At 39.6% G+C, this 473431-nt stretch overlaps 1 protein-coding gene and 1 long non-coding RNA gene across 6 annotated transcripts; both read left to right on the top strand.

Annotated features, from left to right (window-relative positions):
- The first annotated feature begins 82286 nt into the window (after window positions 1–82286).
- On the top strand, window positions 82287–465101 carry cadm1a (cell adhesion molecule 1a). Of its 5 annotated transcripts, XM_051402030.1 has the most exons (12): window positions 82299–82432; window positions 342839–342856; window positions 371624–371770; window positions 387145–387297; window positions 388933–389070; window positions 397036–397194; window positions 404123–404219; window positions 411130–411302; window positions 422395–422484; window positions 431644–431676; window positions 456403–456531; window positions 460061–465101. In XM_051402030.1, exons 1-12 carry the CDS (start codon window positions 82360–82362, stop codon window positions 460177–460179), a joined length of 1329 nt encoding a protein of 442 aa, XP_051257990.1. In that variant the 5' UTR covers window positions 82299–82359; the 3' UTR covers window positions 460180–465101. The 5 variants fall into 5 exon arrangements, with proteins under 5 accessions (XP_051257992.1, XP_051257990.1, XP_051257994.1 ...); XM_051402032.1 differs by lacking the exon at window positions 342839–342856 and having other exon boundaries at window positions 82287–82432; XM_051402034.1 differs by lacking the exon at window positions 422395–422484.
- Window positions 165715–277968, top strand: LOC127364457 (uncharacterized). Its single transcript, XR_007885030.1, has 3 exons — window positions 165715–165929; window positions 207487–207592; window positions 277342–277968. It is a non-coding gene; the product is annotated as an uncharacterized LOC127364457 (long non-coding RNA).
- Window positions 465102–473431: the final 8330 nt, after the last annotated feature.

Below are 473431 nucleotides of genomic sequence, written 5' to 3'. Positions count from 1 at the left end.
AAACCAATTTTCTGTTCTGCAAACGGAAGAATAAAGGAAGAAGATACTTGAATAAAAAAATGGCTAAATGGTGGAGCAGAAGCAGTGAAATAGAAAGTTATTAAGTAAAATAATGTTTCAAGACTTATCATTTAAATATTAGCTGTGTTCATGCACAAGGAAAGAATACTCTACTGATTTAAACCACAACCTATCTTGAACGCTGGTGTATTTGTTTCTGCATGTTGTTGGATTCCACTGGCTTTGTTCAGTCATCAATGACTTTCTTATCATATGAAACTTTAATTAAGCTGTAGTCACTCTTTCAATGCATTCATGTGACTCAGCTCTGCATTACTGGCTGCTGTTTTGTAATATTTCCTCTAGGTGGCGGTGCAGGATAAGTAGCTGGTGGTCATGTTTTTTTGCATATCTTGGGTATTATCATTGTGACCCTTTTGAAGACTACGTGGTGGGATGATTAAATAGTAAGTCTGGCCCTATCTACAGCTAAAATTTGATTTATGTGGAGATAAACAGAGCAGACGTGGGATTTTTTTCACATGCTATGCTGAAATCAACTTTCCAACAGGGTGTTATAATTCTACATCTGTCGTCGTTATAACAGTGACACGCCGCTCAGAAAATGACTCTCTCTTTGGAAAAGGCAGGACTGGAATGTTCTATTCCACATTCTTGCTTTGCTGTCACAAAATGGGACCTTTTCAACTAAAAATTGCTGAACATGTCATTCCAAAACCATGGAAGTGGTGGAAGGTCTTTCACAAGATTTTGGAACCTGGCTGCAGAGATTTTCTCCCATTCAGCCATAAGAGCATTAGAGAAGTCGGCCACTGATGTTAGAGATAAGGGCTGACTTGTAGTCTGCGGTTCATCTTCTAAGTGTTAGATGGGGTTAAAGTCAAGGCTCTGGGCAGTTCTTCCAAACCAAACTGCGAAAATCATTTCCTAATGGACCCAGGGACATTGGCAGGTTGAAACACCACATGACAAACCTTCAAGGCAAATACAACACAAAACTTAGTCTCTGGCACCCTCTCAATTTCCCCCACAGGTGATAAATGAATTCACATAATTTTCATTCTAATAAAACCATTCAATGACCCCTGCTGTCCTGTGTGAAAGCATCTGCATTTGTCATATTTCCCCACTCATTCATTCAAGTTTTCCTTACGTGATTTGTCTGTAGCCTAAAGTTCATTTTTGACCTTGGAAACAGCAGTTTGACAAAAATATCTCAACTCAAGGTACACTTGCTTCTGCCGATTTCAACCCTATCATGCAGTCATCATCAGTGGATGGAATTTGCTCATTTGTCACTGAACTATGGAACAGAACTTTCCATTATTTTGAGCTTTTTTTTTTAGCACTTTTCTTGGCATTTTCTGAGGTTGTTCCGTCAAACTGCTGTTCCCAAGGTCAAGAATGAAGTTTCAAACTCAGCAAGGCTCACCAAAGATGAGAATTATTTAAAGTGCTCAGGAAAATCTCAGCAAACTTGCTGAGATTGTGCAAAACGGGTGAAAGCTTCAAAATAAGTCAAGTCCATTTTATTTCTATAGTCCAGTATCACTCTCAGGAGAAACAGAGAAGGGGTCCCCCTCCCATAGACCAACATAGTAAAATCAACCAGGACGACAGAATTACAGAAACATGCATGAAGAATATGGATTCAGAAGGATGTCAAGTAACTTCAGGTATTACCACAAAGATTGAACTCCTCTCCACAATGGAGCCCTGGAAAGAGGACAGGATAAACAAACACACAAGCCCACACTACTTACACAGCACGGAAACAAGCAGACCATGAGTTGACACTGTTTTGTTATTATTAATTTCCAGAGTATCGTTATTATATAATTCTGGCAAAGAGACAAGAAATGTACCTAAAAAATAAATAGCAATAACTTCAAAATCAAAAACTTCAACAAAAAAATGTAGCGTCTCCACATCTGATCACCCAATCTGGAGCTTGGACAGGATTGGAAGATATAAAAGTGTTATTACTAACTCATATTAAAACCTTTTGCATTCTCTCCTCATTTATTGGGGAGAACAACCTAGGCTGACAGATGGAAAAGGAAATATGCTGCACTATGTGTCACATTCATACCAAACTAAATGTAGAACTAAAATCGTGTCATTTGAAATTGTGCTGTGTCATGACTGCACCATTTTCTATATTTGCTTTCCCTAATAGTCACACATTATAATGTTGTTAACTCGGTGCAGTAGCCTAGACTTCACACTAGGGGGAGCTACAGTATAACCTCTGAGTCAGCTTCAAAGTCAGTGCCCTGACTGAATTAAACAGGAACATCAGCTGTGTCAGAATTGGTCTTTTAAAAACACTCTGAGAAGGGGTGGGTGGTGTGTGTTCTTGATCCTGAGGACTTAATTTTCCAGTTAATGAGTCAATTATGTTTGCAGCAGATAAAAATTGCATCAAAATATGTACAGTGCTGTATCTGTTGACATATCGTGGATTATGCAGAATGTGAAGCGGTGAATGCTGAAAGAGACACACACCGTTCAGCACAATTATGTTTCCAATTATATGTAAAATATCCATTATATGATGTACTTCACCTACGTTTCAGGGCTTTTATTTGCCAACAAACAAGTTTTTATTTACTGTGCTGAGCAAGTCTTGTAACCATAGAAGTCAAGATGGGGCATAAAAACAAAGCCAGACATTTGGAACGGTTGTACCCAAACCCTTGGGTTAGACAAATGGTAAAATGATTTCCCAAACTCTCTGTTGTAACCATCAATTGCAATGTAAAAACCAACTTCCTGGTTGAACTTTGACCAGCCAAAAGAGTCTTCTACCATTGGTTTCTCACTGAGACTTTGTTCTAGTAAGTAATGGCCAAAACCTTGAATCAGAAATACCTCATACCACACCAGCTCACACATTATAAACAGCATCTTGTGTTGGTAACGGAACGCTATGAGTGAGACATCAAAACATGTTCTGCCAGCTGGAGAGGGCACGAATGAAATTGTCCAAATGAGCGATGCTTGGCTACAAGATTAAGAGAGCAAAAGACGACAGTGCCCTCCTTCAAGACTCAGACTGGAAGCCAAGATAAAAAGTTTGTTTAAGATGAGTCAGACCTGCGCAGAATCAATCACTGCTGGTTTCTTCGTAACACACACACCGACTTCACTTGCTGTGGTGTCAAGCTGACATGAGCAACGACGACCTCATGACAGGAGGCAGCTGAAGTTTTCAGAGCCACATGCCCTAGTTGCTCTACCAACTGCACAAGTTCAGTGCTTGATGGGAAATGACTTGCTGATGACTGAGCGTAGGCACTCTGTGGCTGAGAACTCTGTCAAAGTTCTGATACTCTGTCATCTTCCAAACACAGCTTATTATAAAACAGTTTTTTCTATCCACCTGAGGTTGACAATGATGTTAGCACATGACAAGTATGTGAAAAACTCGATTTTAATGCTCCCTGACACTGCACTTAAAGGTGGAGTTGGAGAAGGATTGTTGACATTTGAACTCAACAGTAGAGCCCGACTGGGATTTTTGAGACAAATTATTTTTTTAGGGAAAATTTCGAACATTTGCTGATATGGTGGCGGATATAGTGGAATTTTGAGCTGGAATGAAAATAGACCTTTTTTGTGTGGATTGTGCACTGATTTTGCACCAACATGACTATGCAAAGTTATTCAGAAGGCTAATTTCTTACTTTCTGTGGATTTGGAAGACAATCCTGGTCCAATTTGCAACTTAGATTTATAATGTGACTGTGAATGTCTGTACAATATCTTTGGTCTAAATCTTGTTTATATCATTATTTCCTGATTCGCTTTCATTGAAATTGCTGTTGTTTTCACAGTTTATCAATTGCTTGCAGTAAAAAGCTCAAAGCCATTCTACTCCATGTAGACTATGTGTTTCGCTTGGTGCATTGTTAGGCAGTGGCAGACTCAGGCTCTCTGAGTGGCAGGGGTGTAAAAAATAAAAAAGGGCACCAGCTGCAGCGGCAGGGGCACCAGTGCACCGGGAGTGGTGTTACATTTATTGTGAAACATTTCCAAACCCTGGTTAAAAATAAACTGTTCACAACCCTGTCTCCAAGAAATTGCTTTTGTATGTTACTAATTGTTTTCATGATCTCATTGTGGTGATGATGTAATACCTGGCTGAATTATTGGCTTATTATGTGACTCAAATTTAAATTATAACTATACCTCTGTAATGAAAACACACAGAGAACTATTAATAACATAACCATTTAGAGGCCTGGCATGCAGGGCAGCATATGGAATTGCACCATGTTCTCTCCACCGGAAGGGCACCCTAGAGAGCACTTTATCAAGTTTTCTTGCACACTGTGCCTTTCTGGGGATGCATATCTGCATACCTAACAATGTTGACAGGATTATACATGTGACAAAGTGGATCAATATGTATAGTCCTTCTTTCTGTTTCCTGCTATGACTTTGCCATCAAAATAATCTGCTATGATTTTTCATCAGGGTCATATTTGATCATCAAACCCTGAGCCCCTCCGTCTGACAGCAAAGTGTTCATCACTCATGTGCCAAGCCCTCTGCGATCCAGGACTGTACATCTTCTCAAAGTTGTTCAAACTGTTAGAGGTGAAAGGCTTTAGAATCATGCCAGCTAGCAGGCTGGCCCTCACTGACATGCCATACCCATTCACTGTAACACAGCCCTGTAAATATAACTGAGTTGAACTGCTTCCTATTCTGTTTCTTCTGTTCGCGATTGTCACAGCGTGGCTTCACAATGGGAATGTGGCATCCATCAGCTGCACTGATAGTGTTAGAAAATCCCGCTGTTTGAAATCCTAACTGAGATACACACAGGGCTTGCCCTGTGGGACAGAAAATGTGATGTGAGAGATTGGTGTTTGCAAGAATAGAAACCATGCAGATGTGTTGGGAGAGTGAATTTAATGGTTTTAAATCTGTCTGCCACCCTCTACACTTAGTTGGAAAGAGTCCACAGATGGGACACTGTTCTCCAGTGGCACCGTAGTGTGATGCTAATTTCTATAAACAAGTCTAAGGGTCTTAAAGGACCAGTGTGGAGTAAGGCTGTCTCCAACTAATGATTTTCCTAGTCGACTAGTATGATTCTAGTATGACAATGATTCTGAATGTGTCAGAGCAACCAGCAAGGACACTGAACATTTAGTTAATTTAACACTGTTCAAACCACAAAATGAATCATCATCATCAAAAACAAATACTTGCAGACTTTTCAATATAATGGATGATGTATAACAATGTTAACATTTACTTACAAATTAACTCACAACAAGCTTGCTCCTTTTCCTCCATTTCATTCCTCTCCTGTCCCTGCCTGAACTCGCCATGTCAGAGTCCTGGTCAGAGCCGCTGGAAATCACCTGGCCTCCATCAGTCTCACTGGCTGTGAGCCATTGCATACTTGCCCCACTCCAGATCTGTCGCTCAATCTGGCCTTGCTCCCTGGCAGCATTTCCCGCTGGGTTCCCCAACTCCTACGCTGTTAGTGTTTACTGTGGAAACGTGGCAGTTCAACATGGCCGACTCCGTAGAAGACGACCTTCTGTAGACCTTACGCTTGTTCTAAAGTAAAGAAAACAAAACGATTCTTATTTTCAGGTAGTTATTTCCTCCTAAATGTTACAAACTGGACATTAAAATCCTAACCAGGAAGGATAACAAGGAGGAGGAGATTAATTTAAAAATGATTAATTGAAAACAAGTACATTATATGAATGTGTGAACTGTATGTCACTATGAGGGAATTTAATGTTAGTATCATCCATTTTAAAGGTGCAGCATGGCAGAAAGCAAGATGGAATAAAGAGGGAATTATGATCGATTATAGCATGAATTTTGCAATATTTAGAAAGACAGAGGATCGCCCAGTTCATGGTGATGAACTGCCTTCCTGTGAAGAATGTGACGCTTCTGCGAGCTGCAAGTGCTCCTGTGGAGTAAAATGAACCTATGTGAAGTAAAAGGCGAGTTCTTGCTCATTATGTACAATATTCTGTTGAGTTCCAGAAACTGCAATGTTGCCTCAAGTGGGTCAGTTGTAAATCTCAAAAGCTATTGGACAAGAGAGATAGCCCCAGACATCTGAAAGGGCAACAATCTAGTTCATAGAGCAGGCGAAGACAGAACGAGAATGGGATCAATACTTTGAGTCTGCAAAAAGAATTGTATATTGTACTGTAACTGTGAGTAAGATAGCTTTGTTTGCTCACTGTTTTCATCCAAACTGTTTTGGGAATTTGTATTTCTTGCATTAAAAATTGAAACATGAAAAGAACCGACTCCTGGATTTGATATGTAAGTGTAGTGCCTTTTAAAGAACATCAGGTGCAGTACATTGGGTTTCTCATTACGATGAATCTTTGAACTGAACAAAACAAAAGTGGTTTTAACCAGCAAAATCTGAACACTCCTGCCATCATTAACAATGCATTGTGTTTTATAATCATGCTTTTTTTTATGTATAAGTCATATGCAAGTAGTAGAGTAAAAAGTACAACATTTGTAGACAATAGTGTTGAGTTACACCACATGACTACAGTACTCAAGTAAGTGGACTTATTTACTTTCCACCACTGCAAATCTGACACAGTAGACTATAAAGGGACAGTTCACTCCAAAATAAAAAATGTATTACTTACCTGTAGTACCATTTATACATCTAGATTGTTTTGGTGTAAGTTGAGTTTTGGATCTATTGGCCATAAAGCCCTCTCTCTAAAATAATAGAACCAGTTGGCACTCAGCTTTTGATGGTCAAAGCAGCAAAAAGTACACTTAAAAAACTCAACAGCAACATCTCTTTCTAGAAATCATGACCCGTTCCTCAAGATAATCCACAGACCTTGTTGTGAGCAATTTTCTTTCTACAGAACTACACCCACGATGATGGACCCCGATGTTTTGTCATGTGATTACACCCGAAGCAGCTGAATTTCTTAGAGTAGACATTGTTAAGCACAGATTCCATTTAATATAAGTGGCAGTAAAATGATCTTGGTCTTTTAAGAATAAAATATAAATAGTAACTGTCCTTGAACTTTGCAGACTTGCAGAGGTCTTATGTTCCAGTGAATGCAGATTTCTGATGACATGAATCAACCTGTCAGCTTTTCATCTTACTTTGAACTTACATCCTTGTCCAACAGTTCATCTCTGCCTGTCTAGATGCCAATATTCACACAGTGCAAATTAAAATGTTTTACACAATGAAGGTGTTTTAAACAGATTTAATCGCAGAAATCAAACGCTTACACACACACACACACACACACACACACACACACACACACACACACACACGGCCTGTCTTTTCTTGACTTCCTCACCCTGCAGGCTGCCAGACCTGAGATCAGGGGCTGAGGCCCTTGCCTCCCGTCCTGCTCCCTTGAGGTTAATTATGTTCACTTTACCAGCCGTGACTCACTTTCTATCTGCCTGAAAAGCTCACAGACTACTACAAGCCCCGCCATGGCTGCTGTTATCGCTAACAACTAGCCCCTCCAAGCAGTCTCTGTTCACATGTGATATGTGATATATTGCAGACATGCCAAGGATGGCTAATTAAAATGACTGGCTGTGAACAGCTCTGGATGTGAAGCAGGTAGTAGGCCTGTTGCTATGCTGGTGTTTAAACTCAAACTGACACTCTCTCCTGCTATATGTTGTCTTTCTTTCGGTTTCCTGTTAGTGTGCTTGAAAATAGATGCTATAGCCTACTGCCCATCCCTTCCCCATGTCTATTAAGAAGTGATGATTTTAGAAGTGGGATTCAATGTTTTCTTTTGTTTCCCCTTCTTCCCTCATTCTTGTCAGAATTCCCTCTTCCTTCATGACTGAGACTGCGGAGGAGTAAATGTTATTCTAAATGAATTATACATCACATGCATGGGAAATTTAGTCTCATAACAGAAGCCATAGAGAGATAATCTTGTTTGTTCTTTATACATTCCTTCTTATTTGGACCTGCCTCCTGATTTTTACCATTATTATTATTGAATGTGTTCAAAAATTTATAATTACTTCATTGTAGTGCTTGACGTACTTTCAGTTTGCTTTAAAGCACTGCTGTCCAATACACACCCACAGGACAACACTCACTCACACTGCATTGAAACATGTCATGAATTTAAAATTGTCCATGAACCAAATATAGCTGATTTTGGGGGGGAAAAAAATCCTCATTTGCTTTCTTTCTGAGAGTGAGATGTACAGTAGGCTTGAGAGCTCCACACACTGCAACTTGAGGTTAAATATTTGTTAAGCTTTCCCAGAGCAGTCTGGGCCACGGATAGACACAAGAATGCATGCATCCCATCACAGCATGACACAAATGCAAACTTGGATGACAGAAACTCTTTTGGCTCATGCACTTGATAAGAAATGTTCCTTCAATTCAGTCTCACTCCCAAATACGGCCGCTTTGTCAGTGGACCTCCCCTTAAAAATATGACACTGTAGGTATCCCTCTAGTGCCATTTCTGGCCACGCCTGCTGTCGAAGTCATTTGATGGAGTATAAAGAGCGAGTAAGTCTGCATATGGAGGTGATGGGGTGGATGGATGGCTCAAACAAACACAAGACTTTAACCCATTAGAACAAAATAATACATTCTGTTTAAGTAATGTAGTAAAGCAGTTATGCAGTAAGTCAGTTTATACGCAGACTTGGGGTATAACAGCCCTGCTTATATGTAACGTACTTCAGTTATGTACGTCCAGTACGTTAGATAAGTTACATTTTTTACATTAGGTACAGGCCCGGCCCTAACCAATTTGGCGCCCTAGGAAAGATTTTATGTGGCGCCCCCCTTGCATCACAGTTAATTCCACTGCCAGTTATATACATACATACACTCACGCAAGAAACTGAATAGCTTTGTCTTTGACATTTTATTTTATTTTTAGAGAAACAAGTTGCTCAATCAAAATAGTTAAGAAAATAAATTAGAGGTGATGGCCAGTCAGCAGGGTCTATTGGTGCAGCCTTTATTCCTGATGCTGCATCACTGGGTTCTTCTGAGGTGGAGGCGACAGGAGGATCACTCGATGCTGTTGAAGCAGCGATGACTGTAGATAGCCCAGGATTTGCAGGAGGTGGATTTAGATATTTCAACAGCGCATCTGAAGAGAGAAGAGGAGTAAGTGACACAGTTGGGTGTTACAGCCTAATAATAAAAGAAATGATTCCAAGAATAAAATCAAATAATAAAATGGTAAAACCATGCATTACTTTCACTGTACTGTACATGATTGAAATACACTGCAATTTTTTCTGATACTCAGATTAGATTTAATCTTATTGTCATTACAGTGAAATGCTGATTAGCAGAATGCAAAGAAACAGTAAACTGCAGTTTAATATAACATATGGGAATGTATTAACATTAATGATGTGCACTTTAACATGGTAAGGGGGTTGGCGGGGGGCTTAATAAAGTCTTATTATTATTTAATAGGCTTTGCTATGCAGTTAAATTAATGTGGGCTTATTTTTTTCATACTAAGAAACAATAGCATCAACTTGTTTTAGTATAAAAATATTGAAAGTTGCACCTTTTGTTTCTTTTTCTTCCCCCCCTAGATGGACGGCGTCCTTAGCATTTGCCTATACTGCCTATGCCACGGGCCGGCACTGCTGAGTCAGGTACGTAATGTAACTTATCATCTCGTTAACCACACAAGCTTTATTTTGAAATTCTGACCGGGTGTTGCAGATGTATTATTGCTAACTTGACCATAGAGCCGTGTGTGTCCAGATATGACGCTAGAGGGATGCCTACAGCATCATATTTTGAAGAGGAGGGCCACAGCAGGATTTGACGAGTTGAGAATGAGAATGTGTTGTTTCGTTTGACTGAACAGCAGCCATCTTAGGGTTCTTTAATTAGTTATCATAATTCATATATTATTTTCTGATGAAGACTGTGACATGTGGTTGAAAATTATTTGATTCAAAGTAAATTTGTAAAATTTGGAATGGCAGAATCACCTCTGATAAGGCATTTTTCCACAGAAGTATTCCTTCACTTCACATTTCTTTGCCACCATTACTTGTCTGATGTCTGAATTTCACCCTCTGAAAACTTCATGAAACAATAAGGCTTTTTTTCTTTTTCCTTTTTGCAGAATGTTTTTGCAAATGCAGCAACACTGTTTTTGCAAGTACTGACGGTGCGACACTGGCTGGTGAGAATGATTGAGCCTGGGCTTGCTGACACCCCGAGATAGCTGTCCACAATGGTCCATTCAGCTGCTTCAGCAACACCATGGCTGCTGCTGGTAACCATGACAGTGACAGAGTGGCCCTAAAATTACTCTGACATCACATCAAACATCAGATACATTGGCCTGGCCACATATTCATATTCAATAGTATTGTTAATCTTGTTACATGGGTATGTTAACAACCGGCTTTCTTTTTTTAACACAATATTCAATACCCTTTTAATTTATTCACTTTCATTATAGTATTGTTTTTACGGAAGGGCTACATAAACAGTTAATACTGCTAGAAAAAGGGAAAGTATAATGGGTTTTTTTTGGGGAATAGATATCAGCCTTTAACGATAATGATCACCCAGTTTAATTTTCAACTACTAAAAAGTTTTCATTTTACCTGTATTTCTCACCTTTAGCTGCTTTAATTATAAGCAAAGTTGTAAAAACAGAAACCTCTTCCAATGATTCAACATCAAACTAAATTTCTTGAACTGAATCACCATTTTGGCCACCTACGTATCATTAATTATTACCATGAACCAGCACTTACTAATGAATGTAACTATGCTGGTTATTTAAGTGTCATGCTTTGATCGTGCCTCATCCTTCTCAAACCAGCCCGGAGAGGTGGAAATACTCCTGAGTACGGTGTACTCATCTCTGAGAAATTCATGTTGTGGTACCGTTATTATGAAGGCTTACAAATTATGTATGGAATAACTTTTTAAATATTAACCATCTTTTGGCCCCAAAATGCAGGATTTCTCCTATTTGACACCTGCCAGGCAGAGCACTGATGATGGACGATGCTGCGAAACCCACATGGATTATTTTCAATGATGATGTGGTACCACTTTTTTTTTCTCCCAGCTCTGTAATAACAAAAATAAAATAAATATAAAAGGGTAATATCTTCAGAGCCACAGGGTAGTACTGATCAATGAGACGAGAGTGAAAAAAAACATGAAAGAAACATGTTTTGTCCTGTAACTTACATTGTAAACCAATCTCAATTAGTTTCTTTGGAAATTCTTTGGAAAACACAATGCCTTCAAAAAACAAGAGTGATAGTTTCTTCTCCAACAGGGAGGTAAAAGCTTTGTGATGAATTATAGTGTAATACGAGAATAACAAGAGCTTAATGCAATGGAGCATCCTTCACAATTTTTAGTTTATCTGCAGTTTTCAAGTACTTAATCATTCTTGTTGAAATAATGAACAAGGAGCAATTTTCACTCTGACTATGTGCAGACTGCACTCTCCCACTGAGGAACCTGCATTTCTATTTTCAGTCCAATAAAACACATTGTTCTGGCTAAGAATAAATAAACAAAAGTGTCAGTTGCACTTCACCTCTAAGCATTATAGAGCCAACGTAGTTTCCACATAATGTCCATAGAAACTTCTGCAGAATACTCCACCGCTCTGCTCCCCCCTTTCTAGGCTCAGTGTGTTCCAAACACTCATATTTTTTCAAGCATAAATCTGCATTGTAAGCACAACCTTTTACTGTAAATGTTTTGTAGAAAATGTATTATCCTCATCTTGCAGGTGGCTTCCAAACAAGAGAAACACCAGCCGGGCGCTCCTATACAAAAATGATGTCCATTACAGTAAACTTAAAAATGTTGTATTCATTTTACAGAACCATCAAACTTGTCATCAGTATGTTTCAGTACGACTTCTCGTCTCAAGCCGATGAAATGCTTCCATGACAGTGTTGCATTCCCAGGTGCCTGCCAAGGACTTTATTTACATATACCGTACAGTAAGTTTGAGAATTATGTTTGTCAAACTTTATCTTTGGTGTCCTTGTGGCTTTGTCTGCTGAGACACATACTCTACCTCCTATCTGATTTATTGCATGAGTGTGGCTCATATCATTCACTGCATGTCATACCCATAACCATATTTCTCACATTTCATTCCGCTGTGTACAAATACAAATTCTGACTGATCTTCACAAACACAGCACAAAAAATGAAACTACCGGGTGAAATTCAGCTGTTAACTGACAGATAACTGAAGATGATCACAGACATAATTATTTTTGGCTTACAAGAGTAGCGCCACATGTTGGAAATCACCTTATTCGCTTTCTTTCCAAGAGTGAGATATGCTGCTTCTGTTTTCATGTAAATCTGCGTTGGGACTTTGGTGAAAGCTTTCCTTTGTTTGGCTTTGACCCCTTATTAAACTTTTCAGTGTAATGTACCACAATATGATTAAAGGTCACATATTTCCCACACATAAACAGATCTTTTAACCCATCTTGTGTCCCCAGTGTGAATCTGGGGCAAGGTTAAGTCTGCATAGAGTAGGCTTAACATTATTTTGTTACTACTGTATATGGTGTAATCTGAGAAGTACTGTGCTAAAAAACAACCTGTGAGTTCCATCAAGAGATTACTGATTCAAGCCAGGAGACTGTAGTATGTCGACTTCCAGAATCTGAAATATAACAAAACAACTGCTGCACTGCACTTGGGGTTTCTGTGTATATTAAAGCTTTACTTCTAACATTAAAAATATAAACACAAGTGCAATACGATGACTATTTACCCAGCAGTATATACACTAAGGAGCAAACAAGTGGTGTTATGGTACAGACACACTGGATCCATCGACTGATGTCAAAGTATGGTAGAAATTATACGAGAAATTTTGTCTGCAAAGTTGAAACAAAGGTGACCTATTAGAGTTTAATATTTCTTGTGCACAGTACAGTGGAAATTGGTTCAAAGTGGTCAAAAAACAAGGCTTCATTCTGTCAGAACCACTCAGAAAGACCAAAATAATTAGGAATCATCCTATGTTGTTCTGAACCAAAGTGTGCAAGCGCCAATCATACCTAGTTCTTAGGATGTGTTATCTGTCCACGTCAATTAAACCATCAAAAGTTGCTCTGAATGGCTCCACTTGAAGGCCGTGTGAAAAGGTGGCCTTCATAGAAGGGAAATGCGATATTGTTTGAATATTGGAATAACGAGGGGTTAAAGTGGGATTTGGCAGGTGAAGCAACTCTAAAGTTCAGTGTAGTCGTACAGTAGCGAGAAAATGACTCACCTTAACTAAGTGATGAGATGACCTTTTTAAAGCACCCATTTCTATACATATTTTTATTGACCCCAGAAGAGGGCCAACCAAAGAAATAAACATAATTGCTTGCACACCTTCTTTAGCTAGCCTAGACACTGACAAAATGTACCATGTACCTAAGGTGCCTGTTGCGGATCGTTCTGGCCCCGTTTAATCCCTGGGGATAACCATGCACATTTTCAGATGGTTTCTCCAGGAAGACATTCATAATTTAACACTTGGTTGGATGCACATAGTTGTCAAGAATGAAAAAATAGTGCTAGAGAGAAAAGACCTAAGCTGCATTCTTACCTCCCCATAATTCACCCATTACGTCAGATGCAGCCTCCCTCATCCAACGTCAGAGAGGGGTGACAGGACGGAGCTTCCGGAGCTATTTGACCATGCGACAAGCAATTCTGACCATGCATTCTGCCCCCTTAAGAGTACAAGTGTATCTTTCTGCTTAGGTTAAACACTACCCACAAGCTGAACTTTTATCAGTGACACAACAGAAACAGGCTAAATAACTTGTCAGCACATTTTCTTTTAAGCAGGGGTGTTTGCTGCTTGCTTCTCCCTCCTAATAGCACCTCCCAGACTCCACTTTGTTTGGCCAAATGGATTTTTCCCAAGGAGCCAAAGAACTGACAAAGATCATGGTGGCGAGTGTTGATGACAAAATCCCCTTGGACACTTTCTCTTTTGTGAATGGGCTCAGTCTGCCACTTAGTCAAAAATACCCACTTTTTGAACATGTAAAATAAACTAGATCCCAGGACACACCAGTGATAGCCAACTCTTCTGGGATCATTTAAATGACCAAGTTGATAACTAAAACAAGGGCTGATAAGTACACAGGTTGTAATGAAACTGATACAATCCAAATCTCTTGTTGCAGGAAAAATATGGTTTGGAGCAGGTTATTTTAAATTATGCCCATGATGCGTCTGACTGTCAGATCATAATATAATTTTATGTCTTCAGCCGTGAAGAATAACTCTGGTGGGACTATAAATTACTGGCCTATGTCTGCTTGCATTTGCTATTCCCTAGCATCCAATAACAGCTCTTTCTTGTGCCTACTCACTAATAAATCTTTATGACTTGTTAACCATCACATAGGGAGCCAGTTTGATACACAGAGCTCTCATTTGCTGCTAAGTGCATTTTACTTGAGCGGCACTACCTTTGGGGGGGTATATATGAGAAAACGTAGGATATTATCGAGCCCGGCTGTTGGTTAAGGTTTTAGGGTTAAGGCAATGGATGGATTGTTGACTGCTCTAAAATCCTACGTTATTCCTGAAATTCTCCTTATTGGCGAGAGTCCTTGTTTTGTGAGGCTGCCTCTTTAGTCACAACCTTAAACAATCTCAGAATTATTTTCAAATTTTCCTTCTCGCTGAAGCTTTTTTCAAATCAGTGTTGATTCCCTTCAGTAGCCTTCAGCAATGTCACTTGAGGTTTCTGCCCACGGATCTACTTTTCCTTTGCCCTCCAGACCCTGTTTGTCAGAGCTATTGTCTTTCTTCTCACTAACAGGAATTCTTACATGGTGCAAGCCGTGGTTTGCTTACTGCTTGTTGGACTTCATCCAACTGACCTGACTGACCTCTCAAGAAGTATTGATCAGTTCTCGTTCCTTGTATCCCTCTATCAAAAATCTCTTCTTAACCTGGTGTGTTTTTGAGCCTGAGGAGGTGACGCAACCAGAGGCAAGGTCAAGTGCTGCTCCAGAACCTTGACAGTGAAATTGACATGGTAGATTTACATTACTCAAAAGTGAATAGTGGCAGTGAGGGGAAACCATTAATCAGAATCCAAAATACTTAATTGAGCCCCAGGGGAGAAATTGGGTTACACTAAATGGTCATATTTAGGACCTTTGCACAATTATCCAGTTGTAGGTAAAGGGCAACTTTAAATCATTCATTTGTAAGACTTGGTTTTCATTTTTATTTAGAATATTTGTTTCTTCTGCTTGTTATTAATTACCCCATCATATCAGTAAGTGACACAGCAAAATACATTTTCACAAAAATAGGTGGTGCTGAAAGATTGCTTGTAGTCTCAAGGACAATATCTTAAAGGACCAGTGCGTATGATTTAGTGTAATCTAACAGTGATGTTGCAGATTGCAACCAACTGAATACTGCTCCCCTAACAAGCACATGGGATAAACTACGGTGGCCAAGACCCTTTGAAAGGCTCTATCTAGAGCCAGTGTTTCTCTATAGAAACATGGCGGTTCAACATGGCGGCGTCCGTGGAAGAAGACATGCTGCCCCCTTTAGATAAAAAACTATTCTATGGTAGCAAAAACACAGTGATTCTTATTTATGTATATTATATTCCATGTCTGCCAATACATTCTAAATCTTACACACTTGATGTAATACAGTTAATTTAAGAGAACATGTCATCAAATACCAACGCTGCCTGTGACCCAAAGTGACGGGATCTGACGAACTCGGAATGAGACTTGACATTGAACTTGATCTTACAATCTATGATTGGTTAAAAGGTCATGGGCTCAATTTTCTAAAGCCTGAAAATAGAGCCAAGAGGAGGTGCAGAAGTCTTGTTTTCTCTCCGCATTAATTACAATATTATGAAAGTTTATGGAATTTTTGCACAGTAATGCCAAAAATAAACTGCCTAGCATGGCTTTAAGGCTCAACCTTGGAGTTAATCACTTGATATTACTCTTTGATTCCTGAGTTTATAATATGTTTGTGGTATAAATATAGTGATCATCACTAGTTTAGCTCAAAGAATTCACACGATGAACATTTGTCATCTACCATTAAAAACTGTCTTGTGTTTAAAACATGTATGTGATGAAGTCATTAACAAAGGATAGTAAAAATAAATGTTCATGTCATAAACCATGATATATTTCTTACTCTTAAAATAGTATAGTAGCTACTATTAACAATGAAAAAAGATGGATGTTAATTTTGATCATTCTGGCCCTTGTTTTAATTGGTTTAAGATCAAAACCAAAATGTGTGGCCATCCCTAGTGTCAAGAAATCCTCTATTAATATATCTTTTTGTGTGGAGGTTTGTGTGACAAAAACATGGACGTTTTCCGTTGTAGAAGATGCTCTCTGTGTTCTGTGCACACATTTTTTCTGTGCAATGATGGGATTGTTTTGGGTCCAAATAAAGTGGTTTACATAGTCTGGCTAAATTGTTGGCTTGCTTACAACCTGTTTGATTGTCTGACTTCCCCATCTGCCTTGGTGGTAGCAACGTCTGCGTCAGAATTATTAATTATACAATTTGTCTAAGTTGAGTTAACGACAAAGGGTTAGTAACAGGCGTTTAAATCCTGTTGGTTTTAGCCTCTGTGTTTGCTGATATTTTCTCTGTCCAGTGGTGCAAGGTTCTAATAAATTATGTCAACAGAGGACTTTTTCATTTTTTCATTCGTCTTTGTTTTCTCAGCTGTGTGCTCAGCCAGCAAACCACTGTCTACAATTGTGTCACTGTGTTTCACGCTTTGAGAGGCTCCTTCATTCCTGTTGTATGTTACATTGTCAATACAATAGTGTCTATCAACATCACATTTAAATCAGGGATTTTTGTTATGACTATTGTCTGTTATAAGCACACTTCACTGTGTCATGTTCTAGTGTGAACTCACTACATATTCAGTGCACAGAATTAGAGTTAGCCTTACACACCTGTGTCCCGGCCATTCACCGGTCCTCCCTGCTGCATGTCTCACCAGGTGCACCTTATTACCTAATTTGTGCCTCTGCATATGTAGTCACGTTCTCCTCTTGCTTCATTCAGAACTGGCTGTCATGCAAATGAAACAAAATGCAGACACAGAGGGCCTTTATTCATTTGACTCTCTATAGTTTAGACACTGCTTTAGTATTTAAGTCCTAGAAGACAGCATATAAATTTGAAACAAGTGGAGATTGTCGTCAGATTTACAACCAGGTTTGTTCATTAAGATAATTATGAATGGCCAAATAATACATGAATATGAAGATGCTAATACTCATTAGGTTTTTTTTGGGCTATTGTTGTTTTTTTCTTGTTCCTGTAAACCACTTAGTGTAGCTGTACTTTCCTTTGTACTTTCCAAGAAAAGAGCTATATGAATTGATGATGATGATGATAATGATGTACTCTCCTTGAGCTACCCTTCATATGTATTGCATACGGAATCGTATGTAGTAGATGTTTGACCTTGCAAAAACAGAGAGCCAACAGTAGTAGATCAAAAAGAATTTCCTGCTTCCATTAACGTTATTTTTGTGTTTTAATCTTGTTGTTGCTGTTGAGGTAACCAGCAGCATGGAAACATCATGTGGACACCAGGGTGCAACTGGTTGCATCTGAAGCTTTTAAAAGCTGTACAAATCAATATTCTATGAGAAATAGGTCAGATAACTTTGTCTAATGTCAAAGTGGTCATTTGTCGTGATGAACCTGGCCAGTGAAGCTTCATTGCAAGGAAAAGGCGTTTTCTTGGGAAATGCCAGTTGAGCATCCTTCAAAAATAAAAATAAATTTGTCATTAGTTTGAAAAAGATCTATGACAATAAATTTAAGCAACACAATACAATATTTTAAGCAATTTATTTAGTAAATGTAATTAATAAGCAAACTTGGATTAGTCCTGTAATGCAAAACTTGGGTACAACACAGCCAGGACATATTCCTCTCAAGAGCTGGAGGGCTTAACAAGGATCAGCTTTGCTTTTGAGATTATACTCAACAGTGATGATGAGGATTTAAAGTGGATTAGGATCCAATTTTTAAATTCTTGCCTCTTCATATTCAATACATTGGCAAATCTTAAGAGGTGCCATATCAGTAATGTTTTAAAAGCCACATATGGGTCTTAATTGGATAAAATGTGTAACACTATCATTGAGTGGAGTAGCTCATTTCATTATTTGCTCGTGGTCATGTGAACAATCAATAAATCTGGGAAACAGAAATGTTGAGCCATCAACCAGAAAGATTCCATCAATGCCAGTTCATAATTTGAAAATTAAAGTCGGTGCAGGGGTCCAATCAGGGCACTGTAAATGGAGATTCAGGGTCTAATCAGCTATCTTTGGGTTTAACTTACTAAGGCTCACTTTTTACCAGTGTAGATCACCATGGTAACCTATATGGGACAGCTCAGTTTAGAAAAAGATGCAAACAGCCCACCTACTTCTGACTGACTGACCTATTTTAAGTGTATTCAGATCTCCACAATTCAATTGATAATTAGGATATCAATGAAAATAAGATCACATATAAACTGTAGTTTTGTTTTTTTAACTGAGCCAGTTGAAACCCAGTTCTATCTAGGATCACCAATGTTATACTGAAGCCCAAAGAGGGAGAGACTGTGTTGAACCTACTACTTTTTACAGGACCCCAGTATAGTCCTCTAGTAGGACAGGATGGACTGAAATAGTATCACAGCCAGAGAATGTGAAAAAGAGTTATAGAGGGGGATGCTTTAAGAACTCCATTAAATTGGCATCTTTATTTGGTCATTGAGATGTAGAGTATTTCCTGTTGAAACAGGTTAATGTGGAAGGTCATAAGAAAGAATCAGTAAAGCCAATAGAGTATCTGGTTGGGCACAAAGACAGAGGACCAGAATTAAACACTGAACATTTCTGATGGCTTTATTGTTGGTTTTTACGTAGGTGCAAGATGGTGTCACTATCTACTCTTTAGTTGCCCTTTTCCAGAACTCCTTGTTTCCCTATTTGAATAAGCTTGCCATCTTTTTCTAAGTTTGATTATCACCAAACTCAACATTTCTTTACTAGTATACTGCACATAATATATTTGGAACACTAGATTATGAAGCAACTTATTTTTAAAGAGCCACTTCCTGTTTTACTTGGTGTAGGGAGATCCCAGAACAAACAGCTGCAAGATGCAGCCCCCATCATATTCATTTCCACCGGGCTGGAAAAAGGAGGTAAGATCACAGCAAGCGAGAAAAAGGAAGTAAAATCACACCATTCTTAGTCTCTTATGAAGTAATTTTAGAAACCCTTGAGTGTATCAAATATAGAGTACATCTCTATCAGTGGAGGAAGGCATCACAGGAATGAAAGAGTGGAGAAGGTATCATGGACGAGAGGGAGGGATTCATCATGGGAGTGAGGAAGGCAGCCTGCCAGGCTGTTAAAACAAGCAATCCCAGAAAATCCCTTTCACAAAAATCCGAGAAAGCCAGCTAAGTTCCACATATTTGCAATGCTGCGTCTTTGCAGTAATGGGATGGAAGAGACTGTCAGCAATGGACAGAGCTGGTAAGGAATGTAAGTACATAATGAATGAAGGGACAAATAAAGAATGCAAGTCACGACTCCATTATTCATACATGAGTAAGCGACTAGACGGATTGGATTGTCACAATTTGACATGGAAACTAAAAGTGAGATATTAGGATATTTAATAAGAGACTGACAGTTTAATGTGTTTGCTGAGCTTCTCCAAATGCCATTGAAGAGGTGTGCACATACCACTGTACATATGGAGATTGAAATGAGAGGACTTGTGAACAGGCAACCCTATCGCCATGATAACAACGTCAATATGAGGATTTTGCAAAACCCCAGATTACATTCATTGGATGCATTTGTTTTTTTTATACTCACTTCTACAGTATCTGCACATGGCAACCAAAGAATGATAATGTTGAGGGAAAGAATGTGGCTATTGTTTATAAAGACGCTAACAGTATTTAAAGGTCTGTGACAGAACGCAAACTCCGGTCCCCTACGTACAGTAGGTGTCAGAAATGTTGCCACCCAACCAACCACCACAACAACCTCCAGACCTTTACTTTCCACCTCACTACACAAAGAGCTCATTACTTTCTCCATTGGCACTGAATGTTGGCAGTGAACATATATTTTGAGGCGTGGGATTGTCCAATATGGACGCAACTATAGGCTAGAGACCAGAAGGGCTGCCACTGAATGAATCAACAGGTAGTCTGTATTATGTGACCAAATGACATATAACCTGAAGTTGAGTGCATTAATCTTAATAATCTTCTGGGTTTTCTTTAAAAAAAATTGGCCATTCCACCTTTAGAATATATATCAGTATCCCATCATATACCATTAAAATGTTACGTTACTGGCATTGATTCACTGAGGAACAAAAGTTATTGAATTCATGAACTTTTTTTTTACACAGAAGAAAGAGTTTCTTTTTACATCTCTGTTTATTAATGTAACAAAATAATGATGAACATGCTCATTAATTTTGACCTGTTCTTGATTTTAAGGAATGGTACAGGTCAAGAAGGGGCTGTTGTGGGTTTTCTTCTTACTTCTCTTTCTCTGCACCTCTCTTTGTTCTGCCCAGGTGCTAACAAGGGTGATTGGTTTCCATCTCTGCAGTCTGGCCTTGCTGCTCATTGGTCCAACACAACTGAAGCTGGCCAATCAGCATGCCAAGCCCTCAATAAAAGAAGCTTGCCTGATATTTTGCACTCTCGGACTTTGATTTTGCTGTTACTGCATCTGAAATTTCTTTGGTTGTCGTCTTAAAAGAAAAAAAAAAAAAAAAAAGGGGATGTAGCACATTCGGGGGCTCGTCCGGAATCTGAACCTGGGACCTCTTGCAGAAATGAGGTGCGAGAGAACCATTGTTAAGTCATTATCTTCATTAATAAGATAACAGTAGGATAAGACTTTCCACTGTTGTGATACTCAGTGGTTAAAGGCAGTGGGTGGTGAGAATCCTGCCAATGATAGATGAGATGAATTGAATTGAATTGAATTGAATTTAAATATCTTTAATGTCCCCAAGGGGCAATTTGATTCACAACAGGTAGCCAACACATACACATTTGCACAAAAACACATAAAAACATGAAATGATGAATAGATAAAAGAATAATTACACATGTGCACAGTGACGTTTGGACCACAAGAAGATTCCCTTTGACTCCAGTGTCTTTAAGTCTAAATGAGTCAGTAAAAATGTTTCTGACAAATCATCAATGGAAAATGCTCTTGCCTTCAAATCAGATTGATTATTATCAGGTCAGTCATTAAGCTATGCTGGATCATCGCATATTAAACAACCTTGTCTCTTAGAAAATCTGTTTTTTACAACTAACTTGCAATAGCAAATAAGTATTAAGAGAAATGTAATGCCTCCAAAATGACGCGTGTTCAAAATGTTCATTGACGTCTCGTGTTTTTACTCATCTGCTCTTGCAGATACAATAAATGTGTGGAGCATCCAGTTTTTATTTTGTGATGCACATATTTCGACTTAAACATCTCACTTATAACTGGGTCAAGTTTGAACTGATGAGCAGCTGTTTCAAACTGCTGATCTCTAAACAGTGCTTCAGTGTGTATGCATGTGGTGAAATCCAACCTCGTTCAAAGAGAGCTGGGAACTTTTGAAAAGACCACCTTCTATAATCTGTCTAAATAGGAATAGAAATGTAACAACCAATGTATCTAATACACATTTACAAGTGATGCCTTTGTTGAAGTTGAACAGAGTTCCTTGTGCAGTTAGTGATCCTGCTGCGATGGATTGAGTTGGTGTAAACAAGTTGCAAAGACGGGTGTGCATCAGCGCGAGCAAAACAAGAAAGCTTTGACTCTTCACAAAAAGGAAGTTCAATTTTGTGTGGGAAGAGAAGCTTTTTTGTTGTTTCTTGTAGTGCTGGATTCACATTCAGACACTGTTGGTAAGTCTTGTTCTAAGTAATGTTGTAATGCTCATCATGTTTCATCCAACGGGTAGGTCATCTTCAGTGTTTTCAACTTCAGTTGACTGAAGTAGCTCATCTGTTTGATTGGACCACATGGACCAGCTTTCACCCCCTACATCGCCAGTTCACCACTTTTCCTTTCTTTGATCACTTTTGATAGGTACTGACCACTGCAGACCGGGAACACCCCACAAGAGCTGCAGTTTTGGAGATGCTCTGACCCAGTCATCTAGCCATCACAATTTGACCCTTGTCAAAGTCACTCAAATCCTCACACTGCCCATTTTTCCTGCTCCTAACACATCAACTTTGAGGACAAAATGTTCACTTGTTGCCTAATATATCCCACCCACTGACAGGTGCCATGATAACGAGATAATCAGTGTTATTGACCACTGAGGTCATAATGTTATGGCTGATCGGCATATACTGCTTCATATCCACTAATTCTCTGCCAGATTGTCTTTGTGCCATGTGCCTTATAGCCTGTATGGCCTTCTATCTGCCTGCTAGTTTTTGATGCTGATCCTGATTTTTTATTTTTTTTTAAATGTTCCGTCTATTAGTCAGATTCTGCCTCAGTTTAGCCCTTTTTGGACCTGGATGTTTGTGTTGCTGTATAATCCTACAAGACTCTTCAACTGTTACAATAGCCTCCTATTGTGTTTTTTGAACTCAACTGTACAACATACTTGCATGCCTATACATATGGTTATAATATTGGCAATTGTAATAGGTGGTGAACATCCATTCCCTGTACAATAAGAAATGATAACATTTTGATTGTGCTAAGAGATGTGCAACGCCAGCAAAGATACTTTTGCACTAACTACCGTATCTTTAAATAATTGATGCTGATTCTCTGTGTGTGCGAATAAAAGTGAACAACTGCCTGAGAGCAAGCCGAAGCTCCTCTCTTAGAGGTAGGAGGCAGATAATGAAGGAAACAGCAGTGTACTGCGGTGAAAACACTGCTGTGCTTTCCTGAGGAAAGCACCTCAATGAGATAATGAACTCTGGATGTGTGTGAGACTTTTTCGACTAAGAACTACTCGTCATTTCTTGGGCCTAGCCATGCTGAACATCTTTAATCCCTTACCACCATACAGTAAATCTGTTAGCGCTCGCATTAACATTTCAGCCTCCTTTTTTGGAACACTTTAGAGCATCAGTGAAGAGGGATGGATATAAACAGCTTGGACTAATCCCAATACCCAGGACAACAAAAAATAATTAATTGTGCCTAATTTGCTGCTGTCTAAACAGAGATTGGATTCCGTTTAATGCTAAACAGGCCAGTCCAGGAAATAAACACATTCCTAATTTAAAATGCTCCCAGAAGTGTTTCTTGCTTTTCTCTTTGGTCTCCACAAGAAATATATGCAAATGACAGCATTTAAGTTTCATTCCCTGCACTGAGAGGAAATGGTGGAAGATCCCCGAGAGGGTTTCAAGTCTTAAGCGAGCCTGCTTCATTCTTTCTTCAAAGCCCCATCCTTGAGCTACTGCACCCTCTGCCTCCGTGGTGAACTTGTTTGGAGGGCAGAGATGTTTGAGCGACTTATGAACTCCGTCACGGATCAGGCTGGACGGTGGCCTGAGCCCTGCATCAGGCTTTCTGATATTTTTTTTTCTGCCCGTGTTCAATCAAATAAGAAATTTGTGAGTAAAGCTGGGTGGATGCTGAGAAGCTCAACAGCTGCTGCTGCTGCTGCTGCTGCTTCCTGCAAGCGGAAGGGTAAAAAAAAACAAAAACGTTGAGTGCTTATCTTGAAACCTTCTGATCAGTGTAGAGTAAAGACAGATAGATGACTGACAGAAATAGAACATGGATATCTGACAGGGACCCAGTTTATTTGCATCATCTCTTGCATTTTCACAAAGGTATATGTGGTGATGTAATTTGATTGGCACTTTAAATGGACTATTTTCCATGCCCCATTATGATGAAATATCTCACCAAGAATGGTGTGAACATATGCTGCTATCAACCATCAGAATGCAAATTGCTATAAGAGCTATGTGTCACACATTTAAAGGGACACTCCACATGAAGTTCAGTTTAATTGTTACGATGAGTACCATTCAGCCAACTGTGAAAACAGTTGGATGATGTCTTCTGTGTTTCATCTTCACATTACATTTGTGTTTGATGATACACATTATACGATATGAACAATATTGTGGTTTGGTATATTGAAGACCTTTTGTGAACTTTTTTTTCTTGTTTCTTTGCGCAACATGCAGCACTAACAGGTCATCATATACATTTTCCTATTAATTAAGCTGCCAACACAGATGGTGCATGCAGCGCGTAGGGGCCACTCTTTACACAACAGAATCGTTCATCAGTGTTGATGCTTATATAACTTATATATATATATATAGCTCATCATAAGGGGGTCCAGCACACACAAGATTAAGAACCACTTTTCAACATTCTGAAAGAGACCACTGTTCATTGTGGGTACTTTTACTTTCCCTCCTTTAATTACAGTGACTGTGTGTTAAGAAAGAATTGCCTGCAAGAAAAATGGATAAAGCTTTAGAGACTGTGTGAGCATATGACAGGGTGTTACGTTTTTGCTGATGAATGCTTTCAGGAGCTCCAGTCTACAGTCTATTCGAAACCCACTTGAGTGTCACCTCTTGTTTGCAAATTGCTCTGCGGAACCATGAAATCGGTGACTGTGTGTGGCATGTGGCACACAAGCCACAGAATGACTCCAGGGCTAATTCAAAGTCACAAATGCTTCATCTAACTGGTTACCTTAACTGACAGTCCAACAGGTCCAGTTGTGGTCATGCCCATAACAAATTTATCAGCATTTATCTCAATACATCCAAACATTACAAATACACTCATTTCAGATAACGAAGGACCAGTTTATTAACGTCTGAGACTAGTACTAAAGCTAGTTCGCATTTCCATGGCATCAAATAGAATTAAATTAGAATTAGAATTAATATTCTCATACAGAAGCAGAAGATTGCCTGTATGAAATGCACCAGGCTTTCATTTAACACTAACATAACCCATCCTCGTCAGGAGCGTACATAGAACATATGGAGGAGAGGGGTGGATAGGTCAAACAAACACAAGACTTTTACCTAGGAGGCTGTCATGATCTTTTCCAAAACCTAATCAAGTAGCTTTGTTGCTTAAATCTAACCAAACTGCAACTGTTTTGCACTGGCTACCTTGCAAAAGGTACCTTGTGCTTCAGTATGAGATGGTGAGGGGCATGAAAAGCAAAGTCTGTATTTAACGACCTGGAATGAGAATGTGTTGAAAGCTCATACAGGGGGGGGAAGAGTGATAATTTGTTTCAGAAAGACAGGGATACTTCTACTGGATTTATACACTTTGTACAATAGACTAAATGTTCCTCTAAATTTAAGCATTTTTAAATTTGCCATTTCTGGGTTTCCTTTTCTTGATTATTTTGTCACTTATCATCAGAAATCTTCAAAGTCAGATCACAGAGAGGAAAAGGCAGCCATCTCCATCAAAATACATTCATATATACATTCATATACTAATTTGCTTTGCCAAATACCTGTGTATATATTTGAGAGGAAATGGTAAACTTTCTGAACATGAACATGTGATTGAACATAGTCCGAGCCAAAAATACTATCTTTATGGGATGAGGTTGTCGTTAATTGTTGATTATGTGGTCTTTTTACTGGATTACTTTCCCATTTATATGATGTATTTGTTTTTCTATCAAATGTGATAAAAAAAAAGCCCTCTTTATCGAAAACAATGGAGACAGTAGTCTGACATCACTGAGCCACAGATGGAGGAGATCGGGGTGCTTAGATGGGTCAGCAAAACATAAGACCACTGTTTGCTTGGTAGGAAAGGGATGAAACACAAAGCAGTTATTGTAGTAACCATGACAACAAAGCCCCCCTAACCTTAATGAAGTAGTTATTTTAACACAAATCATTATCTCTCTCTAACCCTAACAAGTCTCACCTTCTTTGTGTCTGAACTTACCAAACCTAGTTGGGTGTCAGATGATAGTTATATTTTTATAACTGTTTTGGAAGACACTAACAAATTATGTTACCCTGCCAATAGGGTTGTGAGATCAGAAAACACTTCTATATGATGTTCCTGTTACAGAAATATGATAATTTGACTCCGCATAATCAATCAGCAAGCCTGACAGAGCTAGACATAGCAAAATATGTTGATTTCAATTAACTGCATAAAGAAATGTTTCAGAAATGCTAAATAGCTGGACTTTTGGACTGTCTTTTGATTAGTTTGAGTTTTATTGATATCTGGCAGTCTGTGGGAGGTTTTTTTGGTCCTCTTTTCATGAATGTCTTCTCTATGCCCCCGGAGGTTTGTGAAGACTTGTTTGCTGTTGATGACATTTTAGCAATATGCTCTTTGAATAAAGAAGAGAAAGTAGAAACACTTGTCATCTAAGTGTGATTCTCTTCAAGCTCTGCACCAACTGACTGGGATTGAGGTGCTTCTTTATTTGAGAAGAAAATATGGCAATAATCTCATTGTTGGATGAGAGAGATGAAAAACTACTGCTCCCACTATCAGGGGGAAAGGGTTTAAAAGAGGGGAAAGGATTTGAGAAACTTTTAATGATTAAGAGTGATGAAACACCAAGAGCGTTTGGGGGAAGGAGTCAAGGGTGGCTAACAAAACAGTGTTGAGAGAAAATGAAGTTATGTTCCATGGGGATTAAGCTGACAGATAGCAAAGGTAAAGACTGCCTTCTTTTCCAATCTGCCCGCGATATCAGGTTTGATCAGGAATAAGGCAGCAGAAGCCAAGTGCAAAAAACAGGACAGAGTCAAATACCGGACTGCCACTCAAGATGGAAAAGATTTCCAGAGTTTGCAGTACAAAATAATACATTTTAGAATGGAAAAGGAGAGGCTGGAAGCAGTCTATCTTGTAGTTAACCTGTGTGAGAGCTGGCAATGCACCACCATCATTAAAATGCATTACATATGTCAGGAAAATGTCATAGTTGTTTGCATATGAATGCCACATTCATGTGAAAGCTGCAAAGAGGGAGACATGGTATCCAAGGGTGAGGGAGAGGAAAATGATAACATGGTAACATGAGGCTGGATTCTTATTCGACTGAGAAGCGGGACTGAACTGGGGAAAAGTGACAGTGGCAGTAATTAGGAGAGTTAGTCATGCAAAGGCTGTTAAAAGAGCCGACCGCTAATACTGGATATGGAGTAAAGGCGGCACAAAGATCAGGAAAGCGGATAAAGGTAAACCCATGAGTTTTAATACTGTGCCTCATGTCACTTTGGATTTTAATTTTATAGGATAACAAGCTAGGAAATTGTGCTTGTATTTAAGATCAAAAGCAGTGTCCAGCCAAACACACTGAGGCTCCGCACCTTCCTGTAATAACAGACCAATATTTTTTATTGAAGCAGAGGGTATAAAGGTAAATTGGACTGTTTGGTGGGGCTTCATGTGCTCGGGTAGTTCAGAACTGAGCTGGAATTAAATATTGACTGACAAGAAATTTTATGCAGTGTCCAAATGGTGGCAGTGATGTAACATTCTCAAAGAACTGCAGAGAGGCAGTAAGCCTGTGCTGGTTGCGTCCTGAGCTGTGTCACTGGTTTTAGTAATGTTCTGGCAGCGTCACCACATTATTCATATAAACAATGAATCCATGTGGCTGGTAAAGCTCCATTATTTAAGTGGATGAAGTATTTTCTTATGGCACATTCCGTACTGTTTTTACCAGCAGCAACAGTATGTACACATACAGTACATGCTGGACAGGAAAAATTGAAACAAATGAGCTGCAGGGTCCATATTAATCCCCCAGCACCTCTGTACACAGTGAAATATTATAAATATAGATGGCCTTGATTTCCTGTGTGGTCATTTGATTAAACGCAAATTGATTTTATAATACGCACCATGTGAGCACAGTATCAACTCAATTACTGATGCTCTTAAAACTAGATTTTGATACAGGGCCTCTCTTATGCTTGATTACCTGGTAATAAAAAAGGGACCATCCTGAGGCCCCTATCATGCAGGGTGATGTAGTGCTTTTTGCATATTCTAAGCTACAATTAGGGAAATTACCACGACCCAAGTACCACACAGTGAACCTGGGGCTTGCTCCAGCCTCGCTCACAAGGCCATGTTTATTTGTCATTTTCCTCCGTTTGGATGCTACTTATCTCACTCTGTTTCTGCTCTGACTCTATTCACTGCACTGGATGAGAGAGTGAGAAAGACAGATGTGTTTGCTCCCTAGAAAGTGTAATTTTTATATACGAAATTGGGTGATAGCGGAGACACATATTGCATGACGCGACCCAAATTATATGAAGCTTACCCTCAATCTTGACAAAGAGGAATAGTGGGCTCCATTAAGGCTGGAGTATTTTTTTGTTTCAGACATCTCACAACCTTAAAGGTCCAGTGTGTAACATTTCTGAGGATCTACTGGTAGAAATAAAATATAGATAAATATGTTTTCATTTGTGTTTAATCACCTGAAAATAAGAATCATTGTGTTTTTGTTACCTTAAAATGAGCCTTTTATATCTACAGACGCTGTGGTTCCGTGGAGTCCACCATGTTCAAACCTCTACAGTAACCCAGAATGGACAAACCAAACATTGAAAGTGGAGTTCACATTTTTTGTGCATCTTGTGGTTAGGGTGAAGCAAGGGAGTTGTAATCTGCAACTACACTTCTAGAGGCCATTAAATCTTATACACTGGTCCTTTAAGTCTTGCCTTAACACTTAACTATTTTTTTCCCTGAACTGTCAACCACGTCTCATGGTCTTCCTACGCCAGTGGAGTTTTGTTAATTAAATTATGTTGTCAAACTGCTGAGTCATGGTTAGGTTATGGTTCAGGTTTGATTTATCTGTAAAGATGCTGATTCACTCTTGACTTGATGATGATGATGATAAGGAGAATAACTCTTCTAGTTGAGAGCATAGGTTTGGTTTTAGAAGTGTGTGTGTGTGTGTGTGTGTGTGTGTGTGTGTGTGTGTGTGTGTGTGTGTGTATGATGGTAGTCTAACATTTACACGTTATGTAAATTGCTGCATTACTAATGCACCAGCCTTACTTAAAATCACATTTAGTTTCATTGATAACGACCTAATACTAAGTGAGAGATAAAAATAGGATTTTGAAAATCCCAGTGGAAACTACGTTCTTTACCTTTGTATTATATTGGTGGGCACTGATGCATACTTCTCGAAATACCCTGTAGGTGGTTAAATGAAGCTCTGATCACTGAAGCTCCCATAATTAACAATGAACTTGATTTTTCCCTCTTAAGTGGCAGAAACCTAAAAGACTACCCTTCATTAGAGAAGGGTTTTTTTTTCAATGGGGAGGCTGTCACTCCAGACATGCAGCTCTCTAGAGTTAGCTCTGGGTATAAAAATGCAATTCAAACAGACACGTTTGATAGCACACTAACTAAAAGAAACGACAAAATAAAAGCAGCCATTACATGCTCATATAGCCATGTGGTCTGCCTTATAAACCTGTCCCTGCAGCCTCCCATGTGTCCGCAAGAGCAACAGACGACTGTGGATAGAGGAAGAGAAATGAACACAGTCTCGTAAAAAGAGCTCACACACCAATGGTCAGACATTTGAAAGAAATCTATCATACGCCAAATGCAAGCAGTCACCATGCAGAGGACATAAAGAACACAGGGAACATAGAGCTGAATGGATTCAGCATCTAGCAACAGTTTACCCTACAGAGCTCCACTCAGCCTGCCTGTTATTGGCAAAAATACATTATTATTGCATGCATATATACTAGGGCTGGGTATTGTTTAAAAAATTCCGATACCAGTACCGATACCAGTACCCTTAACACGATAACGATACCAATTGAGTACTTCATTCGATCCTTTTTTTCGGTTGCGTAAATGTCACCACTCCTTCCCATTCAAAAGATTTTTACACATGTACAGTGCTCAAATATTTATTTAATAACTGTACAAACATGTACAATGAAGAAATATATATATATATATATATATATATATATATATATATATATATATATGGATGGGATGGATGGACGGCTAAAACAAAAAACAAGTTTGTTTGGTAAGTTATGTACGGGTACATACTGTAACGTACAATCTTTTCCTAAACCTAGCCAAGGCGTTTTTGGGCCTAAACCTTTAGAAATATGTTTGTGCAACCTAACCTATCTACCAAACAATTTCATAACATTAGCTTTATTTTGAAAGTCTAACTGGACAGTGGGTTACTAATTGTACAGTGTTGGCTCTGCTCCACAGTTTATAACTCAGAAATAAAGAAAAACAGTATATTTGAGAATTTAACTGAACTTGATGGTTAATTCTCAACCTCACTAGATCTACTTTTACCAGTGCTTTCAGCCACTTTCGTGGCCCTCATAAGCATCCAAGCTGATGAAAGCCTTTTGTGCTTATCCTCATGCTTGGATACACAAACTGCATGAATAAACTCCATCCACTGCTAATGGTTTAATTTTTAACCGTGTTGCGTTATACCCGTTAAAGACCCAGTGAAATGAATTCCAATCCCAATCCTGTATCCCTGCACTAATTGTTCTGTTATAAGGCATGTGCATGTCATAAAAGCATTTCCAGTTTGCATTGAAGTGTTTACATGTCATAATCCTTCTCTGTTCTCTTCCTGAAACATGTTTCTGATGACTTATCCTGCACCCAGAGGCATAACCAATCAAATCTGGTTTGGGGCGACAAGCTCACCCTCCCAATCAGATAAAACTGGAATGCACTCTTAGCTTGTGGGTATAGTAGTTACTAGAGCCAGGTGATTCCACTTGGTATAGATAACTGCGTGTTTGTCATGCACTGATGGACTGAAAATAAATCTCCTTCTCAAGAGAGACTGTACTTTTTTTCAGTTTATATTTGCATTTTGAGATAGAATTCTCATTTTAATAAAGTTGGCATTGTTATATCAATGAGGGTAAAGCTTGAGCTTGAGGATTTCACGTTTAATTTGATTAAGATTGACATTCAACGTCAGGTTTTATTCATCCCACTGTGATGCTGCATTGATTCCAAAGCATTTGGATTTGAAATAAAACGCTGCAGATACATGTTTGGGCAAGCGGGTCAGATAGAAACTCTTGTTTGCAGACCCTCAGTGATGGAGAGATTCCCTGATAGGTCAGTGCAGTTCAATAGCAAAGCAAGCGAAGCCGCTCTTCAAACATGCTCTGCCTGACTGGATGTGTTAAAATCACTGCGCTATAGTTATGTGGTCTGACAGATTGCTTTCTTTTTCACAGCGCAATTGATTTTCCTAAGTCTCTATCTGGTCTTCATTCCTGCTCCCCTTTTGAACTGAATGTGTTCACTCTTTCTCAGTTTAGAAACAGTCGTGTTGATGACTGCCACTATAAATACATTGAGCTAGCACTGGATGGATAATGTAGCAGGAAATGTTGCTGGAAAATAAAGGTAATTAAAGATGTAGAAAATAATATTAGAAGTATGCATTTTATCCTCGGGGCATCACCACCAACGGCTTATAAACAAAACTTTACAGTCAGTCTGAAGTTGGTAAATCTTTTCAGTGATTTTTTTTTCTTCAGTAATCTGCTCAAACAAATACCACAGAGAGGAAAAATATCAGCTGTATTATAAATTAGCATACACCCACACACACACACACACACACACACCCACCCCCCACACACACACACACACACTTAAATAAACTCAGCTTTAGTTTATTTGTAGTATCAGCCACAGAATTGCTGCACTTTTTTGCATATACAATACACACAATGAGCACAATGTAAGCTGTGCGTGGATAACATGGGCAGGATTTAGACAGAAATCATGAGTGGAAATTAGTGAATTAAATGAACAAAATGGAATGAAATTGCCTGGAATTATGAATGAATTACAGAACTGGCAACTGAAACCAGTCTCTAAAATTTTAAAATGACTGCTTTGCTAAGTATTTCTCTGCATCTCGCTCAGTTTTTGGAGCTGGCTCAGGTGCTAAAGATAGGTTGGGGTGAGCATTTGAGCAACCAACTGATGCTGATGTTTTTTTATGCTGAGAGTCTCACTAAAGCTAAAGACAACGAATGAAATGACAAAATATATTTTTTCATGCCTAGAATGACACATACAGTAGAGGCGTTTTCTGATCTGACGCCCATATTGGCAGGACATCATTTGATGTGTCTTCCAAAACCAAATCACTGTTGAAAAATAAATCAGCTTTATGATGTGACGCCATGGTTATAACTATAATATGTAACATTTCTACATCTATATGTCTACAAACATGTTACATATGTTGTCAGGTCGTGTACTTAAATGATCTCAAATGTTTCTAACAATGTTTAAACCCATTTTATTCAGGTTACACTGGTAGCCTTTCAATGGTGGTCAAAACCTCCTGAACCAGATTATGTGTTGCCCTGTGTCTCTTTATAGAGCTCTGTTTCATGCCTCTCCGGTAGCTCTTTGGCTGTGTGTGTGTGTGCACCTGGATGAAAGACACTGGGCCTGTGTGGGGCCTTTGTTTTGTATAATCTTTTGTAAAATATATAACAACACACCGCAGCAAAGCATGGCTGATCTATTCCCAGTTGTAATGAAAGATTATATTTCATTACATTACTTGTTTTAACCTCCGCTCTCAGCAGACGCTCCCTTGAAGTAATGAAGCAAAATACCAAGCATAGTAGGGTTTAGAAATGTAGCATAACCATCGTATTCCCAAGCTGTAGCACACATTATGTAATTTTTGATCTGCATTAAGAAAGTTAAGGATTAGGAAGAAGCAATAAATGTGGAAAAGCTAGACATGCTTAATGATGTGCAGAATGAAACTATCATTAATAATCAGGTGGGGTAGACATAGTTTCAACTGCACTGCAACAACTGTTTGAAAAGTCATTCAGAATGAAAATCCCATTCATTTTAGGCAACGTTTTATTTTCTTTCCCATTGCTCTTAACTAAGTATCCAACACACTGGATGGCAGACATGCAACTATGGAGTGCTCAGCTATTTGCAGGCAGCAGATAAACCAAGAGCCATAATTCAAACAGCGGTTTATTTAAATGGATATGAAAAGCCTTTGCAGCGAATGACAATGGTTTCACAGTCAAAGCAAGTTAAAGAAAGAAAAGAAAGTTAAATTAAACTGGGATTTCACACCATTTTTTTCTGTAGCACTTTTCCCTTCTGTATGTTCCCCCATGTTTTTGCCTCAGGCTTATATTTTCATGAATTAGCATTTGCCACTTGAGTGGTAAAGGCTTTAAGTAAACTGGAACGCAAGGGCATTAATTAAACATTAAAGCCTTGACTTGAACAATAACAAGAATTTCCTGGTAGTGAAGAGCAGATCCTCAGCTGCCATACCTGTATCGTGCATAACTGCACACACACTGGCTGCCACGTCAACTATTCTCCTAATTAACTTAATTGGTCAAGTGATTATCATCACCTCATGAACACTTTGGTTAATGTAATAATGGGTGTTTCAGCAGTGGCACATGACTCTAAATTATCTTCCATTGCTTTTGCTCAGTTATTAAGGCCTTGTTCATAATTAGCAAGTCAAAGCAATTTCTTGTTCTACCACTGATATTGCCATCATCGTCAAAGTGATGACAAATGGCTGTACTCTATCACTGAACAGTAAAATATGATCTGATACATTTACAAAAACCTTGAAGACGAGTTATACTTAAGCATTGAAATACGAAAAACCGCAGAGAAAGGAAGCTATATGCAGTGACCACAAAAAACTAACCGAAGACATGTTTGTGATTGGCAGCGGGCTGAAATCCAGAATTTGTGAACATGCAATCATTTAATCCATTAAAAAGTTTAAGTACAGGACAAAATGTCTCCCATACATCACTGAAAAGTTGAATGTGGCCTTGAGGGTACAGGTTTAAACATTACACTTGTGCAAGTTGCCTACGGGACCACGGTTGGCTTTCAAACTAGTTATGATGTCGCAAAGAAATCTGTATGTTAACGTCTTGAAGTCAGATTTAAGGTAAACACAGAGGAACTTTCCCCCTTCAGCAGAAAAATAATGTAAAAGCAGCCTTCCAGTCTAAAACTCTGCACACCACCAAGGGGTGGTCAAACAAGTGAAGTAACAATAAGTAAAACATATTTTTGAGTAGGGGAACTTTAAATCGTTTCAAAATGAACACCTTTTTAAGTATAGTAAAGTCATATTTGAAATAAAAATTGTAATTTCAAAGGAAAATCCCACAGGCATCTTCGTATTTCAAGCACAGGCATGAGCCTCTTGGATCAACTTCCACACATCCAACTGGCACTCCTCCAATTACATTATGTAAAACAATACTTGCTTGTGAATAATGTCTACTCTACTGACATTATGAGCATGCCTACACTTTCCCACACATCCCCATTTGTACTGTAAAAATTCTACATAATGTCCTCACAACTCAACTATTGTCAGGCAGAATGTTGGTATTAGACGACCCCAGGTTCGATCCAATGCCAGTGTTTTTAAAATGGGTGTAATGTTAAAATCTCAAATTAAATAAATTAATATTAAAACGGACCCTGGTACATTTGCCCAGTTAGTTTGATTCCTTTGGGCTGGTGTGAAAGCTGTCCTTTGAACTGTGGCGGACCAAACAGGACCGAGATTGCTTAAAAAGGGTGGTCTCACTCCACTTCCAAGTGGACTCCAGACTGATTTTAGCATGATTCCAATAGCTAAACTACTAATAAATCCATTTGCTGATCATGAAATCTGTCCAGGAAGCAATCTTATAATAAATCTGTATAAGCCATGTATACATATATGCAAATCATTTGGTCACCATGGACATCAGCGCAGGTCTTTTCCCTGATTAACAAGTCAAAAGCTGTTAAAACTGCTGTGCTTGTATCCTACTCTGTGTACTTTGTCAGTTCATTAAGTCAAAAAAATAGTGTGTGACGGCGATCCAACAGTAATTAGCCCTGAATCATTACTGTACAAGACACCTCCCTTTTTGTCCCGTCTCTACCTGTTAGTCATTATTCATACCATGTGGCCAATTTACGCTCTAATAAACTTCATAAACTTCAGTCAGAATTTGATTTCCCCACATGGGTCCTGATGATAAAGGATAACAATCACCAAAACTGTCCAATCAACAAGTTACCTGTCAGTCTGTGTAACTTCATGTTTACTCCTCTTGGTTGAACAAGAACTGGACCAGAACTAAAATGCAACAATGTAGAATTTTTTTCCCCTTGGTAAGAACCAAAAGAACTGAATTACAGCTAGGAATACACCTAAAAAAATCCAACTTTAATCCATGTCTGAGATGGGACACAGGCAGCTGTCTCCCACATGACATTGTACACACTAAAAAATCACTCAATGCCATAAATTTAAGCTAACTCAAAAGTGAATTAGTGAAGTAGTAACTCAGATGTTTTATTACATTTGTGAATTATTTTAAGTACTGGTGAAATAATTCCAGTTTGTTCCACTGACTTATTTTCTATAAATTGTCTTTACATCATTACACAAATGCAAGCGCCAAGTGGTATAATTCCTTGGATTTTTACATTTTTGTTTATAGCAGTAACAATTAGCTGATCCATAGAAATTTTGAGTAAATTTAACTCACAGGGTTAACATTTGTATGAAGAAGATACATTTAAAGTTAGTCTTACTTTATTATAGATAGATATAGATAAGTATAGATAGATACATATAGATAAATATAATAAGTTCAGTTTACCTGTTAAGCCCTAGCCATATTTTCAGAAAAAACGCCTAAAAAGACATACGCCATATACCCAAAGTAAATGAAGAATTGCTTCACAATTATAAGGTTTATATGCATTTCACATTTTGACGATAAAATGCTAAATTTTGCTGCGTCTTTGCTACGGGGCTGACATGAGCTTGTTAGGTCGGATTATGTTTTGCTTGGTATCAGCAGAAAGATGAGCTTCTCTAGTTTAATTTGACACCTAACATGACTGAGTCGAGCGAGCCGATATATGTGTACTGCTGCGTTTCATTTTGACTGTCCCTTATATTCACAGAGCTGTTATTTTTTTAGTTCATTATTTAAATTATTGCCAAAGAAACTGGGTTTGAGAAAAATGGACTGTTGTTTTGGTAGAGTTGAAGCCTTGTCTTTTGGAAACATTTGGGGAAAAAAAACGCCACAGCGTTTTATTAACTTTTTGTGCCCCTGTACCGGGTCTAACAGGTTAATTTAATAGAAATTGGAGCAATTAACTTAACCTTAACAAATACTTGAGTTACTTGTACTCAAATCATATATTTCATATGCTTAAATGATATGCTTTGAGTTAATTAACTTAAATGGTTTGATTCAATCGGTTTCCTCAGGAAGTTTGAGTTGAGCTAACGTTCACATCCCGTCCTTCACAAACTTACTTTCTGCATAAAGGACAAACCATTTTCAGCACTGGCGCTGAACGTAACTAAATTATCTGCAGAATCATTCAACATGAATGTAATTCCACTGGGCTGCACATCTATTTATGTCGAGAGCACATATCTATAAGCACTTAAAATGTGCAAGATGGATTGCTGATGGTCAGATCTGATTGTATACCATCCAGTTTGGCTTCAAAATATCAAAACACGCTCTCCATGTGCAGGACTGCCAATATACTTTTTCACTTCCTCCACTACCCACTTTCCCTTGGGAGAAAGCATGGGTGTTTTTCAAGCTTTGCCTTTGTTTAGCTGGTTCTTTGTTCAGGGCTGTCACATTATCTCCCTAAGTGACGACGTAGCATCCCTGTAGGCTCATAATGAGGAAGTATTGGTGGCACATGGCCTTGTTTCCCTACATTGAGGGTAACACCGCATGTTAGGGCATACCATTGTTCAAGTGCAGACTTATTTGGCAGTTGACAGATGTATTCTAAGCCTCTATGATAACAATCTGTATTTATTTGAAAAGGGAGAATATCTTTTTGCTGCAGAGGAACAGTGCCCAGATCAGCATCACTGGAACATGTACTTTCCAAAGCAGACTAAACCCAGTTATTGTGTATTATTGCCTGCCAAATTTTTACAATATCAATTAAATAATCTAAATTTGTGAACATCAACAGATCTCCCAAAGCAGACAAGGGAGAAATCAGAAATTGCTTATAATATCAAGACATAAACAATGCCATTCCCTGACAAATCTATTTGAGCTTTTACGTCCAAGTTAAGTGTGAAACAGGTGAAAATGAATGAATATACCTCCCAGTGAAATCATTCTTTATTGATGCTCTGTGTGTGAATACCCTCCACAGACAGTCTGTCGATTTGGATGATGTCATTGAGCTTTTACCTGCTAACCCACAGGTCTCACAATTTGATTTTCACCTTTCTGCAATCGTTTTTATGAACTGTAGGTATCAATAAGACTTACTCGTTTACACATTATATTGCACTCATGTCCCAATAACAGAAGTTTAAAAGCATTTGTTTGATCATCTCACATTTCCTATGCTTGTATGAAGACAGATTAGGCACCAGGCCCAATAAGACCCATTCATTTCTCACTGGAGATTATCAATTTTTATCAGGATGATTCACTTGCCTGTTTAGCAAAACCCAGAGAAATGTTGAGTCAGTTTCTCAATTGCTACAATGCAATAATTACACTTGCACTTAGGGTCATATCTGTCAGCAAATAGCTGCTTACAAGTGAACCAATTCTAGTTTTCACTGGAATCCTTGAAAGATCTCCTCCCTTCGATTTTTTTCTTTTAGGTCAATTCCTTTTGGAGAAGTGCCTAATACAGAAGTTCTGCACATAATAGTGAGAGTTACATAATCATTTTCTTTCACAGCTTATATTTTCCCAGAAATAGCTTTTGTGATGTTATAGAAGGATAACAGTTATATGTGCAAATAATACGACCCAGCATGCTTCTGGTATTTTTTTCAAAATAAAGCAAGGAATCTTATTATTATGATGCATCCAAACAATCATTCAGAATCATCACAATATCAAGCAAGTTCATTACACATTGCACATGTTGCACTGAATATTATTACCGCTATCATACTATTACAACAACCACTAACCCTCGCTTGCATGAAAAAGTCAGCAAAATGCTTCTTCTAAAAAAAGAGGAAATAGCAGAATTTATGGATTACGCTTTGTGTAAATCTATGGTTTATTAAACGTTGGATTTTATTTTTATAGCTTTGGCCATGAGTTCTATTGCTTATAATAATTATTGTATTCTCCAAAGTGAATTGCAGAGATCTCAGAACAAGGAAACACTAGCCTGAAAATAACACAGGATTCAATCAAACCCCAGATTTGTCAAACTTATTTGGAAGAGAAAACGAAAATGAATTCATCACTCAAACAGTCATCATTTCAGCTTCCCGGTTTAACTTCAGCCTGACTTGCCTCTAAACAAAGTGGTAGCTAATGTGGCTGAACGTCAGCTTGTTTACAACCTGTATGACAGTCAGACCGCCAGCATTTGTTGCTGTGTTTGACCTATGTGTGTGGTGAGTGCAATGTTATCAGAACCAACAGAACCGATGGGCAGAACTATGAAAATAAAGCTTTGTTGTAACTGAGGGTAGTTTTTCTTAGAGATAAATAGTAAAGTTTTTTTCCCTCCTAAAATCTAGTGTTCATTTCATTCCATGGTGCACAATTAGTGTGAAGAAAGAACAATACACTGACAATTAGGCCACTGGGTTTATCAGCTTGTGATTCTCATTCTCAGAAAATTTTCCTCGTCATTGCTGCTTATTTTTATGCATGTTCACCATTTTCAGATCCCATTCCTCCACTTTCTTCTTCACTTGCTACAAAACTCTTTTGTTGGTTGACAACAGTCCTGTTTCCTTTTGAAGCTCCAGAGACATTGCTACTGCTCTGCTTCCAGTCCCCGAGACCTGCAGGACGTTCCCATTGTACATCTATCACACAGTCCTTCTCTAATAGCTATACCCCATTAATTTTACTTTCATAGCATCCACTTCCCCTTGTTGTGTGTGAAACCTTGTTGACAGCATAGCAATAGACCATTCTATTCCCTATAATTAATGTTACGTCCCACCACTAGAAATGAGCTCTAATAATAACTGAGGTAATTGGTGGTGGACTCAGGTCCACTGACAAAACATACTGAAATGCAGGAGGTACATTTTAAATAAAAAAGTCAGATTACTGCATGTAATAATAATAATCTATTATTATATATTCATGTAAATCATTGACTTTATTTTAGAGTTAAGAGTTAAATACTCTTAATTTTTGATGGTTTGTTTTAAAGACTTTGAGTTGAAGCCATTGAGCTGCAGTCACACCGTTAATTTAAGTGAAAAACAGGGCAATCTGACTGAACTCTGACCGACCAATGTCAAGCTGATTTCATATGGAAGATTTTACAGAGCTGCTCCTGCAGTTCTGCAATTTCTCATCCCACTGTGCCCTTTGCTGGCCACTGAAATATGTGCACATTATCAGGTAGCACACTGTGTAGCACTGTGCTTACGTGTGTCAAGGGGGAAGAGAAAATTCTTGCTGTGTGATAATTTTCCAGAGTTGTACAATCCCACCTGAAACGAGTGGGCAATAAACCACTGTGCACCTCCTTGGCATCTGATAAGCCTTCAAAACTGGACTGGTTCATATTTTATCTTCACACCACTACTCTGTAGTAATGCACCCACACCAATGCAGCCACTTGCTGTGTTTTGCTGGAGGGTTGTTGTTGGTATGAGCATGACCTAATGATACTGTAGTTATATTGTCACTACTATTTTATTTTCTGCATGCCATTCTGACGTGGTTCTTTTAGTCTGATTAATTTTAGGACTAAATTTACAGTGGCCTTATGTATTAAAACACATTGCTTCACTAGTTTTGTTATGGGACTATAAACACAACACATATTTTAGCTGTTCCCAGTATCAGCCTGGGTAAATCAAATTAATGGTAGTGTCTAAACTGTGGCTTGACAGAAAACACAGAGTTTAATGGCCGAAATGTCTACTATTGCATGCCTGCTCATTTATTCTCAGATTTGTAACATTGTGCGTACACGACTAACACCAATGTTTCCTGTCAGGACGTAGACATTAAACTTGTACAGCTGTGGTTTCTATCAACTCCCAATTAGGCTTAAATGCTGTTAAAACAATATTTGCCTGGTCAGCTTATTCCTCAATTAAATATTAGCTGCTACATTTATTCAAATGTGGCACTGTAGCTACACCTACCATGGCCATATATGAGTGTAACCATATGTTAAGTCATGTGACATAGTTCAGTGGTTTGAGTCAATTCTGAATTTGCTCGTTCATGACTGTGTGCAAATGGATAACAGGCCATGGCTCAGACATACCTCTGATGTAACAATACTTTTATCCAATCCTTAGAAGCAGCTAATTAGCAAAGTTAACTGAAATGACTAATGACCTTCTCAGTTGGAGACAACCTTCCGTTCATTAACTGTACTTTCTTACTCGAGGTATGAAGAGGCCTGGAGCTCATCCCAGCATGCACTCAGTAAAAGGCAAGCAAGCTAGCATCATGAACAAGTTGCTAACCCTGGCTGCAAGTCCAACACATAAACACATTAACGCTCACATTCTCACGCTGAGGTCATAGGGTCTTCAGTTAATTAGTGTGTCTTTGGAATTAGGGAGGAAGGCGCATGTAAATGTCAAACAAGATTAGACCAATAACTAAATCTTGTGGGACACTGTAAGACAGAGATGCAAAAGAAGACATAGAGTCCCTTATAAAGACTGAGCAACTAATAAGTGGCCAACAAAATCTACATTTTGAGAGGTGCAATTAGACTCCACGACTTTAAAAAAAACTTCCTCACCATTGTGAATGTATTTACAAGTTTAGAAATGCAAATGATTTTTAGATGAGCCTGTAGTATATCTAGCAGGATGGATCAGAATTGTGTGGCCCATTCAAAATAAACCAAGGCAAAGCCAGAAAAAAAAAGTGATTGAATTTGGTCTGTGCATATTTGAGAGATTGTTGTAGTACTGAGGTATTTGAGGGAGATGAAACATGTTGAACCACTGGCCAAAGTGTAAACTCACTGAAGTGTGGAGCAAAAGTAATAGTTAACACTGCTCTATTATCTTTAACCTTATTAACAAAGAAAGTCAATTACCTTTTTAAAGTCAGTGGGTGTATACTCTAGGTGTGGTTTGATGGGATCAAATAGAACTGTTGGATTGCATATGAGGAAAAATGTAAGCAGATTATAACGCAAGTCACCTTTGAGGGACAAACGAAGTTAACGTCTGAATATTCTAAAGAAGTCATAGCCATAGGCTACTAGAGACGCGAAAGTACTCAAATGCAAACTTTCATCATATGGATTTAGAGAGAGGAAACACTGTTGGTTCCCTGCAAAAAGTAGCAAGCACCTCATCCAGAGACCCTGGAGGTACAATTGAGAGTGCCACCTGCTGGGTTCAGCTCATTGGGATGCCACATTCCTCCATCCACTGCCAAGTCTCGGTAAAAAGCATGAATTAACAATTACCAGCACCATCCTAAAGTCATGGACCGACTGCCATGCTCATTTACAGATGGGCCAGTGCATACAGGATTACTGGACCACCATAGGACCCTTGAAGCTTAACTGAAGCATGTGTAGCTCAAGCTAGTTTTTATTTTGTTTTTTTGGAAGTTAAGTTTAAAGATTCCATTGTAGTTGCATTGCATGATTTTGTTTAAAATTGGAAATATAGCATATATATATACCATATAGACTTCAGTAATGGAAATACAATGATTTATCTTTGTTTTCTATTAATTAACAAATTGTTTTAGATCATTTCAGTATGTTTCTCTGAGCTCTTCTACTGTTGAATTTACTGACAAATACCTGCACTATCTTCCATATTGCAAAAAGTGTTTCAGCACGTTGTTGTGATAACAAACAAAATAAACCCTGAGTTGAACTGATTTGTCTTGACTAGATGTTTTTCCATTTGTCCTTCCACCACAACATTAGAAGGCTGGACACAAATACTGTATGCTGGTACCAGCATCAGTGTGACCAACATACTTCTTGATCAAGGTGAGACACAGTCTTGAGACCCCCTTTTTCAACTAAATATTACTTGAATTCATATGTGAATTTTAATTATAATACACTCTGAGTGTCTGGAAGTTGTTTTTGACTCAGACATCCCAGAGTCAGCCAAACATCAGAATAATAGAACTGTCAGAGCAGTCACCAAACATAGTCAAGTCAGACTATGCTTACCAGTACATACGGTTCTTCTGCTCTTATAAGCTGAAATCTTTTCACTTGTCACACACAAAACCTCACAAACATATCAAACAGGTATGATATTAAAGGAAAAACTTCAATAGATGACTGGAAAAACTAACAAATGCAGATCCGTACAGGGTATGAGGGGTCACTAATGGTCTGAGTAGGAAAATATTATAAATCACAGTCTATGGCCTTCACAGTGTTAGATGGCACTCTCCACCACCATCTTCAAAACACCTTTGGAGGAATGGTGCTACTTTCTCCAGCAGAGTTCAACAGACTTAGAGAATCTATGCCAAGGCATTCAGACTGTTCTGGTGGCTTGTTGCTGCCCAACAGCTTACTCGCTCACTTTACTGTATGTTGGTGTTTTCTTTTGATTTATCATCTGTATACCTGTATGGTAACATGCATCAAGATCCATTAAACCACTAACATCGATCCAACCTAAACTACCAAAGGTTTGCCTGAGAAACTGCTGAGATAAACATTAACATTCTAGATTTCTCTTTTTAGCATTTTACAAATCATACTTATTTCAAACATATTTTTAACTCTCTTACAAATGTTCAGTTCCGTTCAATAACATTTTATTTGTACAGCACCAAACATAACAGAAGTTATCTCAGGGCACTTCTCTGTACGCCTGATAAAATTGCAATACAACTTGCAATGTAACCATAAATGTAACCATACTAAATTGCCTACCCACCCGTGGTACACCCAAGTTTGGTTGTTTTTTGACTGATTACTGGTCGGGTCAAAGGATGGTCCAGCCTCACTCCTCCACTTTTCATCAAGCAGTTGCTGGCTCCTCAGGTGAAACAAAAAGATTAGATGTAGTGTCTTCATGGTGACGAGAAGCACAAAAATTGCTTCTTTTTGTCTGTTACCATTGCTCCGTCTGATCTGTATTCAAATTCACAACTACAAGTCCAAGTGAGCAAGTAATGCAATCCCACAGTTTAATTTGTGGCAGTGACTTTGTTAAAGCATGCATAGTTTCACCTCTATCCCCAAACCCTCTCCCCACTCTGGGTGGGGAAGTTAGTACAGATGCTTCAGGGAGGAACCTCATCACCAAACTGCTCCTATAATTTACTGCCAGTTCATTTCTCCAGCTTATTTCTGACCCTCCTTCTTCTGTCTTTAAATCTTTTACTACATTGGGATGCTATTTGAGGAGAGCCAGAGCAACAATTAACCAAATTTGTTACCTGCTCCCCAACTGATTTATTTATCATCTGTCCACGGCGACTTGTTTGCAGAGCCATAGATTTGCTCTTGGCGATTTGGTGCTTCCTGCACAAGGACATCCGTTTCTTTCTGCTCCACACTGTAATTTGAATTTGGTGCGGCACTATTCAAAGAAGAGTGTAGAGATGTAGCACTGAAACATGCACATATAAGTATATTCAGTGAGAATGTGCACATCATGCACGTTAGTTCAGCATACACACAATTTTCTTCCACAGAGAGACATTTTAAAAAAAGAAAAAAGGTGAGAGACAGAATTTAACAGGCAACATTATTCTTCCTGGTTGTTAGCCAGGTTTACTGTGTCACTGTTTGCAGTTACACATATATAGCTAATGTATCTTTAATCAGACACATTTATAAGCATTATTTTAGAAATGCTTTTTGGGCTAAATATAGTATTATTTTTATCTTCTTTTGGTGTTTGTCAGTCCATGTCCTTGTGTTTATATGTTTAATTCGACTATTTTATGAACTCTGTTTTGATGTGTGTTGTTATGAGTGCTATGGACTAAATTATTATTGATTATTTACATTTACTGATTTAAATAAAAAATAATAATTTAGTCCATTTCAGTGATTTAATGATCACTGAAGTTTGATGACTGGGAGATCACAGCAGATGTTGGCTTTCAGGTGCATGCATGATGAACCAATTAAATAACTGTCACTTTGCTGGACACTGACATTCTGAAAGGCAGTTTCTTCTTATGGAGAGGAGGTTTAAAGACTGATCAAGTATACCTACCTGCAGCCTGCAGAATGTTTAACGTTTAATCCCTTCCACCGTGGATTAAGTGGTTTAACTTTCGAATTTGGGCTAGGGTAAAAATTGATTGTTACATAGTCTGTCACATAACATTTTATTAAAATCTTTTCATTGAAGTGGTGTCAAATTACCCCTTTTAGACATTTCATGGTTTGTCCACATCATTTGAAACATCCTGTTAGCTTTCTGAAATATAGAGTTGTAATATGTATTTATATACCAGTAGTTCATTTTAGAATGATAAGCAATGGAGCACATCACACACAAGCAGAATGTAATTTAGACCTTTAGATCTATACATGAGATGTGTTATTGAAACCAATTCACAGTAGCATACATTATATAGATTGTTATTCTGTTTAATAGCTAATTATTGGAAATCAAGCTCAAGTAACATCTGTTAGATAAACACACAATAGACTTTGTCATTTGGCAGACACGGGTGGGGCAGTCTCTCTGGAGAAACAGTTGAATGTTGAGCCTCATTTCCTGTTCGGCAAATGACACTTTAGGCCTTATTTCTTATTTCCCAGTTTGTACATCCTCTCATAACAAAACGAGATGTCTTTGCTTCAGACTCAGCAGCGGCACAGCTGCATCGTCTTTCCATTGTTTTCTTATTGACTACCACTGTATTTTATGGTCTCTGTGAGCGTTAACAGTGTCATAACAATTATTAAATATTTACTTTGAATTCAATTCACAACGTGGCATAATGTGACAAGAATTCATTTTTTTGTCCTGACTAATAAAGGTGCTCATTCACTATGAATCTGTTTACATTTCTACATTACATTTAAAAATGTCATTGTGTTCTGTACTTTCTGGGAATATATTACGTCAAACTCCCTTTAAGAAATGTGACATTTTACCATTTCCATAACAACATGTAACTGTAGAAACACAAGCTAAAGGCTTTTTGATGATTTGTTCACCTGAACTCACTGCAGCCTCCGTAGGAGAAGAGCGTGGAAATGAGAGGCAGATCGTTTCATAAATTATTATTTCTCACTAAATAAGTGCTGGTTGGTGGATTAAATACATGCTGAATAAAACACCAACTCATAACGCTGTTAATTTACTGGCTATTATGTGTGTGACAGAGTTTCTTTGGTCATTACCATAGTAACCTGTATCAAGGGGAAATGTCATTAAGGAATGTGGTTGGAACAATGCTTTATGAGGCGCTACACAAACGGTCAAGAGCAGAAAGTTTGATCGCGGATTCGATCACCTTCAATAACGAATACGTACTCCCGCCATGGTTTGTATAAAGTTGTTGTCACACACCTGTGTATCCTCGCTCATAGGTCCTCCGATAGGCCTCCTCTCTCCTTCAGTTGCTCTGTCCTCCAGAGCCAATTTAGGAATTGAGATGTCCTTCAAGATGGCATGCTGAGATTGATTTCCGGGTCACAGGCAGGCGGAAGGAGAAGAGAGGAGACGAGAAGGCACAGACTAGAGAAATGAGAAAGGCCCTGTGTGTTATGGTAAATGGGAGCAAGCCATGCAACACAACAGGTGGCGTTCGTCCTGGGTGATGACCTGAAAATGAGACTCAACTATCAACTCCCTTTCTCCAGAATGACTGACCACAGAGAATAAAGGCCAGTGCAGACATTGTTAAGTAGGTAACGTATACCAGTAGGTCTATTTTATTTTATGAACTAAACCAACACAGTAGTATCCAAGGTGGTGGTACATTTGGATACGGACAGATACCGTCCCCATCCCGGTTAAACCACGATGGATGGGATTAAACATTCAATGATATAAACATTCAGTCCAATACATTTTATTTATAAAGCGCCAATTCATAACAAAATTTATCTCGGGACACTTTTCAAGTAGAGAAGGTCTAGACTGTACTCCTTATAAAATTATTTACAGCAAGCACTTGGTGACAGAGGCAGAAACCTTGAGAAGAACCTGACTTTAGGTGGGCGGCCATCTACCTCAACCGGTTAGAGATAGAGAGAGAGAGGGAGGGAGAGTAGGGGGTAGGGGGTATAGGGGATTGGGGGGGGTGATAAACAGAGCAAGACAAAGACAGAGACAAAGATGCACAGCAACAACAATAGCAACAATAGCAACAATAGCAACTATACTAGTAGAAATGATTAATATCTGAACTGACTTCCTCTCTCATTAGATAGTCAAACATGCACATAGATCATGTCTATGTGCATGTATGACTATCTAATGAGAGTGGAAGTCTGGCTAATGCATGTGTGCACAGTTTTCACAGCAGGTAACACAAAGGGTGTTTCTACACATTTCTTCCTATGTGTGCACAGGGTTTTAATCTTGAACCTACAGACTTTTGTGCAGCTGGAGTTTGTGGCCATGAGAATATATATATATATACACAGTTAAATGCAGTGTAGATGCCAATGATGATGAGACAACAATCTCTTGTGTTTATTATAATTGGCCAGGTCATAAAATTAATGAGGGTATCATTTACAGAAGTAAAAGTATTGGACATGGGACCTTTACGATGAAAGGTATGCAGGGTAAAGATGCTACACATATATTTAGTTTTTACTTTTTCCAGTACTTCCTAGCCGGAACGCTTTGAGAGACTAATGTTAATACTTAACAAAAGCATGGTTGTCACTCAGTGATCAATAGGAATAACATGAGAGCCACTTGAAAGTTCTGCTTTCCTGCCTAAAATTGGAAACACCTGAGTCTTGGTTCTTTTCAGTGTACAGGCCTTTTTGGGATGAAGTCAGTGCAGAATGACAGAGAATTCTGCCATTCTCCGAAATAAATTTACCACACTTAGTGCTTCAGTTTAGTGATGTGGCAGTCAAACTCCAAAGGATACGCCACCTGTTCCAGGCTACAAGCACACCGCCTGGCTCTTTGGAAGCAGCTCAGCTGTCTGCAGGAGGAAAGAAATATTCCTGACGTTTTGCATGCATCCATTATCTTCCTTGTGGGAAAACAGCATGAGTCCTTTTGGGGAAATTGTTCCCTCAGTTCTAATCCTTGCGGAGGCATCAACACAAGACTGATGTAGCTCCCTCTGAAGTAGCAAATGGAGCTGTGCTGTCGTCTCTCTGCTACAACACAATGCAGCACAGAGAATTTGAAAAGACTGAAGAGAGACTTTAATGCTGCATTGAGAAATCAATGTGCCGTATGGCTAACATGGTAGATGGAGAGCAAAACATGTACTCAAACTGTCTTACCAGTAATTGCTTATCTACACAGAAATCACAAGGTGTATTCATTTTCTATATTTCTTTGTAGTAGCTGGTAATGATATGACTTCAGACAAATAAGCGTAAAACAGAAAGGCATGAATATCACTGACACTTATATTTATCTCTGTATTATTTCTCAAGCCCAAAAATTATTACAGCTAAAACAATTACAATGTCAACACAGGACAAAGGCTTGTGATATACTTGTTTTTATCACTACGTACATAGACAATAAGGTTGAGGGAGTATTCAGCTGAAACAAGTATAAAGTACGGATAATGGACCTTTTACGAGTTTTTTTTACTACAGTGATCAAAACAGTTCTGAAGCTGCAAGTTCTGCAACTTCGGATCAATTTCAGGCTTAAATGAACAACTTCCGGTTAGTCCCACCCTTGTCTGGTTGAAGCCCCGCCCATTCCGAGTAGTGATACAGATCAAGCTCAAGCTATCATGACGTCATCCCTCACTTTGACTTTGTCTGGTCGACAGTTTGTCAGAGCCAGTGGAGATGACGTACTGTGAGTTGAGCTGCTCTCATTGGCTCCACAGTTTCGACTCGTCTGAAGCAGGAAACAATGGCAGCTCGCCTAGTCACGTATTACAGCTATACAGTTCACTAAAATATGTTTTCTAATGGTTTTAGATGAGAAATAGAACACAGATAATCTTCGATCTGAGTTTGGTGTGTTGAGCTGGACAGACTCACTGACAATGAACTTGTCAATTACAAGTTAACCACATCCTAAAGCATACCCTGCTTGATTGTGTATTTTACACTAAACAGGACCATAATTTACTAAATGAACATCATGTTGTATGGAAGAAGACTTGAAACTTGAGACTGAGACCATAAGCTCATTAGGAAAACTGTTTACTGAGCTAATAAGTGAGAAGTCAGGTCATTTCTCCATAAGACTGTATGGTATCTGTGGGATATTGCAACCCGTGGAGCTGCCCCCTGCTGGTTATTACATAGCAGAACTGAACAGAATATCTTCCTGTTGTTTTGCTTCCGTATACAGACAAAATAAGCTCTGCTTTTTTCAGCTCCTCTGGGTTTCCAACTGCTGGCTGCTTGCAAAATGGTGTAATAATGATTCATCTGGCCCTAACTGTTTAGGCAACACAGAAAACTATTTTCAGTAGTAGTAGTTTTCTTATTGCCAGGCTCATGTTCTCGCTCGAAAAGCTGAATAATGAAGCTCTCCATAAAATCCAACCTTCACAGAAGTATTTCTCAAGAGACTTTTACTGCGGCTGGGTGTGGTTTGCAAAGAGACACGTGGATAGCTGCTGTGAAGATATTTTTAATTTCAGTTGTTGAACTGAGTGTCCATAAAATGAAATGAACAAGTCAGCCCCTCTTTGTTATGAGCACAGCAGACTATAACGCTGGTTTGATATGCATTAGTTTGATAAAATAAGCATTTATATTTATGAATGCTTCTCATTCAGTAGCCTCATATATAAGGAAATGACTTCAAAGTGCCTCTGAATGCACCGGCCGTTGTCCACATGCGCTGTGTAGTCAAAAAGCTACTGATGTAGTGGCAATGAAAAATGTTCATTTCTGCCATGCTATTTTCAGTCGCTGTGTTCATATTTTCAGCCGTCTCGGTAATAAATCATGAGGTCATCACGGCATGCAGGGCAGGGAGCTCACAGTAACAATAAAGCAGTTCTAGTCCACACTGGACACAAGATGGTTTTAATAAGATGGAATGTGGTGCTCTTTTCTTTTCCTTTAGGCCTCGTCTTTCTGATCTAGACACCTGGTTAACACACAGCAGCATGAATTTTACAAAGGTTAATAGTACATTTCATTGCTTTTGTCTACAGATAGAAACATATAAAGGAATGAATCAGCATTCTTTTTATTTATCTCATTTCTATATTTTTTTGATAAAATGACATATGGGGGGTTGAATAGATTTTTGGGGCCACTTGTGGACAGCTAAAAACACAATGGTGTGTTATCAACTAATAAAGCAGGGTTGGGTCGGTGTGTGGTTTTCCTCGTGCGGGTACAAGCTTAATCCAGTTTGATTTTATGCAAACCGACTGAGCCGGCATTTGTCATCATGAGACATTCTTGCTTCTTAAAAAGTGACAAGAAGCAGCTCTCAAGCCTTTAGTGTAGCACAGCGCATGACAGCTTTGATCCACTTCCATTTGCCCTGTTAAAATTATAGCATTACGCTATTAATACAAGCTCAAAACTTCCTGCTCTCCGCTCCGCTCCGGTATTACTTAATATCAAACTGGTTTGACATTTTTTACATCAACCCAATCCTATTATAAAGTCATCTGTAGACCAGATGAACATGTTAGCAAACAGTCTCCTACTCATGCCTCCAGCTGCATGGACGGACTAACCTGCTTGGGAGCCCAGCGGTATAAATGAGTTGCTATGCCCTTTTGAACTCCCCGTTCCTCCCACTCTCTGAGCATTATGTACAGTATTCCTATTCTGGGATATAATATAGCCTAGATTTTTGTACACAAACAAATCTGAGGCCCAAATTACTTGATGTATGCACCACACTATCACAAACACTGACTCTCTTCCAGACAAGGTTTCAAGATCGAGTATTAAAGCAAGACTCAGTTATAGCTATAGTGCGTAACATTTAGGGGGATTTATCTGTACAAATCGAAAATAAGATTCATAGGTACATTTTCAGTCAAGAGTTTCAATTGTTTTTGTCAGATTGAGCCCTTTATATCTACACGAGAGTGGGCCCTCTTCCACAGAGTCCACAGTAGCTCAGAATGGACAAACCAAACACTTGGTTATGTTACCTAAAGGCCACCGTAGGTTCTCCTACACACTTTGAAGGGGAAGGTAAGAAGAGGGGAATTCTGCAATCTACAACATCACCGCTAGATGCCACTAAATCCTACACTCTGGACCTTTAAGGATCTTGCCACATAGATGATGCATATTCCCATATTCCCAAACAAAGTCCCAATTAATGAATGCCACATAGTAAGCCTTGTGGGGTCCCTGTGGATCTGGGGCCCTGGGCCAGTTGGCCTTTTTGCCTATTATATAGTCCAGCTGACACAGAGCCACATTATCATTCATTTGGAGTCATGTTTCTTGCCAGTAGCTAAATATGTATCCAATATTCATTCTCCCCGTAGCTCTGGTTTGGTCTCCACCAACTCCTGAGGGAAATATCTGGCTCCTACATGGTGCTGGGCAAGTACTGGGTTTATCAGAACTTTTTTGGCCTCCTAAATCAAAAAACAAGGTTGGTGAGAGTGGAAAGGCTCTGTAGAGTCGTGGGGGAATGCAGCATGATAATTCTCTCTGGGTTTGGTGAGAGAGACGGGTAAGACATGCACAAAAGGTTGCCAGCGACGCTCGCAACCATGCAGCAGACACTGTAACCAGTTGACTATTTGAATAGTGTGCCTACATATAGTTTATTTGTAACATTTGCTTGTGATGTGCCCTCCTGTTCTCAGACCCTTGCTCTTCTTTGGTGCATTCTAAGCACTCGGTAGTAGCGCTGCTCCAGATGGAAGTCACATAGGAAGAGTGAGGAGAGTACTTTCATAAAGACAGCGCTGCTATCTTTTCAATTCATAGTCCTCATTTTCTAACCATCCTTTGGTGTATTTTCTTTTCAAAAATGTCACCTGTCAATAAGAACTGTGCTTTAGGGCTCATACCTTTGATGAGCAGTCAGTGCCTGCAGGCTACAAAATATATATTACCAGACCTGAAATGAATTTCATGTTTGCATTGAGTTCATGTTAAAATGTATGGATCGTCTCTTGATAGAGTTAAATGCATAGTATGTCATTTCTGCCACTAGGGGTCTCTCACATCAATACCATAACAAGAACGTTTTCAAGTAGCTGGGATCATGGGAGTTTGTCTTCGTTGTTAAACAACCACCAAATGCGTCTAACATGACTCAGGCAGAAATTGCTCATGGACGAGGTAATGTATTTTATTTTGTATTTTTTGTTACATTTAGTTACGTTGACCAACTCTCTGACATATCCCGTGTTTCCCAAGAGGTTATAGCAACTAGAGGGGGTAAAGTGGGTGTGACGCTATTGACAGGCAACCAAATAGAAATCACCTTGAATATAATTTTCTGGGTTGGAACATTATTGAAAAGATTTGAAATGATCTAACTACACCATTCAACAAAATATATAATGTAGGATTTTGGCCTTTTTTAAAGACCTTGTAATGTAGAAATGTTACATCTTATAACTTGAAATGAAAAAGATATCTGCACTGTGCAAGCCTCGGATGAACTTGTCTTTCGAAGTTTGATGTGTTTGACATCAAGTTCCATTTCCAACTTTATTGCAAGGCTGTTTTGTCTGCACAGACTTGTGATCTGGAGGAGCAGTGAAGATGAAATTCTTTGTTCTGAAAATAATTGGACCATCCCTTTGCGGCTGTTGTGTCGTGTGGTGATTGGCTCATTGTTTACAATAATTACCACGCTATCAAAATTAATTTAACAATATCACACTGGTGTGAAAATACTACGTTCAACACATTTATTTTGCCGAGAAATTAGTTTTAATGACATGAAAAAGCTAATAAAAGAAACATTATTGTTGCTGTTGCAGACAGGGGGCCCATTCTGCTTGCCTTTTCATTTTGGGCGCGCTGGGTGATTTCCATTCCCAGCAAAACCTTTGTCTTAGACTTAAATTCACTGGGCCAATTAAGTACTATGAATTATCTTAATTAATTCGACAATTTATTTACCTCTAGGTATCTTTTAATATTATTACAACTCCCTTGACTGCTCTTACATTGGTTTACATAAAGATTTATTTAATTGTGCTTTGTGTATTTATTTTTTACTGTAACACATTTCTGAATCTGCCTGGTTTACTTCTACAGCAGTTAGTGATGTCCTATATTTTCATAGATAGATAGATAGATAGATAGATAGATAGATAGATAGATAGATAGATAGATAGATAGATAGATAGATAGATAGATAGATAGAATTCCCACCACTTAATGGTACCTCTCCTTCACTCACAGAATGTGCTGTAAGGCAGTCCCAGGTGCTGACTGCGTGATGAGCTTCTGCCTTAATGCAAGCACTAATTACACGCAGATTGTGAACGCAAAATCATTGACAGGCACTGTGCAATCCTGCCTTGTGCTTTTACATATGGAAATCTATCCTCGTGTGTAATGGAGATAGCACAGTGTTGTGTTCTACCCACATGTCTTTCCCCCTGCAGGTTAACAGAACTGCAGTGCAGGGAAACAGTCATAACATTTTGGGAAAAAACTATAGGAGAGAATACATTTTAATGAACATATGGGCTGAATCTTTCAAGCAGGTTGCACCTCTGGACACTCCCCAAGTATGACTGACAGCATGGAAAACACCTGCTTTAAACACCTGATTGCATCTATTAGTAGCACAATGAGCATAGTAACACCGGGGCTTTCTCTATATAGAATATACACTGACTTCAAGCTGGCCTTTCAGGAGTTCAAACTGATTTTACACTTTTGACACACACTGTTTTATCTCCCAAAAGTATTATGTGCTACCAAAATATCAGTGCCACAGGTGAATTGCCAAAGGGCTTGCTGAGATAAGATTTGTTCTCACTGGGGATGTTACCATGGATGTTGTTACAGTATTGTCTTGTCTTCTGTCAGGTCACCACATCTCGGAAAACATCCACAATAGCGGGGCAAGAACATTTGGCTAAATGTTGATTTTTGTACAGTACTGGGGCCATGACTGAGGACTGAAGTCCACAAGAACAACGCATTTAGGCAAGTCCTGCTGCTCTTTTGGACCACAGCTGCCTTACAGTGGCTGGTGCATCATGCCAATGTTCGTGTTCTCTCCCTATTCAAGTTTAATCTAATTGACCCCATTTCAGTATCTCACTATACCGTGGTCTATTCTGACCCAGTCTGACTGTTCTGTGGTCCCTTTCAGATAGGGTCTTTCTGCTCTGAAACTTCATCTATGAATGTCCAGTTGGGGTTTTTCAGTCTGTTTCAGATGGACCTATGAAGTCCTCTAGTACACAGAAGCAAACATCTCTTGCCTCTTACCCCCAAATTCCACTAGGGAACGCCCCCGACGTGTTCCGGCTCCGCAGTGGTTGCTAGAGTGATTGCACCGATGCTTGAAATTCCACCAGAAGCCCCATGGCACGTCCCAAAAGTGTCTCGCCACTCTGCTCCGTGTAGAATACACATCTGGTGTATTTTTGACGGAAGCTGCAACCAACTCACGTCAAGCAGCACAGAGCAGATCGCACTGGCATGAACTCAAACAGAAATCCGATCAGTTTTCAAAACAAAATGCCGCGTGCAGACTATGGATTGAATTTCACACTAGATCAACAGTCAGTTAGTCAGTCAGTGAGAGGAGATTTGCAGCAGAGAAACCCACCGTTTTGTATCCTTTTTAACAACAAAATACACAAGTTAACAGCTGATGGCAGGCAACACGCTCTGAAGACACTGCGCTTTTGAATTGCTCTCGTGGGATTTGAAGAATAGCGGATGACGGAGCCAAACCGGGTCACAGACCCAACGTCATAAAGCCATGCTAGGTGGAATTTATGAGTTGTGGTGTTGGTTACCACCTCTGCATTTGTATTAGGCTTCAGATGACAATAGCTAGAATCCAGCCTCTTAAAATCTCTATCTCTGGATGGATTGAAATATACGTAATACTGAACACCAGTTGTTTCCGACCTCTTCTATAAAATGTACCCCCACAGCCCAGATGATGAACTCAAGTACGCCTTCATCAGCACCACCAGTTGTGTTCCAAATGTGTTAATTTGAATTAATTTCAAACTGGATGTTATTTAGCTATTAATCATATAAAAGCAGATATGATAGTGGATGCTACAATATATTCATACAATTGAACTGTCAATGCTTAGTTTGTCTAGTTTGCATTTCAACCATTTATGCATTTAGTGGTGTATTTTAACTGTTTATACTTTTAGTCAACTATTTCTATCTCATCTGTTCTCATGTTAACTGGTCTTCACACACTCTTAATTGCAATAACACCTTAATTAATTGTTATAGTTGACTCGATATATGAAGGAATTTATAAATCTCTACTCTACAATCTCTCCATGTAGCCCTTAGCAACAGCAGTGTAGTGCCCCCTGTGGTACAAGTACCCCCGGTTGGGAATCACTGCTGTCCACAATAAGATCAATGTCTTTTGGAGCAGTAGGAAACCCACACCAAGTGCAGAACATGGGAGCTCCACAGATAAATGCCCACTCGGCTCTAGTGGAATTCAAACCCAAAATGTCTTGCTGTGAAACAGCATTGCTAACCCCCGAGCCACCATGCTATAGAATACGGCAGGGGTGCCCCATATGATCCAGAGGTGCTTTATACTTGTACACTTGCATAGAGTCTTAAGACTTCTCAGGAATACTCCATAAAGTTTGTCTATCACTAATTTGTCACTGCCTTACCAATTTCAATTTCTCCTCACAGTACACTTTAGCCGCAGACTGTAGCTGTAAAGCTTCTGAATCTCACTGCTCTCTGAGGGTTGAAAAACCTTGGACACAAACCAACCGCTCTTACTTATCATTAATATTGAACATGAATATGTAAAATAAGTGGAAATGAGGGACCCCAGGATGGTGTGGCAGTGCAACAACTCTTCCATCACATACACAAATGACTGTATGACTGCCTATAAGACTAAAAAGTATTTTCTTCTTCATTCCCTGTATTTTAGACCATAATTGCACTGAATGTATTATTAGGGTCATTATTTAAAATCATTTGTGTATAAATTGTAACATGTCAAATCTGCCAAGTATTAAATGATCAGATATGCAAAGTCAGAGTAAATTGAGAGATTGTCTGTTCTTCAGGCAGTCCAGTAGCTCAATAAATCTAATATCAAACCTCTATTATTCTAATTTAATACCCTATTTGAATGGGACCTCAGGACATCCCATGATTTTTAATAACTGCAGAGATTGAGAGTGATTTTAATGCTCTTTGAATTTTCCATAACTGTGCAGCACCAAGTTGAAATTAAATGGGCACTTTACAAATGTTCAACCTGAATCCTTTTGTTCTAATAGGCTGAGGACATGAAACTCTAAATTACAGTGCATTTCCAACCATGGCCTGTATATTGAGAGCTCCCAACCATCACATCTCTCACATCAGAGATTTGTCTCACAGTAAACTGCAGCCTGTAATTCCTCGCTTCTGTTGCCCCCTCCCTTCCCCACAGTATGTGTTAAAATTACTGCAGCTGCTTTCCTCCTGTCACTTTATCATGAGACAGAGAAATATGCTAATTTCAGTGTAATTTCCTCTCAACGCAGGTAGGGGTTGGGCAAAAGGAGAGAAAATGAAATCACACTTAAGCTGAACATTCACATACATGATCGGAAAAGCAGAAAAAACAACTGTATTCAACATATGTTTTATATGAGTTCTCTAGTCTTAATATAGTGAAGAGACCATAAGAGCATTTGTGCAAGAAAGCATAAAATACTACCCATATACAGTTATTAACAAGTTATGTTATGTATGGTATTAGAGGCCCATGGGAACAGCACATACGTCTGTCACGATACTAAACAAATGAAAGCACATTATCCATCTGGAGACGTTTTTTAGATGTTTTTTGGTAGAGTACATCATTCCTCAAATGAATGCTGTGGGGAAACACAATGACTGACTTGTCCAAAGAACTGTAGCACAGTCACTTATTAAATACTGGTGAGAACTATTCCTGAAGAGATTAAGGAGTGAAATGAGTGAGAGAAAGGATTAAAATAAGGTATGAACTTGGAAAGGTAGCTGTGCCGGCAGGTACTGGATGTACGGAGCAAACCTGATTAAGAATCCCTTTTTCCCCAGTTTCCATGCCATGTTGGGTGAACAGTTAAAGCGCTATAATCCGTTTTGTTCTAGGTCCCTTCTGGCTTGAAACAAATTGGACAGACAGTAGACAAAGAGTTCAGCTTTGTAGTGAGAGGCTGTCTCCCGGAACTCATAACCATCACCAGACTCTTGAAGTCTCATTTCCAGGCTGTCTTTCCAGTGGTTTAGCATTTCAGTCTTCCACAATAAGAGCCTCCCTACAGAACATCTCCACTTGAAGAGTGCACATTGCTGGGCATATGGCAGCTGATGTAAATGGGATCTTTGTACAAGAGTAAGTTACTGCTCTAGCCTTACACGATAAAGATTCAAGGTTGCTTTGAAAAGTAATTTACCTGATATTGAAAACATTTCAAACAAATCAAATAATCAATCAAAAACCAACTAAAAATCAATACACTTTATTCTCATGTGGTATGGGCATTTCAGTTAGATGTAAATGAAAGTTTGGCTGTTTGTGTGTGAGGAAAAACTGTCAAAGTATTTTAAAATTCAACATCTGAACAAGGAACTTTACATTTTAAGTAAAGTAACAACATACAGTAGAAATGAATAGCAATTGCAGGGATATTTCTACAACATAATAAACAGCTTTTACTTTGAATATCTTATACTTTTAATTCTTAATCACAGGAATTTAACTTAAGTGAGATCACAAAAACTACGAACCGCGGGGCGCCTGACTCTCTTGTATTTTCTCCTGTAACTTTTTCAGTTTCAGTTTGGTTTATTTAAAGTCCCAACTTGACATTTGCTTTATCTGAGAATGGATCAGTTTACCAGAACTTTTAACAAACACCATATAAATTAGATTTTACTGTGAATCCAGATCAAAACAAATAAATCAAAATGCATTTAGAAAATTGTACTTAAGTGTTTTAGACTTCCAAATGAATGTCTGTCCATGTCTAACCTTTCCTAAGCAGGTTAAATGCAAGTGATACCTCTGAGACGCTGAGAATCTAGACTTTACTTTGTTCAATAGAATATTTTAACATTTTAGAGCAATTTTTATTTTTTTACTTGTGGGCAGAGGTCTAGGTCTTTGAGTCGAAATTCAAATTCAGGTTAGCATATTTAAAATTGTTCTCTTACAGTAAAATTGGGAAAATGGGAGGCTTTTATTCTCGCAGTAATAAAGTGTTCTCCAGGTCAGCTCTGCAGCATGTAATCTTTTTTACCACTGTGCATTCAGAGATGTTCAGATTTTACATGTGTAACTTGCAAATTAATTAAGCAAATGACTCCCCATGCAGTGTCTTTTCACAATATTTCAGTTTGATTTTCAGCAGGGTATGATTTGACAGCAGTTAGTCAGCTGGTTTGGTATCTTTGTGACTTGCTGTACGCCCCAGTGGGAGGAGAGGTGCGGTAGAGGGTGTGGTGATGCCAATCCAGCGTACTACAACCTTGGTGCCGAGAATGAGTGACTGAAGAAGATTTATCATTCCCATAACCAGGCTTGACTTGGGACACAGCTTGAGATTAGATTTTAAGTTTCTTTTGGATGGTTTTGTGTGGATTACATGACTGGAGCATTATTTCCAATGACAAACACCATGTGGAAAATGATTTCCTGTCATACACTACTGCCAACGTACTGGCAGCTTAAGTAAGATGGTAACAAGCGAAAGTCAGTCTCGAAGTTTCTATGTTTGAAAATGGAAAGCGAGGCCTCCTGAGGTCTAGTTGTGGCTTTAAAAAGTCCCAGTCTCTACTGTACAGTATAATGACCTTAGATAGGTTGGCCAGTGCAGCAAGCAGGGTCTAGCAAGCATGATGAAACCAGAGCAATGCCCTGCTTCCAGCATATGATCAATGACAAGAAAGTATCAGTATGTCAGCGAAGAACTGCACAGCATGCCAAAGGAGGACATATACTCCCAGAGGACATTGCACAGGCCTGTGAGATTCGGTCGAGGCAGAAGAGGTTAACATGCTTCGTTCCACATAAGGAGACAACTTGTGGTGTCATTTGTCAAATTCAGGTTCTCTTTCACTCCTCATGCGCTTAGCCCTCTTAGTAATCTAACAATCTGGATGTTATAGGGCTGTATCTCAATAGTGTGGGCGAGGGTGACGTGCCACTTGTGGTTTTGAGACCGTTTCAGATATTTAGTATCAAATAAATGTGTTTCATTGTTTATTTGATAGTGACAGGGCAATTAACGGGATTACATTCCACCTTTTAAAACAGAAAAGATGTGTTCCACACAGACTTTATAGCTGCAGCTAATTCAGAGCTCTTATCCATTGTTGGGCTTTTAAACTGATTACCCAATCTCACATTAAATTACACAATCTGAAATGTATCCTCAGTTATAAAGATACAAATAACTCTATACCATGGTGGTTGACCAGTGTCAAAATGGCAGTCACATTGTAACTTTAATACAAAATGTGTATAAGTTTGTTAGAATTACCCAAATTTAAGAATATCTGTGATCAAGTAATTTTTGGGGGGTTTAGAGGGTTTTATGTTGACTGTGATCTCATAGCTCTGATCTGACATTTTTAATTTTGGGTTTTATGAATCAATATCTCCACACATCTTGCCTTCTTCAGGTGAAAGAGTAAAGGGCAAGAAGTGTAATCCTTGCCTCTTCTAGATGGCAAGATGTGCGAAAATACTGATACATAAAAATAAAAACATTGCATCAGAGTTACGAATATGTGGCTTTACCCCGCTTACCTTGATATCTATGAGCCAGCACCTCGCTAAAGCCGGTGTGCATTCTCTTTTCAATTATAAGATATGACTATTCTCTGCACTGCATTTCATCATCACATTTAATTTTATTTTCTCTATTAGTTAGTGTTTTCATATTTATAGAAGGAAGAATTACAAAGGATTTTATTCTCGAACCAATCTTCAATTTAAAATGTAACTGTAACAAAAAATATATCCCGTCACCAATAAGCAAACACTACACCATTTGGAAGTACTATGTAGTTACAGGGGTTACACTACCCTCCTCAAAACTAATTGGAAAAAGGCCAAACCACATAAGGACACAACTAACCCTTTTTCTAAGAGTAAATCTAGAAATTATTCTCGGGTAAACAAATGAACTAATGAGCGGTAATTCCAAGGATGCTCTTTTAATAGTGGCACCAGGAGAGGCCAGAGCGAGCCCGCCTAATTGGCACCAGCGTTCAGAGTTGCACAAAAAAGGCGAGGCAAGGTAACATATGCAACAGTTAATAGGGTTTAGCGTGTGAAATAACGGCAGTGGTGAGCTCATGAGGGGGGCAATTATGACAAAGCTGTGCACATCCTAGATAACCGTCCGCCTGACTCAATCTGGCTAAGCCCCTGGGGAGGCAGCTCGCAGCAGCACCAGAGGGCCTGCAGAAACTAACGAGAGGAGGAGGGTGGAGAGGAGAGAACGCATACAACAAGCGTCTAACAAGCTCTGCGCGCACCAATATGGAGTATGTGTAATGTAAAGCCATCTGGATTACAGGGGAAATGCACATTACACAGAGGGATCGGCACGTGCTGGATTCACACACATACATACACGCAGGAAACGTGTAGAATCAGCAAAATGCCTCTTTTAATCCTCATCCTACCAACATATTTAACATAATCTAAGACACAACAAACATAGCAAAATGTTTATTAGTTATATAATTTATGTCATCTGAAAAAAAACTGATTATTATTTAAGGAAAGTTACAGTTACAAATTGTGTAAAACTAAAATGAATAGAGCACATGAGGAGGTCTGTGTCTGTCTCCTTCAAAATAACTGACAGAGTGGCCATACCCCTCTGATAGTGTGTGATATTTTAAATTAGGACCCATGGCACAAATTAACACAATAAATAGTTACATCTATTAAAACTGCATGGGCGGAATTGGGTGCTTTTAATGAGCGTCCCCTAAGACCCCCTCACATTGGTATTTTTAAAAAGCTATGACTAAAAAGGAAACAAAATGACAAAAAGCACCTGTGCGATATAACAAAAAGTATACCTCTGGGTTCTGCAGGAAGCCCAGTCTGTAGGATGGGGGTTTGTACACCAGTTTTGGACGCTTGAAAAGTTATATTTGTTGTAAATGTTGTAATATCTGCACAACCTTATTACAGTGTGATAGAATCCACATATCAATTATGGTGTACTGCTTATAAATGCTCAACAAACGGCTTTAAATCAAAGGTAACCACCAACAAAAAAGACAAAGCACTAAAATCACACATTATAGGTGAGAGATTCATTATATTGTGCATCATATGCTTTCCCACTAATATTTATTTATGAGAAAGATGTGCATTGTATTTGCTTCATGAATGCTTAAACATGAAAGAAACTCTGCTCATGGCACATTTCCATGTATGAGCAGTAAGGTGAATATTTGCCTATTATATTTTACGGATGCACAGTGTCATTAAAGCATAGCGCCACTCTTACATAGAGCCCCTGGTGCTGTTTTGTACGTGGTCATCTCCATCATAGCAGGAGTGTGCTGGACTGCTGGAATTTCTAATATTATCTGTTGAAAATGTAATGAAATTCTATTTTTATTCAAACACTTGAAAGCAATGTTGTATTGGATGTGGTCACCTGCTATGTTGGCAGCTACAGTATAAATAAGGATATGTTTAACATATTTCTGTTCACATAATAACTCCCTTTCTCTTACTGTTTCATCACAGCCAGTGCCGATACATGCAGCACACATACACACATTAAAACACAGAAGCTTTTTACACCGCACACCATCTCAGAAAATATCAGGCTCTCTATGTACCACCATTATGACCAACATAAAAATACATGTAGCATAGGCCGGCCCTATTCAGCTACAGACATTTATACGCGTGTGCGTTATTATGACTACATAAAAGGCAAAACTTTCTAATTACATGTCAATGAAGTATTTTACTTTTGATATTTTGTGGTATTTTGATAGTATTATATGTTTTACATTTTTTTTTTTTACATTTTATTTCAAAAAGCTCACCCAGTTACAATCCAATTCTAACTCACTGCATCAGCATTGCAGTAGAAACTTCAAAATATTACACTTGGGTTTGATTTTCATAGCCGTATTTCTCCAGTTTATAATATTATACTTACCTAAGTACATTTAATTGCTGCAATATAAAATGTGGCAACATCGCAAAACAAAACCCAAGCACTCGAACGATCACACAAGTTTTAAACCGACCCCAGATTACCCAAACTGTCTGTTGTAGACATCATGACAGTTTACAAACTGACTTAAAAGTTCTCAGTCAGTGAAATTTTCACAGAAATATACCGTAGGCTTTATTCATGCTGCTACTTTCTGCCACTGCTGAAAGAACAACAGTGATTCATCAACCAGTCAGTTCATGGAAACTGTTAAATGACAGCTTTTGCGTATGCATGCTTCTATGTAATAACAATAATTATCATTATTTGTGTTCTATACAATAAATGTCTGTCAGCTCCAGACAAAATCGTCTGGTAAACAGGCAGTGGCGCGATTTCTTTCTTGCTTGTGTTGAATGAACAGAAGAAGACCTGAGTAGTTAACCTGAGTGTTGTGATTGACAGATCGTGTCTGTAAAAGTAACTGCGGACATGTCGGTGAATTGAGTGCTTGTCAGCAACAACAGAGGAAGAAAGAGGTTACAAGGATCTTTCTACCTTAGGTGATGAACTTGAGATTCTAATTTGTAAACCAGATTTTTTTTTTTAAATCACTGAGCCAGAAGTGTCAAAATGACTCTAAATTTAGTGCCAACTGTGCCTCAAGAACCTTTCATTGCAACATCAGCACTGGGTAAATCTGCAGAAGATACTTCTATCTTTGGTTAATGGTATTAAACCACATTAGACAACTGTGTCCAGAGTCAGGGTGTGCTTGTTTCAATGACTTTACTGATGAAAACATGTTTTGCAAGAAGTAATTGAGCATCTTAACTGGAGAAAAATGAAAAATAAATGTTTGCCAACTTCTGGTGGTTTAACTTCTTACTTTGCTGCAGTGATGTAAAAATGTACTCCAAGGAGTGTCAGTATAATGTGACATCACTGTTGAATGTGGTTACAGATGCAACGGAGCACACCTTTGACCACAAGTCCTGAGTCAAAACAGGTAAGTCCTAAAACAGGCCCAAGTTGGAACTCTTCTGTCTGGAGTCTAAACAGATACCTAATGAAAGTTAGTATTCAATTTACAGAAATAATACAAGCTTTTTTCACCCTGTTTCTACAGTAACACAGAAGGGACAAAACCAATACTCAAAACCAATAGATGGGGCATTCCCATTTTTTGTGCATTTTGCAGCCACAACTGTTTCTCCTTTGAACTTGGAAGGTGAGGGTAAAGCGAGGGAGTTGCAATCTGCAACTATACCACTAGATGCCACTAAATCCTACTCAATGGCCCTTTAAAAGCAAATTGCTTTGGTGTGTTGCTGTGATGAGGGTGGGCGTTAGATAGAAATCCAATTCAAAATACTTTATTCATCCCTCAAGGGGAAGTTTTGACGATGTTAGAAGACAACACAAGGAGTTAGGAGACATACACATTGACTCTAAATCCAGTTTCCAGTCCTTTATTGAATCCATTTAGATTACAACAGTAAACAATAGCCTAATCAAATAATCATCCCATCAGGTGACTTCAGTACACACCCTTGGTAAGACTCAAACTAAACCAAGATTCTGGACTGTTGTTCTTATTGTTGGTGCGACAAGCCTCTCAAAACTGCTGGCTTCTTTCCTGATGAGCTAGGATTTCAATCCACACCCAACAGGGACAAAAAACAAGACCTCCTTGGCAGAGGTAATTTCAGTTCTCTTGGAAGTGTTATATCAGTCTGCTCATGAGCTCCAGTTGCTATCATGTAAGCCTTCAATTAGCTGTCAGGTACACTAAGGCATCTCATCCATTTTTATTATTCCACATAATTAGGCTTTTGGCCTCGGTCCTTTCAAATTTTGGCAATGATAACCTTTGTGTAAACCCACCACTGTGAGCAATAACCATCAGTCTCCAGACATACAAATGAGGAAGTATTACTGTGTTTTTTAAGGCAAACACAACAGGACTTATGATCATTTAAATATTTTATTAAAGCCAACAAAGATTGTTGCTCAGCTGGAAAAATGTAAAGCCACAACACACAATTAATGCTGAGAACTTGACAACTTTGTTGCTTGGTTTAGTAAGCATGCAGACTACTGAGTTTCATCCCTCCCATGTGACCAGAGACAAATGTAGACTTCTGACCATGGCTCGATGAACTCACTAGAGGTTTAAAATAGGATAGGACCCCTAATGACCCCCTGCTTTTACAAATTTGGCTGAACACAGATTTATGCATCATGTACATTTTGACAGAGGGCACTTCTATGAGTCAGGTAGGTCAGATAAAAATGCATGACCAACCTTTAGGTCCTTGTCCAGGAGTCTCAAACGTGGTGCCTGAGGGTAGCCTAAGAGTAGGAGGTGCCCACAGATTTCATGATCTGTAATATTAACCTTGTTTTTCCTTTCATACCATCGGAAAGGAGGAGTTTAAACCAGACCCCCGCCTTTGTCATTTTATCTGTAAAAATTGCAAATAAATGAGCAATTAATCAAATGACCTGATCTGGATCAATGAAATGGGGCCTTTGGGGCTCTTAATAGTCTGGGGCCTCAGAGCAGTTGCACACCTTGCCTGGTTGCTCTAGTCTAGCTGGAAGACAATGTTAACATGTTGACTCCTAAAGCAACTGACTATACCAGGACTCTGTTCATCAATGTGCAATGCATAGGGTACTAATGATCACACTGCCTCCTGCATTGAGCGTAGCCCCTTGCTCTCTAAAGTGCAGGGGGCTGTAGCAAAGATATTGATATGCAAATCAGCATTTGATGTCATTTGGCAACTTCTGGGGCCTTTTTGAGCAGCCAATATGTACTTTTGTGGGAAGAGGGGATGCAACACCAAGAGCATGCTAATGGAAAAATAGGCCGGCCAGCTTTGTGTCTCCATCTCCATCATTCTCTATGCTGATTCTGAAATGCTGCAACTAATACATTCACCTCTCTGTATCCTCCTTCTCCCCTGGCACACCTCATTTACTATCATTTTGATCAGAAAGTCAGCTCCAGCAATACATGTGGAAAAAGGGGCACATCCACTAGAACCCGCTCCAAAGGCAACAACTGCCTTTTTCAAAAGCACAGCTGCCAGCTGACAGGCTGCCATGTCTTCGTGTCACATTTTTTTCCACAACCATTAGACATGCTGAAACAGGGGATGCATGTGCTGTCATTGAAGAGGACATCAAACCAAAGTCTCGTTGGTGAATCTTTGCTTGCTAGGGATGTATCGTGACGGGGGATTTAATACGATAAACTTGAATGAACTGGCTGAACGTGGGAGTATTAGCATCTCTGTTTGATGTGTGGCTTTTTCCACTGTGTCCCATATGAAGTTGTCAAGCACATGGCTTTAATGCCCTGCTGGAAAAGGCAGAAGAACATAGGCAGGAGCTATATAGCACTTGAACACACTGCTTCATGGCACTCTGCTCTGCCCCCTTTTCTCTCTCTGCCTTGATTTCCTCACCTGAAAACAGCTTTGCCTAGTAGGAAGAGTAAAAGAAGCCACATGCTCAGTCAGGTTAGACTTTGGAATGATTTTAAGCAATTTGTTTTTATGTATGTTCATATATCATTTCTGCTCCAGGGGATAAGCCATTATGACCAGCTAGATGTGGCACACGGCTGATGAGAGGTATTGTATTACTCAGCTACAGCATTCAACTTCCCATAAAATAACAAATTGTTTTTAGAGTTTTAGCTCACTAATTTAGATGTCGTGCCTCGTTTGTTTAATACACCTTTTTCACCGCAGCCATTTAGACATGAAATAGTACTGGAAACACTGGTGTGACCAATGACTAATTATGACTCTGTTCCATTATGTGTAGCAGACCCTTTCCAGTAAGCCAACATACAGCAACCCTGACTGTTTGACCTAAATCGAACTGAACCTTAATTGGTATCATTGGTAACACCTGTGTTTACCCTATTTCATGTCAAAATGGCTGCTGTGAAATGCAATCTATTAGTTCACAAACATAAATGTAAAAACAACATATTTGTGGTTTTAGGGGGAATTGCATGCTGGAACTATTTCTTGATGAACAACAGTTTATCTATCCGCCAAACACTGGGCTTTGTTCAGTCCCAGTCTCCGGCTATAGATTGTGTTGCCAGATATGGTTGGTGAGCTTTTGGTATGAATCTTTGAGGTGCAATGGGACCAGCGGGGCAACCTCACTGTGATGACGGGACTCCACGATGCTCCAAACTGTCACTGTCATCATTTGTTCACTTTTGTCCAGGGTCCGATTTAGTTGCATCTAGCAGCACAGTTCCCTTCCAAGCACGAGGGAAAAACTACGGTGGCCGCGAAAGGAACACAAAATGGCCCGATCTACAGTCAGCGTTTGGTTTGTCCTTTCTGGGCTACTGTAGAAACATGGTGGTTCAAAATGGTGGACTCTATGGAAGACGACCTATGGCGTAAATGGCTCATTCAAAGGTAACAAAATCATAATAATTATGATACTGAGATGATTATACACTAATGAAAACATACCTATGAATATTATATTTCATTTCTGCCAATAGATCCTCTTTAAAAGAAAGCAAACAAGCATTTTTTCCAAAATGCTTAAAATATTCCTTTATGTACCAGTGTAAGTAAATACTTCCCTTCAGCTTTAATACTAACTCATTTTGATAATAACAAAGTGCATTGTTTGCTTGTGATCAAGCAGCATCATGCAAACACATAAAGTGAAAACTGGCACATAACAGAAGCAGCGTTAGCTCACTATATACATGAAACTGTACTCTTAAACATTTTTCCTGTCTGAATCGTGACCTTAAAAGATAACAAAGTAACTTTTCTCTACAGAAACAGCATCACTGTCAGTCTAATTTAAGCAAACTTTTTGTTTCTCCAGCAGCTCTCTGTGTGCTCGGACAAGGCTGGGAACTCAAAGGGCAAAAACAAACTAGTAAAACAAAGTTCTCAGTAAGGCAATAAATAGGAATAAAGTTGTCAGGGGAATAAAAAAAAAGACTTTTAAAAAATAGTGCAATGTTCTGGGATCAGGAGCTTTGCTTTATTCTTAAAATGTACTGTAATTGATGTTCACACACACACACACACACACACACTTGAATCACTTATTCATGTATGCATAAAAAAATAGGCAAAATCTGCAATCACATAACATTAAAAATGTTAAAAATATTAGAAATTCGTAGCTTGTATCTTCTTCAAACACACATACACACAGACTCACATCAGACACCTCTAATGCAGTCCTCCTTTCATGCTTCAATAAAACAACACAAGAAATTAGTTCATCTGATGCAAGGATTTAATACTAGCCTTTTGTCGACTGAAGATGAGCAAAATCTAATTCAGAGCATTAGTGATATCCATGTTGTCCTGGATTGCTCCCACACTGCAGATAAAAGCTTGGCCTTATTGATAAATCCTTCATATTTCAGCAAACTTGATTTCTATTTTAAGTTGTCTTATTAATTTTAATCTGTGCGGGGTAACACTCGGACATTCTAGAAAGTGCAATGGAAAGAAAAGAACACCAACGCTCTACACTAAAGGGAAAAATGTACATTGTTGTGTTTACTCCAAATCAAATAACCCCTGTTTTGCACACAACTGCAAAGTACCTGAGGCAAATCAATACGAAAGCTGAGAGATTTCATTAAGTGAAGAGCCCTTGTGGTGACTTTCTTGGAGAGCTGCGCTGATCCAACAACCTGTCAGGGCCTTGTAGTTGATTACAGCGGGGATTTCAGAACATTATTATGGGTTCAGAGGTCAAATTGTACACTGCTGATCCCATCTTTTGGGACTTGCTTTAATTTGGAAGCAGTTTTGAACTGATTGCATTCCTCCTCATTTATCTTGCACACCACATGAGACTCAAGAGCATGATCTATACAGAGCAACGAGTAGTGTCTTTTAATACCCAGAGCTATTTATCAGATACTTTTTACAAGGCATAAATGGCTGTTGTTCAACTTGATTCAATACATATTTTACAGACAGATTCAAGTCCATCAAATATAGGGATATAATAAAAGGAGTAATATGCGAAGGTTTGTAAATGCCAGTCAATTAATGCATCACTGCATATGCACCTATTTTAAAATGACATCTTATATACCCACACAGATAAATCACAAAAAAAAAAAAAAAAAGTAAATTTAAGTCGATCAGCAACAATCAACTGCTGCCAATTAAATTCGTCTGTCTATGTTAAGTTCCATAATTAAAGTGTTTTTTGCATGATTTAGCTCATTTTCCACATCCAATCATGTGTAATCTACATTTTTTTCAATTATTTTCCAAAGCACACTGTGATCGATCCACAAGAACAACTGCTTTTAAAAACAGCAAAAATAGACTGTGATGAATTGCCTAAATTAGGAAGGTTTAAAGTATCTGCATGATGTTAATGCTGAAATGGTGAAATTTGCTTTGAAAAATGTTTAGTAGTCATCAAATGTGTTATATACTTGATTATAATGGATTGACAAATAGTAACTGTGCAATGGCAGAAATCTCAGTTCTGCATAAACATTAGAATGAAATCAGCTGCCAGTCAAAGCAAATGGACCTCTATTGTGCTGATGGTCCGGCAACCCAACTCTGAGAGGAAATCAATGGATACAGACAGAGCCAACTTGGTCAAGACAGATAACAGTTCAATTATTACCCAGACCTGGTTGGTTTGGCCTTTAAATTCTGTCAAAATGGTGTTTGATTTTAAGAAAATCTATTTAGGCCTATGTAATATGTGAAGCAATTTACATGTATGAGTCTCTTTGTTTTTCCAATATGTTTTGTGAATGGATTGTTACGTACTTAACTTAAAAAATGAGACCTTCCCAAAACTGCTTTGGCAGCCTTTTAACTTAAGATTAAACCACGCCCACTTCCATACGACGAAACAGCATATGGGGGCTACAGTAGCTTGGAAAATTTTATAAAATTTATCAGACTGAAATTGCAACAACCCTCCGACCCTCACTGATTCCTGCACAAAAATAAAACTTTGTAACTTTTCTCACTGATTTTGGTGAAACAGGATCATGTCTTATGGAGAAATGATTTCCTGGTTCTCCCTCAGATGTCCTCCGGCTGCTCTGCCTCGACTCTCTGTGGTTTAGTTTCCTGATGGACAGACAGCTTTGCTTGTTACTGAAGTAACCGCTAACTCTTTCCATTAGCTGGTTAGCTCAGTTAGTCGTGCAGCTAGCCGCCCAATTATCTTAGCTGACTCTGCCTGCACTGGGAGCTCGGAGCACTGGGAGAGTGTTCGGGTTCACACCTCTAACACAGGAGCTTTGGACCGCTGGGAGGAGGAGGCTTTCAGGCCCAGGCTGAGGGGACCCAGTGGAGTATGCTGACGATGGAACAGAGCTCAGCAGCCTCCCAGTGAAGATGGCTGGTCCGGGACCGCGTACAGCCTCAGAGGGAATACAGTACTGAGGAGATTCTCTTGCCAGGTTTGGCTCTACTCAGAGGTGTGCGCTGACCGCCTCTCTCTTCTCGTGCTCCTCTCCCACTTCATGCCTCTCCTCTCCCCGCCTGAACTTGCCGTATCTTTGTCGTCTCTGGAGTCAGAGTCCTGGTTGGAGCCGAGATTAAATCACGCTACAGGGAAAAAATGCAACAGATTGCACATTACAGGGTTTTATATTAGCAGTATAGCTCCATTATCTGTTAGCTGTGAACCAAAGCCAAACACAGGTGACAGTGTGACACTGCATTAAGATATTTCCGGTGCAGCTACGGTTTGACTGTGGCAAACATCAAAGGCAGGGGTCATGCTTACGTGTCAGGCCCTCAGTATCAAAGAGTTATAACTTCCTTTTAGATTTCAAATTTTGCACTGACATTATCCGAGGATGGATTTTCCTTTTAAGTCTTTACGTTCAGTTGGCAGCAGGTTACAAAGTTTGGAAGGAAGCAATAAACATCAAAAAGACAAAAACAGGCACAAAATCATTTCATTGCACTTATTCACCCATCCTTAGCTGCTCCTGAGGTTTGACAGTTTAAAACAACTGACAAACATTTCAGTGGCACATCTTAAGCATGACTTATTTTCTCTTCAAATGTAAAGAAAAGCAATGTGCATTTAATGGTTCAATACATTCATTATTTAACATATTAATTGGAAGGTACTCTGAGCCCTCCATCACTCATATGAAATACTTAAAACTTAAAGCTGTCAGCTAACTGACTGAATTACTCTCTCTATACTGTATGTTGGCTTTGCTGTACACTTGCATGTCCTACTATTTATTTTGTTGTCCACGGGAAAAAATGAGAAAATTATTGATCAGCAAAGTCCTTCTATTGTTGACTTCATCAAAAAAGATGAGAGTATATTATTGTATGTCTCCATGTATAGCGCAACCTTTTATGGAACTCTGATAGAAATGGTTGAATACAATCGATTCGGTTCCTGCTGAAAAAGAAAAGAAAAATGGCCACCCATACTCCCTCTGCAATACAACATTTAGAACTGAGTCATTGAAAAGAAAATGCTATTGTATTGTTATTAGTGGCATTCATGGAAGCAGCCTCCAACTAACGATAAGCAGCTTACAGCATCTGTTGCCACCAGTTGTTTGAGCTAATTATGTGTTACCAAGGAGCTCCAGTCAACTAAACCAGAGTGCACTTTTACATATTTATGTTCTCCATAAACATACTGGGGGTGGTGCACTTTTCATTTTCTAAAACCCACTCACTTGGACCAGGGTCTCAGTTTTTTAACTCTAACCACCAATTAAAACATAAAAGATGAGTGGTGAGGCCCTTCCTAGAGAGAGCAGAACATCTTGACAGTGAGGAGGAGGAGGATAAAGAGAGGAAGGTGCAGCAGGTCCAACTGGTGTAAGGGGTCTATAATGACCAGGAAGGACACGGTTAAATAAATGGGGGACCGCCAGAAGGATCGTACTTCTCACATACAGTATCTGATAATCACAAAGCCACCTTGATACTGCTAACTATGGAAGGCCTGATGTACGGAAGCCCTGAGAGACAATAGAGAAAAATAAACCTTAATCTGAAAAAAGAAAGAACATTTGCCAATGTTTCTTTCAAGTTGTTTGAATTGTTTTTGAAACAGGTGGAAAAAACACTTTTGCCAAGTGAAATTTTTTATTATTATTTTTATTTAAAAAGTTTTCTTTCTTTCTCGTTCTTTATCTAAAGACGATTGATATGCTGATTCCAGGTGAGTTTTGATTTCTCAATGCACTCTTAACACAAGGTACATCTTGTGTGTTAGCAAGGGACAGCACTGTCATATCTTTCTTAACTGGTGCTAAGGGAAATTAAAACTCACCTGGAAGAAAAACACACTTTTCGACCTATTTAAAACATGGGTAGTGGTGCACTGATAATAATAATAATAATAATAATAATTAGAGCATAGATAAAAAAAAAGGGTAATCTTTCTGTTTTTATGTCATAAACACAGGACAGAAAACAATTTAGATTTCAATGTCCTTTCCGTAGATAATGGTACATCAGTGCAAACAAAAGACACAATGCTGTTCGGGCATTGAAGTACGGCATGAATGGATACGGTCCTCTTTAACTTCAATCAGCATACACAAACCCCTGTGTATGCTGCTATGATAATGCATTCTCAGGTTAATCCATTTTGATGTGTCATAATGAGTAATAACAAGTTAATTATCTCTATTGAGAAACTAATAACAGGTTCTTATTATCATAAATCAACAACAGCAAAAAAACAATCTCAAGATTTTTTTTCCTACCTGCAAGGCTGTTGCTCATTATATGCTCGGGCAGCAGAAGGGGCAATGAGCCAAAGCAAACTGATTCTCCCTGAAAGTTACTGACCCAGGTTTTAATTAGGGGTGTAGCATATCATAGCCCAAATATGTCATGTTACAAAAACACAATGAGCTGAAAACTTGCAATAATTAGTAAATATTATCAACTGGCAGACAGGTTGTGATCAGCAGGGAGCACGTTCCCAAAATGACAGTACAGACGTTAGCTGTGACTACAGGCGCTCACTGTGTCTGTGACAGCTCTAACAGACTGATTGCAAAACTTACCAGGCGCTCCACTTCTGCTTATTTCCTTCAAGAACTCTTCCTCTTCTCCTGTATTTCAAACTAAAGGTGTGCGCAAAAATGCTCTTTTATAATAACAGCAATCAAGACAAGAGACCAACAATGTCTTATTGGAATCAATAAAGCAATAACATAACTAAACCTACCTGTCACTGACTATAAAAAAGGGTGTTAAAATACAACTGAAATGGTCAATAAATAAGACCTAAAATAGACTCATCATTGGCTTTTTGCCCCAGCTGGTGATGAATCCTATCCACCTTAACACTTCCTGGCTAATTAGTTAATGAATGACTGGGAAGAGGTGCAAGTTAGTGCCTAAGAGCATGCAGTGGTTGGATAAATGATATGAAGTGGGAGGTAGGATGGGAGTTTGTTGGCTAAAAGAATAAAATGTACTTTAATTATTTTTTGATTTTACATATTGTCTCATTGAAAACAATCATTCTATGAGAATTATATACGTTTTGTCTGATATACACATTTGTATATATTTAATTTTGCCTCAACCTCCCAAAAAGATCGGCATAATAAATCTTAAATTTCTTATCATGTTCCCTGTCAATTCTTACGTCATGAGCCCTGAGTTGAGCTTTAGTGGTTTAATAACAGAATCGTTCTTTTAAAAGTACATAAAAGCTCAGTTTCAAAGGGGGTACTGCTAAACCTCTCTGGCAATTTTGGGGAAATAGTGCCCTTTTTACCCTGTTCCCAAGAGTGCATACATGCAATTACTTGAAATCCTGCGAAATCTCCATGAAAACACACACACACACACACACACACACACACACACACACACACACACACACACACACACACACCGCTGTAGATGAAACAAAGCCAAAGGATAAAATTGCACAAAACCTCAGTGAGCCTGAGGGATGCAACTCACATTTAGTTGACTAGTATGAATATTTATCATGTGGAGAATACGTAATTTGTGTATATTTGCTTTTTCATAATTTCCCCCAAACTAGTAACTTCATTAAACCTCAACAGTAGTAAATTGATATATACACTATGGCACACTGTGTCGACACATAAGGGAAACTAAATCACTTTTATCATGCTACATTAATATATTTTAAAAATGTTGTCTTGTATACAAAGACTATATTACTACTGAAGGTTTTCATTCATATGATTAGATAAACCGGCTACCCACATACAGTAGGGATGAAGGAGCTGAGTGGTGCTTTGAACATCATGAACCTCACACTCCCCCTGGCTCTTTTCAGGGGGAGGTGACTATTGCTTGGCTCGTCAGCCTCCAATCCTGCCAAGCTTTCGACAGACCAAAGGTATGGACGCTTCACAAACAGAATGTTTAAATCTGGCCTGCATCAAAGGCCTGAATAGGAAATCACAATCAACTGGAGAGAATGTCAATGAACTGCATAATCCACAGCTATTGGAGAAGACAACATTAGAAGGTTCAGGAAAAGCAAGGCTGTAGTTTGTGTTATTTTTACTTTGTCATCAAGAAAAGGATTTGTTAAAGGTATTGTCATGTCTGGAATTCTTGTTTTCATTCTTTTTGATGAGATTTGGCATTATTACGCTGTCGGCGCTGGGTGGTTTTGTCAGAACCAGGCTTAGAATTTCATCATATTAGGGGCCACTTGGCCTTTGATGTTGTCAGATTTTTGAGGGCACAAAAGTCAAATGCCCTGGTAGCAAGGCCATCAAATAAAGCAATGATTTCCAAATAATAAATTTAATTCAAGGGTTGAGGATGATTTCGGCCACAGGGTCAGTGAAGTCAACCTTTCAGTGATATACGAGTGATATATGAGCTGCTGGTAGATTTGTATCAAACTATCATCATGAAATAGCCCGGTTTTCCAATATCGAACCCCCAATGGAAGGGGGGAGTGAGTTTCACTGTATGTTGCTCAGTAAGAATTCAGAACAAAACAAAAGACATTGGCGTCTGAAACCTGTATTTAGAGGAACGAGGCAGAGGAGAAAATGACAAAATCAGCTGTGCCAGTGCAGGCGGGGCATCAGGGCCAACATGGCTGCAGGGCATAATTTTATGAGGGGGCACAAGGCCAAACTGTGGGAGCACGGTGGCCATGGCTGTCACAGCCCCCGTAAAATTTCTGCCCAGGTCAGAACCCTTTCTTCCAAAGACAGTCCATGATGTTTAGATAGGACAAAACTTTCTGAATCCTTTTTGGTTAACCAGGTTCTAAAACAGCTTTGCAACCAACAAGAGTCCAAGCACGGACGGACTGGGATCAAAAAAACAGCCCCAGATGCAAACCAAACAACCCAATTTCTGACAAACCACATCAAAATTGGAAGCAGAAGAGATGAGATACCCTGGGAAATCACACAACCAAGAATTAGTTTCAGGTATAAGGGTTGGCAAGGCAACTGTACCAAACATGTATTGTCCACCCTTGCCTTGAAAGATTATAAGAGGAATGGCACTCTTAATTACTGGGAAAAGATCGTCTCAGCATGCTTGAGGCCGGCACGGGGTGCACAGGCACAGGACTATAAAAGAACTGACAACACAATGCTGGTGAGCGCTGCTACAGATTGACATTCTGCTGTACACATTATAATCCATACACTCAGCAACATCCCATCTCAGCTTTAGAGCAACAATACAACCACTAGCTTGTAGCCACCAAATCTCAGGCTTACCTTAAACATGCATTATCAGAGACATGCATTCAGTCACTGAAATGATAAAAACTACAGGGCATATTTTCTCAAGAATTTCGCTCTAATGAGAACATAAATCAGTTTCAACAAATGAGAAAAAGTCCCGGTTTTATAGGCGTATAAATGTATAGCGGGGCTTTAACACAGCATCACTAGAAAGCCCATTTCCTCTCTACTTCTCTCCTTCAGCTGAATCGATCACTTACTTTGTCCTGCTGTTGTTGAACCTTGACAAAATGCAAATGTGCAATTCCAATCACTGAACTATATTCATTTAATATTGTTTTAATGTTCGGTTTGGATACAAGGTGATTTTATTCTAATTAACTCTTAAAAATCAAAAAATACATATATACAAAAATGACCTACAGTAAAATTGATTAATAAAACTTTTCACTGTATCTCTCACGCTTCTCTTTCTGTCAGCTGTCTCTCTCACTGCAGCGCCAAAGCCACAATTAGTTCTGCTGTACTATCATTCACATAAATGTACAGAATGTGCTGCTGCCTGTTAGATTAAACACAGACTACAGCCACAAATCACAGCTGCGACTGCATGAGTATGTGATTACACACCTTTCCTTAAAAGTGACAAACAGTGCTAACGCTATGTTTTCCTGCTGCAAACTGTGAATGAGATTGTGCCGCAGCTTGTAAAAATAGAATTTTTACATGCTGAAAAGCAGTGGTGCTGCGTAGCTACGCACATGGAGCAGCTTTTGTTGATCACAATAGCGACGCAGACCCACTCTTTCAGTGCTACAATCACTTTTGTGTCCACCTGGTTACTTCAGTATTAAATGGCTTTTTGTGGCATGCCAACACAGAGGTGTTTGACATTACCATCTGTGCAAACCAGACTTTGTGGTGTCAGTTTATCTGTCATCTGTCAGGTTTGGTTTCAACACATTATCATAGAAGTAAGTTCCAGAATTTAAGGGAAGAAAAAATTCAGTGGTTTCAACTTCAACTCTCCTGTCTTCTTTTATTTTATAAAGAAAATAATTAAAGGCATAAATAAGAATGTCTAATTCATGAATCTGCATGGTAGTGTTTATTAATTACTTAATTAAATACATAATTATTGCAAGTACTTCCGTATGTCAACCAACGCATCAATATCTATGTCTGTATTTTCACACTTAATCAGCTGGCGATCTTGTTTCCTAATTATAAACAAACATTATGGAATACTGTACACAGATTTTCTAAAAATCATCCCGTATGTCTCACTCTGACAACTCTTTCCTCCAAACCTCTTTTCTGCACCCTCATTCCTTCGTTCACTACAGGAACCACAGGGGGGATGACGAAGCTACGAAGCTTCATCGAGAAGTTGCCCCCAACCCGGGCTTCACACCTCAGGGTTCCTCTGTACAACACCTGCTGGCCTATGCCCATCATCGATTCCCATTCCAACCTCTGTTCATCCTCTCGTGCTTGACCCCCAGTTTCTCCCACCCCTGGACCCCTCTCATCCCACATTCACAGACTCTCATTCACTATCCCCGACCTTAACTGTCCTTGCCTTGTCCAGTAATTTACAAATTTGCATATATACACAGGTGGCATGGTCTTTGTTTGTTGTTATCTAAAATGCTGCTGTCAGAATATTCCAACAAATAAGAATGTTCTTATGGATTTAAATTCAACCCACATCTCCATTTAAAGTGTGCCGGTTAAATCATCATGGGCTTACACCACAATATTTATCCACTCTCATCATCCATCATGTAATCCCTCTTGGCCTCAGATCACGGGACAGTGGTTACTTTACTGTGCAGAGAATCAAAAAATCTGCAGGCGGCAGAGTGTTTTCCTTCTCTGGAATCAACACCCCTCCTGCGATAAAGGAAGCACTGACTGTGGAAACCTTGAAATTGAAACTCATAGGCTATCTATTCTCATTGTCATATGACCGACATCTAGTGGTCTAGCTCACTAGTGGCAGTCTCTACTCCTGCCCCAGCCTAGGCAGCTGTAAAACAGAAACAGGCCAGTGGGAACCCTGGTTGCTGCACCACCACACTCAGTCGCCCTGCTATCTGTGTGCATTTGGCTCACTGTGTCTGACTCTGAGCTGTGTGTGTGTGTGTGTGTGTGTGTGTGTGTGTGTGTGGCTGTTTATCTTCTGGTAGTGGATTGAGGTTATGCACTTACTTCTGGGGATGCTGATGCTGGCCAGCCATCCACTACTCATATGCTTATATTTTCCTGTCACTGTCCATTTCAATGTTTTGTTCCGGCACCTACTGAGCATCCACCCCTCTGAGTAGAGTTAGGGTTATTCTTCTTGGTCAAGGTCTCTTCGTTTCTTGCCTTCTGACCCGTGGGGCCAATATGTGGCAATGTTGGTAAATCGGTGGGTCACGTCATGATGTTGTTCAGTCCATCCGAGGTATCCGGTGAGACAGAGCAAGATATCTTGACCACCACTTGCGAGGTTGCCATGAGATATGGTGTATATGTTTCCACTGACACAGGACTTTGGTGAGGCTGATAGCAGTAAGTATGCTGAGAGTTTCTGTCAGAGAGGGTGAGCTGGTGCTGTGCGGACGGGTTTGTGCTGGGGGAGCAGCTTGTGCAAATCCAGCTTCACAGTCTGAGCCTAAATCGCACTCACTTTGGCTTGGCGGCGCCCCCTTCAGTCGGGAGAAGGACACCAGTCATCAGCCCACATCCAGTAGCCTGGATTGCCAAACAGCTAACCCAAAATGTCTTACTCAATGCAAACTTCTTCAGCCAGGCCTCACAGCAGTCAGGCTGCTGTTAAAGCGAGGGCAGGAACAGCGATCAATAAATCAAAGGCTCTGAAAAGAAATCTGGTATCTGTGACTGTTGCAGACCTGTAATAAGCCCAGCCAATCAATTCATTCGGCCTGAAGCCTACCAACCAACCAACCTACCTACCAACCCACCTACCTACCTACCTACCTACCTACCTACCTACCTACCTACCTACCTACCTACCAACCTACCAACCACCAACCAACCAACCAACCTACCTACCAACCTACCTACCTACCTACCTACCAACCTACCTACCTACCTACCTACCAACCTACCAACCTACCAACCTACCTACCTACCAACCAACCTACCTACCTACCTACCAACCTACCTACCTATCTACCTACCAACCTACCAACCTACCTACCTATCTACCTACCTACCAACCTACCTACCTATCTACCTACCTACCTACCTACCTACCTACCTACCTACCTACCTACCTACCTACCTACCTACCTACCCACCTACCTACCTACCTACCCACCTACCTACCTAACTGCACTCTGCCCATGAGACCTTTTTAACAGCAATTTTCTCCAAAGTTACCTACCCTAGCTTAAATAGCACCATCAATATACACAAATTACTGCCTCTTTATCTGAAGAAGCTGCTCTCTCGTTGGGCACCGAATTTGACAACCTTCCAGGATCACCTGGGGAAACTGATTGCTGAGGCTGAATGACAATGCTTTTAGTTCCTTTCCTTTCCGTTTCTTATGCCTGTAATTTGGTAGTTATTGAACAGTTACGGTTTCCTTTTTGTTTGTTTGTGCCTGTGCAATGTATGTGGTAATGTTTGTCAACAGCAGAGGTGTTTTCCTCTGAGTGTTGGAGCAACTGACTGAACACCTGATTGTTGGCGCCACACTGTTAACATGGCTAAAAATAAGGCAATACAAACCTTTAATTACCTTCAGGAGAAATATCCCTTTGCAACAAAAGTAATACCATACATGAAATGGGAAACACAAACATAAACAGAATGTAAAATAATGTATTATTATATAAACACACTGCAGCTCACATTTACACTGTACGAGGAGGTACAATTAATTATATACATACATAGCACAATTAATTATAGTATCTACTGGTCATTAGCTTAAATATATTTTGAAACTGTTACTAGACACAGTATGCTATGTATCCAACTAAGTACACATTTGTTAGAATAACATAATAAAGCATTATTAAGCCTAACAAATTCCTGTCAGCACAGTCAGATTTCTGTGATATCTTACATATGGTTAGGTCTGAACTATAGTATACAGCAATGAAATGAATCCTATCCCTTTACCTTAAAATCCGATTAGTCAGCATGGCTGGCCCAAGATTGATTCACACTTTAATTATTTTCATAATTTAAGTAATATCAAATTATTACTATTATATTTTTGGCAATTCTAAGATTCCAAAATATGCATAATCAGATCTCAACTCAGTGGATATTTTGCTGTGCAGGTTTTGGCACAGATCAGTGTAGTAACAGCTTTCTGACATACTGAGATGATTTGATTATTATGATGTGTAAAATATAAAATTATAAGTGTTTAAAATGTAACTAAACAGTATGTGACATTTTTGATCTGTTCTGTCTTCGTGTTCCGTTTTCACAGCAGACATTTTGATGTCATAGCAGAGAACACAGTAATAACTTTAACTATGGCTGCATACCTTTTACTTTTGCCATGTCCAAGGTCCTTGCATTGTGCATGCTGGCTCACCGGCATTAACCATGCGCAATCCAATCAGCATCCTGTGAGGAGCTACAAGCAGCTATGCAATGAGCTCCATGTGTAGTTTAATGCTGGGTGTGTGTGATGACGTGTGGGAGAAATGACTGTGTTGAAGTGGCTGCTGAAGAGGTTAGTAAGCATCAGCCATATCAGAAATGGATTCAAAGACGAACAAAGAACGGCACTGAAGGCTTTCCTCAATGTAAAAGATCTTTCCCCTTATCTTCCAACTGGTTTTGGTAAGACTTTGAATATAAGTTCGCTTGTGATAGACTTTGATGGACAGATGGTTCATTAAATCACCTGCCAAGTATTTTCTGAAAGTGCCTGCCCTTTTCCAAACACTTTCCAACGACAAGTTCCCAGATAGTTCTGTATTACAAGCCATCTGGTGAAGGTTACACTGGCATGGCTTACTGGCGGGTTTGGGAGGAGCGGCCTGGCTGATCTGATCCTGAGTGGTGTTTTGTTATCGGACTTCTGTGCTTGTCATGCATTGTCCCCAACACCATAGTCCAGCAAAAGGTGGTTCATAAGTTGTATACCTGGTATCAGGGCAAAGGTTGATGAGAGGCAGACCATAGGGGGGACCAGAGGGTGTGCTCCAAATATCAGGATAGCACACTCTTGAGGTCTTGCTAATGAGAGAGAATAAGATAGAACATAAGATCGACAGGTGGATTGATGCTGTGTGAGCACTAATGTGGACGCTGTAACACACTGCTGTGGTGAAGAGGGAGCTGAGCCTTGAACTGAAAGTCTTTATTTACCACTCGATCCCTGCAGCTCTTTACTTCCAGCTTTCACCTATTTTTGAAAAGACAAAAGATATGTAATTACATATAACATCTGTTTGTGATTTATATCAAATTAAATGTCAGTTTAAGAAAGTTCAATGTCCAAATTCTGCCTAAGGTATTCTTTAGTTAATATGCATTAATTTTGAAGGCACTCCATATAAAGTAGCTTATTATTTTACCTGGTTAGTTTTTGTCTTTTCCTTCTCTTTCTGTCTTTGTCCATTGTTGTTCTGTCTCAGCCTTTTACATTGATGACTTGAAGACCACTGCATCAATGCAGCATGTATTCTGAGTCTAAAAATACTGAACATTAAAAGAAAAACCAGTGACTTCATGTTTCGTTATGTTGACATTCCACATCGGAAAATTGCTTCTAGCCATTAGTGCTTTTGGAACAGCACTGACTTTCTGCATTTTTCACAACCAAGGCTCAAGAGCTCCAACTATGTATTTATAAGAAAAACTTTATGTGACACATTGAATTAGGTTCTAGGTATATGTGTTGATTTTCTGCAAGCTGCTGGATCTTGGCCAGCCTGATGTGTGTATCTAAGCTAAAGCAAAAGCTTATAGTGTATTAAATTAAATAATACGGAATCTTAATAACCATAACAAAACTGCAAATTGTAATTTCAGCCTTTCAATAACCTATGAAAAATGTCTCTGCACCGTACTTTAATCGTCTTCTACTTTTTGATGAGCAGCTGTAGTCATTTTAGCAACTGGAAAATGACCTACAGACATCCTGAAGTACTTCATCTTGAAGCAATCTGCGCACTTCTGGTCTCACGATATCAGCTTGGAAAAACTGTGTGTACCCAGAATTTGAACCCAATTTTATTTTTCTCATCATAAGTGAGAGGATGTCAAAGTCATAGTTACTGCTTGGGGACAAAGTTTTGCAAGGAATAAAAACAACAAATGCATTTTTCCACTGTGGGAAAGGAAGGGTCCTTTTGAGAACTTGTAACTTTTTGGAGGTTCTGCCTTGTGTTTTACCAACGAGAATATTTTGGATAAACATATTTTAAAAAGGCAGCACTGGGACAAACTAGTCATTACAATGCACTGTTTTGTAGGTGAGTACAGCTGTGGGCAACAAAGGAAGAAGTGATGCCAGTATTGATTTTCCTTCAAAGAGTGAATGAGACCAACACCAGACCCGCTCCCACCAGGCTGTCCAGCTCTCCAGGTCGGCTGCCTCGAAGGACCCACCAGTCCCTTTTTTTTCCTGCTCCATCAAACCAGCCCACCGCTTGATTCTTACGGAGCCAGAACAGTGACTTTAAGTTTTGGCATCAAAAATAAAAATCTGGCATCGAAAACAACTGAAAAAGGAAACATTGGCATTGAAACACTGGTATTGGAAAAAGTTGTATTGGCACTGAAACAAATATTGGCACTGAACTGTTCCACTGAAAAATAAAACACTGGCATTGTGCTCTTCACACTGCATAAGGCTAAAAACATTATTAAAATCACTGAACAATAATCAGTGTAGAAAATTAGTTCATTTCATTTCGGGTTTAAAGTTTTAACTTTCTGTCACCTCTTCGCTTCTGCCGGCTGATTTAGCCCTCCGCCAACTTGAATGCGGGTAAAATGGTTTAAAAAAAATAAAAATATCCACTGTTTTACAGCCACTTCTTCCACAATGTAAGCTAATGGGAAAAAGTATTTCTGAGCTGCTGTAATTCTGCGGTTTGGCCACTATGTCAAATTTGCTTCAAAGCTCTTCCTGGGACCTCGTTTCCAGAGGATTTGAAGGTTTCTCTATGCAGATTATATGTAATTCACACCGTCCTCCCCCCACCCCCTCAAACCCCTCCTTTCCACGCCAAAACAGCGACAGGAAGTTTAAACTAATAACCAATGACAGCGAAAGAAACTTACAGCATAAGAAAACAGTGAAAAAAGACAGACATATAGAACAAATCTGAAGATCGTTACACATCAGAATACAAAAAACATTAAAATAAAATCTAAATATTTTGAATGGCTGTGTTTTCATTTTCAGTGGAACTTTTTTAAGTGCCAATACACTTTTTTCCAATTCAAGCGTTTCAATGTTTCCTTTTTCAGTTCAGGTTTGGTTTTCAATGCCAAAATTTGAGGTCCCTGTTCTGACTGCACAGATTCTCTCCTAAATCAAAGGAGTGCAGGTGAAAAATGGGGGGAAACGGCCTTGGGGCCTCAAAAATACTATGACTGGCCCTGTTTATCTGAAATATTGCCTGCTACCGGTGGGCAAATGAATCACTGCAGTTTTTGAAATGCCAGAAATATATTTTTCTGAAAATCTATTCAGTCAAAAAATGTCTGAGCATGCAAGGACCCACACACACACACACACACACCTCCCATACTAACCACTCCTGCAGTACAAAACAGCCTTAAAAAGCACTGAGAAGCACTAAGAACTGTATTTCTTTTCTTTCCCACCTAAGAACATTGCAAGAGTTGTAGAATCTAAGACACGTTCATTACAAGTAACACGATTTATGAAAACAGAATGAAATGAATATGGTAAATAGTGCCCTCCCTCTCTCGCATCTCATTAAGTGAGTCCCGTTGTAGCTATAGGTGAAGCTGCCTCTCTCTGCCATACTGAAGCAGGTGTCCAACATGGCGAACACTGGCAGCGGCTCTCTCGCGACTATTCTCTTTTTATTCATGGTTCAAGCGGCTCTACACAAAGGTAGGACTTTTTCCTTTGATGCCTAAATGGAGTACACACTTCCCTGTCAGATTTCCCCCCGTGGATGTAGATGGAGGAGTGTTACATTTATATCAGCGGGGCAGTTTCTTTTATTTCACCGTGCGCGGCAGAGCGTTTGGATGTGTGTGATGTGGTTGAGTAAGAAAAACCCGAAACTGTCCGTAAAGTTGAAATCCAGAAAAGAAAGAGCGGATTTATGAGTGTCTGCCATGTAGAGCCCACAAACAGGCGTTACAGATACGCTGCCTTAAAGAATACATCACTTTGGTCAGCTCACCGTTAGAAATCGCGTTGCCGCTACATACACAGCTGCCAACTCTTACATGTAGTCAATTCTGTAGTGAAATAAACAAATAGTGTGCTCTTCTGTCGTTTGGGAGCCATAGTGAGATACATTTGACCTGCTTAAAGGGGTGTTTGCTCGGTCAGTCCGCTAGCTTGGTTACTTTTGTGGCATGTTGCTCCGAGCGGAGCCTGGACTGCTGTAAATCACAGAGAACAGCGGTGCGTTCAAGTGGAATATGCAGCAGCCCCTCAAACAACGTGCAGTTTGAGGATCCGCTACAGCAAACTCTATTCAAAAACTCTCTGCATTTAATTAAAACGTCGCCGCGTCAGAGATTCGTGTGCTTTACAGCCCAACTCGAGATGTATCAGCAATATTGTGCCTTTTTTGATACATTCGGCGCAAAGATAGCTCATGAATCAGCAGTTATTTTCCATTTAATCTCAGTTTTTGAGAATTCGTTCACAGTCGGCCACCCGGCTGGATTTAGGTGGGGAGACTGTTAAACCGACGGGCGAACCCTTTATAAAAGTTGACATTTCAATGAAACAAGTGCCACTCGGTGTTTTGGATGTGTGCCGATATGAAAAGCATCTCAGACTGCTCCACAATATGCCCTAAATCACACCGTAATACACGTGTACCCTTGCTGGTAAACAAGAGAACATTAATATGCCTAGTTTTCCAATTGCGTTCCGGGGCTGTGTTTTCGCAATACCGGGACTCGGTTTTGTTGGTAGCATCATGCATGGAAACATCAAAGGTTTGTCCGGGCGTAGTGATCTGAGTCAGATGCCTTAAAGAACAGCGGATAGCCCACATATAAAGCTGGTGAGGGTGAAAACTGCGACATGCTTTTTCACGCTTTGGGGGCTTTGAGGCGGATTGGTGATGTTGTGAGCGGTGTCGGTGAGTTGGCGGGCTGCGGAACAACAGGCACACACGCTTATTTAAGATGGGATAAAGTGTTGTGTTACATGTTGTCAGCGTGAAGTAAGCGTGTTACAGCTTTTCTGCGCCGTGTTTAGTCATTAACTACTGGGAGACACACACACACACACACACACACTCTCGGTTCGGGGTTATTTCGGCTGTCTTTGCGCATTACGATGCCCCCCCCACAGTAAACGCATGCTTGTTCCAAAGTGGAAACCCCCATTTAAATTGTATTTATAATTCTTTAAACATTAATTATTAATATCATATAGGTTACACATTAATAAAGCCTGACTGGTTAAACTGTGGCTTTGTTGTGGATGTCAGTAGAGTTGCTTTGCCGCTTTCAGCCTCCGGTTACAGGCAGTTCTGTCACGAATGCTCGCAAACATAAAGTTATTCGGCGCAAAGCGGCTCTTCATAAGAATTTAAACCTTTTTTTATGCTGAGTTACGAGCCTTTCCTGGTGAGAATGACAGGGCGGCAGATGTCGACGTTTGTCCCATTGTAGACCAAGTCTCTAGGTTGTCAGATACTTAAAACACAGTTTCTATTCATACACTGATGTAAGATGTGCTATGGGGACGTCGTGAATGTCCCAGAATAGAGTGATATTTAATCAAAAGTAACATCCCTATGAACATTAAAATCTGTCCTGAATATCCTATTACCATTATGTTTCTAGATGCATTTAAAAAACAGCTTATTTACCTGCTTAAAGGGCATAAAAAGCAACAAACGGTGAGTTAGAAATATTCTAGGAGTAAAGTTTAAGTGCCAAAATAGAAGTTCCCTGTTGATTAGTGTCTCATGGACTCAAAGTTTCAGTCATCTGCGTCTCTAACAAGACAGCATGGTGGAGCTTTCCAGGAAGACAGCATCAGCTGCATTCATGGTCATCTGCAAACATTTCAAAATATGAAAACAAGTTTAAGTCTGATGTTATCATCAAATATTTAGTCATTTTATAAAATAACAATACCCCCCCAACCTCTGCCTGTTTTCACACATATTGAATAAACAAGCTTAGTGGGGACAGTCATGGTTCCTTATGGGGACCAATGCTAGACCAATCTCTAGGTTGTCAGATACTTAACACAGGAATGAAAGCATCAGCCTGCATTAATATTATGTTTCTAGATGCATTTAAAAAAACTGCTTAGAAAGGGGATAAAAGCAACAAACAGTGGTTAGAAATATTCTAGGAGTAAAGTTTAAGTGCTAAACATGAATGTACCTGTTGATTAGTGTCCGCTCAAAGTTTAAAGTTATCAGCATCAGCTGCATTCATGGTCATCTGCAAACATTTCAAAATATGAAAAACAAGTTTAAGTCTGATGTTATCACTGCATAATATTTAGTTACACTAATGCATGTTCTTAATGACAAATTTCTAAAGTTAAATTCAAGCCAACAGGCACGAAACTTCAACGACAAAATCATCAAATTCAATATTCCCCTCCTCCTCCATCAACCTCTGCCTGTTTTCACACAAATTGAATAAACAAGCTTAGTGGGGACATATCACACACCATGTCGTGGTTCCTTATGGGGACCAATGCTAGACCAAGTCTCTAGGTTGTCAGATACTTAACACACAGCTTCTATTCATACACTGATGTAAGATGTGCTATGGGGACGTCGTGAATGTCCCAGAATAGAGTGATATTTAATCAAAAGTAACATCCCTATGAACATTAAAATCTGTCCTGAATATCCTATTACCATTATGTTTCTAGATGCATTTAAAAAAACAGCTTATTTACCTGCTTAAAGGGCATAAAAAGCAACAAACGGTGAGTTAGAAATATTCTAGGAGTAAAGTTTAAGTGCTAAACATGAATGTACCTGTTGATTAGTGTCTCATGGACTCATTTTGGTTCTAAGGTTGGGGTTTGTTAATTTTTTTAATTCCCTTTTATTGGTTACGGGCCGGGACCAAAGACCAATCCTAGGTTGTCAGATACTTAACACACAGTTTCTATTCATCCTAATAACTTTCCAAATAAGAATTACAAAGAAACCAACATCCCATCCATACTTTATTAATTTTCCTAAAAAAAAAAAAGGTTTAAATATTTTAAGAAGGTTTTTTAATAAAAAAAGCTTGATTAGTGTCTCATGGACCAGTCTCTAACAAGACAGCATGGTGGGAGCTTTCCACAGGAATGACAGCATCAGCTTTTTTTTTTTTTTTATTCTTTTTTAAAATTTTTTTTTTTATTTTTTTTTAAAAAATTTTATTTTTTATAATTCCTTACCTCACCTTCACCAAAACCCTAAACCTCCACCAATCCCCACACTCGGTCAGGGTTATTTCGGCTGTCTTTGCGCATTACGATGCCCCCCACACAGTAAACGCATGCTGTTCCAAAGTGGAAACCCCGCATATAGGTTACACATTAATAAAGCCTGACTGGTTAAACTGTGGCTTTGTTGTGGATGTCAGTAGAGTTGCTTTGCCGCTTTCAGCCTCCGGTTACAGGCAGTTCTGTCACGAATGCTCGCAAACATAAAGTTATTCGGCGCAAAGCGGCTCTTCATAAGAATTTAAACCTTTTTTTATGCTGAGTTCGAGCCTTTCCTGGTGAGAATGACAGGGCGGCAGATGTCGACGTTTGTCCCATTGTGGATTATCCTCCAGTCTTAATCCATCACATCGTTTTTACCCATTAAAAATGGACGCACGCTGATCAGGTTTTTTCACGTTAAAAACAGTCCTGTAAAGCCCAGCTGAAGCAGGCTCAGCTGGGCTTTGGGCAGTGCTGCTCTACCTTCATGGAAATGGCTCCACTGATTTCAAACAAAGCTCAGGGCACGCTTGCACAAAGCATATTAATTATTTACCTCCAGCGCATACTGTATGCTCACATCTTGCTAAGCATTGCAGCCCCCCCACTCCAATACAAATAGATGGAAGTTGTGATGGTGAGAATGGCACTGCAGCCAGGCTAAGAGAAGGCTGCATTAATTAATTTCACCCCAACTATAAGTTCCATTTTGGCACGCGGGCTAACCTCACATGGTCATCAAATCACACAAGCGCTCCAAATGAAATGGATTTATGAGAAAGCATTCACAGTTCGCTGCGTCCGACTGCCATCGCTCTTGTTTCAGAGCACTCAGAGGAGTGGATACAGTTGGACCTCCAGAGATAATGCTCATCCTCTGGAAACACGGCTGAGGATATGGAAGTCAACTGACTAACCAGGAAGGGCTCTAACTCTCTGTTTTCAGCCAATAAAGACATCTGAAACCACATTTTAGTGTGGTAATTAGAGGGAGCATACACTGTAAAACACATCGGTACAAAATCACCAACATAAGCACACACAGAGATGTTATAACAGTTACATATTTTTGTATCTTAATTAAGTCTACCCGCAATCATATAATAGTGTAATTGCCTTTTGAGTTTCTCTTCTACAAATAATTAGACTTTGAATTGGTTGTGGCATTGACATTTTGTGGTTAGATTCTGAGCTTAATTTCACTTTTATTTTAATGAATTCCATATTGGTACATTTTAATCACGTTTTATTTAATTTTCAAGTAGTGATGGCACTTTTGTGTTAAAAAAGTATTTTGTTCAAAAAGATGGAAGAATAATTAGAAGGAATCCAATACCGACAGAAACAACAGATGCAGGTGCGGCCGTATAGTGATTAAAAGTGTCACGCAGGGTGGTATGTTGTTAAAATGTCACTAAGTCATATTTATGTAATTCTCTCACAGTTTTGTGTACAGATAAGTCCAATTGCATTGCAGGTTATACACTCACAACACCAGGGGCACAGCCCTTCCAGATGTTACTAACAGTACTAACGCAGCACGCTCTGACCACAAGCTTGCTGAGACTTGAAAACTCAGGTTAGGCAATCCGTCAGTTATAGTGAGAGGCATCTCTGCTTTCATTTTTCTGAAGTTATGTAATGGTGTGATGATGCAGGCGGGAGCGGGAACTGTTTGTGTCAATGCAGGAAAAGTGTACACCAACATGACTTCATTGTGACACGTTTATAGACGTAGGCATGTAAGCGGCGAGATGAACCAATCATTACCTTATTCTTTTCTCAGGTTACATTGTTCCTGTTTGTTTGATCTTGAATCCTGATTATGTTTCTTATCCATGTTTCATGAGGTTGTCGTGGATAAGATCTGTTGTCTGTGTGGCGACGGTTTGAGCTTATTTCCTTTTGATGGACATTGTGCAGTTTTATTGCTTTCAGAGTGCAAATAATCGCGCTCTCTTTAGACAATGGACAGGAGCAGATCCCTTTGGAACTTATTACTTTGTAGTGGTATAACGTGTGTGGAGTTAATCCACCTGTTTTCTTCAAGCATTGCTGTCCCACCCATGTGGAGTGAGATACAGCATACAGTAGAGCAAAGAGCTTATGCCTGTTTTTAGTACAAAGCCTGAATGAATGCGTTACTGAAAGCATTACTGTTACATCACTGATGGTTACTAAAATAACCCTCACCCTGTACCAACATCAGGGATATCACGTGACAGAAATTCATCAAAGAAAAGTCTTTTGAGATGAAATGACATTTATGTCAGCAAGTTCCGGCTGCAGTTTGTATTTATTTACCTTAAATACACAATAGATCTCAGATGTGATGGTTTACATCCGCCCCTTTGTATGACAGCTCGTTTAAGATTCGATCTCCACGCCGCCTGCTTGTCCCTCGCCACCTGCGAGCCTGTTGTGCTCTTCAGCAGAGATTCATCGCTCCTCTTATGAAAACGATGTTAGGCGCCGTGCTCAGCGCGTTCTTTCAGGAAATGACTTCACGGGGTCTTAAAGGCGAGAAATGAGAAGGCAAAGTGTGATATTTAACTCCACTAACATCCGTTCTGTTTACCAGTGATTGAGCTGGTTAGTCTCGTGTATCAGTTGTGATCAACAGACCGGCGTGGTGCTCACTCAGAGGCAGAAGCTGAGACCTGGGGTCCAGCCAACGACTGCTTTACTAACTGACCTTAAGGAGAAGTGATGCAGTGATAAGTGTTGTGCAATAGTCCACGTACAGGCACATTTTTGGGCAAAACATATAGAAACACCATAGAAAAGATGAAATCTAAATCCAACAGTATTGTTATCGTGTGATGTGGCTTGTATAATGTCATACCTGTATAGTTGATTAATATTTCAGTCATATTTTCTGTCTGAAGCCCTGAAGCTGAAGTGATTCTAATTAGGGCTGAACGTAATGATGACAAAATTCATCTAAAACATTGTGAAGTCCTCTGAGAGTCCAAAGAGACATTGTCTCATTGCCTGTTTTGTTGGACTAAACATTCCAAAGTAGGTTTGCAACTAGCAATTATTTTCATTATTCATTAATCTGTCCATTATTTTCTCGATTAATCGATTGGCTGTTTGATACATAAAATGGTCAGAAATATTGATCGCTGTTTCCCTAAGACAAAGGTGACGTCCTCAAATGTCTTGTTTTGTCCACGACCCAAAGACACTGAGTTCACTGTCGTAGAGGATAAAAGAAACCAGAAAATGTCCACATTTTAGAAGCTGAAATCACAGAATTTGGACTTTCTTAATAAATGATTCAAAACAATAAATCAGTAAATCTATAATGTTCACATTTTTTGACAGATTTTTACGATGATTGTGGGAATGATTATTTAAGCATCACTTTCTTCACAATTTAATTTTCACTAGAACAATCACTAAAAACACGATGACGTGAAAGTTTGGGGGTCTGTGCCAAACAGACATCACAAAATTTCAGCTTCTGCAATTCGAATATATGGCCACAATGCAATTTCGGTAATATTTGGATCAATTGTGCAGCCCTAGAACAGAGTCAAGTAGCAAACCCTCACACTGGCTCAGGATCCAGGGCTTTCAGACCTGGTCTGGCAGACATTCTAAGAGTAATTCTAAATAGAGTACTAGAGAACGGCTCTTGGTAGTATTAAGTGTAATGAAACAATTACATGTACAGTATTACCCATTACTTTATTTGAATTATAAGTGCTATTACTTTAGTGCCATTGTCCTGTAGCCACTCCAGGGATGTCTGTACTGTAGCATTAGCTGCTGTGCCTTGTGAATGCTGCACACAAAGCAATCCTACCTCCTACTTCAACTATGAACATTCATAATCTTGAATCACATACATCCTGATCACAGTGCAAGGCATCGAAAGGTTTCCGTAACAAAGTTTCAAGATATACTCAGCATTAAATGAGACACGCTGCATTTTTCTCATCATATATATCCATGTTGCAAAAAAGTTTTCTGACAATCTAAGATAAACAGGTAAGCTCCTTTGTGAGTGCTGTATGGGTAGAACCAGCTGTATTGGTGCTGGTATGGCTGCAGGGTTTCACTGGAGTTTTAGTGTTCCGTAATGATCTAAATGCTGTGTTACAGACTTTTCTGCCCAAACAAAAATAATTAACTGAATAGTTTATTTCCTTTTCAGGCCTGATCTGAAAATTGCCCTTTTTTCTTATCATTGTGAACTGGCGCAAAACATTGCCCACGGGCAGCTTGAGTTACAAAGAAAAACCTGTATCAGTCCTCGTACAGAGTGGTTTGGCTCTGAGTCAAGCCGGTAGGAGTCCCGGTGATGGAAAACAGGTGTGGAAATGGACTTGTTCTCCCTCTGTACCCCCCAGCAGCCTCTCTGGCTGTAATGAAGAACAATGGCTTTATTCCTGAAGGGAGGGGACCTCAAGTGACCCCTCCTTCTCCCCCTCCTCCTCCTCCTCCTCCTGCCACCCCCCGGTCTACAGTGACTCTGGTGGCAAGCCAACAGATGACTGGGCTGGGTCGCAGCTGGCCTCTGTGCACTTAGTGTAATCAAAGAGAGAAAAAAGGTTTATGGCCTACTTGTTAGTGTGCCGCCGACTGACGGGATGTCAAGTAAGCACCCTCCGATTCCAAATCTCTGGAGGGATTGGGGAGGCGGTGTTGAGGGGGTGGGTGTGGGCTGCAATCTGCCATTCTGAAAGCAGCCTACTGGCCCTGGGTATCGAATCTTATTGTGCTCTACACTTCGACAATCTGGCTATACAAGTGAAATGAGTCAAATTCAGCTGATGTTTGAATATTTATGATCATATTTACATAATGTTGATCCACAAAAGGCGACTGAGGTGAATGCAAATATTTTACAAACATCACTTGTAGGAGTGTTGTCCGACTGAGGCCTCTAGCGAGTGTGTGTGGTAAAAACAGACTAGCTCAGGGAATCAGTAAATCACATTAAGAGTAAGAATGACAGAGAATGAGAGTCTTAAGGAGCTAAGGCATTTCGGGGCTGTGGCGCATTTATTCAAGGATTAAAGTAAACATGTCATGTACATGGTACTTTTTCCCTTTATATCCTGTCCAGTTTTACTTTTACATGCAAAAAAATCACTCCACAGCCAATTAGAATTTAAAGGGATGCTCCAGCGATTTTACACACCTTTTTTTTCCTCTCGTTATGGTTAGTGCTCCAGCTCAGGCTGTGAAAGACGCTGTGCAGTGTCTGCTGTGGCTCTGGAGGAGCTCTGTCAAGTCTGAGAAAATATTCCTAAACATGTCATCAGGGTTTTCTCAGCTTAGGCTTGAACACTACAGATTTCTAGCAAAAAGTCTGTGTTGTAAAGTGGTTACAATCTCAGCCTCCACCATTTCATTATTGAGCTTTTTTTTTTTTTAAATCAGTCTCCTAACCTTACGGAAGCTCAGTAATGAATAGGGCTGCAACTAACGATTATTGTCAACATCGATTCACCTGGTCGTTTTCTCGATTCATCGATTAGTTGTTTTGTCCTTAAAATGCCAGAAAAATGTTGATTGCTGTTTCCCAAAGCTAAAAGAGGTTTGTTTTATCCACCGCCCAAAGATACTCATTTTACTGTCCAAATGTTTTCTTAAAAAAGTGAAGCGATTATCACAATAGTTGCTGATTACTTTAATAGTTGAAAACTTGATTGACTCTACCAATTGTTGCATTTCTAAAACTAAATCACACTTTCATTGAGTTTTTGTCATTTGTGCTCAAATTAAGTCATTTCTAAAGCTAGATTTGGCTTTTCAGAGGGCTTGCATGAATACAACACTGTTGCACAGTGTCATACTGTGTGGAGCTGGCTGCACAGGGCTCACAGGTGGAAACCCCATGAGCATTTAAGTCTGAGTTTTTACTGATCTAGCTGATCAGTCAGTAAATGTATTAATACTATCCCACAGTGATACGTCGGTGACCAGGGTCCGCTCTACAGAAAAGCCCCTCCTGTGATTGTGTTGTGATAAAATGACAGATGAGTTCAGACGAGTGAGAACAGTCTCAGGTTGTAGTGTCAGTTGTGCTGAATGCACACAGGACTTTAGCTCTTCCTCCCTCTGACACTTCTCTCTTCCTCCCGTCACTCCTCTCATTCAGAGAGAAATGAGCCTGGTAATATTTTGAACCTTTCCTAAATAAAGTCAGTGCAGCTGTCATCTTTGAGCGGGATTGACTTTTCTTTCTTTGAACAAAATGTCTCTTAGTCATCTCTTGCTGCTTTTCTCTCCTGTGTTGCAGCACCGCCACGGCTCAACTGTCACTGTCAGAGACGCGCAGTGATTGGCTGTGCCGCGCCACATCACACGTGTTAAAAAAAGAAAAGCATGCGATTGGGCAAAACAGCAAAGCCAAGACAGCTTACGCTGTGTCGACTGAGCAGTTGTACAGACTCAGGTCGGACTGCTCCTGGCCTGTAATGCCTTTAGTCTGGTCTTCAGCAACTGACACACATTACTAGTTGGACTGAGGTCAGGGTTGAGGGCAGGTCTTAACTTGGCCAGTCAAGGACATTCCACTATTGCTCTGTTGCTTTGGCTGTATGTTCAGGATCACTGTCATGCTGTCTAAAAGGGCTTTTCGTGACCCCCATGATTCTTTGTTATCTAGGTAATCAACATATTTTTCCTCTTCCTCTGTGCTTCAGTCGCTCTGTAGAGCAGGCTGTTGAATGGTGTCAGTCATTATGCAGAAACAGGGGCCGCTCTACCCGCTGGGTTCCAATTCAGTTTCTCGCTGTCTGACAATGTCAAAACCACACTAAAGTGCTTCCTGGGCTCACTTTTCAAATCTTTAATATAATCTCATAAAGCATTCAAATTGGCAAACAGCGGCAACCTTCGGCCAGTCAACTTTTGAACCGATTCCATCAGCTGGCTGTCAACTGGAAACACACATTCTACAATCTAAGGCCCACCTTAAAAGAAACAATGAGAGTTTTTTTTATTCTCTGAGGAAAAACATGAAAAGACTAAAAACACAGAAACGGTGGCCTTTTTTGTGAAGCAAAAAGAGGAGCCCCGACAACATCAGAGAGCGGCCTCAGGCAGGTGGATCTGCCCCGAGCCTCTGACACATGGAAGCAATCCTGACCAAACACCGACAACTGGGACAACACACACACGCATGGATATGACCACAAGCCAAAAAAACCAACAACCAAAAGCAAAGTTACATAATAAAAGAAAAACAATTGACTACAGAACAAAAAGAACTATGTAAGTTTACATGGAATTTTGGATTGAAAGTAACCTTTTGATGAAGAAAGGACATTTTAATATAAATATGATTATGGCTGCTGCTCCATTATAATGCTTGAAGTCATAAAAGAAAGGTGGAAATGAATGTAGTCAGAAATTTTACCACATAGCTTGTCAAAAGAATAGTCCAAATATCAAATATCAAAAACACTGGTAATATAAGAGTGAAAAAAGGATGTCCTTTTAACGTGTGCACACATACAGTGTACAAATTGCTGTAAGGTGTGCAAAATGAATTAAGTTATTGTGCCGCTGGCAGGATACACGCTTGATTAAATTGTTGTGTACATGTTGTCAACACTTGCCTTGCCACAAATTCCGAACACTGGCCTTTATTTACACATTTACAACAGCAGATAGATTCTGGTTAATACGCATTTATTACAGACAGGCCTTCAGTGTTATATTTTCCTCATCCTCATCCTAATCTTCATGTTTACCCATTTTTTTGATATATTCAGTATAATGCACATTTTCACAGCACTAATGCAACAATTCAGCCATGTCAGACCCACACAGAAATACAGTTTTCCTTCACTAATTATTTCCACCTTTGCTGTTTTTGATTCACTGTTAGGCACCGTCAGTAAAGCTCTACTATTAGATGCTTCACATTAAAAGTCTTCCATTAGCTAAATGGGCATAATCCCTCCCTTTTTTGAGGGAGTTTAATTGATGGAAGCTTAACAGCAATAAAAATGGCTAAGTGGAAGACATTGGAAATAATAAGTGAATGAAAGCAGTATTTCTGCTAAAAAGAGAAACTTGTCGAGTGCGATATGACATCTGCTGTTGTACTGATGGAAATGTACATTATCCTTTCACCATTAATTAATTTCGTCATCATAATTTCTTGATTAATCAATTGCTTATTGCACTGAGAATATTTCATAATATATTCATTGCATAACAGTAACAGTGCAGATCAACTGATACACTGTAAAATGAACCCAAACAGTGAACACAATAACTGCCGTAGGTGTGTGTAAAATGAGAGATTTATACCAATTTTGAGCAGTTTATTTCCTGTGAATATTGAGTGTGTATAACAATCATACATACTCACTTTTCTGATACGCCTTAAAATCAAGAAGGCCTTGCAAACCCCCGTGAAGCTTTGGCGACCCCTGGTGGGGGTCTGGTCTAATGTGTAGTGTCTATTCTGATGACAGTTGCCTAACACAAGTTATTAGAGACCCAAGCGAATCTGACCAACAGTCCTAACACCTAGTGCAATTCAGTTTGCAATTTAATACACAGAAAAGCAGCAACTTACTTAACGTATTAAAGTGGATAAGGGACTCAAAGCAATGATAATAAATATATGTGTGTATCAACTCATTGACAAATTGACAAATCATCATGTGAGAAGCATAGGAGAAGAAAAGTGAGGAAATGTGGACGCCCTAATACATGCATGTGGTTGACTAATCTAATCTGTAGTCCCAAGCGAACCATTGTCAGTCACAGCGAGAAATGTTTTCCAATTCGGTTTTTGAATTTACAAAAGACAACAAGTGGCCTTTGATTGCTCTTTTCCTCCCAGTTTGAGGCCTTCATCATCTTGCTCTGCTGTGGAGTCACAGGGAGGCATCGCTCGCTGTAATTGGGCCCATTTTGCCTGCATTCATAGATACAATGCCGAGTTCAACAATGAATGAATAAGGAATCAATGCATATCATTTGTGCTTTCAACCAAATAAACAATACAGCTGGTGTTCGGCTGTAATCATCGGAGGGGAAATGAATGCCCTTCTGAACACAATACAGGTATGCATCAGCCATCACAGCACAGTAGGCTTGAGTGATCTGGGTTCTCCCATCTTTCAATTTACATAACACTCCAGCTTGTATTACATTTCAGTGAATTTGCTCCTGATGAGACCCTTCAGGCTGTTACACTGTCTCCCATGGAACTGGATCACTTCTCCCCACTGTGCTCAGTTCCCGTCCTTTGTCTCGTCTATTGTAACTCTGTCTTGACTGATATTTTCTGCACTAATGCCAGACAACTGCTGCACAATAACGCACCATCTCATTTTCTTTGTGTCCTAGTTGGATGATGCGGAGGAAAACTTACCTGCTAGAGAACAATGGGGCCCTCCCTTGTGCAGAAATTGTAGATTGTAAGGCTGCGAAGTAGCACTTAATTTCATTTAGTGTCACAATCTGATTCTCCTTTGTGTGAAAAAATAACTTGTAATAACACAAAAACAATACCCTCCTGAGTTATTTTGTTTTCCACTAGTCATTACTCAGACCAGATAACACAGTATGTTTCTTCATCAGGGACGAACACTGAGTATAGCATATTGGTTTTCTTTTGCTGCATTGTCATGTCATCTGACGTGAGTGTTGGCCAGAATCATTACGATCATATTCAGAACTTATCATCATATATTATTTATATATATATATATTGTATATCATATTCACGCCTGTGAAGTTCCCCATTGTGCTAGTGTCCCGCGGGTATAACAGTGGGTAATAAAAGGTTCCCATGCAAAGCAGAAAATAATTTAAAACACATTACATGAGTTGTGGTTCTCTTGCCTTTTGCTTTAATATTCCTCGGAGTCGGCTAGCTCCTGATCAAGTTGTCCGTTTCTGTTGCCCTACCAATCTGAAAAACAGAGTTAAAGCAAAAATGGCAAGTTGGCATGAGAAATGTAGCCTTTTGCCTGGTGAGTCTATTCAACATTTAGAACAGTAAGAATTGGCAGCAAACATCTCATTGATGAAAACTATAAAGAGGATGTTCAATGTGAACTCAGGGTTTTCCTGACTCACAAAGCACCTGCGGTGGAATGCTATGCATGCTTGTTATGCTTTCCGCTGCAAGCCCAGGCTCTCTGCAGTTTGGCCTTTTAAAGTCTAGTATTTCTATGGGGAGAACTACGAATAAGTAACATTTCTTATACTGTGAGTCTTAACTGGACATTGACTTCTATAAGTGATAATGTGCAGAATGCATGGATGCTTTACAGAAGTTGCATTTTCATCAAGTTTTACATAAAGCTATAAGTAAAGTCCATACACTTGCTTTGCATGGGGGTTAGCAAAGTCCTAATGCACTGCACTGATGCTAGCATGTGGTGCCTGATATTAGCAACCTAGCATTAGAAAACTCATCTTTGCCTAGAGGCAAGTCCAGTCGCAGCAGCCCAGGTCCGGTCAGGTGTATGTGAACCTTTCGCAGAAATCAAGTGTCCCCACTTTGTCGCTGTGCATCTCCCCAAGTAAAAGCCAAAGGACATTATTGAGCATAATACTAACTGGTATAAACAAACCAAAAAATTGCCTGTGTGAATCAATTTATTTTGATTAGAAAATGGTCGGAGGACCACCCAGTACCATTAATCTGGCCCAGGGGCCATCACTGGCATAGACCCTAGTTTAGATTATAAGGCCATTATATAACTCGAGTGTTTATTCATGTTTCGGGCATCTGTCTCTCCAAATGATTACTGGAAATAGGTGTACATTTGGTTTGTTTGTCTCCCAGAACACAATTATTCAGGCCCTCAAAACAACAATATTTCAGCAAGTAGGACAAACCGCCCCCTGCTCTCCATCAGCCTCTGATCTTACAGACTTTGAATTAAGTTCACTGTTTATGTCCTCTCATGCTCTTGCCTGAAAAAGGCATGCACTGACATGGAGCATACTCTGTAATCAACAGCTACGGAAAGACTCCTCACTGTATCTTACAATTAGATGCTGCATGTTTTCATTATCAATTAATCTGTCTATCATTGACAGAAAATGTTGATCACTTTCTCCCAAAGCCTAAGGTGATGTCCACAACCGAAAGGTATTCAGTTAACTTTCACAGAGGGCTAAAGAAACCAGAAAATATTTACATTTCTTCGTAACAATGAGCAAAATAGTTGCCAAATCTTTTAATAGTTGGCACCTAATCAGTTAATTGACTAATTGTTGGTCTACTAATAAAGGCCCAGAGAAAACCATTGATAGATGTAGTTATTCTAATTTTGTTATATTCTAAATGATAGCAGAATACTTGTTTTGTATCTGGTTTTGGTTTTACTTGGTTAGAGACAAAAAGCGAGTTCTCCTGTTGACCCACCCCCCAGCGCTCGCATACAACTAGCACTCAGGGAGAAATCACATCCAGCGGGAAGTACAGATACCACTTAGTCCAACAAAGAGAGCGAAAGCAAAGTGCCCGCACAACTTGCATGGACGGACAGTGCTTGGAAGCCAGGCCTCTTTTACCAGGTCACGGCTGTCTGCTGTTTGACCTCAGGACAAGCTGTTATGCTGAAATTGCTGTTCAGCCTTCCATCCATTACAAGTTCTTTGGGAGCACCACTTTGTGTGGCCATTCTAAGTTTACGTTATCCCAGCACTTAATAAGTAATGTTTCTACTTTTCTTCAAATCATCCACTAACAGTAGACTAAATGCAGTGCAGCCAAAAGACATTTTGCTCTGTGTAGGAGGTGAGAGACTTTCTGCAAAATGCAGGACATCACTAACTGAACTTGAAAATAAATGAGGCAGACTGAGACAAAGTGTCTACAGTTGCAATAGCAACTGAAAAATCATTAAATAATAAAAAAAGGGGAACATGACAGATTGATTGTGTCTCCTCAGTAAAAAAGAGGCCAGTGTTGTATTTATGTGTCGTGGGTCTTGAAAATGTACACAATGCTTAACAGTACCGGCTCCCCCAGCCCATAGTGGATCCAACTCTAAATGAGCTAAAATGTTCAGTTGGAACATCAGTAAGCAGTTCTTTATTTTAGGCTTTACTGAAAGTTGTTTGAAACACCATGGGAAGGGTATGTGTCTCCGACTGAAAATAGGAATGAAAGAAAATGTTTGAACCGGGCCGGTTTTCCAAAGCAGTTCCTGCTGCTTTGAAGTGTGTAGTATTTGTTGGGCTTCACTTGGCTGTCAGATTAATACCTTCTCGACTGAAAATGAAAATGGGTGAAGGAGCAGTTAATCCGCATAAGAATATTTTTTGAGGATGAGAAGCTGCGAGTCTAGCAAACTGTCTGCGTATTGATTGGTTGTCTGGCATTCCAGAGTTGACCTGACATGCCAGCATCATCTAATTCCCTCTACATTGCTGATTGCTGAACAGAATCTTGGCTTATCGTCACGTTTCCTGCAACATAGCAGTATTTGTAAAGTTGAATTGCATTCGGAATCTGTGCATTTCAGGGGCCGCTGACCTTTTGAAACTGTTTACTTGAGGTGGCATGGCTGTTTTCCATTAATAATTGATCAGTGATGAAATTCTGTTTACTTAGGAGGAGGTAAATGTTGTCAGCTTCACCTACGTGCCGTGCCTTATAAATATAGTTATTTTGAAGAAAACTGAGGTGAAAATACTTAACATATGTTACACAGCTATTAACAAACATCCATCCAGTCTCTCCTCAAACGCAGTCAAGGCTTTACACTCTACTAAAAGTGACAGACGTAGTAGTGTGAAGAATGAAAAAAAAAGGCGCTTGAGAGAAGTTCAGTTCCTCTGCACGCCTGAGTGGACATGACTGTCATATTTTTGGTTTTGGAAAAAATTAGAGAATGCACCCTCCCCCCAGTTCCCCTGTTAGAGGCTGGTAGACATCCTGACATGCACTTCATTTTTGAAGATTACTGAGGCCTTTATTAGAAAATATTTGTTCAACTTTTCAGTGCATGAACATGAAACAACTGCAGAAAAAGTGATGTTGGTTGGACAACTGAGCGGGTCATTTCGTTCAGATGAAGTTATCTATTAAGCCTTTTGGGCCAGCCACTACCCTTAGCAGATATTAAAGTTGTCAAAAGTATTGATACTTTAATGCTTTTTCGATACCACAGCACTACGAGTCTTAATTTGATAGTATCAAATGTACCGAAGCTCCAAAGAAACCCCATCTACAGTCAGATTTTCAACCCACGGCTGAGCAGATGAAACAATGCAGAGGAAAATCAACTGGTTGCAATACGAGTTCAGTGACATTTATCTGTACCAGCACTGTGTTAAATTATAACAGTTTTTACTATTTTATGTCTTTCAGTGGCTATGTTATCAGAAAGGTATCAAGTAGGGCTGAAAGATTTTAGGAAAAGATCTAATTGCGATTTTTCTGGCAGATATTGCGATTTCGATTTGATTCACGATTTCCTTCAAATCAAGCTTCAGTGCAATATTCAAAATGTACAGTAACATTAAAACATTAAATGCTATTACTCTAATGCAAGGATGAAAACTAAAGTAAAAAATTGCTTCCAAATGTATTTATTAACAAGAAACATGCGTGTACATTCTTTTAAGTCCTTGACCAACGGCAGTTATTACAAATGAACTAAAAGAGCCATCTTTGACTGTCTTAACTTAAAGTAGTGCAAAAAATCCTTAATTGTGTTAAGTTTGCAACTTTAGCGCGACACAACAACAGTACCTGTTTCTGGTGCACGTCTGCAGCCTCAAACCCGAAATACTCCCAAATGACCGACGTGCTGTTTTTCTCGGGGATTAAATTCCCTAACTCCGCTTCTGGTCCAGCTGAAGCCATTTCTGACTAATTACAATTAAGGAGTAGGTTAATACTGATTGGTTAGCGTGACCTGTCCACGAGTAGCATGCCGCTTCTGATTGGTGAGCTTGGCAGGATGGTAGGGAGACGGCATATATGTGTAAAATAGTTGACACAACAGATCCCGGGTCAGTCAGGAGCGCTGCAAAAACCGCAGCTTTGGAGATCACATGATCGCGTTGTCTGAAATCGCAATTTCGATCAGAAAACGATAAATCGTTCAGCCCTAGTATCAAGTATAGTTTTTTACACTAGTGTAACAAGTTTAAAACTCTGGTATTGTGACAACTTTAGCAGATACAGTGTAGATACATATAAGGCTGTGTCATGCTGCAGAGTATCTGCTGTTTTCTTGGGCGAGGATTGGATTCAAGGATGCTTTAAAGGTGCATGAGAGCAGTGACAGAGAACTAGACAATGAGCTGAAACCCACTATAAAGCCTCTTAATGCGGAGGGGCGATGGCGATGATTCTCTGGAGGCTCGTCACTACCAGCGACCCCTTTCACTCCGCAACACAAGTCAGTGGACGGAAGCGGTAGAATCACAACGCAGAATAGTATCCATTGTTGTGTTACCTCTCAAAGTTTGTTCATTTTGTAAACATGATTGACCACAAGCCGAATGAACGTCGTCAGTTTACATACAGTGACTTCAGCGGTTCATGATCCAAGCCTGTGGACTGTCACACTGAAATCGGAGACAGTTCGCTCACTTACCAACGCCTACATAGCCACTTAGCATGCTCCTGTCCCTGTACATCCTCCGTGTCAACTCTGACCCGCTGAGCAACGTTCAGCGGAGGACGGTGCTGTTCTCCATATACATTACATTACCTCCTACACCTGAATGATTGGCCAATAATTGTACCTTATGGCTCTATTAGCGATTCTTGAAAGCCATATAACAGCATTATACCTCACACAGGAGATCGTTTTTTTTCCATGTATCAGACATAAGCGCCCTTTAAGTGAGGCAAGAATGTGCTCTTGTGCCAAGTTTATACTTAAAGTCTTAAGGAGGACAAAGTCTGAAGACCTCTTGTGGATTACAATGCAGACTCCACTCATTCGGCCTTACGTCTCAATCCGACTGGTCCGCCATAAGTGGGTGAATAACTAAGCTAAATCTAAAGTTTAGCTTCTATATGTGTGTAATTTCTAGACACCATAACATCTATTGTACTTGTGCTACCATTCCACATCGTCTTTATCTACAAACTCAATACCTTTGTTGGCGAATCACAGTCAGAAATTTAGTACAAGCAAAGCCAAATCATTTATGAATCTCTTTGCCTGGTGTTAGTCTTTTTGAGGAACTTTTTGGGGCTCGAATGGATGGAGCCTTTTTGATGTTTTAGTAAATTTATGTTGTTGTCTTGCTTCCTTTTTTTCTTTTCCTGTAGTTATTGTAAAATTGCACCTATGAGTCACAGTTTCATCACCCTCCCTGTATATACAACCTACAAGTTACCTGTGATAGTGCAACACCACATCTCCTCTTCCACACACTTGAACACAGATGCAGCCCTGGTTACATGCAGCTGTGGGGGTCAGTACAAAAAACCCCGCAGTATCAGCTCATTCCAACAATTCACCTTGAAACAATCTGCTCAGTGAGTTTATTTTTATTTTTTATTTTTATGCATAAAATAGCATGATTTGAGGGTTTGAGGGCCACCACTTACAATTCTTTTTTTCATTTTTGAAAAAATAGATCATGTTTTCATTGACCGACATATGTAAAACATGACCATTTTTTTATTTGAGAATCTAGAAACATCAAATGTGTGATAAATGACGTTTATTATTAAACTACCATCAAAATGTGTATTTCATTCTGTTATTTTAAAAGGATTTATCTTCATCAGTTGACTGTTTAAGCCCTAAACATTTGAACCACTCATACCAGATTTCTGTATTGTATATCTGTATTAAAGTCTACCAGTGTGCACCTGTAAGAATAAGGACTGTTCATATCCGGTGTGGCAGACACGTGAACATTGTTACCACATAATTACAGTCAATTGACTCAAAGGGTTGAATCGGCAATCCATAGGTGAATATTTTGTTCAGTTTTTGTCTTTTAATTTGGTAAAATATTCTCTGGTCGGTCAATAGTAGTCTAAAAAAAAAAGGAACATAGTGTGAAAGAGCACATCAGACAGTAAAAATCAATTCATTGCGTCCTCTGTCATCCACAGATGGTGCCACTTCAATCTCCTTTCTATTTTGTCACGCTAATGTGCTGAAAGATGACAAGGGTGGGTCATTTCAGAGCAAAAATAGCAAAGGGCTCAGTGTGACGGCCATGTCAGTCTGCCTTCTATTTTGTCACAGTAACGTTTTGAAAAATGACAACTGTGGGTCATTTCGGAGGGAAAATGGTAAAGGTAGTAGACTGTGACTGTAGGTCTGCTGCTCAACTCTCAAGATCTGATCTCCTACTATTTCATTTCATGTAGGACTGTGACATATTGCCCATTAATCAATTGTCACATTAATAATTTAAAACTGTGAGCACTCTTCTTAAAAGCTAAAATGCTAGATACCATCTGGGCATCCGCACAACAAGAAGTGGATGAACATTTTGTAGAGTGAACTTTAAATATGATTCTTTCTTGCCGAACCAAATTGTACTTGAATTTACAGTTATTAACATTAACGTTAGTTTGATGCTATGAGTGCACATACAATTGTAATGAATCAGTGTGTGTGTGAGGATATAATACAGGAGAATGGATATCTGTAAAATGTGTTTATTGCAGATTTTTTAACATGTCATGTCTTCATGTCACTTACTGTGTCCTAGTGAGTTCTGTCAAAATTTTATCTAAAAGTTATTTAATGACATTGAGTCAAAGGACAGTGATTCATTAGTAAGCAGTAATGAAACAGGCTGAGAAATGTTGCCTTTGAGTGCATGGTTGTTTTAATTAAACATCAAAATGACCACAATTAATCAGCAGACAACAGGCTTATTGAGTTCTTGATTTGAAGCACTCACCTACTTTTACCCCTCACTTATTAGAAATGGCTGCAACAGTACATTCATTGAAATGAAGATTGAATAACAGAACCTGCGATAGACCTGTCCAGGATGTTTCGTTCGCCTTTGCCCAGTGCATGATGGGATAGGCTGTACCTAACCCTCGACTCCAGTTTGCTGTGTTTGGGACCATCTGTTTTATGTTTCCGCTGTTGATATTTTTAATGGGGCTGGGTACCGAACCCCAGCGGAATTTGCTTAGTATTGAAAACATCAAGTCATAAAACCTGGCATTTACTGTCCGGTCTGATACGTCTTCTTGATAGTTTCTAATTTAAATGAACATTTTGTCAATATTTGCAATCACTGCTTGTGTTAATACCCTGATACCAACATCTGCTCCTTGTCTTAAATTAAAAAAAAAGTTTTTAAGAGAAACATAGTTATATTTCTCTATTGAGTATTCTATTTTGGCACTGTAATATCGACTGAACCACTGGTTTCAAAGGACACCCAGCCCTTCAGTGAATATGGCATGTATCTGTCAAAAAGACTGAGTGTTGCCATTCTTAGCTGTATGGATGCTTTTTTGTTTCCACATCCTGCTTTATTCGACACATAGCTCTTTCCCAAAGCGGCTGGGCTCCAAAAACCCTTCTGTTGGCCCTGACCTCTGTATATGTAACTGCGCCCCATTTCCGCCAGAAACAGGAGCAGCACAACACATTGATGAATGCTGATAAATATATTTTATCACACAGTTGCGTATTCATTCAAAAAGCCGAACAATTGGATGGACCCCTGGCAGTTGTGTCTGTAATTAAAACCTCCTGAAAACACTTTATGAATCTATACACAAACAGATTCAGTCGGCCAAATACAGAAAGAAAAACTTTTGTTGCGTTGGTTTTGATTAGTTTATAAAGCTCACTGTTCACATTAGTCAAATGGAGACTCCTGCCATGCCACACAGATTGAAGCTGCTGGGGCAAGTACCAGCGATTTTTTTTTTTTTTTTTTTTCAGAAGCTGACACAGCCACTTCCTATATGAGTTTGAGTTTGTGCCAGCAAGTAATTTACCATGGCTTAGAGACTGACAATGTGTTCCCCACTGAAATTAATGAGCAGTTGGAACAATTGGACTTTGTTTAATGGAAGTTCAGCTTGCACAAAAAACTTGGAGAATTTAAGAGGGTAGTTTTGTCACCGGTATTTATGTAGGGAGAGAATGTTGAGCTTCAAGGTAAGGTTTGAACTTTTAAAGACATTTATTTAGATATATAGGTAGGTTCCAGGGCTGCAGTGATGAGTCGATCAAAAAATGTCCAAATTCTCTGATTTCAGCTTCTCAAATGTGAATATTATCCGGTTTCTTTCATCTTCTATGACAGTAAACGGTATATCTTTCGGTTTTTAACCATTTTCTGACCAAACAGATATTTGAGAAAGTGGCCCACAGATTAATCAATAATCATTAGTAGCAGCCCTTTTAGCTTCCCACTAGCTACTTAAAAGTCACTGTATCATAAGCTGTTAGTGAGTATTGGAGTTTGTGTGGGTTTGCCGATGCTGGGAGTCAGAGTGTTGGTTTTAAAAGGATTGTTTTTCAGAGATGTTTTTTTTATACTGTCAGTAACTGACTTTATAATATAAATAACACTTTTGTTTTAGCAAACCACTTCCAAACAACCGAGTTGTGTTAGTTATCAACAGGGTCGTAGCCACACAAAGGCCAGTGAGGTTATATTCTCTATTTTTATTGTTTGATTGAATTTATTAATTTGATTTGTTAATTTAGTTCTTTTTTTTAATTCATTCCTTTCTTATTGTGATTATTATTTTCTGTGAGCCTACAGGCTAATATTGGACCCATGACCTTCCCCAGTATTTGGGGTATATTGTCTTTATTTCAGTAGAAGATACAAAGATAACAAAAACCAAAAAAAAATAAAAGGAAAGCCATTTTTCAAACCTACAAGTTGTTTCAGAATTGTCTTTCTCCGTCTGATTCCATAGAAAAGGAATTAATTAAACAATTCTGTCAATCAAATAATTTAATTAATTTATCAAAAAATAAGGAATCTTCAAATTAAATAAAGATATATAGATAGATAAATCAGTACTGGAAATATGAATTACGAATGCCCCACCATTGTAAATAAAAACTACAGGAAGTGAACACTGATGTATTTAAATCTGTAAAATACATATACTGTTTTCGAAACAGGAAATATTTCAAATAAATGTTGTTTTTGAACATTTTGTTCAAGTTGGGGTTAAGTTTTCAATGGTTTTATCATTCCATGGCTATACATCATGCTTTCACTCTTACTACATAACAGCTGGCTTCCCTTGGCTGTAGTCAGTGCATCTTGAATCAGAAATGTAGATTCTCATCATTTGATATGTTTTCATGACGGCCATCTGTATTATAACAAGACAGACCCCTGGTAGATCATTCATGCTTTAATTCCTCCCAACCTAGCACACCCCCATGTTGCAGGCTTCCTCTGAAGTTTTGTTTTATTAAGGTTCCTGCATGTATGGCAGCACAATCAGCCCCCCACCCCAGAAACAAGGGGATTATGGTGCACCCAGGCTAGTCTTTGAGAATAATCAGTCAGGCCTGTGGAGAGGCAGCCGGGTAATTTTCCCTACTCGCACCGCCATCAGTGTACCATCACCATGTTCCTGCATGGAATAAATAGTGCATCAGTCAGCCTCAGCTCTTCATGCTGTTTTCACTACCTGCCTGTGCGTGCATGCCTATGCATAACCAGCAGCCATCAGCAACAGCAAAGTAGTCATAGTGACAAAAACTTTACAGGACAGTATATAAAACCTGGATCAAATTCAGATACCGCAGTTTCTTTTTTGGTGAATGTGTATTAAACCATAAAACCATAAAACCCTGACTTTTAGACTTTAAACTGATATTAACATTCAGTCAGATTCAGTTTATCATATAGCGCCAACTCACAATTATTTTCTTTATTAAGTTATCTGTCAATATTTTTCTCAATTAATTGAATAGTTGTTTAGGCCATTAAATGTCAGAAAACGGTGAAACATAGTTTCTCAAAGCCCAAGATAACATCCTCAAATGTCTTGTTTGTCAACCCATAATATTCAGTTTACTGTCATATAGGACTAAAGAAACCAAAAAATATTCACATTTGAGAAGCTGAAATCAGAGAATTTTGGACATTTTCCTTAAACAAATGACTCAAAACAATGAATCTATTATCAAAATATGAATTATTTTTTCATAGAGATCAGGTCTTGACTACACTCTTTATAATATTATGCAAAAGGGCTGCTAGTCTGCCAATCCCACTGAGAATCAACACTCTGGTCCACAGCGACTTGCAGGTTTTAGCAGGTTTCAGCTCTTTGTTTTTGTCAGTCCATATGCTTGAGTCCCACTGGCTGTAACTGAAAAACGGAAAACCAGCCATGTGCATTTACTGTAGAGTAAGGGTGCTTACTCAGTTGTGTTAACCTTTTCAGTATTCATAGTGAAATAAGTTAGTTATATAGCACTGCACATGCAGTTTGTATGTCAAAATTAGTTCATGCTTGAAACCAAAGCTTATACCTCAGCCAGTCTTAGTCACGCATTTGAAAATAAAGAGGCAACTTAAAATGCACATGAGGTTTCTGAGTTGCCCTACAGTCAGTTCATTTAAAGAAAGATGAGACGTAGACTTGGTGTGATCTGACCTCTTTGAATCTCCACAAGCAGCTGCAAGACCTCCTGACCTCAGCTGAAGTGCTTGTATTTATGCATTGTATTAATGTATTAATACATATATGGAAATATATTTCAGCCAAACATTCAGTAACCCACTGCTTCCATATTTAGATGCTTTGAACAGCTTTGGATAACATATCCTGGCTTGTGCATGACTAGGATTAGGCTGGCTTCTCTACTCCCCAGGTTGAAATTAATCTATCACTAATAAGCTCCATACTGTTGCCAACTGATAGACTATTTTAAGGTCTGTTGGATTGTGCAGTGTGTCACTGCAATAATACACTGCATCAGTTAAAATGTATAATTGTTCATTAAATATGCATTCATATCTTATTGGTTAATATTTTACAACCAAAAGCCAAAAAGAGAGTTTCTTGAAATGTTCATATTATTGGGTCAGCTCATGAAGTTTAAAGCTGCTTCATATACACTATACTAACTACATTACACTGTACATATTACAAACGGGTAATATCCATACGATTGTTGATGTGACATTTCAGCACCACAGGCAGATATGCTGCTTTAACAGCATCCATTCTTCTGGGAGGGCTTTCCACAATATTTTAAACCTGGCTGCAGGTTTGCTCCCATTCAGCCAAGAGCGTTAGAGAGCTCGCCCGCTGTTGTTGGCCGGCTTGCATTCAGTGTTCCAGTTCTTTCCTCTAGGTGTTGGTTAGGGCTGAAGCACTCTATTGTCTAAAATATCACTATATGCTGTGGCATTAAGATTTCCCTTCAGTGGAATATCTACCCCAGACCATGATAACAGCCTCACACATTACGACCTGTCCTCATAATGTTCACATTCACATAGTGTGGAAGACATTTGCTTCTGTTGTGACAAGGTTGCCCAACCTTTATTCTTTATGATCCAAACTGTACTTACATGTTTTATTTGTGTCTGTTTTTATTTGTGGTTTGGTTTGTTTGGCTCTACACTGCACCATTTGACAAAAATGATTTCTAATTGGTAACTTAATTCCACTCGCCATTGATTTTATCAAAGTGCAATGAGCTTTACTGCTATAACTCGGCTGATACAATTGCTCAACATTACCCTCCTAATAAAACCCTGCTCAATAAGACTTGAGATCAAATTAGCCTGCAGAATTTAAATAAACTATAGCAAAGACGCACCCATAAACAAAAGATGGAAAATACTCTGTGGTGACCTACACTGATCCCAAAACAAAGCTGACCTTTTCTCCTAGTCACATACAATTGCTCACACTTCCCCAAGCAGCAAACTAAACCTTATGGTTCCCTCCCTGCACTTAGCCTTCATCAAATATTAATCATTTCCAAGACATTGTGGCTTCATTCACACTAAACTTATCCCAGCTGACATAAATATGGCTTGAGATGTGATGCTTAGCACTTGCTAATTTATTTTTCTTCCTCTCGACCCAAATGGAGCGCTATGTACACATTCATTAGCATGATGCTGCTTGCTCTCTTCTCATCCAGCGTCTGCTTTCAGAATGCTACTTATGGGCCTATTAGAAGACATTAACTCAGTCTTGTCATTTAATGGAAGTAAGGTCTTTATGAGATCAGAGAATAGGTGAAGATGTGTTCCCCAAATGCCTGAAATGGTGGTAAGGTGGAAGAAAAAAGACGTAATCCTAATTGGGTTAAAATGTACCACATGTAGCTCAGTGACTTTGGGCATTCAAGCAGTGTTGTCAGAACACAGAATTAGCTTACTTCTCTGGCAAAAGCCAGTTTTGGAAAGGATGATTCCTTGTGAAAGAAAACAATTTTTTACTTCGTAGTTTGGCTTCAATTTGTAGTGGAACGCTAAGTCCTTCCAATGAAATCTGCATGATACTGGATGAAGATGGTCCATTCTCCATGTGTACAAAGCTATTTGATGGGAGCTCAGAGCAGCCTCCTAAACCGCTACCGAGGCAGGCCGTGTATTTGATATCGAACATGCTTCACATTACAGACTATCAAAGCAGCAGTTAATAGATTTCTCTGACATAGTTGTATTTCTGTGCTCAGCGCAAGGCCTCGGCTCAGGTAGGATACAGTGTCTCCAAAGAGCAGGCGGAGCACCACACCATTTCAAGAGATTAGAGGTTGGTCAGCTTGAGGAAACCAAATCGATACATCCTCTCAGCGAAAGGATTGACCATGCATTGATCCAGACCTAACGGGAGCTGGAGATGCACCCGACCACTGAAAGTAGAGGTCTGATGATAACAGTAAACCCACCTCACAGCTTGATTTCTGAATCACAGAAACCAGGGTGGCATTTCTGTGCTCATCAAAACAGTCATTAGGTGAGGTGCTGAGCAAAATGACTGCCTTGTAAAAGCAGAACAAAACGCAGCGATGTCCTGAGAGTTTGTACCCCCTGCTGGCTTCAGTCAATGTGGAAAATCAGTGGGCATGGATATCCAGATCCCTGTTAATACTGCACAAATGAGAAAGTCATAGTATCACAGCATCATGTAGAGTTTTTCAACAATAATACAACAATAAGAGTGGTCTGGTTACTTTAAGTAAGTAGGTAGGTCAGCCTTACAGGTGAGATACATTTAGTTCAGTTTGGCTGGGCAACTATGTATCATTGAAAATAAGACCACTGAAGTTTATGTTGCTCAGTTGTAGAATATAAAGAATCTAGAATGTTGGACTGATATTTGCAATTAGGATTAAATACGTATGTCTTAAATGAAAATAGTGTAATTTTTCTGGGGTGGAATTATACATGAAACTTGTTGATGTTTCACATTCACAAAAGCCTATTCGCACAGTAGTGACGTATTGTGCTCCTTAAGTAGTTTTTCTTGTTTTGAAAAACATGCAGAAAGTGCTCAGTTTTCTGGCAATGGATATAAAACCAATTTGAATTCATTATTGAGTGAAAACAGTATTTTCTGTTATGAAGAGAAACTCAGAAGAGCAGCAGAGTAATGAGTGTGACATAACTTAATTGTTTTACTGATGGAATTAGTGCTGTGGAAATGTATATCCTACATTTATCAAGATAACAGATAAATGTGGAGGAAGTTTTGAGTTTGCATTTATAACAAAAAAGCAGCACATACCAGCAGATCAGAAAAAAGAAGGCGTTTCATTAAAATCAGACATAATATAATAGTTTGACTATCTACAGGCCTGCGTAAAATGTCTTAATATCTAAAATATTTGTAATAAATAAAGGCCTCTATTTGAGAGTATGTAGCATGATGCCCCACAGTTCAGTTTTGGACTTTGCAACTCTTTCATACATTGACACAGAGTTCACTCCTCCGTAAGTCACTTCCATCTGTACGAATGAACTCCCCTCACCTTTGTGCACACGCCCGACAAATTGCCTCGCCTTCTCTAAGGTAGGGGACAAACAATAGAAGTGAAAAAGAGTATGTCGAAGGGAAAACTCATTCCCCATCCCCTGCTGTCCGCCTCCACCAAGGGGCCGAACTGTCTGATAGACGTAAATCCTATGGAATGAAAGGTGGCTGGGTGGTTGCTGCATACTGTACGCACAGTGGAATCTTATTTACTGCTGTTGATTATAAGTTAAAAAAGTGTGGGATGGAAACTCAGAGCAAAGAGCGAGCACATTCTTCATTTCAGTCTTTTCTATGTTAATTCAGTTTTTTTTTTAAAAGTCCGACTGTGCATAACTTTTTCAATCCAATCACGACTCCACTCAACCTTCCGCAGCCTTTTATTTCTGTACTTTGATCCCATTTCAGTTATCTCCTGCCTACTGGAAAGGGCCACAACCATCCTGAAAGCAAATGTCAAGCAGCATTTCGTAAATAGCCTGATATAGTAGTTGGGTAGGTCTGCTCTGTGAGAAGCAACAGTGTTTGTCTTTGTAGCAGAGACACGAAGCGTGTGGGATGTGAATGTGAAACGAGTAAGAACATCTCCAAATCTCCAAGGAAACAAAAACCAACAAAACTAAGATAAACACTGCTTGTGTGGATGTGGTTTAGTTATAAAAAAGTCAGACATGCCGGATACTGACATCTGATAGCTGTACTGAGTGATGTTTAACGCCAGCTAACAATTCACTTAAAGATGAAACATGCATGTAAGTGTGAATGTTTTTAAGCCTTTTTTTTTTTTTTTCAATTTTGTCCAAAAGCATATAGCATTTCCTTGTTTTGTCAGATAGTACACTGCTGAAACACTGCAAAAGACAGATATATTGCCACAGTGTTGTTTCCTCTTTGCTGTGAGATTCAGGCCGTATTACACATTACTGGCCTGGTTGTGTTTTTCTTACTTTCACTGACCTTAAAAGCTTGTTAAATGCTCATCAGCTACCATCTTTTTCTGTATTGTAATGTTATTTTATATTATGCATGACCAAGTAGTCACTTTGTCACTAAGCTTCTAGAGACATCTTTATTGCAGGGCTGTATAACATAGTAAAAACATCATATTGCAGTTATTTTGACATATATTGCTGTATGACTCACGATTAATATGGGAATCTTTTTCAAATCACAAATTTAATATTCACTGAAGAAACAATTACAATCATGATGATACATTTTTGAGGATCTTTACCAAATATCTCACTTCTGGAGAAGATTTGTAGGCCAGGACATCTCTGTAATATTTCGATTAAGACCTACTTTATTGCAAGGAAGTGCTTATTAATTTTGCAGCCTATATTTCTAGGATACTTCAGGATCTTATGATCCATTTTTAGAATGTTGGCAGTGAATGTTAAACATAATCATTGGACCTAATTTGGGGTTTCGCAGAATCATCCAATATCAATGTCCTTGTCTGGTTATAGGGATGTCATTTTGCTGTGTCACAATCGAGTGTGACTTGTTATTTAAAATTCTGGTGTTTATTACCCCAATACCCTATTGCCTTTAACTGGTCAACAATCTGACATAGTCATATAAGTTATAATCCTATTTTCTTTTTGGCCTTGTACTTCGAGTTGTTTCTGCGTCCGTGTGTTTGCTCTGCTCATTTTCAAGATGATTTAGTTTGTCAATGGCTGAAGTTGTGAGAGTAACTGTGCATTATATGCCTGCGCTAGTCACCGTAAAGAGCATCTCCTTTTAATGTCAAAGGTGACCCTGAGATTTGCGAGCATTCATAAATGCTGCGGTATATTGCTCATCAAACAGAACTCAGATTGCAGGCTGTATAGACTATACTGTGTACAGTTTCACAGCATCTTAGCAGCCATTCAAATGTGCACGACGTGTGTTGAATTGGATAAAAGTGACGTACGCTTTTGACATATATGTTCGTCTCTAAAATGAAATGCTTTCTTATACGAGTTTGTACGAGTTGCAGTTGGTGCAACGTTCTTGTTTTCTTACCACGTTGTCTTTTTCCTTTTCGGTTCTCAGAGGCAATAAACCTGCTCTTATTGGCTGTCTCTCTCAGGAGTGTAATCTCACCAAAGTTGAGCAGCATTTAATTGCTATTCGTATGCTCCTGTTATCTTCCATAGGAAGGAAGAATTTAAATGCCCGACAGACAAAATTAGGGTTCTGTTATGTGGTGATTTATCCTGTAGTATAGCTGCTGCCCTCATAATTAGCCCTGCCAATGACAACTGCGAGCTTATTGCAAAACAAACCCAAAGGCCTGATGCTGATGTGTGATGTGGATTGGATTGTTTTAGTCTGGCACCTAGCTATTCTCCTTGCCACCTGCATTATTACTGAGACTTTGAGCGCTGACCTTGTCCACTGGTTCAGACGCTAAAGACAGCGGTTCATTGAATTCAGCTCAATAGTTCTTCTATTGCCTGTCTCTGTCTGTTTAACAGAAGCAATTAAACTGTTAATTCTGGCTGCAGTTGTGATCTGGTGATAATGACTTGAGAAGAATGGAAAGCATGTGTCTCATTTTTTTTCGGGCGAGTCGCAGGTACAAGTCAAGGGCCTGGCTTTTTCCAGCTTTGAGGGCTTTCTCATTCAGTAAGGCAAATCAGGCCTCAGAGCTTTGACGGAACCCTTTCTCATCTACCCCCCCGGCTTTGTCAAGACTAGTTCATTTCGGTCTATTCAGGTGGACCACATTGTGTGCTCCCTCTCCGCCCATGCATTTCATTTGCCAGGCCTTTTGTTTTGAATTCTGCTGGAGATGAACCGGAGGCACTGAGTCAGAGCTAAGACAGGGATTAGGACCACTCGTTTCACGCTTTCTTGGAGGTGGGCTAACTTTGAAAATGTCAAGGAGGGTGAGGAGATACAACTCTATTTGAATGCATACTGTAGGCGATGATGTGCTTAGACTCTAGTCATTAAGTAGATATGTGACTGACTACATGCTTTATTCAGAGTGTCTGCGGCTCCTCTGAAAAGGTCTGCAATATACACTAAACGGCCAAAAGTCTGAGGACGCTCAAGCAGTTACACCCATAACTGATGGTTCAGTTCAGTTATGAAACCATGGACATTAATCCGCTGCTGTAACAGCCTCCACTTGCCTGGTTCCAGGCTTTCCACCAGATTTTGGAACTTGGCTGCAGGGATTTGCTCCCGTTCAGCCGCTAGAGCATCAGTGAGGTTGGCCGCTGATATCGGGGCAACAAGTCCTGGCTCGCAGTCCTTGTTCAAGTTGAACCCAAAGGTGTTGGATGGGGTTGAGTTCAGGGCTCTGTGCAGACCACACCAATATGGGATAAACATTCTATCACGGGCCTGGCCTTGTGCACAGGGGCTTTGCCGTGTTGAAACAAGACAGGGTCTTCTTGTTCAGATGAGGAAGCACACGACTGTTTCAAATATCATTGTATTATTATTATTTACAGACACAAGGGTGTCCAATGCAGTCATTTTAGAAATAGATTAAAATTAATAACATTATCATCAGTTTAAATTTATAGTCGATGTTTTTGTACTATACTATTCTACCTATTTTTGTACCTGTTACACGAACAGAGGTAAATGTATGTAAGCTATTAAGTTTGCACAACTCAACATACGACAGCCTCTCTGCAGCTTCCTCATTTTAGAAAATCCCAAAGTCTTACAATTCTGCATAATTCAACTAAAAATGTCTTCATTTTCTCATATATTTCCTTAAAAAAGGCAGAAATTCTCTCTGATATCTGCAGACACTGTCTGTTCCAAAAAGGCTCATCTGTTGTAGTTCTGAGTAAATATCCCATTCAATTTCACATTCACCCAGCATGTTGCATCTGCATCACCTTTTGTTTCCTTATTATCCCATTCTTTCCAGGAGAGAAAAAAGAAATCCAAACACCAAATCAAAATAAAAGCCGAAAACTCTCATTTGCTAATCAAACTTGGGACAAGAGGTAATTAATTCTTTGGAATCAGTCAATTAATTTGCATAATAAGAGGTACCATAATTATGACTTCTGCTACTCAAGCCCAAAATTGTAATTAGAGATTTAGTCTGCATTACAGCAGGAAAGCCTGTTTTTTGGGAGCTGGTTCAGAGAGGAGATTGAGCATCCGTAGCTCTGGGATGGAAACGCTGGCAGAGCTGCATCAGAATAAAAGCTTTTTCTCCACAGCTCCCCTTTTGCTCGGCCCTGAGGGGAAGTGCTGGGAGGACTGATCTTCTAATCTGTAAAGAACCAAGACCTCAGCTTTCAGCGGCCCCCAGTCTCTCTCAAGTCAACCAGGGCTTCTGTTCCTTGTCTTTTTCCTCCCCTGCCTATTTTTCCCATTTCCATTTGCAAGGAAATCCATAATTTTTACAGTCCGCGCCGCTGCCACGAGAAAGCAGGGGTGGGGCTGGAAGATGAAGGGTTGCATTAGTGTGGTGATATTAGCTTTCTGCTGCATGCTCACTCAGCTGTGGGGCTTTGACAGGGGGGGGGGGAGAGAAGAAAAGAAAGCAATGCAAAACGTGAAATAAAAATAAAAAAAAGGGAGGAAATGTCACCGGGTGTCGTGAGAGGCCTCAGATCGATGCCAGCTAATCATCCACTTTCCTTTGCTGCGTAAGGTCAATTAAAAGACTCCAGTCATTTGGCGGATATATGGTGCTGGGCCACAAACAAGAAGAACTTTCAGCACTGTGTGGTTACTTTCTTTAGCATTATGACACTCAGAGCCTCATTCATGCTCTGTGAGGCTCTGGTTGGGTTTTACATCTTTTGCATATGTGCAATAAACTCAGGTCTGTGCAGTAAATCAGGATTTTAGTATTGTACTGCTTGCTGCAGGGACACAGCCATTAAATGAATTTAGAATGAGGTGGTAATGTGATTGAATATCATAAAAACTTAACGTAAGGTGGCTCATTTTATATGTCTACTAACATATTATAGTACAACATTCTATCACCCTTACTTTTACTACTTTTTATCACCCAGAGAAACAATCAAGATATCTTAAGCAGGCTTATGTAGAGAGAGGCTGCACTAGATTCTGTTTCTCTGTCTCTCTCTATGCATTTCTCTTTTCCCCTGTACACTTTTCTCTTCTACTGTGACAATGTTGTGATGTGTCTTAATTAGATCAGTTACTAGCAGCAGCAGAGGTGGTCCCAAGCCACTGTTTTTGCAAGGCACAAGTACAAAAAGTCTCAAGAGTTGACACTCAAGTCCCAAGTCAAGACAGGAGATTCCCAACTGGGTTCTGACTCCAAACAACTCATAATGTCAACTCATAAACACCACTGTAACACTATTCACTGCTTAACTAGGCTGTATAAGACTAAGCCTTCCAGTTCTTTTTTGAATTTGTCTTTATCTGTGATTTCCCATTCATGTTCTGCATGTCGCATTTTGTTGTTTTAGTCTTCATGTGCAGCGGAAATCTGGTCGCATGTTTCCATCCCTGCTCCTCCGCATGAACCAAAGCCGCTCTTTCACCGGCTCTCTGTGTCTGAATTCTGATTGGCTGATGGGCTCGTCTTGCACTCTAAGCTCTCCATCCCCACTGGGTGCACACTGGACATGGTCAGTGTTTTCAGTTCAGCTTGACAGTTTGCCTGCTCTGTCTCTGAATGGGCAGCTGGGGATCAGCTGGGATTCTTTAATTCTTTATTCTTTAACAGGCTAAAGAGCCTGCGCACATGCATAAATCTGCAGTATCTCCACATATTCTCCAGCACACCCAAAAATCAATATGGCAAGTAGGTAAACAACTAAACAGACAGAAGCTAATAATTTTTGCCAGTTATTATAAAGTGCAAATTTGAGTCTACTACAAATCTTCCATTTCCTCATGAAACTAATGTTTTGCTCCCACATCTATTCAAATGTCATTCCATTTGAACTTTGTTCAGCTGTGCTTTGAACTCGACTGTGTCGCAATCATTTGTTCCTGTTTTCCCACACGTATGATGTTAACCCAATATGGCCAAGTCATAAATAGGGCAAATGCCTTTCCACCACCACAGGAATATTCATGAAGCGGACATGGCACTAAATTGAACGAAGGCTGTTGGTGACAGTAGCTTCGGGCCCAGGGCTGTCGCTCCCTGCCAGGGCGGAAGGCGTTGAATCTGAATGCGGCGCAGGCTTTCTCTGATAGAGTATTAACCGAGCGGTGGGAACAGCTGGAGTTACATAACAGTTGCTCTGCATTTAGTCCGCTCAGAGGGAGAAATCCTGTGGGTGAGAGCGAACGCAGAGATGCCATTTTTTTAACTGTGTGTCTGTGTGCATGCTATATGTCTAAATGTGTCCATTACAAAAAAAAAAACCCAGCGTGCTGCTTGGAGATGCTGTGATACTGTGCCAATGTTTGTGTGCTCGTGCGTGTGCGTCGCGCGGTGTGTTGTTCGGTCTGTAGCTGTGTATGTGTGGTAGCTCGCTCCAGCGCTCTCAGGGGCTGATGGGAACCTGCACTAATTCAAGCATGCAACCTCTCCGAGCAGCCGCCCCCACCCTTTCATCCCCAGTTTGTATCCTGCTCTTACATGGCCGCAACTGCAAACTGGGATGCGGGCCAGACTTGGCAAACCATACTCTGACGGATACATATCATTGTGCTTTCACTGAGAGTGGAGCGATCTGGGATTTCTAACATTGATACAGATTATTCCGATTTTTAATTTTTTCAATAAATGATACTTTGCCAATAGTATTGGCGGTTTTTGAATTAGAGTTTTGGCCCTGGTATACACAATACATTGCATACCAGCACTTTCTAATGTATGCATGTCATAGTTATTGATTGCTCCATTTCTTGTTCAAGCAAGAGGAGACGAGAATGTGCTGTTGCTGTCCCACTGTGAGAGGAAGTACATCAGGAAGATTCAAATGTTTAAACAGTCCTAAAATATATTAAATTATATTAAATTTAAGGCCTTGGTTGCTGAATGCCTTAAAATGTTTTCTTTATTAATTTTGCTTGGTCTGATAAAGGTGTGGTTGTTTCTGGGAAGAAATTAAACTCGTCAGAAGCCATGAGTCTTAAATTCAAAGTTAAAATAACTTTTTTTTCCTTCATAATTTCTTTCACAATTTTCAATTTTATAAGATAAAATAGAGATTTATTAAGATTTCATTTTATACAGATCTAACAAAACAGGCCCAACAATAACTAATCACCAAGTGTATACGGAGTGTGTTTGTGGGAACAAACAATGATTCTTCTTTCATAGCTGAGCCTTAATGAAATAAGAACAATAGTAAACTATATTTTCCATATTTTTACATATATTTTTTAGGTTTTTTCCAAACTTCCAACTAACTACAGGCCAACCTATGAATAACTTTTATTTCTTTTAGCATCCTTTTTCTTTTTTTTTCTGTTTGTCTGAAGGTCAAAGACAGCAGCAGATGCCAAAGGTAATGAACCATGAGAACACTGAGATGCTACAAAATTAGCTAAATCAGCAATGACAAAGTATGCTTTGGCAGCACCCAGGTCTACACGAACATCTTCAGAGACACAACTGCCTCAGTCGGCTTCAGTTTGTTTGTCACAAGAGGATTCAGGGCCAGCTGCCATCATTTGGGTACATATAAAGTGAAGTGGAACCTACTGATCAATTTTCCTGCATGAATTTGTGTGGGTGTTCAGTGGACTGTCTAACAGACAGATGTTCAAGTCTTAAAATAAGTATTTAATAGCTGCTGTCCATCGGCTTTGTTCGTTAAAATGATTCAACATCCCACAGGCCTCGCTCTGACGGATGAAAAGCAGTGCTGTACAAAGGGTCAGAGAAGGTTTGCTGATGGCCTTGGTTGTCAAAAGGCAGTTCCTAATGTGAGCTGTCGTGTGGACAGAACATGTTGACAGAGAGCTCCAGAGCTCCATGGTAGCAAGGTAGAGAGGAGGACCTTGGCCATTCAAGCACTTGCGCACAGGAACACCAACAGCTTTACTAACTTTGAGCTTCTTTCCCCGCAGTTTCATTCACTCATCTGTCAACAAAGGCGTTCAGCACAGAACAAGGGCAGTGTGGGTCAAGGAGGAAAACCCACCTGAACATCTTGAAATGAACCATGGCTTGTTGCCACTGGCAACAGTGTGTTTTCACTGTACTGTCCTTGTCTCAAAAAGCAAACAAGGGTGATATTCTACAAGACTACCTCCCGGTGCACTTTAGTGTGTAACCGTATTACAACAGTATTAAAAGAGATTCACCCAAAGTCCGACAAACACAAAGTGTTTATAAGGACTGAAGGTTAGCCAGGCAGGACAATGAGAAAACAGTTTGTTTTATAGCAATGATGTGGAACAATTGTAGAAAAATAAAAAAAAAGAGCAGAAAAAAACCAACAACAATGGTGCACACACAAGCAACAGAGGAGAAGAGAGGAAAACTAAAACAAATGACTCGACAGGTTACAGCTGAGGAACAACAGGCATCATGCGGATGACTGACAAACAGCACGAGCAAACACAAGTGAGACCTAGTTTAAAGGGAATAAAACAAGCAGTGAAACAGCACGGTGACTGTCAGGGTAGTTATTAAACTGGAGAGCAACAGCATGCATCTGGATTAATGTCTGTGATGGCAGCCTCAAAAACAGGAACAGATTAATTTGTCCAGTTGGAGTCTTATGCAACTCATTCGAGTCTCGGCCCAGTGAAGTGGAATGAGAAAAAAGCCCAGGGGAGTGTTGCCTTTTGAGGACTTTATATGTAACAGACAGCCCAGAGATTGTATGTATACAGCAGTGGCGTTTTATAAATGAATATGTTCCCATGGTAGTTTAATGGTTTTGTATCATTAGCATTTTAATCATGGTGAAGCAATAATGAAGGAAAATATAAATTGGTTAACAGACCCAGATTTGCATGTAAACCCCTTCGTGAAATTTCAGTTGGCTGTTGTGTATTGGTCATCTGATGCAGCAATGTGCATTGTACTAACACAGCAGACAACATGGTGCAGTGCAGTGGCGTGGGAAGTGGGAGGCTGAATATTAAATGCAAGCAAATGTGAAGATATCGGGCAAAAAGGCTTGCATAATAATGGCCACAGATATGTCAAATATGTGCTGAAGACTCCCACATGTAAAAAAACAGTTCTTGACCTGACAATCAGGCAAAATTACAGGGCTACAAGTCTTGAAATGCGACATTTTGCTGTGTTTTGTGCACAAATTAGATATATTAAGATATATTGTAAGATATAAGATATATTATTTCTCCACGTTATTATAATTTTTTTTAAGATGTCTGCTTAACACGTATTCCTACACTACGTGGTTAAGAAGCCTGTATTGTGTTAACCTGACTGCGCCAGATGGGTGGTTACACAGAACCATCCGGAAAGTCATCACTGGAATATACATTTGGAAAGAGGCAGGCAGCTATTTGGTAGGTTATTGGATGAACCATCTATCTGTCACCGTTTATCACAGGTATGCTTCAGCCAGATCAACCAACCATACAGCGTAGTACAACTCTTACCGAAGCCAGAAAACATCTTTTCCATGGAAAATAATTAATTGTCACTTCTCACACAGGTTGTGTGTTAAATCACACCCACAACTCATACTGTAGATAGCGTGTGGTTTGAAAACAAGTACAAAGCTTGAAGCTTGGCAAGGTGGATCCTCACGTGGTTTTGTGATCTCACGAGTCCTGCTGCATATCAAGGTTAATATTGTGTCGGAAAAAAATACTATTTAGCACAAGTAGAGTTACATGTTAAATTATTCATTTACATGGGCTCGTATAAAATTGCCATTGTGGAGTGCCGTATTTTCTGTAATTAACTAGCCCTTCCCAGGTCAGCTACAAAGAGTGGAGATGATGTTGAGCATATGCTTTGTTGTTAATGATATTTAGAACTCTGGTCATAAAACAATGAGTGTGGCATGAAAAAAAGGGGCTTTAAAGTGATGTATCACTGTGGAAGAAAATTATCATTTTTGCAGCCTCCTCGAGGAACACGGCTCAGTACCACTTCAGTTTTGAAAGCACAGCCCATAAATTGTATCAATACACCAACTGAAGAGGCAGCTCCTTGTAATATAATTTTGTGTCCCAGAAAGTCTTTTTTTACGGAGAACAAAATTTACCTTGTTTGCACTCCTTCAAACAATTACAGCCTGGTGAGAAAAGGCTTGAATGATGGAGGTTAACAGCATATCTGCAGGGAAGGCATTACTGAAAGCTGACTTCTTCAAGCCGTAAATGGAAGTTGTGACCCACCAGAGTAAAATACCAGCCAAGTTCCACGACAGTTGTTGTAAATCCAGTGCAAGTTCTGCAAGAATAGCCTTAAAAACTTCCTTTTTTCCCCTTTGTTTTCCTTCAGTAATTTCTTTGGAGGCAGCTGACTGAGTGGCTTTTAAAATTAGGTTTTTAGACATGCATATCGTCGGAAAGCACAACCACACCCATGCTATAAGCTCAAAAAGAACAAAACTCACTACTTCTGTCTGTAACTGTTGACCTGCTAATGGATTTCTGCTACTCAAGTACATGCTATATGGAACGTACGGAACAAATTGCAAGTTGTAAATTACATGATAGTGTGAAAGAAAAGAAATAAGAGGGTTGTGAATTACGTGGCTGCATGTTGCGGGAAAGAACATTGGGTACCTGCTGGTTGATGCACTCAGACTAGATAATAAAAAGATAACAACAACCTGCAATTTTGAATGTTTTTGTACATTGACAATATGTAGAATTTATTTTTGTTTCGACTTAAGTTCAAACCTCCAATCACTCTGAAGTGTAACTGAACAATTTTACAGATCATACAATAATAAAACGTGTGGCCAGTTCCGACTGGCCGCAGTATTCAATGAACAGCAGCCATTTATTTTCTTTAGTTTTATTTAGATCCCATTAGCTACTGTATTTCTACAGTAGCTACTCAATGTATTTCTATGTAAATTTTGAAAACGATGGAAATTCAAGAATCTGAAAAAAATAGTTCATCAAGTAACGGTAGTGGATGGCATTGCATCACATTTTCTTTAGCAGATTTACTCGAAATCCTGTTAAAATTCGCAATAAATTTGGTTGTGACCTTGTGATGGGAAACTGTTCTTTTTTACATTTCATACCAACAGTCAACATTGGGCTCTTTAAACCAAGACCCTGATGTTTTCTTAACCTTAACAAAAAAGTTGTTTTTAACTCAAACAACAGTCTTCACATAACCTTCACCTTCAAGTATTTATTTTAATCCACAAATTTCCCACAAGAGCAATTTTAAGGCCCAAACCTAACCAAACCTTAACCATGTGGCAGATGAGGAAATCTGAAGGAATAATATCAGAATCAGAATCAGATATACTTTAATAATCCCGTGGGGAAATTACTTGAGTCGTATGAATAATTTTGAGTTGAGTTTTTGAAGGCAGTGTTCTTTCCAATAGTGGTGTAAGAACCCGACTTGTTGTTTGAGAGTGGTGCAAGTTGAACCATCATGTTGTGTCCAACATAGATCTATCCTCTGGGCATTGTATCATTAGTAGATTTCACAGAAATACTGCCATTATTTTTAAAGAAATAGGCTCATTGGATGTTTCTTTTGTGCAAGTAGATACTTTTACCCGAAGGTGGCACTGATGGAAAGGGCAGGTGGGTCACCGAAACATGCATAGTTTCTGTACAGTAGTACTTAAGTGTTTGACAACCAAACACTTCACAACCCAACCAATACTTCACGTCATTTCACCTCACCATTTCACATTTTGCCAAAGGCTTTTGGAAAAAAGTGCACTGAATATGAACACCTCCTCTTTACCCGTTGAGATTTCACAATGCCCACCACTGAACAAATTTAGTAGTTGGCACTTTAGTTCTTGCCGAAACCTTCCTTGGGTTGTTCAGTAAAAGCGGTCTTTAAACATAGGCTTTATTCATGTCTATTATTTACACATTATTGTGACACGTGTACTGTTAGTGATGCACTGGACTGGCAGTGGTGACAAAGCTTTCCCTCTACTTCCCTTTCAGTCTGCCCAAAACTTTTTTTAGGGGTCAGATCACTTGAGAATAGCTGTTCCTTAAATTATCCAGCTGCTACTTTTGGTGCAGCCTGATTTCAGTAGCAGCTCAGTTGTGTCATTGATGAACCAATCTGTGGGTTTTGAGAGCTGGGCCCACTGCCAGGCAGCATCTTTGCGGTTAAGCAGCTTGGCTGAACCTTGCTCAGGCCAGAAGCTGAGGGTATTTTTAATTTTCAGTTTCTTTAAACTGGATCATACTTGATTGAGTGTTTTAGCTTTACAAATTGTATATACTTTACATCAGTGCTGACCGTTTCCCCATTGATTTTTGTCCTTCCAGGTGACCAATGGTTCCCTTAAATTTCAGTATATTAGGTCGTTTGGACCTAATCAATACACTGAATACCACAATGGATGCTCTAATGGTATCACAGAGTGTTTGCTTACTAAGAAATTGGCCAGATAATGTCATTGTTGTTATTTTGGGAGGCTAATGTGACCACTTAGAAGGAAAAATCACCAGTCAATAATGAATAATTCATGACTCAAGTTTGTAAAAAATAAGCTCAAGCTGTCACTACACAGAACATTAATATTAAGTGATAGTAACAACAAATGCACATCTACAGTACAGATGTTTTCATTGTAGGTGGCATAACTATAACTGAGCTAGATATCACTCTCTGAGTCTAACCAGTGAACTCAAATCCTCATGACCTGGCCTTTCACTGCAACACTGCCAGGGCAATCCATGAGATAAAAATGTTAACCCCCCCCCAAAAAAACAAAAACCCAAAAAAGATTTTGACCAGCACACTTAGCTCTGTCTACCTCACCCTTTCACCACAAACTCCTGTGACTGTGTCCTCCCTGAGCCCCTGGCAAGGCATGAGTAGCAGGCGATCAAAGAAGTATCCTGTAAGGGTCAATTGCAACCCGTTTTATGATACTGTACAGTAAAAAGAATCATAAAAAATACGTGTTTTTTTCTTTTCCAACATTTATGAGTGTAACTTTAATAGGATTGTGTTTGTGTCAAAAAAATGTGTCAGTTACAATGGATGCTGACAGGTTTCAGTCCTTTGCAAGTTGATTGCTGATAGTTTACTTAAACAAACCAATGACTGTGAGGAAGCTTGGTAATCAGTCACTGGAGCATTGTAAAGTAAAACGTAAATTATTGCTAATGGGCTAAACCATAAAACAGCACCGGTATGGTCCTTTTGTTAGTAGAAGTAAGGAGGGTGACATGGGTAAATCCATCAACGTTGTTGATCACTAATGCTTTACAGGAGGTAAATCAGAACCCTTACTGTGTAATCATAAAGCATTTCAGAAATCAATTAAGACAGGGGCAAAGGCTCACGGCAGCTTTTGAAGCAAACCCTCGAGGGAGCTGCGATAATGGTATTTCTCCCATTTTCTTTTTGTAATCTCGTCATGTGTAACTGCGTAATCTCACAATCTTTGCAAAAGTTCAGTGCACCTGTAAACACAGTTAAGATGTTTTCTCAGGAAACAGGATTATGCATTTGTGTGATTGAAAGTCATAAATCACCTTGTAATATCCCTGTCAACATAAACTGAAGTAAATGGTTTATAATTGGTGTTTTTATGGCCCAGTCTTATGCTGCCAAAAGTGCAGAAGCAGATTAAATTTGGAAGTATGATTTGGAAACAATAAACTGTAATTAGGAGAATGTCATTAGGCATTAGTGTACATTCGTGGAGAAAATAATAGCCAGATATGAAATTTCTATCAGTGATGCATTTTTAAAGGGTAAACTGTGAGCCAAACATTGGTACTTTAGGAAGATTAAAGCTGTAATAAAGGAATTTACATAATAAGGACAATAAATCTCATACAAACTACAGGATTATGCAATAGTTTATGAAGAAGGCTGCAGGAAGTAGTGTATACTGTACATTGATTGTAAAATTTCATTACTTGTTTTCACTAACTTGTACAGCCATTCAGACATATTAAATTGTACTCTTTTAGACCATGTGACATCAAGATTAGGTTTTTAGTGTCCCGTTATATATTCTTTAATGATAGCCTTTCTGTTGATACATAATTGTGACACTTTTTAAAGGACATATTTGCTTTTTATAGGATAATAAGGAAGTGTTTTATGTGTCATTGGGCAAGATTTTCTGAGATTTACCAGATTATAATGTTCTAATTTGCTGAAGGAAACACTAATGCCATGGTCATGTCATATGGGAGTTGCTGTAATTACCATTTTTCAAGCTGTAAATGCATCAACATCCAAGTCATAATTACGGCTGGGAAACTCTTAAAGCACTGATATATATCCGCCCTTATACGAATACTTAATGATGCTTAAGTGCCCAGAAAGGCAAACAAATATTGATGCCTCAAATCAGTCCACAACATGTTTAACCCTCACACAGCAAACTCAGCTCAGTGATGCAACTGTCTTTAGTCGTCTGTGAACACAACCTGTTATTCTAAGATTATGGTGTTCTGTTTTGGGATATGCATTTTTTTATTAGAAAAAGTTGTAGAATCTTACTGTTACATCCTGTCAATGTTTGTCAGATCATAGTGCGACTTAATTATTCTAGTTAATGATAATGTTTAATAATGAATCCAGCAAGTGGCATTACATGAACATGTTGCCATGACAAGCAATGGCAGAAACTGTAATGTTACTGTCATTGTTCTTTAATAAAAAGGTTTCAGGAACACAAGTGACTGTGCTTACTTGAGACGGAATGTTAGTAAGTTCATTATTAGCATCTCAAGGGGGAATAATTCGTGCTGTGAGAGCAATCACGAAACAAATGGGAAAAAAACAAGGCGAGAAGGATGCTCGGAGGGGGGAGGAAGGAGGAGGAGGAGTGGAAAGGTCGGGACTTGTGCATTGTTTCCTTGCATGCTCCAGTTCCAGCCGTCATCCCCGCTCTTTGTTTAAGCCTGAGCACAGGGGATGTCTGGCTCCTGGGCACTGTTGCCAGAGGGTGGAAACTCAAGGGTCAGCGGATTTTCCAAACCACTGCTTTACAGTGAGCCGCCATTCAGGAAGAAATCGCTCTACTGTACTCATTCAACAGGCGTCAAGCTCAGTTTGGGCTGTCACGCTCAGGCACTGCTGATGGCCAACATGATGAGTCAATGAGCCGTCAGGCAGTGATAGAAGAAGCACTCAAATCTGCCTAAGCAAACGTACCAATACCACAATGTAAAAATACTCCATTACAAGTAGGGCTGAACGAATTGGGAAAATAATCTAATTGCGATTTTTTTCCCCCAATATTGCAATTGCGATTTAAAATGCGATTTTTTATTTATTTTTTATTTTATCCTCTTTTTTTCCCCAACAAAACATAATGAATGATTTAAATATGACCAACAAAATATTAGATACATTTAGTATAAAATGTTCTTTCCCATAGGCTGGGCCTATTTGTTAGAATTAAATTAAAAGATGTATGCCATGAATTAAATTACATTTTTATTTAACTGCTCATTACAGAAACATCTGTGGCTTTGCCACTGTGCATTTAAGTAATTTAATTTAAACAAAGGCATGCACTTGGTAAACACTGTGCAAAATTTACAGTCTTAAGAAAAAAATAATTTAAAATTATATGTATCTTACTGCTTCCAAGTCAGTAACATTTCACACAACTGAAACATAGAATTTGCCTCTACTACTTTGAAAATATTTTGTAAAATCAAAGTAAATAAAGTTATAAACAAAAAAACGGAGAAATGCACTTTTAAATTAGACAATAAAAAAACAATTTGAATATTATAATATAGATCAACCTCACTTATCTCAAGTACACAACAACAACAACAACACTTGATATGTGGCTTGACCACATATCAGTAGTGGAAGCAAAAAACTTTTAAGCTCCGCGGCGACTTTCTCTTTGCACTTTTTGTACAGCTCCGGTATGGCAGTCTGACTGAAGTATGTACGGGAGGGTTTACTGTACCGTTTATCAAGCGTATTTATCAATGCCATGAACTCAGGCTTGGTCACCGTGCTGAGAGGCATCATATCTTTGGCTATGAACTCGGTTATTGCCCGAGTGATTTCCCTGTGCCGTTTTGAATTACGTTCATATGGAGTGACACTTTCAAACATTTCGGTCAGTGATCCCTGTCTTGAGGTATTTGGCTTGTCTGGCGCACTGGTGCTTGGCATTTTGGCTATACAACTGTCATACATTGATTTGTGGTATTTTTTTAAGTGCTGGACCAAGTTTGTAGTGTTACCCCGTGAAGTAGCAACAGGAGCATGGCATGCTCTGCACAACACCTGACGCTGCGCAGCATCTTCTTTTTTGAAACCAAAATAGTTCCACACCACCGACGTGCTGTTCCTCTTCGAGACTAAAGTCTCAGCTGTGTCAGTTTCTGACTGTTCCGTTGAGCCAGAGGCCATTGCGCAACAGGTTAAAGGTCAGCATAAAAAGTTGATGCAGCCGAGTCCTCCACTCTGTCACTCGCGCCACGTGACCACCTTGTAATCGTGCAAGTTGCGGTTAGAAAATCGCGTTTTATCATATTGCGATATTATTGCAAATGCAATTAATCGTTCAGCCCTAATTACAAGTGAAAGTCCTGCATCTTACACAAGATGTCTCCTATTTCTCTGTAAATTAAATATTGGACCAGGATTGACTCTGAAACTATTTGGGGTGGAACAAATAGTGCTCGTAGGCCCCGTCCCTTAAAATCACACACAGAGAAGCTTTCCACTTTAAGCAGATGAATGTGAAAACATTCTTCTAGTGTAAAATTCATCTGAGTGAGTGAATTCTTCATTGTTATCAGACATGCTGAACAAATGCAGTTAGTTCTAACAATCTGACTGCCGGATTCTATCACCAATTGCAATATTGGATAATTTTTCCTCTTTGAGCCTGAAACTGTTATTTAAGTGACACCACGTGACAAGTTTAGTTTTTGTTTTTTTTGTCTTTCTTGCTGGAGCTTCTACCAAGTCACACAGTGACAGTCAAACATGACAAGGAGTCGCAACCGGGTACTGGATTGGCCATGATTAATGGCCAATCCTAATTTTACTGGGGTAAATAAACTAGTTAACAGAACGTCTCTCAAAGTATGAAATATTTGATCAGCAAACACTGTCATTATTCAGATACTGCAGAAAGAAATCACCCTCAATCTTCTTGACACTTTTGAAAAATACTCCGATGTTACATACAATTATGCTTTCCTAGTTTCACACTGAGTGCTAGAAATGGTTACTCTTAAAAAGAAGCTCTTGGTGCATGTAAACAAAAGCATCGGCTTACTGATGACTGAGCAAAGTGGTCTGACTGAATTGGCAACAGGCAACGGTAGCTATAAAAATCTTCTGTGTGAGTCCGTCATTATCAGACAGGCCCAACAAATGTAGTTAGTTCTAACAATCTGACTTGTGGATTCTATCACCAATTGCAGCCACGTAGCCACAATCACGGTGACAAAAGCCTTTTAGGAATCCATCGCTGTCAAAGTTTGAGCTGTTTTGGTGACATTTCGGAGTAATACTCTGGAGGCTATTTTGAGCAACAGTCAGCGAAGCTCCTTGGCATGCCGGGGAGTTAAGATGAGAGACGGGAATCCAGCACACGGGAGTTAACAGCTAAAGGATTCGTTTGTTGTAGGTTCTCTCTCTCGTAGAAACAATTCTGTAGTTAGTTGACATGATTTGACGAGCAAAACACTAACTTGATTTCACACCAAAACTCAAAAAGAGTAGTCATTACCTTAGTACCCCAAGAACATGACTATTTGTCAAGGAAAAAAACTGGGTGAACTACTTTATTTTGAAAAGAAGAGTGAAGAGAAGAGATTCTTTAACTGTCACCTTGATTCCAAGTGTCCTATAACCGCAGGTCGGGTGCAGCAGCATAACTCTTTGCCTGGATGGAGTCACCCGTGTAGTTCATGTACTGCTGTATCATGCCTTTCGTATCACAGTGGGACACTTTTTCACACCAGTGTAAGTTCTCCCACAGCACCAGCAAATACTGGTGTTGGCAACTTTCAAATGACTTCCCTTAGGCTACGATGAACAGATGCTATGATGCAGAGCAGCTTTGCTTTACAGTCATGTTGTGATGTTTTATGCAGAAACACGCATTTCATACAGACAAAAACATAACCATTCACTTTTAAATATCTTGTAAGATAAATAAGAAATGTCTAACAACATGGTTAAAATGCTGTTTCTAGACCCCATGGGTGTAATCAAAAGAAAATACAGGCCACCCAAACATTTACATTTCCCTGACACACTGAATAAATACTTGCCTGTACGGATAGGATAGCTTAATGCTGACGGTGTCTTTGGTAACCAGTTCTCCTCCACAATCTCATTGAAATCACAACATATCCAAGATTTTAGCCTCCGTCTCTCCCACTGATCGCTGCGTTTTTTTGTCTGCATCATTTGTTTTTAATCTGTCACTGATCGTTTTATAAGAACACAATCCCCTGAATGTTCAGATGACTAACTGTATGATCACATATTCCTGGGCAAAATCTGACTCATGGTAATACTGAGGCTGTGTGACAGGCAGTGAAGGTCGACGATATGGCCTAAATTTTAGATAAACATAAATAATTGACCTTGATATGAGAAAATGTAGCAATTATCTTTAAAGCCATTGCATGTATTTACTTTCTAATACCGTTTAAATTATGATGTGTCCTGTTGAAGTACAGTTAAAGACACTGCGCTATTGGCTAGTTGGTTGGTAGGGATGCCACGGTGAGGACATTTTCCCACCAGTTTATAAACTCACGACCATACCGGTGTTACCGATTACACAGGACATTTACCAAGAAAAGATATTTGGCTATGATGCTTAATGTCCAGTTATCGACATCAGTAACCGAGGGCGAGGCTCGGTGAAACATACATGGAGCGGGGGAGAGGAGAGACCAGTGAGGTAAAGATAACGGTACTGGAGTCGACAGCAACTCGCCATGTAACTCTAAATGCAATAAAAGTTTCCCAACAAGAAAAATGTATTAGTGTAATCCATCAACGACCAACAATGACATCTTACTTTGTACTTGTATGTGTAGATCAGAGGGGGCCATATTTGTCTTAGTTGCTTTTCATCTTGTCGGTCAACTCTCCTTTCTCTTGTCATGTTATAAGGGAACTCTGACTCCTGCTACTCTATCTATCTAATACTAATTATAGCAAATACTGATACAATCCAAATAGCAGTGGGGGTTGGCGGGCAAGTAATGTAATCTGTGTATGCCCAAACACTGTGTAACACAGACTACCGCTGCAAGCCTATTGGTTGGCCCTCTGGTTAGATGTCCATTGTTGCTGTAGCTGTTGCCAGTGTATAGACATTAGAAATTTATAGTATGAGTGAATTTTGGTCCACAAGAGATCCATAATATCGGTAATTCTCTAACTTTATTTTCCAGCCCTTGTAGACAGCATCATAGTTCAAACAGAAGACAGTGATTTGGCTCTCAACCAGGAAGAATAAAAGAAAGTATTGAGTGTACATACCTCATACAAATTGCACAGACATTGCCAACTGTCTTCTTACCCCCTGTGTTTTCTCCCCTCTGATTCTTGGAAAGGAAGGGTTTTATGGATTGCTTCACTACACTATGAAGCCAAGGTTACAGCGGGGCCAGTCATGTCGGCTCTCGTCATCTTACTCTTCAACTGCGCTAGTTCATGCCCAGACTGACCCCGCTGCTACGTCCAGACACTCAGACTGTCTCAGTGCCTGCCGCAGTGCTTCACTACTATTAACATTCTGATTGCTGTCTTGTTTCGTTTGCTTGGCCAAGCACTTTATTTCCAAAAAGAGCCCGGCCTCGGCACTGACCTTTCCATTTGCAGAAACGGAGCAATCATTCACAAATCACACTACTAAGTGTAAAATATCCAAACTGTTTGATATTGCAGGCCTAATGAAATGACTCGCACTTCTTTGCTGCAATTATAGGAAAAGGTCAGTGCCATAACTGATGTTGAGCTTCAGCATGATTGTCCTACTTCACATTATCCAGTGTTTGGCCCATAAAATATCAGTATAGACCGACATTTTGTCAGTACATTTTTTTCACACTATCAGAAATAACTAATTTGTGGTGGATGCTCAGTTTGGAGTTTACTTTGAAATGAGTATTTTATGGTACATTTGCTTCAGTTATAATTCAGACATTTATGAGTTTGAGGGATATTAGTGGGCCTCAGACCGTGACTGGGAAAATTACCCTTACTTGTAATTTTGTATTTCTTTGCAAATGTAGTCCATGAAATCAAGAAAAAGAAGAGACTAGGAAAAATAAATTACATTTTACTATAGCAAAAAAGTGCCGTTTACTGAAGTCTGTACTGCCCAGTGTTGTTTGATGTCTTACATAATGCCAACCTATAACCCATGTCTAGGAAAGATCTTTTTTAATGATAAGATTTTAATCACATTACATTATTGAGAATAAAAAACATATCAGTTCAAGTGATTAACTCTCTATGCAACGTTTAAAAGAGGTCCAGATGTCTGTACTTTATACTTTCAGGCTTTGTTTGGTGTCATTTTAGAACGCTACACTATATATACATATGTATACAAACAGTATACTCCGGTTGCCATGTGTCAGGAAACTCGATTTCTGGCCACATTTCAACATCCACAGACTGTGGATTTTGATGGCCTCGATGTGTTTCCCTCCTGGTTTCACAGCTTACTTCATTCACAGCAGACACCGGTTGGTTTTGTTTGGCCACCCTGCGGTGGTGAGGCAGGTGGTGTCACTTGAAACAGTGACGTCAGTGCATAACTACAGTACTGCTGATGGCTGTCAGTCACGCCTTGGAGATAAACAATCATATTTTTAGCATCATCACTGATGCAGGCTGCGAGAAAAGTAGGAACATTTATCGTTAACATCAGCAAATAACTGCTCTGTCTGACTTGTTAAGCCATGATCCTAATTTTCTGTTAGTTAGATTAGGGATTAGGGGTAGGGTTAGGGTGTGTTAGCTCACCAAGACATGAAATTAGAAGAAATATTATATTAAATAAATATTATGTTCAATTTCTGCCGATAGATTCTCCTAAATGTTACACACCGGGTCTTTAAATAGGATTTTGACAGGTTGGATTAATAATTGCATTAATGAAGCTAACATCACTTGTATAAAGTTGCATTTTTCAGTCTCACTTTTAAATGTGTTGGTCATGCTGTAACATGGAACCAATACTGAGTTTTCCTTTTCCTTCCTTTCTTGCCGGTATGGACGTAAAATAAACTGTATTCGTAATGGTCTTAAAAAGGTCTAAAAAGTCTTCAGCTTAACCTACAGAAACCTGCAGAAACCCTGGAAAATCTACAATAGACAAGACATTTAAAATTCTCAACAGCTATATTTGTGGTGCAGATATTCAATGTTCTAATCTCTCAACTATGCCAAATTACACTAGTAGCATTTCACTCATTGTCCTGATAAGGCCACTTTCTATATGTAGAGTTGATAGGCTCTCTGATGACAGTTTGCCCTGCAACAATGAAACCTGGTCAGATAATTCTCTGATCTACAACTAACTGTATCGTGTATGTAAAAGTTCTTTTTACTTGGCCATATGTTAAGTCATATGGGCGTATGTGTCAGTCACAATCTAAGTTTTGATAATGAGTAATTGCCGGTGGCCCATTATCAAACAGCTTTAAGTAGGCTCACAGTCGCTTTAACATTCAGCAGGAAGAAACTCTCCAGTGTGCAACCCAGTTTCATAAATATTCATCTGATGCATCTAAGTTGAGTGGTGGCTCATTCAGTATTTAGTTATGCACAGTGTTAATACATGAGATGCTTATAGAGAAGAGAGATGCAGGTCATAACTGTCAAGTCTGGAACGTTTTCATCCTAAAAGACAAAGGTTCAGTTTCAGTGATTATTACTGCTGCTATCATTAGTAGTAGGCTTAGTAGGAGTGGCAGGAGTGGTGTTGACAACGGTTGTTTTAAAGGTTATGTCTGCTTTAAGTGAGCAAAAGCCTGTTGTTGTGTTTAACAGTCACAGCTACACTGTCCACTGTAGCTTAAAACTGCCACCTCACCTTTTTTTGGCCACAATGTCCATGTCCACTAAGTTCTTGCTCATTTTCATGTGTCACAAAAATAGTTACAAATGCATTTGTGGGATGTGAATCTACACAACGTTGTCTTTCTTTTGAGTGAAATGAAAACCGATTTTTAATCTTCTAATGCTGACACACTGCCAGATTTTAGACAACACATTAATCATATTATTTATCTTTAGGTTAAGACATTTTGAATACAGTTCAATGCCCAAGTTCCTTCAATCTTTGCAGTTATGATACAGCTAAAGGGTCAGTTCACCCAAAATTACAAATAAACCATTTCACATTCACCCTCCAGTTGTATGCAGACACAGACCTCATTATCAACAGTTTTCCTAGGGGCTATGTCTTTTGCAGTTCCAGTGAGAACTGACAGTAAGGTGTTATCCAGAGTATAGAGGGCACTGGGAGCAGACATCTCAGAGATGGATATATCCAAAGCCAGACAAATAACAACAAAACTATATCTGCATACTTTAACTTTATGCAAGGGAGAAATTTGCATTTGATTTAAACTGACATTTGATTTCAGTTCTTGTGGATTCAAAACATAAGCTCCAACACACAGGAGTCTCTAATTTTACCACAGTGATGGAGAGATTGTACAAAAAAAACCCAATTTTGAGCAGTGCAGTAACTGTAGCCTGTCCAGGTTTTGTCTTGCTTAGTGACAGAATGTTTTTGCATAGAAGCCAAGACATGCGACAGCCAGCAGCCCCGTGTTATGCATTTGTTCGAGGCGGTGTAACACTTCATCGGCGATAAACTGAGGATGACTCTCAGCTGTGTCGTTCTGCCGTTTGCAGTCACACAGGGCGTCTCAGCGGTTTGTGTGCGGCTGTAAAGGTTTCTTCACGGAGCGAGGGGGTAATTACGATGAGATGATTGACGTTTCACCTGAGCGGTACGTGGGCTGATGGCGTGTTCCATTCGCCAATGTCCCTGTTAAAGTGTGAACTTGATGGAGGAATGCTGAGAGATGACATTGCTGCAAAGGCAGAGGCAGACTGACAGATGTTGGTGTTCAAGCTGTCCAGGCAGTAGCTACTCAACTACCACCTGTAGGCTTTCTGAGGAGACACCAAGAGTTGTGTGTGTGTGTACCTGAAAGTTTGCTGTTATGGAGATGCATGTTCTCCATCTATTAGTATCAATGAGCCTGTTAACCAGGGCTGGTAACAGTTAACTAGTATTTTTAAGCATTGTAGGCAGGATTAAAGGTTATAAACAAATTGTTGTCCACTAGATGTCGCACTAAAGGAACCAGCACCTCACACCAAAACAATGGCCACTACAGTTGACCAGACTCCATTAACAAAACCAGTAATTTTACCTAGCGTTACCTACTTTCCACAGTTTTTCTAATAATCACCAGTGCCACTTTGGTCGAAATAAATCTTGAACTCAGGTAGATGAGGTAGATGAGAAAATAGACTTAGAAAACGGCCTGTTATGGCTGCCATGTAATGTTAGAAAAGAGAAAAATTACACCTCAAATTGCTCGTTTTGTCTGACCAACAGTCCAAACCTCAAAACATTTCAGTAATATAAAACCGCAAAAAGAAAAAAATCCTCGTGTTTGAGAGGCTAAAATCAATACATTTTTGTCAGTTTTGCTTAAAAATGGGTGACTTCTGTCAGTTAACTGGTTCATCGAAATCATTTCTTTCAACATTTGTCAAATCTTTGACAGTATGGTGTGATCGTTTTAGATACTTTAAGGTATCCCCCTTCATTTTATATTCTCCAAAAAGACAAACTACTCTATGATATTCAGTTAAACTTCTCACGGTGTTCCTCCATAGACATTTTTCTGAGCTCATACCAAGTGGTGCAGGAAAGAAATTGCCTAGTGTGTACATAAACTGAACTCGCAGGGCAAATCAGCCTGCATTCTTACTCAAAGAATTAATATTTCATTTCAAGCCACTAGCAGCATATTGGGAATCGTTCTCTAAAATACATGCAAGGGAAAAGCAAGGGTGTTTCTATTTAAAGCTCTATAAACATGACCCTGTTAGAGGCTAAGGCTACTTTAGGAAGAAGTTCCCAGGCAATGGAAGCTGTATTTTGACCAGAATTTCCTTCCTGGGGGATTACATTCCACTGTTGATCCCCCAGAGATGGATTACACACCTCAAGGAGAGAATGTATTTACTGACAATTTACTTCTGGTATGCTACGTTATTCCAGTGTCATAGATAAGAAACCTAATGTTGTGCAACCAACCAAAGAGGCAGCTGTCATAATCAGCTTTGCATTAAACACTCTTAAAGGGAAACTCCACCGATTTTACACATTAAACGTCAGTTAAAGAGTCGTACTATTCACCCTGTGAAAACAGTTGTATGATGTCTCCTGTGGCTCTGGAGGAGCTTTGTTGAATCTGGGAAAATAACCCCTGGAGATCTTGCGTGGAGATCACAGAGCCTGCGTTAAAATTGGGACAGGGAGATAAGAAGATGTGGGTGTTCACCATGCTATTTTTATGCCTTATGAGAAATTAAGGATTTTTTTGTAGTTTGACCTATAGGGATTAAAAGTCAGAATATCTTGTTCTCTGCTGCATTTTTTTTATTATTTTGATACTTTTTTAAAATTGTTTTTGCAAGTCCCCCAACCAAACTCAATGCTTAATCACTGGAGTACCTTTGCCGTCATTTTAAGCAATTCCAATTCCATCTTGGTTTAGTAATGTGGAGAAATACAGCGCATTATATCCCCTTGAAACACAAGAAATTCCTAATTTTAAGATTGCCATGACATTTGCTGAACGTGTCATCTTCCCAAGGGTTCAAACTGTCCAGATTTGATTGTCCCCATGGTCCTTGCATTAGCATTAGCCACAGGACAAACTACATGTAATGCTCCAAGAATAGCTAAATCATCAGCAGGTTGTTTTTTTATGCGGAGTAATGAACACTGCAACTTCTAGGGGCAGCCAGCAGCACAGTTTTAGATGTTGTGGCCCCTTTTTAGGGTCCGACAGGTCAGATGGTTTAGGTAATTTTGCATTAGGCTCAGCACCATATGAGGATTATTATACAAATGGCTTTTGAAAATAATTGCTCATTGCGATCGTGTATGTGATTTGTTATGTAAAAGAAGCATTTTAGAGCATTTTGCACTTTTATTGTTTTTTCCGAACCATAATAATGACGGTAATTACATTATTAACAAACAGTTGTGGCCTTCTCACAACTTACCACACTTTTGTGATTATGAAGGACTTCACATATTCCTGGACTCATACAATGAAGTGCATCCAGCTCGCTTTTGTGTGCGAATTTGTCAGGACGTAGCATGCAATGTGTCCATAGTCCCAAAAAGCTCTCCTCCTTAAATTGTTGTGGCATTTTTGACAGCAATTATTTCCAAGCATCGCACCATAAAATTACCATTAAAATTGCTTCAAACGACATGACACAGTTTTCTGTTGGTTTGATTCTTTTTTTAAAATATCCTCGGATCCACCGGTGCTTTTACTTCACTTGAATAAATAATGAAACCCTTCCTTCCATTTGACAAAGTAGATGGCAAATGAACTTCAGCGAATAGTGACAAGCATGTACAGTACAGGGTAAACATCTGCTGCCGGACGTCAAACTCATCTTCCTCTCTGTTACTCCATTCAGCAAACTACCACTTTTTTTGAACCCACATTTGAATTATTTACCATTTCTTTTACGGTTGCCTATTATTTATCAAATAAGCTTTTTTACTAGGGGTGCATTTCTTTTATCAGCTTGATGCTCATGTTTGCATCATTTGTATGACAGTTGCAAAAGAGCACCATCTTGTACCCACTCAAAACAGAAAAAAATATCCAAACTTAGCATTTTCTCAAAGGCACATTTTAGTCAAAATGATATGTGTGGATTAGTGGGAACTTAGCAGACTGCATGAGAATATTCTGCCATGGGGAAAGACATTTCATTGCATTGTGAGATTAGTGTGGTGCGTGCCTCAATCACTCACTCTTTGTCAGGATAAATATTCCCCGTGTCTGGAGGCCAGGCAAGCGGCTGGAATCAGTGCTTCACTTTTCGCCATGCCCGAGATGCTGCTGGGTCCTGTAGCAAGTCATTACCGTAACACTGCGGGGGAAAAGTTATGCACAGAGACGACTTCCTGAGAGCGCTCGCTGAGCCTACCGGACAAAGCCACTAGTGTGAGGGTTATTTCAGGTCGCTTGCTTTGCCTGTTTAGCATGGGAATCATCACTTGAGCTTACTTTAACCGACTTAATTACCCTGACACCCTCCAGTCCCCCTGAATTTATCATCTTCATCCGAGTCCAGGGAGTGCAACTAAAGCAATAACATCACTTGGGCCAAACCAATAGCTTATTGATTGGCACCCTATATAGTAAGGGACATGTCTTTGCTGTAATGGAGTGGGACCATAGAGTTTGTCAGGAAAGGGGTGCAGTAACCAGTGCTTTTCTCTTCCTCTCTTCTTCTATATTTCCTAGCTTAAGTTAATGAGAGGCAAAGGTTCCCCGCCGCACATTTCTAATTGCCCTCATGTCGGCTTGTGAAATGGCCGAGAGCAGCAATTTATTGGGTAAATCAACATAAGAAGGAAAGCGGTCAAGGACTGCCAAGCCGCTGAGGCCCACCAACTGCGAGCTTGATCATTAGTCTGCGACTTTTGATGACCTGGCATCTAGACGATTACAATGGGACTGTGCGAAGAGGAGTTCTGGTATGACCCGCAGCAACAGCCCAGTCCCCATGCAATGATTAACTGCTGGGATTGCAGTTTCTTTATTGCCAATCTAATATTCATGTATTCGCTGATAAATATCACCCAAATATGAGCGGTCGGTGATCGGAACTTTGTGAAATTGGCTTGTACTGGCAATTGACTGGGGTGCAATGTTATATTGGCTACTAAATGATTAAATGATTTTCTCACCCACATGAAAAAAGTCCAATAATCAATCAAATCTTTGTGTCTTCACTGTGAACCAAATGAAAAGAATGTGGATCATTGTCCAAAAATTCAAAGACAGAAAGGCATTTTCTTTTTGCTGCTGTCAGTAATAAATGCAAAGCCAGGGCAAAAAGGCAAACCGTTGCAATGAGCAAAACTGACCGGGACTAGGATCAGGTTATAGTATAATGAGGTGAAAAGTGTCAAAATCTGATTTTCAAGTTGCTGTGAAGACCAACCAACAAAAAACAACTTTAAATGAAGAGAAATTACAGTCTGAAATGAAGGTGTGCAGGGATTACATTACTGCAACAGCTTGTGTATTTTACCTTATCAATGTGCACATGAGTGTGTGGTACGTGTGTCTGCGTCTCAGTATACGGGCACTCCAGCGTCTTTATTTCTTTTCTTTTCCCCTGAAAGCACGTCTTGGCATCATGCTGTATCTCCTTGGTGGCATGGTTTACATTAAATGTGCAATCCCCTTTGTGAACACAATAACCTTGCCGGCTTTAATGATGCACAATCCTTTACACATGCAGATGCCTTGAAATGATCCGCTCTTCCCTATGTTGGTTTAAACACAGCATATAATAAAGATGATCATCTCAGAGGGCAATACCAAGAATGCAAGTCTGCTCTTTTTTACTGCCACTGTAGTAATAAACCTGCTATGAGCACTTCCTCGCCATGAAATTTTTATACTTCAATGCCATAACTGCCAGCTAACTGTGCACCACTAAATTAAGTGAAATTAAACACAATTGAATTTGCACAGCTGCCAGTGGGGACAGAAGAAGGGGATTGTCGTATTGTTGGCATTGAGAAATGTTACAAAAAAATGAAAGCAGCTTGTTCTTTCTTGTTTTTAAGTGGGATCCCACTTGGCAGAACTGTAGTGTCAGTCAGCTCTCAGGCTTCTGCTGTGTTTTTAGGTTGCTTTGCTTATCCTTAAAACACAATTTTAAGGATAAGGCTGGTTATATTCTACATTTTTCATTGTATATCTCTGTCTTCTGATAGTTGCATTTATATATGCTAATTTGCAATACGTCAAAACGAAAGAAAAATATGCAATAAATCACTATTGCATAAAAAACTACAAACAAATATATAAAATGCCCTTTGGACTAGTAATCTTCACAATATGTAAAATGTAACACTGACTTAGTGGCAACTGCAAGTATAAGTCTGACCAGAGACATGGCGAGCCCACGTGCACTGCTGCCGAACAAGGAGCCGGTGGCAGCCACCGTCGCTTCAAAGACGCCCATCAATCAGAGGACCAGCGAGAATGAGCCCCTTGTTAAACAGTGTGTGAGTGATTCTATAGGAGGGTTTTGTGGAAGCATTGTATGTTCTGCCTTGCATTAAAACAGGTGGTATTGGTGCATATGAAGGAAACAGGTGTCAACTTGTTTTGAGAACATATCCTGTTCTGAGGAGTTTATGTACTGCTAGTACGGAGAGGTTCTTCGTATCGGTGCCTGTAAGTCTCAAATTCTGAAAATATTCTCATCTCAATGATAAATGTGGCGTCTTAAAAGTCTAAAGCATTGCGCGGTGTTGGAGAACCGTTCTTCTTGGGTGAACCAGTCATGCAGACTATTTTTCCTATTCCAAAGTCAAATTTTCTTTCTATCCCAATAATGAATCTGTCTTACTCTACATTCTAATGAGCAGCAAAACGTCTCAAAAAGTCTTGAATAAAAGGTGATGAAAAGAACAGTTTTTAATGCTTCTTCAGTTTGGCTGGGACTCAACCACACCACAAAGGCAGATGTGAAAGTTTCCCAGCGCGTGTCAAAATGAGCTGAAGGAACAAAGAGGAAAGATATGGCAGCAACTTGGCAAGCAATTATGTAATCTGGGGGAAAATAGATTTCTTGCGTTTTTTCTGTGGGGTTTCAGAGCCTGAAAAAGGCATGAATGTGTGTGTTCTCGTCTTAATGGCGATTTGGATCAGCTTCTGCATCTTTTAGAGAAGGTAGGAAGGCTCGTTGTGATTGTTGATAGAACGAGCTACTGTTCTGTGACAGGCAAGGACAATGAAAAGTATCCTTGTATCACAAGTCTGCATGTGAATGGCAAGAGCTGTTATCCTTAAATTGAGAAGACCAAATATGCATAATGTGGTGTATTGTCAGTGAGGCATATTCATTAAGCGACACAGCACAGCAACAATAGAGGAACAACTCGAATTCAGACATTAGCACATTGGCAAACAATGGACTTGTTGAGAAAAGGTAATGGAGCCCGCAAAATTGCATAAAGGATGGAGATAAAGGGGCACTGCAGTTAAAATGCAAAGGCATCAGAGCCACCAGTGACAGAAGACATCCGGTAGCGAGAGTGGGAACGAGAATTATGGATATGATAACATGATGAACTCTGATGGATCTGTTCAGCTTCTGTGGTTGAAAAACACGAGCATTTGTTCTACAGTGGAAAAGAAAGAAAAGATTTAATCTCAACGCTGCATTTATTGATTTTTACACTTGGGGGCAGCAGACCAAGTTGAAACACTGACAACAAAGAAAACAACAAAGCTGTCGGTGTGACTGTGTTGGCAAACAATTGCCTAATTACACAGACAAGTAGCAACATCAGTTTTAATTTAGAACAGCGATTACCAAACCTGGGGTTGAGACCCAAAATGGGTCATGGACACGTGGGCAGGAACCGCTTCAAACCCCTACCGCTGTGATCGAGACTGCCTCCCCTCTGCTGCCCTTATTGAAATGACTGGAGATTACCGCGAGGTAGTCTAGAAGCCCTACGTTTGTGTCCTGTGGAGACACCAGGTTTTATCAGACCTTTGTTGCTTAGAATATACCTGCTGCTACTGGTAATTGGTGGATGCGGAGATTGGGTGCCAGACAACCAAAACAATGATCTAAATTAGGTTAAAATTATCTGTGTGTTCATCGCTTTTTCACATGGCACGCAGTCATTTGATCTAGTGTTAATGTAAAAAAAAGTTCTTTCCATTTTTTTTTAGCATTTAACAAACCTAACAAAACCTTTTCTTGCAACTTAGAAGCCATCCATGAGCATTAAAAGTTGACACTGCCTGCCAATAATGAGAAGAAAGAAACACTTTGTTGTGATGCCCTAAAAATAATAGTAATAAAAACATGTAAAATGAAATGTTTTTTTGCAGATAATGCAAACTACAGTATATCATACAAAAAGGAAAGCAAGTGGTTTGTTATAACAACAAAAGGGGATGTATGTAATAAAGCCAAACTGTTAAATCCTTCCACTCTTCCTTTCCTGCCATTTTGTCCAGGACTCAGGCTGCTGCAGTCACTCATGCATGTCTACCCCAACACATCATTGCAGATCAAAGCATGGCTGGGTTATGTAAAGCTGAAGGGGCTAATAGAGTGACCACATCCAATACAAAATGTATTACGGTGCATTTGCTTCTGACAGGGATTGATGGGATACATTACCCAATGAAATTGGGGGTTTCTGCAACACAGGCAGACTTACTCAAATATAGCCCCCCTTCTGGAGACGCTTCTTGTGCTACTTGAGCACAAAGGATGGCTAGATTTGAGCAATTGGTAAGCGCTAAGTGGAGGTGATCTCAGATTTCGTTTCCATTATATGTAAGAAATAATTTGTAAAATGTGCGGAACTCAAACTGTTTTGGGAAACAAATGGACATATTTACCAGTGTTGACATCCTAAATCCAAGATTGACTCTGTCTAATTTTTTACATTAGTCTGATAATCGCACTGAATTGCCATTTTGCTTTCACTTCATTGTTCATTGTTTTGGCCCGACCCATTAGTAATGATCTGTCATCCTGTCCATATCATTTTCAGTTGACATGGATGTTGCTCGGAGAAGTTCATGTTTGTCATGTTGTTCAAGAGCTATGCCGATTCAAGATCTGTTATTTCTATAAATCGACCAATAACAACCTGTGCGGCTGTGTCGATCTCTTCCATGCTTATCACCATCTTTCTGCTGCTTTCTTTTTGAAGTAGCTAGCTAGCTATGTAGGAATGTTATGTCCCCGTTCTTAATCCCACCTACGAAGCTCTGAGTGTGGATTGTTTCTCCAAGTAACGGAAACAGCCACAATCGAGCACCAGACCTATTTCTGTCACTGAACAAACCAAAGATGTGGGCAGCAATTCAAAGGTCTGGAACTAGGGTATCTTTATACACAATGACTAAAAAGTAAATGATGATGAAAAGATCCCAAATAATACCCCTTGTTTGATCAGACTTTCACCTGTATGTGTTTTGAAGCTTGCATCCATTTCCTCTTATTGTCCATTTTCCCTCACATTTACTTCTCCCATGCATAGATGAGTTTTATTTTAACTGTTTGTGAGAAATGGACCTATTCTCACTGATCACATAGTCTGGTCCCATAAACATTATGTGTTTGATTTTCCTTTCTCCGTGTCAGGCAGGTGAAGGGGGCATCACTACAGCTCAGGCAGCTATCAGATTTTAGACTGGCATTTTGAACAAGAAGCAGAGGACATTATGGATTACCTAACATTTTATAACATGCAGTCAGAGCCTAAAGCGTACTTGTACGAGTCCACCGCTGAGGGAATGCGACAGAGTGGCAGTTGTGATGATAAAAACGGAGCCGCGGGGAGTCGTAGAGTGAAGAGTATTTGTGACCCAGTTGCCCACCGATGCCAGCAGAGACTGAGTCACTGTGCTGCAATGGCTTTCACCTTGGACCATGTTAGCTGGAGTGTGTTGCTGATGCTGCTGTAGAAGAGTGCTGGTGTGTGTGATAGTGGGGTCACTGAAACTGCCCTCAGTCATTAACCGACAGATATAGCAATTACCAATAGGAACATACAGTAGAATAGACTGTAAAGCATCCCACATCTGTTTTGTGCCGCAGCAACTCTACGTGGAAGCTGTGTGTGGATTTACTCTGCCTAGATGAGCAGATTCACTGATAATGGCGATGGAGTTAATTGATTTTGGTCCAGTAGTAAATGGAAGTAAATAGACAGTAAATGCTGGTGTGACCAAACCTTAAGGCGCAGCTTTCCACAGGGTACCATCGTAAAACCACTTACTGAAGCACGGGTGTAAATATATAGTGCACCGGGGCATCTGTGGGTGTGGGGGCCCCATAGAGAGAGCAGGCCCCACAGCCATGTTGGGCACAGAACGGGCGCTTGTGTCAGTGATTCATATTGCCGCCTTGCAAATGTGTGGCCTGTCGTACCTTTAACCACTGAGCTGACAGAGCTGAAACCTATCATTATTTATGTGTGTTAATGACAGCTGAAAGCTGCTGGTATAACTGTTGGTGGTAGCTAGTTAACATAGCTAATACACAGATTTTAATTGTTTTTCCTGTCCCTTACTAATTGCACAAAACCAGGCTATTATTCAATAGCTGTGTAATGTAATGGTACATGCAGTGGCTGATGTTTTTGGCGGGCATTCAGCTTTCAGTAGGACATGATGGGGAGCTTATTCTAACAGCCAGCTCAACACACCCACTCCCTGAAGCTGAGCTGGTTTTAAGGGCTGACTGTTTTCATGCTTCATCTGCCTACCTCCCATTAGGCCTGTCAAATCTCATGGGATGTGTTGGATGCTAGAAAATAAATGTGGTGGAGCCTTTGTTAAAATAACGAGGGTTTAAGATTCGATAGCAAATACAGCAGCAGAAACTAATTTTTCTTCTAAGAATATGAATAGCACAGCTTTTTTAAAAAGATTGATACAAAATCCTTTTTGTGAAAAGTGGAAAAATATGTTCCCTTCTTTTCTTTAACAATACTAGGATGCTCTGCATTTATTCTCTGGTTCAAACTATTTCTTAGAGCCTTGACTCGACATTCAGTGTTTTTTTTTTACCATTTACTGTTTGAGCTGACCTTGGATTCAGACTAGGGCTTCAAGGTCCAGCATCACAGCTTTTTATCTAAAGAGTCAAGGAATAATCTTGATTAAACTCTTAAAAAGCTTTATTAATCCCATGCTACCTAGCAAGGCTGTTAGCTTTTATGAGCTGTTGTCAAATTAAAAAGGCTACACTTTTGGATTGGGGTTTGTCACGCTTACTAAACTATGATCTCAACTAAATGGAAAGCAGGCAAGGCAGGAGAGCACTAAATCATGTTGACAATTGCTAATGAATATCCCAGGTGCCAGAAAGGCAGAATGTGGAGCTCTACTGCCTCCTAGATAATGTGAAACGAAACCCGAGGTATGAGATTTGCACTAGACATCATAAGCAGCTGTGTACTTTCCTTTATATTCTGCTGCATATGAAAACTACGTTGAGTTCATCAAAAGCGCCAACTTTTTTCCCTTGAAAAATAAGTGATGCCTCTGGTGGTTCGCAGACAAAAGCATTGTCACGGCAACTGGATTACAGCATTTCACAGCAGGTCTCACTTTTTTTTTGGAGGAAGAAAAGAAGAGAAAGGAAGCACGAGTCTAAATACAAAGAACATTGGCTGCATTGCAAAGAATCTTGCTGATGCCTCCTTTTCCGGATTGCTTAGCAGCTTCCGCAGTTTGCAGTGTGGGACTAGAGGGAGTAACGAGGAGAGTGGACTCCCCTCATGATCAATTACTCTACTTGTCAAACTCGCAACACCACCAACTTCTTGCCAGTGACCTTTTACCCTGGAGCATCAGCTCTCGTCCTCATTTTTGCTTTGCCAGCAGTGTTCTCTGTAAGCTGCTGTTGCACACATTTGGACCACCAAATGCCTGTTTATCATAAATAAAATAAAATAATAATTAAAAAGCCAAATACTTTTTAACAAACATAACATAGTCATCAAAATATCTTGATCTCATTTCAAAGGACTGCTGTCTTGTTGGCAAACTTTTCAGCCAGATAAGTAAGGTTTTGGTGGTGTTGCTGATAAAGTAGATACGAAGTGTAGATTGCTGACACTGCTAAACACTGTGTTCACTACTTATTTGTGTTTGCTCAAGGCGCTGTTTTGAAAAGCCTATGGCAAAGGCAAACTATCTGTTCTATCTTACCTTTCCAGTATTTTTATAGTGGGTAAAATAAAGTAATTGTACTGTATGTGCACTTGCTTATAGCTGTTGCAGTTCTATAAGAGATAAAGACATAAAATCCAGACAGAGACCATACATATCAATGTACGTTATGGTGTGTTGAGCATTTCTAGATGATATTGTTTGCATTTAGACTGAAAATAAAGTCCAATTCCTTGGTTAAACCCCACCCACATAGCAACATTTGTCTGGCCCATGCACTCGGCTGAAATACAGCAATGAATTAGGGTCCAGAGGTGGTCCAGATCCGATTTACATAGCCGTATCTCAGCCAACTGTATGACCATAGCTGGCCCGATTCTGGTTTAATGTTGGACCAGTTTTTGGCAATGGGTACAAGAGTTCATGCCTAGTGTAAACTGGCTGAATGTCTAAATAACTATCTGTCTAAGCATTACTACACATGCAGTGCTGATAGAGGAGGACAGTGAGAGACAGTTGGCTGACTGTGTGAGGGCCAAGAGTGTCTACCAGATCTGGACCACCTCTGGACCATAATTCATTGCTGTGTTTGGACCGAATGTAAGTGGTGTGGGGCATCAGTGGACCATAGCCTTGTTTAAACTGCTACGTGGGCAGTTTAAATGCACTAGAAAACAGATTTTTTTGTTGACAAGACGTCTTCAGAATTACGTGTTTAGACTTCCTGTCTTTGAAATCTCTACAAGTGCTTACATTGTGAACATAACCTATAGGATTAATGGCTCAGTCTATAAAAACATAAGACCCATGTTGGAAAAAGAATCAAATTTTCCTATAAACAGAAGTCTGCAGTTTTGCCATCTTTGCCTCACTGAGCATTCCAAATATTTAAACATTGGGTCTGACAGAATTAAACAGTCAAAATTTGTTTGCCCTGTGCTCATGTGCAGGTTTATAAGCTCTCCTGGGATTATTGTTTTGGTATTTAACAAAAAATAACATTTCTCTTCATAGCGCCTCCCAGAGTATGGCTTAATCATACCTCTGCCTTTAATCAGCATCATTCTTGGTAACTAAAACTATCGCCGAAACCCCTTCCAGGCTGCCTTAATTATTGCTGTTCGGTATCGTTGTCCAGGACAAACTATATGTGGCAAGCCTCAACAAAGACGGATGAGTTCATTTATCAGGCCTCATGTTTTGCTAACACTGTGTGGCCAAGTGCCCAGCAGCCCACGTAGAGTCTCCAGGTCAGTTTAACCTTGAGCACAGGGGGTGTAGCAGTACTGTAAGCAGCTGTAACCCTGCCAAGAGGCAGGGGCACCTTTCACTGGCTGCACTACAATAAGCAGTCATTGTCAGTGAGATCCAATTGTTTTTAAATGGATATGCCCTTAGCCAGAAGGCTACAGTTAAGGTCTTTTTGTTCCAGCGGCAGTTAAACGATATTTATACAATAGCTAGTGTTCTAAATCTCAACCCACATATCTGTAGGCTACGTCAAATAAGGCTTCATGTTCTTGTTGTCCTGCTACCGGCAAGGCCTAAGGGTGACCAAGTTGGTCTGTCTGTCTGTTGGTTCGTCCACCCATCTATCATTTTGATTTAGGCAGAGATATTTCGACATTTGTCAGTTTTCAGGGATTATAATTTGCCATGGCTGTTAGTAGTTTCTACAAGATGTTGGCCCCCTGACCTTTCTCAGCCATATCATCAGGGCCAAATATCAACTTTGCATACAGTATTTCTCATAATCAATGAGCAAGATTTTCATGAAACATGCTGAGCACATTCATCATCCCCAGAGGTTAGACCCATTTGATTAACATCTGACATCTGACACCACCCCCAGGACAAACGGGGCTTTTTCTGCAATTCTACAAGTAATCCAGTCATCCAGCGTTGGACTGCTTTGGTAGGGCGAGGGGAGAAGGAGCCTCCCCTCTATCAGGTGGGGTGGGTCTCATATAACCTGGAGACAGAGGCCAGCTGCCAGTAGTTCCTTGGTGGCTTCCAGCTCCAACGAACCAGGAAGCTACAACACACACAAGCCCTGGCAGAGGACCCGGGGCTGTCCCAAACATAATCTTAGTCTAGGAAAGCTATCAATATGTTCAATTCAACATTCTTATTATGGGGTGTGATGAATTTAACAAAATCAACACTAAAAGTAGTTGAAATGACACCTGTAAACCAGCATCGCAGTTTGACAAAAAGCAAAAATAAATAAATATATATAATATGTGTAACAGAAATTTTTGTGTTCTCTAAATTACAAATGAAAATAGTCCATGTTAACCCTAATACAGTTCCTTTGTAGGATTGTGTAGAGAAAGAAAATATACAACAAGGCACTAATCATGAAGTTAGAAGCAGTATGGCAAGAGGAATAAATCAAAGGCTGCTTTGGTCCCTGCCCCCAAGTTTGGCACCAAAACAAGACCTACTCATCACACAGCGCTGCGACTTATAGCCCACAGGCATGGTTGTGACATTTCTCAGTTTTAAGATACAGAGAGAAAAATGCTAATGAAGTGGCTGGATGGAAATGTCAGTTTTCTGAGGAAATTCCTCTCTATGTTTTGCGGCCTGTGCTTATGCGTGCCTTCGTGTCATGTTGGAGAGGCAGAAAAGTGACTACAGGCTGACTTTTGACTTTTTTCTTTACCCCCAGGGGCCACGGCAGAAATGCAGAGCCACAACAATGGCTGACTCTTTCTGCCTGGAAAGAGGTGGGGAGGTTGGGGGTGTGGGGGTGGAAGGGGTGCTGGAGGGGTTTATCTTAGTCATGGTAATTGGTTTGCTGGTGTGGAAGTAGGATCATTCGAGAAAACCTCATTCAGTCTGACTCCCTCCCATTTATCTGTCTGGAAGGCTGCAGGGAGAAAGGGGAGAAGGATAGAGAGAGGGAGGGAGGGAGTGAAGGAGTGCTGCTGCAGAGGCATTTTCATACAAAGGCTGGAGAAAGTGAGTGAGTATGTCTGAAGGCTCAATCTGATGCCAGCCTGAAATGAAGGATACTTTTCTGCATCCTGCCAAATAGTGCTTACTTTTTATCCGTCGGCCATCCCCCTATGATGCGTAATGCGCCTGTTTGCATGCATGTGTAAGAGGAGCAAGGTGCGACTTCAGTGTGACAGGGCAGAAGTGCCATCCTCAAATCATTTCTCAATTTCAGATTAGATTAATGAAGGCGGAAATTGAACCGCTCTTTTGGGCCCGGCATTGTCTTTAAGCGAAATGGCTGATTCCCAAAGTGCGGTGATGCATATTCTCAGCTTATCGGTACAGGTTTTATTAACCGGCTATGAGGCTGATGGAAAGACCTGAGTGAGAACTCTGGGCTCAAAGACTTATATCCACTTGGTGTGTAACATGCCTGTGATATAGCGCTGTTGCTGAGGCAGCAGGGTCCAGCTGCACAGATATCTCCCCAACCACACGCCATCAGCTAGCTGTTTTTATGTGACCCAAGTGGCAAGCACCATGACTGACTGCTGAAACCACTGCAGAGCTCTTGTAACTGCAGTTCCCGATGAGCCCCAATGCATCCCGCCCCCCCGCCATTCTGGCAACAATAGATAACTGCTTCTAATATGAGTCATTGTCAGTTTTTAATAGTTAATAATTTGGCTTTTTTACAACTTATGTCTCATTTCTGTATATCGGCCATTATTTCTTGCAGCTATGACAACGTTTTACTCACCAAAGTAGTAATTGCTGGTTAGAAATGAGCCGACAGTTTTACCAGATTATCTAAATCACTTTTTTGGTGATAAAATCCCCCACCTCGATTCCACCAGGCACAGCTCCACTTTCATGTTATGTGTTTAATTATGTTCCTTTATCTGTCATGTTGTGAATAAATCCAACCTGCAAAATGTCCTTGGCTTGTTTAAAAAAGGCTAGTGGACTAACAAGTAGTTTGTTTCCCACATCCATATCTTTGAAGAAAACAGAAATCCACATTTTAAGGAGCCTGTTTTGGAGTAAACATGGCCTTTATACTCTTGCAAGAGAAAGTGGCTAAAGAAGTAACGGCATTATGATTCAAATACCTCCAATAACTAGGAAGCCGTATTTACTGAGAGAAATGTAGCAAGACCTCTCACATGTCTTTTACTCCATGGCCCAATTTCACAGGTGATCAGATATGTTCCTCCGGTCCACCCTCCCAACTGTGTTCAATTTGTTGATGTCGCTATCTTTCAACTTTGGCCCACCTTGCAATTTGTTCTCATGGCCCCAATCTCTCTTTTTGGCCAGCCTATTTGATTTATTTATTTACGTATTTCTTTATTTCACAGTTTTGTCATTGTTAAATTTCCTCTCGTTTTTGAACAGAGCGGGGGAATTTCCACACGACATGGTAGCGAGTCTTGCGAGGGTCACTGCACGCAGATGAATGATATTGGAAGGGAAGGGGGAAGTCACCGCTGGGCTTTCTGTCTAAGGTTGTAAGGACTGTAGTATGCTTGCCAGGGTGACAACTAGACTCCCACAGCGATGCATCATGGAGCCTTAAAGGCAGAGTGATGGAGAGGAGAGATATTGTAGTAGCAGATATATGAATTTTTCATCTGAAGTCATTTGTGCCACTCAGCACTTGCACTACAGATGATCAACCTTGAGACGATAAAACTAACAACATATCAATACTTAGCAAAAATGTTCATTCTCAGTTATTTTTGTCCTGTTATAAGCCGAAGAACAGTAATGTTGGTCCATCCATCAGCACTTTGGACCAGTGCCAGATATTTAATCTGTGACATTTAATCCAGCAGCACGGTCAGGGCAAAATCTAACACGCATTCTGATCTGAAATTGACTGAGCATTTTCACACTCACCCTTTATGTAGGGTATTTTTAGTCCCACTACTGGTAAGGCTTTTTTCTTTTTTTTGACAACTGAGTGACCCTTTCCCTCAATGCTCCCGTCCCGGAGTAATACAACATGACTAAATGCCTCGACAGATTAGCAAGACGGCTAAAGAGACTTTAAAGATGTGGCATCCAGTTGAGGTAAGCTAGATAAAGAGAAAAAGTTGTTGTCCAGAAACATTAGCTGACTTCTATCAAACTGTCCTCTTATGGATTTTTTACAATAAAGCAGCATGGAAAGGAACAGGCAGCTTGTTGGCAGATGTTGTTGAAGGTTCTGTAAGCGAAATTGGCGTTTTGGCTAACCTTCCCACATCACAACACTGAAATTCTGCTACCTGCCCTTAAGGGACCGCCTCTTTGTTGAGTTCTGTCTCCTGATTGGTTGAAGTGGGTACAAGACACCAGAAAATGTATTCTCAGGAGGGACTGCAAGACCCATGTTACTAATTGGACTCTATGTCAGTAATGGCTGTCAGAATGTGGAGCTTACTTTTACACTTATTTTAACAAAAAATCAAAAATCGCATTCATCAACTTTAAAGGTCCAGTGAGTTCCTTTCAGGAGGATCTGTTGGCAGAAATGGAATATGATGTTCATAGATATATGCCAGATGCCAGCGGTGTTCAGTTGGTTGGTTAATCTGACACAGCTAGATGCTACTAAATCCTACACACTGGTCCTTTAACTGAAGATTCTAATTTGTTTACTTAAACCGTTTTTTTCCCAAATGACTCAAACTGAGCTGCAAGTAAACATTAGATGGATATTTGGGTTGCTTGAGTTCTCAAAATTAGAATTATTGTGGAACTAATACAGCTCATTTTTGTAGGTGAACACTACCCATGAGTTAAAGAGCAATGTTATTATCATTTGTATTATAAACTGTGGTGAAAAGCTGTTTATGGATTTTGTGTTTTCTATTTTTGAGTCAGCATTACTGGAAAATGTTTGTTCCCTTTTTTTGCATAAAAAAACATGCAGAAACAATACAAAGCTCTTTATTAAAGAGCGGATCGAGTGATTGAAAGAGCCCATTTCTGAGCTGAAAAGCTGTCATGACGCTATGATCCAGCAGCAAGTCAACACCCAAAAGCTATACATTATGCATTGCACTGTGGAGTATGCATGGCTGCTCGGGCCTATACTCGTACAGATTTTGATGCATCAGCAACACTGCCTTCTGCTCTCTCTAACTCTTGTCCATCACGCCTGCTATTCATAGAGGCCATTAATGATTTATTGAATAACAAATCGTGAGTAATGGGGCCCTAATCCGTCATCCTACCGCTGTAATGCTTGTGGCTTCAAAGATGCTTTCTTTATTTAATTTCCACGATTTCCAAATTGAATTTCACAATTACAAATGGATTAATTGCTTTTTTTTCCCAGGGAATGGAACTGGCTTTGAGAGTGAGTGGAGGCAGGCTGACCTCTTTGAACTTGCACTTCCCTTTACACAAAGATCTAACCCTAACCTCCTCCCCGTACTGCGATGATATTCCTGTCAAGTGCAGCTGTATGACTCTCACTTGAATTAGTCTTCCCGTTCAGTTTGGGCGCTGTTGGCGTGATTTTATGAAGTTGGATGATGTGAAAGTTACAGAGAGCTGCAGTGGAGTGACGGCTCCTGCTTTTAATAATAGCAGGCAGATTAAACCTCTTTTATTTCTCGCATTCTTAGATCAATCCATAAAACCAGATGGCCTGTGAAGAGGTATTGTGTGTGCAGTGGGGAAAAGCAATATCATTCATATTATTTTTAATTGGTTCCCCAAGGGCACTTGATGATGTGAAAAAGACAAGCTCTAAAGTATTACTGAGCCACAGAAATTTTGGAGCTAATTTGAAATTAGCTTTTTCCCCCTTCTTTTTTAATGAAAACATGTTCAACCTCCACTGTGTTCTGAACGTACTGGGAAGAAATTGCTGCTACAATGGGTATAAATGAGTGTGCGATATGAAGAGCATACACAATTTGACATTACACAGCTAACTTTACACCACAGAAGTAAAGAGCAAATTACTCCTCAGCAGATGTTCTTCACTCCAGGCGAAAGGGAGAAGATGGTTCTCCTTTGGGGAAAAAGTCAAATATCCCTACAGTAGCGGTGGGTTCGGTGTGGAAACACTAATAAAAAGTAGAGCTGACCTTTGCTTTGCATGCTTAAAGGATCATAGTGTGTTTGCCAGCCTTATAACTACAGATCATGTGCACTTAACCTTTTTGCTGACCATCTTCAATGCATGCAATACAGTTTCAAATTTTTTCAAATGTTCCAGGCAGGACACATCCAAGGGTAGAGCACCTGCTGAATGCCTAAGTTTTGTCAGTGTTGAATTATTATTGCTAGAATTCTTAGAGGTCCTGAGGTCATGAGTCAAAGTCTTCCCATTGGTATGCACCCCTCCAAAAGATTCTGACCAAATACCAAGAATTTATAAAACATTTTTGATTTTTCATATTTTATTTACTTTGTTCGGTTAATTTGCTGCTTGAAACAGTAGAAAGAAATAGATTCAGATTTTTAAAACTCAGCAACTTGGTTTGCAAAAAGTAATACTGTGATGTAAAGTATACATGATTTGAAAATGTTGTCTATATGCAAAAACATTGGTATGGCCCTTTCCATATGAATGAACACATCTGGCATTGATATTTCCACAGCCAGTGCCACATAAACAAGCACACTGTTGCAGTCTTTGGAATTTGCTGTCTATTAGAAAGAACAGATGATATTGGAGCTATACTGTATAATGGAGCTTACAGTTAGGGTGTAAGCTAAGAAATAAGCTTGAAGTTTGGCTTTAAGTTAAAAATAAGCTTATCTGCTTCCATCTGCTGGCAAAGCAGCAAAAATAGTGGCACTTGTGGTCAGACATACACATCAAATGTAATGACAATCTGATAACCTAAAACCCACCGTAACTGCCACAGCAGGTGGGGAGCACAGCTTCCCAAATGAATTAATAAAAAGTTTTGGTGCAAGTCGGCTGGCTGCTGCAGTTTAGTGAGCACCAGGCTTAAAACACCAAATGCAGATTACTTTTCTGTGCAGTTCAGTCTGATGTTTTCAGCCTCAGAGTCAGAGTCTGACTGCCCTTAGGTGAAAGAAGTGCACAGATGGTTATGAGACTCATGCTTGCTGTAATCCCCAGGTTATGGAACATAGTTATGTGATTAATTAATAAGCTCCACCAGGCTGAAGGTATGCTGTGGTTTGGAGCCAGGAAAATGGCCCTAACTCCTCCACTCACAGCAGGACTTTTCCAGGGGGGCTGGGAAATGTGCAGTAGAACCGAAAAAACCCACAAATAAACCATCAAACTGTGTGTCACTAGGAATGAATAAGGAGCCCTTATTAAGTCATCGTGCATATGAATAAATGATTCAAATGTGTGCAGGAGAGTCTTACTCTGTAGATGTGCTTTGCATAAAACCATCCTTGCTACTGATTCAGTCTGCAGGAGCTGGCACTAACACTGTTGGCTTTCAGGTAACAGGACAGCATCCAAATTCCCCTTCAGCTTTGTGAGACACGTACAACAGCAGCACACTTTGAAATGTGTACTAAAGTGTGATAAAATCTGGAACACCTTTATTCAGTTCCATTTACAATATACAGTATGCCACTGAGTAAGTGATTCCCCATACAGTAAAGTGGTATAGGAAAGATTCCTGACCCCAAACTTAGATAGTGTATTCATTTCAGTTTCAGCAGAAATAATTCTTAATCATGATGCAGCTTCTTTCTAATACAGATGCTTATGTAACATTTTCATTCATGCATTTAAATAATTAAACTCCACTTGTCTGTCTAGTCTGAAAAATTAGACTAGGTTCAGCATCCCATGAAATACATCATTTCAGAACTCTTACTACTCATCAGACGCTTCTAATGCTTTTGGATGGTAGTTCAGTAGGATTGACGCACTTAAAGTCATCATGATGTGACATTTGGTTTTTGGCAAGCTCACGAAATCACACAAGGATCCATCTTGCCAGGCTCCGGGCTATACCCTATACGCCGTTCAGACCAATCAGAACTGTATGACTACTGACAGCTATGGAGTGAGTTATGGGTGTGGTTCAACACTAGCCGTGTGTCCACGTGTGTGACTGCTTGCTCAAAAACAACAATGGCGTAGACACGGCTAGCATCAGTCATATCAGGATTGGAGAGTGTTTGTTCATTCAAGAAGAGAAAAGAACAGCACTGAAGGATGTGTTCTCTCTTCTCCCGACTAGCTTCGGTATAAGTTTGACTACGTTATACGGTTCGTTGGTCGATTAGTTGAAGTTCGCCTGTGATAGATGGTTCATCCAATCAGCTGCCAGGTATTTTTGGAAAGTGTCTGCCCACACAGTTTCTATGTAACAAACCATCTGGTGCAGTCAGGTTAGTTAAGACTGCAGTTTGCGGAAGAAACAAGAGAAAACTATACTCTGTTTGCTTTCTGTGGTTAATTTGTTGGATCATTCAAAACTGACGTGTCAAGTTTTCATGATGCACAATCTATTTAATTTACACCTTGGTTGTTTCAACAGCTTCCATTGTCTAACCTATCATCTTTATACTCTCAACATCTTATATTCATAGTGACTCATAGTGATCATTGCTGCTGTGCCTTTTGCTCAATTAAACTTGCAATTTTAATTTATTTCATTAGCCATCCAATCCATTTGAATGGTGGTTGCCTTATTGGCCTCTGTGGGAGAATTGGATCGGCTTGCCCTTGTACAACAATCATGTCTGAAGCCTAAAAGTCAAAGCTAAAATATTAGAATTGTTCAGTACAGTTCCTTTCACATTTACACACGCTACAAGAATTGCGGCAGCCTGCTGTTTGAAGACACAACAAACTGATGTTACTAACAGATCTCAATGCATTTTCTGTTGACAACCGTCACATTCCTGGACTTATGTGCAATAATGCAACCACCACTTTTCAGTAATTAGCATTTATTCATGCGGATGCTACTGCCTTGTCATAGTGTCCTCTCTGAAGACCGAACTGTTTGACTGTACAGTTTAATATAATTAGTGTCATTTACCTCTTTAGAATGAATGAGCTAAGCGAGGGAATTTAGTGCAAAGCAAAACATCAGGCAATTATGGCAGATTGTGGAAGCTATGAGGATAGACAGATAGTTAATTGTGACTAAAAACAAGTAATGATACATTTTGCCGGACTTTTGTCCTAACGTTAGTATAAATCTTTTGTTTGGTTGTTCTCTTCCATTTGGAAAGGCCTCAGTATTGAAACAAACTAGCTCACACAGTGTCGTTCAACCACTAATGAACCTGAAGGCAGGGCGAAAAGCGTGGAATCAGAGCGTCCTCCTGGCTGTCTCCCCAGTCTCCCTCCAAAAGTCCCATCTTTTAGGTCTCTTTGTAGTCTCTATGCCGTTAATTGCACGAATGCAGGAGAGGAGATAACGGAGCATGCTTTCAGATGGTGTCTCCTCAAAATCAGTGAATATGGTGCTACACACCAAAAAGTGACAGAAGTAGTTGTATAAAGGATGCCGAAAGAGGTCTGTGGCTGCATTCCTGATCACTGTAGAGTATCTCCATGAACAGCTTCAGTTTTGCAAGTTTGATGAGCTGAGAGGACCGCAAATGTGATGTTTATGCACACTCCTCCACCGTGACATACTTGTTATAGCTGAAAATTGGAACTCCCCTTGAATTTAAAGTTCTGAAATTTGACTTGCCTGTGTCGGGATAATGTGCATTCGTAACGATCGAATCACCATTAGCACCATCACAGGCTGAAGAGACTTGCATTGCCTTATTCAGGTATTTGATATTTTTTAAGTGTCAACAGAAATGAAAATCTATATTTGAGCTACTATTGTGAGTGGTTTCGTAGTTGTGTTTGAACATCATTAAAGGTGCGTCTCCTTCCACTAGAAGCTCCATTCACCGAGTGAGCTACAGCACTTAAGGTCTGAGCATCAGTGCTGTGTTGAAACAACAAAAGGAAGTATACAATTCAAGTTTCCCAAGCTACACTACCCTACACACACCGCTACGAGATCATTAAAGATAATGCATGTCAGCTCTGAGGTCAGGAGAGAGGGAGGAACACCAGGATAGCAGAACCAGATCTTGCACCTACCCGATTCAATTCTAAGGAGTCAGCCTTCCTTGTTGACTTGTGAGCACACCTTATGCACTTTCTGTGGAAGTTTCTTTCCATATTTGTATCCGGTGTCTTGAGTAAAGCTGTATGGGGAGATAATGGAGAACTATAATGTCCACAAACTTACTGTATGGTACCCTGTTAAGGTGCCATACAGTAAGGTTCGCAGCCTTGGATGGCTTGGCTTTAGCACTGCTCAGAAATGAAATGGGCCCCAGAACAGGTTTTTAGCAAAAGGAGGAGAATTTTAACTATTCTTTTTAAGTCTGTTTTATGAGCCACGGCAGATTCTCCTAACAACAATTGCACTCGGCAGATAATGATGGCTTAAATATATACTCAACTGGGGCCTCGTAATTAAATGATTTGAAGGGGTATGCAGCGAGCTGTGATTGTGTGCCAGTAACTGTTTTGTTTCTGATTATGCTAATATTGGGCATATGGAGCATACAAGTATTTTCTCCTAGATTGGCTGGTGGAGGGAGGCAAAAAGTGACATCGCTCCCATTCACCGTGGTAATGGAAGGGTCCCTGCTTGGCTAAGGCTCCAAAAAAGCATGGCATTTGAATTGTTTTGGTTACTTGAACTTTAAGAGGGATTTGGCATCTGTGCTCATTCAGTGAATAAAATGATGTGGAGTGACTGCGCACCCTGTGATGCTGTGTTGACTCGCTCATCAGGATTTCACAAGAGTCATTTTGATCTTCAGGTTCGTTGTCTGGCATATTGCACACCATACTGTGAAATGTGTCCAGTTTCTGCTCTTCAGATGAAATGGTATCAGTGCACAACTACTGTGATGACAGCTGTCCGTGACACTTAAAAACGAAAGGATGAAAACGGTTTCATGGAGTCACACCCAATTCTTGTTTGTTAGGTTCATACATGTCCTATTCTCTGAAGGCAGATAATTGCTAGTGTTCTTTATGTAGTGAGGACTGGACAAAATTACAAGCTCTGGCCGTGGCGGGTTGAATTTGCATTACTCTTTGCCATCGTAAGATAACAGATCCCTGGAGGTTCAGTTTGATTGTCTCCTGGCAGACTCCCTCATGGAGGACTTCACCCCATTCTCCCTCTAGTGCATGCTGGCGATTTTAAATGAAAAAAGCCCCCTTCTGAGTGAGATCAAATCACAGTGAGACTGGTGCACACAGATCATCCCTCAGAGCTGCAGCAACACAGAGGCTTTTACTCCAAGCAAGCCAAGTGAATTCACAGAGGACCCTAAAAGCCATGTAGCCTGTCAGGCTGTATTTATAGAATGTCCCCCAGGCAGCCATGTCCTGATTCTGGGAAAACACAATATAATATTTATATAGTGTGAACAGAACAATGTAGGGATCAGGCTTTATGTGGGGGCAGTAGTAGACAGGTTGTCTATAAATCAAGCTATGAAGAGTTATGATCTCTTGGTAAAATAATGTTTGTGGCCACAGTGTGGGGTAGAAACAACAGCACAGAGGAGCAGGCGACAAATACTCAGGTGTTACAGTGTCAATCTAATGAGCTTGGATCATAATATCTTCAATTTGGTCCCGAGCGTTGAGTTATACCCTTGTTTCACAGGAAGATGCCAACCTGCAGCACAATTATCATGTTTAGTGGCGTTCATCAAAACGGAGCCTGCTGCAGTGACAAAATAGTGGAAATAATAGATGTCAAGACTGAAACCAATAATATCCTGGCTTCCATTACATCAAGACGCATGATTTAATTGGAAGTGCCACGCTGGTGTTACAAAGTATGAAATATTGATATCATATTTTTGTGTCAGTCCTCAGAAATGTGTTTTGTGTTTACCTCACCAGCTGCTGTTACCAAACAGTCTAAAGCCCCGCGGGCTTTTCTTTCCATGCGGCTTGTGTTTAGCATAATAGGCACAGTAGTGCACTGCCCCGGCGTTTTGCCTCTGTCAGCCCTATTAATCGGAAGTCAAATCACTTCCATTAGATTTCTGGGGTAAAGCATTTGGCTGGTGGGATTTGCTGAAGCAGGACAGAGGGAGAGAACGGCAGGAGAGGGGGAAAGATAGAAAGACGAGCACAAGGCAGAGAGAGAATGGCTGCTGCTGATAAGCTGCAGGCAAGAAATACGCAAACCACCGCAGTATATGAGAATGATGAATCAGGGATAATAGTCACCCTGCAGTGAATGTTGTCATCATGGGACATTTTCTTCAGAGACAACATTTACCTGTCACAGCATCTGCGTTCAGAGGAGCAATAATGGGCTTTGTTCCCAGGCTTCAAGGTGCATCTGGGGTGAGAGTGTGGGGGGTGGTGGTGGAAGGGTATGGGGTTTTATAGGAAGCGCAGCCTTGGGGGAATGAATTCACTTCCCCTGATTTGTGCAGATTGTGCTAAATGGGCCAGGTAATAATTGCTGGCAAAAGTAAAGAGGTCATTCCCTCTGCATGCATTTAAGTTTGTTTTCACTGATCTTTATAGCTGGACTCAGTTTAAGGTGTCAATGTCCTAACTGTCTGCAAAAAGTTGAATCATTTTGTTTTAAATAAGAAGAAAAGAAAACACCTTCAGGTAAATTCTTTTTGAGTTCAGTTGAGTTGATTTCTTTGTTTTTTCACTTGTAGCAACACATAACGGAATGTAATGTAAAACCATACTTCAAAAACACTCACAGTGGGTAGTGCTCCAACATCATCTGTATTAAACCATAAAACAACATCTCAATCCACAGAGACATCATGGCGTAAGAGTAAAGGGGCCTGGATGCCTTCCAGAGGTTAGGACTCTTTACAGTGATGTTCTTTCTTGTTATCACCAATAATTCATCATTAATAATTAAATATATTATAATAGATCCTATAGGTTATATAAAAACAAGTTGCCATTTGGATTCAAATACAGTTTTAGTAGATCATAAACCATCCTACGGTTTCTTCTGATATGTCACATCTCTATACGAGTATGTGGTACTTCAAAGGATGTTTATATTTTGCCAGTTTATATGGAATCTTGTGTAGTGCTTCTTTAAAGCTCCTTTTACTTCTGCTGTCACAACCCATCAGAGTTTGTGGCTGTTGGGCTGCTTTTGCTCAGCTTTTACTGTCGCCGTATGAAGTTTAGGGGCTCCATATGACTAATGGGCACATTACACTGCAGCCAGCAGTTCCTTGTTGGAAGATTATTTGCCGTACCGAATCCATGGACCCCCGCTGGCCAGCAGGATTCCCATTGCCCCGCTGCTTAAGCTCGGTGTTGACAGGTCAACATGACTGACACCGGTGCAATTGGTCATAGTGGCCCATCTGGGTGTGTGAGAGCAGCCCGACCTCACACTGCGAGGCACCAGAGCTCCAAGCTGGCATCCGAAGAGAAGGGAGCTTAAGTCTTATTAGAGAGGGTATTACATCCAAACACAGACACGCCACTTATTAAGACAACACTATCTGGGGAACAAAACAGGAGATTAAAGACCCATCCCATTACACTGTAGGTCACAGAGGGCTTCTTGGCACTCTTGTAATCTGGAAACAATCACCCATGGTTGACTAACCAACAGGGAGTCTAAAAACATTTTGTCTCATTGGGACATTTTTCCTGCAGTGACTACCAACTGTTGAGGGCCACAGAGGCAATATAACAGTAAATTCACCCACTACAAGTTCCCATAAGAGTATATTGGTGTTCCCACACGGGCATATTGGTGGAGAGCTTTCGGCTCAGGTGCACACAGCACAGAAACAAAGTTGTTCCGCCATGCTTTATAAGTCATTACCAAAGAGCAAGCCTAACAGATTTCCTTGGCAGTACGATCTTGTATTGCATACCAGCCGGCATATCACTCGCTGTTTTGATTTCTTGCCTTTCTGCCTCTCGACACAGCTGATGGCCTCTCTTCCAGTGTAGGTAATATGAGCTGAATGCATTAACCTTGTTTTCATTTACTCCCCGTGGATATAGCATGGTCCCACCAAGTTGGAAATTCTTCTTCTTTTTGGCAGTGTACTTTATCATAGCTGGCACTTTCTGTTAAATCGGGGGACCTTTTCATGACCTCCCTTCTCTGGTCCTGGGAGAATTCTCCTGGAGGTGACTGCAGCCTCTGCTCGTGGATTGGGAGTTTCTAGGCCCTCGATCCATGCCTCAGGCTGACATGTTCATTGCTTACAGGCTTCCCAAACTGCGGCTGCCAATAAAAATACGGATGCGGTTTTGATACAAAATGACCGTGTTGATTTGTACAGACTACAAAGAGTTGATTTGCACTTTTAGGGAAGTTTTGCCTGACCAAGCCTCAGTGGAAGGCATGCGGAGGCCCACTTTTAACTCGCTGTATATCTGTTTTTCACTAAGTAGACAGGAATGGAACAGACGAGGAACCAGCACAGGGCCTCTTCAGAGACTCAAAAAGAAAATAATACTATTTGCAAGTCGAAGCAACAGGAAAGATTTATTTCATCATCTTTCAATTTCATCCTTATTTTAGGTAGAATTTAAACACAACCACACGTACTCATTTTGCCCTAATGACATTTCCTTCACAACTCTGGGAAAATAAAGCTAAACCAAACTCAGTTACGACAAATTCACACACTCTGCTGTCAAGATAATGATATCTCGTGTATATCTACAGAGGTTAGAGCAGTGTCACTACAAGAAGTCAGCCTTTTTGAGGTAATTGAGTTCATAAAATTTAATGGAGGATATTACTGTTCATGCCTAAATAATTTCCCCAGTAAAAATCTCACTGGGCTTGCTTTAACTGCTACTCAGTGTTCATATCTATCATTCTACTTATATATTTGCATTTGTCCGATTTTTTGAAATTCATAACTTTCTATAGATACCGTACAGTACAGTCGGTGCCGTTTCATTACCACTGTGCACAGGATGTCTTCGCCAAACCTCGACCCTTCTTCTGCTCCCCTCTATCCTGCTCAGCATTGCCTTGCATTTCAGTACACACTGGGGCCAGAAGCACAGTTGGCACTCTTAAACCTGATCGTGCTTTTAATGTGCACAAGCTATTAATCAGCAGTTTTATTCTAGGCCATGGGGTTTATGAGACACACTGTTACTGGGACTGTGGGTTGCCCTACACATTTTTTTCAGCCCATCACATTGTAACAGCTGTTTCATGCCACTGGGGGAACTTTGAGGGAGATTTAACAAATAAAACCTGCAGACCCTGGCCTCTGACACACAGGATGCAAACAGCGCTGTCACTTTTCACTGCCGGCATGCCAAGGACGGTTCTGTTTTATCTGGTAAGCTAAAGAGACTCGTTAAGGAAGAAGAAAGTTCTACAGATCCATGTGTACAACTGATGGGGGTTCTTTCTCCTGGGTAATCTCACATCTACGAAAGGTTGACATACTGGGATTAATGGAGTTAACCACTGAGATGGTAGGGAAACGAGAGCTTTAATGCTGTTGGCTTGTGTGGTGTCAATAGGCTGCGGATCAGGAGCCTGCTTGATACAGAACCACTTGTTAGCTTTAATTTGATTACCTCACTGTCTGAGAGTGTATTAGTGCTCAACAGGGACAAAGTTTGAGAAGAATTTAAGTTTTGAGGACAATTCAACAATTTGAATGGGATTAAACTGCAGCGTTTAAATGGGGACAAAAATACATTTTAAATTAGTCTAACATCTCCAATCAAGCAAGATAAGTGAACACGTTTGAGGTGGCCTGCATACCTTGGAGGAAGCCATAATGCAACCCTTATTTGCTTTTTTTATGTGTGCATACACTGTGAAGTGTTGGCTTTGTTTAAGAACCAAATGCATTTTAAATTGAGTGTCAATATTTTAAGTGGCTGAGTGAATAAGTAAATATCTCGAGTACTTGACAATTTCTATCTGGCAATTCTCCTAATAATGCAGGAGCTTTGTAATTCCATTAAATTTGCTTGCGTTGTCTCAGAAATACCAGATTTCTCTGAGTTTACTATTGTTTGCAGTAGCATGAAGGAATCATTTTACTTACAGTTGCTTACAGGGCAATTTCGACTGGCTATGCTGAGATCATGGGTTGTAAAAGTGTCAGTGTGTTTCTCAACAACAGGTAAAAAGGTTAATTGCTTTATTTTTAATCCTATATAAAGATATGTAGCTGTGTCGGGCACATTTAGTAGTGCAGCATATTTCAATGGTCAGTCAAGGACTGCAGCATGCTTTTTGGAACATGTTTATCAAAGGAGAGGGGCTGTAAGAGCATTCAACAGGAATCAGGCTTCATGCAAATAGGAATTATGGTTCAAAGGATTTTATCTCTCTCTGCAAGAAGCCAACCAGCAGAAATTTAAGTTTCAGATATCAAGAATATCCCACTTGCACAGGAACAATGTACCTAATTCCAATGTACACAAGTGTGTTGGGGTATCTTTGTAGCTTTAGTTAGTTTCAGTTTTCAGTCTCTGCACAGTTTTTATACTGCACTATCATAATATATAATTATCTAAAAAGCTGCAGTAAAGGACACATATTTTGGATTCATAATAAGTTGTTTACAAAATTTAAAAGCCCTGGTATAGTCCTTTAAAGCTTAATTGCTCTGCACAATAATTGGCTCACAAATAGCTCATTTGTAGTGCCCTGGTTATTATTTCCAGACTGACAGATTAAAATATTACCTCATTAAGTGAATGAGCTATCATCCGCGGGTTCTTTCATCGTCATCTTGTGCATTTGTTGACAAGTTGGAGATGGGAATGCACCGCAGAGCTACTTGGAGACTCATAGATGCACTGCACATGGTCGAATTCAGTAACAGGCCTGTCCTAGTGATTTGTCCTGTGTCCACTGTAAACTAACCCCGTATGACCCTGGGAGATGGCCACAGCAGGAGCCAGCAGACGGGCTCTCGCTCAGGGAGCTCCAAGAGGTCATAGGGGCGTCACTCCATAACTTTGGCAAGGGTATCCTCCCATCTGTTGAGAAAATAAGTGCCGTCCAATGATTGGCCATCCAGTTGACTGGGGCACCATGGCTGTGGGTAGGCGGAGACAGACAGAGAGCTCCCTGCCAACAGCTGCATCCCTGCAGGGAGGGCTGTTTGGAGTTTCCATCCATCCATCCATCCTTAGCCCTAACTGGTTATTTAAGCCATGCTCTCAGGGCAGCAGATTGTATTTATTACGTATTTGCATATATATGAGGGCCCCTATTTTGGCAGCTGTTTAAGCAACCCACTCTGTGTTGAGATTATATGAGACCGAGAACAGAGAGTGAGAGATGTCGTTCCATCTTGAAATCAGAGAATAATAGTGAGCAATCCCGCGGTTATTGCCAATACAATACCAGCAAAAGAAAGGTATTGCCTTGAATGTACAAAATGCAATGGACACTGTCATTCCATATCACCAAAGCAATGTTACGTCATCAGTATTAAATGGTTTTGGTATCCTTGGAAGCTTCTCCCACACTTAAACATAGGGGACGCTCAGGCATTTTCAGGGGAATCAGCCACAAGACACTGAACGTAGTTTCACACGTAGCTCGAGGTGTCTTCTAAGCCGGGAAAGTAACAGCATTTTGTTGATGTCAAAGGTCAAAGCTCAGAGCGAGTTCACGGTATAAGGAAGGGATAACATCAGGGTCGTTGATAGAAAGTGAAAGGGTGTTTCGCTCTGTTTATTGCCCACCTCCAAACAAATTCTTGTCCTCCACACTGAAACTGGGAGAGAGATTGACCCCATTTTGCCTGTCTGTCCATTCGTTATGTCATTTCGAGTAGGATGCTACATTTCGGTGATGGTTTTAGAGAATGCTGCTGTTGAATGACGCCTAAAGTAAACGCTACAATATTGGTCTTGTTGTGTCATGCAACATATTTCAGGTAAAATGTTTTGGGACACAGTTGAAAGCTATGGGATATGTATTCCAATCTGAGTGATCTGGGTCCATCCCAGGATCTCTTCCCAGTTGGATGCACCTGGAAAACTTCCAGAGGGAGGTGTTTAAGAACTAATGCAGTGGGAGGAAGAAGGAACGTGAGAACAATAGGTGGATTGCCATCAGTAATCCAAGTGTCGTACTAGACTGTCATGGGCAAAAGGGATCCTGCAGGCGAACCTCTCGATTCACCTGTCAGTCTACGTTCCAGTACTTTTATGTGGCAGGGAGCTTTGGGAATGACCAAAAGAGTGAGACAAAGAGGTAGAAATAAGTTTCCTTTGCACGGTAGCTTGGTTCTGACATCCTGAAGGAGAAGAATCGCTACTCCTTTGGGTTGAAAGGATCCAGTTGAGATTGTCCGCGGTGGGTTATAGGCCTATTACTGGCAAATCTTTTCATTTGGGATAAACCAGAAGTCACTCTCTCGCCTCCAACTAGTTCAGAATGCAGCAGCTCGGTTTTAACATCACATCACCCCAGTCCCGGTTTCTTTCCATCGGCTCCCCGTTCGGTTTAGAATAGATTTTACATTTTTACTCATGGCTTTTAAACCTTGTCTCGGTCTGGTCCAAAGCTACATAGCAGTAATGTTGACCCCATATGAGCCAGTTCACAGCCTTAGATCCTCTGGTGGGGCCCTCCTGGCTTTTCCAAAGTTGAGGCTTAATTCTAAAGGTGAGCGTGCTTTTGCCATCGGGGCACCATGGATTTGGAAGGACGTACCTCAGGAGATAATGCTTGCAGAATCATTTTTAATCACATTTCCCTTTTTATAGACTTGCTTTTATGTGATGTTGTTTGTTTTTTATTTTATTCTTTTAATTTGGATTTAATTATATTGACATTTTGCATTTTGGCGTCTTTTGTCTTTTTAGTTTATTTATTTACTTACTATTTACTTAATTTTGTCTTGCCTTTGTTTAGCTCTCTGTTGTTACATTTCCTTCTGAATAACCTGCTTTTGATTTGTCTGTCAAAACACTTTGTAAACTGTGTTTTAAAGATGCGACATTAAGTTAAAGTTGCTATATTAAGTTACAATTACTATAAATCAAACATGTTTTTTCCTTTTTATGAAATGTAGAGGTGATACAGCTTTGCATTAATGTGCAAACAGTTCAATGGTCCCAGCAGAACCTGTTCTCATTATCTTTTTCTCAAATTCACTTGTGGAATTTAAAGATGAGGGTAGCGTATGCGTACGGTAGAAATATCCACTGTTGTGCACCGGTGCATGTCCGGCCCACTTGTTCTGGCAAATCCCAACCTTCTTCTGGGTTAAGTCACTGCAGTCTCAAACCCACAAGTCATGTGGCTGCCAGCATGATAGATGGCCACACAACCGATTAACCATGTTTTACGCTCGCTTGAATTAGATAGATAGTATTTCTGTCAGAGGAGCAAGCTGAGACGGGAGGATTAAGATGTGGTGTTTTTCACTACAGCGTTCACTCTTTTGTCTGTACTTGTTTTGTTCCATTCAAAGGCAAACACATAGAGACACAAACACATATGTACACAGTCTTCCAGTTGTTGTTATGCCCTACAACAGTGTGGAAACTGCATGCCTGGTATAACACAACTTCTCATTATATTTACATTGGAGTGCATGCCAAATCTATGAATAATGAAAGCACATTTCAGTAGATGTTAAAGTATCGTTCCAGAACAGGAGGCATCACAGAAATATCAGCCGTGGCAACCATTTCTTGTTTTCTTTCTTCTTCAGCAGTAAATGGGTTTTCAAACAGTATATGGATATTTCCTGAGCGGACTGGGAAAGGATTTGAAGAAGTCTAAATTCTTGATTCAATAAAAAGTGAATAATAAAGACACAGGCAAACTGCTCATTGCAGCATTTTATTGTGAATTCCATTTTAATTAAGTTAATTACTATGAACACTGTCGTTTTGCTTTCTACTGTCCCCCAATCAGGCACAAGATAATCTGGTATTCTCACATCAGACATTAGTAATTTCACTGTGCTGCATTCAGAAAATCATAAAAGTTGCACATTTTTATTAGTTTTGCTGATTGCTTCCTCATGCAGTTTATGTATTAAAGGCTTACTGCTGTGGAATAAGAAGTGCTAAAGAGATAGGAAAAGGTCAAGAGACTCTAGACGCAAAATGTTTTCAGAATACATTTCTCCTAAGAGGCTCACAAGTTGGCTTCAACTTTTCACCTTTCAGCTTTCCAACTCTCATTCATACCTTTAATGAAATGGTTTTAGTCATCTGTCCAATTCAAGACATGAAGCTATGCCTGTTTATTGCCTTGTATTGGCCAGAACCTCAAGACTTGACATGTCAGGATGCGGTCCGCACAGTCTCTTCAGCCGTTCAGATACACAGATATTCCACCCCTCTAAATGTGGCAGGTGCTCAGGTTTGTATCTGTCTGCCAGGAAACATACAAAAACCCGAGCAGCAACCACAACAAAGAGCGATGCGTGTGTGAGTAGCAGTTGATTGTTGGGTTTGAGAAAGGGAAGTTCGACAGCATCTTATCCTTGTTGAGCAGTGAAACATTAAAACCACCGGTATCCCGTTTGGTGTGTTTGTGGGGTTGCACTCTGCCAAGCTAAAACAACAGTCGACAGGTGGCTTCTTTTCGCTCTTTATGCCGTGCACCTGAATTATTTTTACAGAAGAAGGTTCTTGAAAATGACTTCAGAGTCTAATCTATTCATTAGATATATTGCATGTTATTATTTATCCAAGTTATGTCAGTTGTATACAGTGCTAGCATCCTGCAGGCTTATGGTTAGAATAGCCCTCTTTTCCAACCCTATTATTTATCTATCTGTGTCCATTTTCTTTTATTTTTCAATGCTTTGTTTTAAGGTGTTGTAGTCTTTTACATTTTCACATAGATCACATGATTTACATCTTTCTGTCTCTCTCTTTCTCTCTAGGTAAGTGAGGTTTTCCTCTGCGTCCATCCTGAAACAAGCACCTCTCACCCCACCCGTCACACAGTGGCCCCCGGAGATAGCGGGTGCCGAGGTGATTCATTGGTAGCAGTGCTGGTTAAAAATATTCCTCCTCCTCCTTCTCCCTCTGCTCCACTTCCCTCTGCCTGTCAGAGGAAATGAAGCCAGCTCGTGTTCACCGCTAAACAAGACCGGAAAGGGGGCTCTGTAAGCTTCTATCATTTTAATGTCCCTTAACACCTTCCAGGCACTGAATATTTGTTCAGGTTGGTGTAAAATGTGACGAAGAGGCGTGAATGATGTCAGGGCTACAGGGAAAAGTGGGATGCGTGCCTTTGAATGTGGTGGACAGCAGCAAAAGGACAACAGTGGTCTTTAGAGGGTGGCAACGTGTTATCTTTGTGCTAAAAAGCTGTCTTTTCCAGTTCAGCTCCTGCTGAGAACTGATTGTTAGGTTGTGGGTTTGTCCTTGCCTTGCATTGATGCACACAACCAATTAATCATTGTTCTTTATCTACACCTTTATTAATTTGGGTCGTTGACGAAGTATAGTGTTGACCTTGTGCTTTGTGGGGTTGTTTTTGTCTGTCTTTTTCCGATGTACCTTTCCAAGTCAGATACTCATTAAACACAGCAGGAAAATGACAAGCAGAATATGTGATCGGTCTGTTTGAGGTCCAAAAGTTTTCACAACTCTGGGAAAGAATCCTGACCTTGACAGGGGACGATAAATAATTATCATTACAATGTCTCTGATACAGTTTTGCTCCATGTGATTATCCCTCCCCCCTTGTCCTTCCTGCTGATATTGGCCTGAAGTACGTTTTATCTTCACCTTCCAGGCGGACCAGATTAATCCAGTGAAATGTGTTTTAGCTAAGTCAGTGCACTAAACGGAGAGAAGAGGGAACCCAGTGGTTCTGTGTCTCTTGAATTACAATGAGTTTGGCTCCTTTTTCCAAAACGGGAGAACGGTGTTTTCGCTGCAAAGATCAATCACTTCATAGAGCATTGTTTGGGTTTTAACTTTTGAGGACCTTGTTGGCTTTGGGGATGACGAATTTTTCAGCAATGCTCCCATGGACCCGACATCCAACTGATGCAATGAGGCTGCAATTGTTTTTGCTTTTGAACATTGGTTTCTCAGATCGCCGGAGTTGCCTTACTGCTGTCTCTGCTGGAGTGGATTTGCTGCGAAGCCATTCTTCTCAGCCCCAGACTGCAGCTTTTATTGGGAGATTGTGTGCTGGGCGAGGCGCAGCAAATTAACCAAGGCCTGCGAAGGTTAAATGCTGCTACCGGGGACTTTGTGCATGAGGCGGGCAGTGCCACATCACTGGCAGCTCCCCTCTAGCCTTTCCGTCTTGTCAATAACTGCTGTCCACATCACAGCCCATTCATGTCCCTGTGTGAAACACTGTCCATTGTAATGGCATCACATTACGCAGAACATATTCATTTTTGGCAGCAAAACAAGGGCCCAGCATTCATTTTTACTCCATTCATCTTCATATTTCTGTGCATGTTCACAGTGTGAGTCAATGGAGCTTTGTTCACGTCCTCACAGATGACCTCTCAGTTTTGTCCTTCCATTTGTCCTCAGCACACTGGCTCAATGGGTTGCTGTGTTCACTCTTATACAGAGACAGTATGGACCCCTAAAGGCCCAAGGACTCCCAGATGATGGAGTGAATAAGACATCTGCCATGGAAGTACAGATGGTAGCCTTGGGTACACTGTACCCTGTTGAAGCTGAAAAATATGATTTCAACCTAAGTAAGCTGTATTGACTGCGACGTCTCCTGCACTAGTCCTCAGGTTGTTGGTGCAGGCAGCGGGTGGTGGATTGATTACTGTACAGTATTCCTACAAGAGAGCACTGACCTGTGATTATACCATAAACCAGCAATATGTTGTTTACATGGAGACACAATTTTCTGGAACTATCTGTGCATCGGGTGAAATTACATGATCATAGATCGCGCCTTTTTAAGCAGGCACATAAAAGAGTGCATGTGTGTATTTGAGCTCCTCTTTTTATAGTTCATAGGAATTTTATATTTGCAAGATGTTGTTTAAGAGGAATGTTTTACTGTTATGTGCTGCTGGATTTTCCTTCTATGAACAGCACTTGATGAGCAAAATATTTCAGCAACTACCCACCAGATTGACATGATATTCGTTGATTGAATGATTTTTGTGCCTGATAATCCCTTTTTGTCTTTGGCCACCGTCAAATCAGAATCCCCCTTCATCAATGTTTTGCTCCATGATTCACAATGCTGTGTTTTTGTGAAATTTGGATGGTTTTCAGAACTTTCCAGGAACCCTCTATTAATTTACTCCAGACTGGTCTAATGAGGATACCAAGAGCGCAAATGTTTTGCTCGAAGTAAAACATTTTCAACTCTCATGAGCACGCCTTCCCCGCAGTTGGCAACTGTTAGAGTGACTCTACATCTGTTTGCTTCCACTTGCTGATTTCCCTTGTATTTGCAAGCAGTTCCTCTGCCTTTAGAAGTTGCTTCATATTCAATATGAACATACCTTTAGAGCAAGGAAATTGTCAGGGTTGTATTATCTAATACTTGACATATTTTGGGCAGCAATGAACATTACAGCCTCCAGGGGCCACTAGCAGGGCTTTATCTCACGATGAGTTGACCAACAACCAATTTTGCAAAAATAACTCATCACACATTATAATAATTCAGCAGATGCATCTTATTTCAAATTCAGAATTGCAAAAAAATCTACATACACACGCTTCAGTCACGTGAAATGTCCCACGAATGCACACTTGTGTCATTATCTTGAAAACAATTGCATTGCAAAAGCCTCCTTGAGCTCGCCAGGCTGTCCTCTGTCCTCCTTGTGCGTTGTGTGGAAGGTGAGTGTGTGCCAGGCCTTCAAACACTGCTCGTCCACCCCCCCCTTTGTACCTCGTCTGGCCGGTGTCCTCCCACTACTGCTGCTTCGTGTTTGGAAGGGCCAGCAGGGCCAGCATGGAGAAGGGAAGGAGGGCCGTCTGTGCCCAGCCCGGCCACCTGGCTGCCCAGAGGGGAAGGGGGCGTGGAGGGTGGAGGAGTAGAGGAAGCGGGTCAGCGGGAAAAAGAGACATTTCCCATCCTTTTTCTCTCTCTCTTGTTTTCTCTCAGGCCTTCTGTTCTCTCATCCGCTACTTTCTTCCTCTTTCTTCTTGCTGTCACACTTTGTCCCTCACTCTTCCAGCCTGGTTCACCTCTCACTGGTTTTAATCCTCTGTTTTTCTGTTCTGTTCCTCACGTTAAGTCGATTAGGAACAGGAGTCACCGTAGTTAAAAAATCTAGTTAGTTCTTCGCTTATAAAAATGGAAACATTGTATAATTTTAGAAATTATGAAAAAAAAACAACTTAAAATGATGTCGTACTAACAGTACCATACGTGTCCAGCTTGTAATAGGATAGTTGCACATGTATATATTTACTCTATAGAACAGATAAAATATGAGTTAGAGAACTGAGATTCCTTTTTTTTCCTTGTGGACTGCATGTACATAGTCTGTTCCTGTTTGTTTGGTTGCTAACTGACCGTTCTCTGCCGTCCTTCTGCCACTATCATACTTCCCGTCTGCTCTCTGTGGTGGATGTACTGTACCTGCCAGCCTGGAAACTGTTGGGCATCACCTGTGGTTCACCCAGGTGAACATCTGACAAACAGAAGAGTATGTTCGAGTAGCCGTCACGTGTAATAAACAGACACAGGAGAGAGATTAGACCTGTTAGGCCTGTGGTAAATACAGGTGGCTTAACTGTTGTTTCCCCTCATTGATTGATACATTCAATCTGACAATGAATGAGGAAACAGTCAACCTCATTTTAAAGGCTGACTACACCCCTGATTACACTTCTTAATATTAGATATGCCTGCAACTTTATTACTTTGGTTCACTCCAACTGTTCCAATAGCAAAGTTATCAACCACAGCAGGTTAACTGTTTTTAGTAAAAGCTCTAAAAACCCACTGTACACCTGCCCGGCATCAAACAGCAAACAGACATAATTCGTGACTAGCCCAGTGGAGCATTTAGCAGCTTAAGAGCAAGATTTTACCCTCATGAGTTGAGCAGCAGCTACTGACCAAAAGGATTTTTGTACCTGGTGATCCCTTTTGTCATTGGCCAACAGCATGTCAAAATTCCCCTTCATCAGTGTTTTGCTCAATGATGTTAGTGTGATTTGGGCCTTTTTTTATTTTTTATCTCTCTGTTCATTTACTCCAGATTTGTCTAATGTGGATACCTGGTGCTAAAAATTAAGTTTAGCTCTAGACTCACCGGCTGGTCAGAAATGTACCTTAAAATGAATTCCAATGGTGCTCTGTGTCTGTAAGTCGGAAAATATGTGCTACCAAGTTCAGAATCAACTTAGAAGGTGATGTTGGTAATATGTCAGTGTTGTGAAAAAGCTTGTTTCTGCTGCCACCAAGTGGCCAGAAAAACCAAAAAAAAACCTTTTTGTAGGTTTAACAGAAATATTATCATTATTCATGAATTAATTAATTACAGTTGCTTTTCCTATCCATTACTTAAAAATGTATGCTTAATTCCAGGGAATAAAATAGTATGACCCACCTGTGTGGCAGCGTTTGTAATTGTGGACTAGCTGCTTCAGATCCCCTTTTCAGATCCTCATCTGCTTTCATTCAATTATTCTTACTATATATACGTTAAAAACAAATGAAGAATGATGAACAGACAAAGGGAAAAAAGGATAAAAAAGGGTGATAGGGTAGGGTAGTAGAGAGAGGATTAGGGATAGAAAAATGCTTTTAACTGTGAATAAAAAGAAAGAGGAATCTCTTGGGTCTTTAAGAGATGGTATTCTTCTTATTATTATTATACACTCTATTTCTGTAGCGCCTTTTACTCAGGAATTGCACCTGAAAATGTCTTACACTTAAAAGAAAAGCAACTCAAAACAATTACTAGTGAACACTGAATGTATGAATTTTAGTTTAAGAGAAACCATAGGGGGTCTGAAACTACAAAATCTAGCACAGGAGCAAACCATTACCCCAATCATCAGGGATGGACCTCTGTGAACCTTAAAGTATCATAGTTACAGGAACAGCTCTGTACAGTTTGTCCTCAGACTGAAAATAGAGTTATACAATATATTTTTCAGTATCTTCTACAGTCCAGAAAACCTTACCTCGCTCTGAAGTGAAAACACAAATACAAATGAATGTAGACTTTCTTTTATTTGTGTTTAAGGAAGGCGATTTGCTTTAATCCTTGCTTTTTTATCTTTGATCTTCAGAGTTCATGGACATTTCCAGCAGCAAGGTGAATCCTTATAATGCTACCAGAAGGTTCACAGTTTTACACATCAGTTATGTGTGCTTGCCGAACATATCGGCTTGTACCGACTTCGGTATGTTTGTATGTCAGATGGTAGTTTGACACAGCATTTAACTGCTTTGAGGAAGCTCCCTTATCACTATGCACTGAATGTGCGTGATGCACTTGTGAACACTTAACATGCATGTCATTATTGGAATCTACTTCCCATTCAGAAGACTTTTGCTCCTTAATTATTTTTAAGCTCTTCTGGAGGAGCTGACACATGGTCCAGAGGTCAAACTGTGAGGCCAGGTGAAACTAAACTCACCATATTGCAGTCTCCTCTGCCTCCTCCTTCCACTGCCTCTCCCCTCGGGCTGATAATAGAGATTTGGGGCTCCCCTGCTGCTCGAGCCACCTGTGATATTATCTCTGAGCTCTACCAGGCAAGGTGGGACTCTTAGCCCTCTCTATGGGACAGAGGAATTAGAATTAACTTTACGGCTAAGTGGATCGGATGTCTGGATCTGAAGGATGAGCAGAAGGCATTAAATTGATATTGTTTCTTTCTTTTTTTGAGGGAGAGGAGAAACATATGTGCATGCAGAAAAAGGGGAACTATTTGGTAAGGGGAGTGGTTCCTTATAATGCCCAAATGATTTATTTAAACCTCCTGAATATTAAAATAAAAAGTGACATATTTATGTAAACATAGATCACTGTTTGTCATGCATTCTCAGGGGGTTAATAATAGTAATTAATGGCCGATGTAGGTCCATGAGTATGACTGTAAGACAGACTTGGGAACAGTCCAGGCAAGGCAAGGCAAATTTATTCATATTGCACATTTCATACCTAAGGCAACCCAAATTTTCTACAAAGTTAATGAGCAAAAGCACAAACAAAATTTTAAAAAAGCGACCAAACAAAAGCACCCAGAATAAAAACAATTAACAAATAAATTTGATAAATTAAAGATTAATTAAAATCAGTGGTAACCAGGTCATTCTTTAATTTGGATTTCAATTCAGTTTTCAATTCAGTTTTATTTGTATAGCGCTAATTCACAACAAAAGTTATCTCAGGACACCTAACGTAGTCAGCATTGTTTCAAGTCTTAGTTCTTCTGGCTGTTTCTTCCACATTTGAGCAGCATAGAAACTAAAGGCAGCTTCTCCACACATAGTTTTAAATCCGGAAACAGCCAGTAATCCAGAACCAGCTCTTACTAGGTCAGGAGATCTCATAAGTATCTTGGACCTAAAGCATTCAGTGACTTATGGACAAGCAATATAATTTTTAAGTTGATTCAGTTGGTAGCCAATGTAGTGTCCAGACAATACAGTTTATGGGCGTAAAGGAACTCCTTGTAGGTGCAAATCATTTTCACCCAAGACGATGACTATTTAGTTTGTCAGTCAGTGTTACATATTAAATCATTCTTTTATTTACCACAATTTTTATTTTCTACAGTTTATGTTCATGTTAAATATTCACTTATTTTAAGATTATATAGAGAATATATTAAATAAATATTATTTATGTACACCTCATTCTGTTCGGTACAGGTCCACTTATTCTTAGACCGGCAGATGGAGCAAACTGTTTTAAAAGGATGCAGGATTGTACTGGGAGCACTGGGATCAGGTGTGACTGTGTTGCAATGATATTGTTTTGCAAGGCTCACGGGTCAGGTAGGAGGGCCCTTAGCATAATTTTGCTTAGGCCCCCAAGGAAGGTCAGGACCTGCTCTGTTGAGTATACTGCCAAATTGAACCTGTTCTTGAAGGGTTCCTTGTAGAAGATCTCATTTGTTTTCTTTTCCCACATCTGGGGTCCTGTTTTCATGGTGACAAACAGCACAAGCAACGCTCTGACCATTTGGTATCGTCCTGACCTCGAATCTAGTTTGCCTGTCTGTGTGGTATTTTGGTGGGAGAAACGGCTCAGTCAGGTGGAAGGTTCAGTCATCTGCGGCAGCGCAAAGCGATTTGTTGGAATTTTGCTGCTAAGCGTGTCTTTGATGTGCTGAGAATAGATGTCTCAGAATCGTGTCTGTTTCTGGCCTAACGTCAATCTGCTTCCAATCCGATGACTTTGTCCCCTTGAGAATATGAAACACGAGTCCGCAGTCGCTGTTTTGAGTGGTGCCAGAATGCCAGTGCCATTACCTTCTTTAAATCACACGTGAACGACACCAGGCTGCTACAAAATAACCACACACACCTCAGCGTGGTTGGCTATAAATCGGTATTCTGATGTTTATGGAAGGGATGTTGGATTACAGCTGCTCATCAGCTCTGCGTGGCATTGTCTCTGTTCCAACTTAATTTTTTTGTGTTGTTTCATGTTTTTCTTTCGAAATGCATTATAGTGCAAATGCTCCTGGGTCACATTTTATGATATGATGTTACCATTCATGGCGTAGAATTAAAACTGGCAAAGCATTGGATTGATGCAATCATCACTTTTTTGTGATTTTTATCATCATTGTACAGATTAAATAAAAACCCACGCCATCTGCCTCTGGCTACAGATATGTGGTGCTGGGTGTTCATGCTGTGCAGCTCTGCTCCATCCAGACAACCTGGAGAAGGCAATTCTTTATCTGTTGAGTTGTTGTCGTCATGCGTCACTGTGATTGGCCCCGCTGTTTCAGAGCGATGAAACCGCTGATGTGACTGGCTTAGAGTTTATAAACCACCAGACCCTCTGATCTATTCCACTTCACCCAGTCCTTCTGTACTCTGTGCTGCTGCACACACATGAACCAGAATAACAGGTGCGCGTGGGGATGCCCACACAGTCCATGCACTTAAGACTTAAAGTAGGGCCCCTGGTCATTAATGGTCCAAGCTCTGGCAGCGATGATGAGATTTTACCTTTTCTGCTTCTTAGCAAAAGAAAGATATATTTTTTTGTTTACCCAACACTTGTAGTGAGGCAACACGAGGATAGAGGTATGATCATAATGTTTTTATTCGTTTACAAGGCCAAATCTTTGTTGTGAGAGAAAAGAAGTCCTTTATCTGACTGCTGTTACTGTTTGGTGATTTCAGCCTGTGGTGATGACTCAGATAATCCACCAAAGAAGATGAAGACTATAGGTTGAGAAATTATGCCAGACAAAATTTCACTGGTCAAACGCTCATTTCTGACAGTAAAATATCAGAAGATACAGTACAACCTTGAAAGCTTTATATGCAGTACTGAACTGTGCTTTTGTTTGCAAGAAATTTAACTGAAGTAACCGTTTAGTTTCATGCAAATATTTGGCACGAAATGTCAGACTTTGTATGTAAATAACTTACAGTATGGCTCAGAAACTTCAAGCAGAAATGTCTCTACATGTTGAACATTTTTAGCAATAATGTCTGCTGCCACATGATCGCTGCTGTTTTTTTATTTATTCATTTATTTATTTTTCTTGGACACAAAAGTGCCATGTTATTTACCATCTAGTTTTGTGGGAGCTATAAGTGTCTGTGAACTCACCATCCTTGTGTTGATTGACCCTGTGAAAGTGCAGCTTGGTGTTTGTGAGTCTGCCAGGTTTTTAGTGTCACAGCTTGACATGGTTTTTCAAGTTATGCCCTCAAACGGTACAAGATCTGTCATTTCTTCGACATTCTGGAGTTAAACGGGAACAAAGCACTCTAAACCTCTGTCAGATTCATCACAGAGAAACAGGAATTTTAACTACGTGGAGGAGTGTAGAATTTGGCCCTGAAAATAGTGTACCAGTCTCATTGTATGTAGCTATTGAAATTCAAATGGAAGTTCTTTTGAAGATAATTTGTAGGTGTACAAGGTGACTATTTTTGAGATTCCGTTACTCAGATTACCATGTTTTTCTTCCTCCTCATCAGCTGAGCTTTGAAATCTTAATGGATTTTAAAACAGCAGAAGCTTCCATGTAAGTGAGTGAGTTCAAAAAAATCTGGCAGGCTCGTATATCTTTTTACTCATCATCACTATTTCCACAATTAGCATTGCTTTCAGGTGCTAGTAGGACATAACGTATAGGGTAATCACATAGGCATTATGGGTAATTTCATGGAAACCTCCCTGGGTGCACCTGGTAAATGGGCCTTATCATTAAGTATGTATGTGAAGTCTCCAGGGGGAAGGTTAAGCACTGTTTGTTATTATACATACCTCCTGCTCCAAAAGCTCCACTTTATGTAAATCAGGTGATTATTTGCGAATAATCAGAATGGCTGGCTTTAAACTGGGGAATTGTGATTGTTGTGAAGACTGTTTTGATAGAATAATTACAGAAGTGAAAGATTTCTGATGTTTTCAGTCATGCTGCAGCGAGAATGCGGCTTCGCTGTTGACAGTCTGATTTAATTTCACGTGGCCAACTTTTCGCTCAAATTACACTGCAGTCAAATAACACATGAGAAGCCAGGGACTATTTAGCTAATGAAGTGAATTCACTATTGCATCATCCATCATTTGGCGCTCAACCACATCCCCTCAAGCCCCCCAAACCCCCCCACACACACACACACACGCTCCATCGCCACGCTTATTCTGCAAGTGCAGATCTTTCTTTTGCTCTCTTGTCATCCAGCTTAAAGTTGATGTACAGCCATCCTGTTTGATAAAGCACTGCTTTTATACTACAGACTCTCTTCTCTTCGGGATTTAATGCCATGATGGACTGCTCCAATACATTGGAAATCCATACCTTATATTAACCCTCAGAAGGTCAGGAGAACACTTTTCTCAGTTGGTGGTCTATGGCTTCCATACAGCATTGATGAAGGACATTGATAATGCAAAAGTGGTTGGATGAGCTTGTTGAAAGTGAAAATGAATTTGTAAGAGGATACTTACAGGTTTTATTTTTGTCCTTGTCCATTGAAAAATATATTCTCATGTTCAGCCGAAGCTAATATGAAGCTTCAGCAGTATGAGTAACACAAATCAAGTTGCTACATTAATGATATTATTATTTCTGATAGGAAAGATACCAGACTTATCATTTCAGCAGTGTACATACATTGGGTCCCCCACAGAGATTATACAAGCATTTAGAAGTGTAGCCGAAAGCCATTTTACTTGTTTGCTTGTGCTGCTCTGTGAAAGGTATCTAGAACACCTTGGTAGAGACGTTTTGATCAACACATTTCTGAAAATGCGGGGTTTGAGATTTTCCACTTTACTGTGTTAAAAAGGTTCTCGAAACCCATATTTTGCACATATTAATATTCTCAAAATTACACAGTGTTCCCAGTGGGGTACAGCAAGTGTGGTGATAGAATCTCTTTGATCAGACTCCTTTTACGCTGTTTTCCTTTGTCACATTGTCAAATGCTGTGTAGTAAGTTGCTGCCTCTAAGCATTTGGCTATCACCGTGGAACAATGTGCTGAATAGTCCTTGTGGCGTCAATCATGCCCAAATTTTCTTTCCTCCTTGTTTTTTCTTTTCAAATCACAATCACACATCATGAAACTAGCTTACAGTACCCTGTTTATTCCATTTATCTGGGTCTTTAATCCTGGCTTTTAAGAGAGATGAAGGTGCCATTCAAGTTTGGCAAGTGGTAATGATGGCTGTTTAATTGCTTTTAGAGATGTTTTTGTCATTTACAAGCTTGTCCTTGGCAGTTGTTTTCTTCCCAATAACAAATCATAGGTATTTTTATAGTTATGCTAAACTACATTTCTGCACAGGTTAGACCCATGTTGTGGGTCTCTGTTAGACAGCCTCATCCCCCAATAACTGGCATAATTTAGATTCACTCTTTTTGCTCAAATCAAGTTACCAATTTTGCCACTGGAATTGATGAATTGAAAGAAAAGTGTTTCCAGCCTATTGGTTCTTCCAGAGAAGTTTCGACTTACAAACTGTTGATAACTTTCCTCTGCAATCAGACTGGCCAGGTTGGTAAAATGTGCAGCTTACTTGTTAACCACATAATTTATGGTGAGGTAAGGTCCCCAAATTCAAACAGTCACTTATTTTTTCATTGAGTGAAATGGGACAGAACGTAATAGTCCACATAAACACACTGAGAAAGCACTTTTTCTGTGGATCAGCTTCCAGTTGGTTCATTTTCTTCTGGAAGGTGTTTAGCAATTTTTACGTGTTCATCAGAAAGTCTTTCTAGACAATCTCAGATTATCTCTGACTTGATTTATGTCTTCCAGATCATGTCTTTTATCAAAAGTGCCCTCAGAGTGCAACGTAGGAGTTCACCTCCCACACCAAGAGATAGCCTGGATATTTCACTGCTACCAAATTGGCCCTTTGTCTCGCTGTACTCTCATTTATAGCACACCGGTGGCAAATGTAGCAAACTGGTCCGCACATTTCATGCCGCTCAGCAGCAGTATTGACACTCTGAAATGAGGGATCGGGGATAAACAGGCAAAAAGCTGAAACGGCCACAAGATCATGATTGACCTTGCACTAAGTCGTTCTTACATCCTTTAACAACCTGTCTGGGCTCCTAAGTGGCTACTGTACCACAAAGCTTCACCAAGGCATGGATTTTATTCCCCAGCAAAGATCCTGTTTCACAAGCTGTGATGCTGTTCTCTGGTTTTAATCTTTACGATTGGACTTATCGCTCTAGATTAAACACTTCGCAGTCTGTATTGACACAAGGGTCCGTTGAGGGAGGATAGATACTTGGGGAGGCAAGAAGTCTGCGGTTATTAAATATCATTCCATCCTGCCTCCCGGTTGTTTATCTTTCATTATGCTGGAATTTATTAAAAAAATGCTTATGGAAATCTCCGCGAGGTCTGGCCTCTCTCTGGCCTCTCCTGTGGGACTTTAGATGAAGAGGAGCATTTCATTTGCTGCGTTCTCTCAAGCAAGGCTCATGGTATTGGCCAGTGCTTGTTATTAGCAATCCTAATGACTTCTAAATTTGATATGAAACCTCTTGCCAAAGCTTCCTGGTTGGTGGCTCTCTGCCTCTCTCCTGAGATACTAACCACTGCCTCCTGCTCCTTTGATTAAACTTTCATATGGCAGTGAACTGCAGCATCTACCGGGGACTGAGTCACCGGCTCCATCTCCCTGCCATTGTTTACCCAAGTGAAAGAGGAGAGGATATCTGATGTGCACCAAATGAGACTGCTGAAGGAAAAAGCGGATTTCTTAGTGGAGTCTCCACAACAAATACAACTACACAATGGTGTGGCCTGGGTAAGCAGCCCAGTGTTTGTTCAGTCTTTATAAAGTGGGTTCGGGTGAAGCTATAGCTGTTACACGGTGACAGGCTATCTCTCCTCTGCTCAATAATTCCTGCGGGCTTTGCTGTTTGACTTTTTAATAGAGGTTTCTTGCTTTTACTGACACATCCTTGTATTAGTTTCACCCCCTAACTGCATTTGCTGACTTTGTTGATTACTGGAGCATCTCCAAATTATTATCTGCATGCACAAGTTCACATCCTGTCGGAAGCATAACACAAACTCACTTGAGCCTAATTTAACTTTTCCCGCAGAAGTTTTAGGATACACATTGCATCTATTGATCGTTCCAGAAAAAAACCAAAAAACAAATGCTGCTCCTCCTGACTTCTTTAGAAGCACATATTGTTTGTTGCGAGCTTTGTAGCCTTTCCCATTGCCATTAGCACATGTCGGGTTGTATTGACATCCTGTCAAGCCACTGGCAATAGAGGGTGTATGCTAGGTGCTAAATGGCTGAGGTAAAGTCAGACTGTGTTTGTGACTAAGTTCCCACTCAGGGCCCTTTTCCCCCTGCCTAATAGAGTGCTGCCACATTTGAGGGCTGTTACAGTGGAAGCCCATTTTTCTGAACCCCAGGCCTCCAAACAGCCATTGAACCAAACGATTTGCAGCAAGTTCCACTCCGTGTTCAGGTTTTGTTGTTATAAAGTGCTCTTAAGATAATGACAAGCTAGCCGGTATAGAGTTTGCTTAACATGCTAAGCCAAAGTACAAAATAATGGTTCTAATAAAAAAGTTAAAAAAGTAATGATAAAGTCAGAGTTGTAGTATTTCAGGCGGAGGTAGGCTTACGTCAAGCGAGGCATCCTCTGCTGTAAATGCTGCAGCTATGCCTCAAGTTTTAGTTTAACTTTTCCAGATTTAGAGATATCTGTTTCTTTTTTCTCTCTCAGATTTCTGCTTCCACCCCAGTATAGACTGGGTGCACTGTTTCTGGAAGATGATGCTCTTGAAATTTTTAAATGCACCTGGACAAACAAAAACATAAAGGGAAGGGAAAATTATTATTATTATTATTATTTGGATAAACTGACCCTTCAGATTGATTGCAAGGAGAAAGGCAACAATTTATTCAAGAAAACACACCTCAGTGAAGCACGTCATCCCAGAAAAGACAATGGTTTTCAGGCTGGTATTAGGGTAATTAATTTTGGTTAGCTTAATTGTATGAATATATAATTAACTGATTTTGTTTTAACAGCAGTGCCCCCAAATCCCCAAATTCCTCACAGCTCACAGCCGATTTTCCGTTCTTTTCATTGTGAAAAAGTGGCCTGTATTATCTCATTTAGATACTGCATGTTTGATTTTTTTTCTTGTTAAATTAAGCTTGCTGCTGAATTTCAGCAGCAGTCGGTTTCTCCAAACCAAGGGACAACTTTCTAGCATCTTTTTGGGAAGGTGGCCTCATCTTTTCACCAAGAAAAATAAAATAACAGCTAAGCCTGTAGCGCCTCCATTGTTGACTGGGATCCCCTGTCCACAGATCGAAACGATGCTGAATCACTGTGGTATTCACCTTACCGTTTGCCCTGCCTGCAGTCGGACGTGGGTTCCACTTACAAAAGATCCACAGGGACAAATAAGCCGGTGACTTACTTTGAAACTCAACAGGCAAAATATGTTTTCGCTTTTTTGTTACACACAGGGAGAATGACACCCATGACTCACATTGATTGCCATTTGGCAAAATCGTGCTGCTTTTTCACCATCATACTGCACAAAGACACACACTCGCACCTTTCCAAGTTCATCCGTCAGTCACTCTATTAAGGCCTCTCGGGGCTCCATAATGACTCATTGTTCAGGGATTGAGGGTCACTGATGGCCAGGGCTGATAGTGTCTGAACCATGTCTCCTCGGGTGAACTGAAAGTCTTTTGATTTACATCAGGCTCATCCCTACCGCCACCTACATCTCGACACTGGTGACAAAAGAGCGATGCACATGCTGATTCTTCGCCCAAAGTCTGATTGATCTCATTCGACCCAGATACCAGCAGAAGAGAGACATTATTACCTTTGTTCGGGAGCACAGTGGCACATTTCAAAGAGGCACTGCGGAGGGCGGACTCAGCCACTGGGAGTGTGTGTGCGCCTTTGACTAAGCCTTTTGATGACTGCTCCTTCACAGTGGCAGTTTAGAAAGAAAAGGTGATCCATGTAGACATAAAACCTGCACAAATCTGATTCAAATTTAAAGAGGGAATTAGCTGCTATGACATATTAATGTTAATCCTGGCAGATACACTTCTGTTCTCTTTTGATTTGAATGTTTCCTTATGATTTTCTTCTCCCATGCTGCTCCTTTTTTGTGGTTTGATTTGCTCTGTAAAGAGACGGGCTGAATTCATTTTGGTTAAAATTGTTACCGAACGTACACGGCCTCCATTGTAACCAAACACTGCAGCAGCTGATTTTGCTGATTAAACCTGGCATTGTGATTGAAAATGTCTTAATCAATGAGGTCAGGGGCTGTAATTTTTTACTTGAATGAAAACCCGCCAACATTTCATCCCTGATAAAGCGAGGTGGCGATTCCCTCCCAGAAAAACAGTGAGACAGAAGACTGAAGATCCAGCTCTGAGTGGGGGAAATATAAAACAGGAAAGGGTCAGAGGTGAACTCTCAACACCGAAAAGCTCTCATCCAAAAGCAGAGTAAAGGGGATGTGTTCACCAAGATGTCAGGGCTGCTTCATTATTGATAGGATTATGGCTCGGTAAATAGGTCTTAGGCCCATTTCCCCTCCACTGGCCCCAGGAGACAGCTCCCACTTTGGGGAAATGTGAAAATGTAGCAGAGACTGAGTGATGAACTTTGAAACACAATCATTGCACAGTAATTGTTATTGTCAGCTCCCACATTTCTTTATATTATTTGTGCGGGGTAATTAATACCCAGTCAAGGATTGCAGGCCGAGTGGAGTCAGGTTACAACTGGTATGTGTCATATTATGTAAAAATAATAAGATTAGCCCAGCCCAAATGCATTTTCTATGACTGTTACACACTTAATTTGATCTGAATATAGGGAAAAAAAACTGGCAATGGAAAAACGGAAACAAACAAAATAACTAAAAGAGAACCTCTTTATGATTTTAATCAGAATTTAGTGAAATTGCGGCTCGGCACATTCATTTTGTAAAGTGCAATGGAAAACATTACATTTCTTTGGAAGTGAATTTGCAAACAATTTTGCCTGCAGTTCTCTCTGATGAGATGAGGGAAATGAGAGGACAGGAAGCCACAGTTAGCAAATGAGATACACCCCAAGGGAATCAGCGTCGGCCTCACTTTCGCAGCAGGGATCCCGAGCCGTCGAAGTAAGGGTATTACTTTTTAATGTTCACTTGTGTGACGTTCAACTCCATTATTCAAAAACAACAGCATCTGCAAATGTTTGGATTTGTTTTCAGTTGATACACTCGTTCAAATCATTAGTCTAAGCAAAAGTGGAACAGTCACATTATCATACCAGAAAACAGTAGTTTGCCAGTGTATGTCAATGGAGGAATTTGAATGGAAGTGCTGCAGTTGTAACAGAGAATGAATGAATGAATGGACTGGCATGAATTTAAGCTGACATTGTTTTGATTGAGAGATGAGGTTGCAGGTCGGATTGATGTGCTTTAAAGTTAAATCAAAATACCCTTTAAATATTTTTCAGTATGAAAATCTTTTGTCCTGGACGTAATTATTGTAATGAACATGTTTGTTGGCTAGAAAAGAAAAGAACAGATGGCCCGCTGCCTCTTATATTTGTGAGAAAAGTCTTAGGAGAGTTGTTGGGGGTGGGGAAGTTTGGCAGTGGTGCTCTGTTGTGTCGAAGGGAAACCTATGCCTGCTGTATGTTAATGTGAGCGAGTTACTTTTTTTGGATTTGAAGTTGAAGCTAAACGTATTAACTAAGAGGTTAGAACATGACAATTTTATTATTCCTTCTTTTGCTTCAAGCTGTTTTTAGAACACAGTTTAAGATTGTATCACTTAAGGCATCACATCGATTGGCTCCGAGTAATTTCCCAAACACTTAAGCCCTTATGTGCAAGAGTTCATCCTTAATTCATTGGAAAAGGCTCTTCTCAAAGCTCCTACCAACGCACTGACCTATTTACCATTGAATGACCTACCATTCTCAATATATCAAGTTAGTAGTAGTAATAGTTTGAGTTATTTCATTCCAAAAGCTAATTTGTGCGTAATAGACAATCTTGATTGATCAACGAGGGTAATGGTTTATTAGTGTTATTGCTGACCCTGAGATTATATCGCTGTACAAATAGTTAAAGTGGTTCCGTTTAATAATTCTGATTAATGCGCCATTTTCTCAAACTGAGCTAGTTTTCCTTACATGTTTTTACTTTTCCTTCTTTGCAGAAATATATAAATGGTAAAGGTGGGTTCGGTTGAAGTTGTAATGCTAATTTGGTCACGACAATGTTGATATGTGATATAGGGCAGGTAGTGTTATCACTTTCACCGTTAGCAAACGTTTTCTGACATTATTTTTGAGATATTTCACCATACACTGGAGTATTGGACAAATTAAACATTTATCAGATGTTACTAATGTTATAATAATAACATCCTTTCGTACGTCAGCTATCATGTGTAGTTGACGGTTTGACTAGATCAACCGATGCACTGCCCAACAGACATTGCCATCCTCAGAGCTGTCCCATAAAATGAGATTTTGAATCAGATGGCTGAATGGTTGAAAGTGTGGATTAGATCTGAGACCTTGGTTGGGTGTTTGGACCACATCATGATAGCAGTGTGTTTTTTGGCCTTACTATGAAAGCTTGTGAAGACTTTGAATTAAACTTTGGATTGTGTTTTGCAGTGAGATAACTCCTAGTCAGAGGCTGTTTGATCTGTTTCATTTCTCTCAGTAGTTTTGCTTCTTCTTGTAAAATCCCCTACCCACGCAACAAGGTAAAGATCAACCTTTCTATTGAAATCAAAGTTGTAATATGATGTAGCACTCCTTTACTGGCACATTCACATCATACTAGGCTTCCACTCCTCACTTAAAAATCTGTAGATGTCCACACAAGTAAGTCTTTATTTCTGTTTCTGCTGCATCATGTGGCTTTTTCCCACAGTGGCTGCCTCTTGGTCCAAGCCTAGCATGAAAATTTGATGTTTCTACAGTACCTAGAGCAGAAAGGGAAATCTGTTACTGAATGGGTGAAACAGCACATGTCGACCTCAGCCAACTTCTTCTCTCTCTTGTTAAAGCGTAATACATTTCACTGTCATCTCTAAAAGCTGCAGCATGCTTATCTCTCACACTGAGAGAGGATTTAAAGGCAGAGCTTTGTTGGACATATTGAGCTTTCCATGTTTCACAATGAAATATTGCCAGATTTTTTTAAGTGCTGCCTCGAGCCATGTTTCACCAGAGCGCTGCTCTCTTTTACTATGAAAGTTGTCAGTCAGGGAAGCTCATTTGAGGCTACTGTATGTGCTCCTCTGTCTCGTCAAGACAGGAGGAGTGTCCTTTTAAATTTGTCGTATTGTTCCCCAGCAGTACTGTATTACCTGTCTAGACATCTCCCGTCTTTGACATGTTCCATGAGCAAATGTGTAATGCAGTCAGCTGTGTGAGGCAGTGAGGCACAAGAAGACATGTCAGTTGCAGTGAATGTCAATGCAAAGATCATTTTGCCCCTGTATTTCCATGTAAATCTCTCATGCATATCATCCCCGGCAACGTATTTTACTCACTATCTAAGGACACATTTCGTCACAGCTCAGTAATAACTGCATACTCACAACCTATCGTGTGTACAACCTGTGTGTGGAGGCATCTGGGAATGTTGTTGCCCATTATTTTAGCCACAGATGAATCTTCCTCATAAATCTTCCTCTTGGAGCATAAAGATGATTGATGGGTATGGTATGATTGATGGGTACTTAAGACATGCACATTGGTAGGATAAAGAGTGGAGTGCTAAAAAACAAACGGGGCAATAATGGCAGCTTTGTGCCTGACATTACGCTCGACTGTTGCAGCACTTGTGCTATTTTCTTGTCTTAATCGCTCTCTTAGAGGTGTTTCACAGCAGGAGACGGCGAGCGGTTGAGCCAGCACTTGGCTATTGGGCAGATTCAGCTCATGGTGAAAAATTGTATCTGCCGCACACACAGGAAATCTAGACCAAGTATCTTCAAGGGGGGGCAGCAAACTGGCTCAGCTGACCTTTAAATCTAGCTTTCAGGTAGGACGGGGAGTTGTCTCCTGTAATATCATCAAACTTAATCAAAATAATTACACACATGAAGCCCCAATGGCCGAGATGTTTCAGCAGTGGACAGCCTGTGTTATACAGTCAAAATATTAGACATGGGTTTCTGAAGTCTTTACCTCACCACTTTAGTATGAATACCAATAATATGCCATGCAGACTGGGTTAAGTGTGTAATAGTAGACAGTCAGTTGACTTTTGTGTTGTGTCAGTTGGTTGGTTCGCAGTCACAAGCATTTGCCCAACATTGACTAGACTGTCAAAGACTAGACTAATCTCCTAGTTTCACCAATATTGTTTAAAGGTCCAGTGTGAAACATTTAGGAGGATCTATTGGCAGAATTGGTATATAATATGCATAACTATGTTTTCATTATTGTATAATCACCTGAAAACAAGAATCGTTAAGATGTTGTTAGATTAGAATGAGCTGGTTTTACCGACTGTTGAAACCACCATTATGACATGTTGCCAGTTGTAGTAGATCAGTTTTAGGGCCCAGATACATCCAGCTGAATGTACATTATCTGGCACCATTGGGCCATTGTTGAGCATTTGTGGCCATCAATGCGGTACTTATGCAGCGTTTCCAGCACTGTCGTAGTTGCCTGCCCCTATCTGTCGCTGTATAGCTCAGTAATTGTGCACATTCATTCCAGTATGATCAGTCTTTCTTTATAATTGTGAAATTTTGCGCAACTATTGAGGGGACTTTGACGCACAACAAACTCTACCAGTAAAGTTACATCTCTAAATACACAACTGTCAGAAGAGTAGGTCCGTTTTACTTTCCCAGCGTACACTGGTGTTGCATCAGATGGTCGGAATTATATTAATGCAAAATAAGCACATAGGTGACAGTAGGCTAACTAAGTGGTCCCAACATTAGAATATCATACGCTGGAGAACTACTATTGTATTAAAAAAGTCCTCCAACCCCCCACCAGTGGACGTCACGCCCAGGTGTTTGACTATAAAGGATCGTCGAATGTATGACATTATTGTTACATTATGCACAACTTGCTGGCATTCAGGACCTCTGACCTGATGTAAAATTCATGTGTGGACCTTTGATAAAAAAAAGTTTGAGAACCCTTGTTATGAAAATGTTGAATCAGTGGCAGAGGCAGCCGGGGAGAGAGAGCTGTCTTTTCACAGAAGACGTGAGGTGACGCAAAGCATGTTATCAGTGTCACCTGTGCTTGCTTCTTTAGGGTAGGCTTGGTATGTCAGGGCTCTGACAACTGAAGCAGTGTGATTTGTGCTTGGATTTCCTTTTCAGTCAGAATAAATTAAGGAGCTTTTCACTTTTTACCTTACTGCTTCATTGTCACTGACCTTTCCTAAACTCAGTCATCTCATTGGACATAATTATGTGGCCTTTTTACTAATGGCTCGAGAATGTAAATAGGAAAAGACAGACGCTTTGTTAAAACTCTGGAATTTTCGTGTAATACCCGCCTGCTGTGTGTGAGTCCATACTTGTTTAAGTAGTCTCACATGTAAGTAGTGGTAGTAGTGTATTAACATACTAACAGATGTTTGAATCTGGTAAAGTAAGGCTCGACTTAACATGAATACTGATATGCTGCTGGTCTCCATGGTAACTTATTTAACTTTTTCTTCCTCTGTTTATCATTTTTCATTTCATATTTTGTATGCTGTCATGTCATTCCAAAATGAGCTAATTACGGCAAAGGATGGAAGTCATACTGTGTGAGATGGCAGGGGTTCTCTGATGATATCTGATGGATTAACATGCCTGTTTACTTTAGATTCAAAAGTGTTGATTTATTCATTCCTGGCGTATTGCTGCTTGCTGCAAGTCTTTGACAGTGATGTACAAAGCAGCGACCGTACAAACACTTTCTTTTCCGTCTTTCAACAAATACTCGATGAATTAGTCCGGCATGTTAAGCAGATGGCTTCCACTCTATTTTTCCAGCTCAGTCTCAAGTAGCATAACTTTCTACCACCTCCTACACAACGACTGAACTTTTCATACTCAAGAACCGTAATGCACTTAAAGTACTTTTACTCACACAAACTCAAATAAACATCAAAATCAATGGTGAGTGCCATGCAGAGAATATTCCTGACCTCAATTATTGGAAGCATAGAAAGAATTGCAGGCTGTTGACTTATAACAGTTGGCTTTTCCATTTTTAATGTACCACCTTCTTTCTTTACTTCTGCAATCTATCAGTGGCAAGACCCTGGTAATGCAGGTCATTGAGCTGTTTAAAAAAAAAAAAGGAATACCAGCCCCTTACAGAGTCCACTCCAGTATGGCCGAGCTCCATTATGGACAGGTTTCTCAGAGATACCATTTTGAGATACGCGAACAGACAACAAAACGGGCCAACAGCATTACAGTGAGCTATGACAGGAGGTGTGTGGGGAAACTGCACAAATTTCAAAAATGTATGAGAGTCATAAATAATTACGTGATGGTTTAGGTAGGGATGCACAAGATTATATAATATAGATTTACATAACCAATAATTACTTCTCATGACCAATACCGATAAGATAACTGATCATTTCACAGTTTTGTATTTTGAAAATAAGTTTTTAACCTTTAGTTTTTACACACTGGATGGGAAGATGTAGTGAGCAAAGACGGATGATTTAATATTCCATAGCTCTGATCTAACCAGATCGCTTTGCAACAACCAATTCTTAATGCAAAAACGGACTCTTTAAATGTTTTCCACTAAAGTTCATCAACACACTTCACAAACATACTTATAGGCTATTATAAATTATAATTATTATGGACCAATAATTAATCAGCTGTAATTTAATTATCCCGATAATTCATAATATAATACATTTCCTGTTATCTGCCAATAATTTATCTGCCCAGGTAATTATTGTGCATCCCTAGGTTTAAGTAATGAAAGACTGGTTGGAGCTGAGGTGGGACAAGCAACCATGAACTCTGCTTTTCATGTTCATCAGCCTGAGGCGCCTGTCAGTACAGCAAACACACCACAAATCCTCCCCCCAAGCCTTAAAAAATTACCAGGATGCACATTATTAACTATTGAGAGCCCTACCTTCTGTGGAAACCAAGTGTATTGGCTTTGTATTTGAAGACTATATTTGAGGCCTTCTGAACTGAATCCTTTGAGGTATAACACTTTTTTTACCCCCCAGAGGCTTATCTAAACTTACACTGTGAGTTTAGCTTTTTTTTGGGGCATCTAAACAGATGTATTTGTTACGATTCATTAATGAGACATCAATACTAGCACAATTAATCTTAATATGAATACAAGTCGCTGGGAGTCATCAGTGTTTAATTCCTTGTTTAAAAACAGACCTGTTGGAACCAGTTCTGACTTTATGCACATGCTTTATGGTGAGCAATGGCAGAATAAATGCTGGGAAAACACAACATATAAAATTCTAGTATTTTCCCATTTTTATAAGGTTTTCAAAGCAGTTTCTGGTTGAACTGTATTGACTTTGTACCACAGTGCCTCCCATTTACAAGATGAGTGAGATGAGGTGCTCAGGAAGTCACTGTCGGTTAATAAAATGCGTCCCAAGAGAGTCGACATCGCCTGCAGTTCCCCCAGCAGGGATGCTTCAGTGCTGGAGCGAGAGCATTACTCTTTAATGCCTGTGTTGAATAACTGTGGGCTAGCTAATTTATAGAGGCTTCTTAAAGGTCAGGCAATAGGGCAAGAATACATAGTGCTGGAGGTTATTGCCAATTCTGCTAAATTGCAAATGCCTCTCCCTCTCTTCATAGAGGCATGAAACGCAAGGATAAATCCAATGTTTGCTCTCACTATAAATCAAAACCCAATCAATTTACTGTACAGTAATGTCTGTATTTGGCCAGATATTGACAGTTTTATTGAATGTCATCATTAGCCTTTGCATTTGGGTGGGTGGTCAGACATTTCATCAGCTGCAGCTTTTCTTACTCCGCTCTGCTCTCATTTGTACTCCCATTTTTCCATTTCCAGTATTTGATTTAAAATTCTTTTGGTCTCTCACTGAGGGTTTTTAGGGACTAATACCATGCTTGTGCAGGCTCTGCCTCAGAGGGAGTGTGCCAAAAATGAGCTTGGCCAGACATCTTTTGACTGAGGCCGCATTTTGTTCAGCAACCCTTGTTTCCCTTCATAGCGTTAATTTGTTTCAGCTAATTTCACAGTCTGCGTTGGTGCAACCGGGAGCAGAAAAGCACAGGCTTTGCTCTAAATCTCAGCCACAAGAGGATTTGTTTACCTCAAATTCTTAGTAATAGCTAAGCTGACTCTGCTGCCTTTCTTCTTCTGGACCCAACACTCATTTGTCAAAGAGTGCTTGAGTAAAGGGGGGACATGAGGAGTCACAAGTCATGTTTGGTTTTTAAGATAACCACCAAAAGGGAGGAGCAGGTGTCTGTCTCTGTGTTATGTGCATGTACTTTTAAGCCTATGCCATGGCTTAAAGAATGGCATGGCTTATTGTCTGCTTTAACACAATATTATTTGTGTATCACTACTACAGGAGTTTGTTGCTTTCCTTTGTACAAATCTAAAAACATGAGCCATACGTTTCCCGCAACGTCTCTACTGTATGTTGAAAGGGAACAGTGAACTGATGTTATCTCAACTGATGAGGAACAAATGTGCTAATTTCCTCTTACAGTTAAGTTGAATTCTGGTCCACTGTTGGAGAAAGTATTATCATTATGTATTATCTATCTATTACCTTCACACAGAACACTGATGGCAGTGACAAACCTGCTGAGAAACCATGCCAGGCCATAATGGTAATGCCAATTATTTGACCTCTATAGCTTGCCAGACTTAATTTCCTTGAAATTGCATTTTGTGTAATACTCTTGCCATTCAGATTTGAAACACGAACGTCGTACCCAGAGCACAAAATGTAAGAAATTGTCTTTACTTGCAGCATCCAGCGTGCCCAGCTACCTGTGCTTCACCTAAATTAAATTAAACCTTTGCACAAATCCAAGGATTTCCCACAAATGAGTCAAACGGAGACACATATTCATAGAATTATTCATAGACGGCTGGAAATGATCCACAGATCTGCAGATTTTCCCTCATCCACTCACATGTTTTAATTTGATCAGAGGGTTTCCGGATTAGCAGCATGGGTTCTTTCAGAGACTTGTCCAGCCAATTCAGATGGGCTGGCTAGCCTACCTGCAGCCAATCTGCTACTTTATAAATATTCTGCCAATGGTTCTGGACAGCTATAATATCTCCACTGGTAACTTCTCAGCAATAAGGGATTCTCAATTTTGGGATTGTTGAGCGGCAAACTGTATAAAAACGGGCTACTCTAAACCCAAGCTCTGAAACTATGATTATGCCTGAACTGTTCATTTATAGTACTAATGGAGGCTGTGCTTTGGTCCAGATTTGGGTGGACTAAAAGAGACATAAGGTCATTCTAATAGTCTTAGTAGGGGTTTGAATTACTCCTCTAATAATGGTAGTAAAGTCCAGGCTAAACACAGTTTATGGGTGATTATAGTGGTAGTTTCCTGTGTTGTTATTGCTGATTGTAAAACATCAAGCTGTCTTTACTTATGAGAACAAGCTGGGTGGTTTTACAAATCAGGGAAGCAAGAAAAATATGAGTGTGTAATACAGCTTGTTGACAGTAGCAACACTGTCTTTTAAAAACCTAATATCAAATATACATTAAAAAAAAAATTCCCAGAAGTCCAGGCAACAGTCCAGGCAGCTTGTTTCCATGTAGTTGAGTGTTTAATGCACAATGAACATCATGTTCATTTCAATTTATCTTATTGTTTGATGTGTCATGTTGAAAGCAAGTCTTCTCAAGTGTCCAACATCAACAAGCTATGTTATAAAACCAGCATATTAACACACCAGTCTTGGAAAACTGGCGATCAAATGTGTACCATGCAACTAAAGTGTACTACAATGTAAAAGTGATGTGAGATCCCAGAGTTTGTGTTTGGTCACTTATCAGAGATGGGGAAATCTTCGCACCTTACAGTTTATTACAACCTGGCTCTTATTTTTGTAGCTCACTTGTACTCACTAAAGTAACCGCTGACATCTCGGATGAAAAAAAAATTCTGGTGGGGCAAAAAACACAAACAATTAGTTAAAACCTGTGAAACACCTGTAGAATGGTTTTGTGAGTGTTGCTGTAGAATTGGGAAAGTAGCTCCTTTGAGGGAGATCCCGATGTCTTGGTTTTACAGAACTGATGCATTAATTAAGCTAAGCTAGGCTAAGATACCTTTTCTACCTTAGGTAACAACTGCACACAGAGACATAAAAAGAGTTTGTGTGGCATTAAGTAGGAAGAATTGTTACAGTCCCCAGTTTGGGGAAACTGAAACTCTCTCCAATCCCCCTGAAGCCAAACTCTCTCTTAAAAGGTTTTCATGGTGGATGTTTCATTCACTAAAATGAGGTACCATTACCATGCTCTCTGGTTGGATTCATTAGCACACTGATCATATTGAAAAAGATAACAAGAGAGAGATGAAAGGACTGGATCTTATTCCCTGCCGTCATTCCCACAAATTAGGCATCCACAAGAAACATCTATCTGTTGTTGTGCATAATACGGATAATGACACAGGAATCAGTCTGTATTTCTGATTTCTGCTAAAGCCACTGTAAAGAAGGGAACAACAAAAAGAAGAAGAAATGAAATCGGGGAATCTGACCTTTGGTTGAAGCGCTTGCTGTCGCCTCACACGGATATACCATTTGTATCTCTGGTGGAACTCAGTTCCCTTCTGTTGCCCTGCTGAGAATAAATGAAGCTTCTTCAGGACCCTCGCTGCGTCTCTGGAACTGACTGGAACACTCTGAAGCACTGAAATTGGCACAAGTCCCTCCATATTAAGTACACCACACATTAGGCAAGCTCTCCCTCAGCCAGCCAAGTCCATTTGGTTAAAGGCAGATTTTCAACCACAACCTTTTTCTCCGACTAAATGCTGTAGCAGGAGATTCCAATGACATAGGCATATTTTTTTTCTTAAATCTCGGGTGCCAACAGATTTAAAAAGTGTTGAAAAATAAACATATTCTCTTCTGTGCTTGTTTAAAAATGCATTTTGTTTTATTTTTTAGAATTAGCAGATTTGAACCCTAAATGTTTCATACAATCTGTCCTTGTGGCTGATTGGTGTGCCTGCCATGTGTAGAGGCTGGAGTGTGCAGAAATAACAGGCTTTTTCTGCGGTTGATTACAATGAATTAATTAATTGATTAACTGAAAATATATTGTTATTATTAAATTTGCATTTAGATGATGCAGTGGAAAAAACAACAAACTGAACAGTTTAATAATAACAAAATAAATGTATTTTTGTTATTTCATTAACTATTCCACCTACTAATCATATTAATCTCACACTTAATATATAATAATTTCTATTGCCTGCTTTCCTCTTTCTGTTCATCCACACTTTAATTTAAGCACCTTAATGACCTGTTTGCATTGCTAGTGGGGTGTTATTCACCTCCTGCCTTTGAATTGTGACAGCTGCTGTTGTATTGGCTCATGTGCTTCAGTGGAGGTTATTCCAGCTACAAGTTGACTTTGGTTACCTGCTGAAAATGAACTGGAGCAGCTCAGTGGCTGGTTTTAAAAGGGTAAGGTTGCCTGGCTCATGATTCCATCCTTCTGGATGGGTGCACCGAGCCTGACAGGTCAGCCAATTTGGATGTTTTTGGCCGTAGAGCAGAGGACTGTGGGCATCCTCCTGCTCATCACCGGCGACGCTTCCTGTCAACACGTGTCCATCAAGTGCAGCCCTGTTGTCACATTCTGCGGCTTTCATTTTGGAGTGTGCTGATTCACCCGCGTTCTGACAGCTGGTACTTGTGTAATCTCTGTGTCTGCTCTTTCAAATGACTCTTAGCCTGTTTGCTGCTCTCCTCACATTCCCTCTTGTAAGGACAGCCTCAAATAGCTGAATATTTGATTGGTTGATAGGCTGCTCCAAAATCTTGTTTGGCTTCTCTGAAATGTTGCATTTCCTTGTACCAAATTGTCTTGGAAAGAAGAACAGTATCAAATTAGCTGCTGACTGCCTAGCTTCTTAACTATGTCTTTAAATTGCTCCTTAAATTGTCATTATTGCTAAACAAATAAGGCTTTTAATTAAGACGCCTAACAAGTTTATAGCAGCCATATCAAATGGACTAAATTACCACCTTCAGACTAGCTCCTGGTTGCTTTAATGTTAACAGATACAATGTGTGTTGATAGATATTGCGTAGCACTGGCCAAGCATTAAAATATGTCTTTTTTGTTATGAACTACTCAGACATTAATTTAAGTAGATCAATACAGTCCTTCAAAGGGCTGAATGTAATAATATATAATTTCAGTGGTAAGCAGGTCTTTCTGGAGTAGTCAGAACTTTAGAAGGTTACAACAAGTTTTTTTAAGAATTATGTGAAAACTAGGGATATTGCTGCTTTATGGCCAGAGAAAATTAATGTGTAAACACTGCAAACACTGTAATTCTTTTCATGTGAAATGGGAGTTGAAGTGCCAGTTGATGTTGAAGCGCTGAAAGAGTTTAACGTTTCAGTAAACTGTCAGTTTGTATATACACTACTTAAATCTTGGAAAAGTAGCCCAGCTAACAGTTGAACAGTAAGAACTGAAAGCAGTTAAACTGTCAGCCAAGCAAGAGATGAAATCAGCTGAAATGTCAGTTAATATCTAAGCCATAAAAGAAATAGGAGTTGTTGTCAGTTGATGTGTAAGCACTTAAAGCAGGTAAACTGTCTAAAGTGCAAAAGACGAAAGCAGTTGAAATGTCAGTTTAAGTTTGAGTACAAGTAGTGGAAGTGTCAGTTGGTATGCAAGCTGTGGCAGACACAGTTTAAATGTCAGTTTAAGTAGGTAAATTATCAGTTGAAGAGTAGTCAGTTGCATGAAAGCAGGTGTAAAAGTGAGTGTTGAAAGCAGTTGAATTACCAGTTGACAATGTAACAGTTGCATTGTAAGCAGCTTTTAGAGTAAAATTTCCTTCCGTTTAGTTTGGAGGTGACTGCTTAGTTTTTCCTGCTGAGGAAAAAAAAAGCACATACACATAAAGGAAAAATAGTGTAGTCGTCTTTTTATCTAGGGTTTTTTGAACATTAGCAAGAAATGGCAGCTTGCGGAAGCAAGCCTTGGCTCTATGACTCTGAGAGCAAAACTTCTTGTTTTAGACAGTTCCAAAATATTCTGCAATCAGACTCCACCGTGGCTTCACTGGGAACCTAGATGTGATGTCTCTCCATGCATGATTGGCTGGATATGAGTGGAAATCAGAACAAATACAGCTAACAACAACAGGAGTTCTAAAATCCAAAAACTCATAGTTTGTACCACGCGTAAGCACAGCATTTCTCTTCACTCATGGCTTGAACCTTTGATTATTTCATCAGACCATGTCTGCTTGTGATTGTAATGATAGATTTTATAATGCATATTCCCTGTTCAGAGGCAATTGACATAATACGTTTTATGATTGTCATAGCATTTTTGCAATGACCTCAGGAAGTGAGTGTTGAAATCCTTTGTTGACCCCAGTTAATGGTAACTATTCCATTTGTAGAGGAATCAAGATGGCCTCCTGTCTAAAGTTCGGAGCTGTGGTGAAGGTCGTAACGTGGTTATGACTTTTCAAGTTTCTTTAAATGGAAGAAAAGATTAAAGGATTAAAAGTACTTATCATGTTTTAGAGCTTGATCATGTTTCACTGAAGGCAATTCACTACCATAATGTGGTTTTTGTGAAATTAAATGTGCTGGTGATATTTATTACGTAATTTCATTGATGCTATCCACACTTTGGAGGGCAACAAAGCCCTCATATGTCTTAGGAAGTGGTGGACAGTGTAGGGGGTTTGATTTTACTGTGTTTGTGAGGTCTGCATAAATGCCAGCTAATGTGACAGTTTCATCTGCGATTTGTGTCAGTCAGTTAAAGGTCAGTTGTCTGTTTCACTTTGGGAAAAAAAAAAACTTTGAACTTACGTACATATTTCTCTGGGTTTGAAACATTCGGCTTACGTTACAAAATATATAGCATAGGGCTAGTCGTACGTGCTGTGGGGGAATATGAATATCCACCGCAGATGTCATGTAAATCAGCCATTACCTCTGTGTTGGACAGAGCTGTAGAATTGTTACTTGGACTCAAGTCATAAAAATGAGGTTTGGACTTCAGAATCAGAGATGTAAAAGACCTGTGACTTCCTCATGCAGAACTTGTGACTAGACTTGGAGCTGTCTCAATTAACTACTTCCTTGCTTTGATTGACTTGAGGCTTGAGAGGGACTTGCTCCAGCTCTGGTCTTGACATACTGAATGCCATCTTATCGGCCCTGTGGCTAGCAGGACAAAAATACATAAAAACCAAACTGTCCTTTTATATTTCTTTAAGAATAGATAAGTGACAGTTACATAACTCCACCAGTGATACATATAGCCCATATTTATGCTGTCAGCTGTCAGTTTACCAACCCCACCCTGCATCTCAACTTCTATCATTCTCTTTTAAGTGTCGACAACACAACCGTCTCCCCTTTTATCTGTTTATCTGTTGATTCTCTTTTTTCTATCTCAAACACTCGCTGTGCCTCCAATCTTATCTTTGGTTTGTGTCCCTTGGGTGTCTGTCTTTGCCCACTCTCTCCTTCCTACCTGTTCTTTATTTGCATTTTGCAAGTCAGTTTCCTAACAGCACCTTACAGTGGGAAGTTTGGGACAATTCCAATCATTGTGATCTTTCAATCTAAGATATGTTTCAGTTTTCATGTATTGAAACTGTAAAATATCAGTCTGTATGTCAGTATGTGTTTGTGTTCTGCAGCTCTCTCATGTTAATGCTTAAGGGAAATAGGGCTGCCTGTAAGACGTCATTGTTTCCTAGTGATGGATCATATGTACATCTCCATAGGGAGTGTGCAGCTCCAAAGTGAGTCCCTCACTCTATTCATCTCCATTAGTAGCCAATGGAAGCCCTGCAACTCCGAAAAACAGCCTTTTCCATCAGATGATAAAGTCTTAAGCTGTGTGCGGTGCAAAACCTCACTTGTCTCTTTCCACTGACTGTGAACTAGAATTAAAAATAATGAGGTAATTTAAGCCATTAAGGGACACAGGAAATAAAATCACCTGAGAAATGGAGATAGAAAGTAAATTCACTGATGAGGAGGGAGCCTTTCATGGATTTTTGGTTTCATTTCAATTGCAATTGGATTTCATCACTACAGTGATGAAATCTCATCCAAATTGTCCTCCAGTGATGCTTCAGTGATCCAGCACCTGACCAGATGTGGTTAAACAGGAAAAGCAAAACAAAAACTTTTGTATCATCCTCCCTTTGATTTATTTCAGTGCAGCTTGCAGGGCCCAGATAACGGCAGAGCAGGGCTGGGATTGTAGCAGTGGGAGGAGCTCTGACTTCAAGCAAGTGGACATCCAGATCTACTGTTTGAGGCTACACATATGATTCCATTACAAATCAATGAAAGGTTGTCAACCTGTTAACCATTGGTTTTATTGGTGTATGATGAAGCTAAAAGCTAAGCCTAGTGCAGGGGTAGGCAACCTGCAGCTCCGAAGGCCAGAAGCTCCCTTCCTGTGGCTTTGACAAAAAAAAGATATGGAATGGAATAACAGCTATTTTCTAACGTTTTCTTAGATATATAATCTTACATTCTTTAATTGAAAAAACATGTAGCTACTACACACCAGAAAAGAAAACAAACAAAAAGAAGATTGCATCATACATAATGTCCTGACCTGGCGCCTTTTCCTCTATATTTTGCCAAACCTCAGTAGTGGTGGCTTCTAGTCTTTAACTTCCCTGGCTAGCGTAGCGTAAATCCAAAACAAAAGAAATGTCTTGGTGGAAAATAGAAAATTGAATAGTGTTTGTTGATTATTATTATTATTATTATTATAACAAGCTCAGTAGCACACCCAGTTGGCTTGCTAAAACTATGGAGAGTGACACGGAGCCACCCCCCACCAGATGGGGCTCACTGATGATTGGTATGATTGAAGCAGCGGTTACATTTCCAAACCATGAGATGGCATCTAACTCCAGTTTTAACCTCAAGGTTAGCGGTTAGCATGTGCCAATTTGAGTGCAGCCTGAGAGGCTGCCCATCAAGCGTTTTATAGCAGCAATTGCAAAGAGTCGAACTGGGCGAATCTCACCTTTTTATTAATTCAGTGCATTCTGTCCTGTCCAAAAACTGGATTTGGAAGTGGAAATGATGCCCTTGAGGAAGATCTAGGAGTGTTGAAGCCACAGGAAGGACCTGCATTCCTGGCAGTAAACTTAAGATTATCCCACAATGCACCTTTCTTTATGCTTCTTGACCTGTTCTCAGCATGAAAAGCCCAAAGGTGAATTAAATAGAAGCATTTCAGCCTCGAATTGTTTCATAACTTTTTTCAAGTGGTCACACTGAGCAAAATCAAAGTGAAGCAGACAATTCCCTGATGTGACAATGGGGTCATTGCTGTCATCTGGATTAGAAGCAATAACCATTTTTCTCCACGGGTTTCCAACTCCCCCCATCCTTCATCCCTAAACCATTACCATCAAGTATAGCTCTGCTCTCAAGGAAATTCTACCATTTGTCTGGGGAGCTTTTGTCTTCCTTTATCTCCTCACCCATCTATTATGTCAAATACCACAGTGAGCTGATGGAGGTCCAGTTCCAGAGCTGATCGAGGGGAGATTAGCACACCCACACTTCCTGTCACTCTTGACCTCCCGCCGTTAGGGCTGCCTCGCGAGTAAGAGCATGGACCTGGTAGAGGACACACCAAGAGTGTGAGGACAGAGAGAGAGACAGAACAGGCCAGAGGCAAGTCCCCCATGGTGCTGAGGATTCGCTGCTTCTGTGGAGCTGCAGGAATACAAACTGTATACGCTGCTGCCGCGGTGACAGGGAGCGAGCTGGCAATCGATAAGGTTGATGAAAAACAATTTGAGCAGAGAATGAAATGACAGGAGCTTTTGATACGGCTAATGGCATGCTGCCCACATGCGCTCACGCCTTCACGGCGCCTGGGTGGATGCGTCTCTGTTGTCTCTGAGAAGGTCTCTTTGCAGCTGTTGAGTATCCGAGCTCAACCATTACTGCTGTGCAACAGATATAAACGCTTGGTGAATGCTGCTCTGGCTAGGATATGTTATCTCCAAAGCACCTTCACAGAAACCTCAGGCAGAGAATAATGGTCAAATTATTTAGATCATAATGATAAAGTTGGTTTTCTGTCCACTCTCTGTAACGTACAGTATATGGCTTTTGTGGAGGTAATGACTCAGAAATTGAACTTTCCGAGAGAGATGTCGCTCAAGGGGGGATACTGCTTTATAAATTTCTTCCTACTGATGACCGTCAAGTTAATTCTAATGTAAATGTCAGTCCACTGGACCAGTGCCAGGCTCCCGGCTGAATTCTGATGCTATTTACCAAAGGCTCTGTCACCCTGCGGTTGGTTACCTGCTCAGGGCCTCTCTATTGTCAATGCCATTTAATATCAAAATTTAAAAAGGGATTATTTGGCCACCAGTATGATGAAAATAGAATGCCACTGGCCACTCGGCTTAATACATCCACATTTATTAAAAGCAACTCAAAAGTTCTATCCAGACAAAACAAAAAGTAGTAAGAAAGAAGAAGAGATTTGTTAGGTGCTCTCCAGTGTTGGTGATATTGTTCCTAATTTTTTTACTGTAGTTTGCAAGCACAAAGATAAAATGCAGGGGGAAATATTATCTCCCACTGAAAATATAAATTGGATTTTGTCTGTGTAAAATAACAGAAATCAGAACAGAAAAACAAATTATGTATCTCAGGGAGGTCAGTGGATTCAATTTCTGCTGAGCAGAATGTAGGCTACTATTTACCATTTTCCCAGTGACAGTATGCACCAATTAATTCCATGAAGAGACACCTTTGGGATAACATGCATAATCACCAAATGGTTTGTGTGGAAGTACATACACTGCCAGAGCACATGTTTATGGAAGTGCATTTTTACAGTCATTATTGCACGGTTCCATTTGATAGTGTAGAAGTGTGAAGTTCAGAATAAATAATAAAACAGTATAATAATGATTAATTTTTTATATTTATGTCATACATTTGCAATGTGTGATAATGAATAGTACTAAAGCCTGTGTTCTGTAGGTTTTCGTGGTATTTATGGGCTGCCCACCTCTCTTTGACATCAGATCAAAATTTCATGGTACTGGTGAAATTGGAAGGGAAAAGCCTGTTTTCTTTTGGTTTATTTAACCTTTTTCTATTGTTGTTGGACATGTTTTATTGAATGACAAACCTCTTTGCTTTGACTGCATTCTTATTTATGAGTCATTGGTAAGTAAAGAGCTTTAAGTTGGCGGAGATTGTGCTGATATCCTTACCCTGTAAATCACTGTTAATCTACAACATAGTAACTGGAGGGGCAAGAGATTGAATCACAGACAGCAGCGAATGCTTCGAGCTTCGCCACACAGCCATATTTTTTCTCTTTATTTGCAGATGTGATCATTCTTTCGAATTCTGACAGTGACATTCACAGTTGGCAGCTGATGCGAAATTCACACCTAGCTTTTGCTTTTGTTTACTATGCCTGGTATTGTATTCACCAGCTGCATCCACTTCATGATTCTCGCTGTCATGTTTGCAACAAAGCAGCATTGCCTCACTTCCATGTGATAAGTTCTGTAGCAATTTTCCTCTCCTTGAACATAAAATAACTGTTAAACTAGCAGGGGTTTTTGAAATGTTTATGAAGAAAACAAAGTCAACATTTTATGATATACCCACTCTGTAGATTTCTGAGAGTGGTGTTATGGATTGAATGTCCTTACGTGATGCCCAGACCCTCTAACAGGCCACACTAGTTTGATGTTTTTACTTTATTAATTAATTATTATATTGTATTATATTATTGTATTACTTTACCAAAGTGGTTAAAAGGTTGAATTCTTCATGCACACAACAGTGCTTTTCTGAAGGATTACAGATAAAATGCGACCGCCGTAATGGTGGCTAGTTTACTTCTACTTGCACTACTTTACTGGATTCTTCTACTGTACTGTTTGCATGTCCCTGGTGACGACTGTTCTATCCCTTCAGCACTTCTAAAGGATGATACAATATTTTGACAACTTTTGGCAAGATGAGCATGCAATTTAGTGTGAAAATGTATCTTATCCCAAATTGATGATTCCAACTGTTTTTCACCAACCCCTCAACCTTCCCTTTCGTTCCACCATTGTGCCAAATTTTCACAAGAAATCTCAAAAATCGAATGGGCAGATGGCTACTAAAGTATCAGTATGTTTTTTGTTCCTTCCAACATGTTCCGTGGTATAATGAACAGCAGCTTTTGGGAGCACTAGCAGGCTTCAGACTTGTTTTTTGCTAACAGTCATGCTAACAGTGCTGATTCCACAGGAGGAGACGGATTATAGACTTAATAATTATCCATTTTTAAATCAGTGCCGAGCTTTCTCTTCGAGTTGAGTAAAAAAAAAAGGTTTTCCAATTTGCTATTCAGCTAAAGACAAACTGTACAATAAGGTTATTCATTCTCAGGAACTTAAGAAATAGTCTTGTGATTAATGTGATTAAATTATGGCAGAATCTGAGAGTAAGTTGTGGCAGTTAAGTTTGGTTCATTCAGAGGAAAAAACTGAGTCCAGCCGAGTTATGCAGTAGCAGTTCAACCCAGGAATATAACGGTTTGTTACATAGTTTGTTAACAATGCTTACAGTACACGCAGTTACATTACATTTTTGTTAGATTTTACAGTGGGGCTTTATAGAAATGGTAACACTAGTGAAATGCATTTTAAGGGCACCTTTCCAATTCTGAGTACAGTTTGACAGGTACAAAGTAAAAATTAATAAACTCTTAAGGGCACAGAGGGCAAAAAGGAGGTTATGCGTGATGATTAATCTTTCCCCTTCAGCAAAGTTGTCCCGACAAGTGAAGACTCTACAGTTCCAGGCATACTGTTTGCTACATCCGTAGGGAAAAGCCTGCCCATGTTTGTGTCCAGTGTGAATAATTTTTCTTGAGCCAATTTATGTTTTCCTTTGAAGGGGGAAGTCTTGAGTCTGGGTGGTTGGTGGAAAGCTTTCAAGCCCTTTTGCTTTGAACATCAAACCGCTTGTCTTAAGATTTGCTCTCAGAGTGAGAATTGAAGAGCACGGAGAGAGGGGAAAGGGAGAGAGAGAGAGAGAGAGAGTACTGACATGAGGAGTACCAGGCAAGGTGTCAGGTGAGCGATTTTAAAGTTCTCCTGAGGGGCTGTACTGCAGGCAAAGATAAGGACAATCCCAAAGTGTCATGGCAGCTCTGAAAAGAAATAAAATTTGACTCAGAAACGACATTTCTGACATGCTGAATGAATAATTTAAATAGTGTTTTAATGAGTCTTTCAATTAAGAAGTTGTCCCTCAGGAATGTAGTTTATGGTGTTATCAGCTGGTTATGTCCCCTCTGTGGCTGCCCCCGTGCTATCATCTTATGCAGGGCTTGTCCACAAATGGTTTGGAGGACATGATTAACCTTGTCCCCGAAATTATGGCTGAATCATGGTGCACCGTGGGAAAAAACCTTTTTCCTTCTTACAGGGTTGATGTTACGTATGAATAAAGACATGCTATGTTTTATACTTGAAAATAGCACTTAGTTGAAATAGCTGAAAAACGGTTTTGGCTGTTTGGACCTTTCTCTTGTATCATAACTAATCCGAACCTAAACATGTGGAAAGTTGGAAACTGAAAAGGGGAGGCACCTTTAAGAAATACTTGGCAGGTGATTGGACAAACCAACTGTCTATCACCATATTTTGTGGGCTGATTTCAGCCAATCAGATCAACAAACCATTTAACATATTCAAACTCTTACTGAAGCCAGTCAGGAGAAGAGCAAAGACATCTTTTCTATTGAGAAAAGCCTTCAGTGCCGTTCTTTGCTCTTCTTTCAATGAGGAAATACTCTCCAGTTCTGGTATAACTGATGCTAGCAACATCTACGCGAACCTCTTTAGCAGCCACTATTGTTGTTTTGGAGCATTCACTTCTCCCATACGTCATCACACACACCTAGGGTTAAACCACGCCTGCAGTTCATGCTGTAGTTCCTCATAGGACGCTGAGTGATCTATAACCACTGTGTTCGGACACAAGGGCATAGCTGAAAAGGTGGATACTTGCGTGATATTGTGATTTCATGATCCTTCAAGCTCAGCTGCCTCGCCAAGTTAAAGTAATGCAATGTATCAGTCAGATTAGGGAGGGTACGGTAATAAGACAACACAGTGCCCCTACTTTTAGTGACCTAGGATAAAGGGGTTGTATTTGGATGCTTACATTAATGAGTTTTAAAGAACATCAACTAGTGCCACACATGCTTGGCAAAGTATTTCAGTCTTTTTGCACTTCTCAATGAAGTTGGACAACAGAGTGAGTTAAAATTAGAATGTGATCGTTAAACAACAGTTTTTCTTGTCCAACTCAACTGTCATGTTGTTCAGTCATTTTAATCTCTTTTGGCACTGCTCTTAAGCTATTTTCATGAAGCAACTCTTTCACTAAAGCTTATAGCAGGAATATACAGAGAGAACTAGTCATGCATTCAGAGAAGGCTGTGCTCTCCAACGTATCTCAAATGTGTCATATTACCATGCCACTAGATTAAATATTAATTTGTGTCTTGGCTCCAAAAGACAGGATTGCAAATGTTTACAATGGGCCTCGTTTCCAAGACCTATCACTCCTCCTCACAATCCAGAGCTAAATTTCACTCCTGTGATGATGGCCATCTGGTCAGATCCGAACTTGGGAACGCGTTCAACGCAGCAAATCTGTGTTGAAATGCAACCATCGAGGTTTAGATTCGCTGTTGTCTACACGTTGTACTCTTTGCTGGCTACTTATTTTCTCAGTGTTTTGTGTGTCAGGCTTACTCCTACCAAAGAAATGCAGGAGTCATATGGTAGTCGCCTTTTGGCAGTGAGGTTAATCAAAGGGAGGCTTTGTAGTGGCAGCAGTCCTTTTGGTACTGAGGAGGAGCCAAAAGCCGCTTCTGTGGCAGCAGTTGTTGGATCCTCCAAAGTGGGTCAGACTGAGCGGCACACATAAATTTATATTTAATGTTCCCTGTGGGACTGATGCTTTAGACCATGAATAATTCTTCATAGGCGATGGCAGCTTTCAGTTATATGCTCCTGTATACATACTACACTGTGTGACCTGTCATGCTTGGCGATTACATATTCGGATTTAAAAGTGCAACTGGCTCCTTTTTTCTCCATTTTTGTTCTTTTTATTTATATTATGAGGCATACTTTGTGGTTTAAGTTCCTTTGTGACAGCATGTGTGCACTTGTCTCTGTAAACCAGTATGAGGGCATCTGTGCCAGTATCAGAAATGTGAGCATGCCTGTATCTTGTCTGGACATTTCACGCCAACCTCAATTGTGTGCTAAGCGTTACTGCACAGTTGGTGTGGATTCATTGGCTTGCGTCGGTGTGTGAAAGTGGCACCACTTTGTGAGCTCGGTGCATGAAAGTGGCATTGCCTCACCAGTCAATAGCATGAATTATGTATGGCAGGAGAAGGTGAAAGCCATGTTCTGCATCATCTGCAGTCTGTTCAGCAAATTAACATTTGGACAGCCATTTGCTGGCTTTAGGAGGGGTTCAGGCCTTATTTAATGGCTTGCTTACAGTTCAGAAATAAATTTCCTAGTCATTTTTCTTAACAGGTTTCCTCTCTTGCAAATCACTTGCGACTGAAGCGGTCCCACTTTAAGCAAGCAGACTATAAGGCGTGGGCAGTGAACAGGGCAGATGGAAGTGATCTTTAATTGGCTAGCTTCCCGTCAGGTCTAATCAGGACTGGCGTTCTGTCATCCAAGTTCTTGGAAGATTGTTTCTTTGAAAGACAAGCCTTCATCCTGACATGTTCATTTTTCCCCTGAAGGCAATATCATTCAGGGTTTTCCCGAAAGCCTGATTTGCATAGGACTAGCACTGCCTTGGCACCACCTGTGATTTGATAAAATTGCAGAGGGTGTCTGCATTATTAATCCTGTGGAAATCAGTCATGTCAATGATCTGTTAAATAAAAATTCAAATTACCATATTACAACACAAAGCCCATCTGATAAGGTTTAGTCCCGAGTGAATGAGCGTCCCAAACTCTATAGAAATGTAACATGTGGGCACAGGAGGATGAGAGGAGCAGACAACAGTTATAGCGTTGGGTGATTAGGTTTTGACAAAGATTTGATTATAATCTGAATCAACATCTGTACATTTCATTTTACATTTTCTTTCACTATTACCTGCCTTTTTCCCCCTGATAGCTGTCATCTCCCTGTCCAGCCTTCATCTCAGGCTTCCATTTTCACATCCATCCTCTGCTCATATTGTGTCTTTTCTACTTTGTTTCCCGGTTCGCACCTATCTGTCCGATCTGTCTTATCACTCCTCCTTGGTCTATTGAAGTTTTTTTTATTTTACATTCTCCCAAGTTCAAAGCTCTGTTGTGCCAAGACATAAAAGCAACATATGAACATTTTTAATATCACCTTTGTGCAGCTCATCTACAAAACTAAAACTGTCCTTTAAGTATTCATTCAGACTACCCTCCATGTTTTTCATTTGTTCTTGGGACAAGGTTCAAAATGCAATAAAGAAACAAACAATAAAACATCCCAGGAGCCATGACCTAAGAACGATTTTAAAAGTTAGCTTGAGGCAACTCACCAAACCTTTTGTTTAAAAAATAATCATTTTGATAGTTGAAGAGAAGTATCTTGCTTGCAGACCTTTTAGTAGTGCTCCCAGTAGGCCTCAGCCTGGTCTTTAGTCATGCTCAGATATTCTTTCTACCATGCTCCAAGAGCTTCAATCCCAGTGACGCCTACCTTCCATCAATCTTGATTCAGGAGAAAGGTCCGGTGCCTTTGGAATAAATGAAGCCCAGTAATAAAGGCTATGCATCCACTGACTGACTAAAACATCTTAACCCTATTCCCATCACTTTCTACATTAGTGGCCCTCTTGGGCAATTTGAGCTGCCTCTCTTTATTACTCCCATGTCAGTTGGAGCCATTTAATATCCCCATGGCAGATTTTTAGCATTTTTTCCCCTAATCACTTTCATATAGATTAGTCAGATGTAAATAGCCCAGAGTTCTTTCAGTGTTGATTAAAACTGATTTAACCTGGTACAGAGTTTGACATTTGAAAAAAGAGGTTATTAGATTCATCAGGACTCAAAAGCAACAAAAATGTTTATTTATGTTTATTTATTATTTATTTTGCACATTAGGGAATTTGAGTCTTGAACTTGAGTTTGTTAAGCACTAAAAGGAACATTCTGGCTTATTTCAACCAGCCGTATTTCCCATACATCTGTCCAATGTGGCTCTGCTTGAGCTAACATTGCACTTGCCACCTCTGTTGTAGGGAATCAGGGAAATGAGGATCGTGCCAAACCATGTATATCAAGGCAAGCTGTGCAAGCCTCCTACAGCTTTCCAGATAATATAACATGACCTTTAAGTGACTCATTTGAAACACAGAAAGTAGCACCCTAGAACAGCCAGTATGGCTAACTGCAGAGGGATCTATTGTCATGGAAATGTTGATCAGTGCTGCAAATTCATTTGTTGTAGTTTCACAGCTGGAATTACGTTGCATTCACATGGATTTAGGCAGACGGTAGATGTCAAACTGGATATAATTTTAGTGGATGAAAGCAGGATGGTAAAATTAGGTGAGGCCAGCAGAGAATACCAGCAATGGTAACGGTAGACGGCATTGCCGTCCAAAGTTAAGACACAGTTTTTGATGTCCTGACACATATATTGGAAATGTGCCAGACTGAAATAAACCAAAATTATCATCTGAGTGACAGCTCCTCATGAAGCTAATGAAGCCAACATTTGCCTTGCCATCAAGTAAGGCTAATTTTATGAAGTGAACATGCACAAAACTAATCACATATAGAGTCATATGATATCTCAGTTGTATTCAAACCAACCTCTTTATTAGGTCGAGGTCAATACTTTATATATCAAATATTCATGAGAAACACCTCCATCTGCAGCCTCTAACTGCTGAGTCAGCTCTGACAGAAGTTTAACAACTATGGATGGATTAGAGGAATTCTGTATTAGGTAGCATTGCAGTGTGGACCAGGACCAGTTTCTGGTCCCCTCAGTTTAAATGTGGCGTAATTTTTTTGTTAAAAAAAAAAAAAAGAAAGAAAGAAAAAACAAAACTTTGCTAGCCAACACAAAAATTCTGCTAGCAAAGCTATGGGCAGGTGAGGAATAGGTGCAGGAACATTAACCATTAATGTTCACATTCGAAATTATTTCTCCACCACAAATCTCATCTTGTCAAATCAACAAGCAAAATGAAGATTATTTTTAATGCCTCCAACAAAAAAAGTCAAACAATAATTCTTAAAGAGACTAAATGAGTTGGTAAAATGGTTTCTGTTGACTTAGTATTATTTCAATATCTGAGAGTTGGTTAAAAACACACTGCGCAGTTGTGATGGGTACACACCGATCTTTGAAGATAGATCTATGATGTATAGCCAACGATTATCTCTGCATTTTGTTGTCAATAGCATCACTGCAATATTTCTATGGCATTTGTAAAGTTTTGGCAAGTTTTCCAGCTACAGCACAGCACTTGCGTAGCACAGTTTCGGAGGCCGTTGCTCTTTACTCTTGCTTTGAAGTAATGTTTCGTCTTTGAACATCTAAGCCTCAGGGAAATCACAGCTTTTCACAAATATCAGGTTCATAGGTTCAAATCCACAGGAGCTTCGGTTTGTGAGTTGTGGACTGAAGTTGTTCAAAACGCTGTGCTAGTGTCAGTTTGACTTCATATTTGTTGTGAACTTGTTTTGACCATAGTGTACACCTTAATGTGACCTTAAAGAAATCAATAACCAAACAAGAGAAAATTGTGACACCCGTCAGTGGAGGTTCATGGAGAAGGAGTGAATCGTTGGATGTGTCTGTGTAAATTCGAGTCTTAGAGTTAAAGAATAAATGAAAATGAACATCACCACCAAACCTAAATGTGGGCATGAAATCAGCAACATAACATTTTTAATTACAGCCTTTTTTTTACTGATAGAGTCATCCATGTTTCTGTCTTTTTACCCTGTGAGCAGATAACAGATTGTTTATTTCAGGAGGGAACTTTATCATTTATGGAGAAATGCAGAAATATGACCTATCCTCCTGTCTTATTATTTCATTTTTGAAATTACTTTTTTTCACAACTTATTTTAATCCCTGTGGAGATAATACAAATAATATTTCGGAAATTCACCCAGCATCTGTTACAGGTACATCAAAATTTAGACTTTACTAGGCTTAAAAGAAACTGACAGAGGATTTGATGCATTCCTGCCTTACATTTTTGTATAATTTCTGACATATGTTAGTCTTTTTTAAGATGCCGCAAAGGATCTTAAAAATCTATTATAGTTGGGCAAAGATGAAAATGAGAATCTGACTCTGAGTGTCTTTTTGCATATGTTTGTAGGTCCTGTTAGATTTGCGATTCACATAATGAAACATACATGGCATACATACATTTAGCACTATTGACAGCCAGAAATCCATTACCATTCCCTTGAGATCTACCATTTAGCCAACTCTACCACAATGGTGAATTACTTGCTGGTTGATCAGTGCAGTGATGAGTATTTCCCTGTACAGAGTTTGGTGTAATTACAATATGGGAAAATGTATGTATGTATGTATGTATGTACGTATGTCGTATATATGTCATATTGTAAAAAAAAAAGCTAAGTGAATAACATATTAGGCTGCTTAGTGTAACATACTGTAATGCTAGTTGAATAACCTTTCTTCCCTCTCTTTGTCTTTTCTCCTAGGTAAGCACTTTCTTTGCTCTCTGTTGGTTGTGGTGATGGAGGAGGGATTGGCCGAGCGTGCTTCCTGTTGCTGTCAGCCCTGGTGAAGGTTTCATGCAGTTGAAATGTGAGGCAAGAGTGATTAAGGTGATGCATTGAGCCAGTGCACCCATAACAGAGATGCTTCTAGCTCTGGTTCTGGCAAAGTCAGCAGTATGAACACAATGGAGTGAAGCCCACACCCCCACTCCACACTCAACCACTGTGCACAGGAAGCCAGCGGTAGACAAAGAGGAGAGTGTAGAAGAAACAAGGGTCTAAATCGGAAGGTGTATTCACACCAAGGGCCTTGTTTTGTTGGATCAGTGGTGCAAAGTGCAGTCCGCCCTGCAGAGCGTGCTGGCCACAGTGACTGGGTTTGGTGTTTTTCAGTGTTTGGTTTGGTGGTTTAAAGGCATCTCCAGATAAACCTAGTATTTTTACTGCAAATGTCATGTACTGTTCAGCTAGCTATTTTGCCAACCATGCTGTTGTGAATATTTGAATGTAGGGTTAGGGTTAGCATCAGGGGGTTCCTAACATTAACCACCTTTGATTTCTTTTAAATTCTTTAGAGTGTGACAGTAAATTAGCAGACATTTGAAACTAGCTTGAGTTGTATAATGAAAACAAGTCTACATACATTTTTGTCAAAGCAGTGTATCATGATGTGGTAATGCAGTGCCGACGTTTAAAAGCAATATGCGCTTCTATTGCACTAGAAAAGCCAAAATAGATTAGAGTTTAATTTGTCCCCATGTTAGAAGCCACCGGCTTGGTGGCACTCGCGGAAATGCGGATCATCTTTTGCACCAATGCTGACTGACACCAATCTTTTAACAACATCTTTCTGCCTTCAATCTGGCAAAGTCAAACTCTCAGCATGTCTCCAAAATACCAAACAGGCGCGGGCGAGGCAAGAAAAAAAATGTGTGCAAAAAATACAAAAATACCACTTCTGTGACACAAAGCCTCTGCCATTCGCCACGCGCTGTAACAAAAATAGGGTGTTAAGCTTGTTTGGAGCAGTGTGTTCATACTTGTAACTCCCTTACTGCCTTTGTTTATGTTGTTTGGACAGTTGACAATGGTGGCATTGGAATCTCGGGTCTCCATCTAACTACAACACCTACAAAATGCTGGCCATGATGGTCCTCCATTAAACTGCATGTTTAAAGCCAACAGTTACTTTTTATTTTTATTGTTTTGTGGAACTGAACAGACAGGTCACACTGGGCAATACAACACAGTTCAAATGTTATTAGAACAGCAGTTAGCTTTGTGTTACGGGTTACTTGTCGATACTCCCTTGTCGTTAAAAAATATAATAATAAAAATATATTTTCTATACAATAACTATATTCATGTGTATACACCATTTGGACCAATACTTGGAATCTTATGATTTGATTTGATGATTTATTGAAACAAGGCCTTAGAGAAAAGGTCAGTTTTTCCATTTCATAGATTTCTTTTTATTGCTATCCACTCTCCTGTTGGTTTTTGGTGGATATCTAACCAATTGTTAGTTATTACTTTTTTGCTAGCTACAATCAGTATTTTAATAAGATACTTATCCTGTGTGTTAAATTCAGTTAGAATATTACCTAAATATAAGTTACTTGTGTTGTTAAAGTCAAACATAAAATAAAAAAGCAAACTGCCGTCTGAACCGCAGTCTGGACTGATGGTTCTTGTTATTTTCTCCTGTGTTCTAAACTGTCATGAACACCAAAGAAAGAAAATTATGGCAAACAGCACTGACACATCCATTATGCTTAACTCAAGTTACAGAGTCTAGAATTTGATGTGTTTTGACATTCTGCACTGCCAAAATCTCTAATCTCCTGGGCTGAAATGAGCCACTTTGGAAAGTGGCTATTTCACAAACCCTGACTTGCCGGTAATTGGGCAATGTGTGTATGTGTACTTTACACTATGTAATATGGTTTAGTTTAAGAATAAATCTGGTGGATTTTCTTATTGTCAACCAACATGAAAAGACCAAAACCAACAATGGATTTGTTCATTTCTCAACACTTTCTGAGTTCCCTAGACCAAGCCCATTGGTCCCAATTGAAGATGTAAATGTTACTCGTGGTCAGAAACAGGCAAAAATCAATACCAGACTGGCACGGAAGCTAGGGCAAACGTATCCAGTAAGGGATCAGGTAGGGGGGCAGAAGTCCAAAGAAGGCAAGAATCAGGCCAACGGAGAAGATGGCTGTGCCGCTAAGTTGAAAGCATATTAAACGACCTGGTGGAGAATGAATGGGAATGGCCCAGTATATTCACTGCAGGGCTAATGGGGAAGTGGTCTCAGGTGTATAGGCCATAACAGACTATGCAGGAAATACTTGTTAGTAGGATCACCAGCCTCATCCCTTGTATCTTACAGAAATTTTAGCAAAGATGACCTATACATTTGCTTGCATCCTTGCTGCTTCAAGAAGCAGCTGTCTTGTGCATGCTCGCTTACGTGTCATTTCTGTATAGAAATATGCACAGTCACATTTGATGTATCCATGGGGGAGACAGTCAATGGAACATAATTATCCTAAGTGCACTGCATCATTGTGCTGCAGAATAGGACATTTCAAGCCTTCCACTTTGCATTTGATAGAAAACACAGCACATCTTTTAACATCCGCTAGCAATGTGTCATTTTGAAAGTAGTATGGACATTTAAGGAAGGAGGTTGAATGTGTCAGGCCATGCATTTGCTTGACACATCTATTAGTAGAGAGTGTACCATTGATTGATGGTTAATTCAAGCATTTAGCCAACGTTATTCAGAGCTAGTTGCAGTTATCGTATATACTTATATATTCACGTCATTATACAAATAAAAGGACTGCTGCTATTTCAAAAGGTGATTAACATAGGGAAAAAGAAGAGGCAAAAAAGAGAGAAAAGTAAGCAAAACTTCTTGTCATTTCAGTAACGCAGACCGTATTTTAGCTTACAGCCAGTTCAGAAATTGCCAAGGAGAATGTCAGTGACAGATCTGCCTGGCTTCACGTTAAATTCACTTGAACCCTTTGTGTCATCACTCATCCCGTGTTGAAATGTCTAGTTTCCTCTTCCTTGACATTTTAACAACGTAATGTGGCAGCTCTACAGCTCAGATGGAGCTCTCTCTATATTTGTTTTGATTTTGTATGTTTAATGTTGCTGGATGGAGCACTCCGCTTTGAAGCACTGACAAACAGCTAGAGCTTTGGTGCAACAAAACCTAAAGCCTAACCTAAGAGTCAAGAATGTGGCAGGGACAAAATCTGATTTTTATTAAAGAGAATGTGATAGTGTGAGAGTTATTCTTGACCCTGGGGAGAATGAAAGTCTTTCTCAAGGTCAACTTACTAGTTTTTTTGCTGAACTTTCAACTGCATCAATTCATGATGGAAATGTAACAATTTGATATTTGTCGAGTTTGTCCATATGCAAGATCTGAGGTTGGACAGTCAAGGTTGTCCTCTGCTAACAGTGAGTGCATCAGATCACTACGAGCATTGTTGAAGGAGTTACTTAGAGAGAATTATCACTAAACTCTGCTAAAAGCTTTCTCCCTGTCTACTGTATCTGTAACATTGTGAACATATTAGTGAAACCAACTTTATAAGTTGTTACAAGGTGATAATATGTCATGTAAGCTTGTTCTTGCACAGATGGACTGTATAGACATTTCCCCATGATTGAATATGTGAAGCTGGTGGGGGATTGTATCTCTGCTGAGTGTGAACCATCTCCACTTCCCAGTAGATCAAGCATTGTGGCTAGACTGTATGTTAGACTGTATTTTTATCTGTGGTTGGAATCTGGTTTTCTGCAGGCAGTGCTCTTTGCTTTGTCTGTTTAGGAATAATGTCTACTGCAGCTCATGTCCAGTTAATCTCTTTCCCTTTATTTAAAATAAACATCACTTGAGGAATTTTTCCAGAAAAGGAAATGTGAGCGCTTTTATGACGTGAACATTCTCCAGACGCTCAACAAAGCATTCAATTTCAAGTGTCCCATAGTTGTAGCGAAGCCAGAAATTGCTTAGTAGGCAGTTTTTAAAAGCATAAAGATATACTCAGAGGGCTAAGCTGTCTGAGCCACAGAGTCACATGCCATATAACCCCCATAAAACACATTTTCATTATCATTTTATTTAGCACTTAGGAGTGAATTCAGTTCAGCCTGGAAATCCCCAAGGAGAACGTCAGTGTATCATTTATGTAATATAACTATTCTGCTCTCTATCTTAAACGGCAGTTGTAAATACTTTTAATGCAGCAGTGAAAGTAGATGACCCATCTGTTCATCAACCAGACTGTCAATTAGTTGTTCACATACATATAATGTAACAATGTTATTGTACCATCATTTTCTAAATAATATTACAGTGATACAATCATAGTTAAATTGTGCAATGCAGACCATTTTGGGGTTTTGAGGTGAAATGGATTCAGGATTTTCTAAGAATTGTCTTCTAATTTTAACATATGACAGGAAATAAACTCGGTCCCAAACTGTTTCCTAGCAACTAATGATTTACTAAACAACACACAAGGTTTCTAATTTATCTGGTTCCTTAAATTCACAAACATGACAGACATGGGCAGTAGGAATCAGGCTTTTGCATTAAAAAGATTTTTGCAATGAAGCTACATAAATCCCAATTTTCTAAAATCATTCAGTTCAATTCATCATTCAATTTGATTTCATCCTGATTTATTAATGGAGCCAGTGTAGCTGGTGTAGATTTCATTGGCCAAGTTGGCTGTGGTCAAACCTTTGATGGCTGATTGTGCTGTCAGATTAGCCTGCCTTTTGCGGCCTCGACTCTGAATTTGTAAATTCTGTCTTATCTATAGACCAAAACTGTCACATTTTACTTTACTTGTTGATCCAAAAATCCTCATGCAAGAGAGCTGGAACATATTGTAAGATGTAAATGGAACCCAATCTATTTAAATCATTGAAACAGATGGTCCTTGAGCTGTGGTTAAGAGTGGTAAATTATCTGCTCTCTGCTTGCTACTGTCGCTGTCTGAATAAGAAACTGTCCACTGATAAATGGACAGATTCACAGCCCAAGAATAAAGATTACTGATTCCCCTAAATTTAAGTCCAATTGACCAAAGAGAGTGTGTTGGGTCTCATGGAAAGAAAAACCCAACCCTAAACCAATCCAGAACCAAATCGGTTAAAACTTCATACAGATTGGTAAATCCAGAATTTCACATTATTGCAGAAAATTGACATTTCTTACATACCTGCTGCAATTGTTTCTACAGTGAGGTAGAGGTTGAAGTGGCTGTTATTTTGCTGTACTTTTAGTCACAGCACGCCATTAACTTCCAATACGACAGGTTCGCACATGCACAATGAGTTCAGTTAATTTTGATATAGATTTATATCAGCTCCAACATGTAATGGGTTCTTCTCGTCCACTAAGTTTCATGAAAATTTGGCTAGTAGTTTTTCTGTAATCCTGCTGACAGACAAACAAGCAAACTCCTTGGCGGAGGTAACAATGGCATATTAAATGATGGCAGAGGTTTCAACATGCTTTATTTCCAAGGTGTATGCAACTGCTATATGAGCCCAGTAAAAATAACCCTCTTAGATGCAAGAAAGAAATGGACTCGACAAAACAGTGCAAACAGCAAGCCAGTATCAGTTGCCTTTCTGTGGGAATTCTCACCCTATGGCATGCTGTTTTTAGATACAGAGGCGATGGAAAAATACAGAAATGTCAAGATATCCACTTATCTTCCACTTCACCAAACCTGAGAGAGGTTGAGAAGTTTAGTGCAACAGCCACTCTCTGACCTTTCTATACATTCCTTCAGTGGAATCATCAACAGACTCACAGAATGTCTCACAGATCACACAATGATGTTGAAATATGAATAATATATTATTCCACTATACAGGGGCTATATTACCATAGCAAATGTTATTTTGACACCTACGTTATGTTACAATGTTAACAAAAGATCATTTTGAAACTTTTGTTAAAGTTAATTTTACGTCGTGAAAGTCACAATTCTCAATTTACATATGGTCTAATTGCAGCCACTGTAGTACACAGTGCAACTGACATCTTAGTGGCAGTGACACTGTACACTATTCATGCAATGGTTTTTTTTTTTTTTTTTTTTTACAGTTAACAGTTTAACATGTTAAAGGCAATACAAGTTTAAAAAGACTAAGACTACAGCCATGTTATTGGCTCTGTGAGGCTGATTTTACTGAAGGCACAGTGGTGCTTTGAGATGAAGAGTCAGGGGATCACTGTCATTATTACAGTCCATCCTCTGAATGAATGTACCTGATTTCATGGTGGCAATGCAACCAATATTTGTCAAAATACTTGAATCTGGACCAACATGATGGACCGACCAACTGACAGACAGATTCCTGCTCTTATAGCCTCGCTGCTAGTGTGGCAACCAACATGATGTAATAATAATGATAAATATGTAAAACTAATGACCTGTTTTTCCTGCATGGATATATTTCCATCTTTCAGCAACAGACAAAGCCAAAGTCCATTTTCTGTACTAGCAGACCCCCATCTCTCCACCCAGGCCTCTGAGGTTCGACATAAAAGATAAAACATGAACCTTCATCTGGAGCTTCTGTGTAATAAGTGCACAGTAGGCCATTTCCCCACAGTGCCTATCCTGGTGTACACGATGCAAGCACAAACAGATTGTGAATGTGATCGCATTTGAATCATATGCCCTCTGTGTCATATGTTTGACTAATGATAGTATCACTTTTTCATGATTTTAATGAATAATGAGTTTATGGAAAACTGACTTTGTATTTACATATTTTTTTTTTTACATAATTTAACATGATACTGACATTGTTAGGACCTGTGAGTACAACTGCATTCAAGAATAGTTGTTGTTAACATTAGCTGCCCAATGCATGCACTGTTTTTAAGCTACTTTTTCAGTTTCCAGTATGAATAACTGCTATAAAAGATGCATAGAAAAAGGTGAAAGCTCTCCCCGTTTGTCAATAATGCACTGTGTAGGGAAATACTGTGTACCAGTTTGTGTATTTTCATCTTTATTTTTAATGAAAATTGTCAAATCTAAAGAAATTGGCTCTTTGTAGCTTTAGTACATAGAAGTATGGAGTGGTATCAACCTTGGGATCACCGTGCATGACTGTACTGGCAGCCTCTACTAGAACACATTATACACTCTTGATTATTTTGGTGACCTTCTGACCTTACCTCTAGTGCCTCCACAACGCCAAAATGTCTGCTTGCACAAGAAATATCTATACAGTGGAAACACACAACAGCAATGACTGCTTTTAATTCGAAATAAAAAGAAAGATCTCACCACATGTCGCTGTCAGTATGAAGCTTCCGCTGCAGCAAAGTGTTAAGGGTCTTATTCAAACATATTTATTAATGGGGTAACAAGTCCAGGCCCTCTGGTCACTGCTAATAACGGGCCATCCACTGACCCCATTCATTATCGTGAACTCAGCCGTGCTTCTTCTAATTTGTTAAGGCTGTCAGCTTTAAGTGCTCAGTGTTCATAACATTTCTGCCATTCTTGTTGCCATGAAAGCTAAAGCGTCATTTTGTCGTTGTTTTGTTTGGAATTTAAGTGTGTTTCATTATTTAGTGAAATCAGTTAAATTCGAGCCAAACATGAATTTGAATTCGCTGTGCATTTCATCCAGACTTTCAGACCCCATTTTCACCTGATATTAGAATTGATATCTATCTACCTATATCATGGAAACAGACAGATACATGTTAATGCAGATGTAAATGCACAGAAAAAAGAAACAGATGGCCACTCCCTTATCAAAGGGGAAATAAACAGTCCATACAGCATCGCTTAACAAGAATGTAGACCTCTACAATGTGCAGGATGGGGGGGTGTTTCAACTGATGGGGGTAGCTAAGCTTGCAATACTCCTATTACTGTTATGTTAACCTAGTTAGCAATGATACTGAAGAAATAGGCCAGGGATTCCAAAAGTCACAATCAATCACGCCGTCACCCTCGTCTTGCTCGTGGGCAGCTTCATTTCCCTTCATTTGAAATCCCATGCATTTGTTGAGAACTTTGCCAGCTCCGCCTACTTAATTTGCATATTAAGATGTGATCACAATGCTGTAATGAGATGACAAATTCTGGTGTAATTTCAGTGTCCCAGGGGACAGACCCAGCAGAGACTTCTTTCACACAGAGCTCGCTGACATAGTTGCACTCTGCAGGAGTAAACATCTTGAGGAGACATACAGTTTTCACGCATTCACACTTTTTTAACAATTGCCTTCCTCTTCTACACCTTAAGTCACCTCCAGAGAGGTTAGAGCGGTTTCACTGTAACCGGTTGCCTCAACACTTGGATAGCTAAGCGATACATCCAGAACGCATGAAGTGGTTAAGTGGAAATGGGTTGTTTACTGCGCAGACATACTTCCTTCACCGTATCCTGAGAGGTTATACAGTTGCAGTTTTCATCTAAAGCCAATGCGGATGGATGGATGGATGGATGGATAGTTTTTAAAATTCAACACGAGGGCCCAAATCACTCCCACTTGAGCAGATGGACAAGTACTTTGACTAATTTGCTTTTCAGTCCAAGAACATGAATTTTTGAGCATATCCTGAAAAACATTCTTTTTTAACTAACTGATGAAAAGCTAAAAGTATGTCTCTCAACTGAAGCGGCTTCCATGGATTTATTGCTCTGCAACCGCTTGAGTGCTTGGATTTTCCCTGTCCTGATTGTGTGCAGTGTACGTGATGAACAGTGTCAAACCTTTGCCCCGCTGTCTTCCTGTGTGCTTTCACAAACCGCAATCCCAGAGTTTCTTATTTTAACAAAAGCGTTGTTATGTAATATCACATAACAATGTTGTCTTTGAAGGTTCTCGCTTCTGCCAAGCTCTTTCCTGCATGACTTTGATGCATTTTCAGGAAGTTTACCGGGAAATCATATTTTATTCACAGCGCACCATAGTTTCAGGGCTTTCTTCTTGATTTTAAGGTCTAATTTTAATATTTCAGTGAAGCCCTTACTCTTTTTACATTTCATTGTAGTTTATCTGAGCATATTAAGGCTCACAGAAACTGTGCGAAGATTTCACTGAAGTTGTTTTTAAGCCCACACCCTTGAGACAACATTGCAGTAGAACAAAGACGAGTATTTTCAGAAGTATTCCGATTACCAGTGCTGTTGCTGTTCTTACACATCAGCAGGTTTTCTATGGGAGTCTAGCTTTCCCTTGTACATTTCAGCTATCAGTTTTTTGGCTTATTTATTTGTGCTGATTTCAGTTCCAATGGGATATACAGTATTTTATTCTATTCAAATAATATTGTTGTGTGCATATGTGCTGAGGTACATTTCTGCTGGCAGCAGTTCAGTCCTGCAGTTTTTGTCAGAGAGCTGGTTACATTTTCATTTTTTGTGCATGTGCGTTCAAGACATACAGAGAAAACGAGTGAGCGAAGCAACATAGCCCAAGACCAAAGATTCTTCATCTTCTAATCAGATCCCAAGCAGGGGGATCAGTTTGGGGATAGCAATTAGCATCTGGGCTCAAGCACATCTCTGCAGCTCTGGGTCTTTGTAAGCTCTCAGGTTACCCCCTTTTGTGGCAGTGTAGCCTGCGGTGGTGTATTCATTTGAAAGTCTGAACAGGCAATTACGAATTACTCACATGGGCCGTCATGAGTCTTATTTATTTATTTTTTAACAATGGGCAAAAACATTTTTCAAACAACATTTAGCATTTTTGGTGGAAAATGGAGCTCAGCAACTGTAGCCCGTCACAACTCCATTGAGGAATGCGGGGTTGATGTGTTGGTTTTGCAAGTTGTTGCAGGGTCCCTGGTGAGCTCAGATGCTCGGTACAGCCGGCGGGATCTTAGAAGAGATGAAATGCCATCAGAGATACAGTATGTAGGAGTCTTAATTAAGTCAGTCTTCTCTGATTGTGAGCTTTTAAAGCATGCCTATCTCAAGCTTGCCTGCTTAATTGGATGTGTGTGTGTTTGTGTGTGTGTGTGTGTGTGTGTGTGTGTTAGTATGTGCCTTCTCTGTGCGTGGGTGAGCCTCTTTGGAAATGTGCATGTCCGTATCGCAGTCATTATATGTGTAAACAGGGGCTCAGCAGGGAACATGTTGCATAGCACAAACTATTGGCATGTTTACTCAGTCTCTTTTCTCATTTGGGGTCTTTTCCCTCATTCTTTCTATCAGCATGGTTGTCTGCTTCACAACTTCAGTGACTTAGATGACTTGGGTGTGTAGGTGGCGGCTCACTTCAGAGACTTCACACACAAACACACACACTCTTTAATCTCCCCTTTACGCGTTCCTTGTTAGGCAGATCAGCCACGATGTGCTGCTCTTTTCAATCAATGAGTGCCAAAGGCAGTAAATCAAGGATTAAGGTGCGGCATGGCACTCCATTCTGCATGCTCCTGGCCCTTCATCTCATCAAGGTGCAAACAGAAAACCCAAGCAGTTGCACATCTATGATGGGCCCCCTACACTTTAATCATCGCCGGTGACCTCGCTCATCACGACCACATTAAAAAACAATTGTGCCTTCGCCTCGCTCCCTGCCACAGCCCCCTGCTAGTTTTATTTATTGGCTCTCGTCTTTGTGGTTAAATTATTTTTATCAATCAAACAAGCCCATCAAGAAAAGTGGCTGCCGTTTAGATAAAGGCCCCCCCGATTGCTGATACTTAACCAATGAGGAGGCTCGTGAAGGCAGATGAAGTAGTACAGTGCAGCTCTCCAGGGAGCCAGTGTACATCTGATTTTGGCATGAAGCTATCACCGAGTTAAATAGGATTTCAGAATCAGTTTTGACCCAAGGGAAATTCAATAGATTACTTGATGGATCACGTCTGTATAATGGGAGGGACTCATAGAAACAGTTGCTACATATTGTTTGGCTATGAGCATGCTGTATGACACAAACACACTACAAAGCTCTGTTCAGAAACTGCCTTGCATTTCTAGGCCATTTCAGACTTTGATGGTGTACTGTACTTTTCTTATTCAGCTGATATCCAACTAAGAATAGATGACAGAAAGACATTCATGGTGCAGCTAGAATTATCTATTATTTATATCTATAATATAAATTGCACAAACACTGCAGAATTTCCAGAAAGCCGTTGCAGAAAAAGGAATAATAAATTTAAGGTTTTGTCGTCAGAACCACAAAGTGATGGCTTGTTTCTCAGCATGTTGTACTGATCAAAAATCACACAGAAAGAAGTACATTGGAGATGAGAAAGACAAACAAACTCTTAAACAGAAGGAACCCTTAACAGACCAGAATATAAAAGAACATGTTACACTTTTCGGGCAAGCTGGAATCTAAGGAATATAATTGGCTGTGGTCCAGTGGCGGGCTCAGGCTGGTTGGGGGACCGGGGCCAAAAAAATAAAAAATAAATTGCAGAAATCTGTGCTTCATTTATGGTGAAACAGCTTAGTCAGTGTTAGGATTAACATCCTAGAGGGCATTCCAGCATATTTTCTCCACTGGAAGGAGAAGGAGATGCTGTGTTAAGCACTGGTCTTTCTTGGTCCTCCTGTGAGTGGGAGTTTGATTATGAATTAATCATAATTTCCTTGATTCTGATCAGAAAAGGGATGATTGACCACGTGTCTTAAGTAAAGCAACACAAGAGCCTGTTTATACCTGGTTCTGAAAACCCATTCCTGAATGCGCTGTGATCCTGCATTTAGTCTCCTCCTGGCTACATCCCACTGACTCCCCGATCTCTCTCCAATGGATTTGTGGTCTCAAGGTGTTAAATCAAATGGGGAGAGTTTGTTTCGGACGGCCTCTCCTCAGACTCATGGTGTTGCATTGTTGGCTCTATGTACGGAAAGTGACAGAAATAGTTTTGCGACGAACGAAAAAGAAAGCTTTCCACAGAGGAGTTCAAAACCTGCCAACTTTCACATCTCTGCACATTAATCACTGCATGAAGTGGGCGTGACTGTTGGATTGTCTGATTCAGAAAGTTACGTCATCTGCCCATGGAGACTAGTAGACTCCTTTTAGTGGCTTTTTTGTATTACAAATGTTGTGTCTATTGAGAACCTTCATTCACTATCAACCCTTATTGTTCCAAGAATCCATCGCAGTATTTGGGTTGAGCGTTTCCATCCATTTATGTGCATTTTCAATTTGCGCATATTGGGGATATTTTATAAAAGTTGCAGCAGAAACAGACTGAATAACAAATCATGATGAACATGAAGCTTCTGCCTTAAACATGCACTGAAGCTTGTGCTCCACTGAAGAGACAAACTGTTACGGCAGACCATGTTTTCCATGTTCTTTTAGTTGACGTTAGGCTGGTACCTTTTTAATTAAATCATAATTACATCATCTTGTTAACCCATCCTCTCCTGCAGTGGTTAATGCTGAATAAGTGCCACCAATTATTTATCTCAGTATGCATTTCCTACGCTCTCTTTTTATTTTTGGTCCTGCTCATATTACATTTTAGCTTGTAGCTTTTGAATTGCTAATATCTCATTATAAAAAAGAAACCAGTGGGTGTTTTAGGATGACATCTCTTTTAAGGATAAATAATTGCTTATATTGCGAAGATTCCAGCTGAAGAAAGGGAGAGAGACAGGGCCCACACATGAAGGATAATTGAACGAAATCTGGCTGTGGAAGAGCAGGATGCTCAGAGAACGCTGCTTGTAAAAGGCGTCCAGCTGACATTGCCATCGTCCATGGACATGAAGGGTAACTGACATCACTTGAGATGCAGCTTGGCTGTTTAAGCATGCCTCATTTCACATGTTTCCTCGATTGAAATACATATTTCCTTAATTTCACTGCCCTCGCATCCTTTCTTTGCATCGTCTTTTCACACTTCAGCTTTGGTTTTTTCTACATATGTGTATAAAGCACATTTGAAATCCATTGCATGAGATATCTGTCAGTATTGACAGAATGCAACATTTGCACTAAATACTATAATATGAGTCATATAATATCGGTGAGGGGAAACTGCATTTCCTCAGCTGCTTTTGGGGAAATTTGACATATTTTTGAATCCATGAACATTCACAGATGACTTAACATCAACTATAAACCAAAGTAGATTAGGTACAGTAGGTCAGGGGAGTTGGAAAGCGCTGAATATCACACATTTACTTCCAAGAGTATATATATATATATACCAGAGGGAGGATTTTCTCTTTAAAGACCTTGTGAGGTAGCATGAAGCGTTAGCCTGCTTCAACAAGCAATGTTTCAACTTAACCCCTGGAGACAATATTTTGACCAAAGTGCCTTTAGTTTCTGCTACGGGGTCTGAGTCAAAATTGGAGTTGAAGTAGCTGCAGGCTAGGGGCTTTGGAATTCTTTTGCTGTTACTTGATTTGAGAAGGTTGTGAGAGATGAAGGAGAGCGAGATGCTTTTAAAAAGCCAATAGGATTTATTATGTGTTCTGTGCCTATAGCAGACTGGATTTAGCCAATCCCTAGACATCTCTTTTTCCTCTCTGTACCCACAGCTGTCATGCAGAATATCTTATCACATCGCCTGAATGTGGGTGGGTTGGTCTGTCGCCTGCCTCTGTGTGTGTGTGTGTGTGTGTGTGTGTGTGTGTGTGTGTGTGTTAACATGAGAAATGTGGCTTGTGGTTAAAAGGGCAGTGGAATAATCACTCTGGCACCTGCTCAGACTCCCATGCGTTGTTAAACATCCCGCTACTCACAAAGTCAAATACAAGACAAGCCTAATGGCTCCCCAATGCTCGTCTTTGTAAATGATGGTGTTAACTACAACTCTCTTAACACTTAAGCACGTCGTGGATCAAATATAATACATATTCCTGTGGTTTGTGCCTCCCATTAAAGGTGTCAAGTTCAACTCTGCAGCGCTTTAAGTATGGAGGTCCCTGTTGACTTTTCAGCTTACATGTTTCAAAAACAGCTTTTGCTTCCATTTTCCATTACCTTGAGGTAATGCCCCTCTTTATCAATGTGGTTTTTTTCTGTGAAATAAATTGTTAGGTAGGGTGTCCTAGTCTACAATAAAAATAGACTCAGTCTGTTTCTGTGGTTTGCAAATCAGCACCATCAGCACCCTTACCAAGGGGCTCACAGAGCGGCTATGTTAGTGCAGTAGTTATGGTTTAATCCATAGCAGTTTTAGCACTTGGTTCATTGGTTTAAATGAACAGTGCACCCAAAATCCAAAATACATATTTTACTCAAGATAATCCACGGATCTTGTTGTGAACACTTTCATGTAGGAACTATTTTATTTATATCACAGTGTATCTTTCATGATTTCTTAAATGTGAATATTTTCTACTTTCTTTATGACAGTAAACTGAATATTGTTGGGTTGTGGACAAAACAAGATATTTGAGCACTTTGGGCTTCAGGAAACAGTGATCAACATTTTAAACTATTTTCAGACATTTTATGGACCAAAAACAAATCGATTAATCGAGAAAATCAACATATTCATTCATAATGAAAATAAACATTGCAAGTCGCAGCCTTACTTTAAGCAAATGGGCAGTCACACATCTTTCAGTTTTTACTGAATGAATAGAAAAGGGTTTTTTTGTGGGTATATACGAAGACCCTGGCACCCTGTCCGCAGGGCTGTGATATTGTTGGGTGATAGTGCCACTCTGCATGAGCCAAGATGAATGGGCTCAGTCATCATTATGATTTCAGTGGATGTTGGAGAGAAAAAGATTAGAGAGATTGGTTCCATAGCAGAACATAATTGATTTATAATGCACCAGCTAGGAAAGCAGTGCGTAGCTCCTCACATGGATGGGTGGAGGGCGTTTGGAGGTTAACAAAAGTGGGGTTAGAGGGCTACATGAGACTGGAGAAGCTCCAGGGCAGAGCGTGTCAACATTGGTCAGTGTTTCTCATTCCTATGGCGGGTGACCAAAAAAGCCAGGTCAGATGAAGGCTCGAGCTGCCGATGAAAAAGCCAAGGCTGATGCATCTTCTAGGTTGTTAAGGTGCTTCTCGTGCTGTGTTGTAGCTCCAGGGGTAGCAGACTACTGTTTCAACAAAAGCACCACAGCAGCTAGTTGATACAGACGTTTTTATTACAGATTAAATCAGTTTGATGTGATGGTGTTTTTGGTTTAGCTTTAGATGTTCTGAGTTGATCCACTGCACTTTGATCAGGCTGATTAAGGTATGTTTTATTGATTGGTATCATTTATTAAAGCTTGATCTAGGAAAAATTGGTCTATACATTACATTCTTTTTCACACCAAGTCACCTGACCTTCACGCCCTTAAATAATGGGAACATTACTTCCTGCTGTGGTAAGGGGAACTGGTGTTGAACATAAATTGCCGGCTGTAAAATTGTCCAATAAGAACGTAATACCTTGGACAATTTGTAGGGAAACTAGCCTGAGATGAATCATAATCTACAGCAGTGTTTTCCAACCTTTTTGCTTAAGGGACCCCTTTTCTAACTGATGACATATATAGTGACATATTTTATGGATATTTCATATTATATTCAAAACTGTATGGATGATACATGAACCCAAACAGATAACTGCAAGAAGCTTGTGTAAATGGAATGATTGGAAGAATTTGGAGCAGATTATTTCCTGTTTAGGGAACCTTTTATGTACAATCCTCTGTCTGTATTATGTATTTTTAACAAACATACAGACTTAATAGGCTTCTTTTTTTGGGACAAATTTCAGTGTTTTCTTGTCCCTGATGCTTGGCCATTGGTAGACATTACATTTACTTAACATTTACTTTTCTTCATAGAAGTGAACTATGTTGATATAGGCCTATTGTGGATATTTTTAGAATCAAAAAGGCCTTGAGTCCCCAGGTTGGGAACCATTAATCTATAGCATGGTTTCATTATGTTGAGCTTGTGTTTTGATTAGCAACAGACATTTACTACATTAACTGCAGTGGTTTTTTATTCTATGCGTATAGCATTTTACCCATTAAGTTAGCCACCCACACACTCCATGTAAATGTTTTTACAGCTTTGGTGCTAAAGCAAAGTATTGCTTAGGATTGTAAAATCATCAGAAACCTGTCCTTTTTCCTCTGAGTGCCAAGATTCGACGTAAGGCTTCAGAGGAATGGGATCAGTGAATTGTTGGTATGAAGTCAAACAGCATTTAGCTTTTCTAAGTTATACAGTTTCTTTCTTCTTGACTGACACTAAGTGAGTGTGTGTGGGGCAGTGAAAGGAAAGCAGTGAATTTGTGATTTGCAGTCACTTCTCACCAGTTACCTTGAGCCTTTTCACATTTACCTCATTTTACAGTCACAACATGGTTTTAGAAATTTACCAATAGCTGAGTTTGTGCTGGCTAGAGAACAATCTCGGATCAACTCTCTGAATTCCTCTGAAGTCTCAGACAGTGACAGCAGAAGATGGGTGCCTGATGCCTGTGTGCTCGGTTGATATCTCATTCCCAAACCTGCCGCGCTACTTCTAATAGGAGAGCTCAGAGCTGCAGAGGAATCTCGTTTATTAGGATTCAGCCCACTTCCTGACATGCTGCGAAGGAATAGATAAGAGCGGTGGGAATGCGGCTTGAGTTAAATAAATAAACAGATCATGCACAAAATAATTAACCTCTCAGGGTCTTTGACATGCTCTGAAAATGCTGGAGGTGTAGGGGGTTGGAGGGGGGGAGGAAATGGAGGAAGAACTCTCATACTGAGCTGGCCCTTCTTCCTCAAGAAGCTGCTATATATACTGTATATCTTCAAGGTGAACCTGTCTGTTCAGATGGTCCATTATATCGCTCAGTTTCTTGTGATCACCTGAGTGCTTTTTATCTCCGTCGTGCAGTTTCTATCAATATTCTGATCACATCATTAACAGCTGGCCATTGCCTGATATTGCTGATGTTTGGCACTTATTATTATTACCTTTTCAATAAATGCTGTCAATAGTTTCTGTCGACAATTACAGGCCTGCTGATCATGAACATGGTCTTCTTTCTACTTCCTACAAACAACCACAACCTAAGATCCATTGGGCTTATCTGAACATCTACAGGACGTTGTGATATGGTTGAAAGGTCTGGGATAACAATTTGAGTTGGGATTGTTTGGTCAAAGAACAAAACACATTGATTTACCCTTTCCATTTGGAATGAATTCAGTATATATATTTATATTTGAATTGTATCTATAAAAACCTGTAGAAATCACAATTATGTTTACTATAAAAATAGCCCCAGAAATTCAACAACACTGCAGCTAATTATCATTCATTATAGATTGATCAAGAATATTTTTTTTCCAGTTCATCCTTTCACAATTTTATTTAAGAAAAGAGAGATTGCATGTTCAAGTTACTCTTGAAGACATTCATTTTAGAGAGAAGATTTGGTAGTTTTGTTTGACAGATAACCTCAATGGTTAATCAGCTTTCAAAAGAACTAATTGATTCAGCCCTTATCTCATCATAAATATTGTAATCACATTATAAATGTTACAAAGAACTATTAGAATTATTTAACGTCGTACAGCGAATTAAAGGATGGTGGTAGTCATGCACACAACGTAAAGTGCAGACAGTAACAATGCTATGAACCTGATTACTTTGGTTCCAGTTCAACACTTGGTCATCATTGTCTTTGGATTTCATCCAACCCAGTTCCCATTCAGGGAGTATAGGCCAAGGAAGTCCAAATTTGAATCTCGGAATAAGGATGTAACGAGAACCGATACCAAAGTCCAAGTCGATACCAAGTCGATACCAAACTTTTGAAAACCTGATAGTTCTTGTCTTCTACAGTACCATAGGTACCGAGGATACAGTTTTCTCGGACCTGACGGGGGAAGCTTATACGCCTACAAATTCTCCACAGGAAGAAGAACATGTCGAAGACAGCGACATGTGCAGCTTTATAGGTGACTTACTGGCAGTACCTTCGTGCACTCTCCTCCGCCTGTGTCTCTCGCTCTGTGTGCGTGTGTGTGTGCAGAAGCTCAACCCTGCCCGAAACGGGCAGGGTTGAGCTTCTGGTCAGAGGCGAGACAGAGAGCGGTGGAGAGCTGCGCACTCACCTAGCCACTGCAAATGCAACAAAACCCCCGCAAACAAAAAGCAAGTAAGAATAATTTATTAATGTAATCTATGCAAAAGATGTACAGACGAGGAAAATAAACAGCAGAATACAGTTAATTTATGTCGCTCAGGTAAAGGCTGCGCTGAAGCAACAAACACTGCAGGACACAAATATCAAACGAGATTACAGAGCTTGTTAGGCTATTGTATAGACTACTGTGTTTATTAGTTATTTAATATAAAATATATATATTATGGGCTATATTAATATCAATATATTATGTATAAAAAACATTAAGGAACACCTTGGTTGCAGGCAGTTTTTTTAAACAATGCAGAGCTATTCACCTGTATTATAAAGTAAAATACAAAGGCAATAAAACATGATACATTTTTGCTGTGGTATGGAATTGGAATCGAGAATCGTGGAATTTCACTGGTATTGTTATAGACGATTGCATTTCTGGTATTGTGACATGCCTGTACGGAGCTATGCATTGAAGCTTCTAGAAAGATTTGTCAAGTCCTTGGGCAGTGATGTAGCTCTGTGTTACAGCATTTTTTTTTACTATCACTAATTAGCTGAGGGAGTGGATTTTTGTGGCTAGCTGTTTTCCCATGGAGAACTAACACAATAATGAAAATCAGCAGAGTTCTAAGCCTCTTATATCTCCCTTTATTCTGAGTCCTACTTCAGCCTTTAAATTGCCATCATTTGACAAAGTAATCAACATTGTTTTAATTAAGTTGTCTAAGTTGCCCAGATGCATTTTTCTCTCCTTATTACCACTCTCCCACCACACATCACTCCCTCACCGTCTACAGCAGAGGGTTTTGGAAAGACCAAGAAGTTGCTTTTTAATCGAAACTTTGCAAATGATCCCCCTCAGTCTCAACACATTCATCATTAGGGTTGTGTCTCATAATGGATTTCACACACCAGAACAGTTGTCACAACACTGTAGCTGAATATTAGAAACACAAAATGACAAATATGTGCTTTAAAAACAAGTGACAGTTTGTCTCGTAAAATAATGAGTTTTTGCTGCAATTAATACATTTCTGAGCAGTTATGTAAGATAGCAGAATGCTTAGAGTAAGGCTGCTGAAACTGGACATCATATATTTATAGTACACCACATCGTATTTTACCAGTTGTAACACATCTCAAGGAGCGCGATAAATTAAATAAAACAAATTCCAAACCTCCTTTTGTTTTAGCAGAATTGCCGTCGCTGTCGATGGTGCTGTATTTTTACTCCTATATCAACACACACTGCCACAGCTCAAAATAGGCTTTCTTGTTCTCTTCACACATTTCCATTCATAAAATAAAAATATGCACATAATATCATGCTCTATAATTTATAGCCTACAAGTTGCAATAAAAATTATAATCTATTATTCTCCAAACTATTATTTATGTGTCCCTTGTTTCAGAAGGGTTGCTGCGTGGAGAATGTTTTATGTATTTGTTTTGTCAGTTTTCTTCATTGGAGTTCTGCCAATGAATTATCTGAGAAGCGTAGGTCTTGTTGTGTTACATTGTGCGGAATCGTGATATGCAGGTATTTAATGTGTTATCTGTGCGTCTGTGAAAACTTGAACTCAAGAGCATTACATGACAGAATTTTCATATTTACCACAGAGCGGAGACTCAATTGGATTCTTTCCTGCATACATTTGCATTATATTCAAGAAAAGTGGCTGACACTTGTGGACTCCATAAGGCTCTTTATGTAGTTTGTTGTATTGGCCACTTTATTGCCCATAATAACGCCTCTTCCCATATTCCACCCTCACTGGCTTTAGTTTTGGCTCATGGTCCTGATACAGGCTCGGGGCTGTCACACTGCCAATTTGGCTAAAGAGCCTGCTGATGCTTTTATTGTCCGTTGTGCACACACTTGGCTTAAATCATAAATGGAAAAAGTATAAATATTAAACTCAAGTAAAAGTCCTGATACTTTCAAACAATAATATGCACCATTTCTGCATTAAAATGTCGCTAGAGTCATATATTTTGTAGTGTGTATTGTAAGTTGTCTACTTAAATTATCCCAAATATTTTCAGCAATGTTTAAACCAGAGAAATCTGTAATTGTATCCACTTGCCTCAATTTGTTATAACTTCTGGGTAAACACAATATTTATTTGATATTAGGGCTGTGTATTGGCTAGAATCTGGCGGTACGATATGTATCACGATACAGGGGTCATGATTCAAAATATTGAGATATATTGGGATAATGTAAGCAGGGTGATATATTTTGATTGAAAAAAATAGTGTGAAGAACACAACCATAGGCATAAAATCTGACACATCTAACACTGCTATCTAGCGGCTGAGGGTTCAAACACAGAACCGATACCGTGTTTTTGAGTTTTCTTTTGTAAGAGATCCCCTGGTGGCAGAATATTATATCCTGTATGTCTAAAGATATTTAACTCAAGTAAAAGCACTATAAAAATGTACTTAAATAATAATGCTTAAAGTAAAAAGTAAGTCAGTTAAAATGCACTAGTAATCAGTGGTGTGCCTGGTGATTTATAATGCTACTGTTAAATGAAAGAACACCTCGAGGCTACAATTGCATTACATGTCAATCCAACAACACTAGTGGAATACTAGCACTGATGTCCACACCAACAATAAATTCTATTTGTACAGACAGATTTTGTGGCCTGTGTACACAACTGATTATTAATTATAAATATACCCCGGCCTTCCTGTGTGTAGGCTCACTCGAGTGAACCAGAAAAGAGGACAAAACTCAGGCAATTAAACACAAATGATCAACAATTAATAAACTGAGCTATGGACACAGTGGCAGGTGAAACAAGAAAAACCAGCTGCACAGTCTTTAGACGCCGCGTAGCATGCACACACAACGCTCCATCGCTAGGCAACGCAGCGGTTGTTGATGTCCCTCCCTGTAGTTGTTTTACTCGCCTGTCTGAGCGACATTCTGTGAGCCTTGTGGACCGTGAAGTCCTCAACAATCTCTCTCTGTTCAACTCCTTTGCTTGATCATTCTCAGTAAATGCTCTAAGCAGTCCTCTCAGCCTCTCTGTCCCACTGCGCTCCTCAAAGTTTTCAAACATTTCGAGCTAAAAGAGGCTCTGCAGACACAACTGTGACATTTTCCAGAGTGTCAGCTGAGTGTCTCTTCTCTGGACATGGAGCTCTCTGGAGATCTGCTCTCCTGCGGCCGAAGACACACCAGCAGCTTCTTCTCTGAAATGTAACCAAGTACAATACTAAAAGTAGAAAATGCTCAAAAATGTACAAATACACAAAAAAAAACAACAACTTTGTGACAGTAATGAGAGATAATGTTATTTCTTACTCCCACTCCTGTCTAAAATATGTCTTAGCGCTGTAGTTTTTACTCATATACCCATCAGCAGCTCTGTACATATTCAGTTGTTAAGCATATTTCACCCACATATATTTATTCTCACTTTATTTTAAATAAAGTGTGTACTTTGCAATTTGAACTTTGGTCTGGACTTTGGGGTTGTCAGATATTGATATTTGGATGGAGAAACCTTTCACTTTTACACTTGTGACTTTCTCTCTAATGCTTGTGATGAACATACACTGAAAATAATGTATGCTCATACATGCGTGTTTGCTCATGCCTATAGATAGACTCACACTGATTTGTTTTAGCTAGGGAGTTGAATTGATCAATAATATCTATAGGCTCCTTGGGGAGACCACCAATGGAACGGTGCATGCTCCCTCATATATGGGGGGAGAATTAAATGCTAGCCTGTTCTGTGTTATGAGATGTACAATTAGTAATTACACAGGGAAGGATTCACAATGTCTACAGACTCTGTTTTCTCCAGCAATGATAGTGAGAAAGGAGAAAGCAAAGAATTATTGGTAAGAAGCTAACTTATATGATGTACATAGTGTCCTTTAAATGAAGCTTGCTGCTTGTTTTCCACAATAAAGTTTCTAAGACTCAGGAGGTAGAGCGGGCTGTCCATCAATCCCAGGGTTGGTGGTTCGATCCCCAGCTCCTCCTGTCCACGTGTCAAAGTGTCCTTGAACTGGACACTGAACCCAGAGTTGTTCCCGACGGGGATGCATGGCAGCTCCTCCGCCATTGGCTCGTGAATGTGAGTGTGAATGGGTGTGGGCCCTTGCAAGTTTTTGTACTTCTATTAGGAAAAAAAGCTGAAATTAAAATTCCAATAGCTATGATCTGTCTTAGAAAGAATGTTGATTTAGGGAGACGTGGCTAACGTTGATAAATTACTTTGACTTATTTAGCTGTACTCATGGTCTTGTAAAGGATAGGCAATTGATAATGGAAGTGAAGAAGGACGAAGATCGTTGTACATGGAAAAAAGAGTGCTTGAAGATAATGATAAAGATGGTAATTATGCTTTAGTTGCCATGGGTGGATATTTATTTTTACATTCAGTATGAACATTTTGTGCAGTTTGTATGTTCTCATTATGCTGATAAAAATTCAGGTGGCATCACTTTTCTTTCAAAACATAGCTGCTGTTACAAATTGATAGTATATGAGCACAGTCTCTTATATGCTTATCCATAGTGTCCTGCAACAGTTTTAGCCTAGCCATCAAGACAATTCATGACCCATACATTAGATTTGGTTTTTCGTCTGTGGCAGATAACCCTACATAAGGTTCAAGCTGAATTTAGAGCTTCCACCATCTGCCTTTAATCGCTATTAACAGAAGTCCTACCAACAAGGACGTACAAAAGAATTAGCAAATAATGCTGGAACATAGGGATCTGTTTCAAAAAGGGTCTCCCAGTCCAATTCCTCTCTGAACTGACTGACTTTTAGATCTCTGTTTTGGATATTTTCCTAATGTTGAGATCAGGGAATTAAGATGTCATGCCTTCTCCCACGCAGCCCGCATCGCCACTACAGACTTGAATTTCATTCAGAAGAAGCGGCGCCCGAGTCAAATCCCTGACCCAGATTCACTGCTACGTTCCTATCGCTCTTCTCCATCCAAGTAACGCTCTGTGCATGCGTGCATGTGTGCATGTATGCAGTTTCAATTATTTATAAGTTCAATCGTATAACATGTGCTGCTATGTTAAAATGCCACCTAGGCACGAAGCACCTTCTCTCATTAGGTGAACAAGTTAATAAGAAGCATTCTGAATGAGGAGTCTTAAGTTAATTGCATTTATTTTCCCTTTTTTATGCTTCCGTGGCATTAAAAGGGCTTAGATTAATTATAGCAACATTTAATGACTATTGTTTTTAAAATGAAAGGAATTCAGCTTTTGTTGGGAAACAACTTAATTTGCTTTGGTTGTACTGCACTGATTAATAGTCTAGCAAAATATTCAGTAATTGCTAAATACATTTCTGAAATATTAATGCTTTAACCTCAATTTAAACAACATTTCATTGATAAAGACCTGATACTTAATGTTAAATAATGTTGGGTTTGCAAAGAGCTGGTTTTATATGCCGTGTTTAATTGAAGTTCAGTTTTAGGATACTTTTGAGGAGTATCATTTTCAATGATCTGCAAAAAATAAATCTTATATATATATATACCTATGTATGTATATCAGGCCCCTTATCAACAGCTCCAAGTTGTACGTTCTCAGACTCGGTATCCTGTAGTTACACTTGCTTTCTCCATTGATAGGGTTAGTTAGGTTGTCACACCGAGCCAGTTCAGAACGCAAATGAAAAGCTGTTTACTGTAAAGCTACTTCCGTTGATCTAGCCATTTCATCCCTGGTATGTGCCTCAGTCTTGTGATTTCCTCTACGGTTGGCTTGCACAGTGCAGCCCAGGGGAACAACACTGACGGCTCCATTTTCACTGTGTTCCTCTGCCCATTCCTTCCTAAACACCTTGATTAGTAAAGACAACATTAGTCCTCTCCTGGGACGGTGTATCTCTGAAGCAAGGGCAGGTTGGTTCTTGTGTATGTTTCCTTCGGATCATTGACGGTTTAAAGAAAAGTGCACGATCACTTAAGAGGACCTCAAACCTGCTTCTTTATTTTCTCTGAGCTGTGTTTATATGGTTTGAACCAGGAAATGAATACAAAGCAACTAAACAGCTGTTACAAGGTATTTCATATTCTGGGACCTCAACCAGTGGAAAATGCAACATCAGCAGAGCTTATCTCCTCCTACATGTTGCCACTAAAGATCTCTATCAACAGCTTATCAGACGCTTGCAGATTATGGTCATGTGTGCTATGGGGCAGTAAAGACCTTGCTCATTTCCCCTTAAAGCTGGTCCTTTTGTGTGGACAGAGCCAAGAGCAGACTGTGGTGAGTGATATGCTAATCACAGCCACTGTGGGTATTGGATCATGGTCAAAATGACAGGAGATCAAACAGAAGCACAAAAAGCAGCCCTGAAAATGTTTAAGGATTGCGTTTTTCTTTTTTGATGACATTTAGACCCCAATTCAATGTTGTTTTAACATCCAAACTGTATCTGGTCATCTTACCTAAATAAGGAAAAGTGCGTGCTAATGCAGCTGTAAATGCACACAGAATGATCAGACCACATCTGGAGGTGGTTTGGCTCGCATATGATCAGATCTCAGAAAGGTATAACTGCAACATGTACGACTTGGTAACAACTTGTGGTGCTATCCATTTGTCTCGTAAACCCCCAGCCTGAGTTGGAAAGTGTAAATCTCGCAGCTATCTCGCGTCATTTCACCGAGACACACCCCCTTTTCGTCGTAATTTCAGCCGTCCAGCTCGGGGTCCCTCGCAGCACACCGAGCTAAACGAGGACGAACGTACGACCCGCAAAACAAAGATGGCAGCGCCCATATTGAGATGTATTTTCTTTGTATTTGTACTACGTTGGTCGTTTTAATGTCGTTTTAAATGCTTCTACACACTTGTTTACATCGCTGCTTTAGTCCGGTCACCAATTTATGCATTGCACGGTGTTGTTGTGCGTGCAACACAATGTAAAGTTTTGTTTTCGAGCTAGTTTGCTAAATAGGCTAATGTAGCTAACAATAACACTAGCCTGCCACTGCCCCTAGTGGCTCCTGGTGGCCCCTGGAGGCCCCTGGTGGCCCCTGGTGGCTCGAGAAAAACGCCACAGCACTTGTTGAAATTGAAATAGGCGAAAATGGCAAAATATTATTGAAATGTAAGACTTGCAATAACGGAATTACTTGAAATGTTAGTGTTTCTGTAGAAAAACACATTATTATTTCACATTGAGCTTGTTTAGATGAGCCACGAGCAATGACAAGACAGCTGCTGCACTTCTTTCCGACTCGTAATGCCCGAAGACAAATGGAACGCTATAAGTGGTACAAGCCAGGCAATTACGTCACATTCTCGCTGCAGAGCAGCTCGGGCGGGGGATTTACGAGACAAATGGATAGCACCATTGGTCTTGCAAGACTATCCCACACTGTCTCACATCTGAGACACAACGTGTTTGATGACAAGTCTGCCAGTGCTGCTTAACCTTTGCTAATCGCAATGTGAGTAGACTTAACATAATGAGAGTGTATAAAATGCAAAAGCCAGTGCATCCTAATACCAGGTGGAATGACGCCATTCACTTCATGGATCTTGGGCAGATTGACACCGGCCCGATCTCAAATAAAGCTAAGAGTTAATGCATCCATGAAGCACTCAAGACGGACTGAAACCACCTCAGGAGCTGGTGTTGCATTTACCTGATCTTTAATCAGTTTGACCATTGAATAATTGGTGTGGGCGAGAGAGCCTTGATCTATAATGGGTGAGCAGGGGTAGCAGTGTGAGTGAGAGTCTGTGAAGACAGTAAAACTTCTGTCTTACTCATCGTCCATAAATGTGAGTCATCCCTGTGTTTGTGTTGGTTTATGGATAGTTGTTAATTAGCTAGCCGGTATTGCTTATAAATTTAAAAGTCTGTTGTCTTGGATTTTATGCAGGAACAAGACACTTGAAGGTATAAAAGGAGCCAATGTATGTCATGTCTTATTTGTAAGGCTGCTTTGAATACCAATAATTGCCACGTTGTTACAGAGAAACACAAGCTGAGAAATGCTTGCTGGGTAATTAGCTAGATGAGAACTAATATTCTTCTTAGTAGAAAACTCTGCGTTTTAGCTGTTTTGAAGCAGTGTTTCACAGCCAGACAAGCCTCCCTTCATGGCTCAACTGCTGATCTGTCAAAATTGCTTCACATAGCCAGGGCCCCAAGTGACTCCCCACTGTCAAACCAAATCCTGTACCTTCACCTTTACAAAGTGCAAATGGGAATGTACTGTAAGAGGTCAAGGCTCAACAGCTTTGTTACCAAGGAAACTTCAGTGGAAATTCTGCTCCCAGCTGTCCACAGGGACACAGAGCCTTACTTTACAATCCTGCCATTGACAGAGGTATGGAGAAATAGATGGAGACTACCAACAATGTCCCCTGAATGCCTGTCTCCAATTGAAAATGGCTTTCATGTGGAGTGTGGCGGCAATGGACAGGGGCAATAGGTCTCCGTCGCTGGTTTATCACTCAGTCCTACAGTGCAGGGGATTCTGTAAGAACAGATGGGACACCAGCAATTACACTTTGGTTCACCTTAGATCTTCGCAAGAAAAGTTTAGTTTTAACTAACGTCACATACTTCAAGATCCACAGTTTCACTTCGAAAGCATAATAGATCTTGGGGTGCCAATTATTTTACAAATGTTATCTCAATATCATGAATTAATTTTCTTGTTATTTGGAGATATCCACTTGTTATCGTGTAATCTCTTAATTATCTCATCAAGGTCCTCACTTGTAGTTTTTAGAGCCCGTTATTCTAAGATAAGGGTTTAATTACAGTGTTATCTGGAAATATCAAACACATTTTTTTTATGATCATGGCATAAATGTTGTTCTATCTCGGGAAAGCGAGCAAGAGGCCTACACATAATCTCACTGGTGCCACATTTTTTAATGCACAGATAAAATAATGATTGTGATCATGAGATAAGTTTAATAACTCGAGATGACAAAGGAATTAAATCATTATAATCATTGTTGGCTTCAGACTCATTTTGTGCGTCTCTGTTGAGTATTGAATTGAATTGTTTGTGTTCTTTATATTGTCAAAGAAGATAAAAGCCATTCTTAACTCTTAACTTAATTATTTAGGGATGAAGAACAGGTCAGCAGAGGTATTATTAGATAAATAGTGGCTAACACGTAGTAACATGTTTAGTCTTACATGAAGCATACAGGGATATTTTTCACTGTTTTCATCACACCAGTTATCAGTTTGTGTTTTCATTTAGCTATTATGACAAATACTGCACTACATTACGTCCAGACTTTTAATTTCCTGTTTTTTTGCTGACTGCCAGATACTTGTGGAAGTTTTACCTCAGAATTTCAAACTGTTAATAATCATCCACAGTTTTATTGTCAGTAATTGCAGATTGCAAAATTAAGTGCACAGTTCAGAAATGACCTCCATAGGGCTCAGTAAAATATGTCAGGAATGTGGTCTTAAATAATAGATATAAGCACAAAACCAAAAAGCTGCTTTGAGCAAAACAGATAATATATTGTCAGACAAAGAAGAAATAACTTGATTATGTGGTGATTATCTGCTAATGACACACTAATAACCTCCTAAATGTTACACAGCCACTCTCAGTTTAAGTTTTGGGACAGTCAGTTAGTCTATATTTTCACACGGTGGTAAAACATCCCCTATTCTTGTTATCACAGTCTTTCCAAACACTAGTCCGGTTGACACTCCGTGCCCCCCACACCAAGTCTTGTAGACTTCCTCTGAGAAGGGACAAACAGGAGATCTGATTATGGCTGCTTAACAGCATTAACAACCACAATGAAGGTGCCTATCTTCCAACTCAAAGAAACACACATTGCTCTGTGCTCCCCTATAGAATTCCATCAAAGCTTCTCCTGAGACGGCAGCCTATATTTTATAAAGCAATACCTCTACATGTGGAAGTGGTTTTGAATAATCTTATGATATCTGGGAATCAGATTTCTTTTCTCCTTCACATTTCAAACAGGTTTGATGGAGACAGTGTGAATGTAAAACCGGACGGTGGGGTTTATAATGAAGAGAGCTCAGCTGTTTGGATTGTTTCACCATCCAGCTTTCTCATTAACCAGGCCTTCACCTCTTTCCAGCTGAGTGACAGTGTCTTGCACCCTTAATTCTGACAAGGGTTCAGCATCGCTTGATGTGATGGAGCCGCCAGGCAGGCCAGTGATGGTGCTCCTCCTCTGCCTACATTCATTAAGACTCCCAGAAGAAAAGGCAGATTAAGGTAGCCTTAACCGGAGCATGTTTTACCCCCGCGCATTATGTCGAGCACTAACCTTTTCAGCTGAAACAAACAAATCATTGAGTGCAAGTGCTAATGGGGGATATGTGCTTGCTGGCGAGTGTCTTTGCATGTGTTTGGTAAGTGCAAGGACAAAGGGCGGTGATGGTTGCAGCAAAGTGATGAACGTCTGGGGGGAAGTTGACATGACTGAAGATGAGCTGTAAGCTAACTTTGTTAACTCTGATGAGGCAGTGTATCAGACGGTGTCCTCTGTGGTACCCAGAGATGGAGTGCTCAGGGGGAAATAACAGAAGGATTTCTAAAAGTAGCTAAGATTTCATTACATGTAGGTAAAAAGGTGAAGGTAATATCTTAGTTTATAGGACAGTTTTGCCTGTTTTAGCTCCGTAGTAACAGTCTGTGGGGGAAGTTAATCAGTCGGTTTTTAAGTGGCTGTGGCAGGAGCAGATGACAAGAGCTGCATTCGTTTGCAGATGCTGAGAGGGAGAGTGAAACTCTCAGATTCTGTCCAATTTGGCTCGTCTGTCTGCAGACAAACCTTCAAAAAGCGCCCACTTCCACGTTTCCCATTCTCTCTCAGGAAAAAAAAAGCACCAACTTATGTGTTGTGAATGTTGCCTTAGAAGTTTGCAGAAATGATTTATTGTGGAGTTGCAAAGTAAACATGCCAGATGTCAGCTTATGGTCGGTGTGAGAAGATGCTTTTTCGGAGTGGAGAGTGGAGTGAGGTTACTGTCCAGTGAAATCCTTTAAATTAGTCCTACAACAAATACAAAAATATACAACATTAACTTCTTTTTGTTCTGTTTCTGAGAGGGAATTAAAGCTGTTTAACAGTCTGGAAATAAATACAGTTAAAGGTCCACTGTGTAACATTTAGGAGGATCTATTGTCAGAAATGGAATATAATGTTCATAAGTATGTTTGAATGAAAAAAAAAAAATTCCATCCTGACAATAGGGGTGTCGGATCAGAAGACGCTCATTTGGATCTTTTTGGAAGGAAATGACAAACAACATATATAGTTGTGTAGGTGTAGGGACTTGTTGGACAGGTATGTGGACTATCAGATTCAGGCGAGTAGGAGTAGAGTAACATCTCCATCCCACTTGTGGGTTAAAAATCCAGCCTTTGAATACTTTTTTGGATATATGCAAAAAATCCACTCTGGCAGTTTTCTGTGCATTTTAAGACCCTCTCCTCTCATGAGACTACCCCGCAGCTTCAGATCTTCTTGTTGTGGACTTAATTAAGTTAGCTTTAGTAGCAAGCCACACTTTTCTTTAATGTTGCCTGTCTGGAGAGTTACTCAGTGCATTCATTCATTTGAGGCTCTATTTGTGTATTCCCTTTAATACAGCTTTTGACGTACCACTGTGCGTTGCGTGCGCGTCTTCTGGGCACGGTCTTTACCCCTTCACATTTCCGCTGATACAGTTGCTCACCTTTACCAGCCATCCTTGGTTTTGCAAAACTGATTGAGACTGCACATTATAGGGTGGCCCCCTTTTCCAATTATGGTTTCTATTTACAGTATAATTACAGTAATATTTTGCCACTATAATGCAATAAACTGTGAGATAAGCCTGCGGATATCAAGCTGTAGAAGGGATCACTAGTTCACCATTTGAAAAACCTAATTGTGTTCTGTGCAGTGGAGGCTTTTTAAACAGCATTTAAAAGCTAATCAAATCAAGGATTTGCCCAAAAAGGCATCTGGCGAGACAGCTTTTTATAGAGGCCTTTGCACAGCTTGTCTCTAATCTGAAAATGAAATTTTACTTTCAGCAGTCTGTTATCTTCTCTCACTGTTGTGCATCAATGGTCTTGTCTTCGCTCCAAATGAAATTGTTTTCTCATGCCTGTAATGTCAGTAATCTTGTGTATTAAATTGCAAGTGAAAACAAAAAGCAAGACAAAGAGAATGACTCAGCTTAAAGAACATCCTGGCAGATGCTACAGTGAAGGGACAGGGATACTGTGTGACTGCTACCAGATCTTTTCTGCTGCATGGTTAGTACAGTAGGCGATGAGCCATTTGACAACAGCTCACAATCTCAGACTGAACAAGTCCCTCAAACTCCCCATAAGAACACCAAGATTGAACAGAAAGTTGGTTCAATGACATTGGCTTATTTCCAGATTCTTTAATAAAATGTATTAAACTGTGCAGCTACTCATACAGGCAAACAATTCAGCCTTCAGTATGGAAGAAAGTGAGGGTGCTTTTCCTGCACCCTGGCTTTGGAATAGAGTTGGTCATGTTCACAAACTATAATTTTCATAATTAATCGGTCTAGGATCAAAAGCATAGCACCATGCAGAATATTGATTTTAGGGGTGACTTGGGACATTAAATCTGTCCCTCATGACTCTGCCTTGGAATCTGACTTTGTCCTAAGTGGTTTTATTAATTGTCCTCAGTGGAAATTTGGTCAGCATTTTTTGCACATTGTACAATATGCTAATCAGGTTTCTTAGTACTGAGAAACCCTTGTTTACCTACTGTCAAACAGTGCATATACTTAAGGCTATGTGGGCCTGCATTTTAACACATATTTGAGACACCGCTGTTTACCTACTCTTGAATGCTGCATGTACTGAATAGACACTGTACCTAAGCAGGTTTTTCTATTATTTTCTTCATGTTTTTCTGCCTTTACTATCAACGTTGTAGCTTTCAGATCACATTTACGGCAATGAACCGAGAGAGTCCAGTGGAACAAGGCCACTGTTAATGATTGCTGCTCTTACTTAACATATGTGCATGTTTACCCGTCTTAATTTACGAAAAATGTTACCCCAGCGCAGCTGATTAGCCCTCTGATCAACTAATTATCTTAACTGAAACGCCTTTGGAGTCACCAGGTAATTGGCCCCTGGTGATAATTGGTGTCCCAAACAGATTTCAGCTCTAAGATTTACTGCATTAAGCCAATTAAATAAGCCAACTTTTTTATTCAAGCTGTTGGTTTTGGGGAAATGAAACTAAATTGTATCAATTCCAGCCAGCACAAGGAATGGCAAGCGAGATTCTGACATACACAATGTATTATCTAGATCATATTTGCAGACCACATAACGTGTTTCTTCGCACTTAAAAATAAATAGGAATAAAAGTTGCCCTCTGCAGCTTTGTATGTTGTATATAAAGTCCAAGTTTTCTACAACTCCTTATCCGCAGCAAAGAACAGTCTGTCTTTTGGTCTTTTGGTGTATTGATTTAACTGATCTGGTGCCAGAAAAACACCTGCACAAGATTATTTTCTGCAAAAACTTCTCTGGTCAACATAGAACCTGACAATCCCTGGTTACACATTGTTATTTTCTAACTTCAGCATGGTTTCCCAACTCTGTAGATATGATTTCATTTTTTAATATTACATTTTTCAACCATCTAATATTGCTGACTTGATGAACAACCACTGTGTTGCAGTGATACAGTTGCCACAGAAACTATTGCTACACTATAATCAAAGTCACCCTGAAAACCAAGAATCCACAAGCAAAGGCTTGTGTAGAGCTACAAATTATGATTATTATTAACAATTCCTGCAGGGTAACATAGAAGATGCAGAGATGTTAATGTTGTTGAATTTGAGTGAAGGGAACCGCTGTGTTGTAGACCTGAGAAAGTAGCTGGTAACCAGGTAACAAGTGACTCCAAGTGAAATATAATGAGCATGTGTTTCTGGATGTAACAAAGTTCACACCACTTCTGTAGGGGTTGTTGAAAGGCATTAATGGAAAGGCAGGGAACTGCAAGTTGAAGTGAAACAAAGTACAGTTAGCTAAGGTCAATAAGTAAAGAGTACAGATAAATAAATGCCGTTTCCCAAAGTGTTCAATAGTTATATACATAATAAATAGATTTGAGAACATAATTTGGGCCTGGACACCTCCAAGTTTGAGTTCAAACCAGGAGCAAGAATTGTGTGAGATGGATCGGATAAACAAGATTATTGAGAGCAGATGTGGCATTTAGTGGCATAACAGAATGGTTCCTTTTGGTTGACCACTGACTGACACTATTCCCGCTTCTTTGTTCCTGCATCTGTTCCATTTAATCCAATTAGAAAGATTTATCCCCATCTCATGAGAATTAAATGTAGTCTAGATGTTTTGCACATTTGATAGTATATAGTATAGTAAGTGCAATGGCAATGCAAAGCCAAAGCTGAGATTTTCAACAAAACAGACATTTGTCTAATTACAGAATCTGCAAATCTTTCATGAAATGGGTCTTTGAGATTCGATTTGAGTTGAGTTGTATTTTCACTAATTAACAACAATGTGTCTTTCCAAACACAATGCCCCTGTTACTCTGGATGAGCCACAGACATCACAACAGTTATCACTGGCACTACTTTTTAATGAAGAAAAAGAAAATGTTAAAAGAGACATATGTTAGTCTTTCTAGTGGATAATAAAACCAGACAAGAGGTTCTGGATGAGTTTCAAATGCACAGGATGTACAGTTGTTTCAGCAACAAGAGCACAAGTCAAGGCTGGGGATTGCAAAGCTCTGAACTTTGCATTCATTTACATAGCCTTCCACCCCAAGTGGACATCTTATTCAAGGCTGCATATTCAGATCTGTAATTTCAAGGTTGGGCTGCCTGGAAAAGCTCGTGCCATAAAAGTCAATTAAACCCAGCTACATAATGTTTCAGTGAAGGATTAAATCACATATGATTGAATGAACAATGAACTAGGGAGCTTTTATTAAATACCTGAACAGGTTTTTAACTTCTCGATTAGAGACTGCGCACCGTTCTTAGATTCTGAATAGTGAGGAGCCAGTGATGCGGCTCTGTTGGTGATGGTACACAGTGGATTTTGAAGTTTCATGGATGTCCCATTACAAAAATAGTCATACATGAATTTCATTAAACCTGTATACTTAATAAAAACAATTATAAATTTAACATAATCAGTCCACATTATTTTATGTAAAGATACACTGATAGAATTCTGACTCTTTGAGTGCAAGAAGTTGGATGTGAAATGAACTGACAGCTTCAAGCTTTGATACAAATTGATTGCTTATCAAATTTGTACGGATGAATCAAACAATTGCCTTATATTACCTTCACATACACCACGAACAGAGTAACATGGTTATCCCATTAGAGTCCTTTTTGTCAACCTGTTTCCAATATTTACTGGTCTGCATTTACTTGCTGCATGTTCCAGTCTCTTCACTCTCTCACTCTTTTGCTTTGGAGAATTTTGAGAGAGAATTTGAAGCCATGTCTGAAAAGGGCACTGAGAGAATGAAAATACTAAGCCTCTAATGCGCAGCATTCTTCAGCTAAGGCTTATTGGTACTTGTGCCCACAAGTATTAACAGCAGAGCTGACCTTTGGTTTAATGCATGCACATTGGGCTGGAGGGCACATTGAGTCTTTATCTGCCCAAAATATGTTAAGTCATTGCTGCCATTTCTGTGGAAATTGCTTGGTTTCATTAGTGACCGACAGAAATTTAATGAAACACTGCAGAAGGTCTCAGATTGTGTGAGGCCCGGCGTCAGTTCTGTCCTTGTCTGTTCAAAAGACAGAAATAAATGCATAGTGCAAAAACATTCCTTAGTCTCAGATTGAGCCCCAAGACTTATAATAAGCCAAGTAAAACTAATTCTGCCATTGTGGGCAGATAATCCCACTTGTTCCAAGAACCAAGAAAGTTACAGTCTCAAATTTGTACAAGAAAATAATTTGAAGGATATGACCAAATTACTACCAAACACATCTGAGTTGGGTTTGGAGCATCTGTGGCTTCCATTTGGAGCAGAACAGAAATCAAAGCCAGACTCTTGAATGAATGAGAAAATGCATGGAGGTGGATTTAGTAAGTGAGTCAAAGCACTGTTGAGTTGTCTGCCCATCTTTGTAATGAAGTAAGCAAGGTGGCCCTGATTGAAAAAGGAGCCCAGGAAATGACAGCTTCAGGGAATCACACGGCACCAACCCTGTAACAATTTACCCTAGAGGAAAATTGACAGTTGCCAAAGTGGCCATTATTCTCAAGCAATCAGGCTTTGTAAAAGTGCTGACACCAGGTGAAAATTACCTCCTATTCAGAGCAATGGCTCTGGAGTTATATAGGACATTGCCATTGTCACACAGATAACACCTCATCCATCTCAATAGTGTGATTAAAAACACAGATGTGGACAAGAGTTAATTTAGCTTTTTATCAAATTTAATGGTGGCATGGACTCACAATTCATCAAATAAATGGAAAATGATTAAATTTGTTTTTCTTTTCTTGCACATTATTAGCATAACAGTCCCTTGAGGCATGAAAAGCTTTGCATTGATTGACTAGGTGCAGCATCAACCCTTAGGCCATGTGTTTTTTTTCTCGGGTATCTGGGGTGTGCATCCTCAAACTGTCAAGCTGTCATGTTAAAGAGGATAAATGCCAAGGGTCTATATTAGGCTTTTGAAATGTGACTGGGCTGCTGTGGTGAGTCCGTTGATATAAAGAGGAGGTGGTAATCATTTAAAAATTAAATAATATATGCAAAAACACTTATTTTTTATTGTAAGTGGGCAATGTACTGTAATAAATTGATAGGATTATTGACAGCATATTAACATTTCATTCAGTGTGGACAGTAAGTAAGATTGCTTTCAGGCACCACATTCTCTCATAATAAGCCAATGGCATAGCTTCATTAACTGACTATTATAATTCCATCTGACTATTGACAGTGTCAGTGCAGATGCAGCAAGACTCTAACAATTTAGCATGCACCAGTACTGATATAGGCAGTGGTATAAGACGATAGCAGGCTAAAGTGAAGGTACTTGACACTAATGAGGTGAGCTCATGCAGAGAAATTCAATATCATAAGTGCCATGTACACTCCAATAAAGTCTGGGGCCCAGGGCCTGAGCAGTTTTACTGTTTTTAAAGCCCTTATGTGTAGAATTAGAAGTCATCGTATCATCTTTCAAAGTTTTCTGATGTTTTGGGTTTTGCTTTTAGAAAAACGAGACAAAGCGGGTGAAAATTGATGCATTCTGTGTCGCTTTGAGTCCATTCACCTCAGTGTCCCTGCATCTGATTCACAGGGGTTGGGGAGTATTATTTTTCATTGCTGTCTTTTTTGATACTGCAGTAGCACAGGGGGACACCAGCATTCCTCATACTGCCTTTAATTACAAAAACGTTACTGAGTGTGTCTTTTGTAAAGATGATTTATTGTATTTGTTCTGAAAGAGGGGTGGATACAGTATGACAGCTGAATTATTTATATAGATAATATGTTACATAAAAAGTACATTACATTTTTATGCATTTTATTTTGATTTAGAATCCTATTTTCACTATCAAGAACTGTAGACCTGCATAGCATGTTATCTTTACAATTATCAGGTTAATTGATGGGCAGCAGTTAACAATGGTAGAAACTTTAGGACAACACCAAACCCACAATCGGCTGTAGGGCATCATTTGGCCACATGAGGCTGACTGTTGGCTGTATGCTTTGCTGTAGTTGGTGAGAGAGGCCTCTAACTGACTGTTCAGTCTATGAAGTGAATCACTGAATCCAACTCTTGAGGAGGGGTTCTCCTGATTCTTTTATTCTGTGCACTGTTAGTCTTTGTCTGAGAGTTATTTGAATTAAGCTCGGTTTGTTTCTTGGTTTGTTAGGACTCTTACACTCACTAAAACACTTAGTTATGTCAGTGAAATGTAGCCATATTTGTTTCCAAGGCATTTCTACAAACACCTGATGCTGTAGCTTTTAAATCATTGAGCAGGCTTGTTTGTTTTTCCTCTGGACAATTTGTGTATGTCAAACTAGAAAAAAACTGCACACACTGAGAAGTGATTTCATGAATATCTGTTAATAATTATCATACCGTTGCCTGAAAAGACTGGTAGTGGGAACCTCCACCATCACAGCACTGAAATAAATCTGAAAAATGTACTTTGTTGTTAGTTGTTATTTCTCCAAGGTCAACATCTTAAATAATAATTTAACACAGAACAGGTTCTCAAGCAAACGATAAATTGTCACAACAGTAACCATTTCTCCTTTACAATGTAACGTTCTCACTTCTTCTTGCAAAAATGGCTTCGCTGTGACAGTTTTTGATTTGCAGGGGGAGGCAGTACTGTAAATTGATACTGGAGAAGCAAAATGAGCTTTGAGCAGGAGAGCTTTTCCCTTTTGGGATTATGCAGGACAGAGTTGGCCCAGATATTGGATTTTTTTTGTTTGTTGGTTTGTATTTGGAATTACGACTGTAAACCATAGTAAAATGAGATTGCAAATAAGAATGTGACATCACATTGTTTCTTTGCCAACACATTTCAGACCCATCAGCCTACTTAGGTTTTCCCTGACACTTCCTGTAAAGGAAGTTGGGTGAAGAACACAGCAATACATCAACAAGGTTCTCAGATCCCTGCTTTCCTTATTATTAGCTGCCTCAGCGATCCAGGAGTTTGTGATTATTCTGCAGAGTTCTGCAAAGGACCACGTTGTTTTTTTCTTTTCTTATATTGTTATTATACTTTAATCTTACAACCTATTATTTACTACAAATCGTGCTTATGTGACATTGCCACTGGCCAGTTCACAAAGAATGCTCTCAGGTTTTTTTCCCACCTTACAGCTAGCCATAGGTTACCATTAAATTCACGGCAGTATGAAAACCAACATGCAATGATTTGAAACCTGCTTGGGTTAAGATATCCATCACAGTAAACACCAGACTTGCTTTCATATTAAACGTTATCTTATTGCTGCGTAGTTAGGGAATTGTAGACCAAAGGCTGCTCGGAAGAAATGGAAAAATCTCAATCCCTCTGGTATGTCTCGGGTTAAAGTCAGGACCACTCTGGGGAAAAACATGGGATATGGGATAACACGTTTTATGTTGATATGTTATGAGAGTGAAGTTGTAATTTATTATTGTATTTATTTTTCTCTTTTTTGTCAGTTAGATTTGGTAAGGTCAGAGCTATGGACAGTGTGCACACTATACAGGCTGTGGACCTATTTTTTAAAATGTTAAATTTTTGATTATCTTACCGGTATCGGCCATGAGAAGCAGGTAATTATCAGTTACATCAGCTGGGAAAAATCCATATTGTGCTCCCTAATATCATTATAGTAAAGGTATAATTTTTATGAGAAAAAGTCATAATTTAATGGTCTGAAGTAATAATATTTGAATGACAATGGTTTTTATTTTGAGGATAAATATTGGGAGTGATGAAGCCCTTCAGACTTCTCTTACCTGTTCTCCTCAACTGAGTATAAAGTAATTATTGGGTTATTAAGGTTTGACATTTTAATCCCTGTAGAGGGGCCCTGACTTCAAATTTACTTGAGTTCAGACTTTATTATTGCAGTTCATGTTGTGTTTACATGGTGCATTCCACTAAATAAATGTGTGCTTGTTAAGGTTTCCATGAACTAATTACCAATACTGCATAACACACAGAAAGTGGAAGAAAAAGTGGTTTAATCTGACCCTTAGCCAGCAGTCACATAAATCACCTCCATGGCCTTCAGTATAGCTGTACGAGTGGTCAGATAACGTATGTACAGGAGGAACAAAGGCTCATCGAGAGTACAAAATGCATCTCGTGTTTTCAGTTTATCGGTTTATACAGCCAAACCTTCACACCGCAAGTGATCACATAAATTCCTGAAATCATGATCAGCTGCCTGCCCATCCCAGCTGGATGTGCTGTCAGCTGAAGAGAGACACTGACTGCGCTGTGAGGCTCATACAGTGGCATTGCTGGGTATTTTTAGCGGTGTTGACTGAAAGCCGGGGCCATTGCACTTTATCCCCCGATGTGTCCCCGGGGAGGCCGCGGCTCCTGTTTTCTCCGGCAGCTGCCATGCACCTACCCACCAGAGAGGAAAACTAGCTGTGTGTGTAGGCAGCGACAGGATGACAGCACCCCAGGGACGGACAGTGGCCCGTTGGCTCGGCTAGCCAATTAGCACATAGCGATTGACCTATGAAACATGCTCAGAGAAAAAAAACCCCACAAAAAATAAAAAACAAAACACAAGTTTCTGTACAGAGGGTGGGTGGCAACCTGGAGGAACCGTCTGTCAATTAGCACTAAAAGCCTGGATGTTCGTGCGTGCCCATATGCTTTCTTTTTGAGCACTCTGTTTTCCACTGGGAATTGCTGCATCATTTATCTTTCGATTGATTCTCATTTTCTTCCTTACACCCCCATCTCTTTGCCCCTTGGTGCCCCCTTTACCCTTCGTCTGTTGCCATCTTCTCCTCATATTTATTTAGCTCTGACACGTCTCCTCCTACTTATAGATTTGATGTCTCTCTTGCACTCCCTCTTTGTCAGTCCAACTAGCTCTCCTCTCTCTTTCCTCCCACCCTCGTCTCAGCGTGAAGGGGCCAGCCTTCACCATGTGGGGCTTCATTAGGTCTGCCTGGACAGCTCTCACTTTGGTAATGAGATTCCATTATTGGACCAAAGTGAGAGATCCCAGCAGCGTGCGTATCTGCTCTCTCCTCCATCTTATCAGAGCTTGGACTCCCTGCCTGGTCCATATGCTGTGACTCAGCATGCAGGTGCTGCAGCAGCTGGATTTGCAACTGCATGACAAACGGTAGTCCTTTAATCAAATGCCTATAGAGTGCACAGAGTTCCTCCAGCCTCTGTTGGCATTACACTCATTTGCTACTGAAGTCACAGTTTCACAGTCCATGCAAGTGTGAAGCCCATTTTCAGTTCTCTCTCACAGATGTTCAAGACTGCTAAGTTCTTTTATTTCTTTTCCCCTCCCATAACCATTGTGCGTAAATGTTCAAGAGGAGGCAGTTTAGCCTGACGTGTTATAGCATTAGCGGTGCATTTGTTAAGGCCTGTCTATTTGTTTGTGATGTTTGATGATGCTTAATCAATTATAAACCATATTACTGTCTACTGATTTTTCATACCCAAAGCACTCAGAAAGGGAAAGATGTTCCAGAGAGTGGCACCTTATACTAGGAATCTAGATTCAGCATCTGGGTCCGGTCTGAGTTATTGAGCATGCAGACTTGTTAACTTGAAGCTCTGAATGACAAAATAGGTCTTTTTTCAGTGTCTTCTAAAACAATCTTCCACATGATGCATGTGAGAGTTTTCTGATCATATCTCTCAACTGTTAATAGTCCGTTAAATTAATGGATGTAAAACTACTAGTAAAGATTAGGTCATGGTTAAAGTTGTGGCAAACGAGAATGTAAATTGTATCCGGTGTCACCCACCTCCTCACCATGAGGGTTTGTGGTGCCACAGCATTAAAGCTATGTTTGTCAAGTCATTTTTCTCATGATCACTCAGATGCCCCTTCAGGCCACTGGTCGCTCATGCTTTTATACTTTGGAGACTGAGAGCTCTCCTTATTAATCACTTAAGAAAACTCCCTTCTTCCTGATAAACTAATTACATTGTGCATACTGACCGGCCAACGTGATCCCGGCTTAAGGCATAAGTCAAATCAATGCTCCCACTGTTAATTTATCTCTCTCCTGACAACCCAATAGGCTCTCCAGAGTGAGCCGGCTAATGAGGACTTCCTAAAGGTTAAGGAAACAGGGAAGGTTTGAGAGGGAGGAGGGCACACCAGTAGCTCGTCCACCTTAACTGTTCGAAGTTGTCAGAATGATAGGAAGTTGTGTTTGAGGGTCAGCTGCCAGCCAGACTTCTCTTTGACAGAATCACTTTGAAAATTCATCAATGATGATGCATTAAGAATGAACGCCTTCTTGGCTTTGTAGAATTTTTTGTAGTTTTGGCCATTATTCCTGTCAGAAATAATAGGATTGGATCTCCGCGTCAGTTTCTGAGATCTGGGAATGCAAGACGAGACGAGAGCAGTTGCAGATGATCAGTTTTGTTTTGTTTGAATACCGGTTAGATATTCACACACTGTAGCATGGTTGCTGTCTTCTAGTAAATAGATGACAACAATTACTTTGGTTCTAATTTTTGTAATGTAACGAACTACCACTACTTTTTACTGTTATTACTAATTTTGTAAAGCTACTTTTTTCTGGTGCACTGCATTCATATTTTGATAAAGGCCAATCATCCTCATGTGATTGTGGATAATTAGTTCTGTTTCAGGTTTTGTTCAGGCTTGTTGCAATGGGCAGAAGGGCTTTAAAGGCTGCACAGTCCTTGGTTGAATGTCTGCTCAGAGCGTGATCAAAGAAGAAAGACAAAAAGTAAAAAAGCTTGACAGTTGAAGCCATTCAGCGTGATTACAGTATATTACGACCACAAGGAAGCTCTGTTTGTGAATTCTGTTTGTGAAGAATATCCGGCTTGCTCGGCCTTGTCAGGTTATTGTTTGGCTGTGCAGTGAAAAGAAATCTTCTCTCTCTTTTTTTGGGACTTGCAAGTTTGAATGAAGTTGTGTTTCCAGAACAAGGGGAGTGAAGTTTTCAACTGAAATCATATTATACTCGAATTTGAATAGCAGGACTGAGTGAATGACATAAACTGTATTAAGCTGGGCACCCCGCTTACTTTCTCATGAATAAATAACAAATGAGCGTGAATCGGTGGATGGAGACATCAACTCTATTACCATTCTGTTGGCCCCATCCAATATGTGAGGAGCAGAAATGAGAAGTGAATTGCTGCATTATGCACCCAATTTTCTATAAGGCTCCTGGCCTTCTTTCTAGATATTTGGTGAGTGGATTGTATGGAAATGATTTTTTTTTTCATGTGCAAAAGTAGAAACACACTCAAAAGTAGCTCTTATTTAGAAAAAGGAAGTGCTTTTTTATTTTATTTTTACATTTTAGAATCATCCAGTCACCGTTAAGCTGTACACCTTTCATCTAAGTCTTTGAAAATTCCTTTCAGATGTTTCTGCTGTCACCTTTTATAACCCTGATGAACCAGCTCAAGAGTTCAAAAAAACAATGTCATGGCCATGCTGTCTTTTGTTTCCCCTCTTGCTGTTGCTTTCATTGTTTATTTAATCATTCTCAGACAGTTTTCCAGCTAATCCCCATCATCCCCGGCAGGGAATTCAGAGGGGCAGCCAGGCCTACATCACACTCCAAACCCAACACAGAGCTGGAGCCTACAGGGTCGCAGGTGGAGCTCTTGCTCCTTGATGTTTGTGTCCAGGCTCCAAAGCCGGCATCCAACTCTGTTCTTCTCATACTCAGAAAAACAGAAGCAAAAACTAGCAGTGCCTGACATTTTCCCATCAGAACAGGAAAGCAAATAGAGAGGATTCTGTGTGGCACACAAGCCACTGTTTACATGTACAAAATGATAAAGTGTTAGATAGATTTCATTGTGTTGTTTTTATTTGCTAAAAAAGATGTCCTCATACCTAAATTACAATGACAGCAATATTGACTGTTGGCAGGGGATGAGATTTCAGTCAAGGTCTTTAGTGTCTCTCGAGACACTAGAGACACCTACAGACATCAAATATGACCTCTTTCCTGAGGTTCTTAACACCTGTTGTTTGTCAGAGAACTTTCAATGCATAACCAATGAGATGAAAGCTGTCCTGACGTAACCCGAGAGCAACCTGTGTTCTCTGATCTGTCACCTCAATGGTTGGAGCTGGAGTTAAAGACAGGGAAAGATCGTGGTCAATGTTAAAAGAAACCACCCCTGACTATTAATAAGAGAGGGCATTCAAACCATGGATTGATTATGTGGTTATTATATAGACAATAGACAATTGACAATACACTGAAGGTTGTCTTAAGAGTTTGAAAAAAACAATCAAGGCTGTGAACTGATATTTTCAATTAAAAGTCTCTACTAGGGATTAGTGCTGTCAGTTAAACGCATTATTAACGGCGTTAACGCAAACCCATTTGAACAGCGTCAATTTTTTTATCGCGAGATTAACGTTCTTTTTGGCCTAGCACACTTTGTAGTTTCTTTCACATGCTGTTGCAACAACTAGTAACATAAGAAAAACTACAACACCACACCGGATCTAGCTAGACCGGAAACAAAATAACAGGCACGCCGCACACACTTGTTTAAGAGCAGTAGACGTTATGTTTTGAGTGGACGGCGAGCGCGAGACGCCGAAATGGATGCCAATAATATTCTGAATGGAAAGTTTACTTTTAAAAAGTTGCCAAATGGTTCCATTGACAAGACCAAAGTGATCTGTGTGTTTTGTCGTTGTGAACTGAGCTATCATCGCAGCACGTCCAGTCTGAAATACCACTTGATGGCCAAACACACAGCTGATGTGAATTCTCCGCCCCCTCGTCAAAGCCAGGCGACAATGGATGATTTTTCAATAAAAACAACATTTGCACAAAGCAAGCCGATCCACTTTGCCATGTTGATAAAAAATAATGGGACAAAAAGAAATCAAGGGACATTTAGAATATGACATTAATGCGATTAATCGGCATTAAATATTTTAATCGTTTGACAGCACTACTAGGGATGAAACGAGAACTTGTCCTGTGCCAAAATTCTAAACAACTTGACTGGAGTCGTTTTTCTACAGTTCCGTAGTACTGGCGGGGCAACAAATATGCCTACACTTATTCTAGTCTGCCGTTAAATACCATAGGAAGAAAAACATGTTGAAGATGGCTCCACTCTGCTGTGCTATGTATGTGCAGGCGCTCAGACCCGCCCGCAGTAAAACACCGCCACAGTCTTTAGTCTGTATTCATGTTTTTTTAAAGAAAGAAAACTTGATCGGGATATATTTACCATCGAATCGATATAGAGAATCATGGAATGTCACTGGTATTGGTACCGACTACTACATTCCTTGTGACCCTAGTGTCTACATTATAAAAATGATATAAGTTAAAAGTACACACTGTCTATCTGACTTTTACTCTGTGGTGAATTTAGTTTGACACCGACAAGAGTGTCAAACTAGCTTTTGTTGTGCTTTGTGGCCTCAGTAGGTCCTCTAAAATGAGTGAGATTGCTGTGTGTGTGTGTGTGTGTGTGTGTGTGTGTGTGTGTGTGTGTCAAGCACGTGGGCCGTGATGGATGAAGGCATGCTTCATTCCGCACTCCGTGACACCGTCCCATCTGCTCTCTCTTTCTTCCATCCATACCTTGTTTTTAGCCTCTGTCCCCCCGCTTGCCTCGACAAATAGTTGTTGTCACTTTCCCCAACTGTAACAAATGAGAGATAGCCAAACACAGACATTAATTAGGAAGCATGGATTCCCTGCATAGAAGATCATAGTTGTTTATTCATGCGCAGTCACTCAAATTATTTCCTCGCATATATACAGGTTAGGGGCAGGGAGGGTCAAAGGGTACATTTCACAAAAGTAATTTTATCCCAAAAAAATTTGAAAATAATCAATTTACAAAATGTTCTGGGCCCATAAAAGAGATCAACATAACATTTAAACAAACCATAATAACCTAAAATAATATCCAGATAATGCAGCCAAATATTAACTAAGGAAAATACTGAAATACTAAACATCAAAAAGCATAATAATCAGAAATAACTAAACTCAAACAAGGAGAAATCACTTCCTCTCCCCATGATTCCGGCCAACATGGTGTAGCCCAATTATCGGCCCAACCCCTTTTAAGCGTCTCTGATTCAGCGGGCACTTCCTTTGTCAGCCGTGAGACATCTTCAGCAGCAGCACCCAGGAACTGGTAACTCAAAGAAAACTGAATTAATGCAATGGATATCCGAATGAACCTAATAATACTACCCAAAATTGACAAAGGAAGTTAACTAATTGTGTGCACCCCAAAAAGATAACGGCTGTCAAAAAAGTATAATAAAACTGTGTATTATGAATCCAAAATCTGTGTCTAGTTATTTATTGTGAATTGTGTCTCATGTTCTAAACTTGAAGATAATCAAACAAATGAAAGAGCTACCACCATGTGCTTTGGCCTCAGTGTGTGGCTGCTAGGGTGGCCATCACAGGGGGGCTGAAACCTAGTCCAGCATTCCAAAGGGCAGAAAACAGTAACTTTCACCGGACCACAACAGGACAGACCCACATATACGAGATCAAGGGATTTAATTTTATATTGAAAGCAAACACATGTAGCACAACCATAAAAACATTAAGACTTGGTACAGGCTATCAATAACGTATGGCTCAAGGTCAAGTCATTTGCATCTTTTCTCTGAACAGCAGGCTGCTTATTGCTTCCTATAAAGTATCTTGACATCACTGATATTTCATACAAGCATGCTTTAAAATAATTTGTAAGACAGTTAACAGTTTTGCTAGGTGTGATTGGTTATTTTTGGTCGGGTGGCTTCTGAGGAAAGTTTAGCAAATGGTATATTAACATATGGATATCTGCTCTGTTAACAATGTGTTACCAGTCCTATGAGGTGCAAATCAGCAAAGATGCGTTATAGATTATTTTAGCAGGTACTGCAGTTCTATCGCAGCAGGGTGGCTGCAGCTGCCTCCAAGCAACTTTGTGATGGTGGCTGTTTGTCCCAGTAACAGTTTTGAGAATCGCTGTTTTTGCTAATGATGGTTCCTTCCATGCAACAATGCTTTTGGGAAACACACCCCAGGTCATCAGCTTAGAACTGAGTTTGTACATTGTTTACTTCAAATTGCATATCTTCCTTTGGGGGAACTGCGACCGGGACAATATCGTTTTCTTGCATTGTGTCTTTAGATCTTTGCGGCCACCAACCAAAGTGCAGTCAACGCTTTGAAAAACAGAACGAAGGTGGAGAGCGAGTGTTTTTATGGTAGACTTCATTGTTGATTTCACTGACTTAATGATGACTTCTTCCCAGCTGCCTCCCACACAAAGGCACACACAGAGCCTTTGCTGGTGTATATTTTATTATCTCCTGGAGATACAGTACTGCACCAGACTGAGCAGAGGAAAGTAGCTTGGTTTCCTTTCTGCTTTCAGCCATGTGCCAACAGTAATCTACTGGAGTATCACATTCCTCAAAGCGGCAATGTGCAACATTTTGACATCAGAATAACAATAAATAAATATGATATGGGTTCAGTTCCTGGCAGAGGCGCCTTCTGCTTAATTTGCCAGGTGCAAAACATGTACTGAAATGGCCGGGGTTATTGCCGGCATCCGGGGTTCTGGAGGTAAAAGCCCTGATAGTTTCCTGCCTAGGCAACGTCAGTTTATTTGCATTTGGAGCAAGCTTTGGATGTGCATGAAACACTCCCAGAAATAGCTGTCAAAGACAGTCTTTGTAGATGAAAACTTTAGAAGGCAACTTTGATTCCCAAGGAGCATTGTAGAAAGAAGCACGGGGTGTCTATGGCTCAGGTGATAGAGAGAGGGTTAGCGGTTCGATCCCCACCTCATCCTGTCAAAGTGGCTTTGGGCAAAACACTGAGCCACAATTTGCTCCCCAGCCACTGGAAATTCAAGGTCCCCAGCCCCATAAATGGGTATGGTTGCATCAGAAAGGCTATTTGGGTGTAAAAAAATTAAATATGCGGATCATCTGACCTACAGATGACACACTGTGGCCAAGGTGAGAAGATTTCCTATTTCTTTTTGAGGCTTTTGTGTCAAAGATGTATAGTTTATATAAGACACAAATGTTGTAGCATGACTTAATGGCAACATTTCGCTTCTTTACAAGTGGATGATGATAAGCTTCGACTCTTTTAATCTTCAATGGTCTGACCACCATATCATCAAGCTCATGGATGTCTAAGTTACGGAAAGTCAGTTAGAGAATGAATTGAAGTGGGTTCTTATCATACCAATTAACAATAAAATTACCCTTTTAAATACTGAGCCAATCGAATGGCTGCCTCTGGATTGCCAAAGATCTTGTTATCCCGTTTTTTGTCCATTCTGTAATTACATTTTCTCCATGAGCTTGATGATACTGAGATTAGGAGGAAATATACCATTCTACACAGCCAATTTCATGGAGGAAAATAGTATGCTTTTTTTATGAAAAGGGTATAGGGATGCAACAGTATACATATGTATTTATTTTGGGTAGTGTACAGATAAATCTATCTAGTCAATGTGTACTAATGCTGCAGACATGAAATCCTCCTGAAATTGATTGAAAAAAGAACATGATGAGCATGGCTGCAGTGGCGAGAGTGTTATAAGTGCTCAGAAGACCCAGCTGAGCCAGAGAGAGTATAGCGGCCTGCCCCCACCCCCAACTGCACATTCCTCCATGCTTGGTTGGCTCAGCTAAGAGTAGTCAAGTGCAATGGAAACCTCAGACGATGCCGAGGCTCCATTCGCACCTCACCGAACTCGCCGCACTTCCAATTCCCAGCTGGTTCCTGACCAACCTCCTGGCCTCCCTTCTCCTCCTCTTCCTCTTTCTAACACTTCAGCAGCCTCATCCTACCATCACTGCTGCCTATCCTACCTTTATTACTGCACAGGTTATGGGAGGAAGGGAGCTTGCCCACTGGCCCATGGCAGGTTGTACTCAAACATATCTAAAACAAGAAGGGCTCAGTGTACCGTGAGTACAGGCAAGAGTGTCTGAAAAGTCAAGGTTTGCAAAGAAATAATTTGAAGAACTGTATCCTGCTTTCCAGCATGGATGAGTATCAGTGTGTTTTGGCCAGAGATTCCTGATATAATGACACAAATGCTAGTAAATCATGAACCGATGTGAAATGATTCAAGTGGCAATATGCAACAAAATATGGCATAGCTTGCAGACACCTTTGGCCAGAAGATGTGCATTTGGAAGCTGTGTTAAAACTACAGAGCCCATGATAAAATTTGATTTATGAAAACATTATCATCAATATTCTTTTGGCCTCAAAGGAAATATATTTTATAATATAAATGTTATTGTTTTGTCCTTTTTCTGTTTTTTTCTTTCTTACTCTTGAATGTATGTTTTTTTTTCTGGTTGCAGGTTGAAATTGTAAATGGTTTTATGGTTGAACTGCATGTTTATTTCACGCTATACAGTCGAGAATCCTGTTGATTTTGCCTTTTGCGGCCTTCTGATCTAAGACGTCTAACACCGGCAGTGAATCACTGATGCCTGCATGACTGTCAATCCAGTTATGTTAGATAAAAAGAAACATGATATTCATTTAGCAATCATGTCTAGAAGTTGGCAGCGGTCATGTCAGACACATGCTGTGGAGGAGTGAGTGGTGTCCCTGTAGAGCACGGATTTTGGAAATCCTGAAGTACATTTCATTAGCCGTTTTGCCTTAAAGTGTGTTTACGTGTGTGCATAAATGCATCTCAGTGGGCGTATAAAAAAGCACCCGGAGACAAAGCAGTTACTCAGGCAGAAAAAACAAAACAAAACTGTGCATTTGGGAGAAAAACAATTCCCACTTGTTGTTGAGGGAGGGAGTAATTCTTAGATGCCAGGCAGCAAAAAACATATTTAACAAATGATTTCATAAGACCAAGGGAAAATAAAGAAATGAGCGCAGGCAAGAAACAGATGACACAGATGTTCTACCCTGATCTTTCATCTGAGTCTGGGCTTCCCGTACATCTCGGGGACTCTGCCTGGCCATTAGTTATATCGCAGTGTTGCATACTAACACTTAAACATGCTGAATATAGAAAGAGGGAAACTGCTGTCAGGCTTGTGGTTGCTCAGCATTGAGTCATTTTTGCTAAAACATCGTTGTAGTTCTCTCTCTTCCAGACTTCATGTATGAAAGCCACAAAAAAGTCCAGGGGCCAGATGCACAACACTCTGTGCTCTGTTTAGTTTCACTAAAATTGTCCATGCAGAGACAGAAAAAATACATATCCATTCTATTTGTTGGATGTATAAAGCCATGTTAGTGCATATTGATATTATAAATCTCAATCATCGTGAAATGGGACACACGTGTACAAGCCCTGCATTCAATCAATACAGTAGATTTAGACCTGCCCTCAATCACCTGTTTGCATATCAATACTTTTATCTGCTGCACCAGTCTATCGACCCTCCAACGTAAAGAATGGCAAGAAAGAAGTGCAAATTCACTATTTGTCTTTGTTGCATCATCAGGGTTCTGCAATAAGGCCAGAGACCTCTGCCCACAACTATTCCTGCTTTTCAACTACGATCTGGTTTTATATGAATGGATATCATTTCATGATATCTTGTATCATCACATTCAGATATAATGGCTATGCTGTCACGGACAAACCCAACCCAAAAAAGATTCGGCTCAGAAATGATAAATTACTGGAACTGTGTCACAGGAATAATAATTCTAATAATACCAAAGCACAACAGATCAGTTGTCTTTTTAATTAGATTTAGTAATAAAAAATATAAATGCATTGTTTATCTTTATTTGCTTTACTTATATAATATTTAACATGAAAGGGCACGTGATAAATTGTTCAGGATGTGTGCTTGACTTGAGACTTGACTCATGAATTAATAGCCACAAAGCAAAGTGCTTCACAATAAAATGAAAAAAAATATACACAGGGAAATAAGATTTTAATAGGGGAAAATGAAAAGTTAAGTTTGGTATGTGCCTTTTGATTGGAGATCCCTGCGAAGGTGACACGAATCATATTCAATCAGTAAAACTGGCTTACAACTAAACCAATATTTTTAGTTTTTAGATTTTGTTTCTCATCTTATTTTTTCATTGCCACCTTGTATTGCTACATTTGGGAAAAACACCGTCTGAGATAGGTGCTTACAGTCTCACCTCACATTCTATATTTTATAAACACCAGATTATGTGTGGGGAATGCTGTCATTTATATTATTAATACATCTGGCTCCAGATGTTCTATATGGCAGTAACTGTCAGACGCTCTGTGGGCTAAGGGAGAGTGTTTTCTCTCTGTGTCCCACTCCTATCATAATAAAGATGAGGTCGATAGGTTAGCTGCAAATGCAACAGCCTCGACTTCAGCCTTCAGTGTTTCTCTGCAGCAAACGGTGGCACTGCAACCACGTTACACCCAACGGAACAGCTCTCCTGGGCTTCCACATAAAAGACCACAGCAGCTGTTCCACCATTTTGCGGCGCACCAGCTCACAATGTTCTCCATCAACCTCCACCCCTCTCTCTCCTCCCCCCTCTCTCTCTCACCTGAGGGTGTGATTAGCAGAGTCGATTAAGGCGCACTAATCAGGCTAAAACACAGACTGACAGATGTAGAATGCCAAAAATGACTTTTTTTTCCTACCAACTTTTTCTTTCCCCAAGTGATTTCCTTAAATTAGTGAAGGGCGTCTTGCCACAATTCATCATGAGAGTAATTGTTGGTGTGTGTGTGTGTGTGTGTGTGTGTGTGTGTGTGTGTGTGTGTGTCTGGTAGTACATTGTAGACAGGCCTGTGTCAGTACACGCCTTTCTTGAAATAAACGAAACTTAATGGTGTTGCCGAGGCTCTGCAGTTTTTAATGTTTTTTTTGTTTTTGTCTTTTCAGTCAGAAGCACAGAATCCATGTGTGTCTGTACAAAGTTCATATTTTGCTTCTGTGCTCTGACCTTGTCACTCACTGTGAGCTTTATCGCACAATGAGAGAGTAGACAGCAGGAAATGATGCTACATCCAAACCCCGAGAGGGACATCAGAGGAATCAGAGACACGGGTAGAGGCTTGGTTGGGTTGGAACTGATAAAACGCTTCAATGTTAAACAAACCAGCATGGTGAGCAAAAAATGAGGAAACGGGACTCACCTCGCTGAGTCCAAAGTAAAAAAAGTTACAACACATTCTATCTTGTTGTTTAATCTGTATTCAAACAGAAAAATAAGAATGACATTTTGTGGTTTTAGTGGAAGTAACATCCTGTAACTGTTTCATGAGCTGGGCTCAAGGACCGCATGCAGCTGCTTCAGTCTTGTCATCACAGTGTGGTTCCCATGTGATACCACTGTGTCTGTACAGAGACCTATATTAAAACCCATGCCCACCGACTGTATCTGGCAACTCACATTGTTGCTGAAGACGCTGCACAAAAGTGCTGGGCGGATGGATAAACTGCAGATCAAGAAATAGTTTGGCATTTCTGTTCGAGTCCACGTTAAACAAATGACACAAAAGCCCAGTCTTCCTTTAGCCAAACACAGCATGTCATTGTTGTGAACCTTTTCTGTCCACACATGCATTGATGTTGGTATCGCTTCTTTTATTGTCATGGGTGGAGCAATTGGTGACAGAAATATGCAGTTGCAGAGCCCGTGGGTGGACAGAGGCACAATTCACAACCAACAACACAACCAGCACACACAGGATCTATTTCCCAGTAGCTGCAATCAAACGGACATGAATGTGTGTGTGTGGGAGGCTGGTGAGGGGTTATGTCCTTGTTGGTGGGATCTGTACAGAGAAAAAGGGTGAACAGCCCATGTGTTACACCCTCCAGTTAAATTCCTTGCTGGTAGAAAGAAAGTAGTTGGCAGCACCATGTGATTACCATGTGTCACTGAGGTAGCACATGTCTGTCTCATATCCATCCACTCCGTCCTTTTGGCCAACAGTGGAGTTGGCAATGACAAAGACCGCAGTGCAGAGGCATCTGGACATTCTAAACTGGGGAAATAAGAAGAAAACAAAAAAATACCCCTTCAGTATCCAAGTTCAAAAAATAAAACAAGAACATGAAGAAGTAAAAGCAGGTGAGGACCTGCTTGTATTTCCTTCCACTTCCATCTCCCTTAATCATATCTTCCCTTTATTGATATGCCGCCAAGAACAAGAAAAAGCAAAAGCAGCCTCCCAATGTCTTTTATTTGAAAAGTCTCTCTCCGACAGCCTTAACAATGTCTTCTCCTCATTAATATGCCACCTCTTCCACCTCAGCCAAGTGTAAAAGCTTTCATTTTCATTTCATTTATTATGTACAAATTCAAAATATGCATAAAAATCGGTGCATGGATACCAACTTAATGTGAGCAGCACCATTGGCGGTAAGAAAGTGAGCAGGAAATGACAGCTTTAATAGACTAGAATATGTCTGAGTGTAGCAGTACGACTTGTTGCAGCAGCATGAGTTGTCTGTAGGAACTACACTACCATTTGCAAGGTTGACTTCATATTTGTTTAATCCTTTCTTCCATTCAAGCAATGAGCTTCTACGGTCTCACAGGGTGTTTCTTGATGATTAACACTGTTATTAAACAGTGTAAAATCCCACTGTCTGTGCACACGCACAGTGTCTCCACTCTCGCTGGGGATTGGGGGGGATTTGACATTGCATCCTAATCATACAGCATGACCTTCCTGTCATAACAAAAGCCTGAAGGTGATCTAGTCATGTGTGTAACTAAATATAAACATGGTAAGATTGAGCTTCTTGGCTATTTAAAAGAAACATAGAGGAAATAACCATGGATTTGTCTTTTTGAAAATGTATCGCAGCTCAGAACTTTGTTACTTCAGAGTTGAAGAGGCAGATGTTTAATTTGGCCTTGAGATTTTTGTGCTTTGTGGGGAGTTAATGCTTAAATGTGTTCTTGCAAAGCCATGTAATCCTTTATGTGATCAGGAAAGCATGAGGTTTGAGGGTTGGGGGAAATGATGTGGATTGGGTAATCCTCCAAGGTATTACTGCACTTGGAATACGAGAGACATCCCCTATGGTCTTTGCATGTGGTTAAATAATGATGTCTTTTCTGCACACCACTCTGCTTTCCCCCTCATGAATTAATAAATATATGAAAACTATGTTTTATACTAAAAGTTAGCATAACCCAGGAGCCTAAAAAGAACACATTTTTAAACATGAGGCAGTGGTCCAGTATGAGATCTTGAAAAGTGCAGTACTGCATCTGTTCTGCTGTCATACATGTAACATGTAACTGAAATGGTGGAAATCAGTCTCACTGTCTGATGGTTCCTTACAGTAGAAGATCTTATTTTTCAGTGTGCATTGAGCAGCACTGACCTACAGAATAAATCATTTTAAATGAGGCAACTATGGTAATTCTTTTACTAACATGACTTTATAATGTATTAAAAGCTGTTCACATTCTGTCCGAGCTGAATCCGAAATGATCGTTATCCATCTGTAGCTGGTCTTTCTAATCTGACTTCCTCTTCACAGCAAGTAATCACAAACAGCAATGGAAGAAGACCAAAACCTTCATAGCAACCCCTACAGGCTGCAATGTTTGTTCCACCCCCTGTGGACATACTGATGATTTTACTATTTTTAAATCCTTACCAGTGTTATGGCTAAAAATGTGAAACATGGCTTCAGGGTGTCACTATAGAGTACGTCACAGAATCACCAAATTTATGAGAGTTCTTTTCTCCCTGGAGCAAGAATTTGCTCACTAACTGTCATCATACTGTCTTGTTACAATTTGCACAAGTAGAATTATTGGTTTAAAGGTGTAACACTTGTCCTGATCATCTCATCTCCTCTGGAAAGTTTAGTCTAATGGTGGTTCTTGTTGGAAGGCCGTTGGAGCACAAAATGACCCAAATCTTTTTTGGCATTTCAGCCAAAACTGATCATTTCACATGAGGATGGTGGCTAGATGAAAGCTCATAATGACAAAATGGAGAGAAATCCTCTTGGGAGCATGATAAATGAAATTAATTTCATGCTTATTAATCAAATGTGTTATGTTACACAGGGAACAATATTGGCACCAGAGGAATGAACATGGTGCTCACCAAAAAATGCATGAATATCTATAGACATTTCAAAAGTCCAGTGTGTAACATTTAGGAGAAATGGAATATAATATCTGTAGGTATATATTCATTAGTGTCATCATTTGTTAATCACCTGAAAATAAGAATCCTTGGGTTTTTGTTACCTTAGAAAGAGTCGTTTTTATCTACAGAGGGAGCTCTTCCATGGAGGCCGTCATGTTGAACCGCCATGTTTCTACGGTAGCCCAGAACAGACCAACCAAACACTGACTCTCAAACTGACACAGTGACTGGCTACACAACACTGTACTGAACTATGAACACAATCCCCTTTAAACTTCACCATGGATCTATGTTAGTATTCTCTTTTAAAGTGACGGATTATGCATGTCACTGCAACAGCATGTCTTCGAGCTGTTTTTAATAGATTTTCCTAAACAATGGCAGCCCCTGACTTCCTTGGAGGTAAGCAAACCTGCATTATAACAGAAAGTGTTAGCTTCTGACTGTGGCAGGTACATTAGTAGGTTCAGACATTTTAAAGACATTAATAACAGAAAGAAAGAAGCTTCACTGTTGTCACCCTTTAAGCACGGTATAATGCCCAGACTACTGGACTGTTTGAGCCTGGTGAGTTGTTACTGTGACAAAGAGGACGTCCACATGACTGACCAGCCTGCCAAACTGTGCTTCTCTCCATCCTCAAAGATGAAGACATTAGTTGCGCCTTGTCACTGTGTTGCACTGCAACAAAACAATTTGCCTTGGCTTAAGGTCTGTAGCTTTTGTCATTTCATAACACATGGGCGGGAAAGATGGGAGTAGCTGTCTGACAGCTGTAGACTTTCTGCTAACAGTGGTGCACCCCTTCAACAAGTTTCCTTAAAGATGAAAGCCCTGCACGCTTTTATCCCACTTCCATATTTGATATACAGGCAGGGGTTATGGCTCTGTTCTTGTCTCAAAGTGATATTGTGTCATTTGATCTTGGCAGATGGGAAGACATCTGAGGCCTGATTGGGTTAAAAAAACAGTGACGAGCACAGTTTGACACCACGCTAAAATATGTGCCATCCTGCTTTGAAGAGACAATTAACATGGGAGCCAATTGCTGTTGCCTTTTTGTCTTCTCGGTCCTGTCACAACAGTGGCCTGACATCTTTTTGTAGTGGCGTGCTCAATTAGCATTACCCTGACTTGAGAAATGTTGTAAAAGATCCAGATTCTGTGCCAGTCTGTCAGACACCTTAGAGGTGACGGTTTAGGCCGCTAGATATAATGTAAATTATAGGCAATAAGACATTCTTTGGCAAAACTACTGCCAAATCTACTCTTTTCTCATCCAAGACATACAATTAACCTCATGACTTACTGATAACTTGCTGCTAAATTGGTCCAAAGCGGAACTCATTTGGCTGAAACTATTTGTCCCTGAAGCCAGAGGTAGCGTCTGTGACATCAGAGGAAAGTAGGGTAAAGTTTAGAACATGAAATCTAAAAAGGAGGACATTTTCTATTCTCCCCCTTAATTAGCTCATGCCCACATATCCACCCGCACCTAAAAGTTTCTAAATCTGTGGATTGGCCTCATTAGAGGAGTAGAGCACTGCAGTCAGGGGATGTGTGATCAATATCCCAAACTGAGAGTAGACCCATGCTGATCACTTGCTAAATCCCACTTCTGATAGGAGTTGTTGTTCGGCACCAGCAGAGCTAACTCAGTTGATTAAATATCCACCTCCCTACCCTCCTTTTTCCTCCCATCTCTGCAGGCCTGAGTGATTGCCTGAGATGGGAAGGAGGGCTTATGGAGGGAGGGCAAGAGGCTGATGGAGGAATGAAGGGAGGGCAGAGAAGAGGAAAGATCAATTGTGGATTTAGCTGAGAGCACAACCTTGGCAAGTGCATGCAACCCACAGCAGATAATATGATTATCTTGGGAGAAAAAACTAAACAAAACAAAGAACCCCACCTCGCTGCATTATGCAAAGGAAGATGTAAGAGGAGTCTTGTCTTCCATGCAGGCTTTAATTCAACAATATTTACTGGATGGCATGCTCATTTTTATATTTTTTTTATCTCTGCCGCCAGCTTAAGAAATATTAATAAATAAATCATAAACTAATACCATGGTCCAGGGTGCATTATATTGTGGGGATGACAAGGAGCTCACTAATGCAGTGGAATTGTGCATTATTTGTCAGTGGGAGTAAAAAATATGAGGAGCTGGCACATCAATCATGGTTGCCATTTCTACAGTGTGGATTAGCCACCCACTGTGAGGCATCAGTGAGGGACAAATAAATGCATGATGATTTTTTCTCATCCTCTGTCCCTCTGTCTTTTGTCCATACTGTCACTGTGCCTCAGAGTAATTATCAGCTGATGAATGGTAGATTGTTTTTCCCGCTCGCTCTCTTTTAGTTGTTCTCTGGTAGAAGCTAAAAGGGGCTAAAAGTTAGATATGTGCTCTTCCATTTCATTCTTTCTTAGAGTATGCATAATTTCCCTAAACACATCTCATTGTTAAATACTTTTATTAAATTCATTGGTCTTAAACTGTAAAAAAAAAACAAAAAAAAAAACATTTTACTACAACTTAAAAAGATTTTATTTTTGTATCTTCCATCATTTCTATTGTTATGGTGCCACTGTACCCACCAAAGGGTGGTAATTGCTGTTATCTGAAAATGTGGTCACATCGCTAAAAATACTGTAGATCCAACAAAGCAAGAGCCATCACTTGATAGTACAGGTTGTAAACAAGCCGACTTTAGTCCGATTATGTAAAGCACTTAACATAATCAGACCACCTAACGACAGAGGCTGTTGTACGTGGTACAGATTGTAAGGCCCCCAGAGGCAAATTTTGATTTTGGGATATATAAATAAACAGTTTACTTTCACTTTACTTGAAAGTGAGCCTAACCAGAGCCCAAATTAGGCAAACCAACCCCAAAAGTTGGTTGGTTGTTAAAGGGTCAAAAGAGACAAAAGAAACCCATGTAGAGTCTTTGAGTTGAACCCCCTACCAAACCGTCAATCTGATCTCCTCCCTAAGAGGTGTATCATAATTATTCCACCTTTGATACTGAGGAAGGACCGTCATTATATGCATGACTGCAAGAGGTCCCTAGTCAGGAAAACATCAACACAGGTTGTTTGAAGCATTCAACCAAATGACCTATGGCTGTTGTTTTTCTTGTTGAGGACAGCTTCCATCTGGAACTATGACCCACATTCATCCCGAAATTTAATCTCATTCAAATTGGGCTTTAGAGAGGATTGTTTTTTCTAAGTTATTAATCCTTCTTAGAGGATTTTTTCTTCATTTCTTCACAGCCAGAGTCTCATTTTTGCAGCTTTGGCCATCATTGTTATTTTCAGAGTAACATTTAACAATGGAATCTGAACGGGCGATCAACAGGAAATATCGCACAGCCGCGTTGTTTGAAAAGACCAAAGTCTAAAGCAAATGGAAATAAATTCTTGAATTAGTAAAAATCTGTCAGGAGCAAAGGCAGAAGTAGCGGGATGTTTTCATACAGTCAAACAACTTAGCAGGGAGTAGGTCAGGGTGGATGGATGGATCAGTTCTTGTTTCAGACCGACATTGTTGGGTTCTTTCAACCATGACCGCGGACGTCCCGGAACCTTAATTAAGTACTTTCTCTTTTAACCAAGATGTCATAGGTTCTCTAACTTTATCCAAGTTGTTAGTTTAACCCAAAGTATGATCTTTCTCTAGCCGCATATCGTTTTTATGCCTGAACATAACCAAACCCTAACCATGGGGGTGAAAATGCTAAAATTGCTCTTTACATAACAGATTTTGAAGGCACTGACAAACAATGTCGTACTGCTGTCACATCAAAATTGGTCGTTTTGGAAGGCAGTTACAAACCACTTAGTGTGTCATTCAAAACAACTGTTTGGAAAAAAATGGTTAAATTGGGGACTTGTTGTCTGAGGCCTGTGTGGCTGTAAAACTCTATTCTGTCTGCACTGTACCTGCTGCTTTCTCTGATTTTCCTGTTGACATTGGTGAGTTAAATGTTGGAAGGTCCACGTGTAAACCTTCCAAAATCAAAGTTTGATCCAATCCTTGCCTGCTTTGGCCTTTTTCTTTGACAGCTCTTGCCCCTTGCTGCCAGAGGAGACATTTAGAGTCACCGAGTATTATACTCTTGCTAAGGGTGAGTGGGTGAGAACAGAATATAGACTTCTGTCTGGACACGTTGTCTCCAGCTCACTCTTGGGCTGTCTCTCTTTCTCTCACGTAAAGGAAATGGAAGCTGCTCGCCAGAGATAAGCCTCTCCTTGCCTGTGAATTGCAACTGCCACTGTCAATATGCAGCGCCGTTTCGGTATCCATTTCTACGTGTCTTGTCATTGGCAGAAGTGACAGGTAGATTGGATGGAAGACCTGCGAGCTGGGACGGGTCACCGGCTTGGGCATCTGACGCCGGGAAAGCTAGTGTCAGCCCGCTGGCCATTGGCATTCAGACATACAGCTCAATGTGCATTGAAAATGGGCCTGTGACAAGGCTGAATTCATGTATTTCCTCCCAGAATGCATTGGAAAGAAGGAGACGATGTAGGAATGTGAATGGAAAACATTGGCTTGTTTCAGCTTGTTTCAGCTTGTTTTAGCCTTGTCAGACAGTAGATTTCATATGTTAGTTTTACAGTTAATAGAAAATGATTATTAGTATTGATGATAAAAATTACAAAAACGTGAGGATCTGTTAAAATCAACTTTACTGAAACTGACCATTATAAAAATGACATTTTATTATCTGATAAATCAATGTTTTGGTTGTTTCAAGTTTTGGTTCCACACAGGACTCGAAAAGAGGTCACATGAGTGAAAGACCTATTTGTTCAATCCGTCCATCCACTCCACCACCTCCAAATGTGGACTCTTGATACTACTACTGGTACTGCACCTTCATACATGCGTGTACTTTTCATGTCTCTCAATACTCTAGTCAAGGCAAAACATGACACTGACACGGTATCCTCTAGTGGATCAGAATGTCCATTACATGCTTTGATGTGTGACTGGGCTGGTTTAGGAAATTATTTAAAATCAAACGTAGAAGCTCTTAGCAATTCACTTTCAAATTAACGTTTCAAATTGTCTTCCAATGTGAAAATGCAAAGTCCAATTCAACATTTGATTTCATCAAAAGTATGATATTGTTATGCTTAAGAGTGGCTGTCAGTGGGGTTTTAATTTTAATTTTAATTTTGGAAGTAATTGCATGCATGTTTTTACATGTTCAGTCCTGAAAATGAAAATTGGATTTTAAAGCTATTGTTTTGATTTTGTCTTAAATACTGTTCAGAAATGGAATTTCATTTGCATTACATTTACTTGACATACTTAGATACTATTTTAATAAAAACAGATATACAGCATACTTTCATATATAATGAGATAGTACAAGAAGAGGATTGACATTTTTGCTTAATGTGTGCCTAGATTCTATTAAATGTGCAGTGAAAATGACTTTGTAGCATATTAACACGACTCTGTGTTAAAATATGGTAGAAAACTGTTTGATAAATGAGGCCCATTTTATTTAAACAGCACACCTACTAGGCGACAGCCAATTACCCTTGCGGGCCAGCGTGCAGGAATTTGGTCCTCAATATGTTTTGACAGCGCGGTGCTATATCATAGTTAGCCCCGCAGACACACTCGTCAGCCTCATACTTGATCCTGAACACAAAAGCTGTCAGCCAGGTCAGAGGCTCGGGGGGGCTGACATTGTCTGCAAAACACAGCCATATCTTCCAACAAATGGGATACGAGTTTGATGTTGTGGTGGTGGTTTATGTGTGGGTGGGAGGTGGGTGTGGGGGGTATCCAGAAAGGCTCCCTGCCTGTGTTGTGCAGGGACATTATAAGACTCGCATAGGCAGGGTGACAGGATCCAGGCCTCATCCAAGGATGCAGGGACCCTGAGAAAAATAACACAGCATAGATAGCTCCATGCCTCAACCAATATTTTACTAAAAAGAAAAAGCTGAAATGTCATTCTTGAAGAAACAATCCAATATTTAGTTTTTGCTAGTTTTCCATCAAACCTAGAGTCAGATGAGAATACTGATAATACTTTCATCCACATGTACCCAGTAGCTCAGGGACAGGATGACCTAATTTCCACCAGATATCACTATGTGATTTGTGTCCGGATATCTTATCTGGAGAAAGACAAGACTCATGTAAATACATGTGGAACCATTGCAATTGGAATGATATCAGATCGACTAAACCACATCTGGAGGTAGTCTGGCCACACTGTGATCGGATGTGGGGATTCAGAATTGATGCTTGCTTATGTGTTAATGCAAAGGCATTCTATTTTAAATAACAGATACAGATTAATACGGGGGAGTTAATACTGGGAGTAAAGTCTAGCATCAACTCAACAGCTGCCTTGTTTACATTTTGTATCACATAGTTCCATTCATCAAAAGGTCCTGTATCTCTGGCACCAGCAAGGCAGACTTGATGTGAGGATAATTAGCAACATTAGGGCCTTGATTAAATCACAGCAAACAATGTTTTAGAAAGATAAGCTATAAAGTAATATGAGTTGAGGAGATTATTCCAAAACAGAGAGCCTAGTATAATCATTCATAGAGAACGAGCTGAAACTGCCAACTCATAATGGAAACTTTCCACAGTTTGAGTACCCATCCTCCGTTTTTGTGTTTTTGTGTTCTTACAATGCAGTTTTGAGGGATTTTCTTTAGCTCCTACTCCAGTATGTACTCTTTAAGCTCAAGAGGGACTTTGAGTGACATAAGTTTAGAGTGATCGGTCCAGACTTAACTGTATGTTGGTCGTCGATCATCAAACACAAGCCAGTATGGCACTGGCAACCGCCCTAATATTAACCAAGTATTCTTTTAACATTGACTAGTAATTACTTTAACCCAAACGATGATCTTGCCTAAACCTAAGTCAGTAACTTTTGTACCAAACCTTGACCATACCAGTGGCACAACAGATTCATTTATTTTTAATGGTGACGTCATCCTGCTGATAGGAGAACCCGATCAGAATAAGTAGATATGGACTGTTTCTGAAAGCGAGGTTTAGTTCGCAGGACTATCAGAGGAAGACTTCAAGGTATATAAAAATATTTTAAAAATGAAATTTAAATCGTTGGAAGGCATATGTTTTCAGTCTTTATACTCAGCGTGGCTAAACATAAGTGTGACAAATGAATAGGTGTTTTGATGGTGGTTGTAGAGAGTGTCAGTCCAAACTGAAACCTCCATTAGGGTAAGGGTTATGGTACATAGGTTTCAAGGTCTCAGTATGTTAAAGCATTCAGTCCCACACACGAGTATGATAATATTTTTGCTGTTATTCAAGTAAAAAAAACCTTAAAATGTGAAGGGCCAGTGATAATGTACCTGTAATGATGCAGTATATGGGGAGCTTTTATTGCAGTGTATAAATATTTCATCCCTTAACGATCTTTATACCTGCCTCCCCCCTCCACACTGTACCTTTGCTCTATTGGAGCCATAAACTGGTCTGCTCCATAAGGTATGTGATGCAAACTAGCTGCGGCAGTCCAGCTTAAGGTCAGCCAAGGAGACCCTCCGCCTGAGGCAGGAGGAAATGAACAACTGTTCACGTGGAAAGCGCGTAACTGTGTGTGTATGTGCATAATCACCTGCAGAGAAGTAGGGCACCATCCATGCACTCTCAGGCTTAAGTCAAAGCGACAGGTGCATCATGAACCCCCTGTTTATTCAGTTGTCACTGTGTGTCCAATTTTAGTAAACCTGTACGTTTACGTGAGGTAGCTGGAAACTGCTCTGGCAGATTATTAGAGAATGTTTACTGGGTGTCATTCAGTGTGTAAATGCGTCGCCCCATAAATCAGCTACAGGAAATAGAAGATCAGATTCAAAAAATGGCAATTATTTTCTTAGCTCCACTGCTAATAATCTGTATCATGATCAGATTTTACCAAAATAAGTAAAAAAATCAAACAAACAAGACTAAGAGTGTACTCTGTGAGGCTGTATTAGGCATGTTGCATGCTAAATGCTAATGTCAGCACACTAACACAATGACAATGTTGGCATACTGATGTTTAGCAGGCATAATGTTTGCCATGAAATACAAAGGCAGCTAAGGATGATGGGAGTGTTATTAGTTTTACGGTTTTAGTCGTTAAGGGATCTCCAAAGTTAATACAGTTCATCCTGTGGGGAACATGCATGTCTCTACCTAATTTCATGACAATCCATGTTCTACATTTGACTCAACCTCATGACACCAGAAGAAAAGTCAAACTGCAAATGTCTGTACCAATGTAGTAATTATTGTATTAGATGTGAGAATACTGAATTAATGTGCCCACTGATGGCACTAGATGAATAGTTGGAGTATCACTGAAGTCATTGGTAGTCTTCCTCTGAATGACTTGAATTTCTGCCACATTTCATGGCACTTTATTCAACAGTTATCGAGATATGTCACTTTCCAAATCAAGAATTGACTTTTTTTTTATCCTTTTGTTCACTTTTAGAGATCTTCAGGAGAACTCTGACAGAGTTTTGGGTTTAAATTCAGGAAGTTCAGTCTAACTCAATAGCCTACTTGGAATGAAAAGACATTTGTAAAAGCAGCACCTCAAATCAATAGTAAATTTCATGTGATCACACAAAGACTTTTTTATCCAGTGACAAAAGTAAAAAAGGTCTATCTGAATTATTTTACCAAAAAATGAGTTTGCTAGGTACTAGTCCAATTTAAATATGTAAGGGGAATAAAATCCATTTAATTTCATCTGTGTGTTAATGGTTTAAAGGAACATTCCCTTCGGCACTTCTTTTCCATTTAATTCATGATTTGTCACTAACTTCACTGTAGTACAGCTTTAACTTCAACACACACAGCTCACTGCATACTGCTACACACTGTATACATTCCTGTCGTCATCATAAAACCCGGCTCGTAATCTGGCTCACACACTTTCCTGTTTACTTCGTTGGCGGCTGGTTTTGTGTTAGGTGATATTGGGAGAACTCCAGAAATGAAATTATGTTGCTTCAAATTCATTCTGTACACATTTAACCCGTTGAAAGTCCTACACTGAATATGACTGGGTTTTAATTAAAAAAAACTTACCTTGAAAAACTCATAACAGGTACTTCTGTCTTTTTCAAAGTAGAGTTGATTATTTTATTGTAATGAGAGGCGGTTTCATTTTTTTAATTACCTTGGACGCCTGACACTGGTGGATTTCCTGTTATGTTTGCTGGCTTATGTTGACACATATTAGCAATTCATGAGTCCAGGTGGGAGATATTAGAGGCTGCAAGAAAAAATCAACGACGAAACAAAAAGAAGGAAATTGGATGAAGGCAGGTTCCATCACAGTGTGGATTTTTTCGTTGAAAGGATGCGTTTTAATCAGGTTTTGGGTTCAAATGTTGGAGATCGTGTTGGCCCTGTGTGGGTTTATTTAACAGCTTTTGCTGGCAAACATTAGCTACATATAGCTGTACCGATGACAATAATGAAAACAGTAATTGTCAGGAGAGAAGAAACAATTCAGGATGAAAATCTGAATTTAGCATAAAACACTGGTTACACTTTGTCCAACATTACTTATATGTATATAATACTCTTTAGTTTCTTTACAATATGGGAAAATGACAACAAGACATTCCTGCTCAAGCTGAGGAAGAAAACTGAACTTAAATAGCATAAATATATAACTGAACAACTTTTAAAATGGCAGCTGACATTTTATTATTGCAACTATCTCTCTTCTTCTGTTAAACTCCAGGCTCTTTTTTAGAAAAAGCCTCATGCCTGTGACAGTGTCAGGAAATAAAATGATATCTGGGTCACATTGTGAGATATTTGCCTTTGGAGTGCACTTTGCTCCACTGTCATTTCACTTTTTCTTTTATTCCAAATGACCTTTATAGTCAGTTTTTACCCATTGCCTTAAATCATAGTTGCAGTATGATCACAAATGCACACAACTTACACTGTAGATTGAACATTATTTTGAGTTCATTTCAACAACATATATATATTTAACATATATATACTTTATATTAATTAATTATATTAATATAAGTTGAGTTTTAACAACAAAACAGCTTAAACTCTTCCCTTCCTCTAACATTTTCCTCTTAGTTTTCTTTAAAGAGCCCCTCTAGACATATTGTACAACATATACTGTTGCTTGGAACAATAATGTGTGTCTGAAACAACTAATACCACAATAAAATCCATAAAAAGACATTTACTCCTGTCACCTCATTAAAAATGACAGCATCTATGATTATGTGTTCCTGCTTGACACAAAATGTCCATTCTCAGTGTATGAGCACTGGCGGCTTTAAGCTTCTATATCACACTTGTATAAGTTGCAAATTGGACCAGGTTTGACTTCCAAACAATTTCTGATGTCACAATCTTCCTCCGCCCCTTCAAATCTCAGTGAGCACAGAGAAACTTTCCACTTTCAGCAGATGAATGTGAAAACATCTTTCTAGTGTCGAACTCTGCACATACATCATTCTGCACAGAGAAGCTCAAACATCCAGCCGTAGGAACAAGAAGAAAAACATGTTTTTGAGTGGAGGGGTACTTTAAAACTGAACAAAAGCCGCATCACAGTTCTGTTTGTGTCTGCTTGTTTGGATATCTTGGGAAACTTTGGGATCTCCGGAGCTCACAAAGTCACGACAAGATTATATATTTTTTATTTTCTGTGCACAAGACAATAACTTGTGAATCACGCATACACAGCATCTTCATTGATACAACACTACGTGTTAGAGTGCAGTTTATGTCAGCAAAAACCATAAATAAACCATATAAAACGTTTTATTAGGTTTGGATATCAGCATCGACTAATCGATTACTGCGACATTGATGGCTAACTGTGAGCTCAAGCATAGAGATGGTGTACACATGAAAAAACTCTGAAATGCAAAGCAGGATATAAATAAATTAGTTGAGACTTCAGGCTAGAACACGCACAGAAGGAAGACATCTTAATTCCAACTGGGTGTGTAGCATATAACAGTGACACCTTTCATCTTCACACCAAGATCTCATATGTTGTGAGGGATCACAGATCCAGTCTAAGCATGCTGCCAGCATATATTTAAGGGTTCCTTTTAACGCTGATGGCAGGCACAATCTCATGGCAGCTAATTAATATCTTCATTAGCATGCATACATAACTGTGAACATGCAAAGAAAGGGGTGTTTCATTTAAGAGCTTAAAAAGACTAGCTCGTTCCTGAGCACTGAAAGAAGAAACTGGACCACACAGTAATAAACTGTGAGGAGTTTGAACATCATGGCTCCACCATGGTGATTAAGTATCTTATATAACAGCAAACGTAAATGTATGAGCGGTTCCTTAATCAGTGTTTGTGACTAGCCAGTTAATGATGTGGTGAAGGAGAGGACTCACAATCATCACAGGATGATTCTGACTACATTAACACATTCATTAAATGTAAATGATTTCAGTTTGAAAGAGGGCGCAATGTAAATGTAACACAGTGACGCAGTTTAGTGCGCCCATGGAGAGGCTCTTCAGCCCGGACAGTCTTGTTGTGACTCCCGAGGAGGAAAAGATTGTCTGACAAACCATTTGAGAGACTCCTCCTAATGAGGCTTGTGCTGCTTTAGTGATAAACACGTCAAATGAGCTGGACTAGTGCACTATAAAGCCATAGTTTGGCTAGGGAGCGACTGCAGTGTGTTTGTTTGAGTGTGTTTGGCTCGTTAAATGCTGTTTGTATTATGTGACAGTGCACCTCAGGCGCAGGAGTAATGCAATGAATAGTAAAACAAGTTACTTTCTACAGGGAGTAAATAAGTATTGCAATACTTTAGAAAAAGTAAATTGGGATTCATCAGTTTTTTGGAGTAATGACCACAGTACTGCTCAGTGGTGTGGGGTTGTTGGAACAAGAGGACTTCATGTATTTATGTGGTTCCTATGACTCGAGGTCAGGGTCCAAGCTTGGTGCATTGTCCATCATCCTTTTGCTCCCCAAAAAAAAATTGTTTTTGTTGAAAAAATGTGTAATATTTATCATCATTCTTTTAATCTGTATCTGTTCGGATCATGTCTTTACGTCTTTTTTTCCCTTTCATTAATTTGCAAGGCATACTTGACAGGTTGCCAGAGTGTGAAAATCACCTGAAATTATCCCACTTAGAGTATGTATATAAGATTTCTTTTTTCACCACAATTATCTCCTCATACACCTGTCACATGTTATACAGGTTCAGTGGTCAGTGAACAACAGTGAGAATGTCTGCGCCTTATTTCCTCTGTCGGAAAATTGGGATTGGCTTCGGTGCATGATGGCATTGTTCTGGTCCCCTTCCTCCTGCTGGATGATTGTTTGTGGGCCCGTGGTGACACATTTTCTCTGATCATCCTAGATGTATTTTGTGGTGTTGATTTTGTATTAACAGAACCAGAGATGGTCTGGGGCAGATTTGGTTTGTGCACTGTGAAAACCAGCTCCAAACATTTTGATTTCTGTCATTTTCTGCTCCATTTGTGGTCTAGTTTCATTTACAAAAATGTCACCCAAGAGTAAAAAGTAGAACATCACACTGTGGTGCTTTAATTCCTGCTGTTGGACATCATCAGATGTAATCATAACAAATTTAGCAGTGTCAGTATTGGTATTAGGGGACCTGAAAAAATTAGAACATATTGCTTCAGCTACCGACACTGTGTCATTGCAGAGCCTCACTGTGCCAGAAATAAAGGAGGGGTGGTTTGATATGAAGTCGCGTAGATGCCAAAAGCGTCTTGCTAAAGAAAAGCAGTCAGTGATTTATTCTAGATTGGAGTTGAGAGATGCACAATAGAATACTACCGTATATGGAGGCTGTTACATAAAGATCCTAAAGCAGCTGTTGAATTTAATAAGTTTTCATGTCAGAATACTCATGGCCTTACGAGAGGCAACGCCAAAGGCACCAAATCTTTTGTAGCTGCACAGGAACCTTCACAGATGTATTTTAAGCTTCAACAGCTCCAATAATCACTCAAAAGTCAGTGATTCCATCTTTCAGTCTGTGCTATAACAGAACGTATATAATTACAAGATGCTGATGCAATTAAAATTGCCCTTTACATATAGCTGCTTTATAATTAAATCATAACTTTATTCAAATTGATTGTGTGCTCCCTGCTGAGTTTTACACTTTTCAAAAACATGCTTCAGTTTTCCAACAAAGAGCAACAACGCTAGAAATGCAATGTTCAGTACAACTATTCTGCAGCAATAAATTTAAACCCCACTCCCCCCCTGCAAAGTCTTTGCTCCGAGTGTTGCCAAGACATGGAGTAATGCTATTTTCGGTTTGTGCTTTTCTATGAAAGCACGCGTTCAGGAAGTGTAGACACATGCATGATGTCAGTCGGAAGGTGTTCATCAGATTTTGCATCCTTCCCTTATCCTGTCACATATGCCTCTCAAAATACAGCTCTTGCTCTGTCAGTCTCCCCAGCCCCCCACCCCACACACACACCTTAAAATAAAGACACAACGACAACCTGGCATGTGGCAATGGCAATTCGGCAGCCTGGCAAAGGACATGAATCACGAGAGGTTTCCAAAAAAGCCTCGAGCTGTCAAAGAACGGAGGCAGTCAGGCTACTGAGATGTGCCTTCTCATTCAATTAAGGCAGCTGGGAAATATTAAAGTGTGTAGTAACGGGTCAGGTTGCATTCATGCTGCACTGCTGCCTCTTCTTGTCTCGATTCAGACTGTTTATCATTGTATTTTTATTTGGTTGGAAACCCCCACAGTGTTTGCTTTATTTCACTGTAAAGCATTTTCCTTGTTGCGTATGGCCTGCTTCACACTCTGTTGTAGGTAAATTAGAAATAATAAAATTTGAGATGATGTTTAATTGCGATAGATATGGCGTGGTGTTCCGTGGAATGAAGTGCTTTAGCAGCTTAATATACCACAGGGTTCCCTATTAGCGTACCGTGTCCGATGAGAAAATAAATGGCGCCAGCTTGAAGCTTGACACACACCTGTTCCCAGCTGTAACCACACCACAGCATTTGTTTGCCTGTCACCTGCAATGAATTTCAAAGCTGTTATTCCAGCAGTGTCACACCCCTGATAGGATGTGATTCTCACACTTTTTATTTAAAGGTTGACATGTGACCCCGTCAAGCTGAAAACATCTTTACTCCTCCGCTTTTCTTTGACTTTGAGGTCTTTGTTCTTCGTTCGTGTTTTTTTTCCCTCCTCTTCGCTTGCTCGGAGTAACTCTGCCAAGCGTGCTCTCCCGGTGACGCATTATATGGGGGAATTTACAAATGTGTTTGTGCTGAACAGAAAAGGTTGCTGCTTTGTTTAAAAAGTCTTCCTCTCTACTTGTTCCTCTCACATGTTCCCCTCTTTACTCATTCCTGTTAATGGTTACAAGTGTCGTGCCACTAATGGGTTGCCTGGTCCCATTCAAGGTAACTGGATGAGTGAACAAACATACTGCTGCTCCATATGTTGCACTTTTAGCATCTTGTGTCAGTGGGAGCAAAAGCAGACTCGCCTGTCAGGATATGATGGACTTAATTACATTCAGCTCTTTATGGACAGCTGGACTGTCTCCTGTTAAATTCAAATAATTTCAATAATAAATCACTACTAGAAGTCACTGCGGCTCCAGCTCTTGGTGTTTGTTCTGAGTCAGGGTGGGAGCAGATATGACTTTCAAAAAAGAGAAAACAGTTCTTCTGAAGTAAAAAGACATGTTTATGACTCTGAGCCCAACACACAATCATAAGATGGTAGAAAATAGAGCTGAAGTGTAAAAACTAGGGGGTTTTTTTACAGTTAAATGTGTGAAGGGCAAATAAGAAGTGAGCTGTAGACGGCTGTACAGTTGTAAGTGTCTGTTATGTTGGACCTGTATGAGACGGATGACTCAAAAATGTGTCTAGATACATCCAGTGTGAACAGCCTGTTAGTACCTTTCAAACTGCCCTGCAGGGTGATTTCAATCATTCAGTCCCCAGTTGAATCACCAGTCTAACTGACACATAGCAACTTTTAATTCTCCTGCATCCAGTTCCAGTGCAGCATCCACTCTTGTCTAGGCTCTTCCTGTGCTAGTCTTTCATGCACACCAAGTAGAAAGTTCACCCCGTATTACTCATTAGGATTTTCGGATAAGCATTCAATGTCTAGTCTAAAAATGGCTAAATGTCTCAGAATTCCTAAAATTTGTATGCAATTCAAGCATCTTAAAGACGCCCATTTTCCAAAGCAAAGCATTTGTTTTCAGATTGACGAATGTGCTTGTCCTAGCTCATTTCATTACGATATAAAAATCTACTCGCAGAGACGAGAACTTGCTTGATATAGGTAATCCATCACTGTAAACAGAATGTCTTCTTTTGCTTTTGTCAACATTCGGTTGTGGTTGTGCAGGCACGGTTTTGAATATGTAGCTGTTGGTGCATTCAGGTGCTCATGGGAAGGTAGGAAAAAGGCAGAATGTACTTTAAAGACATAGCTGTACCTTGTTAACATGTACTGTACTAGTTTTCACACTCTTAAAAAGGCGGCTGTTCCCCAGTAACACACCTTTCTGTACCTGCTGCAGTAGGCAACGTGACCTTAACAGTAACCAGAATTTATTAGCAGTGGAAAAAAACACATGCAGTGTTTTGAGAGTCCAAACTTCTTTAACTGACACAGTGGTCCGTTCTATCTTCCTTGCTTTACTTATTAATGCCTATTCTATCTAAACACCATCTGTCCTTTCCAAAGTTGTTGTACTGTGACCTTTAGGAATGTCACAGGCCAATATTCTAACTGTGTGATATTGGTATCTCAAGAAGATTTAAGCAAGCAGTCACATGTTGAAGTGTTTTGGGGACATAAATCATATGCAGCTGATTAGTTTTCATTTTCACTGACTCCTACAAATTAAAATAATAAGAGTCATAATGGCTTAGTAAACATTACGGTCTTTTAAATGACTTTCAGAGAATGATCTTACCGGATTGTGTTAATTTCCCAACCTTTAAAGATCCAGAGTGTAACATTTATGAGGAGTTATTGGCAGAAAGGGAATAAAATATTCGTAGGTATGTTTTCATTAGTGTAAAATAATTTGATTATAAGAATCGTTGTGTTTTCGTTACCTTAGAATGAGGCATTTTTATTTACAGAGGGAGCGGGTCCTCTTTAATGGAGTCTGCCATGTTGAGTCGCCATGTTTCTACAGTAGCCAGAGCAGACAAACCAAACACTGGCTCCAGATAGGGCCTTTCACGTTTTTCGCGAACCACACACAACGTACCAGGGTTTGGTATTTTCTTAGCTCTAGATTACATTGGTTATAATCACATTGTACTCACTAAAAGTAATTTCTGGGACCCGGGAACAAATCAACTGAACGATGTTAGACAGGTCAACAAACAGGAGCGATCAGTCAGGCTGTAAAGAAGCCAACAGGTTAGGCAAACTTATTTGTAAAATGTGTGAATTACAATAGCAAACTGAATCGTGGTGTCCTGCCCTGGGGGCAAATTTGTGACACCTGTGCGAAAGATAACCTTGAATACTAATGCAAAATCAATCTGCATCGTTACCTGTCAGTTCGGTGTGAGTCAAGCTAGCGAACAGTGTGAACATGCTGAAAGAAAGTCTGCTTTCCTCACATGAACCAGCTGAGCTGTTCCATATCAGCCCTCTCAAACATTCACAGTAATTACCTTCCCATGATTTTTGCTTTGTGATTCTCGTCTTGTCAATATTGCAGCTGAAATCCATTATTTAATGTTTTCTCTCCCTGTTCTCTCTTTCTCCTCTCCTTTAGGTGAGTGTCAGTCAACAACGTGTGGATTATTCCAGTCAGCTGTGAACTCCTGCTGAGTCCGTCTGCATTGCCTTTTTCCTTGCACATCTTTGTATGATTCTGCCATCAGGTTTGAAAAGATTGCCCCCTTTCCACTGTGATTCGCTGTGATTTTGATCAAAGAGAAAAGACAGTGTGCCCAGAGAGACGCGCTTCATGCAGTGGAGTACCATGGCGGATTCTCCTCGGCAGCTCTGGTTGCTGTTGGCTTGGGCCATATGGAGATAAAAGCCAATGTTTGGGGTGACTGAGAGCTTTGCTCTTTGTCAGATGTTATTTGTGTTCATTGTCTCGGGTTGACTTGATGTGTGTTGACTCTGTTAGCTTCCAGGGAACTGAATGGTTACTGTATTTAGGGAACCTTTATTTGTCTGTTTTGGGACTACTTGTTATTCAGTGGTGTGCTCTCCAGCTTCTAGTGTTTACTGCAGAATGTGGGCTGATTACTGATTACTGCTGACTGGAAATGGAAAGTAATCACTAGCTTGAGTATTCTTTTCTTAGCAAGTCCTTACATTATTTCTGAGTACATTTAAGTGTTGTGTGTTTTTGGTTTCTGCAGATTTCTTGAGTGTGTGTGTTTGTGTGTGTGTGTGTGTGTGTGTGCCAGAAAATCTCTGACCTTCTTCAAACAGTTTCATTAAAGGAATTGTTGGTGAAGAGAATGAGCAGCTTGACATTGAAGTGTTTATCCATAGCAGTTAGAGTTAAAGAAATGCCAAAATGGCAGTACAACTTGGCTTTCTATAGGAATAGTCCAACAGACTCAACAGGAGTTAATAGTCTAATGCACTCATTCCCAACCCTCGGTACCCAGACTTGTCTGTTTTAAGAGGGTGTAAAAAAAACTTTTATTTGAATTTTACTGTAAAACTATAGTTCATGATTTCCTAACCCTAACCCTTTCAATACAGAACAACTTTATAAAAAGTGACCACCACCAAATCAAATCGCTCGTTTTACGCAAACTTCCTGCAGTCATTACGTTCTCTATTTTGGTTAACTGTATGGTTTGTCAGTGTTATTGTTATGCATTGAATAAAATATGAAATATCCACAAAATATATCACTTAGTCAGTGGTTGTCAGTTTACTCAATTATAGAAAAGGGTTCTCTTAAGGAAAAAGTTTGGGAACCGCTGGTGTAGTGAGAAGCAATATTGGAGTATATTGAGTTAATTCTATTTGATTTATTATTGTAATTCTTCAGTAATCAAGTAAGACAGTATATATCAAAATACATGAGGGAAGCAGTGTTTTGTCAAACTATAGTTTTCATCATAAACCCCTGTGCTACATTTCATAATCTGCTTTATCCGTGTGTAGACGTACAAATATGGCCACATAGTAATTGGTAAATAACAGAGATGCATACTTCCTCTACGGTTATAACATCGGTGTTTACACCACTGGTCCCCCCCATTTAATTCATGATGCTTGATTAGATTTTTAGTCACCTTGCTACATAAATTAGTATTTTAATGAGGAAAATGGCAGGACATTAGCAGCTTTACTGCTTCTTGTGTTACATGATTAAATGCATGTTCTATGATTTAGGGAATAAATTAAGACTAAGGTGATTTCATTGAAAATAAAGTAAACAAAGCAGACCCAGAGTATGACGCAGCACCCTGACACACAACATTTAAAAAGCATAGTATTATATTATTGTGAGTGTTACACATAAAGTTGTTTTTAGGCTTTCTGTCTGCCGATCCAGCAGAGCAACATATCCCAACAACAAGATTTCACTTCGATGTGTTTTGGATATTAATGGACCCCAGAAGTTAAATCCTATTACTTTTAGTGACCTCTTGACCTTACCTATGGTGCCACTGTCAGGTCAAAGACAAGACAAGTTGTCTTAAGAAACCAATGGCCAGCTTTTCATGAAACTTGCTGTGGATGTTCTTGGTCACTGGAGGTTTCTGTTGACCTCCTTAATAATGGCATTAACATTTATACTTCTGAATAAGAAATATTGATTTTTGAAACATCATGGAGATTGCCCTGGGGTTACCTAAAAGCATTCATACCAACTCGAAGAACTATTTATGATGTAACAAATCATGCTCATAGGCTCCACCCCTTAAAATCAGATTTTCAATGAGCACTCAGAAACTTTCCACTTTCAGCACATGAATTTGAAAACATCCTTCTAGTGTCGAACTCTGCACATACATCATTCTGCACAGTGAAGCTCAAACATCCAACTGTAGGAACAAGAAAAAGGTTTGAGTGAAGGGGGTTAGAAGAGTGACAAAAATCACCAGTATATAGTTTATTACCTCCAATACTTTTTTACTGTGGGGTTTAGTGAACACTGTAGCCTCTGGGAGCTACTGGCAGAGCTTTTAACTTTTAGGCTAATTGCTTTTAAATCTCACAAACATTTGCCATCAACAGACGTAATTCGGTCAAGGAAGCATTCGTAAGAAACCACTATGAAATATTGATGGCACGATTTGCAGGCACAATCCTGTTACAATAAAATGTGATGTATTGGTATAATATGTTTTTTTACTCATCCCTGGTGGCTAAAACCAGTCACTCCAGCAACACGGGGATGCATGCACATACACACACTCTAGTGGTCATTAAAAGCTCACGTCACCAGGGGCACATCCCTGGCAGCACCTGCCAAAGCCATTATCTGCCACCCTGTCCTAGACGAACGCTTTGGCATACATCTGAGCAATTAGGCCAGATTATTGGCAACCTTCCTTGGCCTTGCCCCATTATCAAGACCACTAATTACTAGCAGTGTTCAGCACTTTCTCCCTCTCGCTTACTCTGGTACAGGCAGGGGAGGCGGAGTGGAAAAAGATAGGGGGAAAAAACAGACAAAAATGGACGCAAGTGGATGACCAAAGGTGTGAGGTTTCATTAGAGGTAGCCACATGGGAGGATGTGGCAGCTCGGTGACACCTTCCATTTGAGACACCCATACGTTAAGTGTGTGAGAATGTGTGAGGTCCCCATGGGAAATATTTTGTCAGAAAAAGCAGTATCCACGTGTCATCCACGAGTGATTGAAGTCTTTTTGAGTCGTAATGATAGCTGATGACTCATGTTTGTGAGGTGCTGGCTTGTCTGTTGGTTTCGGCAGAGTGGAAAATCATGCCTGCTGGGCAATTGCAGCTTTAATGGAGAATGGCACACAAACAAGGCACATATGGACACTTGCGAGCACGCTCAGATGGACTCACACCCCCTCAATGTGCACACACAGAGACACACATGCGGACCGTACATAACTCCAACCATTTTGGCCCACAGTGCATTAGGGTGAGATTGAACACTAATGGGCAAAATACCATTTTAGGCTGTTTTAAAGAAAATAAAAAAGGAATCATTGGTCAGTATCTACAGATTGGTGATGTCTGTCCACATATTACACAGTTTATATGGGGGACTGTTTCATAAATGCCTCCTTCAAATGCACTCTATTAACCAGGAACACACGTTTTTGTGAAAAGATTTTTTTTTTAGCTGTTAAATGCTTAACTACCCTCAAGCTGGTGATGTTTAACCTGCAAAGATCTAGAACATAAAAGTGTATCTGTATGTTGTTTAATTGTTACATATAAAGGCAGATAAATATATCATGTTTTTCGACTCTGGGCTGACCAAAAACTGCAACAGCACAACCAATACGCTTCCTGTCCGTGAATTTGGTTTGCAGCTGTAGTACTTCTGCAGTATTTCATTTGAATTCTTTTGAATCTGCATTGTTAGTTGCTCTTAGTGCTTTTTGTTGGTTCATATAAAAGAAGAAAGAAAAGAAACATTGATCAAAGAACATTTTCAACTTTAATGGCACCCTCATCAATATTGACCCGATAGCACCCTAAAATCCATAACTTTCCTCTCAGCTCTCGGCCAGTGTTTTGAAATTACAGCGATGGCATCTGAGGGCGCTAATTGGCTCCATAACAAAATCAGGGAGTTCATCTTTAATAAAAAGCTGGATTCTGACAAATGAGATTTAATCAGAATATTGGCTTGATTATTTACCCATGTCCTGTTTATCTCTTAATACCCCCACAGCCCTTGTCCTTTCCTTCCCTACCAAAACACACACACACACACACACACAGGTTAGCTTTTATCCACTCCATAAATCTGTCTTGTCCCGTTGAAAAACTAAAGCCTAGTAAAGGTCTTCGAGACATTCAGAAGTGAAGAAACCTGCATGCTAAGAGCGTGGTCAGTGGAGATATAGCCTCAGACCTCAGCTCTGGCTGACATTACCATCACCAAAGGTCAGATATCAGAGATAGCTTTTTCTTAGCCGCTGAAAAGATAAACTACACACACTCACCATGACATACAAGGAAGCAGCAGTTGCTGTGTGGATATGTGGCACTCTCAGTTTCACTGGATTATAAACTTATTCACTTCATTTCTTTTCCTCACTCCCAATCTCTTTGTCTCCTCCACCATCATCCTATTTTCTTACCCTTCCTATTCTCCTTCCACAAAGTCTGGCCCTCCGCTGCAGCAGACTGAGCACAGCGTGAAGCCTGGAAGGAATGGAAATTAAGGCTTATTAATTCTCCCTGGTGGCCGAAGGACCAGGAGTCTTGGCCATGACACAAGACTTTGGAAAGCAGAGTGGGAGAAGGCGGGCGCTTGTCTTAGGGTGATTTCATAGCAGACATATTTGGAGAGCTTTATTTGAACTCTGGAGGGTTTATTCCTTTAATTTGTTTCTTTTGGGCAGGACAGAGCGATGCCATTTCAAACAAATAACCACACAGAGACTGCTGGAAACGCAGACCTCAGTTCTCCTTCAAGCAAACTGTGGCTTGGTTTATTAGAAGGGAGAATGTAATCGGTTCAGCAACAGGAAACAACCTCAAACACATGCTTTTATTGGTATGAGGGGGGTGGAGTCAGGGGAGTCAAAATAACCATGGCAGCAAAGCAATTTTTTTTCCACTATGGTTTTTAGACCAAAGACAGTGAACTGTATATGGGATTAAAACCATGATGAGGTTCAGGCAAGAAAACAGAAAGGGAGTTAGGAGAATGAAATGGTGCCTGGGAAGTGTAAAACTGTTTGTGTATCGTTTGTATATCAGAGTACTGATCTGGTCCATGGATGAATGGATACAGTTGGTGTTAGCTGAGCTGTATGGTCTACTGAGAGCGTTTGCATGTGGCTGAAAATTGCAGTTATAATAGAAGAAAGGATGTGAGCAAACCAGACCAACGGAGACACCATATTCTGATTGCTACGGTCGACTATATTAGTGTGGGCGAATAAACAACCTTCCGCTTTAATGATAAGCATAGTTTCTGTAACATATCAAATGAAATTTTTTACTGGTATAATTGGGCTGAAGAAAAAGCTAGGGATGTTCATCGAAGCATAAACATGCTTGATATATAAATATACAAAGTTTGTTGTGAACCCTGTGACCCTGTAAGCAAAAGTTACTGTCTTACTTTACTTTAAAGACCAAATTGGTGTCTGCATGTTTTGTTTCCACAATTGAGAATTAAATTAAACATTTTAAAAAGCATGAAATGGTGTTTTTCCTCCCTTCAAGGCCACCTTTTTTTTTCAGTTTTAGAACATTATGTAAAAATTGACTTGTAGACACTCAAAATTTGCTCAAACCTGGTTGAACATCCTAGTGCATTAGGAATGAGCAACATATCACAAGATCAATATATATATAGTGAATATAGTATTTAGTATAGCTGCTATGATAAGTTGATTAATCAATTAATCATTTTGTCATTTTTTAAGACAAAAATTCTCTGATTTCAGCTTCTCAAATTGAATATTCTGATTTCTTTAGTGACAGAAAAAATATTTTTGCGGACAAAAAAAGGTTTAGAGGATGTCATTGTGGGCTTTGGGAAACAAACAGCGATCAACATTTTTTTATATAACATTACTAAATTTACCATTTTCTGCACCAAACAACTAATTAATTTATCAACAGATTAATCAATAATAATAATTGTTAGTTGCAACCCTAGTTTATAGAGTTGTCAGTTTTCATGGAGATAGCTATAGATGTATTAGTAATTAGTTGCACTACTAGTTACTGGGGAAAGAAATATTATCGTAATCACAGTTTGCATGGACTCCTGCCAGCCAATCAGAAACACTGTGGCTTGTCATAAACAATAAGCAAATATGGATGTGGTGAAAGGGAGAATGTGGTTTGAAAATTGCTTACATACATCAGCCAACTGTTTAGGTTTGTTCATTACGGTAGTCGACTAATGCATTACTTCGTCCAACAATGGGAGAATTATAGTTGCAAAAAAATTAATACATAAAAGGGTTTATATTTTTTAGCTGGGACAAAATACAGATAGAAATATAAAATGATCACTGACAGCGGTTCCAGAAACTATTAAAAAAACTACTGTAAGCTCCTTTACATGCCTGTGATTAAGTTGTCCATGGTGTCATCTATTTGGTTACAATGCTTATGTTCATGTTCTTTAGTCATCTGGAGAGATGTCATGTCACTGAATTATGTCAACAACTTAATCACTGTTTTCTTAAGCGTGAGTGTTGTTAAGGGTTACTCCATTGTACTCATGTAGTCTTCACTGGTGTGTGCGCGCTTCAGTGGGATGAATGCCGTCACGTTTGTCCGTGTGTCACTTGAGGCCGGTCGTGTACACCTGGTGTTTTATATGTATGTTTTATTGGCTACACATAAAATCATATATGACCACATTGACATGCTTTTGTATCACTGTCACACACCTTAATTTGCTTCCTTCCAACAATAAAAGCACTGCTGATGAAGAGCCCCTCTTGATAAGGGCTGAAACACTTGAGACACTTGAGAAACGTTCAGGGCTGAAAAGTTCAAGAAACGCTTAGTCTTTCATCTTCAATGAGAACCATGTGTCAAATTGGGAGTCCCCGCTGTGGTTTTGAACCTTTGTCCATCAGAGGAGATAGAAAAATAGCCATGCAAGCCGTATCTAACACTTGGTTTGCATCTCCCATTCCCTTTAAAAACGACCGCATGGTGTAGTGACAAAAAGGCATTTTAATAGGCCTCAGATGAATTATCTATAACTATGACTGAATAAATCTTTAATCGCTGTAATGAACTTTAGAGTATGGATTCAAAAAGCCATTTAGCTGATAAATGACCCATGGAGGGCTCTGATACCAGGATAAATCAAAAGAGGCTGGGGTCTTCACTTTTTTTCCCACCAAAGACTAGCTGATTTGAATAATTGACTTTAGAGTACAGAAGCTCAGAACACATCTGCTGATAAGCAAGCAGAACAAGCATGTCGTATTTGCATCACGAAAAAACACTTAATCAATTTGTCCTTTCAGAATTAAGAAGAGTAACCTTAGCATCACATGGGAACACGTCTGTCTTTGGCTTACGATCTTCAGTCTAGGCTGCCCAAATCTTTCTGTTGAGCCACGGATAAATGCAAAGTGTGACTCGGCAGTCACCCTCCTCCTATTACAGACTCACACGATGCTCATTCTGCTTAGCTCTCCGAAATGACAGCCGAAGGTCAAGCACTTTGTCTGGGTTTTTTGGGGGGAGAGCTGGCCCGACCACCAACAGCACATGTCATGTTCAATACCTCCAGCCATTAATTGCTAGAATTTGTCACAATACCTTCAATGTACACAAAAAATATGAGACCCTCATATTGCTGACTAGGTCAGCAGTTTTTTTATGTGTGTGTGTGTGTGTGTGTGTGTGTGTGTGTGTGTGTGTGTGTGTGTGTGTGTGTGTGTGTGTGTGTGTGTGTAGGTGTGTGTGTGTGTGTGTGTGTGTGTGTGTGCCATGTTCAGAGCCGTGCTCATATTTCAGGGGGGATGTGAGATTGTCTTTTTTACCTGTATATATTACATTTGTCATTTTGATTTATAGGTTGACAAAAGCCGCATCTATCCACATGTAGCTGCTCTTGCAGTGAAGGGGAACTGGCCAGTGGTCCTGCTTCCCCAGCTGGATTAGTTGGTGTGATCTTGATTTTGCCGAGCTGCAATATGCCAGCAAATGAGGCACAAAATGGGAGCAGGACTACATGAGTATTAGAGCCAGTGGGGCCAATCTTGGCTGCTGCAAACCATCAGCTGTACTTGCTTTTGTTGTACAGTAGACTCACTGCAGCACAACCTCAGATGTTTAATGGCACAAAGCACCTGTCAGTCACATCATTTTGCCATTATTGTCCAACATGTAAAAGCATTATGAAGCTGTTTGTGCTGGCCTATTTACCTGAAATAGCTTGACTGTTTATTTGATAGATTCAGAATATCTGGGAGCATCTTTGGAGCTGTAAACAAACAACAAAGCAATAAATATGAAGTGACTTTCATCAAGCTAACATTTTTGGCCCTGGCTCAGAAACACTATACATCACTATCAATTATGTTTTTTATGAAGATGAATTGCTTGCATAGTTTCTTCACAGAAGCTCACGTAGAAGTCTGAAGCATTGATGTACAGGCGGTGCACCGACTTCATTTGAGCTCTGCTCTGCCGAGCATTAGTTTAAGATGAGATCACACGGCCCCAAAATGTAACATGTAATGCTTCTCACAGTTTGTCTTTTTCCTCCTGAGACAGTCACTTTTGAGATTTCCGCCCACTAGTCTGCAAGATATCCAACATTTATTTTATTTTTTTGCTTGACAAACCTGGTACATGAGAGCAGGTTGGATCAACCGGAGTTCACTAAACACCAAAATTCTGCTCCCTCGTCCACTGCTCGCCACAGTGGATCATCTGTTTCCAAATCCTGCTAAATTAAAATCTTAAAAAACTGTCCAAATCTGGAGCGTTAAGCGTGGAGTGTTTCTGTTTTCCACACTTGAATTTGAAATGAGCAATTTCTTCTACATTTGGACCTGTATTGGTTCTAGTTATTGCTGCCACCCACTATCAGTGGCGTTCCCTTTATATTGAGGAGGGGGACATTAGATATTCTAAGTACACTGCTGTTTACTGACAAGGCGGTGCAACCTTCTCTGCAGGGGCTGAAAGGTGCTCAGCTTTGACAATTACTTGGCTCAAAGTGACTGAGAACAACAACGACTGAGATGAAGCAGAGGCAATAACATTCGGCGGGGAACCCGCTAAAACAGCGGTGCCAATTCCCTTTACTAAGGAGCTGTCATCTCGCCAAATGATGCGCGTCACTGGGTTTCACTTCCATTTTTTTCCCCCGTCGCTTTACTGAGTTGTTTCTGCATTTGAAAGCCTACTTATTACAATCTTTGAACTCTTGCAGAAATCTTTTTTCACTGGTAGAGATGGCTCTGACAGCTTGCTCCACACTTGGGGAATGTAGGATTCTGAGTAGCAGAGATATTCATGTGGAGTACAGTGTCAGTTCAGCTTTGGTGTCGCATGGCAGTCGCATCACAGTCTGCACTGTATCAGGAGGGGTTTGTACAGTAAAACGTACTTGCCTAAATATCCGGATGACTGAATTTGGACTGATGACATGATAATGTAACCTAACTGCGGCAGATGGTTTGTTACATAGAACCATCTGGGAAGTTGTCTTTGGAAGCTGTCTAGAAAAGGTTAGGCACTTTCAAAAAAATATCCGTCAGGTGATTGGATGAGCCGTGTTCAACCAATCAGATCAGCGAACCATATAAGGTAGTCGAAACCGAAGCCCATCGGAGAAGAGCGAAAACACCTTTTCCACAAAGAAAAGCCGTCAGCGCTGCTCTTTGCTCTTCTTTCAGTGAAATATTACTCTGCAGTTCTGCTATAACTGATGCTAGCAGCATCTACACTAACCTCTACGAGAGAGCTGGCAAGATGGATCGCGTGATCTCATGACCCATGTCCAGTTGGGTCGCTAAGATACTATTTTAATGTTGTAAAAATATGAATCAGTGCGTGTTTCTATCAACTACCTTTTATGTGAATATATTCAAGAGGATGTGACAAAATGACCTAATTTATGATGTACCAGTAACTCTGATATGCCATGGCCTTTTTTGTGAATTAATTAGCCTCTTATGATCCACATGTCACCTCACTATAGTTACACAAAGGGGGGTGACATGCAACAAGTGCCCTCATTTAGAATCAAGCCAGGAATGTTGTGCTAATGTACAACCCTGACACCCCTTTTCCTTTATTCTGCCTTTCTTTGGCCCTTCTGGTGGTGTGGTGTGCCGTAATGGTACCAAAGTGTGAATGCTTTGTCTACGAGAAAAAGCAGAAGCAATGTCAAGGTGCACTCAAAAAATCTATTTTCATCAGCCTTTATCATATCTTCATATCTTCTCTTTTGCAGCATTCCAGCTTTTTTTGCAGAATTTCTTTATTTTTTTTTATTTTTGAATGTCTTGCATTTCCACACGTTATTAAATGCACAGCTTGAAATTGTGCATTAAACAGGTGGATGGAAACATACCTAGTTGTGGCATCCCATAAACATAAACACCCCTTACAATAAGCAGTGGAAAACTATTGTTTCCACTGTGTGTCACTCCCTGTGCTGCACTACAGGACTCAATAGATCAGAATAAGCTAATCTTAAAAGTTTAAAATGAAACTAAATGCTTTCCACACACTGTAGGAGTCAATCATTATCGTGTTATAACCCAAACAGGCCTCTAATGTCATTGGGCAAAGGTCTTCTGGCTGTGCCCAGAATAAGGTCCAGGTCCGGTGAGGGAGCCTTCGGTTCCTGTGGTCCTGCTCTCTGGAACAAGCTGCCTGCGGACTCGAGGTCCGTCACAGCTGTGTCCACATTCAGCAGGCGGGGCAGGGCTTCCTGTTTCCATGTTACAAGATTTGATACATTTTATTACCATCAATAAAAATTTAATGTATTTTACAATCAAACCGTCATCATGTAGAGCTTTAATGCCTAATGCCTTGCACTAATTTTACCTTCAATGTTTTCATGAAAACCTATTTACAGACAAACAGTCTGTAAAAGGGTTGAGGCACAGGAGCAGAGCCAAAAACAAATTGCTTTTGATTTCCCTCATCTCTTAATTGATCGATAAAGATTCTCTCTTAAGAAACTAGTGAGGATGTTTACAAAGGGCTCCGGCAACAAAGGATCCAGATTTCTCATAACTCATATCATAACTGAGCTTTAGGATACACCTGATGCCTTCCAAAATCAAACCATGTGCTGTTTACAGCCAGTGCAGCATTAATTCCTCTCTTGAATGCTTTTCCTTATCAGGAGCTGTAACAACACTACTGCTGATTTCTGATGTTATCTTCAGAAGATGTAAATTCTGTCAGATGAAGGAAGCTTTTTTTCTCTCTTTCTTCTCTTGCTGCTGTACCGTTTTAAAGCCATGAACAGAGATTATGGAAGCAATATTTCCTATCACAGTGCAGCAGTGTTGGTTCCAGTGCTAACTATCTGCCCGGGTACCTTAAGGACTGTGCAGGCAGCAAGTCTATGACGTTCATAAAAAAGTGCCTGCACATTAAATAACATTATTATCCCAATGTGTTGAGGGTTAGCTAGTATATTCCCTGCCTGTGTGAAGGTTGAACATGTGCTTGATGTTGTATCAATTATAGGGCTTCAGTGTCTTGTGTTATTCCAACAGCGGCAGTATATTGAATAGTTTGTGGGAGCACCTTCATTCATATTCCTCGTCCTTTGCCAGTGTGATTTTCGCTCAGACTATTGAATGGAAAATTAGCACAGGATACTACTTACGGATCCAATAAACATTTAGTACAAATTGGTCTCATTACATAAGATGGCTTTGGGTCTCCAAGCTGCCACACATGCGCTTGTAAATTAAAAAGAAGGAATAAAAAGCCAGTCAATGTTTTGAATGACACCTCCCTGCCCACCTTTTTATTATTCAACCTATCTACACATAACAGATACTTATAAAGCTATTGCTCTTTCACATGCTTTAGTATGTGATTGCAGCACCGAGGTATATCATAATGCAGCAACGTTGGCACAGCCAGCCATTATCTGTCCCCTGAGCAGCCTGGTTAGCTGGATGGAGGTGTATTAACAAGGCCACTCTATTTTTCTACCTCTCCACCGCTGCCACGTCACCTCTGCTTGGACAGTCATTTATTATTTACTGGCCTGCTTTGGAGGTGTGTACGAGGCAGACATGCATGCATCCATCAGTGTGTGGGGGTACAGGCTACTGTCCTAAAGGACGTAGACCTTTGGAAACACACATGAACACGCAGGCGCACACAGCTACACGCCGCAGATCTCAGCACATTCGACATGCTGCTGACATGGCTTTAGCAAAGATTAGCTAGGATTAGATTGGATCTGCTGCAGAACTGAATAAATAATTGAAAATGTATTCTGCTCGGAGCAATTATGAGCTTTAGGCCTGCTTAGTCATTTAAACAGAGTGTTTCTTTAGTTTACAGCACACAGTAAGCTTTGCATGTACAGTATCAGAGAAAACCTCAGCTGGAGTTTAACAACATACATGACTAAACAAATGCATATAGTTCTTGAGTGATTGGGATTGATGAAAACCGTCAGTTATGTTTTTTTAATTCAATTTAAATCATCAATTTAACCATTTTGTTAAACAAAGGATAATATGACTCATTGTTTAAAGCATGGCCCTGGAGAATACTCAGTTTTGATTGGTCGGAAGGTGTGCATTATTTCCAAACAAATCCTCATCACTGACTAAATGAATTTGGCTCTCTCCAGCTTTTATCAGACTAGTTTCCCCCCCCTTGTTGGATAAAGTTTTTTCTTCAAAGTTGATTAAAGAAACAGTTAAAAAAATATAATTTAAAGAGCACAAATACAATTTGTGGTTAATGGCCTTAATATAATTGCAATACTCCATGGGGACCTGTTCAGTTATCGAAATATAACGCACAACACAAAGGCTAATTAACCATTCATATGATAAATTCATCAAGTCTACAACAAAAATGGGTATTGTAGCTAATAGGTCTGAAGCTGGTCCTTGAGAATCCAGAAACACCACAATGTAAAACAACGTCATACGAGAAAGAATATTTATGTCACATCTCAAGGGAACAAATTTAAATTGAGTGGGGTGGAGTCACATGGTTTTAATAAAGGAGACAATTAAAGGTCCAGTGTGTAGGATTTAGTGGCATCTAGTGGTGTAGTTGCAGATTGCACTTCACTTGTTCTACACTGGCTGCGAAAAAGTGCACCCAAAAAAAATATCTATGAATATTATATTTCATTTCTGACAATAGAGCCTCCTAAATATTACACATTGGACCTTTAAAAAATGTCGTCAAACAGCAAAAGTTGAACTCATGAACAAATCTTCTGCATTTTGTGAAATGCATCACTTTCTTATGAATCCCTTGTGCAAGGGTCGGCATTTCAATCCCACTTTATAACAGCTGAAACCAGAATGAGACTGTGGAGAAGCCCCCACATCTTACGTTTCACACTACATACACAGCAAATACACACAGAGCCCACCTGCACACACCCACACAGGTCATGAACAGTCACAGTGTGGAGAAAGTGTCTAATATTGCTCATCTTCTATATGGAAAAGACCAGTATGGGCAAACCTAAATCTAAACCTTCCACCTTCCATCTTGTGATGCACCTACCTACAGATGTATGGACACACAACCACACACACACACACACTCACATGGTTAGAGAGCCCAATTCCCCAGACTTGCTCACTGGCCTGTGGTTGATGTGACACATCCTCAGCCCCTGCAGTGATGCCCCGAGATGAGCCACAATGGAGGGAGTGACATACACACACACCAACACACGCGCGCACACATACACACACACATTAAACATGGATCAGGTGACCTGTGCCTTGCAGACTTCAACCATGCTCGCTGGCCCTTGGATGATGAGTGGCAGGCAGCTCCCCTCTCACTGTCTGTCTTGTCCTACCCATCCTCCTCTTCCTTCCATTCCCAGACATGTAGGAATCCCAATTTGTTTCCACCCTGTAGAGGCGGGTTATGTAAGGATTTTACTTATTTTCAGCACAAAATGGCTCTCGGAAGGAGTTAATAGGGTTGTGTTCTGATCAGTAAGAGTGACTCAACCATTGCTTGCTCAGGTGCTGAAACAGTTGCCTTTTTAAAACACACTTTCTGCTGTGTTCTTTGTTTTGTGTATGGAGAATGTGCGAAAAGCCAGATGTAACGTATTCATCCTGCAAATGGAAAACTGAATTCAGAAGCAGTAGAATACACCTTGTTCAGTTAAATACACTTAGAAGCTATGACCATTAGCTTAATGTTACATTGTGTCACATACATGAACATTTTATTGGTTTTTGGAAGTAAACCATCCCTCACCAGGAGATATGTTACTTCTTGTTTGTGGTACCACTCAACTTAATGGATGGAAATCAAAGATGGCGCCCCATTCATTTCAATGAAAGTAGCTCACCGTGTGCAAACGCCAGTGTCTGTAAGCTTTCATTTCTTCAGGCGCAGGCCAACAGAATGAGCCAAAATGAAGTACTCAGTACTGGGGGGGTTGCTGCGTTGGCTGATAATTATTTATTTGTGGATTACTAAACCACTCTTCCACATTACACACAGTTGTTTAATCTCTTCAATAAAAATATGAATTAGTGCATATTCAGATTGGAATTTGGATGGTACGGGATTACCGGTTGCATGTAGAACTCTGTCGGCTCATTTGGACATTCATACATACAGTGTAATATATACGTCAGTTAGCTAACCTGTACTTTGAATCAGGCCTCCACTGTACCACTGCTGTCCGTGGTTGCATCAGTGCGACTGGATTCTAGCTGGTTTGATTGACATTTGATTTATGTCACTGCTTTGCGTTGCAAGCAGCGCACTGCAGACGCTGCTTACTTGGGTGCTGGTTTATTTATTTATGTCAATAAGCCCCCAGTTTATTGATAAACATGAAATAATGACATTGTTATCCACTTAGAAGGAAACATTACTAGATTTCCATTCTGATGCAAGTTTTGCACCGGGGGATTGCAAGAATACATTTGACACAGATATGAGGAGAGTAGTGTGTTGAGTGTGCTTTAACAGTTCTATGAATGTGGAGTCACTAAATGGTAAGGAAAGAAGGCAACACTGTAAAAACCTTTTGGGTTGTGGTTTTAGTGGGGGGCAATTTTTTGCATGCAGTGAAATTTGAACTTTTTCAGTGTTAATAATATAAATAATTGAATGTCCTGAAAGGTCTTTAACCGTTGGCTTGGTTAGTGTTGGGAAGAACCCACATTCCAGGCTGTACGTGTCAAATGACTGTGAGGCACAGTGGGCATATTTTCAGGGGCATAATGTGAATCTTAGCCCAGGGCTAAGTGCTGTGTAAAAGGGCTTATTGACTCATCAATGTCCCTGAAGTTCATTAAATCATTAACCTAATCAGTGGCTATATTCCAGATCACTGAAGGCTAATTCACTACATTTACTTTGAGACAAAGGAAAGAGCTCCCTATAATGTGTTATTGGGTCAATAAAAACTACGAAAAGTACAATGACTCAGCAGTGTCCAGATTGTCTGAAACTGAATGGCACTTTCTTGCTTACAGTTTGACTTCCGATGCAGTGGATGAGCTGCTACTTCTTCATTGTTGGGGAGATTTAAATTTGCCAAAATTACAACTGAACCATGATTTAGCAGCAGACACAGTACATGAGCATTCATTTCCTCCACTGGTTGGAAATTTGGGGCAAGAAAGGACTTTGTTAAACAAACAGAACATAAGCTGCATCATCACATTTATATTTACTCCATAATGCACAGTGCTTTGTAAGACTAAGAAGATTAGGGCAGCCTGTTAGGGCCTGCTGTACACAGTGCTGTCTTCACTTTCTTGTGTCTTGTTTTAACTTTTTCTCAACAATCAAACAAATCACTTTTTTAGTTATTAATAGGGTTGCACAATATATATCGGCCGATGAAAGGACATTTACATTATTATCTATTATTCTGATAGTGTCAGTGATAATAATAATTGATTTGAAATTCTTATGCAAAACATTTGATAGGCTTCATTTTCATATTTGTTAAGTTTGTTGGCTAATTCTTGGTTAAAAAATATATTTTGCAGCCCTAGTAATTATTGTTAACATGTTAGATCAGCAACAGGTCAGCAAGATGCTTCAAACACTCCCGCCTTGCCATGCAATCAGATTTTAATGTGACCACATTATGAGTGGTTTCCCATTACCTTTAATGGTGTGTTCGAGATATGCCTGTTCCTACAAACCTCACTGAGAGCCTCCCTGTTAACCTGTTTAACCTTCTTCAAAATTATAGCGAACAATAACCAACCCCAGAAAACCCCAGTTGCAAATGTAGTGCATTTCTCGCAGATATTTCACAATAAAAGCCCTCTGTGATTCGCTGATACAAAGCAGCAGGAGGTGCTCACTTTGAATTAGCAATGAAATTAACACAGCAGACGCATTCCTGACATGGCTCTAGAAGAACATCAACTAAATATTCAGATAGGTGCTCAGATGCCGAAGTGTCGCAGACCGAGAGCCAGTTCTCCCATCGCATTTGTTTACTGTAAATGCCTCTGGTCCTTCCTAAATAGACGTATCCTTGTTCCATGGTCCTTTTGAAAAATGACTCTATTATGAAGAAGTCAAGCAGCCAAAATAGCCTTTGGTAGAGTGAACCCCCAGATTTATCATCATCCAATTACAGTATATTCAGAAGGTGCAGCATTCACCATACAGAGTACTATACACATCCATACTAGATAAGGAATCCAGTCTTTATGTCCCATGCTGCGAAGACAACCACAGTGGGTTTCTCTGTTGTTCAATATATCTTTCATCAAATAAACTGCACCAAATCTTTGAAATCTGACTTCCCAACGTTCCATTTTTATTGAAAGCTCATTCTTCCCCCAGTAGAAGGGATGATATATGGATCAAATGGTTCATGATATCCCCGTTATCACTGTAGTCTCTGTTGATCTATACTGGTTTGCATTCACTGCATATTTAACCCTCAGCAGTGTGAGATGTATTCAGTCAATATAACACAGCAACAGTTTATCCACACGCCTAGCACTTCTGTTTGTGAATGGATTAAACAGATTTGTGGTCATTTGTAGACTTCGGGGACATTATTTCATGACACCCAAGCAAACTGATGTTATGCTAAGCTAGGCTAATCTCCCCCTGATCTAAGCTCTGCACTTAATGCAAAGACATGAGATTGACATGAATCTTCTCATCTCACTCTCAAAAAGAAAGCGAATATGTAGGGAATAGTGAGCACGCTGTTATCTGTATCTGCTCAGCCAGCTAAATGATCCGTACTTGGAATGGGCGGGGCTTATAACGGATGGGTGAAACTAACCAGACGTTGTTCATTTACGTCTGAAATTGACATGGTCGGATCAGAAGTTGCTATATTTATTCGAAATCTGGCAAGGTTTTTGATCACAGGAGAAAGAAATATTAACAGATGTTTTTTTTTATTCTTTAAATAAAAGTACAGATGTATAAGAATACAGATGTTGACATATTTTACTCTGATGATGCGTAAAAAGTACATTATCTGTACTCTTCAGTCCTCACTCACACCTACGAATAAGTGCGCTACCTGTAAGGTGGGAACTCACATATAAGCATGGCGGTTATACTTTACACACAAACACGTCAGTAAACATACACACTCATTTTTAGACATCACACACCCATCCTCACAGCCAAAGCAGAGATGTAAACATCACAGGCAAACATGAGCAGGATCCTAAGCAGGGACAGAAAACTCATCTGCATCCACGTCACATCAACTTTTTACTTTACATCATTATTTATAACATTATGTTTACGCTTTCAAATGCAAATAATGTATTAACGTATGAAAATCTGTCAGTGTTTGCACACAATCAGTCCCCCTCTCTCTCACCTGTCACTGCAGATGCACTAGTAGTGTTGTTTGTAAGTGTGCGTGTGTGTGTGTGTGTTTGTGTGTGTGTGATTGCTTTTCACTTTCCTTTCTTAATATAGATGCTGTATGAGTTAGGGCCTGGTTATTGTTCATTATATGTGTACACACAACACGTACACACAAACACAGACACGCACGCACACAGAGCAGACCTCCTCCTTTGAGTCACGATTGCTGAGGCAGAAGAGTTGCGTCTCCATTAATCTCTATTTTCGTTCTGTCATAACACACACACACACACACGCACACACACACACACACACACACACATACACACAATGCACTCTTTTGCATTGACTTGCCTTCCCACCTCCTCACTTCTTCAACAGTTTCAAAATCTCTCTTTATTCTTGTCATCCTTTCATTTTCATCTGAATACTACCCCCCCCCCACACACACACACACCTTAGTTCTTTTCTCAACATATCATACCATATGTCCCACCCCCACTCTGTTTGCATCTCTGTCTCTGTGACTGGTCTGGTCTCTTTTTCCCTCACAGCAGGCTTCTCATTGGGAGGCCTGCAACCCTCGCAGACACTGCCACAGAAACACTCTTGCTTGTGTGTATGTTTAGACCCTTAGTCGCATTTGACATGGAACCAGAGCTGCTTTTTAAGCCTTCTGAACCAAGTCAAGTTTCAAGTCTTTAAGATGTGGCTGGCAAGTCAAAAAGCAAGGGTTATTCTCCATTCTATCAATGCTAGTGTGAATATATCAACAGCACAATGGCCCAAATCCAAATTTTTAATGGAAACAGCACATATTGGGTCCAGACAAGTGTAAACCTACCGTGATGTCACATACTGGATTGTGGAGTACCGTTCTGAAGGCCTCCCTGGGCAAAAGCTTCCTCGTAATACAGATACACAGCACACTAAAACATTTGAGGTGAGAAATATGCAATGCAGTAACAGAATCTTGGTGAATATTTGATCAGCACTGCCTTGTTTGATAGTTTGATCTGAGTTTGGTGGGCCCAGTAGAGTCGCCACTGTTGCGGAAGAAGAAAGAATGCACTTCCACACTGGCTTTACTTTTCAGACCCGGAAGCTCTGCCCACTAATATATGCTGTCAGCGGGTCCAGTTGTAACAGAGTAACCATGATCCATTAGCCTAAACCTAACCAAGTGGTTCTGGTACTTCAACCTAAGCAAACTGTGACTGTTGAATGTTAACCACGTGTTAAAAGGCTTCCTGGCAGAAAGGTTTTGTGCCCGGTGCTTCTCATACACACGCTAAAGGGTGCCGTGTGCATCTGTATGAGGCGCTGCGGTGGCGTGACATCGGTAGTATCGTATTGAGAGCAGACCATAAAACAGGAAGGTGTGTTCGTAACGCATTATAAATCATACTTATGAAATGGGAAACGTGTGTGTGTGTGTGTGTGTGTGTGCGCGCATACATATGGGTTTACCTCCAAAAGTGTATTTTGATACCTGGCTTCCCACCATTGGCCGGATGCCTGCCTCACTCGGCAGGTTCTCTGAGACCGCCCTATCCATTCTTCTCTTGCTCTCGTCATCTCACTCTCTCTCTCTGTGTGTGTCTTTTTCCGTGTCTCTCTCTCATCTGTCCCAAATTAAAGGCTCGCCTCCACTCCAGAAACCTGCCAGCCTACAGCCTGTTGATAGGCTTGGAACAGGGTCACAGCACTGATCTTGTCCAAGAGGGTGCCTTTGAAGCAGGCTGGGACACATACATAGACACACACTCACACACATACACACACACACACGCACTTACTTACACAAGCTATCCCTCCCCCTCTTCCTCTCTCTATGCTGTGATGAAGTGGCCAGGGTGCGACTCTCTCCTGCTCTCTTCTAACGCCTTTTATATTAATGAAGTTGGCTAATACACATGCATGGATAGTAGAATTGAGAAATGGAGTCCAGGGATGCTTTTCGGCCAGCATGTTGGAAGTGTAACTCTATCCATTCTGGAAGTTAATCAACTCATCTTTGTGCCGGAGCAAGGTTCACTACTGTAGCAGAAGGACAGAGAGAGTCCATCCATGAAATATAAAACTACACGTAGCACTTTCAGACACTGTGTTTTCTACAGTTGTAGCTTTTTAAAGAAGTCCGAAGCTGCTGATTGTGATGACACATTAGCTATTTTTGGTCCCACTCTGATCACGGCGCTGTGGATCTGTTTGAGCTGCTTGTTAAATTGTTCTTCTCTTTGTCCGACTTCACTAGCATCAAAAAGTTTTTCAGAACACCTTGAAAACTCGGAGCGGTGGTCGGCCACGTCGCTGCCACATTATCCACCGATAATTAATTCCAGGAAGTGTGAAGTGTGTCACGCTAAAAAGCAGGGTGCCATTTGATATTCATGAGGTGTCATCCTGTTTCAAATGTCCCCTCCGGTGTTAGCGTGACAAAATGCAGTTCTGTTCAATCCCAGGCCTCCCGCGGATCTTAACTGGAGACTCATCACTCATTTCCGGTGTGTGGTCGGAGGATGGGAGGGTTCGGCCTGGTGTGCAGGGCCATTTGTGCATCAAGGTGAGGGATTGCAATCTGGCAGGCGTTTTCTTCTCCAGGGCCAAGCCTGACTGACCATTAATGTCCTGTGATACTAGTCTCCCATTGGCCATCCAGGACCATGCACTCAGATTCTAGACCCCAGGGAAGGCTGGTCTGTTTTCCCCCTCCCTGTTAAGTGTTTTTCTACATCATTAATGTTTATAACCAAATTAAACTGATGGCATAAAGTAAAACTGCAAGTCTATTATGTTTTTATTTAACTTGTTTAGTTTTCGGTGATGGATTTGTGGGAAGAAGAACCAGAAATACTAAAAGATAATGTCTTTATGTTTGTATGTCATTTTTAATATAAAGTTTGAGCCATCAGACCCTCATAGGGTAAGAATAAGACAGCACAATATGTAAAATTCTGCAATGTGTCTCTCTTGTAAGGCCACCTTAAAGCTCAAAATCCGTTGGTTCTTTTATGAGCATAGTCTTTCATGAAAAAGCAAACCTCAATAAGAAAACAGGATAAATCCCAACAATATCAAAACACAGTCGATCCAACTCCAGCTGTATGAAAAAACACTCACCTTCAACACATAATGTAAAATAGTACAATAATTACAAAAGTAACATGCAACTATAAAACCTAATGTTATGCATTTCAGTGATTTTAATGAACATTTGGCAGTTATATATGTAAGTGACATGAGTACAGGGCAATTTCACAGATTTTCAAACTATTAGAAATCATCATATTGATTTGATATTAATTGATTTCCTCTGGATAAAAACAAAAAAGGGCCATTTCAATGAACACTAAATTTTACACTTTTTAATATTTTAAAGTATACATTTATTTTACTTACTCAAAAGAAGTGTAGACCTGACCGGTCATGTGACCTTCATTAGAGACTACCAGTGTTAAGTGTTTGATTGGTGTTAACTTAGCTGAAGAATTTATCAGGATAAAACTTTTAATTTCTGTGGATATTGATTATTATTGATCATTTTTAATGAGCTGTTTTTAATGCAGACCATGTAAATAAAGGTTGAATTTAAGCACTTTATTTTTATGTATCAAGGCACTGAGGTGATAATTGTAATTAATGATTTGTTGCTGAGTAACTCTCATCGTGAATTGCTTGTGAACTGATTCTTGACATGTAACAGTGCTGTGACTGATGACATGTCCATTATCAAGGAATATGAGCCAAGCTGCTTATGAGCCAAGGCATATTCATCATGTGCTTTCATGGCGGTTTGTATTGCATATCGATATTCTATTGAATAATTTTGCTATTGATGAAGTGTCTGTTGCTGATATTGCCCAGGCTTGGAATTATTTGTAGTCATTGGTTGTCCAGGTGAAGTTATTGTGACCGTTATGTTAATCTTTAATCTAAAGACTCCTTCCCCTATTCTTATGCATACAAGTTTAAAAAATAAAAAAATAGCATAATTCATATCTATAGGGCCAAGAGCTTCATACAGTTACTAATTCCCTCTGAAGTTCTATTTCCACAGCCCTAGTATCACAGCAGAGGTCATATTAAATTCCTCCAAAAATCCAATAAATCACCATATTCTAATATCAGGCCTTTTTGATTTAGCATCTCATAAACTTTGGTTATATTTTTCCTTTCCTTGGTCTTCCCAAACTTTTCTTCCACCGTCCTCCAGTTGGAAATTGGGGAAGTAGCAGAGAAAATTAGACATTCGAGTTCTGATAACAGATTAAGTTTCAATTCATGAGGCTCCTACTCAGCATGGAGAGCCATTCAGAGAAGGAACAATCTCAAATCAATCAAAGGATCGGCACCTCCAAAGATAATGAGCTGGGTGACATGCACGGCAACATGTGACAGCAAGTCTTGTTTTTCAAGTTCAAATGTAACGGAGCAACGCCTCGTTGGGGTTCCTTGGGGTATGCACTGGATCAAGCAGACGTGGGTGGCAAATTATAGTGGTCTAGTGTGAATACGGCTAATGGATAATCAGAATCTATCAACTTCTTATTTTTGTAATGGGTAATAACATTTGGTTAGATACCAAGTTACTTGCTGACATGTGGAAGGTCACAAAATTGCTAGAATAAGAGTCGGACAGGGTCAGAAACATGAGCGGTCAGACGATCAGGAAAGATTAGCCAAAGTTATTTGTAACAGAAAATAAAATTATTACTCAAACTGACAAACCACAAGTTCTGATTCACCTTCGATCAACTACAATGGTTGTGCATGCACGTTTCCTCTGTAATGAGGGTAAGCTGTGGCCTTACACCCTGTCTGAAATGATGGCCAAAACCACCAAAATAAGACCCATGTTGTAATAAACCAGAGTAATCCTTTAACAAGACTTTTCCTTGAAAGAGATTCACTTATGGGAAATGAATTTTTCTCCGGATGAAACCTTCACACAGATAAATCTCTGTCAGCTCCCGATCCAGTCAGTCATTTAATGTGATGTTACAGAACAGAAGATCTCTTCCTTTTTTTTAAATTTGTTTACAAAAATCTATGGATTGGAAGTGGATAGAATAACGTAACCAAACCCCTGTAATCAGGCACATTTGGACAATTAAAAAAAATGACAAGTGTCTGTTTGCAGCCACAAAGGCTCAGTAATATATTTTGTATTGACTGACTGTGGGAGCCCGCAAACAGAAATATCCTATTTTGGCTCCTGCTGCACAATAAGTAAGACATTTCACTTTATCATTTCCTTGCCTCTGGATAAGATCTGTTGAAGCTGGCAAAGAGTATTGTTTATGAATAAGACCAAATGCCTCCATCACAAATTTACTGACAATAACGCTCAAATATTGTTTGTTTGGTGTCTGCTGTGGAGGCAGCAGTGGCATCAAAATAAATATTGATGCTCGGCCTTTCTTTGATAATCTGCAAGAAATGAGAAACTATGAAGAAAGTGTTTTGTCGCCACTAAACTTCAACGTGTTTCTCATTTTGAAGAAAGCTGTACCTGCAATTAGATGAGCTGTTTCACAGGACCTGATGCCTGAAGGAATTTAGTAAGATTTTTAAATATCTGTGCTTTAGTGATGTTAGAGAAGGGAGAAAAACAAACACAAATCATCCAAACACAAACCCAATAAATCTCTCACATCAGATTTTAAACTACTTCAATGCCACACTGAGGTGAAGTCAGTTGTATCATTTTTATTTGGCTTGTATGCATGTGTGTGTGTGTGTGTGTGTGTGTGTGTGTGTGTGTGTGTGTGTGTGTGTGTGTGTGTGTGTGTGTGTCTGTGTGTGTCCACAAATGCGTCCACCTCTGCAGTGTGTAAATGCCCTTGACAGCAAAGGCTGTTTAGGAATGCTGAACAGCGGCGCTTGTTACCCACCATTCTCTCCCTGCAATCATTTCATGATTGCCAGTGACAGAACACACATCACACACATACAGTAGTAGGTAATGTGTGAGTCTGAATGTGTGTAAGACCGGAGGGACGAACAATGAAACCTTGTAGCTAAGACAGTGCGTCATGTATTTATGTGCTCAGTGTCTAATAATAAGCAATAAATATGCAGTTTTTAAAAAGAGATACAGCATGTATGGATAATGGACACCTGATCACTGGCCTCTATTCCACGCTCAGGAAGCGATGTGGGACAATCTCTGCTTTGACGTGCAAGGCGACGGTCAAGCTGATGGAATGCTACTTTTGGTAGCCTTTTTTATCTGGGCTAACATTGCTGATACTGTAAGCTCGCAGGGGCCACCCCTGTTGATCACACAACCCTTGTCTTAAGAAGAGAGGCTAACTGATGCTTCTGAATGGGCTCTTATTATTTTTCCTTTGCAGAAAAAAGGGTCGTCTTTGTTTTTTTTGATGAGCAACTTGAGATAGCAGGCGGAGACAGAGGACTTTTACACATATACCCCATCAAGAAATGATTCTGTTTCATGTTGTACTGATCCCATAAAAGCCATTATACAACTTTTCCCCAATGGCCACTACAGCATAGCCCCTATTCAACTGCTAAAAGGAAATGATATGCAACGTTTAGCCATTGTTTCCACTATACTTCAAGTAATACCACTGGACCAGCCTTGGTTGATATGGTACTTTGGGAACTTGGGACTTTTAGGTCTCCTGGGGGTTTGGGTCCCCAAGGTGGTTGCCTGCTTTGCCTCATTTGGTAATCCGGCCTTGTAGCACTGTTACCGGAACAGACACAGTGATTTACAATAGAGGATTAAATGAAAAGGACATTAATACAGGTACTGATAAAACAAGGGAAATAACAAAAGCAGACTAAATTGTCTAAATTGCATATCAAATTTGGTCTTTCCTACCTTATCCTTTCCCCGTAGAAAAACATGTGAGGTGTGCATGAGGTGCGCACATTCTGACAGCGTTTGTTTTGGTATTTTAATACTAGCATATGAACAAGTGAGGTGAGGGGTGGAGAAAGGGCAAGTGAGGGCAGCGCTGAGATGACAGCTCATAACAGCTCGGAGAGGTCCAGATTTAAAGTCTGACAGCAACAAGGTGATTGGTTGGCAGGGGTCATGGCGAAATCAGATTGGTCGAGGCGAATCATGGGAAAGTCTGCTGACATATTGAGTTGACAACAGAGAAAAAGATGCATTAATGTGAAACCAACATGCCTAGAACAGTGTTATCTCTTTGATTAAAAAGCAGCTAAGCTCCATTTGGCAGTTTCTTATTCCCATAAATAAGTGACATTAAAAATGCATTAAAGGGTTTAACTTGATGTAACTTGGAGACACCTTGTTATCTATGCTGTATGTAGCTTTTAATATGTGCTCATTACATGTGCAAGGCAAATTCTCTCGGGAGCAATAAAATGTTTCACTCCAGCTGCGTTTCATTTCTCTTCATATCCATGTTGGATACAGAACAAGTATATCACCCTCTGCAGCTAACAAGACCCTTCAGCCCTCGACCTGTGGATCTATAGAGAAAGTGTCTATGGCTCAGCAGCAGTCAAGAGCAGCCACAGTTTTCCCAGCACAGCTGACAATGTCACGGCTTTCTGTGCCTGCTGCTGAGGGCAGGCCGGCGCAGTCAGCGGCGCCATAAATGTCACTCTATCTTTGATGGGCCCTCCTGTGGATCGATGCCAATATGTAGCATACCTCCCTCCAGCTACCGAACCCCCATCTGTCCATCCATCCATTCATTCATTCAACCATCTATCCATCCTCCCCCTCTTCGTTCCTCCCTCCCTCCTCCTCTTTTCCTTTTATCTTTGTCCATTTATATCCATTCCCCTTCTCCTTCTCCTCAGTAGCCAGTCTGGGCTCCTCCCTCCTCTGCACCCCTCACTGTTTGTCATGAATATGTGTCAAAAATTTATCATCTGCATTTCTACCGATTTTGAAGCAAATCCAATCAAAAATGATAATCAGCACCAGTAAAACCAGCAAGTTCTTTGCAATCTGTATGAACATATAATAACATAACATTTGTACCAACCCAGCCTTTCACCATCAGGCTTGTGTCATTACAAAGTTAGCTGTCTGAGCTCATATTTCAGCTTCCAGTAGCACCAAGCCTTAAAGAGACCTAACAGTTAGTTAATTATAGGTACCATCACTTATTAGAGTATGAACTGGTTATTATGTGTCCATAGCAGTTTGTTGTTTTTTCCAGTTAAGCAGTCTGTGTAGACATTGAAACGGGAGTTATTATGTAACTGTGGTTCTATGAATTCTGAATGACTGCCATATGTATTATTTAGACATTACCCTGGTGAACGCATTGAGACTAGACCCTGATGAAGCAATGGACTGACGCAGCTCTAAGGGGACTAGAGTGTTAGTCATCATGGGGGCATGGGGTGATTGGGCGTGGGGTTTGAGTACTTTTTTAATTTGTGAAGGGGGAATGTGTGAGCTAGTGTCTGTTTCACATGGTCTTGAACAAACAGCAAAGAAAAAATGTCCATTGCTTCCTTTTATTTCTAGTCAGTCTGCCTTTTTACATGGTTAATTTCACAACACTGCACTTTAAAAAAAAAAAAAAGTTGAGAAAACTCGTAATTTCAAGGCATCTGTCTCAGTTAAAAGTTTGAGTTTTATTTCAAACTCATACTCTTAAGTTTTGAAATAAACTAATAGCATAAAATCTGCTCTTCAAAAATCGGTAAAACCCATTAAAGTGAAAAGCTAAGTGATGTAATATTTATTTTTCAAGCACCCAAATAATGAAAAACAAATGCTCAATGTGAAACACGTCTGAAATACAGAAAAAGATTATGGGTTGGCAAAACATTTTTTTATTTCAAACCTTTTTAAATACTTTAACTGAAGAAATTGTCTAGAAAGTTGCCTTGAAATAATATGCTACCAAAACCTAGTGTGCAGTATTTACCATCCACGGTGTCACCTATATCTGTCTCACCAGTGAGTTAAAGCTCTGAACATTATAGACAGCCAGGGGGCTTGGCTAGGGTGACCTCCCAACACAAATGTTGAGAGGTTGCACATCTTTGTTTTGTGCTATCCAAAGCAGAAAAAGGGCACAGGAGGCATAGTGGAGAGAGGAAAAAAAAAAGACTAAAGCATACCAGAATAGACCCACCACTGGCACAAAATCAATGCCATCCAACACTTTATCACAGAAGATACTCTGACGCAAATGCTAAGTAAGCACTCTGAAACTCAGAGGCCAGTTGAATAGCTGAACAGTTGCGCCTGGAAAGATGTGGGCAATGTTTGAAAGGCATCACGTCAGTCTGGAGGGTGGAAAATTACAGCAGCATTTAGTGTGAAAGAACAACAGTAGTACTAAGTACTACTTCATATTGTCTGAGAGATCTGGCCCATGAAAGAGCTCAGACCTTAGAAAAGACAACCCTGAGGAGGCTCTTAGTAAACGACTGACTGGGGTGAATATTTGTGTAGATTTATGTCTGAGAATTAAAAATGATCCAAAGCAGTGGATACGTGGATTCATAATTTAATTACAAATTATTTTTAATCATTTCACCACTCATGTGTCTTCTGTATAGGATCACGTAAGAACATTTAAAACTAATTTAAAGGTGGCAACAGTCAGTGGAAGACTAGGTAAAGAGGAAAATGATCTGGAAAATAAGTATAAATAAAGTATAATAAAAAAAAAACACCCACTCATGAAAATAGTTTATGTTAGCAAGATTTTCATCTTTACTTTCTCCACTCGGCTTGTTTGAAGCAATAATTTAAAATAGAAATAATATAATAACTTGCTCTTTGTGTAGCTTTGCACCGTGGGTGTACATGATCATCTGATTTATTTTCATCCACTGGATTTAATACAATGATTTTAGTTCAAGCTATAATACATATAAGATTTTCATGATATCAAACCCTATTTTTATACTATTTATGGATGGCAGTTTTGCAGCAACAGGAATATAAAGTATGGGCATTTTTTGATTTGCTTGTTTGTATAAACGTTTTCAGTGTTACTGGCGTGGTCCGCCTTTCCCATATAGGAAACACCATAGTGCTTTTCTCTGTTTTCTGTCATAGTAAACTGAATACCTATGGGATTTGGACACTTAGATGGACAAAACAAGCAATAGGAAAATGTTGCAATGGACTCTGGGAACTGGGAAACAGGTCGTTTTTCACTAGTTTCTGAGGTTTTATAGACTGAACAATGAATTCATTAATCATTAAAATGAGGTGCTATATGATATTTTGATGTATGCTTTAGGCCCATACCTAGACTAGAAGATTTTGAAGATATCCTTAGGAAATAGCATATCCGACCATTACCTTCTGTAGGTTGAAATGGGATTTTCTCAGCACTATGCTCGTATTTTCATCACTCCTTATGAATTCTTCTTTGCATGTTTCTTGAAAGCCTTTTCAGCAGAGGTCATGGAAAAGTGGTTTGGAACTGAAATATTTGACTGTTCACGTCCACCCATGTTATTCATTTAGACACTGTTTGTGATGCATAAGTCCAGGGCCAACTGACCAGTGGAGGAGTCTACTGATGCACTGGGATGCAACTAAATTTATTTTTCACAGATAAGAGATGAAAGACGGGGCTCGGTCTGATGAAAGCTGTTGCTCTGAGGGTCTTTTTCTAAAAACACATTTCACATTTTGTGTGGAAAGCTACAGTTTTGGAGGTGATGAAGTGTCTTGCAGCCGAATCCACTGCATTGAACAGAACTCTGAAAATGGTTCAGTTATTTGCTATTCAATGTGTGGATTGGATTAGGATGTAATAGAGGGTTGTTGGGTGTGATAAGCAGTGCAGCAGCTCCAGGTAAATCAATACTCTCAAAAGCATCCTGAATCTTACAGGTTTCTTTGAGAATTTGGATCGATCACGACGCCGTTTTATTTATATTGTTTCACTTTGTTTGTCACCCTTGCTTACACTTTTATGTTTTGATCCTCCCCCTTAGCCTCCAAGTCCCAAGTCTCCCTGTTTTCCCCTCATATTTAACACTTAATGTTCAGAAAATTGGTGGTCAACTCTCAGGCTCATTCTTCCGTAGCTTTAGTTGAATCCTCTAATAATCTTGTCCAAATGCGTTCAGCTTTCCAATGAGCCTAAACAAACTTTGTATCTGCCATCCTGTGCTGTACAGCATAAAGGGCTCATCAGTTCCCACCCACAAATTGCTTTTTTATGTGCATATGGTGGTTTTTATTTTATTAAGTATAATTGCACTCAATTTTAATACCACCTTATACATTTCAGCCTTAAATACATATTCCCTGATATTGGTACTGTGCCCCCAAATCTCAAAATTTCCTCTTAGCTCGCTGTTGATGTTCTGAAATTCAGATGTGTTGAGATTCACAATTGGGGATTTGGTTGCCATAACAAAACTGCTGAAAATAGCCATGCATTTAAAAAGAATTGTCTGGTGTCTGCATGTTGCTTCAGGTACCACTGAGAAAATGAAATATGAACCAGGAAATCCAATTTGAATAATAGACCCTTATGTTTGAAGGCTCACCAGATGCTAATATTCTGCACAGTGGTTTAAAACAATATGAGGCAGGGTTTTAGAATTCATCACATTGTTACTTTAGTCATTTTATCCACCATTTCCACCATAGTCACTTATATACTGCTTTTTGGCAAAAACTGAGCGAGTTTTAACTTTTTTGCCAGGTGACCCTGCTTTGGCACTACTCCTGCGTCAATGTTGAAATGAATCAGAAATTACATAAAAGTGTGTCACCATTTCGACTACAGACCTTCGACGCAATGCCACCTTGTTATTCAGTCGCACAAAGCCTACAGCATTTCATGTCCTTTGATTAGTCGTTTGTCAAGAGAGGAGAGAGTTAGAATGAGCCTTAAAGTGATGTGTGCAGTTTGTTGCCTGCTTGTGTCTTTTTTTCTGAATCAGAGGGTTTCTTGATGCTGTGTTAATGTTCCACAGCTCCGCCTTTTCTGTAGCTGTAGTGCATAGTTCAAACTAGAAGCAGTTAATCTATTTTTTAATAATAGTTTAAAAAAACACTGAAATGAAGATATAAAAAATATATAAAAATAAAGATTATAACAATTATTATAGACAATAACATGCAAACCAATTTTACACAATGCCAGAAATGTTAACAGGTAAGTAACAATTAGGTGAAAATCCAAAATATAAGTCAAAAATACAAACCATAAGGATTATAGACGTGTATGAGAAGTGGCATGTATGGAAAAAAGTTGCCCAGATCTCATTTGCGTGGGACACAAGCTATGTGGGTCCTCTGGTCTCCTGTAGTCCAAACACGTCATCTAACAGCTCTGCCTTGAAAGTGAGATTTGCAGCCAACCAGACATATGGCAGCATGCTGTTTCTCAGTACAGGAAGCCCTAAACAGAAATGTCTCAATTTATTCAGCACCATGCAGCTTATATACATTGTGTATGGGCTGTCCAGTAAGAATGTGTTTTATTGCTAGCAGCACCAGTTATCAAAAACAATCAGTTCAAGAGACACTATCAGACTTTTCTTGTGTCTTATTACTATCAAAATGCATTACTGGATAAAATAGCTCCTGAATCTCCATTATTATTAATGATTATAATTGTAAAAAAAAAGAACCCACAAAGATGTTATGTATCTACAAGAACACTCATGCCTATTTTTTTTTATGTCATTTGTCATATGTCAGTGTGGCATTTTGACTTTTGTGGTCAATATATTATCAATCTCAGTTGCTCATGATATTATTGGTTAGAGCAGAATAAAAATGAGCTGTAAAAATGAAAAAATGTGAAACTGTTTTGGACATCAAAAAGTCATTTCACATCACTGACTTATGAAATGTCCTCGCTGGTGAAGTTTTGCATTGAGGGATTCATTTCTCTGGCTTGCATCAACAGGCCAAATCCACCAAAGTTAAGCTATAAAAATGTTATAAGGATGACCTTAAAAGCTGTTTTCCACCACAAATATTCTTGTTTTTTCACCAGCATGTGTCTTTGTATGTAAAACCACATGGATTACAACTTGAGCAGCTGCAATGAGCTTGTCATTGTACTGTCATTTATACTGTAAAATGACATTAAATTGAATCAGAATTATACTGGTTGCTTTGAACTGTCAGAACTAATCTAAGTGTTCTCACAATAAATCCAGGTTTTTATAAACCTCAAATCCTCAATTGTGATTCATCAAAGCAAGAATGGCATTACCATGGTATCTTTATCATATTCTGCCTCCTCTGTCAGAATTACCTTTAAGAAAACAGTTGATGTATCTTTTGACCACCTTTATAACAATGGTTGTGCAGTAAAAAACTATAGATATATGAAACATTATTTATTTTCTTCCCCTATTTCTCTTCTTTAAAAGTCTTCTTTTAAAAGTTTTATGCAACTGAGCACTTCTCTCCTGTACAGCAGTGCTATATCTAGAATGCACTGAGGGGATCTCATGAGACTAGCCAACACTGCTGGATTATGACCAAAGGTGGAAAAACAATGCTATCTATTGTGTCTTTTTGCTGCAGAAGGGAGTTATCTCTTATCTCAGAGCCATCTTATGATTTGTTGTCTCGCATATCTTTCAGGGCTTACAAAGAAAACATTGATGACCTCTCGACCATTGCACACATCTAAAGGCTGTGCCAGCCAGAGATCATTTTCAGGTTTCAGCGCTCAAGGAAGAATTGACCTGTTTCAAAGAACCAGCGAGCCTGATGTCTCTTTGCTCGCACCCATTGTACGCTTTGTTGTGTCTCAGTGAATTCTTAAGATAACATGCAGATTTCTTGGTTGGCAAATCTTCACATTATTAGAGTCCAAATCTTCAGCAGTTCTTAATGAAGAAGGACATCAGTTTTGTTCTGTGCTACTAAGGGGAACCGTGGGTCGTTATGGTTGCCAAAATGAGTTGCTCTTTCATTCACAAATCAATGGTATTTGGCCTCAGTCCTTAGAGGTCTCGCTGTCTATAAAATCCTGCACTATTGTATCCGCTGTTGGCTGGCTGTCGAAGCTAGATAAGAGCAGAAGCCCGATTTCTCATCCTCAGTCTTCAGTGTTGCTGTGCTCTATCTCACACCAATGCTCTTTTGATTCAATGTCTTATATGACTTTTTTTAATCACGCAGTTTACTTCAACATGTGTGGAATACTGCAATCCTAATCACCCAGGTATAACCACCGTGAGGTCGTTACAGCCACGCGAATGAGATAGTAGGGCTTTCTCGAGATTTCCTGTTGAACTGATTTCAAGAATTTACATATAAAATGAAAACCAGTGGCACCATGAATACCCACAATAGATCTTTCAGGCTGCTCTCTAAGAAGGAGACATTTTCTTTTCTGCCTTACCTTTGCTTGTACTGGTTCAGACAGATCAGTTTGTGATTTGGTAATTAACCATTTGTTCTGTGTTTTAGCATACTTGTGTTGAAGAAAAAGGACATGATAAAGTTTAGTTATCTTTGTTAATTAAATGTATGAATCTGTCCAACCATAAAGGTTACATACAATATAATTCAGCATAATCCAATATGCATGCAGAATTAAATTCTGATATGAAAGGGCAACAAGCAAGATAACTGAATCTCCCTTTTGGTACAGTATCATTGACTTTTTCTGTCATATTATTTCAGTTGCAGACAGTTGTGCAGCTGCAGGGCATAAACACGTCAATAAATAGATAAATAAATAACAAAAGATTGTTTTAACTTGTTGCAATCATTTTGAAGAAATATACAGAATCCTTACTTGGGGAGAGACGCAGGTGCTTAAGCAAGATTGCTGCTTCCATTTGGAAGAGAATATGTGATACATGTTAATATGTGACATCTGAAGGAAGTTAAATAAGACCTGCCTCAACACACTCCGTGACAGTAAGAGGGAAAACTTTCAGACTTGTGACTGATTTAAACATTGACGTTTCTTTGCAGCCATTGCAGCTCTAGAGTTCTAATCAATCTCACTTGTGCACATGCCTGGTGAGCCAATACTCAGTCTTTAAAATCCCAGTTATTCACCCAATGCAACCTCACCTTGTGGTTTTCTAAACTCCCTGCTTCCCAAAAGACTTTTGTACCACTGAAGCTCAAAGCATTGCATTCTATCCCGCCATCCGTGCCAAATGCCATTCTTTTTGTGCATCCCATTGTTAGAAATTGTGGCATTTTACATTTAGAATTGGCCAGCCAGAGCCCAGTTCATGCTGTGTCATTATCATGTCAGGACTGCTCCCACTTGTTCGCAGTGGCCACCGACAGGGCCAAGTATTCATCTGCACCCCCAGCAGCCATTCTTCATTATCCCCCACTGCAATAAATCACAGGGGACCTTCGAGAAATAGCTTTTACTGGCTTGTTCTTTAATACTTTGTTACTAAAGTCCGCTGTGACAAATGCAATTACACGTAACATTCATGTGTGCTAGTATTTGTATTTGTTCATGTTCGTATGTCTGTAAAAGTACGATGTATGGATTAAGATAACGTTTTCTAGGCTTCAGTGGTCATGGTAGAAGACATAATGCTTAGAGAGTTACAACATCACAGCATCAGAACAAATGACAAAGTTACCAAGACAATAATTTGCTAATGACATTAACATTACATAAAGGCAGGGGTTAGCAACATTTACTATCAAAAGAGCCACAGGCTTACTGGTAAACCAGCAGCATTGGTGGTGGAAGATAATACATTTGTCCAGAGACAAATTGTTACTAGAGAATGTAAGCATCACTTTAGGCCTACGAGTGTAATTGTGTTAAAAAATAAATGTTATTCGTTTCTACATAATCTTTTGTAAAAGTCACTGGGAACCACTGGAGAGGGACTAAAGAGCTGTATTCAATTCCACAGCTGCAGGTTGCCTACCCCTGTATTAGAGTTGAGGGTTAGCTAGTGAACTCACTAGAGGGTCCTCACAATGATAGCAGTGCAGGAATGTGTGTGTGTGCAGGCGGGTGTGCTGGCCGATCTGTACTGTGTGACGATGGTCAGATGTGTGGGTGTGGGGAGGTCATGCTGACTGCTGATTACCCAGATGGCATGCTCACCATAGGTGTGCACGATTGACAAATGCCGCATTCATCAGAGATCTTTTCCTTCAGCGTGTCCCCGATGATGTGATATCCTTTTGGATGCCATTATGGTTTATTTTACTGGGTTTACTGGATCATGTCTATTAAGTTGGTGCCCTAATGTAAACCAATTTCATCAAAGGGATAAGAAGGGACTGTCCATATTCATGCAGTTTGGATCCCTGCCTGCCTTACTGCTGTCCTAAAAGCTCCTGGATGGTCCAAAATGAAAAAGGTTCATCATCTGGGGACCATAAATTCCCAATAATCCAATTCCATGCAGATCTTCACAAACACCTCATGTTACATGCCAAGGACGTGGTCCAACAGCCCCAGTGGATCCATGTTAGTTTGAAATGAGGAAATGTGTGCTCGTGCATGCTCTTCAAACCGCCCGTGGTACAAACTGTTTGGTCAATTTCATAAGGACGTGTGCATGACATCAAAGAAGAGCATGCTGCGTCTCACTACTTTGATATTCAGCAGAGTTACAGATAGTCATCTGGGTATCAGGGAGGTCACACTGCGTGCTGACTCACTCATCCGCTAAGTGGTAAGATCAAGGGTCTTCTTAATAATAGAGCCTCGTAGGAAGAGATTTGCTGCACAATCACAATGATGATCTCATGATGCAGTAAAGGTGTGCCTCCTCGCCATTAGGCAGTGAATCTAGATCAGTGTTAAACAGCTTTTAATGCATGCACAAAGTCATCCTTTAAAATGAAAGCAGACAAATTAGTTGGGCCGCGTGAAAGCCACAAGAAAAGCTTCTAAACTACTGCATCTCCTGTCAGCACAACCCGACCTGATCTTTCTCCAGTAAAGATGCAAAGAGACACTCTTCACTCTTATCTACTCATTATCTAATTTATTTCATCCATGGCAACATAACACATACCATGACTCAGCAGAAAAGTCCTGTGTAGGTTAAACTGGGCTTTCTGGACCGATATGGAGCGGATTAACTGTAACAGACAACATTAAAGGTCCAGTGTGTAGGATTTAGTGGCATCTAGTAGTATAATTGCAATCTCCGCCGCTTCACCCTCCTCTTCCAAGCATGAAGGAGAAATACGGTAGCATCCAAACACCACCTTCTGGTTAGGCTTTCCGTGGTGTTTGTACATACAAACAGCGTAAGGTAACAAAAACATAACTGTAGATACTCACAGTACTCTCATAGATAATAATAATAGCTCATATAAAACTTTAATTACAGCTGGTGTACTATTGGATATGTGAGTAAATCTGTTAACTAGAAGTTGCTTTAAAATTTGAAATGGTTTCGCAAAGTATTAATTTAATAATTTCATCAAAACATCATTAACTGAGATAGAGCTTGTATGTCCGAGTGAGGGCTCTGTTTACCACTGTATGATGAACTGATCATGTAAAATATTCTAAAATTGCTGTAAAATGTTGTCAATAACTATCAGATATATGTTCCTAGTCATTCATTACTACAAAAAGCAAGGATGTCATGCCCTGAGTACTCATTCAATTCAGGAGAATGGGTTCAAAAATATCTAAATGTCTCATCGACTTTATGTCACATTTTCAAAAAAGAAAAAAATATAAATATTTTATATTTTGCCTAATATTATGTACACTTACTATAATTTCTAGCAATTTTCAGTAATGGCCTACTTGAAACCTTTGTTCACATTCTGGAGTAATGATGACTCAGTTATATGAATGAACTGAATTTGTGCTTAATTGCAGATACGGTTCCTATCCCTATCTTACCAACACGTGGGGATGGTGTTCTGTTGCTTTAAATTGTGCGAGCTAGTCAACACTGTATCTGAGCACCAACCTGCACTCACACCCAGCTTGATGTGGACGTTATTGCAGTAGCATTAGGATGGATGATTAGGATTCTTATCTCTTCCACATGCTCCCAGCCTATTTATGAGCAGACATGTCGTATGTTGTGTCGTCTTTTTTTGCTTTAGCCAAAGTCAAGCCACTGTGTCAGTCAGATGGGGGCCAGACCAAAGCCAAGACATTAGCCCTTAGTGGACCTGATTAAACATCTTCATTCAAACACATTGACTTAATATCTAATTAGTGTTGGGGCGGTTTCAGGTTGTCAGCAAAATGGCAGGTACACATCCCTAGCAGCTCTTCCAAAAATGCACATGATTAGTGGCAAGCTCAGCTACTGACCATAAAATCTGTCAATTCATCAGAAGTATAGAAATTGTGCGTGTGTGTGTGTGTGTGTGTGTGTGTGTGTGTGTCTTGCTAGTCCTGCCATACAAAATGGTAATAGTTATTTGAAGCCTTTGTTTGAAGACTGTGCCCTGATTTGCACTGTCATCCAGTGAACAGCTGAGCTGTACTTGTATATTTCTGTAGCGCTTTAAATATTGCTGTTAGTAAATATGGACATGGCCTCTGTTAATTAACTTGCCTCGCTAGAATATGTAGAATTAACCATGAATGGCAGGTCTAATCTTACACATACCCTTTCTCTCACACACAGACACACACACACACACACACACACACACACACACACACATAGACTAAATTGTCAGTGAGAGGACTGAGAATTTAGCCTACTTTTCTTCACAGTACAGCTGGAAGGATGTCGATGTATTTACATGGCTCCACATAAGCCTCTAGGGGAGGTCCCTTTTGATGTAAGAGTTCCCTTAACGAGCGTGGCATCACGTATTAGCTAGTTATCTTTGTGTAAAAGCATGTCGTGAGAAAGTGTGTATGTGTGTGTGTGTGTGTGTGTGTGTGTGTGTGTGTGTGTGTGTGTGTCAGCGTATTGCGCTTGCACGAGGGATGTGACATTTCGTGTTCGTTAACAGTTGTTGGTGCCGTCATCACAAAAGAAGCAATGTAAAGTACTTGAGGCTATCCAGTGATCATGTGACAAATCTGAGGATTGTGCGGTCACATAATTTATGATACGTCTCAACAAAAACATCCAGTGGAAGATGATTCACTTCCAGCTGCCCCAGGCAGTTTAGCATGGTGGTGGGCCCGGATGGCAGACAGTTCTCACAAATCCTATGATGTGATGTTCGTAAATTGCACATATCAACCTCTGTGCGTCTCACTCGAAGATCTTGCTTGGATCATCTTTGAATGCTTTACACAGAATGAGGTTCAAGGAGACTCTTTATTCCAAATACAAATGCCCTCTTTCATATTCATATCTTACAGTTAACTAGAATGATGATTGTTGTTGAATGCATGCCAGGAGTAACTTTGTATTTATAGATAATTTACTCTTTGGTGTGAAAGACAACCCTCAACTTCCATCGGATTACATAAAATATATATAGAGATATAAATCACATGTTTCCTAGGATACTGTACAGTCTTATAAATAACATATGTCCATGATCACAATTTTGCTTACTTAAAGGAACACTTTAATAATTTCATATTGAGCACTTGCTGAAAGTAAGTATCGACCTGACATAGCATGACGCAAAGTGAGTATTGTTAGCCTGGCATCAGCAGTTCATTTTTAAAATGAAAAAGCATCTTGTGACTGGGTTTGCCTTTATCTTGGTTCAGTCTCCCGAAGCTGATCTTGATTTTTGCCTTGCATCACCTATCATCCTACGATCACCACCACTCTCTGGCTTATTTTTAAAGTCTACTATACAAAATGACAGTTTCAACACTGACCGGAAAGCCAGAAAGGTGTAGTAGAACTTGTATGATGTATCAAAAGGTGAAAACAAGAAAGAAAACATCTTTTTTACGGAACTTTTGCAAGAAACTTTTGCGAAGACTGTTCCGAGTCCTCTGGTCTCACGTTTGGTTTCTTAACATGCTGTATCTTCCTTCTTTATTTAGTTTGTTCTGTCTCATCACCTTTTTGTTGTTGCTCTGCACTTAAGCAGACCGTGATCTCTTGGTGCGCTCACCACCATTCTTTTATATATTTCCTCTAGTGAGTTACAGGGGGGGTTTTTAATTTCACCTTTTCTTCCTGTTACGTGCTCTCTCCACCAGCAAGCTAATTTCCACCTTGATAAGCTATCAGGTATCAGCTATCAGAAAAACCTGCAACAAAACAAATGCATATGATGTCAGTTAAAGCGATGCTGCCATTTGTCTGTTCTTCCTGCTAATGTAACTTGTTTAAACATATGGAGTACGCCGCTGTCTCCGAGAAGGTGCTACAGACAGTGATGGACTACAGTCCGTTTGTTCGCTTTAGTATGTTTTCAGATTTATAATCATGCATCATCCTGGAAGCTGATTTATGTTTCCCATTTGCTAGTTGTCAAACCCCAGAGAAAATAAGGGAATAAACTGTAGTTTATCCTTATGCTGAAAGCTAAAGGCCTGTAGCTACCGATGAGTATTTGAAAGACAGTGGGCCTCTACCCTATCTACAACGTTAGGTCATCACTGCTTTTACTATCACATGTCACTTTATACTGCGTATCAGTGATAAGACCATTGTCATATAGCGCAGTGTTTCTTAATATGCCTGTTCATCTGTCCAGACTGTGCTTTAGTATTCAGGCAATGCACGCTGCCAGAGAGTCATGACTAATATGAGCTAGGAGCCACCCCGAGTCCAGCTTTAGAGCATGTGGCCCACATTTGCATATTTTTCACCACCTGGTATGATATCTGTCTCGGCATGGTGATGTTTGTTATTGGAGAGTAAACCCTCTGATATTTCAGCGGCCTTTTCATAATCTTCAGAGTCATGTGGGGGGCATTAGAAGCTTTAGAAATGACAGGACGAGGATTCTCCCATCTCTTTTTCACCCACCCTATGAGTCTTACCCTATGCGTGCCTATCTTAAAAGCCTTGTCATTACACATTCAGCCTTAAAGATGAATTGTTCGCAAACCAAAAGAAAATTGGGACCTGGCTCCTCTGTAATTTACAGAGCCCATTCAATTCCAAAGATTATATGTATTTTCTTATAATTTTACACGCACATTATTATCTTGTTTGCACAAGATCCATATTGTGTGCACACAAGCTATTATGTTGTGCACTGAAGATAATAATTTGATAATAATAATAATAATAATAATCTCTGCAATCTTGTACGAACAAATTATTATCCTAATCGCACAAGATAATAACTTGCACAAACATATTTTCTCAGCACTTGTCTGCAAAATATAGGGATCATTATAATTTGTCCCCATGAGATGATAGTTTGTGGGCACAAAATGAAAAAAAACCCACATCTTTTGAGACTTTGTTGGCTCTATCTGCACATGTTCTCCTTGTTTGAGAAAAAAATGTCAGTAGAGTGAGGAACAGGTACAGAATAAGGCAAATTGCTTGTGAAAAAAAAGAGTTGTCTATCAAATGTAGAAATATATTGAAAATGGGTGAAACATTCTCACTTCGTTGGCAGTTTTTCCATGTTTTAAGAATGTCTTCAGTGTTCCTTCCATAACCACAGCGAAATACATGAAAACAGTGCTGGATGTGATTATCCAGCATGCACGGGACCACCACAGAAGCACAAAGTGAGCCCTGCCTGAATTTTGTTTTGTTTGCGGAGGAATGACGAAAAGCAGACACGGAGCTGGAAAAAGATGTGGCACCAAATACGATTGTTGCCCTCCATCACCAGTGGGACCTGGCTGTTAGATTGGCGTGCCACCCAGGCTCTGCTGAGTGCTCAGTCATCCGCCATCTCCAAATAGTGCAACGACACCGCCTCTCTCTACAATCTGCTTTTGATGGATAAACACAATGTCATCATGTAAACACATCCTTCTCCTCCTTTGCATTTCAAAGCCCCCAGCAATACATCTCCCTAGCCTGCTCATGTAAGAGGGGCTCTCAGCTCACCTTTGATTTGTGGCCATGTTGTTCTCTTTGGGCTGTCACCAGGAAGCAGTTGGAATGACTGATTGAACTTTGAAAGACTAACGTTCATGTCAGGCAGAGAAAATATTAAGGCTAACAGGGAACAAAGCGGGAAGTAAGCTTCATGTTCACTGAATTCTTATTCTGCAGACAAATGTCTGGCGGCATGCCAATTTCTTCGCATTGAGGAATAATTTTATTTTGCAGGGACTGAAGAAACGGCTACAGAATAAATAGCACATTTTGCGTGCACTCTTCTGCATCCTTTTCTGCGATTTAGTCTCAAATTACAGCATTGGTTTGGTGCCAGCCAAGGCTTAGAAAGAGAATTCTTCTCTCCAGAGTGTTGCCCTGAGAGCGAACGGTTCTCTTTTTTCCCTTCTCCATTAGAAAGCATATCTGAATGGATATACAGGCCTTGCCAATGGAACATTAATAAGCCAGTTTTAAAAAACCCAGAGTGGTTTGCCTGGTGGAGAACTCCATCCCCCCTCTATTCCACCATCAAAAGCTCTCCCCCCCCCTTCTATCCCCGTCTCTCTTGTCATTTATCAAGCAGCACCATAGGCCTGTTTGGCTTAATAAGTCTGTTTGTCTTTGCACTCGCAGGGTTTGCTCCCCCTCAGCAGTCCTCCACAACAGAAGTTGGAAAGAATACCTTGGGGGTCGTAGCTTTAATTAGACCCCACTATGGCAGACCTGTGTGAGACAGCAATGCTGGGTTTCTGCATTTGATTGCATTTGATTGCATGTTGTGAGCCAGGTTTGGAAAGCCACCAGGAGTATAAAATCTAAACTCCTGTTCGAATTCAGTGGAATTTATGATTGGATTTCATCACACTATGTCTGTATCACGTTTCAGGGGCTGCCTTCTTCGAGGGGTGCTCCTTTGAAGGTAGAGTTTCTAGAAAAGTGGTTCTCACTGGGTCCTTGAGGGTGTTCCAGGGAATCCCCAGAATAATGGGGAATATTTTAATTTCACTGTTATTTTATTGACTAGAAGTTGGCCCACTGAGAGAATGTATAAGAATGATTATTCTGTTCACACTCTTCATTGTTAATCTGCCTATCTACAATATGGACAGTTATGGACAGATTTAAAATAATGAAATCTCATCAGATGGGGATCCCTGAGGCTAAATCCTACTGGCCTCATGTGTATTAATTTGGGCTTCCTTGGCACCAAAAAGTTGTAAAAAAAATACGCAACATAAATACTGGTCTTGGATTGCAATTCCTGGTCTGGAAAAAAAGGGAACATGAGCTCGGATACCATCCTATTTCTCGTTTGGTCATGGCAACGTGGGAAACTGTGCTTATCCATGCATTACTCAAAATATGCTGGTTTGAAAGATACGGATAAGCATTCTTTACCCTCTTATTTGTATGGCTTTTTTTCTTTCTTCAGCAGTAGCAATAGTCCACCTAAAATTTTGTTTGTAATCTTGCTGTTATTTATCCTGCATTTTTGCCTTTGGTAGGATCCGATCAATAGTCTTCTTGTGAAGTGCCTGTGTGTGGATGTAACAGATCCAAGCTTATTTACGTTTACTAAGATCAGTATTGACTCTGGCCATGGGGTGGCTTCACTCTCATCTTCCTCTCTCTCACGCAAACTCATATTTACTCTTCCTTTCACAAATGTTTCTGTTACAACCAAAGATGTCTCTTTCTGTGTCTCTGAGGTTGTTTCTGTTGAGCACACCACACATAATGGCTGGCAAAATGAACTAGGGTCTAAAGGTACAGTACAGTAGATCATTGGGGAATTGGGCAGCAGAGAGGTAGCAAATCAATGAGTTCCTGTTTCATACCGATCAGAATGATTTGAAAGTGGTTTACAGCTAAAAACGGATCTTATGCCATTGCCCCCTCAGTAGGTCATTGTTTGCTAAGTGGGTAGCCATGGTAACTAGATAAGCTAAAAATTTCCCATTTCTGTTCTGTGTCTTTCTGCCTTTTTTAACCCACACCATGATCTTTCCCTAAACCTAACCAAACCTTGACCACAGGATTGTCCCAGATTCTTTTTTAACATTGTAACGATTTTGGAGGGCACAGCCAAATGATGCCGCCCTGCCAGTAGAGGGTTAGATCAGAAAATGCTTTCAAGTGATAGACAACTGACGTCGTTTGTCGTTTAATTTGGAGAACTTGTTGACCAGAGCTCCAAAGTTTTCTGCTAAGATTTGGTCTATCGGAGCTTCCTCTCAAGTGGGTCCAACCACTGAGTGAAGAATATGCAAACTTAACAGCCACCAAAAAGCTCCTAAACAATTGCAAATTACAAAAGAATAATAGGAAGATTTACCAGGATGAAACTGGTCCAAGGTTTGGCAATAATGAACTTTGCATAGCCAATAGCCTGTTGCGTTGCTGGACAACAAAGATACAGGGTAGTTTTCTGTTAGTTGCTGCCTAAACTGTGCTGTATGCTGATTTATCTTTACTTTTCAGTATGCCACATTTAAGGTTTTAGGCCATGTAGATTGTTGCATGACCATATAATGCACAGTTTATTGGCTATGACACAATTATTATGGGGTGGTGTGAGGGTAACATTCAACATTCTGCTCAGGGCCAAGCAGTGACCATATCTTCACCAGCATTTAATTTAGACAAAAGGCCAAATCTATGGCATCACACCCGAGGGGGTCGGCTGCCCTTATCTGTTTGTTGCCTCTCTTTGTTTTTAACACTGATAAGACAGGCTTATTTTTATAACAAGACAGGTCTCTTACTGCTACTTCAAAATAAATATAAAGGGGGTTAACACAATAAATGTAACTGCTGTACAAAGATAGTACTTTTTGCCGAGCCATTGTACACTATACTAATACAAAACAAGTGTTCAAACTGTTGTATCCATACCCTGTGAATATGTATCAAAGCAGCTCCCAAGTCTCTACATTTTCTCCATCACTTTGCTAGTGTTACTGAGGCCAATATGTGAGTATCTTCTAGCACTCAGGGGTCAAAGGGGGCAGCTGAAATTGAAACCTTAAGCTTCACTTGGACTGGATAGCAGAAACTAATTGTCTCTCAGCTGAGCAAATGGAGAACTCTAGGTGGACCCTGGACCTAAGACACAGAGAGCAGTCTTAATTGTCATTTTACACTTAACCCTTTTCACCTTTATTAAACCAACCAATTTAACTTAGAATTGAAAGATACTCTTGCCTCGCAGCAATGGTTTTAATCAAGCTGTGCTCTTACATTTTTTAAGCTCCAGAGGTCCAGTATCTCTGATCTATCGGCTTCAGTACTTTAATGACTACTTTCCGTAGGCAAATCATGGAGACCATTCACTAAGTAGATTCAGTTTACATTTATTTACAGGACACATTATCTTTGTGTGGGAAACCATGCACCCTGCTTACAAAAGATAGGCTCCACAAATGGCCTGCATGTAAACTGTCACTCCCACTCCTTTTTTGAATGTGTATACCCATTTCTCATTATCATTCTTTTGCCATGGACTCTTAGGTCATGGTTTATTTCACACCTAATCTGTTTGGTGCAGTTCAAAGGAACTCTGGTATGTTTGCCTGTTTGGTTTGGTTCGTTAGGGTTGCTGTGAAATCTGTTAATCTCATCTCTGGTGTGGGCCAAACAACCACGCCAAGACTGCCTGAAAAGGAAGGTTTTGGTCCACTGCTAAGAAAACTCTGGTGCTCTGGTGCGTTTCGTTTGTGGAGCAGACAGAACCCCAGGACTGTGTGTCAGTATGCGATTTTAACATTGTTTCAAAAGCTTAACTATTCAATTTGAATAATGCTGATTGTGAAAACTGTCACAGAAGCAATCTTTTTAGCAGTGACCATGTTAACAAGTATGCAAGTAAGCATGTGGAGGTATTTTCCCTGATACTTGTGAGATGTGTGAGCATGCAACCCTATATATTTTAGAAATGTCCGCATTAAGAAGTGGCCACCAAGGAAATTTTGATTTACAAATTCTGATACAAGATGTCTCAGTTTCTACCTGTCCGTCATTGTTTATCATATGAAGTCCAGTTGCAGACGCAGCTAATAATGCTTATAGCCCCTATTTTTCTCTGAGTTCTTTGTGACCACCAGTGAGGATAGATAAATCCATAAAGTGCATTGTGACTTGCTCTCAGTCCCAAAATAAACTTGTTTTTTTGATTTTATCCTGTAGGACTAACTGCCAGTAATGCAGGATGATCACCCAAACTGTCCAATGTATGAGTGTATGTGTGTATGAGTATGAGTGACTTCAATTTAAGATTTATTTATTTTTTGTAATAAGTCAACATCACAACAAAACAGCCCAGAATTAAAATGCTTAAAATCATTTTTGGTCTGGACCACCTGAACTAGGTGTGAAAGCAATCTATAAGAAAAATATTTCTTATCCTCATGTCATAAAAATTCATTCATATCAAGGCATACAGTATGTACTGTGAACGCTGTTGGACATGATCTCAGGCCGAGCTTGGGTGGTTTTTGTGGTGTGACAAGTACATAGTCCTCTGATTATCATAATTGGCTGCATTTTCCAAATCATTATTAAATAAATTTTTTCGGAAAACTGTCACTTAAGACTGGGCCCTTACCCAGCCACTTTACTAAATTGTCAAATGGGTCATCTGACATAGTTTTCGGCTGCCATTGAAACAAATTTCCCTCGTGTCTAGTCCCAGGCACACACATTGCCGTCATGGGTGAGCTAGATTACAGGTTTGAGGAAAAAATGTCGGCGCGAGTCGCGTTTCTTCCATCTAACTGTCTTGGTTTCTGGCACATGTTGGCTTGTGAGACAGGATATTGTTACTGCATTTCAAGGACAGTGCTCATCAGGAGACATCTGTGGCGCAGCAGAGAAAGTGAAATCGCTGGCAGGTAGCTCTCCAAGGGGAAAGCAATGGAAGTCGCAACTCTCACAAATAAGCCCCTTCTGACTGGGAGAGCTGAGGACAAAGCCGCTGTTGAGATTTCACGTTTACATTTGTTCAAGCTGTTGACACAGGTTGGCGGAAAACAGATGGGGTAATGGAGAGAACAAGAGGAAGCACATGTCTTCAGGGTAGTTGGTTATTATACTGTCATTGTTCGTGGCCCTGGTCAATAAGTCAGATGGTCAGTCAAACATAAAGCCAAGGCTGGTCTCAACTCGTGTGCAAGTATCTGCCAATAATGTTGACAGGTTTAAAAGAAAAGTGTTGAAGAAAAGATATTTTGAAAATGCCCTTTGCGCTTAAACGTTACGCATTCGAATCCTTGCCATATTTCTACATTTTTTGTGAGGGGGCTGCGTTTCATTGTCCAGTCTTGAACCAAAAACAGGAAACGGCTCTCGGATCTTTCAACCAAACAATTGCCACCATGATGGCAAATAACTTTTTTCCCCTGAACATTTATTCTTAAAGACTTTAATTCTTGATGATGCACAAAAAGCTTAATATTGTCACCAAAACTGACAGACGAGATTTGAATTTACATACATTTCATTTTTGGGTTGTTGAAACGTTGTTGCTTTTTTGTGAGGCCAGTAATTGCTCTCCAGCAATGATAAATTGCTTCAACTCCATTAAAAGTCAAACAAAAACTTTGTTAGATGGCCAAGACCCTTACAACTTAAAGTATGTTAATTATCACTGATAACTATTCATGACTTTAATTCAGGCCTCATGACTCAGTGAGGTAATTATCATTTTAAATAAAGTGTTAAAACAGTGTTAAACATTCAAATAGAGTTTTTTCTCTGTAGTTGTGGTTAGGTAGGAGTAGTCATTGTATTGGCTTAATAGACGGTGTGATACAGTTTAAAGGCCCCCCATCATATTTCAGTAGCTAGTTATAAATAGACAAGCGTTCAGTATAGTCAGTATAATATGCACTAAGACACCTATCAGCTCTCAACTGATAAAAATGCATAACATCCAAAAAGACAAATGGAGTGGCTCCTCATCTCGGCTGAAATCTCAACCAGCTTTATTTGTGCGTGGCGGTGATTTCAGACTGTTGCTGCCGTGCTGTGTCTGCAAACAGAAAGCTCCCCAAACGGCCTTGACTGTCATTTCATGCTTTGCCAGTTGAATGCGAGTGATTGGTACAATGTGTTTGCACACCAAACTCGCCGCATTGTCCAAAGCTGCCAAACAAATTGAACTGGGGATGTAGCAAATGTATCCATCAGAACAGCTCTCTATTTTAGCCTGGAGCCATGGCTGATTGATAGCCTTGATAGCTGCAGAAGCAGGATTGCGTTTTTTTATGTGTGTGAGTACACACTTTTTTTCCTTACCAAGAGATGGGTGGGAGATGGACATTGAAACAGATAAAAATAGTGGGTGAAAATGTGAAATGACAATTGTAATGCCTGCTTCTTATCACCACACCAGGGAGGCCACAAAACAGATGTGACAGGTGTCAGATTGAGACCTATAGGAAGCCATTGAAATGGCAGCTAAATTGGAGGAGGTCTGTGTATGTGTTAGTGTTTTACCTTGGGGATGATTCAACCCGGGGAAGGCTATCATGTGATCTACTTGCTAGGGTACAGCGAGTCAGAAAATGAAAGATTGTGAAGTAGTAACCACTAAAGCTCACATTCTCTTGGTTCAAAGCAGCTTTGTGATGTTAAACCAACCTACATTATTCAAGGGGGTTGTTACTCAAAAGGCCACAATGGTTGTTCATTATAGCTTTTCTATCAAAATAAAGATCTACTTTTACAGTGACTAACAGGATTATTTGTGCAGAGGCTCTATCATGAAATATGGCTAAATGATTTTGGATTTGTTGCTTGTCATTTTTTGAGAGTATGAGCACTGGCACTACAAGTTGGACAGCAATCAATCAGAGATATTGATTTTGGAGAGTTTCCCGCTGTCATGTTGGATTAATATGGATTAGTCACACTGTGCATCTGAACACTGTAGTTAGTCAGTCGGCTGTTTCAGTATGCTGAATTTTAAAAAAGGGTTTAATAAGCATTTTCTGTTCTCCGACATCAGTGTACTGAAATTGCTTTGATGTTTTTATCCGGCTTTGCAGTTCTGATTTAGTGCTCATGATGCTGTGTGACATGCATGATAATATAATTAATCAATCACAGATAACTTACCCAACATGTCAGTGTTTGCTCTTCCGGAATGTCTGTGAGTGAAGGAAGTTGTCATTTTGATGCTTTTCACACCACTTAATAAAGTGATTATTTTGGCTGACATGTGTTGTTAGGATTGTATAAATACATTATGTGTAGATGAACATAAAAAACATCTTCAGTTTTGTCCTTCTGAATGCCTCAGCGAGATCAGTGGGTTCGCATCACCCTGGAGCATTCTGTCAATTCGCATTTGCACCTTCTCCAAGTGTGCTATGTCAGTGATGAGGTTGATGCTGGTGTACCATCATATTTTGTTCAATCTATTGACTTGTCTGCCTCTCTGACATCGTGTGGTTTCAAGTATGACAGATGAGAAAGCTATGAACCTTTAGGACATTCCCAAGGCAAGATTCTCCTGGAATTATTTGGCTTTACTTGTGACTTCAGCAATCCCACGAGAAAGGGCTTCCTTCCCTCTGCTGTATGAAAGAGTGCAGATCCCCCCTGTGATATACACACTGCAACACACACACAGATGCCTTTTCCCAGCTCCCACAGACTTACTTAGAGATTTGATAGGATAAAAATTGTCAGAAAAAAATTATTCTGTAACAAAAACAACTTCTAAGCTCTAAAAAATCCTCATCAGCACTGAATAATTATTCAGACCACACTGTATTATTCATGAAACAAATGGCTCATAGTTTAAAAAGTGATCAGCTGCTTAGGTTCTATAGGGAGAAAACAGATGGTCAAGTAATAAATGTCAGCTACAGCAGCATAGCATGCTTGATCCTCTGCCTCTGCCTTATAGTATGGTACTACTAATTTATCTGTATATTCAGATATACAAGGATACAAGCTGATTTAATTATTTTACAACATAGGGTTGTATAATGAAATGCAAGTTGTGGTTCCCTTCATATATACTGTATATATATGTATATATATATATACACAATGTGATATACAGTAAATGGTGACTAATAAGACATAAACAACAATCATGATGGAGTGCTGAGGATGAATTAAGCAGTCTCACAGCCTGAGGGAAGAAACGGTCTTTAAGTATGGTGGTACGGCAGAGGATACTCCTGTATATCTTGCCAGACGGCAGCAGGGTGAACAGGCTGTGGTTGGAGTCTTTAAGTATTTAGTGCAGACACCTCACCTCACAGATATCACTGATTCTGGGTTGATGAGTATCAGTGATCTTCTGAGCAGTTTTAATCATCCGTTGTAGAGTCCTCCTTTCCTGGGCCATGCTCATTCCATGCCATGGTAATGCACCCAAAACTAATAAATTTGCAACATCTCAAAATAATCTAGTTGGGACTGTTCTGAAACGTCCCCCTCACAAAAAATGTCACCCTTTATACTTTGATGGTCTGAACTGGGTAATTGTGTATAAAGCGGGGCTTAGATTAAGCTATGGCTGACCTTTACAGTAATAAATTGCCTGTCCCTGCATACCTATTTGATTATGTTAGCTGAGTAAGTGAGACATGCAAACATTTGACTTGCTTTTGCTTAGTGAATCTTTTAGAGTTGCTGTGTGTGCACGGGAGGAACAGATAATAGGGGTGATGTTAATATGTTTTGTACTGTTATTTAGTCTTTTGACTGATTTTCTTTGCTGAGCATATCTGTACCCTGCCCCCTCCCAAAACCCTCCTACTGTACCCCCTAATCACAGAGGACCACGATGAAAATACGCCTTCAGTTGTTTGACTAATCTGTTTTAAACGTGTGCAAAGCCTCAGGCGGCCATGTGAAATAATGTTTATTAGATTGACAAATAAATCCACTCACTCAATGAGGACAATTGGTAAAGTACAATCAAATAAATGAGCAACTTTACTCAAATCAACTGCAAGCTAATTGTTGTGGCCACAGAAATCCCACAGAGGTCCTGTCTAATTACAGAAGTCAACTCTTCTTTTTTTTCCCTTAAACAAAAGAAGCAGGAATCATATGGTTTTTATCACTTCCTGGAATCTTAATGCCTTTGTAAGTAGGGCTTTAAATCCAAAGCTGTTGGATATTGACTTTCCCCCCTAATCTGTTCTCTAATGAAACCAAGGCCTCTTTCAATAGATTCACACAAAATATACAGGGTTATGTTATTTCTTACTCCAAGCAACACTCTCACAACACACACCTCATACCTTACAGTATCTACCAACACCCTTCTGGCCTTCTTGATGCATCTGCCTCTCGGCCAGGAAATGTGTGACAGGCTCTGAAATGGGTTTGAGTGGTAAATTGAATTAGAGTAGGATGCAGAATATGCCAGAATGGCAGGTGTACAGCAGTCTCTGTGTGGACAGACTCGATTGGCAGCATCTGTGACAGCCAGTGTTGCTCATTCTGGCTGCTGCTTCACACTAAGTGCCTACAGTCAACATCACTCTGACTAGTGTATGAGATCAGCGTGACCAAAAAATAAATTACTGGACAGCCAGATGGACTGAGCCAGATACACACTTAAAATAATAATTGACTTTTCAAAAAGCTATACCGGATAACAGCCCAACATAAGCACCACAAGCTACACAGTCAACAAGTTAGCAGAACTCCATTAATTTCATATAACATCAGGTAAACTCAGCCAGTGTTCACAGTCAACAACCTTGTCAGCAGAGAGCAGGCCACAACTTATTTGATTTGACTTTTTCAGAAGTTGTATATTGCAAATTAAAAGTGGACAGTTGACTACTGCCACTCAAAGCTTATTAGATCCCTGCAACATTCATCTGAAAGAGAACTGATTGGACAACACTTGTTTCTATCATTAGCCTGGTTCTAAACCTCTGAATCGCTGCCCACAATGTTTTCAGTGATTCAAATAGGCCTGATGTTGTGCTCACTGATGGCAGTTGAAAAACAACCAACCAATCAAGAGCTTTGTAGACAGGATTAATATCATCCTCCGTTGCCAGAGCCAGAAAAATATTCACAAAAACATCCATAAAACTTGCAAAAGCATGTTTGGCAATGGCTAAAAATGGCTATAAGTGTGGTTGAGATTGACACAGCTGTACAGGAAGTTAACTTACAGAAATAACCACTCTCACTTGTCATGCAGTACTCAGACTCAAGTCAAATGACTCACATACATAAGTACCACAGTAAACATTAGTCCATGGTGTCATATATCTGCAGCACTAATCTGGTGAGTGGATTTAAGTGCTCCAGCTCCACCCCCACCCCCAGAACTTGTTAAAATATTTTACAACCCAAAATGCCCATTAAAAGTCAATAAAAACCCAGTAAAACAATTAAAACAATGTCAAACCCCTTAATATGAAATGACTTCAATTGAAATCCCTTAAGATCACTAAAATATACGTCACTGTGTCTGTACCTGAGATAAAGATTTGTAACTTGCTCAACCAAATTATACACTTTTAGTATATCTAAAGACCAAAGCAGGGAAAAATTTCCAAATGAGACCACTCCACAGATTCAATAAAAGCTTTTGACACAACCTGCAATACATTTAAAACAGAGACCCATCAACAAAGCTGATATCAGTGTGAACATTACTTACAATAATGTGTATTTGGGCTGACACCATTTGTGTTCGTTCTTATTTCTATCTTGGATGACAAAAGAAAGTGAGAAACAATGTGTGAGAGCTTTGTGAAGTAAAGACATATGTCTGTCGTAAAGGCTGAGTCAACTGTAGGAACTGTTAAAACATTTTCTTTTGTTGTTGTCTTCTTTCTACTTTGGTAATTCTGCGGCAAGTGAGTCATTGGGCTGTTATTTGAAATTTGTTGTGCTTTATTGGTTTGTAAGCACTTTAAAGCAGCTACAAAAAACTGCCAAATCGGCCATGTTGACACCGAGCAGTTAGACATCTAATATTACTGCCATGTCTAACAGCCCAAGAAAAATCGGATCTTTGTAACATCATGGGAAGTATGGTTGAAGGATGAAGCATATCCTATCAAGTCATACTCACTGTGTGCTCCCTTGATCTGCTACAATTTATTGCACCATAGATCCCCAGCTAATTTATCACAGACCATCATGCGACTACGTTGGCTCATCATTGCGGTCCAAGCATACCCTCACCATATTGTATGAAGTAGGCCTTATACGCTTCGGGAATTCTCTCAATCCTCTTACCAGAGGTCTGTACCAGTTAAGTTATCCTGAGCGTGAAGCATATGCTCGCTTTTTTTCTGCAATACTGCAGTGTGAGAGCCACATCTGGCAGTGCAGTCATCTCAACAGTAATTTGCCTTGCAATATGGTGTTCAAGGGTTGGTTAGGACCGTGTCTTATTATTATTTTCTCTGACATTCTCATTGTTATCTGGCCGCATTTTCATTTGGTTGCCAGTTTGGAGAATGTTAGGATGTCCGTCATGTTGCCAGAATAAAATATGAAAATGTTCTTTTTCTATCTGTTCTTTTGCTGCATTGAGGAGCACTAAAGTGTGGCTGAAAGTGGAACTGGAAAGTGTTTTGGCTTTTTTAAGTAATGGTTCAAAGCTATACTTTTTGCACTTAATGCTAGGAGATGCCACAAGGAAAAATGTCAATGATCTAATTAGCCTTACTGAAAGTAGGGATACAGATATCCCTCTTCAAAGAGCCATGGGGTCCTGGAGAACCAACTATTTAAGTTTCCATTTTTAGGTCATTCTATCAGTCAGGTTTGAAGAGATATCATAGTGACCACCATCCCAAATTTTAAAGCCGAGTGCTCCAGTTTCTGGGTTAAATATCCCAAGTTTCACAGTGCTTTGTTGGGGGAAGTATGCTCTCTGTAGAAGCAAGTGAAAGGACAGTTTGTGTGGGTGGTCAGCTGATTTATACTGTTGCCACGTGTCTCTTTATTCATGCCTGCCTTCTGTGGAGGATGTGAGGTGTTTAACGATCAAGCTCTTTAATTAGCTCACACAAATAATGCTTCTTCTACGTCCCCATTGTCACTGTTAGCTGCTCAGCTGCCGATGACTCACTGTGTCATTTTGAGGGACTAGCCGATGCAATATCTGCTAACCTTTTCTCCATAATCACTGCTTTGTAGCTGAATGTCATAAGCTTAATTTGAACATGGGGGAGGCCGCTTACAGCAAAAGCTGGCAATTAAAGATTCAACTTTGGAGCAGCTTCAACTCCCTCTTCTCAAGATACAATGTCTCAGGTACAGTTTGAACAAGGCCTGGGCCACTGGATGAATAATGTATGGATCAATGGTGAACTGAATCTGTATATGGTATAAATTTCCTTACTGGCCTGAATTGAAATGCCTTTGAATATAGTGAAATGTAATCATACACTATAGAAAAACATATTTTTACATATTTTTAAATGTTATCGAAGCTTGGATTTGGTGTGCTCACTACCATATTGATAGTTACTGGACCCTTGAAATCCAAATTTGAGCCTGGGGAATTAGGCAGGACGAGCTGACTTTAGAAGCAGGACACATCATCAAACATAGCCCCGTTCTAATGGAACAATTACTCTTGAAATCGCTATCAAGACACACATTAGAAAAAGCGCAATTTGCTATTAAAACCTGAACGTCTCGGAAACATTATTACTGCATTGATGTTAGCATTGAAGTGTGGTAGTTTGCTTGAATGTAATTTCTTATAGTGTAGAAGCAGATGCAAAAGATATGCTCAAATTGCTTCATAATTTATTTAGACTGTAAAAACAACCCATGTTTCCCAGAGCTTTCCTAAAAGTGTGCTGTTTCTTTCCCTTTTGAGTGCCTACCATGGCTGTTTTTTACTGGGAATACACCACAGACTCATTCTTGTTCAGCGCTTTTTCCCTCCAGATTGTTAGCACTGTATTTTAAAAAATTTATAATGGCTCTTCAGGGGGCATCCTGGCAGACCAGTGGTCTAAGAGTTTGGTTGTAGCTGAGGACTTTTGTTGCATGTTATCAACTTTTCTCTGTTCATGGTTCTTTTCGCTCTCTACTGGCAAACTGTCCAATAAAGACAAAATACAAAAAGTTTAGTTAGTTGGTTAGTTTACTTTTTTATGAATACATAAATATACCATTTGCAATAACGATTACAGACTTGGAAATAGACTGTTGCTGAAACCTAGTTGGGAGCCAGAAGTTTGCTTTGGCAAAAGGACGAGGTCAGGATATTGCCTCAGCTGAACTTGTTAAAGCGGTTGGCTTTTTTTGGGGGGGTGGCTTTGCAATGCTCCCTCCCCCTGTAGTCTAGGGAATTGCTGCCACCTTCAAGTGCAGCAAATCCTCAGACGTAAGTGTGTTAAGCCCCGTGTGCTTTGCCGAGGCTGGAAATGAAGACAGGCTACCCCTATGAAGAATGATGGCTCCTTCAAGAGGCAGCTGTCCTATTTTAAGCAGGCGACACTCACCACAATGTGCTGTCTGACTCTGCCTTTTCCTCCCTCTGTTTTCTTTTGTTCTTCTTTCTCTTTCCCTCCATCACCATCTCTGGCATGGCGAGGAAGGACCTTTGAGATTGGGGTAAATAAAAGTCACAGGATGTGAGCAGAGCCTCAAAGTCTGTGAGAAGATTATGTGTAGTCCCCCTCAAACATCTTCAAGGATGGAAATGTTATTGATGCATGTTAAGTCCTCTGGGGGTTTCACTCAAAGGACATTTGGGACCTTTCATCCCTGACATGAAGGTGGAGGGAAACATTATTGAGGCTCCACAACATGACAGAGGTTTCTCCTTTCAGTGTGAGGCTTGAAAGGGAAGAGTCGTCTTTCTCCACCCTTTGAGAGAGAAGCCTCATAATTGGCTGAAATAGCTGCTCTTTTCTTCATGCCTACTTCTTGAGGTAATTGGTATTTATGAAGTATTTATGGTCCATCTTTGCTGGTGTCAGCGCCACACAGGGTAGCATATATATTTTTTGGACAGAAGAGAAGCTTTTTCCTGACTTTCTGAGGAAGAAAAGTGTCTCTTTTGTTTTGCCCATTTTACATATTCATAAATTCAGCAGAGTCATGCATTGTTGCACTTATATAGCAGCCTGAGCAGGACCATGGGGCTGTTATTGTTGTGCAGTTTCGACCTGGGCTGCTGTCCCATCTGTGCTAGTGACTTGAGGGATGTAGACAGCACTTCTGCCAATAGACATTTTTATTATGCAGTTAAACTATATAGATAATAAAAATTACTTAGGTATTGTGGATCAGTCCAACAATGATTCCCCAGTCCAAAACATGGTTGCTGCCCTCTTCTGTGGAGTCAGCAGTGGTGCATTGTTAGGGATGACAATGTTGGTCAGTTGGATGGTCAGTCCACCACTTCGTTCCAGATTGAAATATTTTAACAGCTATTGAATGGATTGCCAGTAAATTTAGTCCACAATTTATGGTTAACAATGGATGGAAATTTGGTGAACTCTTGACTTTTTCTCTTGAGCTACAATTAGATTGACATTGGACAACCGTTGGAATTTGGCACTGCTATGCAAGGTTCCCAGAATTCCACTTCACCAGCAGGACAACTTTACACTTTTCCAGTGAAATATCTATTAGATTGACTGCACTATAATTTGAAATAAAGCATTCACCAAAGTTGCTGGCTGCAGTAGCCTATAGGTCAAAGATGGTTTCTGTCATTCTAGGTAGTTCTTATCATGCTGACATATGTTCAAGTGTTCATTTTTCTGATAAGTATAGTTTTAATTAGTTATTTGATGCTATAATCAGGGGTTTCATGTCATGATTGACAACAGAAATGTCTCAACAAGTTTTGGATGAATTTGTCGGAAGTGGCGGCATGTCCATCTTATATACAGTCTTCCATCCCCTAAACCTATTCTTTTATCTACACCATCAGTAATTAATATTTTTGGTTCAGAGAGTACAGTCTCAACCAGTTTTTTTCGTTTAATTTGTTTTTAAGTTACCTTTTTACATGCGACTTACTCTCCTACAATAGAATTCTCCACTTATCATACAAATGAAGAATACATGCGATCATTAATGTGGAGAGTTTCATAAGTTGGTGCTAATGCTTTTGGTTACTGGGCAGAGTGATAGCAAAGACATTGCACGCAATCCAAAATGAGACTACCCCCTCTTTACGAGGTTATGGTGGGAACAAATTTGTGTGTATTTTGTGAGCTGTGTGTGTTTCTCTTTGTTCTGGGGCCCATACAGTTCAGGCTTATCTTCCTGCTTTCCCTCCTTTTTTATTATTCTGTTTATCCTACTGTACAGCTATATCCACATTCTGAGTGACTGAGCTAATTGTTCCTGCTCATGCATTCTCTGCAGATTCAATTATACGCCACTCTGGGCATCCTGAAAAAAAATGAGGGTGGGAAAAGAGGGATGTGTGTTGAAAGTGTGGGAGAGTGAGAAATGAAAAGGTAAAAGACGGGGAAAAAAAGGGGCTGGAGAAGGTCGTAGATAAGACAGGGGAAAGTTGCGAGAGAGAGAGAAAAAAAGGAGGATGAGAGCTAAGAAGTAGAAGCAGGGGGGATAAATTAGAGAGGGGAGTAAGAGCAGTCCCTTGAGTCATATATTTATGTAAGGGGAAAATCAGCTCACTGGAGTGTACACTGTAATGGCACCCCTCTGTATAATGATTGGCGCTGACCTCCCAAATAAGAGGATTAGTTTGTGCCCGAGCTGGGCAGAAATAATGGACCTCACCTTAGCTTAGCTGCAGTTTGACACAGCAGAAAATAGGTAGGGAAATAAGAATACCTCAGCAGCAGGAGGCTTGCCTGAACCTCATTCATCTGCATCACCATTGTGTCAAATTAGACATGCATTCCTGCATATCTGCTGGGTTCATGAACAGATGGCATAAACGTACTGGACCCATGTGGACTCATAAAATACTGTAGTAGACATCATGGAAATAAGGTGCTGCCGACTGTAACATGTTGCAGTAATTTATTACTTTTTCCCTATAACAAGCAGTGCAATGAGTTACTGGTTCTGTTATTTACATGGTAGGTTGTCTGCAGGAAATGAGCTCTTGTTATTGTAGCTTTCGGTCATGCAGTGACAGGGCAAGTGTTATGCTCCGAAGAATATTGTGGCTCAGCAGTGAATGTTGTGGCTAATGTCTTACTGCAGGGCACGCTCTCCTTTTGTGTGCTCTGAACCAGCAGGATTAAAGCATCCATCTTGCTCTCCCGCTTCCCCTAATGGTATTAGGAAAAGGGTGGATAGGTTTCAGTATTCCGTTAAGGAATATCTGATATGGGGACTGGCTGATTCAATTAAGTAAAAAGCAAGGTAGGAGGGAATGAGTACTGCTGTAATAGCCACTGAGCTGCATAGCTCAAAGTGGGGCATTTTAATCTAGAAAACTCCTGCATTACCACCCCCCACCAACAAAAAACATATATTATACACTCATTACCAAAGGACTGGAAAGGGTCATGCAATTTCTGCCTCAGTGCAGATATCGGTCATTCAGTGTTGTGAATAACAACAACTCAAAATAGACGCACAACATCCCGCCTTTCACGCAGTGCATGCTGGGATGGGCTCGACCCCACTGTGATTTAGAACAGAGAGCATATAGATATTGGACAGACGGATGGACTTGAACTAGATAAATGAGTCACCTGAACTGAACATAGAAAGCTAGTAGCTTAATGTACTGCTAATTTCAAGAAGCCACATACACTGTCAGGCACTGAGCAGGTTATGGTGTTTTGGGCTAGTCATTAGGGTATCATTTAAAAATTACAATACCACTACCCATTAAGTGATACTCATACCAATAGAGTACTTCATTCAAAACCTGGTGTCAAAGAATCCATTAAGCTTGATGAGGTGCTTTATCATGTTACTCGCAGTTTTTCCTGAAATGATCCTTCCACAGTTTATGCATTTATCTATACCACAGGCGTGCAGTATAGCACAATGACATGTTGCAGTAAATCCTAGAATCCTTGCAGTGATTGGCTGCAAGCTAAAATATAAAAATAGTATTTTTTTTAATGGATCTGAGTACAAAATTCATCGACTAGAGAAGTTACGATGCTACTTGGAATTGGGTCATTTTGGTTGAAACCTTAAAGGTATCAAGTACCCAACCCTGATAATCATACAATATTGTATTAAAGCTAGAATATGCCTTTAATTGACACATTGGTTAGATGGATTAGAAAATTATCTGCCAGTATTGTTTTGCATGGATAACCCAAAACAACATGTGAATCTTGCCTGGCAAAAAAAAGTCAACCTACATTGGGCCAAGTTGTCACAAATGGCCATGTTTTATTTATATTAAATCAATTCCAATTGCCACAGTCATTAACATAGTATTAAAAACCATCAAAATAATTTTAGAAATATTTTATTTTAAAGTTAAATATACATTAATGAACCCACAAGCAGAATAATGTATTAATGCTTCAACAGGACAAATGAGACGATTCTGATTATTGTTGTGTATGGACAGAACATGTATAATCTACTTAACTGCAATCTCATTTCATAACTCTACATTTGGAAACCTCACTTAGTGTTGGAGTAGTGCTATCAAGTAGATGCTTTCAAAATTTCAATTTCTGATTTTGTTAAAAAAGTTTTAGAGATAATGATTTTAAATATACAGTTTTTACTATGTGTTCTCAAAGATAATAAAACACATAAACCTACCATTCAATATCAAACCACTCAGTGCCTGAACCTAATAGCATTTGAAATAAAAAGTTACTGTCAAATTCATTTTGAAAAGTTTTATCTGTGTTTCCTCACTTCACCAAAATGGAACATTAAACTGCAACTTGTTGGCTGGATATCGAAACAATACCTCAAAACTATCTCAAATAATAGCCTGCCCCATGATGGCATATGGGAAATATGTGGCGCTGGTAACATATTTTTCATTGTGTTTTTCACATTCACAGTTTGCAGGGTGTGAACAAGCTACATGTGAAGTGGAAACAGCCATCACTGCTTTCCTATATTGTAAGTTTACAAAATAATAGAGCGAGCAAAACGATTTTTTTTTCACCGAGTGGAAACTGACAGTAGCATTTATGAACTCCACACTCCTCTGTTGCGTGAAAAACAATGTTATGTTTGGGGCTACTTTGTCACACCCTGTCTGAACACATAAATGTGAGCAGTTTAGCACCAGAAATAGACTTTTTTTCCCCAACCCATGGGTCTCAGAGATCTCAATGTTCTCCATACCAAAACTCAAGACCTTTGCAGTTAAACATTCGTAACAGACAAAATTGGAATTGCTCTTACAAGTCTTAAATGAGATGCATTGTATTTTGACCAAAAGAGAGTTTACCTGACATCCTCAGCTCTGTTACACTTGAATGCCTCCAAATAGATTTCTAATGCATTACGCTTAAGACTTTCATAGTGTGTGGGGGGCAGAGAACCCACATTGGTTTCTTGACTTCATACAGTTGAGTGGTCAGGTTATCACACTGCCGTTTGGTGTCTTCACACCACCAAGTCCCAATGCTGTCTGGAGCCATTGGGTTTCCATTACCACAAATCCATTCCACTCATTTAAAATTAATGGCTGTGGACCTTCCCTGACCCCAGAGATAAGCCTGGCCAAGTCTTTTTCTTTAGAGCACCTTGAGGATTAGGTTTTCCTCTCCTCATCATTGAGTAGATGTAGCTTGGCCATGGTGATTTTTTTGGGCAGTCTCTCGATTTTTCATACTTTCTTCTGAATTATTATTATAACAATATTATTATTTCACATTCATAGAAGGTGTGCTGTGGAGGTCAGCTGAGGTACTTTCAGTTTAATCACATCTAGCAATGACATAAGCATATACACCAATTGACCAGGAAAAACAGAAAAACATGCTATGCAATAGCCTTGCACTTAGTTAACCTTGATATATATATATATTTTTTTATATATAAATTACTACTTTATTTTTTTGCTGATATAGTGACCATTTCTATGTAGACTATGCACCGATATGATTTTTAAAGGTACTCAGAAGGCTGCTCTTTTAAGTAAATAACTCCATTAAAGAATATAATATTTAACATCAACACTACATTGTCAATTAATTCTGTCCCTCAACACTAAGTCCAGTAGTTTAAAGTGAAACCATTTGTTGGGTGACAATAAGAAGAATGTAGACCAGCACCAGCCTTATCCATTAAATTCAATTCCACTAACGTGGTAAAGCAATGGTTACCCTAGCTGGAGGAAACAATGGAGAGCTATTTTTCAACTGTGTTATAATTATACCAAATTACTCTCCGTGTGAATAACCTGTGCTATATCATTCTCCCTTTTATAGCAGCTGGATGAAAGTTTAGACAATAGAGCCTCTCATGAAATGAAGCTTATCCACATTTGAGCACCAGCATTTGTCCTACATTTTCAGTGCTAAGTGTACACAATCTACCAGATGGTACTGTAAACACACACTCCAGAATGTAAAATTTCACTCATAAAGAGGGCCCTTGATGCATAATGTAATGCTGTTATAAGCTGAGCTGTATTACTTTTACTTATTTCTCTGGCTGCTCTTATCCACCATGAAAATGCAGGCCTATCTGTTCAAAGTCATGAGATGCACAAGGCAGTGTATTCAGTCGCCACCCATGACTTGGTGAATGGCGAGAAGGGGTGAGGATTGGGGTTGTTGGGGACATTACCCTGGGCTCCTTTTTCTCCTGCACCCTGAGGACACAGCCATTGGTGGCAGAGGGAGGGAGGGAGGGAGGTTTCTCAGCCTTATCAGCAGGACAGCACCCAGCGCTCTAATCACTGGGTCCCAGAGACAGCCGGAGGTAAAGGGAGAGTGGATGGGTGAGCAACATCCAAGGAGAGTAAAAAGAAGGAGGAAGGAGAGAAGGGAAAAAAAGGCAATGTTTATACCGCTTAGGTTACACGAAATGACAGCTGCTTTACAGTTCAGTGCATAACTGAGTAGAAATCCTTTTGGTGAGACGAGACAAGTGCAGATTCTGTCCCACGGCACATTGTTGGTGATGAAATGTAGAGACTTTGCAGTTGCATCACAAGTCTCTTAGCAACCACAGACGGTGCCATCTTTAAAGCATCCTTAAGAGGAGGCGGCATGCAAAAAGACCTGAAAAGATAGTGGTGGTCTGAGTTTAGGTCAGTTCATTGTCTTTAAATGAATGTGTTACTGTCCTTCCATTGACCCTTGCTCTTTTAACTCCATTCTTTTAGTCTAGTCTCACAAAACCAGATGATCTTGGTGTCTAATTGTCTGTGGAATTCTAAATGCAAAGTAGTTACTTGAGTGACAACGAGAATGGCCACTAACAATCGTACGCCCCTTAAATCGAGGACATGTTTTACCTGAAAGGATGCTCTCCCTCCACTGTCCCTGGTAGTGAAATGAGCTGGAGATATAGTGCATCACTTTGTAACACAGAGAGAGCTTTTTAAAACATTGGATGTCCAGAGTAATGCTATATGGTACAACAGTGTTTACAAGCATATGTCTTCCACATGTCGCCCTAAAAAATGCAGGTTTTCTTTAAACTCCTTAATTGTTTCTACCCAGTTTTAGCCCTCAGTCTCTAGTAAGTGAAGCATTTAGAGACATTTAGCCTGATTCAATCCAGGACAATTAGGGAGTTGGGTTAGGGTTAGGGTTAGGGTTAGGGCTGCAATCACAAAATAGTTTTTTATGGAAACAATGCCTAAACAATGTGGAAAAAGGATTTGACAAAGTGAAGTGAAATTGAAAGAGTGCTGACAAAACCACCAATGGCCAAAGGGAAAATAATTCAAGGAGGTGTATTGGTATTGGTGAAGACAAAGTCCAGTCTGAAGGCTTACCAAATGCCAAGGCAACGCACAGCATCCTATAATGATATGCCGCTGTAGTCAATTAGCTACCTTCATTGCCGTTATCTGTACTGTGTTTGGGTTTTCCATGGCCTGACTTGGCCTGAAGAAAGGGTGGCTAACACAAGGTTGTGTGGGTTGATCTGCAGAGTTGGAGCTTCATGTTTCAAGTTATTATTGAACTGCATAAAATGAGAGAGCAATAAAAAACAAACAAATACAAACTTTTCGAACAGAGTCGAATTTGCAGCAAAGTCACAGTCAGAGCAGATAGCCCTAGTGCTGGCAGAAAACAAATGAATCTTATCTTCTCTACTGCTTCTTTTTCAAGTTCGGTCTGTACTGGGTCTGTACTGATATGGATGGATATTTTACTTCTGGGCTTGCTATAGATGTACGAGCCTTAATCCACTTTCTGCCGTTTGCATGCTCCCAAGTCGGAAAATTAAACAGCAAATTACACTGGTTGTAAATGCCCTTTAGAATGACATCGGCGTGTTTTCTGATCTGACAACTTCATTTCTTGGTGCCTTCCCAAACCATTACCATTAGAAATCTGTTTTATAAGTGGACAACACTATGGTTAAGCTTTGTTTATGTTTAGGCACAAAAAACACTGAGTTAGGGTAACTGATAGATCATAAATCATTAAAATTACTACCCTGTAAGGAAGGAGACCATCATCAAGGTTAAAAGAGAGATGTTTTGTTGAGCAGACCTCCTCCCTATGCAGACTTTGTCGCCCTGTAATAAAATAACCTTGCCCATATTTTCGAAGTTGAATTGAATTTCTTAAATCTAAAAGAATGTCAGACAAAGGCCAATGACAAGACAGTAGATCTGATGGTGCACTTTTCTAACTATGCATGTAGGAATGTTGAGATTAAAAAGCTGTTTTTTCTGCTGTGTCACAGCCACTGTGGCTTCTGCTACATGCTTTGGAAGGCTGAGCTGTATTCAAATTTGCAAAACAAAATCTGCTATGTTACAGCAACGCCACTAGATGCCACTGAATCCTACACATTGGTCCTTTAAAGTCAGATGTCTTGCTGACCCAACCTCCCTCTAACTTTGTCCTTTGCTCATAGTTTCAAAGTTAAATTGAAATTCAAAATCTTATCCGACAAAGTCAGACAAAGGTCAAATTACATGAGAGTGAATTTGATACTTTTTAACATACAGGCATGTGGAGATGAAAAAAACTGTTGACCCAAAAAACCATACACTTTTGCCCACAGTCCTACAACAGTGGATGAGAGACTTTTTCTAGCTTACCTTTTGATTTGTGAAGCATTGCAGGTACAGCAGCTTGATTCCCCGCTGGCAGCATATTTTGTCAACTCTCCATGAGTTTGTAATACAATAAGGAAGTGCTACAGGCAGTAAATAATAGATTAATATTTTTATCAAAAAGCTTTGAAGCCGCCAGGATCCAGGTATGGTTGTAACCCCAGAGCTCAGTGTGACAGAGCACATAGTGTTCCATTCTCCACACTTGATTTACTGCTGCGACTGGTTTAAAAGAAAGACAATAGGATTGGTGCTATTGATAATTAGTTTTTAATGTGCCACACTCATCATGTCCAATTTCATGCCCCTTAGGCAGCTGATCACAGATTTAATCAACACATTATTGCTTGCTATACTTAAACTGACTGGAGGGAGGGCCTCTCTGTGTACGCGTGTGTGTGTGTGTGTGTGTGTGTGTGTGTATGTATGCTAGTAGGAGTGCGAAGGGGGACAGAGTGTTAGCGCGTGTTTGTGTGATCGAGGAGCGAGCGGGAGAGGTTGTCAGCATGTGCATCCATCCCAGCAACGTCCTTCTTTGATAGACATTGAATATGTGTTCCGGGCCATTAACCAAGAGCTGCGTTTGAAGATGACGCGCTTGGAAGCGTGTGGTCGTGCAGTGTCGAAGGAAGCCATTGTTATTATTGTGTTTCTAGCACAAGGAGAGTGTCGAGGCCGCCCTCACCTTATGAATACAGATGAAAGCGGGGCTGTTACGTCTGTGTTTTAGACCACTCTCATAGCACCTGGGACTTTTTAGTTTTTGGGGGTGTTTTTGTACTATGTGATGTTGAATCCTTTTTAAACATGTTTTTGGTCACTTCATCCCATTATACAAATGGTCAGTCCTTCAGTGGTGCACCCAAATCTTTTAAAGTCATAGGTCCCCAATGTAGTTTTCCATTGCAGTATATCAATATATAATTTAGATGCACTAGTAGTGTGGATCAATAAAATATCCATTAGTCATGCAACCTATGATGTGTAAAATTATTGTAGTCATATTTAACAGATATTTTTATTAGATTATATTTTCCTTTTGTATTTTGCTTTTGGACAGCTGGAACATATTCATCTTTTTTTTGCTTCATTAATAACTTTTGAACTCTAATCACGTATTTTGGTGCTTGAATGCTGCTGGTTTTGTGCCTGAAAAAAACTTCACAAGTTGGTCTTGACCACTGCTGACTACAAAGGGACTATAATATGTTGTCAGGCTGGGAAGTGAGTTTAGAGGAAGAAGCAGAAATTCAGACAACTGGAGCCAGTAAGAGTAGTGCCTGTGTTTATCTTGAACTACTTAGCTCCCTGGCTGCGAGTCAAATGTGGAGAGAGACATTGGGAGGTAGTGGAGGCCTTCATTAAATGCAGCTCAGGCCCTGGTGAAACCCTGGTTAATGTCCCTATCATCTCTGGAGTGGTCCAGCGTCTAGCTCTCTGTCCAAATGACTCATGTTTAATTCATTTCTGCAGTCCTTGTCATTTAACCTCACCTCTGGAGGTTGTAGGTCGGGGTGGGATAGTGAAGGCTCCCACAAGACCCATAAGGGGCAAAGGGACCATGCAGTTATTCTTCGCCCGCTCTCCATTTACTTAACATGGGGAGAGCTGCTCCATGTCTCGCCCATTGCTGTGTTATCTCCCTAAAGCAAAACCCCCTCACTCCATCACACTGCATGAACCTGAACTCTGGGGTGGTCTGGGTTGGCTGTGTGGCTCTCTGAAGCACTTCTGCTTCCTGTGTGCTACGGCTGAATGTTTAAGCAGGAGACAACTGGTGCTTTCCTGTGAGACTTTATGACTGAGCAGTGTGTTCTTTGGGTTAGCACTTCAGTTTCTAGCTTTGGAAAAAGTTTTTCAGGTGAGATTGAAGGCTGTCAAACTCCATTAAACATGATTTTCTATGATTGTATGCAAATTGCGTGGATTTCAATGTGTCATGCTCATTATACAACTTGGAAATTGATGCAATTTCTTGGTACGTATGTGGCAGTGACGTGGTCGGACGACCTATACTGAGGCCTTTATGCTTGCAGAGACACATGTCTAAGGATTTAAATGAGCAACGATTCCGCAAGATACAACTTTACCACAAATGGAGCTGTGTAACAAGATGTAAAAGAGCGGAAATTGTACTCTTTGTTCCACTTGATCTTCATGCTGCATTTTCCTCAGAATTTCCCTGCTCACATGCAAAGGCTGCTTCCCTCTTACTCCTCTTCTCCCTCACTTACACACACCCACTCAATCTCTGCCTCTCTTTCTTCCTCTGGATGATGGTAATTAGAATATCACCATGATTGAAATTTGGCAAAAGTTGAAGAGGAAATAGGTTTTCTAATCAAAAGCTGCCTCGTTGCTGGAATCCTGATGCTTACTTGGCTGAAAAATGTTCTTCAATGATGGGGGTCTAAATGGATGCCAGACTGTATACTGAGGGCCAATGCTGCTCTTTCCCTGCAATGCTGGATTTTATAATGATGTCCCAATTAACCCATTTTAGCCAGCTTATTTATTTAGAAGTTTTTGCTGTCATTTTTGTGATGGTTGACTCAACAGCAACAGTTTATAAGGCACATGGCACTATTTCTTGGGGGTTTTATAATATAATAGGGTGTTAGTGTAAATGCTGTTTAATAAGCTTTTGCTCTCTAAATAATTACATTCTAGAGGAAACACTAGACATAATTTTGTAGATTTAAATCATAAAAATAGTTAACTACTGTATAAAATAAAGTTAACAGCAAAAAATCTGATGTTTTCAGCAGTTTTCATTGTGAGTAGATAGATAGATAGTCATTTTTGGTAAATTTAGGAATTTATTCACAGGCTTAGAAGAGAAGATTGATTCATGTCTGTCTGTTAAAAATGAAGTTGCAGCCTGTTAGTTTAGCTTAGCATAAAGACTGCAAAGCAAAAGGGAACAGCTGCCCAGACTCTGCCCAAAGCTAAAAGAAAATCCACCTACAAGCACCTCAAAAGCTCACTAGTTAACACATTGTATATCATTTGTTCATTTCTACAAAATCCCAAAGGGCCAAGTTGTGGTTTTACAGGGGGGTGATGTACTCGACTGTTTCTTGGCTGGGAGCAGTGACTTTCTGGAGTCGCTGCTGGTTGCCGGGCAACCCCACGCTTTTGCCGATGGTGTCATTCCTGTGTTGATACAGTACCAACATTTATTAACCTGAGCTGACTATGTTCCTGTTTTAAACTACATATGCAAGGAATCATCACTGTGTGCCACAGTCAAGAGTTCTTGTGTAACTGTCTAAAAAAATCATGTTTCAGTTTGTAATTCTGTAAATGTGTGGCATGAAACTAGCCATATATAGATGAAAGATATCAACTTTACACTTAAACTTCAACATCTGTCTGTTTCTCAAATCAGCTGTGGTCTTTAAATGATTTTCTTTTTGTAGAGGGGAACAGCATGGAATACTTTCCTTTGCATTCCTACCCGGCTTCTCCTGTACTTTACAAGCATGCACCTTTATGCACTGGTAAATTGGGGCAACTCACTTTGAATTGGGGCTTTGGATGCTAACCTCCCTTTCTGTTTTTTTTCCCTCCCTTCTACCCTTCCAACCTATCCTCCTTCAACGCAGGAGCTGCACAGTACCCAGGTAAGCCTTCCCTACGTCTCCATTCCTTCTCCTCACCATCCCCTTGCTTCAACACATGCTTCCTCTCAGCATCTATAGTGTTTCGCTATAGTGTTGCGACCAGTCCGCCATCTTTCTCCATTTCAGTTTCTCTTGTTCTCTCTCACATTTAGATAGATCCCGCCTCTCTCTTGCATTCTCCACAGTCCATTTCTTTCAAATCTCATGCTGCTGTCATTGCTGCTGACTGATATGTATTCAGTTGCGTACCGGTGTTCTGAGTAGCGCTAGTTGTAGCATCCTAGTTAACCAGATAGTGCTTGGACAGAACTCAACGATATAAAGAGTTTCAAATACAAAACAGCGTGAACTGTGGATGAATACCTTTGAAAGTAGTAATATTGGAGTTTCCAGTGTTTGTTTTCTGTTCGCACACACACTGCATATATGTTCTTAGCTGTCCCTGCATCTTTATAGTAGTTGCTAGTGATATAGATATTTGTTTAGACCAATGACATTGTGTATAGTAAAGTACAAGTACAAAATATTTCATTCTTCATTCATTCTTGAGCTATTAACATTGCCATTCAAATCAGTACTAATACTAATTAAAGCTGCAAGCAGCATTGGGCGGGACCTCGCACTCCACGCAACTCGGGGTGTGCTGTGGCCGCGTCACAGGCGTCGTAACACGTGTGGACCACAACATGAAAACTTCACGTAAATCAGATCAAAGCTGCCATGCATTGCTTATTTCCTGTTGCCAGTAGGTGGTGCTCTCACTATATCTGAATATTGTCATGTAGACATGTTCATTGTGGGACTGTCACAGAATATGTGAAATTAAGTGGAGATTGGACATTGTACACTGAAGTTATGATTACTATCTGTTTTATGACGAATCAGCGGAATTTGACACGTCGTCACGGGCATGCGGTTCCAGGTAAAATCACGAATAGCACAACTTTTCATCTACAGTTTGTTTTGATTGTACTGACTAATTTTGAAATTGATCCGATATATTCCCTAGGAGTTTGTTCGTTCCAAATACAAGACCACGGCATTCAAAATGGCCAACTTTGACGGCACACCACCGACACGCCCTTCAATGTACAGTCGCAAATAGCACGGCGTTCAGTCAGCAACATTTTTTTTTTTTTAGTTTTTTTTTCAGGACGGTCTCCAGATGCTACGTGACAAGTTTCATGCGAATCAGACAAAAGTGCACGGATGGAACATGCAAATGTAGTTTTTGGACACACAGACAAAAAATCTAGGTGAAAGTGGGCGTGGCCTATTTAGGGAGATGCAGCTCCATTCACCGAACGCTTGGATATAGGTTTTTTGAATGTGAGACAAACGATGCAGGAGTTATTAGCCTAAACCTACTTTTCTTAATAGTAGCGCCACCTAGTGGCCGAGCCGTATGTGACGCATAGAATAACCAATTTTTTACCATGCCTGACCACTTTGCCAAATAAAATACATCCGAAGTATATGTTCAGGGGGTCAAAAATGCAGTGAACCTTTCCCGCAAATAATAATAACTCTAGCAAATACAATAGAGACTTCACAGTGTTTGACACTGGCTCGGTCCCTAATAATCAAGTTTAACTATGGGTTTTCATTTTTGGGAAGAATAATAATAAATGTATTTATGTCACTTCTTACCTATGTTACACATCAGGCAGATAATAACTAATTGGAATAAAAACAGTACAAATAAAAACCTATATCAAATATTTCCAAAAACTTTCACAAAAAGAAAAGTTTTGAGACGAAAAGAAGCGAGAGATTCAGTAACTTATGTCTTAGTTGATTAGGCAGTGATTTCCATCATGTGGGGGCTCTAATAGCAAAAGCCCGATCACCCTCTGTCGCACACTGTAACCTGGGAGAATCCAGCAGGGCTTCGTCCACAGATCTCAAGGCTCAAGAGCGGTAGAGAAACGTATGTGCAGGAAGTGCAGAGATTTGGCTCTGACAACTAGAGACAACCAACTTCCTCTCGACATTCTGCAGTGTAAGTTTGGACTTGCAGCAGTTTGTAGGCTACACAGTGTTGCTTACAGTGTCAGTACACTTATAGAAATGTGACGCGGTTTGTGTCAAGCTTCAAAAGGGTCGAAAAGTAGGGAAAAACCCAGGCATCAGTTCTTTTTGAATCTCCTCTGTCCGTTCAAACCCCTACATGTACTGTACAGACATATAGCAGCACATTATCACTGATAAAAAATGGAGCAGCAAAGAAAAATACATTATACAGTTATACATTCACTAATTAATTCCAGTCACTACTCCAGCTACATGTTTCGATCACTGTTAATCTACTGTTGATTAAACTGCTGCATATGTTTCAATTTAAAAGCCTGCCAGGATTGCACACTTTGAAACATCTGTGCAGGAAGTGTGGAGGTTCAGTGAAAGTAGCTTAACAAAGATCAAAACAAGTATCTAAAATTAACCAGCCAGTGTGAACGTGACCTTTTTCTCTCAGAGCGACTCTTCCTGATGTAATTAGTGCATGGAAATATGCTTTATAGTAACTATGTCAGGCAACAGGTAAACATGAAGGTTGCATTTGCATGACTAGCAAACAGCAGACTGACTGGAGCAATTCAGGAAAACAGGAAGTCTTATAAAATTAGTTAAAATACAAAAACAATGAATAAATGTCTGTCGCGAATACAATGGTTCTTTCTGCAGTTGAAGTAAATAAAATCCATGGCTGCATTTTGAGAAGTTACAGTAGTTTAAGTTTCGAATGATAAAAATAATTTAAAAAACATTATTTGTCTGGTCAGAATGTGCTTTTATAAAAAAAATGTATGCTGTAAATCAAGTCATGCTCCCTCTCTAGCTGCCTTCACTCCCCCGTATCTCCCCTCCACCGAGCCTTTTAATCCAATTAGCATTGCCAGCGACAGTTATTTATATGTACATGAATTAGAATTGAACAGTAAGAGATCCTCCCTCGGGGACGATTGGACGGAGCCCAGTCCTTCACGGGCCTGTTCTCGGTCACAAACCTATGCCGCTGCCACCAAGCAGTGGTGGTCCCTGCAGCTGAATGCCAACAAAGCAGCAACAGAAATTCACACCAACGTGCACTGCCAGTGACAATCATCATCTCATCTGAGTTTAATGTGAAAACCCTCAGCGCATGCTTTTTTATCCTCTGCAGCGAAACACTCGAAAATATTGTTTCATCTCCTCAATGTTATCTTTTCTTAAACTGTCAAGACTAAAGGAATATTTGACTCACTCAAATTGGGACACTCTAATAAGCCGTCTCTCCAGTGTTCAGGTTCATCTTAGATCTGTTTTTCTGTTGCATTCCATTGCGTTGGGCTGCAATGTGCCAAATGAGTAAGCTGCCAAATATGGCTCACTCACCCTTTTGAACTGTTTGCCAATGATTGCAGTACTTCAGAGGGTTTGAAAAAGTCATGTCGCAATATTGGCAGCATAAGCCTTAAATGGTTTTAAATACAATATGTTTGGAGTACATTTTTAGAATTTTTCAAAAGTTGGATTCATTATTGATGCCCTTTTTAGTCGAGTCACGCAGACGTTAATGTTTACAGTTGTTCATGTGCGAAGTCACTCGCATAATTACACGCTTAAAGTTCATTATGAGGCAATTAAAGAACTTGATAAAAGTTTCAGACAGCATCTTTTGGCTTAAATAAATAGAAATCAACCCTAGAAGTTCATTCGCTTTTGATTAATCTTTATTTATTCTCACTTTGGCATAACAGTCTTTCCTATGTGCCAAGTGTTTTCTAAGTGTTGCCTACACAATAAATAAAACCAAAAATAAAAAGTAATAAAAGCAACTAAAAAGCTCACATGTATCAAAACTAAATAAAAACAAAGATGCAATATTTCCAAGATTTATATTTACTTTATGAATGTGTAGCCAAAGCCAGGCTTGAAGAGCTCCAGACCTGTATTATCTTTGTCGTGATTCTCCAAGTCTGTGGCACTGTGCTGGAGGGATTTTCATGATGCCTTAGGCAACGCTGGATTACGAACTGGATGAAGCAGGTGACTGACGCAGGGGCATTTGTCACTATTTTCTAACATTTTATCCACTAAAATAGAAATATATAAATCAAGAAAATAATATACAGATTCATTTCACAGGGGGATTAATAAGGACCCGCCGTCGTGTTTTTTTGTGCAGGCCCCCCTACCAGGTTAATCTGGCCCTGACCTGTGGGTGTTCAATTGACTTTAGATTAGTGACTGAGGAGGTCATATCATATGACTCGCATCATTTTCATGCTTCAGGTGCCCTGCGTGGAGACACATTCGCCGTGTTTCCCTACTCATTTATTCAGATTTTTTGTACTTGAGTACTGCCAACACTTAAATGTGACATAATGCCATTTAACATACACAGTTGGTCCACAAACAGAGCCTAATTACCTTAAAATGTTCGGTTTGTGTGTAGCATTACTCACAAAGTGAACATTACAACATTACACAGATTACAGAGATTGATCAGAGAGATGATTGTGAAACCATCCACAAGCAATGGATGAATATAAGAAACAAGGACTGTAACATTCATTAACAGAGAAACAGCAGAAAACTACTGTACTGTACTACTGTCTCTAAACCATCTGTCCAGAATAGTAATATATTATTATTATTATTATTAGTAGTAGTAGTAGTAGTAGTAGTAGTAGTAGTAGTAGTATCAAATATGTATTGGAAACTTGAGGCAGAGCATGAGAATTTAGGTACAACAGGTTATTTCTTTCACTTCTCTGGAGTAAACCAGTGCTAAAAATGGACAAAAGGCCCGGAGAGCGAGTAAAATATTTTTTGTTGTCAAAGTGCTTCCTTGGTTGACCTGCCGCTACCAACAAGACATCTCTGGTGTGGGTGACTAGTGTATTTGTTCTGTATGCCAATCAATAGAATGGAAGACATGAGAGGATGGAGGTGGGCTGAGGGACGCTGCAGTTAAACACAAGGATTGTTATCCATATGTGCACAGAGAGAGGCTCTTTAAACACGCACAATGCATTTATGTGTGTGCACACAAGCACACACACACACAGACAGTGTACAGCTCAGATTAATGACTAAATCAATCACACGCATACAGTGTTTGCTTGTCATCCTGTATGCTATTCTTTCATAACACAGGTTCAATTTCCCAAGCTACTGAAGCTCTATCAGCGTTTCCTCAGAATATGTATTCGGCAAGGTCATCTCTCACTGCACCAAGAAAATTTCCCGACCACAGGATGTGTCTTTGCTATTGCAATGTCAATAGTCCCCAGTCCAATGCCTTGCAATCTACATTTGTCAATACACGTGCTGCTTAGAGCGACACTGTGAGCTGAGGATGCAGCTCATTCATCAGATAGACCTTGTTTTGACTCCTGTTGACTCATAGATTTATTCAGGTAATAACTGGACACATTTTGAATCTTATTCAAGCTCTCACGTAGTGAAATGTCTACAGATAAAACTGGTCAAGGTCAATTTTTTACTGTTTGCTTGTTACTAAATTAGAAAGCCAAATCATTCAAAAGTTCCAACTATAGATTCTACCAGGAAGACGACTTAATGAGAGTGAGACAATTAATCAAATCTAGAAGAGGAAACCTCATGCTATAAAAAAAATTGGACTTTACCGGGAGCAAAGGGGGGCGGAGTCTGTAGTGAGGGGGCACACAGAGCTCAGTTAAAGAGCTCTCATGCGGGCAGTTCCATCTGCTCGAAATAAACTAATAAACTACAAAGTTAGAGGACAAATAATGGTGCAAAAGGGCAAGTGCAATTATTGTAATGCATGTTTTTATTTATTTGTTGATAAGTTCTTAACATATAAGTCTGGCGTTGTGTTAGTCCGTCACTGAATACTGTCAGTGATACTCCGCACCATTGGTGTAGTAAAGATGTAAATCTTCAAAATCCTGTTTTTTTGGCGTACCTTTGAAAAACAACTCCATTTTATCGCCCACGTCCTCTAACGCAACCCAACTGTTTCCAGGATAATTGAAGTGCTCGCTTGCACTTCAGCTCAAACTTTGTCTTTACCCGCCGTTCCAATCACTGCCGGATTGGGCGAGTGAGTCACTAGATTTACTATCTATCTAGGGCAATCCTTATATTTGACCCTGCTAAATCATTTCCAAAAACAGCAGGGCACTTAAGTGTTAGCAAAAGCTCCTCAAACAGGAATAAAAAGTGCATTTGTTGGGGACTATTTCCAGCAACGGAATAAACCACATTTCATGCTCTAGTGAGTATTTACTTAAACTGGTTGCTGTTTGTAAGATTGACTTAAAATAAACTGCAGTCCAGATGGCGATGAAAGAACATATCACCCAGTGCAACAGTTTAATAGTTTTTGGACAGAATGGGGGTCGATGGAACAGCAGAATGAGATCTATCAGGCTTTGGTTACACAGAAATGCACTTGTTAAATCAGTTCATTGTTGTGTTTCCCGTGGCAAATGTTAATGGTAAGAACAATATAGATTATCAAAAGCCTTGTCCTTAAAAAAAGGAAATCCTGAAAGAGCACCCTAGTTAAATAAAACTAAATTTAAAATAGAAAAGTTTGATTTCTGGCAACATAGTATTATTGGATGACCAAAATAGACATTTTTACTCAACAATCTGCAGATGCAGCAGGTTTTCACAGGATTGCAGTCAGTACAGTTGGATTGTTCCTGGTTACTGGACAAATAAAGTCCATACATTTGAATTCATATAAGAAGCATAACTCAAGAATATTGTGCTAACCCTGTCTTGCTGCATCACGACCAGTGTTTCAGACGTTGGTCCCTTATGTCTCTGCTTTACAGGCAGATTGGCCACTCTCTGACAGGTCTTGTTTGTGATCTGGTTTACTGAGAGCTTAATAAAATCTAAATGGTTGAACTTTGACCAAACACACGTCTAGATCATTAAGTAAAATGGCACAGCTGTTTCAGCTATGTTCTTTTCTAATTAGTCTGCCATAATGTAGACAAGATATAATGACAGAGCCTGTTTGAAGGGTTTGATGTTTAATTATCTTTGACATTTCAAGATAAAATAAATATTTTGTTTTGCTGCTCACTGCCACCACAAGAAGAGACAAACTAGTGACTGAACTTAAATTTAGCCATATTTGGAAATTGAAAACTAAATCGACTGTGACCTTGTCACTGATACTAAAGAGACTGTGGACACCAGCTGCTGTAAACAGCTTTACAATTTAACCACCCATTCTTATTCACAGTGGCCATTGTAACTACTGTAAGCAGTAGCAGTAGAATTAAGTATAACGGGCTGTAAGAGGAGTGGAGTGTGAGAGGAAGTATAGATAGATAGATAGATAGATAGATAGATAGATAGATAGATAGATAGATAGATAGATAGATAGATAGATAGATAGATAGATAGATAACTTTATTAATCCCACAATGGGGAAATTCACTTTTGAGGGAATAAATACACATATAAAAAACAGAAACATTTGCATACAGCAGGTCCATTGTCTTATTGTCTCTGGTGGTGCATGTGACAAACTGGTGGAAGGTTGGGAGTGTGGACGAGAGAGAAACGTGAAAGTGTACAAGTATACCTTCCTTGAGGCTGTCTCAGGCTATGCTCGTGTCAAAGGAAGGTGGAAGATGATTAATTATGCTCAAATTAAATCAGGTTATAGGGGTATGTAATCACAGTTTCAGATAATTCAACTTCAGCCTGATATTTACAGTATGGGGTGGTATTAAAAATTCATTCTTTGATTAGCAAATGTAATAATATGTAATTTCTCAGAGGGTCGCACTCAGTCATTTTATGATAATTAAATTATTTGTCTTAATTAAATCATCAAAAATAATAAATGACTGCATGCAACCCTCACTTGACAGTCTAGTCTATGTAGGTATCCAGTGCACCCGGTACACTGCAAAACTCTCCATATTGTAAAGTCATCTCTGTTTACAAGTGAAGTTAATTTTTTAAGTGCAGAACATACCAAATTGCTATAAGAATGTTTCAATCTATTTTCAAGAGAAATCAACTTTGTGAATGAAAAGAAATGGGACCTTGATTTTAGACTTTTCACTACACTGTCAGATTTATTTATTTCACTTTAAGAAAAAAGAAACAAGACTTTAAGGTCTCTATTACAGTAAAATTACTTGATAATAGTTTAACCTTTGGAGTGCATCCTTGTAATGACAAATTTCTATGCACCGATGATATTACTGACATCAGTATATCATTTTTCCGCACCTAATTCCAAATTTCACATTGAGGGATCTATTACCTGTGATGTCACTGAGAAAACACTAAAATACCCCAAATAGTATCTAATTTAAAAGATTTTTTAAAAAAATCTACTGTTGATATTCTTATTTCACACCCTGGTCATTATGTTAGATTATGTGAGGAAGCAGGACTCAAATCCAGAGAGAAAATGAAGATTAGTTCCAATGTTTTTTGATGTGTGTGAGAATGCAGCATTATGGCCACTGGAGTGGAGGCTTCTCAGCAAAGTGTTATTTGTGTCATAACAGAAGAAGTGGAACTAGAGCAAGGAAACCCTTGTACCCTTGTCGCTGGCAATGCTAAATGTAGTGCACACAGAAAAAAGTAGCAAACTTGTAGTGATGGAGTATTTTCTGTTTCTCACTGCAACCCAACGGAAGTAGGGGCCTAGTCAGAAAACCCAACACACTTCTGCTGCATGTTACCACATTTACACTTTATGCTGCTGAATCCATATTGTTTAAAATTTACATGGAATAAAAATTATCACTGATTGACTTTACAGGGCTTTTTAGCCTATTGCAGCTCTTTTTGTTTTGCTGTCATCCCATAGTAATTCATTCATTCTTAAATGGTAACTTCTGTAAAAGGGCGTGTTTTTGCCACTGACCGTTATTACTAGTGTCTGACAAGACGACCATCCAGAGAAATGTAACGTTTTCTGTGCCTTTCGCTTGATCGACTGTGTCTAACCAAGTCATGCTCCAGGGAAAGTCTTGTTCTGAGAAGGATTTGGTTTTACTGATACAAGCGTATTAAGCAAAAGATACGGAAAACCTTTCTCTGTGCAGTCATTTTGTTAGACATTGACACAAAAATGTGTGAAAATAAGTATCTCAATTCATTTGGTAGATTTTGATGGCACTGTTCCGGACCTCTGGCCTTATTGCAAATTCCTAAGTGGGCCTTGGTACCCCTGGCCCATAGCCTCTTCTGCTGGCCGGCGTTCATCCAGTTGTCATATACCGAATACCACGTCTCTCTTGATTTGCATACAAAAAGTGTTGCGATAGCTGATTCCTCAGAGGAAGTTATAAAGCCTCTGTGACTCTCAGTTATGACTGGTGTAAACCAACACCAAGTATAGTCAACAGGCATAACAGTGTATAAATAAATCTTTTTAAGAATGCATGTTTGCAGACCAGCAGCACGCCCACTGACATTTCTCACTCCATCATTAACATTGTCTCCCGAGCTTGCCAAATGTCATTCTGCATTGTTTCTTTTTTTGCCAATCTGTCCTGAAGTATGTCAAACATCAGCTCAACAGTGGTGCTGTCAGTGACTTATAGACTTACATTTCTCTTTGTTACATTATTTCCATTTTCATTCATATACACAAAGGTTGCTTTCATGTGGTCTTTTGCAAACACAATGTCTGGGTTTAATCCACAGTAATGCAGTATTATTTGGCTGAAACTCATTGCTCTCACTGTATTTATAAGAGTAGCTGCTAGAACTGAAGGTCTCAAGAGTCCCAGAAGCAACAAATGTCACTAATGCTGCTTTTCTGTATGGTTGGGATACGTGCACTGAGCCATGCCATGAGCAACAGCAATCAGAGCTGTGATGCATTCATGGCATGAGTGGTTTTCACAATAACAGGCTGGATGGGCTAAAGGTTTGCAGAAAGCATCTGTTGCCTGTAGCTCTAACAAGTTCACTATGCTTGTTTCTTCTTTTACCATTGCCCGTTGCTCTTCAGAACTAATCCACTTACAAAAAGTAATATTTCTATCATGTCATATATGTAGTATTTAAGTGCTTAGTAACAAAAGACACCACCAAGTCCAAAAAGTCTTTCTGTGGTTTTGCCAGCTAAAACCTTTTTATTTGTAGCAGCAGCTGGGAATGTGCAGTTAGCATTAGCAATATCCAAAATACAGCTGTAGGATAGTGGATCAGAAAATAGAGAGGCTGCACTGGGTTTAGATGAAAAATACTGTAAGAACAAGGACGTGGGAGTAAAACGAAACTTCAAACCACAGAAACTTTTATGTTCCACAGGAGCTACAAAAGACAGCAGACTGGGAATGAAAAATGTCTGTGGACTGTTGACTCAAGCCAACCTCAAAACCCCCCCTCTCCTCTCACAATACACTTCAATACTGCATAATCCACACTGGCAACATGAAAACAATATTTGTCCATTGCATTTCTGATATTCGTCAGATAGGTGAAGTTTGTCGGCCTGCTATAAGCTTCAGATCAGTGTTTCTTCACCTGAAACACTGCTGATCTCTAGTCTGGTGTGAATTTGATGTATAATGAGGCTACAAAACTGTGCCTCCTCTCCAAATGAGACCGTCTTACCTTATGGAGATATCCTAATAGTGTAATTTGGTGCTTCTTGTCAACTCATGGTGTCAAAAATGTTTTATCTCCAAGAAGATGCCCTAAAACTGCCAACAAATGATAAACTGGCTGGTATCTATGTACAGTACCAAGCTAAAAGCACCATTATCCAAATTCTTATTATATTATACCATTATTATTGACACATTGAATCTGCTAACAAGCAAGAAAAAATAAGAATAACAGTGCAAGTGTGAATACCAGCTTATTAGCACATCTCTAAAAATAGCTAATAAAGATGAAAGTGAAAATACAATTAATACATTTACTTAATAATTTATTTTAATCAACTGACTGCAAAGTAAAGAAAAAACACTACTTTTTTCCAATCCATCAGAATTGTTCAACTCACTGATTTATTAATGTAATAAGTTAAACTTTAGAGTAATTACACAGTGTAATGGTCATATGTTTTGCACCACATGACTCATTTGAAAGATGGATTGCATTGCTGTGCAATTTTAGAGCTCTTTCTTAGAAAGACACCTTCGTCATCAGTTGTTTGTCTCTTGTCGTGGTCCCTGAAGAGTAAACCTGCTTCGCCCAGCGTGTGTCAGGAGATGCTGGTGAGATATCCACTTTCTGCTTTCTCACGCTGTTCTGCAGTTGCCTGACTCAACATAATATCCACACGACTTGCTACTCATTTAAAATGGTTGAGTCAAGATATACAGTAGCCCAACAAGCTGTTTTCTACCTGCACTCCTTCTTATTTTTGGGGTCACTTCTTTACAGTTAGAACATCCTGCATTAAATGTTATCTTCAGTTATCAAAGAAGAAAATGGCTTACATGCTGCTGAAAAGGTGACTTTACTGAGGTTAAGTAATTTGGAGTAAGGCTCACATTATTTATTTTTTTTATATCTCAAATGCAGAAGTGGGTGGGAGATATAAAATGGTGCTTGTAAAGGAAAGTAGAAGGGCACACAGATAGCACAGACCTCTGCCAAAGATGTGCAGATCTGCACACCATTGGGTTGACAAAAGTTCAAAAATCAGCCATTCCAGATTTATCCCAAAAAAATCACATTCATGGTTGCTTATTTCCTATATACCTGCTGCATTTCTTTCTACACTGATGTTCTAAGTGGCTGTTATGTTCTGTGTTATGTTAAGTCACAGCACGCCATTCAGCAAGTCCAGTTCTTTCTCCCAAACACACTGGTGTTATAGTTGACCTATATAATTTGCCCCTTGACTGCCGCATCCTTCAACCAAGTTTCATGAAAACCCAGCCAGTAGTTTTTCTGTAATCCTGCTGACCCTAACCCTTAAAACATAACCTCCTGGTGGTGGCAATAATTTGAATAAAGAAAGTGTTAAAAGTTTTTATTCTGAGGGATTTAATTTGTAGTTCATTCATAAAGTAAAAAGAAGTATAATAATTTTATGGTTTGTCCTGTTAATATGCTGTCAGCAGGGTAACATCATTTCGATACCATCCAAAGCCATTACAAATCACTGTTTCTAATGATACAGTGACATATATGACATCAATATAGTTCTGGTTTGGTTAGTTTTTGGCATAAATATGATTTGGTTAGAATTAGGCTTTGTCTGGGATTAAATTTACCGCTTTGTTAAGGTTAGGGGACATCTGTGGTTTGGGAACAACTGTGGTTATGGTTAAACCCATGCTGAATGTCGAATGGAAACATGGACTCTACTGGACAAAAGTCATTATTTCAGCCGCTAAAGATGCTCTGTCACTTGAACTTGTTTCTTTCCTAAAATTGTTTTTCTTGGGATGATTGTCTATAGAAGCCCAATTTTTAAGAAAGGCAGGTGTCCATTTCCAGTTTTATAATCTGACAGAAACATAACTGGCACTTAAGCTCCTGGTGAAAGTCACTGTCTGACATAACTGAGACAAATTCTAACTGTGGTACCGACAGTCGGCTTCATTAATGTGAACAATGCAGCCTTGAGACAAATGATAACGTCTCTTCCTACAAATATCTGGTTGCAACTTTACTAAGTCAAAATCCCCGTTGTGACTGCACTCACCAGAAAACTTTTCCTGAAATGATTCAAAATGTCAGTTGTAGAGGCATCAATTTTCCCACATTTCAACAATTTTAGATAGATAGATAGATAGATAGATAGATAGATAGATAGATAGATAGATAGATAGATAGATAGATAGATAGATAGATAGATAGATACTTTATTTATCCCGAGGGAAATTCAAGAATTTTCTTAACTTCTGAGCACAATTGATCGTAAAAATGGCCAAAGCTAAACTGCAGTTGCAATAAAACGGAATTATCCTTTAAGCATGTCCCAGTCATTGTATAATTCATTAGGCAAAGGCTCACAAAATATTCAGGAGTTGAAGACACGTTGATGCGTGGAGGAGTAACACTAATGAATCTTGATATGATGGAGGACAGAAGGATGCTGCGGTGCCCTCTACCTCCCTCCCCTGTTCTCTAATTCTCTCTCTCCTTCCCTGCCCCATTCGACCCCGGTAAAGGCTCTCAGCTTTTGTTTATCTGGCAAGGGATGTAGAAGCATCTCCTCCTCCCCCCTTCCCACCATCCTCCCGCTCTGTCTTTCTTCCCTGAAAGATATTTCCAAATGAGTGAGCCCAGACCACAGCTGCCTCTCTGACGCATTAATCACTTGGCTGCCGCCCCCTCCGCTCCTACAATGCGCACACACACACTGCGCTCACACACACTCTCACTCATGGATAACCTGGTTCGACTCACACAAGTAAAGGCATGTACCGCCACCGTGTAATATAAACACATGTCAACGCACACGACTTTAGCAAGTGGATAGAAAACACAGCAGCATGATACACACACACACACACACACACACACACACACACACACAAAAAGCATCCGCCCACCACTCAAGTGATCTTGACTCTTTATACTACACCAACTCCCTCTCTCTCCATCCAGCCATGGCTCCCACATGACCCTCTATTTTCCTCATCATTAGCGGCACCAGCCAGCAGCCGCATTCCATCCATCCCTCCCTCCTACCCTTCCTGCCTCCCTCGCCGCTCCTCTGTTTACTTCTCCATTTCTTTATTTGAATCCGGCACAATACCTCCCCTCTGCCTCCTCTGAGCAAAGAGGGGCATGAAAGGCGGGAGGAAAGTGAGGTAGCAAGGGGAAGAGAAAAGAGGCAAGTCTTGCTTTAGATGTTAATTTGTAGCAAATTATATGTAAAGTGATGCACCTGGTTTATGTAGCGGCCCTGTAGGAGATGAGTGGCGGATGTTACACATCCTGACAGTGAAACCTCCTGATGAGACCGGGTCATTAGTGGGGTTACGCTGATATGGGCTACTGCAGGTTATAATATGATATTAAACAAAATGATATTAACTTTCAGAAACACTTACAGCTGATCTAATGAATATATATTAAACAATGGCTAGGTGTAATAAGATAGGAGTGTCTTTCAGTGATGAAACCACAAAAAATGATCACCCGACACTGCCGCTCCCCTCAGCGCTTATTAGCCCGTTTTAGCTCATTCCTTTGGTTTTCCGACCTGCAGACTTTGTTCTCAAAAACCTTGTTTTCAGCCGCAGCAGACTGCTGTTGTTGGTGAAAAAGTCTTTGTACGCCACCGTAGCGGCTAGCAGCTAAAGAGCCAGATACTAGAGAGAAAATTTGGACTCAAGTGGCCAGAAACATGAATCCATGTGTCTGCTGGATGTCAACTGTTTACTCAAGTATTCTCAATAACACCTTTCGGCTATGAGGAGATATGTCCTAAACTCTGAACATTTAAACTCCATGTTAAACTTCTCAAACTGATAGTAGATAATGGCTGACTATCTCCCCATAAGTGTAAAAATAGTAAGCCAAAACCTTAACTTCAACAATTTTTTAAAATTAGGCTATAGCTTTTTTTCACAATTTGTCAGTAGTCGGAACATTTAAACTTCAAGTTGAACGTTTTAAACTAACACTCTAGATGGTCAGATTACCAAACCAAGGTTTTCTAACCGTTTTTAAAGTTTTACTAGAAGATGGTAAATTGCTGTGCCATTATGGCCAGAGACGATAAATCACAACTGTTTCATATTCCTTTGAGTGATACTGCCAATGGAAATGTAACAATACAAATATGTTACATTTGATTACAAATATGCAGTTGTACTTAAGGTGGAGTGTCACAAGTGATGATCATGACATTATCCCACTGTATCATGAGACTTCCTTTCAAAGCTTTTCTGAACTGTGCTTGTGCCCTCTCTATTTCAAACAGCATGCACTCTTGATGTTAAGTGGCTTTTGGTGAGCCAGAGAGCATGTAAATGAATCTGAAACTGCAGCTGACGCAGCATCAGCTTAGATTTTATGGAAAATGTAACACACTAAATAACATCAGTTTATTTTAGCAGCGAAAGAGGACACCTTTCATTATCACCTATACCAGCCTTATAATTCTTGATATGAAGCTTTAGGGTATTATTTGTTTTAGGTTGTTATTTGTTTTTCAGAGGAAATAAACTTATAGTCAGGGCCTGATGTCATGTAGTTCATTTAATATTTCAGATCGATATATCTGACTGTTGCTATGAGATTTGGTATGGATATTTATGATCTCCAGAGGATGAGTCCCTCTGGTTTTGGGGACTCTGACCTTTTGTCATGTCATACCATCAGGCCAAAATGTTGCCTTGATTGACACAACCTTGTCCATGACAAGGTATCTTGAAAACTACTGTGAATATTCATCGATCCCAGTGGATGAATCTCAATGTATTTGGGAACTCCTGACCTTTCATCTAGCGCCACTATAAGGATAACATTTCTGCTTTCAAAATCTAATTTGCATTTTGTTATGTCATGTTCCCAAGGTGCTGAACCTTAACCTGATTCCAGAATCACCATCCATATTTTGAATTTGCTTCGCAGTTCAAGAGAGTCTGGTGTTTTTCTCATCGACAGCAAACAATCCACCAGTCAGGGGTCTATAGGCAAAATTAAAAACTGGGACATCTTATTGTGCCAAATCCAGAAAAATAGCCACATCTAGGAAAAGTAGCATCAGACAATTTACCATAACAGCAGGGATGAGATTTATGCAGCTTCACAGGTCAATATATAGAGATAACACGTGTTTCTTATTGCAGTAAAAAAGTCAGCTGCTATTGAAGCTTCTATGTTGACTGAAAATGACTGTGGCCGAATAAACTAAACAAAACAACACCCCTCCCATACAGAAATGATCTACCTGTGGCTCAATGAATATATGAAATGGCATTTCAGTGTGATCACTAGCTAAACCCTTTTTGTTTTAACATTCCTTATACGGTTTTCCTTGTGTGTCACCTCAGGACAAACATCACTTTTCCATACCACTAATTTGCTGAGCTGTAGTGAACATTGCAGCCTCTAGGGAACGCTATGGAGGCACTAACTTTGATTGTACCGTATGGAATCTGTGTGGAATACCTCCTAACATCAATTTAGTTACAAGTTTGCAGCAACACTCTAATACCAGTTTTGTAACAGCTGTTGCATATTCATCAATAATTACTCCATAATTGCCTAATTTTCCCAAAGATTCTCATTTACATTATAGTAACACAGGACTAAACTGATGTACATATTTCAACTGCAGGCTACAGCTTTCCTTATCTAATGAGATCATTTCCATTAAGCTGGGATGCTTGCAATACATTTTTGTATTTAACTTGCTTTTCTCCAATTCTGGTGGACAAAATTGACTAGAGCAAACACAAAACAAACATTTAGTAGAGAGTGGTTGGACATAGGATATAACAGAATGCAAATGAATGGAAGATAAATGGCTGGCTGTTTTATTTTTTATTTTTATATTATTGTAAACAACCCACAATATAGCAGCACACGTCAAGCTGTAAAATCCTGCTCTAAGATGACTATTTATTTACTGGCATTGTTGAAATTTGCTTTGCACTCATTAAGCTCGGCAATGAGATAAAGGCGTTTTGTGCAGCATACAGCAGCAGTGGTAGACAAAAGCCACTTACATGCTCACTCCAAGCATGTAACACCCTATAAAGCTCTTCACACCCCGTTCTTACATAATGTGTCACAAATCCACTGTTCCATCGAGCATCAGAGGTACAGAGTGTGTGCTGGGGGTGGGGAGTTATTGCAGTATAGCTGTGGGAACTATTTAGTAACATTGCTTAAATTAGTTTCTAATGTGATGTTATTTATTTCAATCTACACTAATGGCAGGGCTTTGGGTGTCATTCCGACGTCAGTCGGTCAACAACTATTAGATGAATTGCCATGAAACATTCATTTTCCCCATAGTATGATTTGTAATAACGTCCCCTGACTTTTCATCTAGAGCCATCATCTGGTCCAAATTATGATAAGACCAGTACTGTGGTCTTTGTGCTTTGTAGTTTGTGCTCAGAAAATGTGCGAAATTGTGCCTCTTTTTTTTTTTTTTTGAGGATATTAAGTCTTTCATTATTTGTGACAGAGTGAATATAATGTAAGAGTTTTATATGTAACTGCTATAACTGTGACCCATCCAGATCTCTAGGCCCTGTGTGTTTCTTTGACACATTAAAGGCAATTTATTAGCAATTCAGTCAGATGCATTATCTTCCATTTGAATGAACCCCAAAGGGGGTTTCTGCTATCACCAGCTTTAGCTTTGGTCTATTATGGATTACGTGGTTGAATAATGCAAAGTCAGACTGGAAAGGAGGATATTGGCACTGAAAAAGAATCTTCTTTACAACTTAACAGCAATAAACACTGGCTGATTTTAGAGTAAGCCTTCTATCGGTTGATATTAATGTAGCTTATGTAAAGAAAGACTCTGTAAAGATAGTTGACATGTATAGAATCAGGCAAGAAGTCGTTTGTTGTCTGAATTGACCCTTTCTAAGCCCCACCCCTTTTTGCTATGTGCTACCTAGCTGGCTGATCTACAATAATTGTTCGCTAGCCAGTTTGATATGAAAGCTAATGTTAGCAAAATGTAGATTACCTAGCTTGTAGGCTAGCATTTTGCCAACATTAGTCAATTAAGATGTGGCTATATAAAGGCCGCTTTTGTCCTTCATCTTCAAAATGGTTCCAAAAGGGACAATTAAGGGGCAAAGGAAGGGTCAATAAATCTCAATTCCTTTCTATCAGAGAGTTACAGAAGCATACTGCTGCCACTAAAAAAAAAGATTTAGAAAAAAAGATGTGCTCATAATCGTAAAGATATAACTGATGAATTATAATAATCTTTTTTCTTACCCTAGCAAGATATTTTTATGATATAACGGTGCTTTGGGTGTAACTGAGAAAACTGGGCACTGAAAATGTATTTAGAAAAAATAATGTCACAATATACAACAAACCCTTTAAATCTTGCAAGGCCATGCCAATGTGAAAATATTCAATCACCTCTGTAATGGCCCCATTGCTGTTAGAATTAATTTACTCCACTCAGGATTATGAATTTGAAAAACTGCAGCTGTTTATTTTCAGTTAATGACAAAATGCTAAACAGTCATCCTATGATGCATTGTAATGTGCCACCCACCAGGGCTCTATAAAACCATTCACTGCTCAGTAAAACTCATAAACACATTAAAAGCTACACAAAACATCAATAATAGAAGAATACAAATTTGTGAGCACCTCTGTAGTTACTCAACAAGAAGTATAAATCTTTAACAGGTAAAAGCTGTAAAAAGTACAGGCCTGTGATGGAAAACAGATAAAATGCTGTGTTGATTTCTTCAGCTGTGAATTATTATGTGCACCTCCTGCACACACACACACAGGCGCTATAGACTGCTGTGTCTATTCTTTAGACTCTGACTGGCTCTTTTTCATTTTTAAAGCAACATGAACATATCTTGGAAAAATGATCTAATCTCATTTTGGATAATAACCCTTGACCCACTAGGTCACCTTTATACAGTGCTAGAATGCTATGTTTCTGCTGTATATGTATATGTTAACAACAGGATAACAGTGACAGAGTCTCAATTTAGAGACTTTTTGTGGAGTCTGATCACTAAACTGACCAATGGGATCATCTCCCACAAATTCTGTATTATATCTCAGAGCTTCCATCTGAACAGTCGTTGTCTACACATAGATTAACTGAATTGCGTCCTTCAAATCCTAACAAAGAGGGATTCCACAGTTTAAAGTGGTCAGACCGTACAAGGAGCTTGACCTTCTTTCCGGCTGCCTCTAGCTGTCAGTCGGCTGCACTAACATGGCGTTCTCACAGCGAGCAGCTTGGATGAAGGGTTGTTCTGTTCTCACAGATTGTGGTTGAAATGTGGCTCCAAATGCATCTAACAGATTGGGAAAAGCAAAGTCTTAGGGTTCTACTTTGGTGCTGGTCTTTGTTGCCTTTTGTAATCTTGCATTATTTTAATACACTAAATGCGTATAGTATTGTAAGTTCTGAGACCTGACAACACAGGTGAGACACAAAAATCTAGCAGACAGGTTATAAATGGGCCAACAGATTAGCCACATAGTGTAAAACCACTTTATTTGGATGTAAACCTAAAACAGATGTATAGGTCATTTTTGGAACCAGCCTATTACGACCCATATTAACGTTTATTGTTAGGCGCCAACCTGTAGCGGTAGTAATGATGATGAGAGCAAAGGAGGAAGTCAGGTGACGTAGTATTAAGACACAAGTCCACATAGGGAGGAAGTCGGGGCAGATAGGTGGGTCAAACAAACACTGGACATTCACCCAGGAGACCGATGTTGAAATCTACTTATTTTAACTCAAACCATTATCTTTTTCTAATCCTAACCAAGTAGTTTTGGTACGTAAACCTATCCAAGCATATAAGCATTTCACAACGTTAAACACATAACGATGAAGGTTAGTGTGACGAAGGTCTACTAAGCCTGTTGCTTGTACTCTCCAGCGGTCATATAGGCAGGAGGATGTATTGTATTTGTGACATTTATAACCATTCTTAATGATGACGTGACTCTCAAAGCAAAGCATATAGTGGCTAGAGTTGGCACTAATAGAACAATTCTACAAAGTCTTAGATTTAAATTTTCACTTCAAATAACTAGCATTGAATTGAAATATATGTTCACACAATATCTTATCCCTTAAGATCTTGATAACAGCTGTGTTATCATGTCTCTCTCAGTAAATTTAGGCTGCTAATTCACAGCCTAAATTGAATTAATTACCACAGCACATGCATCATTGGCAGCCTACAATAGCTGAACTGCCAATGATGCATGTGTCTATCAACACAGACTTGCTAATATCACAAGACTTACTGAATCCATTTTTACCACCTGTTCACATCATGTTGATAGAAATGTAAAAGTAATATGATTTATTGCTGACAGTTGCTCTGAGAATTGTTTTTAAATCCTTCCTAAGATTGGAGTCCTTGGAGAGAGTTTTAAGGCCACAAGAATACTCTCAAAATGTCAGCTTTATTTTCTTCACAAGGTTCACATACTTTCATAATGGATGTGGTTGAAAGCTCTGGTGAAACCAAGCAAGTCGATCTTGGGTATTGGATAATTGGGTTTATTACATTGTGAGGCCATCATTTCTACCGGTTATGATAACAGGCCGCACAAGAGTAACTGCTGAAATGGGAACACAGCAACATCAGTACACATCCCTGTCACCTAAAAGTTACATTTATATACAACTAATTTGCACTAAACAGCCACTTTTTGGAAGACATGTTATGTCTGGATTACAGTTTTTATCAAAATAATGAGATAGATAATGCCCTTTCTTGATGAATGTATCTACAGAATATTTATTTTTAAAGTATCTGCAAAATGTTTATTGTCAATATGTTTATTTCTGCTCATGGAAACTAAAACAAAATTACCATTTTTATGTTTAGGCAGCATAAAGTATTGAAGGTCATGGAAAAATTGTGCTCTTGGTTACAAATATAAAAAGTGAATACTGACCTAAAGCACGACAGGATGTGTTTACTCCGTCAGTATTCAGGCACTTTCAAAAAATACTTGGCAGGTGATTGGAAGAATCTATAATGGATAAAACTTCAGCCAATCAGATCAACAAACCATGTAACCATGTCAAATTCTTACCGGAGCCTGTCAGGGGAAAAAAAAAAGCTCTTTCCTCTTTCACTGAAGAAATGCTCTCCAGTTCTGACATAACCAATACTAGCAGCATCTACGCTAACATCTTTAGCAACCGCCATTGTTGTTTTTGAGCAAGCATTCACTTCTCGCACTCGTTGTCATAGAGACCTAGCATTAAACCACACCCAGTGCACATGTCGTAGCTGCCAGTACTTCCTCATAGGACGCTGATTGATGTTCAAACACTAAGCTTGAAGCCTGGCAAGATGGATTCTTACATGATTTTGTGATCTGTCACAGTTACTTTATAAATGTAACAACAAATTCGAGCTGGGGCAAGAAACACTAGTGGCCAGATGACCAGTTTAGCCAGATTATCTAAACCACTTAATCTGGAGGTAAAACCGAAAGTGAATGCACCTGAAATATCGGTAATAATTCTATATTGCACAGACAACTGTTTTCACATAACTATGGCAAGCACGGTTGGTCAAAGTTAAACCAGGAATTTGGTTTGTAAACTGTGTTAGGTGTTAGCAATGGATAGTTTGAGTAATAGGTTTACCTTGATATCTCTCGTCAATTAGTTTGACGAAACTGAGGTTTTCTTAAATAATCTGCTCGTCTGACTGCTTGTGCTTCCTGCGCTCTTGGAGTTTCTTTTAGCGATGTGAGTACAATCTTTACAATCATCAAAAACACATAACCCTGTTCATATGTATAAAGGCAAACTCACTTTGAAGGATTTCTGTAATGCTTCCTCATACATATCAATGGCATCATTACAGTACATTGTATAGCCTGTACTTATTATTATGGTAAAGAATTCCATGGTAGGTAATAATGCTATTCTTGTTCAGAAAGATCACCCAGAAATCAACTCCTTGTGGTCAGCACAGAGGCATACAATCAGAGGTGCTCACACACATCTGTGAAAACATGTAATCAGACAGGACTGACTGCAATCAGACATTGGTAAAACACAAACGCAGTCACTGTTTCTTTCTGTCGCTCACACACAGACACACACACACACACACACACACACACACACACACACACACACACACACACACACACACATAAACGCTCCGGCCCAGTGCACATAGATTTGTCATTTTAGCAGCAGGAGCCACACCAACAAAATAGGAGAAAATGATTGTGTGCTGTTCACAAAGCATGCACTCAGATACACATGTTGCTCGAAATGTCAAAGGGAAATTAATATCTGTTTATTGCTTGTGGTGATCATAAGCAGTGCAGAGAGCAGAATGGCACAAACATGTTAAGTACATAATTAAAGAAAACATCCCATACTGTATAAGATTACTGTATGTTGCATCATGTTTCATGATTGAGGCGGGTATGAATACATGCATGTCTAACAGTAAAAACTGATGAAAAATGCAACACAAGTGCTATTACTACTAATAACACCACAGGGAGAGCTGGGATGGGAAAAAAGATACATTGACAGACTGATGCACAGATTAATATTTCATATTTTCAGCAACCTTTTTATCCTTCAATCCTGTTCTTTGTGATGTACAAAATAAAATCTACAAATAAACGCTTGTCTGGTGGGCGGAATCAGATGTCTGATGTCAGTATTACAGTGGGTTTGATTTCCTGATGAAAATCTTTTTCACTGATACGATGGCCATCTGTGTGACCTAACTTAATATGCGTACATTTCTTATTGAATCAAATGGAAACATGCAGCTGTTAGCCCAGACAATGGAACATGGCTCTCCCCCCCCCATCCATTGCAGTCTTGGTGGTGCCTCAGGCTAGCTTTGTATGGTGCAGTGTGAGAGTGTCATTGTCTGACAACTTTAATCTAGGGGTGGCTGCTTCGACTTTGTGACATGGATGGCTGAAGGCTGAAATCTGGCCCCCTTCCTCTGCCATGGGCCAAATAGGTTGGCCATTGAGAAAAGTTGGAAATGTCAGAGGTGCGTGACACTGTATGGAAGGATACACTCTGACCATTTTAACCCTATCCATTTGTATTTGTCATAGTTTGCAATGTCCTTAATGCTCTACAGAATCACACTGCACAATATTCTTGATTAGCCTATATATACCATTATACAATGTATGCAAAGCATTACTGGATAGTATTGGAACACCAGCCCCTTCCAAAGTAAGATACTTCTGTTTGTTTTTAATTGTTTATTACACATTGTGTTTACTTTACTATATTTGGACCATTTTCTAAAGCATAGCATAATTTTTTGACTGATTTGTTACCTTCCAGATAGCCATTGGTTTCATTTTATTTCAGTTTGCTGTAATATTGAACTTACAAAGACTTATTATTATTATAATCCATCACTAATGCTGGGTAAGGTTTGATAAGATAAGATAAGATATTCCTCTATTTGTCCCACAATGGGGAAATTCCATGATACTTGATATACAGTACTTCATACTTGATACTACTGCCGATACAGATATAGATGGACTGGTAAATGGACTGCATTTCTATAGCGCTTGTCAACACATGCCAGCATTCACCCATTCAGAGGCAGCCATGCAAGGTGCCAACCTGCTCATCAGGAGCGGTCAGGGGTTCAGTGTCTTGCTGAAGGACTTAGTGTAACAAAGCCTTTCTAGTAACCTAACATCCACAATAGCAGCACCTTCACTCTGTTTGATCTGAATGGAACAGAACCTTAATTAGTATCATTGGTAACACCTGTGTTTAACCTACTATTTAATGTCAAAACGGCTGCTGTGAAAAAGGTCTATTACAGCTCTGTCTCTTGAGCCATGCAGCCCGCTGACAATACCTGACATGCGGTACAGATACCTTAACTTTTCATTGGTATGACTAGTTTTGTACCAAAACATATAGAGGTTCAATAGCCAGCCTTATTATTCAGCGTTAGTCTTTTTTCCTCAGACAGGAGGAAAAGTTTTGGTATCAACTGAAAAAGGCAATGTTTCAACCCTACTTCATGCATGCCTACTGAAGAAATTTTTGGGGAGCCAAAATCCAGTGAATACTTTTTTCCTTAGGTTGAATCTATTTTCCTTGCCTAAAGATGGGACGTGCACACCACTACCTCTCTGTCTATACTGTCAGACACTCACATCCAAACAAAGAGTAAAGACACATGGATATTATGGAAATAGTGTTTGCATGTGTAAGGTTAAGCAGTCACCTCAGAAATGGCGCAGAATTCAGGAAAGCATTTATTGTAACAGTCTGCAACGGTCCCTGAAAACAGTTGCATTACTAGGTGATGTGACAAATCTGACAAAAAATAAACCAATATTCAGTGAACAATACCTCTCCAGTCATTAGGCTATCCTAGAACCAAACAGTATTTTCCAGCCATTGCTGTGGTGTCTGACAGTAGCCTGAGAATTTAAGCCCAATAAAGCAGTTATTTATTCTTTCAGCAGATATTTTCCTGGTCTAGATTGATAAAGATTATTTGACTATTTCCACTTTCCAGGCAGTATATTTCGTGCGAGATTGGAAATATTTGCACTTCAAAGCTTTGCTGAATAAGACACTGAGCTTCTAACGGGTGCCTCCGTCTGATTGGTTTTGACATACTGTATGTTGGAGAATCTACTTTCCTCAACTGTTTGCTCACAGTCAGCTGTTAGACTGTCGGTCTCCTCATCTGTCCAGTAGACAAATGGATGGTGATGGTGCCTTTGCATTTGTGTGTGAATGCACACACTCATTTGTGATGGAAAAAGGCAAATTAAGTGATAGATTTAAACATTTGGAGGCAATGCATTAAGTGCAGCTCAGACTAGCAATTATATATTACTCCCACCATCTCTGATGTGCCATTATCATAATGTCTATATCAGTTATGAGAGTTTATCGTCTACTGTTGTCACACCGAGGTGCAGGACTGTCAGCGGTAACTAAATGTATCTCACTAAAAGCTTCAATGTGAGTGTTTTGTTTGAAGGAAGTGTATTGTTAGTGCTGTCCTGCCCCTCACTTGGTAAACTTGATGCTCCAACACTTGCCACACATATCGATGAGCTGTCTCTCATGAAAAGGCTTATAAGCAGCTTCCATAAAGCCTTGAAAGGTATTGCAGAAGCACATAGTGAAAGCAGCCATCAAAAAACATCAACACATATTTTACAAAGGTGACAGAGGCGACGTGTGCAGTTCATGAAATATATATTCCGTGATCACAAGAAAATATTCTGACGTTATATTCATATGATCATGGTTGGGACAGTTTGCTATGTAGATGTTGTGAAATATTTCTTATCTCTGTGCCATTCCATTCTCATCACACCCCGAACAGCACCTTTTTCTCTGACCTTGACTCATATCTGCACAAGCTTTTCTGTCCCACGCTCATCCCCTCTGTCTTGTTACCAATCTAGATCTCATTGTTTCCTTGTGTTTGTTTCTCATAATTTAAGCAAGTTTTGTGATATATTATAAAATTAAATTAAATGAATGGCAACTGGAATAGTAACACATTCAAATGTCTAAAACATAGCAGCATAGTTTTCAAAAAGTGCATGTGATTCGTATTAAATGGACTAAAACATGCAAAGGGATGGTCTTTTTAGGCAAAAAGTCTTTGTGAAGGCAGCCGCAGGTCATGTTCAATAGACAGCAGCATGAAAGGTTGTCCGATAATAAACTGTTCTACTTACAAGCTTTGTTTTTTTTCTTTGGTACTTCAAGTTGGCCCTCTGACACACCTCCCCCTCTAGACTTTCATGCCAAAACTACTAAGAAAAGCTTCATCTTGCAGCTTTAAACAGCCTTTCCCCACCAAGATGTCAGAAGTGCTTTTTTTGTAGCCCCTCTGACAGTGTCCTAGGTGCCCACGGCACATGGTTGTTGTTGGCCATTAATTAGTGTAAAGCCCCCCGCCTCCACGTACCATCTTCCAGCATGTCAGAGTTGTTTATTTAGCACAACAGGAACAATTAAGGAGTTGACAGGGCAGCCACCGTTTGAAGTCCTTCCTACTACCTCCACTGGCCTAAAACACAACTTAGCAGACACCTTGCAGCACCCTGCTGCTGCCTTGTAACCTTCAGCAGATGCCTTGAAATGCATTTTGTAGTATGTTAGCATATTATCATAACCAGATGCCCACCCTACCGCCCACCTCTGCACATGTTTGAAAAATGAGGTTCAGTCTTGAATATTAAAGACAGCGAGGTTCATTTATTTAGGGCTGTGTTCGGGCCACCAAGGGATGCTGATTTGAATCTCGTTTGTTGAGCTGTCTATCCTTATCTGTCAGCATCAGAGGATGCAATTTCTCTCTTCCCACCTCATCCTCCTTGTCTCCTAAATGGCAGGGATATTTAGAGGTGCTTGACAACTGAGGCATGCAAATTAGCCGTTGATGTTTCCTGCGTTCTTTTCGTTTCTTTCGCTTCTCACCCCCCTCTCCACCCCGAGTCGGTCCTTTTAGCCTCTCTGAGAAGATGTTATTTGTGATGCTATTTTGGTAACTATGTAGGAGGAAAGTATATGGGGGAATTACAAAGACTTTATCCATAAGTTTTGTTTCACCCTCAATTGAAAGCTTGGAAACGGCAGCCTCTTTATATGATCTTGTGTATTCCAGCAGTCCACACTCCCCCTGCATCTTGATATACAGAGCAACAGCAACATACAAACAGCAAACATGAATTTAATGATTGTGAAAGTAATTTACAAGAACCTCCGACCACATTAGTAAGTTGTAGCCTCATATTCAACCATCTGTTTATAATAGCTGTCATATTTATAAGGTGGGATGCTGGTGCAATGTGATCCTTTTCCAAATTAAAGCTAATCAAAAGGAGCTTTGGGCAGCAGAGACTGAATTGGCTGGCTGTTCATCTTCTGAGAGCATCAAAGACCGGGACTGGGTTTTCACTGCCGGTCTCAGATTACACAATATCAGGCTGGAAATAGTCTGATCTGACATGCGTAGAGCATCAGGAACAAATCTGTCTTTTAATACTGTTTGCTGTGTCTCTCAGATATCCTCTTGCCTGCAATAGTTTGACCACATCTATAACAGGCTTGCAGACCTACATAATCCTAGAAGGCTGCCTCTAGCCCCTCCTGTCTGATTACCTTTGGTCGTCACACAGGTCATGAAAATCCACAAGCAGTTGGTCTGTTTGATTGGCTCAACATGTAGTTGGACATGCCTCGGCCAAGTCACAGACCGTGATCACCTGACCATCTGGAAACACACAAATGTCTTGTAGTCTGGTGTTGGCATTAGGGGCAGTGTGCAGGAGTTTGCACAATGCAAGGCTAGCCAAAAGCCACTGAAATAGGTTTGTTCAGAATGATTCAGCTTTTGTGATTGGTTGTTGTGTCTGTCTGTTATCATTTCTGAGGTGGGTCTCTGCTGAGTGTGTCTTTGAGCTGCTGGGCAGAACAGTCGTATTAATACACGCCTACTGTGTGTGCTCTTGCATAACTCACAGCACCTTTTTCCAGTTTTGCCTGATGAATCATGCAGTCCTATCTCTCTGCTAGTGAGGCATGAGTAGCATAAACATTTCAAATATAGTTAGCTGATTTCCTAAATTGTTGATTTTATTTTTTACTGCCTGTTTGTGTTTGTCTAGGGCTCCATGTAGCCTAGAGTGTGCGAGTGTGTTTGCACTTGTGTGCCTCACTATAAAAATGTTGCACTGGGGACCAACATAACTAGCAGCCACCACTGGCAAGCTGCCAAGCGATGGTTTTGTGGTGATCATTTAAAATAAACCAAAGCCACTCAAGACTTACCATCAACCCCAACAATGGATGCACCCCCAAAGCAAAGTCTGATATGTTATTACTGTAGTTTCTCAAATCAAAGTAGCACAGAGCTATAAAGAATCCATTTTTCACTCTTCAGGCTGAGATATTGTTTGAGAACCAAGTAAGTGCAGCAAGGGGCGGCTGATGACCGATGACGGCTGCGACCAATTTTTCTCAGCCCACAGGCTTGTTGAACAGTTTTCCTGATCACTCAGTTCTATTTATTCCCATGGACACACATTAAGAGGTATTCATACACCACCTGCTGCACTCATTAAATGTTATATTACACCCAAAAACTCAAGAATGGAGAATAATGTTTGTGATATATTGTGGGTAAAAAAAAAACTTTTTAAAAAACACTTTTAAAGCCAAAACAATGCTTATTGAATCCATCGATCCTTTTTCATAAAGGTGTCCTAGAGCATTCTAACATCTACAGTGTTTGAGAGCTATTGTTACAGCTTATGACCACATTTTCCCTGTATGATTTGAATCGATGTTAATGTCCTAAGCTGGTACCCAGTAATTTACAAGAAAAAGCAGCGAGTAGAAGAATGTTTTGTACTGCTTTCCCGCCCTGTTAATCGTCCCGTGACATCGACTTACTGGTTGAGAAACACTGTCCTATCAATATCATTAACATTCTTTGAAGATTCTGAGTTGTTGTTATGTGTTCTACTGATTTTGTTTTTTCTGTGCAGTCATTTAACAAAATTGTCAAATTATATTGAGGTTTTGTACTTGGTCAGGTAGAAATCATTTGAATCTTTTGTGTTGTCTCTCTGTGTGGCCCCGATTTGATCGAGATAGACGGATAGATAATGTTTGCTGGATAGATTCTCACCCACCTTTCTTGTTAATCCCATGTGTGCTAATCATGTCTGTTGCCACATCTGCCCTCTGGTTTCCATGAACACATCTGAAAATCATTGCAATTATGTGTTATGTAGGAATCAATTGAGTTGAGCGAGTGTGGTACAGATAAGTATCATCAGAGTATCATCAAACTGTGCCAATGTCCATACTTGTAAATATAGCAACATTAATTTTTTTTAAAACCCCAAAAATGTATTTAGCAACTTCTGATTAACCAATAGGAATTCCAGGCTTAAATTTAGGCTTACTTTCGGTTAGTCCCGCCAACAGATACAAATACAGATAATATATTTGGTTGAACAGATAATGGTATACTAAATACGGGTATTGCGAACAAAAAAAACACTGTTATGTCAGAATTGTAATGGCCTTGGGTTTTTGGTTTTTTTAGCTTTGTTGCACCAGTGGTAATCTGTGTTCTTGTCTTTGTCCAGTGGTGAGTCAGAACCTGGTGACAGACAATGTGTCGGTGGTGGAGGGCGAGATGGCGATCATCAGCTGTCGGGTGAAGAACAATGACGACTCCGTTATCCAGCTGCTCAACCCCAACAGACAGACAATTTACTTCAGAGACATGAGACGTGAGTATTATACAACATCTAGTTAACGCATTTTCTTGTATATTTAAATGCTTTTTTGGGTAAGTAAATTTACTTTGTTTTGACTGGAGAAAAACAGCCCTGACATGGACATAACCCAAGTCTCAACCGCCAATTATATGCATGTTTCATTCAAAGCCGTCCTTAAAGCAGCCAATTTCAGTTTGAATGTTCCTTCATTTTGCAATAATGAGATACCAACATGAACTTCAACTGATGTTTTTGTTTGGCTTTCTTTCCCATAAGTAGTTTTTATTTGTAGTCGGTTTGTTTGTTCAGTATTTTGGCTGACAATGCCTGAACACTGGGTCAGTGTTTGTTCCACTACAAAATGAAACATAATTAAAAATGTAGACAGTTTAGGCTTAATTAGCTTTCCGGTGCAACTACGCGGCTAATGATATTGAAATAATGTCTGAATGCTCCCAAGTCGCAATAACAAACAAGAGGTTTTCCCATTTCTCCCATTTTGCCAGCATGGCATGAATGCGGCCTTAAAGCTAAGAAAGCTTCCATAACAAAACGTCTTTAACTTCACAATAAAAGTCCAGTGGACTGACTCATTTTGACCTAGCACTGTGCTATGGGGGTGGACGTTATACAGAAATAAATGTATAATAAGTATACTGTAAGAACGGGAATGTATCTTTGTGACATTTTTGAAACAATGACAACTTTATTCATATTTACATTTAATGCAAAAGGATAACACAGTCTGACAGTAAAGTGTGCATAGTTATACTTTCAGCTAACATTCCAGATAACCTTCCTGCAGTTAATATAAAGTACAGTCGGAGCTGTTTAGGAAAACCTTGTCTATAAAAGACCATCTAAGGGGTTATTGTATGGCTGTCAGAGGAGAAAGTGGGCTGTAGCTGGAAGCAGACACTGTCTGCTGCAAGAGAAAAATCATTCAGTACTGCCGTGTCTTTATGCGATTGATATAGTGTGTGTTTAATTATAATCTGAAGCAGTTTGATGTGATCAGATGACATGGAAATCAATCCCAGTGAGGCATTTATTTATGTCAGTTTCACGGGTTCATTTTGCAAGCAGTTATAAAATTAGACAGACATTTGACATATCATTTACGATTTGGGAAAATTTTGTCAAGCCATAGTTGGAAGACAAAGCTTATGACAAATATCATAAAATGTATCATTTAACCAAACATGAGAATGGAGCCAGCAGTAAAGTTGTATAACATTAATTAATATTCTCTTGCATTACTTGCGCTTCCAGGGAGCTACATTAAGTTTGACCCACATGTCTGCATCAGGATTAATACAGAATGAGGTTAATACAATCTACCAAACATGTTCAGCTTTCAGCATGTCTGCTTTAATAAAAGCAGCTCATATCCCTAAACATTTAATGACCTGTTATGTTTATTCTTATCCTGCCCAATTATCGTGTCACAGCTCTAATTAGCTGTGTTTGGCTGGACATACTCTGTTCTTTGCTCCGTCTTACCAGGTTTATTTTTTCTTTAATTATGTTTTTTTAAAAGCCAATTTTGTGAGAATGGTTGACTTCACTATAAAATACTATTGACCTCTGTAAGTGTATAACAGCAGTGTTATGTTCTAAGTTCAAAATGCACAGAGATTGTTGTGGGAAAAAATGTGCTTACAGATTCATTAGTTTTCCAACCCTGTCTAAAAGTTATTATACAAGTAATTTGCATGAGAAAATCTGTTGTGATAGAAATGGATTTAGTGAGAAAAAATTTCCAAAATGTTCACATCCATGTATTTCATTTGCTTACCTGCAAAAAAAAAACTACAGCATGATTACAGCAAACTCTTTTATGGTTATGTTCAGACAACTCAAAACTTGAACACATGGGGCGCAGGAGGTGAACCACACAGTCTCCGATGTTAAAGCGCTTTCTGCGTTACCATTTCATTCTACTTTCAGAGAAAAACTAAATGTGGGTTTATGTCATTTTAGCTATTGTTAGCTGTTTTAGCTACCGTTCCTCTCCCTGCTCTTTCAGCCTGACCTGTACTAAGCTAATATGTGTCTGTTTGTGTGTGTGTGTGTGTGTCTGACCCTGCTCCCACACATTAGCACTAAACAAAGGTGCATTGTCCAACATCTGATGAAAGGAGAGAGTTTGAACAGGAAGAAAAAGAGAAATGCTGTTTTTATTTTAAATTTTAATGATATTGTTACACCCTGTATCATTGCCAGGTAACATTTAATGGAGCTCGAAATTCACTTTAACTAAAATGTAAAAAAAGTAAATGTTAACAAATGTTAAATGTTAAGGAAAAATGTTAACACATAATTCTGTGGCAAACACAAGACTTCCACCCAGGAGCCCGGGGTACATGATCTATACCCATATACATTGGTCTTCAGCAGAAAAAATTGATTTTGGTGCTTAGTTACTCTTTAAAGTTTTATGTTTCATAAGGTGACTTGTTGCTGCAGTAATGGTGCTTCTATATGGGGCGCAGAGGGGTGTGACAAAACGGCGTCAGTATTTGACAACCTGGGATGAGAATGTGTTGTAACTCCTGCCACTGGTCCAACAGTTTGAGGCATTAATACCAAGATTTAAATACATGCAGTAAATAACAAGTCCATTTCTGGAGTCTCAGTCAATCATGGGGATCAGTTGTGGGAATTAACACAGTGATATTGCCATGCCAACAGCAGTCACTAGCACAGTTTCCCAAATGCACTAGTGAGAGTGAGAACACCTTTTGAAAAATCACTTAGGCAGACCCCTTTGTGGGATGAGTTTAAAAAAATAAACACATCATATGCAGCCGGGGATTTTACAGCCCACTGCTCAGCACAATACAGAAGACTGACATGTAACAAAACCAGAGCCAAACAGAGAGCGAGTACTGGACTAACATCCATCAGGATGTGGACTTGAAATTCAAACATGACTTCAAATTAATGATAAATATTTCTCTGTGTTTGCTGGATGTGGATGTTGGCACTATTATTTGCTAACATGATAGCCATGAGAACTTGATAAGCTGATTGGATCTGAGGACTTATGTGGTATGGATACAAGTGAAAAAATATGTGTTAGTGTAAGTATTAGTTAAGTTTAATGTCCATCCCCATCCCCAATCCCCATTCTAAAATGTCTTGTAGTGTTTAATTTCATACCTCATTTTGACATAACTATATGCACACAGTTTGTTTCAACGCAGTTCACTGCTTTTTGAATGAATTTGCATCAGTGTTCATAGCTCCATGTTCACCATAGATGGCTGCATCTTTCTCACATGCTATGGCATTTCTAGAGCTGTTGCCTGTTTGCTGTGCAGTTACAGTACATCTTTAATATGTTTTGGCAGTTTTCTTGAGTTAACACCTCAGGCTGGGGAACAAACACATACTGTACATGCACTCATGACTTAGTTCTTTCTATATTCTGATCCAGCAGAGACATCCTGGCCCCCTGTGAGGTGAGTGTCAGGCTCTCTTCCACACTCACCACCCCCTTCTTAGTCATGTTCGCCGCCTTACAAACACACCTTCTACATACTTTACAAGGGCAAACTTGCTGAAAGCCCTCATGCGTATGCTAAACCGAGCTTGGTATTTATCCGCTGTTCTGCCCAGCCACTGTGAGCCGACTCCCACAAGCTGGCTGTCAAGGGCAAGGTGTTCTTCTTTGACGGGGGGGGAGGGGGCTCCTTGATCTCCTGTGATCCCTCCCAGGCATCTTCGGCGCAGATGCACTGCTTCATTATGACATGGACTCCACTAGGTAGCCTCCAAACAACATTGGCCCCTTCAAAATATCACATCTGCCATCTCCGTCTGAATCCACAGTGGTGGATTATATTTGTGAGTGTGAGATGGAGAGAAAGAAGTGCTTTTGGTCGCCCCAACGTTGAGCTTTATGTACACCCAAAGTAGATCTGATGCATTCTGTGAATCATAACATTCTGCTCAGTTCATTTAAATCGTTCAAAAGTTCAGATGTCCACAAGATTCAGGAAAGGGATTTTATCCTATCTTTATGGAATTACTCCAGATGCTGGTAAACAGCTTGTGATATCCAATATGAATCAAGCTCAAACAACACTGGAGCATGCATTTCCCATAATGCAATTAAGCCTCACTGCCTGGTAAACAACCACATCTTTCAAACTCCTTGACTCACAACTGGAGTGTGGCGCATGTTCTTCTGCAGTTTGGGAGTGGAGTGCTTTCCTTCTAGAAGTAGTCCCAAAGCCCAATCTGAGATAACCCCTGATGACATAACAAGGGGATATTTTACCAGAGTTGACAAAGCATGTCCGGGGCCACAGAAGGTACAGACAGGTGACAGATTAAAGGAAAAGCCTGAGTAAAAGAGTGGAGAAACATACAGTAAATGGTGTGATGAGTATGAACATGACGTGTACCACTTCACAGTCACTTGATCTCATCTCAGCAAATAGCAATGGGATATTCCATACAGTGTGTGCTGGATGTGAAGACGCATCTGTCCTTAAGACTTCTGGACTGTAAGATCTTTGTAGTGAGTGTGCCACTGGGCTATTTTCTATCTTAGACATGCTTCAACTCGCCATAAAAGAAAAAGAAAGAAAAAAATTATCACATTGGCTCCTTAGATCAGCACAACCATACAACTGCACCTTGACTACTTTCTATGTCTGTGTGACACATTTACTGCGTGTCAACTGCGGTGCAACAAATGACACAAAGCTACTATACAAAGCAATCTTTAGAAAGCATTCTCCACCATCATCAAAACAACAAATGACAGAATAACAATAGAGTCCAGAGACTTGGAGAATAAAAGCTGTTGGCTTAATAAGACATTTTATGTTGCTTTTTCCTTTTATTTGTCCCCTACCTGTATTATACAACTGTTTGCACAGTCTGAATAGTACTGCCCTACTATGAGTGTGTAAAGTTGGTGAAGTGGTCCTTTAAGGACTTTTTTTGGTGCAGCTTTAGTAACCTGCAACCCCTATACTGCCTTGAGTAAACTGTATATTATTGTCCACAGATGTTTTACCAGAAAAGTAGTATGAGAACGTTGGGTCCCCTTATTCACACCACACTAAGCGATAGCACTTAACTTCTGTGACAAGAAAAACATATGATGCTTTAGTATGGATGGTTGTTTTCACCGGTCCCCAGCACAGATGGTGACGTTTCCATGGCACACTGACCTGTTTAATATGTGAATACTGTTGTTCCCCATTCAGAGTCAGAAGTAAACACCCAGCTGGTAGGGTGTAGCTCAAATTGCCATATGTTTTAGGGAAACATTCATTTTTCTTTTAACAATTATAGACACAACTGATCTGTCAACAGCTAATGTTGCATTGATGAGATTACACATTTCTGTTTCCATTTCTTATAATATGAATTAGATAACATTATTAACAGGTGATATATTTGACATAACACCTAAATTATGACTATCACCCAAAGGTTTTGTAAATTACACAATGAAAATAAATAATAAATGTTAATAACTGGAAGGTGTGTTGCCCCTATATCTCACAATATAAGCCAGTATTTCAAATGTTCCCATGCTTGGCCAAATCTCCACCATTGCTCTGGCTAACTGCATCACACTGCTTACTGCATGTGTGCCAAACTGTTTGGCCTTGTAGTATGAATACGGTTAACAAACAAAGATGCACAAGCATCTATTAATACTGCAGCCTTTATACTAGAGACTGTAAACAGATCTCTCATATCTCTTTTGCTTAGTTTACACTGTGGGATGCCTCATCCCCCCTCATTTGTTTTCAACATGCTGTACATGAGGACACAGCCACATTCTTCCGACATCAATTCACTAAAGCAAAGTATTTTCTTCTTTGAATACACATTAACAGGGTTATTTGTATGAAAAGGCTAAGAGTAGCACTCACACACTGGCCTTGTTCTCCTGTGGAGGAGGGGAGGAGTTGCAGCTCTTGCAGCAGTGGGTGATATGTCCAGTTAAAGACTTTTACCCTGAACCTTGGTGGGCTTCAGCAAAAGGTTCAGGGTAGAAGTCTTTATGTAAAAACAGCTTAATGAGGCAACTTGAAAAAGAAAAAAAATATATATATATAAATATTCCCACATGAGGAACACTATTAGACTTAGCAAGGAGACTAAATTTGACCTGATTATTATTTTAATTAATAAAAAAATGGGGCAAGCAACTGAGCTTACTGAGATGAACAACATAACTTGATGTGAAAAAACGTACTGAAGCGCTATTTTTCCAAATTTTGAATCGTGATGGGTCAACAATTACAAAGGCTGCCCCATTGAAGACTGACGGTTTCATGGTGGTATTGTTACACAACCATGATGAATGTTGAAGCATGAGTAGGCAGCAGTGTCGCACTGTGAATCCTTGGCAATCAAAAAGGCTGTGTTCTGCACTCAAACCCAGGGAAAAATATCACACATTGACCTTACTGTCAGGTCATTACTCATACTAAATTATGTGTTTTGGCTCTTTTTGAGGCAAAAAGGAAATGCTTTTTTTCATGTGACCAGGATCTTTAACAAGGAGTAACTGTTAGATCCTCTCAACACTTGAAAGAGGTCTAGCATGTTAATGTCAAGTAGAAACAGCAGGAGGGAGTCCAAGTGGAACAGGCTGGCTGAGATAGACGAGTCATTCGACTCGCTCTTGGCTTCGAATATTTCAAGCAGCTCTTCATGTTCTGCATCTGTCTTTCAATATGATAGCATTTTGTTGGATTTACACCCTGATACATCATTGTCTTATGTTAGTGGTTTAATATTTGAAACAATATTGCCATTGCTTTGTAGTCATGTTTCTGGCCACCTGACAAATGCATATCCAATATCATCCTCATTTTTACTCCAGTTTGGTCTCCACCAACTCCTCATTTACAAAACATTTAGCTCTTTGGTTACAATATTTTGACTTTCTTAACCAGTGACTTGTTTACTTTAACTGCTGTTGGATGCTGCTGCTGCTAGATTTTGTACTAGAGCACAGCATCTGTAACTGGGTTCTATGCCCTCCAGACTCCCTTGACAAAACCAGTAATTTTACCTTGCAGATAATCAAAAAAACGCACTTCAAACTGGACAGAAACAAAATAAAACTCACTGAAACCCACTGTCCACTGTTCCAAGAATCACCAACTCTTGTTTGGTAGAAAAAAAACCTTAAATACACAGAGTTAGATGGGCTTGTTTTTGCCACCGACAGGCTCAGATTGATATTGTAAATTTCTGGCATCATTCTCCACCATCATCAAAACAACAAATGACAGAATAACAATAGAGTCCAGAGACTTGGAGGATAAAAGCTGTTGGCTTAATAAGACATTTTATGTTGCTTTTTCCTTTTATTTGTCCCCTACCTGTATTATACAACTATTTGCACAGTCTGAATAGTACTGCCCTACTATGAGTGTGTAAAGTTGGTGAAGTGGTCCTTTAAGGACTTTTTTTGGTGCAGCTTTAGTAACCTGCAACCCCTATACTGCCTTGAGTAAACTGTATATTATTGTCCACAGATGTTTTACCAGAAAAGTAGTATGAGAACGTTGGGTCCCCTTATTCACACCACACTAAGCGATAGCACTTAACTTCTGTGACAAGACAAACATATGATGCTTTAGTATGGATGGTTGTTTTCACCAGTCCCCAGCACAGATGGTGACGTTTCCATGGCACACTGACCTGTTTAATATGTGAATACTGTTGTTCCCCATTCAGAGTCAGAAGTAAACACCCAGCTGGTAGGGTGTAGCTCAAATTGCCATATGTTTTAGGGAAACATTCATTTTTCTTTTAACAATTATAGACACAACTGATCTGTCAACAGCTAATGTTGCATTGATGAGATTACACATTTCTGTTTCCATTTCTTATAATATTAATTAGATAACATTATTAACAGGTGATATATTTGACATAACACCTAAATTATGACTATCACCCAAAGGTTTTGTAAATTACACAAAGAAAATAAATAATAAATGTTAATAACTGGAAGGTGTGTTGCCCCTATATCTCACAATATAAGCCAGTATTTCAAGGATTTCATGGAAAGGATCCCTACAGAGATAGACCTTTCGTTTAACCAGAAACAGCCGTAATATAGCGATCACTTGCCGCCAGACTGCATAGACCAAAACTGTAATTTTACTTTACAGATCATCATCAACATTGTAACTTCATTCAAAGTAGTCAGAACAAAATAAAACTAATCAAAAATGTCTTTGTTAGTCTTTCTACTGTTCAAGAATCACCAACTTGGGTTTGGTGGGAATAAATCCTTAATAATTTCATATATATATATATAACCTGTAAACCAAAAACACTGAGCTAAAAGAGGCTCAAAGTTAGACAGAGCTGCAGAATTGGCAAATAAATGTAATTTGGTTAATGTTAATATCAAAAACATAGTTGAATGTAGAAAGGTACCCAGATGACAGGTGCTACTCACGACTAAAAAATGAAAACTTTTGCACTAATTGCACAACATCACTTTGGCAGTCAGTACAAGGAAATAACTAAATGCACATGTATTGAAAGCAAACTTATGAACCTTTTCACTGGTGAGGTTATTTTACAGAAAAAAACAAATCAAAGCATGGTAAAGTTAATGAAATCCGTAAACTAAGATGAGGATGTTGAATTAAAAAAGATCCCCCTTGGGGAAAGTCGACAGTTGCAGCAAATAATAATAGGATGCATCTAAAGCAAATAGAATATGAATAAATTGGAATGATATAAATATATATACTGGGGAATATCAACATTATGCTTAAGAAATGTTTTAATGAAAAAGTTGTGCCCAAAGTAGGAGTGACTTCTATAGAAGCAGAAAAAAAATGTGATTGATAATGTCACTGACTTGAAAAGGGAATCTTGGAGGATTATATAATTTTAACAATGCAAAATATAAATGTAATACTAAAAGGAACATGAGAACAGGCAATTCTTTGATTAAAATCAGCTGTGCCAGAGAGAGAAAAGCCCCCATGAGTCTTAACAACTGCTGAAACAATGCTAAATGCTCCGATATTCTGGATTTAAGTAGTGACTACAGCATGTTGAATTGGAAGTCTGGACTTCACCTAGAGTAGGGAGGAGGTTGGTTGTAAGAATGTAATTACCCCCGCCCCACCCCGTCTCACCCACTCTGACACCCAATAATAAAACTTTGATGTGCTCCTCTCAAAAAGTAGCGGCAGCCACTAATCACAATTGATTGCAGCCACTTAGGCGAGGCACACTCATCATCTCCTGCTCTCTCTGGATGGGAGTCATCCTCGGCTGGAGCTAGAGAGAAAAAAAAACTATTCAAATGAAATGCAGAGAAAGAATGACGATGAATCAAGAGAAGGGAAAGAAAAAGCAAGATGAATTAAAATCATGCAGTCAGCAGAGGTGAAAAAGGGGAGAAAGAGCCATTAGAGGATGTATTGATCTCAGTTTTCACCACATGACTCATCTTCTCACTGTCAGCTACATTTCAGTGGTGAGATCAAACTTAATGGATGAAAACTTGTGTTTCACAGCCTGTTTTGGGACTCATTTCCTATTTTCTCTCTATTTGAATGTAACTTGTAGATATTTATGATAACTTTAAAACATGAAATGTGTGTTGGGAGAGAATTTTGAAATGAGTCAAATACAGAACACCCTCTCATTGTATTAGCCATCATTTTGTACTGGCCATAGATTTGTGAAGACAATTAATCAATAAATGGTCAATTAATCTTTAATCAACAGTTAAATGCTTTGTTTCTTTAGGCTTTTAAGTCCTTTAAGTCAAAGGGTTAACACTAGAAGGAGAGACCAGAAAAACTCAAGTCCTCAATGCCAGATGTTATTTAGTCAAACACTTGTGATGACCTGTGTTTATTACATTTTCTTGAAAAACAACCTATTTTGGCCATGCCAATTATTATTACGAGGCATTATGATTCCCAGCTCCTCCTGTCTACATGTCAAAGTGTCCTTGGGTACGACACCAAACCTCCAGTTGTCCCCGATGAGCAGGCAGGTGCCTCACACGGTTGGTGTGTGTGTGTGTGTGTGTGTGTGTGTGTGTGTGTGTGTGTGGGGTGGGTGAATGAGAGGCTTTGGAAAGCACTTTGACCAGCTCAGGTTGAAAAGTGATATCCATGCGCAACCCATTTAGTATTTAAAAATGCTGACTGGTAATATGAGATGGGACGTGATTGCAGGCGTACAGGGTCTAATGCAAACATTATAGGATAGACTCACATTTTATAAAGTCTATCAATAAATAATGTACATTTAAAGAGTTGTAATCATTCCTCCTCTCTATACTGGTGTGGGGGCCAAATGTACTCGGACTGTCATATCTGCTCAGGGCCCTGTGTTTACAGATTATCTAACACATTAACAGACTATGATTGGCTATACTGCCAAATTCGTAGATCCTGCTCTATCGGTACTGCTTCATCACTTGAATATCTTACCATTGTTTAGCAAGAAAACATGGTTTGTTCATATGCAAAGATGGAATTTTGTACTAACAAGACTGTAGACTTTCAAAGATCCCTGCTGAAATCCAAACATATCCTCAAAGATGCCCATCCATCCACCCATTAATCCACACATTTACAGGTTTACACTGCACTAATGTTACACTGGTTACTGCTCTAGCACTCGATGTTGACACTGAACTTGTTTTCTTCTGCTGGATCTTTTCCGAGTTTTCCTCTGTTTGGAGTGGAGTGGTGCATATTCACACTATTAAAAACAGAAATGCATGGAGTGCTCACTGCATACAGAACAATAGGGTTCATTAAAGCTGGCATACTGTTTATCAGCAGTAATCAGTATGCCCAGTGACACTGCATTCAGTAATTTGAATAGGGAGAGGAAAAGTTAGACTTTGTCAGCTTCCTCACAAAGTCTCCTTGGCTGTACTTCAGGACAGCTCTGTACTGTCTTATCACTGCTTTTAAATTAGCTTCATCACCATCAGCTGTAAAAACTGACAGATCAGATAATTTATAGCCTTTCAGAGTTCGGACAGACTTCCTTTCTGAAGACTTGACTATCAATTACCTTTGTCAGACATCTGTGATGTCCTTCTCACGCCATCAGATATGATAGAACAAGAGAAGAAGGGCAAAAAGAGCATGAAGCTAAAGGTCATCCTCTTTTTTTGTCCAAAGTACACACAGAGGAGTGAAATATGTATTCTAGTGTGCTTTGACGTACCAATAAAAGAACTGCAGTGTTGTCCAGCCCACCTTCTCTTTGCCAGGACTGCCACTTTTTTAGCCTGAAATGTACCACTGTGTTCATCCCTGCTGTGTGAACACGGCTGTTCTTCATCATCTGTCCTTTTATATCTAATCCTACAGTGTTGTTGTCCCAAACCTTGAGCTTGGGAAACTGTGTCCTTGACACCGTGCCTCAATATTTCCTTATTGTGTATTGGAAAGTATTTATTCATTCACCTCATGCTTATACCACAATGCCTTATTTAGAAGTGATGCATAAGAGGATTATGAGATCTCTGAGAAATACTTTTGTGAAATGGATTATATCTGATTGGCAAGGATTTTGTCAAATTGTTGACACACCAAATATTTCAGTCAAATATTGATGGATGTTTGCCAGGAAACACTGTGAGTTTTTTGCTTGTTAATTTGGTTGTGTTTGTTATAAAGGGCAAGATATTTAACAATTTTGGCAACAAATTTCCACAAAATTTGATGGAAGGTTATTCCATTGTCAAAAGAACAAGTGGTTTAGTTCTTTGTGCATTCCTGAGTCCAATTGCAGAACTTAGATTCCTTTTTGTTTAACGTTGCAGCCTATTCCAGAATTGTTGTTATTGTATTATAAAATATTTGTAGTCCAGAGCTCTGAATCAAAACCAGCATCTATAATTTGGTCAGCGAGTCTGCTGTTGTGATGACTGACTACTGTTTTCACTGGTTGATAGAAAGAATCGACCAATCTGAGATTTACAGATTTTCAGAGCCAGGATTAAGGAACGGTACATCATTGCCTTACATAGCTAGTGCAATACCTAGCTACATCCACGAAAAACAGCAACAGAAAATGGCAACTAGCGTGGATAAGATCAGTGCACCTGTACAGGTTGTTGTAAGTTAACTTACAGAACTCTTAAATCAGCATACCTTCAGTTTACTGCCTCTAATAAACAGCTATGTTAGCTTCCATGTCAACCAAAAATGGTGGGAGTGGGACAACTCACTGCTGAACAGATAACAAGCAACATTAACATGATTTTTCCTGTTGCTCAAACCAGTATAAAGAGCTAAGTGAGGCACTTGAGGGCCCCTGACCGCTAAAGTACTGTTGCAACTAAAATATTTTCTGAGAGTGCAGTATGATGCCGGCTGGAAAGATATTTACAAGTAATTTCCTTCAAAGCTCCAGGCGGACCTTAATTTATCACAGCATCTGTAGAACAGTGCACCAAGCTGACATCTGTGAGACGGAAAAGCATCTTTATCCAAGACACAGAGCCAAACCAACAAAGATACTCTACTCTTGGTAAAAACACAGTCAAAAGGTGATTGACCGTAATGCCTTAATGGAAGGAATGTAGTTTCCAAACCATTTCCTTGGTTGAACTTTATGGTTACAATCCATCTCTTCTTTAAAATTGTGCTGGCTCACATAGGTTTCCCTCTGGACTCACCAGACCTCAACCTCACTCAACATCATTTGAAATATTTGAAAAGAGAAAAGGTGAAACACACTGGCATATAACAGGACGATTTAGCTCTAAAAGAGAGATTAAATTATGTTGGTTATTCAGTTCTAAATTTCAAACTATGGTTGCTGAGGCCCTTAAATCTACCACAAATTCCAAAGTCCACAAATTGTTGATAAAGGTGTCCCACATAGATCAATATTAGGCCACTGCTCTTTACTTTATACAAAAATTACATTTATTTCCTAACTGAAATGTCCAGTTTCATGCTGATGACACTATCTTTTATGCCATATTCCTCACTGCAAACCTGGCCTTATCTGTTTTTGGTGATCTTCAGACCATTTTTATTGATTTAAATCTTTTTGTAGACTGTTAAAGAGCAAAATACTACTGGCAGCTATATTCCTGCTACACTGAGCGCTAGTCAGTTTGTCACTCTGGTTGATATCCAACAAGGCCACACCCCCTGCATGAGCCGCGTATGTTTTAAATTTGCTTGCAGGAAGGTAGCAATCCATCTATCATATAACTCCACCATAACAGTAGCAGCTGGTATGGTGGAGATATATGATAGAGCAGCTGTGCTTCTGAAAACAGGTTGTATGCTTTTTCTGCATACTGCAGCATCGGTATGTTTGAATCTGGCAACATTTAATTCAATTAAATCATTAGGATTAGAGTCTGACCTCTCATTTTAATGAGGGCTAACAAGGCTTTTGAATGAGCTACACTAATTAGGGGCATATTATTCATGTGCCACAATAAGGGCTTCATTGTGCTTAGATAAAAGAAACTAATAGCTGCACTAATGGAAAGCAACCGTTTAAGTTTTTTTTGGCGAATTTGAGGAGCTTGTGTAGGGAAGAAATAAGCATTTGCAGGAAAAGTAACCCTCTTGTATGCTGCATTTTCAGACTGCCTCCTTTCCCACTTTTTCTGGTGTGTCTATACTTCTTATTCTTTTGTTTCGAGTGTTGTAAGCAGACCTTTCTGGCAGGATAGTCAAAGACTGAGAGGAGTGGGAAAGTGGCTGCAGCACTTTCTGTCAGGTACAGAAAACCCATAGTATGACCAGTCTTTCTATTTGGCCAAACAGAGCATTAATACTATATATGTTGAGACAGAATTTTTTTAATTGATTTTTTCCACATCTCTTTCCTTAATGTGGTGACAAAAAGACTCATCTCCAGTCTGCCTTATGTTATCACTTAAAATGTGTCTGATGTTCTTGTTTAATGATGCACAAAATCAATTGTGGTGATTAGTATTCTCCATCTCTCCCTCTCCCCCTCTATTTCAATCCCTCCATGTCTATCTCTTGACATTGAAGGCAAATACTGTATGGCCATACACCAAGAGTGTCTTCCTTCTGTTCATGATCTGTGAAATCATAATGTAGCAGAGTGGTTTTTCTGTCTATTTATGTCTGTTTTGGGGTGTTCTGTGTCAGAAGTTGCCATGTTTAATGCTTTAAGCTTTAAGAAAAACGTAGAGCCAGAGGATGAGTACACAGATCTATACTAAGAGAGTGCAGAGTGCAAAGAGCCTGGAGTTGCTGTCAATCAGAGCAGAATTTATCAGCACATCAAAGGCGGATAGAGACGGGTAGGCTTTCATCTTAACCACATGCTGTCATTCTACATTACAGCTGATAGAGTGTGCTTAGGTAGGTGGGCAAACAAGGTAAGGCTAGATGAGAGTGGCTACAGAATGAGGAAGAGACAGGATTTATGGATTTGTCCTCAATTCCTCTGTAGGCCAACTACATGGTCAAGGATGAGACCTCTGTTAATACAAAACATGTTGTTAGCATGTGCTCCATGTCTCCATCAAACAACATTTTTCTGAACAGAAGGGAGTTATTCATGTGTAAATTGTCGCTTGTGCTTTGCTCTCCGTTTCTTTTCGGGTTACTCTGTGATTAATTGTTGACTAATAGACTTTTTTTCACAGCAGCCATTTGGACATGAATCTCAGGTGTTACTAATGATTCTATTTAAAAGCTATTGAAATGTATGATATATTTATTTTTACACAAACATGGCTACACAGATTTTTTAGGGCCACAATACATTTCTGATCTTCTGCTACATTATGAACCATCCAGACTTCTCAGGTTGTCTGGGGCTCTGTTTTATGTCCCCAAAGTCAAAACTAAACTTGGAGAGACAGCTTTCAAATGCAACCCATATGTGGAAAAAAAAAAACTTAGAAAACTGCAGATTTGCCGCGACTTTCATTTCTTTTACATCAAGGTTTCTGTTTGCCTCTGCCTTTTAATAAATCAAATTTGAGGCTTTTGATTGATATCTTACACTGCACTGCACTGTAACTTGTACCTTTTGTTTTATCTTATCTTTTTATCTTATACACATATATAAACTTGCCTTGCTTATACCCATCAAAAGCTGGACTACTGAATGGCTTTTTGATTTGTCCATTTATGTTCGGCCAACTAAAGTTGAGGCATCATAAACCTTCATGGTTTAAATGTGTCAGTCTAAATACTTAAAGAATCACATAAAAAGTAAAAAGTAAGGATGACTGTGTTGTATTACTGCATTTGATGTTCCAGTCACCATAAAACATTACTTGTATTATTTACTGTTTACTCTGCATATATGTACCTCCCATATGGGTAATATTTCATATAGATTATAAAAACTATTGTCTGTTTTTCTTCCTTCAGCATTGAAAGACGCTCGCTTTCAGCTGGTGAACTTCTCAGACAACGAGCTGCGGGTGTCGCTGTCTAATGTCTCACTGTCAGACGAGGGTCGATATGTTTGTCAGCTCTACACAGACCCCCCGCAGGAAGCCTACGCTGACATCACTGTGCTAAGTACAACAGAAAAACACACAAACACACGCACACACACACAGATGCACACAAACACTCAATGCTATTAGTAGCAGGGAGGTAAAGCCTATTAATCAACATTTAGACTGTAGAAAACAATATAGATTCAAATGTAGAGCAACATGGTTGACAGCTCCCAATGAAAACTGCAGGCTCTGACAGCAGTGAAGTTTGAAAGAGCTTATTAAATCTTGTCATAATGCTTTAGTGTTTAAACAAGCTAATATACAGTAGAGAGTTATGCATGTATGGAAGGCCAAAAAGGTCATAATTCACACTCGAATACACATTCAGTAAACAAAGTATACAAACTGCTGAAAACATACACACACACACACACACGTCTGTGTAATAAACTGTATTTGTGTGGATGCCTAGTGTGTGTGCATAGTTTCAGTGCCATGTGTAGACTTCATACAGTATATGGTTTCTCTAGTATGTTTGATTCAGTCGCATGTGTCCATGTGGTCTCCCTAGCAGGTTTGTGTGTATGTGTGTGCATGGTTTATGTGTATGCATGCAAGAAGATTTTACTTGTGTATATGTGGTTTCAGTAGTGCGCATTAGGATTGGGTTATATCTGCACAACATGCATATCAAGATGTTAATGTGAATATTTATCCAATGTTGATATGACATAAGATATCACAGATCCCATTCATATCACATAAGATAATCAAATTTCACTTGAGCAAACTGAGTTTTCAAAAAATGATCTTCTCAATACTCTCACTGAAAGAGGATGTACGATATTATTGAATTACAGCCGAGCCGTATTATATAATGTGCCAATACTAGTTTGTGTGTTTGAATTATGTTCTACATGACTCCTTGAAGTAAGTTCTAATCAGGTTAAATTGTTTGAAAATGAACAGAATAAAATAGTGCTCCATTAGACCAGCCACATGCTGAATGACTACACGGTCAGCTGTCATCAACTTTTGCTTGTTGAATAGCACCATCACCGTCTTATATCTTGAACGTGACCCCTTCACATATTCATGAAAAAAATTCAAACTCAAAGCCTGAGGAGTCAATTACATGTTAGAGTAATCGTGTGCTTTACATTCTATTAAATATCAGTTAGGAAGAAATGCCTCAACAAATGTGAGACACTTGTGAGTGTATGGGAAGATACTAAATTATTAACCTATCATGGGTAAATCGAGTGATAACTAGTCAGTCAGCTATTTTGGAGTTCTTTCTTTTACTTGCCATATAGTCTACACATATTGCTGTACTTTGAATGTTGACTATTGAAGATATGCAATTTTTACCACAGAGTACAACGAAATATGTAAACTACATGGGTAGTAAAGGTTGGACATGAGCAAATAGGTTTTTGGAATCTGTCTGTAGATAAAAATTGTTCATTCTCAAGTAACATATACACAATGATTCTTATTTTCAGGTTATTATACACTAATGAACACATGCCTATGAATATTATATTCCATTTCTGCCAATAGATCCTCCTTAATGTTACACACTGGAACTTTAAGAAAAGTCTCTCTCCAATGTCAGCTCTATTGTCTTCTCATCATGTAGTGTTCAGGGTGTAGAAGTATTATATTCCCCCAAGTGTTTACAGAGTTTTATTTGTGTGTCCTGTCGTAGTTCCTCCAGGTAACCCCATCATCGAGGCCCGGGATGAGGTCCTGAGCGAGGGCAACGAGACAGAGATGACCTGCACTGCCATGAGCAGTAAGCCTGCCGCCACCATCAGATGGATGAAGGGAGATAAAGAGCTTCCAGGTAGGTCGGCTCCGTGCACAAAGAGAAAATCACAATCATTAATCAATACATTTCCTCTTGCAACATAATAAGGCACTTATGTAGTGCAGAAGATTGGAGGGAAAGTTCTTTTCACAAATATTCACTCGTCTGTCTATTTTATCGATTGGTTATCTGTACAAAGAATACCTCTGTGTGACACAAACACCAGGGAAATGGGCCAGCATGTGTCACCTCTGAGAGGAAAGAAAACATCTCCTGTGCCCACTGCTCCACTCACTTTGAAAAAACAGGGAACCATGTATAAAAACCACATAAAAGAAAACAAAAGAAGAAAACCTTTAAATCTTCATATGTTATTGAGTAAGGACTAAACCAATAAGACAAAATGATATCTTGAGAATGCGGCATTTCACAGCACCAGTGAACACCACAAGCTCAGAGAGCTAAACCATTCCAGAAATCAAGAAGAAGGGGTTACATTTATACCAAATAGTGTGGTGTTACACACCAGCACAGGCCCGACTGGTGGGCATCAGAGGACCCTGGAGCTTGACGCCCCTGCTGAGCATCAAGTTTCATGGTGCAGTCTGCCTCATCAGCGGTGTTGTTCCACAGAGGGAAGAACCTGGAAATGATTCAAGCTGCTAGAGGTGAAGGCAATTTTGGTATGCAGCAAATGACACACTTCATAGGCTACTTGTCATTTTATTGAACAAACAGAAAAGCACTATTTTAGGGCTAAAAGGTCATCAGGAACTATTGTATAGACCTTGAGGTTTGCCATGGGATAAAAATACTCATATTATACAATTAAAAGATTTTTTATTTCACTACTTTGTCACTAGTGTTGCAATAGTTTTCAAAATGTGCCTGTAAAAGTGTATGTGACTTTCTGTAGGTGTGCACATTCTTAGTGTATAACTTTTATATGCACATATGCATCTTTTAAGCCCCTATGCCATGGATATAAATTAACCATTTTTAGGGCCAGTTTCTTTTTTCCTTTGCTGGCTCTCCATATTTAGTCCTCGCATCAATGCTGTTGCTTCTCAAATGGAGCTCTGCTGTGACTTCGAATAGTTTCCATTAAAGAAATGTGGATGTGCCGTGGTGGCCAGAACCGTTTGGCACTGTGACAACTTTCATGCCTTCATCAAAGGTAGCTGAGCTTTAGAAGTCTGAGCAGAGCTCAGGGGTGAACAGGCCTCCTGCCAGGCAGCTCCACCTCAGAGCGCATACGGCAAGCTTTGTAAAGACTTTGAAACAAAGGTCCTAATCAGAAGCTGTGTAGAAGGCCCTGAGCAGCTTCACCTCTGCACTGCTGCGCATTACATCCTTAGTGGTCAGCTCAAATCGAACAAAGTTCCAATGTGCCAAGGTCAGGGATTGGCTTAGAACTAGCTATTAACATCATATAAAACTGACTTTTGACGTCCAGTCAGATCTTTTTTGCTAGGCTTTGTTTCTGCTGATCAGTATATATTGGCAAACTCCTGTGGTCACTGATTTTGTTGAAGCTCCTACATGTTAAGAAGCTATAGTGTCATTACAGGCAATTACAAAGTTAATGTACCTGATGTGTACATCTGTAGAAACTGACTTATTTTAGAATATCCTTGGAACATCCTATGTTCAGTTCTATTTTCAGATTTAGTCCAACTCTGGACACAGTTTTAGACTACAACAACTTGTAATAATGGTTCATATTATCCTGCCCCAAAACCATCACAATGATACATATATGAAATCTGGTTTCTGCATTGGAAATATGGCTTTATTCATATATAAACCCATATCATAATTACATAACAATGTTTGGAAATTCTTTTCATGCAGAAAGCTGACTGTACCACACTTACTTAAGTGCATGTAAACACACTGACTAATGGTGTGTGGTAGCATTGCTCTTGCTTGCATAAATGGGCTAAGTGGAACCAGTGACTACTGTTGTTGATCCACTCTTCAGGGTACTCAGCATCTCCTTTTAAATGGGATCTTGCCACAGTGTCTCTATACAAAACCATCTCCATTCAGCATGGTTTTATTTTTCAGTGTACTGTGACTTTATTTGTAATGAGTTCTTCCTTTTCTGAGCATTCACCCGCTCTATACCTGAGTTTTCAAATGATGCTCATATGCTTGTTTTATTGAATGGCAAAACAATTTTCATAACGATGAATGCCCCTCAACCCCGCGCCCATGCTGTTTTCCAACACTTGTTGGGAATGGATTGCTATTTACAGAACTGGCTCCACACTCTTTGAAGTTCTACAATTGATAGATGCAATTTTTGCCATAACACAATACTCTGTGGTACTTAAAGGCTCACCTGTCACAGCACAGCATTTGGAGCATGCCATTTGCTTTTATCCATTTTCGCCACAGGTGAAAAGGTGCCTGTAGCTGAAACAGTCTAAAACAATGGTGGGTGCGCTTATAAAATCCATCTTTTTTCATTTGACATAACCAGTATCTTTGCAAGTACAATTTAACTGACACTACAATTGGTGTATTAACAATATCACTTTTTTTTTTTACCATGTTATGCTAATTAGCTGCTATAAATGCGAGCTGTTTAGTAAACTGTGTCACATGATTCCACAGATTGTTTAGCTGACACTGCAGCAATATTGTGCAAATGAAACCTGGTGTTGCTCTGGTGATGCTGAAAATGTGAAAGACAAAGGAGTGCAAGAAAATGAAAGATGGAAAGAAAGAGAATGGCTTAGGGTGCCAGAGTCCTGACACTAGGGCAGAATTACTTAAATTGCCTTCGGCTGTGGCTCCTTGCCTGGCAGACTTATTTCTAATTAAACGTCCCCAGAATTTAACTTAATTACCTTAAGGAATAATCAGGCTCTCTTAAATATCATTTAAAGGTTGCAATTGTCATGCTTGCCAATGTAAATCCAACCATCTCTCCTAATATGCACAGACCCATTATCTCACCATTATTTTCTTCTTTCCTTTTACTCCATTCCTGTTGTTTAGTGATTTATTAACATATGCCCCAGCACTGATATCTCATGTTCTTAAAAGCTCAGACCGCAGTGAAAGTCATAAAAAAGGGAGTTGTAACAGTGCAGGATCTAGCAGTGCAGGTCATTCCTTTCTGTTCTTTTAAGACAGGTCGAAAAAAAGAAAAAGCCAGTAGGTAGGGCACTTTACTGACTGACAGGGACCAGAACAGCCATTAGCCTCAAGTCTTATGAGACAACCACAGGGTGATTTCAATTACCCTGCTCTACCCCTGCAGGAAGACTCTACAAAAAGGATAAAGGAATATTTTGGGCAAAGTAAAGTGATTGAAGAGGAGAAACATATATTTTATTTAACTAGACACCACTCCCTTCCTGCTCCACAAAAATGTGGTTAAATGATAACAGTTAAAGAAGTGAAATTTAGAGGAGGCCCATGAAAAGAGCTAACTGAGTTTGTATGTTTGGATTTACAAAACACTTAAAGTGCCACTTCAGCTTTCATTTGACCTTCCGCTGTCGCTCAGTGACATTCATCTCTACTGGCACCACTCCAAAGTTAGTCTCTCACAATGTTCTCATTGCTTAACAATGCGTGATGTTTTCAAGCAGAGAGCTATCACTAATTAATCTTCAATACTCACTTCACTTTTTAAGGGCTTTTCTGGTTAAAGTCACATAATTGTCAACCGCTTGATAGTTTTATAGAAAGAGAATGGGGCAAAATTACAATAAGGGAACCAGTATCATTGGGAAGCAGTGTATTAATCCAGTGTTATTTTTATATTGTATATGTCATATTACACAGGGCTGTACTGGTTCAATTCATAGCTCTGTCATATTATTGTATAATGGAGCCAGTCATGGTAAATCCATAAAGTCAAACCTGCAACAACCTTTGCATTGCGCCCAGTCACACCAGCATTTAAAACATCAGCATAAAATTATTAATTTCAACAAAATACACGTCCAGCATCCATGCAAATCTTTCTTGTTGACTTTGACTTGAACTTTGATACGCAGATTTCCAATGCTGACTACTAGCAAATGGTCTTAACTGTGCTGGCCTTTTAGAGCACTCTATCCAAAACCCATTAGCAGGACTAGTTTTTTCAACTAACCCTGCAAGCAGTCTCTATATCAGCTAGTTTTTAGCACCCCCTTTTTCTGAGAATACACGGTGATGCTGCTTTACTACTTCGTGGTGATCAGACCTGTAGCCTACTTTGAAAAGCTATCTAAAACTACAAGGAGATTTAAAGACAAGAATCATGAAAACCAGCTGAACATAAGGGCCAAGTGTCACCCATTGGTTTATGGAGTTCCGTTTTGAAGCTTTGAGTTTGGCATTATGACCTTTGCCATCTTGGTGTTTTGTTTAACGTCTGAGGCTAGAAATAGGTAATCGTTAACAGAAAATTTATTCATATCTGATCAGCACTGCCTAGTTTGCCAGTTTGATCTGAGTTTGGTGCGTTGAGCTGGACGGACTCACTGAGAATGAACCTGTCAATCACAAGGTAGCCACGCCCTAAAGCATACCCTACTTTAGTGTCTATTTTACTCTAAATGGGACCATCAATTACAAAATGAACATCAGGAAGACGGCTTGAAACTAGCCATTGAGACCATAAACTCAGTAAGAAACTGTTTACTGAGCTAATAAATCAAGTTAGAAGTAAGGTAATTCTTACTATGAGACTTCTTTTTTGCAGCCCATGGAGCTGCCCCCAGCTGGCCATTAGAAAGAATGCAGGTCTAAGACGTCTGGATTGGCTGAACCAAACGGAACCTCTGTCCACTAATAGTATAATGTCAATGAAAAGGGCTATGAGGCAATACACATTTATTTACACCTATACACATATTATGTGATGCCCATAGCCCATACTGGATGAGCCATACACAAAGAAAAAGTAGTGAAGGTACAGTAGCCAGGATGTGCAAATCCAGAGAGAGAATGTGATTAAATTACTTTGTGGAGTGTTGACGCATGTCGGCTCTGGGCGTATCCTGATGCGGCATGATGCCTCCAGTGTGTGGGCTTCAATAGAAAACAATTGTAAGATGTGATTTTGACGCACCTTTTGTGTTGCCCTCAAGAGCTGCATTGTCTCTACTCAAACAGATTAGTATTTGATGCAGCACATTTGGAATACTGTCAAATGTCCATCTTATGAGACTACTCTTATGAGTCTCCTCTGCCTTCTTCAAGAAATGGGCGCCAGTCAGTTCTTATGCTTTACAATGCACAGCAGGATTCATTTGTTTTATCTCTACCAAGCACAAATGAATGGTGGGGTGAAGATACCTCATACCAGGCAAGGAGAAAACAAGAAATGCCATTATTGAATACCAAATTTACCTTACAAACTGTAGTTTCCACAGTTTTATTATTTGTTATACACATGCAGGCTGCTAAGTAGCCTCTTTGAGCTTAACACTGTATTTTACATAGTGTGTCTCATGTTTTGTTTGGTTAGAAACCCATAGTAAACGTTATAACATAAACCAGGTAATGGGTGATATGCTTCCTGTGCAACTGGAGCTACAGTTTAAAATGTTTTGGTAATGGCAAATGGTTAAAGAGAGAGGATTAAGATGGAGGTTCATTGTTAATTGCAACCACATTACCATTTATGGTAATTATACATTATTCTTGCAGTTCTTCCATAGTAATTTGCCTTTGTACAAGTTTCTCGTAGACACTTAGCTTGTGAAGATAACTATTTTAATTTTACACTGAATTTATGAGGTGCAAAGCAAGCGATCCAGAAACCCAGGACTTGAATGAAGATGTGTCTTCACTACTGTTTCATGCATCTCAAAAGACATTTTGATTTGAGAAGATCCCTTCAGGTTCCTGTTTCAGGTGCTTTCATGAATCCGAAGCCTCTAGTGGTGTTTATTCATGACAACCTGTTCCTTTACATCAGGCACATCACACAGGTTTGCTTTCCCAGCATCTGAAGAGACAGCTGTCACCACGGTGAAGGTATCACCACAGTGGCTGAGCTGCCGTACAGGAGAGGGTAGAATGTGCACTTAGTGCATATTTTGCAGCTAAAATTTAAACTGATGTATGCAACTCTGCACATTAAGGCAGATTTTCTCCTGTACCAGCATTTCGTTGGCAGGCTCTTTTACTTTTTTGCTTCCAGTATTTGTTTTATTGATGGGACACAAACACACTTGTGCAACAGACTGTTAGGAAGTAGGACAAAGGGATAAAAATAATCAATCTCTCTTTGCGACTCTGCTGTGCAGAGCTGTGTGCAGCTATCCCTCTTATTTTGTATGACTGTGATGAGGTATTTTCTTCATTGCTTGTGAGAACATATTGTCTGTGTGATATTACAGAGCAGCCACTAATCAGAGGATGGTTACTGTGCAGGCTTCAGATCTGGCAGTGCTGTGCAAAAGGTGGCCACACAATAAATCTGGCTTCATAAAGCCTAATGTGTGATTCACAGTCACATAGTAGCCCCTGACAGCAGGCAATTGTTAGCTGATTCACCTTTTCTGACTATTTTCAAGGACATCCTCTGCACTTCCATACTACATATTTTGCAAGGTCAATGCAAGAAAGACCATTGCTGCCAAACAATGGCTGTCTTTGTCAGCCCTTAACATTTTTAAATCATGGTTTTTTTTTTAGCAGCATTAGGTGTACAGGTTTCAGCTTTGTTATTTTCTCCAGTAAAACTCAGTGGACTGACCCTTCAATAAAATAAGACGGTCAAAAGTACTCCTAGAGGAACCAAAAATGCCTAAAAAAAAGAAAAAGCACAACCCGAAGGTTTTTGTTAATATTTTCAAAAAGACTTTTAGAATAAAAGCATATAGTCTTTATTCATATTTTCTTTTTAAAGCCAGCCTACTACTCTGGAGCTCAATTGTTCTATTATATGACTTTAGTGTGGAAAACGCACTGAAAATCAATTGAACCCTGAAGCAGGAAGCCAACCAACCAGCAAACTATAAGGAGTCATTTAAATGATTATGAGAACAAGCAGTGCTTTCCCCTCAGCAACCTTTCACCTCTTACTTCCAAAGCCTTTGGTTTAACATCTTAATTTAGACATTATAGATCAAATTGCAGGCAAATGGGAAGAATGGTGGTGCAGTGGTAAGCACTGTTGCCTCACAGCAAGGAGGGTTCAAATACTTTGCATGGATGCGAACTTCTGTGCAGGTTTTTTTCCATCTGCTCTTGTTTCCTTCCACAGTCCATAGACATGCAGATTATGTTAGTTGGAGACTCTAAATTGTCCGTAGGTGTGAAAGGTTGTCTGTTTGTATGTCAACCCTGTAATAGACGGACCCTGTCCAGGGTTGTCACCTAGTGTTGGATGGCAAACCCATCCAACCTTGCAAAGGATAAGTGGCTATGAATGGCAGATAGATGGTTAGAGATATATTATATTGCTTCTAGAACATACTCTGTTTCTCATTGCTCAGTTATTCCTCACAATAGTTTGAGAGATACTTGAGATACTGAAGGACTCTATCAATGTTTGAGGTCTGGGTTGTGTTTGCAGAAGGCTAAGCATAAAAAAAAAGGTATCCTTCTGCCAAATGCATCAGGCAGCTCCCCCTGGAGGATCTCTGCATTTCCAGGCACGGTTGGGTATGGTTCCTTTTAGTGTGAGGGAGTAGTCATATTCACACCTAAGGGCCTGTTCACATCTGAATTTAAACCTGCAAATTCTCAGAGCAGAATCGATTCATTTCAATGGAATGCTTAATGAGTTCAGCTTTGCAGAGCTTTGAGTCAGATATCCTATGAAGGACATTTGGAAAGAAGTTGTTCTTGGTCAGTGCACAGTGACTGTGATGAAAGTTTGGACCAAACTCGAGTTTGTGGCAGTCATCAGTTGTTTGCTTTTCAAGCTTTTCATTTTATGGATTTTTCTGCACAAGATTCATTCATTTTTTAACTGCAATCCAAATTTCATCTGTACTGCTGTGTTTACGTCTGCTTGTCTTTGATGTTTCCCCATAGGCAAGCCCAGAGTTGAGCTCAGCTATGACAAGATGTACACAGTAACCAGCCGGCTGACCTTCACCGTCAGCAAGGAGGATGATGGTGTACCTGTGGTTTGCATCGTAGACCACCCAGCAGTCAAGGACTTCCAAGCACAGAAATACCTGGAGGTGCAGTGTAAGTACCTCTGCTCAGAAATAAATAAGAAATCAGCATGGATATTTGAGCTGCATTAGGCAAGTTTTCCTCTTTTTTCAAGTGTCTCATCAGCTTAACTGCAATAGAGAAATTGGACTGCAATAGAGACGAGTGTTCCATCCCCACTAATTAAATGGCATAAATTTGCTACTTTTCCCTAACTAAAACTTTGGTGTATGACATGTGTGGCAGTGTCATTGAAGGGAAATCATCTCCATGAACAGGTTATGATGAATAAAAGGGGAAAATTGGACTGCAATAGAGTACAGTGTTCCATCTCCACTAATTAAATGACATAAATTTCTCACATTCCCCCCTCCCACTGAAACTCTGGTGCATGCCGTTGTCAACAGAGGGAAAGGATCTCATTTATGAACATCTTCCAAAGAAATAGCTAATGTAAGGTATCAGGTTACCATTGCATGTGTGTCCAAAAAAAGTTAATATTTTTTTGCCTTTTTTAACCTTTTTCATCATTATGAAGCATTGTAATCTGACTGGGTTGCTCTCTCAGTTGACTTCATATTACCAGATATTTATTCTCTTCTTTTTATTTTTGTCCTTTTCACAATATTGTATGACTGTCATCTGTGGCCATAATTATGTGAAACCAGTGCAGTTTGGATTTAAAAGTTAAAGAAGCATGGAGGTACACTGCAGACACATTTTGTTGCTCATCGGAAAAAAACCTTGAGCCACTAGTTAGTTCCTCTCTTTTAACAAGTTTATTGTCCCTGCAACCAAGATGTTTTGGATCATAGTAAGTGCTGAGAACTCTGAGTAGGTTCAAGACTAAAACTCTTGAGTATGCACAAAGGACGAAATAAATTTTCTGTGCTCTCCAAGAATTAGCCATAGGTGGATGTAGATCTGCAACTTAATCAATTGTGTGTATATGAACAACTTATTCTACATTGCTGGTCCGTCAATAAAAAAGAATGTAAAAGAAGACGTGCAGTTTCACCAATGTCTGTCCTAACAGCAAACTCCTCCAAAAACACATATTTATATCACCAAAAAGGTCTTCAATTCATTGCACATGCACCTTTAAACCATATTCAGCAATGCTAGTATAGTAGTAGATAGTCACAATCATAATGATGAAATGTCAAAGGTAGGTAGGTAATCATTTAGTTTACAGGAGTCAAAGTGAAACAGATTATAGAGTAAATTGAACAAAATGAAAAGAACATAAACAAATAGAAATTCAGTATCAACTGTAAAACAACAAAAGCGGACTAAATACAAAAACTTTTGCTGAAAAGTATCATTTGTGCAGATTATAGGTATAGGTGTGTCAAATGCCAAAAAAAAGCCCCAAACATACTCACTGAAATTAAGTTTGAGAATTATTGTTGTTCAAGGTCAACAGTGTGCATTTTTTGGCATGTACTAAAGTAGTTGCTCGGAATATCACCACTGCTCTCTATTGCAGTACAGGCAAATTTATTGTGGGTAAAATGAAAAGTATAAGCTCACAGCTGACCATAACAACAGAAACACAACTATACCCAGCAATGTGACAAGTAATTAAAATGCTCAGTCTCTGTAATGTAGAGTTTGAGATCTTTTTATTGATTCAAAACGATAAAACGTATGTATTTAATGCCTCTGTAACCTTATGTCTTTGGCCTCTGGAATGTCCTAGCATTCTATTAAAAAAGAAATCTTCTGTAGCTATCTGACCTTTCTCTGGGAAAGCGAGAAGAGGAGATCAGCTCATCTACAGAGGCAGCATGGCATTTTGTTGGCCTCTGATAACAGGGAGCTCACATAGACCACCCGTCTCAGCGCCTCACATTACGTCATGCAGGGACGGCTGCTGTCATGCTCTGTGCATACTGTAATGACCAACAAGCAGGCATGGCCTGCCCTGCACCCCACCTTCTATGATAATTTTTCTGCTATACAGTTTACTGCTATACAGTATTACTGTTTGTATAGACCATATCTACAAAATGATTTAAAAATCTTCTTCTTCTTTTATGGGTCTGTAATTTACTTTCCTGTAGAGCAGTTCTTGATTTCCAGAGGAATTTTATGTGTACTACAGCGGTTGATTGGAATTAATTAACTGGAAGTGCACTAATTGAACACCATGGGTGCAATCCAAACAAAACCCACAGTTCAGTGTGTACCTCAGTTTTAGGGTCACAGTTGGGTACATTTTAGGTACAGCATAAAAAACAAAAGAGAAAACAGGAGAAAACTTTTATAAATTGTTGCTCGTTAGCCATAATTCTTATTGTACAAATTACAGGGCTGAAATATAAAACCCATTTATCAATAATGCTCCATCATTACTACAAAAAAACCCTCTTACTAGCATATTTGAAAATACAAAGTAAAGTGCAACATTTTTTGAATGATCTTCCGTTATCCACCATTCGAGCCAGAAGTGCAGTTTAAGCTTTTCACATTCACTTCAACAGTTTATACTCAGTGAAAGTGTACACAGTCCCATAGCTCTCTTGTTTTTTCAGTGAGATGAACTGCCAGAGGAGTGGATAATTCCTGGACTACTGGACATTTAGGGGCAAGCAAAACAAACTGACTAGTCTCACATAATGAAATTATACCATACCTCAAGCCCTGTAATGGACTCATTGATATGATGTTGTTAATTTATTAAATGGTATGCTTGATTGTTTGTGTTTTGAGAGACATATCACAGTTTTTATCCAACAACAAAAGGCTCATTTGTGTTCACTATACTAACAACAGTTGCTATATAAGCTATACACCCAACAAGCATGGTTTAGCTCACAGACAACAACTGTACCACTGCCAAAGTTGTCCGGGTTGAACGCTCACACTTTAGTATTTGTGTTTCACACATAAACCTAATTAGAGTGTATTAAGCTCATTCAGACAGTGATCATTTGGTTCATATACAACTGTTAAAAGTTCTCTTTGCAGTCTGAGGTTCTATGTATGAAGGGTTTGCACAAAAGTAATGTTACGTGTACAACAAAACACCATTTTACAATGGTTCAACCAGAGTGACAACTGAAAGAGACAGAAAGAGACAAAGATACCTCTGAGCAACAGTTACATAAGAATATAAGAAATCTGTGCTGATTTAAATAGGAACAGGTTCCTGTTTAAGTGTCAAGTGCACATTCTATTCTCACACTATTGGAATTGGAGCATAGTACCAACAAATCCCAGTTTAATCTGATTCAATCTTATCACTGAATAGACTGCAGATGGTGGGTTCCCAAAATATTTAGAGCACAGTTGCACCGTTGATTCAGTAATGATCTATAGGGGCATTTCTGGACTGGAAAAGAAATTCTCCCCTGGCATGCAACACAGTGGGGACTTCAACTAAATGGAGGTTTTAATAATTAAATTCTTCTTCTTTTGGGACCAAAGCGGTAAATTATACATTTGGTTGGTATTGAATTATACTGTTGTGTTATGATAAAATAATCATTATTAAAGGAGAGAAGAAAAACATCAATATAACAAGTTATTCTGAACAATGGTGTGTGTCATACCGAACTGAACACCATGTTCTGAATGGTTCGGGATGCCTAAAAAGTCCATGCCACGGTCTTATTTTACATATATTTAGTACCAAATTACATGGTCCACAAAGGTCCACCTTTGAAGAATCCAGTTATATATTGGTTCCTTTCTAGGAAAATTATAAAAGACCCGTAAAATAAATCGTACTTTTGCCATTGCTGCACAGTTACACACAAGTTTGTTTACTGATTACTGAGATAGACGAGTTGATTTACATTTCAATCACTCACTGTGTGGGCAATTTGTAAGTGGAATGGAGTGCATTGTGAAGAAAGAAACAGCAAAAAGAGGCCATTGTCAAGGGACAGCATAATTAAATAAGCCCGTAATGTTTATGTGTATAAGCAAAGCAAGCTGTTTTGCTCCGTTGCCTGGTTGTTTTCCCTTAAGGTCAGCTGGCGCGGAGAGATGGATAGTGCCGTCTTAAGTGCTTATGAGGTGAGGCACACAATGAAGCAAGTAATTCAGTTAGCGTAATGATAACGGCCCTCTTGCATACGGTAGACACTATTTCATATGCACTGAAGTGGCAGTATCCGGATCTGGCAGTGCAGCGTGTTTTTCTGTCAAGCAGAGACAAAGAAAGCTCCGCCATAACTACTAGAGGCTATCAAAACAACCTACAGATGCCTGGTGTCCTTCATGTTTATAGCTCAGAGATGACAAGGTCAGATGACGTTGTGAGCGAAGAAAGAGTTGCAGGATGCCATGTAGTGCCTGGAGTGGAAACAAAACCAAAGGGTTGCTGTCTAAAGCCGTGCATGCCCACTGAGCAGAAGACTTGGCTTTTCGCCCATCAGCTGTCCATCACCAAGACCGAGAGCCGGCCACTGACAGGGTGTGATTTAGACAGATGGATGGCCAGACACGTGTTGTTTGTTGCCGAGAAGGTCGGACAGCAGTGTGAAACTTTACCGCCGGCTTTGAAATCATAACTCAAGCCTGAGCCCGCTGTCTACATGCTGATTAAAAATGCAAGCGTGCATTTAGGCTATAGTATTGGGAAAAGAACAAGAATAATTTACATCACAATCGGAAAACTGTAATTACACCATTGTGACTCAGCAATCAATCTGGTATGAGATGGCTAAACTCTAGAGGTATTTATCTGCAGCCTCTAATGTAGGGAAACTTCAACAAAGTAACATTTTGGAGTAAACAAGCTAGGACATGGTGTGCTGTAAGCAAATCAAGTCTGGTTTTCAGGTTAATTATCTATTGGCGTATTGCCAAAAATCTTGATCAATTTAAATAGCCCTGCTGGTGACAAATCTTGCTTTTGATGATGGGGTGATATATACATACATTTCATATAAAAGACATTCTAACATCTATATAAAGGATACTCCTCATATTTACTCTCCATTTAAAAAAATGGAGAAGTATCCTTTTTGTGATATTTAGTTGATGAACATGTTGTCATATAAGTATATATAATCCTCTCCAAAGTGATCTCCAAAGTCATCAACCAATACATACTTATTTTATGTTTAAGCATGTAAATATTTCAAATGTGTAAGTCGGAGCAGGACTGTTGTTGCGTTTGTTGTGTCTCAGTTTTACTTTCAGTACTACATGGCAACATTGAATTCAATCCCTAACCCAGAAGATAGATTGAATAAAACATTAAATTTCGGTCCAGAATAAAGGATCATCTCTCACACCAAGATGAGAAAAGGCTTTGATAACACCGGCAACGGAATGGGAACAATAGAAGCTCCATGGTTGCAAAGAATAGCACAGCAGCAACTGTCAAAGCACCCCACTGATTTGTCAAAACAACATTCTTATGTTTTCTTTCCAGCTGCCTCAACTATTCAGCTGTGTCCTCTGTTTTGTGTAGCAGCTTTATCAGGTAACGTCTTTGAACATACTCAGGGCTACTTGTGGTCCTCGGCTGCACCACATTTGTCATTCCCCAAAGCTTTGGCTTGTGTTTTGGGGTTGATTTAAAATTCCATCAATATTATGCCAAGGTAGACCCAACACCGCTGAAGAGTGATTTGATGCAGTGGAAGAGTAGGTTTAGGTTAAGGCAGTAGTAGCAGGCAGATGTAAAGGAAAAATACCTAATAAAGTCAAATACACCCAGACGAAGCAAATTTTGTGTAGCAGGCAAGGATGTATGAAGGGAGAACTGGATACAGCATCGGAGGCTATACTCTGCTCATTCCTAGGAAAGCTGCTCAGTGGCGCATGAAGACAAAAAAGCCACTTCCTGCTGTAAAGAAAATACCCAGATGAAATCATACTGAGACTTCCGCCGGCCAAGCCTGCTGACTTCCGGTTTAGCCTTCCATTAACTTGAATAGGGATGCAATTATTTAATTGTGCAGCTCTTCTAGACTGTCCACATGGAAGTATTCATTTTGCATGGGGCCACTTCTTTCACAGTGCGACATCATGGAGGGGGCCTGTGTGCCATTTCACTCATTACAAAATGGCTTAAAGCCCAGTGCACTTCCTGAGGGCTTGGTAGCATGCAGGTCAAAAGTGAAGTTACCTAGCAACAACTTGAGCTTGACCTGACCTCTTTCACTCCAACACTGCTGGGGCATGCTGGGTTGTTGTTTCTGTTTCTGCACTTATTGATTACTTAAACCTATATGGACCTAACCATGACTGTGATCATGGTGAGCAGTCTACTGTGTGTTCTGTGGGAAGAAAAGCACAAAGGCCTCTGAGAGCTGGAACATAACGTAATAGTAATAGTTGTAGGAAGGATGTCCGGCAAATGAAGTATACTTATATTGTAGATTCTATATAAATCCTTTGATAACATTAGCCACCCAAAGCAACGGGTCAGAGCAGACCGAGTCGGTGGATAGAGAATTAATGTGAGGAGTCTGATTAAAATATATATGCTGCATACCTATATAATTATGGCGGGATGCTACTATACCGCTGGTAGCCTGATAAAGAAGCATTAGATGCTGCCAATCAGTTAATGCTTCACAAAACCTCGGCATTGTGCCCGAACAGCAGTGCTTAATGTCACGCCTGATGGGACATGAATTCTTCCAACGTAAACACTTTCGGAAAGTTTGATCCGTTGAAGTGGTACCACTGAAAATAAATATTGCAGTGTATATCCTCACACTGCTCACAGGCAACTTGGGAACCATAAAATTGGACAAATTTACAAAATGACAGTCTTTTGTTGCAGATCCATTTTATGGAATGGTTGGTAGCTGAACCCCAAAATCAAAAAATTCTACTTTCATGTTTATGTATGCTACAAGCAACGTAACTGCAAATAAGAATAAATCAGAAAGATCATGATGTAGAGACTAGATGTGGAGTGAAGATAGATAATGTCTGTTATGTTGTCCCATCATTTATTTCTCTGTCTGTTTCTCTTTTATCCTTTCAGACAAACCGGAGGTAAAGATTGTGGTAGAGTTTCCTCAGGGTCTGACCAGGGAAGGAGAGAACCTGGAACTGACGTGCCAGGCCAAAGGCAAACCCCAGTACGACACACACAAACACACACATACATGTTTTAACCAATTGAAAATGTGTCATGGGGCGAGAACGTTCATGCACATTTATTTATGCATCCAAATAACTTGACTTCATTCCTTAGTGTGTGGAACTATCTTACTGATTTGCCTTTGCAATTGAGAAAATACAAAACCTCAAATATTAGAGAACATTTTAAAGCACATATTAGGGTGGGTGTGGGTTAGGAGTCAGACTGGGTCAATCCCTAGCACCTCCTGTCGACATGTGTCTTTGAGCAAGACCATAAGTTGCTGAACTTATTAGACTATATAAGTAATTTCAGTTCAGACTACTACGCCATTCATTCATAACACTGTACTTTTCTTTGTGGTGAATAGTTAATATTAGATCCTGAAATAAAAGAAAAAGCCGACAAGCAGAGAGAAAAGTAGAAACTCTCTGTTCATCTTGACAACCTCAGAAGCCGCAACAGTTTAATTTCAGTAAATTTAAGAAAAATGTAAGGATACCATGAACACCTCCGTCATAAGCTGTATGACTGACATTCCTCATAATGTCAGTGCTTAATCATTCTATGATAACTGTAAGACGTTTTTTACTCGTTTCTTTCACTGGAAACACTGAATGAAAATCAGACAGCTGCTGTAAGCATATCTGTAGCTTCTTATATTGAGGTCCCAATAGAATATATTAATTCTGTCTCTACATGTTGTGTATTGCGTGAGACTCAATGTATTGAGTGATACTCATACACAACAGAGTGAGGGATTGTGATAAACCCAATGGAAACAGATCTCACCATTTCTATGTTGGCACCTCACAACTGACAATTCATGGCAATACTTATGACTTATGGTTTGAAAAGATTGGAATCTTAAAGGGGTGGTGCTCCTATCTCAGCCTGATACGGTGAGCCCATCCACATAGCCCGCCCAGTCATACACAGAATCTTTACCTTGTGGGTTAACCGCTCTCAAATTTAAAAAATGGGTGTTGGGGGTTAAGGTGTGATGGAAGAAGAAATTGGGTCAAAGCAGATTTAAGTATGGTTGAATAAGCGATGAAAGTTGGCTCTAGGAATGTGAAATGTCACTGTGGGAGAAGAAGCTGGTACATGGAGTTGAGCAGTACAAGACGTGGTTGTACTAACCATTGGCTCTAGAACCAGCCTCATCACTGGAAGCTGAGATCTCTTCTAATAAGGAGTGTGGGAGTCGAGCTGGTGGATAAGAGGGTTGCTTTCATACAAGCACATGTTGCAGAGACAGGAAGCTGTGACTAAGCCAATCTTAATGTTACATACAGACTTGAGGCCAGACATTTCTAAATGACCATTGCTAGATACATAATCACTTAATTGAAGGGCTGCTATTTTCTTTTTTCAGGACTTTCAAAGTGGAGATTTGAAACCGGCCTGTGATTATGAAACACATTAGAATTACTGTGTGATATTTTGAGCAGGTGTTTAATTACCACTCCTTTAAAGGCGGAGGACAGAACAGAGAAGGGCATTAATGATAGTGAGCCGAAAGGATTCTAATATCTAGCAGAAAGAATTTTAGCAGGAAGAGGGTTGAATAGGCAAGGTGTTTTTTAGTAATGAGTGCTAATTTTCTGAAAGTATTAGGGAGACTGTGTAAGACTGAGCGAGTAGGTTGATGGACTCGAGGCACTGGATATGCACAGATAAAGTCAATTCTGGGATTAAAATGTTTAAAGGTTGTTTGTGATGCACAGAGCTGAGCAAAGAAAAAAATGTTCCCACATAATTCTTTCTGCAATGTCAAAAATGAAGTTACTGTGGCCTTTATCAGGGTTAATCAGTTCTTTGAAATGCCTGGCCTTAGCATCAGAAAGCTCTTGTTTGTGAAAAGCCTTCAGTGTCCTTCTTTGCTCTTCGTTCCACAAAGAAATAATCTCCAGTTCTGATATACAACTGATATAACCACCCCCTAGTAACTGCTAGTACTTCCTCAAAGGACACTGATTGGTCTTGTACCACTGTACTGGCCAAAAACTCATAGATTGAAGCCTGACAAGATGGATTCTCACTTAATTTTTTGATCTTGAGAGTCCAGTTGTCTCACAAGGTTAACTCAGGGTTGAGTAAAGGAGTAAGAGCATTCAGGCTTCAGGCGAGAGACCTCCCAACCATCAATACAGCTGTTTCTGTTGGAATCAGTCATATTAGTGTGTTGACAAGGTAGTTCAAATTCGATCAGAATATTATTTCAGAAACAGTATGTGACTAACTCGTGCATCTGGCATTGCAGTGGTAATTTCAAATGTGGCGAAAAATTACAACCTTGAAGAAATATTCTTACTCCATTAAAAACCCATGGTTTTGCACCAAGCACTCATCTGCAGTCTTGAAAAGTGGCTCTGAAAAGTTTATAGTTTTCTTTCCGGCAGAGGAAGACAGCTGTAATAAGTTTGGATTCGCAAAAAAATTGCTGGATTTTAATGGCAAACCAATTTTATTGAGAAAAAAGTATCAAAACTTCCATGAAAACTTTTCAAACCACTCTCACAGGATAAAATTGCAAGACAACTAAATGCAAAATGTCTATTTATCCCCAGCACAGGTAGACTCATTTTAACAAGCATAGTTACAAATAACAAACGTACACAGCTAATTAATTAAATGGAACCTGTAGACCTACACCTTGGCATATTATGGCAAACTGTGATTGTCTGGAACATGCTGAGCATATGAATAGGCAGAAGAGAAGTAGATTGTGCTGCACTAGTGGGTTGAAAAGTTTGTGTACATGTACTGTATATTGTGATACCTTTTTCGCTTTGACACTGTCCTCTGTGAAGAGCTTTTCAGAGCCTACAGAGTTTAGGGTGTTTGAAATTCAAAATATATGTTTTTCGGTCAAGTAGGGAATAGTTAGGGAATTAGTGGCATTGTTAAGATGAATGATTCAAGGTTCTTATTGAAAAAAGTTGGAGTTTTTGTAGTTCTGGAGAGTGTCAGATTCTGCCAACAAGTTTTGACTAAGCAGGCAAAAATGCAAGAACATTACTAGTACTGGAAAACAGTATTTCTATTTGTATTTTTATCTTTCATGTATTAGCCTCACCTGCTGTGTGCCCCTACATTGCAAGTGTCTCACATTTGTCTCTGAGCCTAATTCATTATGGGTGCAGTCACAGGCCTTACATTGACAGCTCAATTGCAGTACTGAGCTTTGCAGGAAGATTGTGGGTTTGCAAAACTGGACTTGGAGAAAAAGAAACTTGGAAAAGTAATTGAATTTCAAAATATCGTCTTCTGCCTTCGTCATAGGATTTGGTATGTAATGAAATAAATGCTTACAGTAATAAATGGATAACCTTTCAAGTAATGTAAAATAGCAGCAAATGTATTTTTTTGTAGCTGTTGAGGTCATGTAGCTCCAATATGCAATGATGCGTGGCGTTTTGTTTACTATCACGCACCTTTTCTCATTTTCTCCCCGCGTTCCATCTCTCCCTCCATGTATGCCAGCTAGCTGAAATGATGTTTGAGTCTGATATGTTTGAATTATTCTGCACTGGCAGTGTAAAACACACACACACATACACACAGTACTGTCAGTTGGATTGATTGATTTTTGAGGGAAATGCAGTGATCCGGGAACTGTATAATACACCCGGGAGCAGATCCTGGGGAGGATGGACATGTCCCCTCCAACGAACATGAAGTTGCCCCCCCCCAAGAAAATATTTCTAAATAAATTATGTAATTGAAATATTCATTTATGATGGAACCTGACTCATTCACGCTTAAACACAAGACTTTTTGAAGGTTTTTTTGATGCCGCTCTTATATATCTTGCTCAGTGGGCAGTCAGGTGAATCCAGGAATCTGAATCGCAGATTTTAATCCACCTCACAAAACTTCAGTGATACATGTAAGTTAGCATGATATGTTGTAGTCATTCTCTTTAATACTGCATGGTTATGCGTCAACATTTATATAGAAGTTCCTTCATCTTACATTCGACGCATCTATGTGCTGTGTTCAGCTCAGACGGTCCATCAACAGCATGAAAGCCGCAAGATCCAGGATCAGAAAAAGTCACATTTGCTAATTGAGGAGCACTTGATTATTCATTATTATTAATATACATGTGTTCTGGTATTTTGAGCTGCTTAATCAGTAATTAAATGTGTCATTGTAATTGTCAGCCAAGTTGTAATGAGATTTGCGCTCTTGATGATACAGTTCTACTCTTCTATGGTAGGTAGTGAATGGTCATGGAAAATTGTTCATGCGTCCTTGAAAGTCATGAAAAACGTTTTGTAATTTTTTCCATGAAAATGTGTGGGAACTCTGAAATCAAAGCTACGATAAATCAAACTGTCCTCACTTTGCAAGAAATATTCTCATTCTGCGGGTCTAAAACTCTGTATGATTCACTGAAGGGTAGAAGTACAAGAACACACACACACACACACACACACACCCGAAGCACACAACCAAACACTGTGTACAGACTGCCTCTCCCCACCAGCCCCCCGCAGTTTTCATACTTGGCATAGAGACAAGCTCACTACCCGTATTCATTTTATAAAGATGAAAACACAATCAATACAGTGAGCCGGGAATTGGAAGTCATTTTCATTAGAGCTGTTGAGAGTTGTGCAGTCATTACCAGCAGATAGCACAGGGGGCCGTGGCTGCAGGCAGCCATTTGTATTCAACACGCCTGCCCTTCCTCTCTCCTTGCAACCCCATCTTACCTCTTTCGTCTATCTCTGTCTATCTTCCTTCTCCAGATGCACTTTTTCCCTTCTCACAACATCCCATCCACCTATAGGAACTAAACTTTCTAGGTCATGTCTCTCACTCCATCTTAGGAAAAGACCGATATTTATTATTTATTTGCATTTCATTTCATCTGGAGAACACTTGTAATAGACACGGCTCTCTCTTTTTCAAGCCGTCCACCACAGCCATTAAATGCACTTGTGGTTTGTTTGTTTTTCCTATTGAGCTCCAACTGATATCATTTTTTATTTTCCTGGATTTTTCGCTTCAGCTTTTTTCCCTCCTCTTCCATTTGCTTGCTCCCTCCACACCAGATGTTTTCAAATGGAGGGAAACAAGTTAAAACACCACAACAAAATGCAACAAGAGAGACCATCAGCACACGCTCAGGGGAAATAACCGTAGCTGGCAGTGGCCATTGCAAGTTGCACCAGCAAAATCAGTTTGTCTTTTTCCTTTCTCTTCACCCTCGGTGGCTCTGAGCGCTCTGAGCTCATTGTCATAAAAATGGAATCTGTCACCCCGCTATAAACCTCAGTCAAGGTAGAAAAGAGAACAAATACAGACGTTTGGTAGGCGCCCACCTACACAGCGACACTCATAACTATACAAGCGTGGAAAGCCTGCAATTTGAAGACAAAGCTGCTACACAGTTATTGTTTGCTTTTAGCTGTACACAAAGGGAGGAATGTCATTTTAATATGTCTTGTTTTTTATGTCCTAGCTCTCTTTGATTAGCCCTTTCTTCTAGTAAACAGTTGCTAGAACATTTATTTTAAAAAAGGGGGTAGATTTGTTCAGTTTAAGGCCAGACTATAATCTTTGGAGAGGTGTTAACAACAGTGGGAAAGCTTCTCAAGTGTTGTCATGTTGTGGACTCCCAAATAGATGTGCACTATATTTGGGTAATACGCCACTATTTATATGTGATTGTATGGCATTAGAGGTATTTTTTAACATAGTACGTTACAACTCTTCTTGGTGCTTCAAGGATGCTCTGACATCCCAAGAAACATTGCATTAACATAAAAAGAGAAACTCAAATCAACCATGACCAAAAGTGACAAGGAGTCTTTTCTCTTAAGTGTTTGGTAGCTGTGCCTGATAATGCAGTTGTTACAAAACCAAAGATCGGGTGTTGATGGCAGGAGGCATTCAGAGCATCTGACCTTCCAGAGTAGGTCTTAAAGCCCCTGCATCACCACAAAAAAAAGAAAAGTAAGGGCAAAAATGTTGATTGTGATGGATTATCTATTACTTTTCTAAAATAAGTTTTAAGTCTATAAATTTCACAGTATAATGAAATTAATTCAGCTCAAACACTTGTCAATGTTGTCAGGGTTTACAAAAAGCATTAGCAAGATGCCCATGGAACTTAAATTATCAGTGTCATACAAAAGATAACTATAGGACAAAATGCCACGAAATTTGTTACGGATGTTCACAGACCTAGTAGCAGTGGTTCTCAAATTGGGTTACGGGTCCCTCTGGGGTGGGCGATGTAGGGCCATTGCAGGGGGGTTGAAAAGGACTGAGGGAAAAATGTGGAGCACATCAAAAGTTACAAATTTGTGACCAATAACCTAACAAGAGTTCTGATGCTTGCGAGTCTATCAAAATGGCATGCACAGTACAAGATGGACAGATTTTTTGACAGGAATGAAAAGAAAATCAGGTGATGCTCATCAATCAAATATGTCACTCAAATTTGGTCAAATGAAATAAATTGTTCATGACTCAACACTGTAAAGCACTTTTATCCAAAGCAATGTTGCCTATCATTCACCCATACACTTGAGCAACGGTGTAATGTGCTGGCCTGCCCACTTTGGCAGGAGGAGCTGGGGTATTGAACCAACCAACCCTGTGTTCAGTGGACAACACACTCTACCCCCTGAGTCACAGCCAATGTAGCAGGAGTTTGATGCCAATTGTGCCTTAAAACCTTGTCAGTTTGGGCAACTTCGCTCAACAATTTTGTTCTTTGGGGTGTCATGGACACTGCAGCACTTAGGGGCCACTAACAGTGTTTTAACTTTAATCTTTGTTCCTAAAAGGATCGCACCGTCTGTCATTTACACTTCCATTGTCAGTGCTTGAATGTTTAATTTATCCATGGGATGCTCACTGGTGCTCTGGTGTCTTCATTTCAGGCCACAGCGGGTGAACTGGGTGAAGGTGGATGATGATGTGCCATCCCACGCTGTCATCACTGGCGGCGATCTTTACATCGAAAACCTTAACAAGTCCTACAATGGCACCTACCGCTGTATGGCCTCCAACTCAGTGGGGGAGTCTTTCGACGACTACATCCTCTACGTCTATGGTACGCAGGTCTAACACTGACCCTCCAGCACTTTATTCTTTCTCTTTCTACCTGTATCTCTGTATCTGTTTTTCACTCTCATCAGTTCTTCTTCAACACTTATGGGTACTCTACTTATAAAACAATGATAGATACAGAACATTTAGCTCACTTCCTTTTACACAATATGTCTCAGATAGTTCAATGTTTAGTCTTCAATCGGCCCCCTTATTGACTCTGGTGTATAAATAAGAGATTACGATTTTAATCTCAATTTACTTTTTATAGAGTAAAATATATAAGTATGATTTAATATGAGTCACTGTGATTAACAGCATATAAGGTCCCATTCACATTAACACCAAAATAATTCATATGTAGTCTGATGATTGGTGAGTTGTTGGCACTGGTGATCATTGCTAACACCTGTAGCATACTAAATACTAGGTCCTTTAGCAAAAGTTTGTCGCTTCCCTCTGTCAACTTTCTTCAGCTGACTGCACTTTCTGCCCTGCGCCTGGATCCTAAAGCATGGGGCCCTAAAGCTGGATTAAGACTGACACAAAGGGAAAAAGCTTTGCAAACTCATTATTAATATTACTCAAACTGGATTATATTTCATCTTCTAACCAGTGCCTGCAGCAACACACCCACACCACAGCACCTCCTTATGAAGTGCTATTTTCGCTACCCAAGAGGACACCAAGGTCACGTCCTCCATATTGTTTCTCTCTCTCTCTATTGTTTGGTTATTTTAATGGCCTGAAGAGGAGTTTGTTACATTCACCATGTACAAACACATTTTACACAGTGGATTTTGAAGACTACTTTTAGGCCAAAGTTATTAAATGAAAATATAATAGAGGGATTGAGTGTGGAGAAGGCCTTGAAACAACATTTAGACTGGTAGGAAGGTCAACTTTGCTGAAAATATAATTGAACAGTTAAGTAAAATAATAAAACAGGCGTTAAAATAGCCTGTATTTAAAATAATATAATGTTTGTGTTTGCTTGTCAAAAATGTCTTTGGAGGAAAATTTTTCAAAGAAATTGTCATTTCTAAAATCCCTGCTAGCAGCCTATAAAGGCCATTCCAGCTTTTAAACTTCTTTTGTGGGTGCACTGGTAGCTCACCGGTTAGAACATGGACCACGTGTCTAGGCTGAGACCGTCCTACAGCGGCCCAGGTTTAAGTCCGGCCCGAGACCCTTTGCAGCATGTCATTTCCCAGTCTTTCCTCTGCCTCTTCTGTCTCTTTCTACTGTCCTGTCTAATGCCCAAAAAAATAAAACTTGCTGTGAAGGTAGCTGGCGATAGGAGACTGTGAGTGAAAAAATCATTAAATAACTTTATGGACACATACGCCACATAATAATTTGATTGCATGCTGAAGTAAGTAAATTTTATTAATATAGCACAAACTCACATATTAACTTAAAGGGCCTTTTAAAGCTTTCTGTGGCCCCACTGGTATAACATTCAACACCCTCTTTTCTTAGATCCATGATTCAGTTTAAGGAAAAGCACACAAAAAAATCAGCTAGTGTTAATCTGTTTAGTGTAAATCTGTTTTGTTTTTAATATTTTTGCATGGAGTATCACAGCCAAACCTAGCTAGGGATCAATAGATGAGTGTGTTGTTGACTGCTTCCACCTACTGCTACCAGATTTCTTTCATTTTGTTGATGTAGAGTCCTCCTCTCTTTCTCTGTGTTATTCTCTCACCCTTATAAGCATTATCTTAACATGCTTTTTCACTGTTGATACCAATAACATTTTCTCCCTGAGCAGGGCATTACACTCTAATGCGCTCATTTTCCCTGGCCAAAATTACTTCACTATCACTTTTGGTAGGCCCTAAGCCCGCAGAGAAATTATTTGGCTGCTATTGTCAGAGGGAATTAGCAGAGTGAAAAGGCTTCTTTTTATGTAGGGGGGGAAAAGGGACTCTCAATGCCTGACGGACACCCACTGAATAGATGTTATTTACAGGAAGGAGAGCTGCTGTGCTAATGATGAGTGCAATAAAACAACAGAGGTACCACTGAAGATCAGGAAACGGCTTACTGCCACCTGCTATATTACAGCTGTTAGTCTCTGCTAACAGTGCAGAGTCCATCTCTCTGTGGGTATATACAGTTTGACGCATAGGTCGCATTGAAGATATTTTTTAGTGCTGACTTCTTGAAGAATTAGTCTGCAATACTAATGTTTGGGTTTAGGATTGAAGATCCCATGTGTAACATTTAGGAGGATCAGGGGGAAATTTGGAATATAATACGCATAACTATGTTTTCATCAGTGTATAATCACCTGAAAATAAGAATCATTATGTTTTTGTTAGAATGAGCTTGCCATGGGTCATGGAGGCCAATCTGGTTCAACAGTAGCCCAGAATGGCCACCATAGTTTCTCCTAGGGGAGGGTGAAGTGAGGGAGTTGCAATCCACTAGACCACTTGATGCCACTAAATCCTACACAGTGGACCTTTAAGATCACAATACGGATTAATTAAGCTAAACTAGAGGAACTTTTAATGAGAAAGTGTTTCAATTTAATGACAGTTAAAGCTGCATTGCGGAACTTTTGTCTCCCACTCTGGCTGTGAGAGTAATTAAAGACAAAACACATAAGAATTTACAGTCCACCACAATGTAGGGCTCAATACAAAACCCACAGTTCAACTAACAACAAATAACTCTTCAGCTCAAAAAAAAACTCCTCTTTGGGATCTAAGGAAACAAACAAAAATACTCAAAATGAAACATACAACCGTTGGCCAACAAAGATAAATCTAAGAGGCGCCTCTTGTGCCTAATAGACAAGCTTAGTGATTCTCCACCAACTCTAGTGTTGTTTCAAAGTCTGTTCACCCATCAAGATGTGTTTCCCTTTACCTTGACCTCACCCAAACCTTATTCCTAAACACATCTCGATGGGGACAGACTTCGACACATCACCAGAGTTACCTCTCGTAGTTCAGAAAGTGCACTGCTGTCAGCTGCAGGGGATGGTCAGAGTGGGAGTAATGGTGGAGTAATTAGCGGATAGACTTGGAGAATAACATTATTCTGTAGAATGGGTGAACTATGAAATACAGACTTTTTGCAAGGGGTTTGCAAGCTAACCGATCACTCTCAGGACGGACTGGGCCTCTTCCACTGGTGAGTAGATACACCCTTTTTGGTTTAAAACACCAGCATTGCTGGTTGATGTAAAAAGCTTCAATGCTGGGACTCCAGTTGGGAAAGTCACCACAGACAGAGATTTAAAAACTGCTTATATGCAGATGCATTTTGTAAACTTGTGAGGGCTTGAATGTAACAAATGTCCAGCATTCCAACTTTTTAAAAATAGTTTAAGATAAAAAGTGAAGTATTAAAATCAGATGCTAGATTTAAGTTTGGAGTAATTGTTAAAGGAATGATTAGAAGTTAGTATGGTAAGACAAAGGTGTTTGAATGCGTGCATGCAAATGTAATCAGATCAACAACAGCACACATAAAAAAAACATCAACCATTGTACTTTAAGCCAGGCTTTTTGTACTCTCTCTCCCTTGGCCTAAACAACAAAACCCCATGGTTAGGGCTGCAAGTCGCCCCTCTCATCCACCCACACAACCCCCCCCCCCCACCCCCCCACAGTGAGAGAAAGACAAAGATAAAAACGGTAATGCAACATGCGGGCAACTAAAAGCCTTGCACACAAAAAAAAACTGCCGCCATTAAGACCACAGAAGGCTTCCATCCTTTTAGAGCTAGTCTTTTGATGACTTTGATGTGTCTGTGGCCCCCACGCTACTAATGTCTACTGTAATTCAACAGCACATCATGCTGAACCCCTCGCCTTGCTAATGGCAAGACAGGTTGTTGCAGCTGAGCTGTCAGAAGCTGATACTCACATTATGTTCTAGACCCCCTTCCACCACTACACTCACATATACCATCCTGCTCCTGCACTATCACCAACATGCATGCACCTCTGTAGTCAAACATTTACCTAAATAGAAGCTCAGAAGACAGCATGTTCGTATGTAGACACACATGCACACTATCTAGAAAAATAAATCAGACAAGCAGCAGGGGCATCAGCATGTACATGTACTGATATAAAGCATCTGGTTCTGGTCACAGCAACAAATTAGAGTATTAGTTTTGCTTGTAGGGTGCTTTTACAACCAATGGTTGTTGGTTGAAATGGACTTTGCCCCTGCCTGTGTACTGTGGTTCATTTGGGCTGGTGTGAAAGCTGGCGACTGAACTCTGGTGCAGACTAAACAACTGGACCAAGACCACCTGAATAGTTGGTCTGCTTCCGAGCGGACTCCAGTGCCATTCATTTGAGTCGTGAAAGCAAGACGGACCAACTACAGGATCTTGTGATAGTTGATATAGTATGTAGCTAACACACAAAGCAATCTCCGGATTTGATACAAGTGATGGATAGCCTACATTTATACAAGATAATTTGGTAACCGTGGTAACATGTGTACATAAAGAAGCAGAAGAGTCTTGCATGGGCTGCTGTCAGTCTTCAGAATTTGATTTCCACCATGTGAGTTAGTCCCAAACACTGTCCAGTGAGGACACTCACTTGTCAGTCCATATTACCTCATGATTCACGTCTTGGTTTGTGTGTAATAAGTCGGTGTATGTACACTAAACAGACCATAAATAAAAGGCAAAAATGAATGATTGCCTTTTCCTTGTCCCAGACCAAATGAACCAAAATACATGTGCCCTTAGACCAGTGGATCTCAACCTTCCTGGTGTCAAGGACCCAAAAATTCAGTATTCAGTAAAATTGTAGTCTCAGGGATCCCCGTCGGATAAATTATTCTATGACTGTCTATACTGTGGATTGGCAAATTAACAGTCAAGAGTGAAGCTTATGAACATAGTAGTCATTATTATACATTTTCTCATTGAGCTAACTATTAGTCAATTGAATAATATTGAAATTACAACATTACCCATTTTTCTGGGGACTCCCTGTTACCTTTAAAGACCCTTGGTGGTCCCTAGACCCAAAGTTGAGATTATCTAAAGTGAACTAAAGATCCAGCGTGTGAGATTTAGTGGCATCTAGTGGTGAAATTGCTGAGTGCAGACAACTGAATGCAGCTCAGCCTTTCAAGCTTGCAAAAAGCGTGAAAGGCCGTATCTTTAGCCAGTGTTTGGTTGGTCCATTCTGGGCCATTGTAAAAACATGGTGGTTCATCATGGCGGACTCTGTAGAAAAGGACCCGCTCTGTCTGTTAAAAACGGCTCATTGTAAGGTAACAAAAACACAAAGATTATTATTTTTGAGGTGATCAATCGACCAATAGATCCTCCTAAATGTTACACACTGGTCCTTTAAATGGTCTCACACAAAATAAAGACACGCTAATTTTAGTAAATAATATAAATAGTTCCAGCCTATTTCATAAAGCTGCATCAAGTTCAATTCAGTAAGTAAGGAGGGACATTATATTGATAAATGTGTCCAAAACAGTCTAAATGTATCACATTTCAGTTTTCCACATCACCTATGTTAAGATTTCAATTTTTTTAAATTAAAAGTTCAAAACCAGCCACAATATCAACACAAGATCCCAAACTGTACATTAGAGCTTTGTAATTTAATGATAAAGTCTGCATGGCGCCTTCACCCCAAACACTCCTCCCTGCTTGACAGCCAGAACAAATGCAGCCAAGGCCAGCATCTCCTCTAATACATCTGATTCCCGACTATTGTGACCCTAAGTGATGGAGAGCACTGTGAGACTGGCTGACACTAACAATGTTAACAGCGAGAAGAATGCAGTCTGTACTGCTCTAACTCTCACTGCAGCTCTTACTTCACAGGGTAAGAAAACACAACCATCAGGGCTTTCCTCTCACAGTCAAGTGAGACCCGGCACCGAGGGGTTTTATGTTGTTTACAGCCTGCCGCTTACCCAATAACGGAGTTCTCTTCCTTTACCAGCTCTGGCCTTTATTGCACACTAGTTGTTTGGTGACCCTGTTGCGCTCAGTCGTCTTCCTACTTACTTTACAGTTCTGCATTAAAGCACATGGGAGTTTTCTCCACAAGTCACCATTAGCTCTTTAAATGACATCCAACAAGTCATCAAAGAGTGCAAAGTGTACCAAAACATCCTATTCAAGCTCCAAGCGCTCTTAGTTTGCAGAAATTGCACTTGAGTGGAAGTGAAATTGCTAGTGTAAAATCTTATGAGGAGCAATTCCATCACTTCCAAAACAAATTTGCTAGGAGGTTGTTTTGGATCCTGTCTCTCACTTATGAAGACATTTTAAAACACACTGTGTATTATTTATGACTTTACAGCTGTCATTTTCGGTAATTTCTATAACTTAAGATCCCACTTTTACTATGTATTTGCTTACAGTCAAAATATCTTATTTCTTACAGGTTACATATGTAGTGTTTTTACTCAAAATGACCACAATATATTTATGTCCAAATAATCAAAATATATTAACCTTTTTTCAAATCGACAAATCTTCTGTTTTCCATCATGTAGAGATTTAAAAAAAAACAACCTGGTCTTGTTTAAGCTTTAGCCTTTGCTTTGTAAGGGGGTGTCTTCAATCAAGCTTCATAGTGCTGAGATGTACTTGTATTGAGACCCAATCTCAACTTACTTTGATAGAAACCAATTGATAGAAAAAATGTAAACCAGGTTTGAGAACCTTCATAATTGTAGTATTTGAAGGATGTTCTTTTGTTATTGTTACATTTATTGCTTTTTGAGGTCTTTTGTAACTTCTATCTGGAAAGGTAAAGTCAAGACTTCAAACACACAGTAGGACAATATTTTATGCTCTTTCACAAAATCGGCATCCACATATGTCACTTCGAGCCAATGTCAAGTTTATATGGAAAGCCTGTAATCACAGCCAGAGTGTCAGGGCTTCACTAGTTTGGATTATACAAGGACACATCCCAAAGAGGCCAAGGGAAAACACAAAAAATAAAATACAGCAAAAATGAAAGAAACCTTGGGAAGAATAAAATATAGGTAGCCTGACCCTTGCAGGACTATGAGGCACTAAATGGGTTGTAGCAAATCAATAATACAGTTAGACAGTGTCACAGGTTGGAAACCAGAATGAGGCAGGGAAACATAAAAGCAAAAAGGGAAAAAAAAAAATACTTTCTGGTGAGGTCACAGCATTATACAAGGCAGTGTAATGTTTTTTGCCAGTTTAAAGCCACTATGTGCAACATTTGAAAATGTACCACTTTATGTGCCTCCCAGTGGTAATATCACAAAAAAACTCTATGGGAGGCTGTAATGTGCAGAGCTGCTCCACCTCCTGAGCTTTTAGGTGTCCTAATTTTGGCACCTGTCACTCAAATGTACCACAATTATGTTGCAAGGAAATGAGGAAAAGTATAACTCATACATCTATGAAGTGCAAAAATGCACGTTTGGATTGTTGGTGAAGTTAAACTAATGCTTTCCCTATTATTTATATCTGAAACTAAGCAGCAGATCAGCTGTCATGTTAATCATTTTTATATGAGTATATGAGTATTGCATATGTCTATTGTGAAAAACAGCTCTCTGCAACATCTCTGGTAGCTTCTCCCATTAAAATAAATAAATATATAAATCAACATCTTTCTGATCACTGTATGGTCAAAATTTGATGGATACTAACCCTACTAACATGCACATCACCTACACCCACCCCACAGGTTGAGACCCCCCCTGTGTCGCTCATGTCTGTATTTGACGACCTGGGAATTTAGAAGGAACTACAGTGACTGTGAATCTGCTAAAATCCCTATCTACAGCCAGTGTTTGGTTTGTCCGCTTTGAGCTACTTTAGAAACATAGCGGTTCAGCAAGACGATCCGCACCAATAAAGCCTCCTAAATATCACACACTGGACCTTTACAGCTGTAGTAGGTAGGTTTTAAAGATATAACCTTTTGTCATATTTGCTGAAACTTCAGGTTCCTCTGGCTCCTTTTAGTGGTCCTAAAATGGCATTTGCAAGAATTCACAATGCCTGAACCAATCCGAGCCAAGAAAGATTAATGGTTGAGTCTCAACAGGTCATCAAATACAGACACTTTGGGTTGGTGGCTTTAGGACACTGAATAAAGTATTATTGATTTATGGGTTTAAAAATGTCACAGTGTTACAAGTTTTTCCCATGTGTCCTCAATTACTCTGTGCTGGTGCTAGTTTTTTTCAGGTTTCATATTGTTTGGTATGATTACTGGTAATGTGCAAATGTTGAGTGTTTCTCTCATCCGGTGCTCACGTGGAGTCCTTTAACTCAGCGGCTTTAACAGGAATGAATCCTGTCAGGCTATGTCTCACAGCTTCCTGCGGTCCTTCTTCGTTCGTTCAGACCAGAAACACTGATTCATAAGCCTCATCAGCAAACAAGGCCCGGTGACTCAGCGGGAGGGATAACACATTCTGCCTGTCACATTTGAAAGTCAATGAGCTCCAGTGTTCTTTGATACACTGCACCAGCTAACCACCAAAAAAAGGGAAATGTACATTCAGACAATCACACCAGTCTTTCTTTTAATCTTTATTTGCTTGTTTTTGAGGGTTTTTTACTGCTAAGTTTTTAATGAGTTGTTGACACAGATGATCCCAAACATCTGCTGGACCCTCACAGTTCATGATGGGATAAAACTAATTAGACAGCACCACCCCCGAGCTGGAGTTTTGTGGCTCTCAAGCATGTGTGGAAACTCATCAGCCCAAGCTTCATCTGGCAGCCGACTTCCCAATGGATCATTTCACGTCCGCCTTTGTCTGCACACTGGTTGGCGCAGCCTTTTGTATTGTCAAGGTTGTCTTTAAAAGAACAGAACTGTCGATAGATTAAAAACATACCGTACATCAGCAGAGTTTGAACACTCATCCAGATCACCTTAAGGCCTTAATTTGCATTTTTAAATTTGCCTCAGGCAGAGTTCTGAGGGGATACACATTCTCTCTGCCTTGTACTTGATTTACTTCATACATTTTTCTTCAAGTACAAAAAAATAGATGATTTTCTAAACTAACAACCATGAACACATTTGTGTAGTAACTATGAACAACTTCTGCCCTCAGGGAAGACTACTTTTCTATGATAAACAACCTCTGTACCCTTAGGGAAGACATTACGAACAACAGGATAACTTTTATTATCAATAATAGAACTTTGGGACATACACATTTTCGATTTGCTGTGATCTCGCAGTGAAAAAACCTTTACTTGAAACATAAAGAACTACTGCTGCGCACTCAGTAATACATTGACAGTGAATGTGATGTATGATCGCAGAAAATGGTCTTTCACAGCTTTCTGAGAGAACAGTTCAGTTCATGGTCCAGCTGGGTACCCGCATTGTGCTGCTCGTTCAGTGACTATCAATCAATAAGCACTTTTTAACATAAACCCCATAAAAACAACTTACAACAAGAATACTATTATTATGTATATAAATTCAACTCTTGTTTCATTTACCAGTTTAGTTCCTTTAATGTGTTACCTGCAGTTTAATGATAAAGCTGGTGTTTTTCCCCACTTCTCTACTTTGTCCAAAGTGCATTCATTCCAAGCAGTGATGTAAATCTTTACAAACATGGCAGAAATATATGGTTTTCAGGAGTAAATACTGTATCAGTGCCGTTTTCAGCCTTGACTTTGAAATGCTATTAAGAATAAGTAATGCAGACTATATTTGTTAGTAGGATTAAGTCATTGTTTGGTCAACCGGCGTCCTCATGAAGTGCAGTTCCTCGAATGGCCTCTTGAGGACGGCTCCAAAAGCGAGTCAATCTCCATAAACCCTCATGTTAAAATGCCCAACTTTACATCTTTGCAGCCTGGTTCAAAAAACGTTTTTGGTCTCTGTCGGGCAAAGGAAGTGATAGCGGCCACAATTATATCCCTTGTGCCACCTGCAAGAAATAAGCATGTTCTATTTTATGGTGTGCTACCAGTAAAACTGCAACATAGTTAATACAGAGTGCAACCAGGCACCATCACATAAAGGGCAATAACATTAATGATACTGCACAGTCCTTGTAACCTCTAAAAACAGCTCCTCTTGTCTCCTTGGCTCCCCTCTCCTCCTCCTCCTTCTCTGTCCATGCACAATTCCTTTCCTCACCTTCTTATAACACCTTAATTCATTAAGAGTAGACTAGCCGTCCTCCTTATCAACAACCACAAATTACTCATTTTTTCCACCACCTTTTAATAACCCCAGCAGGTTTTTCAGTCCATTCCCAAGCAATCAGCGCAACATGGGAGGTCTCTAACCAAGCAGCGCTGTCAGTGGCTTCATATCAGTGCAGGCCTGCCACTTCAACAAGGAAAATGTCACTTTTGATATCTCCCCCTGGTCATTGTCATTGTGGGGAGTCTAACCCGGCTAATGAAGTAAAAATGGAAAAGCTGTGGGAGGAAAAATTGTCTCTGGTCAAAGTCTGTGAACTCAAAAGCCCTGCATCATGCTGTTCCTTTCTTGTTATTTTTTTCTTATGTGTGCATATTATTCCCCCCCTCCTGTTTTGTGCCATGCCTTTTATTGTGTCATTATGTTTGAGTTTATACATCAACTTTTGCTTTTTCGTTTGCAGAATCCTTACCAACTTTGTACTTTTCCTTGGAGATATTAAAAATGCGCGGGCACGTTTGTTTGTCAAGATAGCTCACTGCATAACAATGACAGCATAAATACAACGCCAGCATGTCTTACTCATTAGACATTTAATCAGTTCTAACAACCATGTGCTCGCTAGCATTGTCAGTATTTAATGTCATGGTGTGTAGCCCGTGAGTAGACATAAAAGAGAAAAGTTCCCAACAAGATCCTTGATCAGCTTAGTCAGTGTGAAACTAGTATATGTGTTGCTATGTCAGTGCTGTGTGTACATTTAATGCATCGCATTGCCAATTCATCAAAAGGTCTGCAGCAGACCTTTAACTTGTGCACACATGGTGACACACAATGAGCTGTTGGTCATATATCAAACAGCGATACCATCGCTTCACTGTGACTTTACTTTATCCTCATGGCTTTTGAACTCATTTGTTTCCCCCCCTGTGTTTGTCATGTATTTGTCCTCTCATCCAGATGCTCCCACCACTACCCCTATACCCACCACAGCCACCACCACTACCACCACCATCACCACCACCATCTCCTACCCTGAAGGCAATCAAGGTACAGTATCACCCTCACAGGACCTGTCTGTGTGTGTATGTGTGGGTGTGTGTGTTTGTGTTTGTGCGCATGTGTGCTCCTTTATCCCCCGCACAGCCTTGAATCCCTCCATATATCTCCATCGTCATGCCACAGCGTATGCATGTTCTGTTTCCAGTGGGTTAAGGCCACCCTGATGCTTTACCAATTCATTTTTAAAAACTTTGACAGTTAAAGCTAGGGCAGAAGCATTTTTTGTTGAAATTCTCTTTATATCCTGACAGCAATCCAATGCTCTGGAAAAATAGAAATAAAAAATATGTGTCTGTGGCTGTTGCAGGCCTGTAATAAGCCCAGCCAATCATTTTATTTGGCTCGAGTGAAATGATTGGCCGGCCTACCTACCTGCCTACCTTTCGGTATAAAGCAAATACTAATACATATTTTTCTGGTGTAAAAAGTGCTCTAATAATGTGCATGTGCATATGTGAGGCTCCAACATGAACAACTGGCCTGTTTCCATCATTCTCTAACATTTTTGTTCAGCACAGCCTGTGAAAGGTTGCAGACTTTGGCATTGACATTGCACATTATGATTCACAAATAAAGAAAAGTTCTTTAAAATATTGGTTAACATGGAAACATGGCAGATAAAGATAGACTTAAGAATTAGAATGATGAGTAATTACACCACTCCACTGCACAAAGTGATGTGCCCCCCCCAAGGTTTTCTACTTTCCAGAGGTGTGTGGGTGTGTACAGCGGTTGGGATTGAGGGGACAAACATCAGGCCGAGACCTAGCTCGTGATACTTTGTCGTCAGTCCAAATCCTTTCACAGCAGGGTTTTGCAACAGGCCTGGCACCCAAAAGCATATTGGTAAATACATTCAAAGCAAACAAGTTTCTAAAAAGGCTTAAAATGATCAAATATGGATACTGGATTCACTATGATAATTGTATGAGTTTGATATTTGTTCCATAACATTTACTCGCTGCTGACTCTAGAATTTCCTTTTATAAGAGACACATCTCTCATCCATGAAGTCAATTAAAGATCATACTCTAGGTGTGTTGTGGGAAGAGGGTAGTGGGGATGAACAATAACTGAACATGAGCACTTGAAAATTAGGCCCTTTTGAAATAAGCAAATTTTATCTTGCTCTTTCAGAAACAGAACTGGGGGCTATTGTGAGTATAAATCTCTAAAGGGTGCAGATAGAAAACATCACTTTATGCCTCGACTCAGAAATCAGCCTGAGCTCCAAATGCAATCAAAGGCTCTCTGACAGACCGCTCAATTGGAACAAATCTCACGAGGCTGGCAGAAATCACAGGCATTGTGCTTGATTATGCCATCTGATTGGATTAAAGAGAATACCTATCTATGCAGGCTGATTGATAGCTCCTTTGCCTCAGAGTCTGGAGTCTGCACAGGCCTGTTCTGATTATAGCTATCCTGACTGATTCACACTCGGATGCTGATTATTTCTAATGTGCCTGCTGAGAATAATAGAGTTACTTTATAGGTAAATAATAATACTAAAGACATGTTTTCTTTTTAAAGATTACCTAGTCCGTGAATAAAAGTGAAGTACCATGTACCTTGCAACTTATAAGAAAAAATTAAAAAGAAAAAAAATTAATCAGAAGAAAATTAAACTATTTTGATAATGATTTAGGCAAAAACATTTCATGGTTCCAGGTTCTGAAATATGAGGATTTTCTCTCTCTCTTGTTAGTTATTTTGGTGTACTTTTATTAATATTTAGGTTTGGACTGTTGGTTGGACATAACAAGCATTGTGAATGTGTCACTATTTTCCAAATTTTTGCAAATCAAACCATTAATTGATTAATGAAGATGCAGATTAATCCATCATTTAAATAATCATTAATTGCAGTCCTATACAAAATAGTAAAAAATTACTTCAACTTCAAACAAGTAAAATGTTAATTACACGTCAATGCAGGAGTAATAATAATCTAATGATCTAATATATAATAGTATAAAAGACACCGGGAGCATTTCCTTGATTTACTTAAGTAACATTTTCAATGTAGGACTTGTAACAGAGTGTGTTCACTAAGAATCACTAAGAAGTCGTCCAATGAGGCAAGAAACATGAGAGATTATTACTCACATTTCAGGTTACATTCAGTAAATAAACGTAAGTGCTTTAGATGTCTGGCTGTTTGCAACCTGTCTGATGTGACTGCAAGAGCAATCGGACTAAACTGTGGGAACGTGTCCATGTCCTGTGATATTAGCCAAGTGCAATATTATCATAACCAATACAAACGATGGCCTAAATTAAATTAAAAGGCTTGGTTACAGTTTGTGACATAATCATTTTAAGTTCAAGTCCACTTGCTAGCTGTTTGGAGCTACCAACCATACTGTATAATGCTAGCTCTGACTCTGCCTTCTACTCTAGAACCACCTCCATTACCTCTATTTTTATTCTTCTCTGACAGAGTAAGATTAAAATTAATTTCATACAAGTCAAATACAGAGACAATCTCATCCCCAAAACAGCTTTTACTGACATAAAGGAGAGCTATAATCATTGGAAAATCTCTGCTTACTAAAAATCACCGTACAGCGTGTTGGCAAGTTATTTCCGTCCCCCGTGAACAGGACTTACTGTATGTTGAGATGCCTGGACTGCACCTGATAAAGCAAACCTTACTTCTGCAGTGCCAATATTTTCAGGTTAAAACAACCCACTTACAGTTTCTGCCAGATGTCCTCTCTTTGCTTTCAACTATCAGGGGCATTCCATTATTACTGAGTATATAGATTGAAGGCAGCAGACTCATATGGCCATAATACGCTCTGCCAGTTGATTTCATTTACCCACAGTGTGCCGCACAGATCAGAGACCCACTGCCAAATGAATCTATCAGAGTGGGATTGAGGATTTTTTTAACAGTTACCCATTAGAGGGACAGAATAGAGCACTTTAAAAAATCTATTAGAGGCCCAACACATGGCTCTTAAGTGCTTGGCAGGGGTTTAGAAAGTGACATGGGGAAATGACTACATTTCTGTTTTCACTACTAAATACATTTCAAAATGGAGATATCTTGCTGACCGGTTCCTACAATTAGAATAAATTATTGTGTCATTTTTTTATGTTTCAAACAGAATTTTCTTTTGCTTCTTTAGCATCCCGTTTCTTTTCCCACGTTGCTCGGCTGTCCATATTATTTTTTTCCCTCATTTCCATGTCAGTGTGGAAGAAAGAGTTTCCACGAAAAGCAACATTTTGTGCTGCACACTCTCCTCAGAGGCAGCAGTCTAAATATCTTTTTAGTGGTAGTCAGGGCCAACAGGAGGTCTTTTGTGAGACACGAGCCGACCCCAAAAGTGCAAATGCGCCGCTCTCTTTGTGGAGATTCAACATTCATCCTCCCACCAATTCTATCTCTCTGATCATTTCACCCCACTCTCCTATCAACACAGTATGAGTAATCATGCCCTAATTCAACACACTGCCAAGTGAACAATGCCACTTAATCCCCGAATGAAGAAAATAGATAATAAATGTGTACCTTGTGCAAATGAAACAATCAGGCGGCAGGCTGGCATTACTTTTAATTGATGGAAGACCATAAATGGTGCTGACAACCAATTCATTTAACCCACACTACAGACAGGACAACAAAACAGGCGAAGGAAGGGAAGAGAAACAAATATCCATTACATTTGTCAAGGTCTTAAATTACATAAACACCATCTGGAGAAGTGACTTAAGAATTTTATTAATTTAGATGTGCCTCCACCTCACATTCTCCCGACTAACACACGCACACACTGTGCCAGATAATGTGTGATATTGTTCCCACTTTGCTCAGTTTGATTCCTTGTCCATTTTAAAAGTGGAGCAGCCAGCTATAACTAATTTGATTAGGGTCGATAGCAGCACAATAACTGCCGTCATGTGACATGCAGCCCTAAGTGAGCGTCAATATTATAGCACTCAGCATCATGGAAAACCCTCGTCCTGGAGCACAACACATCTTCTTAATGTGGACGTATATTTTATTCTGGAGGTATTACTACGGTCCACAATGACCAAAAGGAGATGAAACTCATAAAGAAGGGCCAGGAGGTAATCAGCTAGCTACACAATATCTGAAAAGTAGCACCAATAAAAGCCATTCAACTCAGTATTTACACATAAAGTCATATTTAGACCACATTCCAGCTCCTAGACTGCATTCTTTTTTTTAAAATGGGTTCAAATAACAGCTAAATTGTGCATATAAATCCCAACACTTTCGATTATTGTAATAGCATGTTCTAAGATACAGCACACTCGATATCTGATACTGGCATACATTGTGGAATTGTTTTTACTATCTCTAAAGAAACTTACAGGGGTTAAACATACTAATGTTTAACAGGTATCATGTCCACCATCTTAGCTTGCCCTTTTCCAAACAGTTTCCAACGACGACTGATGGTTCTATGTAACAGAACATCTGCCGCAGTCAGACTAGGTGGCACTAGGTCATCGTTAAGAAACAACTGACAAACCTGGAACTGTGATATATCTTGTATTTAAGAGCCTGTTTTGTTGTTTGGTCGCAGAGTCTCAGTTAAATTGGCAAAAAAAACAAGTGATCAATAACAACTTACAACATAGAGAGAACATACTGTTAGTGCCTCAGGACTCAGAAATTTCAGTTTCAGTTTCTTCCGAGCTTTACTGTTTTCACCAACATTCAGCAGTTCTTACAAGCAGAAATCTTTTGTTGAAGAAAGAGATACCAGTTTCTCTATCAACAATACTCTGTCGGGGGTGGCAAAATTCTGGAAAATGTAGGAAATCACAAACTAAAGCCGAGGCAGAGAAGGCCGGTCAGAGAAAGTGGATCCAACAAAAAAAGTAATCTAGCTGCCAGCGGGGACACCCAGCAGCCTGTTGGCATTTTCAGTACCACAGGGGTTCCACCTAATGCATTTCTGCCAATATAATTATGATTGGCACGTAGTTATCTCTGCATGTTGAGCTGGAAGTCATGTCACAGTGAGTCACCAAAGGGCTCATGGGAAGCGTTGCAACTAGTCATGGAGCTGATGTGTCCGCATAATGTCAGCGAGGACTCTGCCAATGTCTCAGTTGACCTGTGAAGCTAGATGGTGGACAAGGAGGAGGCTGCTCAAAAATGGACAGGCAATCACTCAGCAGCAGACATATTGAATGGTCCCACTTGGCTGCCACCCACAGTGTAATGAGGGTTACCAGGCCATGCTGCCTTTCAGCTGACTGGGGCTTGCAGGGACAGAGGCTTCATTTTACATTTTGATGCCAATGAACACTAGTGCATTAATGTAAGTGGTAGCAGAGACAAAACTAGGCAATCGCTGACTTCCGAGTTGGCGCGGTTCTGCTTCATAGCGAGATTGAGCATACAGTTGCTGGAGTGTTCTATTGAAAAATGTTAATGTTGTGTGAGTCATATCTTCACTTTGATTTAATGTATGAAGCCTTTCTAAATCCTTATTTTTGTCTGAACTCGTGAACCTGTGAAACGTCATCAGCCATGGCCCAAGTACTTACCCAAGTCCTCATTTAGCAAACTACGCAAAGGCCCGTAAGTGTTTTACCTCCATCCACTTCCTTGTGAAAGCTTTGGGATTAGCCCTTTACATTTTGAACACCAGGTAAGTTAATCAAAATAATGCTTTCTTGAAAAATTGCTTTGTCGACAATCACTGACTCTGAATTGGTCAAGATAAATCCTTAATTTATCGATTTAGATGAGAAAAGAAACATTCTCCGGCAAGGCAACAGTTCCACATGGAGGGATTCACATGCACAAACAAAGCATATAGTAGCTTGGAAACATGACCCTCTGTGTGTTCTGTTTCCAAGCTGCTATATGCTTTGTTTTATACAGTGTGACACTCTTCATTATATCATTACATAGCTAATTGTTAATTCATGCTGTATTAATGTTTGGGATCTTGTGTGTAAATAATGTTTAAAGAAGGGGATGTTGCAGTATCCCAATACTTAATAAAAACAAATTGTAGAGTGATACTGTATAGGTTTTATTTGAAATATAGATTACAGTGTAAATAGCTTCAACACAACTGTAGAATCTTAAAATAAGGAAATTGCCTCTTGCCCCTCAGGGCTTCAGTGATATAGAAAAAATACAGAATAGGCTGCAATGAACAAATACTTGTCAACAATCCTGTTGTGTCTGAAAAAATGTCAGCGCAATTAATATGCAACTGTAAATATCACATATTATTGATAACCGGTCAGCTAGCTTCCTGTTTGCTATAATAAAGCCAAAGTGGGTAAATTAGTATGCTACAAACATTTCTTCCATCTCCTCACAGGATGATCTTTATTACTTGTCACTTAAACACAGTGCTTTTGTCTGTGGCGGGATGCTGTTATCAGGATCCAGTAAGTTGACTGGGTAAGAGGGATGTTTAACATGTATTGTATATGTAATGGTCCTCTGAGCTGAACTTGCTCCAGAGCAGATTTGCCATGTGGCAAAGATTATGCACGCAGTCTACCCTGGTTTAAAATGAGCTAGCTGTGTGATACCATAAAGCCTGGGTTAAGGCCAAACTCAGTTGGTTTAACTTAAGTACAGGTGCAAACTACAATAAAACCATGCAGCAATAATGGAAAGTCATTTCTGTAAATCATGCTGAGGCACTAACACTGTTTTTACTGAGCTGTACTTCAAACAAATTTGCTAAGAAATTGTCAGTGAAAAGACTGCCCTGTGGCATTATTTAGCACCGACATGTCTCAACTACTCAAGGCTCTTGTAGAGAAATGGATCCTCAGAGGCCTCAGTAATTCTGAGATGGACTCGATCTCACAGTCTCGTCTTGTGAGATTGCTCTCCGCACCCTGAGCCTCTGGCGGCTGAGCTAAGATGTGGGCATTGGCCTACTGCTACCCGAACAATTACACGTTAGTACTGAGCACCATTCTCTCTCTCTCTCTCTCTTACACAAACATCTGTCTGGGTCTTGATAGCTCATAGGCACTTTCTCACGTCTCCGCTAAGACAGAACGCCATGGTAACGTAAGGCACACTTAGGTACATTTAGCCTCTTAAAATGACATTGCGGCTGTTGAAACTGTCGAACACAATCTTTTGTTTTTTCTGCCCATATTCCAGAGTTGACCAAATGTTGCTTTTATCATTTTAGATAAATGTCAGTGTTTTCAGTGTTTAAAGGTTGACACTTTGATTAAGATGCGCTTTGATAAACACTTAGAAAGCCATATTTTCATACAAGCCACATTTGTCGGTGGGCAAGCATCTCCCTCAGAAGTGTTCTTAAAAGGCGTATGTTTCCTGCAGCACAGCATTTCACTCTCAGCTAGTTCCCTGCTTCGGTTTCCCTCAGCTTTGACAGGCTGGAGTGCACAGGTCTGCAGTCTCATTTGTAACTGTGACATCATAGCAACTGTACACCTGGTCTGGCTGCGATTCGGTTCTGTTGTATACATCAGCTAGATCTGATATAAAGTCAACCTAATCAATGCAGCCAATCTCTCTGGTTGCATTCGCAGTAAGCTGATGGACTGCAATGGAGTGCTATTTCAGCAAATGGCTACGGTCCTTGTATGATTATGAATCTGATGCTATGGTTTGAACCTAATAAAAATATCAGAATTTACTACATACATAATTATCATGAAGTAACCTTTTGATAAACATTTGTGCAACTTCTGTTAAAGGGATAGTTTGGGTTTGTTGTATGAAATAGTATGAGGTACTTGTCCAGCACAGAAGCTAAGCTATACAGTGACCTCAGTTTCAGTTTTCCCAGCGGGAACAAAATTTTGTAAAGCGGTAAAAATATTAAAAATAGTGTAAACTTATTACCGATATTGATTTTGTTCCGGCTACAATGTGTTTTTCTGCTTACCCCATCCAGAGCGGGTTAGGGTTAGGTCCTAACTCTATTGCTTAGCTTCCATGGAAGTACTCCTGTCTGATTCTCCAAAATTGTGGGCATGCTGAGTCCCATATACTGACTACTCATACAAGCCCACTACAAAAAAACCCAAATTCTCCCTTTAAAATGACTATGGAGGACAAAACATTGCATATGATATATCTACATAAGTTCAGATATGTAAATAACAACCTCAAAATGAATCTAAAACATTTGAAACAACTGTCTTTCCTCTCCTGCTGACCACTTGTGTTGCTGACAGAACTGATGAAGCAGTTTGAAGATGCTGTGCAGCAGCACAGATGTACCATCTATGGAGACATGTAGGTTTTAGACAGAGTGGAAGTAGTGGAAGCTTGTCAAATCTCATCCAGCAGCATCTGAAACCCCCTTTCAGGCGGTGGAATCGATGGAGGTTGTGCCTGAGCATTTTTGTAACTTTCTGAAACATGCAATCCCACAATCATGTCCACACTCACGCGTCCGGTGGAAATCAGCACACAGGTTGCAATTACATCACATATTCTCCAGCAGACCCGGACATTAGGGGTTACTAGAACTAGGGCAAGGCTACTACAGTAAACTACATTTACATTTTATTGAAAGCTTGGTGTTTAAAAAAATCATACATTTAATATCAAACCATGTTGGTGAATCCATACCGAGCCACTACAACACTGAACACTGTTGCTTTGTTAAATCTACTTGAGTCATTGCCATTCAAAGTATTTCCTTTGTAAATAGATGGTAAAGTGTTTTCCAAGTCGTACATTACGACGTTACATTAGGACAGCTGTACAATTATTTCCTCTTGATAGTCTGTCTCCACACCAAAGCTGCCTACAGCATATGATAATAGTCTCTTCCATATCTCCTCGAGCAGTAGCCACGCTCCCCTCTGAGTGCAACGTCCACTGTGTGCAGTGGAAATTGTATCTGTGTGTATGTGTGTGTGTATGTGTGTGTAAGTGTGTTTGTGTGCGTGTGTGTATGTAAAAGCCTGTGTTTATCTCAGCACTGCCTTTGGTTCCTTTTGATTTCCCTTAAGCCTTATGTCTTTTGTCATGTTCTGGTCTTCTGAATGCTTGCTTATGGGTGTCATTTGTTTTCTTCCCCTGCCCCGCTCCCTCCCTGCCTCCTCCCCCATTTCTCCTTTATTTGCATGCTGTTCCTCCTGTTCCACACCTCCCTCCTCAACTGCCATGTCCTCTCCTTGTGTGCTCAGACACTGCGCCCAGCACTGAACCTGCAGCTCATGGTTGGTATCTTTACTTTCCTCTATATGTCTCTTTTTTTAACTTGTATCCCGTCTCTGCAGCATGCCTACTTTTACTGTTGCACAGTACACATCATTGTGGGCTGCCCAGCCTGGAAATGTCAGCTGTGTGCCTGGTGTCAATCATTCAATTACCTGTCTTTTGAGGCCACGGATCACCTGCCAAGTAACAGTCAAGCTACATTTTACTTTTGTTGCATTCATTTTACCACAAAGATATTTATATCACTTACTGTCAATGCATAGAGCCAGACACAGCATCCTGCAACATCCTTTTTTCCCCTTCTCCTTGCTGGAACTGCACTTGTGAAATGGCTGCACCAACTAACCAATTACAGTGTTTCCCTGAAGGTGCCACAGAGGAATAAAACCCACTCTGAGGCCAGGACTGATTATATCAACAGCATGAGATGATTTTGTGTGGAGGCAAAAATAGACCTCATTTACTCGTTCTCATTAATTTGAATGAAGATGATATACATCATTTTCTCATTTTGCCTAATTTGCATCCGTTTTTTCATTATTTCGCGGCTCCAGCTTTGTAATTTGTGTGAACAAATTCATGAACGTATGCTCACAAACTTTCTATTAAGCATGTGCTCCGTTTTGCACCATCAGGAAATGTTAAACTGATTTCACTCACTTGCTTTAATGGTCAATTTAGGGGCCCGTGTAGAAAAAAATGAGCCACAGTTCCCCATTAACCCTCTGTTTGTGGTAATTCAGTTTCTTAGCTTTTTTTTTGCTCTCACTTCAATATATTTTCATATACACAGATGGGTGACAAATGAAAGGAAAAGCCTGAATGAATGAGTGGAGAAACATGACAAATGCAGATGCTTTCAAACAGGATACGAGGGGTCATTGAATGGTTTGGTGAGGATGAAAAGGATGTGAATCAATTGTGAACATCTATGGAGGGAATAGAATAGTGTTCCAGAGACTTGGAAGTTTGTGTTTGTGTTTCCTTAAAATTGTCCTCCACCTGTGAGTCCTGCACTTATATAGGAACAATCATGGCTAGAAGGAAGAACTCAAAAATGGCTTATGTGCAGTGTAACACAGTTGCCACAGTCATGCCATAAATCATAAAAGAAAAAAAAAGTGTAAACACAGAGTGCGGTTCAGTTGAATTGGCTGATTTGTTGTTGTTGCTGTTGTAGATTGTTGGTCTCAGCCAAGTCCTTAAGTTGCACTGGGGAGTGCAGAATTTAAAGGTTTTTTTTTTAAAGGATCTGGTCAGTGTGGAGACATTTAGAATAAAGTTATTTTCATTTGGTCAGTTTTCCTGACAGAAGCAATTGTTGCACATGATTTGTCCAATCATTTCTGTTTTTATAGTTTCTGGCTATGATATTTGTGTAATTTTGGCGATTTTTTTAAAGAAATCATTTATTTCAAACCTGCCGGAGGGTTGTGGGCTTCACACAAATTTATTTAGGATTATGTATCACACAAAGTTAAAGGTACCAAAACACACAAGATTATTCTGGTAGCTTTGGGGCCCCTGAAGGTTTGGGGCTCCCGGGCAAATGCCTACTTTGCCCAGAAAGATAATCCAGTCTGGTGATATTTACATGATTTTATTGTTTTGTTTCTTTCAGTTTCTAAGATACGGCCAAATGGACTCAGGGCTCGTTGACGTGTGTGAGGTTTTAACAGCTCACATATCTTCAAGAAAGCACATCAGAAGCAGCCATCTCATCTTTTAAAATGCTAAATTATGATGATTCACACTTACCGCGGGGATCAGTTTAATTGTAAAAGTGGTACAGACATTTGAGATGGGAAAGTTTTTGCTCTTCTCGTGCAGTTTGAGTTATTTTTATATTATATGGCATGAGTCATAGTACCGCTCTTACAGAAGATTTTATAATTAAATCTGCAATTTAAGCTTGAGTGCATTAGTGAGGGACCCATTTAGGTTTTACAGTCAGAATCCAATCTCTGGTTATGTTTTTATCATTACGCACCCCGAAGCAAATTTATAACATTTTGAAAAAATCCTCTGTATCTGTAATACCGCTGTATTATATCGCCATTTTATCATTGTCTTTTATTATGAACTGTGTTTAAATGGCATGCATATAGATTTCTTCAGATCCATTGAGGTAATTTTTAAAAGCTTTCCATATGTATTGTAATGTATTGTAATCCATAGCGACCGCCCTCTGCTGGTTGAAATCCAGCTATTGCAGTTGAACTTTGCTATAGGCTGATCTGGAGATAGGCGATGTATATGGTGACAGCTTTCGTCACCAACCAGTCCTCCCGTCAGCTCCTATACAACCTCTCCTGACTCTGCAGACTGTGACACAGGAGGATTGGCCTCTTTGAGCGGCTAGCTTAGCTAACGTGGTAAAAATAAGAATCATTGTGTTTATCATGATGAGCCTTTTATAAAGTTGCCTTCCAAGCAACCGCCGTGTGTCTACAGTAGCCCAGAACAGACAAACCAAACATTGACTCTAGATAGGGGCATTCGCTAACTTCACTTAATAATAACTAAATAATAAAGTGAAAATGCTGAAGAGGTTTTTGAAACCTGCCACCTTTGTTCTGTTTACAGTAAATGTAAAAAAAAAAAAAAAAAAAAAAGGCAGGTATCTATCTTGTTTCATCAGTTTAAAAAAGATGGATATTGAAAACATTGATATTCAGTTACAGTATTTCTCGCTCATAAAATATTTGTAAAGGGCAAAAGAACACAGACTAAAACCAGATGAATGGATTTTCACGGTGGATTGATGAGATGGGATTTCATTAATATGCATACACTATTTGGTGAATGAACATTAGTGGAAGGTTCAGGTGTTTCATCGAATATTTAAATATAATTAACACCCACTTATTCAAACAGGCTTATGCTGATGTGAAACCAGGTTTTCAGTGTAAATATGAGGCGGTTTGTGTTTTGTACCAGTTGATGAATCATTTTGAACTATGAAATGGCAGATTTTTCTTTTCCTAAATGCAACAACCAGCCGCACAATAGAGCCATCAGACATTTCTTAATGCAGATATAAGCTTAAATATGAGCTCACGACATTCTGATCTTCGACATCAAAGTAATCTTGCTCATTTTTTTCTTTGAAGGTTAAAAATGCTTTGTACTGAAAGTAGCACGGTGTTTTTTCCCCTCCACAAGATAAAACCATAAATCTTTTTATAGAGGTTCTCACCGATGATTTTATCCTGTAAGAATGAGAATAGGATGTTGACAAGGCACCATTTACTTTAAATGTAATCAAGGTCAGCATTTAAACATACATTTAGTTCAAATACAGGTGAAGTGTTCGTCCCCTTAATATCAGCTTTGTTCATTCCAACACCCAAGAGGTGTAAACCAATTTTACACCAATCTCTCTCTCTTTTTGCAAAATGAACTATTTGACATATGAAATTGTCTGCTGGCTGGCTCTCCTTCTATTGCTTGAAGCAGTGGTTCCCAACCTTTTCCTTGAGGGACTCCTTTTCTATCACAGAGTAAACTATTGGCCCCTGACTAAGTGACATGTTTTATGGATATACTATTATATATATATATACTATATTACTATGATTACATTCAATGGATAATAACAATACAGAACAACTGATACACTGTACAATAACCCAAATAGTGAAAGCAATAACTGCAGGACATTTGTGTAAAACAAGCAATTCCGAGGAATTTTAAGCAGATTTTCTATTTAATAACTTTTTATACAATTTTCTGTCCGTTTTATGTATTTTTTAGCAGTTCTACATACTTAATGTACTTAGCTAAATTTAGCTTCTTTTTCATTGTTCTATTAGCTCTTAGGTTGTTTTAACAGTGTACTTTTATAAGGCTGTTTGTCAGAGAGTGAATATACATGTTGCATGTGGTCAGGTTTTCCCTGTGCCCTTATCCTGTTCAAAATAAGTTGAAATAATGATCCAGACTATAAAAATAACAGTTTAATTTAGTTTTCTTCACAGAGATGGATGAAATTCTGACATATAGGCTTTAAAAGTTGTCTTACACCCTTTAAAATCAAAAAGACCTTGCAAACCTGTGAAGTTTTGACAACCTCTAGTGGGATTAATTTGTTTAAAAATTCTCTTAATTATTTGGAAAACGTTTTTAAAATTCCCTGTATTACTTGTACATGAAGGTTTAAGTTGTTTCCCTTTAAAACAGCTATAATCATTATCTTTTCATAATAACAGTGTATCAAATGATAGGTAAAGTCCCCCGTGATTAACCTGAATTGGATTATGACCTGCAGCTCCTCTCTGCTTTACAGAGCTTTCAAGCAAGTTTCAGCTCATTGTTTAGCTGTTCGGCCCACAGCTGTTTTTGATCGCTCTCGATGGTTTCATTTGGGAAGCAACTTAAAAATGACAATATATGACTTTGCAACTTTCCTCTGCTCCCAAGTGGCCAAAAAATCAGTTATCGTGGTTCAATAGGTGTAAAACAAACCGGAGAGTCACCGATATCAATCAAACACAGTCTGTACACACACCTACACAGTCCTGAGGACAGGTCTGATCAGCCAGCCACCAACGTGGGTGTCCAGCCTGAATACAATACAGACAGTAGTTCAGTAAATAGTGAATCACTTTGTAATGACTTAGATTTTCAATGAATATTGACAATGATGAGTCAGGGACTGGCAATGCAGTGATAATAACATCAATAACACATGTCCCCAGAGGTGGAGAGGTGCAGTACAGCAGGTAGGCTGCAGAAAGTTATGAAAATAAAGAATCAGCTGAACAAACTGCAGCACCTATAGCAGTACCTTCATAGCTGTTTAATTTGCCTAGTGGGACCCATTTCACAAAAAATGCCATGGAATACAAAGCTGCAGCTATTAGATGATAATTTTAGTTTAAGTTAAGTTTAAATAAAGAAAGTTAATAGGTTGCATTTACAATAGTCGAGATTATTGTCAGAGTCACAGGGTTGGTGGTGCAATCGAGTGTGTGTGTGTGTGTGTGTGTGTGTGTGTGTGTGTGTGTGTGTGTGTGTATGTTAACGAATGAGAGACAAACAGTAAAATGCCTAGTGTAAAAGCGCTATATAAATGCAGCAATTTACCAAAATAGCCCATTATCATTATGTTAGGGATGCTTTGGCCATGACTATGTTTACATGCAAATCAGGTTGCTGGGGTAAAGGCAGGGAATCAGAGGATGCATGCCCTACAGTTACCTGGCTACTGTAAAACCTGTCTTTGCATGCAGCTGGTCAGTTCTCAGACTCCTTTGTTGGATTACCATCTGACTGACACTGACTGACATGTTCCTTCATTACCACAGGCAATAGTAGGCCTACTTATTTCTTCTCCTGTGTATCAGAGATCAGCACATAGGGCACAGAAGTAACAAAGCCACTGCAGAACTCTTGAGAGTGTCTGCAGGGCAAGACATGTTCATGACATGAGCAGTTTATTAGGTGCACCTAGCTAAAACCATTGACAGTATATTTATTACTGTATATTAGTGGACAGAACTTCTTGGTCTGAAAGTGAAACCACTGCAAAAATATTGTTCTTTCTAATGGCCAGCAGAGGGCGACTCTACTGGCGCCAAAAATGTATTTGATTGTATATCAACCCACAAAATTACCCGACTTCTCACTTGATTCTGGACTCATGGTGGTCATTCAATAAATTATGGTCCAATTTAGAGTAAAATATACGATAACGCAGGGTATGCTTAAGGGCGTGGCTACCTTGTGACCTTGTGAGTGAGTCGCAGCGCACAAAACTCAGATCAAACTAGGCAGTGCTGATCAAACATGCATTGCCTGTTTCTCCCCTAAAATGTTTTCAGATACATATTTTAATGCACTGTTTAGCTGTAATACGAGACAGCTTGTGATCAGGCACAAAATGTGGCCCAAACCAAGCACCACCCAACTCGCAATACATTGCGTTGTTCGCTCCTAATGAAATCACAGTAAAGTCATTCCAGTGTGCGGTGGTTAATAAAAAGTGTTATACTATTTCCTTATACCTAACAGTATTAGGATTAAAGGCTTGTTTGTGATTCATTTCCAGGATTGTAAAATCCTTCCTCATACAATTATGAATCACTGTGCAGTGTTTTGGCTACTAATAATCCTTCAAACTTTCTTAAATTATTGAAATCTGCCTTCCTGGATTAGATTGCTTTATCTCACCTGTACCTGACACAACATGCCCCCACCAACCCAGCGTGTAGCTGTTTTCAGTCTGAAAAAAAGTTTCTATTACTTTACTCTATGATTTATTATTTAGAATATACACTTTTTTATTTTTATTTTGAGCTAAATCAATTCAGAAAGCTAAGTGCATTTAATTTAGTGCTCCCTTCAAGTGTCTATTTAAAATTATGATTAATAATTTTGGTGTCAACAGGGCTATCTCCAAAAATCCCTATGTATTTGAAAAATGCTAATTCATGTCTATATTTCCATGCCCAGTGTGTGACACCAAGTCGGAGCCTCTTAGAAAAGCATCAGCACTGACCGCCTGGCTCCCTATATCCTCTCAAATGTTGTTGCCATGGTGATGCCCCGCTTGTCGTGACTAAAAGGGAGAGGAAGCTGAGACACTATTGAGCTCCAAGGCTCTTCCAGAGATTGTCCATTTCCCACTAAAATAGGCCAGGTACAGGGGAAGAGGCGTGGAGGGCAGAAGGGAACAAATTAAACATGTGGCACAGAAAAGAAGAGGCTCTGAGATGAGCTGCCAGTGGACTGGAGAGGTGGGCGTTGAAACGTTTTGTTCTTATAAATTAAGCTTTAGCTCCGATGCTGAAACGAGAGAGACCCAGAAACTGGAAAAACTCAAGACATAATGACTGATTTTATTATGCGTGTGGGTAAACACCATTGCTCTTCTGGCTCTCAAAAACTCTCGTGGTGCAAAGTCATTTTCCCTTGTAAGAAGCACAGAAGTTGAAGGCGCTCATTTAAAATCAAAACTATAGAAGGAGTTGCACCAACGCTCGCACAGTAGAGGAGCAGAGTTGACTAAAGCTACACAAACTCGAAAAATAATGGAGGGAAGAAGAAAGTTGATCATAAAACCTTTGGCCAAAGCAGTCTTTATCAAAATAGCAAAAATGTCTCCTTAAAGCAGCATCAAGGAACTGTCATTTTATATTAATTCTGTGGACAAAAGTGGTAGTGTTTCTACTGCCTCGTTTCATTGATTTCAAGGGGAATCAACCAAATCCAAGATATTAAGAATAACTTGCTCGTGGTCTTGTGTGCTTACAGGCATCAGTATTAAATGGAGACTGTTTAATAACCAGTTAAAAACTCCTTGTAGTGTGTTTAAACAACTCTTGAGTAGTTGAGGAGGATTTAATAATTACACACAAATTATAAATGGTGAGTTTTTGAGGTTGCTTTTCATTTCAGTCAGTATTCGTAAAGCTTCATTAATTTTTTTATTAGGTTTTTGGCCACTTGGGGGCAGAACGCCATTCACAGCCTACAGCAAGTTTTACATATTATGTTCTTATAAAGTTGTTACAGCTAACAAACTATTATTATACGCTTACACATCGAGCAACATTAGAATTCATTTGGAGTCGTGATTCTGGCAATGTAATGTCTAATGTTCACTCTCCATCGAGTTCTGTTTTAGTCTTCACCAAAATTGAGAAAAATCATCTTTAGCTGCTAAATTCTCTACCAATTTTACCAGCCTGCTGCCAACTTTGCCCATCTGATGTTTGGTGCTTGTTAAGGTTGATGAGAGTGGAGTTGACTGAACCACACAGTCAATTTACAGGGCTTCAAACTGGGTTGAATGAATGCAACTTTAAATATGAATGTTTTTACTACTAAAAATGAATTTAAAAAAAGGGGATTTAGTAATTTTCCATTGGAGTTATGTTCTTGACATTGTGGGGGAAGGCTTTAAAACCACATTTAGACTATTGTGTTTGGAGTTAAATAAAAGTATTCGAAAATAAAATATAAAGAAAGGTTTACAGACTTCTTTTTAGGAGGGTTTTGACAAGCAAACCTTAGTTATTCTAATATTCTGGCTATGGCTCTGTGTGTAATCAGGAACTGGCAGTATATTAGTACAAATCTGTTGTTGTTTATTTCTGTTAATAGCGCACTGTGTTGGCAGTAGCACAATGACAATATAGCATTATTGCACAAACAGACGTGAATCAAAGTTACTTCGGAACATTTCAAAGATAAAACTTCTGGAAGAGCCAGTAAAAAGATACCACAAGACTTATTACTTCTTGTGTGTTTCTGAGCTGGAGCAATTGTGCCACAGTCCACTATTTTTGTCTGTTTTGTTCAGCTGCATTTTGGGACAGAAAGTGCCCATCAACAGCGCTCTCAATGATCAGGGCCTTGCTTTGTGGAGGAATTTCTATTGTTGCCATGTTACCTGCAGGAGATAAATCAACTCCCTACAAGTTTGTTTCTAAAAATGCACAAAAGTGGTCCACAGTTCAGAGCCACCATTTTGGTGTTGGATGTTCAACCAGCATTCTCATCTCACTTCCATCTCCTCACTCTTAATGAAAGGGCATGTTGGTGGAAGATGTCAGTTGCTTTAGCTGATGGCTAGCTGCACTGACTAATTTCCCATCCGGAGAGGTGAGCGCGCCTGGAAAGGACACATCTGCCAACACGGCTGTCAGCAAGCGTGTGAAAGCAGTGGGATAATTGAGCCGCGCTCAGAGATCTAATAGTGGAAAGGAATACAGCAGTATAATGGCCACTTTGCTCACTGCGGGATTGTGGCAGGTGAAGCACAGGACTTTTCCCTTTATTCCAAGGACTATGCTGTCACATTTGGATGTCATTAAAGAGACAAGGCATTCACTAAAAGACAGGGCCACAATGAGCCAAATCACTAACATTTATTGATGGGTGACAAATGCAGCGATTTTTCTTCAGGCTCTTGATTACTGCAGTATGTGGCAGCCAACTTAGGAAAGCATGTTCAGAGAAGCTGTTTGGGGTTTTATGTGTGCGCTCACATCTGTAATGCGTATGTATGTATCTATGCGTGGTTGGTTCTTAAACAATTCGGAAGGATGGGTGTCTAAAAATTTGGCCAAATTCCAAAAACCATCCTTTTGATTTGAAAACCGAGTCCTTGCAGACTTCAGAGACAGCAGCGCACAGGTGATCTTGGGTCGTCTGACTATCAAAGGGACAGATGGCATAGCCAACATCACTGACAACATGACATATTGGAAAGTTAAAGGGACACAGTGGCAGGTTTTTGACAGCCACAGCAGTTGTCTGATGATTGTGTGCACACAAAAGAATTGGTTTGATGATGATGAGATGGTTTTGGCCTTGGCTGAACCTTGTAGACCTCAACCCAGTGAACCTGGATAAGCATTTAAAAAAAGCCCTCTCCCCTTCTCAGTAATCACTCTGTCAGATCTGAACAGAGAACATAATGTCAGAATAATAGGAACCTCCAGTGATAAAGTGGCACATTCTCTGATATCACTTGAGGATAAACGGTCATAAATCTGCATAGAAACACATAAAAAAGAGGCTCCTTAAAAACTTCACACCTTGCCTTGTAGTCAGTAGATTTAGACATTTTGTTCAATATCAAATATAGTTGGATACAGTGCTTATTATGACAGTCAGTCATGCCCTCCACTTCAAAATAACGCTGTAGGTATCCCTGTTACATCTTTTCTGAAGGCGCAGGGCTCCGCGGTCAAGTTAGCGATAATTAATATGCATCAATAAAGCTTGCATGGTTAACGTTTAGGATTAGGAAAAGGTTGTACAATTACTTTACGTACCTGACGTAACTTAAGGACATGAATAAAACTTTTTTTTTTTACATTTGGTTTCACACGGGTCCTATGTTTGTTTGAGCCATCCATCCACCCCACAACCTCCATATGCAGAGTAACTCACTCTTTATACTACCTGATGGTAGAGGGGTAGCTACAGCGTCGTGTTTTAAAGCCACTGACCAAGCTGCACTATTTGACAACTTGGGAATGAGTTGACTTTCCTTGGTGCAGATTCACCAACATGTAAAGAAAGAAAGTGAAAATCTGGCTCCGGTGTGACTGACTCTGGCAGTATTGTCCCGTTTATATTACCCAAAGCATTATGGGAAAGAATGTAAATAGGAAAAAAAATAGACAATAGGAATGACAAAATTCAGGAAAAGTAGCCTTTTTGGGGGGTTTTACATTATATAATTTTGACAGTATTCAGGCTCAGAATGTCCCATCCACATATATTTTTGTCTCTGGAACGCTGACATGCTCCTCTATTCATTTCTATTAAGATACTTGTTGTGTGTTGAAAACCTGTGGGGAAAATCCCCACCCAATTTACAGTCACCCACAATTTTTTTTTGTCATAAAGGTGTCTTCAAATATGTACGGTAACAGTAAGCGTGCCAGTTGATGGCATTTCTGAGTAATTCAGTCTGAAAACAACAATACTTGCATGGCATGCTAAGATGTCTAGTGACTGTGCAAGCCTGTAAATAAAGAGAGTGAAAACAGACAGGAGTTGAAAGGGTTAAAGAATTTTTGTTTAATGCGTTTGCACAGAGGCTGTATTTCACTGGGCGCCCACTGGTCAACAAATATCTGAAAGATGTGTTTCTGAAAGGGAAAGACACAGAATTTGATGAATTCTCTTAAGAGGGCAGGGATGTCAACCGGGGTGCTACTACTGGGTCACTGCAGAAATATTACAAAATGGAGTTTTCAGCTTGTTTTCCACATTCGCTGCATCATGATTTTAAGTGAGTGGAAATCATTTTCACCCCTTTAGAAAAGAAAAGAAGGTTTTTAGCTCAAAAAAGAGCTCTTTGTGTGTGCATTTTACATGTGCACACAGAGATAGACGTGTTTGTATTTTGAGGCTGGCACTCGCTGGCTTGAACCTACATTTGGGGGCTCGCTTCAAATGAGGCACATATGCTGCATTAATTAGTTTCAGACTGCACAACTGAGTATGACAGGTGACAAACCCTCCAAAACCCCTTCCTCCTCTCATACCTCACCTCCTGCTGAAAGTTAAGTGAACCTCTAAGGTTCCGTCTGGCTTTCACATGATGAAATAGAAGGAGAAGTGAAGAAATAGAAAAGGACGTGTAATCACTTGTGATTTTTTTCTCCTCAACTGCGACATAAATCAGATGTTTTTAATCAGTCTGAACAGCAAAAGCAGCCCAAGTGGCACGTGTTATGATGTTTTGTTTTAGAGTCATATTTTTTGGGGAGCAAAATTGTACTACTACTACGGGTAGTTGACCCATCACAGCCCTCGGCCAGTTGATAAAGTCATACAGAGCTTGAACCCTGAGTCTAAATCAAAACCTGCCACATGCTTATTTTCACTGCATTTCAGAAATTCAAAATATGACAACATTGTTCTGTATTATGTCTTTGTGCATTACTGTTATGAATATACATAAATTACCATACCTTTTTGTTAGTAGTCACATTTTTATTTATTTATTTGGAAATATTGGTAATAGCCCTGTGTATTTCACTTTATAATTTTTCAATGTCCTTGGTTTTATTAAAACTCTTTGCATTAGGCCGCCAGATGCACACAAACCAGCGAGACAATTTCACATGAATCCAAACTGTCAATCATCCCCATCTGGCGCCCAGCTTTGCTACCTGCTGCAATGATAACACCTGCTTCATCAGAGCAGTCTCTCACCAACTGCTGTCACATTATCTCTCGCAAACCCTTTTTAAACCTCTTGCTAACAATTTAGCATATACAACGGTAATTATATAGAAAATAACAATAAAAACATCAGTGTAATTGCTGTCAAAAAAATAACGATGTTATATTTATGTAATGTGTCTGTAATCTTCTCAGTTCCGCTAGATACACTTACAGAAATCAAGTTGCAACAGTTCATTTTGTGTTTTATATTTAAACGTTAATAATGGACCTCATAACTGATCCACTTCCTTTCTTTGTCAACTAGTCTACAACATGTCATTGTTAATATGAATGTTCTTTTTCTTTAGGGGTAACATGCCCCCTGGCTTCAGCCGGAGCCCCCAGTACTTGGTCCCTATGCCCAGCCCGATCTAGAAATGTTCGAGATGCTTTCATAAACTGTGTAGCCTTGGAATTTATTAGTATTAGTAAGTGATCTACTTTGAGAGCAGCATGTGTCCGTGTGTAGGTCTGTCTTATCTGGAATAAATGTAAACGTAAATGATTACAAAATGCATCTCAGCCAGGTGTAATTAGGTTGGACAGTGTTCTTAGAAACGAGACAAAGAGGCATGCTAGGGGCTCTGTGAGGCTGTATTTATGCACAATAGTGATTTAAGCTATGTTACAATGCTAACATGCTGATGTTTAGCAGTAGAATGTTTATCACCATCTCAGTTTATCATGTTAGCTATCATTTGCTACTTGGCACTAAACATAATGTTGATGCAGAGTGGAAAGACTTTGGTTTTGCATCTTTTTGGTCCTGAACCTAAGTACCGGACCAATTCACATTTTGACCTTATAATGACACCAGAGGAAAAGCTATTACAATTCATCCTTTGGGGATCTTGAATGTCTGTGCCAAATCTCATAGCAGAACCGTACACTCGTTGTTGAGGCGCTGCTAGAAGAAAGGTCAGTGGATCACCAAAATCATTAGGATACATCATCTGGGGAACCATGTGACCCTTTCGTTGCACGTCATAGCTGACCCTTGAGAGTATCCCTCAGTCCTTTCTTTCAACTGATGAGCATTATTTAAGTCTTATTCAGAATACAAGCAGAATTGAGAGAGGAGAATGCTAATTATTACCAGCTGAAAATGCAAAAGCCTGTGGTCAGATGTCATTCTGCAGATAATGAATCCAGATACACATTATATTACCATACCAGTTGTAAATTGGGTCTTAGTGTCGGGTACATGATGAATTTGTTTATTGCAATGCGGTGGCAGAAAAAGTTCAACCTTTTAATACATTATGTGGTGAAATGTCCCTTGATCATCTGCCACAGTGATGGTCTGCACATTCTATAGGCCTCAACCATTCAATGTTAAATTGATTTATTTATAATTTTTTGTGTTTTAGATAATCATTTTCATAATGTGGTTGATACTCTAGGCTCCAAGCAGGCACACAAAACAGGTGGTGAGTTTGAGGCTGGCATTATGTCTCCCAAGGCATGTGACCTGCATGTTACTTGGTTTTAAATGTGCTTAATATAATTTGCATTTAGGCTCAATGTTGCCATGACAGCAACTAAGTCTTACAACTTTAAATCTGAGAAAGTTGGACTGTTTTTGTTGGCTTGGCCGGGTCAGTGTTGGCATGGAGAACAACAGGACACAGAAAAGAAAACTCCTTTTCATAAAATGATCACTTCAGTTTGTAAAGAAGCACATTTTTTTCTGTAATATGGGATATGGGTTACATCCTAAATTTATATCAGTCTTCACTTGAAATTGAGCTCTCTCTAATTTAAAGTTTCAGCTCTAGCTCCCCTTTTCTTCCAAGCCTTTGGTTGCTCTCTTGTGCCATTTGCTTCCCATATGTGGTCTGGGTGTTGGCAGGCAATGCTGGAGTAAAAGTTTTCCCAGATTGATTCCATGAAGCTCCAACCAAGGTTTTGTCTTTGCAAAGACATTAGTTTTAAAAATCTATCAATAAACAGTACCCTCAGTATTACATGTAAATAAAACCATCCTTTGTCGCTGGCTTCACTCACTTTTAGTAGCAGTGATAAAGTGCAGGCTATAATGTGAGCTGTATATGGAATTCAGCAGATTTTCTTTCCCCCATTTCTTTTCCCTGACGCCATCCATGCATGTAAGCTGGTCTGAATTTCCTTTGAGGTGAGGCTTGGATTAGAGGCCGACACCATGCACTCAGCCCTGCTAAAGGATTGTATTATCACTGCAGGTTTTTGTCAGCATTGCTACACCAGATAGAGATTGTGCCACAACACTGCTCCTCAAAGACGGCCAAAATAACATGACAAAGCAGGCATACAGGGGCAGTGATAACGAAGAAAATATGCTATGCTAGGCATTTATTAAATGTTAGCAGCCACAGGTCTGTGCAACAAAGGTCAAACGTCACAGAGTCCTTTGATGTACTTTTAAATAACCACCCTGTGCTGATCAGTAGAAATTCCACATCCGCACTGATTTGAACACATTTGGAACTACCTCTTTTACCACACGTTGCAGTTGCTCTTATTTAAGTAGCTGTGATTAAACAATTGTATGAAATTTCAATTACAACAGTCCTTTTGAGACTTCCTGACACTGTTTACATACATCATTGTTTCCCCTGGTGGCAGCCAGTCTTTATGTACAGTATGTGTGAGAACAAGCAGTGTTGTCTACAATCTAGCACTAACTGTAGAGTGCCAAGACAGTGGCACAGCAGGATTCATCTGCAAGTCCTTGCTAAACAAGAAATGGTGTTGGAACTTTAGTACCATAGTGACTATTTGCAGGTCATGTAGTGGCAATGGTTGGTTATGGATAGGTCTGGTACAGTATTCCTCCATTTTGGACATTTACAAAAGTCAGCCTTGCCAAGACGATTTGCAATAGGTCAGCATGGAAATTTGCATGTTAAAGTTCACCAAAGTTGAACTCTGCTCGACTTTACTTTTACTTTGGAGTCTTGGGATTGAATTTTTTACTCAGTGTAATCATCATAGAGCTTCAATGAAGAGCTGGAACAAGCTGATACAGAATATCAGCTTGTTCGGAGGCAGTGTCTTGAGAACTGTTGGATGGAGTGCCATTAAATTTGGTACACACACTCTTGTCCCCCTCAGGATGAATTGTAATAGCTTCGGTGATCCCTTAACTTCTCCTCAAGCAGCATCATCAGCTCAAAATTTTAACTTGTCGGCTTGGGTTTGTGACCAAATACCTGCAAAACCTATGGCTTTCAGACCTCAGCTGTATTAAGATGGTGATCATGGTAAACACTGTACCTTATAAACAGCAGCATATTAACATTAATGCTGCAGTAGACTCTTAGTTTTTAGAGAATCTATGTAGTCTTGTTCCAAACCTAAAGCAGCTTCAGGGGATAATTAAGGAGGAGAACTGGGATTTAAGGCATTATTCAGTTAGTTTTAGTTGATAAACTTCACCAGTGTTTAACCAATGGTGGCCAATGTTGGGACATTACAAAGTAACACGTTACTGCAGTCAAATTACATTTTTGTCTTTAAGGCAGTAATGTAACACATTCAGTAATCACATTACAGTTGCTAATTAAACAATTATGATGTTACTTGCATTATATAAGTTCTTCAATTATCTGCATAATAGGCAGATCAACCATGCCTCTTCAAGCCCGTTTGCACAATAATCGCTTCTTTGCTTTCGATGAAGAGGATTCAGCTTCTTTCAACTCTGACACTTTGTCTATATTAGAATATTCGAAGTCGGGGGTCAGAGATGGAGATCATGAACCGTTTCCCTACAATGTCCATGAAATTCAGCACAGCGGCGCAGTCGGCTGCACCCGTGGAGAGGCTCTTCAGCCTGGGCAGTCTTATTTTGACTCCGAGCAGGAACAGATTGTCTGACAGATTATTTGAAAGACTCCTCCGCATGATGTATAACACTGCTTCAGTGATAAATACGTCAAAGAAGCTTGATTAGTCCAGTATAAAACCATAGTTTAGTGAGCTAGCGACCGGAGTGACTGAGTTTGTTGGGCTTGTTAAATGCAGTTCATATTAGGTGACAGTGTGTGCAGCAGTAATGTAAGGAGCGGTGTAACTTTCTACAAGTAATTAAGTAAAGTAATGCATTACTTAAAAGTAACAAGTAATTCTCATATGAATCACATTGGTTGTTTTGAAAGGCACTTACAACCTATTTTGTTCTTTAAGAATGATGATCTTGTGTCTGTTTTCTAGAAAACTAGAAGAACATCAAAGTCTACGGGGAAAAAAGAAAAAAGGTGAAAGCTGCAAATAGTCCCAACTGCTCTTGTTGATTTATGGAAATGGGTAGAGTCAGTGAGGTGCGCAACGAGTGGTCCGTGTGAACAGATCATCTCTGTGTACGACCTTGACCAGAGAATGTACTACAGTCTGTTTACTGCATGTATGTAAATGTGGCCATTGTCTCGGGCTTCTTTTCCAGGATTAGTCCTCATTTCCTTGGCACAGTTCCGTCACCCAGGGCTGTCTCTGCTGTGTACACAGATCTACACAAAGCCCCCGATGTCATTTCACTGATACTATTCTGTCTCACAACACCAGGATACACACAGTCTCCTCTGTTGTTATTATCAATATACCAAGAGCAGGGCAGACACAGGACTTGACTAGAGGGAGTCAATTTAATCAGCGCCTTGTGTTTCTGTGCCTTTGACCTTGACTAGACTTTTCTCTTTGGATCATTTTGACACAGTTTTTCTTATTGTTGGTGCTATTTAGTTTCTGCTTTTTGATGATAAGTAATGTCAGTCATTTCTTCATAATGAATTTATCACCTGTTGCCAGACAGTTGTTTTTAAAGAGATTACATTTTCTAACACAAGGGAATGCTCAGATCTCTGGTGTCAGACTAAAAATGAAAAAAAATCATTCAACATGAGCGCACACACACGCAAACCAGGCTTCTGGCCACCTTTCGCAACCACAAGCATAAATCCTGGGGAGTTTTTCAGCCGTTGTTGAAATGACCAAAGCTGGAGGCTGCTCAGTGACAGCGGGCTGGGAGGAGAGTGTTAGTGGGGGTGTGTTGAGGGGGCTGATAATCACGCATGAGAGAAGAAAGGGCATTCTGGTGGATGGAGAGAAGGTCCAGTGGGCTTCTTTTTTTTTTTTCTCCAAACAGTGTCCCCATTAACAGGACTGATGTGCATCTCTGCAACAAGCTGCAAACTCATTTGGCCTTGGGAGCCATAGAGAGTCCTCAATGTGTTAGGATAAGTCACTCCTGAGACCACTAAAAGCCATTATTAGAAGGTGTTTATCGAGCTAGCCGTGGCCTAGATACAGCATAATATCCTGAGAACAGTTATAGCCCATAATTATATTACATTTTGGATGAAGACCGGCCATGATTAGATAAATGATGAATAGCTCTATCAGAAAAAAAAACAAGGCTCCCTAGGAGATAATGCACTATTGGCTTATTTTTGCAAGAAGTTGAAACATTGGCTTTCTTTCTTGTGACTGTTGTGAAGGTTTAGACATGAATACCACAAAAACAGGCGTACCAGCTTCATTCCTCGGTGCTCCTTTCTGACAGATAAATTAGGAACATTTCAATCTAATTTCCAACGTACCTGAGTTTCTTTTTTCGCATTTGAGAGTTTCTATTAGAAGTTTGAGCCTGAAAATGAGCTGAAATTGAATACTAGTGATGTGTTATTTCCACCAGACAATCCGAAGATATGAATTTATAATGAAATGAAGTTTCATTGTCCTTTTTGCTTTGTCTAATTGAATTACAGCAAAATGATGTTAGAGCTTGCCTCAGATCAAACTGCTTAAAGAAATTAGAGGCCTGTTGTTCTTTCCACTTCAAGGCAATAAGTCTGATTTGCTCCCTTTCTTCCACATAATTACTTGAAGAAATCGTCAAAATCTATATGGTAAAGCGAATGCTGTTTGCTAATTAATTCATATTTTGTTTATTCACCTTATCTTACATATTCAATAAAAAGACAAAATATGCTCCGTTGTGTTGTAAATTGTACATGACTCCCTTCGCTCTGATGTAAAGCAAAACTTTCTCTTCCCTGGGGCCTTTAAAGGGGCCAACCACTAATTTTGCACATAAAATAACTCAGATTATTATCAGGCTTCCAAGCTTGGAGTGAAATGAAGAGATGCTGTTGACTGCATTATGGGAAATGTAGGTTCCATCATTTTTGTAAATTTACCCACACTACAAGCACTAAAAGTCAGGATATCTCGTTCTACACTGCATCGATTTTAAGCCATTCTTTCTTTATATACCTGTCCTTTGAAAGCCCTCCAAATTTTCTACAAGTGCATTTCTGAATCAGTGGAGTGCTCTTTTAACATCACACATTATCTGGTTGAGATCCTCAAGCAGAGTGTTCTTTGGTTTTTTCCAGTAACAGATATCAAAAGTAATGAGGCCTTTAAATCGCAGTCACATTTCAGAATCAGTGATCGTGCTGGTAACACCAGAAATGTCTCTTAAATCACCGCTTAAGTAAAAATGTTATGATTTTGACATTCATTTTCAACTTTATTTGACGCTTTAGCTTCTGTTTTGTTCCGGTGTTTTTAACGGCGCCGCTGTCGTCTTAAAGTGAAACACTTTTTGACGTTTTGAAAAAAAAAGAAAGGCTCCATAAATCTTAGGCCAAGTCACTCTGTATGTAAGCAGTGTAGTGCGCGACCCGAGAGGCAAAAGATTTAACTGACATTTTTAAATAGGTTCAATGAATAGGTTCATTGGGACTTTAATTACATTCACTCTTTAACCGAGAGTGTTGTGGGCAATGGAAGTGGATCTTGACAAGCCAATGTGCTCTTATGACACCCCACCCACATAGCGCTGCTGTATTCCTGATTGCCCCTCTATCTGCCGGCAGTGCGGGCACACCAGTGAAATCACTAATGCTTAATTAGCAGATTAGAAGATCCAATTAGGAGATCTCCTCTGTCTCAAATCAAGCTTCTGTCAACATGTTCTATGAAAATGAGATACTCCACATTCACACTCAAGGTGGGCGTTCCTCCCCCTGCCAAAATGACCACTCTTGATTGACTGTTCAGTGCTTTGTTTAGCCCCGTGGACACTTTGTTTGAAGCCTGTTTGTGATTAATCATTTATATTTCAGGCCCATTACAAAGGCAGACTGAGCTGTGTGGTGTTAAGATAAGTCCAGACAGGTTGGATGTAATATAAAAACATAGAGCTGGACTCTGCAACTGTTTAATTTTGTTTTGCATCTTTTTGGGTTTTATAATTTAGGAATGTGGTTATGCAAGGTGCTTGTGCTCAAGAAAACATTTCCCTGTATCATGTTTTGTTTTACCTTTCTTTTAATCTGACAACTTGTCTTTCAGTTTCATTTGTAAAGGCTGTTTGCTTTGGGAACATAAAGTATAGCTGCTGTTTGTGATATACAGTCATAATAGCCCCCATCATCTATCTTTTGGACATTTTGTTTCTTTCTCATGAGGTCCTCACACATTGCCAGTTCTGGTAGCAGTTCCATTTTGAGATGAATATCTGCAGCAACAACACATTTGCCAAAAGAAAAGCTACATTTGGTGCTTTGATAAACCATTTAGTCTCATCGAGTCAGGTTCACAGTGCCTTAGCAAAGATTCAAGGACTATTGCTGGAGTGGGTTTAGTACTTTTACTTACAAATGACAAATAACAAGACCACACTCTAATACGAGAGAGATCTATACAGCCCAGAATTGTTACTTTTACAATTTTCTTTTTTTTTTATTGTCTGTATCTTTATCATAAAATCCTGCTCTGAGCAGTCAATGCTTTAAAGCTGCTTCTATCGTGTTTGCCCTCAAGGGGGCAATAAAACTCTGACGCACAGCCCTGATATATTATTACCTAATGTGCTAACATGAATGCAACCAGTGTCCACCAGACACAGAGTAACATTATAATGCCATTGGTGTCGTGTTTCTGGCCACCTGATGAATTTAATTCCAATGTTCACTCTCTTTTTGGGTCTGTTTCGGTCTCTACCAACTCTTAGAAAGAAACATATGTTGGTCTCTAGCTGCCAGGTGCTAAAATTTCTTCAGCTTTTTTCCTTGGTGCTGGGCTGGTAGTGTACTGTGGGTTATTCACAGTCTGTTTCTGCTGCTTAAAACAGAGTTGGTAAGAGCGTTGAGACTGAACAAGCAATGTGCTGTAAAACCAAATAAGCTAAAAAGCTCAAGAGCGCTGCAGGATTTGGTGATAAATGTGTTGATTCGACAATATGAATGACAAGAAAGTGGATGAACATCTGTCAAACTTTTCTGGAGATTCTCCTTTGAGTCATAATCTCTAAATGAATAGCCACATGGCTCTACCAAATAGCTGTACAAATGGCACCAACCATTTTGGGATATTGATCAAGAAGCAAAAGCATTTACTTTAATTTAGTTTTTTCTCCTGTTTTGTAATTAATACCAAGAGATAGTTGCAGTTTTCCAGTTTGATGTGGATGTTAGCTGCTTTTCATCTGTGACAGAAGTGACTTTTCAGTAAAGGCAATAACAAAAAAATGCCTTGAATGTGCACTCCTTAGATTGCAAAAACAATAACCTGTGCAATTTGAAGTTTGACTCCTTATGTGAGATAATAACACAAATATACTGTATTTCACAAAGTAATTGCTCCTAAGTGATACTCACTGATGTGACATGCAAATTGCTTTATATGATGCCATTGGTACTGAGTGCTTCCAGAAACTGACAGCACATGCTCTGCAGCTGTCATCCAGACACTTCTTTGGCATTACAAACAGGCCTCTTTAAATGTGGAACCCAGACAACCTTTTTTTTTTTTCCTGGAATTTGTTGCCTTTGTCATTCTAGCAATAACTCTTAATGTTGCTGCAACATAACTGACCGGCAAAGTTCAAGATCCAGCAGACAAGCTGAGCTTTGTGATCACTTTGATTTTGAGAAAATGGGTGTGTGGGTGCAATGATTGAATCATACATTTGTTTTGGTTTTTTTTATCTAGTCTTTTTAAATCAAAACCACATCTAACAAGACTTTATGCAAAATCAAACTAGAATGTCAGGAAAGCATGGCTTTCAGTAATGAAAACACACACCGCCAGAGATAAATCTACTTTAGGGAACAGCGCTAACACACTACATGAAAATCACACCACAAAATCCTCCTGTGACAACAATGAATATAAATTATTTTTGCACATTGGGTGCTGTAAGGATTTCAGGAGGTGTTTGCATAAGAGCAAAGAAAGTCTCTTTTTATGGTTGTCTCTATTTCCTGTCATGTTTGGAGAAGAGTTTTTAAACATGTCATACCACAGGTTCCTGATATGTAGATTATTAACACGTCTTCGCTGGGTACAAACTAAGTGCTGCAAAATTAAAAGACAAAAACATACATATTAACAAAGTGTCAGCTCTAGCAGAGAGAAGACGGGAGCTGAAACTATAATGAAATGGCAAATTAACTGAGAGTATACCAGCTAATACAGGAAGAAAGAAAATACATATTCAGAGATATTATCTGACAGTAAAGCTAAAGGATGTTTTGGTTTACTACAACTTGGGTCTTATTCCCTCAGTTATGGAGATCATTTTCTTCAGTAATGGTAATTCGTACATTTGTATGTTAGTACAGATGGGAACGATGGCCAAAGGTATACAAATACAGTAAAATTTTGAACAAAAGCCCAAAATAGGCGCAGGTCTTCTTTACCAGCCTGATGTGGCTACACATTTCACAAATAAACACAGGTCTCCAGTGGAGTCTAGATTTTAAAGAAATTCTTTGGCTATATACATTTAAAAGTACATATTGTTTCCCATCTTTGCTGAGCAAGAGTATTGTGCTAAATGAATTAAACGCCTGTCCCCAATAAAGGCAGGGGGAGTTCAGTGATTGATAAATGCCTAGGTTTACTTCCCAGGTTGTATTAAACCAGAATTATCCTTTAAATTACAATTTCCATAGGGAACTTCTGCATCCACTGTGTGAGCAATCATTTGGTCTGCCAGTCCTCACTGGCCACCATGTTGACATGAAATATTTGATATTCACAGTCACCAGAAGATAATTCTCTGTCCACCCTCATGTCAAACCTCTTGAAAAACATGGAACTTTTCCAGGTGTTTTGAAAAGAAACCTCTTTATCTTAAATTCCAGTTAACATCACAAAGTTTCCAAAGATACCAAATAAGTCAGGCTACATTTTGGAAAGATTGTTTTAAAATAAAGCATGTAGAATATTTCTTTTTGATGGAACCGTCATAAAAAAAAGAACCCTTGGGTTTGAATGCTTCTCAGTGTAAGCATCATATAACTTCAGTGAAGAGCTGGAATAAGCTGTCAGACACAAAGATTTCTAACATTAAAGCAACCCTGCATAGAAAAAGGGATTTCCATGCAGTTTGCTGTAGATATTCAAAGTCCTCAGAAGAAGAGGAACTGTCCCTGTAGCACCACCAACAGGCCAGAGTTTACATTTATAGCCAGTACCGGTAAGACTCCGGAGGGCCAGTCGTGTTTACTCAGGTTAATCCACAAGGCGAAGCTTATTATAGAATAAAGAAACATGATATGATGTACAGACTTTGATGTTCTCCCTCTTAAATTAATTTGAACCAGTAAAGTTTGATACAGACAACCAAGAATGATTCTCTGCAACCGTCCAAGCTGCCCCCACCACCACCCTGACACCCCCCACTTCCCCCAAAGCCAAAGTCCACATTAACATCGTAATAGGAAAAGTGTGTTAAAGCACAGCTTTAGCAGCCTGACAAGAGCGAATTGGATGTCAGAAGGATTCCTGCTCAGTTTAATTGAATCTGCCCAGCACTAAAAAAGAAAATCTGAAGTCAAAATAACCTATTAGATCTATCAGGTAATGTTTTGTTGAGTTTGACAGATAGCACTGCTCTGCCTCGCCCCCCTACCTGTTTTATTCCTGCAGGTCGGGTAATGCAGGAGTGTATGGGTGGGCGGTAGCTGATGTTATCCGCGATGTTTCTCTCTGTTTCTCTTATTCGTTAATAAATTGTGGCCTGCTCTTTCTGTTTCCTGGAGCTCACTCAGCAAATCCCTTGAGTGTAGAACTAGGCTGGAGAAGCTTGTGGAGAGGTGTTAGTGAGTTACTACAGCTAATGGATGGTGGGGGTTGCTCCACGTGATCTGATTGCTGAGCGCTCACTGTTTGTTCAGTGTCCTGACTTCACTTTTTTCTGCCATTCCCTATTTTCTGTCTTTAAAAAAGACATTAGCTAGGAAGTGAAGGTTGAGTGTATGGTGTAATGGTATCTAAATAAGCTAAAAGCACAGAAATGTGTTAGTAATGTATACATTATATTGCAGAATTAAGTCAATGTCACATCAATGCAACATCTAGCCACATAATCATCTCATCTCCACCACCTCCCGTCCCACTCATTCTCCTGTAGCATATAATGTGGGGCTATTGATGAAAACATGTGCTCCTCCTTTGTGAGGTGAAGGGCCAATCACATCCACAAACAGATGGGATGTCATGGATCCCTACACCTGATCAATATCTTTCACACAGCATTACAGGTAGGAGTGTCAAGGGCTTGTTGTCCGGTCCCAGCCATGTTTTCTTTTTCAGAACACTATGAACTATTTCCACCGTGAGTAATTTGTGAATAGTTTGTTGTGTGTGCGGTTGCATTAAACCTCTTAAGTTTCTTCCAACACATTACATTTTTTTTAAGCATTAGTGAACTTAAGGGTGATGCAAGAAACACATCAAATAGATCGTTATGGACGATGTAAAATACTGAAGGCCAGGTTTGCTGAGGCTTTTGGTCTTATTTTTCAGGCAGGAGACGCTTGCTGCCCACAAAACGTGTTGTATTTATTGCAGTTTGCATGTGATTTGTGTGACTGAGTGCAAGGTGCACCTCTCCTTTCATTGCATATGCATTTAAAAGGTCATTGTGTAAGACATAGCGGGCTCTATTTGCAGAATATTGTAGAAATGGAATATAATATTCATACATATGTTATCATTAGTGTATAATCACCTGAAAATAAGAACTGCTGCGTTTTTGCTTCAGAAATGAAGCTAATAGGCTATTATTAGTCAATACAATATCTACTGTAATGCAAAGGCATAGTGGATGAATGGTGTGGTTTGTGTTCGTTAAACTTGAACTTGACTTGAAGTATGCCTTTATGTCAGCATTAACCTTCACCTGCTCCTTGTCTCTCCCTCTCTTTTCTTTTGTACCTTGTTGCCTCTTAAAGTATTAATACTTAGACATACAGATGCTAAAGATTATAACATCATAGTTTAATGGGTAATATTTTGAGGAATAGTAAAAGGTTTTTTAGGTGGAGTTGGCAAAAGTAAATATTCTGTAATAAAGATCACTGCTGTTATTTTCTTTCTGATCTTAGTGATCACTCAGAAATCCCACCTCTGAACTTTAAGAGCTCTCCTTTATGGTCAGAGTGCATCTGGAGGTTCAGGAGCTGATTGCATAATGAGCTTCTGTCTTAGTAAATCAGGAATTGAATGCATACAGATTGCAGTCGCAAACTCAATAAAAGTCGCAGCTCACATTTGCGCAACACCATTTCATAGTAATTGTTGCCCTGAGGGATTTCTCACAGTCCAGCAGGAATATGGTAATTCTTTCCTGCTCAGTTTAATCAATCCCTGATTGCAATCGAAAGTGTTATTGTTGTGGCGATGTTGTAGGGTGGTTATTAAAATGTCAACCAGATAAGAAAGAGCCAAACTGGTCTCAGGAGAATAATAACTTCTTGTTACTTCTTTTTAGTTGAAAACAAACAACTGAAGTAGTGAATGCAACTCATGGACAAGAGCAAGAACTCAACCTTTTGATAAAAGCAACAAGCAGTCCAGTCCACTAAACCACGTTTGGGGTTATTGGCAAACATTTTTTTTTTTTGTTTTGCCTTGAGGTGTGTTTTGAAGTATAAAATTATTAGGTTTAGGTTAAGAGATAGTTGGGGTTATATATTTCTGGAACTCAGTTTTTTCCATCCACACTGAGCTCATTCTTCCTTTGCTTTCAGATTCACGAGCTGGAGAAGGAGCGCCCAGAACGGTGGACCACGCCGTGATCGGAGGAGTGGTGGCTGTGGTCGTCTTCGCCATGCTCTGTCTACTCATCGTCTTGGGGCGCTACTTCGCAAGACACAAAGGTAATCCTTATAAACAGTAACAGTAAGTTTAGATAAAGCTGCATTGGGCAAGATTATATACCAGCATAAATAGAAGGGGATCCAATTGCCACTCAGATGCTACACAGTATTCAGCCTGTCAGCCTAAATGGAACTATGGGCAGTAGCTGAAAATATTAGCCACAAACAGGAAGTAAAACAGCAGTGAGAAAACACTGACTTGAATTGACAGTAATAAAGTGTTGCAGCCAGCCAGTAACACACCACCCTACCACCGTGTTGCTGTAGTTGTGGACAACCTGGCTTGGGTGTGTTATGAAGATATCATTGGCACTGTTTGAGTTTAACTAACAGCCACTGGCCAATAAATCTCTTCCCTTTTATTTGGAGAGCACCAGACAGGATGCAGAAACTGAGTTGGGACAATAAATGTATAAAAGCCAGCAGGATACAAATCAGTTGGACAGAATCTGCAGTGTAAGTGACTTCACTCTCTGCTTCTGGGTCAGTTCAGGATGAACGATCGCAACGTGCAACAACATCTGAGACTCGTAGGCATCGTAGTATTCAGAGCCATATGCCATGCCAAAAAAAAAAGAACAGGAACTCTCAGAAAGTTTGGAAAAAGTTTAGATTAATGGCCATATCATGAACCTTTAGTATGATTAAATCATCTGGAAGACTTCTGTGTTTCTGTGTACAGGTACACCGATCAGTCATAACATTATGACCACTGACAGGTGGATATATTAAGCAGCAAGTGAACATTTTGTCCTCAAGTTGATGTGTTAGAAGCAGGAAAAATGGACGAGGGTGCCCAGGTGGTCATAATGTTATAGCTGATTGGTGTATAATGAAGAAAAACAGGAACGATACCTCCAGACAGTTATGGATATAACTAAATCTCATCAGGCGGGTTTGGGGGTCTTTGACACTAAAAAGGTTTAGACACACTATAACACTAGCTTATAGGTAACAGGTAAGAATACATCAATAATCAAAATTGTTTTTAACAGTATTTAAAATATATTTATTTTTTAGTATTTATATTTTTTAAGGCAATACATGTTCTTCAGCAGTATACTGCTTGCCCCTAAAACACAAGCTGATCCAGCAGGATATAACTTTCATCAGGCATATCTTTTGTTTCTGTAAAAAAAAAAAAAAAACTCTTCACACCCTTTCTGAATAATGAAAAGACACTATTAAGGCTACGGGTTACTGATGGTGAGTATAATTACATTTTTCATGCATTCCTGCTGAAGAGTATAACACATCTCAGCTGCTGCCCTCGTGACCGAGAAATAATTATAATCTATAACAAATTTCACACTTTGATATTTCTTATGCAGGAGGAAATGGAATTGGATACATTGACCACTTTAGAAAGGAAATACTTTAAATGAGCCAATGTAAAGGTGTAGAAGATATGCTTTGTTATTTTATGGTGATACTGAGCTCAGTGTTTCCCTCCACTTTACTGTCCAGACGCTGCAGGTAAAAAGCATCTCTGTTGATGGATCCCAGTGGTAAACTAAGAGGTTAACTCTGTGTTAAACAATAATAAGGTTCATGATATTTTCATCCTGTGTCCAGTTGACTGAGTCTTACATGATTTATTAACACTGAAGGCTTAACACTCTGCCATCTGGTGTACCCACATTTGGGAGCGGTTCTGGGGTTAGTGGAGATCCGGGGCTTAGCGCTGAAATCTTGGAATGAGTGTGGGGTCACATTTAGATTGATAAATACTGCAATATAAATAAGAACCATATGAATAATGTGATTATTATTTAGAGCCCAACTCATTTTCTAGCTATAGGGCACTCTAGTGGATACAACATCGTGTTTTCTTTCACAGTGCCACCGTAGAGGGCACTTTATCATGTTTAATCTACCATAGAGGCATCCAAGAAAGACACTTTTGCAGCATTTTTTTATTTTTTATTATTGAAATGTGGGTACCGGGGGCGATCGTTCAGTCACCAAAACACAGACAGCTGCAATCAGGGTTTGGAAGAACACATGAAGAACAGTAAAGATTTGCCACACTGCAATGAAATCAAGCGATATGCGGGTGTGTAGGGGTGTACCCAGACTCACTAGGAGGGTGTGGAACGCAGTAAGAAGTAAGGGTACAAAAATTCAGAAGTGCTGGTACTCTGCATTGTGCTGTACTCATTCTTATAATACTGAGATCTAGGAACGAAGGGCCATATTAACAAACTGTTCGTTCTAAACAGCCATCACAGGCCAACATATTAGTTCAACATTGACCTACCACAGTCTTCCTGTGCAGTGAGGGTTGGTCTCACGGACAAATAAAGTTGTTTAGATAATCTGGCTGAGCTTCTGTCCGACTTCCTGACTGCTTATGTGTCTGTCCCCATCTGACTTTGTTGTAGCGATGCCATGTTGCCGTGTTCTCAGATCTCAGCTTAGTGAGTAAAATGATATCATAACTGATAAAAAATAAGGGGCCAAAACTCCAAAAATAAGACACAAGCTGTAATAAACCGGAATTATCCTTTAATGCTCACTTCTGATTCATTGCCACAATTCTATTTTTTCTGTTTGCCAGTTATTTTTTCAAAAAATGTGCATGGTGCGAGTTATAACTTTTTAAATGCAGTGGATACCAGATATGAATATTCAGAAGGGCAATAATGGTAGGCAAAGACATAGAGATGAGAGATTTTTTTGGGGGGATCAGGAAATAAAAAAAATTAATCACAGTTTCAGAGTCGCGGGCAACTTTTAACACTTCTGTCACAAACCTAAATACTGAACAAAAAGTCTTAATGTCACCCACGGGGGGAAAAAAAAGGGAGGGGTGTTTTAGGCTGGTGCGGGGGCGGATTACACATGATTCGTCTGTGCGACTAGGCTCAAACTGAGGTTGCCAAAAAATATACAGTATAGGTTGTCCAAAAATCCTTCAAACGTGATGTAAATAAGGAAAAAAAAAAAACATTGAAGGGGAGGAAAAAAAATTATTTTTTTTTTTTAATAAGTTTTAATTTTCCCCCCCGGGGGGGGGGGTTACAGCACCGCTGAGCACCTTGTCTCTATGTGATCAAGCAGCATTTGTGCTTTTATTGTTTCCACATTTGACAGTGCCCTTCCTCATTCGATCTGGAATATTGCCTTCATTATCAGCCTCTACTATGATACGATGTGAATAAATCTTGTAAATTAAGTTTGAAGTGGCTTGCTACTTCCCCCGTTTTTTTCTGCTGAACTTGACAAGGTTAATTTGAAGGTGTGAGCCATGCACTTCCCCGCACTCGAGATCATTTCAAAGCCCTGATTTTCATGTGCCAATCTTGAATGAAAAAGAGGGGAAATTATGTATAATCTGAATATTACAGCTTGCTGGTGTTAGGTTTGTGTAAATGGCCACATGGAGATGGATTTGCATAATTAGGTGCTGTGGGATGTAGAGCCACATTTTAATCTTTTGTATCATCTAAGCAGCAGGCTATTATCCAGTCCGTGACACTGTCCTTCATCCCCCTTTCCTCCTCCTCCTCCTCCTCCTCCTCCTCAGGTACCTACTTCACACACGAAGCCAAAGGAGCAGACGATGCAGCGGACGCAGATACAGCCATCATCAACGCAGAGGGTGGCCACACCAACTCGGATGAAAAGAAAGAGTACTACATCTAATCAAAACAGGACCCCTCACTCTCGTGTCCTCTTTGGGACACGGAGCTGTTTTTGGGGCCGGGGCGAGGGGAGAAGTTGGGGCGGGAGGTTGATGGAGGGATTTGAGTTGGTTCAGGATCACTTTTAGTGCGAGTAGAGGGGTCGAGGAGTAGAAGAAAGATGGAGTTTTAAAGAAAGGCCTGGTTTTAAGCCGTTGTTTAGTCTAGTCTGCAGATGTAGATGGAATGTTTTGTGTGTAAAAAAAATTTAAAATCAAAAAAGGACAAAAAATGGGAGGGTTTGGGTTTTCGGTAAAGTGAGATGGGGATGGGGGTGGGAAGGTGCGCCAGACGTTGCCAGAAATCACTGTAGAGAGCTTCACCATTCGACACCTCCCTAACTGCTGGTACGAATTTTATTTAGTTCAACCATTTGCAGAAAATTCTGTGCCTTGTTCTATCCATACTTTGGATTTGTGTTGATCCTCATTTGCATAACCTTGTTGCTCCCCTTTTCCCTGTTTCATCTTCCCCACTTGTAATTATCAATGTGCTGTTGGCTTTTGTATGAGGGTAAAATTACACAGCCACTTCATTCATTTCCCTAAATGTGTCTGCACACATCGCGCATCCTCTCCCGCATAACAAAAACGCTTTCCAGTATACTGTGATTTGTCTCAAGCCATTACTTCCCTCTCTCTTTTTTTCCTGAAGTTTTGACAGCTCCAAAAATGCATGGAATGCTTTACATATCATTGTACAAAGGACATAAATGAGAAACAGGTTTGATGTGCTGTACATGCCCTCCCTGCCCCCTCCTGAACACAACCACATTCAAAACATAATCAAAAAGAAGGCAGCAAAAGGAGAATATGAAATGATTTTATTGGGCCGATTCAGTTAATTCATGTTTTGCAGCCTTAGTTTTGTTCTTCGGAGCAGATAAACTACTGCCTCTTAAACAATTACCTTTCTTAGTAAAGAGAAGTAGTACATTATTTTTCCTTGCTGCACTGCCATTTTATTATTTTGATTTCTTCCTCTGTTCAGAAGAAGTTTTTTTTATTTGGCTGAATGGAAGCCCATTTTTCCCCACCAGCTTTTATTGAGTTGTAATGATGAGGTTCAATTGATTTCCATCTGCTCTCACGCTAGCATATTTTTTTCTTACCAATGGACCAGTAAGAAAATGTAAATTGTTTTAAACATGTTTTTTGGCAGACTCTCAGTCAAGATGCCTCAGTAATAAAAAGGCTGTTGAAAAAGCATTTGGTATTAATATTAGCCAACCATCAGCCAAAAGATGCTGGTGAACTGTACATAACTCTACTGAAAAGAGAATCAGCCTTAACCAAACTCCAAACTGAAACAAATTTATTTTAGGAACACATAAGCTGCACAAAATAAAGCCCCAAAAAAGTGGCCATGGCAGTCCAGGTTCTCCCATCAGAGGGTTCATGTTATCTCATAGACACACAATCCAATGTAAATCAAGCCAATGGAATCACAGCTGTATTGTACACTAATCCTTACTAAGAAATATTTTTTACAACTTACTAGAATTACAATGGAGTACCTTTGTGGATTTTATCGTATCACGCTCATTGTGAGTTTTGTCAAAATGTAACACAAGCAAATGTTTGGGAAAGAAAACTGTCTTCAAACTGAAATGCTCTGAGAGACAAGCCAGTTTCCACTCCCATCACACCTTCTAAATATATATTTTGCTTTGATGCAGCAGCTTGAGTGCTTCAGCATTTGATGGTTTCTTTTGCATGTGTATGTGCTGAAACCCCGTTATTTTTGCTTCTCAATCTTGCTTTATGTATCACCTGCCAAAACTGAATGAGGATCTGTTTTGCTGCGCCAGCTGGGGAGCACTGAGGAATGCCAAAAGTAATTAATTGTTTATAACTGAACTTAATACACATGTTGTGCTCCGTGGTGGCAATCCCATGGGTTGCATTAATGCCCTGGCTTCTTATTAACATGGCAATGAGGGTCTATTCGTGGCATTGTTTGTCATTATTATGTGTTCACACGGCAAGCAGCTTCCTTAATGAGTCCTAACTCTATGTGACAGCTGGGGGTGGATTGAGGAGGTGGTCTAGGTTGCAAGGTACACCTAAAAGTATTTAAGTTGAAAAGCCAGAGTCAACTGGACAATCATCCACCAGATCAAATCAGTGGAGAAAAAAGTTGCCTGATTGACACATTCATATGATTTACTATTTAAATGTGATTGTCCAAATCACGCCCTAACGCATACCCTGCTCTATTTTATAGACAAAGCTTCTTTTTCTTACCAACGGAACTGCCCCCTGGTGGCCATTAGAAAGAATGCAGATTTAAGGTACTTCCGCATTGGCCTCATTGACCCGGAAGCTTCGTCCACTATTTATTATACAGTCTATGGACCAGAATTAGTCATCATGATTATTGTACTGTAACTGCTCTTTCAAAAAATGCATTTTTTAAGGTGACCAGTGCAACTTAAAAAAACATGCAAATGAAGAAATGCATTCACCAATTTCTCAACAGATACACCTGGAAAAAAAAAGAACTGCAAATACACAATCAAATAAAGACATTTTGCAAGTCACACAGAACAGAATAGACATTTCTAGAGGACACTAAAAGCTGATGAATCTGTGATGTTTGAAAATGAGTTTACAAAGTATTTGTAAGTTGTTGTAGATGCTGATATTAACGGAGATATTGCTGTACCCCCACTATTGTAAGCTACTGGCGTGTTCATATATTTTAAACATCCTCCAGAAATGTCTATCGTTTTGTAGTTCTGTTTCTCTGAACAGTTGCCACTGTTTCTGTATTTGATTATGCTTTCTATATGTCCAGTGTGTGGCTTTATGCGTCGAAAATGTTGCCAAATTGGTGAATGTGCTTAATTTGCTTGTGTTTTAGTTGTTTGATGCACCTTTTCTCCAAACGCAATGTATACCTTGTCAGAGTGGTAAAGACATTTTCTTCACTTGCTTATGTTTTCAGAAGTTGCATTGCGTTGAGCTCTCTCCAGCACTGTACTTTTAGTTTTCCATTATACTTAGTTGCTCTTCAGAAACACCAGTTCATAATATATATCAGTATCAATCATATCCCCTAATACAACTCATGCTAGTTTATTATATATAACAATATCAGTCATATCCCCTAATACAACCTTATACCACTTTTACACTGAACACTCTGGGAAATGGATGGATGGATCTTAATGGTGTTGCTTGCTGTGTGGACACTCATAACCAAGATTCAATACTTTATTACCATGTTAATGCATTTGATTGGAATTTGTCAATGTGTGGCTTAGATTGCAACACATTTACAATGTGATAGCTTTAATATATCATAGTCATGCATGAAGACAGCATTCAGTCTTTCCATATTGAGATTGTGGTTTTGGGGTCATTCAAAGGCAGTTGAGAAGGTTCTTGTGAAGTGCATTACACATATTTCACTTTCCTGAGCATTGTGCATCTGTGCATTTTTAAAGTTGTTCAGTATATTTTTCTGCAGTTTTAGAAGACAGCAGGTGGGCTGTGGACATATTTTTAGCTTTTCCATTGGATGTGGCAGTTGTGGCTACAGGAGTGATGTTGCAGACAAAGATCAAAGATGCTGTGTCCAACTCTCTCCAGCTGTTTATTCTTCTGTGAAAACTTGAGTTAATTTAAAAGTTCTGTACTCACAAAAGGAATTACCACTAAGTTAACACTGTATGCTGATGACACTGTTTTGTGTTTGTTACGTGGATGGGTGGGGGTGGGGAGGGGTTCTGATTAGGTTCGATGTTTTACGGTCTGGTGTCTGATAAAACTATTAACTGACTTGTTATCGTTGCTTTATGAATCACAGAGCAGATGTCACTTCATTTGTAAGACTGAGATTGTGTGATTTGTATTTTACAGTGAGCACTATTTCGCTTCAGTGACATGTGGCAGCTTCCATTTAAATCAGATTTCAAAATATGTACTTGCCAATAAAGGAATAGAACTGAATATTGTCTTCTCCCTTAAGGCTGATGCATTAATATTGTGAATATTAAACCTTTTCTGGGTTGGAATGGCAGGAGTGTTTCTCCAAATGTTTTATTTACAGTAAGAGCTTTTACTCTCCCAAAGTTCCGAAATAAAAAGGAACGTGAACAGAACAACATGAAAATAAGATATGAGTAGGGTTAAATATTCTGAAGTGGCGCGGATTGAATTTGAAGTAAATAGCAGGATGATATTTTAGGCTATTGTATGTATGATTTTATTTTCTATTAAATGCCCAGTGAAGTAAAACATGGACTTTGATCTTACAGTGTAACTGGTGTAGTTTTCTCCACATTAAATTCTTTTGATAATGTCCTGTCTCTGGTTCATGCGTTGCTGACCGATGTGACTGCATCTCAGGTAGAATGCAAAGTTTAGGCCCCACCTCTAAATGACATAAAAGCAAGTACAATGCATCCTCATCAATCAAGTGCAACACGTTATTTTAGATTCAAGAGGCAAAATTGTTGATATTTTGCATATATGTTGTACATGTTTTCTGTATTTTCCTTAATATTTGGTGCACTGTAAAAGATGTGTTAAGTATTGCTTTGTGTTGACATAGGTCATAAAGAGTACACTGTTCATTTGGAATGAAGCCGGATCAGAAACTTATTGTGGCTGTACTACTGTCACTTTCAACGGACCGCCGCCTTTGGAAGCTTGTTTGATTCCCGAAAAGTTTTGATTGTTTCACGAGTCATTGTTTTTAGATTGATTCTTTTTGTCTCTCTGCTGTTATTGGGAAATGTTAATGTGTATTAATGGAGAAAAAGGAGTTCCACATTCCCATACACATTTTGTATTGGTTCATAAATAGACATTTTTACAAAAACAATGAAGAGTTCTTGTCTTAATAAAAAAGAAAAGATATTAATGTCCAAAATAATCAGTGTTGGTATTATTTTTGTACTCTAAATGTTAATATAGGCCATTAAGGTGATGCATCACAAGTAAATGGAGAAAATGTGGACACAGACACACGCTATGATAGCCTAAATGATTTGTTCACACATGGAAAAAAAATGTATGTACTATTTATAGAATTGGCAAAGTACACAAAAATAAAACATCCTCTCTGTTTTATCTTTATTTTTAAATCACAGGACTTGCTGCTTTGTCACAAAATGTCGATAGTTATGTCGAAAAATTATTGTAAGAAACACCCCATTTTTCTGGACAGGAAGGTCTCCATAGATTTGTCGCCACTACAGTTAACCTTTTTACTAGAATGGAGTGAGACGAAGGAGATTCTCAGTGGCTTTAAATATACTTGTTTTTGGTTTAAAATAATATTTGTGATTGTTCTACAAGTTCTGTGTTCTGGGGTTTGTGTAGATCTATGCTTCAAAATTAAGCTTAACTAATATAACTGCTGAACTTCAGTCAACCAGCTCTCATGATAGATTATTATGTGAAGACACACAGAGATGATATTTGGCGCTTCATATTGACTCCACCACTTCTCATAAGGAAACACAGAGCTCTAGGCAGCAGGGATTTGGGAGTGACAGCGGTGTAGTGCGGGGTCTACGCAGGTGTACCTACTTATATTTCAATCTGCATTGGGTATACCCACTTCTAAATCCTCTCTGATGCCCATCATTTAGTAGTGTGCTGCAATTTCTTTTCCTAGGATGGCGAGGCTATTGACCCACCCCACTCTTCCTCTGATTGGATATTGCTTAAGTTGGTTGGGTTGGTCAGGTTTAGGCATGAGGAGTGGTTAGGGTAAGAATACCAGGGTAAGCAGCGAAGGTCATGGCTTTGCTTTGCCATCCTAGGAGCTGAAATATCTCCTGCAGCAAATCAGCTGTTCCAAGAAACAGTTCACAAAATAAACTACTGGCCCATAGACTACTTGCAAGGTAAAATAATTGTCCAATTTTCATGTGTGAATGGACTACGGAATAAGGAATAGTTCACTCAAAATGCATAATTATGCGGTTTTCTCAGCCTATAGTCTGTGAACCAGTACTTCTGTGTCTGTTTATTTCATAACGCTTTCATAACTCCCTGTTTGGGCGAGCTAAAAATGCAAAGTACATGTCACTGTTTATAGCATCAGGCGTTTATCCTTAGCTGGACAGACCACTTAAAAAAAAAATCGGGGGCATAAATTAAGAGTGCACCCACTCCTCCAGGAACCACTAAGCCACTGGGGAGTGACGATAATAACTTCCCCTCCTTGGGAAGTATAAACTTGTTGTGCTTATAAAATGCTTTATGGACTGCAGAAAAAGAGCAGATCACCGACTGCTTAAGTACACCAACGTAATGTAAAGCGGGCATTGGATATTTGCAGTGAGAAGAGCCATCATGAGAGAGTAGCAGCAGACTTGAGTTGAATGCTTCATAATTTAGTTGTATAATGAATATTGCTGCCTTATAGGACTTTTGTTTATTAAATTAATTATTTATTAACCTTACATTGCTGAATGTCATGAGAGTATTTAGATCGAGACAGGGAGACAAAGAAATGTAAGCAGAGAAATGGGGTTTGGGTATATATAGTATATGCACTGTTCTTTAGTGATGTTGAAAGCTCGAGTCTGAAGTGAACCTTGGCAGGCGCAGTTGTCATGAAATCTTTATCACATGCATAAACCAGTGCGAATGTGCAGTATAAAACAAGCGCTCCAAATTAACACAAACATAGGGTAATATCTTGAGGAGCACCGTGAAAGCTTTAATAAATTTGACAGGATTTATACCCTGAAAATCAATCTCTGCTCCGTGAGTGCAGTGAACCTTTTTAACCAACACCTTAAATAAATGGAGATACTGTTATTGATCCCAACACAGTAGATGGAATTGACATGAGGGGAGCTATCTGTCATGGAAAAATGTATTTCTCCATTCATATTTAATGTTCATGAGTCAGGTTTTACTTTAGACATTAACACACCTATATTATTCAGTATTCAGTACATGACTTGAGTAGAGGAAGATATTATCTTTTTAATTACGTTTTCACCTCAGGCTCTCATTATACCTCAAGTGCGGTACATAATGAGCCAACATCTTAAATAAGTAAAGGTGATACTGCTATTGATTAGAACAAGAAGACCAGAGGCAAGCGATCAGTCATAGAAAATGTACTTCTGGGTTCATGTTTAATGTGTACGCCAGTTGGTCTCTTATAGACTCATTACTCAATATCCTTGAATAACTTGAATAGAAAGAAATCCTATTCATTACACTTTAACTTACTCTATAACAGCAAATGGTTGCACTTAATGCCACCAGAGTATAATCATTTTGCTGGATGTGTCCTTGGTGATTGTGTTTTGTCTACAGTAATGAAAAGGTCAGCTGTGCAGTTTTGCCTTTGTGCGTTAACCTTGCAAGCTGAATAGGTTAAAGCGTATATATCCTGAAATTAATATATTATTTATCTATTATTATTTGTCTCTGTGCAGACCAGCCCGTATTTTGATCCTGATCTAATGAAGACTATTAAAAGTGTCCTTGTTACCCGCTCACATATTATTCAGGGCTGGCTATTCAGCACCTATTCAGAGGCCATTAAGATTAGGAGGCCAAGAAGAGGTTTTGTAAAGCAAACCTCCACTGCCTGACATCAACAGGTGAACCAGAAGTGATTATGAATGATTTATTGATTGTGAGACTGTAAGGGGCAGGAAAGAGCAGACCCATAAACTCTCGTGGTAATGGCGACCCTTAAGGGTACTCAGGAAATTAGGCCACCTGTAACGCCTCGCAACAATTAAGCTACTTGTCCTTGCTCTGCAATCAGACCAGGTCCCCATTATGCAATCATTTTTTCATACAATCATTGAATACAAAGTAACTAATTAGGAGTTCTATGTATCTGCATTCAACCATGTCACAATCATACATTTAGTTTGTTTTGCCAATAGTGTTTTGTAAGGAATCGTTTCATGGCATCCTGAGTCCAGCATAACATTTAACCAAAACCATGACTCTTCCCTATCCCTAACTAAAGGAAACACGTCAGTTTGGACTATATTCAGTATTGAACCAAGATCTTTGCCTAACCGTAACCAAGTGCTGGGTGCCTGAATATAACCACCAAAAAATGCTTCAGTTACTTCTAAAGGAGATTCTAGGAAAACATACGGTGTTGGGGAACATTTTGCAGATACACTTAGTATCAGCAAAGTGTTGGCAGAAACATTCATAAACTAAAGAGTGTAAACCTCCACCAAGGCCAATAAGCCACTTTTCTAGTATATGCTAATCTGAGTGCTCAATGTTAACAAAAGTGGAAAAAGAATTACTGTATCGGGTCCTCAATTTATACACAATCCAAAACTTGGCTTCTTCCTTGGCCCATGCTACACCCTTATACCAAGACTCATGAAAATCAGGCCAGTAGTTTTCCTGTAATCCTGCTGACAGACAAACAAAAACACAAATGGCACCGTGTTTTTCACTCTGCCTCAGTTCCACCTATGATGGAAATAACTGTAAAGCCTGTTACCTCCATGTAAGCAGATGGGACACAAGCCTAACTAAATTAAATGAAAATAATATTAATAATAATTCTTTCCCAAAGATGGTTTCTGGCATTTTAGGCAGTTCTTATCACACTGATGTATGTTCAAGTGTTCATTTTACTGATGAGTTTGGTTTTAATTAGTTATTTGAAGCTATAAAAAGGGGGTTTAACATCATGATTGACAGCTGAGCCCTGCTTGTGACTGAGTCAGACGGGAGCATGGGCGGGACTTGGATACCACGGCAGCAACCCTGATCACTACTGCGTAAACTCTGGCGCTCCGGATGGGGAAAGATGGCAGCCGCCGTATCCAGGATATTTTCATTTTTGAACAGTGGGAGGAAGTCCATCTTTTATATGTCAATGCTCTAACCATCTTCTCCTTCAGCAACCTTCCCCTCACAATACAAACTCATATATATCACCTTTAATTTTTGGATCTTTTAAAAGCTTTGTTCTTAAGGTACTGTACAATTACTGAGTCTTTTACTATGGGGGATTTCTTGGAGAGTAAATATCACTGTAAGTCTTTCAGGGCTTGCCTCTGCACCACACACACAGAAAGTAATACTGTATTTCATAATAAAAGAAAACTGAAGTAGACATATTCAGGGTCACCTGACAAATACTCTTCAGCACTCCCTTTGCTTTCCTCCATCCTCTTGCCAACAGCAGTAGCTACAATAACAACCAACTTTAGAATTAGAAAATGTCTTTTGATGTAGACACCTTCTGTTTTAGATCAGCACAGTGTTAATTAAGTAGTGTTTAGTTATTGTTAACAGTGACTTGCTCATTATCTTAGTGTTAACAAGCCCTCAGATGATCAGGAGAGCTCGAATCATAAAGCAAGGTTTTTCTCCTTTTTGCTAGGTTTGTTTGGAGCAACTGACTAAACACATACAGCTCTGAGAAAGAAGTGGTGGCAGCACTTAAATTGACTTTGTAATCATTCATTTTTTTAGATTTATGAATGTGGAGGATAAAAATCTAACAAGTTTTTCACCTCAGGGGGAAGAGCTTATGGATGCTGTTTTTGGTCTGTTGGTAACAGGTGGAAAAGCATAGGTGGGACCAAGTCACTGCACTCAAGTCCCGAGTCAAGACTTACAAGTTCCAAGTCAAATCCCAAGTCCTAAACTTCAAGTTTCAAGTCCTAAACAATTAAGTCATAATGCACATGTTCACTAAATGTAATGCTATTTAACAACACAGTATAATAAACTTTCCCCATGTTCATTATTTTAGACTTGTATACATACACTGTACATCGCTGCCTCTACATCAACAACATCAAAGTACGAGTCAGGGAGGGGACCCGCAACACTGTTGTCTGTTCAAACAGCCAACCCAAACGGAGCCTGTGTGTATGCCAACAAATTTCAAGTCATGTCCGAGTCTTGTGACTCGTGTCCACACCTTGCACATCACTTTGCTGATTTTAATAATTCTATCTAGTTCTAAGATTCATAGTCACTGTATGTGTAGTTCACCGTTTTCCTAAGCTTAACTTCCACTTCCAAACATACATCAGCAAGTGAACACATCATTCATGTTGTGGCCACAACGTTCTGATTCCGACTGTCTTCAGGTCAGTAGTACGTTCAGTCTGTTTCTGGTCCAAATTGTTCAGTATAAAACTATATATACATATCTATACAAGCAAGGTTAAGGTTACCTTAGCAGCTTATGGTTTATGACACAGCTATCAGATCATGATTGCTTCTATGGTGTTGCAACGTGAATCACAGCTGAGCAGTTAACATGCTCTCAGTCACCAGCGAGGAGAGCGCCACTGCTAAAAGTTACGGCTCGCTTCATTCACAATGGTGATTCAGTATAGTCAGTTCAGTTTAAAGATTTGTTGTTAAAGATTCATTCGTACACTAAACACCTCTTCTCAATCAGTATGTACTGCATACTGCCTTCTAAATAAACAATAGAGTATTTCAAACATATGTCTTCTCTGCATCACATGACTATTGATCACAAGCGCTGTGGAGACTGATCACAACATTGCGCTCCGAGATACCGCTGAATGTTTATCACAAATGTAAATCAACATTTCCTGTAATACTCAGTGTATTTTCCAGTATTATTTCACATTTTATTAAAAGAAGAATAAAGAATTAAATATTAATATCACAGATGGAGCAGGCAGTATTAGCAGCTGTATATTTTACTGAGGAGCAGAAGAGGAGGAGGAAGATGGCGCTACCTTAGCATCTGTCTCTGGCTGTAAGCAGCGCTTAAGTAAACTGAACAAGTGCGGAACAGTAGATAGAAATGTTGCTTAAGTCGTCTGCTGTGTTGGCTGCAGCGGTCTGTGGTACTGAGGGGGGGTGAGAGGGGTCTGTGAGTGGACTGGCCGGCTGGTGAGAAGCCCCCTCCCCGGGCTGGCTTGCTAGCTCGCCCCACTGGTGCTTCTGGATCTTCTCAACTCTGAAATTTCTCGATTTGCCATCAATTTTCGTGAAACTACCATTTAATATTCTCAAAAGTGAATAATATGGTGAAATAACGTGCAAAAATATAAAAAAAAAAAAAAAAACTGGCTAAAACCGCCTGCCTCACAGTCCGCCATTGACCAGTCAGAAGAGAAGCAATGCATTATGGGGCTGTTGAGTATGTGCAGTTAACTCTGTATACTAAGATATTCTTGCTAAACTAGTAGACATGTGGCATTTCTTAAATTCACATAATATACAGTTTTAACACACTTTGACATCAAACTTAGTTGAATAGTACGTCAGAGTCCCGCTCCGGATCGGGTACAAATATCACTGTGTGTAGCACGGGTCACGGGTCAGATCGTCTTATATCAACAGGTCGGGTCTGGATTTTGACTTGGAGATAATTGCCTGTAATGGGTCAGTTCTGGTTCTGAGCTTTGTGGGTGCTGGTTTGCAAAACTGGACCTGTGCAGGACTCTGTATGTGATTTCAAACACAGCCAATGTCCGTTAGACTTTAACTCTCATGGAACTTTACCAGGAGTCCAGTAACTGAATCTAACTGTTAGCAGCAGAATACAATTTCTAATAATCTACAGTAAAAGGTTAGATCATGTAAAGTTACAAAGCTGTTAGTTAAGTGATTTAATTAGAAACATACTGGTCTGTAAAATGTATTGATAAGAATATATATATTTCTGTCCTTTAGTTTATCAAAGCGAAGAACTGTGGTCAAGCTATCGAGCATTTTTGTTACAGCAGTTTATTTTTTTGAACAAAGATTAAAGACATTTTTTGGTATAACTTGGCTCAGTAAATTGTCGTCTCATTTTCATGGTTCATTTAAAAGAAAGAAATCCAAGCACTCTGAGCCTCATCATCATCTTTGACGTTACCATGGTTGCAAGTGTTCTCTAGCTCTTGTTAAACAGAATAAGCTCTGTGTACCTGTTTATGTCAGCTTGTCTGGTCAAGCTTTGTAGTTAATGAACAGAGGTGAGTGTGTTACTATTCTCTCATCTAACTTACAGCAAAAAAAAAAAAACATGTTGAACTTTTCTTTTAAGGGAAAGATGGATAAGAGGTGTCTGCTCAACTTCACAAATAGCCTACGTAATCATGTCCATGAAACACTAACCACTTTCCTAAACCGTGCTTTTGACCTGTTGCTCTTGTTGTTCCATTTAAAATCCATTGGTCTTACAATGTTCCCCTTTTGTCACCATTAGTTAAAAAAACGAGTCACTTTTGATATCAGACAGCAATTTAATGCAACACCTTTCTGTCAAAAGGTACTTGTTTTTTAATAGAACTTCCATTCAGCCACGACTCCCCCCTCTTTGAGTTGTTGTCAGTTATTTTTGAAATCATATCTGCAGCCACTTAACAGTTAAAACAGCACCTAGACATTTGTTTGTTTGACTCCAGCAGAAAATTGATGTGTGCCATTCAGTATTTGTGATGATTGTTTTGTTTTTCGACTGCAGTTTGTGCTCAGTGGGTCATTGTTGACTTTTTTTTTAATGGTTTATTTTATATGATTATACTTTGCAACAAAAACTCAGTGGGGACGATGTGTGTGCTGATTTTCTTATGGTTTTGTATACAAAAGAATCCGTCTGATAACTAATGAAGGCTATTATGTCTATTATTCACTTCCCTTAGCATATTGGATGATTAGTCCACTAGTTTATGTTAAATGTGGCATGCTTTGGTTTCATTTAGTTTTATTGTGTCACAAACAAACCTAGACTTTTCTAAATATTCACAAAAATGCCACAAATGTTAACCTGCTGCTGGGTCTAAATAAGAAGTCTTTTTTAGCGTTCAGAACTCGTGAACAACTTTAGGTTAAAATAAGTGTTAAAATGGTCCAGTTTGAAACATTTAGGAGGCTCTATTGACAGAAATGGAATATTGGATTTCTTCTGTCTTTGTTACTTTAGGATGAGCCAATTTTATCTACAGATCTCCTACACACTTCACAGCCTGTTCTCATTCCCGGGTCGTCAAATGCAGACAGCGTTCAATCCACAACTTCACTGCTAGATACTACTAAATCCTATACACTAGTCCTTTAAATAACTCTACATTCTGACAGCCATCACTGATAAAGTGTTCAGCCAGTAACATGAGTCTTGCAGCCAATCCTTCCTGCAGTAAAGAGAAACCTTCTGGTATCCAGTTCCCACTTTATCTAATCCAGGTGGCCCTCAAGGGCAGGCAGCAGAAAGTTCACTTACAGCCCCTTTAAATTGTGGCAATCCGTTTCATAGAAGTT

The sequence above is a fragment of the Dicentrarchus labrax genome, unplaced genomic scaffold (assembly GCF_905237075.1).
Source record: "Dicentrarchus labrax unplaced genomic scaffold, dlabrax2021, whole genome shotgun sequence".
Taxonomy (NCBI): domain Eukaryota; kingdom Metazoa; phylum Chordata; class Actinopteri; family Moronidae; genus Dicentrarchus; species Dicentrarchus labrax.
Note: the sequence above shows the minus strand (reverse complement) of the source record. Positions and strands in the feature narration are given on the sequence as shown.

Bases quoted from the DNA above. Each gene is read 5' to 3' on its own strand.
- cadm1a (XM_051402030.1), top strand. From the start codon at position 82,360: ATGGCGAACACTGGCAGCGGCTCTCTCGCGACTATTCTCTTTTTATTC. The intron at 389,071-397,035 runs GTAGGTCGGCTC...GTTTCCCCATAG, and splicing joins GGGAGATAAAGAGCTTCCAG to GCAAGCCCAGAGTTGAGCTC. The intron at 404,220-411,129 runs GTACGACACACA...TCTTCATTTCAG, and splicing joins CAGGCCAAAGGCAAACCCCA to GCCACAGCGGGTGAACTGGG.